This window comes from Plectropomus leopardus, chromosome 4 (assembly GCF_008729295.1).
Source record: "Plectropomus leopardus isolate mb chromosome 4, YSFRI_Pleo_2.0, whole genome shotgun sequence".
In the NCBI taxonomy this organism is placed as follows: domain Eukaryota; kingdom Metazoa; phylum Chordata; class Actinopteri; order Perciformes; family Serranidae; genus Plectropomus; species Plectropomus leopardus.
In genome coordinates this window covers 10,996,152-11,572,867 of record NC_056466.1, presented here as the reverse complement: position 1 = coordinate 11,572,867, position 576,716 = coordinate 10,996,152, and the positions used below count along the sequence as shown (strand labels likewise).

Genomic DNA, 576,716 nt, shown 5'->3' with positions numbered 1-576,716 from the left:
GAAAACACCTCAAAACAACCTAAAGTAGCGTACTGACAGACGCCATAGCATAGAATGTTGCAAAAATGGCCAAAAGCACCATAATAAAGCATGTTAAAAAAATGACCGAAAAGGCAAGGCTATAGTATGGCAAAAAAGGTCAAAATAGGACATGTCCCAAAAACAGCTGAAAACACCTCAAAACATGTTAAAATAGTGTGCCAAGACACACCATGGCTACGAATGTTGCAAAAAAGGCCAAAAATACCATAATAATGCATGTTGAAAAAATGATCGGAAAGGCAAGGTATGGCTAAAAACGTCAAAATATGATATGTCCCAAAAACAGCTGAAAACACCTAAAAATAGCCTAAAACAGTGTATTGAGACACGCTATAGCATAGAATGTTAGCTGAAAACCACATAAAATAGCTAACAACAGAATGCAGAGACAGGCCATAGCTTAGATTGTTGCAAAAACGACCAAAAACACCCTAATATGGCATGTCGAAAATAAGACCCAAAATGCAATATTACAGTATTGCGAAAAATGTTAGAATATGACAAGTCCAAAAATAGCTGAAAAAAGCTGAAAACAGCATAAAATAGAATGTCAAGACAGTCCATAGAATAGAATGTTGCAAAAGCGGCCAAAAACACCCTAATTTCGCATCTGAAAAAAAAACGACCTAAAATGCAATACTATAGTATGGCAACAAATGTCAATGTGTCTCAAAAACAGCTGAAAACCCCATAAAGTAGTTTAAAATAGTGTTTAGAGGCATGCAATCGTATAGCATCTTGTAAAAACGGCCAAAAACATCCTAAGGACTCAAAACAACTTAGAATAGCATGTTGAGTCATGTCATAGCATAGAAAGTTGACAAGAATGTCAAAAACACCATAAAAAAAAGACAAAAAACAACATATTTAAGCATGTCGAGACATGTCATAATATATTAAGTTGAGAAAAACAGCCAAAAACGGTCATACTATAGCATGCAGAAAAATGCCTGTAAAAGACATAGTATAGTATGGCGAAAAATGTCAAATGTTGAAAAAACGGCTGAAAACAAGACATTATAGCAGGTGGAGACATGTCATACTTGTTTGAAAAAACAGTCAAAAACAGCATACAGCATGTCGAAAAAAAGGCTTAAAACGACTTGTCAAAATTGTCAAATTGTGACATGTCGAATAAATGGCTGGAAATGTCATATTATATGTCGACACCTGTCATAGTATACTATGTCCAAAATTAGGCCAAAAACATAATATAGCATGTAGAAAAAACAGCTTAAAATGACATATTATACCTTGTCTAAAAACGTCATAGTACATGTTCAAAAACAGAAAAAACATTTCTGCATGTTGTTCTCAACATTTTTTTGCATGTTGACATACAATAGTATGCCGTCCAAAATGGTCAAAAATGGCATAAAAAAAGTCATAGAACGTCGACCGAAATGTTCCAAAATGGCATAAATACATCATAGTATAGTTTGTTGTCCAAAATGACAAGAAAAAAAAGTCATAGTTTGGTAAGTCCTCCAAAATGGTCCAAAATGGCATAAAAAGGCCATTGTCAAATTTTGACATGTTGAAATGTCAAAATGGAACGTATATATCATAGTATATTGTATATTTGTTTTGGTCATGCCTAACTACCTCTCTTTGTGCTTACCTTCTCTTACAGTTTTCCTGTGTGCAAATGAGGATGTGAAGTCCTGTGTTTTGGTTTGGGTCTGCCTCAGATGGTGTCAACTGTCTTCAGGTTTGAGACTGTGACTGGAGCAGCATCCTATCGGGCTCCTCCAATCAGATGGGTACAGCAGGAGCTCGACATGTGCAGGGCCAGCCAGAATGTTGCAACGCCTTGAAATCTTCCGCTGGCCATTCCTCACCTTATTGTCACACAGAAGAATTTTTGTCAGACACACTTGGTACAAGGAAGCTGTTTAAATTTGGATTTTGTTTTCATTTCTTCTGATTTAATAAAAAACGTGTTTTTGACCAAAAAGATCTGGTATTATGTGGCCTCCTTTTTCACTTTATGAGCTAGATGGTAAAAATTTAGGGAAAAAAAAAGTTTCACTAATAGTACAATGTTGAAAAAATCGTTGTAAATTATATTGTAAAACAGTCATACTTAACGTGTTGAAAAACATTAGGTATAGAAAAAACCCATTTCACTATGTTGGAAAAAAAGCTTATGAATGATATGTAAAAAAAAATAAATAAACTGTAATACATTATGTCAGCATGAAAAAAATTAAAAAAATTAAAAGGAACCAAAACGTATGTCATCCAAAACTGCATGAAAGTCATACCATAGTATGTTTCTCAAAATAGCATAAATAGCCATAGTATAGTATGTCATTCAAAACCACATGAAAAAAAGTCATACTATAGGATGTTGTTCAAAACGGCATGAAATGAGTCATAGTATAGCATGTTGTTAAAAAAGGCATAAAAGTCATACTATAGTTTGTCATACAAAATAGCATTAAAAAATCATAGTATAGTTTGTCATTCAAAATGGTATGAAAAAATTGATAATATAGTATGTTGTTCAAAATGGCAAAAAAAAAGTCATATTATTACACTATGTTGTCCAAAACAGCTTAAGAAAAAGTGATATTATTGTATGTCTTCCAGAATAGCATAAAATAATCATCCGATAGTATGTTGTTCAAAAGGGATTTAAAAAAAAAAAGTCATACTATGGAATGTTGCCCAAAAGGGCATTAAAATGTATGTAGTATGTCATCAAAAATGGCTTAAAATTGTCATAGTATAACAGGTCGTCAAAAATAGCACAAAAATATCATACTATGGTATGTCATCCAAAACTGCATAAAAAAGTCATAGTATAACATGTCGTTCAAAACAGCATAAAAAAGGCATATTATAGTATATTGTCCAAAATACCATCAAAAAGTCAATGTATACTATGTCAATCAAAATGTCATAAAAAAGTCGTACTATATATGTTGTTTAAAATGCCATAAAAAAATCATAGTGTAGTATGTCATCCAAAATAGCATTAAAAAATAATAATACTAGTATTTCGTCCAAATTAGCGTAACAAGCTACAGTAGAGTATGTCTTCCAGAAGGGCACAAAAATGTCATAGTATAGCATGTCATCCAAAATGGCATAACAAAGTCAAAATATTGGATGTCATCCAAAACAGCATAAAAATTTTATAGAATAGTATGTCATCCAAAATGGCATAAAAAGTCATACTATGGTATCTCTTCCAAAACAGCATAAAAATGTCATCTTAAAGGGCATGAAAAAGTCATAGTATAGAATATCCTCCAAAACAGTAAACAAAAGGCAGTATGTCATCCAAAATGGTCAAAAATGGCATAAAAACCTCATCGTAAAGTATGTCATCCAAAATGGCATAAAAAGTCATAGGAAAGTAAGCTGTCCAAGGTAGCATAAAAAAAATTCATGGTATAGTAGTAGTAGTAGTACTAGTAGTAGTATCAATTTTATAAAAAATTGATAAAAGTCATAGTGTAATATATTAAAAAAATGGATTAAAATACTGTGTTAAAATAAACTTTAAAAGTTAGAGTATGGTACTCTAAAAAACCTGAATGGTGTGATTAGAAGATGTCATTGTACAGTGCATCAAAAAAAGGCATGATCTAGTATATTTAAAAAAGTCATTGTATAGCGTTTCAATAAAAGGCAAAATTTAGAATGTTCTATAAAAAGTCAGAATGCTTTTTTGAATTTTTTTTTTAAATTTTAATTCAAAGTTTTATATAAAGAAAAGTATGGTATGTGGAAAAACTACATGGTACAATGTGTGGAAGAAAATGATTATAAGTCAGAATTGCATGTTGACACAAGTCATAGATTGGTATATTGATTAAACTAGTACAGAATGTCAAAAAATCTATTGTATAGTCAACAAAATGCTCACTGTACGCTAAAATGATATAGATAACAAAGCATTTTCTAAACTCACCATTCAGTGACAGAGTAAAATTTACTATTTTGAGAATGTCGGAGCCCCCTCAGTAGACTGATATTGCTTAAAGTTGAGCTGTTGTTGTTTTGTTTGGGGTTTTTTTGGCAATTAGTGTGCTGCGCAGTGTACTTCTGTGGACATTTTGGTCCCAAGATTTGTAGTGGGGTAAACGCTCTTGATTTTTATACAACTCTTCGGTACAAGCAGCTGCAGACATGATACAGCAGAACAGGGAAGGAGTGACTTTGCGCAGAGACTCCAAGAAAATGTTGTCTTCTCTCTTCTGCTGAGAAGTGGTGAATTAACAGCTCACAGCAAGTTAGAAAGATCTCGTCACTGACTTTCTCTAGATATCTAGTGTCTGCAAAAAACCTTGCATATTTGCAATCTGTCCTTAGTGCCACTAGTTTGTTTTTTATATTACACACAAGCCACTGTCACACTGAATGTTAATCAAATTGTATTGAACTGCCAAATTTGATTACACTGGCATCATTCAGAGTTGGGTACAGATGTTATACAGACAGACATACAATCATAAAACACAATTCTTCTGGCCACAGTTAACGCCTGCGCAGAAGCACAAAAGCTAGGTATATGCCATGAAATGCTTTGATATGTTCAACATTAGGGTTTCCCCACACATTCACTGATTTGTGGCTTGTTTCCACAATTAAGTCATCTGCTGCCACGTAGATTTTCTAATACTATTTAAATATATATAGCGTGTTGTTAGTCATTTCACAGGAAGGCGTACTGTTGTCACAGTCGCAGAAACAGTCCATCAGAGGCAGTGAAAGTGAAACAAACTGTTAATCGTGCTTCATTTAAAACATGGCATTCGTGCATTCTTACACTCTTCCTTTTCTCTCATCCATCAATCTGCCCTGACCAGATAAACAAATCAAATTTCCACACTGCGACTTAAACTGCTGCTGAGGAATAAAAATAACTAATAAGAAAAAAAACGGGACACATGCACACTAGATCAAAAAAAGCCTAACCCTTGCTTAGTGAATGTGAATTGTAAAAAATGGTGTTGATGCAGTTCAAAATGGTTGTTTTCTGCCAAGAAACATCTCTTGAGGAGTGGAGTGTTTAATAAATATTGTTACTGTAAAACAAGACTTTTGGGTCTTGGCAGTTTAAGAGTGGCGAAAAAGGTTGTTTTCCTGTATTATCCTTGCCTGTTTCCTTTTATTTACCCCATTCTTCAATCCATTATTTGATTTCTTTAGCTGTTTTTAATTAGGACTTAACTGGATGTTTCAGTATTATAGATGTGGTGTGCTGTATACAGTAAATGTGGAGGGGGGGGGGGGGGGGGGGGTATGGGGGTTATTTATACCACAACTGAAGAAGAATTGTGAAAATTACAGATGACTTGGAGATCAAAATGTATTTGTTCGAAAAATACAAGACAGCAATGGTAAAAATGTTAAGCGTTGGTGTGATTCCATCTTTGTGAGGTCTTTGTGTGGTGCAAAAAAGGTTGTTTGACTTCATAATGAGCACCTAGAATAAAACCTATTACGAGCACAGTTATATCTATGCCACCTTATTCAGCTCTGTTAGAAGTCACACACTCCCCTATCTCTCGAGAACTCTTGTAAACAATCTGTTCATCTCACTCAAGTGAGGGCTCAAGGAAAGCAAATGTACTTTTCCTGAACTGATTTTATACATATGGTTAATTTGATTGACCTTTCAGGGCTTTATGTGAAAAATGTGTTGCATTAGATCATTAGATTTTCAGGTTTGCAGGCATAGTTTGAAAGGCCTTCAAAAGACTGTGACATAGGGCAAGGCAATTTTAAAAATGTTCACAATTTAAAAAAAATTATATCAGGTATTATGGATAATTATCAATCTATAAAAGTCAAGTCATTTTTTCTTTTAAAATTTAAATGCTGACTTTTGCCTTTGGGTTAAAGATGAAGTAATCAAATGGTTAAATGTGGTTTAACAATTTGGGCTATTTGCCAGCTGAACATTTAATAAAGCTTAGGCAGATTCAAACAAGTTATAATTAAAAAACATGGCAATAAATAGACAAATAAATCTTAATTCTGGTCAGGAGCATGTCAAACTCTTTGTGCAGATGGTTTAAAACATTTTGTATGTGTTAGATGACAATATAATTAAAATCGATAGACAAAAATCTCATCCGTGGTTAGTACTTTCTGGTCAAGTTTACCTTACACCTTCACTATTTTTGAGCATACTGTATTTGAGATGGTGATGGTCTATTAGCTTGTCCATATGACAGCACCTCTGGACTCACTCATCAATGACTCACTCATCTGGCCCAATTTTTTTTTCTGCTTATATCAAAGTGTGCTAGTGTAATTTCCTCAGTCAGCACTGAGCTGCTGGGCCCCCTCACCTGGAAAAGTATAATTATATTTGGATACATCTCTGGAGAAGATAGTGAGGACAGACGCCAGGCTATATTCATTTTAATGAAAGGAACGATGCAACTCCTCCCTTACATCAGTGCCTTCTGCACCGGAGGCCACTGATCCCTCCAGTAATTTCTTTACCTCAGCTTTTTGAATATGAATAACGGTATTAATTTTAATAGCACATACTAACATATTCCAAATTAGATTAACCTTTTCGAAATGACCTCTGAATTTACAATTGACAAACTATTTTCTGTTGGTGTCCACAAAAGCGGTTGCATTCATGAATTCTTCTCCAAGTTCTTAAGAACTATAATACAGTCTACTGGCGAAGGAACATCTAACTTAATGCACGATTTTAAAAATTATTGAAAGTGAGACCAAATCCCCAAAAGGAAATCTTCCTTTCACCTCTAGAACAGTGGCACAAAGCGACAGACCTACCGTTTTCTCTCCTCTAAATGAAAATGTCAACATATATAGATATCACGGTGGCTGACTGCACCATGGCACATTAGTTCTCCTTGAAAGGCAATGTCCAATCTGCATAATGTATACTGCCTCCATCTGACTGACAGCATTTTGCTAAATAGATAAAGATTTAATTATTAATCAGGTTTCATGTGTGCTGCAGCATGTTAATAACGCTGAAGGGATAATGCAATGAGCTGGTTGCTTATTTTCTGCACTGTGATGGGACCTATTCAAACTTAGCGTGCCTCAACTCTGTATCTTGTGAAATTAAAAGTGACGTGCATAAGGGAGTCTTTCTGTGTTACATAAAGTAAACACACATTGCAAGCAAATTTCCAGTCATTAAAACAATCTTTTTATAATGTCATTTGTCTTAATGGCGTAGTTCATACCATTAAGACACCTGACCATTCTTGATTAACATTAATTAATTTACATGTTGGATTGGAAAAGACACATGTATTGTGTGTATATTTAAGTTATATTGAGAATCTTTTGTGCCAAAGTGGAGCATCAGAGACTATATTGCACCCGCTGATCCTTGGCCTTTCTTTCTACCACCAAACCCCTTTTGTTGAAATGAACCCTGTTCTTCAGACCTTGACCAATTCAAAACATATAGCTGTGTCTAAGCCACTGTTACATAAATGTTTCTTCTTTTATTCATCCAGGAATAACCAACTCAGTAAAAGTCATCTGTTTCAAGTCCTTTGTGCATGAATCAAATTCAAATCTTTGCTCAACTGCCTGCTGAGGGTTATGCAACTCTTTGCAACATCTTCCTGACAGACAAATCATGAATGAGGTCTCAGACACTCTCGTTTTTTCATCCCCAAGACTACAGAATCAAAACTGAACAAATACTTTTATATTCCCATGTAACAGCGTGCAAACACACTGTGTAATTGTCTTCGCACGACTGCACGTGTCATGCACAAAGACACTTTTAACTTTTGACATTCCATTAAGACACATCTTTTTTTTTGCAACTACCTAACTAACTAACTAACCAACTCTTCTTGATGTAGATACTCATCTACCCGTGTTTTGCTAAAGTTAGCTAACTTAAGCTATGATTATACAATACAGTAATGTGTCTGTGAAGATTGGGCTTGTCACCAAGCCACATATTTTTACCATCCTCAAAATTTGGTTTTCTTCTAAACATAGACAAGCCTAGCACATAGCATACCAAAGTATAACAGCACAGACGAAAGCAGATAGAGGTCCTGGCAGGTAACAAGCTAGCTCAACTGTTATTGGAGCACAGAGTGAAAAGGGATGGGACCTAGGAAGGACTAACTGCTAAGCAAAAATGCCCAAACTTTGCTAGTTCCATGATCTGAAATTTGATAATGTGCTGCTTTTTTGTTTTGTATTATTGTATATTCAACAAATTCTATTTTTAGATGTTTTTGGTTGGAAGTAACAAGCAAGTTTAAGATGTCACGTTGGACTATAGGGTATTGTTATGTGTCACTTTTACATAGACTAAATACAAAGGATTAATTGGATAGTAAAACTAATATACAAAAAAAAAAAGTTCATGTTGGTACAACTTTAATTCATTATCTCTGCGCATCTCTCTTCCATATCCCTCTCTCTACAGGTAGGAGCTACAAATATCTGTTGCTTTCAATTTGCAACTTCAGGTATATAAAGAAAACTGAAGAATATAAAGGATAATTTAAAATAAAAACTACTATGAGCTAGAGGTTATTGTCAAAGTTTTCACCTAAATACTGTAAGCTTGTTATCTGTTAGCATAATATTGCACCCAGCTTTGACATGACAGAGACAGCAAACAGGAGTGCTCTCTTACAACTTACAACAATCCTCTATAACGCCAAGAAAATACAAGCCTCATGCTGCTTTTCAGTGCGAGCCCAACCTTAACCCAACAATAAAAAGCAATTTTTTCGTTCTTTCTTGAAAGAAAAAAAGAAAGAAAACTAGTTTAAAAACTTCAAAGATTGACGCTTAGCATGAAAAGTTATGTTCTCAATAATCTATTAAAACCATGTCTTGCATTGCAGTGGTTCTTTTGTGTACTGTAGGTTGACATCAACTCTACCTTGATATGTAATAGTACTATATTGAGCTTGCAGTAATTATAAATCATTTGCTTCTGGGAATGTTACACAAAAACATTTTTCCCTTGGTGAACTGAACCCATACATAGATGGATGTGGCACTTAGTAACCTTTCCACCTTCATGCCACCCACGGCCCTAATGTTTAATTCAGCAAGCCCTCATTCATACACGATATATGGTTTGTGCGACATCTCTTGGTCTCACGAAAACATGTGCTTTCAAAGCCTTCCAAATTCCTGTATAGTTTGTACATCAAATTGTACCCTTTTTTCTGCATTACATGATAAGTGTGTGTTCAGACTACAAATCAGTTTGATATGACATTCCAAATGACTTCTTGTGTCATTGCTCAGGCATATGGTCTCTCATTATTATCAACAGTTATTTCTCAAAGCAAATGTACTGGCAGCCAGATAGAGGCCATTAAGGACAAATACAAAACTGATGTGCACAGCAGCAATCAGAATGGGCATGTGAGAAATATTTCTCATCAAAGCGAGGAATATCTCTTTTTATTTTTCAGACTTCAAAAGAAATAAATGAGAAATAATTAAATAGCATACTGAGGAAGATCTATTTATCTGTTTCTAAACAATATTATTACAAATAAAGGATTTGTCATTTGAGAATTTCACATTTTTTATATATTATTATTTGCACCACTCACTTGTGTCTGACTAGCTTTTTGTCTTTGTGTTGAATGTATCATGAATGTATTATGTAATAATTATGAAACTGTGCATTTATTTTGTGTATTAACTCAAACTAACATTTTAGTTTCATTGCTCATAAATAATAATGAAATTCAAATTCTTCCACATATTGTAGGGAAGTAGTAGATTTATTTACATCGGTCATCAGTGTAAAAACGTTTTAGCATTTTAAACTAAATGACAGCTGTCGGTCTCCAGACTGGCCGCTGAATGAGTTTATCTTTTACTTTTACTGTCTGACAGGATAAACTCCCTTTCAGCCCTGCATGATTCAGATGAGCTAGAAAGACGAATAGCCAACAATGTATTTAGAATTAGGTTTAACCAGATTTTTGCTGTGTTTTACTAAGTATTAGTAATTGCTCAAGTCCATTGGATGAAACCAGAGGTCCTTTCATCTTTAACACTGAATAAATCCTTAATTCTTTTACATAGTTTTGCCTGACCTATGCTCCTCTCTGGCTGAAAAGGACCTCTAAAAACTTCATATTGTTCATGGATAGCTGAAAAGAATCTCGGTTTTAGAGTTGAGTGGCATTGTGATATTTGAATCAATGTTAAAAAGGAGATGTGCAGAAAGGAAGAGGGAGACTAAAAGGGGCAAAAGGCCATACACTCAACAAAGACCGCCCTGCTGAGTGTTTAATAGATAACCACAGTTTTGCTATGGTATCTGTCACTTGCTCACTCTCAGCATTGCTGCTTTAAATTTAGCTACACAATTGTTCAGTGTTCTTTAAGGCACTAGAAACAAGTCATGAAAACAACACTAATATATCATCCCATTTTAAAATGATGTGGCAAACATATTACCTGTTTACAAATCCAGCAGTTACACAGAGCAGCATAATCATTTATTTGAAATATTTCTGGTGACCTGGTGAATGTAAGACCAATAATCACTTTCTGTTAGCTCTATTTTTGGTCTCTACCAACACCTAAGGGAAATATCTGGCTGGCAAAATGGGTTTTTAAAGCTCTTTCCCTCCGCTTTTTCATGACCGAAAACAACGCTATGAGAGAGTCAACCAAAACAGTTGCACAGCAGATAAATAAGAGGTCAAACTTGCAAGAAATATCAGTGATGCAGGAGCATATCTTGAAACAATGGTTCCTATGAAACTGCCCAAACATTTATTCACATGGTTTATATATCTTACAAATATGCACCATGCTATGTTGCAAATTTGTGCCCCCACTGGCTAGGTTAAGTTTCAGTAAGGAGCCATGATTGGGCGTCATCATATTACATAAAAAGGATGGCATATGACATATGTACCTTGCAAGTTCACTTGGATTTACGTGGGACATAAATTGTGGTCTACAGGGTAAGAGTCATGTGTTTGTTTGATCCATCCATGACCCTGATCTACACAGACTTTGACAATTTTTCCACTACACCTGACGTCCTCCTTTGCTCTTGTGATTTGATGACAGCCTACAACGCGTAGTTGACATGATCAAAGCCTCCTGCCTCAACATTACATGGGTTATATACCAATAACAGTGCATTCCTTTTCATAGATATGAATACTAACAGTGATGGATGATGAAAGGGGCTGCAGATTCAGGTTATAATTTCATTGGTTAATCACTAAGAGCGACCTCTGTCATGCTGTTATTCTATACTTTGTCATTAAAAAATATCACTTTAACAACAGTAGCAATAGAATCCCATCATTACTATGAACATATGGATGACTCAAAATATTTTTAGATCTCTTGAAGTGACTTTATATGCTAAGAAACTGTAGAGGGATATTGTGGATGCCAACATATGCAGGAGTTTAGTAGGTGGATAACTATCAGGCCATCTATTGGACAGAACTATTTTCTGCTTCTATTTCCATTTATGCACAAACATCGTTCCATGTACACAGCCACGTACTATACAGCTTTATAGACTAAAATGCTATTAATGTTCAATATAGATGCATTGTGATGAAAAGCAGGGCTGCAGATGAAAGCTATAATAACCACAGACGCTTTTGCTGTACAAATGACAGACATTTTTATCTCCTGAAGGCACTGAAAATGAAAGTCCTTGGAACGTCTTCTCAAAATAGCGAGATATGTTGCCTTCCTACCAACTTATTGAGAAAAGGGGCCATTTGTTATTACCAGGGACACTGAGAAAAAAATATGTGGTTTGATAATGAAAGTGAATATTGTTCCACAACAACAGAGAAACAAGAAAACTGCATACATGGATGTTTTGATTTGCTTGTTATTTAGGAAACCTTTGGGGTGTTACTCCCAACCACTCACCCCTTGACAATTTGTTCATGCTGATGTGGAGAAGCTAATTAGTGCTTGACTCCTGTGTTAAAATAGCCCTTCAGCACATACACCTGCCTCATGTGCATGCTAAGCTACACTAACTGTTGGATGTGCGCTCATATAGTGAAAGAATACTTTGTGGACCAACAATGCCTTGCAGCCTTCCTTGATGTCACTTCACTGCTATGCAAATGGTATCAACTTTCTCTCTGCCTGCATTTGTCTGTTGAGCATCGTGCTCCCCTCTGCTCTCTGTTTGTGGTTAGAAATTTAAATTTTAATGCAATGCTGTGAGGTATATTAACAATTATGCAAATATATATGCATACATGATAGGATCTTTCCAGCTGTTCCTGAGTGCAGGGGCATGAGTAAAATGTGCTCAGGCAATTTCAGCATGTGCGGCATTGAGGGAAATAAAAGCACTTATAGATGTAATATACTGTACTATAAACCATACTGCACAGGGAATACCAGAGGGTTCGTTATGTTAGGGTCACGTATATAATAAGGTATCCAAGGCTCTATATGCATATACAGTGGTTGCAAGATCCTCAAATGAAAAGAGAGAACAGGACCTATAAAGAAGAATTCTTGATGGAATAAAGGCATATAAATGTATCCTCACGGGTATATTCATTTGTATCGTGAATTTGTCCCACATTTATAAATACATTAATTAACAGCATACAAATATGCTTTGGAATGAAAATTCAATAAAAAACTGTTAAAAAAACAAAACAAGAGTTGTGTCGCATCCAATGAGAAGTAACAATAACAATGACGAGCACTAAAGTTAAGATAGGTACTGCTATCGAGGCTGTGCTACATTGACATTTCTTCTCAGCATCACCCATCATCACTTTGTTTTACTTCTCTCTGCATCACGCTCAAAACTCCAGCAAAACAGGTATTTTGGCATGACTACGCATCAGTGTGGTCTTAAAGTGACTAGATTCTGGGGAGTACATGGGTCTATAATGACTGGTTAAGGAAAATCAAATCCCCTTTCTTTATAGAAATCTGTTACAGAGGACGCAAAGCCAGACTGAAGATGGAAAGTAGGGAGTTGACAATTCTGTCTAATATCAAAAAACAGAGTAGGAGCACATTCATTAGCAAATCCAATAACACACAGTGCTGCAGCTGGCAAACCATTTTATTATAAATTTTATTGTCATTATCAAGTCAATTAATTGGCAATTACTGTGTCTGGCATTGTGACATGAAACACTGGTCTGTAGTTCTTGAAAAAGAAAAAAAAAGGACCAATGAGCGCCCGGGGCGGGACTAATGCTGTTGCCAAGCATTGTTAAGCGGTGCACGGGAACCAATACCTGCTCTAAATGGACAAAAAATCTTCTCAGTGACACCCAACATTTTAGTTTGTTTTAGTTACTTAATGTACTTATACTACCAACACTAATCTTTGTAGTATTTATTTATTCATTTGATATGCCTATCTTTCTCTCCAAAGCCCAAGGTGAAATCTGCACTAGCAACTAGCAATTAGTTTTGCTCAAATCTATTTGATTTATACTGATGTAATAAGATGAAGACAACAAATTCTCACATTTGAGTAGCTAGAACCAGTAAATATTTTGCATTTATCATTTATAAATGGCTGAAATGATTAACAGATCAAAATTGTACTTTTTTTCTTTCAAGGGATTTCTAATTGTTTCAATGTTCTGTATCATGTTCACAGATTTACTGTACTGAATCCCGGAGTTGGAAGGTTGCTGCAGGGTAGAAAGAATACTTTTAATTTGTTTTAAAGTTCAGAGATTTTTTGGGGGGTTGAATCTTATCATTATTATGGCTGTATTTATGAAATTTAGTGAGCCTTAACACAAACCTTACCTGAGCTATGACTACTCTTACTGGAGTTAAAACCGCCCTGGTTCCCACAAAAGCTAATGGCACTTTCCCATTGTATTTAGATTACTGCAGAAAACAAAAGTGGCAAAGTAAAGTTTATCACCAGATATAAAAGGTGTGAAACATTTGATTATAAACAAACTACAGTTAGGTTGCATGACTTTGACATCAATACCACAAGAAGGCTATAAAGCAAAGTTCGGGGTAGTGACGCTCTGTATCCTCATTTAGCCACTTGTTAGCAACTGTCATTTTTAAGACATGTAAAAGCTTCAAAATTTACAAATAGGTCTTATTCTATCTTGTGGAACAAAACATGAAAATATCTTAACCTTGTGTAACCACAAGATCTTATTTCAGGCATCTAACCAAAAACCTGATCGAAAAAACAACAGACTTCAAGACGAGAGAACTGGGAGTTCTGAAATGCTAACTCATTTCCAGGTTTTAGGACTCATTTCTGCACCTCTCTATTGCCAAATACCTAAGTCAGAAAAAATGGCATTTAAGGCTTATTATATCTGCCCCTGAGATTGGTTATGGTTTAACTTTTTTTTGTTGTCTAAATCTACTTGACTTTACTGTGATGCTAGTCGAGCCGACACAGACAGCAACAGCTCATTGTTTCCTATGTATTTCCATTTAGGTTTAGTTGCTATTTCCTAAAAGAAAAAAAATGACTTTCTCAAAGTGAATACAACATCTCTGGAAAGCTATAGCTTCATAACCACAACATATCATCTTTTGTCATATATATATATATATATTTTATTTTAGCTCTATCTTTTTACAGTATGTTTCAGATGTTACTGGAGCCTCGACTGTATAAGCCACATGACAACATGTTGATTCAATGTACTGGCTCTGATGTCTTGTTCAATCAAATGTTAACCTGAGAACACTACTGAAAGCATTGCTCCAAAGCACTTATGCTGTATTACCCCACCAAGGTTTTAGCCTACTGCAGCCTTCCCACCTTATCAAGGTAATCAATTTGCAGCAGCTTGCTCAAAAGATCAATAACTGGTTTAGATGCAAAGTGCCACCTCCCAGTTATGCAGCCTGTATATTTATTTTGACAGTTAATAAAACTGGCAGCTCAGCCACTTTGAGAAAAAAATATATACTGGCTGATCATGAAATGACGTGTCTTCAGTTATGTGCGCCTTCAAATTCTTAACTGTATTGGATGTTACTTTTTTGGAGCTAAACCTTATTTTTACACTGTGTGTGCTGGTAATGATAAACAGTGGAAAATATTTGGGACTTGCCATATATACTAGCAAAGTTAGATTTTTTTATCCACACTAATTTAAAAACTTCAAGACTTCCCTCCTGCAAATTATGTGTCCCTTTTATATGTATACAATTTCAATTTCAGAAGCCAAAAACATCTGCACTGACTTTACACCTCAACAGAGGCTTACGTTTCAACACAGGATGTCCAGACTTAACAGTCTCTGAGTTTCTCTTATAATATCCTGTACTGTGCTGGCTGCAGGCTGCAGGCTGAATGCATTCATACTGAAAGAAAAGGCACATGGTCTTTCTTTGCTCTTGTAAGCTTTTTGCAAATATCTAAATACTGCTTTAAACAACTTAAGTGCACAACATAAAAGCAGTGGTGTACAAAGAACCTAAATCTTTAACATAGGTAAATTTACCAATACAATATAAAATATAAATACACTCCACTAAAAGCAGAGGGCCTGTATTCAAAATCTTACTTAAGTAAAAGTGCATAAGTATTTTCAGCTAAACCATCTTAAAGTATTATATATAAAGGCACTGGTTCCACATAAAAATGCCCAAGAAAGTAAATAAAATCATTTTTGATTTTTTGACTATGATGCAGCAATGCATTGGTAGCATTTAATTTTCATGGCTGGTTAAGGGAGAGCTCCACTTTAAGTGGAATTTCGCATTTTTCTCCCAGTTGTTCCCTGCCTAGGGGTTGGCCCACTTTAAAGGGTCACTTGATAAATTTGGGATCTTGTTTAAAATTATAAAATAAGCATGGTTAAATAAGTTGTATCTTATATTTTACGTTACCTATATCTTATCTTTTTTTGTTGTAAAATAATGGATAATTTTACCTCTCTGGGCCACAATCTGTTTTTTAAATGACATCATTCACAAGAATTTGGAATTTAGGGGCCCCAACTAGCCGCTATTTTTTTTTGTAAGATGTTAACAGCCAAAGTTTAAGTTTAATCTATCACAACATACTGTATTTTTATATAGCCAATAATAATGAATGGTTTAGCTCATTAGTAACAGGTGTATGTGGGGTCTTTATTTAGTCTTCTTGGTTAAACTGTAAAAAGCATAACAACAATGTTTGTGTAGAATAAAACAAAACCTCTATAACATTGTGAATATAGGGAGTCTGATGTAGCTTAGGTATGTACTGTCATTTTTCTTTACAGTTATATTTTTAAATATATATATATATATATATATATATATATATATATATATATATATATATATATATATATATATATATATATTAACAATGTGGCCTTAGGGCTGCAGAAAAGCAACATGATAATCCATAATTGTTGATGTTATATTCTGTACATCTGTATTCTGAACAACATTAAAAACAAGTTTTTATGTAAGACTGCAATATGAACTATAGTCAGTTGTTAATTATGATGAAGCAATGCATCAGTAGCATTTCATTTGTATAGCTGGTTAAGGTCTAGTCTAAAGTATCATAAGACTGGAATATTCAAGTTGAGTACAAGTACCTCAAAATAGTATACTCAAGTACAGTAGAAAATGCACTTTTAAATTTCCTCCAGTATAAAACAGCTCCTCAGATCAGATGGTTTAAAGGTATGATTTTGAGGATTTTACTGTCAGCAGTATACTTTTTCTATCAGCAGAGAAAAAAGTTTAATGCTAAACTAGCTGTGTCTCCCTTTTATTTCTGTGATCAACTGTTCAAGTGGTCTGTGATGATTTTATTCAAGGTCAAATTTATCCGCAGCACAATCTTCCTTTAAAGTGCTTTTCAGAGCGATAAACTTTATGCTTTGGCTTAACTTCATCTTTATTACTAAACTGCAGCTTGCAGATAAATACTTTTTACCGACAATTAACACTTTGATCATAAACAATAAAAAAAAATATGAATAATAAATTACCAATTTACCATCACACCGACCACTATCAGCACTTAAAGTAGTAGAAGTAAGAGGAGCTGGGGTCCATTATAATAAACTGAGCTGAAAATTCATTTTCCTTCCTGTCCATTATATTACTGTGCCAGACCAGGGACAAGCTTCAAAAATTATAAAACCATCACATGTTCTTTTTTCCTCCAAACCTGCCGACTTTCACCAGTGAGTCTAAAACTGGAACACATTCCTGGGCAGCCACATTCAGGTCCTACTCTGAAAGGGACTGGCATATGCAATGTGCCTCAGGGGACTCTCTTTCAGTCTTGGCCATCTCAATAGGTGCAGAACCTGCTTGGCTTTCCACACTGTGCACATATGCACATACACACAGGCATGGCTACAGCAAGAGTGAGTGAAACAATGTTGTTAAGCATTACTTTAATGAAGCGTTGTGTTAAGAGTGCAAGGACCAGCCTCTGGGAAAGTGAGAGAGAAAGAAGAGGGGTTAGGGAGAGATACTTAGAGAGACAGTGAAAAATAGAGTGACGGAGGGATAATGGGTCAAACGAGAGGAAAGACACAAAGCATAGAGAGGATAACTGGGACAGGAAGAGAGAAAAAAGCGACTTCATCATTTGGTTCTGGCTTGTTAGATCACAGATCACATTTTTACCCTGTGAAATAAATTAAACAATTTCCCACAGGATATACAATATCTGCAAAAAAGGTTGTGACATCAGAGTAACCCAAGGAAAACTGATGTCACTGTTCAAGACCACTCCAATTAAGCATTTTGTGGCCTCTCCAAAATACAGCACTACACGTGCCTGTGCGAGCTTAACCTAGAGATAACAATTATTTTCAAACTTGGAGACTATATTAGTGACACATTTCCTTGGGGAGGGAAGTTGGGCTAAGCCCACAGCGAACATTGCTTTGGGACTACCACTACCTCCCAAGATTCAACACTAATGTCCCTTGGTGCACCTCTTCCTCATTTATCATACTATCAAGTGACCCATATACGAGTACTTTTGAAAAGCTCTGAGGATACATCAAGAGAAAAAAACCCAGGGGAATTTCTGCAGCGACGAATGAAAAGGTGTACAGGCTTTACCTTCATTCAAAAATCAAATATTCCAGCATAGTTAGAAAATGGCTCGATGTGATGTTTCACACCACAAATTTAGTGCTAATATTCATTTCTGACATATTTCTCAGCTCTCTAGGTACAGAACGACCTCACTAAAAATGAACAACAAAAACTCTTTTGAAAGCTCTATTGATCCAGTTATTACATCCTGATATGAATTCTGTTGCTAAGCAATAAATGGATAACACATAACTAAACAAATAAATATTAATAACCTAATTACTGTTGAGAGGAAAGCTTGTTGCCTGGCAATTATGTATTTGGCAGAAACAATGACAAAGTTTTAAGCTGGGTAAAGTCAATAAATTCTGCCATGCTGTTGCAAACTTTAAAGCACAGATCTGTAACGTGTTCGCGCTCTGCATCAGTGAGAGCTCAACAGCAAGGATTTTTTGGAAGATTGTGCAGGAGCCTGATGATTATTTGAGGTTATTTAAAACTCAGATTACAACTCAGCTGGCAAAGCGTGATGTTGGGCCGGTGTAAAACTTTCCAAACCGGTTTGATATTAAACTAAACGCTGGACTGGACGAGTATACTGAATTTTACCACGATGTGCCTGCTTGACTAAGCAGCCGCTTCATGTTGCTGGCATTGGCTCAGCATGAACACAGCCTATCAGACACTAAAGCTCAGTTAGTCAGTTTGTAAGGGAACATAATGTTATGTTCTGAGTTTTGTTATTTTGCTTATTACTATTTCAAAACTAGAGGGATTTAGCCCAGTGATGGCTATTGGCACTGGTTGCTGAGTACTTGGTAAGTTGTACAACCTATCAAAATGTCATAATGACAAATGCCTGATCAGAAGCAGGCTTTGCATCATTTTTATTTATTTGTGGCGGGCTGACACAAATTGATTTTCTAGCTCTATTGAAATATATACACCGTGCAGTTATTCACTGCACAGCATAACATACTGTTGTCACACACAGAGCAGCAGAACATCAGGTGAAACTTAACCATTCATTAAACTGGTTCTAAAAGTTTGCATTTACTCACTCTGCACTCTGCTTCTCCTCTCATCCATTAATCTGATCAGCTATGAGCAGATCATTTCATCAATAATCCAGGCTGCAACTTAAACTGCTGCAGAGGGATTAAAAGCAGCTCATGATGAGTGTTGCCTCTGCTGTGTTCACGGACCTGCAAAAACTTCCGAATAAAGAGAGGGCAAAGAATGATACCACCGTCAGCTACCACCACATGTAGAATCAGATTCTGATATGATATGAAGAACAACAAATATATAAAAGGGTATAGAAATATAAAATCTGAATATTAACAACAATTTTATTCTCTTCCTTAATCTATTCTCTAATTTGTTCAGTCTTTCTGGTCTCTCTCGCTTTTACCTTCCATTGGGTATTTTTTATCGTCTACTGTCCTTTTACTGTCTTATAATGTTTGTCCTTTTTTGGTTTTGTTTTAATGTGTTGCATTTTAAGTGAAAACCACTTGAAGCTACATCAGCAAATGTTCGTTTTTCAAAATGGCATCATTTCTGTGATGGATGGATGAAAATGAAAGTCCCTTTAAGAAAGATAAGGGAAAGACTCCGTGAAAGGTTTTAACATACCTTGAATTTCTCTCTCTCTCTCTCTTTTTTTAAAAAAGCTTTGTGTGACAATTAGTCCCCTGTCCTTCACTCCCACCAATCTGTTGAAGGCTTCTGTCTACTGGAGTTGCATCTTTCTGGTGAATATTCTCTGTCCTCCAGAACTGCAGTTCATTTTCTCAAAGCAAGAAGGACATTGGTGCTTTTAATTTCTTCCTTTACATCTTTGGTAAGACTATTTATCCTAACACTGAAGTTATATTATTGTTATTATATTATAATATTGAAATTCTATCATAAACAGACAAACAGGTGCCACCCCCCCCCCCCCCTTGCTTAAACTTTATTCTAATAAACACTGCATTCAAATTTAATACATATCAATATTACCTATGTAGACTGTTTGCTGTGTAGGGAAATGTAAAGACAATCAAGGGATGGTGGCAATCAACCACTACAAAAGCCAGTGGTTTGGGAAGATTAAGAGAAGGTCAGTAAACTGTCAATACCACCAGGGTCATTTAATCACAGTGATGATTTCCTTGCATGAGTTTGAAAATGTAAACATTTGTTGGTGCAGAAGTTGGAGTGGCATTTTGAAAGATGAAATATTTCAATTCAAACTTCAAAACAGCACTGTCAGTGCTTGAATGGTTCAAATCCCCAGACTGTCTGGGAGGATGTGGTAACTCATGCTCCTTCTCCTTGCAGTGACTGTTTATGTATACTGAACATCTGAATACCGTTGATTGGAGAGACTGGATTTTTTTTTTTTGTGGCAATATACAAGAAATTCTATTCTATTCTTCTGCATATTTGTCTTTTTTTGATTTCTTCTAATGCACCATGCATGTGCTCATGTACATTTTAAGTTCAATCATATTTCAGCTTCAGTGTCACAATATACAATGATCCTACACACAGTAGTTTTAAATCAGACAAAGGGACTTATTGCTTGTTACTAATTCCAGAAGTCTCTCTCTCTCTCGGCAAACGTGAGAAAGAAATGGTAGATGGACAGCACTTATGCAGTACTTTTCTACCGTAACTGACAAGGCACCTTACAATTCGCCTCCCATTTACACACACAAACACACACCGGCGACAGAGCTGCCATAGAAGGCGCTGGCTTTTACATCAGAAGCAACTTGAGGTTCATTGATTTTGCCCAAGGACACTTTGAGACATATACACTTGTTGTTGATAGTCCTAAAAATCCAAAATATTTATGTGGTTCCTAAATTAAGGATATGCTGCTTAAACTCAAAAAAACAAAATGCTCCTTGAGTATTATGACATTGTCCCTTTTCATTCCTTTGCAGAGGTGTTATTCTGGTGACCAGTCATTCTGATTTCAGCATAAGAGCACTGATGTTGCTGCACCCTTCTACTCTGAGCGCACTGTCTCTCCTTGAGGGGAAGAAAATATTCAGAGAAAAGATGAGAAGACATGGAGCCCAGCGAGAAATAGCCAAATGATAGTGACCCTGCATGACAAGGGTAATGTGCCCAGAGGCAAAATAAACGAACAGCGCTGCGCCTTCATGGTGACGTTATACCATAAATAATTAAACAGACCATTCTTAAGGAATAAAAGGAGCGTGGAGATGTATCAGGGTCTGTGCTGAGCCTCTCACTCAGCCAGCAGCCATATTCATCACAGCTTCTATAATGATCTTAATAAGCATCACCCAGCATTTGTCTCAAAATAATCAATGTGAATAATCAATGACAATGCTTTAAGGGAAATTTCATTGTCAGATATGTTTGAACTGTTACCATCAATCTAGGATCCTTTTGCATCCAGGAATCATCTTGTGATGAAATGCTGTAAAGTCCTACATTTTCTATACCAAATATCTTTGCTTCCCCTTCTGGCAGTGATTAGGAACTTTTGCCTTCAGGCAAATCACAACAGGTGTGAATAAGCATCTATTTGTTTAAGGACATTTGTCTTTCAACATGTTTCCCAGGTCATTAAATACAGACAATCAGTATATAATATTGACACCAAAGACATCCTTTAGCATCTTTAAAGTCCAGGTAAAGTGATAATTAAAATGTGTTCTGAGTTTGTCACATCACAGAAAAATGTCTTATTAAAAACCTGACCAAATTTGAATGACCAAAGAAATTGGTAAGTATGTAACAGAAATTCTCAAAAACTTGAAAAAATGCACAGTATTCTCTGAGCTGAAACACTGGGGTCGTGTCCGCTGGAGGAGCGGAGGCCACGCCCAATTGCAGGACTATGCTAATGATGCTTCTCATTTTTATACTGCTACATTGTCAGGGGCGGGGTTATGCTGAGTGTAGCTCCATTGCATCATTGAGCTATGGTTTTAGGCCTGCCCAAAAATCTTAAAACAAGAAAATGGTGAGAAAACAGTCAACCGTCTAACTCCACAATTCATTACTATATAGTAAAGGGTCTTTGTAACATGTTTTCAACAATCAGTTTCCGACATTTAGAATGTTTTGAAACAAATCCCTGAATTCACTTTACCTGGACTTTAAAAGAAGAACTGGGCTTTCAGGTAACTCCAATGTAAACCAATCTGCAGCAATTTGTGACACCGAGAGCAACTTTTTAGAAAATATACTAATTTGAAAAAGAATGAAACAGAAAAGGGTTAGAAATGAATATCGCTGTTTCTCGGTTCTAGATTGAATTTTCAGGTTCCACATGTTTACATTGTTTATTCTGGCTGAGTACATGTATTACGGTGATAAAGTACTGGCTTTTTACTCACAACGTTTTATTGTTCTTACTTACAGTAACAAGCACAGTTGTTGTAATCTTGGGTAATTTTTGAGGTATTCAATTACATATGCTACTCAACCAAGTCTTAGAAAAACACATTTATGCTAAATGTTTAATCTGTGACAAAAAGGAAACTACCGGTGTTCACTTTGCAATTACAGTAGTGTATATTTTATTGTTGTCACAATGTTCTAATGCTCGAATGTAATGAATCCACATCAAGTATTATGATATGTGCTTTTTGAAATACTCTTGCATTGGGGAACATCCCTATCTAAGACACAAGAAAAAAAAAACAGGCCTTCCTCAAAATGTTTTCTCAACTTGATGCTTGACCAGTTTCTGATTTGTTGCTGTCTTTGGTCCATCCCTAGAGCTCTGATTAAATTATAGCCAGCAAACCTTGTTGAGAAGAAAACATGAGGCTGCACTGAATTGATGCCCCCATGTCCCCTTTTTCTTTATTGTATATTGCTACAAATATGCTTTCCCACCTTTTCAGGAAATTGCATTTACAATAAGGTTATCAAATAAGTACTTTTTCCTCACAGCCTTGGCAGCAAACCTCTTTTCGCACTCCCTTTTAAAGATCACATCTCAGCTCAGATACAGGATTACTGGTGTAGAATTAGGAGAGGATTAGACATGGGCCGAAAGGGACGAATATGCTCTGTACATTGGCTCAGAACGTTGCTGAGGAATTTGAGATGTGAATTCAGGTTTTTCTCCACTTGTAGCAGTAAGAGTCAATTAAAAGACGTTTCTCTCATACTTCTTTAAAGTAATTATCTCGAGGTGAGATCTTACTTAGTGGCACAATAGGCAGCATAGTGTACAGTGGATATTAACTGAAAGGACTTGGAACGAGTGACTTGTTTAACAGCTCAGTAGAAACACTTTGTCTTTCTGACATAGCAGTTATCAGAATACAGGAAAGGTTTGACATTCCTGAAATTCAGAGAACCGAAACAGTGTTTTGTTTTTTTTTTTTCGCATGCATTATCCACCTGGTCCTGCCCTATTCTGCTTTGATTGGCTAGTGCTCATTACCTTGAATGCATAATAACTCACTATGAATGCCCTTATAATGCATTATAGATGTGGTCTTCATAGAAAGTGTTACCATCTATTTTCATACGTAAAGGCAATATAAATGAGCTTTAACAGGACGTCTTGATTGGACATTCAAACGACATTTATGCAATGTCTCAGTCATTGCTGGATTAGTATGCTTTCATGAGGTAGCTGAATTTTGTTTTTTTACTTTGATAGACCCAGGCTAGCTGTTATCCCCTGCTTCCAGTTTTTATGCTGAGCTAAGCTAAACGCCTCCTGGCAGCTCAATACTTGACACATAAACATGAGAGTGGTAGCCTATTAATCTTCTCAACTAAGTCTCTGCAAGGAAATAAAGAAGTAAAAATATCTAAAATGCCAAATTATCCCCTTAAAAGTTGTATTTCTTCACGTGCTCCTTGATTACGTATATAAAATGATGGAAAAGTAAATCAGAAGCTGTCATAACCTGACATACATTTGTATATGTAGAACGCAAGCTTGCCAGTGTGACCTGTGTCTAGTTGACGAGGGCATACAGAGGGCTCCTTGTAAGATAGTATTTCGTCTTTCAGTCATGCACCTCTTTGAAGCCCCCCAGGCCTAGAAGGCCAGGAGGGGGATCAAAGCTAGCAACAGAATAATTTGTCCAGTGTGCCTGTCAGTTTTAAGAAGATCTAAGCCATTTCATCTACAAACAAAACACAACAAAGGTAACACAGAGCAGAAAAAATGCTATAATGAAAAAAAGTGACATGCCTCTCACTCTAGCCTTTAATCAGATATTTCTGTTGCCACCGGACATTAATGTCAGTGTTCTGCAATCCTGCAGTGGTGCATGGAGATTCATAGAGGGGGGTAATTACTTGAGAGAGCTTTCAAGCTGTTTTCCTCCTGTCATATACAGTTACGTGATTTTTCATTTATTTCTTTATGTGTGCCATAATTAAACACATGGTCATCACTTTGCAATATGCTATAAAATGCTTTATCTGAGGCTGCTGTTAGTTTAGCAGCCCATTTTGAATTGATGATTATTAATTGTTTATGGATGCAGGGGGCGGGGGGGGTGAACTGCGGGAAGTAAGCATCTTATATTGGTTGTCACATTTGAGTGCATGTAGACTTCATATCTGTTGTGCTTCAATGATTACTCATTAACATCCATTTATCATTTAATGTCAGGCTCATTTATTCACTCCTAGATTACATACACGGCCTCAGAGCATGCTGCTAGTGCATGTTAATGGTTGTGCTGTTGCCACTGGAAGCTGTGGTTTTAAGGGGCAACATTTCTCCAAATGCCTCTCAGGTGAAAGTTAATGATGGTGTTGCTGTTAGTGTGTGTGGTATAAGCATTACCACAAGCACCGTAACTGAGCCTTGCCTCACAATAAGCTTTTTTCCACTCTTTGTTTTTTTCCGCCTACCCATAGTTCATTTTTACAGTTAATATTTCATTATCAAGTCACACATTTATCTGGAGATTAAGTAACCTGAGCACTACTGTTACTAGAAAAGAACATATTATTACATATTTTCAGTAAATGTAATTTCTGACATTTCTAGAGCAAAGCATGGTAAAATACTTCCATTTCTAATGTTTCATTGAAAAATAATGACTGGGACATGTCTTGTAAACTGTCAGAAAAAGTATGCATCAGTAGATGATGCCACAATTATTTGAAGGAGATGGAACTACAGGTGTGCGTGCAACGTTTTCTCATACGATCATATGCTTTTCTAGGAATTAGCACCTCAGGAATGACGTTACATACTTTACGTTAAGTTAGGTTAGGTTAGGTTAGATTTGGTTAGGTTAGGTTGAGGCGAGTCAGGGTATTATGATTAGGTTAGGGCTGAAAACGACTCAGAATTATGTCAGTGTAATTGGATTTGGCTTTTCAATACGAGTATTCAACAATTAATTTTGTTTTCCATATGAAGTTTTAAAGTTTGAAAATGCTCCAGGGGAAGTTCAGTGTAACAGCAGCATTCACATAATACAGGAAACAATCGAACAATGCCAACGACAGATTGCAAACGTGCAACATTTCTTGCCAACACTAGATATAGAACTAAAGCCAGACAGTGTATTAACTTGCTGTGAGCTGTAACCTCAGCACTGCTATGCAGAAGAGCAGTCTTCTTCTCCCTCCATGCCAAGTATCTCCTCCATGCTGCAGCTGCTTCAATCAAAGAGTAACATGAAAGTCAAGAGCACTCACTCTGAAGCAAAATCTGGAGACCAAAACATCCCCAGAAGTACACTGCGCAGCACAATGACAAGCGAAAACAAAAAATGACTGCTCAACTTGAAACAGTCTCAGTGGACTTAGAGTGTCAGAATGATAATTTGAATCTCTGACTCTTAAGGGGCAGCCCTAGGTTAGGTTTAAGAAATGAAACATGGCAGGAACATACCTTAAAATGCCTCACAGTTCACGTGGTTTCAAACACCAGTCACCTGGGGAAAGTCTGGGAGATGGTGGTTCGGTGGAGGGAGGGTGTTCCTGTATGTTTGATCCTTCCATCGCCTGCAAGCAGCACCTGCATGCAAAGAATAAACAAACAGCCCTCTTCAGTAAAATAAACAGCAAGAACGAAAAGATGACAACGAACATACAGTATATAACAGACCTAATAAGCAACTTGAATTAACAATTCATGTCTGAAATGGAGCAGGAAGATGAAATGTGCTTGTCTATACTAATCCATATTCAATAAAATCCAACTATCAGTGTCCCAACAACTTAGTCACTATGTTCATCTTTTTCATATATTATCAACAACCTCACCCAATCAAAAATGTGAAAAAGAAAAAAAATATGAATTTAAAAAAAAAACTAATAGCATTTCTGTAAGCGTGCTCAGCATTCCCTTTCCTCATTTCTACATCTTACAGCAGTTCTTTGTTTGGATATTTAATATTGTCTGATATTTTTACTTTGTTTGACTTCTTCCTCCAATCCGTTCCATTAAAAAAATCACCCCACAAATTGCTATGCACATGTAACTTGTGTCATGTTTCGTGTTCCTACTGCCTCAAAGTTGCCCAAAAAAAAATAATTGATTGCAGATTTTATGTATTACTCAAACATGTAATTACTTGTATTTTTTTTCAGATTATGGGCCACATTATTAAAAAAATACTGCTACTATAAAAAAAATTATTTTAAGTGAATCTGCAAGATCTGAATTTGAAAAAATGTCAATACATGAAATTTTTTTCTCCTTATTATACTAGTTGTTCTGTTAAAAAATACAAAAGCTCATTCTGTCAGAAAGCCTCGCTTTCATATTGGCACGTTTGAGTTTTTCTTGCCCATGCCTCATAAAAAAATTGATCTGCACATCATGATTTATGGAGCAGCAACTGATAATTTATTGGTTAATTAGTTACAGCATTTTTATGTGAGGGCCCTGATTTAATTATGTCTCTTCACTGTAGAGCTGCACGGAGATAAAAATTCCCCCAATAGAGCCATCAAATTCTGCCCCACTGCTGTATCTGAGCCATCGGCCCTGAGCCTAGCTACTGGACTAATGTTGTGCTTCCTGAGTCTGTCCCCCCCTTCAGAAAAAATCTCTGGTAAATTAAGAAAGAATGTAATTTAATTTGACTTTAAGTGTCATTAGACTGTAAATGTAATTTGGAACCACAAAGTGAATCTATATTAGATCATACACTATTATCCTAAAATGACTAGTATCGTAATAGTAACAGCCACAGCGAATCCTGCAGTACTTAATGCATTTATGCTTACAATATATGTTTGGCCAGCTTTTTACGTTGCTCTTTTTCAATCCAATGGCCAGAAAAAAATGCTGGCAGTATACATTTCTGCAAATGATTAATATGTTACATTTGAACATTATTATGTAGAAAATATATTTCACTTTTTTGTGGCAATGAAAAACACTGATCGGTCCATGAAAAACTGCTTTTGGTGGCTAAAAAGCCAAAGGAAAAGCTCCTACAAGCCACTAAAACACAACCAGTTTGCATGTATGTTGGTCTCATACAGCAGTCTGCAGCTTGGCCATCAACCATCCCCTCCTCCTCCCCATGACAAAGCCAGTTGCTATACTACATCATTTTAAAAAATGTTGTTATGATTATGTATGAAACATGCAAATGAGACTTATTCACGGTTTGCAGAAACAGACAACGCCATTTTTTTTCTTAATTGTGACTGCTTTCTTCAATAAAATGATTAATAAAATTAGAACACCTAAAATGATATGCCTCACTCTGTCAGTATATTTTACATGGGTGGCATGAATAATTGTAAACAACTAAAGTCATATACAAACTGTACAGTACAGAAGTGCCTTGCATAATATCTTATCAGTCCTAATTCACAAAAAATGTGTTTATTAATAAAAACACAAAGTACACTTTATTCTTGTTTTGCTGTTTTTGCCATTTCCAATTAGGCTAATTTCAACAGAATCAGGAAAAAAAAATTAATAGAAACAAAACATCAACAATAGTGCTGTAATGATCAGGGGTTTTTTTTGCAAAGCCAGCACTGTATACAGAAAGGAGGCAAATCAGAGTTGGAATAGTAGTATCACAAGGTCACTGTGGGTCTTTAGATTTTGTGCTTATATATGGCATTATTTTCTAAAACAGTGTTTTAGTCTTAGTAGTTTTCAACTAAAGACCTCTTCAAAAATCGGTCATGTCCCCTAAAACGTCTGACCTTGGCTATACTGACTTGTATATGTGCAGAGTTTGTCACCAGAGAGGTGCTTTTACATTTCTCTACTGAAAGCAAAGATGAAGTGTGCACTTCCCTAAAATCAGAGATTCAAATTTATGCCGGGCAATCTGGATCAGGTACATCACAAGCAATAAAGCCAATCGAGTCAAAAATGGAAAACAAATCGATGGAGGAGCAGACTTCAACAAAACACCAGCAAAGAAACCTGAAACCTCCAGCACAGAGCAGCCTTATAACACGTAGAATAAAAATCTCAGCCAAAGGAAATAACTTTCTCCAAATTTTGATTAGACCTCTGGTATATAGATACATAAAAGCACTATGAAAACACTGTTACAATGACGCAGACAGCCTATTATTGTATATTTTACAACCGCTAATATTGTGTAAATCACCATTTGCTTTAATCTGGGCAGGGCAAACGCCAAATCTAGAATTTCTCAATAAGGGAGAAAGAACAGATTTATTTCTGGCCCCTATTCAACGTTATATTTAAAATACTTTCTTTGTGTGTAAGCAAAACACTTATCATAGCAGATCATTTCTACATACTTTAAGACATGTCTGGAGGGGGACTTTAAGAAGTGGGCTGAAGCTTCAGAGACTATGACTCAGCAGCTCCCTGAGTCACAGGGTCACTGTGGCCAAAATATGTAGGCTATGACACCATTAGTTTATTTCATCATTAGGGGTGACAATGACATCAGAAGGTCAATGGTCACCTTAAACAAAGGATGGGGCCCTATAAACACAGTGTCCATGTACAGCATATTACTCCATCATCCTTAGAGGGATACACATCTCCAGCTCACACTGCTCATAATACCTAGCCACATTATCTATTACAAGTTTTAAAAAAAACAAAACATAGGTTAAGATGGGGGAAGATGTCCCAACCCCCTTAATTTTCTCTCCTAACCAAAGACTTGACCCTTCCATAATCTTGAACGAAGCACAAAACACGAAGGAAGGGGTGAGAGACCTTTGTCTCCTTGAGACCTTGACTAAGAGACCCTAGTTTTAACCCTTCTCCAATGAAGGAGCATGGAGAGCCCTTTGTCCTTTGCAAACATCAACCCTTTTACCACTTTGAAAGGGCAGAGAACAAGGAGTGAGAGTCCTTTATCTTTTGAAGACAACAAGCCTTTGACCATCAGAAGGAAGCTAAGACAAAATGATGACAGCACTTTGTTTACTGAAGCACAGAAACAGCCCACAAAGAGGAGAATCAAGGTGAGACGTTGGTCACCTGCAGAAAAGATCTCCTCTGAGTCCCTTGACTGGAATAAAATAGCGAGAACAAATATGAGATGAGGAGAGAAAATGACAGACAGAAGAAACAGGCATTCAAAAGATATTTAAGGGAGCTAGTCGAGCGCACAAAGCGTTGGTGAATTAAGGAAGAAAAAAGAAGGATAAAACATCCAAAAAAGTCAAAATAATTTTTTAAAAAAACTTTAAAATAGAAACAAAAAAAACACACAAAACTTAAAATTATTTAAAATAAAAATAAAAACACCCCAAAAACTCAAATCAATAAAAATAAAAAAAGACTTAAATGTTTAAAAATGGTTGTGAATCTACTGATTGACTAATAAACTAATTGTTTAAGCTGTACTTGTATTAACTCTTTGGTTATTTAATTTATAACAAAACATATTTCATTAACTCTTCACATGTTTTTAATGCAAATAATCTGACTGTCAGATATATGTACTGAAGTAAAACGTACAATATTTCCTCTGAAATGTGGTAAAGTTAAAGTATAAATTAGCATGAAAAGAAAATAGTCCAAGCATGTTTGGTTGCACTATGGAGACATAAGGTTCATCTTAGTGACACCGTTACGTTGGTGTAAAGTCCACAATTACCAAAATATTGTTGCAGCAAATGACATTTTCACTTTCTGTGGTCAATTGGTCTAAGGCATTATTTTTGAGGTGGTGTTTATGAGTGGGCTATGTTAAAAAAAAAGGCCCTATTTGGTCAGCAGGTTTCTGTCAGTTTTCATCAAAACTTACAAACATGCTAACACTGTTGCTATATTTAGGTTCAAACACGAGGCTAGCTCAATATGGTTATATCTGTCCTCAGCAGTCTTTATCATTAGTGTATTGTATTGAGATGAGAAGTGGACCAAAGAGCTCACCAGCATCAGTGCTGTAGATCAGCACTATTTTTTGCATCTCTGCTCAGCAAAATCGGTATTGAGAGTGCATATCAACATCATCATAAAAATCAAAAGGATGCAGTTTGTCACGCAGAATGCGTGACCAGGGTAAATCAGAAAGAAAGTGTCATCACCTTAAAAACTTTTTTTTTTCCAAATAATGTAGTCATTTGCAAGGTCATCGGTTGAATTACGAATAATTTTAAACCTAGTAGGGAGTAGGAGTAAATTTTTAGTTATATCTTAGCCATCCGTCAGAACTAACTTGTATGGTGTAACCACTGAAATTAAGTTATAGCGTAAATCACCTCCCACAATATAATTAAGCTACGTTCAAACTTCCGCACAGCTGGTGCAACAGACCCCTGGATCATTCTGAGCCAAATAAATTATTTAAACAACTGGGTACTGACCTCCACACCCACAAGCATGCCCACACTTCATTCCAACATCAAGCCTCATCTAGGCTTACTTGTTGCTAAATTGTTCATTGTGCCAAAGCAGCTGGATCATTCTGCCTCTGCTCATGTGTTCTTGTCTTAATTTTTTATTTTCATTACCTTACTTTGTGTATTTGCTGGCCCCTGCTGACTGTTTGCATCTGGGTTCACATAGCAGGAGGCTTGAGGCAGTAATGCCATGTTCTCATTCTGAGTTATTGTTGCTGGCTTTCCTACTTCTGATTTGCATTCTTGCCAACTTTATTGGTGAAATCTGGACTTGGAAACTCAGATTTCCATGAAGATCCATTAAATCTGACTAGCCACTTCAACTGCAAACAATAATTAGACTCCAATTGCTACTTTCACCACCTGATATTTTGCTTTTTGGGGTATTTCATGCATGGCTGTGAGGAGAGTAAGGTGTGTGTGTTCTTGTGTGTATGTGTGTGACTATCTATAATACTAATGAATGATGCTCAGGTTTTCAGAAATTAAGCACTTTATTGTGTCTCAGTTAGTTCAGTTTTGCTTAAGAAAGTAAACACAGAAAAAACAATGTTGCAGTTGATTTATGTTTTTAAAGTAAACTGTGCTCTGTGTCATCGTAGTGAGCCTACTTTTTATAGAACGGTGAGCGGTGTTTCGTTTCCATCTGTGCTGCCCAGAGCTCTCCGCCCATGTGCTGGCAGGAAGCTAAAGTTAATGCTAACATTAATGTTACCTTGTGCCAGGTCCGCTCAGTGGACTGGATGCTTTCTGCTGAGATGCTGGGGTACTGACTTTGTGGTATTGTGGTAATTTCATTTGGTTTTACAAAAGACGCACTGTACAGAGTTTTTGTTAGTTTTAGCTTGAAATTATCCCAAACTTCAAACAGTTTCTGTGTATTTCTATATCCTGATTCTCCTCTCTTTTTAATAATCTTTCGGCATTTTGCTATCCACATTATCAACTCACGTCTTCTATTTTGAACATGGATGGATGATTCTGAGGTGTCTTCTTCATGTTACGTTACCCAGGCTTTGCACATTGTGCCACATTAACATTCATCACTGCGAAAGACAGTGCACTGTATATAGTTACGTGCATTAAATGAAGCCTTGATTCAGATAATGTGCATTTTTTGATTTAGTAATTGAGTTCCTTTAGTTTCTCAGGGAACTGTTTCAGCCCATGACCCAATGACATCTCTGTTGAGTGAGTATACCTGTGCAACAAAGCACACAGAGATGAAACAGGCTTGAAACTTTCAACCAGTGTTACGTTAGTGTTAAAACATATCTCTACTAATCTATATGAACTAATAATTTATGATGTGTAATACATGAGATTTTTCAAGAACTGGTGTAATGTACTAGGCATCATGCCCCCTAAAATTAAGGGCACACAAGCATCTTCCTCTTTTTGAAATATGATTGCTTCAGAGACTTGATATCATAACATTTTCAAATTAAGCCCTTATGCTTTAACTTAGAACAATAAAAAAAAATACTTTTCCTGTATTTTTTTTCAATATTAAACTAAGCATGATACAAAGACTTCTAAAAGGTCAAAACAGTTCTGTTTTTATCCTGAATTTTAAACAATTTAATATTTCTAAAGCTTTCTAAGTACCACGAAAAGCCATTTTTGTGTGTTGCAACATCTCATTGGAAGGTCCTTGTTAAAAATCAGACAGGCAGAGAATGGGACACCAATATGCATAGTTAATGGAAGTCATTATTCTATACTACATTTTTTTCTTCTTTAAAGTGCCTGAAAACCTGACTTCAAATCAAAAGTATTTCTGTACATTATTTAACATTCATGACTTAATAAGCAACAATCAAAGTTCAAGGTACTACCTTCGGCAGAAAGTAGCGTGTTTATGTACGGACCGACCTTCACTCTTAGTAAGACAGTGATCGACAAAGTATTTCTTCTGGGCATTTAATACACCCATGTGTGCAATATAAAACTGAGCAGATACACACTAGGACATTTGATAGAAATCAAAAAATAAAAAAAAGCTTTTTTTCTGCTTTGCTTTTGGCAATATAGTAACACAGGTGTAATTTGTAGGAGCTTGAAATTACATTCTGCAGATATGGGAAAAATATATCTTTGATAAAAATCAAAGGAAAACTAAACACTAGAAGTAAAAAAAGAAATAAATAACAGATTGTTTAACCAACATCATCACTTGGTGTTGTTGGGTGTGGTCAAAAGTGTGCCTCATTGCACTGATCAGCCAAGTTAGCAGAGTTTTTCTATTAATTGTACATTTCTGCAAACCACAAATTCGTTACATGTGCATGATTTATAGGTTCCATATCAATGATTCTAAAGTGACGAGTATATGAGTTCACTTTGTCATCAGGAGGTGGAGGGGATGGTGAATGCCTAGGTGAGACGCCTGCCAAGCTACAGACAACTACTTGAGACCAACAAACCACAAAACTAGCTGTGATTTAGTGAATCATTGCTGTTTTTCCAGTGGTTTATAGGTACAAAGCATGGATGACTTTTAGTGACCAGTCGATGTGTTTCTGCTGGGGATGGTGCCACAGATGGTGGTTGTTTTTTACAGGAACATGGCCGTTTTTTCCAGTGGGGATTATGTGTCCAAAACTGGGTATTTTGAGGGAAAATATGATCTTTTCCTAACCACAAGCAAGTGGGTTTTTTTGGTACCTAACCCTAACGACATGTTAACCTGGATGTTGTTAAGACATGAATATTCAATATGTCCGCTAAAGTACAAAGGTATCCATGGTTTGCAGAAACGCCCAATGCTTACATTTTATCTTACTGACATTTGGGTTGTACTGACTAAGCTGCAACCTCTTTGAAAGGCCACTTGAGACTGATTCCAAAAGTCAGTCGATCCCTAAAGACCCTCATGTTAACATGTCCAACTTTATAGCAGAAATAAACATGTTTACAGCCTGGTACAAAAAAAAACCCAAATATTTAGTTTGCTATAGCTACTATTTTTAATACTTGCTTTCCTAAACCACCAGAGCTCAGCAAGAACAGCATTTTTAGTGAGTGTTAAATCACTCTTTGAGTGTGTCCGATTAGTAGCTTGGTGCACTCTCCCTTCATGATAAGTTTTCAGGAGTGATTTTTTTTAAATAACTCCCTGTTAACATTTTTTGAAGCTTAAAGTTACGTATAATCAAGGTCAGGCCACTTTGAGTGACAAGCTGTCTGCCAAAAGTGTCCTTGGTTTCTCAGTCACATTCACCCCTCAATCCTCAACAGCCCTGATATGGTAACTCCTGTCTCCAAAAAAATAAGACAGTAAAATGAGAGTTGACAAACTAATGGGTGACATCACAGTGGCTATATCTATCATTTTTAGTCTTTGGTACTGATGAGTACTGAGGTACTCTTGCTTGTAACTGCAAAGTGAATTTATGCAAGGCGAGTCAAGACGGGAGTTGTGATGGGTGCTCTTTAAACTGACCAGTACACTCCTTTGATTTAAAGTGTAAAAGAGGCAACCATTAAAAATACTTATGAAACCTGTGGTTTCATGCACTTTGCTAATCTATAGCACTTTAGACATTGCTAGCAGCTCCTCCTGTCAGGTGACACCCTGCTCCAGTTGTAGACGCTCGTTTGAGAGCAGAACATCAGAGCACTGCAAAGACACTGAGCTGACAAAAAGCAGGCATGTCTGTCTCTTTAGATTCAGTTTATTTCCACAGTTTTAACACTGTAAGAATATATCATACATTAAAATGTTTGATTATTCCTGTTGTATCCCTAAATGTAAGCATAAAGTAACAGCCTACTGCTATGCAGTTTTATCAGAGCACTGAATGAGACATGATCCTCAGTTTCTACACTGAACAGAAATATTATTGGCAGTGAAAAGTTCTATGCTTACGGAACCCTTTGCCTACCAGAATTGATTAAATCTTCTTTTTTTTCCAATTTTTTTGCTTTCAAGTCCAAAGCAATTTAATGTATGCATTGGTGCAAAACAAACTGGCCTTTAAGTGAAATGCTGGTGCTTAGTACGCCTATTTAATATTTTGTGTTTAGTATTTATCTCAGTTTCTTGATATGCAGCTTGGCCTTATACATGAATTTTAATATAAGGTTAACCACCCTAACACATATGCATAACTTTGAAGGCTTACTGAAAAGTTGCGGAGAAATTGTTCACATAATTTAAAATACATTTTTGTTACAGCAGTAATTGTAATATTACATAATAAATTGCCGTTTTCACTGCCTATGATTTTTAGTAAGCTTGTGTATGTAATGATGCTCAGTCTAGTTTATAATTAATCCCTTGTAGTTTTATCAATAGTTTTCTTGAACTGAGGGTTCACTGCAAGGAACAGGAGATGTCTACAGACAATACAAAGTCCAGGAGAAAGAGAAAAGTCTAAAAAAAAACTCAAGTAGAATGCAAAGATCACAAATGCATTTTCCATCAGTAACAAAGGCACTGCTTGACAAGCTTTTGCTCAAATTCATTTGAGCACGCAACCAACCGTTTTCCCTGGTTGGTGTACCACGATTCAAGATATGACAGAAACTCAGCATACAGTAATGACAAGAAAAATGCTGTGTTTAAAAATTTAGGAAGCTGCAGAGAGAATGAAGAGAACAATCATTTCATGCTTAGATCTGTCAATCATTAAGCTAATACAACAGCCTGCTGGACTGCAGGACAGCATGCTGGTGGCTGTCACTTTCCATTGAATAGACCTCTTGAGCAAGATGTTCTGGCTAGCAGATGCACAGGAGGCTCCCACACAATGGGACAACAGGTAGTGGCTCAAAGTTCATTAAAGGTGGAGAGACACTCCATCATATGGTGCATGGTGCTTCTGGAGATTAAAGTCACTTAATGGGTGAGAATCGAGATGTCTATTTCAGTTAGCAGCGATGGCCTTGAGTATCAGCTCCTATAGCATCATAAATGCACATGCCATCTTCTAACACCTGATGCTACTGTGGCAAAAGAAACTTACAAAAGGCCTCCTGCTTTGGTTAAAAGTCATGCATTGTGGAACAAAACCAGATGCGCCGCTGCCTTTGAAACTGTGAAGCATGGAATGCATATTGTAGTTCCTCAAATTCAGTGACATCTCCAGCCTGAAAAAAAAGGTCTGTGGTTAACACAAGCTGAAAAGATTTTCACCATTAGTTTTAAAACAATAAATATGTCCCTCGTAAATTTTGAGGATTTTAGGTATCTTAAAACAAGCAGTTGCTAACAAGATGACAGAGCATCATCACACCAGACACTTCTTTACAGCCTCATTATGGTGGCAACATGTAGTCATGCGAGTGTAGTTCTAGTAAAGCCTAATGTTAGCTTTTTACCTCTGGCCATTTTATTTACACATCAAACTCAAATAAGTGGTGTTCATTTGTGAAGATTATCTTGCTGAACAAAACATAACGTAAAAAGTATCATAAACATCTGTTTGGCACAGAGCTTATTTTTTAGGAATATTCCAAAATGATTGAATCCAAAGAAAAAAATCTTACAGCCTTTTTGACTAGGGAGCCAGCAGCACAGTGTGATATGTAGACGTGGAAGTCCATTGCAAAGCGGCGATATGTGACAAATTGGGATGAGAACATGCTGGAACCAGAGCAAAGCCTCCATTTCGACCCAAAAAACCCCATAATTTCTTACAGAGACTACAACTATGATGATGTAGCATAAACATGTCTGTAAACGAGACGTTACCATTTTTGCCATCAGAATATGAAAATAATATTTCAACAGAAAGTTCCGTGCCAGCTGCAGCCATCTTGGCTCTTTTCCAAAACACTTTCATGGCACTCCTCTTCGCTACCCTAGGTTTATGCTCGCCCCCAGCACAAGGGTGCGCAAGCCAAAAATGATGCCATCACATATTTTGCATAAAGTGCCCATTCAAGATAAACTATGGTGATTGGCCTGTCCCTGGCCAGGTCGGTAGGAAATCTGTCTGAACAGGAGGGGGACCAGACGCTCCTGCCAGAGCAAATAAAGCATGGGCTCATAGATTTGTCTGGTTCCCAGGCTAAGGAGAAAAAGAAATATGCAATGCACAACATAAAAGATAAATATGTTAGGGATTAGAACTTGAACTTCCTGCCTTCTACTCACAGCTGTTATACATGCTGTGTGGTCATTTTAGTTGGTTTTGGTGATTTAGTCCATGAGTTGTGTTTAACAGGTTTAACCCACAGAAATGGAATCATCTCCACATATGTGCCTCCAGCTCTGCACCAGCTGCAAAGAAGAAACTGAAGTCCACTCCGAGAGTGTGCAGATCCCTTTTTGAAACATGGAGAAAACATTTTGAGGATGGTATAAGAAGCTCTGAGTTGATTGCTGCAGATGAATTAAATTTAGCCATGTTTGAACACAGAGGGATTTTATCCTTTGAATACGGTCCAATGAGCAGAGATGCTACACTCAAATGATCCAAACATGCAGCTGGAGATCAACAAAATGTGTCACTGCTAAATATTATGTTTGCAAATTCCGATCTGATAAGTATTAAGATGACTTCAATAACAAGCATTCAACATATGGCTGATGTAAAAAAGAGCATGTGTTATTTTTGGTGTTGATAAACAACAATAACAATGGCAGAGAAATTAACACTGCTGGCAACATAGACTGGTAGGTCTGTCCTCTCTCCCTACAAGCTTAAGCCTCCCCTTCATTCAGAGTAAAGGCCAAAGCAAGCGCTCTGCCTTGTGCCAACATCTCTTCTTTCGCTAGTATTCTGTATCATAGCAACCAGACACAACCATAACATCTCAGCTGATAAAATGCTCCACCTCGAAGCACTCTGATGTCCCAAGCTCAGCCGAGTCGCCAAAAGAAATACTGGCATTGTACATTTCTGCAAACCACAAATACGTTACATTTGCACATGTCATACATATTATAATTAACGTTTCTGAATTGACGACGTAGACCTATGTAAGTTGACTTTGTCAGTGGTAGGTGGATTGTGGACGGCATGACACCTAGATGAGATGCCTATCAAGCTGCAGGCCACTGTGTGAGGCCAATTAACAACTAAAAATAAACAATTGAGTGAATAATGGCTGTTTCCAGAAGCTTTTTAACCATCAAAAACAAGTTTGTTTTTTTTTTTGCAACCCATTGCTCAGTTTTTACTAGTGATAATGCCACAAAAAGCAGTTGTATTTTAAAGAGACATCAATGTATTTTCAGCAGTGTGCGCCACCAAAACCAGTTATTTTAAGCAAAAACATGATCTTTTCCTAACCACAACCAACCAAGTTTCAATGTATCTACTGCATAATAATGTACAATCGTTACATATCCGTGGTTTGCAGAAACGTACAATGCCACATTTATTCTGGTGATTGGGTTCCCCAGCTGTGCATTTTCAAAAGAGCATCTGGCAAATGCAAATGAAAATAACACCAGCTTTTGTCCGGCCAATGAGACTTTAGTCGGACAAGGGCATATCGAACAACCAATCGACCAAACTACAGCCCTAACATGTGCAATGCAAAACAAATGTTTTTCTTTTACACCTACTGTATTTCACAATTTCAGGCAACCTTTTCCATGGATATGTAAACTACTACAAAAGTCATTTTCTGAGTTTCTAATACAATGTGGTGCTATTTTTGTAATTGTTAAAGACACATCTGCCACCTATTGGTCAAGCTACATCCATTCATCCATTGCTTTAACTGCCTGTTTTGTTCAGGGTCATATAGGGCTGGAGCACATCCCAGCACACATTAGGCAGAAGGTGGAATAAACCCCTGACAGGTCGCCAGTGTATCACAACAACAAAGCAGCAAATGGTCAAAATCTGTGGATGCATCCCATCAGAGGTATCATGCGAGAAATGTACCCAGACAGAAGCAAGTTTTAAAGCAAAACTGAAAAAAATGTATTGTTCTAGAGTCTACCTACACTTGCAAGCTGTTCCTTACATCCCCTTTCCCACGCGCACACACGCACGAATGCACGCATGCACACACACCCACACAAACACACGCACACACACACTTACACACACAGAGCTTATTCAGAGCCAGCATGACAGCTTGGTCCTGTGATGCAGAAAGTGATAAGCTCATCTCCAAGTCTCTGTGGTACTGGGAAAAGAGAGAAAATGAGAAAAAGAAAGAGGGAGCGAATGAAAGAAGGAAATGAGACCAGTGGAGCCAGCGAAAAATGAGGGAGAGAGGGCTGAGACAGAGGAAAGTGAGAGATAAAATGAGAAAACGGCAATGAGAGCGCATCACATTTGGACCTTGCAGACCTGAGCCAAAATCAGAGGACGATGTAGATGAGTAAATGATCCTCATTTGGACTCCAGTGTGTAATCACAGAGTAGCCATTTGCTGAGAAATACAATTCCAAGTCTGCCATTTACAATAAGAAAACAGAAACATTTGGCGCATAATGAAAGACCCGTAATCCAGAAGCTAACGGCTGATGTGTCAGCAGAAATATATGTATGATCATAAATAATCTTTAGCTAATGCTTCACCAAACAGTTTCAGCCCCTCCTTGCTCCACACCCCATAGCTCTGCACCACCGACCAATTTCCTAGACCATCGATTGGTGGTCAATTTCAGCCAGGGAGAGAGAGGCAACTCTTCTTCCCTATGGATTTTCACGTCACAACGATGACTGACTGCAAATAACCACTCGCCAATCATGTCCCACTTTCCGAGTGACCTTTCCCAAACATTCACACTTAGCACTCTAATGCAATAACGTGTTTTATGGAAGGTACACAGACAGGCTTTATTTGGCAATAAATTCAAACTATGTTTTGGGTGAAAAGTGTGAATTGTGATGGTGATTGTGTTTGCTTAACACTGCATTTAACTATCAGTCATCAGCTCCGCACATGGAAGGCTGAGTGAGGGTTTATGTGTGTGTTTGGTGTATTTGGACCACAGTTTATTTTCAGTGGCACTGCTTTCATCCAGTTGCCATTGAATATATGGCTTTGGAAACTACACCTGGGGCCAGATGAATAAACAACGCATAAACACAAAAAGCATGCATACGCCATTTCCCAAACATAAACCTGCCTGCCAGGAACAATACTAAAGACCCCGTATACACACAATTTTCTAGAACCAACTGCATGTAATATGACAAAGTTAAGAAGAGGGGTTAAAAAGATTGGGAAAGAAACTTTTATTATAAAAGTTCTAGTTCTTTAGTTCTTTTGTAAAAAAAAATTCACTCATTACTTTTGTCCATTAAAGAAGCAGTCATAGCAAAAAGTCGCTTTTAATTTTGTAAGATCCATTTTATTAGTCTTATTTACCTTGGTCACTGTTTATTTCGTTTTAGTGTGAAACACTGTTGAGTGGGTTTTGGCAATGGCATTCTTGACTTTTAGATGCTTAAAACTGATGATTGAAAATGATGTGACGTGATAAATTAGTAGGAGTAGTAGTATTTTATTAATTAATGAAGGTGAGCTATAAATAGCCACAACAAGAGTAACAGTTGCTTAACAGTTGTAAAAGCTGCTCAGGCATTGATTGAGAATTTGGCCAAATTAACAGAAAGTTGCCTCATTAATTTGGGTGAAATTGCACGACTTTGCTGTTGTTTTAATTAATAGGTCTAATAGCTGATGAAGCGGGCAGAAGTATTGATAAGGCCTGAACATCAGGATTTCAAACAGTGACATTTTGTTCAGAGGACACTCGTGGAATTTAATCCAATAAAATGTTCTGCATAGAGTTTAGCTTTGGTGAACATTGACATGTAAATTTTTTGAGGTGCTGAACTTTAAGGGGACAGAGACTTAAAATTAGAGGAAGCTCTTGTAGCTTTTTGGCTGTGCTGCACCAGTCAATTTTATTTAACTTCCTCTGTTTGGAGTAAAAACTGTTCCACAAAAAAGCACTGGTTGGCAAACAGTTAAGAGACAGTAGTTGACAATACATGTCTTCCAAATAAATTGTGTGAAGAACATGTCTCGTTAGCGACCAAGCTAATCTAACGAGCTCTGAGGGCTTTGTTTTCCCTTTTCAATAACATTTTATGACCTCGGCCAAGGAGGATCTGTTTACAGTTTGTTTTGTTTTTTGGTTTGTCTGTCTCAGCAGGATTACGGTAAAAACTACTGGCATGATTTCCTGGAAACTTAGTGAAAGGGTTAAGCATGAGCAGAGGAGGAACCCATTGAATTTTGAAGCAGACCTGAATCATGGGGCTTAAACATACTTTTTTTCACAATGTCATTTACAATGTGAGAGGTTTGGGCTGGGTATCACTTAAAAGATGACAATATCAGAACTGATACAAGCACCCTTAAAGCGATACCAGTATCAACTGAATACTTCATTTGATACCTTTATTCAGCAGTGTATTGGTAGTTGTTGAGGTATGTGTACTCTTAAATAATAAATAGGTAGGTTACTAAAGAGGAAGTGAATGTACTTTCATATATAAATGGCTTTTTGCTTATAGGTAGGTGTACTGTAAACAACAACAAAAAAAGGTGGGTACTCTGTCAGATACACGATGCTTGACTTCACTAAAGACTGTATGGGTTTACGGCCACTGCCATAGAGGGCCAGTCACACTGAATCAAAGAAAGCTTGCAGTAATTGGCTACAAGCAAAACCATACAAATAGTCATTCAGTACAAGAAAGACCATGAAGGCACCGAACCTTGAAGCTATCGAAAACCAATACCTAGCCCTAGCGAGTGCCCTCCGAGTTGTTTTTAACAAAAGAGAAAGAAAGCCTGGTTTCTCAGCAAGTTATTGACTAGTTTTGCAGCCACATCAGTTCACGTCACTAGTTCCACAAGGATGAAGTACATCACCAAGCTTCCTGTGCCACCTATTTTGCTTGGACCAATGAATGTCACTTTGTGCTTTGACCCTCACTTTATGCAACGAGCTGATTAAGAGTGTGACTTCATCCATATGTGGTTAACTGTGGGATGAAAGTAGAAGGTTGTGCACAAGTGCACAGTTTTTACAATAAGTGACATACATTGTAATAAACCAGGCGTACAGGCAGCTTCATAATCTTGATGAGAACTTTCCATTTTTTCAGTCTTTTGAGTTAAGTCATGAATCTACACAAAGTTTTATGCATCTGGCTTCTGGTTTTTCATGTAGTTTGTCGAATGTTTTGCAGCCGTTTGTTGGCTAGGCCTAAAAATAAGTGTTTTTAACCAAACCCGTTCCATGCACACTATATTTAACCGACACCTCAATCTGAATATTATCACAGACATGGATTTGTTCACTCAGACACACCTTTAAACCCACATACATCCTGTATCACCAGTTTTACTGTTTCTGTTCTTTCACGAGGTGGGCTCAACCTGTCACTTCATTCGCTTCGTCTTTTCCTCGCTCAGCTTACCCTCTTCTCTCAAATGACTCAATTCCTTTCCTCTATTTCCCCCTCACACAATCTGTCTCGCAGCTCACTTTCTTTCCCCTGAAACATTTGGCCATAAAAAAAGTAAGCGGTGGAACTTCAAACTATTACAGCTTCTTGATTCAGTTGTTTCAGCTGATTGCTGTGTGAGCACTATTTTCCTTATATATTTTTTTTCTCATCTTTATCACACAGTAAAAAAATTACACTGCCACTTACAAATTTTACATATAGCTGGACCATGACAAACTCATTAGAATCTGGAACACACAGCTTCACAGTCTGCATGATCGAGTGTAAGGAGCCATTTGCTCTTTAACCTGCGCCCATGATTTAGGAGGGCTGGTCACACTCTGATTTCATTAAATACGCTTCACCTATTCCCTTGCTTCATTAAAGAATGAGAGAGGTAAGTTAAAGATAGCACCATGCTAATAGGTTGCGTGTGAGACGGGGGGGAAAGATCGAGGTAGACACACAGAAAAGGGGAGAGAGAGAGGAGGAGGAAGGTGGGTAATCGAGGCAGGATTCAGAAGTCATTAAGGTCAGTTAAGATGAGGTCTCACATTGCCACTGTGACACCTGGGTCATCAGTGCAGAGCTGTGAACACTGGGGAGACGGGAGGTATAGGTCTGTGCGTGCACGTATGTGTGTGCGTGTGTATGCATGTGTGCGTGTAAAAAAAGATACTATGCTTGGTTTTACATATTGACTTTGTAGAGGCATGACATCAGAAATTAAATCTTATACTCATTAAAATTGGGGCACCCACTTAATTAGAAGGATGTATGAATAACCCAAATGAATAAGTATCATAAACTGTAATCATGATCTTTATAGTGACCTCTGGCTTCTGCTTCTAAGACGCACAGACATCAATCTCTTTGATGAAGACATGTATTTATAGCTAAATGCCAATAAATAAATAAATAAATAAATGACACATTAAGAATGAGTACAGGGTAAAGAAAAATAATCAAACTGAGAACAATAACTTTTAAATGGTCATAAACCTTAAAGAGTGATAGTGGTGTAAAGTAGGTAGTTAAATTATTAAAGTATTTAAAAACCAAACAAAACAAAAAAATAGATGCTTGCTGCAAGAGCAATTAACTGCTCTAAGGGAGTTAATTTTATTTGACATCACCTCTAATTACAAGAGAGAAGGATTTAGCCCATTAGTTTGCAGCGTTGTCGCCGAGGTTACCATTCAGCTGAGTGTTATGCCATGTGTGATGGCTCTAACTACAACTGTTGTGGGGTTTCTGCCACACAGGATGACAGAAACATTGCCATAAATAATTGGTTTACATAGGACAGGAACGCCCACTGTTATGATTGGCTCATCGCACAACAATGTTTTTTTAGAGGCAACAGCTCATATGGACATTCAGAGTGGCAGTTCAAGCACACATATTCCAAATTATAAGATGTACAAAAGCTGGTACTGCGTTAAGAAAACACAAGAATGAAGTACTCAACAAAAATATTGTAGCAGTTGATGCAAGACTCAATGTCTACTGATTCAATAAAGAGACACAGCCTGCAAAGTGGCTAGCAAGCTAGCAATAAATGTTTCACTACCCGCATGTGCACTATGTGCATTGTCTTGTTTTTCTTACCTGTTTGTTGTTGTTGAGCGGAGCACTGTTACAAACAGAATTTCCCTTGGGATGAATAAAGTATTCTGATTCTGATTCTGATTCTGATTACATTATTAGCATCAATGCTGAAGCTGGCTTTGTTAAGATTGCACTGGACAAAATTAGTTATGATAATGTCACACTAAGGTATTGTTAGTACGCCACACTTGTTTGATCAAAGTCACAAATAATGGTAAAATGATTTACGAATGACCAAAACTTGTTAAAATCGCACTGACAACCAAATACATAGCCACTGATTTCCCAACAGGACACGGCGGTTAGAAAAGTTCCTGAAAAATTGATCTATGTGGGCGTTGTGGCTTCAGTCACACTCTACCTCATTGTCCGCTGGCACGACTGCCGGGGAGATACAGGCCTGTTTGCCTGCAAGGATAACGCCGTTAAGAAGCCCTACTGCTGGTAATGCTCCCATGTGATTCCGGAGGCATTCACTTGCCGAGCAGATGAGGGCCCGAGGGCGTAACAGCCCATAGGTCTCACTTCAGAGGCAGCAGCGGCAGTCATGGAAGAAATAGTCACTTGTGTGGTTCACCTTAGGCTCTAAGATGTGGGCTGGCAACTGGCTTCTGTTGATTTTAGCCGGTTAATAAGCTTCAAAAAGAAAACGCTTTGAAAAACGTGAGGCTTGGTGGTACAAAATATAATGAAGGATAAAAAGGAGACTTCTCTGTCAACACGGAGGTATTCTGTGGCCTGTTTATAGGAATTTAGATTGCACACATTTAATGCAAGGGACAAAGAAAATTTGAGAACGACATCTAAGAAAAAGCTTATGAAATCAAAATGTTAACTGAGCTCAGTGAGGAACAGTCGGCAGCTGTGCAAATCAGTTAGTCTGGTATTTGAAGTTGCAGCAAGTGGAGTTAAGAAGATGTCTCCTGCTGAAACGCCAATGAATATTCTAGTCCTTTGTTTGAAATTTTTACTTGGTAGCGGCTGAGTCTTCAGACTACAGTGAATTATTATTTGTGTTTTATGCACTAAAGTCACATTTTTACTCTTAACTATGATCAATTAATTGTGGTTTTAACATAAATATCTAATTTATTACTTAATTAAAAAAAAAAGCTCTAATATTGTACTTTGTATTTCAGGTGATAAATAAATTGATTAAATACTTAACGCTGAAGGCCAAATGATACTCATTCCTCTACACTGAGACAATTTTACCATAACCATTCATGGTCACTAGATACTAGTTTTCTCACACGATAAATATTAATGTATTATTTACCATGTAAGTATACTGTTATCTAGTTTTTTTCTATTTATGCCATTTTGTATATCACAGGGAAGCACATCTGAATATTTTACAAACTCGACTAAAACAGCAGAAGAAAATACAGATTTTAGTCAGACATGCCAACCAAAAATGTATAACATAGGTCTGGCACATTAGATCATTATCACCAGGGTAAGAAAGAAGAGGGGAAGAGGGTGATGGTGTGTGTGTTTGTATGATGTGTGTATGTGTGACATAAAGAAAGAAAGAGAGACAGAGAAAAAGGACAGTAATAATATAATAAAATGGTAATGATTTGACATATTTCAGTCTTTTTCTCCTCCACTGTCAACTCCTTGGGTTGTGAGCCATTTGGAAAATGTAATGTGATTTGTGGGGTGGGTTGACCCCAAAGGTCACTGGGTGGTTTTCATGTCCCGCTGTTCATTCAGTTATCTGGTCAAAGCATCTCTCTGAGAGCTTGCGAGACCCAGAGAACCCTCTCTGGATAGTGTCATTCTGGCAGTTTTACTACTGGGATGGCAAAGGTCTGTTCAGATTACCTGTGAAAAGGTCTTCAGCAAGGTTTATTTCAGAAACCCCCCACTGTGACAGATGGGGGCAGTTGTGGGATCTGGACTGTCTGCGAGACACTTACCTTTAGGTCTACTGCATCTTCAGTGAAAAAGTATTGGATTCTGGCTTTGAAGAGAACAGAGATAGGTTTCACTTCAGTTCAGTTTTAAATGATAAGGTGTTAGTGAAAATGCACGTGTTTGGGAAGTACTGATAATACAACTGGACTGGATCATACTGCACGAGTTGTGTGAGAGGCTGTAAATGGATGTTTTGACATAGTTTTCTGTTAAATTTTCTTAATGAATGGAAGGTAATTCCACTCAGGAAGGTAATTCCTGATTGATAAAGATATGGTCATTTTGTGTGTGAAGTATTACTTAAGTGGGAGACTAGAAGACTTAAAATTATATATGCTGCCCCATCAGGTCTGGAAGAATGCATTATTGGCAACTACCGTACTAAGAATTAAATAAATAAATAAATAAAAAGGAGTATTGTCACATCTTTAGAATGATAGCATCTACTTGTTACAAAGGTATTCGTTTTTGTGATATCCCTTATGCAAATATATAATTTCAATCTTTGTGATTTAATGTTTCCAGTTTCAAAAAGCTCAAATGCACTTTAGGAGTACACTTATATTGTTAAGAATTAATGGACACCCAAATTAGTTACTACCTTGCAAATTTATTGCCTTTAAAAGTTATTAACTAGAGTCTAGCCAACTGAACACCTATGGGAGACTTTAGAATTGACCGTCTAACACTGTCATCCTTTGAAAGTTTGGTGTTCAACTCTCTGGTAGAGTTTCAGAGTCTTGTAGAATCTATGCCAAGGAGCACTGCAGCTGTTCTGGCAGCTCCTGGTGGCTTTTCACTTTACAAAGACATTTTATCTATGTCCTTTAATTTGTCACACGTCTGAACGGCTACCTTAAATAACTGCATTGCCCATCTTGTGGAGCACTCAGAAAGCTCTTCCTGAGAAAAATGTACCATTAATTGATACACCGGATCTACAGGAGATATCTGGAAGCATTTTGTCACTGTTTTATTTCTTTGCAATTTGTGCAAACATTTGGGACCCAAACACAACAGTGATCAAGAAAGGTTTGTAAACAATCGCCAGAAATGCTAAATTCACACTGAGCCTATTAGAGAAGCTGCATGCTGTGGTTTGGCCTTTACAAGAAAAGTGATAAAATCTGCAGGAGAGCTTATGGAAAAATGTTTGAAGATGTTTGGACATATAAAACTTGTCATTATTATTTTCACATCGACATATGAGTTCTTATAAATACATTATTGTTCCAACTGTAGAACAGAAGACGAAGACAAAGAACTTAGACAAAGAAATACTCTTAAAAGCCGAAGTTAAAGATTTGAAAACAAATAAATAAAAAAACACTATGATTTTCATTTAAAAAATGTAAGACTGAACTGGTTGGTTATACAGCATATTCTCTAGACCTCCAGGACATCTGTCCTGCTAAAGCACACTAATAGAAGGCCATTCAGACTGCAGCAAGATCATAAGATTTAGGGTGCTTTCAATTGGCAACAGGCAGACAGAAAACACCTCTAAAAGCACGAGTGAAAGCAATATAACAGTCTGACTGAATGGTAAACAAAACATGTATTATGATATGTTGCAATGGTGATACTTTATAAAGCATATACAAATATCTATATTTTAAATAAAATTCGAATTTTGTGCTCATTAATTTATGCAATTTTTTGGGACATGTCCAGTAATTGTCCAGATCACACAAATTTTCGCCTTGTGCAAGAGAGCTATATAACATTAACTTATAAATTGCGTTGGGGACAACAGTAAAAGTTAAAAAATTTAACTTTGAATAGCAATGTTGCCTACCATTACCGTTAACTGTATTCTCTGCTGGCCTTATTTCACCCTTCCTGCTTCTGTCCAATAAAACTATATCGGTTTTGCTGTGTACTGTCTCTCTGATTCCACGTGAACACAGCACAGATAAAAATTATTTTAGAAATTATACCAATGGTTAGTTTTCCCTTCCTTGTATGTCTACCACTTTGTATGCACATTTCTATAGCTACTTACTACTTACTACAAAGACTGGTTTTAAGGATGCTGTTTGGTGGGAACTCTAACATTATGAGAAGATCCTGCTATGCATTCACTCTCATCCTTCTATTCTACACAGTCCCACAGACTTCCATAAAATATAAGCTGCAGCCACACAGTATAATCAGATGTCATTTCTGGTTTATGATGTTACATTGATTAACGGCAATGAAAGCATGTAAGGAGACAGAGAGTTGCTAAGTTTTCGTGGAGGAAGTTTAATTTCAGACTACAGTTCTGGCTAGGGGCTATGCAAAAATTTTACAGTATGAACTATAAAGAATAGCTCAACCATATGAACATCCCTTCTTCGAGTGGCTTACAAAAGCCACAGTGGGGCATATATTAAAAATGCATCAGATGGATTCACAAGCAGAAGACTGAGGGCTTCTATACTGCTCTCATTATTGTATTTACAGTGTGCTGAAATTGTTATGAAAAAGGCTGCTGGAATTCATTTCCACATTTGTATCTTAAAAGGAGACTGCGATTTGAGTATGTGTGTGAGCATGTTTTTGTGTGCATGCATGAGTCATCCCTCATTGTATTTAAAGTGGTACGAGATGGTATTTATTGGACTTTTTTACTTTTTAAACTTTACGTGATGAATCAAAGTAAAAAGAGAAAGACTAGGAGAGAGGGGGATGACATGAAACTTGATCACTAATTGTGTCCTCAATCAAAGTTTAGGGCACAGCTTTTTTTCAGCTGAAACGCTTTGATTGTGTCTATTTACTATGATCCAGAATATCCATGGAAGTAAAAATGTGGGTAAAAGGCAGAGGATTTTGCTGTGGTTGGCTCAGCCCTCCTCAACTATGATTGCTTACCAGAGTAAGCAGGTTAAAAAAAAACAAAAAAACAAGGGTGTATAACAGCTAGAGTTGAAACAATTAGACCATTATTCAATACTTATTTGACAGAAAATGAATCTGTAACTGTTCTGATTTCAGAATTGTTTCAAGCACAATGCCAATTATTCTATTGTTTAACCTCTGTAGTGTGAGGTTTTGAAGCAAACAGTTTACATGTTAACCTTTGTTTCTGTGAAATCATAATAGCCATTTTCACCACAATGCTCACACACTTTAGGCAAAAGGGTGCATCTATGCATGCACAGAAAAATGTACCAAATATGAATAACTACACACACAGAGAAAACTCTTCTCTGAAGATTGAATAAATGTCCTTAGGAGAAGATAGTGCACTTCATCGACACATTATGCAAGATCTAACTCATCACTGTGAGGAGGGCATATGTACTCAGTGTTCTCAAACACATTTACCCTGAAAGAATAAAGTCTATCTCATCATCTCAACGTAAAAACCTTAGATCTATTGTTTTTTATGTTATATTTTTATGTTATATATAGTCATCAGTGTAGCTTTGTTTCTCTTTGAAGATTGTGGTTTGAATTATTAACACTTTTCATCACAACTGTCAGCATATTTCAGAGACAATTTCTCTTTTGAAAAAAAATCATTATGAAAACTGCAGACAGAGCAGTCTGTGGATTATCATGAGTTACCAAGATATTTGTAATTCTGTGACATCTTCTTGTCAAATATATCTTGACAACCATTTGACTGATTCCTGAGAAAATCGGTAATGACATTTGAGAACCCCAAAGGATAAATCTAAAAGACTTTGGTGATCTCCTAAGTTCATCTAGCACAACCAGCAAAGTTGTTCATTGTCCAATACTTTGGTTTATTATCAAATAAGGAACCAGGCTTTAAGCATGCTAAACCACTGAAATTAGAAGGTGAACATTGCCAACACTACAGTAACATCCAAAGGTTAACATTTCTGTTATGAGTATGTTAGCATGCAAATGCTAGCATGGAGCTCAAAGTACAACTGTGCCTAAGAACACCCCAACAGAGCCGATAACAGAAGTCTTAACTCTTAAGAGCCATCCACACCAGCAACAGTACCTTTCATGTTATCGATGTGGGCCTCCACACTGATGAGCGGTAAAGTTCTGTAGACCCTTACACCAAGCATGCACTGTGACCAAGCAGCAACTTCCTGGGCTGAAAAATGAAGCCAACGCAGAAGTGCCAAAAACAACAGTTTCTTGAATGGCCACTTGAAGCTCGCTCCAGAAACCAGTCAATCCCCATAGACACCCATATTAAAATACCAAACCTCACAACAGGAATAAAAGTCAAAAATGCTTGAGTGGCAGGCAGTCTGCAAAGCTTTGCCACAGTCAATGAGTCAGATCCACCCTCTCGTCCAAATGGGGTCATTCCAAAAAAAAAAAGGGGGAAAAAAGCAACAAACAATATGCCAGACTTAACGCTTCAATATGGGAGTCAACAACTGGGTGACATCACAGTAGCTATATCCATTATACAGCCTACAGCCTATAGAGCCTGTATTTATCTGTATTTATTGTTCTTGTAATGGACAGTCTGTAAATCTTGTTTCAAAATACATGTTGCTATTAAAACAGTTTGAAATCACCTCACTGACACAAGTATCAGTGTTGAATCTCTAAATCTTCAAAAATCTGATTTGGGTAAGATGACCATTTCATTCACTCTGCAGTCAGATTAAACAAATGCATGTTTCTCAGTAAGATTTCATTAGTTGCGCCCCTCATGAACTGGAGGATATTTGTCAAACAACTTAGTGAATTTCCCTGTGTATCAGTGGCAGTCAGCCAAAGTCTTAGAAGAAGTATTAAAAGATAAATGAAAGTGGGAAGGTGTCATCACTAAATGCCTGGGGAGAATACTGGGCTTGACATTGATGTAGTAACATCAAACGTTTTTATTATTGTTCACACAAACAGAAACAACATTCACAGTGCCACCTGAAGAGGACTGACATGTTCTTTTATTATTGAACCAATTACCTCATGCGTACAGCTGACAGATGCCTTCATGAATTTCAAATGATCTTTTGGCCTCCCTCTGCTACCTCCTACCAGGCCTGAATCCCTGAATCAGGGGAGTGGAGTGCTTCAGCGTGAGAGTCACTGAAGCGTTTAAAGCGAAAAGCATCATATGAAACTCTCATATGTACACCGAAATCTTAGACAAACATTTTCCAGTATAAATTGAAGATCCCCTCCACTCAAAGATATCTTTTTCTTATGCTTTCGTCCCTGGACTGTACGGACTTGTATCTGTGTAAAGTTTGTCACTGAAGAAGTGTTTTTACAATCCTCTACAACTCAAGCAAGCTAGATTAGGTGCATTGCTGTTACAAAAGCCAATCGCTGTCTACTATGGGACTGACTGACTGGGGAACAGACTTCAACACAAAACTGGCACAGACACCTGAATCCTCCAAATAAGAGTGGGCTTGTCAGAGAGCAAGACTTTGCAATTGCATAGTGAAAGTTTTGACAGCAAACATGGTAGAGTGTGCGGATTCTGAGGCTGCAAATCGGACCCTGGAGCTTCCTTCTTACCTACAGAAATCCCATCATAGCAGATATTATTATTATTAATGCTGTCAGCCACTGGGGCGGCCTCTAGCTCACCTGCTAGAATGTGCACCCCATATGCTGAGGCCTTTGCAGAGGCCCGGGTTTGATTCCAGCCTGTGGTCCTTTGCTGCGTGTCATTCCCCCTCTCTCCCACATTTCCTGTCAATCTACAACTGTCCAATAAAATAAAGGGAAAATCCCCCAAAAAATAATCTTAAAAAAAAAAACACTTTCAGCCACTGCCATTTAACCTACAAGCTAACAGACAAATTGATAAATACACTTTCTTATTCTGATATGTCAAGCTGCCGATTTTGGTGAACAACAGACAGACCAGATTTTTTTAATGATAGAGAAAGAGTAGATCTGGTTCCAACTCCCTTTCAGAGTTTTTTAAAAAATAAGAAAAAAACAACTTTTTATTTAGCATTATTTGTTCATACCTTAAAACATGTCTGTTGGGTCCGGAAGTTGATGTTAAACATATGCTCAGCACACAATGGATGTAGTGTGGTTTGGTTCCAGACCTCTGAATCACACGGCACGCACCTGTACAAAATGTTGTAAAGATCAGTTTTGCATATTTTGGCCTTTTTCACATTTATAGCATTTCCACTCCACAGTATCTGTATTTTGTCATTTCCATCTGGTTAATGTGCAAACAGTTAATGTAAAACAAGCAAATGCAAATACAGCAAAAACAGATAAATATCAAAATGTCTTCTTGTGTGTCTTGAAACAATAGAAAATTACAGACATTCGAGTCTTATGATATCATTTTATTAAAACTAACATTTCCATCAGATAAAACATTCATGTTGGACAATTCTTCAAAACCCAAGATTACATTATGTTATTTTATTTTTATAGTATATACCATATAGAGTATGCTTCAAATTTGGGCAAGATCAAGTAATTGGTTAAAAAAAACTTAAACATATGATTAAGGTAAAGATAGAGTAAGGTAACAAAAACAACAGTATCTGTCATTTCCATCTGTTCTATGTGCCAACAGTATCTGTTAAACAAGCACAAAGGAACATACCAACATACCAAATTGTCCGTCTACCTGCCTTGCAACATTAGACATTGTTGTCGTCCAAGTCTAGGAAAATTATTTTAATATGTTATGTGTATAACAAACATTTCCATAAGACAAAAAGTTCATGTTAAATAATTCTTCAAAACCTTATATTACATGGACATATTTTGCCAACAATTTCAAAATCTTTACTCTCTATGATATTTGTGCATGAAACCTAGAGTACAGTTGAAATTTGGGAAAGATCAAGTTCATGGTAAATAACATATGATTAAAGTAAAAATAAAGTAAGGTAATAAAAACTTTCATTGAGGGACATATTGTTACAGTGTCCTGAACAAGATGCTACAAGCTGATTCACCACCTTGTCCTCCACAAGAGCAGTTTGCCTTTTTACTTAGAGGCCAAACTACCTCCTGCATTGGCACTGACATAAACTGGGACTTGTGGAATCATATGAAATTGATATAATTCATACAGACACTGGGCAGCTGTAACTTAACATTATTCCTCTCTGGCCAGAAAATGTAGCACAGCACTAGCCGTATGCAGACTTTAGAGGTAGAAACCTTTTCCCCCAAAGAACCTATTTTACTATCTGTTCTTATTTGTCAGAATAAAATCCTTTCCAGAAGAAATCATCAATAAATGTCTATTGAGCTTTCATTGCCTCCACATGTTTTATGGTTTAAGTTGAAATACTGTGAGCAGAGCTGCAATGGGCGCCACGGGTGTGCTGCAACCATGACATTTAAAGGGCTCACAGAAATATATCCAAACAGGTTACAAGCTTTCCTGGTTAAGTTATAATCGTTTTGGACAGCTTTTTATTAACAACAGGCTCCTACAGAAAGATAGAAAAAAAGGTGGCTCCCATTTGCCCTGCATACCCCGATGCCCATAAAGGAAGCATGGAAAACCATATGAATTAGTAATTAAGTGTTGTGTGGCTTCTAAAGAACAGCAGATCAGGGGGAAAAGCTCTTGATATACAGTGCATGAGGAGAAGTGATAGTATTTTTTTATTGCCAATTTAGCTCACAACATGTGTGCTGATCTCACAGCAGTGGAAAGGCTATTTCTGGGTTACACAAAAAGCGATATAAAAGCAGACTTTTAGCCTGTTTCACGCAGACCCCCTCCCTTTACAATGTCACATTAAAGTTGCACTTTGTAGGAATGCTTACTCAGTGATTGCAGCATACTAAAAAATTTGCATGTGCCCTGCAAGAAACATTCTCTGTAAGAGTCTTCCATTTGGAAATCTGCATTGCTGTTTTTACAGTTAATATGTTAAGAGGTTTTTGTAGTACTCTCTGTGCACATCCTCATGGCTTCACAAAACACACTCCTGTATATATGAGCCATTAAAGTGAACATGATCACATTTTGCCATGCAATTTGTTAATCTAATCCAATCAACTCTAATTAAACCTAATCTAATCTCATCTAATCTACCTCTGAAGCAGCATAAATTCATAGGGAGGCTTGAATGTATTCTATCTGTACTGTATGTGCTGTAGAGTAAATTTCGTGCTTACATTTGTACCGTGGAGGAGAAACTATAAAATGACAAATGAAATGCATTCATATGATGATCAGCATGGACTTTTTTTCAGCATGTGATGCCTTTGAGTGTAGAGCACCTCAAATATTAGAGTGTATATGGCTGTTGTGGTGATTTGTTCCACCCTTCCGCATTAGTAGGGTAATTATAATTTATTGCTCCCATATGAGTAGCGTAGCTCTGCCCTTGTTATGCCATAATCAGGTCTTTACATTAATAATTCCCGACCTCTGAAGAGATATTTCTCCTGTTATTTACACTCGTTAGTCTAAAGGTTAGGCCCTGAAACGCTGTGTCCCATTCATTTATCTTTTCTGTCTGGAATTTCAGTGGCCGATAGGTCTACTAATCTTTTGTTTGGAGCACTGATGCATATGGAAAGGAGAAGAAAAGAATAAGAAAAAGAGAGGATTGTTATTTAAAAGGTACACTTATTTTTGTGTTCAGTAAAAAGACAGGAAATGTACCTTTACATGTAAATACATCAATGTCTTATTGCATGCTCATGCTGCACATTCACCCAACATTACCTTTTTCAGTATAATTAAGTAAGAGGAGGAATTGAACTGATGCTTGAACTCTTTGCAAACTTACTATATTACCTCACATCTGGGAAAAAAGCAGAAATAGCTTTGAATGATTAACAGACAAAATATACATCAAATGTATGTGTGTGTGTGTGTGTGTGTGTGTGTGTGTGTGTATATATATATATATATATATATATATATATATATATATATATATATATTATATATAAATATATATATATATATATATATATATATATATATATATATATATATATATATATTGTGTGTGTGTATGTGTATATATATATAATTATATATATATACAATTAGCCCAAAAGATGAGAGCATGTTTATAAGATGTGGATAAGTTACCTGAAAACCTTTGGGGCTACAACATTTGAATTAAACTAAAGCCAGAGACTGTGAGTTGTTTTGAGCTGTACATGTGCCACTTCTAAGCAGAAGACATGACACAAGACGTAAGATTATCTTAGAAAAGACATAACATTAGCTATGCTTATACTGAACTATGATGCCCTCTTACTTTTGTTTTTTATTGTTTTGAAAAGTCCTTTTATATTCAAATGTCTTTGCCCTTATTGTAAAGCACTTTGTGCTGCATTTCTTGTGTAAAGCCTGCTATGTAATAAAGTTGTTTATTATTCATATTATTATATCACAGCCGGGCTGCGCAAAGCTTGTTTTCCTCTGGGCAGATGCCTCCATGCCACTCAGACCCACCTTGAGTCTGGGTGCATAGCTGCCGGTATCAGAGAGCAGCGTGAAAGCAAGGAGCGCTCACTCTGCAGCTGTCTGGGGACCGAAAAATCACTAAAATTCACAGACTGAAAAAAAAGACCGGTCAACCCAAGAAAATCTCAGTCAACTCAAAACTTGAATCATCGATTTTCAGGGGGAAGCTCTACGTCACAACCACTTTTATAAGAGCTGTACCCAACTCAGAATTATGCCAGTCGAATGAGATTTCAGCCATTAAATATGAATATTCAGCGATTCTTTTTTTCCCTCTGTCCATATAAAGCAGGACATTCAGTACGACAGTGACATTCATGTGATATAGTACTCAAGGTACCTGCGCTAACAACACGTCGCAAATGCGCCACATTTTTTGTACTTGGTATAATACTTGCTTTTACCCACTTAGTCATTATATTTACATTACTTATGATTATTGATAAAGAATGGAATTGTATTATTAGTTTTTCAAAGTACCAATCATCTTTCCCACAACACTGTCACATCAAAGAGGGATTTAGCAAAAAAATTGCAATGTTTGATTTTGTCCCCCAGTTGTAGTATTAATGAAGTGCTTTTTAAAAATATGGAAATATACATTGTGTATCGAGATACAGTCTTAAAATATTGTAACACAATTTTCAGCCCATATCACCTAGCTCTATTCAAAGTCTGGAGACCAAAACCTCCACAGAAATACACAGCACAGAGTGCTGACAAGCAAAAGAAAAGAAAAAGAAAGACTGCTTGACTTGAAGAATCTCAGTCAGCTAAGCGGTCTCTGACTGATAATTGGAATCTCCAACTTTCTGCGGGCAGCCCTATTTTTTATAGCTTAAGAAAACTTTAAACCAAACATGACAACACAGAAAATTGAACATATACCAGCGTGTTAAAATCTATCTAAAACGACAGAAAAGATCTTTGGGAAAAATTAATTTGACATGTACTTTGACTATTTGTCTAACACATGTCCCATCTCCTAACAAGGAGGGGATGGGGTTAATGAACTATACTGCACTGGTGGATGATTGAGATGTTTTTTTACAGTCTATTGTGGACTGTACAATCCCACCCCCACATTTCCACATCCCCAGAACCTGCCTTTGCCTGCCACCCCACTAACACCCAACCCCAATGCCTCTCCCTGCGGGAGGTGAGTCCACAATGTCAAATGTGACTGAATGTGAATTAGGAGTTGTGAGCACTACACTACATCCCTTCAGCACACATCATGAAAAGCTGTGTATGATGATTTTTAGACAAAATCTGTTGTTATTTACAGCCCCGGGATCCAGAACTGGACAGGAGCCCTGGAACATGCAAGCAATTTTGATATAATATGTCAGAGTTGTTGAGCTGTTTTCACGGGGCAAAAAAATCCTAGAAGCACCCCTTCTACTCCTGCTTCCAGCTATCAACACTCTGACAGCCAAAACATGCTAAGTGCTCCATGCTGTCGGTAGCATGCAATATCATGTCTGTTTCATTTCAGACCATATGAAAAGAGAACCAGCACTTAAATTCAGGCTGGTGGATGTCATGCAGTCTAGAGGATGGTTAGTTGGCTACGCTGTGTTATTCATGTTGAAGGGAAAAGAGGGCAAGATTTACAACACACACACACACACACACACACACACACACACACACACACACAAGACTAAACCTGTTCAAAGAGTCTTATAAAAACACAGGAGACGTTGGGTGAGTTTGATACAACAATGTAGAGATTTATCAGTAAAATCTTCTAAGCTGTGGCACACAATTAAAAGACCAATGTGCAGACTACAAAATATAAATGAGAGCAGAGTTATCCCAGGGCAATCTGTTGGAAATTCTTCATCATCTGCCATTAAAGAAACAAGTCTTTTTCAAAAATAAAAAAGTCCCCAACAAGCACAACATTTACATAACAAGAAAATGTTTCTCCCTCATTTGTCACAGTGGGGTACGTGTTTTTAGCCACATTTTAAAACATAATGGGACGCAAATCTTAACCACACACAAACACAGGCATCTATAAAACCATGCAAACGCACACACATAAACGAACACCCAGGCCTGCAGGCTGGCGGAGCACTAATAGGCTTTGCTGTCAGCTCCTAGCCTTCCACCAGACAAAAGGATGATTTCTGTCACATACACAGTCATTGAATTTTGCATCCAGACCTTTAAGTGACCCCTCAGACTACTGCAGTGAGTCATGCTATGGAAATCAGGGCCTACGCACTGACTATGTCCTCCCATTGCATACAGACACAAACTCTTCGCTACTCTCCAATTTAACCTCTCAGTATCTCCATTTGTATTATTTGTAAGATTTTGCTCATTCAGCAGGCAGAGAGCAGCAGGAAATAGAGGACCACATGCTGTGGGAGACTCAAGGTGAACGCACAGAAGTGGACGTCCTCTATCTTGCTCTGTGTATAGTACATACCTCATAATGCCATACATAATAACAATCTTTATAGTGAAGAGTCTGCAGTTATATGCAGGAATTACTTTTGTGTACTTACAGGAAATTACACAGGCCCATTTTAATAAAAAACAACAACTGTGATGTTTCTGCTAATTGAATGTAAAGAGAAAAATATATCCAATTATTATTAAATTACAAGTATATTATTAAAAGTTTTTTAAAGTTTTTTCAGAAGCTGTCTTACCAGCTCCCCCATTTCTTTGCCGGCAGCACTGTGGGACAATAGTGTCCACCAACAACACACTCAAAAGTTGAGCAGATTTAGTATGGAAACATGTATCTTCAGTTGTATGAACATAATACACACATAAAACCTGTTAAGCACCTCTGCACGTGATCAGCAGCAGAATCGTGTTGCGGTCATGTAGAAAAATGAGTAAAGTTTTGACGCATCAACTCAATGTCTTCCTTTAAATCTATTCTTAAAACTCACTCTTACGGCTTTTCTTTTTAAGGTTTTTGTTGTATATTTCTTGAACTGTTTTGTCTTGTTTTATTTCTAATGATTTACTTCTTTTATGATTACTTTTTCTGTTTACTGTACAGCACTCTAACTTTGTTTTTAAAGGTGCCAAAGATGCCAAACTTAGCAGCAGCACTATCTCAACCCTTATTGATTTCAATTTACTGCAGTCTGCAAAGAATAATAGAGGCAATACACTTTTAAAACTGTATATAAATAAGAGAGACAACTTATTAAATACCAGAGTTGAAAATAATACAAAACAAAAGTAAACCATAAACATTTCTACAGTACGAAAAAGATGTAGGCTGAGGCTGCAGCTTATCATTTTTACAATACATATCCTATTTGACATCAAGTGCTAAAATCAAGCAGGGATTAGAACAAAACAGTGTTCAGTACCCTATCATACCAATGACATGGAAAATAAGGTTGTCTTCCTTTTTGTCTTATCACTATAACTGGGTACCTATTAAATTTGTATTTCAATTTTTAAACATTGCAATTCCATCAAGACCTATCATTTTATTCAATTCTTCATTTTGTTTATTTTTGTTTATATTTTTAACCAAAAAGTTGCATAATACTCTAGAGACTTTTATTTTAGCACCATCATGCAATGCATAGAAAAGTGGTGGATAAAAAAACAGACATACATTATGTCACATAACTCATAGATTACGAGATAAAAGTTGCAATTCAGTTTGAATTGATTGAAAAAATTGCAAGACAAAAACACTGCAGTATTAAAACAGCATCTTCCTACCACTGTTACACACATGCACACACACAATTTATACTATTACACCTCCCTATTGTGTTCTAAGTGACCCACAACATGCCACAAATATGATAACAGCTGTCAAACACTTTTCTGTCTGTTGGATTCTTCTTCTCCAAAAGGAGGATAGGTACCATGAGCTTTTTTTGTGTTAAGCATATATAATTACAAGGTCTGAAGTAGGCTTTACCATTTTTCAAATCACACATAACTATCATGCTATCTGGCAAATGTCAGTGCCTTGAACCCAAACTACACTTTGCCTGTGAACTACACTTTGTGCTCAGCCTTGCAATAAGGATGGTTCATATTAGCAGCCACGTGTAGAGAATCTGAAGCACAACACAAACCAGCGGCCCACAATACTAGTTGTATCTAAATGTAACCACCACTGCAGCATCTTCAGAGAGACAAAAGAATGAATCAACTCTCCTTTAGCTGGATTGTAAAGTGCTGTACGCTTGCAAGTGTTTGTTGGAGCTTTGTGGATTAAACACAGTCTCTCCTGCGATGATGGCTGTCAATACATTGAATTACCAGTCACTGTTGCCTGCTCTTGGATAGTGGTTTTGTATTTTTTATGTGCCTCTTTGCTCTTGTAATTTAAACAACAGTGTCAGTAGAAGAAAAATTGGAGTGAGGAAGCAAAAGTTTAGCTTTCACATAAATCTGCTGAAGTTATTGATCTTTTGGCAGACAGGTTTTTACACCTCTTACGTACCCTTACATTCCACTTGTTATTTTATCCTATAGTTGTGTGATTTGTTTTATGGCCACAGAGAAATTGTTATCGAGAACTTTTAGCGTTGACCCCAGCATTCATGTACACAAACACACACACACACACACACACACACACACACACACACACACACGCACACTTAAAGATGCAAGCAAGTGGGTGCATGCAGCAGTGACACATCTAACACATGCTCACCCATTCAAACATTCATTTCATTATCACTCATACAGATATAACCACACGCACGCAAGTACATGGTTTATGTGTCACACACAGACAGTTTAAGAGACAAGCTACATTTATTTATGGTTGCCATTCTTCTGTCTTGTTGTCCGGAGGCATAATTTGTGGTGGCATGTGGAGAGCTTTAATGCCAGTCTCCTCACACTTGTCTCTTGTGAGCTCAGTCTACTTCATCTCTGTCTGGTGTGCCAGGATATGTTTACCATGTGTATTTTTTCTGCTCAAAGGCTCACAATTACTCTCTGCCTAGTTATTCTTGACTTCTGTGTCTAGCTCTCTGTCTCGCTGTTACTTTTTTCTTGTGTGATAGGCTGTCATTTGTCTTGATATCATTTCCTTTCTGTGTGGTCTCTTGCAGTGATTTTTTTTTTTTTTCAGTCATCACGGTCAAAAGATCTAAACAAACCAAGCAAGCAGGAAACATAATGTTCAACTGTCTATCATCACTTAACCAAATTTGAAACAAGCTTTTGTAGTTTTACTGTAGGAGTCAACCGATACTGTTTTTTCAGGGCTGATGCTGATGATGATCATTAGTACTTAATGAGACAGATTAACAATATTTGGAACTGATCTGCATTTACAATAACAATGAAAATATTTCTGTCGAAATTTAGAATTTGGAATACAACAAACTTCAATACAAAACTTTGTTTAAATGCCTTTAGCAAATGTTAAATCAAAACTGAAACTTTCAACATCATATACAGCAAGTTCCCAGCAACTTTTTCTTTATAAAGTTCAGTGAAAATTTAAATAAAAATTGAATGAATAAAAAAAGCTCCCTGAGGTTTTACAAACTAAAAGTTTCTCCCATGCTGGCACTTTCTTTGCATGTATTGCAGTCTGCCTTCAATTGTGTTCGCTGAGTGTAATGTTCACGCTTCCTCATCAATTAATTTCATCTGCAATTATTAAAATAAAACGCTGATACAGATAATTGGCAAAATGCCAAATATCAGCTCCAATAAACACGCCATGTTGATAATCTGTCGACCCCCCTTTATTACTGATTTATAATTAGGGCTTGATTGTAACTCAATATTTGTGCTTCAGTAAAAGTAAAGAAAGAGGTAGTGTGGTTTTGGCTGTATGTGAATAAAGTGAACTGCCATGTCTCATCCTTCAAGTTACTTTGAACCTTTTCAATATTTAACCAAGTACACGATCTCTCTTGAATCTTAACCAATTGCTGTGAGTGTCAAGCATATAAAAGCTGAATCATGCTTTAACTGCTTCTGTGACTTTGCATATGCATTAGTAGACATTATTTTCTCATGTCATGTTAAAAGAAGTAATCCAGGTGGCATTAGATTTCCATCAAAATGTATTTATAACATGTTAAAATGAATGAAAATCTTTAACAGCCTGAGATGTTTTAAATGCGAAGTTCAGAGCAAATAAAAGCAAAAAAGCCACACAGACGAAAAAAATAAATCCTTTCTTACTTAACAGGATAACCATTATACCTATTACCTCTTATTTTGAATACTTTGATAAACACTGTGGTACATTTACATTATAACACTGTGAGTATATTTTGTCTCTATTGCTGCACAATATCTTGCTTTTTTATTGTCATCCAAATACAAACTTGAGATTATTTCATGAGTTTGTTTTGACAGTATAAGTACAAAACTGCAATTTTAATTTAATTTTATTCAGTAAGGGATCGTCTACAGATAGCAGGTCATTATTGTGAAATTAATTCCAATAGGGTGATTCAGGACCCTGACATGACTCACTCTGCTGTAATTGACCAATCACAATTAACTATTCAACAATGTAATGTAATAAACAATGTCATCGCATATTTCCTCATATCATGCAGCCCTAGAAGACAGTTAAAGCTAGAAAGAAAAATCTACTTTTAAAACATTTTTTTGTACGTGGGAATCATTTCAATTATTTGTCAGACAGATGTGTTTGGATAATCTAGTTTTAGATTTTTCTTTGAAGTATAATGTTGTAATTGCATGAGCCAACTCATGTCATAATTTTGTTAAGGCCAGTTTAGTGTTACTTTAATGTCTTGGTGATCACTTGATTTGAATGCAAATGTTCTAAAAGAGCAGCAGATCAGCACCAAAAAAGCCTGATGATGTCCAAAAAGGAAATTAAAAAAACTGGGGTACAGCTTATTAATTTTTACTGGAAAAACTGCCGCATTTCATGTGCAGCAGATAATGAGGTAAACATGAAGGAAAACCATTTCAAGGTAAGGATTAGATCTTAAAGTGACTCTCTCTGGTATAGCTTAAATCTTTTGGACAGCTTGGTAGAGCTGTGGCTTCCAAAGAAAAACAAAATCCCTGAGTCATTGCGGAAGGGCTAAGGTTTTATATTATATTGGTATAAAATTGTAAACAGCCCACAAGTGCCTTTGGCCAACTACGTGAACTAAAAGCAGTAGAATTATATCTTTAATTAAAGTGACTTTTTTGTGAGTCACGGGTAAACAATCATAAAGAGGCAACTTAATATTTCCCTTCCTTTCAAATCAAATCAAAATTAATAAGCTCATGCAGAGTAATATAGCACACACAAATGTCAGGTTATTTTAAGCACCAAAATACAACTCAAGCCAAATTAATAAATTAAATATAAACTAAAATCTTTTTTTATTCTTAGCTATTCACTGTCTTTTCCATTTCCTTATCTTTCTTTCACTTCAGTCTGGCAGTGATAGGTCAGGCAAGTAAGAGCATACACAGAGCTCGGAAAAGCCTGCATGTTTTACTATGTATCTATCTGCCGTTGGCAGTACATCCATGTAAATATAACCCTTAGCCAAGACCTTTTAGTTTGATAGGTAACAAGTAACCCTGGAACTTCTTAAGTTACTTCTGAAATACAGCTTCACCCTATTTAACCTTTGCTACTTGTCAGCAAAGACATTCTCTATTTTTGTCCCTCTATGTTTCACAACAAGCCGGCTCTTTTCCTGAAAGGCTCAGCAGCAGCCTGACAGATGTGTTAAAGGAGCGCCGGGTTACTGCAATTGAACATAATGCAAACTCTGCTCACAGAGGCTGGCATAGGGAGCATAACTGAAAAAAACACAACTAGAACCAAAATACGCTGTAAAGGCTGTACAATCTACAGTATAAACCTGCACAAAAAGGTAAGTGCACATAGGTATTACCTTATTTTATCTCTAACAACAATAATTTCACGTTTCGTGCAACACTTTTGTTATGGCTTTGAAAGTCTTACAGGGCTCCGCTTCTTGACTCGCGTTAAAAACAGTCCAAATCACAACAGTGCAGTTGCCGATTCTGTTGCCTTCATTCACTATTTTATGATGGTAAGTGACAGATCCCTTTTTCCAAATCCCTTCCTCTCAAAGCTCAGTCATGAGCCCCTAAATATACTGTATGCAGACATGCTTTAACCCATACTATACAGATAGGGATGACATGGAAAAAATTCATTGTGACACACCAGGCTTTAAACTAAATTAATAGTACCCATATCAATACCCATATGTAGCAATACTTGACACACTGAGAACAACTGATGTAGTCTAGAGTGAAAGTCCAAAAGAAAACAAGACTTTCAGGAGACCACGATTTGTTTGCAACGTGAACCCATATGTAAGTGCCTACGCCCAGTCGTTTTAACGTAATGTTAAGTAATTAATGTACATTTGTTACATGTTGACTTAAGTCATGTGACATATCTACATTAACATTAGATAGCAAACGTACTTATTTTAAACTAAAACATAATAATTTCTCTAAACTTTACCGCATAGTTTCTTTGCCTAAACCTAACTATGAATATCACCACATTAACAGCATTAACTACATGGTACAATGTTTTTTGGCAATCCAGAGACCTTAAAGTGTGCCCTGTGTTTTGCTATCACACACCAAGGGGTGTGATAAAGCATCTGTATATGACAACCTGGAAGTGAGAACAGGTTGCAATACCTGAGATTTGGTTTTGAAATAAAACAATACTTCTGATACTTAACTCTTTGAAATTGTGCATTGTTTGTTAAATACAAAGGGGTATTGTAGGAAACCATGTTTATATTTCTACAAAGTTAATTACAGTCCAGACACAAGAAGCCAATTTGCCAACATACTTTATAGTCTAGTCTTTGACCTGACATACAATGCCAACTTTGGGTACTTGGGTACATAGTTAGTGCTACAGAGCTATTTTGATCTGTAAAAATAAAGTGTTGTGCTTTGATACCCATATATACCTTTTTTGCTAACTATATTTACTTTATTTTTAATCCATAGTTGCCATAATGCAGTCCTGTTCATTGATTTACAAAACCCTTGGAAAAACATCTGAAGATATTAGAGGAGTAACCACTCATTTTCTAAAAAAAAAAAAAAAAATCTATTAGATAACAAATCTATGTCTTCTCAAAGTGTCATACTAACCAATCCAACCACAATATGAGTTGATGATATCTTTTTCTATTTCTTCCTTTATCTTACAGAGAAAAAACCTTAAAATGGATGAGGGAGAAAGACACACACACAAGAGAAAACTTCCAAACTTAAATGCCATTCTGTTGGGGAAAAAATAAAAAATAATATTTACACTTGCAGCAATAACTCAAACAAGGAGGCATTAATGGTTTCAATGTAAGTGTCCACGTATCCCCTCCTACTGACTGTTCTTTAATGTGCCGTAACATATCAGCAGACAGGCCTCCTCATTATCTCAAGTAGCAAACAGAGCCATTTCTTCTAGAGCCCCCTTCATTTGAAATACATATCCAGCTGCCATTGAGGAAGTTGCATCTTTGGTTTGTGGACAACTTAATTGTAATTTATATAAAATAAAAACTCATCTATAGTTCAGGAAAGCAGCCTCATTAAATTGGTCCTTTTGGAATGTAGTCTTATCTAAACAAACACAGTGTTGTAATGTATTTCAACTGCTGCTGCTACATCTGTTCTTTTTTAAATACTTTTTCCTACCAAGGAGGGACGGGTTTTCTTGGAATTCCCTCGCCCATGTTTATTGCCATTTATTTTTCATTCCTTTTATCTTTGTTTGGATTTTATTTTGTAAAGAATCGTTTCCATCAGCAATTGTTGATGCAGACCTGTTGAGTTCGAGTTATTCATAAGTGACAGCCAGTGGGCCTAAATTTATATAACATGCAGTGAAATCAGTGGTGCACTATTTCACAAATATGAACTGATCTTTTTGAGAAAAATAAATACTTAAGAGACCAGCGTATATAGTTTCCTAACTGACTGTGACAAAACAAAGTGAAAATAAAAAATCCCTCATAAAGTCACCTTTTAGTTTAAACTTGCTTGTATAATGCGACCCCCCCACACACACACACACACACACACACACACACACACACCACACGAGCCACGTTGTTGGAGCTTAGTAGTCAGTGGGACTTGAACCATTATATTCCAGCAGTTCAGCAGTTCATTGCTGTCAGAACACATGCATTTATCTTGGGTGAACCGTCTTCCCTCCGTTTTAATGATCAGAATGTGAAGCTGTGTGAAAAATAATCCAAGGTGCATAGTGCCATATTTTAACTCCCACAGCAGAAACATTTTTTGGGGGGTAAATATTTATCACTGCCATTAACCTTCAAGGCAAGATTATTGCTGTTTACAACATTCAGGTCGTGGCTGTGTATCAGAAATGTGTGCATAAATGTTCAAGAACAGCAATTTAAAGAACATACTCTGGCATGTATAGTATCCTTAGCCTACACCCACATATGCTCTTTGGATGACACTGAACTGCGAAGGTCGAGGTGTCTCTTTTATCTTTTTTAAGTAAAAGGGGGAAAAAAAGGACTCCTCAACCTTTTTTCCTTTCACTTCAAAAAGACAAAAAGGACGATGGAAAAGCTATGAATGTAAAACTCCAGCCTAGTCAAGGCTGTAAAAACAAAAAGCTTTAAAAGTTCAGATCTTTCATTCAAATGTGTAATATATTCAAACCTTTTATTCAAGTATCTTCTCATCAACTTTCTATATGTCAATTATTTTGTTTTTGTGCAGTTTGATCACCTCCTCACTGAAACCTAAATATGCAGAATTTTCATGTAGTTTGACGTGACTTTGCTCGAAGAAAAATGACAGTCCTGGTGAAAATAGGTGCAGTCTATGTTACTTTTAACCCATTTGTCTCTGTATCCCCGGGTTGAATACACAGGCGGAGAGTAGAGGGTGTTAGGTAGTGTTTAGACCGTCATTAGCATGCCTTCAATAAGACCACTATGTTGGCACTGCTTGGATCCTGACATAGAGAGTCACAGCAAAATAATAATAAAACATTAAACAAAAAAAAAATAAAAAAAACAAGGTTGTCTGGCAAAAGAGTTAAACCTAGCTCTACTTTTGCTGCAGCACAATCAATTATGTGCAAATGCATGTTCTTGGTAGAAAACGCTGAAGTTGTACATCTTGAAATCCCACACATAGTGGCTTTAACTTCTCACTGACAGCAGACTGGACAAATATTAGCAAGCATTAGATCTGTAGCCTGATGTGTTTGATTTCTCTAAGCACATGGACATGTTGTCTCCGAGTCTAATCCAGGAACACTTTGATCAGTCTGACATTTCCTTTATCTTGTTAACACTCTCTTAAATTAATTTAAAGTAAACATAAAAATGGCCAGCAAAAGACTGGACAACAATGTTTAACTTGTAAAATAAACATCGAACAGAAAGCTTTTTCATAACTCAAGACTTGTGAGTGAATGTATTAGCTTTCTGCTCTAAAATCAATCCACTGGAAAGTCTTATTACCTCATTTATATGACATGAGCATTTAGCACATAGGTTGATACACTTTTATTGTTTCTAAAGGACATAACTTTACAAAGAATCAGAGGATGGTTTTATAAACATGTTTTTGAAAAACGGCCACAAGAACTGCTGGCCTTCTCCGTCTCAAGGAATTCATCAGCACTCAGGGTCCGCTCGAGGACTTTATTTACAGCCATTTAAAGTGTGTTATTTTGGCAATTATGAGTGGCCTGTTCAAAGCATCAGGCATTACGCAAGTAATTTGCCTCTAAATGTTCATTTACTTTGGGCTCGGCTGAAATCCACAGAAATTATAGCATGTGTAGTAGGGCTGTGCAATTAATTGAATTTTGATTTCAATTTCAGCTCCCAAAAATTACAAAAACAATGTAATCAAGAAAAAACAATTATTTTTCAACATTCCGTTTTGCAAGTGTATCCTTGTTTTGTCTTGTGCCCTGAAAGCCACATTTTGGCCCCTCCTTCCCTCAGCCTAAGCTCAACATTTGCAGCCAATGCTACCAGTGAGCCAAGTTATATCAACATGAGGAAAGATGACGGAAGAAGAGCAACAGTGTTTGGTGAGCAAATGAGGCAGAACAAATTCTGTTGTGTGGGAACACTTTGGATAAAAGGCATCCGACGTGGAGCAAAACAGAACAATATGCAAGATTTGCTACACGGTGGTGTCTGCACCACATGACAACGCTTCAAATCTTTTCAATCATAAGTTTAAACACAAAATGTCCTATGAACAAATGATAGAAAAACAAAAGGAGAACAGAACAACCTCATCGACATCCACGGCAACGCAGTCATCAGTTTAAGACACATTTTACAAAGCAAGGAATTAAAAGAAGCTCAATGGGAAAAGTATTAAGAAGTATTTTATGTTCAATAAATGCAACTTGTTTACAAAGTCATGAGAAATCGTGGTAAATAACTGTGATTTCAATATTGAACAAAATAATCAGGATTATGATTTTTGCCATAATCAAGCCTAAATGTGTAGCACGTTATACTTGGCCTCCAAATGCACAGTTTTCAATTAACAGTAACACACAAAGTGCTTCTGATAAAACATACCAACACTCAAATCTGAAAATGTTTTGAATCTCTGATTACAGAGAGACGTTTTGAGATCTGGCCAGCTGTTCAAATCAAACAGTTTGCTCACAGACTGAAGAGATGTACAACAAGTAAGTATGTGCTTTCTTTCTGAATGCCTAACATACACTCCAAGACTTTGAACAGACTGTGAAAAAAATAGTCTGACACCCTCTCACACTGAAAGACAAAATGAGCTGTTAGTCACACACCAACAGATCTTACAAGGATTGGGGACATTGCAGGGTCACTATTTGCAAGGGGACAACTAGATTATTTTTTCAATTATTTCCCATTTTGCTCCTGGTTATGCCAAACTCCCTTTAGGAAATATCACTTATTAGCAATTCTTTACGTGTTCAAAAAAACAAAACTCTACAAACACAAGATAAAAGACTTCAGATGTTGACAGTATTCTTGTAAATTCAGCATCAGTATAAACAGCTGAGATAAACTGTATTTATGCAGTACAAACTTTACATTTTGGATTTTGCTGCCTGAACTCACTATCAGCCTCGCTGGCTAGCTGGGAGGAGACCGTGGATAAGAGGCCAACAGCGTCAAAACGTATGAATTCAGACTAAAACTAAGTGCCGACTGGGGGATCAGACACTTGCTGAATTAAACAGACTCTTTTTCACTCCACAACTCTACCAGTTTCTCCTCCTTTAAACAGTATAAGAGAACTGAGACCTCTTCACATCATTTTATTCATAATACTCATGATTAATTATCAATAATCTCACTGTGTAAATATTTTGTTACAGCACCAACAGCCAACCATACAATATTGTTGCAAAGTAAATATTGATATATTTTGTCAATGATATTGTGATATTTGATTTTCTCCATATCGCCCAGTCCTAATATGCATGTGTTTACAAACTAGGCTAATATCAAGTGTTGCAGGGTAGGAATTGACATATCTAATTATATGCATGCTAGTTTTGCTCTCCCAATTTTTGAAATAAGCTGTACAGGTGTTTTGTGACAAATACTCCTCCCACATCCCATGAGTCAACTGAGCAGTTCCTGTGGGCTCAGACAGCAAGTGACATGTGAGGGAAGGGAGGGTGACACTGCTGGCAGAGCGCACAGTATGATCACTGAAAAGGAACTACTTTGAAATTAACATTACAGAAAGTTACTGTTGTTACTTTACTTTGTTATCTTCCCTAAATAATAAACTACTTGGTTTACACACAATGTCAAGCTTCATTAGCTTTTCAGTAATTGAAAGTTGCACACCAACCAAAGAGCACATGTTGAAATATTGATAAAAGTTTCATTAACTCATGAGTCATTTATTTTGATATACTACACAACTTTCTATGAAGGCTCAATAGACACTACAAGGCTATCATATTTCCTTTTAAAAATTGACCAGTGCTCACTGCACTAGTTCTCTGTGTTAATGCAAATGCCAAACATGCCAAAGACGAGTGAGTACATTTCTGCTTTGTGTAGTTGCAAAGTAAAATCATTTTGATTATTATTTAGACTTGTTTATTAGCTGACATCGATTAATTAATGGTCTTTCAAACACTACAAAATGGAGAAATTAAGCCCACCACAGTCTTTCAAAGCCCAGGGTGACATCTTTGTGACATATTTTTTTGGCAAAACAACAGTCAAAATGAAAAGATAGTTGATGATAGTAAAAGACAATCAAAGCAAAACAACATACTTTGAAAAGGGCTGCACAATTAATTGAATTTTGGTTCCCAATAATTAAATCAACATGATCAACTGCAATGTTGACATTTTAAACTCAGCTGCATATCAAACAGAGCACTTTCTACAGCCAAGCTCGAATTCTGAAGTGCTGTCATGCCATTAAGCATGCGCCCTAGTCGCATGTGACAATCTTCCCTGAATGCTGTGACTGCCAGACGGGCAAAACAGATTTTATCTGTTCATTCACCATTATCATCATCATCATCATCATCATCAGTTGTTTATAGTATTTTGGATTTAGGAAAGGAGTTATTCTGTAATACTGAGGCTGTGAAGCATATAACAGACAACATGACTGACACTGACTGAAAATACAAATACAATTTCATTCCATATGTTCAAAGTTATATTCAGTAAACACTATTTTTATTTGGCTGCATTCTGTACTGGCATTTTTAATTAGTTTAGATTTTGGGTACAATTTGTATTTTGTTAAGAGATGCACTGAATTTAGGTGAAAAAAGGTCTTATTTTAAGGCAAGATTTGTTAATTCCAGCACAACTGTAGCACGTGAAAGTAAAAACAATGCTCTGTTAATTTAATTTTGGTTGATAATGTTTTGATACAATTTCTTTTTATATATTTTGCCTCTATTAGATGCACTATGAATAAGGACCAGTCATGATTTGATGCAAGGATTTGTACATTAATAGACATGTAGCACAACATAGAAGTGAAAGCAGTACTCTGTTTCCTTAAATGGTAAAGTGTGATAAAAATGATTTGTCCCTAAAATCAATCAAATATCAATGTCAATAATAATAATTGTGATCTCAGTATTAACCAAAAGAGCTTGGGTCATTGTTCTGGCGATAATCGTGCAGCCCTAGTTGAGAATTAGGACCAGCAAACTTTTGAGGAGAACTACTTTAATTTGTTGGTTTTGTCCAAGGCAAAAACATCAAGTCTTGTTTCATCTGAGGTACCTTGTCTCATCCAAAAGGCAGATAAAGTCCTCCCCATAACTACACCGCCAAGGAGGCTTATTTTTAGTATTAAGGTCCTGCACATCTTAATAAACAACTGGTAAGTATAAGTCCAATTGAAATATTCAAATTGTTTGTCCTACTTGGAAAGGCATATGCATCCTATGACATCTATCAATTGTTAAATGTATCCGAATATTTCATACTACAATTGTATGATAATTATAATAATAATAGCTAGTTACTGAGCACTTTTCTTGCACAAAGAGCTTTCCACAGTTAGAAACATAAAGACAATCGCAGAACATAAGCAGCATTAAATCAGGTGCATGAAATAGAAAACAATAATTATTGTAAAAGGTACTAAAGAGAAAAGCCAATACAATGTCAAAATGCAAATGTGAATAGTGTCAGCATGCGTACAGCATGGATGGAAATTAGTATGGAGCCCACTGTCTGCAAAAAATTAAGACTGTACCATAATTCTTTCCACCTTGTCGTTCCCATAGAAACAACACGGTCAGGAGACTTGGTGATGAACAACAAAGTGAGATGGCAGCAGTCCGCACATCCTCATTCAAATTCTAATACATTTATTTTCAACAATTTCCTGACAGAATTATGCTCAGCAAGAGCACTCAATAAAATAAAAGCTAATCTGGATGCACATAAATAAATAGGTGTTCACAAACACGCAGGGATCTGCACAACAAACAACTCTCTCTGAGCTTTCTTTTGACCCATACTGTTCGGGTAAAAAGAGCCAGGGCACTGCTCTTGTTCAGGGTTTTCTGAAGGCATATAGCATCCTGAAAAGCTGGCAAAATCATTTTACCCTTCACAATTGTTGTGTTGTTTTTTTCAGTCATTTTATCTCATCTCAATTTATCTTTCCTTCTGTACTCCCTGGTTGTTAGGTAAGCTACAAATAAGCTTAAAAGTTAAATGCCATATTTTGCATGCTGGTAATGTGCTAATTTGATGCTACATTACTCCCTTAAACACCCATTAGTGCTGTTTTTGTTGTTGTTGTTTTTTTCCAATCTATTTCAGTGTTTCACATTTGCTGTAGCTAAGACTTTGTAGCCTGTGCAGTAATTGCACTATCAAGATCAACACAGATTCGGAATACTGGCATCAACTTGTCTCCACTGATAGACACAAGTTGCAAAAGTAATCTTGTCCTTTTATACAACACTGCCACATTTCAGCAGTAACACAGAATGCATTTAGCCTTCAATTAAGCCTTTTCAAGGTCAATTTGCTCACACTCCTGGCATACATCACCTAGCAATGAGGAGCCAAGGCTTCGATCTGGATCCTGAATCTTTAAAAAGCTTTCAATCATTTGTACGCTCTCACTGACATTGACAGCAGTCTTACACCTGGATGTATCCTTAGATGTAAGGGGTACCTATACACCACTACTGAGCAAACCGTCCCAACAGATCCTTTAATTCAGGAGTATATTGGTGTGTTGGATGAAAGAGTGAGCTAACCAATTATGATATTTATTCATAGTTTCAAAAAAATGTAATATGATGACTAAAAGCTTTTAACAGAAAAGTAGTGCAGTATATAGAGAACAGCTGCAATATGGTCGTGCAGTTCAATTATAGTTATACTATTAATATTTACCAACTCTGTCCCTGACTCAAAGAGCATAATACATAATACTGTTGTCTGTAATGCAATATACAACTATTTTCACAGAGTGACTCCAGTCTGTGCAAAATGAAGATTTAAAGATTTTATTCTTTAAGTTTAAGGCTTGTCAAGGTCTCAAACAGTTGTCATTTCAAATTGAAACAATCCTCTGAACATTACATTGTGGAGCTGAAAACATTTTGGAATTTATTCAGTGGGTTTTTTTTGTTCTGAAGTCAAGTGGCAAATCCTCTGCTTTTATTCCAGCACAGTTGTTAATCATTGCTGTCAGATTGATTCAGCAACCTCAATCGGAATACTATGGTGCAAACCAATGAGCCCAGTGAACAGCTATAATTTACCAAAACATAATCTATCAGAGCTTTTCTGATGTGATGGATTGTGGATTTTGGTTTGTCCTGTTGGTCTTTGTTTATTCACATAAGAACTGCACAATTTGCTATCAAAAGGTAATAATCTTGATTCAGGCATGTAGGCAATCTCTTTTTGGAGGGACAACTTTTATGCCAAATTGCGTTGAAGAGTTATATATTTAGAATGAGTGCTAACAAACTGTCCCTGTTTTGGCACGCACAAATGCACCTCCAGGCCTTCAGACTCTTCCTAAACTTCCACTTTGCCAATAATTAACATTCTAATCACATTAGCCACAAAGCTATCCATGAGGGTTGCTGCAAAAAGTGTCCAGTCTTTGGTTGCAGTTATGTTGGAGGTGAACAAAACTTTCCCACAGAAAGCTTTTTTGCATGCATTAAATGTATGTTTTCTCTACCAGAAATATTCAAAGATTTTCAGGTTTTCCTGGCCATTATACGGCTTTGATAATGTGAGTACGAACTGAAGAATTCAAGCAGCTGATTCTAAATAAGAGAACTTTCAACTAACAAGCCAAAAATTGCCTCAAGCTGCTTTCACGCTGTCCCATAGTAACCACCCTGAAAAACACCCGTCTGCAAGAATGTTAGCCCCAAAAGCAAAGTGATTTTAAAAGCTGGTGCTGCTGTCAGGGGCTGCGATGATGGGCAGGTGCTTCGGTAAACACTAGCAGAAGTGCAAGCTAGCTTGTAGCTGCATGCTGTCACAAGACAACAAAAATCACAGAAAATACGAAAAAATTAGACAATTAAACAGGCATTTGAATATGGTTACGCATACATTGGTAGCACTGTAATTACAGGTATTCAGACGCCAATATTATCAGCTCCTCCATCTTGTCTTATCTCTGCCTCCATGATACCTGCTGTTTGACAAGCCAACCCCTCGCAGCAACCACAAGACCAACATTTTAACAAACATATTATTCTGTCTGGGTATGCTGACTGTAATTTCCCATAATGCATGTCTGACAAAATGTGTTGCCTAATGTAGGCTGGTTTAAACTGCCTGTTGCGAAGTCCAACTTGTCATTCCATCTTTGGTGCAAATTACTTGAAACTGTCCTGACCTGATAGCAATATTTATCCAACTTAGTGGATGGGGATAAAGATGAAGGTATTTTACTGAGTAGTTGGAAGCTTTCACAGACAAGAAAAGCAATAATGCAAATAGCAATAATTTATTTCAGTTAGAAGAAAATCTGGAGAGATGTGTGATCTCAGTTCCAAAAGAGTTAACAGTATATCAATCAAGAATTGTGCAGCTCTCATCCACATCCTCAGACCCACAATAAACTGTACATATTCTATTCATTATTTTTACTAAGACCATGATCTTTTTCTAAGTTTTAATAACTTTATTATTTTTAGTTAAAGTGTATACAAATAACTTTTGCATCAAATGTTTTGAAATGTGTTCAGTATGAACATTTTGCATTCATCGTTACATTTTTCAGTCTCTCTTTCTGCTCAGTAATGTTGATAAAATATGTAAATTGGGTGGCATAAGATTTTCAGCAAAAACATGTTATCCATTTAAATTAGATGTATATTTACATAATGTGTAGGAGAAAGGGCTGTAGTGAGTGAGTCATTTGGCAGGTATGGTTTAGAGTAGGCTACAGTGGCAAAGAATTTCACACAGAGCCGCTTGCCTCAGCCTCTATGATGTTGTTTTTCTGCATATTTTTTCTGGACCAGTTCTACCAAAGGGATGTGTGTGGGGACCAAAGCAAACTTTGGCAACATCGTCACTCTCACTTTGCCCACTTTTACTCAGGCACAAGGAGCTTTTTGCTGCTGTACCCTTTTTTCCCTTTCTTTCACCCCGCTTGGGCAAGCAAGGAGGCAAATTTGTTTTTTGCTTCTAACACTCTGGTCATGTTGGCATGTTGACTCTTGAATAAAGTCCCTCATGCTCTGATGTGTCTCACTGAGTAGTTATATCCAACATCAACTGAAGTTATTTTTCAACCAACACCTTGTTTAAACTGGCCCCATATCAAAAGCAACCCATCAGCACCACTTCAGTGGCAGCTGTTCTGATCTGAGGTGCTGAGACTACCACTCCTCAGAGGAAATCAGGGCTAACAGGTGGGTGCTGGGTGGCGATGATGAAACGATATCATATTAACCAACAACAGTGGTATTAGCAGTGTTTGTAAGCTGAGTAGTAAAACTAAACAGTGAGCTGTCCATTGACAACATAACTGCAAAAAAGCACTTTACACATACGTATGTTGCAAAGAGTAGAGTAAAAGTGTAGGAGAGGAACTTTTCCTCCTGATCTTGTTTTACTCTATCAGATAATCATGATTTTAAGCCTTTAGTCACTGCTGCTCATTTTCTACCAAATTATCATTATTCATGCTGCAATGGCAGCAGGATGTTCCTGCACTTTAGGTCAAGTGATATGCACAACAGCTAAGTAAAATGTACAAAAAGCCCATCATTTCTTACTCAATTTCAATCTTAAGATGTATTCTTGAACTCCAGAAATAGCTTTTAAAAGCAAAGCTGTGAATTACATTCATATGTTATTCATTTGAGGATAGTTGCACATCAATGCAATAAGGAATAGGCAATGCTCAGTGTCTTTAAATCGCTTGTTTGGACCAATCAACACTCAATAACCCAAAGATTTTTGATGAAGAATATTTTTTAAAAAGCAGCAAAACCTCACATTTGAGAAGAGTGAATGAAGAATCAATTATTATAATTGCTGCTGATAATTTTCAGTTGAGTCATTCATCTTTTTTGGCATTGCAAAATAGTTGCATCTGAACATAATTCTCAGAAGGAAATGCTGTTGAGAAAAGGTTGTTTAAAAGTTTGATATGGTTAAATTTTAGCTCCAGGAACATCATCTTCATCCTTGTGGGACTTTGATCTCCTCATCCATGCTAGTTTTTCTATTTTGACTTAGCCAGGCTGTGGAGTTGATAAAGATTCACAGCTCTGTCCGATGGGACACTGAAGGGCAGGATAGGGCAGAGGTGCTTCCCGGCTTGCCCTCTGTCTCTCATTCCTCCCCCTACTTAGATCAATAACAAGCTCCTTAGCCACAGGTGCTCTCCAGGGAGACAGACCTAGAGCCTTCCCCCCTCAGCTCATTGTCTGTTGCTAACTCTGGCAGAGCTACGCATTCAAGCCTGACCGATGCACACAGCCTCCAGCCCTCTAAGGAGATGGAACATACAGTATGCAGGGTATACACAGAGCCTTTTGTCCAAATGTGGACATGCATGCATGCACACTTCACATATAAATCCCTCTCTTGCTTACACACATACATACAAAAAAAGCCATAAAACGATTTCACTGAACAAGGCCACAACATTTTGTGTAAAAATATTGGAGCCTGGTTTATGATTGCAGTGATTTGAAGACTCTTAATAGCAGCACGATGAATGTTGCACAACACCATGTGTCATGCAGCTAGATAAATGTTGCACATTTGTGTGTGTTAAACCATTTATTTCAGTGAACTGTGCTGGATTTAGGCATTATTATTAAGCATATTACTTTTTTCCCTTTCAAGACATAGATGATGTTAACTTAAGTCATGCTTTTACAAGGTACAACCTCTATACTCATTTTACATACTGGAAATGTGTTTTGCAGAAATATGTCCCTAGTGAGCTTTCTGTCAGATACAGCATTCAAGTTGCAAAAAAGGTCAGTGTAACACTACAGAATACATAAACATAAATACATAAAAGTCTAAGGAGCTTTTCATGTAATAGACAGCACTCAATCGCCCAGTGCTACAACTGTAAATTAATCACTCAGTGATCACATTCACAATTCTTCCTTCATTAAAATAATCTACTTCTTACATTAGGTCTGGGCAATATGGGGAAATTAAATGTCACGATATTTTTGACCAAATACCTTAATATCAGTATTGTAGGATTGGCTATTGATGGCCCCAAAAAATATTTGCACCGTGAGATTTCTGATAAATAATCATCAATAATGTGGATATAATGACTAAATGGGTAAAGTCAAATTACAAAACAGCTGGAATAATCTGGTAAATTCAGAAAATTACATCACTTTACTGTAATGCAGCCTTTAAGACCAACAATAGAAACTTAAAATACTACAATAACCAAATTCTAACACAATGTCTAGTCTCATATCATGAAATTAACACCACTGATATATTGCCTAGCCCTATAATATGACCAGAAATAGACTTGGTGGTGAGACGCAGTGAAACTGGAAAAGTCAGTTTGTTGTTATTTTAAGATTACATTTCATCTATTTTTTCACTTGCCCGATAGGACAACTGCATGAGGTATTATTCTTGCCCATATACAGAGATTGCTTGCCCCAAGCAAGCACCAAGCCCTGCAGAGTGCTACTCGAACTGTGCCAGTGTCACACATCAACGTAACTTAACTTAAAGGAATTATGTCTCCTATTAAAATGCTGTCATTCTTTAAGTACTGGTTCTTAAAAAATGGAATATAGAACAGTTTTGTAATGGCAGGTTATTGGTATACTTCTAACAGTGGTATACAGTGCAGCACTCTCATTTTTTATTCAGAGCACCACACTTTAGGAGTGGCAGAGCATACTCTGCACGCTCTGATGAGAGAAAAGCAAAGCACCAAGTGCAGTGAAAGCAAAAAATGTAACTGTTAGTGATGTCATAACGCTCATTTTCTTCAAACAACAGCACTCTCATGGTGTGTAGAATAGACTGGATTTATGAGCGCACCCATAATCAGCCAGATGCTCTAGTCACCCTGTACAGCATGATATCAGACATTTTGGTTTTAGCGAGACTACCAGTTGGAAACCATCAAAAGAAGCAAACAGTTTCAAATTCTATAAAATCTTTAAACAAACAAACAAACAGCCACAATAAAAAAAAGGTGCTGTGTCTGTTAGAATTTATATTTTTTTGTTTGTTTGTTTTTTTACACAAATACCATGATATACTGTAGACAGACACAGCCCAAGCCTACAGTTAAAAAAAATTCAAGATGCATTTTTTTGCTTTCTTGCCATTTTTAAGCATACATTGTTGTGTACATGTTTCTGTCTTGTTCAGTGGTACAAGACAATAAACATGACGCTTATCCAACATCAAGTCTACTAACCTGACTTGACCCCTCTCCGCAGCCTGGCCCTGGACATCATGAGTGCCCGCTGTGCCTCTTTGTTACTGTCTAACTGAGGACTTTCATATCTTGCATACTTGAAATTCACATTCCTCATTACACTCCGAACACTATTTTAGTGCCTCCTAGTTTAGATAGTCGATGCACAGAAAACAGACTACTGCTTCTGAGACTTTGACTTACAAAACTTGCTACAACACACTAACTTGTATTCACTTGTGCACATCTGCCCATCAGTCCTAATTTCACACTATAATAATTCATTAAGTTGATTGCTGGGGTTGTGGGCCCCCCTTATCAATTGTATGTTATTTGTCCATCTGTTAACCCTACATTGACATCTATATAACTGCGCTGTCAAGTTTTCAGATAAAACTAGAACATTGTGTTATGCCTTGAGTTTGTTCAGTCAGGTAGGGAACGCACAGTTGCACTGGCCTTCAGATAAGCAGAACACTATGAGTTGTTATGTCAAGGCTAACTCTAACAGCATATTGTAATGTGTAGATGTTTTATTCTAATTATACAAAAGAGGACAACTGGAAGACCCGAAAACTAATATTAATAAAGGGACTGACATGCATGCAGGCAGTGTTTGATCGTAATCGAGGGAGATCCCTGCCAAACTACATATTCACACAACAGTATTCAGGAAACAACTGAAAAAATTATGGATTGGATACATTTAAATATTTGTTACATTCTGTATCTCTTAAAATTCATGCTTTCATTCTCTCAGTAATATATTGGTATAGACCACGCAGTAAAGCTTTCTGCACGAATTCAGCATGGAGTTAGGTAATATAGTATGAAGCTGGCAGATTTGACAACCTCTTGCTCTTCAATACAAGGAAGAAATTCATGAGCTTCCACAGATGGGATGGAAATGACCTCTGTGCACAAGTCAGGAAGGGTTACATTGCACATGAACAGCTTCAAATCACAACTCATGTCCTGTAGAAATGCCAAGAGGAAAGATGGAGAAAGAAGTGTGAGGAAGGAGAGAGAGGGGTAAATGAAGAGGGCAGGTAGAGGCTGCTGACTTTCATTACCTCCAATAAAAAAAACTAGTGGCTATATTTTTTTGTGAATTTCAATCTCTGTAATTATGAGGCCAAACATTCTCAAAAATGTTAAAATAAAATAGGGAATGTATGTATTCAGAACATATAAATTGTTTATGCACATTATAAAATATGAAAGACATGTACCTTGAAGCTCTTTTGAAACAACAGTGCAGTACAACATATGACAGTCTTACATCCTGCCGACTGCCCTCCTGACTGAGCCGGGATGACACTGTATACATAAGATGTCATGCTGATTCAATACCAAGCAAAAGCATTCTCCACATTAAGTGCTCTGTTATCCACATGATTTATGTATATTCTTAAGTTGTTCTCCCATTGCAATAGCATGTTCTTATATGGGAATGCACAGAACAATGGCAGAAGTACACACATATAACATGTTGCAGATGTTTTATAGTGTGTTTTAGTCAGGTGAATGAGTATGACAGGATTCTTACACAGCTCAGGGTCCACTGCTTAAAGGAATACTACACCCACTTCAATTATTCATCAGACTTCAAGTCAGAAATGTTCACTTTTTTTGGATTCGCCATTCATCATGGAGGCATGTGAGGAAATAAAGCTTCCTTTACAAATTTAAAGTGACATGCTGTGAGTAACTGATATGCAAATGGTCATTTTGTAGGTGAAACGTTCCTTTAAGTTGAAACCTATTAGTCAAAGTCCAAGTACAGTTAGAAAGCTTCCAGATAATTTTCAGAAGATGGTTTATTTATCGCAGGTTGTAGTTTAATAAAAGCTCCTGAAAAGGTGTGATTCTCTACATTCTAGTATCACTCAAAAGGACGTATGCTGACAAGTAAGGCTGCTGGAGATATAGCAGTGGGTCCACTGCCTATCATCCCACAGATCCCTGTCTGTGCTCAGCGCTCTGGATGGGACGATCCAGGGGGGTAATGAAGATGACCATGTGTCTCACTCTCTCACTCTCAACATTCTTGACATGAATTCTCAGATGTTTAAACGAAGCTTGGGGGACGACCTTTTCCTGTTCTAACGTGACAACTCATGCACAAAGTAAGGTCCATAAAGTTTTTCAAGTCTGATGTGGAAGAACTTGACAAGCCCGCACAGGCCCCTGACCTCAATGAAGCAGCAACCTCCAGGGCTGAAAAATGAAGCCAATGTGAAAGTGCCAAAAACTGCATTTCCTCAAATGGCCACTTGAGGCTGGCTCCAAACCTAGGCCAATCCCTAAAGAACCCCATGTTAAAATGCCCAACACAACTGCGAAATAAACATGTTTACAGCCTGGTACAAAAAAAACATTTCGGTTTCTAGATCCAATTTCAGCATTATATAACTCATCTGTTTATATTTTATCAAGCCTTGAAGTTATACATATTTAAGGGCGAGGCCACTTGAGTGACAGGCTGTCTGTGTGGCGCTGCTACAGCCCATGAGTCAGATCCATCACTCGCTCCTCCACAGCTCCAACCTGTCGGCCAAATATGGTCACTCCTGACTCAAAAAAAAGCAAGATGGCAACAGTGGAAATGCCAAAGTCAAGGCTTCAAAGCGGGACTCGAAAAACATATGGGTGATTTTAAAGTGGCTACATATATTATTTTATACAGTCTATGACCTCAACCCCATCGAACACCTTTGGAATGAACTACAACTAGGCTTCAGTGACATTACAAGATTATAGACAATGGTGCTCATGTTTCCACAATAACAGAAAGATAGTCAATTATGCAATGCCACTTGTGAAATTTGTGCAATATATAGACACTGTCTTACCTGCTATTGCATTCTCGATGCTTCAATGTATGTGATGTATGTATGTAAAAAAAATTAACAACATGCAATTATGCTGTATGTAATTATCAATGTAGCCCTACCTTCAGCAATTTGGCAATCCTTTGGTTTAAAACCAACTAGAAAACAAGAGCCAGACAATGTCAACAAAGTGATTTTTAAGTTGTGGTATTTAAAAACAATGAAATAGGGAATAGGGGAAAAAAATTATATAGGAAAACAAATTCAAAAAACACAAATCTCTACTCCCATCTAAAAATTCAACATCCAACAGTATACACAAGCCTGCCACTGAGTCCATCCACAAAAAGCAACAGGACCAAAGCCCCTTCCACGCTGAATCAATCAACTCTCAATCTTTGGAGCTTTCATAAAGACAATAAAATGTAAATGTGGGGCGACCTCTAGCTCACTGGGTAGAGCATGCGTCCCATGTGCCTCAGGCTTCTGCAGCGGCCCAGGTTCAAGTCCAACTTGTGGCCCTTTGCTGGGTGTCGTACCCCCTTCTCTGTCCTACCTTTCCTGTCTCTTTCAAGCTGTCCTATAAATAAAGGGAAAACACCCCAAAAAATAATCTTTAAAAAAAATAAATAAATGAAATATATATATGACAGTCAACCGTGGCGGAGCTGTATGGGGCAGTTAAATGTGTTATTGAATAAAACAACCTCACTAGTTGATTGATCTGATTTACTGATCTCAGGCTCAACATACCCTTGTGTAAAATAGTACTCACTATCTATACATTTTTGGTATTTCAACATATGCTTCTCCATTCCATAAATATTATATCTATGCGTCTCTCTCCTAATCTTTTTTGGAATTAGAATTTCATGTACTGTTTTTGTAAGCAATATAATTAGTAGGAAAAATTATAATCACTCAACCGCAACTAGAACAACAACTGTGAGACATCACTGAACATCAGTGCCTGACTTCACTTGTTAAATGTGAGCCAATTCCTGCAGCCAGGTTAAAAAGTCTTACAAATAGCCTTTTGAAAAAGTGAAGGCTTTTAAAACATATCATTCCCATCAACAAGATGTCCAGAAATCAAAAATTGTGTGTTATTTGACAACACATCTTATATTAAGTGTACATGGTTCACAACGATTTCCCAGTTCTAGGTTAACTTGTAAACATCTAAAATAATTTTGTGATGTGCACAGCACTGGGATATGGGTGCTGAGTACTGCCCCAGTTGGTCTTACTGTAACTGAAGCAGCTCCAAAGGAAGAAAATACAGAACCCCTTCCAAGGTTTGAATTGCAGTTTTAGTAACCTTTATAATCTTTTTATTTTTTCAACTCTATCTCTTTGTGGTCATCTGAAGTTTCAGAAAAGATAGGGAAGAGACAGGCTAATGTCTTTCCTCATCCTTGGCCTCTCCCCTTTTGATTATCCATTCATGTCAAACATAGTGGTTTCTCCAATACAAATCACTCTGTGAGATGACATTTTAGACCTCCCCATCTCCGTACACAGAGATGTTTCACTTCCTCTGAGCTTGGCATCAAGGGCCACTCATACGAACTTGTGAATAACTGAAGAATAAAGATGGACAGCAACATTAAACTGGAGGCATCCTGCTATTAAACACCACAAGAATGAAATAGACGACCTTTCACACCTTTGTTGCAAACTGCTTTCTCTCACTCATCTATTTTTAGAGGGTGACTCTGAAACAAGGACAGGGGTTAAGGAGGAGAATTGAGTAAACAATATCTTTTATGGTCCAGTTGGCATTGCTGTCCTATCCTTTATTCAGTGATGTCTCAATGAAAACTAAATTCTAAATTTGGGGGTCCTTTGGTTGAGTAATTATCTAAAAAAGAGCAAGTCACAGCACAGTAATCCAACTATATATTTCAGTCCTGGTAACATAATGTAGCATGGCACCTTGCCCAATCTTTATGCACAGAAGGCTCTGCAGCAGACAACTGTAGATTAATTCATCAGAGGGAAAGTCCAAATCCCCATGGCAGCTAGCTTTTGTCATTTACATGTTGTGGCTCAGTTCCAAATATAAAACATTTTATCATATCATAATGGTGTTGTGAGGAAATAAAGAATTTGCATCTGATTAGCTAAAATGCTTGCATGTGACATGTTTTTTAAGAAGTACCAGTATTTGGTCAGAGCAGCACCATGATTTAATTCTGCAGTGAGTGAAGGACAGTGGTGAAACTCCAAACTGGATTTAACAAAATCCAGAATTCTAATCTTGTCAGCATATTATGCAGATAATGGCGGGGATCTGTCCATGCTGGCTGGATATCCCCACTTTGAATCATGATGGCTACTTACAGAGGAACTGCCGCATTAATCGGCATGGCACGTCATTCATCTCTTCTAGTTTACTGTTGGAACTGAGGGTGAGGCGCACTTCACATGCAAACACAAGAGCCAATCAAATCTCTGCTTTTAGTGCCTGGGCCAATACTGCACAAGGAGCAAAGACTTCCCTGACAGGGGGTACAGCTTGTTGTGCCAGACACCTGGAGTTGGCCACTCAGCTTCCAGAGAGCTGCACTTTCACAGGGTGGCATGACTTGGCATGATATTTGTTAGTTTTATTATGTATTATAAAACTCAATCCAGTGCTGTATCACAATTAAGGCTTTGGAAAGGCTTCGCTGCATTGCGCTCTGGCTCTGACACAGCTGCCAGAAACGATACACTGCCATTATAGCTGGTGTGCCAATGTCCATCATACGTTTTTGTTTTTTTTTGTTTTTTTCCCACCATTCCAGTATATTCAAGGTCTTTTTTTTTCCTCTTTTCTTTTTGCTGAGGCAAATCACATCTATGAAAAGAGAAACTGATTTGATCCAGAATGTACTGATATTGTTGCCAACAACTATTGCAAATTGTTTTAAAATGTATGTTTGATGATGTATACTTAATTTTGTTTTTACTTCAGGGGTGTAACAGTACCTGTAACGCTGACATTAGGTTCAATATAAGACATCCACGGTTGGCACACCCTGTGACCCAAATAATTACTGCCAAAATAGTCTATTCATGTCTACTACTCACACACGTGGTACAAAAATTCCTGAGCAAGAGATTTACCTGCAAAGTTTTGGCAGTGCACTAGTTGCTGTCGCTCAGCTGAAGCACGCTAGTTGGCTAGCCCTGTTAGCTGGTTAGTCAAGCTAAATGAATGATTTGTGTCTAAATGTATGTCGATACTGTTCAGCCAAAGTATGGTTTATCTGTGAAAATACTTCAACAGAATGAGACAAAAACAGATTGAGGGCGAGTCCTTCCTCTCACAGTGTTCAGGCAGCCTCTCACTACAGATTGTGATCATGCCAAAGCATGATGTGATGATATAGTGTTGTGAAACCACACTTGCATAATATGGCAAAATGCGGAAAATGCCAAATTAAAATGTGTGGTCACAGTGCTTGAGCCCCAATACACTGAACCTTCACGGGTGCCTTTTTGTTTGTCCTTTGTGCCTGACCTGTACAGACGTCAGCAGCTACAGCTTGCTGACGTCTTCAGGAGTTAACAGGTCATAGTCTCATGACTGAGCATTAGTGACATTTGTGTCAATTGATTTTGTTGTTGTTTTTTTTTATCTTACTGACAATATTCCAGTATTTGAGTCACTTAACTCTTTAAGTAAGAATTACGGCCAATGCTGAATGTTTAAATTTTTTAAAAATAAATTTAAAAAAAATATAATTTGCATTTATTTTGATTTACCTGCTGTACCAAAAGCAAAATAAATCATGACCCAATAACCAAGATACATAGTCAACTGTTAATTTTGTGTACCGTTATCACCCCTACACTGTATACACAGCAAAACTATTTTTTTGTCCATGTTTTCAGGACCACACTTACTATATAAGATCTAATATCTAGTATGTTATTGCAATATTGATATAATATCAATATATTGCCTTGTCCTGTTTGAAAGGAACTTTTAGGACCTTTTATAACAAGAAGAACAGGAATATATTACAGCTGAAACACCCCTGTTTGAAGTCTCAGCTGCTTTAAACCCACTGGTCCTCCCTCATAGTCCCCCACACCCCCATCCTCACTAATGACAACTTTCCATCTTCCATGGTCTAATTCTAACTCCATTATAATATCCTCTACAAAATATTAGGATTTACTGCTCTTCCCATGAATAGATTGACTGGATCAGTTGCGAAAGTTAAGAGTCTTCATTTCACTAGATTCACCCACTAATTTCATTCATGAAAGGGAGGAGACAGGATTTAGATGGATTTTTGAGCTTTGAGCCTGGTGAGACCTGTGTTATGCAAAAGAGGTTCAGAACAATATGAGAAAGGTGGTATACTGGTGGAATTGATTTTTAATGATTACGACTTAATGACTTGTGTGCAGAGCTCAATGCGGTGGCAGCTCGACTTCCCCAAATGATTCTCCCACCTTTTGCAATGCTGTTTTCTGTTCTCAGACAATGTCAAGCTACTTTTAAGGAGAGCTTCTCAAATTAAAGAGGCAGCTGTAGTGCTGTCTCTCTCTCCATCCCTGCAGAGTCTCTCGCTGAAAATGCACAGAGAAGATGTAGTGTGGTAGTTTAAACGATTCAGAGCGATCAAACCTACTGCTCAGCTCGGGATGCTGCTGTACAGGCAGACCTGTTATGCTCTCCTTCAGCACTTTCACAGCTCAGCATGAATCCACTCTGCTAAAAGGCTTATAATAAACTTCCAACAATTTCAAAGGTGCTCCTCAAAGGCTTCTCCAAGCTGGGTGAGGGGAATAGCCACCTACTAAAAAACTGTCCACTGTGCAAAACTAGAAAGGTATAATGTAGGCCTATTCATAGCTAGAAAACACTCTTTGAGGCAGTATAACAGGATTTAAGAGTTAAATACGTAGAATAGAGGAGCAGAGACCCAGAAACCTGTGACTGCAGCTTTGACAAGGTGAACATTTTTTTTTCTCTTTTGAGTTGCATGTATCTGCTCTTTTGTGTGGAGGCTTTTGCCATTTATAGGTTTATAAATGGAGGTTTACATTTCTTAAGAAAAAAATACCCTCAAGCAATTTAGTGTGTCATGATGTCTAATTAAATCCATGAGTTGAGTGAGTTTAGATTTTGAATTGAAGAAAAATATGAGATTCAGACTGCATCGGGGAAGCCTTGTCCATAAAACTGCAATAAAAACAAAAACAAACCACTACAAAAACAATTGTTTATGAAGGCAAGAGCATCAAAAATGCACAAAGTACAGTGTTTGAAGTCTGTAGTCAAACTGACCTCAGCCATTCTCAAGAAACCATAAAACAATATCAAATTGAATCCAAGTAAATACCAAAAGAGGATCTGGGTTCAAGTACAGTGTGTTCAGTAATATAATACAAAATCTCAAAAATTTAACACAAAAATAATTATATATATCAAGAGTGACAAAAAGCAAGTATTGGAGAAGAAAAGATGAAGATGTGAGAGGATTTTTCTATCTCAATATCATATAATACCAATCAGTGCGGGGGGTGAGGGGTCATCATTTTGCACTGGCCCGCATGAACTAGTAAAAAGGCGTTGAAGTAATTTATTAACCTTTTTTGTTTGTTTGTTTGTTTGTTTTGTTTTTTAACTTTCACTTGATTTTACTTAAATAGTAATTTTCACTTTCATTTCAGTATATGTTTTTCATGAGTATTTATACCATGACAGACAATATTAATTTAAAAAACTGTCTTTACATCTCAAATCTGTCAGATGTTATTGGAATTTTGTGGGCACAGAATTAGTGTGTGCCTGCTAGTAAGTTAAAATTAACTTAATTTCATTTTTGTTCTTTTTCATATTTAACAGTCAGCACAGGAAGCACAAAGCAGTTGGCTTCGACCAATGGCTGACCAATGGCCCCAAAAGCCATAGCTAGCTAATGAACACGCCTGATGTAATGTCTTGTGTACTTTGTAGAAAACGAAATCTCACACGTCAATTTTGTAAAGCAGCCACTTTGATGTGTACACAGCACATGCCACTCATGTGTTGATCTTATATAAAATATGTTATAAACACATTTTGTTGATCCATCAATCTTCTATAAACATGTAAACCCAGAGCACACCGGACGAGAGCCATGACACAGCCTGAACAGGTTTAACACATTTACACACTCAAATCGACACCTAAAGGCATTTTTTCTTAAACTTTCCAATATCAAAACCTATGTGTCTTTTGACTGTGGGAGGAAACCCAAGCAACCACAGGAAACCCACACATACATGGGAATAACATGCATAAACCTCTTAGAAAGGCTCCAGCCTTCACATGACGTACAAACTTTCAACTACAAGACGCAATCTTATACAATGATGGCTGGGTGATGCAGTGCTTGTTACATTCCAAGCATTTTAATTTCAGCTTGGATGTCAGCTCACCACCAGCACATGAATGCAGCACACTGAAACAGTGTCAAAAAAACACAGCGCTGACTCCGTTGTTTGCTGGAGGAATACTGAGGCTTGGCTTCTGATGACAGATGAAACTCTGACCATGACAGAGCCAGCTAAGTGCTGGGGTCCTGTATGACAGAAAAAAAATTGATTGTGAAGCTCAAGGTTTTTATGAAACAAATAAACTATGAACTACTTATCATTATTCATTGTATAATGCATAAACGTGGCTTAAGTGGCATGTGTTCAAAAACCCAAATGACCAACAAGAGCAGATTCTCGTTGTTATTTTTATCCACATATAAGTTTGAGATGCACCAGTTAATCTGCTGGTGACTAGAATCAGCTGCTTTTTGGCTTTATAGCTATGACTGGTGACCAGCAGGTCAGTTTCACATATAGGTGATCTGGTGCTGATCAAATCTACATGCATGTGCCAACCATTGTCAGAACTGATGCAGGCCAATTTTAAAAGTTATAATTCATTACCATGCATGCTGCACATGGTTTGAAATCTTTTTATTAATCTCGGGGTATACCACCAGAATCTGTATCAATCATAGTTGATAGGCAGCTTAAGAGCTTATCGTATCATGCCTAACTTTAACACCTTCCTTGTCATAGTATTATTATGTTGCCAGCCAGCACCAGCATTTTTGTTCATGTTTACTAATCTTTCAAGACCCCCAGAATATTTTGTGTTTTGGATATGAAAACAATGAATATATCAAAATAAAGAACTGCTTGTTGGGAGTTGGCAGCAATCATACACTCAGATATCAATTTATTCCTTAAATATAACCAAGCTAGAAACTCACTACAACTGAACTCACACTGCAAGCAACGTCTCCTCCCACCTGTCACCCTGTGTCTCACACACACACACACACACACACACACACACACACACACACACACACACACAGCACAGGAGGAGGGGGGAGTGGGGGTACATTGGTCTGACAGCCGCTTACAGCGGTGTTGTGCAGTTACTCTGAGCAGCAAGCACGGGAATAAATTCAGTATATTTCTACCTTGTTCACTGATGATCTGAGTATGTCGTCAAATGTGTCTCTTGTTGCTTTTTAAAATAACTCCGCTGAGCAGGTCTGAAAAGCCGCTAAATAGCATTAAAGTCTTGTTCTGAAATGTTGTTCTATTGCACAACATCTGTCACAGCACCCCCTACAGGATAACAGTGAAAACACTGACAGACAAAATCTCGTCAGAGAAATTGTTAATGGATCATTGACATATCATGTATAAAATTAATCTGCACATGCTCCAGTTCAGAATGAGACCAAACTCTTCACTGGATGTCTGTTTTAAACCACAACAAAGGCCAAAATGTGGTTTGCAACAAACAAGGCAAAGCTTGTTCCTTTTAGCCGAGGCAATGTCTGGAATACTTGCTGCCTGTACCTGCCAGTTCAGAGGAGTGAGGAGTCAGCAGTTAATGATAATATAAAACTGAAACTGCGACTACAAGAGATGTGCACACAAAATATAAAGCTGATTGTTCCAGTAGTTTGCAAGATTAGCCACGAACGGACAAAAAGACACACTTACACATGCAAACAAAACATGGCAGAGTTAATAAATTGTCTTTTTATTTTACTTGACTCAAAGGCTCCACTCTTGCAGGCTGTTGCACAATCTAAAGAGATGCAAGGCATTGTGGATCAGTTGAATATGTTGAGTAAGCTCATGTCTCATACTACAAAATTCTTGCCAATCTAGGAAAAATCTGAGCTTGCGTACAAATAGCTAACATGATATGTAGCGCATTACATATTTAATTTTACGTCATACTTAGTATGAATAGTATGTTAGTACATGCTTTTGGGCATAGTCTCGGTCTCATTTTCATGTTTACAGGGATGGTCCCATTTTGATGCAGTCCAGAAAGAAGTACTTAAAGGATTAAACTGATATCAAAATCATTGCAAATTAATTTTCTGTCAGAAGACTAATCCATTAATTGATGAATTGTCACTGCAAAAAACTACATACAAAATTCCCTAATGGAATTTGTTAAAGACAGAATAACATGGATTACAACTAGAGCTGCAAACAATTATTTTAACTAGCAGTTTTATAGTCATTATTGTGTAGATTAATCAATTAATCATCTGGTCGATTAAATGTTAGAAAAAAAAATGCAAGGTGATGTCTTTATACACTTGTTTTGTCCTACAAACTGTCATAACTCATAAATATTCTGTTTACCATAGAGAAATAAAAATTTATATTATAATATATATAAAAATAATAAATAAAAAAAAAAGAGGAAAGCTTCACATTTGAGCAGCTGGAACTAGCATTTGGTTTGGGTTTTTCTTTTTTGGCTTTTTGCTTGAAACATAATTTAGAAGACAAATTGATCTTAAAACTGTTGTTGAACAATTTTCTGCTGATTAATGAATTAATGAATTAATTCGCTAAATATTTTAGCTCAACTACCACAGAGAACCCTTTTTACTTCTAGTTGCAGGACTTTTCTTTTACTTATCCACATCATGCATTACCACACACAAAGTTGCATGTAAGCGTTGTGTTTGCGTCCTTTTTTCCTGTCATTCCTGTTTATGCATCTATCTGTCAACGTTCACATCAAAGCAACCCTGATGGGCTTCATAACCTATCCTCATAACAACAGGAGATGTTGGCTTATTAAAAAATGATATGACCTGTTTTATGAGGCAGAAAATGTCTGGAGAAACATCTGTGAAACAAGTTTTGTATTAAATATGTAGGAGCTACATTCAAAATTCCTTTTTGCATGGGATGGCAGAGCTATAAAGAGAATCCAGAGTGTGGGCCCCCAAGCTCATTCAAGTCTCGCCATTCTCCCTTTCTGACAGTCAAAGCTGAATGATCTTGCTCTCTATGCCTCCCTCTCGCTATTTCCTCAACTCTGTAGGGATAAAACAGTCAAAATGTTCCTATCACTGCCAGCAATTAGTGACTCAGGATTGTCTCTGATCGTTTTAGAAAATCAAGAGAAAAAACAAAGCATTAGAGGTATTTTTTGTACTCTGCTCTTCCTGAAAGCATTTGCGCAGGCTAAAGAGTTCATTAATGTCGTTTTTGTTCTGAAGTGGAGGCCTCTGGAGACATCCAGAGAAATGAAGGAAGGATGGGGGAGTGCTGCAGTACAGCAGGAAAACGAGCACAATACCAGTGGATAGATTAAAGAGGCTGGGTTTCAAAGGCTTCTTTATAACCTTTTAATGCACTGTTGCTTTATCCCTGAGAATTACATTGAACTGATATTCTTTATTTATCCTCACACATCTGATTTTCCAACCTAATGGGATTATGGAATCTATATTTGTGCTTTAATCATCATCATTTGCACAGTAGATCTGTAGAGGTCTTTTTATTCTGTTTATTTCGATGGCAATTTGACAAGACCCAATATCCATCAGGCAATAGCTCTTCTCTTCCACTCTAATTAAAGCTACATTACATAGCTGCATGGTAACAAAAAAATCTGTTATGATATGAAATGGAAAATACACGTGACAGGTGTAAATGGCTTTACAGCCTTGTTGTGATGGGGAGGTTGAGTTGTAGTGTTGTGCAGTGTGTTTATAGCCGACTGCTTTTTGACGAGGAAACCGGGCAATGCTTCCACATAGGCTTACAGAGAAATGTCATCCCTAGAGCGCTCTATAGTCATTGTGCTCGTAAGTTTGTGTGAGGAAATCAAATAAATTACCAATTTTTCAACAACAGTAATTATAAAAAAAAGAGGAAAAAGGGAAAAAAATCAAGGAAGATAAGTAATAAATACATTTCATATTAAAATGTTTTCGCAATACTGGTAAAAAAATAAAAATGCAATCACAATTTGATTATTTTTCTATACCGTTCAGCCTTATGTTATTAAGAATAGTGTTACAATTTGTTCCCCCTTGACTATTTTAAAATGTTAATGTAATTGTTTCAGTATTTTTTTTCTCCCATTCTGCTTTTAGGTTTAGCTTGCCTGAGAGCAGCAGGGATAAGGTGTTCTGTTCTAGTTTGTTTTTGTCTCATTCAGGTAATAAAGAAATCTGAGTGAAGCTGAATGTACATTAGCATGTTTGGTGTGTTTCCATTCACATGCTCTACAACAGTGGAGCAACACAATCACATCATCATCTTATACACAACTCTTCATTGCTCTTGTATCTGACCAGGAACTCGCAGGCCGTAATTCCAGCCCTGGTGTTTTACTGTCACTTACCACAGTGTGACTGACTCGCACACCTTTTATTATTGTTCCAAACTCAGAACCAACTGCCACTGGCATACTGCTGAATGTTTACGTGCAGTTGCACTTGTGCTTGTGAACTGTGGGTCTGCATTGCGTGCATCAATCTACATACCATGTATTCAGAGTACTGCTACATGCACCAAACCGTGAACCCTGTACGGTGACGGTTCAGCGCAAATACATGAGCGATTGTTGCCCTAATTTGAACCCAACTCTATCTGGTGACACCAGCCTCCTCTCTGAGGGAAAGCAATGGCTCAGTTACACAGAAATAATTCAAACATGATCTGCACAAATAGGGTGGATGCCTGCAGTGGTAGCTCAAAAGGAGAACACTCAGCAAAATGTACACCATGCAAATGTAGACATCAAGTATTGCTCCCTGTTGAGTACAAACAATCACACACAAATGAAAAATGTAACTAAGCAAGTTGTGCTACAATGGCAATTTTTATGTTTTCCAATTTGACTCCAAATTGGAAATCAAAGGAGCCCCACTACCAACATTTAACTCACTGCTCTAAGAGGTAGAACCCTAAAATTGAATCACACTGGGGATGCACAAGTTAGATTAGAGAGAACATTTGTGTGTTTATAATAGATAAAATTGAAAAATAATATACACTGCATGTTTAGAGAAAGAGCGATGTCTGGGTTTATCCTCCCCCCTTTCCGTAAAGCATGACAAAAAATGCAAAAATAAAAAAAAAGAGAGACAAATAATCTGCAATTTACAATGTAGAGAGCAAACTTAAATTACACTGTAATTATTTGCTTTTCTGCAGACATACAAATGAACTCTTACGTAGGTGGGAAGTTGTTTTTGCAAATTCCCTGTTATGCCCACCATACACTCAAAGACTTTGAAAAGACACTCACATCTAAAGACAATGTGTCATAAGTCACAGAGTTTTTAGTCACAGAGTGTAAGATTTTGCTAAGACTGCAGGGCTTCATGTCCTTTTTTTTTTTTGCACATAGCTCTGATGCTTTAAAGGTTTAAAGTTTAGTATTACAAGTCACAAATTTGTGGCAAGTATAAAAGTCTTGTAGTTTGAGATGGTTAAACTTCTGTGTACGGGGGAGTAAAAAAAGTAATTTTCCATGACATTTAAAATAAATACACTATATCAATGCAAGAATGCTGAAATTGTCTTAAATACCTTTCAGGAGTAGTTGACTCTGGTAAGTTAACTTTTTTGTAAACCTGCTGCTCAATAGAATGCCATTGTCTTTGTGGCTGGTGAATGAAGCAAATCCAGCAGCATATTTTACCAGCATTTGGTGCTTGTTTTCAACATTCAAACAATTTTTATTTGCTAATTATTATGGAAGACTTTGTTTGCAGTGCTACTGTACAACTCTCTGATTTGGCTGTGAAATTTATCAGCAACACTGCTTACTGGATTCCTTGAACAGTGGTCCATCGTGGGTAAATGCGCAGCTGCAGGTGGCAAAAAAAACACTCACAGCTACCAAGCAGAACAGTAATGCACTATAGTCACCTCAGAAACAGGCAAAGTAAGCCTCACCCCAACGTCTTTATCTCACACACACACAATGCAAAGCTGTATAGCACGGCTACTACGGCGGTATTTCATTCATTGCACACACTGATATTTGCTATTAGCCTACGAGTTAACCATTCATTTATCTGAAAATTACTAGCTTCAATTATATGATAATGTGACACTGCTTAAATCATATCAATGATAATATATGATTTTTTAGCAATCTAGCAATCTTCAGCAAAGAAGTACATTTAGCTAACATTTTTCCTAGGAAGGCGAATGAATGACCCGCCCTGTGTCTCTGACTGGCTTACCCTGACAGTCTTACTCTTACCCTAAACAAGCTAACTCCTCTTGCCCAAACCTAACCAACCCAACCAACGAAGGCAATGAGTACTAGTGAATCAAAGAGATAGTAAAGTGAGTCATAGGAAACTAAAGGCATGACCGGCCCCGCTCTGCTTTATACTGCCTCTGACTGGCATACCCTGACATTCTTACCCCAATCCTTACTATCCTAAACTTGCCTAAATCTAACCAATCCAACCAACGAGGGCAAAAAGTACTTGCCAATCATAAGGAGAATGGGGTGGGTTAATTCTTCGCTATCTGAGGAAACGCAAATTGACTTTCAGGACAGTGTAGCCAGCTAGTTAAAGCACATAGTAGTGCTATACCCAACTCAGATATGTGCCAGTTGAATCAGATTCGGCAGTTTGATACGAATATCCAGCGATTCAGGTTTTGTTTTGTTTTTTTTCTACATAAAGTTTGAAAGTTAGAACAGGGCTCTGAGGGACGTTCAGTCTGACAGTAGCATTCATGTAATATAGTAAACAAGCTAATGGCGCTAACCACAGATGGCAAATGCATAACAAGATTTTTGCCGACACGAAATGTCAAACAAAAGCCAGAGAGACTTTATCGCATTCACTTGCTGTGGATTTTGAAGGCATGCAGCAATTTCAGTCCACTTTTTTGAGGCACAAATGGGAGGCCATATCAAAGAAGCACTCTTGTTTACTCCACAACTCCATCAGTTTCTTCTCCTTTTCAATAGTCCAAGAAAACTCTTGTTTATCGCTGTCTACACGGTTTGCTGCTTCCTCTTTCATGCTGGGGAGAGCACCTGTTGGTTGTTAACAATGTCTGTATCACTGAACTTCAGTTGTTTTTTTTTTTTTTTTGTTTTTTCATCAAGACTGTAATTTTACTACAATGGTAAACATGTTTGACAATACTGCAACTCAAGCAAACTCTCATGATTTCACACAGACATAGGAAATTTGTCTGCAGCTGGTTAAAAAATAATTTGGTATAATGGCAGCAATAATATACTTAAGACTTGGCAGCTTCCTAAAATTTTCAGACGACATACTTTCACCATTTATGTGCTGAAATAGATTGCACATTAAGTCTCTCCTGGAGGTCTACTTCCCTTCACATTTCAAATCTTGGATGGCCGTATATGCATAAAACTAAAATACATGCATACATATGTATATGACTCATTAAGAGCTTAAAGTCTTAAACACAGAGATTAACTGGAATGTGCCAGCCTGTGGATTTTAAGCATTGTCATCTGTGGCCTTTGGTCCGCTGCACAAGAATGTCTACTGCCTTTGAGCTTTGAATGAAATGTCTCAGTGACTGCTGGCAAGATGAAAGGCTCCATTTTGAAGTGGTTAGTGCTGGTGTGCTCGACCGGCTGCCTTATATTCCTCCTCCTGTCAGAAACACTTGGCTAGACACGTGTGAAAACCCCACTGCCATCCAGAGCCTGTTATCACATGAAAAGGCTGCTCTCTGACCATATGACATTTCTGAGCATGTTATTCTCCACCACATTGTGTACAATTTACTTTTAAACTCAGGGAGACTCAAAGTAAACAGGGACTAAATGCATTGATGGCACTTCGAACAGTGGCTAAATGCTGTTTTGAAATAGATGAGCCAGTGCTGCCCAAGCATACAGACATCTCCCTACAGCTGTGTAGTTAATATGGATGTGAGCAATTTATATGCGTGACCATGGAAGGGACGCACCTGGGGCTGGCTTGATGAAGAAAATGCCTCACTTTAGACGCCATGTTTTTTAATTTTAGTCCTCTTTTAGCTTTCCATTAAGTCATTTTGAAACTTAAAAGCCTCATTCCCACCAAGTGCCTGTCGTTGAGATGAAGAGCCATTACTTTCACATCTGGGTCCAAGAACAATAGCATCAAAATAAGATTGTATGGGGAGGGCTCTCTCTGTGCAAAACAGATTTTACTTAGCTCTCTGCAGCAGGCTGTAATAACCACAATTGTCAGGGATCAAATAGAAAATGTAGGCTAAACAAATCTGCTGTAACCAGTTTGGACAAAAAGCCATTAAGGGAAAATTACCAGATAATAGTTTGGAAATAAGTGAGTAAATTCAGTAAAGAAATGAAAATAAAAATACAGAGGAAGGATGCCAACATTTTGTATGCATTGACTGTTTATTTGTATGCCATTAAATTTGTGGATATTAACTCCAGGTATCATGAGGTTTAAAACAGCGCATCAGATGAGGATTTTTGAGTACATGCGCCCTCATTCCACCAGTGGGCCAAATCCTACATCAGATATTTTGAGTTCTTTTGTCTATATTTTTCAATATAAAATTTTTAAAATATTTACTTGGAATAACTAAGGTTTGATTTTTTCACATTTTGTTAAATAAAACTACTTGCTTCTATCACGATTACTTCTACCAATAATGCTACTGCCAATATCAAAATGTAAATACTATGGCCACTCAGTGTTTCCTATAGAATTAAAATCCAAGTGTGGCAGTAGCCGACGACAGGGGAGGTGTCAACATACTACCTAAAAATAAGGTAAAATATTTTTATTTTTTTCATCTGTGCAGCTCAGGGTTGAAAACATTGTATCGAAACAACTTGACTTTGGACCAGCATGTGTGTATGACATGACCGTGTGTGCAACTCATCTTAACGCTTCCTTTACCTGTTAGTCCAAGACAAACTAAGACATGTGTTATTTTAATCAGAAAATCTTATCTGAGAAATTATACATTATGTTCAAAGCCCTAAATCATGAGATTGTCTCAGAGGAATTAACAGAAAAAGAGAAAAAAAGCCAACCCAGATCTGACTGATCAATAATCAATCACAGGAGAGAACAAAGTTCATGCATTATGCAACAGGGGATGGATGAAAAGAAATAAAAGACAGAGAAAAGCATGTTGGTGAATCTACCAAATCCACAGGGTTAAGCCTACACCACAAACTTAAGTAGTAAGTAGTACATTTTTTTTATGACCAATGTTAATAATATAATATTATATATATGTATACTGCTTGAGAGACATATATGTGTGTGTGTGTGTGTGTGTGTGCGCGCGTGCGTGCATATGTATGTATGTATGTATGCATATATATGTATATACACTGTATATGCATACACTCTATAGATATAGACATAGATATAAATATAGATATAGATATCACTCTCTCAATAAGATACAAACAGAATAATACGGAGAACATGTAAAATGCATTAAAACAAAAAAAAATTCTGACATTATTTTAATTATAACATTGGCATAAAGATAAGGTATACTGTGCAAACCTAGCTCTAGCAGCACTTGAGTGTGTGTAAAAGGTGTAAAATGGGATAAAGGGATAAAATGTCCTGTATGGGTTTTTTGTCAAGATCAATATTTAAACAGATGCCTCATTATTTTCAAGATGTTTCAGTGTTCCCCTAAATTTATGTGCGATGACTTCCCATTTATTCCTCTTTCTTTTCCTTTTTCATTGCTCAAACATGGCATTAAGTAGACCATATTTCTGTGTTGAGCCTAAATTGAGCATCAGCAGTCTCCTCAGGACCATGTACAGAGAATATACCAGTAATAATAGTGATGGATAGAGCTACTTACAAAAAGGTACAGATGCATTTAATGGGCAGTCGAACATTTTAATGGTTATAGGAGCACCTTGTTGCCCTACTCTCAGCTCTCACAACACCTCACCATGCTGTTAAGTGCAACTGGAATGGAATTATAAAAGGCATGAACAAGATTTGAAGAAAATGAGCACTGGAGAGACCATCAAAGGACCAGGAGAGAGATTATGTTATTGTACACATTTCCTCCTGTGTTTAATCCTAAAGTGAACTAAGGTCATCTTGACATGTTTGACATTATTCCTGAACAAAGACACACCAGGGGGCACAAAGCTGACACATGGAGTGTAAAGCCTTTAGACATGTAGTTCATTTTCTCTTCATATTTAATTTCTTTAAGATCTGCAGACAAGCCACAGTTTATCCTACCTAATAGGCAAAGAGCCTGTATGGATGACATAAAACACAGGAACAAATTAAATTAATGAACAACATGATCAGTTATTAAGGACAAAAAGTTAGATTATCGCTCTTTCAAATTGAATGGAACGCATACAAGTTAAACATAAAGCATGAAATAAATGTTGCTTGTCTATCGGCCAAATACTCAAACTTCTGTCAAGCTGTTGGAAGAGGTCAAATTAATTTTCTCAGACATTTTTCAGACTGTGTTTTTAAGCTCATCATCATCTGTGACACCAGCAGTTCTGTACCAAAGATTTGGTCCCTGGTGTGCTTCTGTCCTTGACATCTGGAGATGCATTCATCTCATTTTTTACTCATCAGGAGTTTATTTCCTCTGTGTACTAAACAGACATGTACCTGATCCAATATTTTTTCCTTTACTATGGATTTTAAGCACACATGTATTTACAAGGCTAACTATGGCCTGTGCATTCCCTCAGCAAAACCTAAAACAATGTGCAGAAATCAATTTTGGCCACTTGTGAATATATGGTAAGAAACATGGCTCTTATGCGGATCATTTTTCCCCCACCCCTACTTCACCTATCAGGTGGAGATGAAAAAACAGGGTCAGAAACAGACTGTACAAATAAAAATTTCTTCATTAAAAAGGTACTGTGTGGAGATTTTCTTCTGCACAGGCAAAAGCACACAGAAGCTGTTGTGGTAAAGTAATTTCCAATGTGGTGATTAAGGCAGCTCAATGATGCAATTTGTGTTATTACTACCATATTTTGTTGTTTTTGCAAATTACTTAAACTGATAGTTAAACAAGGGCACAGCATTTTTTTCAGCTGCTCTGCTTGCTTTGACACAGAATATGAATGGAATAAAAAATGTCAGCACCCACCAGTCTTTGTGGGTTCAGTGTCAAGTTGTCCTCTATTGTTGTTGTTTCGCAAAGTGGTTTTCGTGGTTTTTGCCCTGTCGCACCTCCACTATGATTGGACAGCTGGGTAAAAAGTGACAATGACGATCAGCTGTAGTTGTTTACCCAATGTTTAAATGTTTTCAACTCTCAGTGATCAGGAAAATGCGCAGAATAAAATGCACAGCGCCTCATCACGCTGCTGGCATTTTTAGTAGAGTGTAAATATGTAGCACTCCCATGAAAAAAGGGAAAGCAGGTGGCAGTAACATGCCAAGAAACACAATAATGCATTAACAAAAACAGTGAAGAGGAAGTCTGCAACCTAGCAAACATGTATGCAAACAATGCAGGTTTACAATGCAGAAAAAATTGCAAGTGTTTCGTATAAAAGGAAATGCATTCATCATATTTGTACTTTCATTTTGGAAGGTAAACCTGCCGACTGGCGAGTATGTACCATAAGCCTTCTAAATTAATTTTTTTTCCTGGGGCAGCACGGCCTTGGCAGCCGCTCAGCTGCAGCATATCTAAAGAAACAGAGTCTCACAATTTTTTTCCGGATGACACGCACAGTTTTCAGCAAAACCGGACAGTGAAAATGGTTTTTTGCTCATTAAACTGATTTTATACCACCTTTTATTAGAGTTCAGCAGTTTTAGTATCTAAATCTGTCACAGACATGAGGAAATACAAACATGTCTGTTTCAATCAAACCTTCCTGTTTCTGTTTCAAAATAAAAACCCTCTGACAACATTTCTGTAGACAGAAGCCCCTTAGTTGTCAGCACAAGGCTTTTCACTGTGACACATTTACAGGACTGTGTTGTTGAAAATACGGTGGCTGCAAGGCTGCATAAATGAGTGGAGTATGTGCAGTTAATTGTAGAAATACAGCAGTTATAACAGTAGGCAGCTGTGCTACAGCCACCACAAAAAACGCTGCCCATGTAAACACACACTGCTCATGCGTGCAGAGTGGCCTGGGCTAAACCTCCAGTGCTTGTGATGTGCACTGCATGCAAAACATCCTCAATACAGCCTCTCCTGTATGAAGTTCATAGAAAGATAAGGGTCCATATTTTTGACGGTATTAAAAATCACAGCGTCAGGATCTCTAAATAACCTTTTATACTGTAATATCATGATACCGCCCATTGTGAAATTAGCGCCAGAAACTGGCTAAATCTGATGAAAAAGGATGCATATTTATATTTCTGTCACTGTATGTGCACATTATTTCTGTCCCACAACTGCTAATGGGCCCCTAATTAGATCCATACAAGGACAAATACAGACAGACAGACATTCCACTTTATGGCTATAAACCGCTTTCTTTCATTAAAGTTGACTTCAGTGTCTTTGAAATCTAAGTTAAATCCAGAGTAACGTGAATAGCGGCACAAACAAAGGCTGATGCGAACAGCACATTAAAAAAAGGCCATGAATCAATTCAGATGCTTCTTGCTGTGATGATACAATGCCAACTGTGGAGTCACTACAACCCTCTCGTTGAATCTGTCTTGTAGCAACACACTATAGTCAGTGTACGCGTGTGCATGTTCCTGCACATGTGTGTGTTTGATACCTGCAGTTAGATTTATTGGATTTGGGGATCACTCCTGCTGTGTGCTCTGTGGTAGGAGTGGGTTTGACTCAGTTTCTCTGTGTGAAGCTGGCATCGTTTTGGACTGACCTTGCAGTGGAGGTGTCACAATGTGGAGCTGCTGTCATTACTCAATTAGACAGAATGAGGCACTGGCTAACGTGACAGTACCATAGTGTGAAAACTAACTGAGAATTAGATTCCAGGCCTGGCAAGGATTGTTTAAATGTACCGACAGAGGAATCAAACACAACAGGTCTGTTTTTATGTTATGATATATGAAGCCTTAGGACATTACTCCACCTGCCTCTCTCGGTAGGGAAAAAAAAAAAAAAACATGCACGCTGCTCAAATAAGCAGCAAGGTTAATGGAGTGATAGGTCAGGATAGATCCTGTTATACCCCTTTCAGTGTAAAACTGTGTTGGCGGTTGATCTTCGTGGGTCAACGTGTATCATCCAACCTGGGTTCAATGGGGGTCAGTCTCTGTTTGGCTTTGGCAAACAGGAATTTCTATTAGGGTATCTAATTGAATGTTATTGATATTTTAAGAGACATTAACCCAAGCACTCAGCTGGTCTATAAAGGAAAAAAAAAACAAGAGGGTGACGGACGAAAGATACCTAAATGGACGAGACTAAAAGCATCAGGAGAAAGCTGAAACTTGACTGTGTATCTTAAATTAACAGAAATGGATCAAACAAGGGCTTTCTGTGCATTCAAAAGGCCTACACCATAATGTTTCATGTATGAAAAAAAGCAAGTAGTAACAGCTGCTTTTCATGCGATGCCAATTTATCTTTTTATAGGCAACCCGGCTAAAGGACAACAGTATACAACACAGAGATGGGCAATAACTAACAAGATATTACAGTAAAGAATGACAATAAAATGCTGAGGATGTTTTATGTAGAAAGAGTGTCACCATTACATAGATTGTTCAAAGATGCAGTACTGTATGAGTTGGGCTTTCAACACTAATTGTATGCTCAAAGAAACTCAAAAGATTTTGCTGCAGTCATGCAATACTTTAAAGTTGTGTGCGTGGATTTAATTATAAATGGTATTAAATTGCTTGTATAATACTTGCCATAATTTCCCTTTCATGTCAAACCACAATATACTTTACAGTATGTAATTGAATGGGTGTTTGTTATCTTTAGGACCACATATAAATTGATATGTGTGCTATAATGTTGATTCAGCATGTTTAATGTTTAGTGATTAACTATTTGTCTCTTGTATGGACATTGCATTTTTAATGGGGCATAATGCTCTGAATAAATGACGTCATTATATGCAGGCTCAACTACTGTCTTTGGTTTATTCACTTATCTAAATTTTAAAAAATAAATAAACAAAAAACAACTTTTTTATAATGTGTCAATTTACATCCATAAAAGTCGTTACTACAACTACAATTGACTACGATAAGGGTAATCCCGCTGTTCAATTATGTGAAATTTGACTTTAAAAAAGACAATTAAAAAATTATATAATTATAATTAATTTATATAGATTGTATTTTCTAAAGGGCCCCTGATTATTTTGTTGCATTCACACACACAGAGAGATATGCACATGCATTCACATAACAATATTGGATTTAATATACTTTAAAAATCCACAATCACAAAGGAAATGCATTCAAAGGAAACACACGAGTTTTTGTGAGCAAAACTGGCTGTAAATATCTGAGTAAAAGTAGTCCTGCATGTGAAGTTTGACTAAAGTAAATGTCCAAAATTTTTCACATTGATACTTGAAATACTTGAAATATCAAAAGAAAAACTCAATTCTCAATCTGCAGAATAGCCTATTTCAGAGTATATTATATTACTAGATTATTATTAATAAAGCATTAATGTGTACATTAATGTGGCAGAAGATTTAAGTGGAGGAATTGATGAAGTCTTATTCAACCTTTAGTAAGACAATATAATGTATTTGTTGGTCATATTAAGATTTAATATGCTTTATTCACTATACAATTGCTTTTTCTGCTATACTATTTTTGTCCTTATATTGCATGCCCCTCTAACTTTGTACTGCAACTAGCACAGTAGTTTCCCTCGGGATAAATAAAGTTCAATCTTATCGTCATAATCTGAATCTGCAAGAAAACTAGTAACCTAAATTGTCAAATAAATGTAAACATATGCATTTGCCTCTGAATAGAATATATTTACAAAGTAGCACAAAACAGAAAAACTCAAATATAAGTACAAAAAAGTGATACTTAGTACTTCAGTACTTAGTTACGTCATTACTTTTAACAACAGCTCAGAGGTGGAGGTAACAAATAAAACAACTCGTAACAAAGTTAACACACAAGAAGCCTTGGGACAACAGGATATAACCAGAAAGCTATGATAAATGAACACTGTGAATCCGCCAGGCCAAACATGACTGAACACACAACTGAATCCAGCAACAACAACAACAACAACAACAACATGTCCCCGAGCTAACCAACACTGCGGTGCACAGTTTAACACAGCCACAGAATCAACACAACATGACCGCAAACACGAACTTACAAAGTAATCTACTGCGCAACAGATGCACAATAATGCCATTAGTTATGATTAAACTTCACTCACCAAGTCGTTGAATCTACCGTCTCTCAAACAGCCGCTGGATGGAGGAGGCAGCGGCTGACGGACTGCACCTGGCTAACAGGTGTTAGCTTTATTAGCTCCGACTGGTGTCTGTCTCAAAAGTTGATATTCCTCTGTCGTTGCACGCCTTATTCCCGAAGTTTACTTTGTCAAGTGCTTAAGTGCTGCCGCATATATTCGCCCAACTGCTGGTGTAGTCTGTAGGTCACAACTAAACATTTTCTACGAGCTATTTTTTCATGCCTCTTTGCAAGTTGGAGAGCTTAGCGTCAGTTAGTGTAGCATCCACTTCCGGTCACGTTTAAAATCGCCTGCGCCAACTTCCGGGCTAAACCTTTTTTTTTTTTTTCTTTGGTCTGTTTGTTTTTTGAATATACAGCAAAGATGCGGAAAGGTTCTTCATAAAAAAATGTTTAGAACATTTTGCAATGAACAACAATTAAAAGTTTCTGTGGAGCAACTAAAATTCTCAAAGATGATTTTAATTTTTATTGTTTTATCCTGTGGAGACAAATTATTTATTTTATTTTTTCCAACTTCCATTGTCTGCACTTGCTTTTTGCAAGTTACTGTGAAGCCATTATCTTGTGCACAGGAGATCAAAAATATCACCCTACTTAATTTATTGATAGGGTTGATCTGACAAAAGGCCAGCTTAAAAAAAATAGTTCTTTCGTTTCATGTCTGTGCTGGTGTCGGTGCTGGCTTCCACCTTAAAGTTCTTTTTTTTTAAGTATTGCATTAATCATCATGAAATTTGGACAAGCTGTACTTTATGTAAATGCTAGTTAACAAATCTAAAGAAACACGCTCACAATGATTTACGTAGATAATGTTATACCTGCTGAATATCATAATGTTATTGTTATTGTGAGTTAGCATACTGATGATAGCATTTAGTTCAAAGCACTACTGTGCATACACAGTCTTACAGAAGTGTGTGGCATTAGACTCTTGTTACATTATGCTTATGTAGCTATTTTTCAGTGTAATGGGTGGTTGCATTTGAGGGGCAAAGTGATTCAGTGTCCTCAATTCCACCGCAGCATTGACACTCTCCACAATGGTTTTCAACATGTGAATCCTTGCCTGAGCAAAACTCTCATTATTTGATGAAACATAAAAAAGTGTTTTTATATCACCGTTTGATTTATATTAGTAGTTTCTGTGTTTTACTGTTACAGCTGAATTACCCATAAAAAGCTGCTGACCTGGCAAAGAAATGTTTAAAATTTCATCAGTGAAACACTTCTACCCACATAACCTCTGTGAAAGCACATCCCCCCTGATGGGTAAATATGGATGTCAGCAGATGAGCCCCTCATGTATCCACTCTCTTTAAAAGCTAATGTTAATAGTATATAGTTAATAGTTGTAGGGACGATGATAGTTGGTGATGGAGAAATAACTCTTCCGCGTCCTTCTTGTGTGATACAATTTTCCCTCTGATTGGCCAAGGCTCTGGCCTAGTAGAGGTCACTCTCTCTTTCCTCATTCAATTACAGACGGGCATAAATCAAGCTGTTTCTCCAGCCATTTTGGGCGACTGCTGACCACTTTATTATGACCTTGTTCAAATTTGCAAAGGGTATTTTACTCTTTGCCTCTCTATCCCCCGCTCTGTGTAATTTAAACAGTGACAGCTTCGGCTCATTAAGGTACCATCTGGTGAAATGCTAAATGAAAGAAGAAAGCGCTCAATAGAGTGTGGACCTCCAACAGGGCCTAATAATCTTCTCTGTCAGCTGTTACTTTCACATTCAACAGTGTGCTGGATAGATACACAAGCTGTTATATAAGAGAAGGCAGAGTCTCTCCTTATGATGTTGCAATGCGAAAGAGGTCATCAAAATCGATACATCTCTTTTTCTTGACTTCTTGACCAATAACGTCTTGGTGGAGCTTAAAATTGTCCCTGCGGTACACAAGGCTCTTGCAAAACATTGTAGCAGCAGTATTTGACAGATAAAAATCCAAAAAGTAAATCGTGACTGAAAAATGCATGAAAACCCAAAATAGTAAGATGAATAAAAAATATAAGGTGCTTAGATATACTAAAGTTCCTAGATTTGTAATTCCCTGGTTAAAATTGTTTTTTTTTGGTTTGTTCATTTTGAAGTGGATTCAACAGTCATGCAAAAGATTTTTCTAGTTTCAAAACACAGTCGCTCAACAATCTGTAAAGCTGGAGCTGAAAGACTGAAGAGGTGGTGCTAATCAAAACTAATGAGCTGCATCCATTGTCTGCTTACTAGTCGTATAATGCAAACTGCTGACATCAACTTTTATTACAGCTTAACATAACATTATTTCAAATAAGTAGCATATTCTCACCAAGGTATTGTTGAAATCCAGAGCCCTTCAAACAAATTATCCCATATCACTGAGCACACAGATCAGAATATACATTGCTATATCCTCTCACCTAATAATTATAATAATAATATCATAATAACAACAACAACAACAACAACTTGGATTTATATAGAGCCTTCCCAAGGTCACTTGGGAAAAAGTAAGAACACAGAAATAAATAAATAAATACAACCTACACTGACTATTTAACAATGATTTAATATAATTAACAAATTTACTTGTATGCATGAAGAATATGAGAAAGTTTATATATTGTTATTTGTATATTACTGTAATACCCCTGAATTTAATTTTTAAAAAAATTAAGCTTAAAAGTCTATTGTTGTTTTTTTGTTGCAGTACATCACTTAAACAGAAGTAGTTTTCAGACAGAATCAAGAGGTTTAATATCAGTTTGTACTTGCATTTAGTAAGTATTAGCTGGGAAGAAATGTTATTTAAGCCCTTCAGTATTTTTCAGATCATCATTTTTTGTCATACTGTTTACTGGTTGTCAGTTTTACAGATAAGCTCAGTGCCAATAACATTTTTGTTTTTAACAACAATAGATGATCACTTTATTTTGCCAAATCTGTCTTGGTGCTGAAAAAAAAAAGTGTTCAGTGTTTTCAGGAAATATTTACTTGGTGTCTTGCGCCACGAGTTAGAAAACCATTCTCATCTGTAGGCTACATAAAATATAAAGATAGCAATTGATTAGTTAAGTTTAGCATGAAAAATGAGAAACAGGAGGGAACAGCTATCCTAGCTCTGTACAAAGGTTAAAAAAATAAATAAATAAAATAAACCCTCCTGCACCTCTCCAGCTCATTAACTGACATGTTACATTTAATATGCCACCATAGTTTTTGATTAAACAGACATACATGAGAGTGGTATCAATCTTCTTATGTAAATTTTGGCAAGAAAGAAAGAAGAGTGTAATTCTCAAATTTTACAATATTTCATTAGTGAGATGTTTTGGTCAAAGTCTGTTTAAAACTTTAAGAAAACTCTGCAGTAACTGTAGAAGATATTGGCCATTGTGCAGATTCACAGCCCATATATGTACAGAAAGACATCCAGTGTACACAGCAAAGCAAATGTAGAAAAGGACTGTCTTCTTGACTCCATCTGCTGATGAAAATTTTGTGATATGAACAAAGACTCAGAACACCAACTAAGTTATTTCTATCAAAACAGTGCTTGATTTACAAGAAATATTTAATAAAAATCAGGTACAGATAATAATTTCAGAGCAGCCTAAAGACATGAAGTGATTGCTTTTTGAGACCAACAGTATGTTTTATCTTAAGCTTCAAAGTCAGACTCAAACGACTTGTTCTCTTCAGACAGGACTTCCTGCCAGATCTGACACTAGTTTCATGTGTAAGTTGTCATCACTGTAATTGGGCCAAGACACCTGTGCCCTCCCACTTTTAGGTTGAATGCACTTTGAATGACTGAAGTGGCAAACCACAGATTGTACCTTTGATTTGAGCTTACTGCTGCTTTTCTTGTAGATCTACTGCTGATGTGAACGTGTGGCTGACCAGAAATAACAGAAAGAGACAATAATAGTAGGCAAAAATGTGTGTATTGCTAATATGTGTAAATATATGTATCGTGAGTTAGGCATTGGGTAGTTTTTAAAAATATCATGTCACAATTATCCTGGCAGGAATTAACTCAATTTAAGATATTATTCCAGTACTCATCAAAATATGCTTAAAATTCTAAAAATGCCACTAAAACATCCTGGAATCACCTTACCTTACCTTGATGAGAAACAAGTGTTTTTATTGCATCAAAAATTAAACACATATTTTAGTGGAAAATGTACAATCCTAAAAAGTTGGGCATTTCAACTATTTAAAATGGCATCGTATCTTTTAATGTGTAAAATGCAGATGCTTGATTAAGATTTTTTGCATTTTTGAGGTTAGTGTGTATGGAGTCTGTTTTTCCCTCTTTAATCACTGATTGCTCAGCAGTCTCTTTGTGTGCTGCTGGACATCGGTTTTAAACACCAGTCTATTGGGTCCAAAGTCCTGTTGGGAGATCAGGCTGTAAAATTGTGTGTTATTCCATCCCATCTGTGAGTCATCAGTGATTAAGTAAACTGTCCAAAGACTGTAACCAAAGAAGATGTCAAAGAGTTAGAGAGAGAGAAAAATTTTGAACTCTTCTACCTTTTACTGAACCAAAATTAATTTATCTGTATACAAATGAAAAGTTAGAGTTTTTACAATTCATCTTAAATGTAGAACATCTCTTTCTAATATAATATAATATAATACTGCATGATGCATGACTGCAATACTGCAAAAAACAAGTTACTTACCCTATACAAGAAGCAATCCAACACACCCCACATGCACTCTGGTGAAGCGTTACTGTCAACTTTCTGTAAACCTGTGTTTCAAAAGGTGTGACAGGAAGGCCCAAGGCCAGGTATCGTTGCCCACCTCCACACACAGCCCTAATAGGACACCACTTATGGCCACGTACCCCTCACTCACATGGCCCATCTCTCACCCTCCTCTTCACTGACAAGAATGAAACTGACAAAATAACAGCCCCCCATCCCCAAACTGTCCATCACTCTAAAGGTCAACACAACACTATGGCCCTGGTCCCTCTCCACACTCTTACACTGTTCATTACACCTGGAGACAGCGCTGTGGCCCCTGCCCTCCCTCCCTCCCCAAAGCAGACTGTCCATCACTGCCATCCAGGTGAGAAGGTAATTGGGGAGGTTCTGCCCAAGCAAGGCAGCGTCCTCTGACAGCATCCAGAGTGCACAGAACATGTACCAGCCAGCTACTGGTGGTTTTCTTCTGGCTGTTCAACATATCCTTGGACATTATAAAAACTTTTTTGGAGGTTGTTGCTGCAGGGCCTCTGGCAATAGACTCCACTGGCTCGCTTTAGTTTGCATACCAAACCCACATGAAAAATCAAATAATATAAAGTGTCTTTCAACATGGCTGAGAGGCTTTGAGCAAAGTTTTTGTTTACTGTCTACACATCAAATTTCAGACATAACTTCTGGCACTTCTCTGACATCTCTTTCATTATGGTATGGATCTGTGGAGATACGTAGGAGGACTAGAGGAAAGTGGTTACAGTGTTACATTAGGTGGATCACAAAAAATGTCAGAACAACAGAACTGATAAGATGAAAGACTTTGGGATGATTTCCCTAAAAATGAGAAAAATGCAATGCTATCCTTCAAATATCTTGCAGAATATGCAGCATATCCAGCCCAGTAACCCTGAGTATTATATTCCAGCCCAAGTCAAATAACACCACTTTGTCAGTGATCTCGGCATAAGATGCAGATGCCAAAAGACACTTTTAGCAGTGGTATGATTCATTGCAAGGCATTGGCTGAATGGCACCTTGAGTGGCAGTATGACACACAAACCATTCTTATTCCAAACTCATCAAATATCGCTGCTCTGTCAGTGCTTTTGGCGTAAGAGCGCAACGCCAAAGGACACCTTTCTTGTGCCCATGAAATGCTAGCGGACGTCATCAGTCGAGAATGTGGCTAGACAAAACCGGTCAGGGTATTATTGTATGTTGGCGGACAGTTAAATGGCATCTCCTGCCTCCACCTGATACGCACACAGGTAGTGTGATGGATATGCAACGGGCTATGACAGGGCATAACACGGATGGACGAGCCTGTTACAGCCATATGATACACCACCGGACGACAACAGGTTGAACTGCTGCCGGTAACAATGTAATATAAGGAGCTGGAAGGTCCCTAAAGGGTGGGCAGGAGGGGAGATGGATCAAATTTTCACCCAGGAGCCAGGTGTTTGCTTCCTGAATGAATGTAGAGGCAAAACATGATGTTTATATATATATATATATATATACATAACCACTTGTACCTTTGTTGCCAAATCCTAACCATGTGCTTTTCTTGACATCCGGGCATTGGTTGGGGCATCCCAGAATGTCAACAGCAGTCCCAGGAGGACACCTAGACAGTGATATGTAGTCCACTGACAAAGCGGCGATGTGTGAAGACTTGGGATGAGTGAGGGCTGAATATTCATATTGGAAAATTTAAGTCCTGCGCCAATACAGGAAGTGGAGTACTCTTGAACTAGCAAAGTTAGGATGTGTAGGCTGGAGTGGTGGATGAGCGTGTCCACATGCATATCTGACTTTCATGCAGGAGACTGTAACTAGCTTACTTTTAACCTTTCCAATGCACCTTAGCCCTTAATCTAACCCTTTAGTTGTGTAACCTAACCATACCCTTACCATAGTTAATGTGCCATAACCTCAAGACCATAACCAAACTTAAGTAGCCATGCACAAACTTGTAAAAATAGAATTTTCAAAACATTGTATTGATGAAATCTGGGATTTGGCAGAATAGGCAGATACATAGCAACCTGCTCTTAACAGCAGATCTGTTTAAACAAAGTACTATTTGGAAGTCTTAAACTGAAGACTACAGTGTTTGTGAAAATACATGATTTTATGAAAAATAAAAGGTGTGAGTATATATTATGAACATGTCCTGATTAGAGCTGGATTTAAAATGGGACTCTATAGCAGCTATAACAGCATCATGATGTGCAAATCAAAGGTTTTGCACTGTTTTCACACAAAGATAAGGATGATGATTGTTCTGTAAATAGTAAAAGAATATTGGGGTTTGTTTATCATTTCCATTATTTTTTATTTTTTATATATAGCTTATATAGCAAACACCAATCAGCACAAAATCATTTACATAGAGAGTCATAGCATAGAAGATCTTGAAGACCTGGAGAATTAGCTTTTTCATTTCCAAGTGTCAGACTTGAGGTCCGAACATGATGAAAATTGTAAAGGAATCTCAGCTTGTTATCTGGGTTGAACTATCCACTTTTATTCAACTCCGTTCTGTTGGAGTAATTACTCCTCCACAATAGAGGGATGGTTTACAGACTGTTATGGTACAGAAGTCCATGTACAAATATGTCTTTTGACTAAACTGTGTGAAACAAACTAACAAGCTTCCATGCTAACAGTTAGCTCACACAGTTAGGTCCTCACTGACCATTAGTAAGCTTCTTATCTTGGATAGCTTCCCCTCCCTTCTTCAGTACCTCCATGTCTCTTTTTACAATGATGTTCAAGCCCAAGAACACAATGCCAGGGTGAAGGTAACAGCAGGGTACAGACTAGAAAGAAAGAAGGGGGAGTGAAACCCATTCTCATTCAAAGATGTTCCAACAGTGACACTTTGTGACGCCCTATCAGCATCTGAAACTAACACATTAGGCACCCTTTAGAGTTTGTATGAGATGCACATCTGTTTCCTGGATAAAAGACATTGCAACACATGGGTTATGTTGTGAAATGGCTGCAGTTCTGCTTAGGTGACAAAACTACTTGGTTAGGTTGGAAAAACATCATGATTTGGGTTACATTAAGTTTCGGGGTTACAGTTTGATGTAATGTGATGTAAACACGTGAATAACTATGCAATGTACATACTTAACTTATGTTATTTTATATTAAAATGAATCAGTATCGACTTTTGGTTTCACATGGGACATGAACAGCTGTGTCCTTTGTGAAAGTTCTGGATTTGTTTGACCAATCTGTTTCACTCAAACATCCTCCCCACAGGGATTTTGTATTTATTTAAAGCTCTGAGCATCTAGTATGACTGCAGATGGGTTGACATTAGAGTTAGCTGAGGGGCGTCACAAAGCTCTGTATTTGATGACTTGGGTGAGAAACCAGGCTGGGGGCTATTGTGACTGGTGTTCTTCAATGGCTGGTGTATTAATGTTTAACTTGCTACAGTAGTTCACCATCTAGACCTGCAAGTAATCCCTATATCACAAAATGTATTTAAATATTTTGCAAAGATTTAAGATTGAATTTTGCTGTGTCACTGTGACCAGGCCTAAACACCTTTCTCAGCTGTGACTGTCCAAGTCTCTGCTAGTGGGACCTTTTCATTCGGCCATTCCCCCGGCACAATGGCCGAATTATCAACAGTCTACCAGAATCACGTTTTTGCTTTAATCATTAGCTATACCTCCAAAAACCATTTACATCCTCCTAGTCTGAATTTTCAGATTGAAAACATAGAAAAAGTCAAGCAGAGGAGTCTGAATCTGGGCAGCCACACTGAAATGCCATGCCCACTTGACCTCCTCAGACCATTCAAGGAGTTGAGTTTGAGCTGAAGGAAGCATGCAAAAAGAATTACAGGCACAAGAAAATATGTGTGTGTGTGTGTGTGTGTGTTACCCAGACTTTTGCAGAACATATCCCAGCATTCAGAAAAGATCAGGAAATTTCTGGACTTGCCACAGCTGTCGGCTTACTAGAGAAAATTAGAATTAGAAACGGTTTGACCCTTTCCTGGAAGAACATTGAAAGAGCTAAAAGTAAAGATAAATAAAGAAGGCAACGCCTGAGGTTTAATTTCATAATTCCCCATAACTGACTACAATTGATTTGTAGTAGTAATGTATCAAGGGTTACAAGTTGAAATTATCCTTCCACAGAAAAAATGTCTATTCATGAATTTTATCACAAATATTTTTGCTTAAGGGGAATCCAAATGAAACTGAAAATCTGTGCCTCTACCGGACCTCAGTTGTTAGCTAAGGACACTTCAGGTGTCTTTTCAAACGTAATGTTTCTATTCAGTTGACAACCTGTCTAGTCTTCAAAAAAATACTTAACAGACAACATATTTACAAATTGTATACCAATAAACCCTTTGGAGCTTGAACAAATTCGCTTGTTGGGAAGCAAATAGAAAATAGGCACTGAGCAGTTTAACAAGAAATGGCCAAAAAATAGCAAGAGAGTAAAGTAGTAAAAGTAGTAAGCTGTACAAGTAGTAAAAAGTTACAAGAAAACTACCTAAAAGCAAGCAAAGGAAGAAAAGTAAAAAATGAAAGGAGGCAAAAAAAAAAAAAAATTTAAAAAACATATATATATATATATATATATATATATATAGATATAGATATATATATATAGATAGATAGATAGATAGCACAACAAAACTAAGGTCGATCCAGGTTCTTAAGGGTTAATCATGCCATGTTTACTTGAATTTGTGCAGAAAGTTGTATGAAAGTTTGTAAAAGGTCCCCATTCGATTAATTCGATTAATACATCAATATCTTGCTGTTTTCTGTGGAAGCATGTAAGAAAAACATTCTTCTTCACAAATTCAAGGTAGTAGGGAATGACTCGTACAAATGGTCATTTTGCCAGTGACATCCTCCTTTAACCTTTGCAGGGGTAAGGCAACTATCAGGTCAAATGATATTCAAGTCCACTTTTTCTGATTTAATTTTTGCATTGCATTATGAAACAAGTGCAGCCATATAAAAGGTTCCTTTACAGCGCTGATGTCCATCTGTGCAGATGGTATTGTCTCCAGTGTGCTCAGCGTCAGAGGGCATCTGACACCAGAGATCGAAAGCCAAAAAACATATTGCAGCAGCTGGTTGTATGCTGTTCAACACCATTCTGCCTCTGGGACTTTTAAGTAATTTTCCTCTCCGTCTATTTTTATAGTTGGAGGGAGGTTTGTTTAACTCGATTAAAACTCTGTTTTAATCCTTTTAATACAGCACATCCCATGAAGACATATCTGAAATCACAGCACCGATATTCTACACTGCAGTGGAATTTCTGCTACTGTCAATATTTCTTTTAATTATTTCTTTTTAATTTTCAAAGAGAACAGGCTGTCAGCCATCGTGTCATGTTTTATTTGGATGGTAACGATGGATAAACATAGGGATTATTTTAGTTAGACAGCGCCACAGCCAGGAATTAATCCCTCCATTAACTGGACCATGTTACAACTCCTCTCCCAGGGCCCTGTCTCCTAAACAGGGGGGTACTTTGGTGATGCATGGATGCTTGATGCATGTTGTCTTTAATGGCCATTAGCGGTACAATGTTGATACATAAAGAACCTTATTCATTATCAATGACTAAACTGCTGAATTATCTAAACCAGTGTCCCGTGAGCCATTATTGGAACAATTATGCTTGTCGATGCTTTTGATTTGATTCACGAGGGATCAAGGTCGTGTTAAGCAATCAATTGATTTACTCTCTCTGTTTTAAAGGCATGGTGTGCCTGAGGGGGCTTGATAAAGCCGCTCTCTAAAAGAAATGCATTGTACTGTCTCTTAAAATGAACTAATTCACTGAAATCACTCTGCATGAAGGGAGGTTGCAGCCAGGTCTCTGTGGTTTCTCAAGGACCTGACGAGCTGTACAAACTTCACATTTGTAGTATCCACAATGATTTTCCTTGCCTTTAGAGATCTCAAACTTTAACAGTCATAACCCCGAGCATTCAGAGGTTTTCTTGTCTTGCTGACTGGTGATGTGTCAGGTGTCTGTGGAGTCCCGGATACCTAACTGCTGTTCCTCTTTCCCCATCCATCCTTCCTTTCCCTTAACAACACAGCAGGCTTAAGAGAGATTGACAGGGCCTTCAGTGGTCAATACTAGCTTATGTACCTTGACATGGAGTCAGCAGTTAACTTTAGGACCGAGAGCACTGGAAACAGCTTTAACTGCTCATTAGATGGATGGCGATCTAACAGACAGACTGAATTTTAAAGAAATGTATTAACAGGGCTAGAAGTTTGCTTTGAGCTTTATGTGAACATCATAACACACAAAGGCAATGCTAACATGCTGATGTTAAATGGCGCTAGATAACATCAACATAGTTTTAAAGAATAATTTCAAGGGGAGCTTGAGTACCACAGTTAATATCAATCCATCCAATAATTGTGAAAATTTCAATAAAAAACAAAACAGTGTACCTCATGACAGTGCAAGAGGAAAAGCCAAGTAATTACCAAGGAAATATTATCTGGAAGTTATTAATGTTTGTACCAAATTTTGTGTTAATCCATCCATGCTGTTGAAAAAGAGTGGTTATACGCACATTGCATAGGTGCAAGGCTTTTGGAAAACTTGAATGAAGAAATAAGGTAACGCCTGCACACTTACTCCATGCCACACAACTTTATTCAAGACAACATTTTGACCGCACTGATCTTGGATCAGTTTTGACCTGACGAAGATCCAAGTGGGATCGAAACGTTGTCTTGAATACATTTGTGTGGCATGGAGTAAGTGTGCAGGCGTTCCCTTCTTTCCCTTCCCTTCTTCTTCAGGATGAGTTTAAAGTTTAACACCTGCTGGTGGTGCGAGACGAAAAGGATTCATCCTCTGGGGACCATGAATGTCTGCACAAAATTTATGTGAATCAACCTGATGGATGAAATATTTCAACCATAATGGTGGGCCAACAGACAGACCGACAAACATTGCTGTCCCTAGAGCCACAAATCTAGGGTGGCCAAAAAGTAGTCTATATTTCATGAATAGGGATCCACCAATTTTTCAGCCAAAATCAGTATTGACCAATATTCACCTTGCCAGCTGCCATCAGCCAATCCACAGAAGATAACTTTCACCAGTGGCAGTGGTCTGTTTTTTCATTGTGTCGCATCAATTTCGTACAGGCTGAAATGAAGAACTGTATACTAATGACATCCTGTTGTCCTGGGGACAACAGAAAATCTGTTTTGGACAAACAGAAATCTTCCTGGGACACCTTTGGGACAAAAAGATTCAGTAAACTCACATTGGACACGTCAGGGAACACATCCTATTTTTTCCTAATAGTGTTACATTTTGAACAACAAATCCATTTTAAAATTCGCAGGAGAGCAAGTTACTGTAAGCTGTTAGCAGCCGCTGGCCAGAACTAACAGCTAACAGAGATTGTATTGAGTTGCATTATGAGGCATTCTATGCTGATTTCTATCCAGTAACAATGAGTATCGGGCGGATGTAAATTATAATTTTATCATGAACAGTGCATGAGAACAGCCTGTCAAATGTAATCCTATAAAAAATGTTTTTGGTGAGAAACTCATACAGTTGTTACAGATGTTTTCACAGTAATATAAAAATTATCTTAGTGGGGGAATTATGATGTATCATGTATAGTAAAAAGGGCTTTGAGGCAGTTTTTTAAAAGTTGTTTTTTATGTGAAAGAATGTCATATTAAAAGATGTGTCATTTGTATGGTTGAAGCTGTGCTAATTCAAAGGTTGTATTTCAAAATAACCTGTCTATTATGTAAGTTTGTTGAGCATGGTATAATGGTGTTGAGTGGAGGACCTGCTAAAATATCACAAAGATGGCAGAATCTGTGCTGACTTAAGACCAATTATCTCAAGTCACAGTGAAGTAATGGGGCTTGACCTTTGACCCTGAATCAATATGCCTTTTCATGTAAGCTTTTAGTTCTAATAGATTTCTTTTTCACCTCTGGAATCTGTTTCATGTGCAGGTCTTATGCTGCAATCTCTAATGATTATATTAGATCCTCCAGATTAATAAAAGGCATGGCTGCCGTAACGCTCACTCACAGATTGGTAACTTCTGCAGAGTGCTGCAAAATGTGATGGTAAAAAACACGCATGATAGCTAGAGGGGTCAAGTTGAGGGATTTATTAGAGAAGGGTGAATATAAAGGTACTGTATGCAGGGATTTCTATTCTCTGAGCAAACCACACCTAGTCAAACCTCTCTGTCTATATATTATACGCTACACACTTCCAATCAAGGTCATCATAGTTAGTGATAATTAAATAAATTGAATTTAAAAAGGCAATACAATAGACCATAAGTGTGCTTTGGAAAAAAACACCATATGGATAATTATTATAATCATCAGGAACAAGGAAACTACTTGGACACTTCCAGGTTTCTTAAACATAAATTATTCCTAGCACTACAGGTTACATTCAAATTGAAAATAAAAAATATCAAGAGGGAGCATACGAACACCGACATATTCCCTTTAGAATAACTCCTCTACTGAACCTTTCAGGATTTCCATTCAGACAGTTTAAATGTGTATACAAGCAGCCAATCAGTAGCACATAAAGATATAGCTAGAATATCGACTGCCACAATTTTTTCTAAATGCCACTCCTCTGATATGTTTTTTTTTTTAAGCTCCCATATTTTCAAAAGTGTTTGTGTCACATTTTGGCTCTCACATATTAAGCTACATTAAGATTGATAAATAGTGTTGGGTGTGTGCTGGCTGCCTGCGAGCCACGGGGCCCGCAGTGTTCACAGGAGCCGTAGTGTGGCAGTTTAGTATGTACTGTAGTCCTCCTGAGGTGTCACCAAGCACACACAGGGCAAACAGAGGTGGGTTAACACAATGTAAAAAGGGACTTTTTCTTCAACTTGTCGCTGTCATGTTTTGTTGTTTTTCTTGGGTAAGCATGACTTTTTAAATTTTTTTTTTTATTTTTAGAAGGAGTCCATGGCCTTGAATTCGCTGAGGGCCTGGACAGGGGAGATGTGTTTCTTCTGGGAGCCTCGTCTCACGCGCGTCTGGCATTCCTCGGGCTTCTCCCTTTTTACCAGAGGCTTCTTCTCAGGGGCCTTCATGCGCCAAGACACCACGGGTGAATTAACAGCCGCTGTTCCGTACACCTTCTGGTACTTGGTGGAGGCTACATAAGATGCCTTTACAGTCAGCACCACTGCGTTCATTAGGTTCTTGGCTGCTTGGATCAGAGAGGTGGCACTATCCAGCTACAGGGGGGCAAAAAAGAAACAGTAAGGGTAAAGTCAAAAAAAGTTAATGTGTCTGGAAAAAGTACGACAATGCCCATGCACCCAAGAACATTAGGACATAATAGTTACATCCGGTACCTGGGAGGTCTGTACCGCCACTGGTAATTAAATGGGATAAAAACATGACCCTCGCTATGTGACACCTTATTTTAGCAGTTCCTAATTAGTGGAGGCAGGGGTCAGGTGTACCTCTGTCTCCGTCTGTTTTGTTTGGCTGACATTTAAGGGTCGGCGGGCAGTGGGCCTCCTCCTACCCCACACTGAGACGAGTCAACTGTTTAGTTTTAATGAGTGTGGACTCCAGCTGGCCACCATGAAAAGGTTAAAATCTCAGCAGGGTTTGCATATATCTCATGTGAGACAAACTATAATAGAATCCTGTGGAATCATGAAGAACTCTATCAACACAAGATACAAGGAAGTGTAAAGGAAAGATAAAAGTCAAGTCTGAGTATAATTAGAGGGAGAAATCATCATTAAGGAAGTTATTAAGTAAGTTCTTTACAAACAAAACAGTAGGAATCCAATTTTTCTCTCCTGAAAATCTGATCCTTTGAGCTACAGTTGGTAACTTTTATGAAAATCACTTTTTGTCATAGTTGCTGAAACTTTTAATGTATTCTGAAAGAATATTTGTAATAATTTGTGAACAAAGTCATGTCTCTCTTCCTCTCCCTACTGCTTATAATGACATCTAACATGGCTTACCAAAAAAAACCAACCAATCTATCTATCTATAGTGTATTAAAAAAAACAATGACAACAACAAAAATGCATAAAAAAAACTACATAAAATATCTTTCCACAGATACATACACTTACATACATACTGATCAACAATGACAATATTAAATTTACTGATCACATGATTAAATGGTTATGTAGATGCCACATAATAAACTGTCTTCTAACAAAGGCCCAAAAAAAAAGGAAAACCATCTTACATCTCTCCAACTGATGAGTGCTTGAAAAAATGTATTGGATAACTTTCCGTGCATTTGAGTAAGAATAAGCTTTATGAGGAGATGATATCCTTTCACATGATAAAAGTGTTGGCTTTGCAGGTAGATTCATTATATTTCACCAAAAGAGCAAAAGATGTATCAAGTTGAGAGGAGACTTGAATTATTAAGATAATAATTCTGGTTAAAATAAGAATGTTTTTTTCATTTAAACGAAAGCTTTGAAATGGAGAATATGCTGCCCATGTATTCATTAAGTTAAATGTGAAATGCAAGCAGTATGGGATAATTGACTGATTTTAGTTTGACCAGTGATAATAGGGTTCATGAGGCATGAAAAACACAAATGGAAAAAAGCTGGCATCTTTCTGGTATTATCAGACAGCAATCAGTCTGAAATAATTGCATCAGTTGTATTCTGCATGACCCCTCATCGTGTTTTCCAAGCTTCATCGTGACCTTGAACTAAAAGGTCTGCCCACCCGCAGCGCCAAGCATAAAAATCATGTTAAATTTGCCAAGTCTGATGATTCAAGCCTAAAAGCCTTCCTAGAGAATAAATGATAGTAGAACCGGCCATGTGATGCTCTGTTTTGTATGGATGGACTTACCCCAGACACGATGAGCTCTCCACCCAGATTCTGAACCTCAGCTTTCACCTTGCTGCAGATGTTAAGCTGATGACAGTACAGGGCAATTCTTTGCAGATAGGCTAGCAGATCCTGCTTGCACGCTGAATCAGGGCACTGAATGGAGAAGAGACACAAACACACACACACAAATAATATTAATAATAGCCACAAGTGAGCACTGGCTTTTACAGAGCAGCCGAGAGTGGCTTGACACACTTTTAAGGCCTTGGCAGATATTTGTATTAAGCCTCTTCACTGTGACATAAAGTATTTACTCTACTATCAGCCATTTTATGCATATTCCAATACTGTAATACAAAAATAAAGCAGAAATAAATATGATTAATGATCTATTTGCAAAATTGAGGCTGTTGTGCAATGATTGGCCTTGTGGTGACAGCACATCTTAATGTCCTCTGACACACATCTGGACATATCAGTCCCTCCAGGATTTTGGGATGTTATGATCACAACAATTCATGCGAATTCAGTCGATCCTTGTGAATACACAATGGTCACAATGAGTATGTGTCTGGCTCATCCATAAAGTAGCCTATTATACCTGCCCATCACTGTCTTTTTAATCAGGTTAGCCTGTTTCATCCTCGTGGACCTGGCTGTTTCTAAATCTTCCTGACTGGCTCTGACTTATATGACAAAAAAAACTTTTGACCAGCTATGATTTTTTTTCATTTGCTTTATTTTACATTGATACTGGCTCTGAAAATGCATAATACCATGATGTGATCCGATGTAACTGTAACTTGAAAAAAAAAATATTAAAAAAATTAAATCAGAATTCATAATCCATTAAGGTTAAGATGATGAGAAATGTGTATAATCGATTTGTACTGAGCCACACAGCCACAAATATTTCAGGACCAATCATTTAGGAGTTAATGACAGCCAATACAATCTCATTTCCTTTTTGCATGTCTGATTATTTTTTCTCAGTTCAAGCACAACAGCCAAACTGTTGTGACTCTCACCATGCTCTGCTGTGAAATGCTGTAATGCTGGTTAATCCAGGAGGTCCGTGTTTTTGTTTGAGGTTAAAAATGGGATCATCTGAACAAAGAGGCAATGGTAGGCTAGCTGGCAGAAAGGATGTAAAATTATATCATGACAGAAAACAAAGCCATCAAGGCACCAGATTTGTCACAGAGCCAAAGAATTTTGGAGGAAAAAATGTTCTTGGTCTTATTTCAGGCATTGCTGGCAAAATCTAAAGCTACTTATTACAGAAGCACCATCTGGTTCTAAATGGCGTATGTTTTTTTCCAAATAGGTTTGAGATGTGAATTCTCTACCAAATTGGATTGTTTGTTGGAATCACAGTCTCTGATGTTGCGGCCGATTTAAAAGCAGAAAACCAAGAACAACAATCCTAACCAAAACAGTATGGTTCCAGCATTCTGCGTTGCTAATTGCATTTCTCTGCACCACGGCGGGAAGATGTTCAGCATTTTTTTTTCTTCAGCAGTGGTTTGTTGCAAGCCTGTGTTTCAAAGGCAAGTTGAGTTACTCTGCAGGGTGTCAAACTCATTCATTTCACATAAAACCAGTTTGTCACAGCATGTTGCCCAAGAAGAAAACAGATCAATCAGCAATGAATGGACATAAAATACATAGACTTGCTTCCACAGGCTTTCTATCTATCCCTCGTCTTCTTCATCTTCTCTTTCCTCTTTTTTTCCCCATTTTTTAAACCAGAAGTTCTGACCTGGTCCTGCTGGCCTTTGTGCTACTTGAACGGCAAAGAAACCAATCATACAGTGCAGCAAATGGACCAACAGGGAATACGAGGACAGCCTCCTCAGGTCTCCTACTATCACACAGTTTGCCCCTATTATTCCATCTGGAAACCTTCCAGGAGTCAGCTATGGCCCACTAAGCTCCCAGTGGGTTAAGAACACTGCATCAGCTGCTTAAACACTGTGAGCATCATTTTGTAGCAACACCTTTCTTCTCGCCATTAATATTAAACGGTCCTAACTAGGACATTCAGCAGCTCTGTGTGGGGAAATGCACAGCTCATTTCCTTGTCTTGTGGGCTCTGGTAGAGGGGGATGGCAAGTTAAACACTGAGCTGTGATATGAATATACCCCCTCCAGGACTTGCAGCTTTCATGGCCGCCGATGTTCTCTTGTTCTATGTAAGAAAAAGGCCTCTCGTGCTAAGGCAAATACTACTGATTGGCCACAAGTGCCCTCCACTGATGCTCTCAGATAGTTAGTAAAACACAGTCTTGTTTGTTTTTCCAACCTACAAATACAACCACAAAGAGTAACTCAAAGCATATTTGCATTTATAGATATGGCCACAAGGCTCAGGCAGTATTGCAGTATTATGGTATGACAGGATCCTGAAGGTATTTTTTTCAAAACTGTCATAACTACAGGTGCCCCTCTTTCTTCCTAACTCATTGTATGTAGTGCGCAGCATGCACCACCAGGGCTCTGTCTTTGGTCTCTACTGGCGGAACAGGCAGCTGAGCTAAAAGACACCCAGGGGTGGAGGGATAAGTTACAAGACTGTAAACAGCTGGTGGCCAGCAATGGCAGAGAGATGCCGTGGGAAATACAATACCAACATGTTTGTTTTTTGACATCTAATTGAGTAAATTTAAGATTTATTTTGACCACACCGGAGCTGGTGATTGTTGGAAAAGTGGATTTTACTAACTAGATTACAAGCAAGCGTAACCAAGGTGGTTTGAGTGAGTTATATTTTGTCTTGTCAAGTGTGAATGAAGTGTTTTATGATGAGTTAAGGAGGCAATTAAGCCTTGCCAGTCCTCTGTGACCAAGGGAAAAATGAGTTCCATAGGTGTACAGTTGTATTTCTCTGTTTATTAGGTGTGAGAATATCCCTTTTCTTCACATTTTGTGCGTGTGTGTGTGTGTGTGTGTGTGTGGGGGGGGGGGGTGTAGTGGCAGACACCTATACTGTATACCCTGGAGAAATTTCAGGAAGGTACGATGGTATGGAACATTACATACCACCAAAGCCTAATGGCCACTATCAGAGTAGGAGTTTGAGTAAAGCAGGAAATAAGAGGAAAGCTGCCACCAGCATCCAGCTTCCTCTGAATGCAGAATGGAGCAACTAGCTCATAGAGCAGCCAGTGAGGCAGAGGGAAGCTTCTCCCCGGGCATTATCACTGCACCGCCAGTCCTGGCTAGCATCACTGCTAACTGCACTTCACACTGTTGGCATGCACACACACACACACACACACACACACGCTGCTGCCTCAGGCAAGTTTGATGCAGACATGACACAATTGTTTCTTATTGTACAGTTGACTAATAGTCCATTTCTTCTGCAGATTCCCTGTTGATGTAAATAAACTGTATGGCCCATTACTTTGCCAGGCCCACTGACACTCTCTTTATCTCTCTCCGTTCTTCAGAGCAAAACAGCGTCTATTACAGACTGGAGAAGAAACTGTGGCCTGACTTTACTCGGCCTTTCTGAAACTCCCTATGACCTCAGTGCTGCTCTCAGCAATTCAGGAATATTTTAGGTTCGGTCCAGCAGAGAAACAGGTGAGATTTTTTTTTCTCTGTTGTTTTGCCGCATAATTGGGTCCAAAAATGAACGAAACGTGCTCCCGATGGATAATTCAGCAAGATGATGTGAACTCTGGTGCTGAGATGAGGGCAACACACTATCAGAGTGTGGCAGTCTGTCAAAACACAAGTCACACCTCGCACTGATGCTGCATTTATGAGCAGGCTGAGGCTGACCTTTTTTCCTAAATTATTCAAGGTGTAAAAAATAACAAGCAGGGTATTTTATTTTCATCACCTCTTTTTTTTTTCTCTGTAATCACAACACTTCTTTGTATAATTTCCGCACAGTTGCATGTCCCATAGTAAAGATATGTTTGAGAGAGAGAGAGAGAGAGAAAGGATGACATAAAGACACTGACAGATTCAAATAGAGTATGTTACACACAGTTACACAATACGCCTTCTAGCTGAGTGGACAACTACAGTCCCTCTGATGGTAAGCTGTCATCTGTCAGTTACTTCAAGAAAGCTGGTAATCTTTCTATTTGCTCATCCAATCTCTGGCATCTCCACCAAACACTGAACACCACTGTGTTCTAGCACATATTGAAACCATTTATTAGATTTAAGTGGCTACCTAATGTTCTTGTTTCCCTTCTTCCATCTGTTATATTCCACAGTCTGGCATTTTTGCACATTTAATTTACAACAGAAAAAAAAACACTGATCACCATTGACTACTACTAAAGTAACTTGGTGTAGTCGTTCATGTACATTTTTCAAACATCTTGTTGTTTTAGAAAAATCAATTTATTTGAATCTGTAATCTGCCATATTAGCATTACATTGGAAGACATTACTGCAAGCTGTCATGTTGCAACATACAGATTAGAAGACAGTCTCTTTGTGGTGTGAGAGCATGAAATGCGTTTTTTCTAATGTTTTTATGGTGTATTAGTATGAACTCAGTGGCTCTGGGGCGGGTTGATGCAAATACTGTCTGCGGTGGATGGGACAGATGCGAGCTGGTGGTCCAAGAACACCGGCAAATAGGTGACTGGCCAAAAGCTGGTGCTGCAGCAGAGACTTCGGAGGCACACAGAGAAGATGTCCCCCTAACTATTTATAACATGTGCACTTGTTCCCCCCATTCCAAGAAAATCATGTAAGTACCAGAGGACTTTTATTTTGACTAAAGTAAAATGATGAGGAAAAATTCCCCATAATGCAGGAAATTTAAGTGTGATTGTGTTTGATGCTGAAAATTTTCTGCCAGTGGACTTCTAACACCCGAAATTCATTTGGGTCTCCCGAATTGAATAAACATTTGGCTCAAGCTTTGTCAGTACCTTAATTCCTTAATTTGCCCCAGCTGGATTGTACTACTTTATATAGCCTTTTCCCACCTAAAAAGGCAATAACCTCCATTCCCATAGCCAATAGACAAGCATGTTTTTTTTGTTTTCTACCACAAACATGCCAGAAATCAGTCACAGTAAACAGTAGAAAGCAGTATGGAGCCCACTGGAAATATTATGGTGGCTTCTTCTTTTTTTTAATATCTGTTACCTATTCAGTCTCTCTTTCAAACTCGCTAATGACTAATTTGTAATGTTGTTTGAGTGCTGCTGATTGAGATGACAAAGAATCGCAAAAGTTACCAACATGCATCTTAGCACCACAACCAAAAAGGGGCGAAAACTAGCGTGTCCAACCCATTGTCACTTTAACATCACTGCCAACCAAAGCTTCACCCAATAAAATAAATAAAAAAGAGTGCAGAGGCGCAGAGGCATTTGTCCTAGAAATTATTATCTTTCTCACTAAAGACAAAGTGGGTTTTTTTTGTCTACTGGAAAAATGGGCTTCAGAAAAATGACTCAATAACTATAGAATAACAGCTCAAATCTAAAAAAAAAAACAGACATGCTACACATATTTTTAACCTCAGTGTTACTTGCACTTTCCGATTATTTACAACATTTATTCTAATCACAATTGAATGTCCAATAAATCCATGTAGAAACTTAAACATATAATTGTAGAGCTGCTTGAAAATCAATCTACAAATTATAATTATTATATATAATTATAATATCTATCTATCTATCTATCTATATAATTATATAGATATATTAGATTTAAAGCAGAAAAATCTTTAAATCTCTTAGAAAAAAAACCTTAAAAATGTATTTTGGTGAGTTTCTCAAACTTTTCTTGAAACAATTCTATGATACTAGATTTTCATTTAGCTAGAGCATTACATTTTGAGGATAGTTAGTCATGACTCCTCCCTAGTCAGCCCCTGTTAAGCTGTAGTTTTTTGTTTTTTTTTACTGAGAAGGCTTTTAATTACACATCAGTCACACTTGGTTTCACTGCTGTCAGTAGAGGCGACAGGAGCTCTGCTCTTGTTGTTCTGTACTCGATGCGACAGAACCTTCCGCTGAGACAACTAAAGTGAAACCTGCGAGTCTGAATGCTTAGCGTCAAACTTGCATGGGCTTAGAAGCAGATACAAACAATAACTTGACACCTAAGTTATTTAAGTCCTTCAACACTTAGTGCTCAAACTGGCAGTTCAAATGAATGCAATGCAAAAGAAAAGCATTCTTGAGAGCAAGAAATAAACCAGGAAAAGCAATTAAAGCATTACAAAACACACTCTAGATTTTTGGTACTGTCAACAAATCACATAAAAAAACAAACAAACAACAAACCAACAATGAACTGATTTAGTATTATCTGTGTGGCCACAGCCTGATATACTGTATTTCCTTGGCCATATTTTTTTTAAGCTACAAAAAACACATCAGTATGCAAGTATAGTATACTGTGAGTCAGTCTCACATACAGTGTTCTGCTGCTTTAAATACCCACAAGCACACCGAACTGTATTAATCCATGTCTAAAAACATCTAAACCTAACCATGTGCTTTTGTTGAATAAACCGAGGAGAGTAAACTCAAAATGACATTTTTCTACGTGTATGTTCTTACTTAATTTTGAAAACAGACTGCATGCATTGAACAAATGCAAACTGTGCATTCCCTCTGAAAATGGAAGTTTATTTTGAAAGGCACAATGCATGTCGCAAGGCCTATATTGACACGCCATCCCTTAACATCAAAAACTGACGCAGCAGGGCTACTGATAGCAGCATATTAAACAAAAGTTTCTTGCTCCAGGACCCTTCTAACCCATACTTAGGACGCTGGAATCAAATAATTCCCATTTAATCGTGCAATAACATTTCAATAAGGTACATGAATTGCACTATTTACGCCTGTTTTAGGAATTTTATACAGCCTAACAATACTCTACAATACAACACCGTAAAATAAGTACACAACTGAACTGACATCAACACCACCTGCACAGGTAAATGTGAAGCCAGATGGCACTGCATCCAAAGGATGCTTAGTGATACATACTGTCACCTGCCATTGCTGTTCACAACACTCAATGATTGATGCATGTCTGAGAGTAGGGGTGTGCATTATGTTTGTACAGCTTCTCTTCCACTACAGTAGCTAGCTTGTGTCTGTAGGAGGCATACTTTTAAGAATGGAGCCGAGTAGGGAAAATGGAGTGGGAGAAATAGAGTAGAAAAAAAGGCATTGCTGGAGTGAAATGGGGTGAGTTGCCTCGAGGGGTTTTTCTACGTCAAGTGCTGTGCTTAAATGACTATGAAAGAGCTCGCCATCCTTCCACCGTTCCACGCAGAATTGCCTTCTGCTTCGCACATGTTCATCAATAGGGCTGATGTGGAGTCATGGCGACAAGGTTTGCTACTTAAGGGACCTGTCTGAAAGCAGCGGAGCAGCCTTTATACTTAGCATCAAGCCACAGTGCTCTCCACAAACACAGGTTACCTACCATAATGTGTGAATGCAAAATACTTGTTTTCTTCATCCGGAATAAAGACAAATAATCAAGGATGTTAACTGTTGTGTAATTCCATTAAGATGCTTCATAAAAAGCAAACTTTTGCTCTTTTAACTTTTAATAACTCACTGCATTCACTGAATAGCATGGCAAACAGATGCCCCAGAAGCCTCACATGAAAACACTTTTATACTAAATACATGTTGGAAATGAAAATGTCCTCAAGCCCCTCTTTATTTCCTGAACACAGCTCTGATGTCTCTGGAAGTGTAACAGAAGGCTTTGAATATTCAGTAAACACTGGTCTAGAAACCATTTAAGTGAGAATTAAAAATGGCAAGCCACCTGCTCTTTTCATTACAGCAACTGTTGATTCAGACACAGGCTTTGCCAGTGATTTGCCATGTGACAGATTCACTCCCACCTAAACCCTGTTAAACACTGATCATCACTCGGCAGCTCACAAGCCAAGAAATGAATACATAAGCACACAAACGCAAGTTCATGCTTACTTTGTCATTTCTGTCCCCAATCCCATACTAAACAACGTACACAAGGCGTGACGCAGACCGAGACCTGCTCCCAGAGACAAATGTTCCCACACATGGAAACATGCAGAAATGTTTATAAACAAGGCACATACAGATTCAAACTGTTGCTTTCCCTCTCTGTGTTTGTGGTAATTACTGCGTGACAGACAGAGTTACGCATTCATGGCCTGAAACTTTGTTGTGTAGTGCAATATGCTCCAGAGAGCAGGACAGTGTCGCATGAGGAGAACTGAGCCAGCTTTGACTAAAGATGCCTTCTGGTCAGCTGAAAGCTGAGCAGACTCTACGGCCGCTCAAACTGACAGGCATTCTGTGGCGTGCTAACAGCAGAAGGCTTGCCCATACATTGTTGTAAAGTCACATATTGTCACAAGAAAGCACAGGATGAGGAACAATACAGAAGAGGGGGAAAACCATCTCTCTCTGTTCGAGTATATGGCACCCTGAGCAACATTTCAGTGGGTACTCTAATCTAACCTCTGCATGATCCTTTGATTATGAACATTCAGTACCCTGGATGGGACCACGCCTCCTGAATGAATGTGAAATGATTTTAATAAAGTTTAATAATAAATTAAAGTATAAAATGCCTTCACAGGAAATAGGCATGAAGGCTTTGAAAGTTTTTTTTCATGCTGTGTTGAGGGTTCTTCTAACTGCAAACCAGTCTATTTTTTTTTTTTTTAACTTTTCTCATTTATCTTTTTCAGTTAGCTTGGAATCTCAAAAGTAACAAATGTTCTTTTTTTTGAGAAGAACCAGTCCTATGTCCAAATTCACAAATTCGGAAAAGCACCATCCAGAATGTTGCCAGCACAAAGTTAAAGCCAGCATCTGTGATGGTATGAGGGTGTGTTAGTGCCCATGGGATGGATTAACTTGCATATCTGTGAAGGCACCACAGATGCTGAAAGGTACATCCAGGTTTGAAGCAACATATGCTGGAATCCAGACAACAACATTTCAGGGACATCCCTGCTTATTCCAACAAGACAACGCAAAGCCACATTCTGCACGTTACAACAACATGACTAAAAGAATGCAGGTACAGGTCTCCCACTGAAAATGTATGGTGCATTATGAACCACAATATATGACAATAGAGACCCCAGACTGTTGAGCAACTGAACTTATATATCAAGCAAGTTACTTTTCAAACTTCAACAATTAGCGTCTTCAGTTCCCAAACACTTGCTGAGCGTTAAAAGAAAAGAGATGTCACACCGAGGTAAACCATCCACCGTCGCAACTTTTTTGGAACGTGTTGCAAGCATCAAATTCAGAATGAGTGTATGTTTACAAAACAAAGTTAATCAGTTGGAAAATCTTGTCTCTGTACTGTATTCTATTGAATATAAGCTGAAAATAATGTGAAAATAATTGCATTCTGTTTTATTTATGTTTTACACAGCGTCCCAAATTGTTTTTGGAATTAGGGTTGTATATTAATGCTCTGATGTCACATACAGAACCTTTAAAGCTTCTATAATAAATATTTTTACAACAGTGGATCAAATAACCACATCTAATGTGAAAAGGTTCACTTATGTAATAATAAACCCAACTCTGGAGTTTACTTTATCTGTGAAGCATTATATCACCTACTGTTGATGGTTTTAGTTTTTTGGACTGCAACTTAACTGATTCAAGTCAGACTCATGGCTCTCATCAGCATTGTTTCTAGATATAACAGGTGGCAAAAACAAGGCTCTGACAAACCAACTGGACACCGCATGCCCAGTTCCAAAGGACAGACAGACAAAGTGAGCGAGTTGTCTCTTTTCTCAGGGGTTGGCGGCCAAACAGAGCAGAGAGGAAAGTGAATATTGGACTTGCATTGCTCTGTATCTGCTGGATGTGTAAATAAGCCACTGTTTGCTATATCAACTTTATAAGGCAGTGTTATATGTCAATGTTGTGTTTAGAGCCTTGTTGCACTGCCCAAAAGTGGCCAAAAACGGACTGTGCAGCCTTTGCGGAGGTATGACTCATTGAGTGCTTTCTAGTTATCACTACTACACGACTGTCCACACTCATTTCCATAAAAGAGAATTTTCCTCTAAAATTTTAAACCACCAAGTACGGTGACATGTTTGAAGTTTGGCACATGAAACCGCAGGTACAGCAGCCATGCTGGCCATCATGTGTGCTGGCCTCATGCGAGTTTCAGGACTTCAGTTAAAAGATGTGATTGTGATGCTGAATTTTGATGTGAGCTCCAACATTTCTTCAGCTAAGCAGCACTGGAAGGAGGCCCAGCATGTGATACTGAAACCAACAATAATTATTCCAAGGGTTTGCTAGCTAACAGCAGTTGCAATTACAATGACAACAGGCTGCCTTAATAAATCAGTGAGTCTTGTGCCTAAGTTTATTCTCACTGCTTATTAGAGACAGATGAAATGGAGAAGAACATTATGCATTACCTGGAGTGCTGCATTCTGAAATACCTCCCACTTCATTTGCTGTATGCACACATACACAGCGTACACACCTATTTCTTTTCACTCCCGTCTTCCCTAGGCACAGCACTGATTGATTAGATATTGAAAATGGTCTGTCAGCGTGTTTTAGAGAGATACTCATCTGATAATGAATGCAACACCTCGGTTAGGAGCTAATTATATTAGAGACATAACTTGGTTCTGCTGTCTTGCTCTCTCAGTGTTGGCCCCACTGGGAGACAAAGTCATGCAGCAACACAGCCCACCGCTCTAGCTGGGCTTGTCAATGTCCACATTAAAGATTTCCAATGGCCATGGCCACTTACTCAAGCTCAAAGTTTGCACTGCCACAAGCTACTATGACACAGTCACAGATAGTTTCAGACTGAAGGTGATTACAATGATAAAAATGACATGACACAGTCGCAGGGATACCTGATCTGCAACAGCACGGGCCAATTTGTCCATCCTGGAGCCAGCCTCTGCAATCTTCTTAGCAGCGTTGATCACATCTGAGGAGTTCTTCAGGGGGCCTTTGCCTCTGGGAAAATTCAAGGGGTGAGAAAGAAGGAAATGTGGGTGGAGTTACAGAAGCAGAGGACACACTGAGCTTCCCATTCAAGACTGAGCTCACCACTGAGCTCGTTCAGCAGCAGCTAATTTGCTTTGGCTGTCAGGAGCAGTGTGAGAAATTACAATCAACCAGCAGATTTCCCAGATAATGGATGTGGTATACCTTTGTCCCTAATGATATGTCATTATCAAAACAAACAGAAAAAAAGATTTGTTTATAGCAACAAAACAGGAGATTTTTCAGAGCTGTTACAGTAGGAAACAGAACGGGATCGAGGAATAATGGCCAACCACTGAGCCTTTGTTCTGTGTTTTGTTTTCTTGATTTGCCAGCACAGGGAAAGTTATTGTGGCTAAATAAATGTTTCAGTCTGTGCTAAACTGAAATTTCCACTCAGATTGTTCATGCCAATCTGCATAACTGGGGTCAATGCCAAGTAATAATAGTGCAGTCACAGCACCACAGCCATAATCACTCATGACTAATGACTCATGGCTCTGATTTCTCTTTTCTCGTTTTGGTTTGTTCCATGGAGTATAATTGTGGAGGGGTTCACAAATCCATACACGAGGCAGATAACCATCAGTTAGGCATTAGGGATTTCCCTGATATGTTGGGCCCAGATGGGGGAGATTGAGAGGAAAGCTGCTGGCTTTTAGTAAACATAAGCAACAAGACTGCAAATGCAAACAGATTATCTGTTACATTATATCTTTAAATCGAAGCACCGCTAAGTCGTCTGAGCAAAAAAAAGGTTGTCTGGGTCACTCTGCCTTTCACAAAACAGCTTTGAGGGAAAGGGAAGATTGTTTCTGTCTTTTTGTTGCTTTATTTACCTGCTGCTCCAATGTTTTTATATAAACAATGGAAGAAAACACTGCCTCTATGTGAGACAGTGATCATCCCACAGGGAATTATCACCTAACATGTCTCACCCTCAGATATACTGAACTTCTCAGCTTTTTTGAGCTCATGGTTCTGGTTGTAAAGCACTCTTTATCTGTTTGGGTTAACACACACTGCCACCATCATCCTGTTTACAGATACAGCAGGCACCTGTTTTTATCAAAAAAAAATGATACTCTCCGTATACTTGGCACCAAAAAGCAGAAAAACAAAGTGACTAGAAAGTGATAAGGCCAGGTGCCATGAGAAAGTGAGTGAGGGGGCTTTTAAAAATTGAAAGGGGGCAATTTGTTTTATAAAATAAAATTCATTTAATTAACCATACCTAAAATAGCCGATTAATACAGGTATTAATCAGAGTGCTCACAGAACACAGCACTGGGAGAGCACTACATAGTATGTTCTACATTTCTGAACAGCTCTCTGTAAGTCAGCAGGGGGAGGTACATTGAATGAGCTGTAGCAGGTTTCTCTTTCTCTCTCTTTGACTGTCTCTTCACTTCCCTGTTGTTTAGCTTCTGTCTGTTGATTGCTACAATTGGGGGAAATGGAATAAGCAACAAAAGTTCTATTTAGAACCACAAAAAACAAGCAAGCTAAGAAACTGAACTGTTCTGTATGTCGATCAATCTTCGCTTCCCTGTTTCAGGACCAAGGACAGTGCCCCACATACAGTTAGACCGTAGGGAAATGTATCTTGGCAATTAATTTAGTCTTTTTTGCTATTTTTTCATACATACATAAAGCATATTCAGAGGATGTAAAAAATACAACTGAGGGGGCTTGCGGTACAGGGCCCAAATCCCTGTGATGCATTTAACAACAAAAGAGACATATTTTGTTCAACAGTTTCTATATGTGATGGATGTTTAAGCAACAAATTAGCCAGATAAATTTTAAAGGTCAAGTGTGTAGGACTTAGAGGGATATATTGGCATAAATGGAATATAATATTATAAGTATATTGTCTTTAGTGATAAAATCACCTGAAAATAAGAATTGTATTTTCGTCACCTTAGAATGAGACATTTATATTTAGTAGGAAGCCATCCTCTTTCATGTTGCACCGCTATGTTTCTATAGTTGCCCAGGATGGACAAACCAAAAACTCGCTCTAGATAGGGCCATTTGCATCACTATAGTTATCAGACTCTCTATGATGATTCAAATGTTTTAAGAAAAACACAGATTTTTATTTTAAAACTGCTTTTTTTTAGTTTATTTTTACTAGTTTAAATCACCAGGTCCATTTGTTTTGAAGTTGAAAAATACCATTGCAGATAATTCAGCCTACTAAAATCCATCTAAACAATGAACACTAAAGGAATTCTAACTGTGAGTTCACATTTGACTCATGATGGAAGTTACAGCTGGTTGTAATCTACAGTTCTCACCGCCTCGAAATCCTACGCACTGCTCCTTTAAAATGTGAAAATTCACCACTGCCTTTACGTGTCATGTTTACCTGGTAAAGTCCGTCATCTCCATCATGATCATACACATCTGCTTGGCCAGCACGATGATGTCATTGCCGTTGTCGTCCCACTTGGCCACTTCTGCGTCTAGCTTGCACTTCTCCTGTCTGAAGCTCTCCACCTGCTCAGCAATCTTAGCCTTCTCCTCCTGGGGAAGCTGTGCCATGATAGCCTGCAGGCCACAGGGGAGCACAGAAGAAACAAAAGCATTAGAGGAACAGGAAGAGGTTGTTAGGGAGTAAATTTGAGACGGAATAAATTGGAAGGATTGCTCAGAATGAGGGAAATGACAGAGGAGAAGAATTTAGGTAAAGGAGGGAGATAAGGTTGGGAAGGAGAGAACGATAGGGAAATGAGGAAAGGGGCGAATAAGAAGAAGGATTAGTTAAGGGGAAAGAGAATAAAGGGAAGAATATAAAGGGGAGAGCTGTAGCTCCATTTGTTCTATTTTTTCCCGTCCAGTCTACTTTTTAATCCGCCCTACAAAACTTAAACACTAAGTTTGGAGTCTGACTATCCCTGCCCTTCTGAAACGCTTCAAAATAAAGTTCTAAACTTTACATTTAATGACTGGACCTTTTCAAACCCCTTGACATCTTATATCCATAAAGAGCAAATCCATTTTTGCCTTCATTTTTAACTCAGCGGCCTTCGGGGGCAGGTCCAAAATGGCATAAATCTTGTGGCAAGGTCACAGGCGCAGTAAGGACCCGGTATTATTTGGGAGATAAATGTATAATTACCTCGCTTCTTAGACCAGAGAATGAATAATGCATTTGTTCAACATTATGTCAGGGAGGTGAGATGGAAGGAAGAGTAACCTGGTTTCCATTAGGTCGATTCTATTGACTCGAGAGGCAGAGAGAGAAAACGAGTACAGTAGAAAAAAGAAAAGTCACCATTGTTTTTTAACCTCATCTATTATTGACTGTCCTCCACGAATTGCTATTCTCTTAATGAAATAATCACCCTTGTCCTCCTTTTTTTCCACTTCCTTATTCCCTCTCTCACAGCAAAGCTGGTGTGTGGGGGTGCAGGGTGAGCTCAGTGAGAAAGTGCGTCACTTTGCTCATGTCCCCTGCTAGATGTGTCAGGAGGGAATTGAAAACAAAAAATATAGATGACTTGTCCTTCTGAAATTCTTCGAAAACAAAATAAGCCGAAACAGAAGGGGGGCCGCAATGAAAGAGAGAAAACAAAAATCGAAATTACAGACGGAAATAGAGAGGCATGGTGGCACAACTTTCTCATCAGAGGCCAACAGATGTGTCCATGAGCTTTGGCCTACTGATCACTGTGTGAGCAGAGTGGTGCAAAAGCTTTGATGGCGGCTAGCTTGAGAAAAAAAAGAAAAAAAAAAAAAAAACGAACGGCATAAACAAACAAGCAAAACCAGCCCCCTTAAGCCCAGTGTAGATTTCCTCTGCTGCTGGTGCCAAGACACACAAACAACAGCGAGGCAGCAAATCCCATTAAACCGTGTGTGGAGTGAAAACACTGCTCACATTTAAAACAAATACAGAGTTAATATGTATTGCAACTGCACAATGAGGAATAAACAATTTAAAACAGACCACTGATTCCAGCGGGGCAAACTTGTACTCACTTTGCAGGTGTCGCTATGAATTATGGGCCGCACACAGCCGGCAGTGGCTCTGGGGCCCAGCACCAATTTATTTTATCTATGACAAAACGCCTATAGTCTGCCTATCCACAAGTCAAGCACACCTCTATTTACTTAGCAGACAGATTCCTAAATTAAGGCTCAATCAGATTTGTTATTTTTACCCCTACTCCTCCTTTTGAGTGCCACCTTGCTCCCCAAAAAGAGCTACAAGGGATAGTGGTTGAAATCTTTTCATATATGTTATTCTTTTGGTCTAAGACAGTCCAATAGTACTAGTAAGCATGACCAACTCTCCCAAATCCAAAAACTAGAAGGCTACAACTCAATATTTGTGATGTTATAGGGTAAAATGTTAGGACATGTTCACAAATATTGATTACACTTTCCCAGGCTATAGAAATAACATATTAGAACCCTTGAATAAGGTGGTGCTCCCCTTTAAGTTCACGTTAACAATCAGTCTAACAAGTCATCAAACAGAAAAGAACACTAGCAATCTCTAGCAATGCTATTTAGGCTTACGCTAGTAACGCATGCTCCTACCCTGCCAGTTTGCACTTTTATTGGGGGTTGTAGACTAACAAGTCCAGCAACTTCACTGCAAGACTAGTTAAAGTTTGCCAATATTTGAGACTATAGCCTAAAGCAAAAATCAGCAATAACAATGCACCAGTAACTAGCTAGCTAGTTAGCTATCAAGATGTTGGCATACTAGCGATTTCATTTGTTGTTGTTGTTTCAAAGAAAAGGAGCATAATGCACTGAAACATTAAACTAAGATATTTTGATGGGTATTGTAATTGAAAAAAAACCAAAACATTTGTGGCTACTTTTGTTAGCTTACTTGTGCAGCCATCTTAAATTATCTCTCTTAGCACTCAGTTTGAAGTGTGCCTCCATTTGTGGGGCCATGTAGTCACAACACTTTGCCCTACCCATATATCCCAGCAAGAATCTGGATACCCTACCCCTCGGCATGAACATGCAGAAAGGACGGGCGCTGATTAGGGAAAAGGGGTGTTTCGGAATTGGGTTTTATAACAACATTTTTACTGACCTCCTGCTTCTTTGAGTTTGTCATTTATAACACAACACCTGCTCATTTTAAAGTCTTATTTATGCTGTTCATTTCAACTATAACCTGTTTTTAAATTCAAATCAGTTTGAATAAAAGCAAAAAGATTTATAAATATAAACTTGAGGACTACAAAGGGCATTTTAGTCGAGACACTTTACTTGGTCTCTCAGCTTGTGGTTCTGGTTAGCCAGCAGCTCCCTGGGGTATGTTTACTGATTAGACACTCATGTTCAGCGTAGCCAAAAACATAATGTAGGCAAAGCTGTACAGTAATTGCTGCCTAATCAATAGCGACACAGGTGAGTGCACTGTGCCACCAGGCACATCTCTCTGACCTCTGGACTCGAGGGCGGTTATTTGCATATCTTTCACTGCTCATTTCTTTGCTGCACCCAACTGTTGAGGCATCAATTATTCACTTGTTTCTATAATTACACTGAGCAGTATGCCCCTGGTGTCAAAATGGTTGGTACACCATCGAGAAGAAGTACAGTTATGGCTTTGCTAAATGCCACTGTAACGAGTCAGATAAAGAATGCAAATTAAGAGTCGTAGAGTAGTTCTCGGTTTGGCTATCTCTGTACGTGCAAACAAAATGTTTTCCCTCCGTCTTCTGCACATTAAAGCTGCACTAAACCAAGATGAAGTGCTCCCTCAAACAGTTAAAGGGAGCAAAAAGTCTCTTGAAACTCAACAATTTGGATTGGAAATTCCTTTTCTAAAATTAGGGATCAAGGGAGGTTGGGGAGAGAGAGAGTGAGGGATTTGGTTGGTATTCAAATTTACTCTAAAAATGGTGTGACAAAAGAGAGAGAGCATCAGGGAGGGAGAGAGAGAGGGAGAGAGAGAGAGAGAGAGAGAGAGAGAGAGAGGCTTCTGAATACAAAAGAAAGCTGCAGCACAGGGGTAAACACATGAGCCAATTGGGACGTCAGGGGAGCAGGAAGGCACTTGGTGAAGCCCCCTCCCTCTCTCTCCCTCCTCCTCTGCTCTCTAGAATTCACTTATCCCCAAATCCCTTCCCCTACTTTACTGATAACAACAAGGAGCGGGCCTTGGGAGCTTAACATAGTGGCAAATCCGGCCGAGGGAGTGCTGTGCCAATACACTCTGCGACTCGGCTGCGTCTGCAGGGATTAGAACGCTTTCCGGGTTTCTTCACCGAGCGCGGCGTCTTGAAATGACTTTAATTTGTTTCATTTGAAATAAACTGCCCAGACACTCAGAGTTCAATTTTATGGATGACCTATCAACAGTGTTATCCAATCACTGTGTTAAGAGATGTTGGGTGCGTATGTGTGTGCGCGTTGTGTTTGCCTCTCTGTGCATTATCCGTGGTGTGTGTGTTATAGAAAGAGAGTTTGCGCCTGCATGTTCTAATAGAAAGAGACAATATGTACAGGCCTCTGTCCCCTGTGTCTTTTTCTGCCTTCTCATTATGCATGTTTGCTCTAATAAGTTAGCTTTGCGCATAAGTATAAAAGAAGTGACAAGTGGAGCACCACACAAGGCAAAAAAGCACTGGGAACAAAGGCTCCTGGGAGTGCCCTGGACTTGATTTGATTTCTTTCTACGCTGAGCAAGAGGGAGACAGTGAGATCAAGAAAGATGTTATGCATGTGTCCTGTGTGTGAGACCCGCACACTGGAGGGGCTTGGGGGGATCATGACTGTAAACCTCAGTGTGCTCATGTCAGCTCCTATGGAGAAAATGGATTACGCTTCCTCTTGTCTGTTTGAATAGAAACACAGAAGCACCAGTGTGCACTTGGCATGACCGTGAGAGGACAGCAAGCTTTATCCTGACACGACAGGCTGAGGCCGACTGGGCAGATCACCAGTGGTTCACGGCAAATACATCTTTTATGGATGTGCTTGCCTTCTGCGTGTGTAAATGTTTAGTCTCTGAGGGCATAACAGTGTCTACGAGTGGAAAAACAGGCGATATCAATTAACTGTGTGAGAGGCTTTGTCAGTGCGCCAGATGTAAAGGATGTTGTACACGATAATGCGGACTAAATGCACAAATGTAAACTCGTTTGATAACACGATGCGATACGTTGTCGTGCGTTTATTGGATGCGAGCTCGAGCGCATGGCTTTCTAATTAAGGGTGCATGAAGAATCACTGCATTCTGCCACGTCACCCTTGAATCCACCTTATATCACTTGTATTACAGCAACAAGTTATGACAAAGGGGACATGCTGAGACTTCAAACTGTTCCCAAGAAGAGCTGCCCACTCAAAGCACAGTTGAGTGCCAGGAAAACTAGTTAACAGTTTGGTGCTGTGAAGCTCCCTTGTGTGGCAGCGCTGGTGCATCTAAGCTCAGATGGCCCTGCAATGTTACGCCGCGGGAGCCTTAGTGGGAGTATATGTTCAACAAACTCAAAGCACTTCACACCCAGGACCCCCACAGTCGTCCTGGAGAAGCTATTGTGCTCCCAAAGCATGGATCTGTTCTTTTTGTTCATGGTTGGAGTTCAGATGTGAAAATGTAAAACTTTTAAAAAATATTTTCTCTTAGTTCAACAGTTATGTTCAAATAATGAAACAAAACTCAACTTATTTACTACTACAGTGTTCTGCAACATTAAATCAGATCTGAATGGCACTTTTTCAATTTGGATTTTCTTGACTGGTTGTAGAATTTATTACATTTTGTTTTAAACACACAGAAACAGGTTTGTTTTTTTTAAAACCATGAATGCAATCTTTCCTTAACCTCGATCAAGTAGTCTTTTTAACATAAACTTTGAGTAATTCATGTGTTTTAACCTTTAAAAAAACCTTAATAATATAGGTGGCAGATGAAGGTCACATGAACATTTTTTGTCATAGTCAAATAACAGCAACAGTTTTGGAAGACTAACAAACAGTGTTGGACAATGAAAAAAAGCTCATATGTGTCATTTCTCTCGGGCAGTGACTAACAACATATTTTGTCATTTAGTTTGAAAAACTTCTTGGCTGCACCCACAGAAAAATGAGTCAACACTTTGAAATAGTTTGGGTATTTTATTGAGGACCCACATTTGTTTATAAATTTTAAAATGCTGCAGGAAAATAAGTAATGGTGGAGATCATGGAATTTAGAGCAAGACCATGTAACTTCTGAAATAAGAAATGATCTTTCGCCTAACAGAAATTCATTAGCTTTTCAACTCAGTAGACTATGGGAGTTTTGCAGCTACAACCTGATTAAGGTGCTGTGTAATCCACATTACTGAGTCACTTTGCTGATTTTATAACCCTTCTCTATTTCGGTCACATTATAAACATAAAGTGCATTATACTTCATCCACCCAAAATGACTATTCAGTCAAAGGGGTAAATTTATGCAAGAGTTGTAGTACAGAATTGAAAACATGTAGAATGTCTAATAAATTTAAAAATGTGAACATGGTAAATGGTGAACATATTGATTTACTGATTGATTGGTGACCCTGTTTAACAACAGCAAGACTACACTTAACATCCATTTACAAACTCTCACACATGTGCACTATAATCCATGTCTCATTTACCCAGTCATGTGTTCAGTGTTTCCAAAACACACGCCTTTTCACTAAAACCATAATATTTAAATCTGAACTGTCACTGTGAAACTTATCTATGCTCTCTTTAAAGCTAGACTCCAATGCAAAGTTTTAGAAAAAGCAAAAATAAGCAAAAATGTAAAAATTAAAGTTAAATTACACTGCTCAAGCCTCAATCAATCAATCAATCAATCAATCCATACATTTGCCATTTTCAATGAAGGCATTCTAGAAAAATGTTCACAAAATTGAAGTGAACACAGCATGGCTAATTGATTTACAAATGATTGTTTTTGTGGGTGAAGTATTCCTTTAATCATTGCCTATTATTACAATTAGTGGCCACAGTGGCGGCTTTTCAGCAATGGTGACTTGGTCTCACTTTTATGTACAGTGTTTTGTGCTAGCCTTAAAGATAAATGTTGCCTGTTTGTGGTGCTCTTGTTTCTGAGCTGGTATTTTTTTGTTTTAACGACTATCAGAAGGTATCATAATCAGGGCAACAGCTGCATAATACATAAATTTAGCAACAATAAGATGCGATTTTGGTTTTATTTTTTTCTTCCGTCTTTGTGCATCACCCCCATGTGTGCACACTGTGCAGAGACTCAGGCAGTATAATACAGGCCTGTGCCATAGGGAAAGGCATCGGGCCAAGTCACATTCCTGCCATCCACAATCCATTCAACATGCAACACACCGCTAGAGCCTCTGTGTTGCTGGAGGGAAGCAAGCACTGATACCCTCTTAATGTTCTTTAAGCTGGGCCCAAGTGAAAAATTGCTAATGTGCAACAAAGCCCAGACCCTAGTGATCGCAACTGAAGCCTTGGCGCAGCACAATACTGTATTTTGTGTTTTGTCTGGCATCTGAAGGGAATTTGGTAATTACTTCTTTGTTTGTGATTGCAATTTTACACCTGCCACCCCCGAACAGTGTTTATTTAAAATAATCCTGCTTGTTAGGATCATTTAAATGGACTTTCATGCTATGTAAGTGGAACTACTTGGATGAATCGATTCCAGTATGGCCAAGGAACAGGGGTGGGTGTTGAGGTGGGATGCAGTTCAACTTGAGCCTCAGCCTACGCCTGAGGCTTTAACACTACAGTCACTTATATGATGAATTTGGGCTTGCTGCCCGACCTTTACCCAAACCAAAAACATGATCTTTCTGGATTTTTGTTTTATGTCATGTTCTATAACTGGGGCACATTCAGGAAGTTTCAGCACAGTGGGGAAGTGAACATCCACTCACCCGAGCACTCTGTCCAGCAATAAGCTGGTCATCTTCAGTCTGGACACTAGTCCTGCTGCGAGTATCATAGTCCTCCTGTTCAAAGTCAGAGTCATCCTCCAGCTCCTCTGGTGTCTGCGAGAAACACAAAAGCGAAGTCAGGCAAACAGTCAGACAGAGAGAAATGGAAAAAGAAAAATCACACCACTCCTAAATTGACAGCTCAAAAGGGCAAATTTCTTTGACTTCATGCCCCATTGTGCGGAAATTCAGAGTAACAGACAGCATATGTTCCTGTGTTGTCGTTTTCAGTATACAGCGCCTCATTGGGAGTTTTGGCTCCCAACCAAACTCAGCATGTGACAGACGGAGATGTCACACAAAAAAGAGACTAATTTATTAAAACCACATTTAGAGTTATTCTCCGAATAATATACCTCCTCTCACCTATCTTCTGTCAAATTGAATTCTAAATGGGTGACACTCTTTGAAAATGCAGAAATTTGGAATTCTAGGGTTTTTTCTAAATAACAGCATTAATGTATTGGCTTTGGGAAAATGCCTGATAGGAAAAAAACAACCCAGCTGTCAGTGTCTTTTAACACAAAACCATCAAGCAAACCAGGAGATGAAATGTAGGGGTATAAAAAGCAACAATTACTCACCGTTTTCACAGGTTCATATCTGGACCCATTTGCACATTACCTGGGTCAGCAACTATGGTTCCATATACACTGGTGTTAAATAAAAGTGTGCCAACAAGGGCTGTCTAGATTTATTGTATTAAAGGGGGTCACTGAATTTATTCACACTGGAGAGGGCAGAGTGGTTTAGAGAGTAATGCTTTTTTTTACTGAGTTCTTAAACATTTTCATGGACAAAATTTTTAAACTTTTCCATGACTTTTCAAGTACTCATTTTAAAAGTATTATTGAGCCATTGAATAGGAATGGCAACTTTGGAATTCATGTCCCTACATGGTAAATCCCACTATCACAATAATATTTTTCTGCTTCAGATTCAGACTTTATTCCAACAGCTAGCTTGCACACATGGAGGGAGAGCCAGAATTATAAAAAAAAAGATTTAAAAAATGTACATGTTGGTAAATATTGGCCCATAATTGAGCTATGTTTCTCCCAACAGCTAGAGAAAATAAAACAGCAGTTATGTTACATTATGAAAACAGTTATAACTGTAAAAATTTCATTACACATGTCAAAATTCACAAAAAAAATCACAGTTTACCAATTCCACAACCTCCCTAAGCATGTGAAAAGACTTGGTGAAATTTCACGTTTTTTTTTTCGCATTTCCATGGCTGCAGGAACCATATCTTTAAATGGTAGTGACATGGCTAATGTCGATAAATTGATAAATTACTTGATTCATTATTAACAAACCTGAAACTACAGAAATCTTTTTTTTAAGCTGCAACTAAAGGATTAGACAGTATTTTGTAGAGTGTCTCTGTCAAGACTGGTGATAATGCTCTCAAGATCCACTGCTGAATACTACTGCTAAAATTAGAAAACTCATAGCAGGACTATATTATAAAGAGGAAGCAGTTTAAATGTTACAAAAATGTCAGCTGTATTGCTTTTATCTGAGTACATTGTGACTGGCACAGTTTGTCTCTGCACAATTACCTTAATTCAAAAGAGAAAAGCAGAATCACAAGCACTGTGTAAAGCAGGACATAGAGAGCATTACTCCACCATACTTAACAATTTGAAAAAAGCTTAAGGAGCACAAGTAATTTGTGGACTCTCATCAAATAAACAAAATAGAACGTAATTGAGTTATATATGAGCATCTGCACAAACTGAGAAACTAAATGATTAATAATCATATTTATTTCCTCTCTGCTGGCTACAAAGCACTGTCTCACTAATTAAGATTAGTGGGTTAGCTGGATAACTTCAACACAGACTTGTTGATCTCATGAAGATGGCTCACTTTTAACTGGGCTACATCACCATGGTAACCTCTGCTGGATGGCTTACCTGCTGCAGAGAAGAATATGAGATCAAAACATGTACACGTGTAAAGTCATCTTTTCTACATGAGGCTGACATTAAAAAAGCCGTGCATTCACAGTGCTGCCACAGTTGTCCTTATGAAAAGCACAGTGATTCTATTTATAGGCTGCGAGAATGTTGCCTCTCCATGATGATTAATTATATTACAGATATTAGGGATATAATTCATGTTTTACACAAAGCGAGTGCTCCCACTGGCTATAAAGCAGAACTTCTACCAAACAACAGGGTGCTAGTAGGCCAGTTTCTATGGCAATAATGAATTACATTTACTGTATACTGACATAGGCTTAGCCTGGGAACCAGATGGATCTGTGAGCTCATCTTTTATACGGTCTGGCAGATACATCTGGTCTTACTCCCAACTTGTCAAATACTGATTCTCCATCAGGGGCCGTACACATCAAACTATGATGCTCTGGATAGCCTTCCAGGATCAGTTTTGAACGTTAGGGACGACATATCAATTTACAACTGTTACATGTGTTGTGTCTTTTCAAAATAAATGTAGGTAACAAAAAATCATTTTAGGCTCACTTGCTTACATTTGAGCAAAATAAAAAAGGACGTGGTTAGATTTACTGGAACAGTGAGTTCTTGTGTAAAAGTTCTTATTTTGATAGACTTATCCACGTAAACTCCTTACCGTCCTAGGTGGACTGTCTCACTCTATGTACTATAGAGGTTGCCAAGTGTGTCAAAAAATGCTGTCCCCTGGTGTTTTTCATACCACCACTAAAGGGTGCCTTGCTCTGTTGGTATCTGAGGCTGAGGGCCACTGACCAGTATTGTATGAGTAGGAGTGAGCCTGGGTTGACAAGCCCCGGGTCAAGCCAATCACAACAGTTTTTCTAATATAGGACGTGTTTAAGACAATGAATGACAAGTTGCGGAGCCTTTGAACTTTATAAATAATACATGATGACATTATATTTTTGGCTTGTGCGCCCTCAAGATGTGGATACTACAGTGAGTATAAAACTATCTCAGTAAAGAGGTGCGCCATTAAGGCATTTTCGAAAAACAACCAAAATGGCCACTGTTTTCAAATTCGAGCGGCAAAAACAGAAACATCTGTTCATAGACATATTAATGCTACACCATCACAGCTCATCTCTGCATGCTGAATGCTGTTTGCATTTGTCCATTGCTTGGCATTATGTCATGTTTTATTGTTCTGATTGGTTTTAGGTCCACCCAATATATGTCCTGTGGCATCAAAAATAACCAAAGTTCTAGACTAACTTGCTTTCACAATTGGTTTTGGTGATGTCAGGTTAGCACAGGCCAGTCATTGTTATGAATGACCTTATTAGTATTCCCAGTAGTCATTGATCTGTTGCACTCATATTCAATCACAGCAGAACATGACACAACTCTATGAATAGCACATCCTCTAATGGACTCAATGAGATGACAATTATATAAAAGAAAACGGGGAAAAGCATCCACGGCCACTGTGAAGTAACTCCTAATAATTAATTGGTGCAATGTTCTGGTCATACACAGCTTCATTAAGCATTCTTTTTAAAAAAAAAAAAAAATCATTTTAAGCCTTTGAGTTTCTCCTCAGCAGCAGGAACACCATTACTTTGCACTTATATAAGCCTCATATTCATTCATAAAAGCACCAATCTATTCTACTGAAACATGATGATATTTTATTCAGTTTATGGTTTAACTTATTTTATTATTTGAATGATTGTTACTTTTGCTTAGTTTTGCTAGGTTTGTACCTGCTTTTTTTATTTCATCCCACTTAATCATAATCTTTTTTCATCTATTCTGACCTTATATCTCCCTGGGAAATATAAATGGCATCTAGTATTAAATTCAAACATACTTGACAACCATTATGATCTTCATGCATTTACATTCATATAGCTGGTAATAGAATTAGATGTTCAGCAGCTTTTGGAGGCTGGTTGTTCATTTCAGTGGAGCCACTGGGTTGGCGCAGTGCAATAGATTGCGTTGTTATTGTAAAACTGCTTTTCATCTCATAATTACACGGAAAGGCAAGGTTAACATATTTTTATTCATAGGCAAGGCTGACCAAAAAGCCGACATGATGAACTGCTCCCATGTGCAAAACGGCATGCATCAAACCACTGGTGAACAGTCATAACAGTTCATAGAAACATGCGATAGTGAAATCGCAACATTTCATTATCTTTAACAGTGGACACATGCAATTAGTTAACTGAGAAGGTTGAAGCTTTTTGTTTATGCTGCATTTAGCTGAACTTTCAATGCCCTTTGAATAGTGCATTAAACACTTCATTCTGCATGGCTTTCTCGCTCTCAAAACAGCCTAATTAAGCCTATCTCAGTGTCTCATGAGAGGAAAGGCTGCATTAACTTTTTAGTAATATTGTAGGAGAATTAGGAGATCCTACGTTTCACCTACATAGGAAAAAAAATCTCCTCTAGAAGATAATATCCCATATGTGGGAGATAATATCTTGTATTTATAGGAGATAGTATTTCTTACATAGGAGATAAACTTATGTTTTGGCCACTGCCCTCAATATTTTTTCCACCTTACCTCTCAAGGCTTCTACGTGATCATCGAAACAGATGATGAAATCATTCTTATTGTGATAACTTTTTTTGTTGTAAAAACTTGACCTACTTTTGGCATCCCATAAGCCTTTAAACCCAGGAATCTCAGATTAAAACCAGCCTTGATAGATTGTATTTAATCATCTCACTGGGACCTGAAACAACATGTCCGCATCAATGCAGCTCCTTGCATTTCTGTAATGTAGTGCTCCTTTCACTCTGAACTTCCAGTTAAAGTTGAACTTTCTGCTTGAGACAGGCTGTAGGTCAGTTTGTTGAGAATAGGTGAGAGTGTAAACACTGGTTATATTACACTTGCCAGTCTCCAACCACTGTTCAATTTCATACATGTTCCACTGCATCTCGGTCTTGCTACTCTATCGCACTACTCTGCTCTGTGTGTGTGTGTGTATGTGTGTGTGTGTGTGTGTGTGTGTGTGTGTGTGTGTGTGTGTGTGTCTGCGTGGGCACATAAAGGCCAGGACAAAACTATGTTTTCGAGAACTTTCATTATAACTTTACACTCTTCTCGAGACCTGCCTCAATTTTTAAACACTGTGGAGAATTGGTTTCTTAATCCATCGACTGCTCATAAGATCTGTGCTGTAAAAATTCTAAGGGAGCCATTACTCGGCTTAAGTGGGAGAAAAATAACACAGACGCTTGGAAATGTGCGCACATAAAACTATTACATGTGGCACCAACATTTGCTATCTATATGATGGAGTTAGACAACAGAAAGCAAGGATCTTCCAAGTTGTTTCCTCAGAAAGTAATTGAACTTGGATGGGATTATGAAGCCAGCTGGTCCCGGGCAGTTCAAAGCTGCCTGTTTTACATTATTTACCAACATCAAATTATTTTCCATAATTAGATTTTTTCCAGAGCTGCACTGGGAAACCTTCCAGCCTGCATAAAGTTGAATAAATGAATTACATGGTGAAGAGAAGAAGGGCCAGTTGGGGTGAAAAATGCAGATACCGTAATATCAGAGTGGGTATGTGAGGCGGCAGAGCTGCTGGTGTCATGTTGTTATGCAGCATTTTTATAATGACATGCTGTAAAATGTTCTGCCAGCTTTAGAAAACATAATCATGTGACAGGTGTGACATCTCAAATGGGAATTCAATTGAATTTTAGATTTCAATTTTGTCTGTCTTTATCCTTAGGGCAGATATATTTTTGTCAGAGAAAATCCACTGTCATCTATGATCGTCAGCAGCACAGTCTGCTCTGACACTGACGTACCACAGATGTGTTGCTACGTAGAATGAGAATAAAGAGGCAAAGATTGGAAAGGTGTCTGTGACGAATGTGTCTCATGAATCATGGGGATGATCCCAGTGAATCAGAAGATTTCATTCTCACAGGTTTTTGATGAAACGCTTTGGTTTCTACCTTTGTATTTCATTAATTAGAGGGTAAAAGACAATAAAATATGTATTAGATTGATTATAGAATGCAACAAAGATTGATCATAAATTTAAACCAAATATGCTAAATCCCAGAATCAATGACTGACCATTCAGCAACATTGGGACATAAACAATTTACTCAGATGTCTACATTCACAAAATACCCAATCAACTGTTTTAAATATATGGGGGAAGGCAGAAATAAATTACTGTGGTTGGCCTTGGTCAGCATTTCCAAACACATTCATTTCTGTCGAACTCCTAAATGCTGAGCATTTAAACTAGAATTTCAGTGAGTGTTTTCTTTCAGACGAGGTAATAGACATACCCTTATCATGAGGACAGCTTTCCTGATGTCACGTACGCCATCGTAGACCAAACGGGATGCATCAATAAACTCATTCTCCTCAAAAGCCTGTGGAGGGTTCGTACTCAGTGCCTCGATAGCAACCTCCACTTGTTCAGCAAAGCGGGGCATGACTGCAGGAAGGAATAGGTAGATAGAGAGGACAAAAAAAAGATATAAGAGTCAGCTATATCACACGTGTTAGTAATCTTTCAGAACAGGACCAAGCTTATAATTAGAAAAAAGAAAAGAGCATGGAGAAAGCACAATCATTAGGCTGTGATCACAACCTTTTCATCTCAAATTTTACAGCAGCGAGGCTCCTCCTGCATCAGTCTCTGCTCACTTGTGCACTTCAGGAGAGGTAAGATGTCACCCTGAACCACGGTGTAATCTGCAATGTGCCGTTTGCAAAATGCACGCCAATTAGCAATTTCACCTTGGCTTATCCAAAAGGAAGATTGGCCTGTCGGTCAGGGATCTGTTGTGTGAACACCATCGTTCTGCATGTGGAAGTGTGTATGTTTGCGCATGGTTGTAATCTGTGAGAAGATGGCTGCATGCGTGTGCTTTAGTGTTACAGTACAAGGATGCTAACTTGCAAGCTCAGCCTGTCAAATCACAATGAGGGGAATCAAATTCATCAAAGTCTTTTCAGCCGAACAAAAGCCGGGCAACAAAAGAAAAGTCCCTATTGACCATAAAAATGGTTGGTTTTGTTGTCAGTATCAATTGGCCAGACCTGATGGAAGAGCTTTATGCTCTTTGTGGGTTCAAATGAATTGTGCTGAATGTGAATAGACATTATTAAATATTCACGAATACGGACTGAATTTTTGAATATTTAGCAGGCTGCCTTTCTACGTAATCTCCTGTTGAGCCACAATAATTGAATGCAAAGTTTAATAACGTGGGCTTTTTTTTTTGGACGCTGTCCTGCCGGAAATTATCATAACAAAAGCTAAGGTTTACCTAGACAGACAGTCGTCAGCAAGAAAAAGGTCAGGCTCTGTATACTGTATTATCTATGGGGGCTTTTTCATACACAACAGATGCCTGTAACCCCGCTACTTGTGACTGTGCTTCAGGTCCACAAGGGTTTTTCTACGAATCCCGGTAAACATATAAATGATTTCAGATAGAAAAAGACAGAGAGACAGATGACGAGGAAGACACTTTTCTTTTATGATATGCTATAAAAAGATGCATGGGCTGCATTGAAAATCAGTAACAAGTATACATAAAGAGTGGATTTCTGAAGACTCGCGCTGACTTAAGACAACACCCATTGAAAGGAGAAGACAGGTCTAATGAGGACAGATGGATAGAAAAAAGCAAAACAGTGGAAAAAAGACAAATAAAGTATTGCAGTTTAGCTGGTGAGCCTCCACCAGAAAGCCAACTGTGTGATTTTATTATCATTCTCCACACTTTCTTCCTCTCTTACATGCGGAGTGAACTAAATCAATTAACCAGCTTGCACTAAAGGTGTATCTGCAGTATACTTATTTGTCTGATATAAAACATAAGCTATATTTCACCAAACATAAAAGGCACTACAAAAAGTCTCTCCCTTTTTCTTTTCATTTTTAATTCAGTTTAATCCACTTACTGGAGAAGCGTAAAATAGGCTTTTGGGAATTGCTGGGAAGGCGTTTTAAATAGAAATATTTAAATGTTCTCCAAGCTCTTAATGAGCAAAGTTGCTGATGGTAAGGAGCAATTTCACTCATTCCAGTTGAAAAATGATGAAGGGAATTAAATGTGACCATGTAGGAATGGATTTTTTTCACCCCCCAGGCTTAAGCATAGTTTAAGTGAGAAGTTATGGAAGTACAATGAATGCTTAAAAACCTCACAGCAGAGATGGCGTGCCCCACTGAGGTGTTTAACGAGCTCCAGACCCAACAAACTGTACCGTTTTGGGTGCCAAAACCTCAATTTTGCATGAAGAAGACAGCTCAATTTAGGCAATATGTTACAAGAGGAAAAATCAAAAGCAATTACACAAACAAAAAATAATTTAAATCATTAAGTACAACTTCAAACCAAAAATTGGACGTGCCAAAAGTTTGATTTGTTTTGTTTTTAGAGTACACAGATTTAACTCCTAGATTACAATGACATGTTGAGATGCTTATTAATGTTCAGGCTTGAAAAAACTCACAGTTGAATTCTAATAAAATCATGAAGAATTAAAGGGATCCATGAAGACACTGCAAAGTATTATATTATATCATCATCTTATATCATTTCATAGTAATTCTAAATATTCTACATCGCTACTGTTTTGTTTTTTTTTTATGTGATACTATATGTTCCATTATGTTTTTTTTTTTATTTCTATAACATATATTCATAGTTTTGTATTTCTATTGTATTGTGTGTATGCTACATACACTGCACATATTCTACATTGTATGCTTTAAGGAAACTATACTGAACATTTTTCATCAATGAAGGGTAACATGACTACTTATATGTGAAAACAGTCATAATGAACCCACAGAGAATCACTCAGTTCCCCTTAGCTCAGAGCTATATAGTGTCTTTCAGCACGTTGTCTCTCTTGTGTGGCCCACAGCTCAATGTTACTAGTTTCAGCAAAAAGGCTCTAAATCCACTGTGTGCTATAACTTCCCAGCACTAACAACAGACAGATAAAGCTTGCAGCTAGCTAGTAAACAAAGTGGAGCATTTAACAGCCAAAAAACTTTCCTTTCCTCAGGAGTTGGTGAAAACTAAAACAGAGCTACAGTAAAAGGAGGATGAATAATGGACTTAAAAGAATTGGCCCGAAACATGGCTTCAAATGAATCTCACAGTGAATGCACAAACATCATGGTTGCATAGTTACACTACTGAATTACTTTCACACAAACATCGGCACAATTCAATTATATATGATCTATAATATTGCAATGTAAGCTCATCTCTCTCATCTCATTCAGCCTCACCCAGCAGATCAATTAAGCAGTGGTTCACTAAGTTTATAGGGTTGGCCAGAAGGGGTCAGTGAATATCTTGGGGTGACACACCTCAACCAAAGGCCATAAATTAATTCTTTTATGCAGCTGAAGATTCTATACAGGCTAGTTGAAAATGATGTCTATATGAGTGTTAAGGAATCCCATACTGAGATACAGTACTTTGGTTTCTTATTTTAAAGTTAATCGTACTAATTCTCTGATTTACCTAAACTAATACTGGTACATTTAACAGTTTTAAATTCCGTAACAATCCCAATTTAATGTGTAGTGTTTCTATACATGTGTTGTATGTCTGCACATACTTGCACCACTGGAAACTTTTGCACATTTTCTGCTTAATATTTTTGTACCTCCTGCAAAAAAATGTACAGCTTTTTCTGAAACAGCTGTATTGTACATGTTTGTTATGTTATAGTACTTTTTTTTAAAAGTATCTTAATCATGTTTTTATTGTAATTAGTTCCATTCTTTTCTGAGTGTTGGAGTACTCTGCCTTATTTCTATTCCCCTTAAAATGTTCAATGTAAGTTTTATGGACCAAACATCCAAAGCAAGTTCCTTATAACTGAAAACCTTCTTGGCAATAAATCTATATTTGATGATCTATAATTGTATCAGGGTGGTCATGGCCCCCTCTGGCCACCCCTCGGTGGGGCCATTGCAATAAACTTCTATAGTCTTAAATCTACACAAAGGTATAATTTTACATTTGATACAACATGTAGTCCTTGAAAATTGTCTTTCATTTCAATGTTCCACTTATAAATGGAAAACAGCTTAAATGGCTCTTGAACTCACTAAACAATGAATGCATATGTAATGCTGACAGATCGTATTGACCCAAAGATGACCCTGCTTATAAAAACACTCCCCCTTTTTCTGACGTTTTTCTAGAGGACTTTAGTCTTCCTGCTCTTTTCTGCTCTTCCACAGTCTAACCTTGTTTAAATGTTTGTCCTTCCTCATCATACCGCACTGCTCCTCTCATAGCAATTTCCTCATCAGCACTCTCTCATACTGTAACTCCCACCCCTATTTACCCACTGATTAAGAGGCCTTACCTCCTCTCCTTGCAAGCTATGAGTTTGCCATCTGCTTCCCATTCTGGCTAAAACCTCTTTTTACCATCATTATAACAACAGAGTGTCAAACCCAGTCAGTGTCCTTGAGCACAAATTGATTCATTGACACCACTAACAAGGTATTCTGATTTAAAGATTTAAAAAAAAGAAAAAAAGCTCAATATTCATAGTGAGTTGCTTTCAGTTGGGCTAGCCGCAAAGTCTGGAGCTCAGAGCGATTATTTTCAAAGTAGACAGTGTGAAGTGTCTTTACGTCTTTCCCTCAGTCCCTGCTGCACTTCTTTTTTAGTGCACTTGATCCACTGATTTACAGACATGGCATGTGGGTGGCAGTGTGTGCATGTGTGTTATTACTCACCGCAAAACCCCGGCCAAATCCCATTTACTGTGCCCCGATGTAATAACAAGGAGCAACGCCACCCTGCTTCTCTAAATGGCACACTGACTTAGGCCATATATCAGTTTTTTTAATCTACCCTCTCCAGGCACCACATTAATGATCGACTTTAAAATTTGTCCCTTTTTTTGAGGAGAAGATTAGTTTAAACACAGGGAGTTAGTGGGCAGAAAAGTGTCTCGGGGAAGAAGGAGGGAGAGGGGGGAAAAGAGAGAGAAGCCATAACCACTTTCCCATTAGGCTATTGATTTTTCTCCCTCTCAAGGACACGCTTCAATCCCAGGCCCATGTGTGGACTGTCTGTCAGGAATCTATGGCTCAGCTTTACACCAAAGAGTTGTATGCCTTGGCTGCCTGTATTTGGCCCGGCAGTAAATCTGACCACGCTCAATATGAGGGAGAGAGAGGGATGGGCAAATTTGGACAAGGTCAAAGGGCAGGTAGTTGCGATAAGCATCCTGTGTTGATGTGGCAGCTGTCAGGAAGACAGGCAAGTGGCTGCGATTGGCACAAGTGGCCCCGGGCATAAACACAGAGGCCATCAAATAAAAACACAAACAGCCAACTCAAAGACACACACACACACACACACACACACACTCAGGCAGAGGATAAATGTTTTACACATGCACACCACTGAAAAAAAGGAAAAAAGGGGACCACATCAATGAATTCCACTAAAACCCCTGCTCAAATCGCTTAGTGAAATCCTTGGTGACAGCTATAGATTTCTTGGTAGAGTCTAGTTAATTGGACTCAGTACCCTCTAAAAAGTGTGTGGTCCTATATCCTCTTGCTTTGTTCAGCAACACTTAATCATCTTTCCCCCAGCTATAGATTTCTCCTTGACTGTGTTCAAATCCATAGACATCAGGCCTGTGAGGACTGAGGGGAGAGGAAGGTAAAAGTTCACAAGGATCAATAAGTGCTTTATGGTCCACATCAGATGTGCATGGGAGCCCCTAAAAAAACCCAAGTACCACCACTAAGAGGGAAAGAGGAAGGGGAAACACAACAGCTCTTCATCAAAGAGAAATATGGAGCCGATGAAACGCTGGTCTAACACAGTTGCCGGTTCCCCGCCTTAACATCTCAATTAGCACCTACAATCGAGAGGACACGAGGCCTCGTTAATGTTTAAGACAGGAGTCCTCCCTAAGGCCACGCAGCCGGTGAGATTTGACTATTTGTTGCATCTATATAGGCTGTATCATCTAAGCCCTTACCTTAAAGACCACCTCCGGTGAAATTGAATTATAAACCTGTTAACATGTCCATATGGTGTTTTATATATACTGCCAGGCATATCTTGAGCAAAATTAGCAGTCAACACATTGGCTGGGTATTTTTGCCCTGGAACTGCAGTATATCAGTAACTATCTTAAAAAACACAGCATCAGACAACCAGGTTTTATTACATCACAAATCTAAGGGACCAATCGCATAACGCTACAATAATCCAAGGGGTATCAGACAGTAGTCTGATTTGAATTTTTATGACTCGTCAAAATGACGTCAAAGGACATGAGAAATTGCAACGTAACCTTTGGATCAGAGGAGAAGTTGTTTATTGCAAGCTAAGTTTGAGTTTCACTTCAGCTTGTCAGAGGTGGTGATGGGGAACAACGTTTGCCTAACATTATAAACACATTATTTAATAAGCTGAAGGCTCATGTTATAGTTTATTGTTCACAAGCACAGTTTTGTGTGTTTGCTTAGCAGAGTTGAATGGAGTGGGTACACTTGAGCTGTGGGCCAGCAGCTGATGGGACCGACCATGGGTGAATATAAGACAGTGGGCACCTGGGCCCCTGTACAAGTACACGGGCCCCTATCCCCCTCTTTGGGCAGGTGCAAGATGCTGTTGTTTCTCCCCACAGAACTGTGAAGGGCCAAAATTGTATAGATTACTCAGTACTGTAGATAAACTGAAAGCGTAGAAACATTTTTGAATTTTTTTTTTTTTTAAGGACTTTACTTATCCCTTTGACAAAAAATGCAAAGTTTATAACAGCAACTTCTTGCAGAGGCTCTGGCGCGGGGGCCCTCTGAGCTCTTGGGCCCATGGGCCTTGGCCCAGTAGGCCTGTTTGGTAATGCACCCATGGGTAGAACTAATTTGCATATTCATACATCTGTGCATACTAAATAAGGCAAAGGAAAACCTGCCTCAAATATATGAGAGCAAAGTTGTAGCTGCAGCTTAGACCTCCAACTGTATAGCTGATGATTTTGCCCCGTACAGACAAAGAAAGCTGCTGAAGTCTCCAATGAACAGATGTGTAAATTATTTCACTGACTTTAGAGTTTGCAGTTGAAATATTCAGCACCAAAGAGCAAAGCAAACCCACGTTGGTCATTTTCTTGTTGGCCTCTGTATCCCACCACCCCTGCTCTCTTTCTTTGGACATATAAAATCTGGCACTGACACTGAGAACAGTGTGAACGCTTTAATTCCCAGAATTTAATGGAAAGCTGCACCGGTTCACAAAAGTCTTACATTTTGCAGGTTTTAGTATAAAATATAAAACATCAAATACACACATAGCAACAGCAGCTATGGAAAAGAAAATAGTGTTGCTGTAGCACTCATTTCCTGGGGGCACAAGGGGTAAATCTGCTGAAGCCATTACTTTCCTATAGATGGTACACATCAGCATGTGCACGTCTAAACTGTTGCAATTATTACTTTTCTTGACAACAAGGTAAAAAAGATTTGCCAAAAATGCAAGTCCATGGCTGCAGTACTGGCTATTCCTGATCTGTGTGTTATCATAATATCACAGGGAAAATGTATTCAAACTGTAATGTGTCATCAGCAAAAACCTAAAGTAGAGCTGAGACCAAAATACTGTGGCATAAGTTTCTTGGTACTTAATGTATTAATGCAGCCCACAGTGCAGTTTTCACAGGTTCCAGTAAAAACTGTAAGAAGTACAGTGCAGCATCCTAATGTGTAGGTGGTTAAACTAATCCATAAAGACAGCTGTTGGCTATGTTTCACCTTCAACAATCAGTCACATTACACCAGAGGGACTTTTTCATGTAAAATCCCTTTCTGTTAAGTTGTAAAAGCCTTGTCATGTCGAAAAGAAGTTCAGAATTTCCTAAATGTTGTGAGGTAGAAGTACAGTCTCATAAAAAAAGACATGCTTAAATAAAGTGATACAATATTAAAACTGTACTTGGGTAAGTACATGGGCGGATTATGAGATAATAGGCCCTTGGGCAAAAATATGCAAATGGCCCCACTATCTCTTCTATAAAGGAACAAGACACACCGTCTTTGTGGTGGTTCTGTTTGGCAATTTTGTGTATTTTGGAGATAATTCTATGTCTTTTTCTGGTTGTTTTGTTACTTTTTATTGTCATTTTGTGTCTCCTTATAGTTGTTTTGTGTCTTTTTGCAGTTGTTTGGATCTCTAAAATAATTTTCTGTCTCTTTAAGATATGTGTATCTTAGTACTTTTGTGTGACTTTGTGTCATTTTGTGTCTCCTTGCAGTTCCTTTGCATCTCGTCTGTATGTGTTCATTTGGGTGTCATTTTGCAAGTGTAGGCCATGATTGGGCTTGATAATTTGAGTCCCAGGGCCTGTGCCTGGTAGACCAGTTCAGTAAGCCATCCATGGGTAGATGTTTCGTTCTGAGTCTGTTTGTGGGGTTGCATTTAGCCAGGTATATTGCGTATCCAGAGTCTAATTTATGAACCTTTTCCATTTCTCTTTTGTATTAAGCATTGCACTAATATGCTTCTCATTTTGAGCCGCAGGACTTATACCTTATAATAGTAACTGTTAAATAAACAAATACATGATAAATAAAAATCAATGAGCAATCAATATGATGCTGCAACATCAACAGTTCTCCATTCGTTGTTCTCAGTAGTGCTGACATAACACTTCTGGGGTCCTGCTGACTCTAGAAACAAGCGCCATACACCATGGAGGATTAATAGAACAGCAGCACAATTAAATAGTCTTCGTGTGTGACAGGGTTATGGTCATACAAAATTGACCTTAAGTGTCCACGAGATACTGCTACGGTACTGCATCAATTAATTACCCCAATCAATTAAACTAAATTATGCAATAATAGAACAGAATGTGCTTAAGATACCATATAACTAGCACTCTGTGTAGTCCATTATGGTGGGGCTGAGCGTCAGCAGAGGGGTGCACACATGATACGTGATTCACGTAATGCTGTTTGTGACTTATCAGCTAGTGTAGGGGGGAGGTGATTGTGTCCCTCAATTATCCCAGCAGATGAAAGTAAAAGGCAAAACAATAGCTACAGCGCATTGCTAAATGAGCTCTAATGGGAGAGATAGAAACCAGGGGAAGGATGGAGGATGGATTGGTGTGAATGGAGAACAAAAAGAACGAGGATCGGATGTTAAAAAAAAAAAAAAAAAAAAAAAAGTACAATTTTAGTCTTGTGGACTGGTAATTTCTAAATTACTTATTTCCTTTCATCCTGTGTTTTTGTTTGTCTGCCTTTCATAATGGTATTTTTTTAAGGCATGTTAGTGCCTACTTCTAAGAAATTTTAGGAGCCATTTCATGTAGCAAAAATGGTTCTCAAGAAAATATAGACACCGGACCCTTTCTTCTTTTCTTATGTAATATGTCAAACAAGACTGAGTAAATGAAAAGAAACACTGACTATTAAATGTCTGAACCATCTGTACATTAAAAGGATGCTATTTTGCAAAAATTGTTGTGACATACAAAGCTGAAAGATAACCAGCCCAGGCAAAAATGAATAAATCGATCTTTTCTACTGAGACTTTTCTGAGTTTGTTATGGACAAGCTTTGCACTGGTACATACTGATTGCAGGAAATAGCCACAGCCTTGCACTCAAAAATTGAAAAAAACTTTCACCTTCTCCTGCTTACTCGGCTTTTAAGGGTTCTATATGAGACATTCAGGCATTTTGCAGCGTATCTCAGTGAGTTACTGTCCCCTTTAAATCAATGCAATGGCGCAACGCCATTGGTAGGACTGTGCATGGTGTAACCCACGCATGAATGTGAAAGAGACAATTTGGGGAACCATGCATAGAAAAAGAGTTCCATAGATCTTATGGAGTCAAATACTCCAAAGAGCACCTTTAATGTGGCCTACAACTTAATATTCCTAAAAGATAATGAAGCTCACATTGTTTTGCTTCCACTCAATAATACTGTAGCAGATTCTATTGGTCGGTCTTGCAGTCTTGTGGCCTGCTTTGTCTTTTACTTTGCTCAATCTTATGAGGGCAAAGCAACAGCATGGCCGTCTACATAATCACTGAGCTACCGATCAAGCGCTCATTGACATAGTTTCGTTGTCACTGGCTTGTGTGTGTCTGCTACTGCAACAAAGCATCATGACTCATCAAAAGTTTGCATTTGGTCAAAAAAGATCTATAATTTTTATCAATGTTAAACATCCCCATGTGCACTGAAATACACAGGAAGCTGGCATAGCGTCAGCTAATATAGCTAAATAACACAGTACCACAGCTAGAAACAAAAACATATGACTGGTTGATGCTTTACTTCACCATAGGAGCACTGAAAAGAGTTAGGGTCAGCTCAGTTTTGAGCAGGAGCATGTAACAGCAGCAGTTTGTAACTTCATGTCATCGGCTTCCACTGAAAATGACTTGTAGCCTGTTGCTGTGTCGCTTGTAGGGTGAACACAGCTTTTTAATTAAAAAATCATAAAAACTCCAAAGATATATAAATTAAGAGGTCTAATCCATTATATGCCAAGCTAACAGAGCATTTAAATTTCACAGCACTAAACACAACTCTTAAAGTTCACTCTTCACTCCCTACATTTTCTTCACACCCCATATACTGTGAGCAGTATTCAGTCACATGTGGGGGGAGCCAATCTTTAGGTGGGACTGAAACAAATGTTGGCCCTGAATCTGGTCTGCCACAGGGATAAACTCAGGTCTCCTGGAAAGTGCCGTGACACAGACGCTGCACAGTGATGGAGAAAAAAAGATAACAAATGAAAAATGGATGAGAGGCAAGAGTGGCCGAGGAGTGAACAGGTGGCGTCCAAGGTTTGTGTTAGAGCCAAGACACTGATCCAAACTGTGGGACACTCGGCATCCAGACAATTAAGGTGTGTTTGTAAGTCACTGACCAGGCTTGGGAGCTAATGTAAGCGCTAGTGTGTGTTTGTTCCTGTGTGGGTGTGTTTCACTTCTTCTCATGAAAGTAGCTGAACTGACCAAAAGGATTGTGGCAGAATGTTTGATGCAAGCACAGTACTAGGGTGAAGGATACTGCATTCATCTTCACAATACACATGAAAAAGTGACTTTTTGTGCCACATGAGCTTTGTGTACAGAACACCAACCGGTCTCAGACAGAAGCTTGATGGACTCCAGCACACGCTCAGTGTAGACCCCAGGTTCGTAGTTTTCCATCTCAGCGTTAATGATGTGGACCACACGAGCAGCTCGACCCCGGATAGCTCCAGCAGTTCGGTCAAGAGTGTCCACATCTCCCTCTTGCAGAGCAATTACGCATTTGTTGACATCCTCAAGGATGTGGTTCTCTTTGGAGAGAAAAAAAAAAAACCCCAACATTGAATGGATTTGGAAACTCATATAATCATGATTCTTCAAATTTCCTAGTGAAATAAACATTGCGTGTGCTTGAGATGAAGCATGTTTCATGTTTGTCCCTGAAAGTGAAAGCGTTGTTGTCCATATATAAATACAAAATGCTGAACAATTACATTTTATTTTCTGAACTTCTTCTTAAAAAACATTCCACTATATTTATCGATCAAACAAAAGTGCACACATAACCTCAATGAATGTGAAGTAGTGTGACAACAAACTCATTATAGACTTACAGTGTTATACTTTGGTGCACATGTCAAGATTTATTAAATCCTAAGAAGATGACAAATAAATGAAAAATATATGAAACAAAAATATATGAAATGCAAATATATGAAACAAAATACAAACAGCAATTTGCTTTCAGGTTGTTTTGCTTTCTGACTTTGTGTTTTCTCTGATTTGCTCTATTGTTTTTCAGATTTTGTAGTTTCTTATTTGTTATAATCCAAATAATGATTTTGTTTTCCACACTGAGCCAAGAAACCCCTTCAACTTGATGTCTGAAGCTTTCAGCCACTAAATAAAAATGGCTGTGACAGATTTTAGGAATATGTGGATCTTTTTCTTCAATTAGCCAATCAGTGAAGAATTTGTGCTCATACCTGACACAGAAAGAAAGTCATCCACAGAGGTGATGTCATCCACTGCCTCGGTTAGGATGCGCACCTGCTTCTCCCACTGATCCTTGAAAACATCCATGTTGTCCTGAGCAACCTTGCTTTGGGGGCGGGCAGCCAGAGTGAGAGCTGCGTTGATAACCTGATGTAGAAGACAGATCATTAATGTTAGACAAGGTTTGTAAACAACAACAACACATATTGTATTATGTTCAAGGATAAGACTGGCCTTGTTCTACATTGTCAAAAAAAAAAACATTAAAAGACCAAAACCAATGATCATCTTACATAAGCCTCCATAAAAGCCTCCTCTATTTAGACCTGCATTTTGGGAATCACATCACTACTGGATAGTGCTAAATACAGGTATACACCCACCTAGACGTATCTCCGATCCAATCACTCATGTGTAACCATGGCAACCTGTGGCTACCTGGGGTCTACAAGCAATTTAAAAATAGTTCTATGACTAAATTACGGCTAACAAAGTGAAACATCACACTTTTATCACACAAACACAGCAATATTGACATTACAGAACTGTCTTTGTCACTATCCGTAATTAATGTTGTCCTCTACCCCTTTGTAATGTGGAATACTTATGCCTGCTGGTGTGCAGTGTTTGCTTACCACAATATTATTACAGAAATAGTGCGCAGTTCAAATACTATTGGTTTCATACTTAAGTCACAGACATACTTAAAAAATCCTGCATGCTAGTTTAGTCTACTAAATAGCACGCAGATGTGGAATTTCAGTGATACATGTTTTTGTTAAAACATAACATTAATGTTTGTTGTCCAGAAACCCCATGGATGCGTTCAAGAAACGTACCTCTTCCTGCAGCTTGAAGTGAGCAAGGTTATCTTTTCTACAAAGTATCCTGACTTCAAGAGTCTGATCGTTGTAAGATAGAACATTTGGCTTTAGGCCAAAAGAGATCAACACGTCACAGGATTTTAAAAAGATGAAAATAAAAAAAGACAAATTAAGTCCTTATATTCTTTTTTTCTTTTTAGATCAGCAACATCCTGCTGTGTCTCTTCACATCAACAGACTCGTAGGACACACAGTATTAATCATATCACTGACAGCTGGCATGTGTACTTTAACCAGAAGTAGCATTTTTTTTCTTCTTCCTGTTCTTTTTCACTTCTTGCTTATTAGATGTAGTTGTAGTTAAATGGATTTGATGTAGAAAAAGAGACGCTGTGATCTGGACATGGCAATCGCTGTGGCTGTGTGTTTGTCTGTGCATGTGTGTGTGTTTGCATGTGTGAAGATAGGGGACCTGGGTTAACTCTACCCAGAACAGATGGAAATATTTCTCTTTGTTCCACCCCCTCTTTGTTCCTCCTTCCCCAGCCACTAAGTCTGTGTCTGTTATGTTTTTTAATCTGTCTGTGTTGAGCATTGCCAAGAGGTAGCAGGAGACAGTTCCTTCCCAAGTTTTCACAGTAAGTGGGTCTCAGCAGGTGTGCATAGTGGGGCCCATGCATTAGGTCCTGAATCTTAAATTCAGCCTGCCTTCTCCATCTCTTTCCTCCATTACTATGTTGAGTCCCGTGCGAATGCCTACCGTTAACCTTGGAAACAATGGATCAATATCAGCCTCCTACTTTGCTTGCATCCTGAGAACCAGTACTACAAGGTCCACCTACACATTACTCATAGCTCTTCCTCCCATTCTGCCAACTGTAATTCTTTCCCTGTCATTTCTCACTATTCCAATTTGTAAACTCTCTCTAAAGAAACTCCTTTGAGATGAATTCAGAAGAGTTTATAATTACCAAAACATTTTGGCCATAGTGCTTGTGAATAGAGCTGTTTTTTTTTTTGGATGAAAGTGTATTTGAAGTCCTCACCTGTGGACATAGGCTGTCAATTTGGGTGGCAGCCATTCGAACCAACTTCACACCCTCTTCATTGTTGGAGATGGAGCAAGCCAGGTTGGCCACCTGAGTAAACAAGCAAAAAAGAGAGGACACAACACTTAAAACAGAATGCATTTCACTTAAATGTCACGTACACAAAAAGTTTTTCCACTGCCACACTGGCAGACTCCTGACTGAAGTGGACAGGTTCCCAATTTGTCTGGTCCTAAAACAACATTCACATGCCCACACGTACAATGAAACACTCCTTGGTTTTCGTATTTGTTTCTTCTTTGCTTACAGGCTATAAAGAGACCCTGCTTTTTTTCCCCTAACCTTTCTTTCTAGGGGTGTCGGTTTCAATTAATTCTGCTTTTGGTAGCAACTAACAGGTTAATTTTTAAGAAAACAAACAACAAACAAACAAACAAAAAACAGAAAATGACCTGAAATACAACAGGGATGTCCTTTAAGTCCAGTGCTCCACTGACTGAGTGAACTAGAGGGCTGAAATCCAGAGCACCATCCATTTAAATATGTTAAAACGTTCATGTTTTGTGCTGTAAATTTAGTGCCTTTTTTCAGACAGTGGGCTGGCCATGTTAACATGTAAAAACATAGTCCCCACTGCCTATCCTCTGGTTTTCGATGGTTAGCCAACCTTGGCTGCTCTGCAATGCACACTGCACCAGTCCGGCAGCTAGCAGTGTCACTCATTCAGCAATGACATAGTCCTAGTGTGGGATGGTGTCACTATGAAGAAAAGTTCAAGCAGCGTGCACATCCAAAGGCGATGAGAACTAGGTGCTGGATCAAGCCTAAAACAGACATTAAAAAAAGCAAAGAATCCGCACACTAGCATATGCTCCCAAAAGATTTATTAAATACCTCCACATGTGTGACGTTTCGGGGGCAAGGGCGATTGCATGAAACATCACACGTGTGGATGTATTTTATAAATCTTTTGGGAGCATATGCTAGTGTGCAGATTCTTTCCATTTTTTTATGGTGTTTTTTTTTATCATGCACACCCTGTAGTCTCCCCCAGCCCCCTTAGAATTGTTAACTATGTTAACATCACTTGCTGTGCTAACAGTGCTACCAGTGATAACATAATTAACAATGCCAAAGAGGGTTTGCAGATCTGTGGGAAACAAACATTTATGACACTTACATGTTTTGTTCAGCAAGACAGTCCTCAGAAATGAACACCACTTCTACTATTTTGAAGCCTAAATGCAATGCCCAGAATTAAAAAGCTAACATTAGGCTAAAAATGAACAATATAATTTGACTTCACCCCCACAATGAGGCTGTAAAGCCGTGTTCAGTACAGCTTGGCATGATGTGCTTTTGCAGTCTCATTTAGCGACTTTTTAGCAACTGTCTTTTTCAAGAAACAGAAGCTTCAAAATGTGTGCAAGTGGTGTATTTACTTACATATTTTATGTCGCAGATCAAAATGTGAAAGTCTCTTGAGCTTGTGTTAACCGCAGACCTCATTTCTGACATCTAACCAAAACTGACTTATTTTTGGGTTTGGGGTACTCTATCGACCCACATGCTCTCAACAGTTCACCGATTAACAGTTTAACATTGACATCCCTATTTCATTCTCAAACACTCCAACAGCACTCCTGGCCTTGTTTTTAATTACACAGAATAGCCAGTATCACATTAGATAACACAGCTGGCATGTCACATTTGTACTGCACAGTTTGTGGAAATACACTCATAGCTGGACGTCACAGATGTTATCAGTCTGACATATAATGGGTGAGAACTCCTTTGTACAGACCCCTGATGGGACACAGTCCTCCAAATTATTGCAATAACATCACGGTGGAGGGCATGTATGTCAAGAGTGCTTGTGACATAGCAGAGTGACACAGCACAGGTTGGAACATAGCGCTCAGTTGCTGCAAAGTAATTGCATTCATTCAGATCCAAAATGGCCAGGTCCACACAATATGTATAGAGAAAGCCTAACTCATTAGGTTGACATTTCCAGCATGCCTGTGATGCATGACTAGCATGCCTAAATCATTATGAGGCTTGGTGGTGCAAAGAGGTGCTTTATTGTATAATTAAGGTGCCAGATGGTTTTTATGTATGAAACAACCGTTACCTTGATTTATGTCTGTCCTTCTAAGGTACAGCTTCTTGATAACATGTTGCCAGCATGACTCTTCGATTGGATCCAGCTTTTCACAGTAATTCTTTAAAATCATGTCAAGATGATCTTGCATCTTAGCAAATGTATCTCTCTGCAGTTCTTTTTTTTTTTTTTTTAACCAAATATGTTTGATTGATGGCATTTGAGGATTTGGTGATGCGGTGTATAATACAGACTGTTTGGTTAATGGCAACTGTTTGGATAATTTTAAAAAAGATGGTATACAATACTGGAACCCATAACCACATCTCTATCAGTTTCTTCTTGACACACACACATGCACACACAAACACACAGTCTGCTGTATCCCCATGTGCAGTCATCACTTTTCTCCACATCACAGTTAATTTTCATAACTTAAAACTCTATATAATCCAATACCATCCTTAAGTAAATCAGATTGCAGCATGAGCCCAGGCTTTGAAACTGAGCTAAACAGACACATGCCTGTTGGCAGCAAAAGGTGCCAGTCTGTATTAGCACTTCTAGTGCTCACATGTCACTGTTTGAGGCAAATTGAGGTAAATCAAATTTGTGTTAGAGGACTCTTGCTTAGAGCTCTGTCTCTTTACTCATGACAGCAATGAGCACATTGATGGATTGCAGTCCTTTATGTGAAGCAGTGTGCGTATGTGTTTAAACTGTGTGTGTGTGTGTGTTTGAAAGAGAGAAACAGGGTGTGATTCAGAGTCGGTGTTCCACGTAAATGTGAGTGGCTGCTTGCAGAAGGTTTGAAAAAAAAAAACCACACAAAGCATAATTTAAAGGACAACTGCGGCATAATTTGAGTTTCCTGCACTCACTTACTGGTTTACATTGCAGTAAACTATACACAGCATTTTTCGGAACCTTTATTATGCTATGACATATTTGCACATTTTACCTTGTCTTGAAATGAATGCCGTGCCTCTACAATACACTCCCAGTAGAGAATACAGTGAGCAAATAAAGCCGTTATTGTTTAAAATTTAATTATATGTTCCTTTTACTTTAATGGATAACAGCTGGAGGAAGCATCCTGCTTTGGTTTCTCTATTGGTTCTCCACTGATGGAACACTTACCATTGTATTAGCATGTAAAACTCTCCTCTCTTGTCTGATCTCTCCTAAATGCAATGGACCAATTTCGAGGGATTGATGGCGTGATATTTTTGTTCCAATCAAACTCGGTGCAGGTTTGTGGGCTGAAACTGAAGTCATGCTGACATTCACGTCGAATAACAAAGCCTCGCTCTTCGCTGTGTCTCCATAAAGTAGCTGGCTTTCAAGAAGTAGGACAAAGGTTCAGCACTTTTTCCATTTAGCTCTTTTTCCAATTACAGCATAATTGCGGTACCTGACTCGGAGAAAGCAAGTCCCCCTTTTTCTGTCTTTATACTGTAGTTTCCTTTCTGTATTTCTGCTCGGGCCCAGCGGCCAATGTGAGGCTCTGCTGGGCCCCGTGTGAGGCTAAAGGGGCAGAGGGCTTTCTAGAGGCTGGAAACATGCCCAAAAGGCCCACTCCCTCTTATCCCAAAACAGAGAGCTGGGCCAGGGCCAATGCTGCAACATCCAGCCAAAACTACTAATTGCAATTATCTAAGGAAGTGCCTCTCCTTTGAGGTTTTGTTTTTTTTTTTTTCAAAGAGAGGAGGGAAAAACCAAGACAGAAGGTTTGAGACTACACCACGCAAGCCTAATGCTGATACGGTCAAGGATGTTGGAACAGAATATGCAATTCAAAGAGGTGTGTGTGTGTGTGTGTGTGTGTGTGTGTGTTAGAGAGGGAGAGAGAGGGAGCAATAGAGAGAGAGATCCCTGCTGAATGCTCATTCTTCATTTTAGCCTCGAACAAAGAACTATCGATTTTGTCCTTTTGCTCTGCCCTGGATAATCACTTCAATTCTAATTTGATGAAGGTTTCCACTGCAGTTGGAGAGATGGGCATTCTCATGTATGCTATCTAAATCACCTAAATGGAGCTGAGTAACTGAAAATAGATCTGACAGTGTCATTTTTTCCCATTTTTTTATGCAGGAGGTTGTTACTTAGAACCTCAAATCTATCCTCGGGAAAACACTGATGATGGTAATACATTAGAGAACATCTTAACAGTCTCTCTTCATTGCTATTTAGCACTGTCTTTGCACAAAGCACATAATCAGTTTATCCGAGTAATCTCCTGAATCTCTTCCCTCTGTATGGTTTAAAACTTCTGACAAATTACTTTTTTCCTTCAATTTTTAAAATGTATTATATTTTATATCTTTGATCGGTCTGGACAGGGCGAACACTTGCTGTGCCAATGAGCAGGAAGGCGGAGCCAGAAGAGGACTCTCCTTACTTTCACTCAGGACGGTCAGCACCCCCGTAAACCATCTCCACAGCCATTTTCGAGCAGCTCCATCACACAAATCTCCCTTCCAGTTACTAACTCTCTGGTGTCAGCCAAGGTTCTGGGCGCAACAGCTTCACCCGAGTAGGAAGCAAGAGGCGGGCTTGAAAAGGAGAAGCTTGGGAGTGAAAGGAGAAATCAGTAGGGATGACGTGACAAAGCAGTTTGTTTTATTAACGGTTCGGTGTGTAGGATTTAGGGAGATCCACTGGCAGAAATGAAATATAGCATAACAAGTATGTTTTATCACCTGAAAATAAGAATTGCTGTGTTTCCATTACCTTAGAATGAGCCGTTTATATCTACACAGGGAGCGGGTCCTTGTTCATGGAGTTTGCCATGTTGCACCAATATATTTCTACAATAGCCCAGAGTGGACAAACCAAACTCTGGCTCCAGAATGGGCCATTCACAATTTTGTGTCAGCCATTGTAGTTAGCAGCACCTATGTGATGGGCCAAACAGCATTGAAAAAAACAGATTTTTAACATGAAAATGCTTCATTCAGTGTTTGTGCCAGTTTTAATCACAGGATCTGTTATCTTGGAGGAGGGAGAGTCCTCCCTAGATAATTTGGCTCCAGGTACAAACCTCATGAATGTTTGGTTCTTAAGTTATCAAAGAAAAAAGGTGAGCACACATTAGCAGTTCCTCAAGCCGAAGAGGATCAAATTAACACTGATTTGTAATGTGAAACTGCTTTATTTACTGTTTGTTTTAGAGAGATGGAGACTTCTGTTGATAATTTAACCCCCAATAAAAAACCTCCTGAACAATGAACCTTGAAGGAATTGAACTAGGCAGTTCATGCTTGTTACAGGGAAGAAGTTTCAGCTGGTTGCAATCTGCAATCCTCTCTACTAGATGCCACTATATCCTCCACAGTGCTCCTTTATGTCATCTGGAAGCCTACTTGTTGCATGGATGGTTATGGCAGTTTTTATTGACATGTATCTCACCACATATCTCACTGCTCTTTTTCAGCCTCTCTACCGCTTGTGCACACATGAGCGCCGTCATGCTCTCACACACACTCACAATAAATAAATAAATCAGTCTGTCAACATAGATGTAGCAGAACATGTAACAGGGGAATATAGTATGCAGGCTGTGAAACAATTACAGGCCCACCCTCGCTGCAGTGCTTCTATTTGTTTTAGTCAGGAGCTGTCAGCTTTCAGCGGGACGCCTGTGAATGCAACTCATAGACAGGAGGTGACAGAAACAGGTTAAGGTGCATCACATTAGGTGACACCACATGTCAAGGTTGTGTGAAGGTCAAGTCTGCAGGGAATATCAAGCAACGGGAGCGGACGACCTGCTGTGTGTGACTATAAACCACGCCTTTGAAAATCAATGCCTATTAAGGATTGAAGTGCGTTTTGCCTCAGGAAGAATGCCCACCGGGCTCGCAACTACATCAAAAGGCATGCCAGACCTTACAGCATATTAAACAAGAAAAGTGTGAAATAACAAGAACAAAGGTAATACATTTTCAAGCATGTTCGCCATGATAACGGTTGTAATGTCTACCATACGCTTGGATCTTGTTCAAATGAAAGCAGTTTGTGATTTTGGTGGATTACTAATTTTAGACCAACAAATTTGACATTTTTAATAAATTCTTATTTGTGTAATATCTCAGACTTAATGCTGTGAAATATATTGGAAAACAATGCAATAAACAGTCTATGTGAGGATAGAACATGATGTGAAATTAGGGAATGGCTTTCTGAGTCATTTTGATTGCAGATTGCACTTTAATTGCTCCCCCTGCTACCTTTTTTTCCCATTTCCCCACCCACCCTTGCCTGAGAGACAAAGTGGACCTAAATTGCGAGTGACTCTAATGCACTTAGGAGTTCTCTCTACACTTCCTAACTCGGAATGGAAATGAGTTTAAGTCACTGTTTACTAAGTGACAGGTCCACTAATATGTGGCTGACTGGGATACAACCCTACACTCCTCCACACACACTGCCTCCCAGCGGACCCCTGGTTCAGTTCGTCAACTCCATGCGTCGAGACGCAGCCGCTATCACAAATAAAAGCATGCACACACACGCACACGCGTGCGCACACACACACACACACACACACACACACACACACACACACACACACACACACACACACAGAAACAAAGCCTGTCTCTCATTATTTGCAATGCCCAGATCTTTGGAGATAAAAGATCAGTGTTCACCCACTAGAGTGAGTATCAGGAGTTCACCCCTGCATTAGATCAAGAGGATTAAATATAAGGTGTGGGTTGGGAACACTTCTATTTCTTGGTTGACTTCATGTGAATAGGAAGACATGCAGTGGCGGTAGGCGATAGGGCCAAAATCTTTTAACCCAGTTTATGTAATTTTATATCGTGGTTTCGGTGTATAGCAGGGTAGAGGAATTCTGGATGGGAATCACCCGAGGACTAAATACTTTAGTCACAATATAATATTACTGTGATTTTGGATGTTTTACAGTGTGCTGAGTATTGGTATAACATACATTGCAATATATTGCTATTTATTACCTTTTTGTAACTAATTTCTGCCCCCAAAAGACAAAAACTTAGTCAGCATCTGTTTTATCTAATAAGATAAACTTTCTCACTTCAAAAATTTTCCTTCCAACAAATGTATCTATTGGACTGGACTGGAAATGCAACTGATTTTATAATTCTAATTCTCTACCAAAACCTAAATTAGTATTTATAATATCAATATGTTTTTAAAATAAAAAATCAATACTTTGCACCTGTGTGTCGACACAATCTTGTCACACAATATATCACGATACTATGCTGTACTGACCCCCCTCTTCAATTAATTAATATAATATACTGTTTAAAATAACTGCACTTCACCACATTTGATTATTTTTTGTTTCAACTGAAACTTAAAAAAAGAAGAAAAATAATTACATACATAACTACAATAGCTCACATTGACAACATCAGCTCAATGAACTCAAACTGTAAATTTAAGATTATTTTTAAAGGAAAGCTTTAAGGTTCCCAAAGACAATATTTGTAGAAGTTACAGGTTTCTGTATTTGCAGCCTCACTCTCCTCCTCCATGTCTGCCCAAATCATGTTAGCTTGCGAGGCAGCTGGACTCGCAGGATCACACAAAAATCAGACACACAAGCATCCAGCCTTGATTTTCTACGTAGCCGCAAATACCTCTTGCGGTACCAACACTGCCAAATCTCTACAAAGGAACACATTTCTACCTTTGCACGGGTTATACGTTACATCACCCAACCCTGCATACAAGAAGACAACATGTTTAAATTGCAAAAAAAAAAGAAAAAAAAGAAGAACCATTACCACGGTGCCATATAGAGCAATATGAAAAACCCTACTATATACACTCTTTGGCCACTTTATTTCGGTACACCTGTGAAATCTAATTTGATCCAGTGCTACAGCTCAGCCATAAACAATACCTTTACATTAAAATAATAACAAACTTAACTGCAAACATAAATTCTGAAGCATACTAGAAATGCATTTCCATATAACACAGTCCATTGTGACAAGGTTCAATAATAATACAATTGAATTCTCAACAAGCTTTATCAAAAACAGGCAATGAGCTTTGTTAAGGTGACAGCTGTTGTACTGATTTCCTTAATAGAGCATTCAGGGCATGTAGGTTCCACTACACATTATAGCCAGTGTTTTTATAACTGTAAAAATGAGTGTGGACAATTTGACTGTTAAAAAAGACAGTTGTCAACTGAACTATTAAAAAATAAGAGAACAAAATCAAACAAAAACTACAACGTGACAAAATATACAAAACTAATTGAAATTAAATACATTACAGAAAACAAAGGTTTTAATTGTTGTTTATTAGTGCGTGTATACCCAGGGGTTTTATGCTGTTCTGTAAGGTGCTTAAAGAAATCAGGTGAAGACATCCACAGAGGGCCCTTTATAGCAACACAGAAGTTCACTGACCCGACTCCATACGGTCAATGAATCCATAACAAAGCCGCCTCTGGGTCAGCAAAAGCTATTGTACACATCCCCTTTAACTAAAACTTTACAATAGGAGCATGCACAGGTGTGACTGAGGTGGGGGTGTGCACAACGGGCGCAGAGGAAATGAGACAGTCCACTCTGCAGTACATCCATTATAGTTCTATGCCTCAACTTTCTTTCCCTGAAAAATGACTTCCATTAATTACCCTGTAATGTGTTTAATGCTGCTCCTCAGTGTGTTAGATAATTAAGCTTGCTTTTTGACAGCGCCATTTTTAATGGACCACTGCTGTGTTCAGTTTCTGTTCATTTAGACATGCGTGCAGTGAGAGATAGACCTTGCATTTGTATTTGGTCCTTTCATTTCATGATCAATACTGTTTACAGCATCTGAGGTCTGTAGCTCAAGTACTCTAAAAACAAACATTTAGAAATTCTCTTTAATCCTGCTTTGAATGATTTTGATAATGCCAGCCGAACTCTTAATTTCAGCTAAAACAAAAACATGAAATGCCCCCTAAAACAAACCAAGATTAAGACTAACAAAGTAAAATCTGTGATTCAAAAACTGAACTAAAAAAACTACACCTTTATTCCTTGGACCTACAGTAGCTGGGACACCAAAACCCTCAACAGAGCTCCACTCCATCAAGATAGACACTTGAAATTCTGAACTAACAAAATAAACAATCTGTCAATCGTCTGTTTTTTCACTATGACTTTGATGATGCCATACTTGCAAACCTAGAGGGCCGTTTATTGATTACATGTGGCTACAGGTTTGGAGCTCTGCTCCTCTTGGATGCCTTGTTTCTGTGACTTTGAAATATATAAGACAGGCTCTTCATAACACATTCTATTTTATTTAACGTTGGAACATCTCTCAGAGGTCCTATTTTCTCAAAAATAAAAAGGTTGGAAGAGGTTTTGAATTTTAAATAGTTTACTCATTCACCATTTTATGCCATGATTTTTTATTTTTGTGTCCATTCGCAGTTTTGATTTTACTCATGTTGGTCTGAGACTGTTGGCTGTTGATTAAAAGGTCTAGTGTCTAGAATTTAGGGGCATCTAGTCGTGACGTTGCATATTGCGAAGAGCTGAAAGGAGACAAAAACAAAAAAATGTGAATAGCATTATCTAGAGCCAACATGTTGTCATCCCAACTCATCACATGGTGCCGCTCTGTCAGTGACCTTCCACGTCTACTCATAAAATTTTAGGTTTCCATTATTCCATTATATTATTATTATTAAGTGATGTCAACAAATGCACATTATGGGATAAAGCAGCATGATCCGAATGTTTACACAACAGTGTAGACTTTCATGATGGTTGGGATTAGGCAACAAAGACAGGACGGTTTGGCAAAGGCACATGTTGGTTTTTAAATGTTCTGTACACACAACTTGTACTGCATGTCGGTCTGTCCAAGGAGAGTAACTCCTCAGCTGCTCTTCCTGAGGTTTCTAATATTTCTTCCCTGTAAAAGTCCCAGTGACAAAAAAAGTTAAAGTGTCTTTAACTTCCATACTGTGAAGTATTTCCCAGAAAAACAGAATATTTAGTCGGTGTATAAAACAGGGTTTTAAATCCAATCCTTCACATTTGATTGGACTGTTACAAATGGGCAGGTTGAGAATTTAGTGAAGCTACAGTTGACAGCTACAGTGTACTGTTGGCTCCGCACACACCTCCCTCAGCCTTAGATCAGGAGGACGAGGGAGACATGACTGAACTAATGAACAAGATTAATGAATGAACAATTTAGACCTCAGCTTCAGTGTTTTGGAAATAAAAACAAAAAAATTGATTGTTTAAAAAGTGAGTGTGTCATAACATTGAGCCCCCAACGGTGTTAGCCAATAGGGCAATGTATCTCAGACAGAGAGCGCGATGAAGCCCACTGTATGCTCAGTGTAATGCTAGTTGCTGAAGCAGTCCACTTTAAGATGCCTTGTGCATAATCTGAAGCTTTCCCAAGTGAATATATTCCAGGCCAGACCCATAACTGATGTATTTTGGGGACACAAAGACACACAGGCGTAGCATGCTATTGCTAGCTAGCTAACTAGCTCTGGTTGCAGACTGATGGATAGATATGATATAGGATTCCTACAACTAAAAGCAAGTCAGATTTAAGACTTTTAAAGACTTTTTGAATGCCACTTGGGATGAAATTTCAGAAGAATTTAGCAAAATGTAATACAAAAATAAGGGAAAGAAACATGAACTGACATCAGTGACTGGAGGTTGGGGGCAATTTTAGCCAAATGGTTATTATTGTTTTTGTAAAATTAAACATGGCTTTTTGTGTGTCATTCTGCTGCATTAATTCCTATCATGCCAAGTTCCCGAAACTTTTTGCATGAAATATGAATTTTCTTGAACTGGCTTTCAGCTATGATGAAAAAATCTTGGTAAAATTAGCAATTTTCATTGGATCTGTACTTGCACGTATGTCCTCCAGGGTGACAGCTAGACAAAATAGATGTTATCATTTTAAGATTTCATAATACAATGAAACAAACAAACAAAAACATTAATAAACTTTTACTTTTCCTGAGCATTTGAAAGATTGAGTTAAGACATTTTAATACAAATTAAGACCCAAGTTTTAGGTTATTAAATTCAATGCCTTTTAAGACTTTTCAAGATCCATAGGAAACCCCGTATTGGCTGAAATTGGTAGGTAAAGCTTACGTAAGCACATGTCATATTTTGTTTTACAGGTGGAAAACATAATTGGATTTTGATATAAGAATATAAAGAATTGATTTGTTTTTTTGAAAATATAATTATAGATGGGTCAAAAAAATATTTGGGTATGTGATCTAAAAGGGTTAAAAAGGCCTTTTTTCATTTCATCTCAATTTTAAAGGATTACTTTAGAGGAGTGTTTTCTCATCTGAAGCAAGGGTCTAAGGACAGAGGGTGTCATATTCTGTACAGATTGTAAAGCCCCTTGAGGCACATTTGTGATATTGGGCCATATAAACAAAACTGATTTGACTTGACTTAACCTTTTCACTTTTACCTAGAAAAGAAAACTCTTCTCTTCTTTTGAATCTATATGCTTTCTGAATCAAAACAGAATAGCCTTCACAATCACATCATGGTCTCCTTGACAACCATGACTGAGCTTGCATGAGAGGCTGACAGAGTGTGATTTACAGTGGTCGTTTCACTGGAGCCGCAGCTGAGGAGTGGGTATTCCTGCTAATGCCATGGCTGGCTTCTCGATAAATATGATAATTTGCTGCAGGCTGCCAGGGAGGTGAACCAGCTCCGCTGGTTGGGAGAGGTTAGACTCGTACATGAGACAGCAGCGGGGGTGGATGACAACACAGTTCAGACGAGTACACACGCATGCACACGGCTGCAGACGTACATAGACACACATCACTGGAAAGGCGAGTGGTGATGTAATACAAAAGGAGACGCTAGCAATCTGTTTGCAGCAGTCGGTACGCAGCTTGTTCACCCCTTTCTAGTGCTTAATGTCAGGGACCAGCAGTTTCTGTCAGCGACCACATAAACAGAGGCTTCACAATGTGATTTATTTACATTGAAATTTGAATGCCTAAATGCATAAGGCTATAGGAAGAGGATGGGCACCTAGAGAATAATATCCACAATATAAAATTTTATTGAGCTCAACAAGGGACACAGAGAGGTAATTGAAAGCAATATAAACAAATCATAAAGCTAGCTGGACAGAACTGACTTGGGACGAGGATATACTATATGTATGTGTGTGTGTGTGTGCACATGCACAAGATGAGCATCTTACAGCTCCAATTTAAAGGCCTGGATATTGGATTATCTCGTTCCCACTGCTGTGACTGACAGGGAATTAAAGAGAGAAGGAAGAGGGGGAACAAATGGCTGACTCACTTTCCCTCAGGCGGAGGGCAACTATTCACACTTCCTGCTGGCTTTGGTGTCTTGCTGCTTTGCTGTGCTCTAGTCTCGAGGAGCAAAGGCCGGCTAGATGGATTTCTCTTCATTTTTGCTACGAGCGCTCACTCGCACGGGGAGTGTTGGTACCACCTACACAGTCAAAAAGTTGTGTCTCCCAGGTAGGTAGTACAGTAGTTTGTTCATTTTACAACATCTTTTGCCTTTTGCTCAAGCTGGCGCTGCAGCCACAGGGGCCAGACTGTCTCTCTCACAGTTCCTCTCCATTCCTCTTTCCCCCCCGAAAAAAACAACAACAAAAAAACTAAAAAACAAAAAGCAGCTAGGGTTGTTTCAACTCAAGTATTGATTTCTCTTTGCATTCTCTCTCTCTCTTTCTCCTTCCCGCCCTCCCTTCCTAAGAGTGCTAGCCAAGCAGTCGGGCTTGGCACCAAAACATAATTATGAAAATGGACCTCTGGGTTGTTTCTTTTAATCTATCTGTACATTCCACAGTCCCTTTGCAGCAGAAGCTATTTAAAAACGGTTTCAAGGGAATTGAAATGTTTAACCCACTGTACTGTAAAGAATAGTATACTTATTGGTGGCACGACATCAGTTGCTGTCTAAATGATGGGCATAACAGATGCGTCACTACTTTCAGCAAATAATTATCAGGAAATGCCAATACAATGCAGTCCCACATTGTATATTGTTAGCAGAGCCGTAGAAGTCTACCTACCGAGGCAGAGTGAGATTTGAGTGCTCGGTAGTTTCTGTCAAACGCTGGCATCAATTTATACTGTGTGGCACCCATGACAAAGTGCCGAGTCTCAGACAGCAATTGCTGCTCTCTCCCCCAACTTACAGTTCAGTGGCCAGTGAAACCCAAATGACACAGCCAAAATCAGGCCCATTTTCAAGACATTAAACTCTGCAGCACGACGTGAGATACAGTAGCTGCAGATAAAACTGCTTCCTTGCTCAAGCTCTTAGTGTTATGTTTCAGTGCAAAATGCCATCAAGTAAGAGCTGCTGTCAACTGGTTGTTAAAGGGACAGTTCACCCTGAAATCAAAAATAAACATTTTTCCTCTTACCTAGAGTTCTACTTATCAATCAAGATTGTTTTGGTGTGAGCTGAAGAATATTGGAGATATTGTTCGTAGAGATGTCTGCCTTCTCTTGAATATAATGGAACTAGTTGGCATAGTATACATTTGAAAAACTTAAAATAAATGTCTCTTTCAAAAAATCATGACTTGGTTACTCAAGCTAATCCACAGACCTTGTTGTGGGCAGTGTCACATAGGAACTGTTTTCTCTTTACCAAACTACACCCTCCAGCCTTTAACAGCCTACTAGTGTACCAGAGTTGAGCACACAGTGTCGCTACACTCCTCCGACCAACACCTACACAAGAGGACTCTAAACAGTAGTGAGTTAGATGCAGGATGTGTTGTCTATGTTCTACTGCTCATGTATAATGAGAGAATAAAGTGCTGCGGAGACCTGGAATGTATGGTCAATGTTAAGTACTGCATGAAATAACTGTGTGGAAATTTCCATTTCATCGCCTGTCAACTCTGTTAGTTAATCGCCTTTCCAGCTAACTAGCTAATGCTGCTAGCCGTCTTTGCCTCCAACATTAAGTATACCAACGTTGAAGGATGCAAGCATCTACTCATGGACAAGAGGCTTGTGCTCATGACAACAAGAGATGTAAACATTAAAGGTGTCCTCTTCAGCTGTGCTGTAACATTAGCTGGCTCAGTGGTGCTAGCTGAGCTAGCATTAGATGCACACTTCCTTCTGCACGGTGATACAGTTGGTGGGTATAGTTTGGTAAAAGGAAATAACAAGGTCTGTGGATTATCTAGAGTAATCAAATAATGACTTCTTGAAAGAGACATTGCTGTTGGGTTTTTCCATATATATTTATATCTATTTATATCTATCTATCTGTCTATCCATCTATAGTTCCATTATATTTGAGAGAAGGCAGACATCTCTACGACTAACATCTCCAACATTTGGCAACTCACGCCAAAACAATCTAGATGGTTAAATAGCAAAACAGATAAAAGGAAAAATATATAATTGATTCTGAGGCGAACTGACCCTTTAAGTATAGAAAATTAATTATTCCTAACAACAGGTTATAAGATGAGATGTGTCCCGCAACAAAGGTTATGCAAGGTGTGATGCTTCCATATCTAACACTTTAGCTAATGAGCATGTTTGAGATGTTATCTGTATTACCTTTGTCGCATTTGGCCTTTCACAGATTAGAAAATTAGCACCCTCTTTCATACAGGTCTAGATTCTCAGTTGATCCAAAGGATCTATAACACCACACACCAATCTCAGACAAAATGTGAACACGGCAAGACCTTGACATTTCTCCACATCACATCCCTCTGCCTTCTCACATCTATCCAAGGCACAAGAAAAGCATGATTAGTCCTGTTGGATGATAGATGCACGCAGTGGGAAAGGTCAGCGGTTGTCGGTCCTTAATGCCTCAACCTTTAAATTGGGGGATGGGTGAAGGCAGATGAAATAAAAAAAATGAACAGTGAGAATAGGTGTCGGTGACGATGATTTATGAGAATCAATAATTACTCATTTCATGTCACACATGTGAAGCATGGTGGAGAAATGCAAACAGTACAGCTCAGCGCTCGGAAAAACTCTGCTTTACATCCTTCCATCTGCTTACAAAATAAGCCACATCCTCTGTGAAATGCTGAAATCTATACTATCTCATACATCAAGAGATGCAGATGAAAAGGGATGATGTGATTGATTTTATTAGCATCACATCATTTTGCACCTCCTTTTCTGTAAGTACAAAAGCTGATTTTCTGCATTTAAGTTGTGTAAAAACAACATGTGATCCTTTCAGAACGCCCAGATGCGTCAGATGGACTTCTTAATCTGATCTATCTGGTGTATTTCCGTCTTGAAGTCTAAATGTGCCAATGAAAATGTCACATTGATTCCTGTGCTTTTAAATTAATGCTTGTGTGATTTTCTCTCAGGTGAGAACAGGGAAGTGTGAAGACGTGAAAGGCCATCATGGCACTGGCTGTGAGCAGAATTAACAGCACAATTAAAATAGTCTCTACCTCGACGGCCATTAGTCCCCCTCCATCTTGGTATATTATTCCTAGGGTGTTAATAAATAACACCTCATGTAATATGCAGCGTACATCGAAGCTCTTAGTGAAATTCGAACAGTTTTATAAGTATGTCTGTGGTGATATACTGTACGCTGCAGTGCACTGTGCATTTAGTGTAGCTACATTTTCCGCACAGCGATAAAGACTCGAGGTGATAAAACAGTGAGAGACAAAGTGATTAAAAAGGAGATCTAGAAACTTTTTCTATGAGCCATTTTGTCTTCAGATAATTTCCTCTCCTGTCACTTCATACAGCAGAATTTTGGCCACTTTAAGGAAAAAAAAATCACTGTAAACATTTCATTTTCCTCCTTACTGCCTTTATGAAGACAAATGTTTTGCACTGGCAGTGTTAGTGACGTTGCACATCTATCTTTGATTGATGTCAGTTTTACAAAAGGCTGTTGACGTATTTCGAATTCCAACAGTAATGCCTTGGCACACTTTTTGGCGGAGGACATTCACTGAAATAATAGATGAATCGCAGCCAGTCTAAAGGGCCCAGTGACCAGACAAAATCAAATATGCAATCACCGCGAGCCTTTGATGCAATGGCTTTAGCTAATTACTTCATTAAAGGGAAGACATAACTTTTGCCCTGGGGTTGCCAATTAATGTGAACCCTGGAACCAAATGTGTTATGGGTGCTTTTCTTACGTAGCGACGATAAACTATAAATTGTGGGTCCAATTAATTTAGGATTGGTGTAATTAAGCTTTTGAGAACTGAACACTGCTGCACCTATTGCTCCTTGGGGAGTGGTGTCTGGACATTTCCACAGTAAATAATGCTCCCACTCTTCACTTTCCACCTTGAAAAACGCTCTAAAGAACTCATTAAAACATGTCACTCTCATCAACCACTTTTGGGAAACGGGTGCCTTAATGTTACCTTATGACCAGCTGGGGTCCAGCCTGTAGCATTTAAGGTTATTTCCACAAAATAACAGACGGCAGGTTGCAGGAGTCACCATCAGGGCATATTCACAGCTGCCATCCCAGGGGTGTTGTTGCTATGCGGTGTAATTGGATATTTGTCTTAAAATCAGGCTGTCTGTTTTGGCTGCAGCCGCACCTAAACTGACATTGTGTTAGGTTTACATGTACAGATCCTGATCACATTTAGAGCCTCACAGGACTCTACAGTGGCATGTTATTATCCAATAAAAATGTTCATGTAAAGGTGATGATAACAGCTTTTGTATATTTGTCCTATGTGAACAGTTGTTTATAGAGGAGCTGACTTCCTGTCTTTCTGGCAGTGAGAGAGGATGTATCTCTCTCATGCTGCATAGATCGAACTCAGATGACCCCTCCTGACACGGTTCAATTTTCTAAACACTTCTGGTCTGTCGATATACTGATGCCTTATAAAAATGTGTCTAAAACACTGTGTTTGTTTAAAGGTTAAATTCTCATGTCAGTGGTCAAACTTGTTCGAGCTACATCTTTAATGTCCCGTTAAATACAGACGGACAGACAGATTTTAAAACTAACAGTTTAAAGTCTGACTGGTTAGACTTTGAGGAAAGGGACAGTGTTTACTCTTGATGCAATGAATAATTAATTCCCATTATTTTTTTTCTGCTTTCTTCCTTCCTTTGTGGCAAAGCACAAAACCACCGATAGCATTATTGGTGAATACACGTTAATTGCTGCTGGTCTCAGTGGGACAGATAACTTGTTTCAATTTCAACACCACAGCTCTCTTTAGAGTTTTCTCTCTGCCAGTCCAATCAACACATATTTTACCCTCTCATATTATGTCTTCTAAAGGGGAAACTAAAGTAGCTTCTGACAAACAATCATCATTCCAAGAAAATGTAGAAAAACGGCTCCTTTGTTACTGGTTTACTGGCATTTTTTTCAATGCTTGACTTCATTTTCTTGACTGTAAATCAGGCAGTAACACACTATCTGCCACAAACAAGCCTGAATGGTATTAACTAGTGCAGCACACTTACTGCTACTTACTGTCCACTATTTTAGTTGAGTGTCCAACTTTTTTTTGTGTAATACTCTCTCTTCCTAGTGCCCCTTCAGATTCCAGCAATGGAACAAAAACAGTAATGTTTATGGCATGTGCACAAATTTCTGCTAAATACTTACAATGCAATGTGCTGTATTTTATAGATGTAGAAATTTACATTGTACTGAAGCATTAAACATACTTTTAGTTATTTGTTTAAGGGTAAGAATGGTATTTATCAACCTGAACACTATTTTCTCATGTTTCTGTGTCCAGGTAATTAATGATAACATTTAAAAAAAAATGGCTGTGCATTGAGAGAGCTGCAACCGGCAGTGGCAAAACCGGCTGCGATGTAACCACTCATTGCAAAAGTTCTTGATTTTGCCAATGATCAGCTCAAACTATTATTCTAAGTTTCTGCAAATTAATGGAAAGGATTTTGAAAAAGACCTTCTGGTTACATGGCAAGATCATTTCTACTATCACCAAACCCATCAGACTCCATTTAAGTGAACACTAATTTAAGCATGTATAGAGCCAGCATGTTTTCACAACTAACTGGATAGAAACTAAGAAGGTTTTTGTGAGTTATTTTGTTCATGTTCATTCTGAATTAAGTGTGCTTTAGGATATAAAAAATATTATATATGTATTTATTTTTTATTTTTTTAAAGGGAGTTTGGTAGGACTGATGATAGCGACTTTGGGGCTGTTTGTGGTAGGGTTTCTCTCCAAAATGTGTCAAATACTTAAAATATTCTGAGCCCGTCAGTGGCAAAAATAAGCAATTTTTAGTGGATCTAAACTGACAATGCGAACATGACATGTGCTGAGTGGTTACATTGTAGCCTGTTTTGTTGCTGCCAGCTGCAGCACTCCTGCTAAATACTGTACCAAACTCAAAAACTGTTTTTCTTATTAGTCAAACTATCTAAACTTTTTCTAAATTTAAATGTAACCTGCTCTTGCTCCTATTGTTTCAATGTATTTATGCATGCTGTTTGGACAAAAGCATCTGGAAATAAATGTAATGTAATGATTTAATTATAGTCCAAAAGAGAAGAGTAAATTGCTGAGTGTCCATTATAAAGGTGGTCTGACTGAGTAAAAGAGGTAGTGACTTCTGACACAGCAGCACAAGTGATTACACTCCATTCAAGCACTAAACTTAAACCTTGGCTGACAGTGCTTGACCCTAACACCACACTCTCATCCCCACCACAAATTACTGCTACATTGTTAAGCACATTTAAAATGCAGTCACTTTAAAATGTACAAGCAACACAGCGGCCTGGCATTGTAACACTTGGAAGTACAGAGCAACCAGGCAGATAATCATATCATTTCACTGCTTCAGTGAATGGATTGGGAAAACATATGTCTTTGTTTGCCAAGCTAAGGTTGAGTAGTCAGATAAGTTTAGATGTGCGATTGGAGAAATACACCTCAGTGCAAAACATGCAGAAAACAAAGGCATAGCAACAACTAACTTGTTTAAACTCTGATGTGCTACTGTGTGGTGAATTACTCATCAGAGCTGAGAGCAAATCTTCTGCCAAAAACCTCTGCCATCCAGATGAGCCAGAGGTTCGAGGTAATTGGCTAGAAATGGTAAAGCAAAGAATTTCTGGATTATTTGCCATGGTAACAGTTGTCTTGTCTCTTCAGCCAACACTGTTGTGCAACTTTAGTCTCCACAGGTTTCCTCTTTATTGCTGCCCCTCTTGCCAGAATTAATTCACTGGAGCAAGAACTGAATTCTAAACTGAGTGAAGTGTGTTGATATGAATTTATATGCTGCGGGCAAAGCTGTGAAGTTGTGCTTTAAGAGCATTTGGGTAGCACTTCATTTGACAGCACAGTAATTACAAAGAACTTACTACTTAATGAACAGTCAATGACCGTACAAAAGACAATGTCGATCACAACGGGGAATATTGTAATTACAACAGTGAGGTGATTATTGTGCATTTTTACGAAAATTTAAGGACCTGTTTACACACAATAATATGTAATTACATATTAACAAGCAGCCACATGTAATTACTGCCTTCCAATGCAATTACCAATCCTCCAAAGTAATTACCCAAATAAATGTTTAAATGCTCATTTTTACTGAATAGAGCTTGAACACATCATAATGTAACTTAATGAAACCTCTGCGAGCTGTTCGTTTTGGTTGGCAGCTGCTCAGAGGTAATGTTAATTAGCTCTCTTTCTTCTGATTTCAACACACATTTGTTATTGTTTTTTTCCTCTTCCTCTCTACATACAGTCCTCTTAGTAGTGTAGTGATAGCTGAGGTGCGTGTACCATCACGTACATGGGTGGGTTACAGAGGAGGAAGTAGATATACTCCTCTAAATATCCCAGTGGCTTTGTGGCTGATAGGCGGGTTTAAAAAGGTCCTCCAACGTCCAAACATTGTGCATGCTTTAGATTATGATGACTCTCATTTGAACTTTTTTTTCTGGGTGCAATTTTGGCACCCTCCTAGGGATGGTGCCCTAGGCAGCTGCCTAGTTATTCCTGTGGGAAATGCTGCCACTGTGTATCTAAGTATTTCTGTGTTTGGTCAAATCAAAAGTTGGGTTAAGTGGTTAAAACAAATATTTTCATGAGTGTATTTTGTTGGGGGTTCCCATAGTAACAATGTCAGAGACCTGAGGTTCTCAAGAGTCCACACTGAGGACGAGATTGTTATATGAGAACAGCAGGAGGCGTGAGCAGAGGGGGGGCGGTGCAAAGTGCCAAATCATCCTCCATTTGAGGCAAAGCCACATCCTCCCCTTCATTTTCTCCTCTCCCCACCCCACCAAAAGTAAAGCTCCCCTCTGGAGAGAGAACGGATGGCTCCTTCTGCTCCATTAATCTAATGACAATGCCCCGTGACTAAGACCAGCTTAGCAGGCATTGCTCATCCCCATTGGCTCCTCTTTCACTTAGCATGCCATCTATGCATGAATGCAACAGGGGCAATGACAGCAAAGGAGGAGGAGAAAGAAAATAAAGAGAGACGGAGTCGCAGCAAACAAAGGCCAGATTATATTGCACTGGTGTCCATGGTTACCGGAGGATGTCACATACCAGAGCTGATAAAAGGGTTTGATGAAGTGTATTAAGAAAACTGTCAAAATAGTGCTGAGACAAGTTGTCAGATTTCCCAGAACTTACATCTGAGATTGTCAGTGTACCGGAACAACACAGAGAGAGCAAAAAGCAACGTGACATTACCCTGAGCAAAAATCTGTGTGAAATCAGTTTAAAAAAAAAAAGAACAAATAAAAACTAGCCACCTCCCATGAATTGTCAGTTTTTGTGATGTCTACAGAACTAGAGTGCGCCTCCTCAAGAACATCTATGAGCCACTCAGGCTATATGAAACCCTGAGAGATTTGTGATCGGTTAACTGTGAATGAGTTTTTTGTGTGGCATAGTGTTTATGAAAGTGCTATTCTGTAAAAGTGCCAGTTTAGTGCATTGGAAAGCCTGGTCATTAAATAACACACTTCTAAGAACTACAATTTTGCTGTTGTTAGCACTGTTTTGCAATGTTTGCATTTTTTGTTGTTGTCGTTGTTGTTGTTTTTGTTTTTTAAGTTGGAAGTAGGCTAATAACTGACAAAAAAAATAATATTTCAGTCAATGACAAATACATACTATGCAGTACAATATCTCATTGTGAATGAGCTTCATGGTTGGCATGATGTTTTATAAAGGGCTATTCTGTAGGGGCTTACCCCAAAAGCTCCAGTTCAGAGGATTGGAAAGCCTGGTTATCAAGTAAAATGCTTATTATCGTTCAAAAGAAATATGGAAATATGTTCTTGGAATCCTATAATGAAGGAGAGTTATTAAATGCACGTCATTAACAAACAAAAAGCATCGTCTACATGCTTACTTAATGCCACTTGAGCTAAATAAAGAAACAGTTCAGTCCAACTTGGATATCCATCAGGTCAGATTGTTTAAAACATTCATAACTTAATTTAGGTGTAAAATGCTTGACAGAGCATAAAAAAGCCCCAAATTTGCTGAGGGGAAAAATTTAGACAGATGGCATGAATGCAGAAAAAAGATACATTTTCAAATGAACCCGGTTAACTTTTGACAAAGGCTTTATGTTGCTTTACACTAACAGTGTGCTACTTTCATTTTTATTTTATTCATTCATCTTGAAATTTAATTAATTGGTATATTTATAATTAATTTGTGGTTTGTTAAATGCCCATATCTTACACAATTCAGATTACAGTTATGACCCTGACTGTAACCACTCTGCATCACAGAGAAAGCAAATGGGAAAAAATGTGCAAACTTACTACTTTTCTTACAACAAATGCAAAAAATTGGAGTGTAATTTTGCAGCAGTGCTACAACAGTCAATAGGTAAAGTTTAGACTGCAGAACAAATCACTAGCTGTTCAAGATGCACTTGTGAGCTATGTTGGCGCCTCAAGTTAAATCAGACTTTGGAGGGCTATGATGCACTTTTGGCCAGCCCTGTGGTCTAGGTAGTAGAAACATCCCCTTCCATCTGCTCTGTGGTGTATGTGTTGCTTGCTGATGTCCGCAGGAGCTCAGGCTCTGTTTGTTAGCCCTGCGTCTCGTAGGAGAGATGTCTGCTTCAGCCTAACCTCGGGGAAATAGTGACCAGAAGTTGGCTGTCAAATAGCAGAGCTGCTGGCCCAGAATAGCATGAGGTCAGTGTGGAAAAATAGGCCTCCCACACAACAAGAGCAGACAGGGCTTCTTAACTAAATGTGTGACACTCTGAGTCAAGCTAACTGCCAAATATTCATACCCATATTAAGAGAGTTGATGTAACAGATCTGTTTGGGTGTGACTTTGCCACATCTACCCACGGTAGTGACTGAAGTTATCAATGACGCTATGTGATTATCTCACCCTGAGGTCAAGGAGCATACATTTTATTTGTATAACCCTAATTTAAAGGCTCTCTATACAGCAGGGCATCAATATAGCAAAATAATAACTAAATGCTATATAAAGATATAGTGGAGTAATGGAGTCCTGAGCAGACAATGAAGTCACGCTACTTCTGTGTGTATTGTAATTAAAGCTTCTAATTTTGTTGGTAGATGATCCTGCTATATGTGCATGTGTTTGCACTGAAGTATCCTACTAGCTAGCTAATTGCCGCTGCTCTGCACTGTACTCATTCGTTGGTAGCCACTGACAACTGCAACTGTTATGATGTAAAAGCATAGCACCCCCATCCAGCCCCTTGCTCAACATCATTAGCTCTGTCAGCACTGTTACCATTGTTAGCACTGTTTGCAATGTTAGCTACGTACATTGGCTGCTAGCCGCCACCTCCATGTTGAGAGCCATGTGCAGACAATCACGGCTCAGACTCTGAATCCTTAAATAAAGGGGCTGAATCTTGCCTACATCTCCCTTTTTGTTCTTCATAATGCTTACATTATGAAATATATAATGGAAATGACATCTTGCAACCTGAGAGAGACTGCTATAAAAGCCAAAGTGAAAGAGAGAAATGATTAAAAAAGAATATGTGAAAAGTTGATCTAAAACACTTCCTTTATTATTAATACAAATAAAATGAAATGTGCAAGAGGTGGTACCAGTCTTCAGCATGCCACATTTTGAAATTAAAATATTAGGACTAGTGTTCTCAGGGTTTAGGAAACCTACCACTGCATTGTGAGGTCTGGTCGCTGTCTAGCAAATCAAAAAAGGCCCTGAAAATAAAACAATACAAATAAAGAAAGATGATTATGATTAAACTGATTCTGTAAACAGATTTTTTTTACCAATCTAAAATTTCTTTTTGTTAATTTTCTTGTTTTCTGTGTACTAGCCTCAAAACAGTTTAGTAATAAAAGGGTCAAAATTGCTAATCTTATATAGGTAAATTACTATGAATGCACTTTTTGGGTTAAAGTTGTGATGATGGAATGAAAGTAAAGTGGGCAGGTTTTATGATGCTTTAGCCATAAAATCAGGGTCTTTTCTTTAAATAAAGATGGTCAGTGAAAATTCCTTTATCCTGATAAAGCATCTGAAACACCCCTGGATCATTCAGAGCATCTTCTTGCTTATTCCAGCATTGTTTTTGGGGTAAAAATGTTCCAACCTCAATGTCTCAGGCTTGATTGAGTGTTCTTCTGCTTTATTACCCAGGGGGATGTTTGTTGCCATGGTGACTGAGAAAGCAGGGGCTGACACAGTATTTCATTACTGACCGAACAAAGAGCAAAATGAAACATAATTTGCCATTCTGAAAGACAGACAAGCAAGGATTAAAAGTTTTTACTGTGCCGTGTCATTTGCCTGTTGCTGCAGGTACAGCAATAATGAGCTGAAATGCCCTTACAATCTAGGTTGCTTTGCTTCTTTGTTTATGACAGCAAATGTTTATTTTACCAGTGTGTTGAATATATTCATGTCACTAGTTGTAGTTGTCAGTAGAACCATTATCATTCTACATTACAAAAATACACATAATATCTCCGCCACTAACACTAACTCACTTAAGGTTTATAAGGTTTTAAGGGGGGGGCTGGGACAAGCATTCAAGCATTCAAAATCTTTAGTTTAAATAATAAAAAAACTTATAAAGTACTGGCGCACCGTAACAGTATTCCAGTTACAGTTAAGCTTTGTTTGAATATGTTAGTAACAATTTTCTACAATACTGCAAAAAAATAAAACAAACCAAATAAAACATTCTCGTTGGCTTCAGCAACAAAGCAGTGTTCAAGCTTTCAGCATTTTTAGTTCAGTATAAAGTGCAATAACAACAAAAATACCATTACTGGTATTTGTTTCAGTAACAATATGGAAAATGAAAACAAAATAAAACAATAAGAGCATCAGATAAAGCCTTTATAAGGCTAGCCTAGAGGGTCACCCTTCTGTATTTTCCTTTATAGGATTTCACATTACAGCAACTGTATTCTGCGGTTTTGGTGATTTCTGGCAAACCAATCGATTCTTTATTCTTGCTTCTGCCTCTCGTCAAGTGGTCAGTGTAGTAGCATATTTTTCAAGTCATCCGCACTTCAGCCAGCCAGTGGCGGTGCAGGGCTCTGAGGGATCTGATTGGAAACAAATGCCACACGCATTTGTTCAGCCTTTTGCGTCGGCGCAATATTTGCAATTTGGCCTCTTTTTAACCTATACAATAAAAAAAAACATAACCTTGAACTTGCAAACATTTAATTCTACCCAAACATTAGAGAGGTGAATGCTTTCATCCACCTACGTCTGTCGGCCATAAAAACTGATATATAGGCAGAGCCTATCTTCTGTTGACAAGGGATGCTTTCACTTTGGCTTTTATAACGGTCAGTGGTTATTATTATGTTTCTGCTACCTTTCTACCCGGTCCACTGTCAAACAGTGCACAGTTATTTGTTTGCACTCTTATGCTGCATTCACACCAACCAGGCAAACTGGATAACATTTAGGTGGATGACAGCAGAATAATAAAATTAGGTGATTCCAGCAGGGAATACGGGTAACAGTAAGGAGTCATTTATGTACTCTGCATTCATTTCATCCAAACAAGTTACGAGGTATATATTTATTAGTCACTTTTTAAACATGATTTCAAATGTGAAATGAAAATTTGTGAGTGAGTTTAGGAGTCTCACAGCCTGGGAAAGAAGCCGCTCTGTAGTCTGGTAGATATGGCAGCGGATACTTCTGTATCCTTTGCCAGATGGCAGCAGGGTGAACAGTTACATATTTGTGCATGTTTTATGAAAACTTACCAATATGGACAGAGTAAAGCAGTACTAGCGGAGATCATGGAGGCAGTGTAAAGTAATTCAAGCGAGCTAGAACCATAGATGAAGAAGACTGGTGGAACGGACCAAATTCACAATATAGTGAAAAGATTTCCACATGTGGCCTCACAGATAGCACCCATCTTTAACGCTGCCTCCATCAAAAGGTACATTATTACAAACTCTTCCATTGTAGCCTTGTTTGTGGTTGTCTGAAACTCTCACTCTGCACTCTGGTGCCATCTATTGACTGTATCTATGCTGTCATAAAGGGCCCACAGAAGTATGAGGACAGTAACACTTAAGTTTGAAATGGACATATCTATTTTCATGTGTAATGGAGTGTAAATGAGCCTTAATGGCTGATGGCATTGCCATTCAAAGGTAAGGTATTATAATATTTTGCTGTACACTGCAAAACAATTCCTGTCACTTAGCTTCGTCACACAATACAAAAACAAGGGTGATTTGGACAATTACTGGACATAACTACAAGTATAATAACTAAATAAAATTTAAAAAAACAAATTAATTGTAATTTATGTATTTTCAATCCATACTTTGTAAATAATTAAACATCACCATTGCAATATACCTGCCATGAATATTTTGTTTTGCTGTCTTGCCATTAGATTGGACTGTGTGTGTGTGTGTATGTGTCCCTTCATCATTGTGTCCCCTCTCTAAATTTTTTTACGTTTTTCACGTCCATTAACACGGTCCAGGCACAACTGTTGATTAGTTTTCCCCAGCAGCAGTCTGCAGAGTTTGAGTCGCAAGACGGATAACTGATTGCAGCTGATCAGATCGATGGACAAGAGGAGCAGCATACTGCAGAGGTAAGTGTAAGCAAATTTTTAGAACCACGGTAGTGAATGTTTTAGTTTCACTGTCACTGTGCCTGTTGCTCCTACTGCTCCGTCTGTGCCCAGAGTATGCTCTATACTCTGAGAGTGTGGTACAATGAATAAACCGATAGTATTCCAACAGCACACCTAATGTACAATCCATCTCCAAAAAGAGAAAATGAATAGTTGGCCCTAGATATTGTAAACGTCGCAGGCCAGAAAATAAATACAGGTGTAGGAAATCCTGCATCTGGAAGGCACTGTCCATGTGCTGTCTACCATCTACTTGCTTCCATGAGAGATAGAGTCTGTATAGTGTTCTGGCTTGGCAGATCACACATTAGCCCACAGCCAACCTCACATCTGTGTGAAACAGCTGTATGACACCCAGATGTATGCACTCACATGTCGCATTGCTTTTCCAAGTTACCCTTAATTTCCAAGTCGTGTAACTCTGCACAACATGTGAAATGACCCCCCCCCCCCCCCACCCCCCCCACCCCCGGGCTGCCTATAATGCAATAAAATCAGACCAATGAATGCATATGGATCAAATGAACCCCAAATAACACACATTACACTTGCAACACACAATGCATCCCATTACACTGTACGCTCTCATTAACGCACAAAAACAGAACAGTTTGTACTAACAGCATTTGATAGTCCAGTAAACTGTGTTTACCACATGCATCCTGGAAAACAGTGAGCTAATGTGGCTAACTCTGGGTGGTGTGGTCTGATGATCTGAGCAGGTAGCAGGAGGGCGATACATGCCTTGTGTGCTTCTGTGCACACACATGCATTTGCATACTCTGTGAATCGGATCAAAGATAGTGTGATGAGCGTGCCTGCTTCATGAATATGCACCAGGCAATGTTCTGCTTGAATTATGAGTCCATTTAGGCCTGAGCTGCGCTGCCGTGTTTTCCCTCCAAGTTGCACCTTATCCAGGATATTCTCCTCACCTGTGATCTTTGCTAAACAAACCACAACTTATCTGGCTTAAAGTCTTGGGAGAAACTGGGAAATGGAGAGGTGAAAATAAATAGACAAAGCACAAAAAGTGCTGAGGAGGGAGATAAGGCTACGTTGGGTCAGAGAAGAGAGGAAATGAAATTAGGTGTATGTCCTGTTTGTGCTTGGCTGGATTTATGTTCCTGGTTTATTTATTTAGTTTGAGTAAAAAAGCGTTGAAGCGGACATGTGGATATGCTAAGCGCAGTGGTCATGAATTTCACAGGCAAAAATAGGATATGACTGGACATGGACCTCAAAGTAGGTTAATATATGAATGAAGTCACAATGTCTTGGGACCAGTTGCAGGTGGGATGTCGTCTGCAAAACTGGGTCGAATGTCACAGACAAGAAGATGTCTGTTTATGGATGATATTGACTGTATAGTGCAATTAGAGTGCCGGCATGTGCTATAACTCTGAATATATATGACACAGGTTTCTTAATAGTTGAGAAGCTTTTAGAAGAAGCTGTTAGATGAACCTCCTGTACTTTGAATATTTCATCATAAGAAAGAGGATAGAACTTTTTTACCTTAATGACCCCCCCCCCCCCCTCCCCCCCGCCTCTTTTTTTTTTTTTTCAAATTTGTAACACCGTCTTAATCATCTAAAAAGGAAGATCCCAATTATCTATAGTGCTCCTCGCTCGAGCAATGTCTCTGTGTTGGTGCCAAAATTCCCCTCCTCTCCAAACCTGTCACTCCACATTTGACAAGGAACAAATCCCTCTCCACCCATCTACTCTATTGTCTCATGATTATTGAACAAATGCCAATGCGTGTTACTTGATAACTTCAGATTGCTATGGTGATTAGAGAAGGGATGAGTATGAAGCATCTTAACTTGAATTCTGGGACACCCTGGGCCCTATGCAGGAAGAGGTACTTTTTGAACAAATTTCTCTTATTTTTGTTTGTGTCCATTTTTTGTTCTTATTTTGATATTACCTTTTTTTCTTTTTTTTCCCTTTTTTTATCTTGCTCATTTCTTAAATAAGATAATGTTTTTCAATTGGTTAGAGAACATTTACCAAGAAAAAAAAAGATAACAATTACTTCTAATTTTCACAGCCCACAGGAAACCACTTTTAAATTTGAGGAATATAAAAGAACACATGTAGATCATACTATCAAATTTAGGCTATGTGTTAGAGTTATTATAATTATTGGATTATTAAATTTGTGAGCTCAAGAAATACTTGGTCCATTGATCCCAATTACTGTAATATCAGTTACAGTGTGTCCCTCTGGTGACCAGTGGTAGAATGTAACTAAGTGCATTTACTGTACAAACACTCTTACTTTGAATATTTTAATCCCATGCCACTTTCTACCTATTCTCCCCTATACTTCAAAGGAAAATGCTGTATTTTACTAAATACTTATACTTTATAACTTTGATTACTAGTTACTTTACAAATTAAACTTTACAAATGCAGCTGAATTGAGGAGTCAACTGAATAGAAATTTCAATGCAGTTCTTTTACTAGTAACCTGGTGTTTTTACAGTGTGGTATTAGTAATTTTACTTCATAAAAGATCTCACTACTGTTGCTGACAAGGCATTTAAAGCATTACAAATGTTTTGCTTTTTGATTTTCCTTTATTGCCAGAACTGACACTCTGGAAAATCACGTTTAGTTTGTTTAATTGAACAGAATGTTGATTTCACTACTGCAGAACCTCTTGTTTTGGTGGCATCTCTTCACATTTTGGGCATCTGCCAGAGTCCTAGCACATTGCTAGGCACCTGCCCTTACATAGTGTTTAGGGGGCTTTACCTATGCTAGCAGGTGACCTATGATCCACTGGGATTTATCAGTTAGCATACCTGGGTAAAAGCAGATTTAGATGGTGCATTTGGAATTGGCTTATCATATTTTTTCTCTTAACTGAAAATAAAAATTAAGAGAATTCTACTGTATGCGGCCCTGTGAGAAGTCATTTGGCATGCAGAACACAGATTTCTGAGGCTCATACATTCATATTTGTTTGATAAAACTTCACTTGCAATATTCTTTTGTTTTTCTTCCCATATCATATTTCATTCCTTTTTTCTCTCATTATGCCACTGAATAAAGCAAGGTGCAAGTTACTGTCGTTGCTCTTTTCACACTTTTTAAGCTACACACTGTGAGACAAATTTAGTTAACAGTGGGACAGTCATGATTCATCAGAAGCACATCATAAAGGTGTTGCGAATGATTACATCCCCACATACATTTTCCCAAAAGACCCAAACTGCAATATATTTTGCTTTACCTTTAATAAGCTATCTGGGGCAAAATCACATGCTCCTTGTAGGTTTTTATTCTCTCACCTAATTAATCAGCGAGTGGGTGGCGCCTGGCGTTGCTAGCTTGTGTTATTCTGCATTTGTACTGTGGCAAAAAGCCGTGGCTCTAATTAGGAGAGATGATCTATTTTCCATAATGAGAATTGATGGCTTTTCTTCTGCACCACCAAACATTCTTTCCAACTGAAGCCCCTTATTCTCTCTTACTCCTCCACACAGACATAATTCAGAGGTGTGCAGAGAAAAGGACTAAATGAAGCACTATGTGATTAATGGACTTAATTTCCAGCAGATTTGACTTCACGGTGACAGCCCACTTCCCCTCGAAAGCTTTCTGATTATTAGATTTAAGCCTGTGTCAAGAAGTCAAACATCTTACAGATGAATGTCTTGCCCTGTCCTCTCCCGATCACCCACACACTGTCTAACCGTCCTTCTCAGAAGCTTGACATAAAATGGATTTAATTTTTTTTTTAATTTTTAGGCATTTCATGCACAGTGTGGTGTTTTTTGTAGATAGCATTACGGAAGCCAAGAAACCCCAAGATACGTGCAAACATTAAGATTTGTTAAATATTCTACAAAGCTGCTCCAGTGGAGAACAGATGCATTGTGCCTAAATTGCACCTTGTAAAACAGTGAACCCATATATGCTATAATCTCGTCGCCTCCCATGGGTGTCAGGGCCTCCTAATCTTTGAACACAAAGACAGCCCCACTCTATGTGGCTTTGCAAGCCTGTGCTAATGCTGTGTAAACATTGCTGCTGCTGTTTGCAACTGATTTAGCGCATGTTAATATTACATGAGACAGAGGGGGCCTTTGATGATGTAAGTGAACACTCAAACTAGGGCTTTCCACCTCAGGGAAGGGGAGAAGGGGCTGTGGAGCAGCTCCTTCGAGATTTCGATCACTTCCACATATGCAATCCTACTTGGTAGGAGTTGAGCAGTTCATATTTTTGCAGTCGCATTACAGAGAAGGATTGTTCTACTTTTAAATACTAGTAATGAGGCATCAAGTAAAAATTAAATGTATAAAGTAAAATATATAAGGGCTAGCAAACGATAGCTAAAAATTAAAAAACCCACTGTGGCCATTGGTGTGTTCGGTTGTTAAGGCATAATTAATGAAACAGCAGAGCTGTTACAGTAGTTTGTATTTAAAAATCAAGAGATGTGTCGACTGGGACTGCACCCAGTCCCTTAAATCGGTGTTACTACACAGGGATCGACAATTTTGCTTCGATGCACCTGGATGATATCAAATCAATGCCTACTTGGGTCGTTTGACAGGAGAAAATATTTCCCAGAGCTGAGAAACTCTGGCAGCAGCTAACGTTGGCTTTTAGAATCAGAGGAAGATGGTGAACAATTATAGATGCGAGCAGCGATTTGACGACTAGACTTCAGTGAAACAAGTCAAACTACTAAAATTTGTTCAGAGATTGTAGGTTTTTAACCTTTTTTTCCCCCTCATCTTGCATGCTGATTTTTAAACACTATTTATTTTAACATACTGATACTTGTTATAGACACAGAAGGACTTTCCAGGCCCAATTTCCTTAAATTCAAGGACCTAACACAGAATAGTTTGACAAACCGATCAAGGTTAATTATTAATACAGCACAGACATTTTATAATGAGATAACTAGTAGGCTTTAAGAAGCTGACGGACAACAATTAAAAAAGAGAGAGAGGCTTGAATGTGTGAACACCTCTCAGTTGTGCTTTGCTACAGAACACCACAATGTTGTTGTGTTTTGTGAAATGTCAATATTTCTTGTTTTAAATGTGTTTTCTGAAACGCTGTGATTTTTGAAATGTGGCTGCATTTTGTGGAATGTTATGTCATCTAAAATGTGGTTGTTTTGTAAAATGCTTTTGTGTTTTATGAAATGTGGTTGTGTTTTTTGAAATGTTACTTGCATTTTCAAATGAGGTTGTTTTTTTCCAAAATGTGATTGTTCTGTGAAATGCCTTTTTGGTTTGTGAAATGTAGATTAGTTTTCTGAAATGTTGTGTTTTGTGAAATGTCAATGCGATTTGACACTCAGGGCCACACACACACACACACACACACACACACACACACACACACACACACACACACACACACAAAATTCAAATTGAACATCTTCCATCTACCATGTGTTCTGAAATTATAAAAAGAATAATACCTGATCTACTCATGACCACAAAGGGTATTTTGAAATACAAAACAGCAAAATCCAGCAGCTCCTGTTTTCTTCAGTGAAATGACTGTTTCACAAATCTGAAACTGGACTAAACACAACCTTAAGATTTATAATATCCAATCCAATCCAATCTATATGTATTTATACAGCACATTTAAAAATGACCAAAGTTGACCAAAGTGTTGCAGATCAATAAATAAATTAAAAAGCCATAGTAATAAAAATAATAAATAAAAAATAGCCTAAATATCATAACAGAGGGCAAAAGAGAAGAAAGAAGAAAAAAACCCAAAGCTATTTAAAAAGGCAATAAAACCACAAGGTAAAACTGCACAAACTGTCAACTCTCATACATGGTCTGAGAACGCAGAGGAGAATAAATGACTTTTTAAACGAGATTTAAAAAAGGCAAGGTGGGGGTAGCTCATTCCAGAGTTTGGGGGCCACAACAGTGAAGGCTCTGTCTCCCCTATGGGACTTTATGTGGTATGCCATACCAAGAAATGTTTCCCTTAAATTCCCCCTGAGTTTTTCAATAACTCAGAAATTGAAAGCCGTTTTAAGCCTTGTGCAGTAATCTAAAACACAACATACAGTCTTGGCTGTGGCTTGCAGGATGCAGTGATCTCTATTGTCTTCTCCTCTGTTTCACTGGTGTGCTAGAAGCAATTCCCCCGGTCTATCAGGAGCCTATGGCCAGTTTGTGTCTTCTGGGAGACGTCCTTCATTATTGCTGCACCAACCTCTGATAATCCCACACCTCCCACAGCCACCACTGGACAGCTCAGTGATGATGAAGCCAGAAAACTGACTCCTTTGTTTGTGGCTCTTCACTCTCTAAGGTCTCCCTTTCTCTGCATCTTTGACTTCAACCACACACCACAACCACGCATGTCAGCTTGCAGGCTGGCATCGTGTTACTCTAAATTTTAAAACAGAATTTTTTATGCAAGTGCATACAAAAGAACAAAAATGTGTGAGCATGCAAACTCCTGCATGTGTGCTTGAACACACACTCTCACAGCACAATGTCATCAATAGAGCCGTATAAGGACGAGCGGGCACGAGAATGAGGAGATCAGTTTCAGGAGAGAGAACAGACTCTTGATGAGCCATTAACCTGCTGTCGGTGAGGTAAAATGGCTGTGGAACGTGGTTTAATTTACCCTTTTATAAAGAGGTCGTTGAATTGATGAGCCACAGGAAAAGAGTTACACCCCTGGTTTGGTAAATTAGCAATGCTGACTGTGAACAGGTTGAGTAAGGAACTGGAAGAGAAGTCAATATCCCCAATCAATCTAAGCTTTCTGAGAATCACTGCTATACTTGTGGTCAAATCTATAAGACTAATAATATGGATCTGGGCAGGCCTCTCATGAAGGAATGCTCCAATTTGAAAAGGAAAATCATTTGAAATATTTTCTGAAGCACTCTTATTTTGTTTTGTTTTATTGTTTTTTTTAGTAAAATTTATTGGAAATGGAGATGTTAGTTGACACACTGGGCTAAATGATTTCCATTTTTGGAGAATGTTTTATTTTGTCAGCCAGTGCTTTCATTTATCTGTCTTTGGGCTGGGCCTTCTCTGCAATGAGTTTAAGATCTCTCTTTAGAAATATCCATCAGCGGGTACAAAGAGTCAATTTTCACTTTGAAATAAGCTGCCAGAGATTTCTATGTGCTCTCCTCACCGTCCATTACTGTAGCTCTATGGATGATAAATTTTAATAGACAAAAGATGGCTAGCGAAGGTCTCTCCATCAATGAAAGAGAGAAGAGAAAGATTGAAAATTATAGGCTGTTCTGTGCGTACATGGTATTGCAGGTTGTCTGCTGATCCATTACATATGAATAGACCTATATCATGCCCATTCTGGCTCGTAAAATCTAAATTAGACATGGGTGTTCTCCAAAAAACAGGTAAGTAGGTGAATTTTTTAAATTGTACTGATTGCTGTAGACTGAACACAATAATGAGTCCTACCTTTGCAAATGATTTACTATAAAATATTGAATTAGTGACCCACAAGCCTGTCTTATACACTTACTACTGTCATCTTTGTGTGTATTATGGATTTTCAGCCCAGCCCAGAAGAAAATGTTGGCCTTGTATTTTCTACAAATCCCAGATATGTTCCCTTTGTACGTTTCATACATATCATATCAGTGTTTCTAAAGTAATGTAGTAAATGGGCTGACTGTGTTATGAGGAGGTGGAAGGGACGATGGATGGTGAGTCACCTAGGCGAGAAGCCTGCCAAGCTGCAGACCAGTGTTCAAAACCAGCAAACAACAAAACTGGCTGGTTTTTAGGGAGTCCACTGCAATTCCAGTGGCGTTTTAGCTAACACACGGGTGTTATTTTAGGGAGACATTGCTGTGTTTCCATTAGGGATAGTGCCAAAAAAATAGTTGTTTATTCTACAAGACATCACTGTGTGTCCTGTCCATATTATGCCACCAAAAGCGCATGGAATTTTTTTTCGAACCACCTTTTTGTGAACCTTGTGCCTAAATCTAACCTCCCGTTGACAACAGTGTTGTTGAAACGTAAAATTTCAGCATATCCACTACATAATTCAACTCAATTTTACCTATAAAACCAATTTCACAAATCATATATAATGTACAAATGTAATGTAGATTACATACTTCCCTTTTTGCAGAAATGTATAATGCCAATTTTTATTAGTGATTGGGTTGCAAATCTGCTTGAAACCCACTACAAAGCACTTTAAAAATCCATGTACAGGTTTCTTATGGTGGTTTTAGATCTTTAACTGTTAAGCTCTTTACTTCTGATTGCACCTGTTTTAACTGATTGTGAAGTTAACATTACTGATTAATTGTATGCCTATTTTATCTACTATTGCTTTTTTGTTATTCTTGCATTTCATTATTTTTTTATCTGCTCAACATCATTGTAAACGAGGGCTTGCCCTCAATGATTTTCGAGTCTAAATAAAATGAATTAAATTGTACATATTTCTTTTCTTTTTTTTTTTTAAGAACTTAAGAGAATTAAACATTTCTGACTCTGATGACACCTAATGACAGTAACAAAAAAGACATCATCATCACACACAGCTATGTGCTTTTCAGTCCACCAAAGGGAAAATCACCTTGGCATGATTAAATGCTTAATATGCCGCCTTTTGACATCAGATCTGCAGAAACCTTTTAGACAAATATCCCAATATACACACACACACATGAATGGACTATAATATCACTACGGAGCTGGATGTATCTGTGTGTACACTGTATCCTTTTGTGGGATGGAAAGGGTGCTCTAATACACTCTATATCCTTTGCTGGGAGTAAAATAATGACAGACATTAATTGAGGTTTCATAGCATGCAAGAACAGACGAACAGAGGGTTTTCGCATGACGGGTAATAACTCCAGTGACAGCGCGCTTCACATTCCCATTTGAGAGCGATAATTTTCTGGTCTCCCGCTACGCTACAAGAACAGCAAATAGGAAGTGATCTTTATGAGGAAGGGCACACATCCAGTGCTTATCGTCATTATTAAGTTTGATATATAAAGATTAGATGCGATCAATTATGAAGGTAACATACAATACAATTGTTGAGCGCAGAGATAAAGTATATGCCCTTTGCAGAATCAATAACTAACTGAAGTTCATATTTGATTGAACAAGAAAACAGTACATATACTAGGTTCCAATGTACTGCTCTTTAAAAGTGTGCACAAATGCACGCACATATTTTCCACGGTATTCCACTGATGAGTATCAGGCAAGGGTGCAACTACAGAGTGAATGCCTTGCTTTGCTGCATGATATTGTTTACAGTTCTTTCCTCATTGATAAATCTATAATTGAGGTAAAAACACAATAGAGCAAATTTTATATGATGTTATAAATTGTTCAACAACATGACATGGAGGTCAAGGTCAACATCTAATCATTTCTCCACTAGATTTTCAGAAAAGATTTTGTCCCCAGAACAAATACTGAACATTAATCATCTTGTGACTAATGAGATAAAATCGGTTTTACGTACAGTCTCTACATTAGAGACGAAATGGGACGTGTCTGAGCACATCCCGCACCTTGGAACATTGTATTGTTCACATCCTGGAAAAATGAAGATGATACATGAATCAGAGGCAAAAAGGCATTATGGGACATCAAAAGTGATATGACTAAGCCCCCATGGGCACATGACATAATTAAGGATTTATGCCTGGCTATATATCATATTACCATAGGAAGTCTATGTTCACAGAAGCATGGTGCAGTGTCAAGTCTTGTTCCTCTTTTGCCTTCTCTTTTGTCGCACTTAATCTCGTGTAATCCACTTAGTGTCATATCTGAATAACATGACAGGAATTCCTCCGCTCCTTGTCGAGTAACACCTTTACAGAAGCTATCCCAGCTCTTTAGCAGGGATGCTGACGTTTTTGTCTCACAGCTAAGCTTATCTCCACGGCAATTTGATAGGGCAAGGTTTGGTAAAATGTGTCACACAAACATTGCCACCAATGCATGTATTTTGTGAGAGATAATGGGCCCTTGAGATGACTCCCCTAAGCCTGCAGGGGACGGTCGGGGGCACTCTTGTGAATACATGCTTGATGCCGGTATAATTTCCATTTGTTTATCTCTCTTTTCCCCTTTTAGGGACAGTGGAGATGTAACACAAAGAATATAAATGTCAGCTTGAGGTTAAAAAAATTGGTTGATTGCATCCCAGGGCACAGCTGTAATTCTTCAGAAAAAGGACTGATGACCAATTCCCTCTGAGACTGTTCACTGAGTCACAGGGGAATTAACAAAGAAGCCAAGAGGAAGATAAAAAAGTCAAATGTCAGTGTATATTATTAGAATAACTGTCCCAAAAATGATTTGTGTATGTACCTTATCTATGTACAGTATGTATATTGTGTTTTTAATGATGCAGTTTTTTATATTGCATTTACTGCAATAAAACTGTGTTTGAATGTCATACGGTGCTCTGCATTCAATAAAACAACTTTTAAAAGGCCACAATAAAACATAAGGTGTCATCTGGCAGTCGTCTGCAGGAGGACAATTCATGTTATTGTTTTGCTATATTGAATTTACATTACCTTTAAGCTTACAAGCAGAAAGGCACTTAGTGCACACTGTGTTATAATACTAATTTGACGTGCAATGTGGGATACCAATGGTGTTAGGTACAAGATCCTTTGCTTCAGTAAAACTAAATATATATGTATATACATATACTGAAGTAATGCCAACATTTGATTAATACTGATGCCACAATGTGTATGTAACTTTTTTTTTAAAAAAAAAATAAATGATAGATGTGCAAATAATTTATCTAATCCAGAGATTTGATACAGTTCCTTCCAGTGGGTCACATGATAAATCTGGGTGGTTGTGAGATGAATACTGAAGTAGGAAAAAAGAAAAGAGAAAGTGTCACTACAGAAAATGTTGATCAATTTTAGGGCTTTTCACTTCCATTTAGTCTTTTGTAGAATATTCAATAGTTTTACCTGTGTTAGCCTCGTACACTGAGGGATCACAAACATTGATTTTAAGTGCACCCATTCCCCCATGGTTAGTGTTTCCAATTGGTATTATGATAATACTTGGATAATCCTTGGTAACTGGGGGTAAGATACCATACCAGGGAAAACAAAAATCAATGTCCTTTTCCTGTTTTGGTTGTGCAATTGGTCGACGCCGTAAAATGAGCCTTCATACTCCCAGGGGATCTTACCCTGGTGGCAAACAGAATTGCATAGTGCAAGTGAGGCTGATAGGGAACAAATATGGTTGGTGTCATTTTTTCTATAGCCAAGTCAAGTCTAAGTATATTTATCCTCAGAGGGGCAATTGGTTGGGCAATAATGAAAACCTTAAAAACACAGTCAAAAACACACACAAGACAAATCAATATAACTTATAGCCTAATAAAATAGAACAAAATTCCGAGTAACAAATACATTAACAGCATGCTTAACAAGGCACAGTTGGGTAGTTAAGTTGATATAAGCCATTAGCCCTTACATAGTGCAAATAACATTTACCTGATGGTAAACTGAAGCAAAAAAATATTTGTCTATTTCTAGTCAAATCTTAAACAATGTATTGCACTTTAAGATTATTATATTTTTTATGAGCTAAACATAACTACAACTGTCTGATTAATCTGAAAGTGGAGTAAATATTTTCCCCGTAGTGACGCACACAGATTGAGTAACAAAATGGATATTCTTAATTAAGCCTAATTTTACCAACATACAACACTGGGGTAAATGCACAGGTCACAGCACTGCTGAAAAGCACACAGGAGACAAATACGTGATTAAAGCTTAAGCAGGTGCTACTCTGCAGTGGGAATCTCCCATTGACTGGGACTTACTGGTTGTGACCTGTAGCAGTATTGATCAGATTGCCATACATCAAGGTTTCATCACGTTAAGACCACCCTTAATACACTGCTGTCAGTAATGACTGCTGAGGGGGAAGATTTCTGACATCAGCTGATAGATCGATTTAGTTTGTTTTCCTCTTCATATAGCCAGTCCTTACAGGCTTCACGGAAAAATCCTTAGCATTCATGACTGAATCTGTTTGGCCTGTTTAACTTTCTCCAGCTCCCTCTTACATCTTTTTAATATAAATCTTAGTATGTAATTAATAAACTCATAGCTGCATATAGGTATGTGTTTGGTCGAAAAACAGCATCTTGCCTTTGTCATAAAAGGTGGGGAAAATTGATGCCTTACTTAAAGACCAACATTTATGTACGCTTTTTAGATGTTAAATTGACGGTGCTGGAAATTCTTTTCCAGTACATTCCCTCTATAATTAAACTTTCGTTTTGGATTTTATTTGTGAATGCAAAAATGTTATCTGTGTATATAATGGCAGTCTGGAATTACAAGAGTTTTGTGCATGTTTGACTCACATAAGCACATTTTGTTTATTTCCTATAACTTGTGTGTCAATTCAAAGTTGTGTGCCCTGTCCTTTTTCAGATAGAGCGCATTTTAAACTCATTCTACTTGAAACCTGAGGAATTCCTAGTACAAGAAATGAAAAAGTTAACAAGGGATGTGTTCAAATGCTTTTTTTAAGGCGAAAGTATTTGTTTTGGGTTTGTTAAGAAGAACATGAATGGATTAATGATGATTTCCATGCATATAAATCTACCTGTTGAATGTCTACATGCATGTTACCACAATGACATGGACTTCTTCTGCCTCTACAATGTTTGGTGCAACTTGTTATGAAGCCTCAGTTACACTTAGGTTCACCTTAAAAGGCCTCTCCCCTTGAAAAACCCTCCAGTCTCTGTTTGTGGTGCAGGTCGCATACAATCATTAACTAGCACTTCTGTACAAATCACACTCTGATGGTGAAGTGAGTGAGCCAGTCCAGATAAAATCAGCTCAGCAAGGTACTATTCATCATACTTTCAGTGTTTTGGTTTAGCTCCTGTAGTTTCAGGCTGTGATGCTCTTAGTTTAAAAATCACTTAATTTTTCTATTTCAGGTACCTCAATTGACTGCATGAGTTGTGTGTCACAGTCCCTGTTGCAACCTCTACTGTTGACCATGTTGGTATGTGGGCAAAATCAGCGAGCCACATTACAGTAAAATGACATCCTGTTGTTTTTAGAACACTAGCAGCGCCTGGCCCTCTCACCCCACACAGTGTCTTTGCCTCCTCCTCTAAACACCCCCTGAAGTCCCCAAAAGTCCTGCCTGCCTCACAGGGACTGTTTGTATCTGGTATTGACATGCATTTCGGTAATCAGAGCACCAGTGGACATTGCTGTTTACACCTGTGTCCATTATACATCGCCAGCATGGGTTCAGATTGCATTACTGCCTACATCACTTATACTAGCAGGTAAAAGGCCCTGTGCACAGTTATTATGTCCACATTCCTGCTAGCTGCTCGCCAACATACTTGCACTTGTGTCAAAACAGCCAGTGATATCGAAGCTCCCAGGTACAGCATCAGGCCTTGAAGTCAATTTTATATAGTGGCCAAAAGTGGAATTACGCCATCCAAGGTCCATCAAGTGATGTCACTGGGCCCAGAGAGACTTTTTCACCATAGACTTACGTTGTGAAAGAGAAATCTATAAATCAGTGGATAACTTTTTTTTTCAGGTCACAAACCTGCCTGATCCATTTGGTCTGATAGACATTTTGAACGTTGAGAGGAGTCCCAAGATTAAATCACATTATCCCCTTTCAAGTTAGCTGAGTGCTGAACCAGAAGTTAGCCACTCGGCTGGAATATGTTGGCTGCTCTATTGGCCCAATGATGCGGAAGATCCCTGGGAATTTTGGGAAAACAAAATTTGGCTTCATGCACCACTTAGCAACTTCCATAGTAATAAACAGGGCTCCACTTACCAATGCAGTATCCAGTTCTCTTTATACATACATGGAGATATTGCTATCATCAGAATTCAACATGCCGTCATCCATAGAGCAAAATGATGGACTGTCCCACAACTCTTTGTCCAACTCAATGGACAAGTTACATAGCATCCACTACATCCTGCACCGATGCTGTAGTCTTTATTGGGTACATATCAGGATTACAAAGATATGTGGTGGAAAATGTCCCAGACCACCTTGACAAGTGGTTTGACAATGCGTCTTGTTGGTCGTCTGACTTGTATTTAATGCTGTCCACTATTGATTGGATCCTTTGAGATGCATGATAACACCAGGTATAAACAGGCTCACTGTTTAACCTCTTATATAAAGTAATAATTGTATCTTGTGACAACTGTGTCTGACTAAATGGCTCTTATACCTCGGAAAATAACATCAGTTGAACTAATTTATCAGTTTATTTTGCAGTTAAATACAACCTTTAAACAGGTAAACAAATACCATGAATGTCCTCATTTTTTCTATCCATTTTCACTGGACCTTAGATAGCCCATATTTTTTATAAAATCTTTCTTGTCACAGCCAAAGAACTCGCTGGTAATATGAGAATGACACCTAGACTTTGGCATTATCAATTATATTGTCAGCATGTTATACTCTCTTGACCTGAATCATTGACCGAGGACCCTCTTGCCCATTTTGGTTCAAGTCTTGATATCAATTTTTGGTATTTCCTAATGATGGAGCCTACTGTGCTTTTGTTAGACCTTATACTTTCAAAATCCCCTTTTTACTATTCCTTAGAGTGATGCCTCTTCACAATTCTGTCTCTGAATTCTAATGGACTGAGATGACTGTACACTTTTTGTTCTGACATGCCCTGCAATGTGTAAGAAACTCAGATGATAGTCAACTAGACATCTTTGATAGGCAGAAAAGCGCCAAGAGGCTTTAGGAACAAGCACCAGAAAATAAGAAAAAAAAATACTCCAGAGGTACCAAAGGGATATAGAGGAATAAAAAAGCCCTTGCCTATACAACAGAACAAAGCAGATTCAGTGTCCAGTCATTGTGATCCCATCAAACAGCCTTTCTCTCTTTGTTGTGGTAATGTCAGTCCCGCCCCCCCTATTTCCTTTATGATAAACAATAGCATTAACTCTCACTTCCCTCTGGTGTGACTGGATAGTTCATGAAAAGTAACACTGATGAGCAGAGTGTCTCTCAAACACTGAGCTGATTTCAGCTTGAAGCACTCAAGCGGAAAAAAACACAGTCAGGCAGTAAAAACTGTGAATGCTCTAAAACCATTAAAAACTTGAAAAAATAAAAAAATAAAATAAAATAAAATAAAATAAAATTAAAAGCCCAGAAGAAACCTAGCTGACATACACCACAACAATGGTTCATTCTAAATACAATGCTATATTTCCAGTAGCATTATGGGTAATTTTATGTGGGTCATTGAAAAAAAAAAGCAAGATTTTGACCCATTCCGTTGTTTGTTATGTACCAATCTAGACTCGATACAATTTAATATAATACAATAACTTTGTTTTCTTTAGTTTATAATCACCTAAAAAAGGGTGATATGGTTGTATCTGCCAAGGGAGCAGGTCCTTGTCCACACTGTCTGCCACGTTGCATCCCCATGTTGCCGCAGTAGCCAAGAATAGACAAACCAAACACTGGCTCTAAATAGGACCATTTATGTTTTTTGTGTTTTCATGTTGGCCACAGTAGTTGGCAGTCCCTTCCAAACAAGCAGAACAGCACTGGGAAAACACTAATTTTTATATGAAACTGCTTTTGTTGGCGTTTTTACTAGTTTAAAACCTGGGGTTTGTTTTTTGGAGAGGAAGGGACCACTGTCAATAGTGTGGCTCCTTGTACAAACCTCCTGAATGTCTGGATGTTACGTTCTCACACAAAAAAGGTGAGAACACATTAGCAGGTGTGAGGTAGTGGCCTGTGTGACTTGAGCTGTTATTTTGGGGAGAAAGTGATCTCTGTGGATAGTTCTGGTAAAAAATGGTGAAGAAATGATGAAGAATGGAGTTCACAATTGGCACACAAAGTTTCAACTAGTTACAATCGCCAACCCTCACCCCTAGATGCCACTAAATCCTACACACTTCTCCATTAAAATACAGAAAAGTAAAATTATAGTCGATAAAGGCAATGTGCACATATCTGAATTCACTTGCAGGCTTTGTTGTAAGAATCTCAGTGACAGAAATCTGTTGTAGTGAGACAACGTTTGAGTATTTACTTTCTTTTCCGTCTGACATTTTTTTGGCTGTGAGCTCACCTAAAAATAACTCTGAAAAAGGCATACCTAAGGTGGATTAGGTGGGGCTTGATGTATCATTCTATACACCTCTGTGGCTACACCTTCCAAAGGTAGATTTCCTCTGAGGCTAATAACTTTGTATGAAAAGAAAGGATTAATGTTGGCCTAAAGGTGCAGGTCATCACAAATAGACCTGTTCCAACAATGATCCATCCTCCTTTCCAGTTAACTGTCCAGTAAAGTGCTTAATGCAGTGGGCCCCAGAATAATATTTACTGCTGCAGTCTGTCTCATGTCGCTGAGCCCTGAAGGCCAATTCAGTATTGGTTACATTCAACTTTGTATTGATTATGCATAATCACTGGAGGTATGGCTTTCCCCTTGACTCTGCTCATGTCCAAAGTAAGGTCACTGCTGTAAATCCAAAGAAGGAAAAGCTAATGAACTGACGAAGGTAAAGTGAACAACCGAGCTTAATGTAGCTATGTATGGAGGAAGCTCTATGACCAAAGATGCAATGTGCTGCTCCTTAAAAAGGAAATACTACATGTGCTGTAATTAAGGTGGTTAATATGCAGCTCAGTGGATTATACTGTTATTTGCAGGATATGTGTCAAAAAATATACCACCTAATTAATGATAAAAAATCCAAGTGTCCAAAAAAGAAAGCAAATTAAGAAAAGGGCAAATTAAAGACTGCAAAGTAGGGAGTGACAAAATATGCAAATGCAGATACAAAACCACCACATTAAAAGGGTAATTACAATCAAAACAACATTAGAAGACAATACACATTAGTTTGCAAAGAGCAATACTAGAAGTAAGAGTATATTGCATGCATGTACAATGAAGACTAGGAACAATCATGGTCTTGATTGCCACAAGCAGAGATAGGGCCTGTTAGAGATAAGGCAGATACAGAGGTGTCCTTCATAATGCCACAGCTGTCAAAGAGAAATGCTCAGAGAAGGTGTCAAGGTCAGAAGAAAACCTCATTCTGACATTAGAATAGTGATGGAGCGTAACGTCCTTTAGAGGTCCAAGAATTGCTGGCACGTGTACATTCATGCTGCAGTGGCAATAAAAAGGAACCATGGTAACTTTGAAAGATTGGATATTCATCTTGTCTTTGAATTAACAAGAGCATATCCATGTAGGCAACTCTAATTTAGAAGGAGAGCTCAGCTTGCAGCATCAATATAAGAGGGAGATATAAGCCAGTAAAAACTGATGAATGGTGATTATATGCGCACATTGAATGGTGTGAAATGGGAGAGAAATAGATAAAACATATATATATATATAGATGTAAAGGAACTTTTGATCAAAAAGAAATGTTTGATTATGTGTCTCAAAGAGTGTTTAATTTGCACATTGACATGTAGTTGACCCCTGAAGCATCAGTGCCCTTGCATGTTTTCTGTCTCTGTCCATGACCACATGCTGTGCCAAAGGCTTCTCTGATAGGAAATTTGTCTTGTAATCAAACTTTTATATTCAAGAAATGGTGTGTACACACTGGGAGTGACACAGCAACAGACAAGTCATTTTAATGAAAGCAGTGACATGAAGCTGCAAACTGATGCCTAACTCCTGTCACTGCACACAGACATGATACACCACCGATCCAACACATTTTCACTTCCAACTCATCGCATACTGGTGATTGGTCAGTGGCCCTACATGTCAAAATATGATGCTTCAGGTACCTCAACGTCAATTTTGAACGCTCAGGAACAGTGTGTCAATTTACCCTTTATTAATTTATTGTGTTATTTCAAAATAAACACCTGTTTTCAAAAGAAAATGTTCAGTTTTGACTCTATAAATGCATACAGACTCTTTTCAAAATAATATCAGAGTGTACGTGAAAAAATACTTAATTTTTAGGTCAACTTAATGTAACATCTTGTGACATACATCACTTGCGTAGAATGCTACACATACTAACATTCATGTAAGAGTAACTCAGTAGACTCTCAGGAGTTTGTTTGATCCATAGACACTCACTCCAACCAGTTGCTCAAAGAATCAAACAATGCCTGCCTTGTGCATCCCAATCCACCACTATCCCACTGAGTTGTCATCTGACGCCAGAGCCCCTGAACAAGGATCGGTATTTGACGCATCGGGAGCCAGAATAGATTGATAAATCAAAGTTGTGCTGGCCTCAACGTTCTAATGATGATGTTGTTAAGTTTAACCCAAATATGTTTTGGATTCTAGCTTTGGTTCTGTGTTGTTTAGCTTTGTAAGCTGATGCTATGCTCACTTTGTGTGCGATGCAGTGCACACGGGAATTTAATGGAATGGCAAAATGTGATGTACAAATAGAATTTTTTTTCGGACGGAATACAAACTTTAGGTGACTTTCAGACAAGTTGTACTGCTGCAAGCAGCAGAAACACCCATGACAACATATTATGTAAATGAGCAATTGAGCAAGACTTTAACGGCGACGTGGCGATAATGAAGCTGGTCATGCTGTTGCGTTGTTGCTCGTAGTGAGAAAAAGCATGAGAACAACTGAGGTGCACTGAGATTTTTGTTAATTAATTAACTAATTAATTGATTAATGAGCTAACTAATTAATTGATTAATTAATTAAAACTGTTACTGTTAGAATATGTTTTACCACAACAGCAGACATACAGATATAGTACAGTTGATAAGTAATGGATTTTTTTCACCATAAACATTTATTTGGAGAAACCATTTACTAATTCTGCTGTATATTTCAAAACTGATTTCACTACTTCCATACATGTTTCTGACCAATCTACAATAGCTATGATTAATGTGTCCATTTTTCCAAGGTAACTGTATGCAATTGATGAGTAATACGGGGGTGATAAACAGCTGTGTATACGTACATATCTGTGTGCTTGCACTTGTGCTGTGTAATGCTCAAGGGGCTGTGTACTCTACTCCCTTAGCGATGTGAGCACACGGTGACAGTTAAATGGGGTGCGATAAAAAAGTGCTACGTGTTGGATAAGAAGTCTGGACTCTTAAATCCCTGATTTGTAGCTTTTAGTTGATCAATATGAGAGAGAGGAGATGTGGGGACCATTAGAGCAGATGAGAAGACATGGGTTATATTGTATTGTGGACTGTTCTAGTTTTATATTTTGTGTTTTCTGATTTTGCTTAGCAATAAGAGTATATTTTCAACACAAATAATTTGTAAATGTAAAAAAGAGGAACATTTGCTATTGAATACTTCAATAATGGAAGATGTTAATGGACCAGGATATTCAAAATTTAATTGAAAGTAATGTTGTACCTAAAATATCGCTGCAGCAGATCATTTAAACAGAATTTTAGATGGTTATTTCACATTCGACTTGGAAAAAGGAATAATATCTCCATTAGCAGAGGCCAGAATTGAGCAGTTGACTTGAAATATTGATAATTGCTGTGATACTTCTCAGCCAAATGATCCTGACTACACTTTAAAAAACACGCAGAATATACAATTCAATAAAAGAGACTATATAGAAGTTATGACTGTTAAAGCCAAGATGGAACTTTTTAGAGTTCAATTTATTCCAAATATTAAATACTGAGCACACAGACTGATATTTTAAATGATGGGGAATGTTTTAGCTAAATCTAAATCCATTTAACATCCCATTAATATCAAACACCACACAGAAACACCAGCAAAAACGGGGCTCTTGCTGTTATGTCTTTCAAACTGGAAAATGTTTGGATCGGTGATGGGTTAGGATTGGGTGGCTTCTCATTAAAGTTAGCCTTGGGAATAATTTGTAAAATCCTGAGTTAATAGACCAACGTTACAATGATACCCACAATTTACCTCTCAAACACTGAGGGATAACTAGCTCTCCATTCCTCTGTGTCGATAAACCTCCTCCTGATTTTCCACAATAAATATATAGAAATTACTACAGAGACAGCTAAAATAACCCAACCTCTGTGTGGAGTAAAGGAATGGAGACTGTCATATCATACAGGCATTACAGTTGCAGTGCAAGAGCTTTTTGTCTGTCTGCCAAAGTGTCATCTTGTCATGAAGGATTAAAGAAAGAACATTCATGTAAAGGTTTGTGACTACACACATGGGCTGTATACATGGTGAGTGTGCAACTATTTCTATAAATACTGAGCTAAACAAGAAGACATTACCAATACTAATGCTAAAATCTAATTCTGGAGTCATGGAGAAGATTTCCCTGAATATCTCAGCTTCATTTCATTAAATTTCACAGATCCATTACACGACCTTAAGCCAATGATATACCCAGCTTAATAATTAGTGGTTTCCTGCTACTGGTCAAGATGGTGTAATGAGTGTGATGTGATTAGGAGAGCCCTCGGGGTGAACTTGGCTCGACTCTGAGGTGAGCTGAGAACAATGGTGGAGAAAAGTGAGATATTGTACAAGGTGGAGCAAAATGGAAGAAAAATCAAATAAAAACAATGTAGACATGACGAGGGGGGCACTTTTTTCCTTGACACCGCTGATCATGTCCAAACTCCAGGCTAATGACTTAAGACAGCTCCTCCCTGACATCAGGGAGATGACTGCAGTGACATTGATCAGGATGTTAATTAGCCTAATATATTAGAAGATTGTGATGGTGGCGGTTATGATGACTGTGTCTGTGATGGTGCGAATAATGATGATGACAGCAATGACAATGATATTGCCAAGTATATAGGATAGCCTTGAGTGTATTAGCAATTCAGCTAGCAAAGGCCAGTAATGTGCATATTCACCCTGACAAAAGGATAAAGTTCTGCACTGCACCTCATTATAGTTTGTGCTCTACATGTCTCAATATGTGGTATGTTGTTCTCTGGCTCAAAAAGTGATGAGGATACATAGTTTGGATGTCAGAGGGAAGGATGGACGGTATGTTCTGGAGTTATAAAGTATTCATTTATACAGAGCAATGTGACCTTTTTTTTTTAATACAAATAGTGCTGCAGACAACATCTGGTAAAATACTCATCTGCAGTGTAACTACTTGCATGAATAAAAACAGCATTTAAGATGCAAATATCACATCAATACATTTTAAAAAGTTTGTCTAAAACAATTTAATTCTTAATGCATGACAGCTAATGTCCCACCCGACTAATAACTCATTTCCATCACTTCTCCAAAAAGACTATGACCACGGCTCTACTATCACAGCTGGACATCTCTAATAGGAGTTTACTGACAAAGCACCTCATCATCTCATGAAAACCCAAATTTGTATGCATGTCCTGCTCTGCCACTTACATTGTGATGAACATATTTAAAGGAATACTCTAGCCCACAAATGACCAGTTGTATATCAATTACTCACCCTGTGCTGTACTGATTTTGTAAAGAAAACTTTGTTTTTCTGGCATGCCTCCATGGTGAATGAAGAATGCAAAACTGGAGAGAATTCTTGATGAACTGAAGTCATGGGGGTCACATTTAAAAACACAGCAAAACCCTATCAAAATACCAATTTACATACTCTCAGGATGCTCATGCAGTATAATCCAAGTCTCATTTACCCAGTCGTATGCTCAAATAAACATCCCCGCCTCATGGGAAATTGAACTAAAAGAGAAAATTTTAACTATGCTCTCTTCAAAGCCAAACTCAGTTGACGAAAACAGTGATTTTGCCCTGCTGATCACATCACCTGTCGTTCTTCTACTGCCTCAAACAGTAATTTGTAGTATCATGTGACTTTAGTGAATCCAAACTAACCACTTAAAACACCAAAGTCACACAATAACACAATAATAACACAATAACACAACCAAGAGTAGTGGTAGACCAGCCACTCCAGTGTTCGGTGGTGTAAAATTACTGTTTTTGTCAATGGAGTCTGGCTGTGAAAAAAACATATCTAAGTATTCCCTTTCCATTCAGTTCCCAATCAGAAAGGACTCTCTGTTTGGGCAGTACTGAGCAGTCGACTGAATAAATGAGACTTGGCTTATAACACACGAGTTGTGTGAGAGTTTGTAAATGGATGTATTGATATAGTTTTGCTGCTGTTTAACATAGCCAACTATTACTTTAATTCAGAAATTTCACTTTTTGTATTTTTCAATCACCTCAGGCATGCCAGAAAAATACAGTTGTTGTTATACAAACAGTCAATTTGGGTATGAAGTACTCCTTTACTTTGCAGCGCTCTATCTCAACAAAGGGAAAAGTCAGAGTCTGCATTGACTCATGGAGCACTCATTTATAGGCTCTACCTTTGACCATAGAGATTGCTGTATTCAAACCATGCTGCACAAAACAATAGACCTCTATTAGCTTAGTAAATGAAACCCATTTAGATCAACCCCTAACATGGCACTGATGTTAATCTGCTATGTAACCACCCCAGCTAACTGTGAACCAGCATACAACAGGCAACCCAGAAAGGCGTGAAGAGACCAAGACTCATGTTAACATCTTGTTAACATGAGTCGACTAGCCCTTATTGACTCTGAGACCGTCTCTGTGTTACCGCCACATCTTGAAGCTATTATTCCTCACGCACAGGTTCACTATAAAATCCAATGAAAGGACAGAGTATTAGTAACGACCCTGCACAGATCATCACCACTCATATACCTTTAAAGAAGGCTTCACTGCTGTAGTTCTGGGTAATTTAAAAAAAATCATTTTCACCCACCATTTTTTTGAAGAGCAGATTTCAATTTTGTTGCCACACATTTGCTGCTACAAATGGTCCTCTTGTGATGAACAAAGCTGAGAGAATGCACCCAGTAAAGTGAAGAAAAATATGCAAATGAGCAAATGGGATGATTATGCACCATATTCCATTTAAGTAACATTTTTGTGATCACTGGTAGCGTTTATCCAATTTCCCCCACTATGCTGAATATTATTGCACACAAATAAATTGCCTTTTTTAAATATATGAATTAATTCGTACAACAATTGCACACAAATAGCTATATGGGCGTTCATGTCTGCCAACACACAAGCTAGATAGGCCATTGAACAGCCAGTAAGCGAGTCTCTGCTTGAACAACTGCTGTGTACCTCAATGTTGCCACATGCTTTACATAAGAAACCAAAATATGCACAGGGCAAAGCAATGCGACATCTCACCCCCTTATTTCCTTTCATCACAATAATAGTATGCCTGAAATGTCCTTGGGCTGAGCAAAGTTTTAACACTGTTGGTTGCAAAGGACAGATTTTGAGTGTGGCATCAGTCAGATCCTCCCTCATCAGCAAACAGTTGGGGCCGACCAAAAGGGCACACAAATCACTCACTCTCTAGCTGATGTCAAAGGAAGCAGCAGTACCGGTGTAAGTGACAGTATGTTAAGAGAGGCTCACATAAAGGGTTCTAAAGGCTCCTTTCAAAGAGCCATGAGAACAAAAGGCAACGCCCACCTAAGGACAGAGGAATTTATCAAAGCACTTTTCCTCCTACCCCACTGAAGGAAGGGACGACCAAGAAAAAAACTCTATCCAAACCCCTTATGTGAGACAGTATATGTATAAACCTTAATAAAAAGTGTCGCATTTTGGGTAAAAGCTGAAAAGAGTCCCGACCTGAGTAACACAATATTTTGTCCTCTAGTCCAGTCACCAAAAGAAAATGTTGGCATTGTTAATTTTAGCAAACCACAAATACGATACATTTGCATGCTTTATATGTATTACATCATTGTTTCTAAAGTGTAAAGTACATCAACTAACTGTAACTGGGAGGCAGAGGGAATGCCATAACACCTAGAAGAGATTCCTGCCAAGCTACAGACCAGTGGTCAAGACATACAACAAAACCAGTTGTTTTTTGGCAAGTCATTGCTGTATTTTCAGTAGCCCTTTGGCCACCAATCATGCATGTCACTATTTTTTCCATGGTTGGCATGGTTGCTTAGCTTAGAGAGACATTGTTGTGTTTTAGTCCAAGAAACCAGGTATTTTAAGCCAAAACATGATATTTTCAAAACAATTACCAAGAGGTTTTTATGCCTTAATATAACCATAGCATTGCAGAAATTTAAAGAAATATAGTTTTTACTTGTCCACGTAATGAGAACATACAAATGTAGCATGTGTTTTTTTCAGAAATGTACAATGCCAACATTTTTTTTCTGGCGAATTGCACCTTATGTATCCCCTTTTGGCAGTTTGATGCCTTTGAATCATGGATTGTCTGAACAACATTTACAACAAAAGATGTCTGTTTCCCACAGTAGCAAACACATGTAGATTATGACCAGGCGGTCTTGCATCAATGTGCTGATTAAAGGTTCTAGATGGATCCTTGTAACAGTCCTGACAGCCCATATTTCCGCAGTACTCAAGACAACTCGAGTATCACAGTCATAAGCCCTCTTCAGGTCCAGGAAACACATTCAGACTGATGGGCAGACTTGCATGTCCCCACCCTCCGTCAGGGTGGAGTAAATGATTCGACAAGATAAGCACAGATGTCCAGTAACAAAACACTACTCAGTCTTTGATCTGGAAGGCTGTTCCTCCCAATCACCCCGTCAAAGTTTCTCTGTAATTATGTGAGCAAAAATAACCCAATAGGACTATAAAGTTACCTTGGGGAACTGTGTCCAGAACCACATGCACAGTCTCAGAAACCTGGATACTCTGAGCTGAACTGAACGTTGTGGTTGGCAGACACATTGTCAAATGTTTTTTTTCTTTTGCTTTGGTTTTGTCACCTGCTTTACTGTTTCTGCTACATTAATTAATGATTTTATCTGTAAAAAAAGATACATTTTCTTGACATTATGTCAGAGAGTTCGCCTCAAATGTGCAAACTAAAAAAAATTATTCCATTACATCTCTAAATGTGAGAAAGGAGAACGTATCAGAAAATAATGAGGACTGATGTTGCATCTTTTGAACAACTGTGACATTTTAGCAACTCCAGTAACAAATAAAACACTAATTGGACCCTTAACATGTACATTATGATTTTAGGTTTGTTTGTTGAGCAAAATACAAAAAAAAAAAAATGCAGAGATGCTGGTTCGATGAAGAGGAGAATAAACTTTTTATAGTTTGAAAACAGTAGAAATTTGCAATATGTAACAATGCCAAATGACACTTCCTGCCTTATTTACCTGTCCTAATTCAAGAGTATTAGTGTGCTTGCAGCATGTGGCAGTAACATGATCTGTAATTTACTCTTACTGCAGGATCCAATTTTGACTGAGGGACTGTGAGCTTATTTTTAGATTAAATCTGCCTTCATATGAGTAAAATGCAACAGACTTATAAAGAGGGAGTCAGACTTATTCATGGCACATCCTTACAGGCACGACTTCTTGCTGCAAACTAAGCCAAAAGAGACAGCAGTGGATTTGTGTGTAAACAGACCCTCAGTGCCTGTAGCCTCACACAGGTAAACAATAGCTATACATCACTACACAGAGGTACGTATGGCATGAAAAATATATATACCTGAAAGCTTTAATTACTGTTGCTGTGATCATTGTTTGTTAACCTTTAGAAACGCTGAGCTGTGACAGGCAGGTGCCCATTATGAGCATGTTTGTTTCTGATGGCGTTTTTAGTGTATGGGACAACACAGTATTCTTTTAAAGGGATTATTCATCACAACAAAGCAGTAACTGTTGCATGATGTAAATGCAAATACATTTGTCTGAAATGCATATAATTGCCTCAGTAAGTCAAAAAAATTCAACTGATATTCAGGACGGTCTAAATTAGGCTGTGATTGGCTACTTGCATCACCTTAATAAAACACTGAGGGGAAAAAGGACACAGGTCTATTTTTTTCATCAACATCACTCACAGCAGTTGAGCTCTGCACACCGAGCTGCACGCTGAGCATGTTATTTCTAAAATTAAAATAAAAGTCAATGATGTTTGAAGCTTAAAGTTGTGGTTTGCAGTGTGATTTTTGCCACAAATGTCTATGTGCATGCAGTTAAGATGAAGAGCACGTTTAGAAGCGAGATGTACCTCCATTCTGCTTTGTTACCACATAGCAAATAATCTAATAACATTTCCTCCCCACTGTCTGGGAGAAAAGCTATTTGTATGGCATTCAACTAGTGAAAGCAAGAATGTGCATACAAGATTAGTGCAGAATTCAAGTGTGTGTGCGTGTGTGTGTGTCTGGAAAAAAGTGTAAAATTTCTTTCTAGTTAGCACAAGCACATTATTTTAATTATATTTCTGCTTTACAGTGTAATGAATTTGTTGTTTTCTTATGTTTTTTCTTTCTTCTTTTTCTTTTAACCATATCAGAATTTCTAAAAAGTAAATTCATGCTTTAAGCATGCAGTGCACACTGTATTTCTTGTCTTCCTGTTTTATGAGGACTGTTTGTATTGCTTAGCAAGAGAGAAATGCCTCTGTGTGCTCTTTATCTTCATTCAAGACACCATTATAATGACCTCACCTGCATTGCTCATATATTTGCACATAGCTATTTTTTTAGTTCTGAACCGGAGAATAGGAATAGACCTATGTGGGTATATGCATGTGCTCCAATGTATAATTCATGACTGACCTCGACCAGCTTGTTTGCATGTTCACGGAACACCTGGGCGTACTCCTTGACCTCCTTCTCATTTCCACTCTTAGCTGCTTCAATGAGCACCAACAGAGGGACGTTGGTCTCCAGGAAAGAGTCTGAGATGTGGTCCATCACCGCTTTTCTCAACTGCAACACCGGAGAGAGAGAGAGAGAGAGAGAGAGAGAGAGAGAGAGAGAGATGGGGAAGAGGTCATATTATTAATAATATTGCAGATGACTTCACTGTATTACATTTGGCAATGATTACATATCACTTAGCATTGTGATGAATATAATGTAGCAGCATAATAAGGTGAGAGGACGGGCAGAGGAAGAGGGAGAGGGGAAAAGATGTGGAGAACTCTCAACGGGCAGGAGTGTAAATTGCTTGTAAGGTGTCATTTTTCCCATAAGGGCTTTTGGGGAAGACTTTGCAACTTATATCTTTGTTTATGGAATCGTTTTGAACCAAACTGGCAGGGGACTGGTTGTTTTATAAGACAGTAAACGGACCCTGATGCTCCTCACTGGGATATGTGATGAGATGCCAGAGGGAACAGTATAGAAACCACAACAGACAAGTCCTTTATCTAACACAAAGAGAGAGTTAGTCACATGAGACCAAGACAGACAAGAATACACTGAAGGGACAAGAGGTGGATCCCGCACATGTAGCATCACCATTCATTTGTTATATGGCAACTTACAACCTTAAGGCCTCCATCATTAATTAATTAGACTACACCCTGTATATAATTATGAACATAATAATTTCAAGTTAAACATTCTGTTTTAATACATCACTGTTATTTTAATTATAAAAGTAACATAACAATTAATGCAGGAAATAAAATAAAATGCAATGGCAATAATACAAGTCAAAGCATTTTATTGTGCTGAAAATACACAAAGCAGCATTAAAGCGCAGCCTGTTGGTGGCTGTCATGCAATGTCTATATAAAGCTGTGGTAGCTGCTCCGACAGTTTCACTTTTGGCGGCAGATTGCAGAATAACCACTGAGTCAACAGACTCCTGTGACTTCTTTGACATGGATTTTCCCATAACCTGTGGCCAATCTTCCCATAGACAACATGGGCAGCTGCTGAGGGTGCCACCCAGAGTTGCCCCTAATCCCCACCCCACACCACACATTTATTGATTGATTTACTTTTCTGACATTCAAAAAAAAAACCCAAACATTAGGGAAAAATGATCCAAAGATCTAATTCCTATAGCTGGTCTGGATGGAGAGCATTAGAGTAAGAGAAAAAGAAAAGCAAAAGTAACACAAGACACAGTACAAACAAAGAAAAAAAAGAAGCCAAAATGTGCAAATTTGCACAAACTGTATTCTATTATTGTAGTGTTATTATTATTATTATTATTATTTGGTAACTAAGTTGTTAACTTGTCTTGGGGGGCTTGCCTAGTGCAACAGATGTGCTAGGTCCGGCACTGTATCCAACTGACATACATGAACATGTCTCCCGGCTGCAGAAAAAATTTATTCCAGCAGTAAGCCACACTTTGCAGCTTTTTGGTGTGTTTTTGGCATTAATCCAACATTTTTCAAAATTTTTAAACACAACACCATCAGGAGGAATGCAAGATTCAATGATTACACAATTAAGGTCTACACACACTCAAAGAGCATAAACTGTATGCACACCACACAAAAAAATAGCAGTTATCCCTTCTCCACACATTCAAATGAAGACATTAAAGTGAAAAGCATTTAATTAACAACATGGATGAAAGAGATTTGTTTGACTTTTCAAGCCATCTTCTATAATTAGATGTAGAGCAAACACTGTGACCATATTCCTGAATTAAAAATGTTTAAGCAGCAACGGAGAAAGAAAGCTCACAGCTGTGACTGACAAGGGAAAATTTCATTTAAGGGAAGAAAAAAATCATATGTAAGTCATCGCACTTAAATAACCTGCAGCAATTACAAACTTGATTGCCAGTCCACAGAGTGGAGGAGAACAATAGTGAATTATGCCTTCCTAAGGGCAGATAATCCATCACTATTGCCTCTGGAGAGAGAATAGATTTGGCCAGTCTAGTGGACATGACAGGTCTGCAAATGCTGTAAACAACCTGGAGCCCACACTTTCTGAAAGCACTCCTTTATCCAAAAATCCTGGATCACTGATTTGATGAGATGTGTAGTGAGATCCAATGCACGTCCAGAACATCAGGTTATTTTTTCTCAAAGGATGATAAACTTTGACATTTCTGAATTGTGACTATTGCAGCTTTTTCACTCAGCAGAGAACAGACTTGCATCAGTGCAATTGTGTAACCTTGCTATCCCGTCACCTGCTGGGAAAGGTGGGGAATCAGGCATGATAAAAATCTTGCATTGCCAGAACTATCTTCCCACTATGTTAGTGCTGTTGCAGCACTGGATGAAGGTGTGACAGAACCCACTATCGTTCTGGGAAAGGTGGAGGAGAAGATGTGGGCTGTGTGTAGGCCTTAGCTGTGATTACTTCACCAGTGATCTCACTGCAGTAAATAAAGTAATGGAGTAGATTGGGGGGGATGTTGTTGAGCTGCAATTTGCATGTGGAAAATTAACAGCCTTACCCGTAACCTATCACTGTGTCATAAATTAATATTTAATTCTTACCAGGCTTTGAGTGTGGAGTGTTCACATTGGGAAAGTGACAAAGTTAAGCATACTCAAAGGTGGTAGTATACATACTAAAGTGCCCAAACAAAATGGGAAAGCTGTGAGAAATTGTCACAGCAGTTAAAAATTATAATAAAAATGTGGATCTTAGATCAGGGAGATAATAAACAATGCAGTGCTACTGATGTCAGTCACATCTTGTATCATTTTCTAGTGGTACATTCATTTCTTACACTAAACAGAAATGGGGGATATTGGGACACAACACAAATTCTAGTCTTGTGTTTTTTTCTATCATTTGTATTCAGCCCATGGTGATGGAACAACCCAGTCTTACTCCGAACTCATCAAACAGTGATGCTAGGTCAGTTGCCCTCAGCGTCTGATACCGACACACAAAGGCAGCCCTTAGCAGTGGTATGTGATGCATCAGGCAACAGCACTTTTTGACGCTCCGAGCAACTGCCATAGTATAAAGAGTGGAAAAAGTCTGCATAGGGTGGGTAGGAGGGAAGGCGGATGGGTCAGAAAAACTCCAGCCTTTCACAGGAGACTAATAATTTCCCAGGTGAAACCAAAAGTCAGTTGAGTTATCAACATTACAAAGTAACATGCTAGTATGTGTAGCATACTATGTTAGTGACATATAACATGATTTTATATTACCTAACCCTAACACCTAACCCTGACCCCGGCCCCTTACCTTAGTAACAAACGTACTTATTTTAAGGCAACCATGAGTTTATTTTCTTCACCTAATTGTGCTTTTGTTGCCTCAACCTAATGAATTAAACCTAAAAACAATGTTTTTTTCATTTTGTAGCTATGTTCTTAGAGACACTGCATACATATAACATGCAGAATCTGTACATTTCCTGTGAAAATTGAAGTATTTTATTTTGTTTGTTTGTTTATTGTTTATTCACAGAGTTTATCAAAAATGTAAATACAAACATGATTTAAGTAAAATTAGACATGTGAAATGGGACACCCTGATAAGCTATTCAAAGCTTGTAAACAGGGGCCCAGGGGCCCTTTTTTGAAAAGCCACGATGCATATAATGTTCATAAATTCAGCACCCTATCACCCAACCTCCAAAACTGATGCTGGGGGGGGTGCCCCCAGTCTTATATTTTGACATGTAGTCCACTGACCAAGCATTCAGTATTTGACAAGTTAGATGTAAGAAAGTGTTTGATGGAGACTTTGACAATGGTATGTCTGAAAAACCTGAAGAATTGCACACAAAAAGCCAGAGCAGAAGTAACAGAATGCAATGCCTAGTTGGTGGAAGGCACATTCTAGCATATATATATATATATATATATATATATATATATATATATAAAATGAACAAGGATAGCAAATACATATGTAATTGACAAACAATATGAGACATATACTACATCAAAATTGATTCGGATCAAGATGCAGTAGTAGACAGTTGTGGCATTCTACCTTTTCCATTTGTGATGCAGATCACTAGGGTATGAAAGCCAGCAGAGTCATAAAATGATCCTCTCTCTATTCAGTATATCCTGATCTCTGTTAAAATGGCTTTCAAAGGCTTTACATTTTTTCTGAGTCAGACAGGAATTGATTTAAATTCAATAATGAAGAGCCTAGTCATCAGGACTGCTTTTGGTTTGGAGTGTAAAAGATTAAAAAAAAAATTATAAAAGAATTGAAAGGACTTATAAGAGCGTGGGGTTCTTTGTTGGACATCTACCAAGTATAAAGATTCCTTACAGGTTGTTGTTGTTGTTGTTATCACTAGTCAATGGCACGTACAAACACATATGCATAGGATAAATGTAAGAGAGAGCTGGGCCTCAGGATGCTCATAAATGCCCGACAGTGAAACTGATTATGACGGTAGGTTTGAGCGGAGAAATGATGCAGACGAGTGATTTCCCAAGTCAGAGTCTCTCCTGCACCATCAGCATTCTAATGCCCACACACCACTCCCACAGAAATCCATCTTCAATCTTTCAGATCTCAGCCTCCTCCATGCTCCACCCCCGCCGTCTCTCCTCTAACACTCCCTCTGTATTTCACTAACACTTAAAGGAAATAGACCTGGAATTCCAATAGATAGCACAGGCTGTGCTCATTATAAGTTAGTGGGGCAGCTATTTTTCTCCCCAGTCATGCAGTGCCACAGTGGATTCCAGGTTCTGAATGCATCAGGTTTTTGTTTTACATATTAATGTTTGAGACTTTTTGAAAAAGTGTTACTTGTGCTGGAATTGCATTCTGACTGTCATTTGTGGCCATACATTTTATTTTTCCAAAGATGGTATTGGCAGCATGAAGACTCAAAAAAACATATTACAAATGAAACACAGCAGTGAGCCAAGACTGCTGTAATGATTCAAACACAGACAAGCAGACAGACAGTTAGGTAGAGAAATAGAAAGAAAGGCTATGTGGGCAAAAGTATGTGGACACATCTGGGCTGTTTTCGTTATTTGGATGAGGTCACTTAATTTCAATTAAGGTAGATCTTAATGTTTCAAGATACAGGGGTATTGAAGACAATAGTAAGCCTCCAACTTTGGGTCAATAATTTGATTCAGAATTGGTTTTTAGTTTCAACATGCCAATGCCAACAGGAACGCATCGAGGTCCTTGAGTCCAGTGTTGTACTGTATATTAAAACTGTAGAGTCCCAAACTACTACCTACTTAACAATGAAAAGTAGTTAAATACAACTTAACTACTCACCTAAAACTAGTTTTAGAGAGTAGTTTAACTTCATCCAAACTACATCAAAGGAAATTATACAATCTTTGTCTGGAATCTCATAATGTTACATGGAACTAAAACTGAAATCATAAGTAAAGGGTAGGTGAGTCTGTTTTAGGGAGTAGGGTCCTCATCTAGGCAGCCAAAAGATGTGCTTTAAGGAGATGATAGGGGCAATTGTTGGGGTGGAATCCGGAAAATATTACTTTTTGGGGAAATGTATAGTGTTCCATTGCAAACATTTTGTTGCAAACGAGGTACTTTTAGTCAAATAACAGGTGACTTATCAAAATGACAACTGTGGCCAATGAGCTGTAGCACTGTGCCAGGCTGTACTGCCAAGACGTTTCATGAGAACACTTTAAATATGGATATTAAATTAACTACTTAAACTACACTAACCAAAGCAGTTAGCTACTAAAACAACTACTGAGATTTGAATACAGTTAAACTGCTAACCAACTCCTGCAGATTGTAGTTAAACTAGTAATAGAACTACATGTAGTTAACTACTCCCTAACACTGCATGAGACACACTTAAAAGCTAATTTTTCCAAGGTCAAATTTGAACTTTCATGTGTAAAGAAATGTTTTTTTTGGTTTGGTGTTGGACTCTTGCCTGGACGTAGCGCTGACCTCAACCTTATCTACGGGGAATTGAAAGATCAGTTGCAAGCTAGGCCTTTTCGCCCACCATCGGTGCCGAAACTCACCATGCTTTGGCTGAATGGCGGCAAATCCCAGCAGAATCTTGTAAAATCTTGTGGAAAGCCTCCCGAGAAGACTGGGGGCTGTTTCAGCAGCATATTGATGGCAATGCTTTTGCAACAATCAAATATGGGTGTAATGTTTAGATGTCTACATACTTAGTTTTAGCACAGTTGTGCCATAGAGTGAGGATCCATAGGTGCATAATTAATTTTACATTACACCCTAAAGAACGATCCTGTTTCAATTAGCCATTAGGAGACTGTGGAGACTAGGAGACTATGAATGAATGAATGACTAAATAAAGAATAAATATTCGTTCCTTTATGGAAAATAGTGCAATTACACTCCCACGTATCCCTCCATCACGCCTCTTATCCTATACATCTCTTTACTTTTGCCATCCACAGAGGGGAAATAGCTAACATTAACAGCAGTGAATCCTACCTGATACTGAAGTGGCTAACAAGAAGCTCTGTGAAATAATTAAGATGATGCATATGCACAGCAAAACTTGACAGAGGAATAACTGTGATGCTCGCTGATAAGTAGGAGGGCTGTGTGATCTTCAAAGATGAGATTAGCATTAATTTGGCACATTTGCTTTTTAATGGGGGAATATTTGTATTTGGTGGGATTAGACACCTGCTTGGCCCTAAAAACAGATGCATCAGATGTTAAGAACATCTCCTATGGTCAGCATATAACTCACAAGTACATAAATGTTAAAAGGACTGCAAAAATACATGGAGAATTATCATGCGTAAACACAAGTATTAAGAGGCTGCCAACTCGACTTGTCTACAGTTTGATGGTCTTAACACATATAAGAGGTGGAAAGGTGGAAACCATGAATTTGCACTTGAAAAGGGAACACTATGTTGAATTTCTCAGTGTTTACAGTTACACTTTGGTTTCTGTTATGTTTCACTTGTGATTCAGAACACACAGCAGTAGGTACCTTGGGGTCAGCACAGGAAAGTTTCTTATTAAAATGTCAAGAGCAATCACAGCATAAACGGCCGGAGTCACGGCTGAGGGGAAACAGCCCGAGCAAATCAAAAATTAAGTAATAGCTCTCATATATGATATCCATCAGGGAGCATGGGAAGATGATTAGTAAGAGGAGAGTGGAGAAATGAAAGGGGGGAAGAGGGACTGACTGATCATCAACAGTCTGAGGACAAACACATTAAATACCTCATTTCAGAGCCTTCATTTAATGTGTCCTGCAAAATGCAATACTAGCCAGGGGAATCCAGTTTTAGACACAAGGCAAAGGGCGCATCAAGGGTGCTTAAAATCTAAGTTTCTATCTTCCTAAAGGAAAACCTGTTCGAGACGATGTGACTGTTGATCACATCCATCTAGCTCAGTTTTTTTTTAAAATGATTATAGGATTCCGATTATCTGATCATAACATGCAATTGACTGTGTAGTAATTGACCGACCAGTTCCACTGACTAGAATCACATGTAAGAACATGTGCAAACCAAATCAGTGTTTGAGGTGGCAAGCAGAGCCCTGGCAGCCATGCTTACCTCAGGACAAAAGCCAGGGATTATCGGACTGTTTAACACCAATAGAGGTAGCAGAGCATTCACAGGGTAGTGATTTATCAGTGAGACACCCTTCTCAACCTTCAGGGCTGCTGCATTCTTACTGAGTGTTCAAGCCTTTGGGAAAGTGTTTCCCCACCTATTTTTTTTCTGCCATAGTTCACATTCAGAGTAAAAAACTATTACAGCTCACCCCACTAACCATTAACTACTAAATTATTATAAATAATACACATATTCAGGGTTGGGGAGCAATGAAATACAAGTAATGTCTTGTTTAAAACACAAAACAGGGGTAACTGTATTCCCTAACAGTTATAAATTGGTGGTACTCTGAATACAGTCTTTAAAAACAGATTACTTGAAGGGTTTGTTGAATTTGTTTTTGTTTTACTTGCTCTGACATGTGCACTATCTGAATTCAACGTGAGCAAGAGTCAGTTTGATTGCGTTGTTTTCTGTTTTAGTTCTAAGTGGTCTAAAGCAACCCAATGCTGACCTTTTGGGCTGAGCTTTTGTCAAAGACCCTGTTTCTATTTCTCCCTAATGCTCATTTTTAGAGGTCCACAATGAACAAAGAATGGCTGATTTTTGAAGTTGAAATAAAGTGTTATCTACTCAACAACTCCTCATTTAACTACAAAAACTGGGGAGATTGCTAGAGGTCTAAACGTTGTGGAAAATGACAATCTCTAATGACAACCTAATTGTTATTGGCTATAAAATGGTTCATGTCAACAGTCATGTTGACGTTCATGTCGATGGCACAGCTTATAGGTAGCCTTCATGGTTTCATTACATGATGTAACAGGAGTGCATATTTAATTTATTCAGTGTGGTTGGAGAGCAATGCTCATTTGCTGTTAGGGCGCAGAGAGAAATTCATATGAAGCATGCCATAACCATAGAGTTTTTTTTTTTTTAAAGATGTCAACAGCAGAGGAGATGCACGGACAGGACACTGTCAGGAATGTGTTTTTGGCATGGAATAAGAACAAAACAGTTGAGCTCAGTTTGAAGTATTCAAAAATTAATCGTAAGTATTTAGAATAGGTTACTTAGCGTGAGTAATCTAATGGAATATGCGACAAGTTACATGTATTCAGTAATCCAAAACATTTTATCAGTAACCCTTCCAACACTGCACACGTTTTGAACTGTGTGTATAATTTACTGGAACTGTGAAACCCAAACTCGTCTTGATGAACAAAAATTTGGCTGGAATTCATGACAACCACAAAAGCTGTCATTGAATGCAATCTGGGCTTTTGCAGAATTGTCCCATATCAACATTCTTTCTGGCAATAGGGTTGTGTGAGGAAGCTTAGTCTGTGATCAAGCAGTTTGGATTCAGCGAGCTAGGGCCCTTACCAGACTACATCGTTTTGTACTATAATGGGCTGTGATTGTGATATGTCTAAACATATTATACACATTTACTTATACAGATACTATTTTTTGTTATTTTTGTCCACTTTTGTGGCAGAAATGAGCTGTCGAAACAAAACTGACATACTAGTATTATCATCTTATACAGCTGATATGGCTAATTTGGCAAACAGTTGCAGATAAAAGGCAACATTATGGGTCATTTGGAGTCTTGTCTCTGGCTACCTGGTGAATGTAAATCCAATATTCGCTCTCCTTATAGCTTTGTTTTCTATCTTCCCAAAGGAGAAATATCTAGCATACTAATTGTATGCACCTCAACAGCTGCACCTGGAATTGATGCTGATGAGAGCGGTAAGAATGAACCATAACAGCAAAGCCTCTAAACATTTTGCAGGCAAAGATTGAAAGGTTTCACAAATATTCTTAAATTGTTAGTCCCAAAAAAGAGTTACTTAACAGCTGACAAATTCCCTGGCAGCTGTTCCTCCTTAACATTATAACAATTAAAAACAGCTGTACTAATCAAGAAACTAATGGCAGAAATGGAAATGATTTCAACATCCCAAAGCAGGAAGAGAGAAAAAATATGCGAGGCAGTTGTGCTATAGGGAATCCTGGAATCAACCATCAGTCAAAATACGGCCCAGAGAGATGACTTGACAGATGCATTCATTACAGACAGGATGACAGGGGGCAGAACACATGGCTCATTTCCAACAACTTTGTCTGGTTGATTACCTAGTGAATACTAATTAAAGAGAGGAACTATTTTTAAAAATTTTTTGCTGCCACCTCTTAATTTCTTTTCACATTGAAAAGGTCATCTTTGTTGCACTGGCATTGTTGATTACAGTCCTGGTTTTAAAAGCAAAACATCGTCTACAAAAATAACAATAAAAATGATGCACAGGTTGTAGTTGTCAGCTCATCCTCAATGCGAAACTCTCAAAAAAGGCCAGAGGCTAAAGCATACTCATGTCTGACGTGAATGAGCTGCACTTTTTTTTCAGATAAAGGCATTATATTTGTTAAGTATGTACATATTTGCTCCAGTTCTCTGTTATTGTGAAACTGAGCCATCCACTCCATGTTCTTGAATTTTAGACAGCTCAACTAAGCCTCCTCTCCAAGAGTCCTCAGCTAAACAACCACTGCTTTTCATGAACCAAAGACCTCTAACTTGAACAGCACTTTATTCGTACTAAGAGAATGGTTGTGCTTTTATGTCATCAGTGTATTTTGAAATACAGCTACTGCTGACATCCATGCAAAATAGAGGGTGGTGACGTCTCTCCAAAGTTCAAGATGGTCTCATGATCGGATGCACAAGCCAAGAGGCAGCTTCCTTCAATAATTGCTCATTAAGAAGAAAAGTAACTTTTACATTAAGTAAACAGGGCTATAATTCAAGTGCATTAACACTAATGTAGGCTTGAAGACCACATTGACTTAGTAAAGCCAAGTCAAGGAGGATGACAGACTTGAAGAGTAAAGAATGCTTAAAACTAAGTCAGCTGAGAGACCACAATCTAGTACATTCTTTTTTTACATTACATTTTTAAAATAAGGGCATTTTCACATAGACTACCCCAGTCATGAGTTCTAAAACCCAGAAATCCTTTAACATATCAGCACCACCGGTTCCCTTGTCTCAAAGTCAATTGGTTTTCTGAATGGGTTTCTGGGTTGGAAGCCCTATATTAGGTCTGCGGTTAACACAAGTTTAAGAGGCTTTTCCATTTTGTTCCATGATATAAAATTCGTCAGTGAGTACCACACTTGCAAACTCTGAAACTTTAATGTGTCTTAGGAAAGGTGGTTGCTAACAAGTGGCTCTGTGAGAACACAGAACATCACACCATCACCTAGAGGAAAAGAGAATCCAAAATAAGATCTTATCTTTGTCCAGTCTACTTTTCCTAGACAATGAGCTCAATTAATCATCAATATGAAATTTTGACCAATTTTTTTCATACTTCTTAAATTCAGCTCGCCTTCCTCTTGTCTCAGCCAAATCCTTCTTTAAGATCTTAAGATTTTCTCTTTTTTCTCTCCCACACTGCAGTCATTTTTATTATGTCTAAAGTAATCCACTCTTGAGATAAGAGTAAGATCCAAAAAAAACTTGACTGGTTTATAATGAGTGTGCACAATTTCAGAAATTTGTCTCAGTGTTCAAATTCAAGTCTCAACTTTGTCTATTTTATCTCTTGTCAGAGTTGAGAAACCCCTGAGAAGCCTATGAGCACATCAAAAGAACTCCTGCCAGAACTCATACTGCAGATTGAAGATGGCAGTAAAGTTCGATCTCGGTCTGTCCGCGGTGGGCTGCATTACTGTCCGATTTAGAGTTATCAGTATAAAATTGACAGTTCTTCGTAGCTAGTTAAAAACTCCCTGTAGTCACATTAAATAGTCCACCTTTGTGGTTTAGTACAATTCTGTTCAAACCTGATCGTGCCACACCAGAGTATACATGAACTGTACTCAAGACCACCTTTTAAAGTAGGTGCGATACACAATGTTCACACATATCAAGAAAACTGGACTTGGAGTCAAATATACTTGACCTGGGTCGCTGATGTGAAAGCCCGCTGAATTGGAAAATGAGACTACATCTTTCGACATCGTGTTGCACAACTCTGGCACAGTAATGACATCAGGTCTGGCTAAGACAAAATATTTTGGTGTTATTGTGATGAAACAGGCAAGCGAATGCACATGCATATTAAATTATATAAAGAACCTCAAAAAACACTCCAGATTTGTTGTGTCTATTAATAAGCTGAACTAAAAAACCGGCCACTATCCTAAACAACAAGGACTGCCAATTTTCAAACTTGAGTTGATGTTGTTATTATTGGGCAACTGGATTACTCATTAGCTTGTCTTGACATTTTATTCCTCTGATCTGTTAAGACATCTCATCTGGCATTTTGCATTTCTTATGCGGAAATAAGGTTTAAGCTCTGCCAATTTGAAGTTAAACTTGAAATAAATTAATTAAATTGACTAAAAACAATGACTTAGAATTATAACCCCAAGTTTTATGGGCACATGGGCTTTGCTCTGTAATGGGGCTTTATGGGCTCAACCACTCATCCCTAGGCACACTGCAAATTTGCATGTAAATGCTTAACAAACAAGGATGCGAATACTCAATGCTATGAGCAGCTCAGGGGCTCTTCAATAGCAGGTGAGCTGTTTAAGGACAACAGCTCAGATAATCAGCATTTTGTCAAGAGTTATAGTTTGTGCAAGCTTGATTTGAGTAGAGGCTCTGTGCATTTAAAGTGTAGGAGGTAGGGACTTTCAAAGTTTCAAAGTTACCAAAACATAGTATCAAAAGATGCTATCCCTCCAAGCATCCCTCCTCTGAGCAAATCTTCAAAAATTATGGCTAAGGTTAGGCAACTAAAAGTCTTTTTAAGGTTAAGGAAAGATCAAAAGTGGTTGCAGATAATACAAAGGCAAATGTAAACATTTTGTGACTGTAGGCGAACTCCTGCATAAAAGCCAAAGTCGCTGCATGCACATCCACTTCCCCTCCAACTCTACACCTACACTACATCTACTGTGCTGAATAGTATCCAGCCCAGACCATTTTCCTTTCAACTCCTCTACCTTGTCACATTTTCAGTGACATCCAAGCTATGCATGCATGAATACATGAAAGCATTTGATTTACTATCAAAAAAGGCAGTACTAAATTAGAGAACACATTATTGACAATTTCTATTTCAGATCAACAACAGTATAATGGATTAACATCGGTTAGTCAGAATTATTAAACACTTTAATCAAACTTTCATCATTCACCTTTATACCTCGAAAATGTGTGATACAATTCAAGAAGCCACAGAGATAACATTCTGGCTGCCTTGGAAGTTTGACAGATAATTAAATCATTTTCTTTAGAACATCTAAAATATCTTGCCTTGAAAATCTGCAAAAACAAGGTTACTCCATTCAGTGGTGCAGAATACTGAAATTCAGCTGAGTGCCCTGTCTGACGTCACTGGGTCTTACAACAGCATAGTTTCTGGACACAGTCTGACACTATTTAAATCTGACTTAACCAGTTTTTCTTATTTTTAATCTGCTTTAACAGGTATTCCTCCTTCTCCTTCGGTTACTCTTGGTGTGCCACAAGGACCAGATTAAGGTTGCTTATTGCTTTCCAAATGTTCTTTCTCTTGTCCATATTATTCACAAACAGAGTATACAATATACTTCCTTCATAAGGCAGAGGTTGGTTATTGCTTCTACGAATACCTGCAATATTACTTCAATATATTGTATGCCCTATATTGAAATGTCTATTTTATGTTTGAAAGCCACAATATTAGTATTTTATTTTTATTATATTAATGATGCATCGCATGGGAATGATCAGTGCCTCTATAAATTATGCCTACATCCTGTACCAGAAGGTCAGCATGAATGAAACCCCACTGCTGCCAGCACCAGATGTACAGCAAGGAAGGCAGAGGGTCACCTGCTGCTAGAAGGCTGGTAATACATAAGGGGCACTGGCTTAGAGAGAAGTTTTAGATAAAAATAAACCAGAGCTTGTTGTCAGGTGATGAAAGTGCATAAAATGTAGTTTTGATAGTCAGATAACCTAGATATTTGCTGTCTTTTTTATGTCTGATGAGAACATTATTTTTCATTTCATTTATTTTAATTTTGTGAAAACAAAATGGAACTAATTTTCGACAGCACATTAGACAGATCCTCTTTTCTATAAATTAACATAACATTTCAACAGTCCTCAGCTGAGCACAGAGAGATTTTCGCTTTTTTTTTTGGAGAAATTATACAACATAATTCTCTGTACCATATTCTTTTTTTTTAATTGTAAAAGTGCAGAGTTTTGGTTTAGTTCATATATCATCAGCCTTTTGTCCTTAGTCCTGGCAAAAACAGATTCTCTAAAGAAACCAATACTTAGATTTTCATAATTAAAAAAAGCATCATTAAACACAGTTGCGAGTTGCAAAATAATCTGCATGTATCTTTAAACCAAGAACCAATAACATATGTAAATTCGAACATATGTAAATTTCATGTGCTGGCCCACAGAGGGGCACGGTCAAGCCTTCAGGGAGGCTCGGCTATTTGTTTTACATTTTATCATTGTCTAAGTTAGTGTGTGTGTGTGTGTGTGTGTGTGCGTGCGCGTGTGTGCTTATGTGTGTGCCTGCCTTTGTGCACAATCCTGTGGAACTGCAAAAAAAATGTTATGTTTGCTATTGTGGGAAACACACTAAAATAAAAGAAAGCTGAGTAAATGGACATGGTTGTGAATATAGACTTCGGTGGTGATTGAACGGCTCTCGTCAGGAGATGTGGATGATTAATATCTATTGTAAATAAAAGGCAACCGTGTAATCATTGTGGATGGAGACAGGATTAACAACAGGTTGCCAGGCTGTAATTTTTGAGTGGTGAAGGTTGGTTCAACACTTCCTTTCACATCCATCATTTATCTGGTTTGGATAGAAAACATACTCTAATGTCATGTTTGTGATCAAACATTCTTTTAACATTTGCATGATGACAAATGCACCATTGTCTTCATCACACTAGGGAGTGTTGTTGAAATTTACATTTATTAAGAAAACAAAAAAAGGGGTGGGAACGATGTGTTTGACATCTACTGAATTTGCCCTGGATAACAGACAGCTTAGCATTGTCTTGCATGTAAACAACAGCATGAAAGGGAGAAAAAAAAAAAGAAGAAAAAAACAATGCTGCATTTCTCTGGCGGTGTTGTCACAAGGCTTGTTCGGTCTTACCTGCTCCCATTTCATAAACGTTGTCTGTCATTTGTACTTGTCTGCTGTAATATTTGATCCCTCCTTTTCACAATGGAGCCTGAATGCGCAATTGTGCTCCTCCCCTCAGGAAGGTCTTGTGTCTCTACACGGCGCCACTGACTTGCTAAACGCATAATTACAGTATCACAGCTCTATGTAATGCCTGCATGTGTGCTATGTGTTTGCCCTCCCATCTAAACTCGAAGCTCAAACAGACCGCCCATTCTGTCAAGCCAAACCCTGAGTCAATAGAGCATCCTGTCAGAGTGAGTACCGCCTGCCAGCCTGTCAGGCAGCCCAACCAAATGCCCAACGGGAGGGTGACTTATAGCCTCCCATCTGGAATGATCCCCTGGTCTTAAGAGGTCAGAGAGGACACAACCACCACGACTCTGTGCAGGTAGTTGCTATTGTCAATTTTGCCGGAGAGCCTCTCCTGCACACAAAAAACCTATCTTGCACAGCATGACAGGAAAGGGCTGTTTGGGAGTGAAACAGTATTCAGGGAACACATCTCATGTCCTGATGGCTTATATATGGGCCCTGCTTTTTCTGGGGCAAGATGCGTGCTCAAACGTGCTCCAATCTTTACTTAAAGGTGTGAGGTACAAGTCACTAGAACTTGAGTTTTAATTAATAAGAATTGAAAGAGTATCCCAGAAGCATACTTGAATGATTGTATTACATCAACAGACACTTGCAAGTGCTCATTAAGTGTCCATTTTTTTTCCAACAATGGTACAGATTATGTTTTTCATACTCTGCAAGATCCAACAGGGGAAGATTAATTTCGTCCTCAATGATGATGAAAAATAAATCAATATTGCTTTTGAGTTCTTATGTTGCATATCACAGCATGAATCGCCTTCTTATTCATCTCTGTTACAGTGTAATTTGGGAGGTAATTTAACGGCATGTTTCTGACCCCGTTACTGGTGACCTGTCCCTGAACCCTTGTGATGCTTTATCAGAATGGAATATCAAGCTTTGGCAGCAACGAGGCTTGGCCCAGTACATGCTGCTGTCTCGTGTCTCACAGATACTTTGATTTTTATTCATTGTGTTAAATGTTGTATTGATGTCTGTCTCTGTACAATGCTTCTGAGACTGTGAACGGTGACTGTATGGGAAAGAGAGAGAGTAATTAAAAAATAAGTTTAGGTTTTGCTACTGTCAAACTGTCAAAAAGATATTGTATTTTCACTGTTGTACATAAAACAGCAAGAACACATCAGTGAGCAACAATTTTCAAATGTGCAACCAGTCGCATCCCAAGAGATTTTTGTAGGGATGGCTAGATAGAGCCAATGAAAAATGTGCAGTTCCACAATAATCCTGTTTTATCTTTATATGTGAAAGACAATTAATTATTCTTCAAATTGACTGATTGGCCTTTTCCTTAGAGACAAATATACAACTTGAATTTGAATGAGGACATTCATCGTAAGGGAAAAAACCTAAACTTAAGCCCTCTAAACTTCAGGGGAGACTTGTTGATACACACAGAACACATTTTGATTCAAATAAGTTGAGATGAAAGTTAAAGCACTTGAAAATGGACATGCCACTTGTTCTCTATCCAAAATTTAGCCTATCTTTGGTGCTTTATTAAGCCACCTTCTCATCATGCTATGCCAACATGGTTGGAAGCAATGGTTGCCCTAAGTTGTTCAGTTTCACTGGATACTGAAGTGGCTGTGGCTTGTGAGATAGAACAGATCAACTTATCGAAAGATTGGTGGTTGATCTCCAGCTCCTCCAGTCCGCCTGCCGAAGTGTCAAGATGCTGAACCATAAATTAGTCCTGATAGCTATGCCATAGGTGTGAGTCCATGTGAATGCAAAAAAAACAAAAAAAAAGCTGACTCTAAGAAAATATTAACACGTCACAACCTCTTAAAATGATATATTGGGATTTTTGAATGAGACACTTATGTATATATAATGTATTACATACAGTAGCTGGCGGTCAACAAGCTCCCAGTTTGCAGAAACAGATGGGGAATGCACCCACAGCTCAGCATTACCATGCTGTATACAGGGGCCAATATCAAAATGTATTCTAGCAACTTTAATAAATGCTTACCTAAAAAATACAATATCCGTCTAAGTGGATGCTGTTTTTAACGTGAAGTCATTTCAGTCAGATCGTGTAACAGCCGCTAACTGCACTTTCTGAACAAAACAGCTGATTGGCAGCAGAAGAGAAATGTAGTGCTAAAGAAAAAGGCTGTGTGACAGTGAGGTTAAGTGGTGAAAATACTCTAAATACAGTGTCTACTTGGACTGATGTTTTTTTTTAGTTAGGTCTTTATTAAAGTGGCTAAAATATGTTTCGATATTGACTCTTGTCGGGGTGCGTGCCCTGTCAGCCGCCAGCAACTGTATGTAATACACTGACTCTACATAGGTATCTCATACAGCTCCACTTTAAAAATCCCAAACTACCCCTTTAAAGACAGTTATTTCAACCTCCAATTATTTCGCCGGGGGGGGGGCAGCAATTTGTATTAGGGCTCCCCACCACTTGTGTGCCACTGTGTGTAACATGTTCTCTGACTGAGATGAAAATTTAGGGCACTGTAGTTTTTTATCTGAAAAGATCCACATAAACTGTCCCCACGTTCTAAATAAACATTAGAGCACAGAATCTGCGGCTGAAAAAAGTCCCAAACAAATGCTTACTCCCTTTCGAAAAGTGCTTGCTGGAAGCTGCAGTGCCCAGCTGTTTGAGGTTATTATTTAGCCTTTTTAAAAAATAAACGACTACGTTTTTAAAGTCCTTAGTAGGAAAGAATGGGCTTGGGGCTGTGTACCACAAGTAGGGTAAGAAAGTATTGAGAGATGGACGAAACCACAACAAAACATCAGAAAAAAACCTTTAAAGTGACTTAATTTAAGCAGGTAGATACAGTGTATAAAAGAGACTGAGATGTAGCATGAAAGACACACTCACCTGTCTGCGCAGGTCCCTGGTCTTTTTGGTCATCTTATCGATGGCTGAGTTCAATGGGTCACCTTTCTCTTTCCTGCCAGTCTGTGAAAGGAAACAAAAGCACTATGTTAACACAGTTACAGTTCATATTTTTACAAATACATGCCATTAAAGTCTTTTCTGTTTGCCTCCCAACATTGCACTGTATATTTCACAGTGTTTCCCTGTTGAAGTGACTTGACCAAATCCTATGGGGTATTTTAATTGTAAACTGCCAATTCTGAAAACACACATTGTCACTGAACATGTGTTGACATTACAAGCATTCCATGATTAGACTGCAGTCAGTGAAAACATGACTCAAACATTTTGATATGTTTCTTTGCAACTACCCTATCTGGCAAGTATCAATTTAGTTGTCGCCAATTCCCCTGTGTGAAGCACTTCCTGTCACTGCCAACTCCTACTGGTGACTTTAGGAGAGTGTAGACTACCATGTGCTCCACCTGACACACACAGAGTCACCAACTGCTTCTTTTTCACCTGACAGGGGGCGAGCTCCACTGGGAGAGCAGCACGGAGCTTCACGCTATTCCAGATTTCCCCTACTCTCCAGTTAACAAGCAGAAACTAGGACAGGATCTCGTGCTGCCTTTCATACAGAAATATTGCCAATTGTGCTCATTGAGACGCCTGGCCAAGAAAGAGGCTCCACTTTCCGCTATGCCACCTGGGCGCCCCATTTACCACTTACAAGCTCTACTGTTTTGCTCTGCAACCATGGAGAAGAGTAGGGTGATTTATACAACTCCAGTTATTAGATTTTCACTTTTACTATCTGACTTGGTATGGCAGCTTAGCCTGGAGGTTATAAAGATGCTGTCAGTGTCTTGGAGTGAACCACTTCTGCTCCAGGACACATATAAATGATACGGTACTCTGATCCCTCTAGAGAAACGCATACATGTGTCTCAGGCAGTGGGAAGTGGTAAAATTCAAATGGTGCTGTACTGAATGTACCATATGTGAATAAAGGTTAAGTTTTACAAAGATAAATGAAAAGTTTTGTCACTGCTTTATTAAACAGATAACTGCATAACACTTAATGAGTTGCTACAGCATGATAAAGGATGTTCCCTAATTTCTCTGCAAGGACTATGGGTATTACAGTCTCTGTTCCTGTCAAAACAAGACTGAAGTTTGAATGACTGCAGGAAACTGTCTGGTTGCTTAAAGTTTGTAAAATTTTTGCTGCATTAATTACAAGCATACAATAGGCAATCTGGGTTGAAAAAGATATACTTACTATACAGTATGTCCGTTTTTTTCAATTAAACCCTTTGCGTTTTACAAACCTACCATACACTACAAGACTTTGGAAATATTTTAAGAAGAAGGAATGGAACGAGAATGGGAGATGAGGCACCTAGACAAGAGCCAAAGCCTACAACTCTTCACCCAAAATCCACAACCACCACCACTGACAGTGGGCTGTCTTGTCTTTTACCATGATCTGACAGCCTCTCACATCGAAAGACAATGTGAGCGTTTTGTCACACACTTTTTTGAAAAGACTGGAGATCTTGCAGAGTCACTTTTTTGCAAACTACAACTAGATTCCTTTATTATGTCGAACTCTTTTTAAGAAATACAACATATAAACACTTTCTTACATCTCTGCAAAAACACAGAACTCTAAAAACACAAGATAAAAGGCATCATATGTATCACTCAGTATCACTAAAATCTATAGAATTTGTATACAGAATATGTATTTGTTATTTGTTATTGTATTCTTGTATTATATGTATTCTAGAGGGAGAAGACCGTTGAAATGGGAGGCAAATTGTTTCAAAAATGAAGATGTCTCATGAAAATATGTGCTGGTTTATGGATTAGACACAAGCCAAATTAAACATAAACTCTTGGTAACTCCACAACTCTCTCCTTTAGTATTTGCATTAGCCAAGACAAAAAACTGACAATAATATTTAACATGTTATGATTTGTCAGAACATAAAGACTAGAAAACTGACTAAAGACAGTTCAGACTGAGTTTTATGACCCCCCTTAAACCAAATGATCATGATCACGGAAGCTCACACCAACTGAGGTATAACTCTTAAGAAATTTACTTTGGCATTGGAAATTCATCTGTGACAGTAAAATCGCTTAAAAAGTCGTTTGGTGTAAGGCCAGCATAAGTAAGGTAACTGAGTAAAATTAATGGATAACAACAACATTAGAAATGAAAAGGAGTGTGGGAATTGGGACACAGCTAAAGACTGTGCTCCATCTTAGAAGTGAGGAATGTGCTACATTTACTGCTATGCTGATAACCCTCCCTCAGGTCCTCTCAATCAGCTACCTCATGAAGTCAAATACCACCGCTGCTCGAATTAAAGGTCTATAAACAATCATTCATGTTAATTACTCTGTCCTTTTATTTCGACAACTGACAAATGAAAAAGGTGTGGCTCGCCCTTCTCTTTTGAAGACTGAGCTTTATATAAACATGATATTGATCCTTTTTATAGAGAGGACGTTTCTGGATGGTGCGAATAATGTATGCAAATAATGTATGCAAATGCTGCGCTTCATTTTGACAAGTCAACACAAAAAGACAAGCAATCAAATCTGCTGATTTAATGTCTTCTGTGGCTTCTTTTATTAAAGTACTTCCTTTTTGCAGAGAAGAAAAACATGGTTGAGCAGGATGATCAACAGATTGTAAGACACGGTGATCTTCTGTCAAAGCAATAACAGCATACAAAATTAGTTGCGTTGTTGCCAGGCAACCATCTGACAGTTCTGCCCGGCATAGCACTAAGACGAACAACCAAAAAATCAAAAATCATCAGCCTTTTCAGAAAAAACACATACCTGGTGTCATGTATTCCCCATTCATTCATGCCTGCTGAATCCTTAAATGAGGTTTTCTTTGAGGCAAACTGACCACAGAACAACAGGGCTTTAAGTAGAGGGGCTATTTAGTCGTTATCCTGTTTAATGAGACACAAAATGTGGTTGCTTATCTCTCTGTTGCTGCACTATTGTCCTGCCCTTTTGATAATTGAGTGGAACAGAGCGCCTTGTATCTCCGTGTCACCAAGAACTAAACGAGACCCCATCAAACGCCCACCTCATAGTAAACTCACCCCCAAGGTTGAAACTGATTGTCAATTTCAATGCCTTGGTCACTATCACGTTGTAAAACCACTGTTTCCACATTAGTCCCGAATATGCCTCCTATCAAACAGTGAGAGAGAGCAGTGAGGGAGGGCTGCTAATGTTAACTCAGGCCCACAACATGGTGACATTGACAACCTGAGCTCTTTCTTTGAGGTTCTATTTGGCTCAGGAAGTACGTGAGCTTTAGCAAAGAACGTCAGTTGTGATGTAACTGTCAGTGAGCGGGCACCACTTCAGGAAGTTAAACAACTAGTCCAAACCCACTTTCTCTTCTCTTGACTTACAAAAGACTTGACATTCAAGGAGACACCAACTTGAGGACAAACAGCCGCAATCTTTTCGCAATTTCTTCATTTTGGATTTGTCACACTCCCAAGCTCGACATGCGTTTCGATGCGGGTGATCGCTGCGGGGGAATTCACATGTGTGCAAGGTCACTTGACGTGAAAGTGCTGTTCAATGAAAAAGAGCCTGTAGCCATAAAAACAGATATGATTCCCTTTTCTGGACTAATGTATCGCTTGCTTGCCCTTGTCCAAGGCTCATATAGCACAAGTTTTTTTTTCTTTCATATGGATGTTAAACATTAGGAATGAGTCATTTGTCTCCCAGCTCATACTACAGTTAGTCACCCTCTCTTCTAATAGCAATCACACAATGCAGTCATCTTTGCAGAGCAATGCACCAAACTAAAAAAACGCTTCTCATAATGTGTTTAAAATCCAGCAAAGAAAAACACACCTGACCTTAACCACACTACTATGCATTTGGTTTCATTATATTCGAAAATCATTTTCTGAAACATACACAAAAAGGCTTTTAAAGAATCATTGATTGACGTCTGGGACAAGAGGAAATGAGGATAACATTCAGTTGCCTTCCATTATGTGCCACACATTCATACAAGCACTCTCACTTTGATGTGCATGCACAGACAAGCTCTTCTATGCCAAAGCAGAGGACATGACAACATTAGTCATTGTGCTGCCTAAAGAGCCTAATGTGTCATTAAGGCACCAGAGGGACGCATAGGATTAAAGATGTTCACCGCCAAAAATAAAAAGGGGCTTAACTTGAACCTTTTTTTTCCGAGGACACTTCAAATATATTCACATGATTTTATGTATAACCGACAGCCTTAATTGAACTGCGAGAAGGAGAAAATGGTCAGGCTGCCCATGACACAAACAGCTCTCATTAAATAGACGCACTGTGAAACAAAATTGGTGTGCTTGTTTTTCATTTTCTGGAATCAGAAATCCCAGCTGTTTTATTTCTCAAAACTCTGAACTCTTTAATCTGACTTAAGGAGATTAAAACAGCACAGTGATGTCAGTCTGAAGGGAATAAAACCCCCATCACCTGTTTTTTTGACCTCCAATTGACAACCCAGCAGTAGTTATTGGTGAGCATATTTTCTAACATTCACTGCAGCTCTTTGTATAATCTTGTATCTTTAAGATTAGTGCAACATGCATGACAGTTACAGTAAGTCAAAAAAAGGCTACCATTACTAAAAATATGCTCTCCTTATACTGTTATTACGCTTGTGCTTTGATATGTCAAAACTGCTTCAGCACGCAGTGAAAAATGTATTGCTCATGTTGGGTTCGCTGCAAAAACATAAAGCACCCAATTAAAAACACTACGCATGAATCCCCCATCACAAACTTTATACACAAGGATGATGAATCATAGGTTAGTCAATGCGTCAGGCTCATATTCAGCCCGGCATGATCCAAACTGTGGTCTTTGATATGTGCATGTATGTGTGTGCTGTGTGCACGTATGTGTGTGTGTGATACAAAGTGAGAGAGACAAACCGAGCCACATTATTGAATTTGTGTGTCTGTGGTGTTTATCTGGGAAACTATTCGACTTCCCTACATTGCCATCCAGGTGTGCTCTGTATGCGCAGGCAATTCCGCTCTCAAATTCACAGCCATTAAAAGCTTGACAACACAGTTGCCTGTTGATTCAATTGTCTCCCATACAGAAACATTGATTGCTTAGTTTTTGACTGCCACATAATGGAATGTGCATGTTCAGTTTTGTCTGGTAAACACAAGTCCCCGTGGTGTTTCGCAGACATTGTTCCCAACTGTCCCCATCCATTATTTTGCACCCCCCGGTGTGCACTCATTCATTCTCAGCTGGGGAGAGGAAGATAGAGGAGGGTGCCTGAAAATAAGCATCCAGTGTGCAGGGTAATGGAGGCAGTAGCATGTGGAGTTTTTCTTGCCCACTCAGGAGATGGCTGGTGGATGGTGCATGCTGGTGGAACGGCTGAGGGCCCTCGTTCTCTCAGGCCCTCGCAAAGTAAGTTGTGTAATTCAATGGTGCACTGCAGTGCAATCTGCTTCACTGCACTTCTGACCCTGTAATGGTGGAATAAGACATACACTAGTCGCTGCATAATGCACTGAAGAATGAAGCACTTGGTTTCAGGTATGTTGGTTTTCCATTTTCTTTTGAAATGTAAAAGAGGCAGGGCCTGAATTTAAAATTTTACAATTTTTACAATTTGCAAATTTACAACATGTTCTAAGTTTTTAGACCAAAATCAGCTTTATTTTATTGTGGTGTTCTTAGTTCTGCTACAGAAAATATACCCAAACACACCAAATCACAATGTTTGTTTACGATAGGTGTCAAGCAGAAGCGTTGCTGGAAATTACGCAATATAAGGACCGCAAGGGTGCTTACAGGGTGAGTGGGAGGGGCGTAGATTGGTCCAACAAATCTCAGACTTTAATGTGGTAGTCTGGTGTACGCTTCCCATCTGGACATGATGGGATTTTTTCTACATCTTACCATGTGCCTCTTTTGCTTAAACCTTACCATTCCTGCCAGCATGTGAGTTTGTTGATATTCCTGCTGGCTGCCATGTGCTTTTGATGCCTAAACATAACCATGTGTAGCATGATCCCAACACGTACATTTGTTGACATCTCTGTAGTGACATTGTGGAACATAAACAGCAGATGGAGGGAGAACGTGACATGTAGACACGGTCTACATATTATGCATATTACAAGTCCACTACAAAGTGCTAGTATGAATTTCTTTTTGTTGTCTAAAATGTGTTTTACTGCAATTGCCATCCACAGTAATCCAGTGTTGCTGAATTTGGTTTATCAAATTTCCTAAGAAAGCCACAAAGTATATAAGCACAGCAGAAAGGTCGGACCACTGTTTTTAACTATATATCTTTAACCGTCACAGTTCTGGCTGAAAATATTGTTTCAAATACATTGAATATATGGGTTTAATAATAAACATGTTTTTGTAGCTAAATGTATTCTAGTAGCAGTTGAACACAATATATGGAGTTCTTTAAACTCTTGATCTAGACAATCTGTATTTATTTTTATGGTATTTGTGAGTATTATGTGAATGAAAGTCCAGAGCATTTATTTCTGGCTTTAACAAAAACAACAGACTTAATGAAAATGCAGGCGATCAATATATTTCTGAAGCATTAAAGAGAAAATATACTCTTTAATTGGACCAAATTCTGTTTTTTATTGCCATGTCTCTGTACCTGCCTCGAAACTAATGCAATAAAAAAATGACAAAAGCGAGAAAATGCTGAAACGGAGTGATGGTGAAAGAAGTGAGGAATGAATCTGGTAATTCATCGGCAATAACATGGCAAATCAAAGGAATGTGCAGATGAATCAGAGGGAAGAAAATAGAAGACAGGTGGGAGGAAAAAGGGGGGTTGCATGAGGCATTCTGTCTCATTGTCTCCAAAGATCAATGTGTTAAATGACATCAATTCCGGCTCCTTGTCAATTCAATTAGGCAGGAGCAAGAGGTACAATTACTGTCCAATGTGGTTACACTGTCTGCAGCCGGCTTAAAGGGGAAGGCAAGCTGATAACGAAAGGGTGAGAAAGTGTTTGTGTATGTGAAAGCCTGGGGGTGGGGGTTGATAATAGTGGTAACATGTTGGTCGGGTTACCAGCTGATAATGGGTAGCTAGATCCTCATTAAGATAAGTTGTGCTCCCTCAGCTGTAGTGCCATAGATGGGCCAATTTGACTTGTTCTCATTAAGTGGAACTTAAAGAGGTGCAGCGGTGGCTATCAGCTAGTTTGATTACAGGATACTGAGAAAGAAAACACGCAACAAAGCCTGCAGCTGGAAAATATACTTCCAGATGAGTGGCTCCGATTAGAATTGTTTTTTTTCCCCGTCTTTTTTACTAAGTGAGATGACAGAGCAACATGGTACAGAAATAGATGCCATATCATAATCTCATTATAGCCATTATAACCCCCTGGGAAACTGATAGATATAGAGCACATGCACAATGCAGTGCTGAAGCAAATAAGCACAGAAATGTCAGTTACAAGTGTATGCACATTTAAACAGGTTAGTTAGCTGATTATTGTTCTGCAGAGATAAAATGTGGAAAGATTATATGTCATTTTGTTTTTCCTTCCATCCATCCATCCATCCATCCATCCTCAATACCCGCAGATCCTGTGCAGGGTTGTGGGGGGATTGTGTCTCCCCTGGCTCACGTTGGGCATACAGCCAGCCTGGACAGGTCGCTATTTTATCACAGGGCTAACACATGAAGACAGACAACCATTCACACTCACACTCACATCTACAGGCAATTAAGAGTCTCCAATTCACTTTGTCATTCAACGAGGGAGAAAACACCAGGAGGAAACCCATGTAGACATGGGGGCAGCATGCAGACTAGCCACTACTGCTTTACAAAAAGTTATTTATTGACATATGATGTATCTGTTGAGCTGGAGAAGCTTTGAGACTAATTGAATGATTGACTAACTAAAAGAAATTTTAGATCTGGTATAACTGGGTCTCCAAACAATCACTGATATGAAAAAGTCTCATTGTTTTACGCATCTGTATGACTTGTAAAATACATTTACAGTCCATGTTGAATAAAAGTTTAGTAACTCAAAAATGCACGATTAGCTGCACTTGTTTTTCACCTCCCACAACACAGATCAGAAAACTGATTTAGCAAGAAAGCAGCAGGGTGCAGTCATAGCTTGACCTTTATTTGTGTTCTACCAGAGCTAGGAGCTGAAGATTGGTGAGCAGCGTTTCACTGTACACAAGATTTTGGATGACATTGACCGGACACATTATTTTTACATCTTGCCTCCCGGGGCTTTACGTGCTTCTGCTATTTTCTGTTGAAAACAAGTTTTTTTTTCTTTCATGCAGCTGTTTACAGTGAAATAATAAGGGAATGAAAAGTTAGTCTCTTCAGTCATGTGGAAAAATCTTGTTGTAGGCACTGATTAACAGATGAGTCTCATACTGTTTATGTAATGTCTTCAAAGGCATGCATATAGGTCTGAACACCAGACTTTCTTTTTTATTAATGAGGTTTAATGAAAGTGATAATGACCTAAGGCAGTGGCTCTCAATCCTTGTCCTTGGGACTCCTGGTGCACCACATGCAACTCATTATCCTTTATGTTTCACAAATTATACACATCAGTTACAATTCTGAGGAGGGCTCATACAATGCTCATCCAGCCTATTAAAACTGAGCTGGAGTCCAGAACAAAACCACTGATGTTTGTAATGGCGACCAGTTTTGAGATCAAATTTCAAACATTTTTTTTCACCTGGATTACCAAAAAACATTGTTTTGTTTTCTGAAGTGTTTTAACAAAACATATGGATTAAAGCTGCAGTAGGTCATTTTAGTTTAAAAAAAAAAGTGTCATTTTTGCCAAAACTGTCACCATATCCTGTCAGTAGTACGTGAAACATATAATTTCATCAGGTTCCTCCTAATGCTCCTACTGGCATTTGCAAGAATCCACCATGCCTGAATGAAAACAACCAAGGAGAAGTCTCTAATGTAGAGTAAATTACTGATGTTGCACACACTGTGCTGCCAACAACAGTGTACATGACAAAGTACATACAAGACAAGTAAATGGGACAGGAACACTGAAGAGAAAGTTTGCTTTCACTTTCCAAGTAGCCTGCTTTTGTTAAACTTGTCTTTGCCATGTATGCTTTTGTTAGCAAAGGAGGGGTGGTCAGTTTCTTCATTGTTGTTTGTTTGTTTCTCAGCCATTGTGTTTACAAAGCTCTTGAATCAGCACACTGAAGATACTAAGCTTGACTAAGTGAGAGCATGTAAGGGGACTATGCAGCATGTCCACAAGTAGTAATTACGACTGCACCACAGACTCCTTTGGGCTCTGATTGGGTATTTCTGTTCAGGCACGGTGGAGAAAGTGTTAATTCAAATTTGAATTAGCTTCTTTTTTAGTAGATACAAAAAAAAGAAATAAGAACCATTTATGGTTCTGCAAACATACACATTATAAATCATACCAACATGTGTATTCAGATGAGAGGAGTCTTCAAAAAATAAAATATAAAATAAAAGAAGATTTTTAAAAAATATGCTAAAAGAGACACATGTCTGTTTTGGCTGACATACCAATAAAATCAGTGCAGCATCTTATCACTTTGGTATCACTTTCTAAATTAAGTAATTATAGGAGCAAATAGATTTAAAAAAAACGTCCATCTTGACATAGAGTTTTGCCGTTATTTTTTCCATTGAGGATGGCATGGTGGATTTTTGCAAATGTCATTAGGAGCACTCGGAGGAGACAGAGCAATCTGATCATTTTTACGGATTATCTTTCTCATGTACTACTGTCAGTTTACAGTGACTGTTTCAGCTAATATGACAAAAAGTTATTGTTATAAGAGATACCTGCTGTAGCTTTAAACTGTTACTAAATCATCAGTAAATGATTAAATAAAGTATATTTTTATCAAGCTATAAATAAGCAAAGAATTTTATATCAGGTCAATAATCTCTTAAGTGACCATATACAATATAACAATAATTCTTAAATGAGTATTTCATAATTTGATTTCAATAATGCATAACAATACACACATACATTTGTATATTTTCACACACTCAAACCTTTTAAAATTCTGCATTGGGAGAATGAATAAGTATCCAGAGCTCCTGTAGAGCCTCAGGAAAGCCAGTGAACTGCCAACCTCCCACGTGCCGCTTATACAGGAGCTTCATGTCTCTTCTCCTCTCACATGGTTGCCCATAGTATCTATAACGCTGCTGTTTGAGCCTGGCAGTCTCCTGTAAGTTAGAGTTAATGCAGCCGAGGATGGCGCTGCCTGAGGAGGAGCTGGAGTGCCTCCTGGCACAAGCTCTCTTATGTTTAATGGCTGATGCCGTTTGCTTACTCCTCTCATTACACTGGCTCATGTTTAGACTGAGGGCCTGTCACTGGCTATTAGCATCTGTGGTCAAGCAGGCTGTGGATGAGAGGAAGCATCTGGCTTATCATCAAGCACATCGTAAGTACGAAATGAGCAGTTTGTTTAGGATGGGGTAAACACAGAATAAAGGATTAACACCCCATGTGCATGAATACATGGTTAATTGGTAGAGTGACGCAACATAATAACAAAACGGGGTAATAAAAATTACGATTAAAGAATAAGCTGATATGTACATACACTATATCGCAAAGACCTTGTATGGACCAAATGCACTAGAGCTGATAGGACAAGATTTTTTCCAAACATCATTTTTTTGTTGGGGGGAGGCGTTGTTGCATTTATTCGAGATGACAGTAGTGAATGACAGTCGACATGAAGAGAGCAACAAGGATGACATGCAGCAAAGGTCCTGAGCCAGAATTGAACTGGGAATACTGCAATGGTCCACATCTCGGACCACAAGGACATGGGGATGCCCACCAATTCTGCATATGTTAACATAATGTTATCACAAGAATTTGGCTGGGTGTTGGAGCAAATCTAAATTACCCAATGGAGCTTATTTTAGATATTTACTGATGGCAGCATACAAACTGGACAAGATGGTTGTTTATATAACACTGATAAGAGCACAACTAAAAATCTGACTGGACATAAATAAAGGAAAACAGCGAGGGCAGAGCGAGAAGGCACGAAACAGAAACTGCAGCAGTGACAGAGGCGTTGGCAGGAACTGACAAAAAGTAAACAGAAACAAAGACAGACGCAGAGCAAAGGACATCTAGTTGCGTGTCTTTCCTCTTGTCGTCACGTTTTGCCCTTTGTTTAATTACCAGAAAAAGATTATAATGGAACCAAGAAGCACATTTTATCTTTTATACTGGCATAATGTAGAAATTTAGGTTTTGGGGATTAAAAATTAAGGCTCCTGTCTTACATCACAGAGCAACTGTCATCACTAGTTTCAGGCTGACAGAGTTATCAATTTCACGGCCAGCGATGACATTGCGTAAAGAGTAAATTTACTTGAGCCCATCTGTGCGCCCATGGCCTTGTGGGTCTTCAAAATAGGTGTGGTCAGGTGCATTGATGGCACTTTGCTATTTCCAGGCAGCAGGGAATGATTGCACCATAGACCAACAAAAAACTGGTGCAAGTCAATGGCACAGTATTTTCCTTCTTTCAAGGGTGCATGACTCAGCTAAGATGCACCTTCATAGGTGGGTTCACAATGCGCACACTCTGTTTGTTACTTGCACAGGGATGCATGGATGGACTGAGGTGGGCGGAGTAATACTTCATTAATGAGGAAAAAAATCAATTAACATTCTCTAAAATGTGAACAAAGCAGAGAGCAGAGCAGAGCTGCTGCTGTCTGACACCCCATTAAGAGAGGCACTGTGCACGTTTACGCACGAGGAGCAACATAAAGTGCTTTTATATTTTAGGAGCTAAAAGATCAGTTCTGTTTCCTCTGTCAAATTTATAACCACACATTTTTTTTAATTTTGTGGCTTTAATGCTCTGAAATATTTGCTGCAGTGATATTATCGCTCTTACTGGATAACTCTCAGCAGAAAAGTGCTTGTTTCTCCAATTTGCCAAATCCACCTTATACAGCAGAGTGCCAGATTCAGGAACACTTGGGTTTTAAAGGAATTTTGAGATTACAGTCTGGTTAAATTTATGTAGCACCAAAAATAAACCTATGACTAATTAAGGGACTAAATACAACCCCTATTCTGCTTGTGCTTTGCTTCACATCCTGATAATGTGCCGTTTAACAAGCAAAGTGGAATTAGACACACCCCAAATGCATCTGTGCTATGCACTTCAGACAGTTCGCTATAGATGGATGAGATACTGCCCTAAGTATTGTTGCAGAGATGACAAGTAGTAATGCCAAATGTTAAGTTTGTTATTGGATAATTTGCCATTTGAATTCTCTGACAGAAGATAGTTCTCACAGTGTGAGGTTACAGACGTTATAAAGACTTTATTATCCTTCTCAATACAGTCAATACAATGGCACCAGGAGGCTGTAAACTATCAACCTCCATATTTCTGTTTTTACAGTAGTAGGAAGAAGTAGAAAGTATCCCAAAAAAAGCCTGAAAAATAAAGGCATGCCAGTGACTGAGCTCACTAAGACAGAAACTTAGAGGTAACACTGGAACATAAAAAGGATGTTTGAGGGCTCCACAAAATACTCAAGGCATGCCTGGAAGATGTATCCAACACGTTAAGATACAGAAACTCTGACAGAAAAAAAAGGTTGGCCTACTTGAAAAGACACTTTCCTGCAAAACATTTAAGGCCAAGACAAAAGTCATCCTAAGAGTTAAAATGGTTTGAAAATGCCAGTGCTGAATGTACAATGTGAAATGTCTCAAAAGGGAAAAAATGTGGTCTGACTGATTCTTACTCATCTCATGCATTCCTGAAAAAAACATCTCTGTACATAGTTACATGTAATGGGACGTCACGCAGCGATGCAGGGGTTTAAGAATAGAAGCACGACGAGTAGGGGGAGGGTTAAATATTAAGCGTGTTGGGCTCTAAGCCAAGGTTTTAGGTACATAGTTTCAGGAGAATAAGAAAAGGAGTGAGGGGAAATGTCTGGTTATCAGACAGAAAGAGAGAGAGCCAGGGATGAAAAAGTCTAGTCCTGCAGCAGCAGTATGGGGAGCTAGAGCAATGCTGCCTGCAGCCTCCCTGAACTGAATAGCAAGTAGTTTGCGAGGGAGGGACTGAAGGAAGGGCAGCAGGAGAGAAGAGAATCAAGGGAGGGAGAGGCTGAGAATAGGTTAGAGAGGGTGAGAAAATAAGAGAGTGGTGTGATATCTATGAGAGCAGAACGGTGGTGAAGAGAAAAAAAGCAAGTCAATGGGGTGAGAAGGAGGTCTGAGTATCATTGATGTACTTTTGTTTCACCGCAGAGCTTAAAAAAAGTCAATTTATCACACGCACACACTTGCCTACACATGCACAAACATGACGCAGCTTTCTGGGGTTGTTTTTGAAGAGAGCGAAGCTTCAGTACAAGTCAAATGCAACAGATCGGCGAGAACACCTGAAACAGACTCTACTGTAGGTCAATCCAATTCAAGGACCTGTTCTTAATACAAGGAGACATAATCCCATTTCATCATCATTTTCTCTTTCCTGCATTGCATCATCCTCTGACGCTCTGTAGAGGATCAGACTAAACAATGACGTGTTATGAATTACGGGATTTCCGCGCTGGAGACAATGGACACAAAATAGATATTAGTGTCAGCCGTGAGGGTCGAATTCTCAAGTAATTTTCTAATAAAATGATGTCTACGCTAGACACCCTCAAAGAAGAATATCCTCACAGTGTTTCATCCATGTCTCCTGTAAACACTGTTTATTGACGTTGGCTGTCATGTCAATACGGATGGATGTCAGATTTTATGCTCTGTGACAGCATGAGTTTTCACAACCTATGATTAGGTGCTAGAAGAAAGAGGGAATATGTATCACATGAACCAACTAAAATACCTCTATAAGTGTTCATGCTTCATATTGTTGGGTAAGAAAATAGTTATTTTTGAGCAATCCCATGTTCATTTCTGTACTTTTCTGAAGATTTTAATGTGTGCTGTGCATTCTAATCAAAATATGTTAAAGGTAAATTTTATGCAAATGTAATTATGTAGACATACATACTGTAGAAACAAACTTCATGAATGAATTTAAGGCCGTGTTTACATCCACTATTAACATTTGTCTTGGGTGATTGGAACAGTGGGACAGCTCTAAGTACAGGTGTTAACACACTAAATGTCTCCTCAATGCATCTTGATCCTTCAGATCATACTCAAAGGTGATCTGGGCCACATAAGGCCACATTCTTTCACATTCTTTCAGCAGTGTGTACAGTAATGTGTCCTGGCCACACTGAAAGACCACCTACCCAGATAATGTTCCTGTTGACTCCCTGCAGATAAGCAAATTTGTGTTGCTGGCTGCTGGTAGATGCAACATTGAAAGACACTCTCCTCCCGTGCCAGTGATGGGTCATGTCAACTTCTGCAGGGTTAGTACAAACCAACACCGCAGCAGATATTTAATGGTCCCAACAAGAATACACCATCACCAAAATGGCTCGACTTATCATTAACCGTAATATTAGCCATGTGATGCTAACAGTTAGCCCTGTCACTGTGTTGTATGGACAGACAGTCACCAACTGTGCACAGCTCAAAACTCCCCCTCCCAAAACAGAGAGAGAGAGAGAGAGAGAGAGAGAGAGAGAGAGAGAGAAGCAGGGCAAAGAGGGGTTTGGGGAATCAATGTGCTGTGCCCAGCTCCACAGTGAAATAAGATTTTATAGAATTTCAATATTAATGGCTGTAAGCTGTTAAGTATGACAAACCTCATAAAATAAGACAGACCTCCCACAGGTTAAAAATAGCAATGCATTTGGTTTTTGCAAAAAGAAATTATTCAAGTGTTTATTTACATTGACAGTGGGAAGTGATATGCGATAACAAAAGGTGACTCAAGACACATTCTGATGCCAGGTGTAGGCAGACTGACTTTCAGCTGTCCACTTGCAATCAGATCATCCAAGATGGATGTCAATAACAGGTATAAACAGGCTCTAGGTAAAAATGTGTAGAGGCAGAAAAACAAGGGAACAGACTGACTTGTCATGTCCAAACATTCGCCACCCTCACACTGCCTCAGATTCCACCCCTGCTCGCCTGATGGTTTCAAAGCCACCCCTCTCTACATGACCTCTTAACTTTACTTTACAGCTGCTCCAGAAACTCAAATGACTGAGGAGAAAACAAGCTTGTAGACGCTGCCGCATATTGGTAAAATTCCATCACACACAGAGGTTTCACATAGTTCACTGCACAGGAAAACAATTTGAATATTTTTAAATTATTCAAATAATGTGACCATTCACCACAGCTGGCAGCCAATTGCTATCAATGTGAAGGTGGTGGTTGTCAGGAATAGCCGGGGCAAGGAAGAATGATATGCATGTTTTTGTAAACCGGGATAATGATGACTCAAGCCGCTCTTCTGGGTGGGTTGCTGTGTGTAGGTAGCACTAATCAGGGATTAGGGTGGTTTAGGAAAGGGAAGAAAAATGGCCTTAAGTCTGACAGCAAACTGTAGCCAGCACTGGATCAAATAAACACATGTTAATGATAGCATGATAACGCTGGCATACCTACTGCCTGTTGTGACTGAGCCCACCGTAGAGACAGCCACTGTGTCCACAAACAACACAGATATACTGTACAGAGCTAGACAACAATGTGTTCCCTTGCTGTAATGATCCAGGGTGCAGCAACTTCAAAGACTGCTGGAGCTGGCTGAACTGGTGAAATGATTATGTCTCCCACTATCCTTTCATGTGGGCTTTATCAGTCCAGCCACGCAGCGGCACAAGCCACTAACAGAGTTGTTGCTGCTATTAGTTACGAGGAATAAGGAACAGTAAAGCCACAGAATATCTGGACATGATGTAAGTGCACTGCGTGAGGATGGATTAGGGGATAGGACTTACTGTCATGGTGGGTGTTTGGGGATTGATGTCTTTTCAAAGGACATCTATTCTCTTCCTTAAGCTGACTTACAAAATGTATTCCTACAATGGTCACTGCTGTTCGAGTCCAAGCAGTATTTTCAGGAAAATGACATGTAGACATCATCCTTGAAAATATTGGCTGTCATTCATCAAACCGTCTTGGAAACAGCACAGATTCAAGCACTAGGAGAGACATATGATCCTCTCTACATCTGATTTATTAAACTGTCGCACAGCATCTAAATGAGCACTGATTTGATCACGGACTGATAAATTGATTCAGCTGTGGAAACAAGGACATGCTGCAACAGTCCCTTATTTACATACCACACACCCTAATTTATGTGTTTGGCAACTCAAGGGATGCCTGGTGCTGCAAAATGTTCATACGCTACATGGGAAGGACCAAATAGCAAATGATCAGCCATGGTAACTGAAATTTACCAGAGAGATTCGTCATCTGCTCTGTTCCATATTTATATAGAATGTATGCATCTCTGTATGTGAGTCTTTTTTTTTTGTTCAATGCAGAATTACCATTAAGAGTGACAAAATCTACACGGGACTTTCATCCAGAAGACCCTTGTTTGTGTCCCAAGTGAAACCAAAAACTCAGTGCTAAGTTATGTTAACAATCTAACTTATGCTATGTGACATATGTCACCTATGTCATGTGAGATACGAAAAGTTATGGTAGCTTAGTGAAAAACAAAATTATTTAAACTCAAACCATGATCTATTTTCTAATAGAAAAAAGAGAAATGTAATGCTGAACAAACTAAAATTTCTATCAACATTATGTGGAAATGTTGCTAATTGACGTACCATGCAAGTCGCAAAAATGTTTTTATTAAACACATCTGCAAAATGTTTGCTGATGATCTACTGCAGTTGTGTTCTGCCAAAGAAAACCAATCTTGCAATACAGTATCTGCTTGTAGTGAGTACATCATAAATATTTTTTTACTACCTTCTTTTTAACATTAACATTTAACCAAAATCATGATATTTCCCTAACCATAACCAAATGGCCTTTGTTTTCTAAACCTAAGGCAGAAATCTGTTCAAGAACTCAAGGTTGTGGTGTCAAAGTCTTGCACTCTTTAAGCCCAACCATCCTCCCTAACCACCCCTTTGCCAAGCATACACAGTACCAGAATGTAGTGTTTAGTCACCTGAGAGAAAAACTGTCTCTGAACATAATTCAGGCAGCGGTTATGTTGCCACAACAACTCGATTAAGACAGCAGTTTAGTAACATTTAAATGCAAGTTCTAGGAGATAAGGTTCATTCAGAACAACATTCAGAAGAACATGGGACCTATGTGGTAGCATGGGATGAAGGACTTATGTTGTTAAAGTGCAACACATTTACAATGGGTGTACATAATTAGATGGAACACTTCGTGCAATCACAACCATTAGGTCTGAAATACCTTTGTGAAGGCCTTTGTAATGTTAATTTACTCTTGTACTGAGTCTGTAGCGATTTGATGTGCTGTTTTGCACTGCATTGTAAAACTGTTCACATCACTGTGTTCATCTTGTGTAAAAATCTTTTAAATTAGTGTCAATGTTCTTCAAGCAAAGGTGAAGGCTATGAGAATGATGCCAGTGATAACTACTGAGTGTCTAAAGAACATGAATATATATTTATATTAAAAGTAAATATGAGCTTTTCTATGCAGGAAAGTCAATAAACAAACAATGACAAATATGATAGAGTCACAAGGACGCGCATATAATATTTTACAGACTTTTCCTGAAAACTGAGCAATACTTTTGGAAAACCTTGGCAATTGTAACACCACGAATGCTCTGGCAATAATAGTTAGGTTAGTGCGTGAGCAGCATAGCAGGAACTTGTAGGCATCACAAGGAGGGTGAAGTGTGCCCCTGGGCTGGCCAGCCTTATTTTCAATGCTGTGACAGGGTCAGGTCTCCGCTGAGGGTTATTGTCTTAATTATGCATGGCCCATCTGGTCGACAAGGCTCTGGTGCAGGTGGGCAGCTGCAGCAGACAGTTGCTGATAGAAGAATGACATGATGAATAATGTCGATTCCTAGTCCCCGTCCTTAGCAACTTCAATAGACTGATGCCGATAGATAATGTAGCCAGTGCTTTGTCACTCAGGTTAGACTGAAACAATAAAGCAACACCTAAAGAATGCAATCCAGATTGCACACTATGCTACAGAAAAGGCTGGCGAGTGGGGCTGAAAATGTAAAATTTGTTCGTATTTTGGGCTATTTAGATTAAAAAATTACAGATTATGTTGGGTAACGCTTTTGTTATTTTATCAAGGATGACAACATGGCTACAGGTTAAAATCATTCCCCTGAATTGAAGGCTTTTTAGCTACACAGAATTTTCTGACAGGCACCATCCACAGTGTTGGGTCTCCGCAGTTTGTCCACAAGTTCATGACTTTGTAAACAAAGGGTGATTTTGAGTGGTTTCTAGATTTCTAGGTTTGAAATTACTGGGCTGGAGTAAATCACGCAAAAACATTTCTAAGCAGTTAGACACTGAGGAAAATACACACATAGACACACACACGAGCACAAAGACGACTGAGAGGAAGTGAGGCTGAGAATTTTTTCACTTGTCAGAGGATTTAGCTGCCATTGTCTGCTGCCAGGGACAGTACTCTGCATTTTAATCAAGGGCGCAGTTCTGAATCCAGTGGCCTTGTGATGTGATAACAATTGCTTTTTTTAATTTACTTGCTGTGTAGGGCTTGGGGAGGCGTCATCCTGTACCATCACATCAACAGATCTGCCATATTTACTGAGATCTCGTTATCTGTACATTTTGCCTGTGGTCAGTTTACATAATGCCATGGTATGGATTACATAATGCTAGCTTGTATGGGTTTTGTTTTTACAAAGACTTACTGTATATAGGCTGTAACTTCAGCCAGTGAAAAGGTAAACAAGTTGGTCAGTTTCATGCGATGTTACAGTAAACTGTATACAATTAGAGACACTGGTGAGAAGCATTTTCTCTAAGGGAGGCAAAGCAGTATATAGACACCATTTTATTTGCAATGCACAGTTTTCAGGTCTTTTAGACTGAATTAAATCTTGTGGATATAAATTCATTGGCACGATTATTAGTTCTTGATAATGGGAAATTTTTGTTGTATACATGTGTAATTTGGATTATTATTAACTGGATGTTTTTGTGGCCTGTCAGTTATATTTTGCTTTGTAACATAGATTTTGAAAAGAACTCTAAAGATTTTCTATTATTAATATTATTATTAATGTCAATTGTTCAGTACATAATGATTAAATTGAGCAAGTAGGACACCTAAAACAAACAAATATATAAATGCCAGTACCTATTTAGGGTGATCAACTATAGTGAATTACAAAACAAGCAACCACAGTCAAATCCTGCCGAACATTGGCTTACCTGTCAAGATTTATCACAAAATCACTTCAACTATGTTTAGGAATACTATCATGCCTTATTAAGGAGGATATTTTTATGATTTATTTCAAGTTTAATTGAAATAACTAGAAATCTCCACTGTATTTTATGATGAGAGTATCAGTTAATATATTCAACTTTCATTAATAATGGCACTCCTCTGATGTATTAATCTATTGTAATGATATCTCTTAATCAGTGCATTTTTAATTTTGAGTATGTAGTTTCAGTTTCATTAGGAGATTGCAGACGTTAGATGTAAGCAAAAAAAAAGTGATTCAGAACACCAGTCTTAATGGGAAGTTGAGAATTGTATGACACCATCCACAACCCCAATGCTACCCTCGTACCTTCTGTCACTGTTTAAGCACAAACGGTAATTGGACTTAATTGCGTTTCTAGTTCAACCATTCAAACCGCTTCCACATTGTTCACTATACTGCATTCACTCATTCACAAAGGTGGCTGAGGCTACCATACAAGGTGACACCAGCTACTTAGTTTTTAAACATTATACACCTTCACACACCAATGGAAAAGCCATTGGGAGTGATTTAGGGTTCAATGTCTTGACCAAGGATACTCTGACGTGGATTCGAGCAGCCGGGGATCGAACCACCAACCTTCTGATAAGTGGATGACCCGCACAGCCTCCCCTGGTGTTCAAGTGATCACAGCCTTCCAAAATGCCTCATGATTACATTACATAGGTACACATTTTGGTGCATCACTTCTTGTAGGAAAACATGCAAACAGTGCATGAGAGCAGCCTGCTTCAGGATACATCCAACTTCAAAACTACTGTATGTTAACTCTATTATCCACCCCTGTTTCTTGCAACTTTAATAGTAATGTTACTCCATCCTTTGTCAGGCTGCCATGGGTTGTACACAATGCACATTTTCAGACATAAATATACAATGAAATGTACCCAAAAGGAGCACCAGCGTCTTTTGCGCCACATATAAACAAACACCAGCTGCCAACTACTATGACACACTAGGCACTGAAATACCCTCAAGGCATCACAACGGAATGTTAATTCCAAAGCCCTATTCCAACTTGCCAGTAAAACAATCTGCATGGTCTATGTAAACTAACAGTTTCTTTGTTTTTCCCTTAATACTGTGACCTGTAAATAAAAAGCTCAAAAGACAAAATGTCCCTGTGAACTTCTTTTGCACAATGGCGTAGTGGTGGAAGTCAGAATGTCCTCCCTTTGTTCACATAGCTTTCATAAAGGTAGCCTAGTTTCATCACACACCAGTGGACACATGAACATTAGGTAACAGGAATTATCCTTTCATTACCCTTGACCAAGGCACTGGTCTAAGGACTGGAGCTGAGCACCCCATGGGGATTACTAAAGTACAACTTTAACAACCCCCTCAGGTCATTATAAAGAGGTGTTGTGGGGCTTCCCCCTGTGCACACTAAGGACATCCCTCTTTTGTGCTGAATTCTAGGTGTGCCAGATATTTGGGCACCATACTGAGATAAAGAGAAAAGATAGTTGTATGCTACATTTGTAACAGACTTAAAATAACTTTTGTAACAATAAATTATGCACAAGCTCTAAAAGCTTGACATCTACTGTGTAACGGCACATTTTTCTGTGTGTAGACATGACAAATTGATCTATGAGACAATTACATTAGATGCTACCTGGACTGAATGCAGCCCACAGGCAACAATTAGCAGGCGAAGAGCATAGCATTTGGTCTCCACTTACTTTAGCATTTATATCAATTTCGCTCAAAGGTTTATGAAGGATTTCACTTTTATATGGGGTGTAAATGTTTAATATATTATTGCAATGGAGTGAAGAATGAGGTCGGTATCTGTCTTGGTGAATAATAATGCATGCACACCAAGTCACACAAACACAAGCATTCTCACATATCTGAGTGCCAGATGACAGTGTTTAACCACTTGAAACATGAGCAAATTGGCTCGATTTTTTTTTTTCAAAAACATGGCAAGAGGGCATTAAGCAACAAAAGAAGAAATGACAAAAAAAGGAAGAAATTAAAGAAAATTAAGAGAATGAAAATTAGTTGTTTTTTTTTTTTAAAAAAAAGTTAGAAATATAATGTTTCCCTAGCTTTTATCTTTTATACCTCGACATTTTCCCTAGCTTTTCCAAAATAATTTTCTAAATTAACTAGTTTGGTAAACATTTATTACCAAGTTGCCTAATGCCTTTTTCCCATGTTTTTGAAAGAAATTGCACGAATTTGCTCTGGATTCAAAGGTTGAAATACTTTTCAAAGGCGTCTTAAAGCAGCACAAGGAAAGTTATGGTGCTCGAGGTTTCAAAGGATTAACTGCCGATGTCTGTGTAATTTTATCAAGTGCTATAGACGTTAACCTAACTACTGAATTCCCCTTAAATAGAGTATTTTGACCCTGGCTGCTGTCTATGTAGCATGTGGCAACATGAAGCCCACCATTAAAGGACACAGCTGCGTTATTTGATCTTTCTCATTATTATCAACATATCCCTGCAAGAGACTAACACCAGCAATTAATTTATCTGACAAAATAACGTCTGTGTTGTCAGAGCCTGATATACCTCAGCATATGTCTCTGTGCCACCAAACTGTCACCAAGAAGCCAATAAAAACACATGAAAGAGTCATACTGTTACACTGGGTGACATATTCCTTCAACACAACAAGCGTATTTTATTCTGAAACAACTCAGACTGCATTTTCGATCTCTTAGTGTAGCTCCTCGTCGGGCAGACACCGCGCTCGGGGCACACGGTTCTGTGTTTACACTGCTTTGCTAGTTTGACGAGCTAGGAGGAATAACACCTTACTGGTACAAAAGAGTACCCCCGCACCTCGGGCCTTGGAAGAAAAATGTCTGAGGATGTTTATCAAATGTGTTTGTGCGTATGGAGAGAGGATGAGGCACACTGTAGTTTCTCATAATATTAGTAGAGGGACCTCATTTATAAACATTGTGCACATGCTTTCTATGCGAAAGAGTTGGGATAAGGCAATATGAGAATCTGCTGGTGACCCTCCCACACACACACACACACACACACACACACACACACACATATGGCATGCTGAGACTCCAATGGTAAAGCAGTGAATGAAAATGAAAGGTTATGTCTTTCTATCAAATCTTAACACCCTATATCCCTTTTTTCTCCTTTTTTTACAGACTTCTAATGGTACAAATCATGAGAAATATTCCAGTCTGAACCAGTTATCTTTTGCTTTATGCCAAAAAGTAATTTGCCAAGAAGACTTTTACTTTTTTACTTCCACCATGACTTCATGTTTGTCATAATTAACTGCAACAAATTCTAGAAAACAATCAATGTCACAATGTCAAAAAAGCTTTTTACTGCAGACATTTTGACTTCTCCCAGAAGAAAAAGCACAGGTGTTACTAATAACATAAGTAATGGTAAGCCATGACAGTGTGACAGTGAGCCAGCATGCACAGTACCAGGACCCTGACACTGAGGCAGCTAAATGGAATTCTGCCATCATTAAATTCATTATTTACGCCTGTGCTTGTCCTACTGTGACATGGCAAAAATGTCTTTGTGAAAAAGGCCTACGGGGCAAGGTGATACCAAACACGATGGCTGCTTTCCTGGTGTAGGTGGCATTGTACAATATCTGACATGCCATTGTGCAATATGAGAATGCCACCCCTCAGACTGGAGCATGTAGAGAAAAACATCTCATGACAAGTCAGCATTTGATCTCTTTTTCTTGCAATCCAATGTATTTTATTTTTCAACCTGTATTAATCGCTTAGAATGCTGCTAGCGATCTGGAAGTGGTAGTTTGGAAAGTGTTTTCTAAATGAACAGGTCCAACCATTTAAAATGCCTGCGCTTCATTGACACAGTAATGACAATTTTGAGTTCATTGCCTCGTGGCATCTCCTAATTTATCAAATCAAGGAGTAAATAAAAGCAAGTGAAATTAGGTGAAGTTATAATGGGCCACAATGTGGAAAAACTATTATGCAATTTGTGTTTTACTAGTTTATATCTCAAAATTGATATATTCTACTACGTAGTAATTAAAATATGTTCAATAAAAAAGTACGAGATATTAGTCATATAGCAAGATATGATTTAGTCAATTAAAATGTTTTCCATTTGATATGAACAATGAGCCTATTTCACTGTATTTCTAAAAGCTGCCATCTTCTTTTTGGTCAAATTAAATTGCTGTGTTATACATGTGTATGTTGTGTGTTTGTTTTATGGTCAGTCTGACATTTGACATGCTGAATGTGTCATTGGGTTCACTCAAAGTCAAGTGACATATTAAATAGACCTGGGTCACTCGCCACAGCTTATGCAATGAATCTAACTGTCATCCTATCTTCCTGGTACTCATTGTTCCTATCAAGGTGAGACCATTATGAGAAAAAGGACTCCCTCATTCACCACCACCGGTAGCACCGACACTGAATGAGCAGCAGTGGGGTCTCATGGTATCTTCCAGACTTTTTTTTCCTCTTAAAGGAATGCTTCATCCATGAATTATCATTTGCATAACAATGACACACCCCTTGTTACATTTAATTTGACAAGATAACTTTGTTTTTCTTGCAGGCCTACAGTGAACTAAGGACTAAGGACTAAGGATCCAAAGAAGGTTAGTTTGGATTCACCAAAGTCACACAATAAAACAAACAAACTGATGGAGGCAGTGTTTAACCAGCAGCTCCCATGTTCGGTGAAGGAAAATTTAGTGTTTTTGTCTATGACGTCTGGCTTTGAAGAGAGCATAGAGAAGTTTCACTTTTAGTTTGTGAAATACTGAACATACGGCTGGATAAATGAGACTTTATTCTGTGTGAGTTGTGTAACAGTTTACCAGAGATTCTGATATGGTTTTGCTGTTGTTAAACATGGAAAAAAAATCATCAAGTATTTTCTCTATTTGGGGATTTTTTGTTAACTGAAGCAATGCAAGAAAAATAGTTTTCTTTACAAACTTAACATGACAAGATGTGACTAACTGATATACTAGTCATTTGGGGAGTGACATATTTCTTTAAGATAATTTTTCAAACACTAGTGCTCTTTAGTATTAACTGCTCCTGGGACATCTGCATAGTGATACCTGTTTACAAAATGTATCCCAGAAAAGTAATGGCAAGAACATTTGCATAAATATCAGTAGTTGATGAAAATTGGAAGGCCATCTTATGTACAATTTATGGCTGTTTGGAAGAGTGATGCAGAATTGTGTCCAAAACTACTGGCTGAATGTAAACATTAAAGAGAAGAAAGCAAGGAAGCCTGGAGGAAAGCAAAAACAGAGTTTCTAGTACATAATTACTGCATATGCATTGCTCACTAATTGAGTTTTTATTTATGTGTAAAACAATTCAACTCATTTTAATTCAAGGTTCCTAATGCAGGACTTAATACGTCAAATGTGAAACACAAAGCCCTTTCATATAATACAAGGTTCATCGGTCCTTTGTGCGACTGCTCTCTAAGAGAGTTTTATTCAGAGTTCTAGTCTGGGGTTCTTACCTTACCTTGCAATAAGGACACTGGGGATAAAGGCACAAGTAATTTTTAGTCCAAATTTACAAGTGTTTCAGCCTTTTGCATCAGAGACTCCTCCACTCGCTGTATTCTGCCCTGCTTCATCCCAACATGAGAGAGGCTAGTGGACACATGAAGGATGTAGAGGCTTGTTTGGCTCTGGATGAGGCAATAGGCCAGGGTAGTCAGGGCTATCAAAAGTGGGGGCATGCTGCTCCAGAGAGCAGGGTTTTGAAAATGGGCTTGGTGGCTCTCAGTGGGATTTCTGCGTCATCTGACAGCAGAACAAAGTTCCTCTGGCAGACAGAGCCGAGTCGCAGGCGCTGCTTGATGCAGCCTCTGAAGCCAAAAACATTAGAGCCAGAACACAAATGCATAAAGAAACGCACTAAGAGAAAATGTTAAAACACATAATTCAATTAAATACTGTAAATGCAAAACCCCCACACAACACCCCGCCAGAGCCGGGTAGAAAACTGGCTGTGGCAGGTAGCTACCAGCCGTGGTGGCGGGTGAAGAATTCTGATCTTGTTTCTTGTATAAAAGCATGTCTAACATTGAGTGTGACTGCTGTGTGTAGTGACATGGCAAAATCACTGCCTCCCTCTCTCTCAACAGGGAACACCTTGCTTTGGACATAGCTGGAAGTGATTTGGACCCATTAATTCTCTCTTTTACACAAACACACATTGCACTTCCACTGTGGACTCTCTTCACAGTCCAACACACAAACCTTGGAAACTACTAGTTCCGTCACTATTGCTATTAAGCACATTAAAGTAGCATTGATGAAAATTGGCATCATTTAAACTATTCATCATCAATGTTTTGTATAAATCATTCATGTAGGGCCAAACGGAGTAGACAGTTGACTAGTTTTTAAAGACAGCAGTTGTATTTAAAAGGTAAAGGGGTGGACATTCTATGGTTTGGTGACTTTAAAATCTCATCTATCCTTTTTGTCAAAGATTTAGAGCTTTAGGTTTAGAGTAAAGTAGGGATGCCACAATAAGGAAATTATCCCACAGGTAAATAAATTTGTGACAACAGTGATACCAATTACAATTAACATTAACAGAAAAGCTATTTGTGATAATGCTCATTAGAGCATTGTATTATTTACTGCTAATGCAAACCGAACATCTCCTACTGCTGCAGCTTAAAGGCATTAAAGCAGAGAAACTACTTGTGAGGACATTTTCATGCATTGATAAATTTAAAATCTGTTTTTTTTTTTTACATCCATAATATGTTTTCTTTCAGACTTGTGGTGAAAAATTTCCAAAATATGTACATATATAAATTCATCTTAGTTCAGATTTCTGTTCTGGAAATGTATGCAAAAGTGAAAATTTAATTAGAAAATGCCTGATTTGCATATCTTAAAAAAACAAATTTTTAGAAAACTTCTAATTGAAATAAATAATCATCTTCATGTAATTAATCAGCTGGGTAAGTTTCTTGATGTTATCTGTTACTTAAATTTTTGACTGGAGCGTCTCAACTTCACTGGCAAAACACAAGTTGTCTCTATTTGGCCTTTGAAGTAGTCACAGGATATGCAACATGTTTGTCAGTGACTACAGCTATCATGCATCAAAAAAATGTGTCTACAAAACAAGACCATGGTCATTTATGGCATTTGTCAAAAAAGCACCTTTGTCGGACAAAGTTTTGATTTTATAAAAAGCAAAGTGACGGCAAGTATTGTAATTTGTGTATGCCTGAAGACTGTATAACACTGGTAACACCGACTACCGTGGCACGCCTAGAGTAGAGTGCATCAAATATATCGAGGTCTTGTTCACAAGGGAGGATATGATGGAGAAGGAGATCAAAACAGTCTGTTGCAACACCAACATCAATGCAGATGTCATATCCAACTGTCATATGTAGGCAAAGCTCTCATCCATCTTCTGATCTCTGCTTTTTCTACATATTAACCAAATGTGAGTAACAGCTACATAACATGTTTTGATCAGTGGCAAAATTACACGCCTAAGCTACTCAAGCGCAGTCCTTGATATAGATATTAACTGATTCTGACTGTCTGTTATCTATCAGAAATTTCTTCAGTCCTTATTAGAACTACATGCTTGCTTACAAAATTTCTACGACCATCACTTTTTGTTCTTTCATTCCCTCTAAAGAAGCAAAGATATTTTCTGCACATATGTTTTCTGCACTGCAAATATATAATTTTTAGACATGTTGTAAGGACCAAATAATAGTCAATGCAACATGCATGGACCTTCAGATAGCAAACAATGTTGCTGCAGTTCAGGGGAAACAGGGTCAGGAGGCACAGTAACTCTTTAGCCTTACATTACGATGGGATTGATTGTATGCCAGACGTGAAAGCCTCAGCATCTTGGATGCAGCCACCCACCTGAACTGTTTGAGCATAACTGTGTGGAATTTGCAGAGAACAGCGTAACAAATGAAAAACGTCAGAAGCAGTTCTGTGGGCACAACAGCATTTCAATGAAAGAGAAGGACAACAGGTTCAAGACAACAGGGAGACCACAAGTGGATCAAGCAGCTCAGTACAACTGTGGTTAGTAAGGGAGCGTTTCTGAAAGCGCAAGCAGTTCATCAAACCTTGAAGTACGATGGAACAGAACATGAGGCTTCAGTGGACACATGATCACGAGAAAGAGCCTGGCCTAGAGCATCTTAATTAATTTGAAACATTATGGGAGGATTGTGATTTTTAAGCAAAACAGAGTATAATGGACAAACAAAAGATTTTTTTTTTTTCCATTCCCATTTTGTGTTGGTAAAAGTAATATGTAGTCAAATACTAATAATGCATCATATATCCTAAGAGTTGTTTTGATACTGATACCAATGTAGGAAATGCTATTTTATGGGAAAACTTTTAAGCAGTTTCAAACTCAGATAAAATAGCAGTTTTCTTGTAGATTTGAAACAGCAGCCCACACAGCAATTTGTGCTCTGGAACTATTGGCAAACACTGTTTTAGAATCAGGGTTAGATGGCAAAATGTCACTGGAAAATCCCACCCGTTTAGGTTTTAACTTAAGTCAAGCCACACAACAATGACAACAATCACCTCACACCCATGCAGAGTCAGCAGTATACAGATGTTTTTTGTTTCTTTAACACAATGGTATTGGACCGGTACTCGGTATTGGCGGCTGCGCAAATTCAGGTATCTGAATCTTTATTGGGAAAGAAAAAATGGTATTAAAACAACAACCCGTTCTCATTCCGAACTCGTCAAATAATGCTGCTCTTGCAGTGCTTTTGGCGTACAAGTGCAACGCCAAAAGCCAACTTCCGTGTCAACAGTCAACACACACAGATGCATCAGATGATAACGTGGTCAGACAGAAGCGGTGGCGTTCTTAGCTGGCGGACAGCCGGATGGCAGCGGGCATGTCCACATGTGACGGGAATGGGCAAAACCATTTGCGTGCGCCTGAAATGCTGAAGGACAATGTCAGCACTGCCGTTAACCACCTACTGTAAAGAGCGCCAGAGCGCTTATAGGTTGGGTAGGGAGGTGGATGGGTCCTACAAACAACGGACTTTTGCGCGGGATTGCAGAGTTCAATTCCTGTGTGGATGTGTGTGTGTGTGTTTTGTTTCTACACTTTACCATGTGCCTCTTTTGCCTGATCCCAACTATCATGAAAGTTTGAATGGTTGTGTAAACATAGGGAGCTTGTTGCTTGCATTTGTTGACATCATAGTAATGGGCGGTGTCATCCCACCACATGCATGTGTTTACATCACCGTAACGGCATCCAGGAGCGTAAACAGCTGACGCACAAGGATACCTAAAACGGCATAGGTTGCTGCTGAAGGTCCTGACATTTGACGAATTTGGAGTGAGAATGTCTTATGAAATACCTCTTCTAAGATGTCTGTTTGAATTAGAATATGTCAGACACTTATATACAGAAAGCAGGGCACAATTCCACGCAGTAGTGACATGGACACTGTGATTATTAGACTCTCTGCCAAGGCCAGTCACCACTGCTTTGTTGGAACTTCTGAAGTGGCAATGTCTTTCATCCAACCTACACTGAAAGTTTTGCTGTCCGAACTTAAAATGAAAATGTATCGTTGTAGATGGTGAAGAGGCAAAAACAGCTCTGGATGTCTTAGATTTGAAGGATTGCAGAGAAGAAAAAAACGGCAGGGGGTTAGGAAAACAACACAAACATTTAAAGTTTTAAACATGTTGTTGCCAGTTTGCATTCAATAGAGACAGCTGAGAAATGTTTTATCATGACTGTCCAATTTGCACAGTGCAAAATGTTATTTGTGTGGCGTAAGAGAAACATAAAACTAGAGGCGATTTAAGATCATGCTGCTTCCAAAAGCCACCCCCAGATTTATTGGTACACATTTTATTTCCTACCAAAGATGATACACACTCTCTTTACTTTACCTACTTTGGCCTTTTCAGACAGATACTTTTTTTTAGTATCTATCTTTTTTAATCTTTGTTTTCTTAATACGTACAGTATGCAGATCCTTATGTTCACATTACCATGGACAAAATATCAGAGCTTTGCCAAGCTTGACTTCCTCATCGCTCTATAAATCATCCATTCATTCATTCAGCTCAAACTATCACCCACCTCGAAAGCCTCAAACATGGGCTAATCATGAGGGTGACGCTATATCGATTTTTCTGTTTGCGCAGTCGACTGTGCTTACTGAAGCAAACTTTGTAGCACATAAAACATGCTTCAAGGAGTTGCAACCCATAGTGACAGGCATGTCCCCCCTGTCACATGCTCCAGTGAGCCTCATGATGGTATGTTTTTCCTATTTGGTTTTCCCTCAGTTGCAAATAGTATGAACTCCTTTGATCAAAGGACGATGAAGTATTTTTGTGTACTCTGCAGAAAGTATACTGGCACGAACCTTGACTGAGTTTCAGTCTTCACACTTCTGATTTAGTTGATATATATCTGAGATAAGACTCTGATGGTGATAATTAGAAATGCCCACGGCTATCGCAATTTATCTTTGAGTGCATTTCCTCTGTTCCTCAGCTCATCCTCAGTTGCTGATTATATAATGGGATTATGTCATCTTAAGTACCAAAGAAGATCGAAAATAAGAACTAAAACTGAAATAAGCTCAGTGTTCTGTCCACTTGCGACCCTTTCAAACCAAGACAAACCTCCATCTGCTGGAGGTTGCACTCAATTGCACATGCAGAGCCATCTCTTGCTGTTTCCTCACCACATCACTGACAGCCGCTCTATGGCATAAGTGTCTCTACCGACCCCCACCACAATCCTTTCCCAGCTGCCCATCAACATTATCTCTGCAGCGGGCCAATTAGTCATCATCTGCCTTGTTTTGTTGGGCTCGCACAGTCAGGCGTCCTCTGATTCGATAAATGATTTAAATAATGGGCCTGTAATCATAGATGCTGATAATTTTGAGTCTTATTTGATCACTGGAATCCATTCAGTCTTCTAACAATACACAACAACCTCAAGCCATTTCATCATAGAAACTATCCAAGACTATCAAATAAAAGGATCACATAATTATAAGGACATGCTTTATACTTTGGAAATCCATCTAAATTTTGCACGCTTGATTACACACAACAAAGTCCTATTTTAAAGAGACTACCAAGTCCTGACCAACATGGTCACAAACTGAACTTTTGTCCAGTGACAGCTTGTCCTCTCAAAGTCAGTCAGATGTAGGACAACATTTCAAAGGTGCTGTGCAATGTTCCCTTTCTAAAACAGGCAAAGCAGTGGTCAGATGGGAAGCCAGTGAGGGATCATAATCTTGTCATTGCATTACTAACCTTTCTAAAGAGATATCTGCATCAGGAGCCTTTTGTTTCTATTTGAAGTCTGAGTAGAAGTGACCAATCACAGTTGAGCAGCAGGTAAACAGTCCACGTGAAAGGCAAAAGAAATATTAACGCTTTGGCATAAATGCGATCTCAGAACACATTGGCTATCATCCAACCTTACTTCTATATTAACTTTTTAAAAAATGAATCACACTCATATGCAAATATCTATTCATAGACAATCAAGTCCATTTTATTCATATAGCGCCAAATCATTAAAAAAAAGTTATCACAGGACTTGTTTCATTTTTTGCAGGTCTACGCCATTCTCTTTTAACTTACAGAGACCAAACAATTTATGAATTACAAAAAACAAATCCCACCGAGAGCAAGGGTGACCATATGCTTCTGCCAGTTGGGATGAGAGTAAAAGAGAGAAAGGGATATTAGCCGAAATGATCAATGCACAGAGGGAAAAGTCACGGCCCAGGATCCAGTTGCTACATCAGATCTCCCAGAATTTTGGTTGTTGCCCCCAGAGGCTTATCTTTATCAAACCGATAACTGACCCAGTGACGACCCCTTAGGGATAGTGATTTAATTTTTCTTCATATATACTACTTGACTTAACCTAACTGAAATTTTCTTGTTTCAAGATTGATTTCTAACTAACGGTAAAATAACCAGCGGTGCAGCACCACTAGCTAGATAACTCATCATAATGGCAAATGTACATTGAGCAGCTTCACAATATGGCTTGCCACAGCAGTTACATCTTTCTGCAGCCAGAGGGCATATTGAATCATGTGATTAGTCAAAAAATGATGCGACTCTCAAATGCATCAAACAAAATTTTGTGGTAAAAGATTAAAATCGTTATTGGGTGCTATCTGCTTGCTCCATAGCAACAAATAAAGCCACAGCTACTTCCTCAAGGTGACAAAGATCCTGGATGAATTTGTTGACATGGTTTACAATTAGATACGAAAAGATGCTGAGTTAGATTCAGACATAAACCCCAACACTTAAGGACGATGTATGCTTATAAAGAAAAAAAAAGAAGGTTACTCAAAGGTTATTCATTAAAAAAAATCCATATCCTTATCAGCCATCAATCTGTAATATTGCTGTATCTGTTTATATGACTGCGTTCATGTGAGTGTGTCAGTGTGTGTTTCACCCCCCCTACACAGCCACACACTTTCACTCACACTTGTGCTGACCTTAACTCCAGAGCAGAGAGCCAAAGCTCTTAAAGTCTGAAAACTGATGGTCTGGATACTCTCATCTCCTGTTCGCTGTGTCAAGTCATTATAGTGCACCAAGTCATTAGCTGATGGTGTAGTCATCCATTACAGCTAAGAGGGAATATAGCAAAGGCAAAGCAGAGATGATTCCAACTTTAAGATGTCCAGATCATGTGAAGGACAATTTTTCTTTCTTTTTCTTTGGTGTTCAATATATCTTTGTAACTGTCAAACGTAACTGAGTACTTTGATGATCATGGTGGGATGACAAAATTGGATCAGATCTTAAGACAGAGCAATTTCAGGTAAAATCCGCTTACTGAATTAAAAATGTTCACGTCCATCCAATGAAGCTTGTATTAACACTGGAGTTTTCACTTGTCCATGAACTACAGATGAGTTCTCTAGCTAAAAATGAAAATCTGAGCCACATTTTTTAAAAAAAAAGTTTCAATCAAAAGTAACATTAGTGCAAGACCTGTCAGTTATTTTACTGTAACAAAATTGTTAAGAGACTTTTGGTGAGTATTGTAAAGTCCCTGGTGGTCAATGCAGTATTTAAGATTAAGCTGTCGAGTTCCAGACAGGGTCAGAACAAAGTACAGGGCTGTTAGGTAATTGTGGTTCCTTCGTGTAATTATTGTAATCAAACAGAGAGCCAAACTCCCACCTCATTTCCAAGCTAGCCCATGTTACACTTGATGCAGCCAGAAAATCTGTTTTGCCCAAAAACAGATTTGCTTTCTGTAAAAACTTGTGTAAGTGGTGCCAGATAAACAAGTAGACAATGAATAAAATGTTGAGGAAAAGACAAAATATACAGATGAAAGATGGGTATTGATAAGTAAGTGAGTTATTTTTTTCTTAAATAAACAAAATATGTTTGGATGTTTTTATATCTAGTAGCATTTTTTGTTGTATAGCATAGTCACGACACATGGAAACATTTTTGATGTGCTGCATATGAAAGCATTTGGCGATACATTGGCATGTGTGAACCTGTTTGGCATTATTTGCTTATGTAATCCAAAAAAGATACATCTTCACAGTGATTAAAATATACAGTCAACAACAACCATCTAGACCAAATCTTAGCTGCTGATTCATTATCTTTTCAGCAAGGCTCAGTTGGATAAACAGCTTAAAATGATGGTAGTGTAAGAGCCTGAAAGGCCTGTGGTGTTGCTGTAGCATTGAGCTATATCACAGGCTTGGAATTCATTTTGTTTGATACATTTTGATGCATTTAAACCATCTAATCTAACCAGCACTCTGAATATGGTTGAGTTGAATACTCGGATGACTGAAGTACCTGATGCAGATATTGCACTTTTTAAGAGCACGAGTATCATCCAAGTAAAATCTATCTATTTGCTTTTGATGAGGGAAGATCCTTAGTTGAGTGACTAAATACTTCTCTTACTCTTGTGATTGGAAATGATCTGAAGCTCAATTCTGAGGCTGGTCTGTAAAAACCTTTTGATAAATCATAAATATGGCAACTTCTGATCAACCCACATCGATTTCAAGCTTAAAATAACAATGTCTAGTAAGGTCCCACCTGCTTCCAATTTAAATCACACCCACTTCCTTTAAAACTCTTCTTATGCAAGGAATGGGCACCCAGTTTGCGATTATGAGTTATTAGCTAGTTATTATTATTAGCTATTCAACAGCAAATGTTTATGCCATACTATCAGAAACAGACACAGTGACATGGTAAACATCTGCAGAAGCTTGACAGAAACAACATGCGCTTTTTCCTCTTCTCAGTTTAGCCCTGTAGTTTTACAAGACCCCAGTTACAAAGTAGGAAGGAATCTCTGAAAATCTTAAAAAGAGCTCTATCATGTATTACTAGTATTTATTTATGTTTAATTTATTTAGTTATTTATTTCTTTTATTATGAGAGTAGAATAACATTAGGTTTTCTGGCGGCAGTTACACAATACGGATGTCAGAAAATGTCAACTCTTTTTTGTCAAGATGGGAAAAAAACCAAAACCCAATTGTAACTCTTTTTTGCAAAAGAAATGCAGTCTTTTTGTTGTTTTTTTGCAGAAAAAAAGAGAGACAAACTGCGGATATTTATTATAGCTTTTGTTCTCCTCCATCAAAAGATATTTCCTTGTTCAGTATTTATTTGGCTTTATATTCATCACTAAGCCTGGATTGTGTGTAATTAAAAATGTTTTTCAAATTGATTTTGTTCTTGTCAATTCTATATTCCCCTTGAAAAAAAGCAATGAACAAGGAGGCTTCATGTCAAAGATAAGGCATCTGTCAGTAAAAATGTAATGACCTCAGAGAGGGGGAGAAAAGATCAGATGGTAAGAAACTTGGCTGATATGAGGAATGTAAGGCGCTGTCACAGCTCATTGTCTTTGAAAATTAATGGCAGAAAGATGACAAGGCTAGGAGTGATTCCAGAGAAGAGCGGAGCAAGACGAGAGCGGGCCTTCTGAGAAGAATATTTATGTTATAGCTTAATGTTAATATTATGTGGCAAGCAATTACATCTGTATTCAGAATGGATAGCCTTGCCATAATTGGCAATGACACAGAATGCCTGGCTACAGGACAGTTTGATCAAATGAAGAATGTCATACTTGACTCTACTATATTCTTTATAGCTGCCAAGGCTAAACAATGAATATCAATAGACAGAGACTGATTCATTACACAAAGTCATATTTGAAATCATAGGACATAGGATGATAGGCACATTTAAACTGTATCATCATTACTGAGAATAATCACTTCCGTGTGTTGTGTGGAGCTGTGATCTTGGGAGAGAATATGATGAATCGTAATTATATTATTTCCACCTGTTTTTGTTCTTCCATATGTGGACTCAACTGATTGTTAATATACATGCAAATGGCTTTCTGTGTTATGGGTGGAACAAATATAGGACACCCTTTTGTTCGTCGGATGAATGTTATTTTGCAACTCTGAAATCAGAAAACTGCTTTCTCACAGCAACGTCAAAGGAGGCAGTCATTATATGGCCCAATTCATTACAGTCAGTGAAGGAGGGAGGGAGGGAGGGAGGGAGATAGGGAGAGAGGAAGAGAGAGAGGGGAGGGGGGGTTTCATTAAAGCTCCTGGTTTAAGCCCAGCCCATTCTGAATATGTAAATGTCTGAGGCACAGAGAAAAACACAGCAAGAGAAAAGCGAGGAGGGAAGGAGAGAGAGAGAGAGAGAGAGAGAGAGAGAGAGAGAGAAAGAGGAAGGGAACAGCATGAAAAAGTGAGTGAGCGATCAAGGGAAAGAGAGCAAGAGAGAGTGAGGGGAAAGAGAGCGAGCACTCTGAATTGTGAGTGGCTTACGACACTCAGTGAACAGAAGGTGCTTCTGCATGCGCTGTCAGTGTACTGCTCTGCTGCAAGGGATTGCGCGCTCCTTTGCTTCCCACATTTACCGCCCCTGCCTGCCTACCAGCACCAGCCTTCAGCAGCCTCTTCCAGCTGGCTGAAAAAACACCCGGAGAGCAAGGGAGTGAACGAAAACTGCAAGCCACAGGGGATGCGAGCGGCTTCTTAACCGAGATGAGCCACTGAGATGACAAGGAATACTGTTACACAAGACAACAGTGAACAGGGTTCACCTCTTTAAATCCTGTTTTTTTTTTCCTGCGTCCGTCACTGAAAGCATGATTACCCGCTTGAATGGATTTAAACCTTACAAGTCAGTGATTGCTTCCAGAGATGGACGATAATATGTGGTGACAGATCTGCTGTTAGTTAAGCAGGAAAGGGGAGGAGAAAAGAGCAAGACAGATATTTAAAAAGAATTTTCCTTGGGTTTTTTTTCTCTTTCCCTGGTTGTCTCTTCTTCCCTCTGATCATTGCAGCAGAGGACTGCGGAGGAGCAAAAGAGACAGAGCTCATGCATGCAGACAGGGGAACTTGCACTTCCTACCATCTAGCTGAAAGCTACTTGGATTCCTTCTCTTTCTGGCTCTTTCACTTGAGGAGAACTAAGACATTGTAAGCCTGCCAAGGATCTGGTGTCCACTGAAAAGAGTGAAGGGAGGGGGGGAGAATTTGTACCACAGTGGGGTCTTTTTTAGATTCGCACATAATTAGTGTTGGGGCACAAAGCGAGACGCTGAATGGAGATTGTCAGCTTTTGGATAGGGGTGAGTAGGAATCTTTTCAAATAACATCGATCAATGAGGAAAATTTCATTTTTCTCATCCCCTCTACTCTCCACCCACTGCTTGATTTCTAACATAAGCAGAGAGACTTGCCCTTTATCCTTTTGCATTTTCGACAAGGATTCCCTTGGTTGACAAAATATATATATATATATATATATATATATATATATATATATATATCTCTGTTGCTCATTGTTGACAGCTAAAATACAAAAGAAAACAAAACAGATTGTTAAACTGATTGAATATGATGTGATAAATATGATGTGATAGGTGCAGAAAACAATATCCAGAGTGGTTCAATGGACATTTTCTCAGAGACATCCCTGGATATTTATGCTAATGGATTTCCTTCTAATTGGACTGTACTTAAAGTGGCCACTGAAGAAGCCCCCTGGGTTGATACTGTGTTTATTGGGGATTTTTCTAAGAACGGTTCCCTTGGTAGAGGGGGTTTGTCCAAGGCTGTGCCGCTGCGACAGCAAGCTGCTGTACTGCGAGGGGCTCAACCTCACAGACATTCCCCGCAATCTGAGCAGTGCCATGGGCCTGTCCATGAGAGAGAACAACTTGACCGAGCTGCGTGAAGGCCAACTGGTTGGTCTGTCACAGCTCACCTGGCTCTACCTAGATCACAACAACATTGACATTGTAGAGGAAGGTGCATTTGACAGGCTAAGACGGGTCAAGGAGTTAGACCTCAGCAGCAACCGGATAGAGAGTCTGCCAAATGGTACCTTTAGGCCCCTCCCCAACCTTCGTATCCTGGACCTCTCGTACAACAGGCTGCAGGCACTAGAGCCTGACCTGTTCCACGGCCTTAGAAAGCTCACCAATTTGCATTTGCGCTACAATGCTCTCAAATTTGTGCCAGTGCGGATTTTTCAAGACTGCCGGAGCATGCAGTTTCTGGACTTGGGATACAACCAACTGCAGAGCCTGGCACGAAACTCCTTCGCCGGCCTCTTCAAGTTGACTGAGTTGCATCTTGAGCACAATGAGCTGGTTAAAGTCAACCTAGCCCACTTCCCTCGCCTCATCTCTTTACGTACTCTGTACATGCACAACAATCGTGCCACTGTTGTTGTCAATACACTGGACTGGACATGGCATTTTTTAGAGAAGATTGACCTATCAGCCAATGAAATCGAGTACATTGAGCCACATGTTTTTGAGAGCGCACCTAACCTCAAGCTGCTGATGCTAGACTCCAATCGGTTGACCTCTGTGGACCAGCGCATCCTGGATTCATGGTCATCTCTGGACAGCATTACCCTGGCAGGGAATGACTGGGAGTGCAGTCGCAACGTGTGTGCCTTGGCCTCTTGGCTGAGTGCCTTCCGAGGCCAGCGTGACAATTCCCTGCTGTGTTCAAGCCCCGACACCGCACAGGGCGAGGATGTGTTGGATGCTGTCTATGCTTTTCAGCTATGTGAGGATCCCACAATGGAGGTAACTACAGCGGGCCTGTACGCCTCGACAAGGGATCTGGCCCAGGGTGGTTCCGTTTTCCTGGGCCCATTTACCCCCAACCCTTACGAGGGTGAGGGTAGTGAGGTGGTCACCAGTTCTTTCACCGTCACAGTGGGCCATGATGACCTAGAGAGCACCATGCAGATCCACAAGGTGGTGACTGGAACCATGGCACTCATCTTTTCCTTTCTCATCATCGTGCTCATGCTGTATGTGGCATGGAAGTGCTTTCCAGCCGGAATAAGACAACTGAGGCAGTGCTTCAGCAGTCAGCGCCGTAAGCAGAAGCAAAAGCAAAGCATGCAGCAGATGGCTGCAATTTCTACGCCGGAGTACTATGTTGACTATAAACCCAACCACATTGAGGGAGCTCTGGTAATCATCAATGAATATGGTTCTTGCACTTGCCAACAGCAACCTTCTCGGGAGTGTGAGGTGTGACCCTGCTTTGTGAGTACGTCTTTACCTGTGATTATCTGGATATACAGTCAATCCCTCTTTTGGATGCACTGGGGAGGGGAAAATTGCGGGACAGAAGGAATAAAGGGATCTTTTTGGACACTTTTTACACAGCGTTCTCACTGTGATGTGGAAGCAGTGTGCTTTTTGCGGCTGACTATAACGCAGTGGATTTACTGCTACTGCTATCTACTGCTGATTCGAGGCCACGGGGCATAATGGGCCCCTGACTCTTGGACCTGTTGATGTTCTACAGAAACACAGAGAGGAATACATTGTGGGCACAGAGGCTTTTCTCTCATGGGTGGATATTTGAGCTTTAATGTGTCTTTCTACTTCAGGACATTTAATTATTGTTTAAAAAGAAACTGGGGACACACAAAAGAAGAAAAAAAAGGAAAAAAAATCAAACCATTTGTATTATGGTAAACACAATATTTGACAAGCATTTAAAATATAAAAAAAGATGTTTAAGTTGGATTCAAACTGTAAAAATAAAAGTCTGTGTAAAATATGTTAAAAGAAGAAGTGCAAGTGTGGACAAAAAATGAAACAAGATAATCTATTTCTTTTGTAAACTACAAAAAATGTTTAAATAAATGAATTGCTATTCACAGTAAACTCATTTGTACGTGAGAAGCCTGTCAGAAAGGATGAATGACAATAGACGCAGTCTTTGCGCTCGTGGACTGGAGAGCCATGTCTCTGCAGTGTGTCGAACCAAAAAAAAAAAGAGAAAAAAGGGGGCAGAGGGATATCTGCATCTCATCTTCAATGTAAAATCCATGGTCTGAATTTTAGATCTCTGTTTTAAATCTCATATTTGTTGTTTTTATCATTCACTGTGTTGGCTCGCTATCAGTGTAGTTTCTTTCCCCCTTCCCATTGCCTATATGAGAATAGATTCAAATGATCTATTTCATTTCAATCGGCTAGCATATTTCCATATTATTACGTCACTACTTGTGTACCATCCAAGTAAAGAAAGCAGAGTGTCAAAGATCTAAAGCTATGCCTTTCATTGCCTCTCACTATTTGGCTTTCACAGAGGAGCGGCGCCTCCTTCACCGAATCAAGCACACTAAAGGCAACAATCATCAAAACCATGCATACTGAAGTCAAAATACAATTTCAAATTGTACCAGAAGCATTGAAGAAATTATCCAGCAGCTTAAAGGAAGATTTGCACATACAATATTCTTCACTGTGTTTTCATGTGATGTAAAATGTTTGTTGAATACAAGGCCATTTTGAGGTGTATATATATCCTTCTTCCTCTGGTGTTCATTGTGTAAATTAGTGCACTGACAGATGTTGTGTTTCCTGGGTCCTTTGACATGAACAGTATGTTGTGTGAGAAGGTGGGAGGCGGGTGTGAGAGGGAGATGGAGGATCACAACGACTGCAGAAAGAGGGAACAGACTGCTCTCTAGTGTGCATATTCTCATACTGTGGCTGCATTCTACCTATTGTGCACCATACTCTGCAAACCTCCACAGCGGGGGGGGGCAACATCAATATACTGAATTTGCAGCAGCTTTTCTGGGAAAAATTCAATGCATCAATTTGCATTATTTTTTGTGTTATTTTGCGATAAATTAAGATAATGTTTACAACTTGTAAGTCAGCAGGAATAAAAATGTTTTAAGAACTCACTGACAATCATTACATAATTAGTTCCAATAAGAGTAAAAAGTTATCACCAAACATATCAACAACATTGTAAGTGCAGCTGGTGTTCTGTTATTCTTTGAAGAATACGCAACAACAGGTCAGAAGAACAGGTAAGAAATGGTTCTTACAGAGTTACAGATGGATTGGTGGGTTTTAAATTGGTAGATGTTGTGGATACAGAGCCTGAGAAGGAGTGCATATGTCCTTCGGACAACAATGTCTGAACAAAGATGTTTTGCTGGGGATGCAGATTATTTGTTTGACCAAGGCTCATTGTGAGTGGTTCTTAAATGAAATATTTTCAGCTGAAAATGGTAGAATTTGGTAAAACATACAAGCATATTTACAATATTTTATGAAAAGATTTCTTTTTTTGGACAAATTTGCAAGTTTTCAAAAATAATTGATTCAATTTGTGTTAATTCTTGTAATCACAAGATGGGTCAAATCCCGGAAGATCTGATTAAGAGAGCCATGGGGTATACATATCAAATTACCTTCCCTGTCTCCCACAGCTCATAGGATTTTTCTCAGGTAAAATCACACCACATACTAATCATGCTTATTAATATGAAGGATATGCTGGAAATTTAGTGATTCACATTTGAATCCACTGAACTGAAACTATTTCTTATTCCATTTCTCAATAAATGCAAGCAGTATTAAACATGCATTTTATATAATATAATATAAATACATGGGGTAAATACACAATAATCTAAAAAGCCTCATTAAAAATGTTCAAGTTTCACTTTCAACATGGAATTTCTCATTTAGTTTTCAAAATATAACATGAAGATTTGTATGTGAGTTTCTGCTTATAATTGTGTTCAAGGAGTTTGTCATCAGACACACATGCACCCATGCAAAATGGCAGTGAATTATCTTAATTTTCATTTGAAACTGACCTCAGTGGTCTGTGACATTAACGGGACCCTGTTTCATTAATTAACATCCAACCAGTGTCTGAGGAAGTGGCCCTTGTAGGATGAAAAATAAAGGTGAAGTGTGAGCAATATACCCACAATGTATTTTTATTTATATTTTTTGGCTTTTAACAGGTTTGATTATGTCCCGGAAACAACCAAATCACTGGAAATTGCATGCGCTGCATGTATTGCTCAACTAACAAAAGCACTAAACTTTATGGATATTTTTTTTAGAGGAGACATTTTTGGAAGTGATAATGGCTTAAAGTTGCCATGTGGGATTTATGATCCATTTCTTATTTATGGTACCAAGGGCGTCCCACTTTAAGACTCAACATAGCTGTTAATCATACCCTGCCGTGTCAAGTGAATGCAAATGACTGCAGTATGTACGCTACAGCATCATGATGGGGACACAGATTTATTTTATTCTCCCGTCTTCACATACTGTCTAAATTTTCACCCCCCTTTGAGTCCTTCACAGTCCCTTAAACATGCAACTGCTGGGTAAATTTGAGGTTGTGAAGCTTCATTTGTATAAATATTGGATGATGCCTGGCATAGAGGCCAGCACTGGCACCGCTATTGATTTCATTTCACTCTGTTCTTGAACAAGCAACCGGGGCAAAAGGTGATGGAGAATGGCTCTGAATATTTTAAAAGCTTTGAGTCCTGAGGGCTGACTTTAAACTACTTCAGACTTATCTCCATCCCTATTCACCTTTACCTTCGTTCTCTCTCTTCGTGCCCATAAAACACAGTAAATGTAGAGAAAAACATCAATTCATCTAACTGACAATAGATCAAATCTCTGCTTGACCTAACCCTGGGGTGATAATTCCCGGAGGAAAGATATGTGCTCTCAGACAGCATCCATTGCAAATGCCTTGATTGATGATGCTCAGTGAAAATCAATACAGATGAGTGGTAACCAAAATGATCATAGTGATAACAAATGTATTCATCTCTCCCTCACATTTTCAAGCATAAACTGATGGATGAGGTTATGTTTTATTTATATGTAAATCCAGGATTGATGCAGAAGATGATAAGAAACTGACAGTGTGATTTGCGTCTGTCTCATAACAAATCAGATCAGAGAAAAAGTGTGAGGATCTGCCTCTTTCAAGAGCAGTTGGACAAAAAAACGTGACATTTGTTCTGTGCTTCACAGAGCCGCAGCTGTTTCCCTGCCAGAGGATATACAAGGGCAATGCACATGCTAAAAGGTCTGGAGCAATTGGTTTGTAGTTTATGCAAAGCAATACTGAGCATGTGGTATATGCACATGTGTGGCTGAGAATAAGCCAAACACACCTCAGAAATCATATGATGTCGAGGACCATATTATAAAATTGAGTGCAACGCTAAGATGAGAAGTCATAAAGGAAAGATGGATGTAAAGGTGGAGTTACTGACACAAAGAGTAAAAGGTTGCAACAATGAAATGAGAAAATTCAGAGCGGGTGTTTTGAGCAAAAAGTGGGGCATTGTGTACAAGCATGGGTCAGCTCTAAAGGTCAAACACTAACAATGGAGCGACCCTGCAGTCTCAAACTGTAGACGTGGCTGCTAGCTGACATCATAATAAATTTAGACTCACTATCAATCAACAAGCAATCACAGCCAGCGCTAAGAAAACAGCATCATTGGTTTTGTATAACATAAAACAAAGAGTGGAGCAGTAGACAAAATGGTGTATGCATCTTTATGCCAGTATGCCTGCAGGTACAGCGCCTTTGCCTTTACAGTGGTGTCAGTGACAAAACATCACTCTGCAGATCTCTGGGAAATAGCTTGCATCACAAACCTGCAGCGAGGTGGGGGGGGGGGGGGGGGGCTTAGAGACGCAAACAAATCCTTAAAAAATAAATTAACCTGGCTTCCTGTGAGGGGTATCGATCGGGCAACATTCTGCCATCTCATTGGGACTAGGACTGTGCTGCATAATAAACGCTTAACACCCCCTCATAACTGGATGGAGAGCTAAATCATGGGTGGCAGCACATACTGCAGTAGGCTGTAAGGAGCTGCTGATGACTAATGACAATGAGTGGGTGGCTTTCCACTGCTTCTTTTATAACAGGTGGGTTATCAGGATCAATATTCTAATCATCATCAACATTATCTTTGAATCCAAAACCTCGGACACAATATTTTCTCTCTATGTTCTCTTTTCCCCTCCTTTCAAACACTGCTGCTGCCGTTGTCATGAATGTGATATTACTGCACTGAATTCAACAATAACAAATCCTGGTGTTTGCCTAACCTACATATGCAAGCTGGCGAGTAATTTACAAGAGGCTAGAAAATGGAAATTTAACTAACACATTATATAGAGCGATCCCCGTTTGAATTTGATTAGCGAAGGAAAGATTACGGTTCAGTTCCAAGTCTCCCCTTATAAAAATTGAACAAACTGTCAAAATAATAACTTTACTAAAACAGACACAAGTCCAATAGGGCACTATACATTCATTACTCAGGCTAACTCTCCAGGCAACCTATAGCTCTCTACGCCTCTGACTTCATTTACATGCACCATCCTCAAGCAACACTGAATTAATAATAATGACTAAGGAGTCATTACTCTTACCTACACATGGTACTGTAGTTAGAACTGTGGCCACTGAGGAAGGTGGAACTGGTTAGAGAACGGGGGCAAAGTTGGCAGCTGAATATTCATGACAGTGAGTCAGAGGGTGAGAGAGTACTGGTGGCCATTATTATTCTGATTATTATTATTACAGTATTGTTTTTGTTAATACTAGTGCAGCGCAACTTTAAAATGTCTGGAGTAGGCTGATTGCATGGCCTCTGGTATTGCTCTTGCAACTTTCTTGAGGACAGCTCATCTAAACAACTTCCCACTCGACTGCACTTCCTTGGGTCCTGAGTAGTACACTTGCCATACAACGTGATCTCATCCCTTCTTGTCATATTTCAACACTTGGGCAGAAGCCAGCCTTTGCATTGCACCTTGACGCAAGGGGTTGTGGTAAGGTTAAGGCAACAAACCACTTGGTTATGGTTAGGAAAAGATTGTGGTTAATTTTAGCCATGTCAGATGACTCAAATGACTAACAACAGACAAAATATCTCAATGCTGACTTTTAGTTTCACGTGGGACACAAACACCAGTCTCCTAGGTCCAAGTCTTGTGCACATTGGACACATCCACCTCAAGTCCCACACACTCTAAGTAGACTTTCTCACTCTTTATACAATGCCTGCAGCTTTAAATGTCTAATAATACTGTGAATGGGTTTATATTGGAGTTAGTAGAAAGCCAGATGCATTTCATACAGATGCACAGTGTGTCTGTATCTGATGCCGAGGGCCACTGCCCAAGCGGTGTTTATTGGCACACTGTGAGTGAGACCAAGCCATGCCATGATAATGTAGTTGCACCCCAAAGCAATTCTAGAGTATATGCTTCATTTGCAAACCCCTAGTTATTTGGGAACAGGCTATTAGTGGGAACAAAAGCATTTATTCCAAGAGTTACATCGCTGAGTTTGCTACAATGCAGCTTCCCCTGTTTCTTTTTCTTCATCTGTTCTCAAATGTCCGGCAACAAGCAACAGAGACTGAGCTGAACCCTGTATGCAGTCTGGGGGTGTGACAGTTAATAGGGTTAATGTGTCCTCAACAATACGTCCTGTAAGTGGATGAATGATTGTCGAGAATATCGAAGGACAGACATACAGACTTTTCCCATTATAGTTAATTATTATCATTAGTGTGTATTTACTAGTTAAAGGAGCTGTATACAACACGCACAGCACATTTATGATTCAGAGTGTGATTCAGGTTGTCTGTGCACAGTTCTCAACATAGAAGTGATTAAGCCAACAGCTAGCAGCCAAAGCGTTGACAGAACTAACATTGTTAACCTGGGGGGAAACCGATGGTGGCGTTCTGATATCAGCAGCAACTGCTGTATTAGCCCAGTGTAGGGTGGCAGCAATTAGCTAAACTGGGCTACACTTACTGGGACTCATGTGACAACATACACGCAAGACTGTCTACCACAACACTACGCAGAAAAGCTACGAATACAACACACAGAGAGGTAGTGTGACATCATCCTCTGCCCAAGACACCATAACTCTATTGTATCTTTAGCAAGTGGTTTGCTACTATGTTAATGTTGTAAATGCCACATATAGCCTTTTTAACTTTCTTGCTATAGCTAGGTTGGATTAGCCCATGATAATGCTCTGTCTTGCATTTAACATTAGGGTCAGTCAGTGAGATAATACATGGCAACAGCTGGGTCTGCATCTGGGGCTCAATGTTACCCGTATATGAGCAGATGTGGGTCAGCGCCTATTATTCAGAGTATTACGGTGGCTGAACTACAAAGACTTATCCAGGACTGGAGCCAGGATTCTCTATCCTGTATTATGTTATTCATACCTTTACAGATAGACTCTGGGGTAATTAATGAGATGTAAAACATATCCAAGGTCATTTGGGCTGACACTTTTACACCTCAGATCTTATAGGTTCATGCATCTTTGATCTATTTGTCAGTCCAGTTCCTTTCCTCATGTGTCAATAGTCCTACAACTTAGATGTCTAAAGACGCGTCTAACACATACTGTACTCCAGTACCCACACAAGGTAGAAGCAATCGATACTAATACATAGCTGATATTTCTGCAACTGCATGTATGCCCTATAGGAGACTACAATGAGCAGAAACTAACAATTTCAATAATGAAACAGTACTTTTTATGTATGCTTAAGAATTTTTTTTTTTTTTTTGCTGCACTAACCAGCATAAGGGTGAAACAATGTAGCATAATGAGGGAAGACAATTATAGTGAAAGCATTAGAAACAAACTGTTTAAATGAGTGTTTCCAGATAGTGAAAAATATACCAAACTACATCCATCAACATGTTAAATGTGTTTCTAACTTTGAATAAGGGTTGAGCAATGTCTACCAAATTGGCATATGACATTGTCCACAATGAAACACCAATGAAGATGCCGTTTCTTTGGGATGGGGGCCAATTATGAGAGTCAATCTGCACTGCAGAACCCACAATAATCATTAATTAACCACACAAACCTGTACTGTGCAAATTTTAGGCATTATAGTAGCCCAATCATCAGGACTGAGGGCTGAGGCAAGGACAGAGCAATGCTGCATGTGTTTTTCACCGAAAGAGAAAGAGAGACAGAGCAAAGGGAAGAGAATGTGGAAGGTGGGCTATTGCATACATTGTTTCTTTTTAGATAACTTATTCAGAGTGCTACCATGTCACTTTCTGACAAGCCCATTCAAACCCACAATATTTATCAAGCAATGTGAACAGATATTGAATAGTGATGATGGCAAATCTTCACAATGGCAGACAAAAATTTGGATACTAACAAAGGTATCACTTTGCCCATTTGCTAGTCTAGAGTACAACTGGTAGATAAATCAGAATTGTTACTTTTTAAGCACTTAATGTATGCAATAAGCACCATCTCAAACCTGTGTTGATAATGATGAGTGTTGGGCTCATTGGTCAATGACTGACAATCATGACTAATGGATGATGCCATGCCATCAGTCCAACCCTACTTTGAATTTGAACAGCTAATCAATTAAATTCTAATGTTAAAGAAAAAGTGTTGAATGAGATTCAAACCATTTGTCACATGGCATACTAGAACAGATCATGATTCTTTGTAAAAAGTGTAAGAAGTCTATAAATAAGTGAAAAAATAAATATCACATATCTTTATGATTAACATTATGAAGGCTTACAGGCCTTGCACCTCAGAGTTAAATATCAGCCACATTGCCATCCGGGGGACATCATGGCCTTTTCAACAACTATATAAATTGGGCAGCCCTGATTGGACATTTAAATTTACTGTGTTAGATGTAGACACCAGCGGCTTCTGAAAGAACTCAAACAAACAAAAGGAAAATTAATAAAAAATGCATACTGGGGGACTATTTAAAAAAAAAATCCTTTTTTGTCTTCTTTGTGAAAGACTGTGTATTCTTTTACCCAGCAGACAGACAGCAGCTCAACTTATTCACCATTTATGCTAAATGAGTCATCAGGACAACTGCATGGTGTTTCATTATTCATAGTCAGATCACTTCAAATAATACTGAATCCCAAACAACACTTTGATTAAGGGTTTCAAAGGTACGGCACAGCAAGACAGTAGGAGCCTCTTTTTGAAAAAAAAGTTAACACAGGTTAAGCAAAGTAAAAATAGACAGCATTTATCATTTCCCATTTATCTGATCAGTGTCAGGATGAATAAATGCTATTCTACCCGCTCTCCTTGCTCCCTCTCTCTTCCCTATCTGTGAGGGCAGATTGGCATCTCTCCAGTAGCCAATGCGATTGGCTGCATAAATGGAATTGCCCCATTCTCCAAGTGTCAGCTAAGCAAAGAGAATGTGTTCACTGTTTACAAAACCACTGTTTTAAAATGTATCCCTGGTGCAGCAAGTACTTAAGATGCAATTTTTGTAAACATTCGCACTCACAGACTCACTGACAGTTGGTGCATACAAGCTAATCTAGCCCAGAGGCTTGAAAATAAATACAAAAGATGGACTTACCTGTCATATTAATTGCAGGGCAGAAGACCAATGGATCCACAAAGAATGCCAAAAGAGAGATAGAGAGAAGAAAAAAACCTTGTTAAAATGCATTATTTTTCTGAAATCAGAACAGATCTATTAAAACAACCTTATGTTCAACCATACAGAAGCATTTACTCATTTAGAAATCACACACTTAAAACACACAGTCAGTTAAGAGTGCAACAGATTGGCATGAAATCAGACAGCCTATGGCAGAGCAATAGAGTGTTTGCATTGCATAGAGCAGAGAGCCTGCAGAACTCCAGTTAAACTGATGGCGCATTTAATGTCTAACTTGCGACAGCCATTGCTGTTGAAAGCAAAAAGAGGAAGAGCAGAAAGACAACCTTTTATTGGGGGACTGTGCTGACAAAGAGCTGATGGTGACACTGGCATCCCACTCTGTCAACCATGCAGCACAACACTACAAGTCTATATAAGTTTATAACACCCCATGCTTCAGTGCAAATAAACAGTGCTGTATGGATGTTAGAGCTTGATCACATCATTGCTGTTACTGCTTTACACAAACTATTAAAGAAAAGTGCCACGGGTTGACCAGTTAGCACTGCTGCCTGCCACTGGACACATGTTTGAGTGTTGACTCCTCCTGAGAGAAGTGTAAGTTTATGTTTAATGATTTGCTTTAAGTTTCTCAAAAGTCTGAAAACATACAAATAAGCTGGAGACTCTATAAGTTATCCGTGTAAACCTGATTAAAGGGACATTTCACCTCAAAAGCAAAATGATGTATTTTTCCTCATACCTGTAGAGCTATTTTTCAATCTAGATTGTTTTGATGTTTGAGTCGTCGAGCAGCCGAAGAGATGTCTGCCTTCTTTTTGATATAATGCTATAACTAAATGGCACTTGGTTTATGGTGCCAAAAAATAAATTCGGAAAAATGTCTCTCTCCAAAAATGACCTGGTCACTCAAGATAATCCACAGACCTTGTTTTGAGCAGCTTTATGTAGGAACTATTTTAAACGTATCACAGCACAGAAGGAAGCATGCATCTGCTGTTAGCTCACTGAACTAGTTAACGTCACAACTCAGCTGAGGAGGACTCCATTACTGTTTTTGGCACTCTGAGCACCACAAGCAAAGTGCCATCGCGTTAATTATAATAGAGAGAAAGCAGACATATATACGTCAATATCTCCAACGTGCGGCAGTTCCCACCAAAACATGCTACACTGATAAAGATCACTACAGGTAGGAGGAAAGAGGGAGAAAAAAGTTTATATATATATATATATATTTTTTTGGGGGGGGGTTCCTTTAAGCATTGATGGCCAATGTGTTCAGGTGTAACCATAAGCCAAATGTATACTGGGACAGTGATCGAAAATAACTAAGTACATTTACAAGAATTCAACTTAACCATTTCCGTTGTGTAAAATGTTATCATTTAACTCCTCTTCATTAAAGGTGAATCAAAATATCTGAGAGGGAACCGTTCACAGTAAGAAAATAAAGAAACTTACAGTTGTACAGTACTGCTTTCTATTTTTGTACTCACATACAATGAAATGAAAAAGTTTTTGTTTTCAAGGATTTGTACAGCCATCAGCACCTAACAATAATTCCATAAAAATAACTTTAAATAAAGTGTGACATTGACATTGAATTCCTGAATTCATAAGATATTCCAGGAATCTGCCCATAATGTCAAATCACCATCTGTGAATGTGTAAACTGCACTGATATATGTTATGCGTCAATTTGCCAACTTGAGATGTAACCGTTATCTAGGAATGCGTATTTATTAAATATCAGAAACTAATTCCTCCAGAGTTTAACAGAACTTACTTTATGTTTGTCAGTCCATCATTTTTAAGACATTTCAACTATGCTGCAATCCAAGCTGTACTTCATCCTTTCCATTCATACATACTTCTTAAATATTGGAGTTGATGGTTTGATATGTGCACATTTTCTCATCATTTAAACTCAGCATTTATGGGTTCTTGAGTTATTTGGATGTTTCTCTGTGAAACAGATGAGAACAAAAAGAGCTGATTGGGTAGAACTGTATAAATGAGAGCTTTCCTCTTTTTTTGCTAGTAAAAATGTTTATGGAATCAATCACTGTTAAATTCAGCGTATAAATTCTCATCTGTTTTGGCATTGTTACCACTCAGTGGATGGTAGTTTAAGACTAAATGAAGTGGAATATGCAGTGAATTTATGGTAAATGTCAACCTTGAGATATAAGGCTGCATTTCAGTCAATATGCCATTACATTTCTTCCTGGCTGCTTTGGACTGGAGAGTTCCCCAATGCACAAGCAGGCTCTCCTGATCGTCTTCGAAAATGAACCAAATAACTTTTCAAAACGAACCTAATAACTTTTTGAACAAAATACATTTACAATCAGATCACTGCAGCTAATGTTTTGTGACAGCGATATTGCTTTTAGTTAATGCCTTACAAATTTCAATTGGCTCCAGTCTCTCAGCAAGTCTATTAATGACAAATGAGAACAATTCATGTCGTATCATTAAAGAGGAAAATAGGTGCGATCCAAAGACGAATTTCCTTCATTGCTTGTCTTCACTGTTGTACATTTATTATGAAAAATGTAAGGTTGCCTGATAAAGCCTCCATTGCCAGCTGAATAGTGAGAATGCAGAAAAAAAAGAAGGAAAAAACTAAAACTGCATACAAACATAAAGTGCCACGAATCAACCGAAGGAACCTCCTGCAACAGTATTTAATGACATTTGAAGAGAAGGATACAAAGGTAAGAGACAAGAAACCTAAGTTTAAGGAAATGAAAAAAAGATACAAATCAAACATATTGCAGCTTTGAGCATTGCTCGACGTGAAAACAATGATGACAAGCATGCAGGTCTGTGGCTACTCCACAGCAACGGTTGCAACAAAGATTATGGAACACTGCAGTATTCAAAGCAGTAAAACAGAGGGTGGTGAGTGTTTGCTGTAATAGAAACCGTGGTGGATGCTTAGGTCTTTATGTTGAAAGGAAAGGTAACAGTCAGAAAAATAGTGTAACAACAACAAAGCTGAAAATTCTTTGATTACTGAAAAAACAGAAAGAAAACGAAAGAAAAAGCAATCATCATAGATGTGCATGGGGGAAGGTGGGTGCTGAAGGTCCTGCATCACCCCCTATTGATAAGGGCATTGGTACAACACAGTCTGTAAATAGCTGGCTATTTTACCATGTCAGAAAATGAATGAACAAAATATGTTTAAAATGTGCAAATTTAATTAATTCTTCAATTTTCATGAGACAACGTCATCATATTAGGTCAAAGTAAAATGCTGGGGGTCAGCCCATGGTGCAGTAAAACGTTAAACTTGGGACGAGTTTTTCAGTAGCAGTAGCTAATCAATAGCACAGACAGGCTGAATAGGCTGGGAAAGACCAGAAATTTGCCAGGACAGTTTTTGAGCTGATTTTTAGATCAATAAAATATCTTGGTGGTGAGGGACTTCTACTGAGGTGGTATATCCATCAGAATGGAGTTTTATAGCAGCTTATGATGGAGTGGCAGATAAGTGGACATAATGTTATGAGTTGCCCAGGGGATGTGAGTGGCTTCAGGGAACAAACCACTGGATGTCCACCACCATTCAAAAGGAAATCTAAAAATTTTTGGAACATGTCGTCCAGAGACAAATTGTACCTGACAAAGCGGGATGCACATTCTTTGTAATAAAGGAACCACCAATGTAAGTACGTCTGAGCAGTTTTTTTTTTTTTTTTTTTTTTTGAAAAAGCTATTTGAGGGATACAATTCCTGCTGGAAATAGCTCAGAAGTCTCCCTGAACAACAACCAGATTTGTTTGTTGTTTATCTCGAACAGTTGTCTGCAGCTGGCAGCCGTCTCGCCTAAATGCATGCACACTCATACGTTCCTGGCACATGACTGGGTAATTAATTTACTTATAATCAACAGACACATAGTGGTAATATGCTAGAGTGAGATTCACTTAATTAAAGGGTGACAGTAGAAAATTCATTAATTGCAGATATTTTGCTGCAATAATCTTTCATATCAGTGTCTATCTCAGAAAAAACAACAATAGTGATTTCATATTGATAACTTTGCTCCAGCAGTGAGCCATGTATGGTTTGGAATTATGCCAGAGAAGGTACTCTTTATGTATTACATCCAGGACTTTATTACAGGACTAATGCTTGTTGTTTGTATGTGTTAGACCTCATTTTTAATAGGTTAGACTTTGCACAAGATTAGCAGGGTTAGACTTTTAAAACCTATTCCCTGGGAGTGTGATAAATAAAGGGCTTTAGGATGTCTTTACACAGATCTGCCTCATGTGTTTTAACAATTCTGACCACTATAATCCATTAAGTGTCAACTTCAGCAGCATTAATTCAATCATTCTCATAATCAAAATGGTTGCTCTGAGCCCCTGCTGTGGGGCTTAGTGATGGTGTGCAGAGAATGAAAAGGCACATTAAAATGGGCTGGAGCATGCAATCCCCCAAAAAGGCATTTGCTGCGCTCCGCATGCACCAAGGACATGCAACAGTAAGGTCAGGATCATACATCGGCAGAATACTGAATAAGTCAGCCTCCTGGGCTGGGATTCCTGGATCCAGCTCTTCCTCCCCTGTCCAATGGTAAAATGTCTGATCGCTCTAGATATGCTGTCCCTGTAGGCTTGCTGAAAACTCTCAACATGCAGCACAAAGTCTGAAGTATAAGCAGGTACAAAAACACAACCCTGAACTGTCTGGATGTGTGTATGAAAGAATGCAGAAGGTTTTTTTTCCAGAGCAGTTTTTCAAGTGAATTTCCAACTCTAGCTAGTTAATCTCTCCTTTTTAACAACCTTTTTTCAGTCAACCTTTGCTCACAAATAACCAGCAAAATAACCTTAAAGTGAATGGGGATTTGGATGGAATGGGGATTTCAATGTACAGCATACTGTAACAAACATAAAGCTCTAGAAATGCTTTACAGGCTCTACAGTGAAACATTACTGTGCTCTGCCTTTAGTTTGAGAAACCTACAGTGGTAAGGACCCTGGAAGCGTCCTCACACTGTTGCTAGGCAACCACAAAGTTAACTGCTGTCCACTACTTTGTTGTTACATCAGTTAATGTAATTCTAATTGTAGGGGTGAAAAACCATAGCATTTCAGTCACGATGCTGCAAAACCAATGCCAATTATTGTGATTTTCCTTCAGGGTGAGACAGTGGGCAGAGACAACCAATATTATCTGTTTTTTCACTCTCCCTCTTTACAACTCTGATGTGGAAAAAGAAAGCCAGAATAAAGCCTTGCCTCTGTTGCCATTTGATTAGATAGCAAAAGCTGTGGTGACGTAGGCTGTCGTTTTTTTCTGCACACAGTTGAATACTTTTCAACTTGGGGTGCTCAGGGCATTTCTAAAAAAACATGCAAGGTGTGTCGGGAGGATAAAAGCAAGACGCCCTGGGTGCTTAAGCAGCACACAAAACCCTTCAGATCCAGTGAAAACATTTACAAAAGGCAGCGTTCACTGCCAAAAAGGCGTCCAGTGTGATCACCTGCTCTGCCTGCTGTCTGCGGCGACCAAAGTCTTTCATTTCAGTCAGTTCCTAAATATTTAGCATGAAATGATTTGGGCCTACAGTTGGCTTTGATTGCAAATTTACAAGCTCGTGATAAGCACACGTGATCATACAGCTAGTCAATGCAACTATATCTCTGCATTGCAAAAAAAGGTAGATTAATATTAGAACTGATCAATCTCTGTGTTTCTCCTGTGCCAGTCAAATGAGAGTGGAGAATATAAATCACACTATTTTTTGTGGAATTTCATATGCACGTACCCTTCAGGCAAGTGTTGTTTCCTCCTCCATTGAAAGCATTTGGGACTACAGTGTGGGAGTGGGAATGAGAGTTGTTGTTTTAAAGCTGGCACTAATGAAACCCATGGGCTTGCAATGACAATGGGAGGATGTTTGATGAGAAAGTATGTGGTCCAGTTTCTGCTTCGTGTTTGGCCTTGCATGTGTGTCCGTGTGTGAAATTGTATGTGGAAGTATGACAGGAAAAAAAAAAAAAAATAGATCCATAACATTAGTTTTGTGACATTTCAGTAACTTTTTAAAAGCTGCCATATGGTGCTCTTTAAATGGTTGAAGTTTTTAATGTCCCATGACTGCAAACCTAGGAGTATTTTTCGATTATTTTTTTAATAAAAAATGGCAAGAACCTTCAAACACATACCATTAGGTATCTACCAACAGCCGAAAGCCGAACAGAACACACGACAGTAATGCATAAGCCACAAAGAGAAAAGTTTAACAAAGACTCTGCAGGAGGTAAAAAAGTCAAGAGTTGTGCTTTTAATGTTGAGTCCTATTTAATGCAGCAAGAATATGCAAAATAAGATCAGTTTTCAAAAATGAATCCGACAGAAAAAAGCAGAGGAACAGAAAACACTGCAGTTTAATTCACAACCTGATTGCTAAATCAAGAGATGCATAAACATATGCGAACATATCTCGGCTTATGTATGAATCTAATATTTTGGGAATATTTATAAACTACAAGAACAACTGGCTCTTAAAGGGACATTTCACAACAAATTAAAACATTTTTTTTTTCCTCTTACCTGTAGTGCTATTTATCAATGTCGATTGTTTTGGTGTGTCGCCGAGAGTTAGAGATCATGGCTGTGGAGTCTGCAAGTAATATATATAATGGAACTAGATGACACCGGGCTGGGTGGTGCTCATACTGCCAAAAAATACATTTGAAAAACTATCAGCAATGTTTCTCTACGGGAATCATGACCTGATAACTAAAGATAATCCACAGACCATGTTGTGAGCAGTATCATGTAGAAACTATTTACCAAACCACACCCACCAAACAAATCAACGCACAGAAGGAAGTGTTCATCTACTGCTGACGCACCACTGAGCAAGCCAACATTATGGATCAGCCCAGGAGAACGCCATCAACGTTTACATCTCACACTGTCACTAGCAAAAGCCTCGCATCCATGAGTAGATGCACACTTTCTTCTGCATGGTCATGATTTCTGGAAAGACACATTTGCTGTTGAGTTTTTTTTTAATGTATTTTTGGCACCACAAGCCGAGTGCCATCTAGTTCCATTATTGTAAAGGCAGACATCTCTATAGCCAATATCTCCAACACTGCGCAACTCATACCAAAACAATCTAGACTGATAAAAAGCATTAAGGATAAGAAAAAAAGCATGTATGTTTGATTTTGGGGTGAACCCTCCCAGTAAATCTGCCTATGCTGTAAATGTGTCAGCTACTCATATTAGTGAATAAATACATACATTACAATTTCTCAGCCTTAGGGTCAGTATCTTGTGTGCTAGTAGAGAGTGTGCAACATCTATATTTTAATTAATTGACCCAACATCCTCTAAGGTTCTTAAATATATGGAATTTCCTTCAACCCACATTTTAAATAATTAAGTCTAAAAGAAAAGAAATACATAAAAATGACACAATTCAATCTGACCAGCTGCACATGAATATATAATCACATAGTAAAGTTTTTATAACAAAACATTCATCGAATTCTCTTAACTCCCTTTCAAGCAGCAATTTCTTTAAATTGCATCCATCTTACAAGGACTTCTCAGCTCCTACAAATTTATAAAGAGAGGAAACTAAATGTTTCACAATCTATTCTGCGTCTTGCATGTCCACAGTTTTTCTAAGGCACTGCCTGGATGATTGCAAATCCATGCCTGTGTGCTCTGAAAGGTTGACATGCAGACTGAGTAGTGCTCGAAATCACTTTGTGCTCTTTCATATCTTCTCTCGTCAATATACTTCCACACCCACAGCTCTGTCAAGCTCTGTCAGATACTGTAGTAGCTCCAGTCTTCCTGTATCTCTCCTACTGTTCAAACTGACGTGTTTCAGATACTTTAATGCAAAGATATGTGACGATTATTGAGATTCCATAGAACCTAAGCTATATGTTCCTCTCATTTTAATATAAAGTGGGCACTAAGGAACCTATCACACATGTGGATTACCATCATCAGTCATTGCAAACTAAACTTGAGAAAGCGCAACAAGAAAACCCAAAAAGAACGAGCTGAAATTAATAAGTCAGTCTGCTTTTCATATCCCAATTAATTTTTTACTGATAATTAGACAGAGACATTTATATACCTAATTCTTTCTGCACCCAAGAATTTTAAAAGGCAACAATAAACAACACATTATACAGGTTAATAGTGAAACTGTATTTGTAACCTTGTAACATGAGATGGAGGGGAACAATAGAGACTGAAAGCGAGTTAAAGGTTTGGAGGACAGAGAGTCGACAATGCCAAAATCCAATACAACCAGATGGTCCCCGGAACAAGCATCGCCGAGAGCAAGCTACCTCCCCCCTTCACAATTTACTGTACATTCAAGCATGGAGCCACACCAAACATCCCCCTGCTACACTCTCATGTATTTAAGAATGACACTAAAGACATCCACAATTGTATAACTCTATCTGTGCTGTTTAAGACATGAAACTGGAGGTGATTATGAGATAATTTGTTCTTTTCAGCAGAAGATGCTGTGGCATTCTTACTTTTTAGAAGCATAAAAAGCTCCATGTTGGGTTGCTTGAGTCGAATCCTGTTGTTTTATTGTGCTTTCTTATGGGTATTTATGTATTCTCTCAGCTTCCATCACATTAAAAAAAAGCCTGTCTTTTTGGCATCAAAGGTGAGGGCATTGAGGATGGAAAAGACGTATCTAAATATCCTGAACAAATGGTTTTATTTCCTTGGATGAAGCAAAGCACAAAGTAATCAGCGAGCAACCTCTCTTGCCCCTCTTTCACAAGCCCACGCACCAACACATCCCACACTCACAGATATACTGAGAGAAGATGGGCTTGTTATTGGCCACAGTGTAGGAGACTCATCAATCAATCATGAATTAATGGTGAGGCCATCTCATTGAAACACATGCACTCCTGCAGTCGCCACAACCGCACATACTCCTGGCCTCATGGACACACATGATTCAAAATGAAATCACAAAAGCCATTTCATTAAACTGAGCTGTAATTCAATAGCTGTAATCATTTACTAAATGATTGTTGGGGAGGAAAAAAAATCACTCTTACAGGCTCTGTTGCTATGCCACAAATCCTATAATTCTACAGCATTAAAAGGACGATAAGTACTGTATCTGAACATTAAAAAAAAACAACAAAAGCATCTTATATTCACAAAATGAGCTTACAGTGTTTTTTTGTCTCTTAAGTAATATCATGATGCTCATTTTTCCATTAAGCAACAACTAGAGGACCATGTGGCAAAGCTCTTTTATGGAGAATACTGGCATGAATGTTTTGGTTCACACCAGCCATAAGGGTCTCTGTGGGGGAGGGAGAGAGAAGGGATATGCTCTCCAGCCATTGTTGTTTGAGAGGCCACTGAGCCTCTTGATCCCTGGGTAATCTCCAGCTATCTGTCTGAGTTATCACCTCTCCTGATTTAGGTCAACCTGGCTGCTTTTGGTTTTTAGGTTGTCCACCATCCCCTACAGAGCACACACACACAAACATTAAATCCCACATGCAATTGGACAAAAGGATAAACAGGCAGCCCGACAGAATGGAAAACATACACATTAACACATTAGGTAAAAAGCAATATTCGACTATAGATGAATGAGTTACAAATTTTACTGATGTTTCAAGAAGACAGATGAAAATACTTTCAGGTATTTAAACCACTGCATACTTTACTCACTCCTGCTTTTCTATTACACTACAGTAAAGCTATAAAGTTCTTTTTTGTCACAAGTTGAGATAAATTTCCTCAAATAGATGTTTCCCTGAAATTTTGGCTCCACAAGTGCTCATTCTGACCAAGCAACAATCTCCAGGGGTGAAAAATCAACCTCATGAAGTGCCAAAAGCTGCTGTTTTCTCTAATGGCCATTTGAGGCTGGCTCCAAAGGCGAGTCAGTCCCCATGGATGGCTGAGTTAAAATGATCAACTTTACAGCAGGAATAAACAAGTTTAAAGCCTGGTATAAAAAATGGTATTGGTCTCTTTAGCTAATTTTCCCAATTCACAGGGGGTTAATTTTATATAACATTGTTATTATTATATCTTTCATTAAAACTGTTTTAAGTTTTTGTCATGTACAGCAGAGGAGTTCAGTACAATTCTGAAATGTTAAATTTGTAAAGATGCGGCACAATTTTTATTAGGATTGCCTTCCAAAGCAGAAGACTTTAACTCCTGTAGATCCAAGTTGCTAAGTAAATGTCTTTTCCTTGCAAGAAAATACATTCTTTTTCATTGGATCCAAGAAAAAACCTCATTGCTAATGCAGAGGAATCCTCAGAGTACTTCATATGGAAAGACTCGGTGCCAAAAAAGTAAAGTAAATGAGAGCAGCTCTATAAATGTATGGCAGCCACTGATAAATCATTTACTCAGTGATCTAAGGGATTTAATTCGTAGAGGAAGCACCACCAGGGACTGTCAAGCTCCAGAAACCCTTCTGAAATTCACCTTATGAATGATTTGCTTGTAAACAAAAGTGCATTAGAACAGCAAACTGTGTGTGCGTGTAAAATGTATCTTTTCTTGATTAATGTGTGTGTATATGGCCAAAAAGACACCAACACCCCCAACCCCTTAATTTTTACTTATTTTTTTCAAATGTTCTTTAATTAATTTGATATTTGTTTTTTTTCACTGATTTGCTAACAGAAATATTCATCTGTGTATTATCTTATCAAGTACAGGCCTGTTACAAAATTTGAGGATGCAATAAGACTTAAAGTTGTCACAATGACATTTAATCTACGTTTAATGATTTAAACAAACGGGACAAATTCAAACTTATGGTGTGGTGTTTTAATGACTTTTCAATGTGTACTTGAGCAACAAGTCTGCTATTTTTGAGGTAATATCTCTATTAACAGGAACATACAAACATACCTGTTAGATGTGGTTCAGTTTGACGATTCACTAGCAAGTGGTGACTGAATGTTTTGATTTATCATAAGAACCAAAATCATCATGTCATCGTCACAAGACTGTGCTGAACTATAGTCACATCGTTGGTTAAAAAGTGGTCAATCCACTGAAGAATAAGTAACATTCTTTGCTCATATCTCTCATTATTTCCTCTAAAAGTGGAGCATGCTGAGCCCCATTTTCAGATCTGACCACGGCTCAGCGTTACTCACCCAACACCCCCAACCCCACCCTAAGCTACGTGGCTCTCTTGCTCCATATCATCTCCTTATAGCCAACACTTCTCCGCTCTGTGACTAACAGTTCGCTCCCCGGCCCTTGAGGAAGACTAATATCCTGTCCCCTTTTGCTGTAATGAAAAAGCGTAGGGCAGGGAAAAGGGAAGGAAAGGTCTGGATAAAGGACAAGCTGCTCACGGGTCTGGTCTGGGTGTGGCACCAGCTCATTTTCCCGTTTAATTTCAAGCAGGGTTCATATTGATAAGATCGGCAGCTGTAGTCAATTATTATCTTCTAATTTGGGATGTAAGAGAGGGCACAGGACTAATATTGTGATGCACTTTTGAAGAATATGGTATTTTGTATTGTACATGATACATAAACGATATGTTGATTATCATTGTGTTAAGATTACTCCAATTTAGTAGATCAGTAGAGCTCCTGCTTCTTTGCTGCCATTCTGCCATCACGAGTTGAGATATTGTTACCAATGGTAACCACAGTATGAGCGCAATGCAGAGTGGTGGTGATTAGCAAGCTTGTGGGATACACACATAGGAACTCATGCACTGACATGTATGTTTACCTGGCCCATCTACTAGGACAAAGAACAATGAAGCTTAGATTACAACGCACACACACGCACGCACGCACGCACGCACGCACGCACGCACGCACGCACGCACGCACGCACGCACGCACGCACGCACGCACGCACACACACACACACACACACACACACACACACACACCACACACACACACACACACACGGAGGGACCGCAACTTCATTCTCTACTCAGGAAGCCTCTATTCTGCTATAACAATTGTTTTTTGCTGCTATATTAATATTAATGTTCTGAATGTCATATAGCGAACTTTTACACATTTAAAATCAAGCTTAAAACTTCCTTGATCTCCCAGGCTAATGGTGCATTTGTGTGGCTAATACAATAAATACTAATTTGATCTTAGTTGAATGGTTTACCTGCAATAATAATATATATATATATATATATATATATATATATATATATATATATATATATATATATATATATATATATAAAATATATATATAATATATATATAATATGAATATATATTTATATATATTATATATATATATATATATATATATATATATATATATATATATATATATATATATATATATATATATATATATAAGAGTTGCTTTTACCTTTGTCATTGCCAAGTATAACAATGCCTTGTTTCAAAACTACTATAGTTGCTTATAATGCTTTATAATAAAAAAAATAAAAAGAGTGGATCTCCAGACAAACGTAAAAAAACCTGGCTCTATTAAAACATTCCCCCCATTTTTTTTTTAATTTATATAATTGTTTTTAATATATGGGAACTTTCGGTGGGTTGGATTAGATTGCCAGTGCTGCGGCGAAAGCGCAAATGAGGCACATCAAGTTCAGTTTGAAGAGACAGAGAACTATTCAACAACTAAAGATTGTCATGGAAATAGTGACCCAATTGTTTATTCTAAGGAGGCATAAATTCATATTGCAGTTTTGAATGTACCCTTCCACACACTGTATCAGAGTGTGTATCCATCATGCCTGGCTTGAGAACAAAACCAGCAACAGTTTGGGACAGTGAGACTAAAGGCATCCATTCACTAAAGAGGGAATTACTGACCTACGGGGTCAACTGCAGTCTGCCGCCCCGGGCCTTCTTCCAAAAGCTACCAATTGGACTACGTTCTCATGATCTTGACCTCAGCATAGATGTCACAGAGGATGGGTGAAAAACAGCCTGTTCCCCGCTGCCTTCCAACATATAATACATCACTTGCCATTATGTAGTCAACATCTCGGTCTCCCTCCAACACTGAACCATTGTTTGAGGAAATCGGGTGGCATCGGTCACAGTTAAAGGAACAATTCATCATCTAGGCCATGGGTGCTCTTGACAGCGTTTCCCATAGCACCAAGGGTCTATGTGGTGCCCTTCTCGCATGCACGGGGGCCCTTAGACAGCATCAACATACTTCTCATGTTTTCCCATTAAAGTTGATAGAGGAGGAGTTTATTTAATACCAGCTTTATCTGTCCTTACCAGTCCAGAGAAGAAGCCATGAAATTGCATCTTTCACAATTTCAGAATCTATGTATTGCCTTTCACCGTGAATGTGACCTACATATCATACATATCCGTATATACATGTTCACCTGTGCTGTGCAATGCTGTTCAGACCAGCTGTATTATAAAGCTGTTATCACTGTAGATAATGGCACTCTAAGCTACACTATCAAAACAGGAAGTTCTAGTTAACACTGCCCCCTCACTACATCTGGCCCTGGACCTCTCATTGCTGGATTTGCATCTTTTCAGACACGTTTGGGAAGACGACACTGTGAACCTGAACAGGAATAAATCGGTAAAGAAAATGAGTTTGTGCCATGTCACCATTACACACAAAAGCATGCACACAGATATGAATCTCTCCAGAGCTCGGTGTAGATGGCAGTTGGGGAGCACTGACCAAAACAATCTATGTTATGTGAACCCCCATCAAACTTTCATATGCATAATATCTGTAGAAGGTAACTGTTCCTGACAGCCTCACCCACACACTGGGCCTTAAGGACCTGCCGAAAAAGGGCAAAAGCGAAGCCAGAGGTGTCTTTCTTATTGCACATGTCTAACATTAACAGTCATCTGCAGGAGTTAGTGTGTGGAGGCAGGTTTGGGTTAAGTGTAAAAATGCATAAAGCCTGAGATAAATAAAGAACAGTGAAACAAAGAGACAGATCCGTTATGCTCATCCTCTCACATCCATAGCAACAGTTATACAGTCTGCAGCAGTGCAGTGGAATGTTATCCACTTTGAGCTTGACTTTATTCAATAAGCCTGTATACACATGCATCATTCATAGCTGATGGAGCTGCTTCAGAACATGATGCTGGAAACACTTTCTTTACTGGCTTTGAAAGCAAATCTGTCTATAATGCGGTGTGCTTCATTACATTTTCTGATCGATTCTTAATTTGTAATAAAGGACAGCAGTACAGAGGTACCACTGTGGTGCAATAGGATGCCTTTACTTTTACACCTCTTGTCTAATAGTTGTGTCAAATTTAAGTTTATTATTGCCTGATTACACAGAGAATGTCTCAAAGGTCTGTAGATAAATTCTAAAAAAAAAGGGCATTGGCAAAATATACAAGAATGTAAGAGGTGAGATAAAATATGTATTAAACATTTCTAAAACAATATCTGAAAATGTATAAAACATACAATAATAATAATAATAGTAATAAAATACAAAGGTAAAAAGTATGAAATAAAAACTGTGCATTTATAGCTAGATATGGTTAAAAAAAACAAAAAAATGTGTACTGTAATACGTTAATAACACTGAATATAAGCTGGTACCTGGTAGTACCAGGTACTACCAGGTACCAGCTTATAGTGATGTGAATGTGTACAAAAGGCTCCTGTTTTGACTTTGATGTCCATTATTGATAGAAGATAGGTAGAACATTTTAGTTTTGATTGAACCTCTGTGTTCCTTAGTTGATGCAGGGAGGTAGCAGTCAGGTGAGCGGTGATGTCATCACTAAGGAAATTCTGGTAAAAGTCTGCATTGTGCTCTCATGTTGTGTGTCTTTAGTCGGCTGGATGATTCACATACAGATTATTACCTACTGACAACGTGTTGTTCTCCAAGTGTCCATCAATAACAGAAGAAAGTTCATATGATTTGTGTGTTAATCATGTTTAATGGGCAGTAATATGTCATAGAAAGAGTTTACTTTTAGTGTGAGTGGGTGAGTAGCTACTATACATAACCTTAGTGCTTTGAATGCTGGACATACCACAGTATTTATCAAATAATACACTGAAATATCTGCAGTCAAGTAATTACCTACAGTTAGAATAAAATTCATAAATATTTTAGATAACATAGAGGAGAGTGCTGTAAATGATCGGCAGAGATCAGTATTGAAGGTTGAGGAGAGAAGGGAAGCGTGGCCTTACACACCACTGACGACACTAAGGTCAACATTTTCTCCTCTATTTTTTTCTGAGGTGCAAATAATAAAAGTTGGGAAGTAGTTGCCTAAAAATTACTTAACTTGTGTGCAGCAAAGATACACTGACTTGCTAATTTGATTGCTGTCATTGCTTGTGTGCACAGTGAAGTGGTTCATCTCAGCACTTTGAGCTGCATTCCTTGTGTGAAAAGCGCTCTGTAATTAAAGTGTATTATCATCATCAAATCTTTCTTCAACTCATTCTTTGATTGTGTCAATAGCTTGAGAAAACCGGCCAGGCGGCTGAATCTATGAAGTTCTGATCCTGGTAACTACAGGTAACTATTTTACTGGTTGAGTGCTTGTAGTTCACTCATCCCCGGACATCATCCGATGAATATTATGCAGATGTGTTACCTTAGGCCCATTTCACACAGCACGCGTCAGCTGTGTATGACTGCAGCCTCGCCAAACTGCAGTGTGTTTCATGCTTGTGGTGTTTACACATTCAGTGTTGTTGCTGCATCACTGCCTGCTGCTATGAGTAATGTATTTCTATATTTATGAGCAGAAATTCCACTCATTTATAAAGTTGTACAAGCTCCTGCACAGCCAACAACACGGTCCTGTAAATGTTTCAAAATAAAATGGCTTGTGTCAGTAACTGATGTGATTCTGTCCACAGAGACATTGACAGAGGGTTTTTATTTTGAAAGGGAAGCAGGGAAGTTGGAGTAAAACAGGCATATTTGTATTTCCTCATCTCTGTGACAGAGAGAGACTTTAAAATTGCAGTAAAAGGTGGTCTAGAATCAATATAATCATCAAAAAACAATTTTCACTGTCTACTTCTGCTGACACATGCGTGACATGCGTAAAAAAATCGGCGAGCCACCGTTTCTGTCGATTTACTGCAGCTGACAAGTACGGGACAAGCGCTGCTCTGGCGGGCAGTGTAAATGCTCAAACTTGATAACATGGGCGCCAAAATAAAAAAAAACAACACGTTCAGCGCTGCTCATGCACTGCTGACATGTGCTGTGTGAAACGGGCCTTAGATGTGGCCATCCATCATGATGTTGCCAAGTCGGTTTCACTTTCATTGCTATATTTTTTTGTTTTATTTGTGAGATCATGCCAGTAACATCTGCATATAAATATTAAATGGCCCTGTGTTTACTTGCTTTACTAAAACAGACAAAAATAAAAGGACCCCCCCCCCCCCACTAAGCTCAGGTTTTGGACTTCGGTATTTCCGAATCCCTGCGAACAAACAAGGAGGAAAGGGGAGAATTTGCATTACAAATGACTTGATTGGTGGTCTTGCGCTAGGCTAATCAATCAAAAAAAGATGTTAAAATATGTAAAGCAACCACTGTCATGTCAGTCAAATACAGCCCGATCATCCTTTGCCTGTATTTTTGGCCGCAGTGGGACTCCAGGTCCAGCCAGGCAGGGAGTGTCTGGTGCCTGTGTTAGCAGGGTGCAATGAGCTCATAGAGCAAACAAAAACAATTGACAACATCAGTTTTCTCAGCCCTCAGTGAAAAGCTTTTGGAGGATTAATTTTTTTGGAAGGATCACACTTCCGTATGTCCACAGTGTAAGCAATGGCAAAAATAACACCATTGGATTTGGAAATGCAACAAGTGCTTAGCTACTGTCATTAGAGAGGAAGGATTAATAACAGCAACTGTGATGTCATTCTGGCTGGCACTTTTACTTGGTGTGTGAAAGAAATGTAAATATGGGTGTTTGATCATCTGATCGTTAAAGCTGTTCTGTGAGAGAGGCTTTCAGGGGAGTGAGACTTCAGACTCCAGAATTTCTGCACACAGTTGGTGGATTTGATGGAGTTTAACAAGTAATAAATCACTGTAGTTGCGCTGGATATTTTAATACTTTGGAGTGTTGGCTTCTACATCACTAACTTCAGTAGTGGCTTTGGCATGGCCTCATACGCAGGAACTAGCTACAAAAAAATGTTCCAAAACGTAATGGCTTATATATTTTCAGTTCAAAAGAACGTTTGTTAACAAAGCTTAGGATCAATGATAATTGTCTTATTGATGGGGGTTGGCTTTGTATTTGGGAATGGCATTTGAAGGCATTTGTATTTTTAAGGTAGTGTGTTGGATTTAGTAGCATCTAGTGATGAGGTTGCAGAAATGAAATTTCTCCTGTGTGTCAAGTGTGTAGAATAACTTGGGCAGCCCAGGTGAAAACACAAAAACATGACTGGCCCTGTCCAGAGCCAGTGTTTGATTTGTCCAATTTGGGCTACCGTAAACAACATGGCTGACTCCAAGACTCGATGTAGTGATACAGTGCTGCAGGAATGATTTTTTCTGTGGGCCAATGCGCTGCAGCAAACAAAAGTTTATACTTGTTACTATGATGCTTTGTGTAGCAAGATAATCTTCCCAAATGAGCACTTTTATTATTTTTGAAGTGCAAATGCAATTAGAAGACGAAAAAAGCTAACGTTGGGCTGTAAATGAACTACGCCATGGTCACAAACCTTAATGTCACCACCACAGGGAGCTCTAAAGCCGCATCCAATGTGATTATGTTCTGTAGTCTCACTTAGCAACTTGCTAGCAACTGTCTTTTTAAGACATCCAAAATTTCAAAATTCACAAGTGGGACATTTGATGTGGTGTGTTATGTCTTGGAACCAGATGTAACTAAGTCTCTCAAGCTTGTGTCAACCACAAACTCTATTTCAGGCATCTAACAAAAATCCCATTCAAAAAAACCCATGGACTTAAAGATGAGGAAACCTGGAGTGCTAAAATGCTAACTCATTCCAGGCTATAGGACTAATGCCTGCAGCAATTAATGAAAACACAACAATTCTTGGTTTCAGGTGATTGTAAACTAATAAAAACATAGTTGTAAATATTATATACCATTCCTGCCAATCAATGCCCGTAAATCCTACAAACTGGACCTTTAATAGGACTTTGTGACCTGCGTCTGACCTTATCGTTGATGACATCCAGTAGTTAACTTGTAGGAAAATGCTCTTGCTCGAAATGGGTAATATCTCACAGCTTACTTATGGATGATTGATGGAAAGGCCAGAATAGCCTCTAACTGAATCCCCATAGATCCACAGCTATTTAGCTGATAATGTGGCCTGCTATGAGGCAGGTAGTTCTGTCTGTCTAGACCTGTTTCATGGAGTAAAGCTTTGGCTCACAGGACAAATGAACAAAGCTCACTGACAGTATTTATGTGCTACAATGAAATAAGCTCAAGAGGGGCTGTGAGTCATGGCATTAGATCAGTGTTGCTAATGAACATGAGAGCAAAAACCAAGTGAATGAATTAATGCCAATGACCTCGGCCAACGTTACAGCAATACATAAGTACTGAAGTGGATTTTTTTTAGTAAAAGAGTGACTGATGCTTGAAAAGAAAGTTGAAAAAAAAAACAGAAAAAAAAATCTGACATTAACAAATGATAATTGTTGTATCACCATCCTTTGAGGATCACTGTGCAGGCAACAAGGATCCTGAGACAGATGGAGGCCCATCTGAGCAAACCCACAAACCAAAAGGGCCATCAATCAAAGTCTGTGAGTTTTTATGGGGATGGGCTGTGATGTTAGTGTTAGCATCTCCCTGTCTGTCATCAGAAAAAGTATTTCACAAACCCACAATACACACTCGCAAGCACAGGAGCTGTCATAGCAACCACCGTGGTTAAGGGAATGTCGGATGACTGGAGAGTGGAAGACCGAATCGACTCTGTAACCTCTGCAGGCCACGATCAAGCTGCACATTCACCCTTGTCTTGAAAAACATCCAAAGTCTCTCATCCACTACATTCCTGCTTTTACATCTTGAAAGGACCCCACCATTAGGCACCCACCAGCTTTTGCAATTTAACATGTCAGCATCCGTGGGGAATTGTAGAGAGTTGTTCAAGTTTTGTGCCTCACTGCCTGGGGGGTTGGGGGTTTGGCAGTGCTCTCCAGTTGACTAATTAAAGTCTAAACAAGTGCATAAATAAATACAGATGGGGACTGCAATTCATGGGTAGCTTTGGCTCTAAATGGACGGCTGGACTTACAGTAGAGTCAGACCAGTCAGACTCATCCAGTCACATGAGAGACTGAGTGTGTGAGTGTGTTTGTGAGAGGAAGAAACAGAGGAAAAAAGACAGTATAAATGAGAGGGAGAGAGGAAAAGAGCGAGAGAAGAGAGGGAGAAGATGAAAAACTAGCATCCCACGATGCATAGCAATGATTTGCAGAGCCATATTTAGCCCAAGCTGCATGGCATCTCAAATCTGAGGCAATAAACCATAGTACCCTCAGAGAAAGCTGTAAAACTCCCTGCAAACATATTGTACCTCAGGAAATGTTATCAGTTGTTTTCATTTATTAAGGCTACTGTGAGGTCCATGCCATGCCCTTGGATATTCATGAAACAAAACCAAATCATTTGCATCTGCATAAGAAATATCTTTCTGACTCTAAATAAAATCTCCAAGTACAGGATTGGACAAAATGATGTCGGTATACCATTAAAGGCTAAACTGTGCAAATGAAGCAGTTTCAGGTCCTTTTACTTTCTGGCAGAGAATAAGATGAGAAGAAACCATTCTGATGCCTGAATGGTAAATATGAAGCTGCAGTCTGTATATGATTAGCTTAGCTTTGCATGTAAAACTGGGAACAGGTAGAAACAACAAGCCTGGCTCTTTTTAAAGGTAGCACAATCCACCTACAGAACCAACACCTCTGATGTTTTCTAATTATCTCTGCCAGGCATAAGTCTGGAGAGAATTATGCATTTAGTGTTGGTGTGTGTGCGTGTGTGTGTGTGAGATTTGTCTGTTCGCAGATTATCCTGCAAACTACTGGATCAGTCAGCGTGATATTTTGTGTGCATATTTGTGACACACATATATGCATGCTTACGGATCTCTTGTGGTTGTCATAATTACACTTGTCAAAAATATTTGTTCTATTGACTGTTTTATACCTGCTATTTCATCTTGACCAGCTGGTATGGACCACAAGTTTTATGGAAACCAGCTCAGCTTAAAACAACAAGCCACATTTTGGCCTTTGTCATATTAAAAAACAAAACCTGACATCTATAGAAAAGTTTGTCTCATTTTGAACTAGAGCATCTGCAGATTAAATCCATACCTAATTTTTATGATGTTATGATAAAGTAAACTCACACATGACACAAAATGCATAAGTCAGTTGAACACTTGCGAAAATAAGCAATTCTTCCGTTGTTTGTGCTTCTATCATATGTAAGTAAGCAGGCAGTTAAATGGTGTCTTATTTTTGTCTATTTTAATTCATTGTTACATACTACTTTGTGTTGCTGTAGCCTACAGGGTTAATAAATGACTGAGATCAAAGACTTGTGGCTGTGTTTCAGTGAAGATATATTCATCCTTATAATTACAGTGTATCTAAATTTCACACCTCGATCTGGTCTTTGAAACATGCCTTGGGTAAGGTGCATATTCTGATAGGCTTCAGACAGACACTTATACAAATATGAAACTTATGACTTATGAAACATGCTGCAGCGGTTCTGCTGGAATTGTGTAGAGCCGCTGCAATCAGCTTGGCCGGTCACTGGTAACGCATTTTGTTTGTGTAACGCGTATAAAAAAAATAAGATGAGGTTTTATATACCACTATTTCATTGCAGGGCACAGTGACTTCTTGTAGGACTTTTCTGTTGGCACTTCCGATACTTGCAGGAAAATAAAAGGGGGACTTTTAGTCAAGGATCAGTCCGCTGCTTTTATACATCATTAACTCAACATAAGCGGTCATCAGTTAAAGACACACCTTCAATTGTGCGAAAAGGCCCACTGGAGTCTCCACTCTAGGTCACAAACTCATTGGGATGTTAAGGAAATGTTAAACAACGTATAGCATCTTAATTAGAAAGCTTAAGAGGGTCAAAAATGCATATTTTGGTACCTTTTGATGAGGCTGGCCGCTGATTGTAGCTTTATATTATCTAGGCAAACATGAGAGTGGTATTGGTCTTTTCATGTTATTCCCAGCAAATTGTTGTTTTTTTTTTTTTCAAATTGTCAAACTATCCTTTTTTTCCTCTTCTCAAAGCAATATTAAATATTCAATACAAAACAGATGAACCAAAGAAAACCTGGGCTTGTTGCCAGTTATATGTAAGCCTACTGAACATAATGCAACAGATGTTCCCTCAATTATGATCCAATAAGCCACAATAGGCGTAATTTGTGTATCCTATTACTGTAACCCATCGCACAGATACAATTTCAGTCTTAACCTCTCGATTTATAAAACAGCTGCCCATCTCTGCGTGAGTGCGACCAGCCTGACTTAAGTGTCTATATCTTCTAAGACCCATCTCTGTGAGAGACAAGACATGACACAAGCTAATACCTGACGCTCGTGTTATAATGAGCTCGTTAAACTATATGGGGCCTTGTTTCCAACAAGAGCCACTAACCAGCCTCTGCAACATGTACAAGTCCATAAACTTTTATTGGTTCCCACCCATTGCATCCCCAGCCATTAATTGTCAGAGTGGGCGGCGTGTTTCATTACTAAGTGCAATCTAACCTTGTTCAAAAGTAAATAGACCAAGAATATAAAACACGTCTGATGACTCACAACGCAAGTTAGGTGAGAGCATAATTTAGAATGGACGATATCGAAGTGCACAGAGTTATAATTTAAAAATCCATTTAATTTCTCATATCTCACAAACATATTTTATTACATTTAATACCCTATATATGTTGTTTTCACTTAAGTTTACCCAGCTTCTGATAAATTAACACAATAAATTAATTATTATCAAAACCACAGCATGTTTTGTTTGTATGTTGTGAACACACTGCGATGTATGGATAGAACAAAGAGGTCATGCTGGAAAAAAAAAATCAATGCTATTCTATAGGGTCGACTGCATTGAGTGTTGAGTGGTCTAAGATCAATGACCATGAACACCTTATACATGTTGCACCACGTTTGATTATTTTGATCCTTAAGGGCACTCATTTACAGTGTGAACACACACACATGCCTCAGCAGTCAATTATGTTACAGTAACTGCATAGCATGCCATCTTTAAAAAGGTAAACCAGTTCAAGATCAAGTCAAATCTAAAGCCCTGTTGCTGGATTTTCAAATGTTGTAAGAATTTCTAAAAAAAAAAAAAAAAAAAGCTACTGTAAATACTCCAGATATCTGAGGATCAGTTGACCTGTCTCAAAGAGTACCAGTTGTACGATGTTCTTCTGAGAAAATAACCCTAATGATGTCAAAAGGAGTATCTTGGATTAGACTTGAAATTTATAAGAGCTTGTGTTACAAACTGGAGGTGTAAGCTTGAAATGTGTGGGCTATTACTAAGCAGGGAAGGCCTAGCAGAATATTCTGTTCAGTTGCATTTTAGGAAATTGAGTGCTTTTGGTGCTTGACCCATATTGGGTACAAATAAAAATATCTTGGCCTCTGTCTTTACCAACTTTTTCTTTTTTTACGTTTAATGTTCTTGAAATTGAAATACTAAATCTCTGGAGTACCGGTTTAAAGATCAAAGACTATCACACATATTGTCATACCATATCTTCTCATATTTGTTTGTCATGTTTTTGTCATGTTTGTTAATTTGTAGAATTTGGCTACAATGAGCATGGAAAACCTCAAGCAGCAGTAGCTCAGATGGTGAAGACCATTATGGTTCACCGTTGTAAGGTATAGGATTGGTGTTTCTATCATATTAATGTGTCGCTAAGCTAGAGAGTGAACCCAAAAGTGCTTCTCAAATGTACAATAAGAGGATATAGATACATGTGCATGATCAAGGTAATGTAACACTCTTGCTATGGATATGGACAGCAACACCATGTGGTTGTTTAAAAGCTCTTTATGTTTTGGCTCATAATTCCTGGAGGTGGATAGAACTACAGTTACAAAAATCTATTTAGATTTAGACTCAAATGATTCACTTGAGTTTCTGCTGTATGTATACTTGTAACAACAAGTTACAAGATACATGCTTATTTTGATGAACATTTAGGTCTACATAGAGACTAAAGCTCCTTACCTTATGTGTGCGGGAATATTTCCTGCATGCGGTCATGTTTTAATAGGAGCGGGGATTGATATTTAGGGAAATCTGTATAGTGAATCCCCCATCTTAAGACCTAGGGAAAATGCCAGTATGGCTGTGTTGTGAATGAAAGCAGTAACTTTGCAGGATCAAGCAAAAGGTTTATACCCTTCCAACAAGGTACATTTGCATGGAGCAAGCAAACAAATCAAAGGACGCACACTGACGCATTTGAACGTGTGTTTCTAATTCAAGTAGATCTCTGAAACACATTACCTATGTAGCAAACTTGTCATTTATAGGCACTGGACAAAAACCTTCCCTTGCCCCCATTGTTCTTACAAATAAAAAAGAGACATCTTTGTCACGCATTTAGCTTGTTCTATGTGGAATGGTGTCCTTAAGTGTTGCATTACGGCCATCTGGTGGACTATCCCTTGCCCCATTTATTCCAGCATTGCCATGGCGTGTGAAAAGTGAAATTCACTAGCAGTTTTCCCAGTAATTTACAGGGAACTATGTGTGAAAGAGGCTTAAGATATTCTTAACATTCTCTATTAATAAAATAACCAATTAAGGTGATTGTGTGGCCTTGGTGGAGATATGCACTCTGAGTGCCTTCTAGCCTTACTACATTTATTTAAGGTTTGTTATTGGAGCTTGTGCCGCATTGGAATATTTATTCCGAGTACCATATCTTTGTCCTTCTTTTGCAGCCTGTCATTTGCATCCACTGACTTGAATACAGAATCATACTTGTTAACATTTTAGCCCTGAAGCATGGGGATGACTTGTGTGTGTGGAATGAATACATCATTCAGTTCTGTCTTTGATAGTGATTTATGGCCTACAGCCTTTTGTGGCTGACAAAAGATAGACAGCTCACTGGCCTGCTCCCAACATGCCCGCCCCCAATACACATCTCTAACACAACAGATACTGTAGCCTCAAAAGTTTTAACTTAACATGTAAACAAACACTAAGGGTGCCAGGCTCCAGGTTAAGCTTATTAAACCCCATCAAATGTGAAATACGGTGCCAGCATTAAGTAAGGACAGTCTGTCCCAAGTCTGAAACATGGTATATGTGCACTGATATTTAGCATGAGTCTACAGAGCCCAGGGGGTGTCATTGATAAACAACAAAAAGCTAATTTGCCACTTTCGGGCTCTGCTTTCACTCCCTTGCCAAACAAAAAAAAGTAACACGACTGCTCCTTAATGAAAAGTATACAGTAGCTGTATAGGTTAACTGCTGCCTCCGCACACAGGTCAATGTCTGAAAATTTTACTTCACAATCCAGCTCCCTGACAAAAGCTGCAGTTTCTGTTTCTTTAGTTGGCAGAAGTCCACACACAATTTTCTCACTAAATCATGAGTTCAGCCTCTTTTCTTTTGCTCTGCAATTTAACAGAGTCCGAGTCTATTTGATTAATAAACCTTGTTCATTATGTCAAAATGTTGCTGAATAAAAGCCATTTCTGACCAGTGTCCTACCAAAATATGGAAAATCCATGTGCAAACAGGTCCTGTGCTATCAAAAACGTACAACAGAACATCATTTAGCCCTATTGTAATATCACTGCTGCATGGATGCTATATTATGCCAACCAGGGATAAAGGGTTGTCTGATCACGGTCTGACAGCTAGCACTTGGCAGTATGATGACATTATTCTGCAAAAAAAAGACCCATGTATTCTGTTTGTTTGAGACCATGACCAACATAACATTCAAGCAAGTGAATATCAGCTGCAGCTGAATATCAGCAAGTGAGTGTCCCTGCTCACGAAGGAACCAAATTGATAAGATGTTGCCCAGTTTGGCATCAAACTAGCTATGACCTGGAGGTATGACATCAGTTGGGACAAAAGGATTTCACTGGTCTAACGTTTATTTCAAGGGCCATCTAAACATTTTTTCTCCTGCAAGAATGTTCCACAGAGGCATTCAAGCATTTATAAGAACCCTTCAAATCCATTTTTATGGGGCGACCTCTGGCTCATCTGGTAGTCTGTGCGCCCTGTGCTTTGCTGCATGTCACCCCCATTCACTCTGCCACCTTTCCTGCCTACAGCTGTCCTATCAATACAAAGGTAAAAAGAAAAGAAAAGAAAAAGGAACTATCCTAAAAGAAAATTAATCTGTTTTTTTGCCCTGCAATTTTTTTTGACAAAAATCCATGTGTTAAACAGCTTTAATCAATTTTTAATACAATAATCTACAAGAATGATCATTTTTGTGTATACAGCATTACATTTTTATCTTACTGTTCAATGGCCAGTTCCCTTTGAACCTCCAGCAGCTGCTGTTAACATGCCTGCATAACTAGGTTATGTACTCCAAGCCATGTAGCCTAATTGGTTTAATTATAACAGACAACTCATCTAATGAAAAGTCATAAGATGTAATCTATATCAAGTTTTACAATCCCGAATGAGGGAGTGGGGCAAAATATTGTGGTGCCCAAGGCCCTCAGAAGCCAGAGCAGGTAACTGGAACCTTGCTCAGAATGCCACACAGTAGAGCCGATGTTAAAATATTTCGAGATTAATTTGCCCAAAAGCTTTGTTAAAAAATGTGTGTTTGCTTCATCAAACACCTTTACCATCAGCAGAAACACCCACAGGACATTGGACCACGACTGTAAAAAACATAGTCTTTACGCGCATCACATGACTGACACTTCCCCATCACAACAATATTAAAGGATTCATACTGCTTACAAATAGTGAAATTGAAATTGTTCAGGACTTGCATGTGTAAACAGAAAAAAACAGCTGATATCAAACTGCTGGACAGCTGTGAGCTGTTTTCAAGACAATATCGACCCACTTATCTCCATTGTGTTTTTAGTTTCCACCTCAGGTTAATGTGACTTTATCTGCCTGCGGGCTTCTGGATAACAATCCCTCAATGAGATGAAAACTCAACTGATGTTAAATAATGTTTAGTTGTATTAAAAGTCAAAGACTGTCAGTAGATTAGCAGTCAATAGAGGCTTCCTGTTTTAAAGGAGGATCATTTATTGAAAGTGTGTCATAATCATTGCCTAAGGTGCTGATCCTAGGACCCGATGTTGGCAACATCATTCTATTCTGCAAACAACAGAAACATTACGATTTGTACATTTCACATATATAATATCAACATTTCTGAAGTGAGTTTTGATTATGAGCTTTTTGTCATCTAGGTGGAGGTGACGGTGGAGGTTGTGAGATCAGGAGGAGATGACTGTCAAGCTGCAGACCACTTCAGACCACTGTCTGAGAACAACAAACAAATCTGGTTGTTTAAGCAAGACATCGGCAGCCTTTCCAGCCACCAAAACTGGCTGCCAAACTGTAGACCACTGTTTGAGACCAACAAACAAAACACTGGCTGTTTTTTAGCAAGACATTGGCAGCATTTCCAGCAGCGATTGTGCCACCAAAAGTGGCCGTTTTATATCAAAAGATGATCTTGTCCTAATCATAACCACATGGTTTTTGTGCCTAGACATAACTATACATTAACGGCAGTGTTAAAGAAACGTAAAGACACTTAAAGTTTTAACATAATTGCTACATAATAACAATCAAACATTACATAAGTGTGGTTTGCAGAAACAGACAATACAAACATTTATTGTGGTTATGGGTTGCAAGATTTATCACTTAGAACAACTGGCATTGTTTTGGGATTCTTTTTCAATATGTTCCTTAATCACTGTGCAGTTTTGGGACTCTATCTAGGTAATCTCTGTGTCATAAGAATATGACTCTGTTGCTCATATGCTGCGTCAAATTTGACATACTGATACTACACTCTACCTGACTTTAACTCTCCAATAAGCCTGGCAGCGATTTAGATATCATTTAATGAAACACGACTGAAATTCAGACATCCGATGTCATACTTTATTAGGCTACAATATCATCTGATATACTTCTGATTCATATTTTAAATCCAGAGGGTGGCAAATAACTAGCACCTTTTTTGCTCATTCAGTTACAGTGGTAACAACTGTTCATGTCACTGTACATAAAAGCCAATTCAGCTGTGTGTAAAAGAGCTTAGCGGTCAACAGAGTAAAAAACTCACGCAGCACACAGCTTTCTCTCTCACTAGCTTTTGCACGTCAGCAAACACTCAACTTCAGTGCACTGACAGTATTAATGTGTGCTTTGACATTTAACTGTATGCTCTTCTGGAGCATGGATGAACTCACTCCAGCAGAACCGGACGTTCAACTCTGCACATAATTGGCTCTTAATTTATGAAGGATGTTCAGATATTTCATGCATATCAGCCACCATCATCTCATGTAATATATAGTAAGTTTAAAGCCATTATTTGTAATTTGGGAGCACATGGAAAAAAAACATTGCAGTACTCAAGCCCTTCATCAGCTGGAGAGCTGGAGCTTGTGTCTGGTTCACTCATTCAGCGATAACTGTTGAATAACGATTTATTTAGAAGGTCTTTATTTTAAAAAGTAGAGTGGCTGTATTTTATGTTACATAATAATGTAGATATATTATGTTGAGATATTGAGTGAAAAATATGTCAAGGGAAGGGTCCAAAAAAATTATTAACAAGGCTCGGGAGGGTCGTGCTTTTTTTATTTATCGAATGATGAAATATTAGATTCAGCCCTCCTCCCCACCCCAACAGTTTCATACTGTTCAGTATAAATAATTAATGAGGCTACAGCAGCTGTGCCACATGCTTAAAAATGCCCATTCTTAATTTGCAAAACACGCTTGTTGTTCCTGCTGCTGAGAGATGGCTACAGGTTTTTAATAATTAATAATAAACATCTTATTCAGTGACATGTGAACACAGACTCACCAAGGTGAATGAGGTGTTTGTGACTGCAGAAAGGTCTCAAAATGTGTGGCTTTCAAATTCTATGTTTATGGACCAATCTAAGAGTGGAATATGGAAAAAAAGGCCTTGTATTAACCCATACATCTAAATGTATATTTTCCATTAAGGTGTGTCTTTATATAAAAAAATAAATAAATACATCAAATCAAATAAATCAATAAATTGAAAGCACAAATTATTATTATTATTATTATTATTATTTACCATGGCATCTGCCTGGCTCTATAGTAGTCCCCATACAACTTCAGCACATACTGTATGTGTTTATTCTGTATATGGGAAGTATAAATAACTTTGTCACCAGCTCATCACAGAGCTAACACACACCCACTCACACCTGAATACAGGTAAGCATGCACAAACACTGTGAAACTGTGGGACTGTGAAAACTACACATTACAGCAGACTGAGATTCAGAGAGTGTAAAAATACATCTGTCAGTTACTGTATAGACACAGATGTGTAGAGTATTTTAAATATATAAGCATTATTAGAACGGACAAACTATGTAAGCCAAGCATTTCTTCACCCAAAACCAACAAAATGACTTCACTTAATTCCAAATAACCTGGTGTATATACTTGCACGACAGATCACATATTTACTGTTAGAGAAAGCTATTTTTAAGATACTATCGATACCAATGCAATTATCTGTTCTGCTTATTAATCAAATTCTTTATCCACACCCTTACTGATTCCTAATCAATATTCTTTGTGAAAATAAAGTACGCTTATGCGGGTTTAAGCTTCAGCGCTGTATTTTGTCTGATTCTGAACACAGTGCAGCTGAAATGAGAGAATATTTGTACAGCAGGATTTTTTTTTTTAAATTCAAGACCATTTTTGCAATAACTACAGTAGCACTAGGCTGCCGGCTAATGCTACTATACGATGAGATATTTAACCTGGTAATGGACATGCTCCTTGGTTGGGAAGCAGTGACACATGAGAATGTCAAACAACATTTCTGGAATTCAAAAATAAGTTGTATAGAGGGATGTTTGAGAATAACGCTGGCGTTTTCAAAGTACTTAAAAGTAACATTTTTCAGATATTGCAGCAGCACTGTTGTCATCTTTCTTCGTAAAATTACCTTCTTGATGTAAGTTTTTTTTTTTTTTTTTTACTGTGACACCAGCTGATCCCAGAAAGCTCTTTAAACATGTAGATTTGCTTTGGAGCATGTCTGAACTGTACTGGAACAGTTTTTGCTTTTTATAGTAAATCAAGCTGAATCAAAAAAGGAAGACAGAGATTCTAAATCACCTTTTACTTATAATATAGATATTGTTTTACTTTTGAACTAGTAATCAGCTTTTTTTTTTTTATCTATAAGCTTGAGGTAATATGCAACTACGTGGTTTTTATCTAATTTGATCACAAGTAGCATTTTTGCCTTCACATTAACATCTGTGTTGTCAATGTCAATAATCATTCTCTCATTAAGCTGCCTACTCTGAGTCATGGGGTCCTAAATGCACAGTTAATATTCTGTTTAAGATACAACAATTATTTTGCACAAGATTTTTTTACATTTGGGTCTTATCTTTGATCCTCTTACTGGTTTGAAATGGACAGGTGTCCTCTGGAGAAAAAATGTGTTCTCACATACTTCAGTGTACCAGTAACAGAAAAAATTGAGTAGAAATCTGATGACAGCTGTGTTTCTTTTTTCTTTTTTTGTTTTGTTTTTTTGCTGCCAGGACACTGCCAATCAAATCTGATCAAAGCCAGACAGTTCTTTAACAAGCAGTGTGTCACTGCCCTCTCTGGCTCAAAGTCTGTGTTGTGTCTGACCATAGCCAGCTTCACTGATGGGTGCGGTTGGGTGTGGTGAATGTTACAGCTGTGAACATATTCCAAAAGATGTCACAGGGTCCTGGATTAGACATGTGCATCACTGCAGCAGGATGATAAGCTAAACCAACGAATACTGAATAAAGGCTGTTTCAGTACTTTCAGTACTAGTAGTTTATGACTAAATAAGAAAAATAAATGTTGCATAGAAATAATGGTTTTTAGATGTTTTAATATGTGCTTACATGAAATATTGTCTCAAATTCAATTTCCCTTGTTGGATAGTAAAAAAAAAATAATCAGAATTGTTATGCACTCAAAACAAACTATGTTGTGCTGGAGCCTGTAATTGAAACTAACACTACAGGCAGCAGTGCCACCAAGGTAATAAAAGTAACACTGGAGCTGTAAAACAGTAGTCTACTTTGTGACCCTTATTGTATGATATATGTACATATATAAATAATATATATTCTTATATATATATATATATATATATATATATATATATATATATATATATATATATATATGCATAACACACACATTATTTGTACATTGCATGCATATGTGATTCATGTCCCTGAAATGAAAAGGCATGTAGAGGGTGATAAATTACATAATAAGATATTTCCCCATACAATACTATATTACACTATGGCAAAACACATGTGCTGACATTTATCACACATGCAAATCACACAAATTCACATACTGTGCAGTGCTTCTCTGTCGATGTAAAGATGAGAGCCTGTGGTCCAAAAAAGTCTGCAAAGAACTGCACCCCCTGCCCTCACCCAGCCACCCAGAAGCACCAGTAACACTCAGAAGAATTAAGGGTGCCATTCTGGGCAATTATGAAATTTAGTGGTGACATTGTCAGAATGATTTGGCCAGAGAGGAATGATTCAATTAATACATCATGGGTCATTAGCCATTTTCTCCTTTGGCCAGCAGAAGAGGCAGTCCTGAAGGTACCAAATGACCAGTAAAGTGGAGCGTAATGCAATTTGATTTTAGAGTTATTAGATGATGAGAGAGAGCGAAAGAGAAAGAGACAGGAAGACAGACAGAAAGACTAAAGACACAGAGAGGAAAATTGGAAGAGACAAATTGTTTTCCTAATTATGTTTTTTTGCCTTTCCTGTTCCGTTGCTGCCCTGTTTGTGATTTCATTCTCTCTGAGTATTTGTCTGTAGCAAGGAGGGGCCATGAGTGGAGGGATAAGTGTCTCATCATATCAACCGCTGCGTTGTTTTGCACACAGTCACCACTGAATCACAGATAAATAATGCCAAAAGAAAGATAAACTGGACTGTCAACTCAGCTCAGAAGCACTGACGGGAACTAAAACATCACAAGTCCCCGATGTAAATAAGGTAGGCAGAAATCCTGCACCTGCTTACACACACTCATTCACATGTGCACAGACTCACACAGAAACACTATCTTCCTCTCACTCTATATGCATCTATTTAAAAATGCAAACAATGACAAGTGCAGCTAAAAAAGAAATAACTGAATGTGAATAAGTGAATATCCACCAGTGACTGCTGTCTCTTTACAATAAATTACATCCACTATCTTGCATCTTTTGGCTGCGATGGTGAGGGCATATCTATGCTGATGGCAGCCATGCTGCTCCCTGGTGAGAGTTCATTAAACTCTGATTACCCTTGCCCCAACTGTTCCCGTTGCCACCCGAGCAGACAGACAGTCAGAGGAAAGAAAGCATGTTTGCTGACGAGGAGCGGGGGTACTTCCAAGCCCGCAGGAACGGAGCTGGGCTGTGAAGTGATTTTGGCGTGGTGCCGCACGGGATATTGCAACTTCACATTCATCACCGGCCCAAAAAGCTTTTCTTTTTTTTTTCTCCATTCATTATCATTAGGAAAGGAGGGGCGATTCATATGATTCAAATATGTTATCGCATTCATGTGTCAGAGGAGCAAACAGGAAGTCAGGAGGCTTGGCCAGCGGAAGTCTTGCAAGCACATGCTTTCAACTTGTTCAGCTAGGGAAGGACTCAGTGCACATGCTCTATGGGCCCAAAATTGTGTAAACATGAGGAAGCCAGCAGAGACGTTTTCAGCCTATGCACACGGTGAACCAATTTCACTGAAATAAATGGGGTGCTGTCTTTAAACATGATATCTGGTTCTCCTTAATATATCCATGGGTACTTCTGCTGTGCCAAGATATAAAATCTTATGTACAGGTATATTTGCTAGCTTTGTGGCAGACCTCTGGAAACACTGGCACTCTGGTTTGTTTCCACTTTGCGTTTTTTCTTTCTGCCGGTGTGATACACAAATGTTGGCGTCACTTGATAAACCAGCTGGACAGAACCTGCCGCAGCCATACGATGTGCTCCTGGATGAGGTCAGGTTGAAACGCTGCCATTAAAGATGTGATATTAGGAGCTGGAAGGTCCCTATAGGGCAGGTGGGAGGGAGGGTGGATGGTTCAAACAAACCCTAGACTTTTACCAGGCAGCCCACTGTTTGTTTCCAATATGAATGTAGAATGCTATACCATGTTGTTTTTTTCCCTCCAAATGGTTACTGGTGTCCCAGTGTTGGTAAAGTCAACAGTTTTTTACAGATGTTAGCTATTATTTCAACTTCTTAAGATGAATTGTCCAAAAATGATTCATAAAACCTTCTTTCCCATGTCATAACATATATTAAGACTTCTACAAAATTGAGCTAAGACATAATACCAATTTAGGGATTATTTTTTAGATCAATTTAATCAGTGCCTTTTAAGACTTTTCACAGATCTGCTTGAACCCGTTTTTTTATGATATCGATAACAATGAACAGAATGTCCCTCTATGTATCAGGCACACTACATGTCTAAAAGAAGCTCATACACTTCATGTAATGCCTGTCTTCTCTTAGCCCGCTGACTCAATGCTCAGGATTTTCTAACAGTCTTTGATGGCAAATATTAAACTTTATAATCAGAAGTTAACTTTTTTAGAATATTCAAATGAAACTTGTGGGGTTTTTTTGTGCATCAACCAATGCTGTGAAGCATTGTGATGTCTTACTCAGGAACCCATTTGACCGCTATGAAATTCCTGGGAAAGTTTCCAGTGACGACTTCAACAGCAACACCATGCAATATACATAAAAAGAAAAATCACTTTGAAGTGAAAGTACTGTAACTGCCTTCCCACAAGCAAGACCTATATGTTCTTAAATTCCGCCGTTATGAGCGGAAGACAGTCAAAGGCTCCATTTAGCTCAGATCTTTTTATTCAAGTCAGAGGCCACTGTGACCAGAAATTCTATGTAAGGTGGCTTTCAGATTGTCCTTTGTGTTATGCACATTAAAAATAACAATTTCTCTAGAGTATTTATATTGAAATGAACACTCATATGATCATGGCATATTGTGTAGCTAAGCCTATAATTGCAGGAAAGAGCTGGCAAGCTATATTCTACACATACTGTTTTATCATTGACATAAGCGGTCATATTCAAAGCCTACTGCCCTTGACAAGAAATAGTTACCATCACCGTTGGGTTCTTTAAATGTCTTAAAATAGTGCCTTTGAGCAGCTTTTTCAGCTATTTATTGGGCAGCAGACAGGAACTGAGAAACTGGCAAGCTTCAATAAAAAATATTCCAAGCTCTGTATTGTACACAGTTTTCAAGGCAGCCAAATGTGATTAAAGTTGGAAAAACACGAGGCTCTACTGAATATGTTTTCGTTTCTTACAATCAATCAACAATTAATTCTGAGACTGAAAATGGAAGCTGAGTTATAGCTTTCACTTAGTGTCCTAAACCTTTTCCCTCAGTCCTTGGGACAGATGAAAGAAAATACACATTTTTGTCAATCTGGTTTTCAGTGCACCACCATGAGTATGCGAAGGATAATTAAGGTCTAGTTGGGCTCAGGCTTCGGCACACATGGGACAGTTAAGCGAATGCTTGAATTTTCAGGCCCACTGAAACCTCTAATTTAGCTCCTCAGTCTAATGGCACTCTACATCTCCATCTCCAGAGCCCTTCGAGGGGTCCTGCCGGAGCAACTATGATTAAAAGAAAAGTAATCTTTCGTCAGAGTGAAAACTATCACAAAAGCCTGCTTAATTACAGAAGGACTGCGGACACATGGCCAATTTCAAGCTATAGCCTCCCTACTTAGAGGATTTCATTTTAAGAGGACATCGTCTGGAGGTTTGTTGATGTCTGTGGCTAGAAAAGCAGCAATGACCAGTGATGACTACCCCCTTCCTCCACCCGACAAACACATATCTCTGCCTCTTGCCCCTGGAGCATGCCAACCTAGCAGCTGGCAGGGAGCTGATGAATGGCAGATGACCAGCAGCTGAGGCAATGCTGCTCTTCTATCTTCAATCCATGAAGTCTGGCTCGCTTGTTTCCTTATTTCTACTTAGTCACCGCTCTGTACTGTACTGTAAATGTTTCTGCCTCTGATCGAATATTTTCTATCCGTCTGTTTTTATGGATCCAACCTCATTCAAGGATTTAACAAACATTCAACGATGTGTTGCTGCATCAAAGGATTTGTTCCAACTGCTGCGCCCCCACGCTCCCCCACACCGCCAGCCCATCCATTCTCCTGTTAAACAGTCTGCCCCCTTAGCCCTCTCAGTTGGCAAGTGTCCTCCATTTCCTCGTTCCTTCCTGTTTCTCTGCTGGGCCTCCATTCCTGCTGATGTCTGTGGTTTCGGCCCATGGCGCAGCCCCCTCACAGCTAGCTGCAGCTCAGCCATCACACACATCAAATCAGAGTAAAGAGCAATCGATGGCATGCGGTCTAATGTTTATCAAAGCAACACACATCCATCAGTGTGCGTGAAGCTAGTGCACACGACACTGCAGTGGTAAACGTACTCCGGGGCTGCTCCTTTTTTTTTCTGCCCGGTTGTGGAAATGAGAGGGAGAGAGATTGTTTGGAATGCAGAGAGATGCTTATTTTTAATTATGCATTTAGTTGGAGCAGGGAATGCATAATGTGGGCTGTGTTCATGAAGGGAAAGTATAATGACAAGTGAAAATGTATTTACTGCCCCCACACAGAAGAACAGATTTGTACACAGGGAGTAATTCACATTATACCCCCCTCATTTCGTTTGAAACTGCGGTGCTTTGATCTTGTGTAGGGGGCAATTTACATTAAGATTATATCCTCTCGTTTCTTTCAAAACAACAATGCTTTGATGTTATGTATCAGTAAGGGTCGGCGTTTACGCTGGTCTTTTATCTCTCTTGAAGCTGTGGACACTGATGTCGCTGCTGTTCGACAACAAACGCGTCTTAACTTAAACCATTCTGGCAGCATTACTAAATATAATCAATGGAATTATCATGATATTATCAGGTAATCGTCTCAAAATTAAATCAAAAAGTACAGAAATATCTGGATGTACTGCATAGAATAAACCTTCTTATACTCTGTAAGCTCTGTCAGCCATGATCCAGTGTCTATGGACATGAGCCACTGTGGCAAAAGCACACATGGATTTTCAAGTGCTACAACTGGAACTTTGTATTCAGCTGGCCTGCTTACTCACACAGTAGCCTCCAAACCGAGTCTTATCGAGCTTGAGAGGTTCTAGGGGCTTTATGAGAGTGCTTTAACCGCATTTAAAGCTACAGCAACACAGAGAGACATCTCTCTCTCCGACATTGTCTTTTCATGCAGAGGAGCAAAGGCATATCCGGGCAAACAAATGTATTAAATGAGCAATAGTGCTGCAGCAGTTCTTTGAGTAACACAATCAAGCCAACAAAAACAGCAGCCATGGTGGTGGTGGTGGGTTGCAGCAGGACACAAGCCCCTGGGTCCCTGTCAAGTGTTATTACTTGCTGCAGTATGCTGTCTACTGGCAGACGAGCAAATAACCATATGAGAACTGTTAAATCTGCTCTCCTGCATGTACTTCTCATGCTCTTTTTATGCTCCTGCGGATTTCTCTGTGAAAAGTTAACAACAACAGTGTCATACGCACTGGGGAAGGGGGGATGCATCTGTGAGAGAGAAGACAAGCAATTCTGTTTCGGTGTGTGCACGTTTGTATGAGCACTTGCACACATCTGTCCATACACCGTTTGTTAATAGAAATGCCCAGGGCTCACTCAAAGTGGCAAATAGGCTTTGTTGCAAGATGCAGAGAAAAGAGAGACAGAGAGAGAGAGAGCGAGAGAGGTATTATAATGAAGCATGCAGATACACATTTTCCAGGCGGCGCATGACCCACATGGTGTGGACCACTTTCTCAACAGCAGACAAAAAGCAATCATTATTTTAGCACTAGGGCGGATTAGCAAGGCTTACCAGGAATTTTATCACTCTCCCATAATGTGCTGCATGGTATTAGCATAATGCGAAAAATGATTAGACACCCTTTATCTCTGAATCACATAAGGTAACTATGCAATTATTAAAAGGAGATGTCCCAAGCATGTCCCTCTATATGTGGAGCTTACTATGTTGTTTGATTCCAAAATATGTTTGTTGCAGTTTAAGGACAGAGTCAGTTTGAAAAGAACTGTTTTTGTAAGTCTTCATATAAAGCAGGCACAGATATGCTCCCTCTGAAATCATTTGAAGACCCACCTACACTCATCCACACTGTCCCCATTACTGCTCACATTTCGATGTTATAGTGGTTTGGAAACACTTTCTATAATGCCCATATCTACAGTACGTTATGAATAAATACTTGCTGATTATAGCATTGAGCATAAGCACTCATTAACATTTATTTGTTCATTTAATTGTTTAGAAACAACAGGAAACACCCACAAAGTGCCAAAGTTTTAGAGCATGCTAAATGTTTAGCATGTTGCTGAAAGAAATATGTCCCAGAGAGGACAAATGACTTTGAAGCACTACTAATGATCTAATAAATCATTCCTAAAAGTGAAGGGGAGCTCTGTGAAGAGCATATGTCCACAATGGAATCCTAAACAGCTGGTTTATAAGCCCACGGAGACCAACAGGACTATTGCTTCATTTATAGGTTTGGTCCAAACAGGACTTTTCTGCTGGCTTGCTTTGATTAGTGTGTAACCTACTGTGAGACTGGGAACTGCTGACTCTTTGTGGCACGAATTCCTTGTTATTTCGCTCCCTCAAGATGACATGTGGAGAGTGTAAAAAAATTTTGAGGTCTTGAAAAGATAAACAAAGAGAATGAAATCAACAGAAAGATGCTTTTTCTCTCTCAACTTTACAACTCCAGGACCTGCTGTCTACCATCCTTTTAAGTGGGGCTTTTACATCCCAACCCATTCACACACATAATGCATTTTTTTCCCCCTGAATTCTAGCTGACAGTGCGTCTGAGCAATTCTTGCTCTTCCTTGCCTTGTTGCAATTTCATAAAGAAAAGATTTGAAACAGAGAGGCTCTATGTGTCAAGTGAAGTGTCACAAGAAAAAAAAAAAAACAGCAGGGTGACACTGCCTAAAATCATTGTGGCAGCTTCAAACATGTGTTTGTAACCGTGAAATGGAGCATAAAAAAGAAATCAAAACACATGCTGGATGCTATTCTCACCAAATAAATGTAACAAACACCATGAAAGGAACTTTCGGTTGACTAGGAAAATATTGGAAGTGACAACATCTGCTGACGGAACACCACTTCATTAGCATGTCTTTCGATGATAGCAAGATGACAGGTCACAAGAAATTGTTTTTTACCCTTCTTTCCCCCCATCAATGTGCTGTGAATGCTGATTCCAGTGTCTTTCAGCGAATCCTTGAGCTTAGCTTTCATCAGTGCTAGGCCGACTGTCTGACTGACCTGTTTGAGTAAAGGTGAGCAGCATCACATAGGGCCCAAGGCCAGTTCCACAAGAAAAGAAATGATTAAAGAGGCAGGGAGGAGGAGAGATCCACTAGCAAGCAGTCTGCAGCATCAGTCCTCAATTTCTTTCTCTCTGTCTCCACCTCTTAGTCACTTCTTCACACCTTCTTCCTAATACCTCTCTCAGCATCTTTCCATCCGCTGGTAACATCTACAGAATCCCTTTTTTCGTAATTTCTGCACCTCCTCTGACTCAACCTTTCCACCCTCTCTCTGTATTTTCCCTCCTTTGCTCTGTTAGAAGCACAGATGGTTTTCTTTAGAGATTATCAAGTTTATTTAAGTGTGAATCTCGCCTTCTTTAAGCTGAATGTCATAAAATGTGGAGAATGGGAGGTTTCAGATTGGCCTTTGCAGAGCATCTCAATGCAATATGTATATCTCCATATCATGTACTATATATGCCTATAGATCACATCGAGCTGGGAGAAGCAGACGGGCATAAGGGCTATTTGACAAAACAAAAAATTACCAATTGACCAATGTTTTGACATTTACTGAAAACTATAATTACCACTTGCAGTAGTATGTCTCATCATGTCGCAGTCACAGTTTACAGCCATGTCTGTGAAACCATGCATGCCTCTCACACGTCTTTGCCCCAGCAGCACAAAAGATCTACACATTCAGCACAGTGTCCAGGTGGACACCCCAGATTAGCCCCACCAATTCAGTATCTGACCACATATCTCCCCTTCTGTTCCTGAGTATAATCTTCAGTAATAACCAGACATTATGATGTCATGTTGACATTTCACCTTCTAGATATGAAATGTCTTTACATCCTCATTTTATGCTATTAGACATTTGTGTGAAACTTCATAATTAGAGTATGAATTCTTGAGTAATGGGCAAAAAACATGTTTGTCTTTTAGGTCACAGTGACATTGGCCTCTGACCTTGACCACCTAATTCCAATCAGTTAATTTATGAGTACAAGAGATTGTGCCCAATTTGAGGAAGTTCCCTCAAGGCCTTCTTGAGATATTGTGTTAACAAGAATGAGATGAAAGCAAGATTACATTGTCATTTACCTTTCACCATTAAAGTGGACCTGGTTCATCCTTGACTCAAACGGGATGTTTGGGTCAACTTTTTGAAAAATTCCCTTAAGGTGGTTTTAAAATGTTGCATTTACAAAAATGAGATGGTTTCAGGGTGACAGTGAGTAAGTGCACTTATGCGCTTTTGGCCTCAAATATTTCAGTGTGTTCATTGTGTTTTGATTTTTGATTAATAACTCTGGATTGGTATAGAATTCACAAGTACCCTTTTGGCAGTAGAAAGAGATCATCGAGAGCTTTTTTTGATATACTGTATATCTCATTTTCACTCACAATGTCATTGACGCCATTCTGGTTCTCAACCCTGAAAATACCATGAAATCAGCAACAATGCATGCAAATTATCTCATCAACAAAGACAAATAAAATCAATTCTCATGATTCAACAGACAATACAAATCAGAAAGCAACAGTAAATCTGCAAACAGTAACAAGAATTACTTCGGTCCCTGTGGCAGGCCTCTTGGTAATGGTAATATTATCATAAACATGGTGCAAAGGAAAACGGCTCTTAAAGTATAATATCGAAGTGCATAGGGATTTGCATAGGTTAGTCTGGGGCTTCTGAGCTTCACATTATTACAAGCAAGGCCAATAGTTTGCTGTGTCACATCAACACATACCACCCTTGACTTAATATTGATTTTCAATATTTGTTCACTAATGCCTGTTGCAGTGCATATCATGAGTCATATCATGCTGACTCTAGACTATTGGAGGAGTTTAACAAAGCAAATAGTAGTGCAAAGGCAACCTCTGCCATCTGGGTAAAGTGGTGAATGATAAGATGTGTTTTGAACCTATGCAGAAGCCTCATATCTTTCTAAAAAGAGACAATTTACTTTCATGTGTTCCTTAAGTCTGCTGCCACTTTTGTACATATGTTTCACTGAATAAGTTCTACTTAGACTTTGCCAAGTCAGACACTGAACTGGGGCCATCTGTGCTCCTTAAATTTTCAGAACTCTGCCCAAGAAGGATAAAGAGAGGTAGCTTCAATCAGAGATGATATAGAGTGATGTTTTAAGTAGATGTTGCAATAAGTTGAAATAACATATCAGACAAAGTGTAAAATTAGTTCATTTGGCAAAAGAAATCTGGGTTGAAATCTTGACACTGGATATGATTATATTCAGTGATATTTTGTCTATCTTGACACCTCTGTATATGCAAGTTTGTGCTTTCTATGACACAAATATCAATTGTTTGCTTACCAAAATTCAAGATTGACTGTGTATATCTTGAGGAAATATAGAACTGCAATTTAAAAATACAGCGTGTAACACTTGATTTTGCACATTTCTTGGACTTCTAATATAGAATTGTGTTGCTAGATTCCTGGCATGTTTTCTAAAATTAGCCAGGGGGAAGGAGACAGTGACGGGAATCTAATTACAACCAACAGAATTTACTTATCAACACAGAGTGGCTATAAAAAACACAAACACTGCCATGGGTGATGACTGGAGACAGCCATGGGTTGCAAAAAAATTCAAATAGAACAGATCTATAGGCACTGTGTCTGGGGACAGGGAGATGGTGAATCTTGTTATTCCAAAACAACACTCCATATCAGCGGGAGCAAATACATATGGTAAGAGATGTCCCCTGGTTGCTCCTATTATCGCTGCAGCAAGTGAAGATGAAAGGCAGCACACAAAAAAAGAGGAAAACCTCCATGACAATGGTGCAAGTTAGCATTTCAGATTTAGGGAAAAGAACAAACATGCACATCAAGAGATGAAAACAAAAAGCAAGAAGAGTTTTGAGGAGTAGTCCCGGGTGGATCTAACACTGTATGGCATCAGAAAAATGTGAAAAACAGGCATAAAGCCAAAACAATAGACCCCACATGAATACCCATGGTAAGGTAGATATAACAGCGGATAAGGGGGAGAACAAAAACTGAGGCAAAGGACAGGATTTGAGCGAGACAGATAGTGGGAAAGATTTGAGACATACACAGACAGGAGACAGAGATGAATGAGGCAAAGCTTTACAGAGCATGGTTGAGTATGGATCAGCTGATTGATTAATGTCACTTTTGGGGTATCAGAGAATATGGATGAGCGCAGGCTCTGAGGCCATTTGGTAGTCAAATGTAATGCGATTACCATGACACACCAATATATTACTGCAGTTAAAGCAGAAGTATTGGTCTAGTCAGGGAAAGGAGGAGAGTCAATTTCAATCAGGATGGGAGTCTAAACTATGCTGGCCTGTCTGGCATGTGCAACTTTGACAAATTGCGTGACAGTTTTCACAGACACGAGTGTAATAACATGAAAAGAGTTCATTTACGAGTTGCTAATAAGGACTGACGTTTGATTTAGTAATTCTTTAAGTGTCAAAACATGATGTACGACAAGTTGGAATTACTGAGGAAGCTTTAATAGTACGTGGCCTCAGGCAACTCTTAAATACAGGAGATAAAACTGACCTTAGATGAGTACAGTGGAGATGAGGTATAAACAACAACAGCAGTTAGCTAAGTCAGCACTCAGCAGACCTTGGACAGAACTAGTCTGAGTGTCATCCACACTGAGGTGGAAGGAAAGGAAAAATAGAGAAAGATCGTCCAATTCAGGACCACTGGAGCATGGAAGAGGCTATATAGAACAGCTTACATATGGCCCAGTGGCCATATGGTTCTTTGCATGTCGGTATGTGTGTACGTGCATGTGTGTTTGTGAAATGGGGAGAGAAGGGGAGAGGGGGAGAGGGGGAGAGGGAGAGAGAGAGCTGGAGCCTGGTTGCGTTTGTAAATGGCAAACATAGTGATTTCCAATAGATGTCCAACTTCTGACTCGTTACAAAATCAGTGGACTGAGGCTTTATGTAAATGCTCTTACAAGAATGCTGCAAACCTAAAAAAAAACTGCTTACAGTGTTATTCATATATGAACATATAAATGGTATTTCCAGTATTATACTGTATGTACTGTATGCATGTGGAGATTCCTTCATTAATCACAATCATATAATTCTTTCTTGAGAGACAATGCTTTCCAAATATTGTTATCCAAACTTCTTAATAATTCATTTGTGGCGTGGAAGCTGCAAAACCATTTGGGTGGAATAGTGAAACTTGATAATTGCCACTGATATACTCATGAATATTAACATTCACTTGATTGCACTACAGCTGACATACTTTTATGACTTCCCACTGTAGATCAAAGTTCTTTTGTTTGTTTTTTATTCTTAACTTACACTGTCTGGTTTCCACTATTTAAAAAAACAAGATAAAACAAGAACACTACACTTAAATGTCCAAAATTAAATTGCATATTTGAAATACATGCATTGTAGAAAATGGATTAAATCTTCAACACTATTGCTGAACCTAAGAATGTTAGAGTTATGGTTAAATAATGCAGCCCTGTCTCCTTGGAATAATGTTTATTTACATCTAATTTAAAACAGTGAATACATTTGAGTAAAACATAACGCTGAGCGATTCTCATTTTCTATGAACATGAGAAAATGTTGCTAATTAACATCCCTGGCAAGCAAAAATGTTGATGAACGAATCAGCAAAGATTTCACTGACAACACATTTCATTTGTTTTCTGCCAAAAAAGTATCCATTCATGGTGACTACAGCAATATTTTTCTATAATTATGTTTTTCATCAAAGGTATACACTGCAGGTAAGTATGGACTCAAACAAAAGCCGAATTGCCAGACCATAAATAGCAGGAATCCTAAAGGAAGCTTTGACAATTCAGGACACTGCATCGAAAAAAAAGCATAAGTAGCGAGGCCAAATGTCAAGCAGACAAAGCTGAGGCTGAAATTCACTTTGCAACTTTTTTTTTTGTTTTGCAAACAAGTCCTGCATACAACACCTTTAAAATTTAAACTAATATTACTAATATTACTTTCCCTAACCTTAGATGAAGTACTTTTGCTACCTAAACCTAACCAGACACTGAAGTGTGGATGTTAACCCAGGACGAGGCTTTAGTGGTATCACAGTATTACAGTATACCAGGTTATACAGACATCCTGAAGGTATGTTTTTTTAATTCCATCAATACAGGCACCCCTCTTTCTATTAAACTCATTGTATGCAGTGCACAGCACGCACCAACAGAGTCTCTGGTCTGTACTGGTGGAAGAGACAGCTGAACTGAAAGACACCACGACGCCTAGTGGTAAGTTACAAGACCATAAACAGCTGGCGGCCAGCAACAGCAGAGAGACTGTGGGGATTTTTTTTTTTTTTTTTTTACATCTAGCTTGGTGAATTAAGGATTTATTTTGACAGGTGATTGTTGGAACAGTGGACTTACCAACTAGATTACCATCAAGAGTGACCAAGGCGATTTGGGTGAGTTTTATTTTGTTTCTGTTGAGTGTAAAAGAAGTTTGTTTTATGATGAGTAAACAAGGCAATTAAGCCTCATCAGTTTGTTTGATCAAGAGAAAGTGGGAGTGTGAACTCCACACACATATACAGTCATATATCGTATACCCTCGTGACATTTCAGGAAGGTATTAAACATTATATATCGCCCAGGCCTAACCAGGACTAACACTTTGTATGTCCTCCATCCACCCTTAATCCAGCACCGTACACAATTATATTGTTTTATGAACTCAGAGAAAACCATTACCTCTGAACATCATCCATGCAGCAATTATGTTCTCACCATAACTTAATTATGAAAACAATTCAGTTTTATACAAACTGAATCTCTAGGAAGCAGCACTGCATAATGTCATAAACTGTCATGTATGTTTATGACTATATTGTTTACCACATTTTCCACAAAGAGATGCAGATGTTGTTTGAATTTAATCTGTGTGCAGCTCTTTGTGGGTGGCTGAAATTTATGTCTCTCTGACAGCCCAGAAATGTCTTTGCTTATTCTAGGTACCCATGTGCTGCCTCCTGTTACACCTGTACCAAGCACACTCTACTGAATTCTACAAGATTATCATTCTATTTCATATGAAAGCATTTTATTTGTTCATGCACACTGTCCTCATCAAGTGTCATTCCCTTGAACATGAACTTAGCTATAGGCTATGTACTTGTAAGTACTCATCAAACTAATCCTCTGTGGAACAGGGCGTTTGCTGGATTTTGCAGATTAGGAGGAATTTGTGAAACTGTTGATAAAAGAAAAATAAAATGCACTGGTAAGTGTATGGTTGATTTTCTTGTGATATTTGTGATGGGATAATGTGCCTTTGGCCAATGTCAAGTGAGTGCACTGTCAGCTTTGAACTGAAAGAGACTGAAATAGTTATGCCTGTCGTATGCTAACCTTGATAAATAAGGTTTTGCCTTTGTGGTCATGTCTCTGAGTGTATCCCCTGCAAGCAAGACTAACAATCTGACAGGAATATACACTTTTTTCATGCATCAATCATTTTGGGGATGATGCTTTGTAACATGTTAACATGGTAGGATACAGTTGGGAAAGAAGGTAGCTGAAGCAAAGTAACACAGGGCTGATCTGAAGCTTTTTAAGATGTTGCACGCTGCAAAATGTTTCTGGCTACAGGCTAGGTGCTGACATGCCTGTTGGATTCCCTCTCTCGGGCTCTATGAGTGAGGGGGCGATACTTTTATTTGAAATACATTTTTTAAATGTGTAGTGTGTCAACAAAAAAACAATTTGTGTCTTGAGGGTTAATCTTTGAAAATTGAACATTCAGAGCAAGATTTTTTTAAACAAAACAAATAACAGATCCTTCTACCTCAATGTATTTTTGTTTCTTGCAGTTAGCACTGAGAATGTTTTGCAGCAACCGAAGAGTTTACCGGTGGTATTTAAAAAAAAAAAAAAAGTCGAAGGAAGGTGATTGGGTTTCACAGTGGGTGTTGGAATGGAGTGATCATGGTAGAAAAATCAGTTTTCCAGTTTCACACCTGTCCCCCTGGAGGGACTTACAGAAACTCACAATTTCCATGACCTTGCCCTGAGCTTCTGAGGAAGGTCATCACAGGTCTGCTAATGTTTTTTCTCTCGAAATCCAGTTATTACGCTCTAAGTTGGTGTCCGTCTCTGTCCTTTATTTCCTCCACCCAATAACTATTCTTCATACCCCTGTCTATTTAAAAGAGTGGAGCTATTATTGTCATTTTTGATTTGTGTGATTCAGGTGTGTTAAGCTTTTAAGCTGATATGATGCTTGGCATCACAGAAAAAAACAGGTAAGAAGCTGAGATAGATTTCAGATACTATTCAGTCTCAAAGTTTTTTTTCTCCCAAACAAATGTAATGATCTGGATTTTCTGGTTGCATGGTGGGCTAATAACTCTCAGCTTTCTTTATGGGACAATATGAAATATCTTTTCACTCAAATATGTTGTTAGATGGAACATTTTTGTCCCCATGTTATTATTTATTGATTTGGAGAGGGAGAGATGGGGAGATAGAGAGTGCGTGTGTGTCCAAATGCTGTGTCTAATCCCATACTGTGGCTAGCCCCAGTGGCCTCTCTTCTCTTCCAAGCCTAAATGGAACAGGTGAGGAGCCGGAGCCTCTTGGGGCCGGCCCCACACCTCAGTGGTGCCCGCACTTAAATTGGCTTCTTCTCCTGCTGTTCCACACCAGTAATTACCCCCCCCAGCCCCTGCCAGGAACAGGAGAAATGAATGTAGACAAATAAACAAATATATAGAATGCCTGAGGGGTGGAGTCACAGCACTTTGCACCCACTTGTTCCACTGTATAGAGGTATGGAAATCAGCAGGGCTGGGGGTGGGGGTTATCACAATTGTTTGAAACATGCATATGCATGCACGCATACACATGGTGATCTACAGTGGGTTTTATCTCAAAGATTACAGTGTCATATAAAAGACAAAATGCAATGTTTTGACGAAATGCTCAGTGTATATTTAAGTCACTCCCATTCGATATCTAGGATTGAGTGGCGGAAACATCACTACAACATCACACTGCGTCTTGGTTGAACTTGTCTTGTCTAACAGCAGAAGTAACAGTTATCATCACTTTTTTCACAAGCTGCGGTTTTAGGAAATGAGCATGAAAGCCTTTGTGTCTTTGCAGCTGTCAGGAAAGCGATATCCGAGATACCTGCTGTGCCCCATGTCAGAACAACCCGAGTGAGGATCACATGACGGCTCATGTGTGTCCTCTTGCTTTGGGCTGTCAACACACCCCTCTGTCTCTCAGGCTATCCATTTTCTCCCTTCAGAGTGTGCCATTAACTCAGATGGGCTGTGTTTAAAGGGCTTTGCCTATGATGTGACACCCTGTCAAAGGCTCTGAGATTATCTTTGTCACCTGCCTGTCTGTGACAGACCCTGATGGCGTGCATGACAAAGTTGAGAAAGAAAATGGTCACAAAGAGGCAAAGTGAGGGAGAAAACTGATAGCGCCAGCCTATTCATAACATTAATGAAAAAGTGGGACCTACATCCAAAGGATTCACATCCAAACCTTTGAATATCAGATAATGGCATTGTGCTATTCAGTGTCAGAGAGTCATGGGTTACATAATAAAAACATTCTTGAAAGTCTCTGCGATGGGTTTTGTAATAAGGTTTTTCATCACAAGCATCTGAATTCTAGTTTTGTCCAAAAACTAGATATGCCCTCTTGTCATTATTTTAATACTGCAGTCATAAACACAGAGGAGGAGGATGGCAATTACTGAGATTCAAAAACAACTCATGTACATAAATTCTAACTAGGCCCATGATACCCCGAGACATGTAAACAAACAGCACAGCTGGATGTAAATTATTTCAGCTCTCACATCTTCAAATTTTAGTTTAAATCTCTTGCCTGAAACAATAACAACAAGCCGGATAATCGTGTTTTAATCTGCCTTGTGTCCTGATGTCAGCAGATAATGATATTCATATTCATGGGTGTGTTGCGTCGACAAAAGCCTCCTAAATCGGGGTTTGCACCGAAGCTTCAGGCCAGCAATTCAGCAAGCTTGAGAAAGCTTGAAGGGAGAAACTGGCAGTGTTGCAGGGGATGGTGGGATGGGAGTGGGGGAGGGGTGCTATGCCAATTTGAACCACCCAAGCTCCACAATCTGCCCATCCAGATTGCACTTTGGACCCACTTGCCTCTCAATAGGGAAAAAAATATATCAGGTGACAGTAGAAGATTGTGGATTACTGTGTCCTAAGATTAAACAATATATGTGATTGTCAAAACAAAGAGATGAGGTCAGATAGAATAGTTGATTTGAATTCTGAGACAATGCAATTCACATCTAGAGTTGAAAGACCAAAAAACAAAACAATTTATTTCTTTCATTACGGCAGGGTCAATGAAGAAATAACCTGGGATGCATATGACATGCACTAGAACGAATGCCATTTGTTCAAAAAATGAATTTAAAAAAGTGACATCTCTAAAACAAAATGTATTAATTTTCCATCAGTAAACAATACTTTTAAACTAACAGTTCAGATGTTTTAAAGTGGGGTTGCATGAGTTACTTATCTATAGTAAGTGTGCTCAGTATGTGGTGGTCGCCACGCCTCCAGTTTGGAGAAGCATGGTAGAGTGCCAACAACTAAGTTAAGCAATGTTCTTCTGTGGCAGAGTTAGCAGCAAAACATATTTTAGCCACCTAAAAAAAAGACCAACCTAAAAAACACAAATAATTTTAACACTATTTTAAATAATCAAAAACGTACATGTATCTGTCACACAGTTCTTAACAAGCAGCCAGAGAGTTTTCTTTGATGTCCTGTGGCTTGAGACATCACACTACCCATACTTCTGAGTATGAGTAACAATCACCCCCTGCAGACTTTACAAGTTGTTAAAACAAAAAGAAAAAGGAGCTTCTTGTTCCTTTGCAGGCAATGGCTTGGATTATCTGTTACAGCAACACATGTACAGTAACAACCCTGTCTCCAAGAAATACCTGGCAAGCTGCAAAAATGTTGTTGCAGTGAAACTATTTCTGCGTTCACTGAAACAATTTTTACCAAAATATCCAGCCTTGTGATTCAATATTCGTTTGTTGCAACTACAGCATTATTAAACTTTTTCGATGGATGTGTTCAAGCACCCAAAGCTCTGTCGTGAAGGTCAAGGAAAGATTATTGTCTTGATTTTATAACAGACTTTAGCATTAGACAGGATTTGTTTATTAACAGTTTGCCAAGACCACAACATTTTTCTAACCTTAACCACTTGTTACATCAAGCCACAGATGGGACTTGGGATGCACCAGTGTCACGTTCCTGTCCTTTGTACACCCACTATCCATCCCAATTACCTCCCTGCAACTACAGTCAGCACATTATTGTAGCACCTCATTCACTCTAAAAACAATACTAAAGGAAGGCAGCATTTTAATATCTGAAAAGGATACTTTGCAGTTTTTTTGCCACCGTGAAAAACACAGTATACAGGTGGACCAAGAGAAACTCCTTTCTCTTTCTCTCTCTCTCTAAAAGGCAGTGCTAATCAAATATAAACCAAGAATGTTACTGTATTGCCCATTTCTTGTCTAAAATGTTTTTAGAAACATATTTTAGTGCGCTGTTTAGCTGTTGTATGCGAGTTTGTGAACAGGTATGTGGGAAACTAAAGTGCTTCCAGAAACTTTTATTTAGCTTACTGTTACCTGTGATACAAGACCTTTTCTTTTAATCAGCTAGACCAACATATTGTTCTCAGATAAGCCAGCCAAAACCAACTTGCATTGCATCATCCAAACAAAAGGAGGTTTTCCACCTCTTGAGCCCTTCTACAAGCATAGACAGTCCAGTTGTAAGAAAGACCATCTTTCCAGCATTGAAATACTTCTTTAAGTAAATTAAAAAGGGAAGCAACAGACAATGGAAGCCTGTTTTTTGGTACAATTCCTGCAAATGTCACTTAACTTTACAAATATCATTGTTTTCTTAAGCAACTTTGTAGTCATCATTATGCATGGGCAGATGAGATGTGTATACTACAAGATAGGATGCCCTGCAGCTATTGGAACCAGCAGGGACCTGTGCAAATTAGCAACATGTCTGCTGTTAAATACCTCTTTCTGTATCGATGCCAGAAACATCACTCATAGCTCGTTAGCACGGGGAAAGGTGTATATTTTTAGAAAGTTTCATCACCCGATCACTGAGGCTGTGTAACGCTGGAGAGTATCCAGAGATAAAAGTCAGAGGTAAGCTATTTCTCACTTTTCCCAAATGCCTTCCAGTGGAAACGGAGCTCCCACCAACCTTAGATACACCAGTGAGTGCCGATGGTCACTGCACACCAATTCCACATCTTACCAGCACATTTCGGCTCACGACACGACCAAGGTGCCGATATGTTTTAGCACCAGGGTGTATAATTGAATAGTGCAACTTCCTTGGTAAGTTTGGACATATCTGGTCTAACACTGCAGTACAGCTGAATAAATAAAAGAAAAAAAAATTGAAGCAAAACACAGTGCAACATATGCCGTCTGTGACCTATTTGACATTTCTCTCTCATTGTACCTTCCTATTCAGCCTAGTACTCTTAACACTTAACAAACATTGTGAACTGATAAAGTGTGAAACAATGCACAGCCACAGCATATTCAGACGACTGATTGACAGCAAGTAATATTACAGTTTAAATTGCGAATTTGGTGGTACCAGATGTTTTACTTCTCCATTAACAAGACGCTATCTCAGACTATTATTTCTGACAGCTGGCCACTCCTTCAAATCTTTCCAATGAGTAATACCCTATACTTTATATCCCTCTTGTGAATATTGCCCATGACTCCCTTTGGATGTGCAGACTTTTTCGAAATATATTTCTTTTTTTTTTCTGGACAGCTGGAGGCTGTGAAACTAATTCTTGCAAGCATGCAATTGCCACTACACCTACTACAGTACAAAATGTCCAACAGCTTGTGGCATAATTGTGGCACAATTTCAAATATACAAAACACATCAATTTGTGATATTTTTTGTCACTAGATGTGTTTCATCACATGGGCTGGTATGAGAGAACCCAGAGTTTGTCATCTATTATGGATGGGTAAATTTTCTCTTGTTAAATACAAACATATACATGGATAAAAATTAGGATGTATCTGGTTATGTTAAAGCTATAGCAGTGTTAATTTAGCATCCTATTCTGTTGTAGTTTAAGTCTATAGTTGCACAAGTGCAAACAACTCAAGAGCACAATGGTTCTCAGAGAGACAGGGACTTGCATTTATTAACAGGAGCACCAGTGCTCTCTGCAAATGCACTCTTCATTTTATTTATTGTTTTCCTTCAACTTATCCTGTTCCAACTTTCCCTGTTGTTCTTTAGGAGGGAGAGAGAGAGAATTAGAGTGCATGTGTGTGTTTTTGTATGTGTCATTGTGATCTTGACTGGTAATTAGCTGTCTAGCCAACATGTGGTGGGCATGACATGAAAAACAACAAGCCCTCTCTCCCAGAAGAAAGCTCAGACATTGTGAACAGTGACTCAACATGCGCAAAGGCAGTCACTTTAAAGACCAGCAACACATCAAGATGAATGACGTGTTTGAAATGTGTGTGGCATAAATTTAAGGGCTCTCTACCACAGCCAGCTCACTGAGTGACAGAGTTAAAGGTAATGCTTGCATAACAATGATGCTAACATAACTAGCTAACATTTGTTGGCCTGCATAGTTGTCTAACTTCATAATGCTGCTATAGCTAATTGGTTCAGTGGTTTAGAGAGTGATCCTTGAGGTGTTATTGCATGTCAGTAGAAGGTTTATTTGTAAACTAGTTATCTTGCAGTTGCAGACAGCAAAGCTCACTTCATAAAAGTTATTGTGCCTATGCACAGTATGTCGTTACAAAACCAACATTTAAATGGGCCCTAAATGGGACTGTCTGCGGGTTCCATGATGGCCCCATGCTAATTAGGTTTACCCTAGTGGGTCTCGGACAGGATGTCCATTTTGGGCCCATCCTCACTTGGTCCCCAGGCAGCCCTAGCATAACTCATTTGGGGTCCATCTGGGTAAGCCAACCTATGCGAGTAATTAGCATGGGGCCATAGTAAACCTCTTGAAAGAGTCCCAAAACCTGGAAATCAGTTAGCATTTCAGCGCCTCCAGTTCCCTTGTCTCAAACTCAGTTGTTTTTTTGGTTAGAAGCCTTAAATAAGGTCTTTTTGCTCTACAACATAATAGACATTGGCAAATACCCCACTTGAGAACTTTGTAGTTTTAATGTGTCTTAAAAAAGGCTGTTGCTAACAAGTGACTAAATGAGACTACAGAACCTCATCACACCAAACCAAGCTGAGCAAGGCTTTACAGCCTCGTAGCAGTGGCTATGCAACAGTAGTGTAGTTTTTTCATAGCCTAACATTAGCTTTTTACGTCTGGCGATTGCATCAAGGTTTCAAAACTCCTTCAAGTGGTGTTCATTTGTGAGGGTTATTTGGCTGAACAAGACGTGTAAGTATCATAAATGTTTGTTTACCACAGAGCATATTTTCTGCAACGATCCAAAATCCAAAGGAAAAATATCATAAGCTTTTTGAGGAGGGAATCAAGGTTAAGCTAACTTCTGTGTTGGCAGACAGAAAAAAGTTATCCCTGCGGCACTCTATTATGGAACCTGTGGACAATGCCACGTAGGGCAAATTTTTCAGCCCATTTACTACCCACATGGACCCCAGATACAAATGTTGGCAGGCTAAACAGTTCTTAGTTACAATGTTGGTATTGTGCAGCGCAACCATATGTAATCTATTGCACTTTGAAATCCACATGAAATGTTTAAATTTGTCTGAGCTACAGAGGGTGATTAAAAATATTGATCAAATTTGATTACGGAGGGACTTATGGGCATGCAATAATGGTCCTTTTGGAGCTAAAGAAAAGAAACAAAAACAGCAATGAGCAAAGACGAAAAGGGCCAAGGGGGAGCAAGAAAGTCATAGATCAAACTACCCTTGATGTGATTTCTGATTTCTGAATGCTTTGCTTTAAAACTCACCAAAGATCCCAACATATTTTTTTTTTTTTAAATACCAATGGGTGAAGAATAAACAGACCTTTATGTTATAAAGCCCCTGTCAGTTCAGCTGAGGCGAACACATTTGATTTAGCTGCAGGTTCACACCTAAGCCACTTGTCATTTTGTAAACAATCTCAGGGAGCATGTGGTGGCTAGCCTGTTGCCTGGGTTACAGTCTGCTGCAGAGGTTCAGCCCCACCAGGCTCATTACTGATGCCAAGGTTGTCCACAGGTTAGCCAGGAGCTTTCAGAGTACCCACTTCCCTCGGGGACGGCCAGAAGGCACTCTGGAGTGGTTCCAGGGATACATCAAGCCCTCTCGCCCCAACAAGGAGGGGCCCTTCTCTTCCATCATCAACAGCGAGGAATCTCCTCTCAAAAACTCCCTCCTCCCCTGACCTCCTACACTTTAGAGAATGTCACTCATTCATTCACTTTCTTACTTGCCTAATTATTACTTCTCTGCCAGCATGTGATCTCTTTTGGTCACCTCCTCTGTCTCTTTGTTTCAGCAGGCAGTCATTAAATCTCAGAAAACCTTCCCCTGCTAATCACTCGTACAATGAAGCACTCCACTTACAAAGTCACCCAGGGAGGTCTTAGACATCACAATGGAGTCTTAACCCCATGAAGAGCGAAATGGCCGATTCATTTTGAGAGAGGAACTAAATGAGTTAAGTCACATCCCCCATTGCAGTCCAAGAGCACATTCTCCCAACCTTGCTCATCCACTCCCACTCATAGCTACATCCGCCCTTGCAGTAAATGATTCTGCTTGAATCCCCAAGATGTATGGCTTGCGGTGGGAGGGCAGACCATTTAGGCCATTTTTTGTGTATTTCAGCTGCCAGAAAAAAAAAAAAAAAAAGATCTGTGAGCTTTCTCTACTAGTTCAGATGCAGCAGGCTTGCTAATTCAAGGTAAATTTTAGGAATCTTTGTACAGCTTCATTAAAAGCTGAAATGACAAGGTGAGTATTTTTTGTATTGCCTTTTAAAATGAATATGCATATAGATATATGCAATATATGTATACATTTCAGATACTGGATATTACATAAGTCAAACGCGATTAAGATAAAGAAAATCCATGAAAAAGAATTTACCAACTTAAATGTAATACTTATATGACAATAATTATCATTATTATATTAAATGATAAAATATTAATATTAATAATACCTCTAACTGGTAACAAACAAATAAATGAATTATTTTTTAACTTAATTTCAAAGATATGTGTGTTATTCTAAACATTAGTGGGGTGAAAAAAAAAAAAAAAAAAAAAAAAAAAAAAAAAATATATATATATATATATATATAATTGGCAATTAATTTCTTATTGTTTTGTTTTTTTTCCTCACATATTACATAAAACAATTATATCAAGTAAATATCCAATTTTGATGTCCATTCTGAACACTGTAATAAAAAACTTCAGTGTTACCAAGGTTAGGGTTAGGCATTTTAATTATAACTTTAATATGGATGTACAACCTTTATTAATCAATTACTTGCCACCTAATAAATTAATTGCCAATTAATTTGATAATCAATAGATCATTTTGGGTACTTTTTCGAGAATGAAAAGTCAAAATTGACTAATGTGAATTATTTCTGGCTTTCTTCATTTTGTATGAAATTAAACTAAATATCTTTGTGTTGAACTTTGGGTATTGATTTTTTTCACCATTTTCTGACATTTTATAGACCAAACAACTAACTGATTAGCAGAGAAAATAGTTGCCCATGAAAATTAATTGCAGCCTTAATTATTGGCTACCTTTTGATGTACAAATTCTGCCTTTCATGGTCACAGCAGACATATTTCAATAACTTGGTAAACTTTTTCTTACTTCAATTATATCTACTCCTACAGCATCACTCTATGTAATGTGCTCTAATATGAAGTAGAAACCGGATATTATTAGACTTGGCCCTGAAACCTCGACTGTGTTAGGTTACTGTCTGCGGCGGCCCACTCCTAGACTTGTCCAGAACTGCCTGTACAATTGCACTCTCCCCCTCTCTTTTCTCATTGCAGCACAGAAGCAGACAAGGTCCTCCATCACCCTGACTTAGGTAGGACGGCTGGATCTATGGGCTGTAACAGGGTTGGTGGGGAGGGTATAGTTGAGAGCCTGGCCAGACACATCTCCCTTTAGATCAATCACATTTCCCCTTTCTGTCCTTGAACCTCCCTCTCCTTCTGTTGCTTTCTTTCTCCTCTGTCCTATTTAAAGAGAAGAGATATGTGATGGGAAAGTTTAACGGTATAAGAAAGCACCTGCTACACTCTGAGCTTTGGCTGGCTTCAAGTGCTTTTTTTTTTTTTGTCGGTACCTGGATGGGATTGGAAATTGACAAAATCTCTCTGAATATTTCTTCGTCTGGCTTTTTGTGCACTGTTTATGTGGATATTATACATGTGTGTTGATCATTCACTGATTCTTGGCTACAATTCTCTTTGGCTATTTTTCTTTCCTGCTTTAATTTGACCTTACTTGATGTTCTTGTTATTAGTCAGCTGTTGACAAGGTATGTTTCTTTGTATTTTTGTTGTGTGTATATATGTGTGCATGTGCACGAAAGCAACCATGTCTGCTGTCAAGGGTTGCATCGGCAGCTTTGAGCGATCATTGCTGTGTCGACACACTTGAGTCTGGCACTGCCACTCCAAAACCAAGGAGCCATAAAGCATGGCTGTCTGCCTCAAAGCACCCATCCATCCACAGGCACTCGACACTACCTGAACCCTCTGATCTTTTACAGAGACCCAGTGTTTGAGTGGCAGGACTTACAATGCTCATGATAGTGTGGCAGCGGTGGAATACAATACGGCACACTAAGATGCAGTCATACACTGACGTTTTTTATGCTCCTTAGTATGTTAACATAGGACTACAAGATGTACTACATATGTTCAGTGAAGGATATAACAGTTGATGTGTCTGTTTGAGAGGAGGTTTATTCAGTGTCTGAATTTACCATCATCTGAATGTGGGATTTTGTTGTTTTATTTGGCAGTTAACATTTAAAAAGTGCTTTCTGCAGAAGAACTTCAGACCTTGCAACCAAAATAAACAATGCCTCTTCTGAATAGAAATCATTGCCTATAAAGAATATTTTGACAGCAGTTTCATCATATCTAGCCGTCTGCAAAGTGGAAAAGTCACAAAATCATGTCTGACATGTTCAACTGGTCTATCAAACTCCCAAGGATGATACCAAAATACACCAAATATCAGTCAGTTGATTTGAGTAATGTCAAAACACCCAAAGTTTTAATTTAGACGACAGTATTGGTGCACACTATCACAGTAAAGAAGAATGAGCAATGTGATCACTTATCTCTGACTGATGATCAGTCACCTGCACACACACATATTACCATACTTAAACTGTAATAGATGCCACTGCTTTTGCTAACTGTTGTTAATGGGTTAGAAGCTTTAACCATACTGCAGCATGAACTACTAGTTAAGCTATTTCTGATACGCTGAGCATTTGAATAAACTCCCATCATCCAGTATGTGCTCACATTTGTATGCAGATAAACCCTGAATAACAGTTTCACCTGGGTCCTTTTACTGTAATCACACTGCTGGGGTTTGCCTTTGCCTTACCAATTATAACTTTCTGATTGGGCAGGACAGCCGATTTGAATGGAACTATTATGCCAAGAGCAACTGTGTGTGCCATAATAGTAAATTAGATCAGGAATGTTTCTGTCTAAAATGGTCTGCAGTATTATGAATCCATTTGGATTTGGGGAAATTTCCACTCTGGCCAACTTTTAAACAGTAATTGCATCATCCAAACTGCAAATTAAAAAGACAGAACTTATCAATAAATTGCCACACTATCATCACATCGATTAGCTATTAAAGCCACTCTAACTATGTTACTGCCACATCACTGTTTTTCCTTATATCCTTTACTTGAGGGAATCTATTCTGTTCCACACTTGTAGGAGTAATGACTTAAGATCAATCCTTATTTAATTGATCTGATTTTGAATGATAAAATTTCAAGATCAATCTTTTATTACATGCCTTTTCCCATGGATGCGAAACGCTTTAACCTGTTTAGTCTAGTGTGGCCGTATATTTTTGTGCAACAAGATCTAGCCAGAGTGACTATCAAACCAAATTGAAACTTGTCGGGAGCTGCTCCTCTGAAGGCACTGCCAAGCCTAAAGGCAGATGCCTGGGCACATTCAGGATTTAAAAACTATAAAGACAGAAAAGAGCTGGACGGTAGTAAAGCCATATGTAACCTGTACAATATTTGGGTTAAATATTGTGGAAATACCACAAAAGACATCACCCAGATGCACAACCTGCAAAAATGTCCTCCACAAGAGAAGGTAATACAGACATAAGCCTGACATGCCCACTAAAAGTAATAACATACTCCTGTCCTCATAACGCATACCATCTCTGCAGCACACTTTCTGTACTAGAAAGAGCGTGTACATTTTTTTCTGGTCACTCAATAGTCACTAACTGCAAAGACTGTTTAGTTGCACCTTATTGTGTTGACTGCTGTAGTGCAGAGTCATGCATCGGTTCAGGTGCACACGTGTACCAGCAGATGATGAAAAAAAGGTATTTCATTGTAACTTCATTTCAGGGTTTGGTGATCGGTTGATGGACGAACAGACAGACAGACAGACAGAGAGATAGACAGACAGATAAAAAATAAATATTGACTTACCTAAAAGGAAACCGATGGAGAGCAATCAGGATGCACAGCAGAACATAAAGAGAGAGGAGGAGAAAAGGAAGGTTACTATTTATTGCAAAATGTATCTTAAATTATATTTTTTTCTGTAAATGGACCACTTGATGGACCAAAAAACAAATTCTGTCATACTGACATATAATTTGAAGATTCCATATGCACCATGTTTCTACTGTTAAGGCAGTGCAACTGAGACTTAAAATCAACTCTGAACAAATCCCAAACCATCATAAAGACAACATGGAAATCCATATGCATTCCTCTGCAGTATGTGCACACTGATGTATATGTGCACTTTGATCGTCAGATATCACAAGGGGAATTTGACAAACACGCTTGGCAGAACATATGTTTGAATTTAGAGAATGAGAATGAAAAATGAGTCAGATGAGAGCATGAGAATGCATGGGCGTACATGCCCAAGGACCAAGTTTCTATCTCTTCCTTGCTTTGGGTAACATTCCTGAGTCCCATTGATTGAGCATTGTAATCCAGGTCAGAGCCCTGAACTGGCAGCCACAGAGGCTACCCAAGCAGTGAGCCGGCCAGGTTGAAATTGATCCTAGCGGTCTCCCGAATCAAATAGTGTCCAAATCCTCTGTGCCATGCAGCATGCTGATACAATCTCCTGTTTGACCCCAGTGCAAAGTGAAACAGTGAAAGAAAAGAAAGAAAATAAGAAAGAGGGGACTATAGCTTGCTGTATTGTTTTAGACTGGTTGCCTAAGCAACAAGAAACCAAGTAGCTAATTTTGTGCAGCTGCTTACTTGGTAGCCTATGACATGACTTTTACACTGAAATAACTCACAGGCATCATATGTCACTTAGCTGAACCACAGAATTAGAAAATGAACCTCCAGGTTACAATTTCAAAGAAGAGGAAGATGAACCTGTAATCTTTAAAAATGTAGAGGTGTTAAATTACAAAAATTAATTTAATCTTGTATAATTACTTCAGGTTTTGAGTCTTTATCACCCTACTGAGGACAAGAAAAGACCAAAGTTGGCAACATGGTCGATGGTCAATCCAACCAAAAGGCCACAAAAGGCATGAACTGACAAATCTAAAATGGTGGAGGAGGAAGAAAATAACAAACACGCATGAAGGCAGACTGCTTGTTTCAATTTCTCAATTTGCTGTACCCTGCTAAACACAAGTGACTGTTCAGCAAATCAGCAGTGTGTGGAAATAGAGCATATCTGACGGTCCACATTGAATCAATCACTGCTGCAAAGCAATTTATGCTAAGGTTTGGATTTTGAGAAAAAACACCCAGTTGATTGAGCAGCGAGGAGGCTTTTTGAGCTTAGAGTTTTAGACATGCAAAAAATTTAAACCAATATTGATTAGAAAAACATATCACTAAAATGTGTATTTTTTATGTCAAAAAGTTTTTAAGTTTATGTCAACAAGTGTATTTTATGAAAAAAAAAAGCACCCTCTTGAAATGAGACAGTACAACTGAAAATTCGTTTAAAGGGGAACTTAAATTGTTTTTCTAGATTTCATGCGTTATATGTTACAATGAAGTATGTCCATATTACCTTACACTGCCACATGTAGCAACATGTTAATATAAAATGTAAACTTGGTTGTCTGTGTTGTATATTTTCTACCAGTTCGAGATAATATTCCTGCTGGAACATGTCTAGTCATGTTTAAAAGCTTTTGTTGTTGTTGATTTTCACACTCCCCCTGTTTTGCTTTAAAGTCATTCCCCAGCTGCAAGTGCACTGCTCATGTGCATGTATGTATATGCTAACATCAACGAAACATTTAGGCTATTCTTGGTGTGAGATATTGTTAAATTCTCCCTGATTTCAGATCATATTCCTGCTGGAAAATGATCTTTAATTTAAAGCTTTAATTGATTTTTCAAGATAGCAAGTGCTACTATTCTCCATCACGGTTATTCCCCCGCTGCAAGAACACTGCTAACATATGTAGCTACATGCATACATCAGCAAAGCATGTATTCTTGGTTGCTTATGTTGTTAATTTCTCCCTGTGTCAGACTTGTATTCCTGCTGGAACATGTCCGGTTGTGTTTAAAAGCTTTCATTGTTGATTTTTCATGACAGAAACTGCTGCTATTCTCCATTACAGTCATCCCCTGGCTGCAAGCTCACTGCAAACATACATGTAACTGCATGCTATCATCAGCAAAACATGTTTTCCTCGTTGATTATGTTGTTCATTTCTCTCCTTATCAGGTTCACATTCCTGTTGGAACATACCCGTTTGTGTTTAGCAGCTTTTATTGGTGATTCTTCACAGTCAAATGTGCTGCTATTCTTGTATAGAGAAAAAAAAAAACATGTCAATTGACCAATTAAGTACATAAACATGTTCTAATAGAAACTCAAGATATGATAATTACCACAGTAGGTCCTCTTTAAAGTTGTTTTAAGATCAGAGTTATGAAGAACTGCTGAGTTTGTTGTGTTGATTTCCAGTGGGTTTGTTAGTACAATCCACCCTTTCATGCTATGGAGTCATTTGTTAAAATGTTCATATCAAAAAGTATCCAATAATGTCGAGGTTTTAAAAACTCGAATACCAGGAGTGGCAGCCACTGATGTCTTAATGGACCATAGGGGCCTTTACTTAGCAAGCTTACTGAAGTTTCATCTCTACTTCTTTAAACTTTAATCTCAGACATAATTACACTCTTAACCCAAACATGAACCAAAAAGCATCAGTGGCTATGTTTATTTTTCCTCTAAGCAAACCTTTCACTCAGCATTAGAGACTTTGTTCAAACAAAGTGTGATATTCCATTAGCTCAAAGGATTATTAATAATATAGCCTCATCTAAACTATCAGCTGTCGGCTTTCTTAAATTACAGTATAACATTTTCACCCAGGCAGTTTCAGAATGAACAGAGAAACCCCTCGAAAATCTTAGATTGGCTTCACTGATAAGAAAAAAGACATTTAGTTTATATAAATGACATTTCAATTAATGACTTGTGAATGCTGTGTATTCTGTAATTGCGGAATTTTCACAAGACCAAAAATCCTGCAGTCCAAAATAATATGGACTCCAGAGACACTGCCTACCAATTATCGGCCAGTAAATTGCTGGGCATGATGTTCGTGCTCCCATCTAGAATGATGCCAGAGACGACACATCTTTAATGAGAGCACCGATGTGCTTGGTGTGGGAGAGCATACTGGCAGCCTCCTCCTGGGGCCTTGGCGGTCTTTTTCCTGGCTGCAACCTTGCTTTTAAGTGAAAAGTTCTGAATCAAACTGCTTTCTTTCAACTTCGTGAGAACACAGTTCTCTGCAGGATCTAACAGCTTCCACCTGCCTCGTGATCTCCATCCATGTCATTTAACTTTGAGGCTGTAAAGATAATGCTTTTGCTGCAGAGAGGCATGCTGTCATTTTTTTTCATTGCCTGTAACTGAAAATGTATCAAAATACACACAGGGTGAAATGAGTGTGGGTTTTTGAACAAATCACAAATCTGTGTAAGTCTAAGGCATTAAATATATTGTACTGGAGGCAGAAAAATAGTCTGGATGGGTGACCAGCCCAATACAGGAAGGGTATAAATAATAACACTCTCCTTAACTAACTAACAAGAATAATTCAGAGAGTCCAGTCCACCAGATTTGTTTAAATAAGGAAACCAAAGACTGCAGTAGAGAACTCTTGAAAAAATATGCATACTGAACAAAGAAACCCACACATGAGCAAGACCGTAGGCTGTCTGAAGTACAGGTTTCTGAGGTGACCTCTACTTGAAGCTTTCTATACTTTTTAATGTAAGAGAAGAAGGACCAATGATTGCAGTACACAAAAATAGCAAACCTGACTATTCAGTCTCACAGTGGATAGACAGTGACCATATCTGACTTTTAGGTGCTTAGTATTTGATGCGAATTTTACCTGCCTTCCAACATGACTGCCTGTACTGTGGAAGCACATTGCCTCAAACTGATCAACACATAGCTTTTACTTAAAAAAAAAACAAACTTTTGTCAGCTGACAAAAGAAAATAATTGAATCTCAGAGCTTTTGGCCTCTCTTGAATTATGGTAAAAAAAAATGCTACTGCATTTTATTCAACCGAAAGGACCTCCACAAACTCCAGTGTCAAATAGAGGTGTAACAATCCATCAATCTGGGTCGATGTGTTGATTAAATGATCAATAATTCAATATCATTGATGCACATGGAAAACATCAATCTATATTATCCTTTTTGAGATACAGCTTTATTTTAAAAGTCCTGGCAAGCAGCCAACACAGAGACTATGAGGATATTTCCTTCTCTCTCAGGAAAAAATCAGCAGTGTGGAATAATTTTGGATTTCTGAGAAAAGACAGGCAAAAGACAAAGTGCATGCCATATTTAAACAATTCTGTTTACTCATTGCCCTTGCTCCAGCAACATTAGCTGCTCTGTGTAAACGATGTTAAGCTGAAAAAACGAGTATATAGGCTGAAATTCAACTGTGCTGTTCTGCTACGAGATACAGTGACGTAAATTAATGGAGGGTAAAAAAAACCTCCAAAAATAACATTTGTGAGTAAAGGTCTGCTAGCTGCTCCGCTAATTTATGCAATGTAAATATACTTAAGGTAAAACTGGAGACTTGCAAAAAACCCCACAAAAAAACAGTTTTGCCTGTGAATATTGACAGAAATTGAATTAAATGTTATACTTTTGTTGAATGTCATTATGTTTATGTATGCTGATGGATCAATTTAAAGTAAACTTCACTGTACTTAACCATTTCCTTTTCTTTTCATGGCCAAAAGCAAAAAAGAAGAGAGTAGCAGTGTCAGCAACTGTGCTACATGGGGGTATAATGTTGTCTCCAATCAATCACACCCCCCTAAATCAAATCAAATCACAAAAATCTAGCCCGTTCTAATTCCTAAGTAGTCATACCCCTGCTTTGTCAGTGATTTTGGCATTAGACACTCGTGCCAAAAGCCACCTTTCGCAGCGGTATGATACGCCGCGGGGTAGCATCCGTTTGTAACATGGCTGGGCAGAAGCTTTTGGGGTGTAATGATATGCTGCAAGTTGGCTGGACAGCATCTGGTGTGGCAGTGTAATATGCAGATAGGCAAGTCAGTTTAAAACACAGCTGGATGGAAACTGTTGTGGCTGTATGATATGCTACTGGAAGGCAACAGGTTGAAACGCTACCATTAACAACATAATATATGGAGCTAGATTGTCCCTAGCAGGACAGGTGGTAAATGAGTACAACAAACACTGGACTTTCACTAGGTAGCCTGGTGTTTGCTTCCCATATGAATGAAGAGCCAAACCATGATGTTTTTTTTTTTTTTTTTTCTAAACTCAATCGCAGGCTTTTGTTGCCTATACCTAAACACTATGTTGCCTAATCCTACCCATGCACTTTTGTTGACATCCTGGTGTTGGTTGCGTCATCCAGCAGACTTAAGAGGATACCTAGAGTACACTATGTGGACACAGAGATCCACTGACAAAGTGGTGACAATTTGGGATGGTCAAACTGCTTAAATCTTCAATCACCACAGCATCTTGAGCTACAGGGAGACTGTTTACAAATACAATGACATGCTCAAAACTAAGTAGCACACAGCAATGTATAATAATATATCTGTGTGAAGGCCTTTTTGCTGGTCAAAGAGAAGGTCACATCTAACAAGGCCATGTTCACCATGGCGACAGAGTAATCCCATCAGCCTGTCTTATTGTGTTTATCTGCAGGGTTTTCAGCTCTGGAACACTCCACATTGATTGCTGTCTATGAGCAAATCCTAGTGTCACAGCAAGTAGCACAGTGTAATATCACCTTTATTGTTGAAAAGAAAAAAAATGAAGAAACCCCAAAATATCAATAATGTCACAACTTTGGATTTTGCAGTTCGAAACTTCTTTGTGTATATCATAATTGCTTTCTTGTACTTTCATTTATGTTTCCCCGAGGCAAAAAGATACCTTGAAGTTGACAGTTTGCTGTAGAGACTTACAAAAGCCTCATAAAAATGCATATAATTATGATTTTTAATATTTCTTTGTTGGCTGTTAGTGCCGTCAGTCGGGCTAACTCCTGTAGTGTAGGCTCTGCTGGGCGTGTTGTTGAAGGCAACTGCGATTTGATGACATGAAGGAGACGTGCATTGACTTCATTGCATGTCAGGAGAAAACATCAATTATTCTTTGACTCCAGAAATCCTATGCATTCATATTTTAGAGCAAGCAAATGACAGAGCTCTCTTTAAAACAAAATCATCCTTTCTGAAATGCCATCTAAATGGTAAAAGGAAGAGAGAGAAATCACTCTTATAATTCTTTCTTGCCATGTCTTGGGCTGTTAATTTAAATCCAAACGAGGCCTTTCAACTTTCCAAATTAAAAGGCAGTATTTAATAAACAAACTCATCAGCATGCACCCAAAGTGTGTATATGTACCATCCTATTAATTAAATATTTAGGCCCCTCATCTATACGCCTGAGTGCTCTCGTCTTAATTGCAATGAACACGAGCGTGAAGTCAAGGAGAGGAAAAGAAAAGAGTGTGACAGTCGTTTTGATTTTCAGAGAATAAGCATGCAAAAGTGATCTTGGTGAAACTGGTAGCAAAGGCAAGATTAAAGCCACTTCATGACCCCTTTGTCTCTTTCTTTCTGTTAAAATTGGAAAACACTGTTGAGGCAGGGTAAAAGAAGAGTGAAAGCATAGCCATGAATTAACAAGATCAAAGAAAGTGAAAGAATCTGACATTTTGACTAAAGAATCCAGATATTGTAGACACTGAAAAATATTATAGTATGTCTTCTCCTACACTGAGAGAATTAATAATTATCAAGCCTGTTAAAGGAATAATATATATGTATAATATTTATGATTTAAAGAGTGTGACTAAGGTGTTAACTGACTCTGACTGATACAATAAATCATGTCACAGTATTGCTTCTCATAGACTTTCAGACATTTTAAAACATATTTTGCTAAAGTAGTTCACTAAATCTTGTGATGTCAAAGGTGTTTGACAGCTGACAAAAAACACCCACTGTATCGTCGGGGTTTATTATCCTGTTTTTGTTAATAGGGCCAAGACCTGTATGCTATTATAGGGCCCCAAATGACATCAGTTATGATGATGAATTGTACTCAGCAGGCTAGTACAGGTGTTAAACTCAAGTGGCAACTTTTGAAGCTAAAAAATAAAATCAGTGAGGTAGAGCCAAAAACTGCATTTCATCTAATGGCCACTTGAGGCTGGCTCCAAAAGTGAGTCATTCAACATGAACGCCCATGTTAAAAAGCCCAACGTTACAGCAGAAATAGTCATGTTTATAACCTGGTAGAAAAGAAAAAAAAAACGTTTTACACTATTTAGCTTATTTTCCCCATTCACAATAACTGTACAAGGGGTGAATCATATAACTCACCCCTTTACATTTAATTAAGGCTTAAAGTTAAGCATAATAAGTGGAGCACCTTTAAGTGGCCGGCTGTTAGCAATTTGTCACTCAACGTCAATGAGGAAGATCCACCCCTCGCTCCTCCACAGCTCCACCCTCTCCAAAATGCCAAAGTCGTGACTTCAATACGGTAGACCAGAAGACGGGTGACGTCACAGCTACGTCCATTATGTTCATACAGTCTATGGTCAAACTACATTCGAACATTAGTATTGGACCCCTGCCTAGAGAAAGCTTTGATAAATGGGAAAATAAATGTATATTTGTATTGCTAATATACTGTGAGATAGTCAAACAATCCCAGTAGCCTGTTAGATGATGCTTACCTACACATAAAAACTAAACACCTTTCAGTGACAAAATAATGGCATACATGCTATAAAAAGGCCTTTTGAAGATCAAACACAGCATAGTTTGAGACACGGATCAAGGTTAATTATTGTTACAACTCTGAGAATTTTCATCATGAGAACGAGCAGGCTTTACAGAAGCTCACAGACAACAATTAAAATGAAAAAGAGACTTGAATGCGTGAACACTTCCCAGCTGTGCTGTCTAACAGCGATGGCAGTCTGTGTTATACAGCACAGCAAAACAATACTGTAAGTTAAGCAACAGAGACACACAGATTCGATTCTTGCACAAAATTAAATTACTTTCAGTGACCCATGTCTATTTATGTCTCTTTTCGAAAAACTTTTAATGCCATTATTTTTTCTCAAATTCAGAAACTTTCAACTATTTGAAAGACCTGTGAGAACAAGGAAATATGTAAAGCACCTGCTCATGCTGTTTTATGTGGAGGTCATTTTTCATGTTAGTAAGATGAAAACCATTATAAGGATCAAAGGTGTCTTTAAAAATCCCCCTTAAAACCCCTCACTGTGAAGCCAAATAAACAAAAAGATTACCATAGGACATGAACAACTGATATCTGAGTGTTCTGACAAATATCTGAGTTAAGCACCTGCTTCGCTTAAGTGTGGATGTGAATAGATTTTCTGCATATTTCCTGACACACTTTAAGAACTTTATGTAACTAAGTCATCTCACGTTGGTTTTAACCAGCTTTGTTAGGGTTGCTCATGGCTTGCAGGGATGAGTTAAAAATACAAAGCAGCTCTCATTTTAAAAGAAGGCCAGTGGATAAAAGTGTCTCCAAAACAGTGAAATTTGAAGTCAGGTGGAGCAACCCATTCATCTTGGCTTTCACTGATGAATCCCCAGATTTGTGGCAGCAACAGGCATAACCATTATTCTTCCTTCATTCTCCAGTTAACATGATGTATTACTGAGGCAAGGGCCGGTAACTGAGCCCAGTGTGTTTCATTAAGAATGAAACATGGAGTTTTACTTTGTTCTGTGAATGATAGTAAAGATGGAATTTTTGGAATAAAAAAAAAAAAATCGTTGAATTATTAATGCAGGGAACATTATAGGCAATATATAGAGGTTTAATTTCTACAGATGGCTCTGACATATGCAGAAACAATAAAAGGTTTTTGATATGCAAGCTCTGATCATTTATTCAAATTGTGTATCTTTAACTACAAAAATGCTTTCTTCCACAGAGCGGTATCAAACCTACAAACTACCTCAAGAAACATGTGCATTAACTGATTTGAAAAGTACCCAAATACTAGCATAATTGGATAGATGTTAAATGTAGTATATTTAAAGATCTACCTATTTGAATGTATTAGCCAGGGATGGTCCTCAGTGGCTACACACATAAAAGTAAAAGATTAAACATCTCCCATCAACATGGCTAAAGTTTAGAATTACAAACCTAAGAGCATGCACCTATGTGTTAATTCTTCAAATCAAATTCTAAAGTCCTCCTCCACTAAAAAATGTGTTTTTCTTTAGTTTACACCTGCTAAAGTGAATTACATTGGCTATACTGACTTAAATCTGTGCAAGGTTTGCCACTAAAGAGCTGTTTGTACATTCCTCTAGTAAAGGGGGCAATATCCGTACACATTCCTAAAATCTGAGATTCAAACATACGCTGGGTAAGCTAAATTGGGTATTGACAAAAATGCCAATCACTGTTTAATATGAGAACTTATAAACAGGGGAACAGACTTTGACACAACACTGGCAAAGTAACCTGAAACCTCCGATGCAGAGCACTGTGGTCAGTACAGAGAGCAGAGTTAGCATTAGCATAGCAAGTTTTGACAGTAACCTATAGAGCAGTTTGTGGATGTAAAACAGCCCCTGGAGAGTCCACCATCTACCAAAAACACCATTGTAGTAGACATTCCGGTATATTTCACAGACGCTAACTCGGTGTCTGTTGCTGCCAGTTCACCTACAAGCTAACAAACTGAGAGATGACATAAACGATAGGTGCTAATCTACACCTACCATCCTGAAATGTCTGCTCATTGCCAATATTGGTGCACAACAGACTCCTCATCTGACTGAGGCTCAAAGCGTGTAGGTAAATATCTCTGTTTCATCTATCACAAACTCTCGACACCTTTATGCATCCTGCACTTCCATGGGTCAACCAAACACAGGAAGCGTTGGAGAACGCGGGAAGTGAAAGCAAAGTTTACCAAAAGCAAATATCACAATGAGGGAGAAAGACTGGATTTGCTTCCAGCTTTTCTTCCAACCCCAGTTGCTAGATGAAAGTGTTGGCATTGTACCTTTCTGCAAACCCTGTTGCATTTGTAGTATCATACATATCATTTTATGTCTGAAATAAAGAAGTTCTGATTGCATTCATTTGAACCGACCTCTTATGTGGAAAGTGGAGGAGATGGTGGATATCAATGACACCTTGGGGAGATATGGCTGACAAGTTGAAGACCACTGCTCAAGATCAACATAAAACAAAACCGGTCGTTTTGAGTGAGACATTGGTGGCATTTCCAGCTGCGATTGTAGTATCAAAAGTATCTCAAGCCAAAATATCTTTCCTAACCATAACCAAGTTGTTTGTGCCTAAATATAACCAGCCATTTATGACAGTGCTGTAGAAAGTTTCAACATATCTGCTGCATAACAATGTACAAATGTTACCATTATTAACATAAATGCACAATGCCAAACATTTATTTTGGGTATAGGGTTGTGCTTTGATGCCTTAAAATAGCCTTAAAAAACAGATTTCCTGAGGCCTGTTTTTGGACGATTCCTATGGGTTCTGTTTGGACATCGCCTCTGTGTGCAACTCTCTCATTAGCTACTCATAATCAGTGTTTTATTCCTATATCAGTTTGTTGAACCCACACTCCCACTGAGGTTTGGCCACTGAGTGTGTTATGTATCACAAACCTCTAAAGTGGAGCCTTTCCTCAGCGGCAGGGCAAGTTGATATAAAATATTCTGCACATTACAATATGTACCTGTTGTCTCTTGTCAGCGGCTGTAAACATGTATTTGTTAATGAAATGTCATTCATGGTTGTTTGCGGCAAGTTCTGTTACTTGGTAGAGTCAATAGGAGCATCAAATACCTGTGATTCTAGCTGGATACCAACCAACAGTCTGAAAGTAATTTCAATCATGAATTGAAAATGAGAAAAAAAATATCACAAAATCCTATTATATGTCAGAATTATATGTCCCCATATTGACATGATTGGACAGCTTGTCTTGAAATATAAAACAATGACTTTTGGACTGAAAATAAACAAGACTTGTGATACTCTGTTGACTGAACAACATTATTGTTTCTGATTGATAAGAGAAAAAAGTGTCACACACTGCCTTTGTAACTGTCGCATACACAGGTGCAGGTAAGATGATAGAGGTACTGAAGGGAGTAGAGACTTCGAAGATAAATTAACAAGAATAAAAGAACAGCTTAATCTCAAAGACAGAAAAAAACATACAAGCTTAAAGTGTTAAATCCAGATTAACTTCCAAAGCACATTGTTTTGAGATACTTCATAGAACCTGAGTGGTTTTTGACTTAGCTTTAGGTTACTGTAACAGTTATTACTCAAGCTTGACCACTCATACGATAAAAAAAATACAATCTTTTTTTAAAAAAAATTCCCCCCTCCAATGTTTTGATGTTTTTCCAACAAAAATCACACTCTGTTTGAGACTTCCCAAGTGACAGATTTAGGACAAGGTCTTAAATAAGTTTGAATACAACATGTTACAGAGGAAAACTTTGGGATTTGGGAGAATTACTTGGCAGGAAACAGTAAAATGCACTGTCTGCAATAACCACCAATGCAAAGAACACTGAAAAACACAAGAATAAAAGCATTATATATGGTGTATAAATTCAGTGAGGTGCAAACTGACAAAAGTGATCCATTTAAAGAAAGATCAATTTATATGAAGAGGCTTTCACAGGCTGATCAAATTGTTGAGGGTGGTTATTTTCCACTATCACCTAAAGAAACGAGCCATCATATTGCAGAGCAAAGATAACTGCTGCACAGTTATGCAAATGGCTGTTAAGATTTATGTACCCAAGCACCGAACTTGACGTGATGTACATAATGTTTACCTCAGGGCCACACAAAGGGGTACCAACTGTCTCACCTTAAATGACTTAATTTGTCAGAAGTTGTCTTTGTACTCACAGTATTTATTCTGTGTCTATGTTTAAAAACAAAACAGCAACTGCTGAATAGTCAGTGACTTCACAGTCAAACAACTACCAGACCTACCACAATAGAGTAACATAAGAAAAGGCACTGAGATCTTCATATAGACTACTTTACCCTGCAAGGCTTTGGGTATAGAGTCATTACACCATGTGTAGCCATCTTAAATGGCAGCCCAAGAGGAGATACATAAAAAGGGATTTTAAGGCTTTTCTTTCACAGTGACTTGAAGTTTATTAAGCAGAATTTTCTAAAAACCATGTCAAGAAAAAGCAGTAAGAGCTAGCCCGACCTTTAACATTCATCAATCACTGTGTGTGTGCCTCTGACTCACCTTCCTAACAATTTGCTCCGCTCCCTTTGTCTGCCTTCTAACAAGGTGAGAAAGCGCCCAAATAACTTGCAAGATTCTTCCTTTTTTTAAGCTCATCTTATTTTAGGTGAACAAAAAGGAATCTCCCACAGGGACTAGCAATTAGATCGAGCGAATTTAACAACTGAAATGTCCTGAAGACCCAGGTAGATGAGGATGAATACAGATTTGTAACCTCAATGCCTGTTCTCTCTGTCACAGGTCCCTGAAGGATGTGTGAGCTTGGAGCATTTTACCACAGTTGTAGTTAGTGGGGGACCTCAGCTGCTCTTTATAATTTTACACTAAGAGGTGTGATACATATTTTTAATTACAGATCACATCCAGAGGAAATCATGTACTGCAGAAAATGCTCCCTTGAAAGCCTTGTAAATAAATAAAAGCAACTTCTCTAATTAAACAAGAAGTGGCTCTCATGCAATAAGTATGATGCCCTTCTTTATCCCTAAGCCTTTTAGGGGAATATGTGCCTTGAAGTTAAAAGTCTTTTATAAAAATGTGTTCTGAAAACTGTGAAAACACTGCCATGTATTAATAAATGCCCACTTAAAGTGCAACAAAAAGTCAGCATCACCCCCGGGTCGTTTGCAAAGCACTTGGCTTTTAAGTTTGGGTTTAATTATAGATTGGGCAAAATGGTGGTCACAACAGGAATCACAAATAACTGATATTCTCTTAGAGGACAACCAGTATGTATTGCTGTGTCTACTCACACAACCCACCTACACTTCCTCTTTTGCATTACAGTTCATTGAGGGAAAAAAGAGGTTATTTTATGCATGTAATATCAAAGCTGTAAAGCACAGCTGGCACTACAAATGTTGTGTAATTCTGTGTATGAGTCACTGCAATGAAACAGAAACACAAAACTATGTCCTACTTTACAATATTAGGATAGATGGAAATAGGCAGATGGGTAAAACTTGAATACCAAAGACAGTTATATACAGTAAAAATTGATCCCATTCATAAAACATAGATAAAACACAAAAATTATGATGTTTTATGGGATCCATAAATATTTTCTAGGGATGTTTGTAAAGTCCTGATTACTTGCACATAGCCCCATGAAATTAAAAATAAATACACCTAAAATATAATATTGATACTAATAAATTTAACAGTACTTTCTTCATTTTTATTTTCAGACTGCTTTCAACAGTGATTGGCAGCTTGGAAGAAAAAAAGACAGCAGCTCGAAGTGTCAATGTGAAAAACTGGGTAAAACCTGGGTGAAACATTTCTGTATATTTCAAGTCCGTGTGAATCTATTTCAATGTATAGAGTTTTGAAGGAAATGGAGAAACTTGTTGTACACATTCACAATTAAATAAATAACTGTATACTTCGATTGTTTATAACATTAAAGTGTGTCTCCTTATATTTCTTTCCTCCACTACCTAATCACGAAACTCAGTGTTGCAACCTGATGGCCACCTGGGGTTAAAAATCAATAAAGTCTCCTCTATCTCAAAAGTTAAAGTAAATGCCGTAATAATAATGATCATTGAGAGTCGGACCTGTCTAAACAGTTTATAAATAAGACTTGTCAGTAACTGTCAATTGTCTCAGATTGTGCCCACTCTCTCTCTCTCTTTGTCCTCACAACAAGAGGTGACACAATGGCACTGACTGCAGAGAAATAGACAGCCAGGCAGATAGATATAGTAGACAGATAAGATGCAATAGATAGAGAGATGATTTGTCCATTGTTTATAAGACAAAACACAGTGTGCTGCGTGGCACAATGGTGTCTGCCTCACTGCGCAGCTTGTGTGGAACTCTGAAAGGCTCATAATTGAAATTTATATTGTTCATCTTTTTATGTTATTGCACCTATTACAGACATCTGATAGAAGACAAATCTCTGGGCATCAAAGAGATTGCAGGAGAGGTTGTGGTGTGAAGAAGAATGTTCCCATTTTTGTTTCATGGCTTTGCTTTTGTGCTGACTCAGAACATGCCAAATTTACAGTGCTGCCTTTTTTAAAGGAAAGAATTAAGGGGTAGGTTGTAGAGGAAGCTCTTGTGAATTATGGTGCAGACCTTGACCACGACTCATAGCTGACGTGATCACGGAACTGTGCGGTATTTGTACCTTCGGTTCTTTTACCCTGGGTGGTCATCAAGGTCCAGATCTGCATTCATTAATAATTCATTCATCCATTCATGTGTTTGCTTCAATAACAACACTTCAGTCTAGTAATTTGTTTTCATAACATTTGTGGATGTGGAGGAACATTTTGCATAAGCCAGCTATTCCGGGTTACATAAAATCTATTGAAGTTACAAGGACTGCATTGAATGAGCTTACATTTTGCATAATAAACCAATTTGGTCTGAACTGACTTTGTAAAGAGAGGGCTCTGGCTAAATGAGTGGCCTGATCACACGGGCCATAGGAGACCATGAGGACTCTATTCGGTTTTACAAATCCATTGTATATGCAACGCAAATCAGCAACACAAAGAGCACGGTTTAATCTGTTCTTATAACGCATAAATTCATCAGCAGAGTGACTGGCTGTCAGTTGACAAACAAGGTCAGAAACTCTAAATAATGGATGCAAAACACTGACAAAAAGTGATTTTAATTAGAACCTGGCTCAAAGCAATAAGCACCTTTGAATTTGTTATTATGGCATAATGTTTATTAATGTGTTTATTCCCTGGCTCAAACGGCACGTCATGCACACAGATTATTATATCAAACCGAGACAGACAGCTGGAACACACTTTGGACCTTATTCCTTTTCCGCAGCACATACTAGTGGAGAGGAGGTGCTAGTTATGCCCAGAGGTCAATTCTGATACTAAGCACATAAAATGCAACTAAATAATCTACTATGTAAAAGCAGAAATGGGAAAAACAACCTAATAAATACCACATCAAATACAAACTGGTAACTTATAATAATTATCTTGTTAACACGCATGCTTATAAGATTAAGTCCTGCAGTGTTAAACTCATGTATCAACATTAATTCATTCTCAGTTTTGGATGATTTGATGTTCAAGTCCTTTTTGAATGGTGCAGTGTTCCATCACACTTGCCCACAGAGCGATGCTGAATCAGGCATTCTGCCAGTGTTAGCACTGAGCCAGATGACTGACTCCCATCTAATGGAAGCATCGCTTTAAAAACAAACTCAATATACACCACCCCTCTGGGACCCCCCTCCGCACAAAAAAGAAATAGCTGCCGAAAATCTACAGGGATACCATTCAGGCCCCCCTTCGATTGAATCTATAGTCTGATAGGCTCTGGCAGGCTGTATATTTCTTTACTTTAGACTTGGCCCCAGCATGGGAGATTAATATCCACTGAATATAACAGAGGCAGGATAAGCTATTCAAAATCCCTGTAAGGATTGTGATGGAGTGTCGAAACAATAAGTAACCAAATGGGATTCATGACGATCTTCAAACTTTGACTCACCAACTCACAGCATTGACTCTGAAATGATCTTAAGTGACGAGATTATCAGATGACTCCCTGTGCAAATAAGATGTGTGAGAGGAAACATTAACTGTTTTTCATCTGTTTTAGCTGGTCCAAACTGCCCATTTTCTGTTTATTTTTAGCAGAAAAATAATAATTCAACAACACAGCCTTCTCAGAGTATATTTTCAGACTGTGTCACCCAAACTCTGACCTCATACAAACCCTGGAGAAGAAAACTGTTATATCAAATGTATATGCAAAATGTAACTTCTGTTTACTACAAGAAAATGCATTATTTATGTCAAAAGATCTGAGTCAATAAACATGCTTATTTAGTAGGGGTGTGACAATACACATACTGGCATTTAACCCTTCAGTATTAAGTAATCGGTAAGCATTACAAACCGAATGAGCGGGTTTACATGACATGATCTGGTTTTTGGAGTATCTTTTTTATGTGACCATGTCACCATGTAAACAGCATATTCAGTTTATGAGAAACCTGAATATGCTACTGAATATGTACTCTTAAGAAACTGGGGTGTATATGGGATATAAATAACCCGGTTTTCTGTGCTCATGTAAAGACCGTATCCCAAACATGATCATTACTGTGATTAGCCTCATAAACAGGTTTTCATGTCCATGTCACAACAGTCAGTGATTCTTTTAACTAATTCTATTTTGTTTTCTGTTTTGTTGAAAATAAAATACACGGCTTAAATTGTATGAAATGTAATGTGCCACTTCCATCAACAAGGCAGCACACACAACAGAACAGGCAACGTGCTAATATCATATTATACTGTTGCTTATATTTGAAATATGAGTAACATTTGACCTGGCAGTATTAAAAAAAAAAAAAAAACCTGTAGTATGAGGAGACTGTAATAACTCAGACTCCATACTGGTCGCCTATGTGGCTATGTCTACGATTATGTCTCTACTGCAAAAACACACAAAAATACTGTTTTTTTATGTATCTGTATTTATGTAGATCAATGTGTCTACAAAGGAATTAATAAGTAACGTTAAACCAGCCCCAGTGAAACATCAGAGAGGACACATCAACATGCTCTATGCACATCACATTCTACCATAAACGTGTTTTTCCCCATAAAAATGATCAGGAATTTTTTTTTTCTATCGAAATCCATAAGCGTGCCTTCTTTGTCAAATCCCATATCCAACTAGCAGCTGCAACCAAGCACCAAGCATGACATTCAAACTCTACATGGCCTGACGTACTTCTCAGAGAGCAAAGCATTGATCATACAGCCTGACTGCTGCACCTCTCATTAAACCAGCCATAAACATTAAGCTGTTCCAGAGTGAGCTGCCTCACCTGAAACCAGTTTCTGTTCCCACTCTCTCTCTACATTAGCATCTACCATGTTATTAAAACCCAGGGCTCTGAATAAATCTGATTTTTCATACAACAGTCTGACTATCCCAGGTCCTCAGTTCATTCTTTATATGTCTTCTTGTAACTCCCCACTGCAGGTTCAACTAGGGGCTACAGCTGCACTTGGGAATGGGTTTTAAGGGTGTAGCCAAAACCCTTGTGTAAACCAGAAAAGGAACAGCATATGGTCTGTTGGCCCAATTTGCACGGTTGCTAAAATGTGGCCAATAAAGCTGCGAACAACAGATAGTTAGCATCATAAATATTGGGACGATGAGTGTTTCAATAAACTCCTTTTAATGGTGCCTAGAGAGTGCTCCTGCAATGATGTTTGTTCTGTAAGGTGAGGGGAGGGTTAGCATTGCCCTGGTTCCCTCATTAAAAAGCATATGGGATTTTTCATTTGGGTTTTGTATTATTGTAAAAAAATAAGAACTGTGGAGAATAAAAGTTTATGATAATTACATGTTTTGTTCAGCTAGATAATCTGCACAAATGAGCACCACTTTTATGAATTTTGAGGCCTAAATGCAATTGCCAAAAGTCAAAAGCTAACATTAACAGCTACAAACAAAATACCACAGTCACATGACTTAACATCACTTCCACAATTGGGTTTTAAAATTGTGTTTGGTGTGATGATGTTCTGTAGTCTCATTTAATCACTAGTTAGCAACCACATCTTTCAAGAAACATTAAAAGCTTCAAAATTCATGATTGGGAAATGCTCTGATGTTTGTCAAAGAACAGAAGGTGAAAAAAAATCTTAAGCTTGTGTCCGGCACAGACCTTATTTCAGGTATCTAACCACAAATTAATTTAAAAAAAACAACAACATTGACTTCAAGACGAGGGAAACAGGAGTGCTAAAATATGAGGGTTGCTGGAAAAAAAGGTCAATACTGCATAGCATCGCAATTTTTGGTGTGGCAATATGGTATTGATACACTGACCCTAAGTATTTTTTAATATATAAATTATTAATATTACAAATACAAATTTAACTTTCACACCCTACAAGAAAATTATAATCCATTGCATTTTCAGTCCACCAGATACATTTTGCTGCAATTCAAATAATTGTGAGGTGAGATGAACAAACTTGATCTCATTAGAAAATACAGATGTTATCACAGTTGATGTCATTCCTAGAGCACTCTAAAGGCCACTTCTGGGTGTTGTGCATGCTGATACATTAGCTTCTTGCTCAAATGTAGCCTACATGGCAGAAACTCATGGAGTAGTTTAAAGAAATGGGAAGTCTCGATGTAAGAAGAAAAATGCTTTTTCTTGGCCGATGCGTGTATTTGTTCTGATTTAGCTTTCAAAACACAGAAAATATTCAAGATCCACCGACATTTAAAATAACAGCAGTGAAGCATTATTTTAAGACAGTTCCTTAAGTACTGTGTAATCCCTTCTGACTGCAACACTTAAACATCTGCCTGTGGAAGTCAGTCGGTATGTGTGGGGTGTCTTGTCTTTAAACTTTACACAAGTCCTCGTGTTCATTTACAGCTTAGAGCGAAGGACTGTTGTAATTAGGGAGGAGATTTTTATGTAGTTTAGAAGTATCTTACGAGGAGGAGGAAATGACTGCAAGTAGCGGTAACCGAGGAAACATTTTCAAAATGCTGCGTAGCACAGGACTGTGTAAAGTGTTATGCATTAATGTGGATGTGTGGAGGTTTTTCACAAAGTGCTGCAATCATCCCATCATTGTTGTAATGCATGTTCACTTTTCCAATGAAACATCATTAAGTTTTTCCTGCTGTTGTCAGGGTACTGATGGGACACATGTTTATGACATGAATGTTGTATAATTATAAAAATAAATAAATTCATTAATAATACAAATACTGAAAAGACTCAGAATGTTTATAAAGAAAAGAACCGCACAAGAGGCAGGAGCGCTTCTGCTTCTTTTTTTGTTTTTTCTAAATAAAATAAAATTCCTTCCTATTTTTTGTCCCTCTTTATTTTGTATTTTTTTCTGCAGCGAAATAAATAATATCAAAAGAATGCCCTTAACATCTCCTAGGATTGCAAAAAGATGATGAGCTCAGCTGTGAGACTGAGCCCTCGAGCTCTCTTGAAAAAAAAAAGCAAAAAAATAGAGCTTCAACTATTGCAGATATAGAGGCTTTTTAATTTAGAGGCCACTACCTTTCTTGATTCTCCCTAAATAATTCTTCAAAACCTAAACAGAACTCCTCAAGAAAATGCCACAAGATTTCAGTAGCATTTGGGTCATATTGGTTAAGTCCTTCGGAATGTTGTGTTATTACAGCATCTTTCAAATTATTCTGAAGGCAGAAGTTTTTTTTTTTTTTTTGTAGAAAATGAGACATTCCCAGAGGAAATTGGTGCAGTGTATGAGTTGCTTCCAGCCCGTGGAATCAACATCTCTGAGACGAGTTAAGATTGAAGAAGCTGTGTAATCAACTTGGCAGACATTTTCGCTTAATAGTTTTGAGTGTCTGGTTATAATGATGATTCACAAACATCACAAAGTGACTTCTTGTTTAAAAAAAAAACACATTCATGAATCAAACTTTTCTGTAAAAAGAAAAAAAAAATGTTGTATGTGTATCTTTTTGCTCACACATGATGCAATACCAGTTTTCTTAGTAACAGATAAATGGATAAATTTGTCATAGACTGGCTTCTAAAGACAAAGAGATATATGAATGGACTGATAATAAGAGAGATTACAAAAAAACACTTACCTGTTAAGGTGAGCGTAGAGTTTTTGCCAAGCAGCACATGTGGGAAAGAGGAAACAGAACAAAAAATTAGCAATTTTGTGTTCCATGTTAACTTTCTCAGTAGTGCCAGTCACATACAACTCAGAGGTAAGCCATCAAGGTCATGACTGCAATCCGTTTTCTTCAGCGCACAATTTTTTTTGAGGCAGATGCTATTAGAACCAAAGTGTCTGTGGCCAACAATGCTATTTGCACTCTGGGTATAAACAGTTTATTTCTGGGCATCTTAGCAACATCAAAATATCACATTAATACAAATGCATCTCTTTAACTATTCTGCTAAAACGCAAGAAATCAGTGTGCATTCAGCGGCTTTCTACATCCCTAAAAACTGAAAATATAAAGTCAATTCAGTCTAAAAATAACCAACTTAGACTCACGCAGTACTCAAAACCCAGTCTTCCTGTGTGAAAGCCCTGTTCTTCACTGATTCATCCACCATTTCTTCCTCCTTACATAGACTGTGACGCTCCAAATACTATGTAACCTGACTTTCAGGTTAAACATTTGTACATTTTTTCGTGTAAATTGACCAATTTAATCTAAAAGAATATCCAAGATTGACCAGTACTAGTCCTAATCATGACATCTTTGCACACATCCGACCTCGACATGTTGATGTAAGCTGTACGAGCCAAACACAGTGTGCAGTGGGCTCAGCAATGATGTGATGGAGGGATGCATAGAAACAGGAAAATAGATGCAGTGCAGCTGTTTTCACCTTGGTGTAATAGACACTCCATTCTTTATGCCAGCATATCCTCTTTATTAGAGCCTAACTGTGTTTAAACCATCACTAAAATCTGGATTGCCTAACCTTGGCAGTCCACCTTAAGCGGCTACCTTAAGCTACTTTAAATACTCAGAGGGATGTTACAAGCTGATATCCAGGACTGATATCAGTGATGATCGAAGACATTTATTTAATATACAGCTTTGAGCCTGATTCCATTACCGTGCATGTATAATATAGATCCATAAATATCTACTTTATGAAAGATCACATGGGACATGTTGGTGTAAGATTTGTATTCACTTCCTCTAACTCTTGTTCTGACATGAAATACTTGTGTCTGTGCACATTGTTGAATATATCTGCTGGTTATATTTTCCATTTTATTTTGCTTGTTTAAAACAAAAACTAAATCTGCAAGTAGAGGACCTCACTGTTCAGTACCAAGAAGACCTTGAAAGTCTTATTATCTCACAAACCTCTATTGATTCATTTGGAATTTCCAAAATAGCTTTGGCAAATTTGGTAACGTGGCATATTTATTAATTCAGTAATTTTGTTTCCCATATGCTCTAAGGGGAAAAAAAAGAAAAAAGCAAATGAAGGAATAAAAAACATGCTTGCTTTATTTACAGTTTTATAATCCTCCTAAATTACTGGATATATCCTCTAAATTATATGGCAGGAGATTAAAAAGACGTACCATTTACAGTCTTTCAAAGATCAAAGCCTGATATGTCTACAAATGCCAGTACAAGATGTCTTCGACGGTTTTATATTATGAAAAAAATTCATTGACTATAAATGAAAATGCATTTAGAGAGCAGCGCTTAAAGGTATATGTCCTGCTGTGAAAGCAGAGTACATCTTCCAACAGCATCACCGTGGCTTTAGCCTCAGGTTTTGCAGTATATGTGATGGCTTACGGGAAGAAAAAGAGGAGGAGGGATTTAACCGTGCTGCTTTAATGACACCAACAAAGCAAAATATCATCTATCTTTATTCCATAGTGTGTCTGCCTCTCCAGCTTATGTCTGGGGATGAAAGAACAGTCCATCACTTTGTTTCCTTAGTGTTACTTAAAGTCGCTGATGACAGGTAATGACATCTTGACGTAAAGTGAGGGAATAAAAATGTCCCCCACTGTGTACAACATAGAAAAGTATTATCGAGAGCTCTCCTTGTAAACACTATGAATTTTAACTTAAATACTAGAAGCCTATCTGGTTCTGTGATATACGATTGCTATTTTATAGTAAAAAGGTCAAAATGCACAGACATTTTTTTAAAGAAAAGGGTCACATTTTCAATACACCTAACATTGCAAGTGCTAACAAGAGACAGGTGGGGCAGCAGCTGTGGCCTTTTTTTTTTTTAGTGCAAAGCCCATCAGGGGAGTACTGTACTCTGTCCAGTTGAATGTTTAGTAGATTTCAGCAGTGCTGAGTTATATAACTGGACTTATTTAATTTGATGAAACTGTCCAAACAGTCAATCAGACAATGCATCTATTCATTATGCCATCCATTGTCAGCTTCTGGAGACTCATTTGAAAAATGGCAAAATGTGAAACTTTTTCAGCAGCAGGGTGCTGATTAAGAAATAAGCCATGATTTGTCAAGCAGACTGTGACAAGCACTCCATGACAATCTCACTGTTTTGGACGGTCTAATAAAGAAAACTGATTTTAGAAGCAATGACCTGACCTGGAATGAGAAAATGCGAGTGTAATCAAAACTCTAAAAGGCGGACAACAAAATGTGCATTGGAAGAAATTAAAGTGGGCTCAAGAAAAGTGTGTGTCTGTGTGTGTGCGTGTGTGTGCGCGCGCGTGTGTGTGTGTGTGTGTGTGTGTGTGTGTGTGTGTGTGTGTGTGTGTGTGTGTGTATGTGTGTGTGTGTGCAAGAGAAAAGTCATGAGTGTAAGTGCGTCTATAGCTGCAACTAATAGATCTTTTCCTGATACATTTATCTGCCATTTACTTTCTTGATTAACCAATTGATAATTTGGTCTATAAATCTCAGAAATCTCTGTGGAAAAAAATGTCAAGCTCAGTTTCTCAGAGTCCAAGGCATCATGACATCTTTGAATTGTCTGTTTTATCCTACGAAGTCTCCTTTCCCAATGCACAAAAAACAAACAAAAAAAAAAAAAAACTCCCTAACACCTGCTAACATCTGGCTTTTGTATTTACGGTGAAAGGTTACAATCGACTTTGACTCCTGGGACAAATGACTCTGCAGTAGCCATGGATACTTATCAGTTCCAGCTCAGACTGCTTCTATCATCAGAGATGGAAATACAACAGTCAGGCAGATGCCCTGAATTTCACCCTTTTCCGGCAAGATGCAAGGACAGGCTGCCACAAACACGTCTCCATTCAAGCAGTGATCGAACATCGCTCAAAAATATTCAGCACCAAGAATAAGTAAGGGATTTACAATAATAAAAACAAGTAACCATTGTAACATTTCTGAAACCAGCAAAACTTGGTTTATTGCTCTTAAATATATATATTATTAATTATATGAATGCATAGTGCGCTGATTTTTTTGCAATATTTGCGCGAGGCAAAATGCACATTACTTTTAAATCCAGGTTTAATGAAATATGTGTTTGCAATACTTGTTTCCACCTTTTTTAAAATTTTTAAATCAAACTTTTATTCTAATTGTATGCTTGATTCGCATGAAGGGAAACTGGCAACTGAGAATTTTTTTGTTTGACGTATATGGCTATTTTTCCCTATGCATATCTTAAATCTTGAATATTAAGAGTATATCAATTTGCTGTAAATTTGCTCCTTCATTTCAGACTAACTGTGTCAGCTCTAAGCAGGTCCACGTCTATATAAAAGACTATTGTCTATAAAGAAAAAAAAATCCTCTCTGGTGTATGATGCAAAATGATCTGCATTCTTTATCATACAAATCTAACTATGAAATATTTTTTAAAAAATCAAAGCAAAGAGGCACGGTACACTCCGGACAGGTCGCCAGACTATCGCAGGGCTGACACATAATGTCCAGTAAGGCTAATTTATGCGTACATGTTTATAAATATTCATTTTCCTACTCCCTGTTACATGTCGATAGTACCTCATAATGAATAAACATACAGTTAATGCAAGTTTTTACATTGAACATATGACCCCAATGACCGCTTTAATGTTAGTGAACTGACAGACTTCACACCCACTGCATGACCTAGGACCGTGGGATCCCATGGGGGAAATCATAGCCTGTTTATGGGACCACACAGATGTTAATAGGAACTTACTGAGATCCAGCTCGGGTGGTGCACAGATTGTCTCTACTGATTCTTTTTAAATTATTATTCTTACCTTAGAACACTGGGCATCAGTGTTTTCACAGCATGTCTGAAGTATTAAGCAGCCCATGCATCAATTAACATAATAATTGGAAGGAAAGAGGGAAGATGTGAGACAACGTTCAAAAGCTAAGGAGCCATTTTGGCCGGGCCTCTGCAGCTCCAAATGAGGGTGGATCATTTGTAACAGAGCCAGATCATCTGGTTATGATCCAGTTACCCTCGCACTGCTTCAGTGAGCACAATTGAGATGACGCTGTTTATCAGTTATATAGCAACTGCATTGCATTTGCACTGCGCAGTCATGGTCCCCCCACCCCTACCCCCCACTCCTTTTTCTCACTCTCTCCTGTCAGCACTCCATTTAGCAGACAGCAAAGTAGAAGAAAATCAAAAGGAATATGGCTCTGTATCTAGGTGGGATGGCTTCTCTGCCACTGCTTTTTTCTATATTCACATTTTCCTGTCAAACATTCATCACCTCAAGCTTGGTTTTAAGGTCAATATGGAGAATCAATAAGTCTCATATTACAGCTCTCTTGCTTGCTTTTGATACAGTTTTGTTTTGAGTTTTGTTTATTACAGATTGTTTTTACTTCAAACAATACAAGTGTGCAAGGTCTCCCAGTTTTTTATGATTCAAGTATGAAACATCAGTTTTCATGGTTTCTTTTCTGGTGTCTTCCATGTATTTGTGACTGGATTTTTTTAAATTTGCATCACTGTCTTTCACAGCATTCCTCAATTTCTCTCACAAAAACACAGCTTCCTCACTGCCAGCGAGTCAAACATCTACTATGTATGCTTGTATCCGAATCAGTGTTTAGTTTGCAATACGGTGGAGGCCTGAGACCCTACCCTACACACACTCACACATACACACAAATAACAAATCCTGATTTCAGCTTTGTAAAGGAATAGCAACTTGTGTGCTCAAAGCCAACGAGACCTTAGCAGAGTTAAAGCTCCTCTGCCTGTGTGCCGATGACAGCTCTGCCAGAAAAAAGGGGACATGACAGCCAGAACACAGACTTTATGAAGGCTATGGTAATTCCACTCCAACTTTACCCACAGCTGCTCCTGACGTTTAAGCTTTTGGCTCAGATGTCACACAACGGCACGTAAAATTCAGCAAGTAGGTGTCAGATGAACAACAGCACCATCTAAAGGAAATTACCTAACAAAAAGCAACAATTATAAAAGAATGCAACCAAACGTCCTATAATTACACTAATACTCTATCTGATCATCCAAATCCTCCACTGATAATGGCGTGCTGTATGTGGACTATGAATTTATATTAGAACACTTCTGAATAAACATTCAAATTGTTATATGTTTTAACATGTTTGTCCACTTTGTGTTAAAAATGTCATTATAGATCAGTTACAATGGTAAAAAAAAATGAATAAAAATAACTAAAATTCGGATAATATTGTAAGGGTTTTGGATTAAAAATGGCAGCTGACTAACATGTTTAAAAGTGCTGCATGTAACACGAACGATGGTTTATTGCCGAGTCTCATTCCTAAGTTGTCAAATACTTACGCTTTGGGTTAGTCAGACTGAATCACTAACCCAAAACCTTGTTACTTTACAACCCGCAAATAAGACTCAACAATCAACTATCTCTCTCCAGAGTTACATATAGTACCTTTAAAGTGGAAACAGAAAACTTTTCAACTTCCCCCGGCTTATCTACGTGGTAATATTGTTTGTGTGCTGACGCAAAAACAACCGCATCACTTTCTGTTTTCCTCAGAGCCTAGAAACCACAGGAACACAGGACGCATTTTGTTTTTCACAGCTATTTTGGTTCAACACCCACTATTTCCACTACTGGGATAGTAATTTCAAAGAATTAACACTGCAACTCTTTGGTAACTGGGAAAGTTGTAGATTTTTTGGGGGGGGGGGTTTGGAGGATACGTTCAGAAACTGAAACTGGTCTGAAAATTCTGAAAAAATCCTGAATACAGGAATTTAAGCGTCTGATGCAATGTTGAACCAAAACAACATATAGATTTAAAAATTTTGCTACTTTACTGACAAATCCAACAATTTGAAGATGTCAACTTTGGGACATTTTCTGTTAAAACAAAACATACACAGTTGGTTAAGTATAGCTACTGATAACTACCAGGAAAAAGAAAAGCACCACCCCCTTTTGGTTGTGAAATGGTTAACACACTTCCTCTGTGCTGACAATACAGCCTTAGTTTTCCCGGGATATTTTACACATTGGCAGACAGAACTGTAAAGTGGAGGTTAAGTGAATAGGAAACTAATCTCAAGAACAATAGTGTAACGACTCTATAGCCATTACATTGTGCAATCAACATTAACTTCATAATGATAAGTTAAAGAAGTAAATGTGTCCATTTCCATTTTCATGCTAATGCTTTGTGTCCTTGCAAATACCATTAGCTTATAATGATAAGCCAAGCGGATGAGTTTAAAAAAAAAAAAAAAGCAACATGTACATTACAATTGTAAAATTGAGTACTTTACATTAATTTTTTATCAGGTTTGTGGTTTTAAATGGAAGTGTAACATCAGTCTCCGATTCCCGTCAAGATCTATTAAACAACGCGCATCATAACTTTGATTTATTGTTTTAGTTGTATCCATATTTCATGACAAATCACTGTTTGAAGGTGTCTCTGGAGAGCCCTTGGTTAAGATGTCAGATGCTGTACGGACAAGAACTGTAATAGAAAGGATGCGATTTATGGATGCGCGCCCTGTAGACAAAACAACCCATGGGACTTCCATGGCACAACCTCCTGGCTGTGTATTATTTTGGAACAATACCTATGTGTGATGTTAGGAGAGAGAAAAAAATCAGCTGGATGTTTGTCCAAGGAGATGTCGACTGGTCAGAGGTGAGACGGGGGCAAGCAGAGCGCGATTATTTACTCCTGGCTGTTTACCTGTGACAGAGTGATTCAAGTGGAGGGGTTAATAACTTGGTGTGACCTCAGATCAACACTGACAGACCACTCTCAGTCCCTCTTACTTCACTGTTCTATACTTAACTGTCTTTTCAAAAAGGCAAAAAACAAAGATTAGATCTTGACTCGGACACTCAGGTGATTTTCTTATATACATGAGGCCGAAACATCAATGTTTTGAACTGATATCAAAAAAATGTCCTGTAGTTATTATTGTAGAATTGCTTATAAAAAAAAGTTAAAGTTATTATTTTCATTCATTCAGGTTTATTTATTTTTGCCCATGAAGATTTTAACAGCAGATGGATAATTTTAGGCATTATACAAATTAACCATATCCTAAATTAAAAGGAGAAAGCACAGCGGCAGCTATGACACTACAAAAAGTAGTCTCTATGTTAAATGATAGACACTACAATGGCCCATCATAGGGTTTATAAATTGCATTTAGAAACAAGAGGTTTGAGTACCAGCCCTTGTGTTGCATAGAGAGCTTGTCAGGTAAATAGAGATTTTTATTTTTGGCTTGAAGTCTCAGTATTTTTTATTTGTTGTTGTTTTTAGAGACACAAGACTCTCCATGGGTAATTTAAGAGCCCCATTAGTTCATGCTATGACCACAAGTTTCAATATTTATTCACTTGTTTCAGCTTCTTCCTTTGGCAGCAATTTTGGCGTGATGGACAGCTCTAAATACCATAAAACCCATGAGCCTCAGCTGCTGTTGTAATGGAGAAGAGGCCAATCAGAGGAGTGAACCAGAGAGATTAAGAATTAAAAATGCTTTAGTGTTTCAGTTGAGAGGAAAAGATAGCACAGTTGCTAAATTAATTAAAAACTGACCCAGAAATTAAGAGTGAACTGGTTTAAAGTTCCAGTGACTAAGATTTAGGGGAATTAACTGGCATCTACTGGTGAGGATTGCAGATTGTAACCAGCTGGAATTCCATTTGGTTAGAATTCAGAATTCATTTTTCAAAAGGTTTAGACTGTGAGTCTAATTATCTGCAGAGGTCTCTTTCTCTCCAAAACAAACAGACCCTGTGATTTAAACAGGTAAAAATACCAAATAAATTAGTCTCACCTTAAAAAAATAGTGTTTTTTTCTTGCACTGTTGTCACAACGGGGCTGGTAGCTATGTTGTACAATCTGGAAACGCAAATGGCTTTATCTAGAGCAAGTGTTTGGGTTTTCTATTCTGAGCTACTAAGCGGTCTAAAATGACACTCCACTCCCTATATAATTTCGTAAAATCTGTTTTCTCAAGAGCTCAATCTTTAGCTGCTATATATTACAGAATGTCAAGCTCTGTGATTGGATATTTCTTTCCAAAAGGCACCTTGGAAGTCTTTTAAACTTAAGTTTTATGCACATTGTACACGTACAATCAATTCTTGATGAAAGATATTTTCTAATACCGCTGTTAATCTTTTTACTCACAATTCAACCGGGAAAGTTTCATGCCGATTGAAGCTGTACAACTGACTCTAGTCAAGTAAGTCTGTCTATCGTTAAATGAATTTGACTTTAATTTCCAAGTCCAGAGATGCCTGAATAAGCTTGGCCCACTACACACATCCAATCCATTGTTATTCAAAGTCATCTGATGTATTTTTCCAGATGAGCTACAGGGTCAGAGGCAGTAAGCCCAATAGAGGTCTTGAGAATCATTCTGTTGTCTGAAAACCGACATCTTTCAACAACTTGACAGGAGAGTACATGAGTATGTGACTGAAAATCAGAATGAAGGAATGTCTATTACCAGAGCTGTCATTCAGCTGGCAGCCTTGAAGTCATCAAGCAGGTAAATCCACTTGTTAATGCAGATTTACTTTGAGGCCGTAGGTCACAGAGTGATTGACATTTTATTCTGGTAATCATCTCTTTGCTGATTGTAAATCAAGATACAGACTGCATCTTAAACTACTATTAAGGTCAAAACAACAAACAATTGTTTTCCCCGTGTCAATGCTCCATTAAAGCCCCAATCCATTATATTATTGTGACTTATACGTCATATACGTCACGCACGCACGCACGCACGCACGCACACACACACACACACACACACACACACACACACACACACACACACACACACACACACACACACACACACACACACACACACACACACACAGACAGACATCTGAATGTCTTACTTGCTGGAGGGGATTAAGTCTGACCTGCAGACAGATACTTATCCAGCTGTTTCTGTTTTTCTGCTCATTACAAAAAAGGAACAAACTCACCCTTTTCCTGAAACTCTTTAAATCGCACTAATCTCCACCAGGCGTTTCTGACTGCACTCCACTGCATTCATTTTACAATTATATATATATGCATTTATGTAAAAACTCCACTATAAATTTAGGCTTATGTAAATTAATAAATAAACCATCTTCTTACTGTGTTTGATATTTCCTACTTCAAAACAGCCTTGATTTTAATACTGAACTCTTAATTAGGACCTGTAGCAGAAAACATACAGCTGATGCTTTCACCGTCACCATGTTCTCAGCTGTCTCAAAAGTCGACAGCAGATTGATGTTAAGTGGCACAGCTGGGTGTATGTTTATGCAGCTCTGATGGTGCAGAGCAATTTATTATTATTTTTTTTTGTTTTGACATGTGATTGAACTTGTAAGTACATGTCTACTATAAGACCGCACTATTGACTCTAAAGCAGTTATACAACTGTAATGGCTTTAAGTAACAGTAGCACACAGACACAGACCAATTTAAGAAAACCCTTTTTATCTGTGGTGAGTTTGCCGCTCTTACTTTGATTGAATTCTTCAATTAGAACGCATGAAAATACAATTCTTTTTGTAATTAGCAAAGTCTGTGCTGGGCAGGATGGGCCATTTCCCTCAATAAAATTATCCAGGAATCTGGACTTGCGGGATGTGCTGCGTGTTTCTGAAGCATTGAATCATGCATGCCTCATCATTACATCACATTAGCTCTGCGCTCAGTTAAATAAGAGACACTAATATGTTTTTTGTACTTTAAATGGTTAGATTTCCTTCTGCTGTAGAGTCTGTACGGGATGGATCATTTTCTTTGAAAAACACAAACACAAATTGGACATACAAGCATGTTAGAGTGCCTGTTTTTGGCTCTGGTGTTGAATTTCACCCCCTGTCTTTTTGAACCTTCACAGAAACAAAAAAACAAAAAAAACCCCAAGAAAATCCTGTCTAGTCTCTGTTCTCTTTCAAGAACCATTTTTGACATGCACGACATGACTGGCACAACTCTGGAAAGGTCTGATATGAGCATATTTCACTATTTGCAATATTGCACACACATGAACAGGAATGACTTGGACACATTAATGCATTTACTTCCACAATAATATTCTCTTCTATTTTTCCAAAATGGCAATATTTTGAATTTGATACAGGTTAGATATTCCCAATTAGGTCTTTTTTCGGAATTTAGCATTTCCAAATTAACACATGGGCCATGCCGATTATTTGGGTTTTAACAGCATTATTTGGACATGTATACAGTGCATTCAGAATATGCAGTATGTTTTAATTGGGGTTTTTATCACAGTTTGCAACGCACAGCCTCTCATCTGTTTATGGTCAGTTCTGCGTGTTATCATGGATACGTGGTACACCAACCAACTTGCCAACAGTTTGCAAGGCTGTGGTACAGATGCACACCCGATAGAAAAGCCCTCACTTACAGGTTTGTGGAAATATTGCAGCAACAATGCTTTCAAGGGGGAGGCTGAAGGAATGACAGGCTGTATTTGTAGGGTCCAAGAAGTCCACCAGCGGTAAGAAACTTTGAAATCATCCTTTTTTGAAGTAAAGACATGAAATGACAAGTGGCTCCAGCTGTTCCACTGTTGCATATTTCAACATGATAAATGACATGTTAGGAGTATTGTAGATTTTTTTTTAAGCCAAAAGTGTTTACTAGGTATAGTCTTTTTCAGAATAAAAGGGAAAAAAACAGATTTTGAGAAACATTTTGAGCATGTAAATGTAATCAATGTCACTACCCGCACATACATGATCAAGCCCTTCATACTTGCAACTGTCCTCATAGGACAACAACAGGTCAATTTAGCCAAGTTGGTCACCTGCGGTAATTATCTTATTATATTCTAACCGTAGTTATCAGATGTTCTAAGACCTCTCAAGCCGTGTACCTGGGTGAATCTTAAAGAAAACTGACTGCCAGAATGCTGTGCCTGTTTGCCTCCTTTAAACTAAAGGCCACAGCGCTCCGCCCAAACCACCGAGGTGGTCTGTAACCTGCTTTTTGGTATTATAAAATAAACACGTCAATAGTATGAAACACTGAGCCACCAGGTACTTAAAACAAAAACTAAAATATCTGGAAGTGGTTTCATTTTCCATTGTGTGAACCAGTTGAGCAGTTGACAGACAGACAGTGCCTGTGGAAGTTTTATCTCCTGCCAGTTGATGTGACAGAGCCCACAATTGTATTTGCTTACATGCATGCACCGGTAATCACAACACGACTGATTTGTTATTTTCCCTATCACTACTTTTGTCAACTTGGAACTTCAACAAACACAAATGTCTTTGCTCGCGTCTTCTCTCTTGCTTATTTTCCAGAGTTTGTAATGAGTGCTGAAATTCTCACAGATGCAGACCGTAAATGAGACTTGTCGGTAAAACAAAGCATTGCCTAACAGATTCCCCTGGCTGTACAAGGAGCCAAGAGGGGAGATGTTCACCTGTCATTTGTGTCTACTAATCTCTTCTAGAAAAGCTCTCAGTAACCAGCTGTTCGGCAAAAATTGCAAGAGAGCTAAACATATCCAACATTGTTTAGATGTTTATTTTTAAGCTGCGACAGAGCATCACGCATCTCTTTTAACAGTTGAAAAAATATTTTTCTGAATGCCCAGGGGAAGCCTCCAAATCCTGCTTTAGCTAGTGTCATGCTTATTGATGGAATATTGTTTAACTGTGCATGCTTTCCACAATTAAGAGGGTGAGACTTATTCATTCCACCCCACAGCGAATAAGCACAATTTTAATTTAAGAAATAACAACAATGCTTCACTTCACAATTGCTTGCATTTGATGCCTCATATTGCTAATGAAGCCCGCGCTGTAATTAATGAGATAAGCAAAAGAGACTTTTGATGAGGCTTGCATGTGTGACTGTGTCTGAGGGCCACGTGTGGGCACAGGCTATCTCTGAGAGGGCTACAGCCTTGAGGTGAGTAATCACCCACGAGGAGTTTCTATGAGAACGGCCTTCTTAAAGCCATTAATTAGATCTCTTCTCTCACTGCACTAACCCCAAGGTAGGTCACAAGAACTGCAGCTTTTCCCTGACCCCTCTGTCTATCCCTCTCCCGCTGCCCCTTGTTTCACGTCTTGGTCCTCTGGCCTCCTATCTCTCTCGCTCCCTTCTCGCTCCGCCTGTTTACCCATGGCCCTTGTTTGGCTGAAGGCTTGCTGGGTTGCCCAAGACTCTGGTCTATTCTCAGTGACAAGTCCTACGGCAAAACAGAGCAGTGAGCTCCAGGCTCACGCATCAAATAAAAATAAATGTTGTTCAGGATAAAAATAATGCACTCAAGTCTGATGATGACAACAGTCTATGAATGACACTTAAGGCACAATTAGGAACATTTTATCATAGATATTCAACACGGACTGGACAACTGTACCACTGGGACAATAAAACCATAGTCTGACATTGGCATAAGTATTATTATCATGGCAATAGCTGTCACATGAAAATGTTTAATAAGCTTGATGTGCTATTAGAACAATGCACAAGGGTAGAGAAACTAAAAAATCTTGCATATAAACTCCAATGTTCAGCTATAAATGATCTGTGGCTGTCTTTGTGTGTGTGTGTGTGTGTGTGTGTGTGTGTGTGTGTGTGTGTGAGAAGCTTAACATCTGATTTTAGTTACACTGTGTTAGCAATTGTATGTAGTATGGTTTGAGCAACTTTAAAGCATCTTTTCAGACATAAACTTCGCATTTCATGCATCTTCAAAACATTCCTTACCAATGTTTCCTAAATTTCCTGATTCTGATTTTCATTCCTGCAGTATCTGTCAAAGGCAGCTTAAAATCCTTGTAAAACCAAAGTTAGAGTGTCTTTAGCTTCTGTTATGTGACACATTTCCGAGTGAAACTGTATATTTGAGCATTGTACAGCTACAAGCGGAATATAAATCAAACTTTTGCATTTGATTGGACTGTTAAAAAGCTGTGACACGGAGCTACAATGGACCGATGGCTCCACCCACACCTCCATCATCGTTAGATCAGGAAGGACAAGAGACAAATGAATCAGACTCCCTTTGTGCATATAGGTATGTCTGTTTTAAACACTGTAAACATCTTTTATGTTGCCATAAATACAGCCAACAGAGGCACTAGAGGGCAGAGTCGAAAGTTCCAATGACAACAAACAAAGCGACTGTGGAGGAGGTCGTTAACTTTTAAGGGAGGCAGTGTATTGGATGATGGCGGCAGTCTGTGGGGCCATTAAATAAATTGCAACCTCGACTGAAAATACTTCTTACTATATTATCAATTTCGTTGTGTTCCACCATATTTTGAATTTCTCGATCATCTCCAATTAATGTGGCTCTCTAAAACTACACTTCACTGTTGCCACTATCCCCTGTAGTATTGCTGTTTTTTTCCCATTTCTTTAAGTTTAAAGAAAATGTGCCCAAATATGAAAAGGAGAAATGCAGAGTAGGGCTGAAGGCTCCATCTGTGTTCATATTAAAGTTTTTTTTGCCCTCTGATATCTTAACACATGTCGTCCTGCCTCTCTTCATATTGCTCTGTTAGCTACGACAACCCACAAATGGTAAAGTGCGGGTTCACAAGACCGGTGGGATTTGCTAGTCACCCAAAGTGTTATTTAATTGGATGAACTTTAGTCAGTGCCCCTGAGTGCAGGCTAAGTCATCAAACATTTGAAACTGTATTATAGAACGAGTAAAGACATGGATTTTCATGTAAAAATACTAATTTTGTTGACATATTTGGCATACAATGAGAATTAAATGATCAATTAACACAGGGACACAGGATTAAAACTGGGAAATTGTGTTTTTTTTCATTTCATGGGGACTTTAAGTATAGGTATATACAAATATTAACTACCGATGTGTAAAAATCACGATTATGGTTATATAATACAAATGTCCCACAGATAACTGTAGAGGTATGAAGAAGTGGGTAACCTGTGTTGACTCTCCATACACTTGTCCAATGCTTGACATTTTGACACACCATTACTGTTTGCTGCACTATGTGAATGTTGCGCTGCTTCCTGAAAAACAAATGATAAACCCAGAACAAGCGTTAACCACTTAGTGAACCACTGAGCTGCTGTGCCTCCCTCATGAAATGTATGCATATCTAAAATGCAGATTAATTTCACACATGCCATGTCAATGTAAATCTGGAGGAGAGAAAAAGAATATGCTCATGAAAAAAAACATCTTTTGTGAGCTTTCCTTTATATTTCACTAATCTGTTTTTCAAGGTAGAAGGTTCATATGTAAAATACAGAACTATCATATGTAAATACACACACAAAGCAAACTTGTCCCTTTACAGGGTTCACTTAATCCTATCTACTCCATATGCACTGTAACTCCGGAGCTGCATGCCTACAGGGCAGAATAATTTATGTCCCACTGTATCTGCCTTAGCGGTGGCATGTTGGTATCCCTGCATGGGTACAGGGAGAGAGGAGGGAAAGAAAAGCATGATAACAGCATTAAGTGAGGAAACTTGATTTAATGCAAAGTAAAGGAGCTCTTTTGGAGATTTTTTGTAATTATTGTAATGTAAGTGTGACTTTTCTGTAGGTGTGTTGTGAATAAAATGCACAGATAATTTGCCCTCCATTTGCGAGGCTCAAATTTAACTGTTAACTAAGGCTTGTGAACAAGCTCTACAAAAGGTTGGAGGCATTTAGTCGACTGTGTCTCATATTTTACTAAAAGATAAGCACAGTATGCTGGCTGAAAACATCTTGTGCTGTAAGCTTAATGTAACTTCCTGAGCTTGAACTTTCTGAGATGATATTGAGTACTACAGTGCCTATACATATGTATAGGGGCATCTGCCATCCTGGTTTATGTTTATTTGTTATTCTTAATATGGAGATACTGTTGGTAGATTTCACAAACTCTGCAACTATGATGCCTGTAGTGGCTATAAAAAGACTAAACTGAGCTACAGCATATGTTTAAAAGTCATGGTGAACTAATAAGTCAAACTGGATTCATTCTGGACTGAGCATGTTCACTTTAAACAAAATTATAAAATCCTTTTAATGATCTATTGTTGCTTATGAATATCCTATATACTGTTTTCATATCTCTGCCGCAACCCTCAAACCCCTGGATGCCATTAAAAGGAATACATTACCAGCAAAATTGACTATTTGCATATCATTTACTCAACATGTGTTACTTCAAATTTGTGAAGAAAACATGGTTCTTCTTTCATGCCACCGTGGTGTATGGATAATCCAAAAATGGCAAACATTTAAAACTCAAAATGCACTTCAAATTAATTTTTTCCCAAATATGGTTTCTGTCAGTTTATGTAGTTCTAATCAAGATGATGTATGTTGAACTTTTTTTTCAGGAGTCGGATTAGAAGTTATTATTTGGGGCTATAAAAATGGGGGTTGGGCGTTACGAATGACAGCTGTGTGTGCCAACTGGTACACTGGCGATCAATGGTGCTGCTCATGAATGGTTGGACGGGTGTATGGCAGCTCTATCCACAACTTTTCAGCTTCATTTTTGTACAGTAGTAGGCTGTAAAGATGCATTGTCCATCTTTATATACAGTCTATGGTACAAAAAGCTTGAGAAGCGTGCCTAAGCATGTGCATGTGTTTGAGTTCTGCTTCAGCAAAGGGCGTGCTACCAGTCGGCAGAAGTATTTAATATTGTAACACTTCAGCAAAAAATGCATGTGTTTGGGAAGTACTGAGCATACAGCTGGGAAAATGAGACCTGGATTATGCTGCACGAGCTGTGTGAGAGTAAGTCATCAGATGTTTGATAAAATGTTGATATTGTTAAACATGGACACCGTTTACTTCAATTTAGGAAAAATGTTTGTCCTTTTTGGGTTCTCCGCTCACTGTGACAAGACATGCAAGAAAAAACATTTTACTTTACAATTAAAGGCAAGACACGTCAAGCAACTGATAAACAAATGGTCATTTTCGGGGTGGGTATTCCTTTAAGTGCTATTCTATTCATCCCTCATGTAGGGTGTTGCAATCATTATTGTCTTAAACACAACAGTATTTTCATTTTCAAGGCTTTGCTCTCCAAGCTACCAAGATATTTATCATCCTTAGTTGATTTAAACGCTATAAAAATGGCACCACATCACAGCATAGACTTGCTTTAATAGGTCCTTGCTCCATCCCCGAATTGAGAAAAAGTGGTCACGCGTAGTGTGTACCTTCCAACTGGAATAAATGGCAATGCAATTTAAAGTTAGGGACACATTCCTCTGCTACACTTCACTGTTTCAGTTTCTCATGTTTTTTAATATACTGTGTAATTACTCTGTGTGTGTGTGTGTGTGTGTGTGTGTGTGTGTGCACACGAGTGTGTGTGTGTGTGTGTGAGAGAGTGTGTGTGTGCATGCGTGAGTGTGTGTGTGCGTGAGTGTGTTTAACTGCTGCTTTTCCTGACTGCACTGTCTTAGTTGTAATCTTGTATATATTGTGAGTAATTTGTTCTCAGGTCTCTCTTGCAAAAGATATCTCGATCTCACTGAGACTTGCTGAATAAAAAGAGCTTGACAAAGCATTGCTGCATCATGAAGATTCTTTTAGAGTAATTATCATAAAAGCTGGAGTGAAAAACGGTGTAAAACTGCATAAAATGCTGAGTTAGGATTCACAGTTTTTCCACAGAGCTCACTACACTAACAGTCCAAATGCAAAACTCTGAGACGACACTTGTCAGGACTTTTCAGTCACGCCTTGTGGGATAAACAATCTTACAGTGCTTCAATGTGCCCATTTGGATTACAAATTCTTTAGACTGCTGGCAAATCAAACACTTGGTTTGTATTTTTGTCAGACTGAAATCATCCTTCTTGATGTGTTCACCGGATTTATCCTGCTGTTTCTACAGTAAACAGACTACAAAGAGTTGCCACTACTACCACAGATTATTTGTATCACGTCTGAAAACTTGTGTGTGATTAAGTCTGTTAGCCCACATTCACCTCCTGAGATGTGACACATGTATACTATATATCTATGGCAAAGTTACCTTCGTAAAGCACATTTACAAGTCAAATCACAGGCTGTATACAAGACTGCACCATTGCAACTATACAACAAAGAAAACATAGACATTTTTAGCTATGTAACTTATTTTTCCATGCACTTGGAGCCATGTTAAAAGATGTAACAAAACATAAGTTTTATGCTTATGCTGTATAAAACACGAGGCACTTATGCTCTCCTGGGGCAAACAGCGCCTGCTCTACATCCTGCACCAATCTATCTCCACTACACGAGAGGAAAATGTACAAAGTGATTATGAATACAATACACAGAAAAAAATTTAAATTTCCCGGAGGGGCAAAATACATTCACACACTGGAGGTATCAATGCGAATAAAGGACAACTGACCTTTATTATTGAAATTCCTCCCATTTAGAAGATACCAAGAAATCTGTCAGGTATTTTTTAAAATAAATTATTTTATTGATGACCTTCATTCTTTACTGTTTTGTGTTGTCTTTTTTTCTACTGTTTACTGGAACATCCCTTTTGCACTACAAATAGGCACCGTCTTCTCTCTGGCTGAGTTGAAAATGTGCAGCAGCAGTTTGCAAAGCAAAGTAAAGGTTTCTATTTTTTGGCCATGTTGACCGATTCCATCAAACCAAAACCCCAAACATCCAATATTCAGCAGTACTAGGAGTGGGGCTGCAAACAAGCCAAGTTTAAACTTGATGTATACAGGACAGATCTAATGTTTTACTGATACATGTCAGTCAAGTTTGCATGAGACGAGGGAAGAAAATGCAGTGCAGCCAGTAGTGCGGCTTTGTTCTGTGAGGGTAAGAGAGCAACCATTGCAAGTGTGAGAACAATTACAGTTCACTGTGTGAGAGGAATACATCATTGTGACAGAGATAAATTGACCATAAATATGTCTTGGATAGGCCTTTCTCCCAATATGAGATATGCCACTTTCCCCACTTCTTCGTACCAAGACATGTAAAGGGGACGAGAAGTAATTAACCTTTTTTTTTTTTTTTTTTCAAATGATACAATGCACAGTCAGGTTTTTAAAAGGAGAGTTTGTGAGATAGTAACCCAATCACCAGAATCAATGTTGCCATTGAACGTTTTTGCAAAACCACGGATGTGTGGTTAACCTGTGGTTATGCTGAAGCCAAGCAGCAACCTCCTAGGCTGAAAAATTAAGCCAGTGCTCAAGTGCCAGTTTCTTAAATGGCGACTTGAGGCTGGCTCCCGAAAAAAAAAAAAAAAAAGTAAATCCCCATAGACACATGTTAAAATGCCCAACCTAAGAGCAGAAATAAAAATGTTAACAGCCTTGTACAAAAGACAGTTTTGATGTCTGTAGCTAATTCCAATATTCATGACAACTGTATGGGATTTGAATTATTCTATCACTCATCATTTTATTAATGCCTAAAGTTGCACATATTTATGTATAGGGCAGGGCTGTTTGAGTGAAAGGCTGTCTGCAAGGCATCACTGTGCTACAGTCTATGAGTCAGATCCACCCCTAACTCCCTCACAGCACCAACCTTTGTTTCAAATATGGCCACTTCTGGCTCTAAAAAAACCCAAGACGGTGAGAGCCAAAATGCTGAACCCTAGGCTTCAAAACGGCAGTCCACAAACCAATGGGTAACACTGCATTAGCTACAGCAATTATTATGGTTTTAGCACAAAGGCCTTTTGGTTATGGTTAGGAAAAGACAATGTTTAGGCTTAAAATAGCCGGCTCTTGGTACCACAGTTCCCCCTGGAAACGCAGCAATGACCTGTTAAAAAACAACCTGTTTTGTTGTTTGTTTATCACAAACAGGCTGCAGCTTGCCAGCTGAGTCACACTATCCACTATTCCCTCCACTTTCAGATTAAAAAAGTCAGCACATATTTACAACTGAAGGAATGTTGATATGAGTGGGAAATGTACATATGTAATGTATCCACAGTTTGTAGAAAGTTAAAATGCCCACATTTTCTAAAATTAACTACAGCAAAATTCTGTGTAATATAAATCAACAATATCCAGTTCATTTGTGAAAAGGGAGCCCTGCACTCAGTTATAACTTGCATGTTTTTTAATGTAAATACTTTGGGAGAGACGACTCATCAAATATCATGTACCAGTTGGTGTTTGCAGAGAATCAGTTCAAAGCACACATTTGGTTTTGTAATGTCTTAGTGAACATTTCAGAGTAATTTGCTTGAAAACTCAAGCATGTGCTTGTTCAACACCAGTTAAAAGTGAATAATTTTATCTTCATCTTTAGTATCAACCTTAATGTCAACCAGCTGTACCGTAGGCTGTGCAAACTCAGTCATTTACCAATTGTCCTGTTAGTAAGGGGTGAGCAAATGAAAATGTAACAGGTGACCTGTTTCTGCCTTATTCATCATAGCACGTTGAATCAATTTTATCTGTGAAGTGTAGTCTAACTGTCGATAAGTAAATTCTGTTAGGCAAACATGATGATTGGTATAACATTGGACATGATTTCTCATCTTAGTGATGTGTCTCTGAATACACTTTTGATTGCACAATTTGTAAAAACTGTTTAGTAAATAATGCAACAAACTTTAGCATAAACTGTGTTGATTTATAAAAACTGCAAATCCCTGCAATATTTGTGATTAAGTGCGGATTGAGAAAATTCTTGTGGTTGCAAATTTGAGAATTCCTAGAGGGACTGTTTCAATTTCAACACCAGCCTGGAGAGTTCTCTTGTCCTACTTAGGGCCAAGCTCGCTGCCGTTTGGAGCTGCGCCTCAGACTGTTTCTTGAGTTTCACTGTGCTGCGAGCCAAGGCACTTGTAAGGTTAAACTATCTGACAGCTCCAGTTTCACTGCAAACAACACACGTCCTCGGGCTGATTTCCACTGGTGTGAATTTTCACATGCTCCATTTATGTTGATCACACATGATTACACTTGATTTTGCAGTGCTTCCATAGCCAAGCACGAATGGGAGTGGTTAAAGGTTGCTCAGGAAAGCGGGAGAAATGAAACGAATGATGTAGGTGGGTAGAGAGTGAATATCTTAATATATCCGTCTAAACGGTCTCTGTATGTGCTTTGCCTCAGTCTCTGTGTGTATCTGAGTGTGAGTGTGTCTCTGTAGGTAGAGTAAGTAGGGAAATGGTTTCACATGACTGTTCAACTTGCAGAATAACAGAGTGCCTGACATTCAGATTTTCATGCGAAGGTTAATGGTAGCAAATTAACTGCACATCTAAGTTAAAGTAATACGTGGCTAAATGTACTGTATACAGACATCTGGACTGAACATCAAACTAACCGTAAGCTTGTTTTGTTTTTTAATTTATTTTAAGCTATGATTTTTCCTAAAAGTCAACCTGAGATTCTCAGGTACGCAATGGCATTACCTTGACTTCATGTATGGAGCTTCCATACAAAAGTGATCAGAGAAAGGCAGCATTTTATTACTTGTATTTTAAATATGTATCCTGATTACTCGAGTATTTTGTAAATGGTAAAAAATGTTTTTGTTTTTAAAATATATGTATATGAAACACTAGAGGACTTTAATTGTGAAACAAAAGGTTTTAATTTGAAACAGGAAATTACCTGCTGTTGCAGTTGAGCCAAATATGTATGTAAATATATATTGACATTAAAAATGACTTCTCTGAAGCTGGACCTACTGATCATCTCCTTTTTGCTTTATTCAACCCAATCCCTCCATTTTCAGCTTCAATTGGTGATGTAAGGCCCGTGGGACTGTTAAAGGCATCACAGCCGCGACTGAAGGCAAGTTCCACCGATAACTGAAGTTTGCAAACGTCCTATCCGTGCCAATTAATCAACCAAACCAAGAAATCTGCCACCCTCTAATAAATATATTTATAGATTAAAAAAATATATATTAATAACTTGATTTTATTCAACCAGGTCTCACTCCCAGCTTGACAAATACCGTTGCTTGGCCAGTAGCTCTGGGTGTCAGACACCGATGCACCGAGGCTACCTTTAGCAGCGGTATGAGACGCAGCTGGAGGTGGCAGTTTTGTTACTCTGGACAGTAATTGTGGTATAAAGAGTGAGAAAGAAACTGTTTGTGTCCTGTGTGAAACAAGAGGTTAATTGAGATCTTCTAATAATGTAGTGCACTATGCTAGGGATCTTTATCCCTTTTTGTGGTTTATAAAAATTTGATTCAACCTAAATGGCAGACTGAATAACTGCAAACTGTCTCATAAATGTTCAGCAGAGGAAGATGTGATACAGTTGTATAATGAAAACTCTCTGGCCTTTTTTCCCTGCTCTCTCAGCTGTCTCATTCCAAGCTGGAGCTGCAGCTGTGTCTTAGCAATTGCACTAAAGTTATATTATTAGTGACCCCGTCTTATTTTATATTATCACAAGAGCATATTCAAAATAGGTTGTTTTTTTTTTTTTGGTCCTAGTTGCGGTCAATAATTGTTACAAGAACCCCCTCTAACACCACAAGGCTTGGTATGCTTTGCATGAGTTTACCTCTGCATATTGTTTTCTCTCTATGTCATGCCTGTGTTTGCGTAGATTTATGTTTCAAATGATGAAAAAAAAAGGAATATATAATAAGGTGCGGTCACAGGTCAAAATCAACTAAGGGCAGCATTACCAAACACTAAAAGATTAACACGGGCAGAAGACTCCAGTTCTGGCCCCATTTTACAAATCCTCTCATGCAAATTAGGTCATCACCATTTCAGTATTCTCTGAGGATAGACATGCACTTGAAAAACAGCATCAGGTGGAGAGAAAAAGGAAAAGAAGGACTTGTTACTATGCTTAACATGAGATAAGGCAAACTGCAGGGAGAAAGAATGAAAATGTAAAAGCTACTTTGGATCTCACACAGTTTGGAAAAACGAATAACACACATCCCCCCCACGATTTGCACACAGACATTAAATTTAATTAAAAGTAGACCCAAGGTGAAGCAGTTATGGCTTTACAAAGTGTGCCTATCAGACCCAATCAGGCCAATAAGTGCAGTTTTTTAATGCCAGAACACGGTGCCAAATTGTATCCTGGCTGTAGGGCAGGGGCCGGCAACTTGCTTCGGCCATGTGCCAGTATGGTTCACTGGGGGGCCAGTGCAGTTTTATACGTGCTGCAGAGGCTCATGGCTGTGTTTTGCTGGTTTGTTTATATTTTTCTATTAATTTGAGAATAAAATGAATCAATAAAAATGTTTGGTTGACTTTTGATTTCCAGCCATTGAAGCTTCAGTCCAAGTCCTGGCCTGTGTAATTGTCCAGAATGGACTTAGGCGCTGCAGTATTCCTCCACTTAAAAGCTGCGACAGATGGAGAGAGATAGGACATTACCTCTTTGAACGATTTATTAGGCCTCCTATTAAGCCAGACTACAGTCAAAGCCAAAGCCTCGTGATAAAATACATCATGTATTTCTGAAAACTGCAAATTAAATGTGTAGAATGAAAACTTCATATCAGTGCCATGTACCACTAAGAAGGGTCCAAAGGTTAAAACTTGGATTTTTTCTTCTTGCTGGGCAACATATGGTCAAGCTATTATTCAGCATTATCCTGCAAATGTGTGCATTTACGCTGAGCATTTAGTTCGTGCCTACTGGTAGCAGACCTGAGGCATTTCAGCTGAGCACACAGCTGAGTTTTTAGCTGAGTTTTATACGCAAACACTTGTTTTGACACGTCAAAACAAATTTATTAATTCCCTCGTTTGTCCACGTGCTTATTTTTAGAACCTGTGTGTATTATAGTGTTGTCACCTGCTCCTGTGCTTATGTCTTTTTTGTTTGTTTATTTTTACAATATATAAATCCATCTTGGTTTATGTGGACCAGATTTAGCAGTGCCTCAACCTTATTTTTTTTAAAGGCTGTCTTTCTTTTCTCTCTCAGTTGCTCATTTTTTCTCAGAAGTTGTCCTACATCCAGGCTACTGAGTTTTCTTTTAAAGGATGATGTTTACCATGTACAGCAAATTGAGGGTGTTTCCTTATGCAAATGAGCCCATTTCTGCACAAGCAGATGGTTGTAGAACAGGTAGAATTTATCATTGTTCATTGCATACAGGTGTGTATATATGTTTGATTAATACCAACTTCTTTGTGCATACAGGCAGGTCTTACACACAGATATAGAACTTGCGTGCTTTGAAAAATGAGGTCCCTGTTATGTGGATATCTATTCTTGGCCCAACACCAAAGACCCAATTTTTAACCAAAAGACCAACACCTCATCGAGCACCTAGCTCAGTTATACACAATTCCCAAACAAACGACCCAAGGACATGTAAGGTCAGTACTATAGCAACAGTTGTAAAGCCCATGCTAATTTATGTTGCATCTTAAAGTATGTGCTTCAAAATGTGAGATTCTGTATGCATTAGATATCAACTTAACATTGTAAACGGTTTCATACTGAACTGAAGCTCAAGAAGGCCTGATGGTGGCCCAAAATCAAATAATCTAAAATGCAAGAGAGTTTGAAAATGCAGAACAATCGTTCAATGAGTTTGGTTCAGTCTGTGTAGAAACTGTCTTGTTGTTATTTTATAATAGCTTCAATTTCATTGGAAAACTTGAACGATAATCTGAAATATTAATATCTTTGGAGAGTTCCACTCTACCTTCTATGCTACTAAAACTAATGATTTTTTTTGACAATCAGGGACAAAACATGGATCACAAGCCATGAAAAATGTAGTTTCCCAGATAAAAAAAACTCTTGTTTGCAATTTAGTATACATTTTATGTGAAAATGGAAAGTATAAAAAGAAGATAATATTGCAATCATGTTTTATTTATGTTCAGCTCCTGTTTGCCTTGAAATTTAAACATTATTTACTTTCTGTTTACGTGCATTTTTACTAATTTGTTCAGTTTAGGTTTCTCTTTTTGAACAGAGACACATTTTCACATTTTCAGACTCATCTTTTGCTGCATACACTTAACCAAAATAATGGATCTCTGGAGATTTTCAAATGATGGTGGGTGGGGAGCTTTTGATTGGTGAGAGGCTATAAGCAGGCAGCGTTACTGTGGAAAATGATTTTAATTTATAAATAACTTCTTAAAAGCAACATAAAGCAGAGGAATCAATCAGTTCTGTGTAAGAGTATGAGACTTTAAGTGCAAGTGTGTGTGTGTGTGTGTGTGTGTGCGCGTGCGTGCGCGTGCGTGTGTGTGTGTGTGTGTGTGTGTGTGTGTGTGTGTGTGTGTGTGTGGGAGGGCACTCTTGAGAATCCATTTGCAGCAACAATCAAACAAGAAGACTGTAGCGGAGCTGGTAAACTAGTGCACACTTGCTCTTAAGATCTGTTCAAAACAAGGGATTGTGGTAAATGTTAAAGAAAAGGTTTATAAAATGATAAACCTGTTTAAAACACACACACACACACACAAAATAAACATGAATTAGCAACGACGAATTAATAAACCCAAACACTAGTTGCTCAAAATCAACCAAAGACAAATTTCAAAGCATCCCAACTCAGTGGCAGCAAAAATCAAAGTCAATTTGTTACTAGTCAGCGTTGATTCATGCCAAGTCCTGTTCTTAATGAACTTCAGAATACATAGTAAATCATAGAGGCTTGATACAACAGAAAATAACTCATTTTCCCTGCCCATCCTTACCTCGAAGATAGAAATGCAAGTGCTTTTTCTGGCCTTTAAATAGAGTAATAAAGCTAACAAAAATCAATAATGCATTATAAAAGAACAGGCAAGAACTGGGTGTATGGAGTACATGCTTTAACAGAACAACAATCTATTTCTTTAAAAGGTCAGCGAGCTATAAAGCCTGCCCAAACCGCACAGCCCCCCTCTCATTCTTTCCTGACACTATAGTCACTCATATTTTCCCAATACTTCAGGGAATTATCACCCAGAAGCCATGAAAAAGCATTTCAGACCCTTTCTCCGTCTAAGTAATCACTTTATTAGTGACACGAAGATGAGTTTGTGCTGTTATATGGATCCAGAGGGTGTAATGAAATTTGACTGTGCTGCAGAGCAACAATATAATAAAAAGCAGAGGGAGGCGAAGAATCAATATGATACATGCTCCAACTGTTTGTCAGTGTCTCGACGAACGTAATGAAGTCATGGGATAACTTTAAACTCATTAGTAAATAAAAATAATTAAGAGAATGTCTTAATAGGCCCAATAATCTTGGGAGGAAATCTGAAAAACATTTGGAAAGCTTTTCGATTCCAGCGCACATCAGTGATGCAGTGCTTTGAGGAAATTATCAGACTGGTCAACGCAAATGGATTGAGATTACGGTTGTAATAATACATCCATTAAGAAGTCTTCAGCATAGACCAAAATTTGGGTTTCTCATTGTCTTAATCATAATATCTGCAAAGATAACCAGCATTTTTTTAGCAAGATTGTCTCCCGATTAAAGTTTGAAGTGTAGTGCCATTTCGCTTCGCTCATTTCCACTCCTTTCTCTGCCTTTTTACTAGACCTTTCTCACACGTAATTTATTTTACCATACATTTCATCTTACACCCAAGCTCGCGTGTCATCCTCTTCTATTTATAATCTACAGCACCCGTGCTTTCTCTCGTCTTGCTCTTCTCCTATTCATTTATTGTAACCCCTCCACAGCTCCTTTACTGGGTTACACAGAACCCAGTTCAGACCAGTGTAATTGATCAGTGTTGTCCAGACAGTAATGACTGGGAGCAGGCTGCTAACACCATGTCTTCAAGCTGCTCCTTAAGAAAGCAAACACTAAGAGAAAGAGAGACACTTGTGCATTGTTGCAGAAACACGTCCACCCATTTTCATTGTTTCAGATTCTCCACTGCTTTGGACAGGACCATAAGGAAGCTTAAAAGATAGACAGATAGTAGTAAAATCACTATGGGATTTGGAGGCGACTCAAGACTTGTACACATCATCAAAAGCAGACAGTTGAACAGAAACTCAATATAAACGTCTGAAATATAAACGCCGCAGAGGGCAGTTGGCTGTTTCGCATGAGAGGGGGCAAAGCTTTGTGTCGGGGGCACCGCTACATTTCACACAACTGCTCAATCACAGAGAGGAGGGCCGAGAGCGAGGGTAAAGGGATGTGACTGTAAAGACAGAAAGGGAGATAAGTCTAAAGGAAGATAGGAAAGAGAGAGAGAATGCTAAAAAAATCTTACATGTGCTTGGCTGCACGCTGATTTCTGTGCTTCCCTATGAATTAGCTTTTCAAGACTCGGGGTCAGATATTTTCCTGGAAAATTCACAAGTTGAAGTTCACAGTACTTTTCTTACCTTACAGGACATGGGGTTAGGGAATGAAGAAACAGGAAGCAAAACTAAAAATGTGAGGATTTAGCTGCCCTTTTATCATTTATTTTGCAATTTTTCATTCTAAAAACATGAACTTTGTAAAGATGATTTAAATCTAAACGTGGCACAGTAAAGCATCACAATCATAGCCTGTTTTATCTGTAAACAAATCAGTCATTTGCTTTTAATAATACAATTTTGCTGTAATTTCCAATGTCTTCATAGGGTGAAGAAAAAAAACATGAAGAGAACAATTGAACTTGGCTATTATTTTACAGTGGTTTCATCAAAAAAGACTACTGTTTACGAATCAATAATAACCAAGAACACAGAGGAAGGGATGGGTAGTAACATTACAAGTAATACACACGAGTAAAAAAGTAATTTTTTAAATTAATGCATACTTTTCACATTCCTTTTTACACTGTACTCTCTATCAAGCACATTTTAAACCAGTAATCTCCCTTTTACTTCTCTACATTTGCCATTTAAACCTCCCTTCAACTGGCAGATTAATCAAAGGGTGTATTTCTTAATCCAATTTTATGTCTTACACCAAAAAGACAGCGCTGTGATTCTAACAGAGCGTTCTATATGTCTTTATGAATCAAAGAAAAGTGAAAGTAAGCACATTTACTGTACTCGGAGCTCTGTAGCTCCAACAGTGTGGTGCTGAAAGCTATTGTGTTCCAACGGCGCTCCAAAATATGACTGCGCTCATTAAATTAACAATCATCTTAGCAAACTTTGCATCACAAAGATGAACATATTTCCATAGATGACATTGGAGTTAAATATTAATGGTCATTAGACGAGGATGAAGGGAAGGAAAGAAGCCTGGATACTTCACTGCATACCTCCAGGTGTGTTCATATGATATCAGCCTATGTTGCAACTTACTGTCTAATGAAGCCCTAAACTCATCAGAACTACATATGCCACCAAAACAGTTACCAGCTAACATACACATAAATCTACACAATACAAAGTAGCCTGCCTGCGGTGATGCTTATGGTTTTCTATTGTTGGACCACGCGCCCTGAAAATATTAAAATGTAAAGTAACTTGCTTTGAGTAATTTATTAACTAGGTACTTCTCTTTTTTACTTGAGTAGGTTTCTGAAATGGTAATTTTCACCTTAACTTGCGTGTAATTGTACTTGAGGATTGATGTTCAGTACTCTAGCCCCCCCTGCACAGGGGTGGAACAGTTTCCTGGAACAAACAGGAGGGTGTGTGACCTGGCGAGTGGAGGATGACTAGAAGTTATTTAATCTGTTGTGCTCACTAATACCAAACCATCTGTCAGTGCTAGTGGAAATAGCACCCTTGTTAGTGGAATAGTGTTCATTTTCCAGTTATTGGAATAGCATTACTAGTCATTACTACATATGGATACCCAACTAATCCCGTTTTCATTAGAAAAAGCTGTTGACAGAAAGAGGGACGTGAAGTCTCATCTTATTTACGTAAAATAAGGAAGTGACTCTTCTGCAACAGGAAACCAAGGCTGACTAATGTAGAAAGCAAGCAAACACCAACCTGAGGCACTTTACATAGTCCCACATTTGCACAAATGTGCATTTGCACACACTCCCCAGCGCACATCCAAAGGCACAAAGGTCACACATACACAGGCAAATTGTGGCTTGCATGCTTGATTTCCCAATGCATTTAGCCCCCTGCATCCATAACCCTAACATATGTAGCGGCTAATACAGTTAGAGCCCAGGTCTTTGCTTCCATGTCTGCTCACTTAATGATATTAGGGTTGATTCTATAGTTTGATCCAGCTATCAATGTCAATCATGTTAGCGCTGCTCAGAGCAGCAAGCCCTTGAGGGGTATTGGCATCGGAGGGAGGTTGAAGAGAGGAGAAGGGCTGGCAGTTTTCTAATGCAATAGAGCTTCCAGATCTAAGAGCTTTTTATTACATTAATATGTTCCTGGATAATTCTATCTCATCTCTAATATGACTTAGCCTAAAAACCCAATTAAAGTCTCATTTATCCGATCACCTCAATCGGAGATGGTGACATGAGGGCGTTCAGACAGCCATGTGATAGTTGCTTGCATCCGCCTACAGAGGATTCTGTTTCTTCTACAGCCACAGCAAGGCATAATTGGAATCGGGAGTATGGCAGGCTCAAGCTGATATTACAGCTACCACTTGAACAATTGGTAAGAACACAGACTAAACAAGAGCTGCATCTCGGGGCTTGTTGTTATCTAATGCATGAGGAGGTGTTACACAGATCATTTCACAGACTTTAGGGGATATGATAAACTATGTTATAAAGTGTGAAGGTCCAAACAATAATTGATGTAAGCTGGACGTTATTAGACTTAATGATTAAGTCCGAAAGACCTTTAAGTCAGTTGGGTTTTTCTTGCAGTTTGCGATTATCATAGCTTTGGGATTTCCATTTGGCAAGATTTTGACAAACGCTGAGAGATCATGCCAGATTCGATTGCTCTGATCAGTCCAAGCAAAACTTGATCCAGTGCAGATGGCAAAGGAGTTAAAGGGCAGATCCTTCGCTCCGCAAATATACTTTCCAGTGGTGTGCACAGGGGTCAGCCGGGCAATTTCTGCTCATCTTCAATGTATTAAAAACTGTATGTCTGTGCCCTAATAAGAACTTGCAGTCTATATTCCTTCAGTGAAACAAGAACACTTAAAAAGCATATGAGCTGACTAATTTAAATGGTGCTGGGCCAGTCTGGTTGGCCACAGTGGTGCTCTAGTCAGTCCAAGTGCCTTCAAATGCTTCAGTGGTTGGCCTGAGAGCTCCCCAAGTGACCTTACATTTGCCCCAACAGCTTCTCTGACTGGGCAAAGGGTCTCCTGAGTGCCCTGCTGGTTGGCCCAACACCCCCTCTAATTAACCTATGAATCCTTCAATAGCGTGTCTGTTTGGCCCAAGTACTTCTCAAGTGCCTTTGTGGTCAGCATGAGTAGCTCTGTGGTCCACATAAGTGTCACTCAAATGTCCATCTGGCCTTAGTGCACCCCAAGTGTACCTCTGGTAAGCTCATGGACACTTCCGGTTAGCCAAGTGCCCCGCTGGTAAATCAAAGAGCCACTTTGTTATGACTTTTGGGCAAACATGAACCCTAAACTTGACACTAGCCTGTGCAACAGATGTCTTACCAGGACTCATCAGAGCTGGGTTAATTGAAAGCATGCCAGTTGTATTGAAAACACCGTTTTATTGAAATCATTAGCATTGCTACTCAGTGTTTTCCCTACCACAGAGATTAGTGGGTGGACTACCCAGTAATAATGACCGAGTACCCACAAATCCCCATCAACAATCAGGCAACAGCTTGCAGTACCATCGATGATGGCTGTGGCTGTTAAGGTGCCACTCATGCAAAGTGAATAATTTCTGCAGCTGCTTGTCATTAAAATCCTTTCACTGGTGAACTACTGGAGGCCTTTAATTGTAAGGCCATTAGAGGGAAGTCCAGCCTTAGGCATAGATTTTTGCAACTCATTGTGAGAGATAAGCAGTCTAAATAAAATACGGGGGATGTTCTCCTTTTTTGGCAGAGAAACAGGTTTTCATATTAGCCCTTTTTAGGCAGAGATCTCGTGATAGGGCTGCAATGAAAACCCTTGATTGCGCTGGGTTTGCTTTTTATATACAGAACCAAACAACGCAGGCACGATGCCACCCCAGTATGCTGGATAGCATGCCGTCATTCTGGAAGCAAAAGAGGCAAGATGTAACAAAACAGCGTCGGTCTCTAGAGTGACATTTAACATATGAATCAATGGTGGCTGATCTTATAATCTGCTCTTGGTTAAGGAGCTCCTGGACTTCATTGGCTTCCCAATTTGTGGACATTTTTGGTTGCTGTTACTCTTCTTTGAGTTAGTTTCCAACTGCTGCAAGTGGATTTTAAATCTCCCAGTGGTGGGTCACACACATAACCTGACGTCATAACATCATACCTGTCCCATCCTGTCAGCTGTCCCTTTCACACAGATTTCAATACAACACTGTTACTACCTCTATGACGTGACAGTACCACATATGCAGAACTGTGAGGCTGGCTGCATTCCCACCGTGAACAGGCAAAATAAATGGGGCTATTGTAAAGAAAGCATATTGCATGTACAGTATGTGCAGCCAAAAAGACTTGATTTAATTACGAGCTGAAGGCGACAAGTGCTTTTTGCAGTTTGGCCAAGCTCAGACCTCATCAATCATGAAGTAACATGTACACCCCCATTCCTGTTATATGTAAAACACCTCACACCTTTCCTGCATCACAAGCTTTGATCACAGTTGCTCATGGAACAGAAGTGCGCACATATCCTAATGTAAATTGGACATACGAGGGCTACAGGTTATGAAAAGTAATTGAAACTAAATTGTTTCCTTTGCTCGGGGTGTGTGCGAAAATAAGTAACAACAGAGGTCAGAGGCATATTAGCAACTCTCTTTCAAGTTAAAAGAAATGCCACACATGCCACATTACAAATGACATAGTGCAACAGTGGTGTGTGGTTTCTGTATACACAAACTGTAGTCTGCAGCAGCAGAAGAACGTGTCAGTTCCTGCTCATGTCAGCTCAAAACAGAATGATGCGGCTACAGTGGGTCATCACCGAAACTAAATGATAACCACTGAAGCACTTCTATAGATGTCCTGATTAAATTGAGGCAAATGTTCATCACTTGTTACAGTCTTTTTAGTTATAATAAGATTGAAATTATCTTTTTAAATTTGATTTTTCTATACAACATTGTAGGAGTGACCTTTGCAAAATTTTTCTCCAAAGTATTAAAAGACCATGGACATGGACTTGGTTTCTCTCTCTCTCTTCATCCTTAATGTGGCCTTTTTAAAAGGAGCACAGTAAAATGCAGAATATATACTTTTAAGCAAACAGTGGCCTCTTTGTACAAAGGGAAGTGGACAGTGTATCTAAGCATTATTGCCATACATTCATGGGCAACAGCATTTCTAACATAAATAATTAAACAGGATTAAAGCCCTACATCAAAAAGCTCTGGAAATATGACAGTAACTATTTGACTTAACTTTATTCCAATGGTGAGTACTGTCTCTGAAGCTCAACCAAACAGCTGGCCTGTGGAATCTAGTTGAGTGAGATGTTTGCAACATGAGTGCACAGCCCAAAAACATCAGAAGCTGCATAATACCAGTAAGTGGGCATGACGTATCCTGAAGGGACACATCCTGGGGCATTGGTGGCTCATTGAATAGAGCAGGTGCCCCATGTATAGAGGCTGAGTCCTTGCCGCAGTGGTCGCAGGTTCGACTCCAGCCTCTGCCCTTTGCTGCATGTCTTCCCCTCTCTCTTCCCCTTTCACACTCTCTGTCCTATCCAATAAAGGCCAAAAAAGCCCAAAAAATATCTCTGTGATGTCTCTGGTAGATAAAGTGCAATGCAATTTAACATAACAGATGTTCAATAACTGCTGTCTGTATGGCTTGTGAAGTTTTTTGGTTGAAACTGTGTCAGATGGGAGTAGAGGGGTTAGGTGTGAGTGGTGGGTGCTGCCGCATTCTTAGTAGGTTGCTACAATTATTTTGTTCAAAGGCTTTGAAAAATACTTAAAAATGAATGATCCTGTGCATGAATGGGACTTGAGCTTAGCAAAGTTACAGTATAAGAAAGGATATCTTTCTTAAACCCTACAGGGTTTTTTTGTGAATGTTTCACAGCAGGGAGCCTCTTTGAGCTCTGGTCCATTCGCCGGCAGGTGGCCTTGCTATCTCAGTAGAGGACATTCACTGCGGGTCAGCTGCTTCAGTTGTCTCCAACTCGCTCTCAGACTGAAGTGGTGGGAATAAAGGACTCCTTTGAGTCTCCAGAGGGCCTTAAATAGACTTACAGTTTTTACCTGGGCCTTCTGGTCAATCCCCTTCAGGGGCTATGTCTTTGAGCCAGCCTTCAATGGCTGAGAAAGCTACGTTGTTTAAAGTGAGTGGTTTGTTGGTGCACAGTGGATTGCAGCTTGTCGTGTGGCGCATTAGGTGTTGACAGATGGGAGGGAGGGCATGGGACGCTGTGGGGAACCAATGATTTATTGCCGGGCCTGGGACACTTAACGGGGTGTAAGTGCTGAATCTGGAGGGACTGTGATGTGAGGACAATTGGAAAAAAAAGAGGAATAAACAAAGGGAATAACTAAAAAGAGAGAGGCGGTGCTGCAAATTTGCTCACAAATCATTAAAGGAAGGTTTTGATTAACTCTGGCCTTAAATCCAAATTACTATCATGTGGCAGCATTTGCATGGCTGTAAAAAGGAAATCTTGTGCATCTCTTAGAATAATAACGAAACCTCAAGGGTCTACTAGCAAGCACCTCAAACGCATATTATTGATGGGAATTTCGTTCAATGTTATTTGCATTTTAACAGCATTCATGTAACCACCTACCTGACTGAAAATAAAAAAAGGCAAGAGAAGCATGAGCGAGAGAGAGAGAAAGCAACAAGCAAGGAGGAGGAGAAAGGGAGAGAGAGAGCAGCAAGACACAGCAGGCAACAAAGTAGTGGGCACGCACAGATAATAGCAGGCCAGCTTTATAGCTGCGGGTACTGTTGGGTTTCCTTGTTTCATGGCACAAGTGAATCCTCCCTGCACACATGTCTACTGGTGTGTCGTAGACTGCATGTTGGTTACACCCCAAAACCTGCTGCACCATCTGTAATAATAATGTTTTAATATGATTTGATAAACTTAATTTATCTCCAACAGTGAGATCTAGCTATCATTGTACATAAGTGTAATGTTAATTATTGTCAAAATTGAAGCAAATGCTGCATCTTTAAACTTCAGATGATGGAAGTTCATTTTAATTTTATTGTTACACTGTGATCACCTAAAATGAATAATTTGGCACTGAGAAAAGCGTGTGTGGCAGGAATATCTCTGGGAAAACATTTGTTAAACAGCAGGGTTTATCATGCACACCGCTTTGTGATGATACGGAAATTTATTATATTTAGTCCGATTTGTTATTATATCTGAGTGTCCATTTATGTGTAACACATTAAACATTAATGTGTGTAAACTTTCAAACCGAATTGCTAAATGTCAGCTGCTGCATAGAGCTGGGACGACCAATGTAATTTGTGTGTGAATTGGCTTGCAGAGGTAATAAACAGGATAAATGAAGAGTCAACAGACCAATCACACGTTCTCCAGACAACTGTAAAGTAAGAATCTTATTCATGAGGATAGCCTGTTGTTTGATTATGTGGAGTTAATAAACATTATATTTCTGCTGTAACTTCACATCTAATTTAAGGCCAGCCAGGTCATTCAGTTGCAGTGTGGTTGCAGCACCATAAAAAGTGATCTGACTAGTGAGAAATGAAGACTAAAATAACACAAACACAGCAAAGAAAAGTACAAATTCAGTGCAGGCTCAGTACATTATACTAGAGAAGCGTGATTAAAAAGGAACACAAACTGGAACCCAAAAACACATCCCTCTCCTTATTTTACTTTGTTAGCCTGTGACTGCTAGACCTTTGAGTGGCGAGGTGAGGTATGTGTTCATTTTTTTAGGAGTGACAAGAGCCTTATCAGAAACATGGACTTTGGAGTATATGAATTTTATTACTGAAAATAGGGCAGAAGAGCCATGTAGTCAGCTGGCCAGGGTAAATAAATAAAAACAGATGGAAAAGTGGCCCACTTCCCTAAAGTCTTCACCCAGACACAGTTTGCGTGTACCATTTTGTCGGACGGGCCAAATGAAGAGAAGAAAAAAAGAAAAAGTCAAATGACTTTCTTTAACACACTTAATTAGCATCATCTTTACACTGATAAACTGGTAATAATAAATAATAATAATCCCTTGTTGTTGTTTTTCTCTTTTTTTCTGCAAAATAATTTTAAATATATAAAAAAGTGAACGATAAATGTAGTTTCTGGACAGTTTTCCCTTGTTTTTTGAACAGATCTTAGAATCCTCCCCAGCTAATTTTCAGGTCATTTCCTGTCATTTTTATTTTTATTTTTAGAAATATAACGTTTCAATGTATCAGCTAAATAACAGCATACAAATGTAACACATGTACTTTGCAGAAACAAACAATGACAACACTACTTCTTGCCATTGGGTTGTACTATCCAAGCAATGCACTCTCTCGGTTATAAATATTTCATAAAAACTACTTTCGGGCTATTGTATGCAATTCTGGTATAGTAATTCTAGATTAAGATTTTTTTTTTTTAAATCACACTTATCACTTGCCAACAACAAAAGCAACAGCCTAGAACCAAACAAGAAAGCCATGGATTGAAATTGTGACCTGCAGTAAATACCTCGTCCCCTGTGACAGAACCTATCAGTGGCATCACTTTTGAAGCCCTCCACACAGCCAATTAGCGTTAGAAAACCCTGTCAAGGTAAATTCAGCTTGCTTGCATCTGTTACAGCTGTGCCCTTCAGCCAGCTTAGGGTGATGGACAGTGAAGCACATCAGAGGAGCAAGGGGACGAAAAAAAGTATTGATTAGGTCTCTTTTTGTTCAGCTTCTTCAAATTCAAACCTTGCGACACTGAGATTGCGCTGCACTGTAAACATAAGACTGATTCAAAACCGCAGCAGGCTCGCTCTGTGTTTTGTGGTGGTACCTCCTCGGCAGTGTCGGGTTTTGTGAGATACAAATACATTGTGCGGGGGTTTCTAGACAATGAGAAGAGACGGTGTGGGCAACTGCTGACTCTGTGCGGTTTATCTTGCCAGACTGACGCTTCCCATCTGAGACAAGATGGTCTCAGATGGGAAGAGGAGTTTTACACAGCCACAGGGCCGCATTCATTAAGTGTTCATACACACAGATTTTATCTTGACTAAACAAAAAAAATTAAGATAGCTTTTTAGGAGTTCATTAATATTTCCTCTTCTCCAAAACTTTCTTTTGTATCCACAGTAGATAGTATCTTGAAAGTGCAGCAAACTAAACCACCACTCCATTGCTGCAATTTATTAGTGAACACAGACAGCTGCAGAAGCGGTCGCAGCAGCCGGATTGTCGGTTTCATTGAAAACTAGAATCATCGCCTCACCCTTGTGTGCCTCTGCCAACCAGCCAAGTTGCAAGTTACATCCATGTCAATCCAGACTCATGTGTAGCCATGATATGGCAAAAATAAATAGGTTTTTGAGGTATGACCGCTGACCACCAAAATCTAATTAATTCATCATTGAGTCAAACTGCACATTTGTGCAGGAGATCAGAGATGGAACGAAGTCGCTGCTTTAAAAGTCACGAGTAAGTCTCAAGTCTTTGTGCTCAAGTCCCAAGTCTAGACAGGCAAGATCTGAGTAAAGTCCTAGGTCAAGACTGACAAGTCCCAAGTTCTGAACTTTAAATTTGGAGTTCTAAAGAAGTTACAATGCACTCTTCATCAAATGTAATGTCATCTAAATTACAATGTAAAAATATATAAAATGTATCTATTTTGTGAATGCTTTTTAAAAATGTCCATTTATTTGTTACATTTGTAATTACTTTATTTCTTATTTTTACCACAAATATGCATAATACAGTTTTTTTCTTCTTTAACCACTGCACAAGTTTTTGCATTGAAAAAATAATATTTGGTATAAAAAAAATTTAAAACTTCATCTTCATTGGATCTGGAGAATTAAGAGTCACTTGCTGGGAATACATTGTGGTAATGTTAGATGGTTATGAAATTAAGGGAAATGAATTGATTTGTGGTGCACATTTTAAATAACATACCTTAATCTTTGGGCTTGGGGGAAAGCATCAAGTATTTTCAGGTCAAAATGCTGAAGTCCAAGTGAAGTCACGGGTCATTGGCATTAAAGTCCAAGTCAAATTGCAAGCCTTTTTTGTCAGTTTTGTCAATTCTAAAATTCTGACACAAGGCCAAGTGACTCGAGTACGGCTTCTGACAGATTTAATGACCTTGACTTTGACCACCAAAATCTTATCAGTTCATCCTTCAATCCAGGTGAAAGTCTGTGCCAAATTTGAGGAAATTCCCTCCTGAGATATCACGTAATGCTTCTGGCCACAGCTGTCACCAATGCTGAGGCATAAAAATACAGTGGGTCCCCCCGCCTACACATATCCAACTGTTGAGAGAGGGGATTTCACTGCTCTCAGACTGTCCAAACAGCACTTCTTTTATATATAAGTATATAATGGCCTTTAGCCCACGGGCTCACTATTGATCACTGCCAACACCTTCCCTTCCCTGCACCTGCCAATGCTTAGTGCTCAGCAGATTTGTCTGCCCTCACTACAGTGAGACTCTCTTTTATCCGTTGTCCTCATTTTCACTTTAAAGACAACTGGAGGTTAAGAAGATATGTCTGATGTGGACAGCACAAGCACACAGAAACACACGCATTTTACAGTATGTGATCAGTCACACCGATTGTTGATTGAGCATTCTACAAGACAACTCCCACAGGAGCTGTGTGAGCAAGACGCCCATCAGTCTCTCCCTAATGATCATCCTACCTCACAACCCCTGTTTAGTTTTATGTGCCACATCCAGCTAACAGTGAGATTAGTGCGCTCGCTATCACACTCCCTAAATCCTTCTCCCCGCTGCTCACAGTCCTGCCGAGTTGCCCCCTTTCACCTGCCGTGGTTTCTGGCTATGGCTATATTCTGCCCAGGCTCCCTTGACCCAAGCTGGTAATGCATTACTCCCCAGATCAATTGATAGATTGGCCCTGTCGGAGCTGCCGTAACTAAATCAGCTGCTCCTGATGATTCAGCACCAGCCAGGGAGCCGGGCCTGCTGTCACCAATCACAGATCACCAGCAGCTGAGACAGGTATGGACATTCTCCTGTCACTTGAACCTAATTTATTGCCAGCTACCACATTGATTAACCTTGTGCTGTGGTTCAAGCTTCCTATAAAAATTTGTGTGTGTGGCGGGGGAAGGAGGGAGGGAGGGGGGTGTGTGGCTGAATGAAGGAGGAGGAAACATAAAGGCAAGTGGATGTTTACATTACTTCAGTAAACTTTGAACAAAAGGACTTTCGCTGTACAGCCAGAACAACTTTGTCAGAGTGGCGGCTGGTTACATTTAGCTGGGGGGAAATATGTGTCTGGATGTTTCAGTGATAGACAATATCTTTAAATAATACATTTCACATTGAGTGGGTGACTATTTCTATCCTCTGCAGTTGGAATCATTGACAAAGTCTTGTTCATTATCCATAATCTATTGTGGTCTCTCAGTGGCTATATTTGTACTTTCAGAAGGATGTCCGATTGAGCTCAGACTTAAAGTTAGTTCTTGTTACTATTACCTGTTACCAGTTGAGGAAACTATAAAAGGAGAGGATATAACATCAGCAACAGTGTTTAAATTTTGCATTGGCGCCAGAGTATGATACCACTTCCATTGAAGTTAATGAGGCAGGCACGGCAAATCACACTATAATCTATGAATATATAAGGTGACTTATTGTTGACTGACTTTCTTTTGTCTTAATGTGCGCATTTCGTGATGTTGGTGTCCAAACAGATCACGGCTCTGTCCGTCATTACAGGAGAAGAGTTGGATCACCATCTCCTCATTTATGACCTGTCATTTTAACTGATCGTAACTCTGCAAAATAATCAATCATTTGTTTCACTGTTAACTAGCTGACACTTGATGTATTGTTTGACATTTATTTAGATAATTTGTAACGTTATGAATCAAGAGATGGATACCATGTAGCTTAAATTTATCACAACCAGTCATAAAATTACAAATTGGCAGTTTTGAAGAAAAGTTATTTCAACTCCCAACAGTCATACCCTTTAGGACTTTAACCATTGTGCTGAATATTCCGTCAAAATTAGAAACATAAAAGCTAAAATTTCTAGGCAGTAAATGACAGTCTAACTTTACAGTAGCGCTGTCATTTACTCAAGCAATTTTAAAGAGAACAATAATTTAAACACAACAATATAGACAAACTACACAACTCAAAACATGGAAGAGTGCTTATGAGATCATTCGATTCGATGAAAAGCGAACAGTGAGTTGGCTGCAGTGGTTTTACTTTGTCTCCTTTTTCTCCTTACAGCAGGTAGTATTGTCACGTTACATGCATTTGATTATGAACAACTAACCAACAGTCAAACTGTTGATTGATGTATTGATATGATATATAAAAATACTCAGAAGGGCTAATGTAAGTCAGTTCTATCAGCAGTGTTTACTGTTGTTGTCAGTAGGTCGGGCTACTTGCCAAGTAATATATGCTTCTATAAATCTGGACCTTTATCCCTTGAGTGAGTGGTAAGATACCAGCAGACCAATAGTTACTTTCCGATTTGGTTATTATTGCAGTCTGGTCAGCGGTTACAGGTCAGACCTGTCCCGTTTGGTCATATAGATAAAAAATGTCAGTCAGCATCACGTCATGTGACATTGTTCTTTTTGTGGACTGATTTTTGGTCAAAGCTTCCACAAAGATATGATGGGTTGTAGTGTGACCTGCCACAGTGACTTTAACAGAAGTGGCACCCAACTCTGGCTCCAATGTAATATATTTAGGTTCAGAGTAGCATTAGCATCCTACAAATAAGTATGTTGATCTACAATCAAACCCTGTCCAGTAATTAGTTGAAGGAAATGTTCATTATCTGACAATGTGAGCGGTACATTGAGAGCACAAAGTCTATCACATGGCACTGCCGTCGAGTCACAGATCCCCATGGTGCTTGAACACTGCCAACTGCCATTCAAGCTCTTTTTTTTAATATAATTTGAACTACAGTAAAAGCATATAAATCAAAATGTCAGTCAGATTCACAGTAATACATACCGGGTGTTACATGTGAGCATGATTCTTTCCTTTAATAGACCACTTAGGAAGATCTTAAACGTCCCCATTAGAGGAATGAATGAAAGTTTCTTTCAAAGAAAAGAAAAAAAACCTTGGTTTCTGTTGTGCTGGGCAGTGATCAAACGCACCACTATAAAAAAATCTTGTGTCAAGGTCATGCACAGTTGCTACTGTTTTTCAGAGAGGGGCTCGGCTCAACAAACCTTCATTTCTTTAAAGATGTACACGTATTTTAAGCATCTACATTATTTATTGAATAATACACTTTATGAGCAGACCTGGTACCTATATCCTCCATATTAACTCTTGGTTGTTGATTTACCCTCATTGGGAAGCTGAACTCAGAAGTGGAAGCATTTTGTTCTTTGTGTCTCTGTGATTTACTCTGTTCGTTGCTAGGACAGCCAGGGGCTGTCAGCAGTCTCCCAGCTGTAGCCTCTAAAACACAACTCATGGGCCTAATGAAGCAAGGCACAATTACTTTAGCAAAAAGCTGTCGTGCCTTAAGAGGGGGAAAGGGCATCTGAGTGTTCATAAACACACACATGACTTTAGTTTTTGTTTTAGTTTTTTCTTTTCAAGAGTAAGTAAAAGGATAAGATCTCTGTTGCTTTAACACCATACTCTGAGCTGCACCATTTTTTCTGAATGAAAGAGCAATATAATCATATTAAAAACTATACCATATCATCATGGACGATATATGTCACAGCCCTAATTCATACACACAAACATGCACACAGTGCAGAACTTCTGTAGTAGTTGCACTGTTAATATTCTATTACAACCAAAAAGGATCTCTAATCTAATAAGGACCATCATCTATTAGCGCACCCCCCCATCATTTTTTCTAGATTACTTTATGAGCCTCGATGCCATAACAAATACACATAATTAGGCTGAAGATTATAGAGTATAACAGGGGGCTTTTGCCAGCAGGAGAACTGATACTGTTAGGATCAATAGACAGCTGGCTTGCCAATTGCTCAATGGCCACAAGTGACACTTAATACATGCTGCATTGACCGTGAGAGCACATGAGGAAATCCAATGGATAATCATTAAGATTCCACTTTGGTCATTGGACAAAAGTCAAAATACATCAAATAATGCAGGGTTAAAAATTGTAGTTTATTAGGCTGTTTGTTATACTGACTTTATATCAAAAAGAGCCTCTTTGAGAGCTGCTTTCAGGCTGGTCTAGATTTTCACAGTGGTGAAGAAGGCACTAAAGTGCTCCTTCCTTTAAGAAGAAATCAAATCCCTCACAAACACTCTTCCCTCTTTGTTACAGCAGCAGCACTCATGGTCCACTTCAGATCACCAGTACAATTTTAAAACCCTTCCTGTTTTCATTTTAGGAGTACATACTGGTTTAAAAAAATGGGAACTGAATGGTTAAAAACAAAGGACGGGATAACAAGATGTTGAGCGCACACATTAGAGGACTGTTAATCCTTTATTTACCACCAGCAGCACTAAGGTATTAACATCTCCTGAGCTTCTTCCTCCACAGATGGCTGCACTACCTCAGGGTACAAAAAAACAATGTGGACTCTGGGTCCCGGTTTAGTCCAACACACAGGTACATTACAGTCATCTTGAACACAGCACCAACTCACAGACAGTCGCGGCCCATAAGGGGTTATCTAAGAATGCAGGCTACCCTCTTAAGTGCCCTACAGTGGAAGATATAGGCGCTACCATGCTCAGTGATGTATGGCTCTATTTAGGGCACCTGAAAGGCTGCCATGTTGATAGTATCACAATGTTAACTTTACATTACCAGTTCCTTGAGAACCTTGCAAAAGCATGTCTAAATTGGAAACGATTCAGACTTTGGCTAAGCGTTTGTCCCAGATAAATATGTATACTTACAATCGTTGTTATTTTCGCTCACACTGTTGGTGTTATTCTTACAAATACAGTATTAATGTGAAAAGCCTGCCAAGCTCCCAGTCAATAACAAAATAACAGCTCCAACGTCATCAGTCAATCAATTTTATGTGTCCCATGTAATCATATAAGGTACAGTGCCAGTGCAATGTAATCCCATAAGCGTTTTTCCAGTAAAGAGAGTTGTAAAAGAACTCCACACGTTCCTCTCTTCACCTTCTGTTAATAGTCCTTTCTGTTGTGTATTAATGAAAACAGATCTAGCTATTCTTTATCATCATGTATGTCATTTACTCGGCAGCTATGGCTGATTCGCATGTATGTCTAAAACTAAGGTCCACGCATGGCAATTTTTTTGGTTCATTATCATTAATCTGTTAATTAAGATAATGTAATCTACTGCATATGCACTTAATTAACCTTAATGGGTTCATTAGCTGTGAACCCTTAAATATTCTAATTTCCAGTTTTTAAAATTTATATTCTGATCAAGTTTTATTACTTAGGTATAATTCAAAAGACACGACAGACGAATGCATATGGGTGTTAGAAGATATACTATATTGCCAGCAGTTTTCTCTGCAGACAGAGAGCATGGTTATAAGATGATAAAAGGAGATCAGACATTTAAGAGATTTGACATTGAACATTTCAGAAATCTTAGGGCACCGGTTTAATGGCATGGTCGCAAAGTCCGACACAAAGAACTAACTCGTATGTGCAAGGTCAATGACAGTGTATCCAAGTGTATCTCCTATTTTCGCTTATGTAGACTCAGCTCCCTATGCACAAAAAGGCTCTGTTGAAGAAGAATATAAATTGGATGTGTGTGATGATTAATCATTGTCTTGGCAAGTCGCATAACCTTTAAACAGCTGTGCCAATCACAGTGGTGCATGAGGAAAATGGCTCAGCAAACGGAGAGGAAAAGTCTAGACCGGCTTCTCCAAGGAGAAAAATACTAGTGCTGCTCAGGAGGTTTAGTGTTGCAACATGCACACATATGACATTGCCATTGTTGTACGTGACATAACGGCAATTATGTGTCCTTACAACTTAAATTGACACTTGTAAGAGCACTGAAAGTCCTCTTCTGTCATGTTTTCCAAGAGTTACGTAGTGTATTTTTGTATTGCCATTGTATTGTCATCTAAACCACTATTGCCTGTTCACTCAGTGACTCTGATGTTACCCATATTATAAGTCCTAAAAAGGTTGCTTTTAGTTTTCCTGAAATGATTAATGATATTGAACAGTGTAAAATGTAGCTATGTTTACCCGCAAGTCATTGAAACGATGATTGCTGTGCGTCATTATGAATTACTTTTTTGTTCGAGGCAAAAACAGAGATGTCCGTATCATCAACAATGCTTTTGACATCTGGGATGTAAATAACCAATGTTGCTATTTACACTTGGATTCATATTCCTGGATGTCCCTGCAATGCTGTTAATTTGAACAAGTATAGTCAGCAATTCTGCTAAAATTGTTGTACATTGTGTGCATTGCAGGAATTTATACATCCTAAAAACTGAAAACCAATTATCCACCACATCTCACTCCCTCACACTCCATCACATGACTGTCTGGCAGCAGATTTGAGATTATTTTTTTGTGGATTTTACCACTCAATCTCAGTGAATATCTGAGATTGGAAAATTCCCCAACTATGACAACTTTGTTCTAATCCTTATCACGTTTAACTTCAACACATCAACATGATGAGTACTAGTCAATTACAACACGCATTGTGATGTGTGGTAGGAATGGGTGTAAATTAGTTAAATCTAGTGTAAATAGCTTATTAGCTGCAGTGTGACTATTCCCAGCTTGCAGCAGTTAGACCCTCCATTGATTTTTTCTGCATTCTCTGTCAAGACATAACTTGGCATTTACTGATTGGCTCATAAAATTATTGATGCTGTGCTGAAAATGGACCTGATCCTCTAATATCTTTTCTCTGCAATTTAAAAATCTGCTCAACACTAACACCTTGCCTTCCACTGTCTCATCACTTCCCACCTTTGCACCTGTTGCATTACTCTAACAACAATCATACCAAAGACGTTGGCAAAGAACAGTTCAAGGTAAGGAAATATCTTAAGCAGAACATGGTGTTTCCAACAGCTACAAAAACTGAGCCCCATATGGTCAAACAAGTGATAGTAAGGCTGAGAAAGCCCAATAAGAAGGCTTTTGCTTCAGGTATAATGTGGCATGTGAAAGCATCAGGAGAGAAAAAATAAGCCTCGAAGAAAAGTGAGGAAAGGTTTTGCCTTTCAACAAAAAAAGATCTGACCAGTGGATGTGTTGACAGAGAGAGAAGTTGTCAAAGGAGATAAGCAGCTTTTGCATCTGTCTCATGATGTGTGTGTTGAAATGAGGTGCACAAATGAGTATGTGTGTTGTACTTGCAGTTAGCTAATGAGTATAAAATTATCAAAGAGAAAACTTACATTGTTCATGTATTCACTCAACAAGTCTTGAAGGGCCTGTCGAACAGCATTGCACTCAGCCACGATGCGTTCACGGCGGTCGTCGCGTGTGCATGAGGAGTCAGCCATTAGAGCGGCACCACTGATGATGCTCTCCAAGCGCTCCTCCAGAGAGGGCCGGAAACGAGCCTCGCTGAATGTCAGAGGGTCCAGGATGATCTTGTTCTGCAGGGCAAAAAGACAAATAGAAGGTCAAGAAAGTATTGCAGGCCCGGCTGCGCTAAAGCAGGATGGACCAAATTGAGACAATGTAACAAGCTACATAGACATTGAGAAAGTGTAATAAAGTGATCTCAGTTCATTTTGTGACTGTACCCAGTGGCACAACACAGCAGCATTTGCCTGTAGGAGGTTACTACTGATAACATATCAACAGCAGTATTATCGCTTAACCATATAAAAACATGCCTGCTAACCAGCTAGTGAACTATTAAATGCTTTAACAAGCGTATCAGAAAAATAGGACAATGTGCCTCTTTGTGCATATATAATCCTGTATTAATTCAAAGGCAGGTACAAAACAAATGGGGGTAAACAGAGAAGACTTTAAAACAGATTTCAAGCAAATGTTTAGATGTGTGATAAAAACAAACAGTATGAGAGACCATTAAATTTTGGAAACCATCTTGGGCCTCTGCGGACAAAAGAGCTTTGAAATATTGAGTGAGACATTTCAAGCTGCATTCCTCTTCCTCTAAAAGGATAAAGTGTTTTGTAATAAATCCCTTCAAGGAGAAAATAGAAGTCAAACTAAAATGCATCTTCTTGTTAAAAACACACAACTAAATCACTTGTTGTCGCTATGCTACAAAGTATAATTAGAAATATGAGCATCTATCTCAGAGGTGCATATAGTTATTTTTGCTTAAAGAACATAAAATTTCCACAGATTTTAAAACATGGGCAAACAATAGCCGCATATTCAGAAAGGTTTGTTTAAAAATGTATTAAGATGTATGTTAATTGTAGCACTGAATGAGGCTGAAACACAAGAACAAGAATCAGCTACCATGACTAAGATAAGCAAAACCAGGGGTGCATAGACAGGGTTAAACACGGGGTAACGTGATTTGAAGATAATATATTTAAAATGACGCAAAGTTAACACACATACCTTATATTGTGAGATTGTTTTATATGATTTCTGCAGTAAGGTATTGACTCTGTGGTCATTATGCTCATACTATTCAAATGTGGCATTCCAAGCAGTTTGTGACGTTAAGAGGCAAGGCCATGCTGCACTCAAATCAACACTCTGCCTCGTGCTGTGTGTGCCCTGTGAGTTGTTTCAGAACTCAGAGAGCATGGGGCATATCGTTTTTATACAGACAAACAGCTATGGGTTTTCAACTGTGATGATCAGTGCAGTTGGTGCCTTCCAGAGTGTGTTCTGCAAGTGAGCAACAGCTTACATTGTGAAGATGGAAGCAAAGTGCTAAATGATTTCATTTGTATGTAACATATAGTGATGAAACAATCCACTGAATATGATCGAGCCAACGATCCAATATCATCAATGCCAAGTGAAAACATTGGTCCATACCATCATCTTTACGATGCGCCTTTATTTTGAAATTCAGTGTCACTATCAACCAGCGCCAGGCAAGAAAATGGCAAGCAGCCATGAAACAGACAATGAAGACAACCTTACTTACCAAGGAATGAATCAGGAGAGTGAAAATATTTTGGATTTTGGAGAAATTATGGGTTAAAATAAAAACCACATGCCTTATCTAAACAACGTCATTTTAAGATCAATCACTCATAACACGGTGTACCAGCCTAACCAGTCCTCTCACCCTGCTAACTTTTCATATCGCAACATAATTTGCTCTATTTAAACAATGTTAGACTAAAAACACATGCATGCAAGCTGAGATTCAACCACTGTTCTGTTGGGAGATGCAGTGATGTAAACTAACCAGGAGTAACAAAATGAATATAACATGTGTCATTTGGTAAGTTATGAGTAGAGCAAGCAAGCTAATCAATAGTCTAACTTATGCAATGTAAAAGTGTTGAATATAATAATGGGTGAAAGGGAAAAAAAGAAAGTTTTGTCTTTGAACCTTGACAGTAATTATTGAGCCAATTTTTATACTTCAATGACATTCTTGTCAATCCATGGTTTATGGCTGCTGGGAGAGGTTTCCAGTTTGTAACAACAGGGCCAGGGCTGTAACAGCGAAAGCCACAACGAAAGTCCAAGACTGCGTTTCATATGCCACCACGTCTTGTTTCAGATTAAAAGTCCTCGCTACAAATTAAATCAATCAATTACAATTACTAATGTTTTTTGTTTTTTTTTCTTTCATGGCCAAAAGCAAAAAAGAAAGAGGTGGAATGTTCTTCTGTAAGGGACTGTTAAATGGGCATATGAAATCATCTCATATCAATTGCATGTTCCTGAACTGTATTAAATCAAAATCATATTGTGACATTTGTGATTTCAACAAATATTGCATCCTTTTCCAGAGAATTGATATATTATCTAAAGCCTGATTAATATGGGATTTTTGCGACTGATGCAGATTTTATAGTGGAAAAAAATCACTGATTACCTATATGGCGACCGATATAGTGAATTTTTGAGCTGGAATGAAAATACATCATTTCTATGTGAATTTTGCACCAATATGACTAAGCAGAAGTACTCAGAAGGCTGCTTTCTCACACAAACAATATTTCTTTTACAATCTACTACTTTAAAATTACACACAAACAAAAATAAAGAATAGAAATAAAGTAAACATCAGTACTGACCATTCAAATAAAGAATACAAAAATAAAATACACATCAGTACTGTATGGTCTTTGCTGACCATCTAAATAAAAAATAAATACAAAACAATAAATAGCTAAATAAACATCAGTACTGTTCAGTATCAGTCAATTGCTGACTATTTCAATACTGCCAGTCAATTAGGGGCAGGCTGTAAAACAAGAAACATAGCTTCTCAGCATTTACACCTGCCAGGGCGCTTCTCTTGTCCTTATAAATGTTCACTATTGTGCAAAAACCCTCTCACTGTGGACAGAGGAGGGTGGAGGAGTATTCTGTTTGAGTTATAGAGGAACTATAGAGTGGAACAATACCCAAAATGTCAGGAAGCACCGCAGCTACAGAACAGTCCCTAAGTAATGGCTTTGTTGTGATCTCTGCATATTTACATATTGTTCTGCTTGTTGTGTGTTAGAAGGAATCAAACATCAGATATCAGTTTATTCTTTCACCGTAATGGAGCTGGAAACTCACTACACCTGAATTCACATAGCAAGCAGTGTCTCCTCTCGCCTATCATTGTCACACACACATCTGGCGCAGGAGGAGAGAGTGGGAGACGGTGGCTTACAGCGGTGTTCTGCGGTTACTGAGAGCAGCGAGCATGGTATTAAATGACAGCATATTTCCTCATTGTTCCCTGATAATCTAAATAAGTCACTAAATGTGTCTCTTATTGCTTTTTAAACATAACGCCAAGAGACACCAAAAAGCCGCTAAATAGCGATAAAATCGGCACGTTAGTAGTATTCCCGTCACCCTGGGACCTTAGATCATCTTGTTCATTTGCAAAATGATGGGCTGTTGTTTACTAACTAACAGTATGTTTTTCAGTGTGGCTTACTGTGAAAACAACGCTTGACTGACTGCCACACCCTCTGCTCCGCTGTGACGCTAGCTCTACTACATGCACTCCAGAGTGCTAAGAGTAGTGTAAACAATGGAGTCGGAGCCCACTCTGCTGGACAAACTATATAATGAAATCATTTCTATACCCAAGCATCGTTTTCTGCATCATATGGTCTGTAAAAATGTTTTTTCTTTTTGGCACATATCGAAAAAAAAAAAAAATACGCCGATGCTGATATGCTCCAATATGTCTGAGAGGCTCATATCGGCTGATAATATTGGTAAACCTATAAATAAATCGGGACTAAAAATATCCCATTGCAATAAAATGGAGATTTACCCCCCTTGCAAGGTATGGTAATTTTGCATCATATATAAAACATTACTCAAACTGCGTCAAACATTATTCAGGGGACAATACACCAGAATAAAAGGCAGATGGCAGTGGAATGAAGCAGCATATCTTGGTATGTGATTAATTTGTTACAGTAGCTCCTATAGTCTCTCTTATACCTAGATTCCAATCTTGCCTCGAGGCAATTGTCTTTGTACACATGATTATATGACTCTAAGAGATATAGTATCAGTATAGAGCACAATAGGACTTAGCTTTAAACACATATGTGTTTATCTCGCTAAGCTTCTCCAACAATAATATGAATAATGTGGTAATAAAGCCATTTATATTAATGTTGACTTATCTTGTTTTGCTCAGTTCAGAGATAGGAATACCCATGGATGAGTGAATAGAGACACAAATTCATGAAGCAGAACAACAACATGTGCCTTGCAATTTACTGCAGTGTTTTATCATATTCCCTTTCCATCTATTCACAGGGGAACATTTACCTAATAGCAATTCCAGTTTAGTCTTCCTATCCTAGGGTTCAACACAGCCAATTAAATAAAAAGCTTCTTTAGCTTCAGCACCCAGCCCAACCAACATTGTATTTTAGTGTCATCTAAGCTGAAAATAAACTGAACATTCCCAGATAACTGAGAAGACGTGGCTCTGCGGCATACATGACGAGTTCCACGATTGTGGGTAAAAGTAAGGCGCAAAGGTGCAGTGTTTGGTCTCTCCTCAGCCAGTCTAGTCCTGGGGCAGGATGACAGACTGTCAAATGATGCATAATACCATGTAAGGTAAGAAAGAGCAAGCACCAAGCATAACCTACTTTTCATCTGCAGCTGGCAGGAAAGAGCAGTAAATGCAAGATTTTGCAATAAAAACGGAAAAAAAAGGAAAAGGAAGAGAGAGTTTCGGGCTACAGAAAATAAATATAAAAAATGAGATGTGAGGGCGAGATATGAGAGAAAATGTGGAAAAGAGAGGAAGAGATAAATTTGGAACAGAAAAAAAAATGTGAAATAAAGACAGTCAATAGTGGTTAAACATGAAAGAAAAGCAGTAAGTGAGATTCCCAATAAGCTTGTAAACTCATAACATTACATACAGTTTTAAAAATGTTATTGTACCTGCACATTTTCTCAGGGATACCATAACAAAAACATTAAGCCATGTAATCTTAAGTCTTAGCGTAAGCTTTGAATAGTAATACATTTTATAGTGTTTGTACTCACATTCATTCTCATTTCATCAACTCTAGTTTATATTCAAAAAAAATATTTACAGCTATCTCTGTTGTGTGGTATAATAATAATAGCATAATGTGGACAAAGTGATAATCAAGCCATTTGTTGTCTAAAAGTCCACCTGTGCTAACAGTAGCAGTTGATTTAGTAGAGAAGTATGAACTAACAAAATACGGAAATGTTTCTTACTGTCTTTCTTTCCACCTGCTCCTAAAGCGAAATCTTCAATGTTTTCAGATTATACTACTACAGGTGTTGAATAAAGGAACAACATGTGTAGATAAGTAAGGGTCAGTCAAATTTTTGATATGAATATATATTGTTTTATTTCCTCTTGTGATGAGTCATAGATATGCTGGCAGTAAATATTGATATTTTTTATTAAAAAATGTAGGTGCTGTAAATGGACAGCTCTAGATGCCAATTTGACTTACCGAGTCACTCCTGGGTGGCTCTTTTCAAAGAATGAGGGCAAAGTGGACAAAGTCTTCTAACTTGCAGTGAAACGGAAAGTCAGTGGTGGGGGACACAGCGGACAGCAATGGAAAACACATCAGAGAGGCACTGACGCAAGTTAAAAGTCTAGGCCCACTTTAGCTTTTACAACACAATGTCATACCTAAGAACTGTACACAGGGAACATGCCTGTACCCTGCTTCGTCATCGTCACTGGTCTTGGTGGTCATAGGATGATACCACACCTGTAAGTCAGTCTACAGTAAAATTGTGTGTGTGTGTGTGTGTGCGCATGCGTGTGAGTGTGTGTGCGTGTGTATGTGTGCATTAAAGAGGGACTAAGCTTAGATTAACCTCTTCTGCAAGACAGCACTTTTTGTGAATTGTGTCATCTCAGTTGTCTGTTAAAGTGACACTACAATGTACAAAATACATTATTCCTGATTTTTAAATTCTAGTTTTCCTCTTCAGTTACACAGACATCATGATGTATCAAAGATGATTGTCCTGTAATGTATCAGGAATTGCTGTATTGAGATACCAATCGTATCATGGTCAATGTATCATGATCGTATCGTATCGTATCGTATCATATCTTGAATTACTCTGTGATTCCCACCCCTGTGCATAGCTAGCTGCTTCCAGTTTAATGCTAAGTGTCTCATATGCATCATTGCCCTGAGAGGTAATATTCATATTAAGCTTCTCAAATGACCGATTAAGAGACCAAAAAAGCATTTTTGGTTCTTTAAAGTATTTTTTGCAAGAAAATACAGCTTTGACATTAAGTCTTAAGAGTTTTATCCTCTGACACAGAGTCTCGATTTTGATTATCAAACAAAATATTGTTAATGCTAAGACATCAGTTTCATTCACATCAATCAATGCAGTATGCATGTCCCAATGTCTTTCCCCTTCCCTGCCTTCCCTTGTTGTGGAATGGCTATCCTTATGACTTCTGTGTGAGAAATTAGAGCTTTAAGAAGGCAAAATGGGAAACAACAAAGCTCAATACACTGCGGAGCTCAACACAGAAAGATGCAAAGAAGAAAAGAACATGAAGGGAAACTGAGAACACCCTTCACTCAATTGTTATTCCACACAGGATGTCAGGTTGCAATTATCACTGGGAGTTGGGAATAGGCAGAGTCGAAAGAGTAGCAAATGTCGGGTTGACAAAGGCTGAGAGGTTTTCAAAGTAATTGGCAATGGCTCAAGTCATCCTCCAAGAAGCTCACTAATGTGACTCATAGTGTCAGTTCTCTCAGCGAGCTTCACATTTTTTGGGACTTTTGCTGTGTTTGAACCTCATTATTGATTACTTTGTTGTTTGTTGTTTGCTTTAAAGGGCCAAATTAGCCGGCATTTGTGAAAAGTATCTCTGACATGTGCAGACAGTAAATGATGCCACAATCAAAGCCTGTGAAATTCAAAGCTTCCTTATATAAGTGATTTATTCGATGGCAACCTTATGTTTCAATACTGGAGCACCTCAGGATGACTTTTTCCTTTGTAGATCGTTTATTCGTAAATGATCCTCACATGGAGCATGCTCTGCAAGACTTAAATGATATTTGACAAATCTATATCATGAATTTTTATTTTCACTTTTTTCCCCTTCTCTGGAAGTTCACAGAGCAGAGTCAGCTTCTGAGCGCTGTGACTGGTGAATGGGGATTTGGCGTAGAGTTCCAGGATAATTCAGCAGAGCATATTTGCTGACAGAAAATTTTGAAGTCTTTCACTGCAGTATGTCAAAATCTTAAAACATCCCATTCAATTCCTTGAAGAAAAGAGGAAATTTATATTAGCATAGTGCCAGGTCAAATGTACTCTTTACTTTTTATTAATGTCCTGTACAGGTAAAAGAAATGCACTCCCACAAAATCTTTTTATTTAAAAGATCTTCCAGATGGTTTAGAAAAAAAATGTAATGCAATTTTATGCTTGGTTATTTGCACAGAGCAGTCAGACAGATCTTACCTGCAGGCACATGAAAGAGTTAAGTTTTATCCCTCACTCATTTCTAGGTCGCGCTTCAAGCCTGTAAATCAATGTGAATGTTGATTTTGACAGTGTATCAGAGCCAGAGGCAACTTCGTGTTTGCCCCACAAAGGGTGAGGTTATTAGTTTGACCCCACTTTGGGGCATCAACCAGTGAGACAGGGCACATGTCACATCATCCCATGTCAAACACGCCTTCCAGGACTTCCCAATATTTGATGACAACTATTTTGTCTAAGAGGGAAGTTCAACAAAGTCTTGAACGTACCACTGTATTGCCTCTGGTGGGCCCATTCCAGGGTTCAAGGGCTTTTTGGTTGTGACTAATATGCTGTTTGACACAGCTCTGCCCACACTGGCCCAGGAGGGGCATTAGTCATAACCTACTCTCTGATTGATTAACCTTAATGAAGAGCGCCTGACTCAGGGTTAGGCGCTGGCCTTCTATTGTCACACAGTGGAAGGCGGCTTTGAAAAGGCCAATTTGTGTTGGTGTGGTAAACAACAGTGGATTAGTTCAGTCACTTTAAAACTACTCATCAATTAGGAAATAAAATTAACTCCAGAAACAAATGTGAGTTTACTTACATTTGTGATTGTGTAATTAAAAACATTAAATCTTGGCTCACACAGTCACATCATCATGACATCCCATCAGTGTTTCTGCTTGATGGAGCTTTTCAGAAGTTAAGGGAAGAGAAGTTGTCTAAGTCTCATAGTCGTCCAATTATGTTTGTCCACGTTCTATCTCTGACACAAGGAGGTCTAAATAGGCAATTGGTCCTCATTGTATTTGCGTACAGCAGTGCCGAGCTCTGCATCCTCACTGCTACACCCACCACTGCCTGCCTTCAGCAGTTCAACTCCCTGCACCTTGACAGCTCTGTCCTCAAATGGAGGGGTGGGCATCTGTTGCCCAATTTTTATAACCTTCAAAACCAACAAAAGTTACACTAGCAGCAATTTGGCCAGCTGTGCATTTAGTGTGAAAGTAAGCGAAGTTCCAGGCACAGATACAGTATGAGTCAATTTTCCGCAAACCTCTGCTCCACATTTTAAAAACGTAGCTGCAGAGCTGTAGTACATATCAGGAGATGGGTGTATGTGTGCTATATTATCAGGCCCTGTAAACTTAGTGAGATGAAACGGTGACAATTCTGAGAACAGGGATGGACTTCCCTTTGTAATGCAGTGCTTTCATTGAGTCACCACTACCACTATGACAAACAAAAGTAGAGTAGAAAGAACTAACCACTTAACTTGTTTTTACAGTACAAATAACAACATACATTCTTTTCGGCATATGGTGTTAATACTGGTGATTCTTTCCCAACCAAATTCATATTACATATAAATAAAACCTATTTAAAACGGCTTTAATTTGACAGCTGGTTTTCAGCTAAATTTTCTGGTCCTTTTAACTGGGACAAACAAGGAAACACTTCCAAATCCATTTTGTATGTTGACCCTAGTAACATTTAAAGATACAGCAACCGAAATAAACATGAGGTCAAGCAGGGTCCAATGTGAGGTGCAATATGTCTGGCCAGGTGGAAAGCAGACAACCCCTGTCTTCATAAAGAAATTATTCATATATATATATATATATATATATTTTTGGCACCCTGTAGCCCCAATCACCAGTGTATGAATGTGTGTGAATGATTTATAAAGAAATGGTAAAAGTTAAACCTTGAAATATTTAGTGTACTACAGGATGTCTAACAGAATTAGTGACTCATAGAACTTATTAACATGCTGTGCTGATGAGTTGTTCAATATATCTAAATAAGTTTGTCTCAGATATTGCTCAGGCCTATTCTTAAAGTTTTCCTTCAACATAATACATTATCATCTCAACGAGATATACTGAAAGAAATGTATGTGTGAAACTCCAAAAAAAAGAATATTTATCATTTGTGCTGGTAAAAACATATACTTGGCCAGTGGATTTTTTTTATCTACCAGCAACCTTACTCACAGTGAGGGAAAAAACTATCCCAGAAGAGAAGGAAAACAAATGTACACATAGTATAAATATGTATGCAACAACATTGTGAACTGTGCTCCTTATTTTCTTTTTGTGCTCCTACTTTTATTTCCACTTGGGAGTACTCCTTATGAAAAAAGATTAGCGTAGAGCTCTTTACCTGACCTCTCAAGTTAAAAAAATAATTTATGCATGTGTATTCTGACAAACGGCTATCCATTCATCAATTTATTCAGCTGTTAGACCTCCTGCAGTACACTAAATATTTCAAGGTTGAGCTTTTACCATGTCTTTACATTGTAAAGTAAGCTAAACTGGGCAGCGATGAATCTTTTATACACAAAAACAGTAGGACATCTGAGAAAACAGACCTCAATACATTCAATCCTTGCATGACGCCATTCACTAAACTGTGCTCTATGGTTTATATAATACTATAGAAGGGTACAGTGAAGGACACATTTTAGCACGTGGATGGTGAAAGGACTTTCACTAAGCCTCATGGATCAACAGACACAATGAGAGAGAGAAAAAAAAACTAAAACGTATCTCTAAACACTTTAACACAACAACAGGTAGAGAACACGACTATTAGTTCCTCAAAAGCATTGTCTCACTCAAATTGCTTTTTAAACTCCGAAAGGGGGAAAAATAATTGTTTGGTTAATTACTAAATAAGGCCACAAATTATTTTGCCCACACGTCCATGTGTAATTTTGTTCAGTCAAAAAATAAAAGCCATAATAAGTGGATTGCAATCAAACATTGTGGCGCAAAAAATTGGAGGCAACTGAACCTTAAATTAGTTACCAACAGTGTCTTCTGTTGGAGTCCACTGTATTGGTGGTTAAAAAGCACACCATGCAATACCCTGAGTTTGCTTTTTCCTTTGTTATACAGTTCAAAGACCGACAGAAAAGGACAAAAAAACGGTTTTAGACTGCCAACACTCAAACCAAAGTACAACTTCTATATGCTTTTGCCACTGCATAGAGGACACTCACTTTCATCAGATGTCAAGCAAAAAGAGCTCAGATGTATATAATTATAATGCATAATCCATACTGAAATGAAAAATGGTTAGAAACTAGATTCATGCTGACCAGCTTAAATCTTGCATAATTTACCAGCATTTGACAGGTGGCTGGTGCTAATTTCCAACCCTGTTTGTTACATAATGCAACGTGACGTAAATGCGTCACATGAGTGAAATCAGTGTGTGACGACCCTACATAGAGTACATAACGTTACGTTTAACAATGGTGACTTTTGGTTTCACACAAGACTTAGATACGAAAGTTGCCTGACATTAAGTTAAAACAACATTGACTTTTGGTTTTCACATGGAACACAAACAGTGGTCTACTGGATGGAAGTCCTGTTTTGTTTGACCCATTTACCTCCGTTCACTGCCCTACGCAGACTTTCTCACTTTTTGTACTATGTCAGTCGCTCTCAGCATCAGGTTTTGCTGCAGATGGATTTATGTTACAGTTAGTTAAAAGCCCGGCGCATCCAATGGAGATGAGGGGTGTGACAAAACGTTTGTATGTGAATCTGGGGAATGAGAATGGGCTGAAGAAGCTCAAATCACAGCTTTGACAATGACGTCAAATAGACAAAGTGTGTAGTTCATTGAAAAAAAGATATTCAACCATACAACTAAAATTAAGAGCACTAATATTGGTAAAAGCTAATCAGAGTTTGAAAATTTAAGTCTAGATACCATAAAATTATTCTATTGCAAGCTGTAAATTCGGATACTGAATAGCAGCCAAAAGGAAATGTGAAGCTTTCCATTTGGAAAAGATGCTCATGACTGTAAATGTCTTCCCACGGCCATTGGAGGGCGATATGAATAATTAAGTTAAGTGGTATTGTCCTTTTTGTTGCATCTACATGCTGTGCAAGCATACCTTGCTATGGAATATAGCATGTCCTCTGAAGGGTAAAAATACCACTCAAATATCACATTAAAGCAATCTTAAATAATTGATAAAGAAAAGAAAAAAGAGGGAGAATTGGAGCAGAGAAAAGAAAAAGGCACATGAATTGGTAAAATTGTGTAACCAGCAGGATATCAAGCTAAAAGTGCATTATTCCGAAAATAGTAAGCGCATGCCCCATTGAGCTCACTTCGTTCGGTTTGAATACATTTTCATAATAAAGCCCATAACTATCTCCCATAAAACATGTGCGCAGACACATGCTTGCTGAAGCTTAGTTGAAACATAAACAAGACTGGAATTACTGTACACATGTTAATTAGAACTGCACTTTGAACAAAGACAAAAGCCATCCCAACTGCAAACAGGGACATATTCAGTCAACACTCCGACTCTATTCTCCAGATGTCTTCGCCGTGTTTGAGGAATTATACAGTATATGAATATTTCGGAGCGGTGTTGTTTATTTGGAAATGAGGTGAAAGAAAGGGGAAAAGTAGAGAAAGCCGAACAGATCTGAAGAAAAAAGAAGCAGCCGCAAAAACATGCTGAATAGTTTTCCATAGCAAATGAACTGCTTTCACTTGCACATTTAGAAGTGAGACGAATCCCAGTGGTCAGGACATCTTGATTAATGACTGAACATATATCCTGCTGGTTTGATTATGTCAAGTTTGGCTGTGACCTGCCTCGTGTAGGTTCTACCTAAGGGGAGACATCAAGGTTCTGCATATAATCAACTTGATTAGGGGGAAGAAATAACAACTTTCAGTATAATCAACATTTTACATAACATCAACAAATTTAGTTCTCTGTGGGCATTGCTCCCTTAAAATATGCCTGAAAAACTCATAATCAAATGCACGTCATTTGAATGTTTATATCGTTCGAGACATCAACATTCCCTCTTCGGTAACACTATGCCTGTCTCATTCCCATGGTCCCCCTGGGTTAGCGCTGCTTGACATCTCATTGCTTTCCCCCTCTGTTTTTTTCCTTCTTTTTTTGTGTTGTGTGTTTGCTCAAAAAGCGAAACACTGATAGGAGACAAAATGACGAACTGACTCAGAGCCGTTTCAACAGAAGAGCAATGATTTTTTTGTTTCCTCTTGCCTGGCTCAGACATATCTGCTGTGGCATGTCTGGAAACAGAACTAAGAAACTCCATCCATTGTCTGCATCTGGGCTTTGTAACCATGACAACCTCTGAAACATTATATCATAGAAGAGTAAGACAAAAGCTGCTTTTTCTTCCTGCTACACTTAACTACAAACTGAAGACCACCCGTCTTTGAACAAATACATGGCGGTGCTGTATGATGCGCAGCACATGGGGCCTGAAAAGGCTATCAGCAAGATGATGTACTCTTAACCAATGTGATCCTCGGCAGCGATGCTCATGATACTGAAGCCATGATATCACATGTATTCAAAACTGTGCAGGTTGGGGCGCTCGGTGGCTCAGTTAGTAGAGCTGGCGCCCCATATATAGAGGCAGTGTCCTCACCGCAGCAACCGCCGGTTCGAGTCCGATCTCGGCCTTTTGCTCCATGTCACCCCCTCTCTCTCTCCCCCTTTCACGCTTTGTCTGTCCTGTCAAATAAAGGCAATAAAAAGCCCCAAAAAATATCTTTTAAAAAACTGTGCAGCTTAAATTATGAGTGTGTGCCTGAATGTTTATTAATGTAGCAGATGCACATAGACAGAGTCATAAATCATACAGTACAGTAGCATAATAAGGCCAACAAGGCTCCTCGTCTGCACAGGTAATGGTAGTTGGAGATGTGCCCAGTCTCTCTGGCATTAGACTGTCAGTGTGGACTCACAGTAAGCTGCAGGGGAGCTTTGGGTGGGGGTGGATTTGGGTAGGAAACAGGGTTTGGCAGGACACACTAGACAGTCTCCAATATTTCACTGTATGGGTGATGGCGTGGGGATATTGGAAGTTTTCCTTTGACCCTTGATCTCAATAACACAAGAGAATAAAATAAGCATTTGGTTTGAAATGAAAGTTGTGATATATTGAATATTTATATCAGAATGGCCTTTGGTTTTGTGCCATGCATATTTACCAAGCGGCAACCCATGAGGCTGAAAAATGAAGCCAACACAAGGTGCCAAAAACTGCAGTTCTTTGAACGTCCACTTGAGGAGCAGTCACAAACGTGTTGACAGCCTGGTACAAAAAATGGTTTTGGTCTGTGTAACTAATTTCCCCATCCTTGACAGCTGTAGAGTCACTCGTTTACATTTTTTAAGGCTTAGCTCTTTGTAACATGAGCAAACTGGCTTGATTTCTTTGAAAAAACATGGAGAGGTCAACTCCAGAAGAAATTATCCCAAAGTAAGCACCAAACTAGTAAAAAGTACAAGAAAAATTCCCAGAAAACCAGCACAAAGAAAAAGAAAGTAAAGAAACAAACAAAAGTGCTTTAAAAATATAATATAATTATGTAACAATTTTGAACATGTAATTATGATTATAAATCTAGCTTTTTGTTCTTTTGTTCACTAGATATTTTCCCCTCTTGCAATTTGTACAAAATTTCTTAACCAAGTTCCTTATTGCCATGTTTTTTGAGAGAAATCCAACCAGTGTTCAAAGATTTAAAGACATGTCAAAAAGTGATGCTGATCGAGGTTTTAAACAGTTAAATTTATGCATATTTAAGAGTGGGCACATTTGGGTGACAGGCTGTCTGCTGATAGTGTCCTCACCTTGCTCCTCCACAGCACCAGCCCCTCACCCAAATATGGTCACTTCTAGCTCCAATATGGCAACAGCCAAAATGCCAAAGTTGTAGCTTCAAAATATGAATCCATAAACCAATGCATGATGTCACAGTAGCTATGTCCATTAATTTTGAAGTCTGTGATTTTTACTCAAAAAGACTTTTTTGTTTTATTAAATTACGCATAACATTTTCAGGGCTGTTTTTTAAATTCGACATTCCCCTCGACTTCAAAATGACAAACTGCTCTTAAGGCGCTTTCCTCCTCCTGAGTTCCTCTGCAGTTAAAGCCATTAAGGCCAGTGAGCAAACTGCATGTCAAATAAAGCTTTTAGTGCAAGTTCAAGTGGCAAGACAATTATCATTCTAATTTTCTAATCACATTGGGTCTGAGCCTCTCAGTTATTAACCAATGAACTCACAGGTTTATGTTTATGTGAGGCTGTCTGTCAACTGATGATATTATCCTGCTGAGGGGTATTTAACTGCCTCACCTGTTGCTTATCTTTACTGACATTTAAATGTATGTCATTTTCGCCCTTCACCACCCACTACTATCGTCAGAGACCTATATTTGGCTCCCTGGGGCGATCTCTGAAATGGCTGAAATTTATAGCTTTGTGGCTTTTGGCTTAACCACTTTTCGCACTCATTTAATCAGTGGGTCAATGTCAAAGATCTTCCATATATTGAAATTAATTTAATTACATTTACATACTACTTAATTAATTGGATCATTGTATAATTTCAACAAAGCTAGAGTGACAATACTGTTGATGGTCAAAACACAGGTGCATTGTCACAAGGTTACTGTGTTCACTTAGCGGTATGCATGTTTTAGTGTGCTTTACCTAATGAGCTTGTGTAATGAAAATCAGCAGTGTTGTTACGGTCCTGCAGGTGCCAAACAAGCAGGAGCAAGTCCTACAGATGGTCACTTTCAGCATGTGTCCAGTTGTTTAAGAGAGGACACATACTGGGGGTCATCAGCAAAGGCACACCTGCCATCTCCCCAACTAATCTCATTTGATGTGTTCTGGAGATAGGTGGAATCAATGTTGCTGGAAGTCAGTCTGTTCCACTATACCTGGGAGTCTGCTTAATAAGGAGATAATGACGTCTTGGCAGGTTACAGGAAAAAGCAACACGTTTTTCAGGAAAACATCACAAAAATAGCAACAACTGGCCAAATGGATCTGTGTCAATGTGGGGAACACATCTTAATAAATGATTAATGATGGTAAGTGTTTCTGCAAAGTTAAACAAGTATTTCACTACTGGACAGGTGGCCTTTCCATAAAACTGGGCTGTCAATGCAGTAAAAAGACAAATACTTTTAAAATCGGTGCTACATGATCAAAGAATACAGAGGGAAAGGGCTGTATATGTTGCCTTTGCTCAAGAGGTAGAAAGCCTATAACCACCAGAATGCACTGTCCCACACCAGACCAATAACTGCCCCCGCTGGTGGGTGTTGCAAAGAACGCTTGTCTGTTTTTTCCACAGGAAACAATATGATGGCTGGCTGGTCATAAAGGATCTCAAATTACAGTTAAATTCCAAGTAAAACTATGTTCCTGAAAAATGTTTCTCAAAAAAATAGATAGTTGTGATGGTAAAAAAAAAAAAAACGTCCACCACAGGTAATTAATAGAAGCCTCAAAGAAGACAAAAGGCATGAAGGCAATTTACCGAGACATCAGTACCAATCTCCAGAATTTTAAGTCTCCAAGAGAGACTCATTGTTGGAAGTGGTTGTGATTAAGTTTGCCCTTTAACAACAGCAAACAAAACCAAAAGCAATGTAGCACGAGGACAGCAACTGCACATCAATCAGTCTTCTGAGATTCTGTAACAGTGCTCGAGGAGAAGAGGCGATTAACTGACCTCTAGCCCAGGTTTAGTGAGTCTGTGTTACCCATAAGATCTTGTTACAGACCGAAGTCTCCCCCTCGCTCTCAGAACCAATCTCTAAATACCTGTGACAGTGGCCTTCACAGTTTAGTTGGGGCCAAAATGTCAGTAAGTGAAAGTCTAGATAGTGCCATACCTGCCAGCCACCCACTACCAGAGCAGGAGAAGTGGGAAAAGAAAAAAAGATAATGTAATATTTCATTTTCTGTTATCTCCTCTTCAGGTTTGACAGGTCTTTTTCTCCACCTGTGACAGAGCACCTGGGTGGCACATAAGGAATACATATAAAGTTGCATGTTCCCTGAGCTATCCTGTCATGTATCTTTTTTGCGCACATGCAGTCGTCTGCTTCTGTGACATTATCCCATCAGCCAGGGGGCTTCTCGGTGCTGGTATTAGCTCCAGGCAGTGACTGTCTAAACCATAATGAGGGGAATATCAGAGGGGATTGCATGATTGTGGAGTGTAAAGGAAAGTGGGGTATAAATGCCCCCCGCCCCCAGCTGAGCACAGAGCATGTAACAGGCGGGTGTTAATGCCTGAGTCGCTGCGCTCTGGTGATCCACATATATAGGTGACATAGAGATAGTGTATGACATGGTGGTTTATTCCTGGTTGTAGCTGTAACACCCAGTGGAGCGGTTGCCATTGCAAAAAGTAATGGCGAAGGTAAAGAAACAAGTCAAGAAAACTAGAGGAAATCTAATTTTCCAAGGACTACAAAGTCTTCACTACCACAGTCGTGGCAACGTGCCACATTATCTCTAAGGTATAAAAAAAATGAATAAATATTAAGTGAGATATATGCCACAGAGAATTGGTGGGTAATTATTGCCATCATGGCTCACCTGCTAATCCCCATTTATTAACCAATACTTATTCCAGGTATGAAAAAGTAAAGGTAATTAGAAATTACAGGGATATAAAGATGCAATTAACATTTAAATTTAGGTTTCTTTGTCCTTCCCTTTGCTCTATTGGGCTAGCCGAGGAGAAAAGGGGCTGGAAAGAAAAGGACTTTACTAATTACTCAGCAGGAGCTTGAGTCGACCCTCTCATTCGCTCTGTGGCACTGAGTCAGACTGATGCCCCTGTGTCTAAATGAAGATTAAGACTGCTCACAATACTGCAAGGTGTCTGAATGTCCACAGTAACCAGGGGAAATTACGTTGCACACAGTAGGTGCACTCCAGAGGTGTTGCCATGACACCATATATCTCCTGTTATGCTATCAGACACTGCAGACACACAGTAACAAGGGCTTTTACATTCAGTGTAGCTGCCGCAGCACAACTGTATATTACTGATGGACATTTATGGGTGAGCTATCAAATATTGATTGATTTGTGTGTATGCTTGTCAGATTACTAGCAATAGAGGTCTCCTGAGGTCAAGAGGCTGGTTATAAAGTCAGTGGAGATTATCGCATCACTGAGTCAAAAGCACACCAAACAAAACAAATTCAAATGCAGAATTTAGTTGTTACTAAATATTTACACCAACATAAGGAACTGAACCTTATTATTATGCTTTTTTTCTTATTTGTTTCTCTTTTTTTTGCTTGTCAGACAAATAAACATGCACGCCTAAAAGAACAGAAGTGAGGAGGGAGAGAGAGTTTAGACACAGCCATGTTAGAGGGGTCAGGGCTCAAGGTTTTTACTAGCATGCCCCGGGGCAGACTGGCAATCTGAAGTACTATAACTTTTCCTGGTGGGCTGGCAGTGAGAGAAGGAACACAGATGAGAACAGATGAAATCCTTTTCCAAAGCTGTCTGATTCTTTATCAGACTTTGAGTGTCTTGTTCTGTGGTTGCACAGCCTGCTACTAGTGCATGGATAAAATGTCCATCCTGTTCTCCTCATGATGTGAAATAAATAAAACCATTGGAAACAACAATAAAGAATTGTTTAAGATACTGTATGTAATAAACCATTGGTGCTGATGCATCACAGAGTACTATATGTACAAATCATATATATAGATATATATATATATATATATATTAAAAGTCTGGTCACCCAACAATACAAATACAGACCTCAGACTGTCAGCAGAATAACACACCACATACTTGTGATGCTCAGCCTCACAAAAGCATCGAGCGGCCCTGTCCAGTTTCCTTTGGAGCAGACATAAATATACATATCCCCCATAATTGAAAACCGTGCAGGCACATGGGGACTTGTCTCTATTTGAATATGAATACAGTTCTCATTTCATTTTCTGCTTTTTAAAATTCTAGTCTAGCGAAATGATAACCCCAAACCTCACTCGCTGCCACCCCTTCAATAGAAATCATTCCGCTAGACACTGCCTATGTCCCTCCCAACGACCCAGCCCCCTTCACTCTTTTCCTTTTACCAAATCAGCTGTTCTCAAAATCAGCACTCCATACAATGGCTTCTGGGACTTCACAAAAGCATCTCCTCTAGAAAGAAAAAAAATCTTGAGGACGTGTGACTGCTGTATATGCAGAATAAAAGCAGAAGGAGGATTCAATATTTTTCCAACCTGCGTTTCATTGTTAAGGGTTGGTCTGTGTAGCTATAGGTCAATGTAACACTGCACTCATCCTTATTCTTGTAGAGGTAGAGGGCACAATTACTTTGCTGGATAAAAAACAACTCTATAACAGAATCCAATTAGGCTAAAAAAGGACAGTCCTTAGACAGATTGTAAACAAGTCCAACTCTAACCTACCTATCAAAAACTATTTATAGGTGACAAAATGGGCTAATTCACCATCTTTACACTTATAATCCATTCCAACTCGATTTTGTGTCTATCTGCAGGCTGACCTGAATGTCTGGCCTTGTTGTGTTTATTATAGGCTGTGGTATGTGACCTATAGCCAGCACAACTGAGAGGCCTCAGTCATGCAGACAGCCCACAACGGAACAACAGGGTTTTTTTTCTGTATGTGTGTGTGTGTGTGTGTACGCTCTGTAAAGGTTTTAGGCTTGTATTTTCTTTGCTTTGGAAATTGTGTTTTCTGGTTATGAGTACAACATGATGTGAGCCTACAGGTTTATTGGCCAAGACATTTAGTCAACCTGGACTTTATTTTCCCATGTTTTTGTGTGTAAGTGTTAGTGAAAACAGCATACTTTGAAATTGGTCCAGTATTGAGAGAGAGAGAGTGCTTTACTGTTAGCTCTGTAAAGATGTAAACCTAGTTTAAAATACTTCAAATACTCAATTCAAATACAATACTTTCTTTCTCCATTAGATAAAAGTCAACTGACAGAAGATTGTGCACATGCAATGCCAGGTGGGGTGCAGTATTTCAGTGTTACAACACAGAATTACAAATAATAATGAATACATAAGGTATCTTTTTATCTGCCTTTACTCTGCATTCTTCACATCAGGGAACTCCTTCATGATTCAGTCGAAACTGTTACTGACAGATCAGACCGATGACAACAGATCAAAAGTGCATGATTGTTTTATCCCTCTGCCCCTCTTTTAATTGCATCTCCTGCTTTCCTTCATGGAATTGAATCCATGCAGCATCTCTCTTTTCTTTTTTTCTGTGTTTCGCAATGGGTGTATGCATTATGTCCATGCATGCTGTTTGTTGCTCTTTTAAACTGTGAGATTGAATTAACCATGTGCATTCTGTGGCTTGCCACAACAAATGCCATTCATTTGATTTCAAGGCTGCTTTAAAAGGTATCCTGTAGAATGTTCGACCTGTAGCAGCAGTATGGAGCTGTTTTTGAGTTGGACCCTGTTTAGTTTGTCTCCTGGATACACACGAGGACACACGTGCGGTTGACAAGAGACACAGTCCTGCCAATGGTTTCAAGCTATTTCATTGATTTATAGGTGGCTTTAATGCACCAAGCAACACAGCAAGGCACCAGCAAAGGCAGCAGGGAAGAGGACTGCTGGATTGTTAACACAGATATAAACAATGCAACATTTAAAATGAAACATCAGGTTTGCAAATATTTTATGAGAAATGCATTCAACATGTTTGTTAGACCTCAAGGAGACACAAAATGTGTTCCAGTAAGTAACAAAGAATGTAAACATAACTTGTTTGTTCTAAACAAAACTCCACAGGGCTCCTTTAACATCTGCCCATAAGCAAGGAATTACAATCAGTCTTCTAACTCTGACTCATTTTTCAAAGATTGTTTTCAGGAATGCCTATGTAAGTCCCTAATGTTAATTTAAGAAGAGCTGTCAGCTTCCTCCACGAATTAAAACTTTGATAGAACAGTTAAGAACAAAGGTTAAAATAGCAGACAGCCAGGCAGCAGCACAGCAGGAAACATGTCTGTGTCATTTGTACCACCAAACTGAGAGACCAGAACGCCCCACTGAACTGGCAATTTATACTGTTGAGATGTGGATGCAAAGGCAGCACAAAAGAACAAGGCTGCCAGTGAAAATTGCAATTAATATTTTCTACATCACTCACTTCCTTATTTGCAAAGCATGAAACACTTTAGATCAGTGAAACGGCACACTGTTTTCACACTGGCAGATTACATCATGGTCTTTAACTTAGGGTTGACAGTCATTTGTTTGATGTCCAATCGTTTGTTTGGGTTTCACACGATTTGTTAAATGAGAAGGGATGTATCAGCAGAGCATCCGCTAGTGAATAGGCAACTGGGTATTTACCTCTGTGTGGAGAGGCAATGGGGACGAGGGGGAACCGGCAGCCAGTGGTCTTGGCAGGGATGGCAGAATCATTTTCAAAAGTTTCTCATTTAACTGCGGCGGCTTTTGCAAGAAACAGAAGAAGCTCACAACCTTCAGCCAAGACGCATTTGCTATTGGATGCCATTGAGGCTGAAAAGGAGAGAACAACTGCGCACAATGGTGATGTACATACTGCGGATGCTTTAGTAGGCACCATTATAGGATTTAAAAGACCGGAAAAGGGATAAAGGCAAAAGATGTGGAACTAACAAGATGAAGGCATAATGCCGGCAAAGCAAGAGCATGAAAGAGAGCAGTCAATTTCATTGCTGCAAAAAGAAGAGTTGACAATAAAAGCTATGCTGATGAGAAGGAGAGCATCATCTGACTCTATGCTAAGTTATCACTCAAGGAGTATTCTTCTTTTCAACTTGCAAGTTGAAAAGAAAAATACCTCCTGAACCCACTGTGTTGAACCTTGAGATTATCAAAACACCAGTTTAATGAGAATTTAAACTTGACGTGCTATTAATGGGAACACCTCCCTGTCCTTCAAGGAAGTTCATATTATTAGTGTTTTTTGTCTGATGGAGCTTTAGAAATGTTCACATATTCATATAACTAGGACCAACTTTCAGTCTCAGAATTTCTCCCTCATCTTTTTTTCTTGAGAGTTGGAAAAGTAAAAAAGAGCAAGAGAGGAGAGGAACTGGCTTTGGTTAGGAGCTGGGAGAGCCGGGCTCTGGATCATCGCTCTATGCGGATGTACTTACTGCCACAGAACACTCCATTATCTCAAAATGACAGCTAAATTGGCCTGTCAACAAAGCTACACTCATCTAAGCAACTTCACTGGTGCATTAGTGCTTCTTCCAAACATAGATCAGGGATATGGGGCATCTCTTCCGTTCTGGAAGCCACAGGGGGAAATTAGAGAGTTTCTAAGTGCTGCACTATTCAAACATGCAGGCTTGGCTATTGGTTGGCTTCCCTTGCCTATCAAAATCTTAGCTGAGCTGCTTAAGTATTTTGTTAATGATTGCCAGAAGTTGAGGTGAAAAGAAGAGAAAAATCAAGCACAGTCAATCAGAGGAACAAAGTCCTGCTGAAGTATAGTTGCACACAGCTGGTGGTGTTATTCATTCTAATTCAGAGTACTTTGTTTCGCTGCTTCAAATTCAAGTGAAGGGAACTGAACTTTACTGGGTTTTATCAAAAGCAGCCACTCAAGATATCTATCTATTCATCCACTGTTAATATATCGAGTCAACAACTCACATTAAGTCTTTTAAAAGTTCTGTATGCAACATTCATAGCATTAACAAAGTAGAAAACTATTTGCTATGTGAAGATATATTGGCATCCTGAGCAGAGAATAAAGTCATGTGACCTCTGTGGTTGTAGTAGTCTGAGCCTCTCTGCGTTTTTTTTTTGTGCTAACCAGCTACATGCACATTTTAGTGCATAGCCGCATTTACACTGCCAGTTCAAGGCCGGAATATCATGCCATTATGCCATCTCACTGTTCTGTGTATAACATTCGATCACAGAAAAGGGGTGAAAGAGTGATCTTGCCACTGAGCCGGGATCAGTCTGTCTCTGTCTGTGTAAAACCTAAAGCTGGAAAGATGTGATCATAGGCGGAACAGGTTGACGTTTTGTCGACGTGTTTATGTATGCGACCCACCGTAGGAGATGAATGAAGTGGTTGTTAACAATTAGCAGCTAATACAAAGAACAAGGACAGCAGCCATAAATGTCAGCTAATTGGGAAAACAGTGAAATTCAGGGGCTCCTTGCCCTCTGAGCAGAGGACTGATATTAGGAAAGCGTAGCCCCCCCCTCCTTGGTTCCATCCTACTTAACACTGCTGGCTCTGTTAGCACCAATGCTCTTTTTTAGCACTGTCTATGGATTAAGCACAAAGTCCGCATATAAAGATGGACCACGTGTCTCAACTTCCACTGTACAAAAATTAAGCCAAAATATCTTGAACACTGTCATCTTACACTGGTCATCCAGAGCCAGAATCTGCGCTGTAGAGATCTAAGTGCTTTTCTAGCTTCAACTAACTAAATTAGTCCAAACTAATCTGAAAAACAAACCCTTAAACATACAGCAGCTTGATTTGGCCAATCTGCCAACATTAGCGGGTTGCCCCATGAGGACCCACGTGGGTTATGCTCGGGCTACCTGCACAGAATGGGCATCTTATCTGGAGCCCACCAATGAACCACCCATGTGGGCAATATTAATGGGGCCATTATGGAACCTGTGGACAATGCATTATAGGGCCCTTTTTTAAGCACATTTACCACCCATATGGGCCCCACATACAAATATGAGCTGAGGGTTTATGACCTATTCTGTAGCCAACCACAGGGGGTGATCAAGATGTTTTGACTATACTTTTAGGGTACTGCCATGTTGTTCATCTTAATTATAAAGTCTCTGAGTTAGCAGAGTTAACTCTTACACATGAATGTTACACAGAGCCCCTTTGAAAAAAACTGCAAATTTTAATATTTTTCTTTGGATCTGGCACCCCAAATGAGCATCAACTTTATGGCTCTTAGCTGAGTACCTTCCCTGTATATCTGCTAACTTATCTACAGAACTAAAGGGCCAATCCCACAGAGACGCATCACGTCAAAACTGCCTTGGAAGTGCATCTGGAAAAACACCTGGGAGTGCTTGTGGAGCAGCGTGCACGTCGCCAAAAGTAACACTGACGATGGCAATGCAACTCTGTGCCTTGAGCTGAAAAATTGGAAATATTTTAACTTTTATGTGTGCCCAAAACCCCCCCAAAAAACGTGTCGCGCAGCAGCAAGTGATGAGCGCTTAACAGGTGCGCTGTACCATAGTAAAACAATGGTATTGCTGGCAATGCTTTTGTGGCAAGCATCTTGGTGTGAGTGGCCCATAAAGCAGGTAGCTTAAGTCAGCCAACTCTGTATTGACGCATTACTGCCTTAAACTCCTGTGAATTAAATTTCCTGAATGTGTGTCTGGTAAATCCCCAAGGCAACACCACTATCTTCAGTCCAGGCTGTTGAGGACTCATCCGTCCCCTAACAGACTGTACACCCCCTCTACGCCTCAGGCTTATCAGTCTATTAAAAAATGCCTTGTGTAAATTAATGTTTGCTGGATACCACTAGGCATAATTAAAAAGGTTGCAACATGTATGCTGTAAAGTTTCACCATCCAATGCTTAATGTAGCACATACCGATATGTAAATTACAGGAAAAGCTGGTAGCTAAAGTCTGTAGAGGATTTTTTTAGGTTCTCTAAAATGTTTACACCACTGAAAGTCTGTAGAATTGCATCTAGAGAAAAGACACTACTTTGCATTTCTATACAGTCAGACTTTGAGGTAGGGGAGCTTAGCTTAGCAACATGGAGACTGAAAATCAGACAAGCGGCTCATTTATAATCTTTTAGTTAGGGTTTGTCTCAAATCCACTAGGAGTTTCCTGCCAGATATATCCCTTTGCAGAAACGCTAGCCTCCATAACAGGACTCTGTGCTTGTGTGTATGTGTTGCACATACACGTATTATTGTTCAGAGATGTGCAAGAAAATGTGTGGGAGGAAATAATGCATTTCAGAAAGTCATCAAAACCTTTTGCAAAGTGCTGTAGCTTTGTGTGGCTGGCAAGGACAGTTAGATTGGCCTGAAGCAGAGTTACTGCCTCCAAGCCTTGCTTCTCTGTTTGTGCATTTACCTGTATAACATGAGAAAAATTTGACCAGAGGGCAATTCATTCGAAACCTTTGCCTTCCTTTCAGCAAAACTGGACAATCCGTTACAATACAAATAGCCTGGTATGTTAGTGTTTGTCAGTGTGTGCTTGCATATGCAACATGTACTGTATGTGCATGAGCCAGCATGCCCCCGCATCCACGAGATTAAAGAGAGCTGTGTGGGCAAGCTGGCAGGTGGGGCTCCAACAAAGAAGACCTTGACTGGAAGGCAAGATGCCTTAAAAAAAGTAATTTGCTGCACCTACTCAGAAATCAGAGTTTTATGCTGAGAGGTCGGAAGATGCAGTGAGGCGATTCACGCTGGTTGTTGTTACCATTTAATTTAGGGTGGCTGTCCATATATGGAGAGAGCGGTTAGAATATTACTAACACCCCGTTAATCATGTCTTTCCTTGAGAAAGTGGGCCAAGAAAAACAGTGTGAATTTTGCTTATAACAAGCAATACTAGCAGAGATAAATTAAAGCCAGCCTCAAAAGTCTGGACATACTTGAGGATGTATTGTTATGATAAGCCATCTGATGTATTATGATAAATGTCCTAAAGTACTTTCACTGTGCTGCGTGCATCATCGAGACATGTAAATGTAAACTGCCAAAGTGCTTTGGCAGAACATCAGTCAGTCTAATTTAACAAGACTAAATCTATAACTGGAGATAAACAAGAGGAGCTGAGTAATTCCAGAAAGCTGCAAACTGGGTTTTATGTTAAAAGGGAAATGGAGAGGCTGGCCGCAATGGACCCGAGGCTATCAGCTCCAACTGTAACTAGTATGGATCTCTGAATCCTGTTTATCAATGACCCGTCCCACCCTCCTGCTTCTCTCCCATGCCTTATTGCCATCAAGACAAGACAGGCAGTGGCTAATTACTGTACAGCAACAAACAAACCAATACCCCTCTATCTCCCTGGTCATGTCCCATTACTTCAGCTTAGTTCCCCTATTCATATTTCTCTTGACAGGTGCATCTGTCCATGGAGAATGAGGCAGTGTTTCAATCGGCAGGCAGAGGATGTCGTAATTTAGAGGTGTACCTCTGGGCTAACACATGGCTCAGCCAAGGTGAAAATGACGGAGGGAGTGGAGTTTTATTGAACACAACAGGGTTCTTGTCAATACCGCTGCCACTTGGCATTGTGTTCAATGCTGTTATTAATGCTTGGGGTCCACGTGGCGCATCTGCACATGACTGTGCATCTGTGCATGTTTGTGTCTGACCTTCCCGGGCAAGTATCGGTGGGTGCAATGATCAGGATATACTTTTTCCTCCCTGCCAGTTTCTCACAGGCAAATTCAGGAATGTGTTGAACACCCACATGCTGAAGCGCTGAATCAATGTGAGTCAAGGAGAGAGAAAAATCGGGAAAGGAGAGACAATGCGGGGGGGAGAAAAAGCGCCAGACTCTGCGTGTGTGTCTGAGGGAGAGGAAAGCAGGAGAGAAATAAGAGAGAGTCTGCAATGAGACAGCGAGGATAGGAGTGCACAGATTGATATAGCAATTACCAAGAAAGCTATCCCTCAGTTAGGAATACATCTACATACATTAGAGCAGGGGTTTGCTCTCTAGCCACTGTTTCTCTGAGGTTGGCTCGGCAGCGTCTCATGCCTAAAATGAAACACACGAAAAGGTCATCGCTGGGCAGTTGCTGCGCACACATTAACAATGAAGAGCCCATCTATCGCGCTCATACCAGAGAAAGAAATCCATCTGGTTGGCAAGGGAAGAATGAAAACAGACTCCCAAAAAGAAAAGGAGAAGTCTATCTTCATACACAGACATATTTCACAAGAAAAAGGAATCATCAGCTTCTCCTCACTGCTCTGATGTCTATGATGTTTATTGGAATTCCCATATCGGCTGTAATTCAAGGCAGCGTCTCAGTGCGTCATTCCATAAACATGAACGTGGTCAATTACCTGTCACTGCACAGATGGACGCATGCGGCATTCAGAAAGCGACTTACACTCGCTTGCCACAGTGAATTTCAAAGGACTGGCTGTCATGCACACTTTCCCTGAGCTAGCAAGTAAATCCGGTTATAGTTAGCCCATAATGTATGCAGAGAGAGCGGACCAGCATATGCCTGTGCAGTGTGACTACAGGCCCTGCAATATACTGAGGAGAGTTTTGCATGAAAATACAATGCTGCTACCAAATGGGGCTCAGAGTATGCATGTAAGCACGCTAGTATTTTCAAACACCTCTGTTGGTTCAAGACACATCAGACAATGAGAACAAAGCCAGGAAGGGAGGGAGAGATAGGAGAAGACAAGGAGGTGAGGGGGAGTGAGAAAGATGCTGTGTAAATAACCCCCTGAAAAAGAAGAAAGAGGTAGAGGACAAGCAGATGGAAACAAAAACCGTGGTAAAAATGATCTGGTACGACTTGGATCTCTGCTGCAGGCTCAAGGCTATGCTCTGCCAGTGTATGCATGCCTGCGCTGTGTGTGAATGAATGTGTATACAGTACACGAAAATCAGCCGAGCACCATTCACTGTGTTTTCATGTCAGATAGCTGTAGGTGTACGAGAGTTGTGATGACACAACCGGGCTGGGTAAGTGTACAGCACAGGTCTACCAACTGCGTTGTCCTCTCTTTGTAGAAGAGAGAAAAGTGTTAATATCCAGCGGATGTGGGCTGAGGCATCAAACTGGTTAGGCTGTAGCGGGTCATGCTGAATTTTCTTTGACAGAGCTCAATTCAAGGATCATACATTGGACCGTTTCAGCATCAGAAGATAGTTTCCATCTCATTAATGGCACATAAGCATACAAGGTGAAGCAGGCTTCCTGCTCTGAACAGAGAACGAGCCAGACTGAAAATCTCTGTTTCTAAGGACTTGCAGGAAAAAAGGATAAAAATGGAAAAGCTAGAGAGAGGGTGGGGGGAAAAAGAAGCGGGTGAGGATGGACAAGTGATGAAAGTAATTAAACACTGCCATCTGCTGGTCATGGTGTGAACATGGCTGTGTGATGGCTTGAGTCTGGAGGATTATGCATGTGAGCAGGTGCACCTTTGACCACCTGTTTGCATTGATCCAACCAAAGCAGATGTGACATACAAAGGACATAGCGGCAAGCCAAATTTGACGTAATAATACGAAAAAAACGTCCATCCCTGCTCAGAAAGAGGCAAATTTAATTTGCTGGTTGAGAGAAGAAGGAGCGCTGAGGACGGGGTAATCATTTTGATGCAATCACAATTATGTTAAAAGACACCATCTTCTCCCCACTCTCCTTGGCTCATCTAATCGAAGGCAGCAGCAGCTGAAGCGGCAGAGGAATAAAAGGAAAGACCTTCGATAACTCATAGTTGTACTGGCAGGGTTTTCCAAGCTCAGTTACATTACCTGAGTCATAGTGTATCTTGTATTTCTTCATACTGAAAAAAAAATGTGTATGAGAAGTACTTTGCTGGAGCTGACAAGCTAATGTCTTTATGTGTGGCTCTTCAAATAAGTGTGAGCGAACTAGGAAGACCAACAGTCAGTTTTAAAAGGCTGTATCAGGTGCTTCATGCTTTTGACTATATGAGGATAAGGAGAGTCAAAGCAGGAGAATGACAGGGAGACAACAAGAGACTTTTTTTGCATATTGAAATGTGCACAGCGGTTACAAGGTGAGAGGGAGAGAGTTACAGCCCGTCTGTTTCCGGCATGCATGTAAATGCTCATAGATAGTGACCTGATCTTTCTACAGGGATATGAACAACTCACATGCATCTCAATATTTTGTAAAATATATTCACTGCCCTGGCATACTTTTGTGTCCTTTAAACCTAACAGAATTGCCACACTGAGTATGTGTGCTGTGACCTAAAAATCTATGCCTGTGTGTGCTATAGTGTGTCTTTACCCACATACCCGCAGGGCCCTGACTCCATCTGTCCTCCCACTGAGCTCAGATCCCCAAATAAAGACTTTCATTCCAACATGACAGGGCTTTTCCTGCATAGCGAATTTAAAGGTGGCCATCCTCAAATTCTGCACCGCCTTTACCAAAAAACCTGACCGTGACCTCAATAATAAAACTATTTCAGAACTGTTGTGTTAAATCCCCTCTCTGTTGGATGTTACTGCAACAACTGAATCAATCAAATCAGGGTGGTGCGAGGTGAAAAGACAATGGATTTGAATGACATGCTGACTAATGAGCTCTGGCCATTATAGGCATAATTAATATAATTAATAAAAGCTACATTAGGGTAGAAAGACAGAATTGTTGCTAATTACTAGTCAAGTAAATATAAAAAAAAAATTAAAAAGTGAACCAAATATCAACCTCGCTGTCCTTAAATGACTCTCTGCTGAGTCTTTTCACAGAGTTGCATTTAAACAGATGAAGTGCTCTATCAACATTCTTTGTAAGATTTATTGTTTGAAGATTTTTAATAACAGCGCCACCTTGTTATTTGAACAAAAATAATAATTCTCAATAACTTAATGATACTATAATATTCAGTGGAAAGGGTTGTTTGCCTATTTTTGAGCCAGGAAAAACCCTTAATTGCATTTTTACGGTTTAAGACCATTTGTAACAAACTGTTGATGTTAAAATCCCAAATGAATACTATTTAAGGGGAACTTAGTCCATTTTTGAAATGTAAACATTTTATTCTAATGGTCAAAGACAGTCCAAATATATTATTGAACATGAACAACTCTGTCCCAAATCCAAAATACTCTAATTTTGTGATGTCATCAAGTACAAAGTCCGGTAATGCTCCAAAGACAATGGATTTGAGAGATGTTATAGATGACAGGAAAAATATAGGGAAATATTCTGAGTATATGAGGACATTTTCAGAACAGAGTACAGCACATCAGAATAAAGCTCATTTGGGTATAGAAAAAATGGTAAAAGGACTATACTTGTACAGTGCTTTTCTAGTCTTTTTGACCACTCAAAATGCTTCCACACTACATGTCACATTCACCCATTCACACACACACATTCAGACACTGGTGGCCAAGGATACCTGACAAGGTGCCACCTGCTACTCAGTAATTTGGGGTTCAGTATTTTGCCCAAGGATACTTCGACACGTTGCCTGGAGGAGCTGGGGATCGACCCACTGACTTTCCGATTAGAGGACCACCTGCTCTATTTCTGAGCCGCAGCAGCATACACATGAAAACAAAATCTGTGGGACCACAAAATCACTCTCCCATTCATTTTGAGAGACAAAAATTGCACACTTTGCACCACATAATCAGTATGTGTACTATCATTTAGCATGCTTTTGTCTGAATAAACTGTAGGGTGTATCTTTTCGTGTTCACGGAGCTGTAATTAGCATATCACTTCCTGACAGCCTCCTTGCAGGTATGAGATGCGTAACCACAGGTGAGGATTTCGGGGGGGGGGGGGTAAAACATAAAAGGAGCAGAGGACTCTTACACACATTTACACCTTAACTTGAAACAAAAATTGCACAAACTTTCAATTGTATTTGTGTCCCCCCTTCATTGTTAAAATGAAATCTACACCCTTTTCACAAAACCATAGTCAATCCTGCAAACCTCAGATCAACCATCAACTTCAAAATAATTTGAAAAAGATTTAACATCTAGTAACATAAAATCTTATGCATGCACTTAAATTGAAGATTTATTGACCTTACAGAGCTGTCTTGGTTGCTGTGCGCCATTGTTTGTCATGAACGGCATCTTCAGCTGCATTGCATTGTTGGATATTTAGACTGGTGTAGTGTCCATTGTTTGGATACTGTAATATTTCACCGAAACTAGTACAAAAAACATACAAAAAGGGACATAAAAAAAAAAACCTCACAAACAGTTCTGCGTACTAGATAGCATGTTAGTGTAGAATTTCAGTTGCAGTCTTTAGACTTAATACTCTATGACATTACAAGTTTGAGACTTCTGACTTTGCGAGAGTAGCTCATGTACACATCTTTCTGAAAAAAAAAAACCCTTAAAAAAATATCTGATGAGGAACTCTTAAATGCAAAAGGTTCGAGAGGGGGTTTGTGTTGCCTCTTTGTTATATGCCAAACGACAATGAAATTGAGTGAATTTGAACTGATGCTGACCTCCCCTTTCCCTCTTAATAGATCCTGTACCTCAGTGTCCTAAGTTGACTTATTCCAAACTAATTCTGGGTGTCAGTAAAAAAAAGTACAGATGAGGTCAACCCCTCTTTCTTGTCTTATTCATAAGCTGCCCTTTCACTCCAGCTATAGACCCGCGTCTGTGCCCTGCATTTAAACATCTTGTCTAACCTTTTGTGTCACCGACTGTACATGTTCAGGAGCTGTTGAGGTATTGCGCTCAACATCCTTGCCATTTTCATCATAGTGGCATATGAGGCACAATCGCCCTTCATAAACAAAGTCCTCAGGATGTTTTTTTTCCCCTAATTAAAGATGGAAAAGACTCCACATAGCAGGCAATCTATATTCTCACTGATCCGTCTGTGCTGTTGTGCTGCTTTTACAGATGATGGCACATTCTTGGCAGTGAGATAGAGGGGATGAAAGGTACTCTATGTTCTTTTCTCCAGTCTACTCAAAAAGGAATACTTGTTTACAGTGTGATCAAGATTATTCAGTAAGTGTGAGATGGATATAAATTATTGTGATCACTGAGACACATCTGCATTTCTGTGTGATTAATGTCCTGTCATGTCTGAGTGAAAGAGGCTTTAAGAAACACTGGTGACAGAATAGAAAATGAAGGAGTCTAAACCAATATTCAAAATGACGACATCTGTTTGGCAGAGAGAACAACTTGTCTGCATCCACTATGAAATCAGGACTATCACACAACAGCTTGTTAAAAGACTACTTTGCCGACTTTCAGCCAGCTTTGTATCAAAACAATGTGGAAAGAAAAATCAGAACAAACAGTAAAACTAGCCAGTGATGATCGAATATAAAATCAATATAATGTTCTACTGCATATTTCTCCCTTAAAATGTTTTCAGATACATATTTTAACACTCGGTTTAGCTGTAATACTAAAAGTTTGTGAACAGGAAATGGCGCTATACTGCTCTATACAAAGTGAAAATGGAAGCCAAAAAATGTTGATCAAACAGTAAAACTAAGTAGAACAGATCAAGATTCTGTGACTGCATTGCCTATTTCTTGCCTCAAATTTTTTACAAGATCATCGGCTGCCATTGTTTTATACAGACCAGTTCACATTATGTGACCCACCAGCAGGAGTGTTTATTGGTCTGGTATGGCAATATGCATTCTGGCAGTTGTACGGTTTCCACCTATTGACCAGAAGCAAATGCCACAGTCCTTTTCCTCTGTTTTTTTCTTCTGTTTTTCCTTTTCTCTGGCCTTTTAGCACAAATTTTAAAAGTATTTTCCTTTTTCTACTGCAGAGATGCCCTAATTTTAAGTGAGGATCCCCTCTTTATCTGTTACATATTTCTTTAAACAAAAAAATAAATGCAAAAAACTGAATCTAGCTTCAGTATTAAAAGCCTTTTTCTCTATCCGAGGCTTGGTCTGTGCTGTACTCAGGTCTGCCATCCATGCATCCAACTATATAGAGAAGTCCAAGAATGAATAACAGATCAAAGCTGACTTAAGACAAGGAACAGCACCCCAAAACAGATAAATGCAATCATCCAGCACTGCAGAGAAACTCCGTTACTAGAAACAAAGCAGGCATGCACGTGAGTTTTGTGGCTTTTTGTGGATGGAAAGCCAAAAAGAGAGAAAAAGAGAAGTTGAGGTATCAGAAAGACCGCCCCCATTGCATCATCGTATAAAAGGAACATATACATTCCCAATTATATGCACCAAACAACTAAGGAAAGTACATGTGTGCAATACACATAGCCCATTAACCGTCATGCAGACACACAAACTCCTGCAACTGCCACGCCTCATAGCTCAGAACATCAGGTCATTACTATTCTGAGAGGATCCGACCATAGTCTGTCTCTGTGGTAAGTTAGGAATTAAACATGCACCAGCTTCAGGCAAGCACAGAGGGCTGAGCAAAGGGCAATTTGTCTCATTTAACTGCTGCCTGTCTGCCGAAGAGAATCGAATTATGCAGGTCTTTTGCTTTTCTAAAAAGCCGTACTGTTTTACATAAAAACAGAGTCAATGTGATTACTACAGGCCACGGCCTCGCGCAGAGGAACAGGTTCAGAAGAAACTAGAATTTAGTTCTTCTCAAAGCGTCTAAGCCCACAGTGCTGGATAGCTTTTAGTTGTTCATATAAGATGTCAGAGTCGGTTTCACCCAACTGGTTTGATATTTTGTCCTCACAGCAGCAGCAGCAGTGAGACAAAAATAGAAGCTACTTGCAACTTCCAGATATTACCACAAGGGGTCACCCACATGCTGTAAAGTAGCAGTAGTAACGTTATGGACTGAAAACATCAGTAACACTATGAAGTATAGCACATTTTTCATAGACTACGTGCATCCCATTAAAATACACAACAGCACAGCAGTACAAACTGAAGTGAGAGAGGGGGGAAAATACAAGTGACCAAAGAGAAAAAAACTCTTAAGTACTCTGTGATTAAAATTAAACCACCAAGCTTACTGTATGTTAAAAAAATGCACATAAATGTGGGTTTAAAAATTCAAAGTAGAGTATGTATAAAGAAAGGTAATGCATTTTGATTGATCACAGCACTGCAGCAGTACATGTGACATTACTTACGTTAAAATAAATCAAAGTGAAGTTTTCTTTATATAAAAAGTATTAATTTCCAACTGCAGCATCAATAAGAACCTCATGTAACCCATATCAAAGCAATCATGCCATCACTCTTAAGAAGGCAACTTGAGCAAAATTACTTCAATGGGAAACTCCCATTTGTAATTACAGATACAATCACAGCATTCCCCTTCAGCTATGTTGTATCATTTAGAGATTAAGTAACTACTTATACTTCTTTGTACTTGGGAATTTGCAGAATAAGTTATACTTCTTACAGCTTGTCTTGTGTTTCCTATGAGAATTATGTCATCTAAACCTTGGCTACTTAGAAAAGTAATCCAGAATTACATATTTATTAAGCATAATTTTCCTGAAAAAGTATGCATGGAGCAGCACAGAAGTAATCCCTCTCAATCAATTCTGAGTAGTGTATGTCGCTGTATTTTTCTGCAGAGATTCTTCCCACAGCCTCTTTTTATTCTTATTTTCTGGGTTTGTGAGGTTTACAGGTGTGTTCCTCAACAGCGCTCAGGTGAGGTTGAATTTTTTTGAAAAGATAGCAACCAGCTGCTGGACCGTAAGCAGCAGGCATCCAAGAGACACAGCTCGAAAAAAAAAAAAAATGCAAATTTTGCAAGACAAAAACGCCAAACAAGAGTGAATCTGTGGTTGGCTTTTACTTTTGCTGGTGGGAGTGTTTACAAATAGTAATCAACATTTTTGTATAGCACACCTTTAAAAAATTATCTTAAGAATATTGGTTCTTATCCAAGTAACCGAACTGGGTAAGGTACAGCTGTGCTCAAAAAAAACAGTCGTGTGCCATTTGTCAATATCTAACAATAAAAGCTAGGTTTGTAACAAATAGCCAATCCCATTCTGTAGACAGAGCCAGATTAGATGATTTAGAGAAAGATATAACTATTGATCCCAGTGAGCAAAAGAGGCAGTATGTAACAAGTCATATTTTTTAGTGGAAAAAGGTCTTCCATTTGGTAAGACTGCTTCTGCTGCCAAGGATGTACTACAGGGGACTGAGGACAGTTTAAATGTGCTGTCAACCTAAATATCACTAAGGTGGATTGGATGAGCTTTATAATGATACAATATAGCACTTTGGGGCTTCTAAAAGGTTTAATATTTATTAAATTAGTAACATATTCTTCAAGGCTGCAGTGACTGATAAAGCAGACAAGTTAATATAAAGCAGGAAATGAAATAAAGTGAACTGGTTAGCTGCTCATACTTGTTAGATGCCTTATTTTGGAGCCAGAGAGGGGAAATGTCTCAAATGCTGCAATATTTGTTATTTTTCTGAAACTATCTATGCTGTGTGGGTCTGATTTAAAATATTATCAGGAAGAAGTAGATTGTTGTATGCTGATGTAACAGTGCTGCAAGGCCTGGAGTCTTAAAAGGGAAATTTGCAGCTTTAATGTAAAGATGCTCTCTATGAGTCAGCTAAATGTCAAAGATCTCCACATATATACGAATACAATCTGGGTTTCATCAAGCATGACAATGGCTGAAGCGCAAATTACAACGGAGTAAATGTGACACATAAATCACACTAGCAATTTCATCCTAAAACAGTCAATTTTAAGGCCTGTTCCTCAGTGGCCTCCAGGGGTACTCTATGTTGTTTTTATCCTACAAGACACTTTCGCATTCACAACACATTTTAATGAGGATGTCTGAAATCAGGACGCCAGATCTTGAGCCAACACCAAAAACCACGTCAATGTCCTGACCTTAAGAGACATGATGGCCGAAATGACAAAAAGCTCCCAGCTTTAAGCACACCAAAAAGTTCACCATCAATATATAACCACTAGATGGCAGCAGCGAATCATGTGTATGTAGAAAAGTCAGCTTTGAGTACAAATGAGTGTCAGCAGCAGAGAAATAATATGTGAATATGATATGGTGATAATGAAAATAAATTGATTCAGATAAACATGTCAGTGTGAAAGCTCATGTAGATACACTGTTTTGAACTGTGGCAGTTATCAAAAATGGTGCAGATAAGAACTCGTCCTGATGCATCACACGTTTCCTAATAATGTTTAATGAATGTGTCTAACATGCACACAATTGATGCAACATGACAAATTTGAATAGAATGATAGTTTAAATATATGGAGGCAGTGTATCCCACATAATCTAAATCATGTGTTTCTTCATGGGCAGAAAACAATGTTAGCCATCTTACATATCAGAGCTGAAAATGTCAGATCATTGCTGATGCATCTACTTAACCCAAAGCTATACTTTTCTCACTGTTATGTTTAAGTAGAGGGCGCTTTAACCCATGTAGCATGTGTCATTATGTGAAAAGGTCACAAGTGGAAAAAAAGAAAAACAGTTACTGTATTTAGGTGTCTCTGTGAGCTTTAAGACACAATTGAAATCTAGGTGTGTTCATTAGAGAACCGGCTCAGATTTTCTCTCAAAGAGATATATGTGAGTCTAAAATAGATATGTGCTAAGTGTGGTATATATGCGCGTGCTGAGTGTGGAAGCAGTAAAAGAAAGCTTGCTGACTTACATCGAATTCATTGAGGGCAGCAGCCAGTTCTCCAATGCCAGCATGGCCATGCTTCTCATCAGTAGGCGAGGTGGCCTGTGCAGCACTGGAAATGCCTCCTATGGCCTCCTGTACCTGCTTGAACACGTAGTCTCGGTTGGCACGTGTAGCTGCCACATCTGGGTGGCGCAGGAAGGCCTGTGAGGCCGTGTACAGCATGGTGGCGTTCTTCTTCAGGGCCCCACGTGCAGCTGCCATCTCATCTCGACACTGGGGGTCTTTCAGTTCCTGAAGGGTGACAAAGTAAAAGTCATTTCACAAAGAAAAGCTATAGAGCATGTTTCAAATTTTAAAAAAAACAAACATCCTAAATCAATTATGTAACAGAAAAGAGTGCATTTCTCAAAATGTTTGAGTATTGCATCAAGAACAGAAAAATGACAGGGAATTTTGATGGCATCATTAATTCACACCAGAGAATACACTGATGCCTGTTCAAGAAATTCCAAGTCAAAACATAAGTTCATGTCCCATCTGATGAATTGGTATTGTTCCAACTGCACAACGTTAGGGCAGCATCAGCAGATCAGCAACCCTGCAGCTGGGCGATATTCAGCGCTGTGTTTTGCTCTGGGACAGTTGAGCAGGGTGGAGGCTTGCCAACATGACACTTGTAGGAAAAATCATCTAAAAGCTTTCTGTCACACTGGAGGCCATGCTAGATATTCTAGCACTTTCATGTGTTATCCTCTTGGGTAAAATAAGCGCTGATGTGGATAATTCGCTGATTTACAGTAATAGGATAAATACTGCTGAAAAACAGGAATTTCTTGCATACATTACTTACTGTTCATTTCAGTTAAAAGTCATTATAATGATCAGTGCCATTTATGTTTTGCTTAAATGTTACAAAGTACAGTTTTTATTGCCTATAAGCTGTTATTAAAACCATAAAATACCAATGTGCACTATATAGAAAGAAACTGCTCATAATGTCTTGATAACATCATAATGTCAACTTTAAATATGTTGGAACCAGCAGTGCTGTTTGCAAACCCCATAACTATTAGTTCCATAACTGACTGAGAATAGACTCCTTTCCTGCTACAATAACCAAATCTTCCCAGGAAAATCATTTATCTTGTTTAATAACATCATGGTGTCAGCGGGTTTGTGTTTCTATGGAGGCTAAACTTAAAGAAACAATGTAAAAGAGATAAAACTGCTCATCTTTAAGGAGGAGGCCAATATCTCCTCTGATTTTTGACACTATGTAACTATGTTTACATGCAGAAAATATTCCCTCTTTGACCTTATTCTGAATGACAATATTCCATTGAAGGTGTTTACATTGCTAATAAAAATGAATATTCCACTAATATTCCTATGTAAATGCAGCTGTGCATACTCTGATTCACATGCACTAAAAAGTCGTTTATCACGTCAAAATATAGACAAAACAATACCCCCATTACACAAAAATATTAAATAAACTGTATTGAAAAATGGTAATATTCATCAGAGTGATGGGGGGGGGGGGTGTACTATACTCCACCATAAATTACATTTTTATGATAATGGTATAATTTTGGAAAAGTCCCTAATGCCACCCCTCCCTCGCCAAAATTGGAAAACTTTGGAGCGTTATTATGCCCCTTCCCAACAAGAAAGCATCATATGATTGATACCAACGGATGCCTTAATATGATATCTGTATCTTCACTTCAGCTTTAAAACTGAGCGCGCTGCAGCGGGTTGTTTGCTTGCTAACTCCTCACCTGCGTCTCTGCCCGTCACACCTGCTGCTTTCACACTTTTTGTCCGGACATTTGGCCTTTTTCTCTCTGCTCCTTCCATACTCTTGTCCTCTCTGCACCCTGGCTTTTCTTTTCGGTCCCCTGATTTTTGGTGAATCATTTTAACTTTGCTAGCCAGGCCGCAGTTTGCCTCTCGTCTTTACATTAGCAGCTCACGTGCATTCTGCGCGTCTCCGACCCAGGCTGTCAGATGGACCACACCATTTCACAGTAAGTACGGGGGTGGCGTATGAGATGACGAGTTGAAATGTGTTTTGATTTTTAAAAAATACAGGCCTACATAATATATATTTATCATGTAAAAACATAAATTATATTGTCAGTGATATAAGTCAGTAAATGCGTTGATGTCCTTGGGCCCATTTAATGTTTTACCAAAGACCATTTCATGGGTCCCCCCTTGGCCTTCGGGTAGGGTCATCATCCCTTTAACCCCCCTGTTGGCAGGCCTGCACATCCTACATGTCTTATTCTGAAAATGCTGCAATCAAAAAAAAGCATTATTTGATATATCCAGAGTATCACATTCAGAATATTGACATATTCAGAATAATAGTGTTCATGTAAACATAGTTTTGTCTTGTCAGACTGTCTGCAGAAGTCAGATTGTGGCTGTATTTGTTTCCAATACACTTCCTTCCTGAGTAGATTAGTTAAAACTTGGTCTGACTTTGAGCCACTAGTGTTCTTGTCCATAATGACACACCTTATTTGCAGTTGTTCAGCAGTATTTTGCTCCGCACTTTAAAAATGACGTTTAGGAATAATCAAGTCTGAGAGAGCCGGAGCACCGACACTTGTAGGAGCGTTCTCCTGCGGGAACTCTCTGTATCTGAATGTGATACGAGTCAGAAGTGGTTTACTTTGTCTGAGAAAGACAAAGCAGGAGACAGGGGGCTTCCAGTTACCTGCTGTCTGCGGGCTGCCACATAGTTAAGCTTCACCATCTCCTTCCCAAACTCCTTGAAGCGGTTGGCAAGGTCCTGCTCATTGGTGGCATTCTTTACTCCCTCCAGGGCCTCCTCCACCTGTAATACATAAATAATACTTTATCTTCCAAAAATTCTGTGTATGCGGCTGATAACTACATTGATCTATATAGTTTAATTCAGTAATAAACCTTAAACTATAAATGACACGACACACATTTAAACACTAATAGAACACTGTGTAATTGCAACTGGGTTTAAAAAGACAATAACCATTTAGTTGTGCAATTTAATGGGTCTCACTTCAGCAATCTCCATCCTTTTTTGCTGGTACATTCTGATTCTCAACTCCTTTCTATCCTTAATGAAAGTGACGCACAAGATGTAATGGAAAAGAGAGAAGAGAGAGAGATAACTTTTAAGTGGCCTTTGATGGCAGGGCTTATACTGGCTAGAGTTAAGCCCCTCTGTGGGCCTCAAGAATGAAGCTTGGAAAAAAAGCACTCAGAGTGTGTGTGTGTGAGTGTGTGTGCGTTAGTGTGTGTGTGTGTTTGTGAGAGACGGACAAAGTGAGTGAATGAAGGCGCATGGAGGCCTGAGTTGGTTTCAGATTATTCCAATTGCATATCATTATTTCTAGCACCCTGTATTAACTTCTCTTTGAAAGGCCTGAGCCATTTTCACAATAAAGGACTGAGAAACCTTCGTTCTAGAAATCACTCTACAGTCAGCGAGTGGGATGGCTACGTGGAGTTAATCACACCAGGGCTCTATGGTATGATATTAATACAGTACAATCAGACGTGTGCTCCCAGGACACTCCTCCACGCCTCGTCTATATGCTAATATGTGCAGAGGTTGTGATAAAAGCATACATTGCTTCAGTGGACTATAGTACACCAGGACGTTCTTTCTTTAACATCTGATCTCACATCGGCTTTATCAATGCACTTGATGCTATCACTTGCAAAAAGATTTGGCAACTCTGTCTTTTTACAGCTTTTTTGATATACTGATATAAGCTTCTGACTTCTTACCTTGACCTGCATTAACTCTAATGCACATAAGCAATATGCACCACACCATGGCTTCATAACTCGATGAGGTCACAGGGTCATATAAATCACCTAACACAGTGCTGAACTACTGCTTAAGAAGTACACTTTTATCTCTGGCAGAGGGACATCATATTTTCTTAAGACACCTGCGGGATTATCTGGGCTGACGTCACTGTACCTGCATCCAGAGGTTAACGTGGGGGGAAGTTTTAAAGCTAGATTGAGTATACTGGTACCATATGAAAGTAGAAGACCTACTAAAGCGATTCGCACATCATGCTAGTTTGTCACGAGATAAGCTAAATGCCACTCCAAATATAGGCTAGATATTCAAATGAAAATGGGTTATATGGGTACTCGCGAGTCTCCCCTTTATAGACATCTCCACTTTACGTTAATCCAATACAGTTAGGAGCAAAACCCATGCAGCTTTTGGCATGCAGCACAGATGTGGTATTTTTGCCTATTCTATTTGAATATTTCTGCATATTGTGCTCCCTAAACAGTATTGGAATTGCATAAATTGGATATGACTGGAAAGCTCAGACTCTTGTGAATTTAATGAGTCCAGTTTTATTGATGATGTTACTGAAAATAGCAGCTATTTAACTGTAGTGAGGCCATTTTTTACACAGACATCACGTACAAAATGACCTGTTGTGACCTCTAGGATAATCACAGCCTCATGAAACTTTACAGCCACGAACTAGAGGCCCTGCGCATTCAGATGACATATAGCTTCCATAGGTATATTGACAATAAGGGGGTTTCTTACAAGTTTCAAGAACAGAAGTGCTTGCCATCCAATCGCTGAAAAATGCAATTCTTACAGAAATCTACAGTGATTTGACACCAAATCACAGCTGGGAATTAATGGTGTTCCTCAAGGTCTTGGTGTATAAATACGGTATTTTCGAGGGGTTTTTGACCATTCTTTATTAATTCTTAAGCAAAAAAAACTGCTTAAATTTAGCACTGAAGCTGTGTTTCACTTGGTATCAGCCCCAACATTTCTGCAACAACTTCAGAGACATAAATGAGCAGGGGAATGGTCATCATACACCCTCATCGTAATGTTCTAAGACCTTATACACACCTAATTTTAAAGTTTGATCCAAACAAAACATAATATTTATTGCAGATTTCTGACTGGCAAAACGTGACACACAGCGCTGAGCTGCATCTCAAATTAATCTTCATGTTCCCTTGTTCAGATGATGTGTACCATGTCTATGTGGCATCTACTGTTGACCTGCTATCTCCCTGTAAAGATCCCCTGCCCCCCCTAAAAAAGATTGTCAGGGTTGTCAGAGGGTTAACACAGGGTGATGACCGCACTTACAATTTTAAGATGTGCCAGCAGCCTCATGACATCAGCCATGTCAGCAAGGATGAGCAGGCGGGTGACAGCAGAGAGCAGGGCGCGGGCAGCCCTCACCATGGTGCCACGTTTCACAGAGGAACACGGGTCATCTGCAAATTCTGAGGAGGCAATGCGCATCGTCTCCCCTGCAAGAGCGAAGGGAGAAAACTGTGAGTGGAAGAGAATTACATCATTATATTTTATCTTAAAGTGGGCAATATGTCATCATCTGTGTGTGTGCATACCATAAACCCATTTTTTAATGTGTATATAAACACCAGTTGAAGAAAAAGTAAGCTACTATAGTATAAATACATTAATATGACTGATTGTTCCTTGAATCTGTGTCTGCATTGTATATAACCCATTTAGACCCACTACTAACTTCCTTCATCTGATTTAGAGCTCATAAAACTGTGTTGTTTGTCAAGAAACAGATCCGAATTTCACTTCAAAGAAGCCCAAGTTTTCTCAAACCCACACAAGCACGGAAATCAATGAGCTTGTAACCTAGAAGCCTTAAATCGTTATAACTGGTGAGCTGTTCTTCTACATAATGTGCTGCAAAGTGGTTTAGTCATGACCTCCCTTCACCCATTTCATCTTAGATCAAGTAACATTGCAGAAAGTATCAGTTCATCCATGTCCACAAGCAAAACCCAACCCTCACAGCTCTAACCATGAAGACAAACTGCATATGTAGTTAATGGTTTTTTGGTGTTTTTCCAACACTGAAATATAATTTTGAAGTTTGTTTGCCAGTATTGTTGAGAACATAGGCGATTTTCCAATTAATGATGCTAAAGGCTTCCTGCTGGGTCAGTAGCAAAGTGGCAGCGGGTCAACACTGGCTGTACCAGTTCTCAAAATTAAAGCAACAACTCTCTAGTTCACCATGCTTTACTCACCAAAAATCTTAGGCTATCTTGCTTTCATCGGGGTGTGCCAGTGCCAGCTCGCTCAGCATAAATTAAACATATTGAGCAAATGTTTGTCCTGTGGTGATGTTATCTGTTCAGTATAAACAGCCCTAAAACAGCCCAAAAAACTGTACAGAAAGTACAACTACAGCTTCGTAGTTGCATGCCTCTGCGAACGACTCAAGTTTCACTTACAGTTTACATACACGTCTGCGAAAACATGGATGCTTTACACAGTTCTTCAACCCAGTAGAACAAAAGATCTATACAATCAGCAGAGGTTAATGGTGGACACACAAGATTAGTGTCACCAATTTAGTATCAGATCTAATGTCTCACCCTCTGCCCCTGGGTTATGGTGTTGAGCGAAGGCCAGAAAGTTCTCTTTTGCAGGGAATGATGATGTCACAGTAAGGCTGACCTTTGAGCTTGTGGATATAAAATGCCATCACTTAATAATTTTATTTTTTTTATCCTATGTGTGAAATGTTGTCATGATTTGCTAATGAATTCTTGAGTTACAGCCAAAAACATGTTGCGTGAGGTCCCAGTGACCTTGACCTTTAACCACAACAATCTAATCAGTTCATCCTTATCCCAAGGTGGACGTTTGAGCCAAACTTGAAGAAATTCCCTCTGGGTGCTCTTGAGAGTCGTGTTCCCAAGAATAAGACAGATGATGTCACAGTGGCCTTGATCGGTGCCATCAGTGTGTTCAGTTCATCATTGAATACAAGTCGACGTTAGTGCCAATTTTTAAGACTTTTCCTCAAGGTGCTCTCAAGACATTGTGTTCATGAGAATGAGACTAACGAGGTCACAGAAACATTGATGTTTGATGTATGACCACCAAAATCTCGTCACTTTATTGTTGAGTACTAGTGGGCGTTTGTGCAAAATTTTAAGAAATTCCTTGAAGGTGTTTCTTAGATATTGTGTTTATTAGAATGGGACAGACCACTTGAAAACATAATTTATCTATCACCAGAGCAGAGGTGATAGAGGCAAGGACTTACAATCAGCAACACAACACAGATTGGAATTCTTCCCCACACACATATTGTGATTGGATCAGGTTTTTTTCTGAATATACAATGTATATTATGTGGATGTGTTTGTTACAACAGTGTTCATCAGAGGGATAAATGGTCACTTTTTGTATAGTCTTTTTCATGACCGCTGGAGGGCGACCTTACAAATGTTTGTTTTTTTGTAAATGAGTTTTATTTGTTTTTATGTCATTCTGGTGATTGTTCATAGCTTGAGGATTCAAGACAATTTTTCATGAAACAGACAATAAAGTATCATCTCATGCCATCTCATCTTTAAAATGCTGAGGAAATAAAGCCAGATGTCCTATGGTGGGGTTATGAACACAGTATAAATGGCTGTAAACGGACAAAAAAAAACTAAGCACAGAAAATGCACCTGACATACAAACACATGGCAAAAAGTCAAACACAGACTGTTGCTGGTAGTGTCACAAGTCTGTCTGGTCCAGCGATGAGGTAGTAAAGAGTGACAGTACAAAGAGCCTGATTAACAAACCCCTCTGTGGTCTGAAATCAGCATCTATAATTTAATCATGACAAGATAAAGGGGTTTGGGGGATGATGAAGTCATGATGACTCAGGTCAGATGAGGCAGTGACAAATTCAACAGTATTTTACAATTCACAATGACCTTAAGGAGGCCGATGATGCCATTTGGGGACACCTCTAACTGCCGCTTGTAAAAATGAGATATTCATTTAAAGTCTGCTGAACACAGTCAACAGCCTATTTCTGACCTCATATTTCCAGTGTTATTATCATAAAAGAGTTTTCTCTGACATGTAATTATATCCAACCTTGAAAAAAAAAGTGTGTGAAGAGAGAATGAAGAGTGTCCCATCAGCAGCCCAATTCTATGCTGAAGAGCTTTTGAGCATGCCCATCTTTTCATAATGGCAGTAAAAGGTTAAGAGATGTGCAGCATTAACTTTTATCTCCCATTCTAGTGTTGGTCAGCCAAAGTTTTTTCCTGGGAAAGGTAGGTGCTGAGTGTGATTCATTACCTTTTTCAAAGGGCACAGCCTCACCATCAAAAGAATCAGAAAGGGCAGTGTAATTATTCATGAGCACAAATAAGACAGAATTAAAATGTGCTACATAAGTCAAAACATGCCTTCTAGATACAGAATGTCCTCCATAAACTTTTTTAACTCAGCATCCTTTGGTTTTGGATCGCATGCCAAACAGGTGGGAAGATTGATCTTGTCCTTTTTGATGTCAGCTGTGGTGATGACCTGTATGGCAACAGTCTATTTCACGCCTCAAAAGAGCTGAGTGCCGACGCATTCAAGTCAGTGTTCAACAGCGGCAACGGCCAAGTGGAGCTGACAGTGCAGGATGAGGAATACGGCTCAACACAACATACTGTCCGCAAGCTCCATTTGCTCTTTTTGCTGATGTAGTTATTGAACGGGGAATCCAATTCCATTCTGGGGACAAACATCTGATACACATAAAGGCTCACTGACTTGCTCTCAGCACAGGAAAAAAAACTTTGGAAACTGTGACAATCCCCCGTCAGAGCAAGAGCTCCCCAAAAGATTGAGCATGATTTGCTGAAGTGAAGATTTATGTCCATGCAGAAGTTTCATTGTTAGTGAGATTTCCAAATTGTCGCTAATGAGAATGGGCTTCTGTAAAAATTCAGCGAGGCTCCCCACCATCACAGACAGTCGAAGCTTTAACGATGCATGACTTTAGGGTAAACAACCCCAGAATTAGGCTCATTACATTCATGAAGCTGCGTGCACCAAGTGAAGCCCCAAACTAATGGCTACTAATCTGTTATATCTAATGGATTTGCCTTGCCACTCTTAACTCCACATCTGTCTAAAGCACACAATTTTTGACAGCTGACTTAATACATTCTCCAAACGCTACACTTACAGCCATTACCCTCCCTGTGTATAGCCTTCAAAGCTTGAAAAAGATGTTGGCACGACAGCCCTTTCACAGGAAACGGTGCCAGCAGTGCTAATCATTTCAGCTGGAAATGATGCTGAGTTGAGATCCACTCAACAATATCTGTAGAATCTGCATAATTCCATGTTGAAAATGCAGTAGTTAGGAAGCTATTCTGAGGCTGCAGCTACTGCATACCTCAACATGAGGTATTTATTAACAGTGCCATGACCACAACTAACTCCTGTTCATACTTTAAGTCATATTACTTCAATGTTCCATACTTTGTTGTTATGGCTGAAGCTTCAGTTTATATCATGATTTTAGCATGGGACTTTGTTTCTTGTTTATATATCATATCTGCACTGTACACATATTAAGTGGGCAGTGAGGAGAAGCACAGTACAAACAGCCTTATTATTGTGATGCGATGCTTAAGCTCTGACTCATCAATGTGATTACAACCTTTGCAGAAGTTGTTTGTATTTTTAGGCTGTTTCACTGAGTTATATAAAAGTGTTGATGTTTCTGTGTCTACCTTATGGACATTGTATCTCACAGTAATTTTCTGATTATATGACTTTCGTCCTGCAATAAAAGAGTCTTCGGATTGCACTGACAATTACAAGCTAAAAATAACTAGAAACCTAGACCTTCTAGACCTGTAAACTAGACCTCTGACAAGGCCAAATGTGCAATCTTACAATGTTGAAGGTGCATATGACACACAGAACATTAATATAGCAGCAAAAAACTATTTGCTATGTGAAGACGTATTGGTGTAATGGCATTCTAAGCAAAAACTGACGTAAGGCTTCCTCTGTGTGTGCTGTTGTATTACTTTTAGAGCTGAACTAACGTGGCATCAATAGCAGTATGTCAGTTTAGTCTTTATGTAGCATCGACACTGTTTAGAGACCTACGTACGTCATGTTGCATGTGGAAAGGTTTTTAGAGGGCCTAGGAAGAAGAGCATTTTGAAGCTTAAACATACCACAATTTGAATTTACTAATTTGACAGCATTAGAAACATTACTGGAAAGCTATAGCATGATACAACAATGTCCAAACAAATTCAAACAATGAATAATGGAGCCACACTTTAAAAGTGTGTACTTTCAAAAGTTATTTAGAAAAAAATTGTCAGACAGAAGACAAGGCCTTTGGACATGGCTACATAAGTACCAAGGGGACTCCAGTCCAAGGGGACTGACTACAAGTGGGCAGCCCTGGACTGATGATGGATGATCCTCTGGAAAGTTTAGAAACAACCCACAGTCACACACCACCACAGTACTACAGATAGAGTATGTGAGTCAAATATTGTTCTATGAAGGAAAAAGCAATAATATAATATTGCTGAGAGTTGGAAGGAATTACTTCTGTAAATGCCCAAAGGAAAAGCAGGTAAACTGCGCACTGACAGTTATTTGACCAGCATCAAAGCAAGGCTATGATACAATAGTATCTGCAAATTAACATTCACCGAGCTCACCTTGCTTACGGACATCTTCCACAGCGGCAATGAGCTCCTCCTTGAGGTCCTGGCTGTCTTTGGCGATCTGCTCACCCTTTTCCAGAAAGTTCTGGGTAGCCTGCTCGACAGACACTGCCAGGACATGGGCCTTCTTGGAGCGGCCCTTCTTCTTACTGGATGGCCCTTTGTTACTGGTGTTCACCAGGGTAGTCACCTGGAAAAGACAATAGGTCATTACGTTTGGTTGACTAACATTAACAGTATATAAAACATATGGACAAGTGTGACAAACTGCAGCTTTTGTGCATTTCTAATCGCAACACCGTTGTCCTTGTTTTGGAGGTTATGGCACATTGCCATTGTGAAGATCAGTCACTAATATTCAGAGCAAATAGAACTTTGATAGGAATAACACTTCAACTGAAGAAATGACACAAATGTTGGTACATATTGAATTATTTACTTATTTTCAGTTCTTTTCAGTGCAGAATAATGTTGTCTAAAAGATTAAAAATTGCTCCAAGTTTATTACCTGCTGTATGGTTTATAATGTCAACAGCTGAGAGTAAATGAACAAAAGGATTACTAGAAAATCATATAAATCATATAATATATTAAACTAGTTAAAAAATAAAATGTTAGAAATGCTATTATAGCTACAAGCACATGCTTAATTTCACATAGCATAAATCAGGTGCAAAGCCTCATCTCAGACAGGTCTCACTAAAAAAATACTTATCCCTCAGTTTAAAAAGGAGTGCTGTAAAATACAGTCGGCCCATTGAGCTGTCCTTCTCACTGTAAAAAAAAAATGTAACTGAAATGAGCCTCAGGCAACAATTCCTTTGATCTCAGCCCTTTTGGATAGGCTACACTGCACAGAATCAATAGGATGATGTGTTACTGAATCCTACAAAATGAGCCCTTGATCTAACTGTATTGGTACAGTCAGCCTTTTGCAATAGTATGTTGTGCATAAGAAATGTAATAAGATACTTTCCATTAAGAAAGCTTCTTGTACAGTCAAGAAACCTCTTTGTATTGAACTACTGATTTCTCACCACAGTAGACAGTCAGTAAAGAAGATGACATACTCTACTGAGACATACAAAAACAAGGTGTTGTTTCATGTTATCGATGCCATGAGTCTCACAAGAAAAAACTGGAAATATGGCCTGGGGGATGTATGCTTTCTCTGTGCACCAGCCAACTTGCACTTACAGTTAACATCCACACCTGTGACAACATGGATACGTCACACACATCTTTCCCCGGCAGCACAGAAGATTTGTACAATCAGCACAGTTTCAGGGTGGGCTCCAAAGATTAGTGTCACTAAATCAGTATCTGACCAAATGTCTCCTCTTCTCTTCCTGAGTTATGGCCAGACGAAGTGTTTTTTGCAAAGCTGACCTTTTGGATATAAAATGTCATCACTTCATCATAATATACAATTAAACATCTGTGTGAAATTCTGTCATAATTAGCATAATCATTTTTGAGTAAGGGCAAAAAAAACTTGCCACAGTTACCTTTGACCAAATTCTAATAAGTATATGTTTTAGTCAAAGTAGACATTTGTGGCAAATTTGAGGGTATTCCCTGAAGGTGTTCTTGCAATATTACTTTCAAGAGAATGAGACAGACGTCATGTCACAGTGGCTCTTGACCACCAAACTCAGTTCATCATTGAGCCCAGGTGAACATTTGTGCCAAATTTGAAGACATTCTCCACGTGTCCTTAAGATATTGCTTTCACAAGTATGAGACAGATACAAGGTCTAACTGACCTTGACCTTTGACCACTAAAGTCTCAATCAGTTTATCCTTGAGTCCAAGTGAATGTGTGTGCCAAATTTGAAGTAATTCCCTCATGGGGTTCTTGAGATATCAAGTTCAACAGAATTGGACAGACATCCTGAAAACATAACCCCTCCAGCCACAGCTACCATCAGTGCAGAGGCATAAAAATCACAAGGAACAGGCATCTTCCCTACAAGCTAAAAGCTTTTAGCTAATCAGCAAACCTATGGCAGTCTCAAGAACATGCAAGCCTCAGGGTTGAGAAATATCTCTCCAGCACTTGAAGTTAATCAGGACACGCACCGATTAAGTGTGTTTAGTTTTGGCTTCTTCAACAAAAATAATGTGAGAGAAAAGCTTTCAAACGAACCATATCAATTAAACTGAGCTATGATGAAAGTGTCATAATCATCAAACCAAAATGATGGCCTCATCTGAAAGGGTACTTTAAATGTAATTAACAGGAAGCTATGAAACAAGCAATACACTAAACTCACTCAGGCTACAGGACAGGCAACAGAAGAGCAGCAATCGTTGCTGTCTGTCAATAATTCATTAAAGGGTGGGATTTTTTTCACCGCTTGTATACTGTTGACATCGTTGCTGAACACAATGGCACATGTCTGTCTGAGGCCAGTGAGGAAGCACATGGACAGAATTGCTCATTACACACTCCAGTCAGATTTTGCTGTAGGAGTATCAGTCTGACAGCAGACGAACCTGCACAATGGGGTGATATGATTAGTTTGTGGAATATATCAGAGGCTTCCACTCGAAAAGCTGCTAAGAGCAAAGTTATGTCCTGTCTAGGCTGCATTACTTAGGGGCTTCTAGACTGGAATAAAAACTTTAATGATGTATGCCCTTGCTCGGGATGGATCCAGAAATAGTCGAGTTGATATGAGACTGAGTTAACCTTTCCAGTCATTTTAAAGCCTTTTTTTTGGCGAAAAAGTAATTCATAATTTAATGACATTATTATTATTTTAAGCATCTGTATTCAAAGCCGCCCTGGTGACTAACTTTGATACATATGTTTACCGTCAGCTCATCCGCTCAACATCACCTCACATGGCTGAACGAGTGCTCATTATGAAGTGCGGCGGTGTGTTTATTTCAATCTAAGTTTGTGCAATCAATAACTCATCATTATATTTACACATGAAAGCACACACAAACTCCCTCCATCTCACACACAGACACACAAGCGCTCATATGCTGGCTGCCCACATGAAAGCGTAGATCTGCCACCACTGACAGACACACACAGACTCCGTATTCTTTCAAGTTCTACCTCATGAATTTTTGTGATTGTTGTTCAGCAGGTATATCGACAGCACACTAATGTGTCCAGGTGGATTCAAGACTGTAGAAGCCAGTGACGTAGAAATGTGCCTGCTGTCTTTGCAGGTCTATTATTTTTTACATTACAGTAGCCTATATTCTTTACTGTTATTTTGATTAACATGACTTCGTGCTAAAGCCTAAAACAGTCTTTTCTATCATGTTGCAGAGTCTGAGAAAAGTGATGCACCTGGTAATGAGGACAGGAAATACTAATTTCTGATGGGCTGTCAAGTGTTGTTTTAAAACATAAATCAGGACACCAGATATAAGCAGCTGGTTCACAGTTAAGCCACATATCTTTGTCAGTGCGCTAGTTTCATAAAGTAAGGAAAACAAAGCAATTCTTATTTTCAGGTGATTAGAGACTAATAAAAAACATTGTTAAGAATATTATATACCATTTCTGCCAATAGATGCAGATCCTAATGTAAATCCTAATACATCCTAGATGTAAATCCTAAGCATTGGACCTTCAAATTTTGCCCCTAACAAATACTCCCTGTATCATAATTAAAAAAAATAAATAATAATAATAATAATAATGATGACGACACAAAACTATACTAAAACAAACATTTAAAAAAATGATTTGTACCTTATTTGACAGGACAGCACTAGAGTAAAATGAGCAGATAGAGAGGATGACATGCAGCAAACGGCCGGGGCCGGAGTGGAAACTGCAACCACTGTGGTAAGGACACAGCTATTGTACACTGGGTGCCTGCTCTACCAGGTGAGCTTTCAGGTGCCACACAGAACTAAACATTTTTAAAGAATAAAAACTAAACTTAAATGAGAAGCCCAATCTCAAAACAAACTTTAACTAAACTGAATTAAAATAAAAATTAAAAATGAAACAAAAAATTAATTAAAATCCAAAACTATGATAACTTTAGATCAGGTACAGTCATTGAAAAGGAAAGAAGGCTATCTGGTGAAGCCGATCAATGAAGGAGGAGGCAAAGGCAGGGTGTGAGTTTAACAACAATGAAATGTTGGTTTTGGACACACACACTGTCTGGAGTTTGTGGGGCACTAACACAAGAAATTGCCTTCAACAACGAGTAAGCTCCCTTCATTGCCTTCTTCAGCTCACTGTGGTGCATTAACGTCATTAAACAGAATACTTGCCTAACTCTTGCTAGAAAGAAATAGCATTGTATTCCACAAGTACCAGGTCGTCAGTCGAAGAGAATAAAAGGCACTGAACATTAAGCTCAGTTTTACACAGAACTATCTCGCAAGGATCAGATTGTATGTTTGCAGAACAACTTAAATGTGCCACAGAACAATTGGATACAAGTTTTAATCCACGTGTGGTTAAGTGTTTGATATGTTTTCATCAATGATCATGTTGCGCTTCATAAAATCCCATTAAGGTTCACTGCTCAGAAGTGGAAACTGGGGAGGCCATGGAAGGCATCTGACTTCATTGCAGTGTAAATGAAAACATAATTGAATTTGTTTGGCATTGTGCATGGTGGCAGTAACATCACATGGAAATATTGTTTGCAGTGCACCTGGTCCTTTAAAATGGCATGATATCCTTTAGCTGTTTTTTTAATCAAGCAGAGCAATAATTGGATTTAATGACATCCATTAGTTGGCTGCCCATACCATTACACAGTAGATTCACTGCCAACAGCTGGCAACAGACACTCTGGATTACAGGCAGCACTGTAAATATGTCTGTAGGAATAGGGATGAAAGATAAGTCATTGCACCACATCGCTGTTATTTAGATGCTAGATGTTTAGGGTTCTGAGTCCATTATACTGGCTCAATAGATGTTTACCCTAATTTCTCAACACGTGACTGGTTCCGAATTATAAAATGAGATGATTTTTGAAATAAAAAGAGCTTAAATATATGTCCTTTGAGAGAGTTAAGAGGTTAATTTAGTTCTCTACAGCACCAGGGATTCTCTTACTTTTGAGGCAGATAGAGTCATTACATTAAACAATGTCGAAGAAAAGAAATTGTGGGCAAACATAACTGCAAACTTCTGGTGCCTTCTGTTGCAGCCTCTGTCTCCCTCAGATATGTTAGCTGAGAGATTAGTGGTCAAGTGTAAGGATTTCTCTTTCATCTTGCCTGAACCTCAGAGTTAATGAGACCTTAAATTTTTCTGCCTGCACCATGCCTTCTGCAACTCTTCCATGGAACAGAGGATGAGAACATACTGAGTAACGGGTTTGCATGATTCATCTGCACTTCAAATGCTCATTTATTTATTAACACAGGACTGGGCCTGTGGAATACCCAGATAAGGCCCCTGCATGTGCCATGTAGCTTTCCAAAGGGACTGACTTCGTCAAGTCGAAGCTTGTTGACGTTTTGTTCTGCAACAGTGCCTTTAAAAAAAGCTTGATGTATATTTAATTATGCCCACAATAACATCACAGCATGCACTCAGGCTGATTCAATTTATCCACCTTCATACAGATTTAACTGTGCTATTTTTATGAACATATCTTGCTGTGTCTGCACACAGATGCCAGGCTGCATATCCTCAGAATGGGCTTTAAGGACCCATAGTGGAAAGAGAAAATAACATTAACACTTCATGATAAATTAACTTTTAAAGCAGTTTCAAACTGATACAAGCCCTTGACACGGCAGATATTTTGGCTTTTCATGGCAGGAAAAGCACAGGTGTTACTAATAACATTAACAATGGCTCTGTTATTCAAGTGTCCCAACAAGCACTGTCTGATAGTGAGCCAGCATGCACAATACCAGGACCCTGAAGCCGAAGCTATCATTTAATTTTAATATTTATACTACTGTGACACAGAGTTGGATTTAGAGTTCCCATGGCGCAGAGCCGCGCTTCCAATAAGCCTCTCCTCCAACACTACAAATAAACTACATTTAGTATATGGGAAACAAACAGCATGCTCCTGGATCAAAGTCCAAAGTAAGTATAACCCATCCACTTCTTCTCCTGCCTGCTCTATGCAGATGTTCTCGCTTTTTTTATTACAGCAGTTTCCCAGAGCATCAGCAAATGCCGCCACCCAGAGTGCCTAATGCCACCACTTGAGGGTGTCTCTGTGCATCGCCAATAGGGCCACTGACCAAACGTCAGGATTCGACGACCGAAGAGTGAGACCAGGACAATTAGCCACTGTAAAAACTAATATCCCAAACAACAACCCAAAATGAGGCTTACCGCAGCACATCAGCACATAATCAAGCAAATGTCAAATTATCTTCCACAGTATATGGTTTCAACTACTGACTGCTGTTCCTCTTTGTCAGTGCAGTTCGCCAACATTTACATAATATGCCGTCATGATTTTTGAGACTGGTTCCTTCAACAATTAATAATAAGGTTCTGATAATTTTGCTTTTTATAACTGAAAGGTGCTGTCAGCTGACAATGAACATAACATCACACAGCTTTCTAGCAGTTTATAATTGCTACTTTAGAATTGAACTATATTTTTCATGTGCCTTTACATGATCTTGTCAACCCTCACATGGTGTATGGTGTTACTCCAGCTTAAATTACTCTTTGAAGTCAGATGAGTTGAGAGGAAATACAAGCAGTGATCAGGCTGCTGTGTACTTCCTGAAGCATACAGAGAGAACTAATTTTGAAGGTCCCACATAAATGGGCAACAGAGTTTACACTGATTAGATGAAGCGTGGAAATCTAATTTAACAAACATCCCTGGGAGGGACAAACATTGCGAGCAGGAAAGACAGTGCTTTTGTTTTCAGGCTGAATGACATTACATTTTGAAGGTCCTTAGACGCTACAGCTTTTTACTGGGGTTGCTGAGGCATCCAAGTTTAATCACTGTCACTTTCAAAGAGAGACACAGCATATGACAAATAGCCTGGCTGTTTAACTTTAGAAACATGCTCTGCACTGACAGCCATCAAGTTCAAACTCAGCCTATCAAGAAAACAGGGAAAGAATGCTGCAACATGATGTAAGCCTGCAACACTGCGAGTAATGAGTATGCTTTTAAAGATAACGCCGATACCCTCAACACGCAGACACACACAGACACACAAACATACTCACAAGTCTACAAACACAACCATGTGTCAAGAATGAGTTTGTAACATCTTACTACGTGCAGTGTTTCGCCAAGGATTTTTTTTTCAGCAGCAGTGCTGAAGTGCATATTTCGGGATGCCACAAGATATTAAATGCGTCCACTGACACAAGAAGAGCTTAAGCAACATATTTGGACACAGTTGTAGATGTTGTATTACTTTTTATAAAATACTTCCTATACCTCATATACCGTTGTAATGGCTCCTGCACATGGGGGCAGGTCCCATTTTTGACATCCAGTGTTTCTATCAGTGTTGTGACTCTAACATTGCTTATTCAGCCCACTGATGACTGTTAACATGTTGGACACAGATCTTATTTTCATAATAAACGTATCAAAATAACTCAAAAGGTTTTTGAGTAACATCAAAAACATAAAATGTTACAACTGCCCCCTGTCTCCCCTACTCAATCCTGCATCTCCAGTCGCAGTGAAAAAAAAAACCAATTTAAATCCTGAAGAAATGCAGGTGAGAAACAGGTGCTGTACAGTAAGATGCCAAGATGGTGGTGTGGGCATAATACAGGAAAAAACAAAGCTCAATGTCAACATCGTCACAAAAATAGTGTTTACATCATCATCAATTAAAATAGGAGAAGAAAATAGAATAGAAATAAGAAAAACAACACCAGAATGCCCATCGGACATATTCCGTAAACAACGTAGGTATCTAATCCGAAAAGCAGTAGGAGGATGTGAATACTTAAAATCCTACCCCTTTATATTAATTTTTTCAAAAAAATAAAATAAAATAAAAAAAAAAAATAATCTTAAACATGAATATTCCCAGTTTCTGCCTCAATACTCTCCATACACTCTTTGATCAAATCCAACAAGAATTAAGAGAAAACAAGAACAGATCAACCTGAATAAATACACAAACATACACACGCACATCACAGAGCAAAGAAAACACATCACTACAGAAAACAAAATCTCACCATCAAATCATTTTGTTCAGTTCGGTGTGTGTGTGTGTGGCGAGCGAGGATAGAGAGTCAGTGTGTCTGTACTCGGGACAGGCAGGTGATCGGCTCTTCTGATCAACCTTAAAATTATTTAGAAGGAATCTGGGCTTTTAACGATTGGTGTCTGATCGATTGGAGCAGTTTTTATTTAAGAGTGTTCAGTTTATATTCCTTGCTTGTCTCAGATTCTGGCTGGGTAAAGTAGACACAGCAAGTTACTAGCATATTGAAGTTTTTATATAGCAGTGGCATATATCCAGGAATACAGCTTAACCCTTTGAGACCTGGAGCGACACCACTTTTCTTGTGCTGCTTTCAGATACCTTTCACAAATATTACAAGCGTAAACTCTGACCAAATTGGTGCGACTTCTTTAAAAATAAAAATTGAAAGCAAGGGAAAAAGGCAATGCGCAACTTGGTAAGAAATGTTCCACAAATTGCAAAAAAATAGTAGATTTAGAATTATTATTAATTATTTTTAGAAAGCTAGGGAATAATATCTAGGCGAAAAATATTTTTAGAATTACACAAAAACATTTTTAAAAATAGGTTACAGAATTCTCATAATTTTATGCACTTTTTTCAAGTCATATTTTTTCTTCTTTTATTCATTTTCTTTCTTTTTTTTTTTTTTTTTTTTTTTACAAATTTTCAGTACATTTTTAAGCCATTTCTTCTTTCCTTGCTCATTGCCTTCTTCCCATGTTTTTTGAAAGATATCAAGCCAATTTGCTCAGTTTCATAGGGTTTGAGTGAGTTTTTTAAGGTTTTCTAAATTGTATCATACAGATAAAAACATTTTGCAGATTGGTTTAAAAAAATGAAAAATAAATAAGGTAAATCATCTAACATCTAATTAAAAAAAAGGGGGGGGGGGGGGTGGCTGAAAGGGATTTAAGAAAAAAAAAGGACATTTAAAGACATCTCTATTACAGTAGATTTGCGATTGCCCTTTCCGGAAACAGGTTGCAAGATTTAATTGACATTACTTTACATATTTATCATATAACCTAAATCATCTGAGTGACCTTCAACATATGTCCTTTACGTATTCTCCCTGCGTGGGCACATGTGGTTAATAAAGGATCCAGCCTGTTCTCTCATATAGCCACAGGGCATACTGTAGCACTCTGTAGCCAAATGAAAAATGGTGTCATAAAGCCACGTTGTGCATGTCATGACTTTAATATGAAAAAAGTCTGAATCCTTCAATAGCTAATGCAAGTAAAAACATTGCAAAAAGAAAAGAAAAAAAGAACTAAGCACATGGACTAATCAAACGGATCCCTCGGGGGAGGAGGTAGAAACAAAAGTAGTTTGCGAAAAAGAAATGAAGTGGGCCACAGTAATGTTTGCCTAGTGCATCCAAATGTGGCCTAACACGAAACAAAATAAATTCAGTGTCTAGGAAAGGCAGCCTTGCCCTTTTCTGCCAGCTGGTAATTGGCCCTGGGCAAGCACATTTATTGTGTGTATTAGCAGCACTGCATGGATTTTATGCAAGACCACACTGGGGTTATTTCCATACAGCCACGAGTTATGTCATATCCTAAGTTTGGCACGACTGCTCACACACCACAAGCTTTAATATGTAGACTACGGCCATATATAGTACAACCTGTAAAGAGCTATACTACACAGAACTTATGAGAGTTCTTTCATATTTGGTTGAGCATTAATGTGAGTTTCATTATCACCACTCAGCAATATTGAAATGCCAAATGCAAATGATAGTAGCTTGAAATGAGCATCATAGACTTAATGACAGTGTAGCTTCATATGTGGTCACATGTGAAATGGTATGTGTTAATATGACTCAAGGCAGTGACTCGTGGGAATAAATGAACTTACTTTTCTCTATTACTTAAGCCAATTATACAATTGGCCTGCACCAAGGATATAAAAATATCAGCCAGCAAGCACAATCTTTACGATAGCGTGAAGACTGAAATGTAGATCAGCAGATTTATATGACTGCACATACGTGATGGGGTGGAAAAAACGACTTAAAGGGGAAGAATAAGGAAATGTCTTCCCACATGATGCAACAGTATAAAACATTTAATTCCTCGCCAGCTAAAGAGGGAGACTCTTGCGGGTGCGTGTGCTGCCTGATGAAGGGAGAATTAAAATGTCTGTGTGAACGCTTCTTGAGGGTGAAAAGAAACACGCTGAACAGTTTGGCTCATTATGTTTTTATGTGTTGAACCACATGGGGTCCGACACAGCATTATTAGTAAATGGTGCTTCTTAAACATGCTATATTACATGCTATGGTTCTCCAGGGGCGGATGTAAACACAATAAGTATGCACGAAAATCATGCTCATGCTATTGCCTTTTCAAACATATTAATTGGTATTTATAAATAAAACAAGGTTTTCCGGAGCAAGCTTTGCATGTGGGTGTAAAGAGGTAAACAACACAGTATAATGTGGGAGACCAAACGAAATCCAAACAATGAAGATTCTTTTGGAATTCATAGTAATTCACCACAGTAAGGTAATGCACATTACAGGCTTTATTTTAATGGCTGTTTATCCTTTAGTGTCTAAAGTCTGCTACAATTTAAATGCTATAATCAAAATAATTGTTGAGTACATCTCTGATGATGATGAATGAGATACAGTGTGTGAGATGAATTAATTTATAACACTTGAAATGCCAAAATAGTAGAGCCGTGTATAATGGCCCTGTGTAAGGATGGTCACTCCAGCGCTGTTGGCAGGCTTTTCACTTAGACACCAATGAAGCAGACATTGTTATTCATATGCAAACAGTTACACTCATCTATAACTAACTGTGGAAGTGGAATTCAGGTTCACGCACGTGCACACAATCATACAATGAGTGAGATTTGCGAGACTGAACAATGTGCATGCACAGATTTTCAAATCTGTGAAGAGTGTGCACGCATATTTCTGCATTTGTGCAGGATGTTTATTCTGTGCAGTTTTATGAACCTGGCTACACGTGCTGTCTTGCAGTATCACTCCTGCTCTTGCTGTGCAATAATGTTAAAAGAACAGTGATAAAATTCAACACTTTCAAGCATATATCCATCTCCTTTTCCAACACATTCTTACTCCCAATTCATCAAATATTGACGCTTGGTCAGTGGCCTGTCATGTCAAAATATGATGTGCTGTACACCCTCCTGCTTCAGTTTTGTGTGCTCCAGGGCAGCATGTCAATTTAAACTTGTTACATGCATTTTCTTTTAAAAAAAAAAAAAAAAAAAAAAAGGGTTCTCCTCATTAAATGTCTTTTCAAAATAAACATTGAATACAGGTTATAATTACTCCCCTAGGTTAGGCAACAAAACAACATGGTTCGGTCTTGGAAAAAAAGAAAAGAAAGAACATGATTTGGCTTAAAATGAGTATGTTTGTTACTGAGGGGAAAACAACGCCTCAACACATGTCAGTAGTATAGTATGCAACACATGTAAGCACACAAATTATTTTTTTAACAATTATCATGTTATTAGAATAACTCAATTCACTTTTGGTTTCACATTCACTTCACCACTGGCAGGCTCTACTGACCAAGTGTCATTATTTGACGAGTTGGGAATCAGACCGGACTGCATTTTCTGGCTAGCTGTTTACAGTATACTCATCTATCAGTCAAAAGCTATCGAAATTTATAAAAGATTATACCGACTTCTTCCTAATTAAACTACCCACCTACTTTGAAGTACAAACACCTCATCAACTACTAGTGCACCACTCTGTGCACTCATGTATTAGTTTTACTAGTGAGGTCTCAGGGCATGAGTGTGGAGACTCAAGGGTTAAGCCGACAGTCCACAAAAAAATGGTTTTAATCATTACAAACAAAAAATCTATAATAACTGGCAGCCGAACAGAATCAGTGCTTGTCATGCTTCCAACTACAAATAAATACGTCTGGGCTCATATTGACAGGGCAAATATTACACAAGACATGTGGACAGCTGATTACTGTGAATGTGGATCACAGGCAATAGCTGGGCCAGTGCTCTCCCCTAGGAACATTTCCAAATGTTCCCAAAGATTGATTGTGTAAGAAAGGAGACGCACACACAGCAATGACCACAGAGACACATCAAGACACGGTCACTGGGCAGGAAAGACGCAGGACCACAGATGCGCAATGAGAACAAATCCACAAAAACTGCTGAGCCATACCCAAGCAGACACAAGAACACATTTTGCATAGGGTTCTCATGGAGATTTGGGTGGGAGGAGGGTGATGATTTTAAAACAAGGGGGGAGAAATCGCATCTGCATGGATTGGCTTGTATTACCATTAGCAACAAATTATTTGTTGAGCTCATTAGAGAAATTACAGCTAGTTTGTGCACTGTATATGTCCTCTGTCTTCAGACATTTGACCTATCCTGCACTTAAACCCCCTGCGACTGCAAAACTGCAAATTCTTCAAACACATGGAGAAAAAACAGCTTAGCTAGATCCATCTAGTTTGTAGCAACATGTTTCTAGCGGTTTCCCATCCTCAACTCAACCATGTCCAACTCCATTTATTTCTCACACCTTCGTCATCAGCAGCCTTGCCTCTGCCTGAATTCATTGATTTAGCCCCAGCTTTTAAATCCTGCTCAAGTATGCAGGATGTTGCACTGCAACTCAGATATGGAAGCTCGCTGCTGATTGGATGACAAATATTTGCACATCATTGAGCACTGAAATGTTGTGCCGGAATGATAATGAACAAAGCCAATCTCAAACAAAAACATGCATCAAGTTGTTACCACAGCCTTTGCATCCAGATTTTATTTTATTTGTCTAAAATGGACTCGTGCTGGGAATCCAGTGAAGTGTTGGACAACTTTAAACCCCTCTTCATTTAGGGACTGTTCCATATTTATGAAGGGGAGGCGCAAAATGGGGGGATAAATAAAGAATAATCCCTTAACAGAATCAGACATTTTTTTTTTTTTGGTTTTTGTCAAATGCAATAACATATTAAAGCATTCCAATGATCCTACAATATCCAGACTCAGTCAGTAAACAGTTAACAGGTAATACTGTAAGGGATTATTCTGCGGCAGTGGTGAGACTAACCTTTCCTTCAGGGCTAAGGAGTTGTTTTGCCTTGCCCTCCCATTTTATTGCTGATCAATAGTATTAAATGCCATGCGGCCTTTCCTCTCCAGAGCACTGGCCAGTGGACTGTCCACTCAGTAGTAAATCCCTGTGGCTCTGCGTAGCCATTCAATTTTCCGCCTTCAGCCTCTGAGACTAGCATCCAACGGATGAGTGATGCACTTTAACTGCTGAACATTAGGGAAGGGCATGTGCATGTGTGTGCACGTGTAGCCAACTTGCACACATGTATCATCATGCACACCAATACAGAGCTCCTGAGTGTTTCTGTTAACCTTTGGCACAATCCTGCAGTTAGTGATATACATAACCTTCCCTGTTAAATAATTGATGAGGCCGTTTATGCCCATGTGTAAAGTGCATAATGTGTGCAAAAGCTCAGGGGACAAAAGCACGAGGGGTCCTCTTCATTTTTTTCCAAGTGACTGAATCAATCAGCTAGCTGTGAAAAGGACAATATGGGAACCTGTTTGCATAAGGTGGCTGCTATGATGGCTTCAGGCCAGTAGAAACACTGCACACTACTTTATACACATGCTATTTATATAGTCAAGGCAGATAAACATTCAAATGCAGACAACAGCACACACATGCATTGCAAATTTGAATGTTAGGAAAAACATGCACACATATATTTGTTTTCCTGAGGAAGTGAATGCCAAGTGTACCTGCTACAGCACCACAGCCCTGCCGACAAATCCCGCAGAGCTGCATATGAAAACGTATCTAAGATTCTCAAGCCCAAGGTTGCACTCACTTTTCTGTTATTTCAAATATCTTTTGAAGTTAACAAGTGCTGTGGAGCAAAGCAGTGGGGATTAGCAAGCATTAAGATCGGTACCTGAATGGGTTTCTGGGTGGCAAAGAGGAAGGGTTTTAGCAGGAAGTGTCACTTTGCCATCGTGTCGAGCTCTGACAGTCTTAACCATGCAGCATGTTCGCTTGCAACCAGATCCTCATAAAACCTCCTGGAAACATGTTTAGTTTTAAAGCCTAGAGATGAATGTTGGAGAGGAACTGTGCTATTCAAAGATGGATAAGGGGGAAAACTGATGAATAATAAAACATGGTGCTAGTTGTCAAATATTTTCATCTTTTTTGGTTTACTTGTCCTACTTGAATAGATTTGCTCTAAATTGTCAGGTTTATCCCACTACCTGCAGTTTTGCTGAACTTTTTTCACTGATATCCGAACTCTGCATTTCAAACGATTTCCTACACCACAAGAATATATTAGGTGTCACATTACTTACTTTATGTTATAAACACTTGTGGAAAGTAACAAATAGTTTTGAGAAAACGTGAATCAGTAGAAAAGCAGAGCCAGTGGAATCAATGGCTTATCTGCGATAATGATTCTCACATTTTACAAGGTGAACTTCTGAGAGCAGCATTCATTCATTCTGCTTTGAGAGTGCAATAAACTTTCAGTCTCCTCATAATATTTCCTCATTAGTAACCCTTTTAGCCCATGTTCCTATACTCTGTTTGATCCTCCCACTCCTTCATTATCATTCTCACCACAGATATCTTTTGCTATCACTGAGCTTACTAAATTCATTTCTTGAAGTATGACAGGACACTTTCTAATACGAAGCTGATCTTCACAGAGTGGATCATTAAATTATTTCAGGTGGGCATGCTTTCAACCGTGATATAAGAACAGTTTTACACCCATTATCACACACTCTCCACATAGCCAAATGCAGGAACCAAACTGGATCTAAATATCAGCTGGAGCACATTGTTCTCTGTGCAGAAAACAATATGTTTGGTTGCCTGGAAATACCCAAAAATACCATCAATTTAGTGTGTGTGTGGAAAAAAAAAAGAGTCAACGATTAGTCCTTGGGGAACTAATCTAAGGAAAACAGCAGCACGAGAGAGTGGGTTTTGAAATCAATGTGCAACACTGGCCAATTAGGACATTTCAGGATTCTTTTTAACTCCCAAACTCTCCACCTTCACTTAGAATATGTATAAAAGAAATTACTGAATGCTTGCGTTAGATTTGCCAGTTTATTTGGTAAAGATGCCAATGAGTCCTCATTTGACTAATTTCTGCATGACGTGCCTGGAGGTGTTCACATAATCTTCACAACAAATGGCAGAATATGAGGCGTCTGAAATGCTGTTCACTTCAAAGACAGACCTCATAAAAGTTTCTCAAATTTTATTCTGAAATGGCTTCAAGTGTGAGATATGGTCACAATGACAAGTGGCAGAGAAATCAGTGCAGCAATCCATTAAAAACAGGGCTTTATGAAAACTGTGAGAATATAACAATAAGGTTCAGATGAGACAATTCAGCAGCAGCAGCAGAGGGTATGTATACCTGCAGCACACTATGCACAACCTCTTTGATTCCCAAACTGCAGTCCACCTCCAGTAAACTAATCAAAGGACTTACAACTCTTCTGGCATCCTCTGCACGTGATCACAGCAACACACATGCTCTCTCTGTCTCCCTCGCTCTCTCTGTAACCTTCATTTCCACTCCACAGCACCTCAAGCCTTACACATTTAGGAATTCATCCATATTTAGTCCAACAACATTCTCCTCCCAAAAGAAACATTTGTCTTTGTCTAATCTTACCTCTGTCTGGGAAGTCAAAAGGTCTAAAAACACTTCAGCCATACTGTAAGCTGAGGGCTTTCCAATGCCGTGTAGCCCACACCAAATTATGCCAAACACCAAACCTTGTATTACAATCACACTCAGTGCATATACATGTTAGAAAAAGTTGAATTAGTGTGTAAGATTGACAAAAACTGGACTTTTAAATACATGTAAATGTGTTAGTCCAACTGAAATCAGACTAAACTGAATTTCTCAAAGTCAGACTAACACACCTATATAATTCTATTGGAGGTCGAACCCCTCCATCATGTAAACACCTCAGTCAGACTTTAAATGGCCTAGGCATTCTTCGCACGCTCCTAGCCACCTCCCTCAGTGGTTAGGGATGGGACTATTCATTATTTATGAGGGGTGAAGGGGCGCTGCCAAACGGGTAAGGTTTTTTTTTTTTTTTCAAGCACTGAGGACGGATTTGTTTTTTCAAATTTTGGCTCAGGTGAGGGATATACAACTTTAGGTGGTAGTATTTTGTATTTATTTTAGATTAAAAAGTCACCCTCCAGCCACCCCCCTCCTCTGATAAATAAAGTACAGTCTCACAGCACACTTAGCAATGTACTGCTTCAGACAGGCCGCAGCAAAACATATTTTAGCCAACTAAAAAAATAAATGAATTTAAAATTACACTTTATTTTAATATTCGTTCATCTTTTCCCTCCACAGCAGCTGATCAAGGTGGTGGTAGACAAACAACTCAACAACCCCATCAGCAAAGTAAAATTACTGTTTTTCTGAACTGAGTTTGGTGTTTTTGATATAACAGCTTCAAATCCCTGTTGGTAAGGGCTGTATATATGAATAGCCACCTCCCTCAGTGGGTAGGGATGGGACTACTCATTATTTATGAGGGGTGAAGGGGCTTAAAACTAATCAATAAAGGCAGAGTTTTCTCAGTGACGTTAGATTTTATGTACGTGATGCATTTGTTTTCTAACCTGAAGTTACTGTAAATAAACAGTTGTGACTGTGATTCTGTCTATATCAAAGACTATATAAATAATATAGGTCTATTTTAACTAGCTGAAAGGGGGCATATCGCCAACCTCCATGGTGGAGTTGAACATACTTCCATCAATAAATCCATTCTCCCCCAGTGCTTGTATACTGGGACAAGGACAGTTAATTAAATGGCTTAGTAAGGCTATAACCATAGCTCGACTTATCTGTGCATCTGAATGTACATGCCTTGTTGTTGAAATATTTACTTGACAAAATCATAGAAAAGCACAATTTAAATCTTGCGTTAGGGTTGACAGTCCCTCTCAGAGGAGTGTTTGCGGAATGGAGTTCAAGAACCCAAGCACAATGACCGATTTTTGTGCCTACGAGATCAGCGCAAATTGATAGAATTTGATTTTCAGGGTTCTTTTAATAATTTAGTTCATGCAGTGCAAGGATGAAATATTTACCACAAAAAAAATTTAAGTAATTACTGGCTTCAATCTTATGCAACCAAAGTGATGCAACTTCCTACAGAATTACCAAATGAAGCACTACAGGGAACCATAGCAAAAGTTTTACAGTGAACACTAAAGCTGCCTCTACATAAATACAAAACTCAGCAAAGTGAGACCAAAACGTAAGGAGAACTGTAGACAGAAGTAGTTTAGCAGTTGAGCTGGGTAGGTAAATTATTAATGAAAATGGGCTTGTTTTGTGGCATGTTATTTTCTGTAAAATATAAAGACAATTTTCATCAAATTGACCTGGGTTTATGGGTCAAAGAGGAAGAGGATAGCTGTACAGAGAAGAGTAACACAGACAGCGCACAAACATATCAAAGAATAGAGAAACAACAAACTCATTTTTGACTATTCAGCCTCATTTAGATTACAGCTGTGCTGATCTTGCTCACAGTCAAATATGCAGAGAATCAGCATCTCAGATTATCTGTCTGCTTCTTTCCCTTTCATCTTCTGCTTCTCTGTCTCGCTCTTACACACAGACGACAGAACAGGGGAGGCAAGACCCCTGCTGGCATACTGTCAGAGTCCTTTGAAGAGCCCAAACGGATCAGCTGTATTTCACCCGTAGATCTGCTCAGCATCTTCACAGCATCGGCTGTCTTATCAGTCCATGGCACTGTACAGTAAGTGTATGCTTGTGTTGGTTTACAAAGTATCTGATAAGCCAAAACTCTATGGGTGGTGGCAGTAAGTAAATGTATCCTAGTGTTCTGGTTCACAGATTACCAGACATTACGGCCTACGGTGCTGACCTTGGACTCTCCTCTGCTGCTCCCACAGCTCTCAGGCACAGACAGGCACTATTCAATAATGAATATAGCAACACTGTGACTCTTTCTCTTTCTCTGTCTTTCGTTCCCATTTTCCTTCTCTCACCCCTTTTAATAAAAGTTTTAAATACAGTATTTTTTTCCTTGTTGGAGGAATAAGTGCTTGTGGCATGGTAAACTATTTCAAGAAGTACAATGAAAACTGCAGCCTTTAGAGCTGCCAACTGAAGGGAGATGAAGTGAATATAACACTGGATGAAAAAGTATAAACGTTTCAAGATAGCTGTAATAAAATTAAATTCAGCGAATCTTAAAAAGACAAAAAACGGTTTGTGAGGATATAAGTAATTAGTCTACACAGTTCAAACTTTCTTGAATGATGAGCACAATGTGTGGTCTTCAAGCAACTGAAAACATTTGTCACACTAAAAAAGACAAAAGGATGCTTTGGGGTTTTTTTTTTTAATTTTGTCTGTAAAGGTTTTAAAATGTGTGCATTTGCAAGCTTTTGCTTTGTCTTTAAAAGAAAAGAAGCACTTTTTTTTGTTCTTTAGCCTTGATGTCCCAATCACTCTGAGGAGGAAATCATATACAGTATGTTGTGATGTTCAAACTAAGTTTTGCATTCTCAGAAACTCCTGAAATCATGCAGCCTCAGATGTACAGACTGTTCAAATGAAGAGATTTTATTTTGCAACAAAACTTTATTCTAAAAACTGTTGATATGATTGCAATATTTCCTTCAACTACTCAGGGCTGTTCTCATAAAAGATGCAGAGTATTTTTTTAGGACCACAGTCAAATTAACTCAGCATACTAAAAAGGAGGACATACACAGACATTTTTTTTCTCCATGAATTGGAAATAATTTAAATTTAAAGTCGCCATCTGAGAGATTCTTGTTTTCCTTCATTATAGTGATACACTTGATATAAAATGGGTATTGCTCTGGGCCACTGCACTAACTTCCAAAGGCAACCCCTGTCCTAAAAAAGTATAACAGTATAGACCGAGTCTTCCTTTGATTTCTTTTACAATCATAAAAATCGTTAAAAATTTTATGATGTTCCTATTTTGTAATAAATCATTGCTTCTCTGTCAAAAACATAAAACAGACCAGTGAATAACAAGCAACAAACGACATTTTATGAAATCAAGAGTGTCAAAAGTGATATGCACTTTTTTAAAGTTCTGTTTCCTCACTTACAAATTATTTCACTTGAATATTGTCACCTTACATATTCAAAATGTTGACTTTAAAATAGAATGTATTTATTTGGAGTACCTGTACTTTTATGATAGAAGACATTTTGACATGTCAAATTTGGGGAAAAAAACAGGTGTAGCTCCATTAGCTGCTTCAGTTTTGGGTCCTGGTATTGTGCATGCTGGCTCACCGCTCACTAACATGTCTTACTGTGAAAACTGAATAGAATGGAGCCGTCCTTTATGTTTTTACACCTGAGATGTCTCCTACTGTTACAAGTCAAAATGCTGGCTGTGAGTCTTATTAATAAGCTGGTGCTGAATGTTAATTTTAATCAACTGAAAAACCAACAAAATGGCATCCAAATCTTTAGTTTCATTTGTATCTTAACTAATATAGAATCAATCAGGCATGGAAAACTTAAAAGAGAATTGGCAGTACAGTCCACTCACACATACTAAGAGCTGATACTATGAATATGAATATATAAATATAAATGCATATGGACAGGTCTTTCAGTTAGGGCCATGAATAACAACAGCAAAAATAATATATAGTTTTAGATTGTTTTTAACTAGTCATCATAGTGGAAGCTGCTTGTTGAAATAGTGCTAAAATGAGGAGGGTTGTGTTTCTAAGGCAATCTGATGTGGTGTATTTTCTGTGGCAGAAAAGCAGAGAGAGAGAGAGAGAGAGAGAGAGAGAGAGAGAGAGAGAGAGAGAGAGAGAGAGCGAACAACCAGCATCTGTGCATGGCTGCTGTTCAGAACCCTGGGGCAAGCCATATGCTGACATAGCAAGGTGTCAGAAGATACAGCCCGAAGACAGATGAAAGTGTGTTTCACAAGATCCAGCACTGACCCCGAGGCACTGGCAGAGGTAATGAGAAGACAGAAGCTAACAGGGGGCACTCTGCATAATGACACAGCTGTCATCCTTATCATACTACCGTGTAAATAATAAAGTATTACTTTCTATCATCACCTTTGTCGGGACACCAGTTAAAATGCACTGTATGTGTGTTAGTTGACACTTTTGTGCAGAATGGAGAGCGAGAGCAAGAGGAAACAGTGCCAAGTGTGATGTAGGGAAACAGAATAAGAGAGTAGCAGATAGAGACAGAGAAGAACATGCAGTTACATTCCTGTATTGTACATGTTTGTTTGGGATTTCAAGAGCTCAAGTATTGAGTTGAATAAAAACAACACTGCATTGATTTTCAGCAAAATGCTCACAGGAACCTGAGAGCAGTTGAGACCTCCAAATTGCAAATTTGCTGTGAGGTCACTCCCAGATTAACTGAGAAATTAATGTCCTGGCCAGCAGCAATCTATTCAAATTATATGCAAAGGTATGGTGACCAAAACCAATATACCCAAGGTCTTTCATCTCCACGAGAAAACACGAAGATACAAACAGAAGGTACTTGGTGTTCAATGCAGGTTTGATAAAGTCAAGATTTTTGTCACAAGACCCTCATCTGGGCACATGTTTGACAAAAAGGAATCATGCAACCACACATGGAAAGATCAGCTCACTACTGGAGTACCCAGGATCCAAGATAAAATACAGTAATGGTAAACAGATATAAACTTAATCACTGAAGTGATCTCGTCCCGACTTATCATGTTCTTATGCTTGGGCAGAAGGCAAGACAAGGCATATTTATTTATATGGCACATTTCATACCCAAAGGCAACCCAAACTGCTTTACAGATTAGTCAAGTCAAAGCTCATTGTAGGCCAATCATAATCTAAAGTATGTCCCCGGACACATTAAGGCTGCAAGAGTCCAAGACAACATCCAAGAACTAGCTGTGACAAAAATGCCCTGATGCGTCGCCCCGATGCGTCGCCCCGCTGCGTCGCCCCGCTGCGTCGCCCCGCTGCGTCGCCCCGCTGCGTCGCCCCGCTGCGTCGCCCCGCTGCGTTGCACCGCTACCTCACCTTTTCTCCGCCAAAACATTTTACAGGAACACACCAAACCAACAACCAACAAGCATGTCTGTTCTGCACCTGTGTGAGAGGAGATACTCCATAGCAGCAGAAGGAGGTCGTCATTCATCATTCAAAACAGGAAAACCAAAGATCGCCATGACACTAGTTAGCCAGTTAGCACATTAACAACACAACCCAATAGTGAAAGAACAAAACATATTTACTGTGCACCATGAACAAAAAAACAAACAATTCTGTTAGGAGCTCATTGGTTAAAGAAAAACAATCTTACAGAATAAGTTTGTTTCAACCTCAATCCTTAGCTTAAGCTGTTTATTTACATCCTGCCTTCTGTTTCTCTTCTCTAGCGCTGAGCTGAACGGCCAATAAAAGTGATTTAATTCAGCGATGGGCTAAAAGGCTGAATCAGCATAAAAAAAATACATTAAGGGTCGACCTTGGCCAACAGTGTGGCACACACTATGGCGACAAGGGCCACTGAAGCTCACTGTCAGCTTAACGTGGGCGATCAGCCGACCTTTGGTTTGGTGTGTCACGACCTTTACAGTGATGCCAGGGACACTGCTTAAGAGGGATATTTTAACACCCTGGGAGTGAGACTAGACTGTAGTCATGTTATAATTTTTAACGTAAAACTACGCATTTCCAACCTCAATACTACTCACTACAAAGTCACAATATGTCATCAGTGAATTGTGTTTCATAGTTGATACCCATACAAATACCATTTTTCCATTACACATAACCACTACATAACACAACATATAACTTTTCTTTTCTTGACGTCGCAGCATCAAATACACTTACATGGTAATATCCTTTTAGCCAGAGGACAAAATAAGACTGACAAATGGCAAGTAGCTACAGGAGTCTATATTTGGGTTTCATGCCAGTGAGATGAATAACAAAACACTCGTGTTGCATGCATTCAAGATCAAGAAAATTCACAAGGGAAAAATACCATAAATGTTTCATTATGAAGGCTAACAAAGATACAGGCTAAACATTTTCAGTGGAGCAGGTGTGGGACACATCTGAGATCTGAGCTAATGTCACGATATCACGCGAGGCAGGAGGGCCAACTGAGGCAACAATAAAGGAGACCAAATGTGTCAGATGTGTGACATAATGACACCAAAGATAGAAGAGAGCAAAATCTTATTTTATGCATGGGGTCTGCATGCTAAATCTACTTAGATTTGTGTTAATCACCAATAATGAGCTTCATCCTCCACTGTTTTAGAATGGATTCCTCATTATTGGAAACTGTTTAAAACTCAAAATACAAACTTTAACCCTTTAACGTATTTGAGCATCACATCAAATCCAAACTGCAAAGTTATTGTGGAAAACTAAATATTGGGAAAATTGTAAAAAAAAATAAATCATCAACCCACTGGTGTCAAATTATCATTAAGACATACTTTTGTCTTGTTAAGATGTCACTGTTTTTCCAGCTATCCAATTCATTTCCACGTTCCCCTCTTCCAGCTTAAATTAAGGATTGCTTCCTGTAACATGGCAAGTGTCCGATGAGTTGCATGCCAAGAAGCAGGGGGTTCCAGACTGCCTTTGAACATCACCGCCTCTGACAGGGTTCAAAGCCTCTTAGAAATACTGTCATCCAAATTCAAACAAGGGATAGAAAAGACTACAAAGAGTGGAGGACTTCACATCTTCAAATCCAGCTTTTTCCCCATCTTTTTCAGTACTTAGCTTTCAAAAATGAAGATGAGCTTCACCACTTTCTGCAGTGCATCCAACACCCAGGCAATACTTTGTAATATCTGAAAATGCATGTCTTCAATAAGGGTTATTTCTAAGATAACCCAAAGTCATTAGATAAAATCATACGTTATTTTGCTTTTCCCTGAAAAACAAGATGCAAGTGTTGTCAACACAATGTCGTCATACCACGAAAATTATGACTACTCTAAAACCTTTGAGAGCAACTGTTCTGTGGTTTCAATAAAAACTATGAGGAGAAGTATACCATCCCTCCTTGCCTCCAAAAAGTGTCTGTTTGAGGTCCAGGCTTCCTCCTTTTCCGCTAGCTTAATGGATTATGACAGTGATGCAGCATGAAGCCTTAATCCCCTTGCCGCCGTCGTCTCCCCTCCCTTTATGTTAAGCCCCTTGACTAGAGCACGTGTGTGTATGTGTGTCAGGTGCCAACCAATACTAGGAGCCAAACATTGGGCTTGGATGATATACAAAAACAAAGGGGGTTAAAGCATCCACTGCTGACAGCCAACTCTGCCCTTCAGGTGCCCCTGCTAGCCCATTACCAGGCTTTGAAGTCAATATGCCAGTATGCCAAGGAAAAAGATTCCAGTGTAATAACCAAGAAAACCCAAAGAAATAAGGATATATCCACAACAGCACTGTTTTGCCGTGTCTCCCAAACACGACTAATCTATGATTCATGTGAATATAAACAAGCAGCAAAACAGACAACGCCTCACTCATAATTTGTTGTCTCTTAATTTACTATATTCCCCAATGTTGCTCTTTTATTTTGAGTTCTTGTCTGCCCCCAGAGCAGGACTTGTTCCTAAAGGCCTTCAAAGCCAGTGCTCACTATACCCATGTGAAAGTGAAAGGGAACCAACTACCTACTGTGGCTCAGTGAATGCATACAGTAATACAGCTCCTAATTGTCAGTTATTCACATTTGAAGAAGTTTATACAGTACTTGACCAGAATCAGCTGTGCATGTAGCACAGACCATCTTCCAGCTCTGTTATTATACATAGTTAATACTTAAGGAGATGACCTCTGACATCAAACATTCATTAAGAGAAGAAAGTTGCACCGATGAGGCTGGCATGAGTACTCACCATGAACAAATCCATGTTAGAGTATCAAAAGCAACCATGGGAATCAGAGGCCCCTAAAAAAAGAAACCATAACTAGGAAATCATTTGATAGCTCTCTCTGGTTGAGCAAACTGGACAGACAGTGTAGAAGAGAGGCTTTTCCCTGCAGCACATGGAGGCAGTATGTCATGTCAACAACCAAACATCCCAGTGGTGGAAATCCCATCCAAGAGGCGGAATTAGGGCGGAGGGATCAGGGGGTAAATCCACTTTGTTGTGGTACTCATGTCATGTTTTAACCCCATAAGAGCAACACTTTTTCTGTTAGGTATGTGGTATGTGGCTGATATACATGGCATAAATGCAGTGATACTCAACATAAAATGTGAAATCTATCAATGTCAGGGCAGCTGGATTTAAACATGGCATTAGAGAGTGCACTTGGAACACATGAAATGCTAAGTATGGCTGGAGTCTTCATCTCCTTATCATTATTTTTTTAATGAGGCATCAATTATAATCCCTAAGACCAATCAAACTGGTATGCACATCCCAATAACAAGAGCTCACTTCAAAGACTAACTTTGCAAAAGACCACCTTACCTACTGCATCCAACTGCATAATAATTAAACAACAGCCTCCAAGCAAAAGGACCTTTGACATTAATTAGACAATATACTACCAATTCAGACTGCAGACTTATCCTGAATAAAAGACACCTACAATTTTAAAGCAGAATAACAGGAAAAAAATGTCAAGAGTGAGGGGTGTTTTACGGCAGATAATGACAGTGTTTACAGCTATTACCTTCAGCCAAGACTGGCTCCAAGAACAGGAAAACAAAAATGTCTTATATTGCATCCTTTGGCTTACATGCATTAAGGGCCAATAGGAGATACATTTAAGTTAGATTAGTGATGCAAGTACTCCGATCCTTTTTTTACAGTAAGTGAAAGTCCTGCATTTAAAATCCCACTTAAGTAAAAGTATTTTTAATATTACATAACTAAGTTTAATATTATATTATTATACTAATTATTATTTATTATTATTATTTATTTATTATTATTATTATTATTATAAAGTAAAGTTCTAGTTCTGCGGATGAATGAATGAATGAAATTGTTGACACTGAGCAGCAATGTAAAAGCAGCATTTTACACTTGTAGCTGGACAAGATGTAGCCAGCTTTAACTACTTTATAAACAGTGGTAGTTTTCAGTCTAAGAGTCTATACCAGTGCTACCTACCAGATTGAATCCAGATGCAGATTTGGATGCCTCATTTTGGTGCCATATTTTGCAAGTGTGCAGCACAGAAAGGAAAAGAGTGCATATCTGCCACTGTGTGGCGGTGGAGACAGTGAGGCTGCAGTGACCGGAGCAGAGAGTATGAAGGTAAAAACAATAGTGCAGTGTGTGAACAGTTTAGGCTATTTGTCAGTGAATAAATGCTAAAACTCCTCAACACTAAAGCAGAGCTCCCGTGTCATTCTTGCCACCTGCTGATTACGGTAAATGGAGTTAGCCCCGAAGTTTGGAAGCCAAGTTAGCCTCACATTAGAAAGTGAGCAGGCTCCCTTAAAGTGGACTGTTAATGAACCAGCTATTCCCACTGTTGTCACTCCTTAACAGATAATAGAGACACCTCTGGCTGCGGATAAATATTGTTGGTGATTTAGTTTTTATTGATTATGTAAATGTGTTATAATCTGTAAATACTGTTTATATTAATTCATATTTATATATCAAAGTGTACTTTAAACTGTTAAGGTCATTTATTTAATTTCAAGTTGGCTAAAATTGACCTTTGCAATAAAAAAGCTACTCTTTCAAGTTATTCACTGCCGTTTTGTGATTTATTTTTTTTAAAAAAAGTATTCGTTCAGGCACCATTTTGGTACCGTATCATTTTTGTACCAGTATCAGAAAAAACCCAAACAGTACTAAACCCTAACAATGACTGCTTAGAGCATGCCCCCCTTCAGAAGCTAAAAAAGTCAATTTCCACAATGCATTTATTTTTTAAACAATCAATAACAATAACTGGGGAAGCAACTATTAAAAAAGATTCTATTCTGAAATTTAGTGACATAAAGGTCAGTATGATAGCATCAGCAAACTCATTTGTTTATTTTCCCTACATAAATCATAATTATTCAAATTTGTTTCACTCCATATTTTTCCCCTTGTCACAGTGCTTCTATACCCCGAGGGGGCCTGCCCTGTTTGAGAACCACTGGTCTACAGGATTGCTAGTCTTAATCATTGTCAGAGAAAGTCAAAGCCATTTAGCGAGAATTTTAATGTTGAATTCGTTTGTTATAGGCTATTAAGTTCGGAAGAAATGTGTCTTTTACTGCAAAGTATTTATTTAAAGCAGCAAACATTGGTTGCTTTTAAGTCAACAAAAACTGATGAATATCAAGCCTAACATTAAAAAAAAAAAATCTTTTTTTTTTGTTTTGTTTTTTAAACCTGATGAATGCCTCTGGGTTGGTTTTGGTTTGTTTTTTAATTAACTTATTTTATTTTTTTTATTATGGGATAGTCATTCTTGACCTTGTCAGTTGTTCCTAGAAAGGGAAGTCCAATATGCACAAGCAACAAATAAAGCAAACACAGATAAACAAAGTATTATTAGTATGCATATAGCAAGCTAAGATTAAATGAAATGGGTGAGGATGAAGTGAAGACAAAGACTTAATAAACATGCAAACCAATGAAATTATTAAAATAAAATCTGTGTGTGGGTGGGTGTGTGCGTGTTTGAGTGAGTGAGTCAGGGAGAAAGAGAGAAAGAGAGGTAGGGTAGAAAAGAAACTGTCTTTTCTCTGATCAAATAGTGTTTGACAGTATAGCAATGCAAGCTTTGAGGAACCTCTGTACACCTCTCACCCTGAATATTTGGGTTGGAGTGTTTTTACCTCATTAGTAGATCCTGCTGTGAAACGATTACAGGAGACACACTACACGATGCGAGACTGATGTGAATCCTGGGATCAGCACTCTTATTTTTACTGTAAGTGCAAATCTACTGTATCAGCAAGACAAGCACCGCGACACAGAGAACAGCAAGCCTGTTTTTTGTTTGTGTTTTTTTTTATGCTCACTGACAGTAAACCATAATGCTGATATGAAGTTAACATTAGACTGTGCAGCGGCCCCGACAGTCCTTTTTAAAATAAAAACTAAAAAATATCTGTGCAAGGGTGACAAAACAATTACTTAAGTTTGTTTGTTTACACTCATATGCACAAGAATGCCAGAAATGAATGTAACAATCCCTTTAAATGATCTCATGATTTAACACTGTTGAGCAAATATTGACTTTCAGATTCCTTGTACTGTTCTCTATCCAAGGGCATATAATAATAATGAAGAGTTTTTTTCTATTTCTCTCAAATGAATACATGTATCATTACCAAGCAGCAAACTCCGGGGCTGATAACTTAAGTCAATGCACGGCCACTTGAGGCTAGCTACAAAAACAGTCAATCCCCATAGACTGCATGTTAAAATGTCCAACTTTACAGCAAAATTAAACATGTTTACAGGCTGGTGCAAAAAAAACAAAAAAACGTTTTGGTCTCTATAACTAATTTCAACATTCCTGACAACTGAACGGAGCAGATTTTTCTATAAAACGTACCAATTTACATTTTACTAAGGCTTAAAGACATGCGCCCCTTGCTACTCTATAGCTATACCCTCTTGTCCATATGTTCATTTCTGGCTCCAAAAACAAAGATGGCAACTAGACCTGGGTGATACCTAATTTTTCATACCTTTACCTACCTTTATACCTTCCTGAAATTTCACTGGGGTATACAGTATATGAAGGTATAAGTGTGGGGAGCTAACCAGATGGAATCAGTTCTTAATTAGATTTTTTTTTTTTAAAAAACCATGCCGCCACAGTCTTTCTCTGCTGGCAATTTACAATCCTAAAACTTATACCTTCATCACTAGGTGATCTTTTAGATCAGCTGCTTGTTCCACCAGTAGAGACCGGAGACTGAACTGTTGTGTGTGCTGTGCACTACATGCAATTAGTTTGATACAAAGAGGAGCGCCTGTATGATGGTACTGAAAATCAAACCTTTGGGATTTCTAAATGCCCTAGTATACCGTAATACCATGATACCACCCAAGCCTAATGACAACGACAGAAATGCCAAACTTTAGGGCTTCAAAACTGTACTCCACAAACCAATGGATGACATCACAGCAGCTATGTCCATTATTTTATACAGTCTATGATTGTCACCCAAATGTTATTACATTTAACTAGGCAGAAATTAAGTAATCACAATTGTTTGAGCAAAGAATTATCAGCTACGTATATTAACAGCTATATTTTCTCCTTTCATAGGGGATAGTGCAATGTTTTCTACAACGCAAGGAATATAAATTGATCAATGCAACACATTTCCTTAATTATCATATGTAATGATACTACTTTAACTGTGTGTGTGTGTACACATGAATAACTGAGACCCCAGAGGCCAGAACTGGTATCTTGCAAAGTTCATTGCTGTACATTTTTATGTGTCCAAAGTTTGATTAAAAGTTTCGTAGAGTATCCACTGACTGCCTGTGTGTGAAGCTAGTTAAAGCAAAAGTTTGTCCAGCACCAAAATTCTGTTATCATTTCCATAGTTATATTACAGCCTTTCCACGTTTTATAACCATGTATATACCATTATGGCCTACTGGTTCCTGTTCAGTGCCTCCACATTTCCATACCAACATATATAAAGTCTAGACTGTAGTAAATGAAAACAGCCAAACTTCTAGTACCTGTTTTTTCCCACCTGCCTCTCAAGGCTACCTCCCTATAATTCTTTCAAAATATATTGCCACCGCCTGCAGTATAAAAATGTTTACTATATCAGAGGCATGCTGCCTTCATACGCAGTGATAAAGTAAGCCCCTCAGTGTTATTAGCTATGGACTTGGCCAGTACTCCAGCAGGGGTGAGAGAAGCTTGGTCATGATAAATGAGCCTGCTATCTCAAGCAATGTCAGGGTGAGCCTGTTTGTCTATCCTCCTGAGGCAACCTTTTATTCCATCCAAAAACACTGAATCATCCAAATTGACAGGAAAAACAATCACAGTGTCTCGTTTATATCCGAAAATGCTCCATGCTTCCAATGCAATTGCAGTAAAGATGAACTACTATAGTTGGCTGTTGTGCTCATTCCCAAAGGTGTGCAGAGAATCCATTTTGCTGCAATATCATCTTTGTTGCAGCATTTTACTATTATTGTGCGGCAGAGTAGATGATGAATTATTTTTAACCGTAATATCCATCAATTCAGAGAGCTAACAGTCAGATGGTGCAAGCAAATAAAGTTACAGATCATTTATTTAAAAGTTGTTATATAAGACGAATACCGCAACATTTCTCAGTTGGAATCTCACTGTCAAGCAACTGCCTGTACAACTCCCCTGGATCTTACACCTGAAAGGATAAGATGTTTATTATTTCCAGACGTGTCTGACAAAAGACCTGCATCTGAATTCTTTCTGTTTTAGCTAAATCGATAAGCATTGTGTTGGGAGTTCACACCCTCAGAATGAAGCTTTCTGAAATAACCCAGGAATCACTGCTGCAAAAACAGGAAAATGGATTTCAATAAACAGAAATTAAGATGTCAAGGGGAAGACACGTCATTTTAAAATAGAATAATAATAGAAATAGTTTGGTAGTCAAACACATAATTTGCTGTAAGGGCAGCCGGGCATCGCTGTAGAAAGGAATTAATAATGATCACTATGTGTCAAGAGAGGAAGCTTATCACCCTTTCGTCCTGCTAATATTAAGCAATTAACTACCTGTCATTTTGATGACCACTTATAAGAACAAACATAGGATGTGGCTTACAGCATGTCTGAATGGAAACCAACTGAGCTGGATTTTATACACTGCCCAAAATTAGAGTGTATATTTTAATAGAATTTATTCTGATATTTCATGCCAATGTTATTCAAAATAGGGAGATGATGCCAATTGAAAAATGCATGTCTGGGTTTTCTTCCAAGCAAACAGTAATGGTGGTTCACTGGAAGTTTTTATGTAATCCAATTACAGCAAATAAGCCCAAAACCTATAAAGTTATACAGGCAGGGATGAAGAGACGGATGGCCAACAATAACTCAAGCTCAGAAATCCTATAAAATAAATTAGGAGGGAGACACATTCTCAGATTCTGCTCTGATTCAGCCATCTCTTGATGCATTCTTATTGGTATTTTGGTGATTTGCCATGAACTTAACTTTGGGCACAAACTTAGCTGTTACAGGAAATATCAAGCAATCAAAAACATCAAGTAAGCAAGTCTAGTGTACATATGGTTTAAAGCCCTGTATAGAAATTGTGGTTATATACAACTGATGAATCAGCAAATACATGTATTAGGGGAAAAGTAATGCTGATCAAATTATCTTTTCAGTTAACATAATAAAGAAATGCTGGTAATTAACATACCTGGCAAGCCACAAAAATGTTTAATATATCAGCAAAATGTTTAAGGACAATGTATGTCATCCGTTTTCCACCAAAATAGGCAACCTTGTAAAACACTATCTACCTGTAGTGACTACAGCATTATTTTGTCATTATTACCTTTTTTTTTAATATCATGCACCCAAAATCACAAACAAAAGGGCTTTTATCGCTTTAATCACAGACAGCGGTCTGGGCTCTAAACTGGGACCCTGGTGCAACAGTTTGTATGTCCCCATCCACCCCAGCCACCTCCCCATACCCTGTGAATCCAGTGTGGTACATAAAGAGTTTTCTAACTCAGAAAATTCTTGTCTCCAAACAAAGTGCAGGCAGTGATTACTCTCTCACCACAATGTAATTAAAAAAACAACTAGTACTATACAAACATAATTTCTAGGAGAAAAACTTGCTCATTGATGGTCAGGATTTGTACTCAGGCATGCCGTATACAGTGCTGTCTAAATTGATTAAATAAGCAATGTCTGCCTGTACAGATCCTGTTCAAAAGCTTAACAACCCTTTCTATGGTTATATTTGACATTAATATGAACATCATAACACTAAGAAGATTTTATTCCCAGAGCCTGCATTTCTGTGGTGTCATGCATTTGTCAATGTCACTATATGATAACAGCAAAAAGCACATTCAATATAAGTCTTGGACTTGAGTTAAAAGACCCAACCTGAGTCGGAGGTACAAATGTTGTGATTTGACTTGACAATATCAAAAAGGGTTGCAACTCAACTTGGACAAATTATTATGATTTTACTTGGTGCCATGGGACTCAAAAGACCTGCAGTATTAATCTACCCAACCCCAAAGTGGAGGTGTCTTTACTAATAACATATCTGTTAAAACAGAAGCATCGGCTACTACAGAAAGCTTGCAAAGACATTATATCTCAGAAGAATAAGATCAATTCCTGCTAATGTTTGCGCTAAAGAATCTGCAATGTTCAGTTCAGCACTTTTCATTTTGTATTTTAAAAACAGCATCCATCTCATTTCATGTGTAACTGCACAACAGCTTTTTGTATTCTGTTGTTTACTGAAGTGTCTCTAGGCTACACATGTATAACAATGGAAGCTTAAAAAAGTAATAAGGACAAATTTTATGAACCATGTCTTTCTCTATTTGACAAACTTCCTGTTGTACCTTAAATTTAATTTAGTGAAAAATGCATTACGACTTCTTTAGGATGGTGGGCTTGAGTGCAAAGATCCGAGACTTCTTTGTGAGTTACAAAACAATCACTTAGTAATCACAGTTCTGAGTCATATACTGTAAAAGGGTTTTGAAACAAGAGGGTATATCAGGGTTTTGTGTCTAAGTTCAGATAAACCCAGACACTATAATAATCCATTGTCTCCAAAAGAAAGCAAACATAAAAAGTTGACAATAGGAGATATAACGGTTGTGTATTGCTGCTGTAACAGGTAAAGCTGGCGAAAAGTCTACAATCAATACCAACAATACATTCTCTAGGGGACCAAAGAGTAAACAGGCTGTGTTCTGAGTCCCTGGCTGGGAGTAAATCTAGCCTTTCCAAATCTAATAACCACCAGAGTCAGTTGGTCAGCCACAACCTTCAATGAAGCAGCTTTATGAAGACATCCTGAAATAACGGGATAGTTGCCAAGGATGTCGGCCTGGAATAAAGAGGTACAGTCCCACCTGGATGCTGCGCTCATTTTGCAACTACTGTGAGTAAGTCTGGTTGATTTTGTGGTGGGATTTCTGAAAAACTAGGGAAAGCTGCTGTGTTCTGTTATTCTGTTACCAAGCAAACAGTGTTTATTTATTTCCCAAAGAAGACCAAAGAGTTTTAGATTTCTGACTGTGTTTGTCTCCTATAGTACCTTCTAGGTAGACATCAGTTTCATTTCCTTTCAGCACAGCATCACCATGAACTTGAAAATCGATCACTCCAGCTGACATACAGTGGTCCACAACTTAAAGGTTCAATGTTTAAGGTTTAGGGGGATATATTGGCAGAAATGAAATCTAATATTTAGACCATTGTTTCCATTAGAGTATAATTACCTGAATCTAAGAACCACTGTGTTTATATTACCTTAGAATGAGCCAATCATATGTACATACAGAGCAGGCTGTCTTTTAAAGAGTCCGCCGTGTTGTTTCTACAGTAGCCCAGAACAGACAAACCAAACATTGACTCTAGTTGGGCTATCATCTTTTCAAGTCAGCCACCGTGGATCTCCTTGGCTCACGTAGGAAGTTTCAGTTGGTTTCAATCTAATACCTCACCACTAGATGCCACTAAATCCTAAAAAATGTCCTCATACTTCTTCATACTACTTCTTCATCATACTTCTTACCCCCCTACTTCCAGCGCCATTGCTCAGACCAAACCCATCTTCAAACTCAGCCTTCATTTTGCTCTCAACTACACACCTGTAAAGTTTTGTATCTGCATTTTGCATGGTTGCAATGCTATTGCGTTAACAAAATCTGTTCACAGACAGACACACAGAAATATCAACTGGCAAAATACTCAAAACAGCTTCTGTGGTAGTTCACAGCTACAGTAGGTATCTCAAGTAGCACATATGCCATGAAAACACACACACACACACACACACTCAAAAAAAGTGAAACAGTACCAGTCATCATGCATTGTTGCAGTTGGTAAGCATTAAACATTGCCTGAGATGGGTTAAATTATCACTGTAAACAGCAAATTGTGTATCATTTATGACGAAGTTAGCCATTATGATTAGTTACTGCTGCAATGTAATGCAGTTGATGATACATGCAGATGCTGGAGAGAACATTAATCAATTCAAAAACCCAAGTTCTGCTTTGGATGATATACAGCAGTTACAGCAGCCTTGTAAGAACCTCCAAGACTTGACCCTAATCCTAGACCTTACAAACATTTTACACATGCTCTGCACCAAGTGAAAAACTCTCTCAGAAACCTGAATCTGAAGAGGCTAAAGGTGGATCTGACTTACAGAATGCATTAGCTCTTATTTTTCTTTGTCAAATAATATGACTATCATCTGAACCAGGATTCAGTAAGACTTTGGCCAGACTCAGTATACACATTGGGTTCAGAAACCACAAAATCAAAACAATACCCAACCCTAGACACACTCTGTCACAGAAGCTAGGGTGACCAAAGTCATGTTCAGCAATCTGTTTAGCGAAAGAAGACAAGCAAAGTCAGTGGCGATGAGCCAAAGTCTTTGGCAGTTACCCAGTAGAGTTAAACATCTTTACAACAAGTGATCCAGCAAAGGTGCAACCACAAAGTAATCAATTTTGCTGTCATTATGAACTATAACAAATGTCCCATCAGCAACTCTTTAGTTACATTTGCATCACAGAGTTAACTGAGCTACCTGTGTGACCAGGGGCTCCAGAAGCCTCTCCACAGTCAGAGTGCGGATTTCAAGACTCTTGGGGTCCCATTTCAACAGGATGGGGGAGGTGGCGGTCGTCATGGTCTCTGTTGGAAGCAAAAACAGATGAATGGTTAGAAAAATGTGAAAACCTTTCAGTTCAATGAGACATATAACCGTTATGACAGTTCACATTTCACATTACACATGCCCTGGAGGACAGGGTGGCAAGAAGTGTTCACAAATTTTGTAGGCAGTGTTCAGCTTAGTAACAGTTCTTTGAAAATATTTTAAAAAAAGAAGCAGTTTTTTTAATATTAGTCTGCAGGTACAGATGTTCCTAAAAAGCTGACAGGTTGATAAGACAGCACAGAGATAACAGAACCTATAGATACAGAAGCTTTTGCTAGGGTAGCATTGTGTTGTTTAAGTGCTAGTTGTGTCACACCTGTGCAGTGTTGCTACCCCACTGTGTGCACATGGTGTGTTTTCCGTAATGCACTGGTAAAAAACTGACAGCATTTATTTGGTCCAGGTTAGCTCTCCTGAGTTTCCTACTGTATCACCACAGGCACTTCTGTTGAAAGGAGTTGTTTGATGACCAGAAGTGATCATTTGGGATGTTCACCTTGTAATACTTCTGGTCTTCCTTATGTCAACTTCATGTTCTTTTGAAGGCAAAGTTTTTGTCACTGTGTCAAGCCAGACTCCAGACTTTTTCTCTGTAAGTTGACTTACTGTTTTTATGGCCTTTTGATATATTCTTTTTTTTTTGTATGTAATGTCATGTTTGAATATATATAATGTGTGTGCATTATATTATACAGTCATTGTTTGTGAATTTGTATGATGTATGTGTAGCATCCCAGGAAAACTACCAGATGATAGGGCATTAGTGAATGGGAATCCTATTAAACTACAAGTAAAGTAAAACAAAACAAACTAGGTGATTTTTTTTTTAATGTGATTAATTTTTACATTAATATATTTTTTTCCAAACTATCATTTTTATCAAGAGTAATTTCACACAAAATGTGGATATTACACAGCCAAAAAAGGGACTTAAGGCCATGGTTGATTTTTCTGAGCTTTTGTACCAGCAAAAAAAAGCTTCAAGTTTTACATAACGAACAACACATCACAACAACGGAGGGCCTTTGCAACTGTTGCAAATTCACATTGCTGTTGGTATGAATATTTTTGATGCAAGCAAGTTTTTTTTGCATATTTGTGTTGTTTATTGGTCAAGCCCTTGATGTATGCAGGCCTTTAGACATGAATATTATCAGCATTGTGTCACTGTGAAATAGAATTGACAGTGTTTAAAGGCACATACAAGTACACACTTACTGCGTGAACATGGCATGAAAGAGTAAACAATTCAATGGGGTGCAAGCGCTCAGCCCCAACAGCCTGCGGATGACTGATCACAGATTCCAGGCTGTATATGAGGCCTAGGATACAGGCCAAAGTGTCATGTCATGGAATTTCAAATTAAAAATTGTGTTGTCCAAAAACTGGCCATGGGACAAACATGATAAACCACTCTGTCGCTCTAAAAGTAGTGCAGCCTTTCAGTCCCCCTCTGTGTCAGAGAATAGCCTTTATGTCATTAAGTTATCTATTCAATGACCACATAACCTGTATTGTAATTAATTACTCCTTACTTAGCAAATAACATTTAACCAGTAATAAACTAGAATTTTCAGAGATTATATTTTATCATGAGATTTGTGTCAGTAACCGCACTGACATGTCAGCAATTCCACAAAATACAATGAGGTCCAAAACTACTGGCTCAACAGCAAGGTTTTTGTGGGTGTCCAGTAACCGTTAACAGTCAGCACATCTTGGCTGTGCACATCAAATAAAACAAAGCACAATCAACAATTCCAGCAAACCACAAATAAACCAATGGTCACGTCTCTAGCCTTAAATTTCTGTAATTAACTTTTTTAATTAACTCCATCATTACAATGTATCTATCCAAAGCTGGAACTTACTGAGTAAGGCTTGAGTAAATCCAGCCAGATGTCACTCAGTGGAGTTTTGGCATAGACTTGTCCACATTGCTGATTACTTAAAATCATTCAGGTTTAAACATTATATTGTGTTGCACTATGAGAGTCCAAATTAAGAAAAAATAGCAAGGAAAGGAGGTAAAAGCAAAGATTAACAGAAGAAAAGTTGGTGATAAAATTAACCTGAGGTTCAATTCATTCAGCCAATCCAACAATCATCTTAAGATCCACATTTCTGTATTCTAGAGAACCACGAGTCATATAAGTAAGAAGATGCACTCCTGAGGTGCTGCTGAGCTCTGCAATATGAGTCTCAATTGTAAAGTCCTTTTGACAACCTGCTCTTTAACTTGGAATATTTTTTTCATTACAGTTTTAAAACCCTTAAGCTCACTGGGGTTATATTAGGTGAACGTGAGGGCTGAACAGCTGGCATGGGGGAAGCAGTCTGTTTTACTGTGGGGATGTGGTTCTACAGTAAGCAATTTCAGAATGAGCCAGCTGGGACTGGCTCCGTCTACTGCCAATGTCAATGAGGCAGAAGGGAATAAAGAATGTGAATAAGAATGACAGATCTGGGCCAGAGGCCTCTAATACGACACACAGTGGGTTAAAGATGGATGAACAGTAGGAAATCTGGCAACCTGGCACTATTGATGAAACCACATTCCAGACATTATAGTTCTCTCAAAAGAGCATGGACCTTAAGATTAAAAAAAAAAAAATGTAAGGGCATCACTTATGCTGGTGCCATTTCATTTTTGTCCCCAAAGGGAAGTGTGGACAGGGAGAATGAATTGGGTTTTGTGCATCTCTCAATTTATCAATCTATCACACACAGTAGTTTGACAGAACCTGAGAGAATGATACATGTAATTTTGCTCTTCTGACATTTTCAAAATTACATGTATCAAGGTGGTGATGAATGTTGAATACAGTTTCATACTCTTAACTTACTTCTGGCAAAACTGCAAAACATATTTATAGAAAAAAGTATGTAAAAAAAAAAATTCTCTTCCTAAGAGCTGACTTCATATTTGATGATTTTACTTTGAAGTTGTGGATTATTTCCCAATAAATGCACTCTGTGAGCCAGTGTGTGTATAATTTATGTAGAATTTCTCAGAGAAAATAACTTTTTTTTAGTCATTTTGGAACTTACTGTTGCCATTTCAAAACAGACTGCATCTTTCTGCCATTCAGGAAGGATAAAAAAAGTAGTCTCTCTATGGTAACAGTCTAACTGATGTCAGTTTCAGGTAGCTTACTTTAGCAGCCAGCTGGTTAGATAGTAACTGAGAATAAATGATGCCTTTGACAGCTGCTCTTTTTGAAGACCAGTTTGGCAGCTTTCCTTTATGACACTAAAGGTTTCCCGGCAGAGATGATACAAATAATGTAAAAAGCAGGAGGGAAACAAATGCTTCGGCAACAACTACAAGCCACCTATGAAAAGGAACAAAAAGCACTATGAAGATGTTCGGCAAGATATTATTTCATTATTTTTACAATTGGTTGATTATTTAATTATTTAATCACCACAAAAATCAATCCTTAACTATTTTGAAGACAAAAATCCCAAACATTTTCTGGTTCTAGTCTCTCTGTGGTAAGGATATCCCTTTTTTCCCAGTTTCATTTCATTGTAAACTAAATGCCTTTGGCTTTTGAATTGTTGGTTAAACAAAAATAATACATTTGGCATCATGCTAGTTATGATTCTCTATAACGAAGGTCCAGCAAATCTTTAAAGAGTCTGGAAGTAACCAATGGATTAAAAAAAATGATTTATTTATCCTTTATTTGTCTGTGAAGGTCCTACTGAAATATAGATAGAATATCTCTTCTGCCAGTGAGTCCTGGGCGAGACTGGCAGCAAAATTAAATGTTTCAAACACAAGTACAGAGAAAGACAGCATTACAAAAATATCAAAAAAACAATAACAGTGACAAAACATACAGGGATCAGGGGCTTAAAATAATCATGGCAAAGGATGGCACTTGTTTAAAGCAGTAACACTGTTCTGTAAATCCTGAATTCAAACTATTTTTAAAAATATCCAGAGAGGGTGAATTTTTAAAGTTTAGCATGCTTTGCAGCTCATTCCAAGCTTGCAGGGTGTGATAGGAAAAGGCAGATTTACTCAGCTCTGGGTGGGTGGTTGGGACCAAGAGATTTTTTTCTGATGACCTAGTGTTATAGCTACTGGGGGAAAATTTTGATCTGATTTAAACACAAATGCTGTCATCATTACAATAGCAGCTTAACTGAAAGACAGCAGACTGAAAGCAAAGCATGATTATCATAGTGCATAATAGTATTATATCAGTGCCGGTGACATCGAATGTTCTGGTGACTCATATAGTTTATTGTTGGTGGAGATCTCTGTAGATGTCATGACTCTATCTGTGAACGCTTTTTACACCAATATTTTATAATTGTAAAAATGTGTCACTCTGTATAACATCATTGTCATTGTATTTGTAATGTGGCCACATTATGGAAAACACTAAATCTTCAAAACCAGTAGAACTGAGGTTTCAGATAATGCAGAATATAATCAGCGAAGCAAAGTGAAATTCCATCACAGGTGTTTGTGAGGGAGTCTCTCGTGAAGCTAGAACAAAAAAGGTGAGAGACAGTCATCTGTCAAAAACACTGTCATCTATAATCTCATTATTCAGCTGCACTGTTTAACAACAAATGTTTTGATACAGAATGATATCCTGAAGCATTTCTGAGATAAATTTCTGTTAAAGTCTGTTTTCCATTTATCGTTGAATGAAAGAGCACGTCTACCTTGTAAATAACATGCCTTCTGGCTCAATAGAATAGTTGAAGTTAAAAATTAACATACAAATAGGCTACAAGTCTAACACCAGTGTGTCTAAAGCCCAGTATACATTGTGTGATTTTGGGCTATCCCAGACAAAAGATGATGATTGTGACATAAAGTGGCAATGTCTTTGGTCATGGCTCTAAGGCGGTGGTCCTACATTGCACAGTGAGAGAGATTCAAGGATAGCTGCTGTCACAGTCATGCAATCAAAGACAGCCTGGGATAAAATTCTGACAGTGTCAGAAATTTAGGATGAGCCTCTCACTGTGTGACTGCTGTTACGACCCACGTCGACTAACCAACCAATAGAAATGCAGCATGAAATGATGCACTGATTAGCGTAACACCGCTTAATGTCAGTAGATGCTAATATTTACCTCCAGCTGTTGCTGCAAAATTAGCATGCCAAGTTGGACTCTTTTCCTCAGCCACAAACACGTCCACATTCTCCAACTCTTCTTCAGATTTTTTTAGACACACATAAATGCCACTATAGCGAGGGCTTGATTTGCTTGTTTACATTTTTCTCTTACCATTAAAGTGGCGATGACGCACGCTGACAATGATCTGTTTTTGTGTACTTGCGTCGATCGACATAGGTCTTGGTCTGAAATTCAGTAGTTGATGTCATCGCACAGTTGGCATACATCAAACTTTATGTCGTTCCCAAGTTTATTGAGATCCATGTTGCAGAGTTTAGCTACACTTAACTTATTATTCATGTGTGTATAAAAAAAAAGCCTTTTCTGCTCAAGTTTGCATTATGTGTCTGCTTGGATTTGAAAGTTTCCCTGGCAAACTAGGGAAATCTCTGTGGTCTAAAATGCAACCCAGTCTTACTGTCAACTCATTAAATACTGTCACTTGGTCAGAGGCATTCAGCGTCAGATACACAAGACACACCAAGGAAGCCTTTAGCAGGGATATGACACACACCAGGCAACGGCATTTTTTTATGCTCAGAGCAACTGCCATAGCAAAAAGAGCAAAAAAGTCAGTACAGCGCATTCAGATGGGGTGATAAATGGGTCAAAGAAACTTCAGACTTTCCCCTGGGGGAACAGAGTTCGTGTCTCGTGTGAATCCAAGTCAATCAAGTCATTTTAATAACAACATAGTGTTCTAGTACTGTGTGTGTACCATACCACATATGTCACATGGAGTATGTGACTTACAGTATGTCTTGGGATGTTACATTACGTTAGAAACAAATGGACTTATTCTAAGTTAAATCATGATGTTTTTTTCTAAACTTAACCTTTCATTTTTATTGCCTAAACCTAATGAAGTAAACATAAAAATGACTTTTTTTTTAAAAGAGACTATGAATTTAATGAGCAGAAACTGCACATTTCCTGTGAAAACGGAAGATTATTAAGATGAGATGGTGTGAGAATGTGTTGAAAACTGATGTCTTACAAAAATAATATTTGTTCATCGGCAGCAGTAAATATAACACATTGGCCCACAACTAACCAGTGCTCTATTTAGAGTTAATGTGACAAGCATATTCAAAGCAATGGACAGTGACTCCCACCTCGATAAACAGCATGGCTATGGCTACGTACACTTACATACGACACTCTCCTTCAGACAAAAGCACCAGAGAGCCTCTTGTAGTAGAGTTTCAAGCCCACCTATACCAAAGGTACCCAGACAGTAACTCTCAAAGGGCCCTACATGTGCCTCTAGTGGCGTTCAAAGCTTCAACAGACTCCCTGTCTTTCCAGCACAGAGACAAAGACTGTCAGTACCTTCTCATGGCTGTTAGCTCTGACCACCAGTTCTACGTCACTATCCTTCCTACAATGAGTGGTGGCCTGTCAGTCTCCCTAATGTCTTCTGACCTAGTCCCCACTTCACTCAATACTGTGCCATGAAACAATGCCTCCTACAATCACTGCTTTCTCACTCATCTGTTGCATTTTTTGCAACCTGAAGGAATAGAGGGTTGTAGGAGAATTTGAGGCCGTAGTTGAAGGTACCTTTGCAGAATGTGTTAAACATCTAGGGGTTGGCAGATTATTGGCCTGTCCGATTATCAGGCCTGATATTTGGCATTTTGCTGATTAACTAATGAAAAAGTCTGCGTATTACACTCAACCAACACCAGTGAAGGCAGTCTGCAATACATGCAAAGAAAGTGTCATCATGGGAGGATCTCTTACAATGTACAGTAAAACATCAGGCTGCTATTTTCATTCATTCATTTTTTATTTAAATTTTCATTGAACCTTATAAAAAAGGTTGCTGGGAAGATGCTATACATGAAAGTTTCAGTTTTGATTACACATTTGCTAAAGGCATTTCAACAAAGTTTTGTGTTGAAGTTTGTTTGTTTGTTGTACTCCAAATTCTAAATTTCAACAGAAATATTTCTATTGTAAATGCAGATCAGTTCCAAATATCAGTAATCAGTCTCATTAACTACTAAAAATCTCTACTGACATCGGGTCAGTCGACCCCTATAAACAGCAACGTTTTCACTAATGTAGTAAAACTGTTTCCTTACATGTACGGTCAAGTAGGTGCAGCTGCCTTAAATGCACTGCAGGCAGAGTGCAGACATCCCCTGGCCCCAAATAATAACTTTAGGATCTTTGGATCTGCTGGGGGTCCAATAATTTCTCATTTAAACTATCAAATTTCCCAAAAGGTGACAGGTTTTCAGCTATGACATCAGCACTGTCTATAAAATTTAATAAAACCACAATGTGATCTGACAGTTTGGGGAGCAACATGCATTCTGTCCCACAGTTTTAATGAGTTGGTGTTGTGTTCTCAACAGTCAGCACTGGAAGATGTTTAAAACACATCCACAAAACTAAGAGAAGTAATCTGGCACAAATACATCAGCACTACCCTACACAGCGATGTACTATAGCAAAACAGGGGTAAACATGCAATGCATCAAGATGTTCAGGTAAGTCACGAGTTCAGTAATGCATCCTATTTTGTCCACTATCACTGTGGTACCACATTTTCCACAGGATTTCACTGATCTGAAGTCTGTCCTTTATACAAATTCCAAGGTATTCCCATACCGCAGCATGAGCCTTTTTCTGAGGAGGGATAAAATCTCTTACTCTCAGATCTGTTTTGTTCAACAAACATGTTTTTGGTGAAGAGCATGAGTCAGATTTGAGTTGTTGTAATTTGTGAGATGTCCCGCCATCTGCTGTGTACAACTGTGTGTGTGTGTGTGTGTGTGTGAGTGTGTGAGAGAGAGAGAGAGAGACTGAGGAATGATCAGAGCAAAACAAGACAGTAGAACAGAAAATTATTCATTTACGGTGTGAGAAAAATAAGATTGAATACAGATAGAGTGTGTTAAGAGCATTTTTTAAAAAAGCAACTGCATGTGTTTTGCAAAGAAAATGTGTGTCTTTTTGCATGTACGTGCACTGTGTGTTTGTAAATCTATGTTTTGATGGTGCACAGTTAAAGCAAGTGTTGTTTACTGTCATGTTCCTTACATTCTGAATAAATGGAATGAGCATTGTCTTCAGCCCCAGGACAGGCTTTTGGGAAAGGTTGTGGAAGTTTCAGAAGGTTTTTGAGTAACACAATATGCAGGGAGGAAAATGGGCCATCTGGTAGTTTTTAGGATTTATTCTAAAGCACAGCAGAAGTATTCGCATAAATATTCTAGTCCTCTCGAGTAGACACTGATATATAGACAAACATTCAAGTAAAGTGAGGAAAAGAGAAACTTGAGTGCTAGAGCTTTCCCTGACTGCTTGCACTCATGGCTTCTGTGTATTGCCATGCTAATTTCACTCAATCAGTGTTCATAATGAATGTACTACAACCTCAACAGAGTGTAGACTCATTTTACACTGTAGTTACTGTGATTATCATTGTATTACATTTAGATGTGTTGCGAATATTCTACCCCCCTCATGTATGTAAAATAAAACTCAATCTGAATCAGGTCTAATTCAACAACACAGCTACTTGCGGCCTCAAAAACTAAACTACAACTTAATTCAGCATTTTAAAAGTGATACTGGTGGTGCAACCAATTGCTGGTGTTCTGCAATTTGTTTCAGTGCATGCTGGAAAGCAGCTTCTCACTGCTCAATTCATCACTAGCCTGCAGATATTGCTCCTTCTGTGTTTGGCGAGAAATGATCGCCAAACTTTAGTTCTGTTGATCATTAGGTTTCTTGTTGGCATAACTAATACTCATGTTATCTCCGGTCATTAATCATTTCCACCTACTCAAGAAGTTTTGGTGCAGTGTTTTTTCTTTCTAATGGTAAAAGGAAAGCCTAAATAATGAAAACTATGTGTGGACAGTTAAATCATACCACAACCACACACAATGGATTACCAGAAACATGGACAAGTATAAACCAGCAGCCAACAATGGAGATGTGCCTTATGTAATTCCATGTGACAAATAAAGGAATGATTAATGGATTGATTTAAAACATTAAAAACTAAAAACTAGGTATGCAAATCACAAAAAAGGTATTATTGTGTAGAATATGGAATTAATAATCACATATTACCGCCTTTCTTCCTCAATACCACCCAAAGAAAATCTTCATTAGGGGCAAGACTCCAAAATCCCTAACCGACAACCAGTTTTGCTTTGTTTTAAGTGGCTGATCAAACAAATACATTTTATAATACGTATGTGTCAAGGCTTTTGTATGCCTTCAATTTTTGCATCGTGTATTTTCCCGGCATCAAAATCAGGTACATATAAATGTCAGGATACCCAATTCTTGGCCACATGTCAATGTGCATGGACCACTGGTTCTTCGGTAAGTCATAAGGATCATTGTTGAGTCCAACGTCCCTTAATTTGAGCAGATAATCATTTGTTTTACTCCTGGTTTTGCCGTTTCCACTGCTAAACTCTGCCAGGTTGATGGATGTTTTGCCACTCAGTCAGACTGAGGGGGGCGTGTTCGGCGGGGGGGTGACGCATACCCTCTAGAGAGTCTGGCATGATACTGAATCTGTTACAGTATCATAATTAACCTAATGCAGTACAGCGTACCCATCATAAGACAAGAGCAACTAAATACACATATAAAATAAAAACATCTTGATTAAGGTTATGATATTGTTGCTCTTGTAAATTCTTTTATAGAAGCACTATGTAATGGGATAAGCACACAGATGGGCAGCCCAGATGCTCAGTGGCTAGTGCTGCAGGGCTGTGTCGAATGTCCATATCCCTCTCTTTTTTAAGTGGGTTCACTCTAGGTGTTTCAGTCTAAAACTTAATACTGTGGGTAAGGCTGAGACTACAAAGTGGCCGTCTTAGGGTGCTTTCACACCTGTAGTTTGATTTATTTGTTTTTTCCAAGGGGGGAAAAAGATACATTGTTGCACTTCAGTTCTAGTCTTGTTCTTGCTCACACTGACTTTTTATGAACAAACCAAAACAGTCCGCCGAAGAAGGCAGGTTGGGGTGGTGGACGGGTCACATAACATAGGACTTTTCCCCAGGAGACTGGTGTTTGTGTCAAACCAAGTGAACTTTTAGTTATTTTCAAGTCTGTCATCTCCATGTTTCTTTTCCTAAACCTAACCTATTAAACTTTATGGTCAGTCAACACATTCTCATCTCAAGTTGGCAAATATCACCGCTTTATCAGTGGATTTCCACATCTACATATTACGCTCTAGGCATCCACCTGCATGTGCTGGTGACATTCCAGGCTGCTGCAACCAATGCCAGGATGTAAACAAAAGCACATGTTTAGGATTGGGCAACAAAGGTATGGGTGGTCAGGTTTAGAAAATATGCTATGGTTTGGCTCTGAATTAATGCGTGAAGCAAACACCAGGTTCTGGGGTAAAAGTCCGGGGTTTTGTTGTACACATCCGCCATCCCTTCCATCTGCCTTTTAAGCACCTTTGCAGTCCTTATAGTACCTTCTAACCAGCTGTGTTTCAACCTGACGCAGTCCAGCGTATCATATGGCTGGAACAGATTCCATCTAGCTGTGTCATGAACTGACACTGCCCATAACCATATCTACGGCCAAGTCAAGCATCGTCCACCTGACCAGCTGCACATCATAACACTTCTAAAGGTTTCTAAAGTCTACTTTAATGCAGACCAATGTACACCTGTGCAATAAACTCTAGTCTGGATTTTTTTTTGTCCAGTAATGAATGGATTAGCATACATATACTGAACACTGATTCTGTTTTAGTTGCACTTTGGAATCAAAACAGACATAAATTAGCTGAAATAACAAATCATATGCTGACAAATCATACAACCTTGTGTGCAGAAACACACTATTTTCTGAGTGTATTAAATCTCTGGCTTCACATACCTTTTCCTAAGTTAGCACCTTCAAAGCTGCATTGCTGTCCTGCCCCCTCTAACCTAATAGTGGTGTTGAATTTTGCACAAATGTGACAGAGTATGTAAGCAAGTCACTGCTAGAGTTGAGAAGGGCAAGACATTAAACTTTTTACTGCAAAATGCTTACTGTTGTGATTGCTTCCAGTGACTTTGATTCTGTTCCCTCAAAATTCTTTTTTCATCTAATTTTAGCCAAATATCCATAACAAGAACTGAACTGTGAATGTGGGCAAAGGAACGTGAGTCAAAACTGAGGAGATGAAGGGTTTGTGTACACAGACGCTGAGAGCAGCAGGACAAACATTTAACATCCTGTCACTGCTGATGGAATGACATGTTTTATTGTCAGAATGCAAGGGTGGGAACAATGTAGGAGTGGTAACAATGGCATCTGTAGCGAGCCCGCCACATGCTGCCATTTCCTGTAAGTCAGCTCATTTGTCACCTAATGTAGGGTCTTCGCGATACTGTTTGTTTTTTATTGCCCATTAAACAATATTATTACCTTACCTTCTGCTTGTGTCAGCTCTTCTCTGAAATAATGCTGATGACATGGCAGAGAGACAACTGCTAACGGATGTAAAGTAATTACCTCAGTCAACCAGGTGTTAACTAAGCTGTGTGTGTTGTGTGTTTGCGTGGATTGGGTGACCAGGATGGGATTTACATGTTTTTCTTTTCTGCCAAGACAAGCAGTGGTTTGAGATGAATTTTAAACAATATGTGATCGTTTTTTTATAGTTTCACTTCATAAATTGTAATTATTCATTGCAGTAAACAAGAGAGAACTTGCCATCTATAAACAAAGTACATTAGAGACAGCCATGTGACCATGTACTTATTCATGTATCACAGGTCCAATGTGAAGGATTTAGGGGGATATACTGGCAGAAATGTAATATAATATAATAATTATGTTTTCTTTAGAGTATAATCACCTGAAAATAGGAGTCACTGTGTTTTTGTTATCCTGAAATGCACAGTATATATAGACATAGGAGACGGGTCCTTGTCCACAGAGATCACCATGTTGCACTGCCATGTTCCTACAGTAGCCCAGAATGGACAAACCAAAAACTGGCTCTATATAGCTCTACTCGCCTTTTGCACCGGCCATTGTAGTATGCAGCCCCTCTGCAATGTAAGCGTCAGAAAAACACAGACTTCTTTAATGTTTACCTGGTTTATACAGCGTTTTTACCAGTTTAAATCACATGGTATGTTTGTCTTGGAGAGGAACAGACCTCTGCAGATAATTCAGCTCAGGGTAAAAACTTCCTGAACTTCTGGATCTGAAGTTATCAGAGAAAAAAGGTGAGCACACAGTAGCAGGGACATGGCTAATGACTCATCTGCCACTTGCCAAACAGCATGGGAGAAACACTGATTTGTAATGTGAAACTGTTTTTTTCACTGTTTTTGAGGCCTCAACTAATAATTCAACACTCAGCAAAAACCTCCTGAATGCCTGGATCAGAAACAAAGGTTGACATTGCTGGGCTATTGGCCCATCTGCCATGTGCCAAACTTTTAAGACTAATAACACCACAAGGGCTTCTGCACTGTAACGTTCTACTTCACCAGAAAAGTAAGGTATAAAATAAACTGCATTGGCCAAAATAATAGCTTTCCTCATTCTTGAATTGATTTTTTGTCATAGATCAACCTAATGTAAACAACCACAAACTCAACACAGATTTATATGCTCAGCAAACTCAACTTAAACTGAAGATCTCATTTTGAAAGTGACCAAGCTAAATTCAACTGTACTAATAACAACTAGTACAGAGAGATGCAGAAACAGCCTCTGACAGTTCATTAAGATGTCCATTTAGCCTACAGTGAACTCCATCAACTCATGGACTTAATCTTGTCAGGTACAGAGTCATTTACTCAGTGACACTTTGATTAATGTAACATCAAATGACACACCTTACACACCTGAGGGACATGTTGCAGAAAAAAAATCAAGCAGGAGAGTTGTTTCACCAACTGAATTTGCAATCTCTGACACAGTAGGAAATCAAGTACAGACTGCTTCTTGAGGGGTATTTCTGCACTGCAGCTGGACAAAGTTATGGCTATAGTTGAGTGGTACAATGGTAACTTTTTGGCACAAGCTGAACCCTTGCGTGAAGTCACTGCCGAATACGAAATCTCCTGGAGACAGAAGTAAAGGAGTTTTCTGAAACCACAAGGAACCTTTCTGCAAAAAAACAGTGATCCAGAAGCCGGAGTTCAATTCATGAATATTGAAAAAAGACATCTAAGAAGTCTAAATGTTAAGTCAAAACATTTATTCCCCACATAGAGACATAGAGACTTATCACGTAACAAAATAACAAGTTTGTAATTATATTTTAGCTCTATAGCCTGTCTGAAAAGAAGTACATTTTCAAAAAATCTCTCAGCCTTTTGTTGTTCACAGACTACATTGGTATTTAAGACACCTAACTAAAAAAAGATGTAGCAGGATGATCAGTGCATCTCAACAAATCAGGTAAATACAGCGCTAGCATTCAAGACAGATTCTGCTGACTCAGAGCTCTGTTTGTGTGTCTGTATTGATTGAGCACCTGTCTAAGAGCCGCTCCATGCAGCGGTCTGTTGGCAATACCAAAGAAAACAGATGGCAATGACGAGTACTATTCAACACTGTTGGCCCAGCTAACACAAACAGAAAGCCCCTGCTGTTTACGCCATGTGTGGTGCCTGTGGTTTTGATGTTGTAGCTTCACTACTGCACTGGATTATTCATTAAACATGATTATTGACTGCCTGATAGCAGGAAAAATACCATTTGTCATTCCACTTGCTTTAAACAAATTCTGCAATAGGTAAATATTGAGAATGCTGTATTCAGATATAGTTTATCACATCTATAAATTGTTCAACATTTCACATTGTGATGCATTAAATTGTGTATACTTAACTGGGGCAGTATACACGTATAAATAATATATCTACATTCAATTATGTAAAGACTGCAAAAGGCATTTATCATAGTTTGGTTGTTTATGCACACACATTTATATACTTATATACACCATTTTACCACATCACAATATCATCACATTAAAGTCCTTGCAGCCTTCCCTCTGTCTAAGTCAAAGAACCAAATCAAATGCTCTTTTAATGGAAAAGCATCATGCAGGCTGCCCTCTGCCACTGCTCCATCTGCCACTTGACTATGCTTACAGTCTCTAAGAGGAAGTCACATACACAAAACCTCACAGGTCAGCAAACAATTTACATGTAGTTGTGTAACAAGTTACAAGTATTAATGTACACAACAATGAAAAACACTTCATTTTTTGTGTCCTCAGGCGAGGAAACTGGAAACTCTAAACTTTTAATGTATATGTGACTTTTTGTGCATTTTTAACCCTGACAGATTGGTGACCTGCTCAGGCTTGTTCCTTGCTTTTCTCCCACTGCATGCTGGGTTAGGCAGCTGCTCCCCCACAGCCAAGAGAAGGACAAGCAGACAGGAATGAATAGATGGATTTTTACACTTCAGAATTCACCAAATGCTACGAAAAAGAGTCATGAATGCATCTGACAAGGACATTATCTTTGATGTCTGTCATCAAATTGTGGTAATGATATTTGGCAGAATTTTTATGATGGACAACTCATTTTTTTTGGTGTAGATCCAGAATAGCAGCACCACCATGTAGTAAGCAAAGCCGTGCGGATGGGCGTAACAGTGGAGCAACATCAATTTTAGAACTTCTTCTGATTTGCAAGACACAATGAATGACACCACTCAAGAAAATACTGTACAAGGACAATATTGAAGGGTCAAAAACAATATATTTGGCCAAACATGCTTCTACTACAGGCATAGCTTGTAGCCTGTATCTGCTCTTGACACATTATAGTATGGTTAACAAAATGATTCCAACAAATGATGTGTTACTGGGAGTCCCACTAGAAGCGCGATTTAAGCAAGCTCTGTCTTTTGTAAATGCATAACCAGACGTTGTGGGCTGTTCTGGGATGTGCAGAAAGTCTGTGATGAAACAGTGGGACTAAACCGATAGTTGTAGATAGGTTCACAACATGTAATGTATTATTTAAACAGCTGTCTGCGTTTGGACATTTCAGCCCATCTCAGCCATCTGTCAGCAGCAGCTCCTGGGGAGCTGAATAGACATGGGATGGGTAACCTGCCTTCACCAGCAGAAATTTACTGAACCAAAATATAGAAATTTCATGTTTGCTTGATGGGAAGAAATCAGCAGTGTTTGTATGTATTGATCCATCCATCCATCCATCCATTTTATTTCCTTGCACACTGTAACAAATGAGGTGACTCTGCCTGTAGTGAAACAGGCAAGTTCACAGACCGGCTGCAAGCCTTAATTTGGCACTGTTCACTAAATTCCAAACAAACTACAGCAGCATATTTGTGTGATTTAAAAAGCTCTCTACGCAGACTATGCTTCAGTAAATGCAACAAAAAATGGTCTTGAAGCGCAAAAAAAAAAAACAGGTCAGTGTGAATGGGTACATTTGATAAAATAAAGCAGAAGTCTATCTTATGTGAGACACCTGAGTGACAGACATAAAAAACGCTTCTAAAAACCCTTTCAGTGGGGACTGGCCATTAGATCAAATTTGTTTGAACTTGAGTTTTTGAATAGTGACAGCTCTAGTATCCTCCACAAAACATGGTCAATCAGCATGATTGTCTATTTGTATTTTGATGGATTTCTGGATCCGTATCTGCTGTCATTTCATGGGCAGTCTCTCAATATATAAAATCAGTCAATCGACAGAGGAAAATGTCATTCATGCATAGCAAAGACAGTGATGCTTAGTCATTTATGTTCGATGCAGAATGAGTGGGATTTTCCTTAAAACTAGATGTAAAGACAATGAAAATAATCCCTCTCGGTCATCATTTATGACCCACGAGAAATGCGTGGCAATGTCTAAATCTGCAGAGGCTCTTCCCTCTGCTTGTATCTTATTGCCTTGCTGTGTTTGGTTAGTCTCTGGGCGTCAACTTTTAGGCAGTGGAATGAAGCTCCCAGACAACAACAGTGTGTTAGTAAGGTAGTAAGTAAGGTAAATGGACTTGTATAGCTCTTTTGTAATCATTCGACCATTAAAATGGGTTTTACACTACGAGTCACATTTACCCATTCACACACACACACACACACACACACACACATTCACACACTGTTGGCTGAGGCTACCTTACAAGGTGCCACCAGCTACTCAATTTTTAAATATTCATTTCATACACAATCACACACCAATGGTGGAGCTATCGGGACCAAGTCAGGGTTCAGTGTGTTCCCCAGGATACTTTGACATGTTGACTGAAGGAGCCTAGGATCGAACAAGCAACCTTCTGCTGAGTCATAGCCACCCCAGAGTCTGAGGGCAGGAGCCAATAAAAAGTATCTTCCAGGTGAGGGGGGGGGGTTAAAATGCTGTGTTTACAAACCAACATATCCCACTTGATCCGTCTTTAAACTCTCATGATTTATTCAGACATATATCTCAAATATATCAATTGAATTTTCAAAGCTCATTAAGTGGTACAGTATGATTTCAGTTTGCTCCTTTGGGGTTACTATCTCTTAACTTATATCTCATCTGGTGGTCTTGAAGGCGAAATCAAAATCAAGACTCATCTCTCTGTGAGCCCATGGATTAACTTGACTGCCATGAATGTATTAACAAATGAGGTTAATACACGATAAGCACTCAGGGAGCGGAGAAATAAGGTCAAACCAAGTGCTAAAACAGATGGGGTTTAGTATTACACTTGCAGCATACGTATGTTTATTTACATGTGGCAGTAACACAGTATTTATGCAACAATGTGTACGAGAATACAGGAGCAACTGAGGTTAAAACATGCAATTTTCTGTAATCACATCCAAGTTTAAAAGATTGGTATAAAGCAGTTTTAAGGTTTAAAGTAGATAACCCTTTGCTGTTGAGAAGAGCAGCCTTAGATTTTTTATAAACTGAATAGTTCTTTACAAAAACATGGACAGAAGTTTAAATAATTACTCATTCTGAGCACAATGAGAACCTTTGAGGGTGAGACCTTATTAATATTTTTCTTTTAAGATTCAAATCAAAGACTTAAATGTTAATATCTTTACAGACAAATAACAACAACATTTAGGAATGTGGCAAGAGATGGAGTCCCACTGAAGTAAGTGCAGTTAAGCTCATGCCTTGTCTTAGTAAAATATGAGATAACTGTCTTTAATATGGCATGTACTGTGAGACAGAACTCTTCTCGGGTTATTCTTGGCCCTGGACTTTTGCAAATACATGCATATTTGTCACAGATAAAAATATTTCAGAGTTTAAAACTGTGCTTGCAAAGCATAAAATGGGCATCAGAGCTCCTTAACCATATGACACTAACTTCGTGACTACAATCCCTGTCATTTGTCATTATGGAAAGTTAATATGCCGACACTGCATTGACCCAGATTCAGAACGGAGTTAAGCGCATACACACACTTTTGTGGAGCAGTGGGGGAGTCTCTAAAAGCAGAAGTCAAGGCTCAACCTGTCATATCGCTGTTCTCCAGAGCCATGTTTTCAGAGCGGCCAAAATAGGCTGATCAAAGTAGAGCACAACCTGTGAAATTCTCAAAGCAGTTGTGTTCTCTTAGGAATTCAAAAACCTTCTTTAAAAAACATAATACACACACTGCAAAGTTGAATAAACACTCTTAAAACACGTCGTCTTAAGACACTTGCCTCTGATTGGCTGGAATGTGCCCATAAAACTCTTACATCGGGACACCTCAAACACGTTTGAAATACATTGTTGTTCCTGCAAGTCAGTGTTTATCAAATCAAATCAGTGCTTTACACTGTCTTATATAAATCGGTCCTATCCTCCTTCACTCAGGGTTCCTACAGACAAGGGCAAGTCAAATTCCAGGACCCTCAAGCACTTATTCAAGTGCTGATTTTTATTTTCAGGGATGAATAGTTTTCTCCACAACCATCTGTTGCAAGAAAAATTTTGAAAGTTCATAAATGTAACAAACGTCCCTACAGGGCCAAAAATTGGCTATTCATTAACTGCCATTTATTTAATGGCAAACTACAATGAAATCTCATGCAAACAGCTGATGCTGCTCTGATGTGAATGCTTTTCAGGTTAGTGAAACATTCTGGCACTGACTATTTACTGGTGTTTACCAAACAATCAATGCTTGTTTATCGAATTAAGAAATTTTAACCAGAACAGTTCTTTGCTTCCTAGTTTAAAACATTTATCTAATGCATTTCATAAAATAATTTATCGTTCTGTCCTCACCTCATTGTAGTCAAGGCCTTTTTCAAGAACCAAGTTAAAAAATGTCTAATTTTGAAGGCTTTGCAGGACTTCAATTCCGGAGCATCGAATTCAAGTACTTAAAGCACTTCAAGCACCTTGTACAAACCCTGATCACTGTTTGTAAACAGCCCGTCTATGAAAGGCTCTATATGAAAAAAAGGTTTCAGACACAAACTAAGCCTGAATGCCAAAAATGAGATTCACAAAGTAGAGGATGAGTGTATACCTGGTGAAGTGTTCTGTTTAGATGTTGCAGTCAAAGCATATGATGAACACTTGAGTACGCCCCAACTAATTCCCAAGATGAACTCTTAAATGCATCAGTATGCACTGTGAGAGCAAATATCATTCAAACTTTCCTTTGGAAAGCTATTAAAGGCAAATCCTTCTTTAATTGCAACTTTATAGAGATAAAGGCTTTCTACTGTACACCCGTTTTTGTGACAAACTGATGGAATTTAAAACAATTGTGCTTGTTACTTTAGTGTGACAAGACTCACAACCTTGAAGGAATGTTTATTTACTTTTCAGAGATTAGAAATAGGAGCAAGTTGTTAAAAGGCACCATGCAGAGTTGTTAACTACTAGTAGCACTACTGAGAATTGCTTTTTTGGTTGGGTCCCCGTTTTCTTTGTATCGTGCACACAAACACACACAGTGATTCTTCTTATCGATGCTTGCTTGCAAGAATGTGCCAACAAAGATGGCAATGCAAAAAAAAAAAAAAAAGACAAAGAAGTCGGTTATAAACATGAACAGAAACAGTGCATGATTGAGGGCCTCAACATACAAAAAGTGCATTTTGGTAAAAAACACAAATATAAACCTAAATTGTGTTTACAAGAAAACTCCACCGAGTGTCTTTACTCAAATTAAATCTACATATCTGTTATCTAAACAAAATCTGTCCATGATGTTCATCCATACTGTGAAAACAACTTCATCTATTTGAGTTACACTAATGAATTGACTTGTTATTCCGCTTTGCAGGCAAGACTTTGTTTTGCCCATCATTCAAAGTGTTCATTTTCAAACACCAATTCAACCTCTGTTTGTTAAATAATATTGATACAACTTAAATTTAAAAACTTTCCATTCTGACCCCTGGCAGGTTCAAGCATTGTTTTGCACTTTGTTAAGTCAGGGAGCTTTTTAAAAGCCATTTCACACAAATGTTTTGACAAGATGATAATGCATTTGCCATCGGTCTGAGAGGGACAATGAGTCATCGGACCGAGCTTTGCAGTCCTGCTGTCAATACAGCAGACAATGCTCCGCTTTGATTGGAAAGACAGAGTACAGGCTTCTTTAATAGCTGAAGGATTACAATTTGTTACAACAGGATGATTACATTATTGATATAACCCCTTGGTATTGAAAGTGACTTATAGCACTTTTTTTATCCTCTTTTATGATTGACTCAGAAAATACAAACAGAAAAACAAAAGACAGACAATGCTGTCAATTAATCAACATACAAGTCCTGCCACGGCAAACCCCTCCAAACAAAAACAAAAATATAAACCAACCCTTTACCAGTGCATCCCTGAAACAATATCAGTCACAAATTTTGTTACTCTCCCTAAATTTTCAATGTACTTTCAGGAAATGTTTATAATGTAGACCAGCACTGACAGAAAAAAGTCAACAATTATTTGCTGGGGGAAAAAAATTAAACACATTTCAAAAAGGTGGTCTTGGATTTTTGCATTTCTGCATGCCCAAAATGGTCCATTTAACAACTAAATCTTCAATTATTGCTATATCGGCGCTTTAAATCCATGAATTTAAATGTCAGACACAGTGTAAAATTATTCAGATATTTCTTTTTAATGAAGTAACAAAATACCAAAAAACACAAAGCCTAAACACAGACATCTGCAGCTGCAGCTGCATATTTGCCAAGTGAGGAAGTAGAGGCAAACAAGAGACCGAATTCCTTCGATGTCTAGATTGATGTTCAACATGCATGACTGGCCTTGCTAGGGTCATTTTTTTCTGTCCCCACGCCCCGAATATCTCTAGCACTGCCCTTGTAGTGGACATTATATAGGCTGTGTGTATTGGCTGTGTGTGGGGGCTGGTAAAGTCACACTCAACACAGTCAAAACCAGTAATGGCAATTTCAGCTCAGGACAGAGAAAAAATCTTTTTCCTAACATTTTTTCCTGAGAAAGCTCTAAAAATAAAGACTTACACTTCAACATATTATAAAATTTAAGAGCTACCGCCATCACTGCCTACATTTATGATTGTTTTTAGCAATTCAAATAGGTCTAGTGTTGGGCACATTGACAGCTATTTCTCAAGTTAGAAAATAACAACTGGTTGCCACAAAAATGGCAAAATGCACAGATTAGATCTAGGCTGATTTACAGAAATTAGAGCTCTTCAACTGGCTTAAATTTCAGTCACTAGGAATTGGTTAAAATAAAGCAAGATAACACCCTTGTTGAAAAGAAAACAGCTAAAATGAGCTAAAAAGCAGTTGGGAAATTCACTCTAAACTATGGGTGGAATTTTATTTCTTCTTTAAAAATTGACAGCAAAGGTCTCTTGGTCTTTTTACAGGATTATAAAATAGTGGGTTCATTCTTCCATAGATGAGATGCAGAGAGAGATGGAGGAGTATAACAGGAAGAACACAACACAAACATATGAGGATATTTTCTGAGAAAGTGGGGAAGACACTGAAAAATGTATGCGCTCATTTCACCGTCAGGCATTTCTGGGAAAATCTGTGAGCAGCTGGCACATTTTAAGCCTTTAACACCCCAGTTTTTGGGTTTATTTATAGAAAAGATCTATCTCATCTGGAGTTAAGAGGTTCATTTCAAATTGCATAAAACAAATGTATTTAACTTTTGGGGGGAAAAAAGCCCTGAAAGAATTTGTCTCCAGCCCCTTACTTCAAGCTTAAAGGCTAAGCCCTGGATGTCAAATCCTAGAATCGCCCCTGGTCAGCATATTGATTTCCTGTAAGAGGAGTGAAAAAAAGCAGTCACCTAACAATAGAAAAGTTAATGCACCAAGACAGAGCTCACACAGTGTGGGGGAGGTGCTGTGCCAACACTTGGGGCCCTCACTGGTCCCAGATGTAGCCTATGGTGGGGGTGGATAGGGAGTATGAGACAGACGTGAGGCCTCAGAAGGACAGAACAACTGTGAGGATGAGACACTTGAATGGCCTCTAGCGAGACTCTCTGCACAGATTTGTTTTTGATAGAATCAAAACAATAGGGTGGCAAACAAAGGACAGAGACACAGCAGAAGCAGAGAGAGAACTTTCTAGTAGCAGCAGTGTGTTACCCTGACCTCTCATAGAACCTGCAAGTGAGAGTGACACTGGATGTTTGCACACAAATTATGCACAGTTCAGCAAACTGCATTGTTAGTACCTATTCATTTATGCCTACATGCTACATCTACAAAATTCATCAGATGCCTGTTTCCATGGAAGTGAGACAGATCTCCTCACTGTTGAGACTGACAGAAACTAGTTTATGAGCTGTATGGCCTTGACGAGTTTAAACCCATGGCTGGGACTGCACCCACGCTTGCTCTGCTTGCAACTTCATTAACGTCTTAACAGGTAAGAAATAATCATGTCTGCAGCGATCTGAGATACAGACATGAACAGATTTCATATCACATTCACCTGGGAGAAATACTGTTGCTTGCATAAAGGAAAACAAGTTAAGGAAACAAAAGCAGAAAACAAAAATGTGTTGCTCAACGGTGCTTTCACACCCAAAACAAACTCATATCTGTTTGCCTTGTTTTCAGGGCTCATTTAGGCTGGTGTGAAAGTCAAGCAAAGTCTGGTGTGGACTCAATAACCAAACCAAGACCACCACAAAAGGTGCATCTCTGTTCATTTCTAAGTGGACTTTGGTAAGGTCCATTTGAGGGGTAAAAACAAACACACCAACCAAACAATTTCATGATGTCAGATATGTGATTTTAGCATGATTTCAAAAACTTAAGTACAAATAAATGCTTCTGCTGATTGTGAAATCTACATAGGACACAATCTCATAACTGATCTGTATAAGGTATATGATTTAAGCAAATCATTTAATAACCAGGGTAACAAGAATTCATCAGGACAGATGTTCCCTGATTTTTAGGAATAAATACCTTAAAGTTAAAAATCTTATGTTGAAACTGCTTTGCTTGTATCCAACTTTTTGAGTTCACTGAGTTCATTAAAAAGTGTGACGGTGATCCCACAGTAATAGGCCCTGAGTCATTACTGAGCAAGACGCTTACTTTTTCGTCCTGTCTCTACCTGTTAGTCATTATTTATAATATGCAGTCCATTTCCAGTCTAATAATTCTAACGATGCTCATAATCATTCATTTCTGTGTGAAATCTTTGTGACACCAAGCAACATACAAATCAGAAGCGTTAAAGTGCTGAATAAACTTCAAAACCCAGATTTTTATTTCTCCATGTCGGTCCTGATAATGACGAATGACAATCACCGAACCTGTCAAATCAACCAGTTACCTATCAGCCTAAATAACCTCAAGTTCACTTCTCTTTATTCACTTGTAAAAAAGTCAGTGTGAACAGTAACCAGACCAGAACTAGAAGAACCCAAAATGCAACAATGTATGTAATGTTTTCTTTAGTGTATAATTCCCTGCAAATAAGAGTTTGTTTTTTTTCCCTTGGAATGAACCTCTTATATCAGGTAGTGTGTCCTCGTCCACTTGTTGCAGTAGCCCGGTGTGGAGAAACCAAGCACTTGCTTAAGACAGGGCCATTCGTATTTCTGCTTCAGTTACCATAGCAGCCCCTCTGCAATGAGCTGAACATCATTGAAAAACACTGATTTTTAACATGAAACTGCTTTACTCATTGTTTTTACTGGTTTAAATTACCTGGTCTGTTTGTTCTGGAGAGGAAGGGACCTCTGTGGACACTTCAGCTAAGGGTAAAAACGAACTATGAACACTGAAGGAATTCTAACCAGGAATTCACACTTTGGACATTGGAGAAGTTTCAGCTGCAGTCATGAATTTATTAAGAGAATTGGATACAGTGTTGGAGGTGGGGCCCCACCCTATGAAAGTTGCTCAGTGGTTCATGAAGCCAAAAAAGTTCAACCATGGTGTATAAAAATACCCAGATGATCACCTGTGTTTCTGCACTGTGTGGTTTAAAGAGCAGGCACACTAAAGACTTCCACCAGCTGAGCCGGCTGCTTTCAGTTCAGCGCTTTGTTAACTCTAATGGAGATAAAATTATTTACTCCTGTGGTTCTTATAGACTTTCCAAATGCTACTGGATCAATTGAATTAAACCCAGAAAGAGAAATTAGTCATTTACCAGGATTTGCCACACTCCAAAAAAATGTATCCACTGATTTGCAGATGTCTCTTCGCCATATATAGCAGGAAAAAAAAGTATAAAAAACGAGTTAAAAAGTATATGGGAAAAAATCTGTCTGGGCCACAGGGAAGGATGTGATGAAGTTAATACACCTTCAAAGCCTGGTGCACTTCCTTGGAGCCTGGTTGCAATCTGCAATTCTCACTTCTAGATGCCACTAATTCCTACACACTGCTCCTTTAAAGTGACTACTTAATTGGCCTTATCCTAAAATTAGAGGCAATTTGATGTTGAATAAAAAATACCTATAGTAATCATTATGACAAATTGCACTGATAAAGTCAAGTCATTCTCGAGAGTCAAGTCAACAAGCCTTGAAGTGTATCCATGTATTTCCATGACTACCAGATTCAAAGTGACTTGGACATGCAGCTCCAACCTTAAAAAGACACTCTTTGATGCTCACAGTTCAAGGCATCCTGGTCCTCATGTATAACATGAATTCTTAAAGCGAAACGTGGCCAGCTATAAAGGTGATGAAATGATCCACATCAGATGGATAAAGTCAGAGAACCAGCTAAGGTGGTTCTGCCTGAACAAAGGCTCGGTTGTCACTTCATACCCTCAGAACCGATGGGGCCACCAACCAACAAAGGAAAATACTATTAACAATTTAGTCATGTCAAAATCAATAATTTTCCCCCAGAGACTGTGACATCTGTGGGAGGCAGTGGGAGAATCATTAAAACAGTAGCGAAAAATCTTGGCAGCAGCTTGGCATCACACTCCAGTTACAACATCTCAATGAGATGAGATGCTGTCTGCTCACCGAAAATTTTTTCTCCCTCAGTTCTGAGGAGATATGCTACTCCTTTTGCGCCCTGTTTCCACTGATAACAACTAAAACCTTATCACAGGTAATTTCACCCTTTAATTAAAGCTGTTATCAAACAACAACTTTAATTGTGTATATAAAGCTGCCTGGTTTCCATGCTTTGCTAGTCTGAAAGATTTCCAACAACAATCGATCAACTGGAAGTTCCTTGTCAATAAGTGAGCACACTCACTGCATGCACCAAAGACTATGTTCTCGAAAGATCCTACTGTATGTCTGTTTAATATAAAAAAAAAACAATAATCATATGCCCCAACCTTTAACATATCAAGCAAAGAGTACAATCTGGTAGCACAGTATTACAGTACCAGTAGTAAGCTTAACCTTAACTGTCTTCTGAGCTTGAAACCCCTGATCTGCAATTAGCCCGAGCCATAACAAAGTAGTTTAAGTTGCCTAATCTTACCATACCACAGCCCTTTGGATCTTATTAACCAGTAAGTGATACTTAAACCCTTGTGACAAAGGACCGAGGACATAGGGTGGAAATGCCTGAGGACATAGATTTGTGAGTTTCTGGAAAACAAATCAATGACAACAATATGCTATCACTCTGCGCTTAAGCAGACCAGCTCATCTATCATTAAAAAGGTCAGTTTTCAAGCTAAAGATAGAAACATTTCAGCAGCTAGCATTTCAAACACCCCCTGCATAGAAACATTTAATGATAAAACCCAATGTAAGTTATAGATAGAAATTCGGGGAATATGGTTTCCACAGAAGAAAAAAAAAATTGTTAAAATAAATCTATTATAATAAGGGAGATAAAAAAAAAGGTAAATTGATCTTGAAAAACCTACAAATAAGAGAGCAGAGCAGACGGAACAAAACCGGGTCGCAGCGATTGCAGCCACAACACACCACAGCTGTGCCCAGTGGTATTGTCCCTTCGGGCTCCCTGACAGTCGATATGGCGGCAAAGATAACAAAACAACTGACTAAATCATGATGCGTATCAGGAAACGTACCAGGAAAGGAATTATTTTGTAGGTACTTAGGTTAAAAATAAGACAAATTTTTCACTGATGTCAGTATTTGAGCCACAACAAAGGCTAAAATGACACCTTCAGAAGATGGTTAAGGTTATTATTTTTAGCCTAGAAAAACATGTGGCCCCTCCCAGCTGTTTAAGAGAAATAAGGAGTCTGCAATCAGTAACAATGCAACTAAAGTAAAAAATAAAAAAAAAAGTTTTTTCCAACAATTGCTACCCACAGTGACCACACGTGGTCCTTGATTATATAAATCTGTTTAAACAAAACATTAGGGTTGACTGGTTCAGTAGATTGTGAGTTTATACCATCTACGGAAAGACAAATACACATACACATACACACACACACACACACACACACACAAAACCAAACGCATGATCCCCTTTAGGCTCCCATCTGTTGGAAATGAAAACAGTACACTAAACTACTGTACAGGATAATACAAATCAATAGTCAGCTTTACAAGATGGTCACTAAAAGTTTCACTGTTTATTTAGTTAAATCATGGAATGAAATTGACTACCTTGTTTAAAGGTACTTGGCTCCACTAAAACCATGATGGGTCACTGCTGAAAATCATCCCACATAAACTACACTGCTACAGGCGAAGTCATATTACATCAACTGACCACAAGAAAAAGCAACCTAGATGACTAATGCTGAATGAAAACTATTAAACACATATGGCAAATCAGTGCAGCAGAAGGGGAGTATCTTCTCAGAGACTTCTAGATCTGGACACCACACCATGGGGTCAACATGTTATTCCACACTAATCCATCCGACACATTAAAATCTGTGCATATCTGTTAGCTGCTTTTGTTTGTAGGGCAGGACTCCCACATTTCTGAAGCGCTGTTAAAAATTTAGCTCCAACCTGAATATAAGATCTGAGCTGCATAACATATTAAACTTTTATCAAAATATTTTCACACGAGAAAAGTTGTGAAGACACAGGGGGCGCACACACTTTTGCACTTTTCATTTATTTAAATTCTATTAGCTTCATAAGAAAATGACAAAACATCAGCCTGACTTCTGATGACTTGCAATGCTTTGCGAGCAGTTTCTTGATTAAATGTTATTAAATCAAATTCACCCACAGTGAAATGGAAGGATGGGTTGATTCTTTTTAATGATTGTCCTATAGAGAATAAAGCTACGCTGTAACAAAATAAACTTTAACTGCATGTGGGTGTGGTCTTGGGCAGGCTAATAGACATGAAAAGGAACTTAAGAGAATAACCTCGTTCTTTCTTGCTGCACCAAGCTGCTGCTGACACGATACTTTCAAGCACTGCTGGGTCATCTACTTTATTGTCCCCCTGAAACAGTAAAGTGCTCTTTCTTTCTTTTTTTCTTCCACTTTATAGTTCAGCGTGGGATAATGTCATATAAACAGTTAAAGAAGCAGCAGATGAATCTACCCGATCTAACATATGCTCATGTCACATGCTGTTGAGTAGGCTAAGTAATGAACTACCCCCCAACAACCCACAATATGTGGCCTTAAAGATGAGGAAATACAAAATTAGTCAGTGAGGATGTTTGATGTCAGTTGACTGCAGTTCCACATTGCAACTTCGGACAAACCCCGGGGTTAAAATTGATGTAGAGCACAACAAGTATTGATTGCTCTGTGTTGTTTCGATTGCCTCATCTCTCATCTCTTAAACAGTATCAAACATTTGTGCCGGAGTGAGAGAAGGCCTAAGAGGGGAAGTAATGCTGTTCCAGTACGCGGGGGTACCATGGCTACCTTAAAGCTCTGCTTCAGTACAACAACAGGGGGTTCCATGGTGTTCAGCCAATATCGCTTCCTCTCCCAGGAGACCGAGAACACAATGCACTCCGGACTGCCATTGATTGTATAGTCTCACCCATAAATTATGGCTTTTCCGTATCCCCGCAAACAGAACCAGGCTGCATACTGCAAATAGTGTAAAGTAACTAAGCCAAAAACATTTAGATGATTAAATATTCTGTCTGAGAAAAACTTGACTATTTTGCACAATGAGGTTTTTTTTTTTGGCATTTTGACAGCATTTGTCAAATGTGCTACCTTTCAATTTGTACAAGTGGTTTCTTTCCTAAATAAAACCAAATTGTAAAGTTTGCCCAGAGGAGCACAGTGATAAAAACACAGCAATTATAAAATGCCATCTTGATTTCTAAAGCATACTTAGCAATGGTTAACAATCCAGTGTAACAGAACTATGCTGAATATGGATGTAATCTACTGAAAAAGAAAAAAATATCCCAAAGGTTAAAGAAATAAGCCTTGCATAAAAGATGGTCTTAAGCAGATGGTTAGAAAGTGATACACATATGCAACTTTTTTCCCAAAGGGCAGAGGAGAGTCTGTCCATGCTTGGCAACTTGGAATCACAACTCTCGCCTTCTCTCCCTCTAGTCAATATTCATTTGACGATACATTTGGGAGTTTATATAGTTCTTGTTGAGCAAAATTACTGTAAATACACACTTTCTTACTCATTTCACTATTCTGTCAAAATAAAAGATAGGAAAAGTGCTGAGATCATTTATTATTCAATAAGAGAATCCACAAAAAGTTAATCAACAACAGTTTTGATAATCAATTAATTGTTTGCTGTCATTTTACAGGCGGAAACACCAAACAATAGCTGGTCTGTTGATTAGTTTCTCGTTTAATCAATCAAGTTTTACTAAATGTCAGAAATTGGTGAAAAATGTTGATCAGTATTTCCCAAGATAATGTCCTCAAATGTCTTTTTGGGTCACAAAACCAAAAATATTCTGTCCACTGTCTTAGAGGAGTAAAGAAACAAACAAAATCAGAACTTTTGAGCTTTTTTCTTTAAAAAAAAAAAATACTTAAACCCATTAATTGATTATCAAAGGTTTCTGATCAATTGAATAGCTTAAAAGTAGTTGATTATTCATTGCAGTCTGGCCTTAACTAAATGATAAATAAATAACAAAAAATAATTAAACAAATGTATATGAATATGAAAATACTCATTAGTTTTAGCTCTTGCTAATTTTTTTAAATGCACTGTGATGCCTGCCAAGTTAGTTATGAATGATGGAAAATAACGTCACACCCACATTACTTTCTTTTCTAAAATTTAAAAGCCAAAAGACACAGCACACTACACAGCAGTGGCATTTTTCACGTATTTGAATTTCCAGATTCTTGAGCATCAGTCTTTGGAGACTGTCCCTTCTTTCAGCTGATTAAAGGACACAGTAAACATACTGAGGAGCACAGACAGAGACCCACACAGTCCTGACAGTGAGTCGGAGCACGCCTCCATGCCAATCAGAAGTTCAGATTCTAAATACAGCCACTATGTGACCCCTGGAGGCATCTGAGACCCCATATCTCCAGTTACAGGAGGAGTATGTGGCACACCACAGTGGGTCACAAAAGCTTTGGTTTGACTTCTGCTGCACTGTGCTGCTGAATGCAAACAGTGTGCGCGCAAACAAGTCCACTACAACACACCTTCAAACTCCAGTGATAATGTACAATTTCAGGGTTTGATGGAATCATAATCACAAGCCAACAGTTCACTGCAGTGTGCAACACACAAGGCAGACAGAAGAGATTTATAACTGAACATACCCTATGAAAGAACAACATATTCTCATCAGAGATTTGGCTGAATAGGCCAGCTCTGAATGCACATTATTATATAGGCTATATATATCCTCATAATATGGTGAGGGGCAGCTGATTGCTGAAATTGCAACGCCCTGCCAGGTCTCTCAAACTAATTGTTGCCATTGTTAAAAGAGCAAAATAGAGACTTGACTATGAAATACACTTGCAGAGTGAGGGCAAGGCTGTGTGCTTCGCAACTTGAAACAATGCACGACGGCGCAAAAAAAAAGAATTTAAAATTATTTGCAAAAGATTAGCAGGCTATGAGTTGCAATTCATGCGGCAGTTTATTTAGACCGCGCGTGAAAATGTGAATTAAACAGAGGCAAAATTATCAAACAAAGGAATTGAAAAGCGTTGCAAACACACCAAGGGGGGGGGGGGGGGGGGAGCAAAACGGTTTCTACACAAGTAAATACATTTAAAGGTTACGCTACTAACAAGCTCGAGAGCAATTAAAAACCCGTGAATGCAGGTGTGTGACCGTTGTTTTACTAGCATAAAAGTGGCCGGTGTCAGTTAGCTTAGCCACTAGCCTAGCAGCCTAGCCTGTGTCTCCCCGACAGGCTCACACAAATCAGTGGGAGCAGGCTTTCAGCACTGTGCTCACTGGATAGCAGTGCTCCGAGTGCGGGTTAGACAACATTAGCAGAGTGGGCGACACTGAGATTTTAGCCCAGCTCAGCACATAAACGCCATGTGAGCAGCAAAGTGTGTCCGTGCGGGCATTTATTTACACCGCCAAGCAGCACAATGATAAATGAAAAGCCGGACCTCGCCTAAGCTAATGTTAGCAGCACGGCGGGTCAGTCAGTGCTTCAAGTGTAATGCTACCAAGCTGCTAGCAAAAAATATCAGCCAGTTGACAAACCAAAGCATCCAATTAACCAGCGCTACGCACCTTTAACCGTTGGAGATGACACCTCTTGCAGGTCCACAAAGTGTGTAGCAGCGCTTGGTTTCACTGAGTATTCCCCCCCAAAAATGGTGTCCTCCTGTTCAGATAACCCACGGTGAAGAGTGAAAATCGACTCAATCCGGACGCTTTCCTCAATCTTGTGGTGCTGAATCTGAGAGCTACACGCTTCTGTCGGTGTCTCGGAAATGCCTCCTCCTCCTACGGCTGCCTGCGAAATAGTGACCCCTCCCAGCGCTCCGACCACAACAACGGAGGAGGCAGGTGCAGATGATGGTGCGCTAGTAGCGGAGAGCCTTGCAATATAGTGGGCTGTGTGGTCGGGTCCGGGGTTGTCAAATCAGGAGAGCCGCCGTCGTTGACGCATGCGTGGTTCTCAGGGTGAGGATGCGCTCTGCCAGTGAGCACATTGTGGGGAGGATTTCTGAGCTCCTCTTTTGGGAGGGTGCATGCTCAATCCAGCTGTAGTGATGTTAATATCGATATAATATCTCGTACTGTAACTGTGTTTATAATATTCTATCAAAGATGCATATGGATTTTACATAAAGACTAAGAGGCCAATGTTTTAGAAATGTTTAGCCTACTGTAGAAATGAAAGTAGAGTAATATGTCCGCTGGCCCTTTGAAACCTGGATCGTCATTACTTTTCTCGTGTTGCGCTCAGACAACTTTTAAACGCATTTACACATTGGAAACCCGAGCAGATTGTTATAATTAATTTTTGAAAATATGGCAAAAAGGCAATGAGCAACTTGGCAAAAAAGTGTCCTGCAAACTGCAAGAAATTAGTAAACGGTGACAAGAAAAATGATCTGAAAAAGAAGTGAGAAAGAAAAAAAAATATTCAGGGAAAAATAATGAAAACAGTATTTATTACTCATTACAATTCTGCTTTAAAAATATGTAACAAATGAAAATAAAAAAAAATCTATTCTAGTGCTTCTTTACACATTGGGTCAATTTTAAATTTATTTTTATTTTCTTTTGCAAATTTTCAGGTTATTTTTTAGGTAATTTCTTGGCAATATTTTTCTTTTTTTATAAAATTACTCTTTGCCTTCTTACAATGTTCTAACAATAAGAGGAATCAGGTCAATTTTTTCATTTTTCAAAGGGTTAAATGTGAGGACAGAAAAAAAAAAGTTGCTGGGTGCAAATTTGCTGTGCCAGGTTGGGGTGTAGCAATTTTTTGTGTTAAAGGTGCTCTGAATTAACCTAAAAAAATGGAGCACCAGTGGCTCAGCAGTCTGGATGAAAACCTGACTGAGCTCAGCTCAGAGTTGGCTAAAGCCTGGATAATACCGTTTTCTGAAACAGAGAGCTTGCACATTTACCGATTCATGAGGTTTTGCATTATGTCAGAGCAGGGAGGCACAGCAACATCAACAAACATTCAATAAAACTCATCAAGATGTTTCATTATGCGCTTTAATCACTTTAACATTTGGAGTAAAACCAGATTTTTAGATTCCATAAATCACTGAAAAATCAAGATGTTTAGAATATATTTGCTATAAAACAAACAAATGATATAGTAATTCTGAGAAAACACACAGCTGCTGTTGTGTGAGACAATGCATGACCCTGGGTCGGACCAACAGTTTAACAGTTCCAACTCAAACAGCTGCAGAGTGCAGTGACAGGGCCTCACAGACATCAAAATGTTTACTGTAAACATGATTTTTCTGAACTACACTTAAAAAAACAGCATAATTAATAAAGCTGGAAACAAGTGTAGAAGACAGAAACTCACAGAGGAAGAAAAATTAAGTGCCTCTGAAGTAATTAGTGCCCCTTTCGCTGTTGACCACCTACTTGCTAATTACCCCTAAAAACATTACAGTGATCCTAAAAGAGGGATTGTATATAATTCATTGGTTGAAAGAAAGTACCCCTATAAACATTACAGTGATCCTAAAAGAGGGATTGTATATAATTCATTGGTTGAAAGAAAGTACCCCTATAAACATTACAGTGATCCTAGAAGAGGGATTGTATATAATTCATTGGCTGAAAGAAGCTCTAAAAACACATGTATTTTTGTAGCCTACAGTTTTTGCATCATTTGGCATATCAACACGGGGGTTTCCTCTCCCACTCTAACAGACTCTGACATGAATGCTGTCATATGTGGCTGCAGCTTTCACTAGCGCCCGAGCACAGCCTCCCTTCCTCCCATCTGGTGGCAGATACAGTTCTAGGATCTGTTAAAAAGTTCAATTCAGCAGAAGTGAACTTCAACAGTGACAACACGGATTATATTTGGATAACTGGAGGACCTAGCATTAATCTAAACATTCCCATCCATCCCTCAAATTCTCCTGCACTCATCGAGATCTGGGTCGTAGTAGCAGGGCGCTGTGCAATCCTTTTCATAGCTACATAATCCAGCCTAGTCCGCCCTGCTTGCCCTGGTTCTTCCCTAGGGTCTTCTTCCAGTTGGATGTGCCCAGATTTTGTCCACAGGGAGGCTGTCAGGAGGCATCCTAATCAGATGCTTGAACAACCTCAACTGGGTCCGTTTCACATGTAATGGAAAGGAGGGGCAGCTCAATTCTGAGCACTTTATCTCAGCTCCTCACTCTGTCCCTCTGGGTGAGCCCAAATGCAAGTTAACTCATTTTGGCTGCCCCACTGCCCAGAGCTAATGGCCATAAGCAATGTTTTGATCACACATTGCGCAGTTTAATCCTGAACTTTACCCTCAGGCTCAGCTACAACCCAAGTGAAGTGTGTGCATAACCATAGTCGGCAATCCACCTGTCGATCTCCTGCTCCACCTTAAAGTAGCTGTATGCAACATTCACAGCATATCTATGATGTGGAGTCTGGGCTGTTATCGCCTGCACATGGCTCTCAACATAGAGGTTGCTGAGCTGGCAGCTAGCAGCAAACTGTGCTAGCAGCTAACTGCACTAGAAGCTAACTGCGCTAGAAGCTAATGATGAGCATAGTGCAGAGTGGCAGTGATTAGCTCACCAGTGGGACACACACACAATTGCATTTTGGTTTCAAATATCTTGAAATTGGTGTTCAGTTGTGAAGATTAGCTTGCTGAACAAAGCCTGTGGGTATCAGAAATGTTTTTTGTTCGTTGGTTTTTTAACACAGAGCTTATTTTCTGCAATGATCCATAATCCAATGGAAAAATCCCATAGGCTATTGTATGAGGGAACCAGGGCGACATCAGCTTCCAGGTTAGCCCACTGAAAAACGTCATCCCTAGGGCACTCTATGACCGAACAAAAGTGCAGATTTGGAAAAACGGACCAATCAGAGCAGACTGGGCTTTTTCAAGAGGGGGTCTTAAAGAGACAGGCCCTAAAACAAAGTGTCTCAGACAGAGATTGCATATGGGTATATTCTGGCAGACAGACAGAGAAAAATAATGTACACATTAAATCATGTGAACATGTTCTTGTTAAAACCCATAATACAAGTATTAACCTGAAAATGAGCATAAGACGGGACCTTTAAGCATTTTGTAAGCCATACTACAATTAACTGCAATACATCCAATTAGCATGATGAGGAGGGATGCTACTCAAAAATAGTTTAAGCTATTTTGTTTAACTTTGAAGCAAACTATATCTCTCCATAAAAATGATGCCTTGAGTAAATTTCTCTCTTTTTGCATCAAATCATCCCCTCTATTCCTAATATATCTACCTAATCAAACCATTACATACACATCTTACCACTTTTTTATATATTTACTAAAGCAGTTAATTTGGGCAGAGAGCCATATTAATTACTCATTCATCAAAATGTCAGCTCACAGGACAGGCTTGGAGGAGAGACACACCACGTTATTTTCAAGCATGCTCTGCTGAACTTGAGGACAATTACAGAGTCTGAAATGAGCAGGTAATCACTGAAAGCCTTGGAGAAGTTATGTCTCCCAAGGAAATTGGATTACACGGACTTCCAGCCAACATATTAGGTCAGTAAGATACTGCTGAATTAGATGGACCTTTGATGCTATGCAGCTGTGGCAGAAGAACTCTTGCTGAACATTAGCAATCGTTTAGGAAAACGCTCACATTAACAGTATTAAAACACTGTCTCCAGTTCAAGGCAAAGGGTGAGAGAAATGGAAAGGTTTTAAGGTGGAGAACCAAGATCTAATGGTTAACCCCTTAACACCTGGATCAGCATCAGTTTTCTTGCTGCATTCAGATGCCTTTTTTTAACCTCTGACACCTGAGAATATTGGTTTGATTTCTTTAAAAAAAAAAAAAAAGGAAAAACATAATGAAATGTTCTGCAAACCTGAAAAAAAAGGTGACGAAAGAATTTAAAAAAAAAAAAAACTGAGAAAAATGTCCAGAAAATTATATTTATAGTTCTAATTCATCATATTTTAAATAATCTTACAGATTTTTTGGGGGGCCATTTCTTGTTAAACTGCTTGTTTCACCCCCTTTTTTTGAGAGAGAAATCAAGCCAATTTGAGGGGGTTAATAATGATAACGGTGAATTGCTTATTGGTGAGTTGTTATAGCCAGTTGTTAGTATTGTTTTTAGCCCCAACATTTTCTTTATCTGTTCCCTTATTTCTTTGTCTTGGGAGAGCAAAAGTGCAGCAACAGCAGCCCATTGTCTCCCATCTGCTCATGTTTTTGTGCGTGGCAGCAATCCAGCACAACATGTTAGCAAGCCATTATTCATTTGTCAGTTAGGGGACCGTGACTGTAGGGTTACTGTAGTGAGTTGTCTCACAGTGTATTCCAGCCTTTCACTATCTGGTTCACTGGCCTGATCCATCTGGAGCAAAGCTACACTGGGAATAAACCTATCTTCGAGTTTTGAGGAGTTGTCAACTTCTTTATTATATTTAGAACAAGGCAAGCAGCATAATGCAGTACAAGATAAGCTCCTTTTTGCTTGTAAAGCTGCACAGCCCCACGCTGCAGATTTCCTCTGAGATTTTAGCATACCGCTATTCATCCAGCGTGTATGTACTACAATAGGGTGCCGTATGTGTGCGTGGCTATGTATGCACAAAAGTAACAAGTGCAGTGCATACACATGGCTTATATAAAACCCCATCTGTTTTCAAACACATATTCACATTCCTGCACAGTGTCCAGCTGGGCCCTCCCCTCCACCCAGAGGAGAAGCACTCCAGGGACTGCAATCAGAAAATGTCCCTGGACCGGCTTCTACCGCTCTCTTAACATAATGAGGTCATCACTACACCCAACCCGCTGTACTTTGGGGATGAATAATAAAGTTTTGCAGTCTCTTGGCTCTCAAAACCTCACGCTTTATCCTGTGATTCAAAGAGATGAGAATGCAGAGGACAGGACAAAAGGGTTGGGGCTGCAGTTTTTGAAAACTGTCATTGGAAGTTCAGATCTCAAGAGGAAGAGCTTTGTTTCTTTTAATCCCTCCATTGTGACATGAGAGTCATTCACATCTGTTGAAAACAGCAGTCAAGAGCCATTTCATTTTCCAATGCCAGAATGGTCATGGACAGAGTTATTCTGGAGGCCTTGCAGCTAAAAGTATTGGCACTTAGGAAAGAGTTTAAGGTTCCACCCCGAAGATAATGAATGCTATTCAGCAGCTAATTGACTAATTGACTAATAAATAATAAACCAGGAGATTGTCTTTAAAATGCAGATGAGAATTATTTGAAGGAATGTGCAAAGAAATTACACAACTGCAGTAAGTGCATAACATTTATTTAAAAGGTAAAAGCTTAGGAAAAACTATTTAACGCATAGCCAGTTACTTAATACACTTATCTTGTAATGCAGCGTATTCTTTTCCATTCTGTAAGGATGTCAGTGTCTTCAGCCAACATTACTGCCTTTCAGAGGCTTATTTTGGCTTTTTTCTTTGAGGGAAAACCTGGCATGGCCATTTTCACAGGGGTCCCTTGACCTCCCACCTAAATATATCTGAATGAAAATGGGTTTTATGGACACCCATGAGTCTCCTGTCTACATATATGCTCACTTTATGGTAATTCCATGCAATTTGGGGCAAAAACTGTGCTGTTTTTGAGATGTGTTATTTTTGCCAATTGCGTACATTGGGTATGACTGGAAAGCAGAGTCTCTCATGGATATAATGAGTGCAATTTTATTCATGTGTAACAATGTTAGACCCCATGGGAGCCATTTCATTGCAGTGAGACCATTTTTAAAGATTTGACCTCACTGTATAAAATGACCTGTTTTGAACTTTAGGGTAATCACTGCCCCACAAAACTGCATGAGGCAACAAACTATTTTCCAGTTTCCAAAACAGAAGTGCTTTCCATCTAATCACAAGAAAATGCAATTCTCAACAGAAATCAAACCAAATCAACATTCAACATTCCACTGTGTTTCTCAAGGTCTTGATTTCTTAGTGTGGTATTTAAGGGGGATTTGTGAACTTTTTTTTTTTTTTTTAAATCAATTTTGAGTTGTCAAAAATGCTTAAATTTAGCACCACATCTGTGTAACAAATGGTATTAATCAGAAAATTGCTGCAATAACTAATGAGACACACTTGATCATGATGGCAATGACCATCATACAGTTCAATTATAATATCCATATAATATCTAAACTTTAAGTTTGAATAGGTGCAAAATCAAAAAATGTTAATTTACAGCTTGATGACAAGAAAAACTACACCCCAAATTAATCTCCATATTCCCAGTTTTCACATGATGTATACCACTAATATGTGACTTATACTGTTGACCTGTTATCTCCCCATATATATCCTCTGAAATTCTTGAGTGCAAAAAATGGTTAAGCTTTGCACAAAATATTTGCAACAAATGACCCTAAAAGTGCTGCTAGAACTTCTAAGAAATAATTTATGGGAATGGCCATCACATGCTTCCATCATAATAGTCTGAGTCCCTATACTCTTAAAAGCTTGAATAGGCACCTAACCAACACAAAATGTTTACTGCACATTTATGAGTAGAAACACTTGACACACTGTGCTTAGCTACATCCCAAATTAATCTTCAGGTTTCCAGCTTTCAGATGATATCTACAACATCTATGTAGCATATACTGTTGATCTGCTATTTTCCCCTAAAGACACCCTGTCTCCCCTAAAATGACAAAAATGGATCTATGATAGGGATGGGAGGAATGGAAAAGGTTAAAGACCTATTAAACTATGTGATTTTTCATACTGCCTTCAAAAAGACAGACATGACTGATCATACTTTCAATGCTGCTGCAAACACACAATGAATCTCTCAACAAAAAGGCCTTTAATTTGGGATCAAGTTAATCTGCAGCAAAGAAATGCAGAAAGAAAAAGGCTCACACACTGTGTTGTCAAGACCAGAGAAGGGCAGCACAGTACTTCCTAGAATGTATGGCCACATTAGTGAAGATTTTATTCCAATTGAACCCTTACTCATTATCCGTTTCCTGAGGGCAGTTCATAATCAGTGAATCAGGCCAGGGTGTGCCTTTTGATAGTGTCATCAATGGACACAAGTTTTCCCTCTGTTGATTTTAATCCCAGGAGGGTCTCAGGCACATCTTTTCATCCATTGAGATGTAATCACAGCGGCAATCATCATATCATTTCCTCTGAATCCATTCCCTTCATTCTCGCTCGTTATCATTATCCTAACATCAACACAACTGAATCGTTGGGTCTGGGTTATTATTGAGACTGTTCACCCTCTCTCTAAATAGATTTTAAACGTGGGGTAAAATAAAATCTTGTTCAACGTGACAATCAGATAAGATATATAAAAGGGTCTCTGCATGGTTGTGTGTCAGATTGCTTTTCAATGCAGAGCGCAAGAGCGAAAGTGATTAGATTTAAATGAGCGCCCCACTTTACATGATGATTTTAGGGAGGCTCACAATTACCTCTGTGCTTTCAATCAGGAACACTAAAACAGAATTCTTTTGGAGTTAAATGTCTTGTGTCTAACCTTGTTGCCTTTTTAAAGGGATAGTTCAGATTTTTTTAAGTGGGGTTGTTTTTGATACTTATCCATGGTGTATTACATTCAGTACTTTTTTGTTGCTTTTTACTGTATATTGTTTTACTTATGCCCTGATAGTTCGCTGTTTTATTATTGCTGTTTCTGTAAGGTGACTTTAAGTGTCCTGAAAGGCACCCTTACATAAAATGTTTTATTAGTAGTAGTAATAGTAGATGATGGTTGGCACACCATCATATTTTTGTAAATATTTTATCACATATTTTGTAAATATATGCTGGGGAGAGGGACAGAGAGGGATGTTTGGAATACTTTTGCCCCAGCATCCTGGCGCCTGATAAGCAGAAGAAAATAAACGGATGGATGGATGTTTTCCAAGTCTTTATCCCACAAGAAAGGGTACAAAACATGTGTGTTTGATTTCAATTCAACCATTTATCATTCAGGTGAACGAGGGAAAGCAGCACCAACTTCATAAAATAATTGTATTAATTACTCTAACAAAATTAGAGAGTCGAAAAAGAAATAAACAAAAGAAGAGAAAAAATAAGTCAATAAACAAACAAAAGGAAACAAAACAAAACAGCTCTCTGCTGTATACATCATTTACAGGTACCAACCTATTCATATTCGAGGGGTATCTTTCGCGAATCAAAAAAATCTAATCCATTTTAGCCAACAAAAGAAAATCCCACCTAAGTAAATCAAAATCACTTTAAATCCAGGCTACGTTTAGAGTATTTTCACCACTCCACCTTTCCGACAGACAGCATGTTCCAATAGGAGAGCTGTTAACACCTTCAGTTCCCCATCTGTGCTCTCATCATCACAACTGTCAAAAACAGTCATTTTAGCTCGCTAAACGTAGAAGCTGCTGCACTACGACGACTTAGATCATTTAGTTATTTTGTGTAATTGTGTGACTTTGGTGAATCTGAACTAACCCTTTTAAATGCCAAAGCATGCAATAGTACAAACAAAATCACTGTTTGGGGCAACAATAGACCAGCAGCTCTTGAGGTTCAGCAATGTAAAATCAGTATTTTTTCAATGGACTCTGGCCTTAAAGTGAGAAATAAAACAACTTCATTTTCATGTCAGAAATCACTATGTGACATTAAGGTAAAGCAGTGAAAGTACTTTATTGATTTGTTTTGTTGGACTTTTTTAGGAGGCTTAAGTACATTTTGTTATTGACCCTTATCCACAGCAATACACTGCTTAGCTTCAGTGTTGGACTTCTGCCATTTTCTCAGACTGAGGGCATGCCAATCACATCTACTGTATGAAATAAGATAAGATAAGATAATCGTTTATTAGTCCCACAGTGGGGAAATTCACAATGTTACTGCAGCTATGAGGTATGAAGAAGGATAAGCAGCCAGCAAAAGAACAATACAATAAAAAATAATTACAAATATATAAATTATCATTAAAATGTTAGATAATAAAAAACAAGGCGCCAAGTATGATTAAAAAAAGGTGCAAAGACAGTGACATGAATAAAATAAAATTACCATATGCCAACAAAAACAGGAAAAAATAAATATATATATATATATAAAAAATATATATATATAAAAAATATGTACACTAATTGCACATGGAGATAATTGCACTTGTGAAAAACTGCACTTTTTGTATAGTCCAGTTGGTGTGTGTGTGAGTGTGGTCTACTGGGAGCAGTGCTGGTTGTACAGTCTGACTGAAGCAGGAAGGAAGGACCTGCGGTGCCGCTCCTTCACACACTTTGGATGGAGCAGTCTGTCAGGAAAGGAGCTTTCCAGTGCAGTCAGAGTGTCAAATATACTGTCAATTGATAAGTTCCCCATTCAAGCCCACTTCAAAAGATTAACTATCCCTTTAACCTGAGGGAGGATTTGTTGTACTAGTTTGGACATTTAACTATACATTCGTTGTTCAATCTCTTTTTTTAACCATCACCTCGATACATTGCACGAAAAAGTATTCCTTATGGTTCAGCATAATGCACTCTACTTTTTGCTGACGGCCTCTGTAGCATCTTGATTCATGAATTAAAGATTGCCTATGATTTAATACATGAGATGAAATTAATCATTTAGACAACTGTCAGACATGATATATTATTGGATATGGTTTAATGGCTACCTTTTATCCCTTTGGAGTGTGCGTGAAGTCATATCACAGTGAACGTTCTCAAGTCTATGGATCACAAGTTAGTGGAATCTTTACTGCAACAACACGCCATTACCTTTCTCTACTGCTGATATTACTGCTCAGCTGCTGACAGTGATGCTATGGCTAATGGATCGCGTTAGAAAGCAATGTATCTATGCGTTACATTTTCCCCACTTGTGTTGCTACGACAGCATAAGGTCAGCGTGCTCAAGGACAAGACGGTTGCGTGTGAAGGTGCATTTATCCATCCCTTCAAGGGCTAAAATACCAGAGCATAGTAATGTCAGACTTTTTTTTCTACTTACTTTACCATCCGTCTCGGCCAATCTAATAAAATGCTTGAAGGGCCAGTTTCCACTCCAGTAAAAAAAGCAGTTATGTTTGTGAACGCACTGTGGATTATTATGCACTCAGGGAAGAGATGGCATATTTGTGATCATGTTACCCTTTCTGCATCACCCGGCGGCTTGCTTTGTTAGCAGCCCAGGTTGTTGGGAGTGTGCAGACCAGATAAGCTTGTGTGGCATCTCCCAGAGATGCACACGTTACAATGGGATTTAATATGAGAATGAAATAGCATCTGCCCATCATTCTGTCTGCGTGTTTGTGAATTTGAGGATCCCAAACACAGCCCTCAGAGAACCGAGTAATGCCATCTGCTAAGATTTATACAAGAATATATTCTGAATTTTAAGATAAAATGTTCACTTGACTTTTCAAAAAAAGTATTTTGCTGACACCAAGTGCAATTCAAAGTATTTCATGAGATGAGCATGGTTAAACTTTTAAATATGAAAGCAGCCTTTGTTCACCTTATTCAAGCATTCCTTGTCTTCAGGCCAAACAAGCTGAAGGGAGGTCAATTTGTGGCACCACAGTGGCTGTTTGACACTGACACACAACCTTGAATTGAGGGTCCCGGCTCATGTCTGTCTCTAGATTCAGCACATCTGTGAGCTCTTCTGAATCAGTACAAAATACATGCAGTGTTGTTCATAATATTCTAACAAACTTTTCAAAAAATCTGAATAAGAGGTTAAGTTGAAAATATACGCTTTTGTTGTAATGCTACAAAAAAGTAAAAAATTGCTTGATTTCATGAATACTTCAACCACAAAATGACCATTTGTATATCAATAAGTGGTGCTGTTTTCAATTTGTGAAGAAAACTTTGTTTTTCTGGCATGCCTCCACAGAAAAAAGCAAATAGATTTAATGATTGATTGGGGAACGCATTTAACAGCAGCATAATTTCATCAAAACATCCAACAACAAAAACCTCACGCAACTCGTGCAGTTTAAGCCCAGTCTCATCTATGCAGTCATATGCTCATTATTTCCTGAAAACATGCATTTCCCAAAAAAAAAAATATCTGATAGGAGTCTGATTTTGAAGACGGCATCTTTAAGTTTCACTTTCAGTTCAGTTTTAAAAAGTAAAGTTTTATCAAAATGTTTGGGAAGTACTGAGGATTCTCTATTTTCTCTGATAACTTAATGTGTGCTCACCTTGTTTCTGATGCAAACACAATGGAAGTTTAGTTTGTCCAGTCTGGGTTACTGTAGAAACATGGCAGTGCAACATGGTAATCTCTGTATAGGACAAGCAAGCTTTGTAGATATAAACGGCTCATTTTAAGGCAACAAAAGCACAATTATTCTTATTTTAAGGTGATTAAACACTAAAGAAAACATCATTATCAATGCAATATAATATTATCATATTATATTGCATCTCTGCCAGTATATCCACCTAAAGCTTAGACACTGCACCTTTAAAAGTGATCCCCAGTTTATCCATAAATTAATATGTACGCCATTTTCTGTGGAGGTTTGAAAAAAGAAAATAATTTAAAAAAAATTCCACAAATTTAAGGTTATGGCATGACTTACTGAAACACAATTGGTCATTTTGTTTGTGAAGTATTCTTTTAAACACTGTTGGCAGTCATTTCTGGTGAGTGTTCTCTTTTTATTGTATATTACATTTGTTGTTATGCAGACCGAGCTGGACTCCACGCATCATATACTATAATTATATACTATAATCGCCATGGTTTGTTGTTCTCACTAACTGTAACCTGCTTAGAAATGGGATCACTTTCTTTAGAAAATAAGGTTCCATGTTAGAGTTGTCACCTCTTTACACATGAGGAAGAGATTTGCAGAGAACCAGTGTAACACACACCATCATACAAAAGGTCAGTGAAAGCCGGAAATTGAAGACGGTATTAGTCCTCCCTCCCTCATCATCACATTTGCAGAAACAAACACACAGCTGTTATTGCATGAATGAGTCATGTTTGTCACCCCGCCAGCTCCTTGAAAAGCTGCATGATGATGTCATACTGGATCTTTCACAGACAGAAAATCCCTCCGAAGATGTGAGAAACCTTAGCATCTGCTAAAGAAGAAGAGGAGCTGCACTTTGTGCTCGAAATGTTATGACCTTTCATGAGGAAGACGAGAACAACCACAGCAAAGACCACCTTAGTTCCTCACAGCTGTCAGAAACAAGAGGAGATTGCAGAGCACAGAGAATGAGGGAATGTAGGAAAAGGGAACAGACAAAGAGGCATCAATTATTCATACTTCCTGCGCATGTGTTCAGAGGATGCAGCTGTACATTCAAACTAGAAACAATCCATAGAAAATGTTTTGGTTTTTTTTGGAGGGGGGGGCACAGGTTTATTTCCAGAGAGGTTTTTACTTCTCAGATACAAAATTCACTCCACAGGACTCTGAGTAAATGTACCAACAAGGCCTTAGGGGGGTGTTGTAATTACTTCTCTGGCTTTTTTCCAGGAAATGCAGCTAATTTTCCTTGTGAAAGCCCTAAAATAGGAGGAAAGCCAGAATTGTCTCTGGCCATTTTATCAATACACAGCAGTACACAAACACTGTCCATTTCATTTACATCAACTTATCAAAGTGTTCAAATGTTCCTCGCTTTATATTGATTACAAACCCCCATCACATTGATAAAACCCTCCCACACACATGCGCTGTACATTTCTCTACTCTAAGCGACACCATACACCATACTGCCAAAGCTACAAAGTAAGATAGATTCATATAAATATATGTAAAATTGTTTTTACTGTTTTTTTCTTAGTTTGTGTGCGTGTCAAAGTGTCGGCACAATCACTGATTTCATTTGTAGCATCACTAAAATTTCACATGCTCACTGACATCTGTAAACATTTGCTTTTTGGTAATTCCAGTTTAAGAAGCCACTAAGACAACTGCGATGCACAAACCACTCTCTATTCAGGTGTTGTATATTATTTGTTACATAGTTATTATTATATATGCTCACTTTATGGTAATATTACATTATTAGTTGACATAGTTATTGATAATACTGATCTTAACTAAAGATGTTGCATATGTATGGAAATTTAAGGAGAAACGCTCAGAGTGAAAAGATTTTTAATTTTGATGTTCTGGGTTATTTTGCTGCCATAATTTATTTTTTTTAGACTAGTAGAAAGAAAATATCCAAAACAAACATTTAGATGTTTTTTATATTTTCTTTCATTTTGATATTTTCTTTTTTTTTTTGGTTTAGATTTGTTTATGATCTGGAAATGTATGCAGAGCAAATATTTAATTAGATAATACATCAGTTAAAATTTTTTTACACCAATCCCTCTGGGTATCTCTCCTTAATGATAAAATGATGAGTACAAATAAAAAAGGGTTTTTCTTAACCAAGCACACATTGCATAAACAGAGAGTTATTTCATTGCAATACAACAGACTTAGAAACTCTAATGGAGCAACCACGTGTACGGCAATAATGTGATTCAACAGAGGGTGAAAGCAGCCCCACTGAGAAGATGATTATATTACATGATTGCAGAATATATGTACTGTTCCCTGCACTACAGGAGGGCCATAGAAAAAGATAACGCAAGACAAAATTATGTTTGCCTTTAAAATGAAAATGAGAATTGCACTTGATAGGAACAAAATAATGTTAACTGTCTTCAGGAAATATTGAGAAATGTGAGCTTCAATGAAAAAGAAAATTCAAGGTTTTATTTATACCAGATATTTCTGTGACAGCATGAAAAGGGTTGCAGCCAACTTTCCACTGGGGAATAGATGACTATAACATATTGAGTTGGGGGTTATAAAATTAGCTGTCACTTGAATTAATATAATAAAATTGTAGTTAAGGCAAGAAGCTTCAACATTATCAAAATGATAGCAACTATTTTTGTGATATCTGAAATGTTAAAGAGAATTAGCAGTATAAAGGTCAAAATGACTTGACTCAAATACCAAGAACATGACTGCCACTATATGTAAAAGCAGGAGTCATTATTAACCTCACATTCGTTTTTTCCACTTTCCTCTCACTGCATAAGTAGATTACTCAATATGTGAAGTGGCAATTAAAGGTCTCAGTGGCAAACACTGTGACCATCAGTCACAATTGACTTTACTCAGGGCTCCTGGATGGCTGAAATGAGTGGCAGATGCATTCACTGAGTGTTGCCAGCTTGCTGCTGTGAAAGTAGTTCAAGACAACAAGCACCCTCGGAGAGACAGCTAACCTCAATTGATGATGCTGTGCAGGTCATCATTTGTCTTTGCCACTGCATCTGCAACAATATGGCAAGAAGATTTGCTTCCTGACTTCATAATCTTGATTTATAGAAGTCATTTGGCTCACAAAGTGAATCTTGGGTTTACAGAGCTACATTTAAAAAATCTGATAAAGGTGCAGAAGGATAAGTGATTGTTTGATCTCATTCCTAAACTGCCAAATGCCAACTCAAGACTGTCTGTCTTTGTACTTGGGAGATAGACTAAACAATCAACTAATTTTCACCAGAACTGCATATTGAACCTTTACAAAAAGGCACCAGCCACTTCAATTAAAATGGTTTAAGAGTTTGGGTAATTATTTATTTGTCTGTGCATTGTAAGTTTTTTTTTCTGAGGTTTTTCAGGTACCAAGCCAACTTTAAAATTACCTTTTAAACATATTTGCATATCAACAGTACTTGGATAATTCTCGTGTTTTATTTTCTTTCTACATGGAACTTGTCTATTCTTTAATGTATCCAGCTCACACTCACAAAAAATGAACATAGTTTGACTGCACAAGCAGCTTATTACAACCCATATTCATATTTTTTGTAGTGAATGTTTTAATTTTTAAGGAAGCAAAGGTAAACGTGGCATAGTGAAAAGGTCTACTTAATGTTGCACAATTATCAAAGAAGCCCCTATAGGGTAGGCATGTGATAGTTGGGTCAAACAAACACAAGACTTTTACCCAAGAAACTGGTGTCTGTGTCTTAACATCAATGCTGACCTCTTTTAGTAACATAGCCTGGTATGTTGGTATGTGTAGCATGCTACGTTAGCTATGTGACACGTCATACATGACATATGTGACAGGATGTAGTGATAAAAGTACTTGTCTAATGTCGAACCATGATATCTTCTCTAAACTCTTTTTGGAGTAGAACTGCGGCCGTTTTATGATGTACAGAACATGTTAAAACTGCAACCATTAAAAAGGTAATATATGTCTTTGGGGAGGTATTCATATAAGTTGTTTCCAAAGTCAGTGGAAATTGACCTATTCTGAGTGATTCTAATCTAAGTGAGCATCTTTTTAAAATCTCAGTTTTTGAAAATAAGCACACACTGCCATCATAGTTGGGAAGTAATGCTTATGATAATAAAGAGTTGAAGTGTGCATTTGATGGAATTACTGATACAAATCCTTGAGCTCAATATTTATATTAAGATGTAACATATCCAATCAATTAACTGAAACTGAGTCTTAGTCTAGAACATTTCCATCAGATTTGCCATGGAAACCAGATCACCTTTACTTCTTAAACTGATTAAATGTCAAGCATCTCATACTGTTCATGTATTGCTTTAGTGTTTACTGCACCACCTAATAAAGCCAGAAGCAAATAAAAACTGTGGGACAAAGACTATGCCAGCAGACAGCCACTCTAGATTGGAGGCCACACAGCCTTGAGTACTGGCTGTTTTATGGTATGTGCACTGTCACTTGATCTGAAATATACACTGTTACAAAGTCCTGTTCAATGACTCTCATCCATTTATAAACAGATCTCCAGGGAGGTCTCAACGCGAATGCTTTGCTCGGAGTGCAGCATCGCTGGTTTATATCGAACCTCCAGACAGTTTAACTGCTAAGCAGAGAGCCACTGTGCTTCCATTGCACAAGAATACTGCTGTGCTGTTACTGTATGAGAACAATAAATTTCTTTAGAGGAAGATATATTTTGCTCTGTGAGATTGTAAAATGTATTTGTTAATGAGCACAGAACAGAAGCCAAATTGGAAAACTCCTTGCATCCCTCATTCCTGATGTTCTTATGTGGAAAGTCTCAGAAATGAAAAACAGTACCTCCGCTTGATAACACCAACGGGAACAAGGTAAAGCTTTATGTTTTTTTGGCTTTCATCAGTATAAAGTGAGGGGAAGATTTCTCAGAAAGATAAATTCCCTACCTTAATGTCTTTTTCTCTCTCTCAACAATACAGCTCTACACAAATGCAGACAGATTACTGTGCAGCAACGCTGAATGGCAGAACTCTTGATCACTGTCTCGAAAAAACAGTGAGGGCTGAAGTGTTTGAAATATTACTGGAGAAACAACATGCTGTGATAGATGCATTTCCATTTCAATTTTACAAAAACCGAAGACAATACCTGTTTCAGTTTCCCCCTATCTTACAGTTATCTAAGGAAGGAAGGAAGGAAGGAAAAAAGTAAGAGTGGTAGAGATTTGACATAAGAAACTTTTTTTTGTCATTGTAGATGTTCAGCAAAATTATGTTTGGTCACTCTCAGGATGACAGCTGTACATAAATGTTATAAAACAGGAGATGAAAGCCAACAACATACAACGTTACAACATAAACGCAGAATAAAATCAAGGAAAAACTACAAATAATGCCAAAATAAAACAGTATTGTAGGTAGGTTTGTATTACAGAGAGCTTGTGGGAGAAACATTGTGGCTGAGAATACCTCATCTATCATGAATATAACCAAGTCATCTTTTAATTCTAAAAGGTAGCCGCTGTCTCTTAAAGTCAATTGACATGCATCATTAGTCATGTGATCAGAAAGCAAACGTTCCTTAGCACTTTAGCCTTTAGCCACAGCCATATCTAGTCTGTGGAAAGTAAAGAGCATCCGTAAAGCCAGAAAACAAACATGTCAAGTAAATGGAGAATAAAATCCAGAATGATGACATGCAGCTGAAACCGAAAGGACAATTTTAAGCTAAAGCAGAAAAGGGAGTGTTCCCAAGTTGGATGTTGTGAAAGTGGAAGATGATTTTACAGCAAAAGCGTGAGGTCATGTTAAAAATCAGCTGGCATGCTACAGCCAGTCCTCATCTCCAGGTTGTCAAGTAAAGACCCTTTTTTACGCCCCTTGGTGTGTAATATAAATGCCAAAGGCACCCTTAAACATCTTCATGAGATGAACTGGGCTTTTAGCAAATGCCAGTGTAAACCCATGCACGGCAATATTTGACACTGACAGCAACCAGCGTAGTATGAAAAACAAGAATGTCCATGTATGGTAAAAGGGAGGTGAGCCAGTTACCCAGGAGGCCACAGTTCATATCCCCTATGTAACCTAAGGTCAGTGTTGTTTTAACCTTTTGGTATGTAACTTACATACAGTACCTACATACTGTGTGAAACCAAAAGTCAAGGTTGCTATAAGGTAAAGTTACATTATTTATGCATGGTCATCGCGCACTGACTTCACTCAAGTAACATACTTAGATCACATTATGCTGTTGTTAAGTTACATACTTATTTTTTTACCTAAAACATAATCTTTTTTCTAAAACTATCAATGTAGTTCTTGTTGCCAAATCTGACCTGATATCCAATCCAAATATGCTGTAAAAAGTTGGAGAAGACAAAAGCAAAACTGTTCACCCTGTACAACAAAACATCACTGAACACAGAGTTTACCAGGAACACTTCGATACAGGCTACACAGAATATACTAAAAAATAGCACACCTCGGCGCAGGATTGGATTGAAGAAATTATAGAAAAGCAGAACAGGCATCAGCATCGCCCTGTCAGTCCAAAAGTTATACTTCCATGTTCTTGTCAGACAACAGGGTTGCCAAGGATGGCTATGCTTCCGATTTAACCATTTTGACTGTGCGGGAAGGGCTGAGTGGTCAGCTTACTATCTCTGAAACAATGGCTTCCATTATCTCCCAGAGAAAGCCGGTGTTTGCGATTGCTGGCAGGATACCCAATGCTGTAAATCAAGAATGAACTATTATTCCTCACTGGAACAGAACAGTGGAAGCAACCCGCCATGATTCAGTGTTGCAAAAAGAGAGTAAGATACAGATATTTTAAGAGCAGTCCAAAAGCACGTATCACCTTATCCATATAACTATAAAATAAACTTTTACAATAGATAGTTTACATCCATCTATTTGAAACTAAAGCATCTATGTCTTACGCTGAATGTTCATTTTTAGTTGCTTATGTGTAACTGAAGCATAACCATAAATATAGCAGATAAAGTCCTCAATGTGATTTTTTATTTTTATTTTTTATGGTTATATGCTGTTTGGAAGGCCCTGACATTACTGGCTCCAGATTAGAAAATGCTCATATAGGTTGTTTCGGGAAGCAATGACAAATGTTCTGTTTTGTTGATTAGGACTTGGGGAACTTGGTGCCTCATCTCTGCTGTCCCACATGGTCCAGTAGTTAGGATGTTTTCATCCAAATGGCCAGAGTTCAAATCCAGAATGAGAAAAGATTGGTTGGATGTAGCAGAGCGTAAAACGATAAATATGTCCCTTATTAGCTGATGTGTCTCACAAAGGGTTACAATATGTCTTTCTTCCACCAGTAGGTGCATTTCTGGACCTTTGCTTGATCTGGAGATGAGGCATGTCATCTTGACATATCAAGAGCTCTTTGCAATTTCTTGTTAGTTCAGTAGCTAACCAAGCTCTACTATCTGTGGTCACATATGTTCAGAATTACAGTGCTCAGAATTACAGGTTTTCAGCCACACTGTTGAAATGTTGTGCATACAGCCTTTTCAAAGCCTTTCCCTTTTCTATGTGGATGGGAATGAAGCAATGCTTTAAAAAAAATAGTTTCCCTATATGTATTTTTAGAAAACAAATTATTTAAAGGTAGTGTGTAGGATTTAGGGGCATCTATTGGCAGAAATGGTATATATTATAATAACTATGTTTTCATTACTATACAACTGCCTGAAGAAAAGAATTGCATTTTTTTTCCTCAGAATGAGTCATTTATGTCTAGATACATAGCAGATTCTCTTTCGCAGATACCGTCATGTCATGTCTATGCTTCGTGTAGTTTCAGTCCGGCAGCCTCACCACTAGGCACTTACTGCTACACATTGGACCTTTAAAAAATAGTGTATGATGTTGTGTATTTTGTTGGTTTGTTTTTTCTGTATGTTTACTCTTAGTGTGAGTAAAATAAGTTTAGGAAAAGAGGTGTTGTGTATCACTTCATGTAATTTGAGTATTGCTCTAAACAAAAATATGATTAATAGTGTATTATTTTTGGAGCCAAATGCACACCCTATAGCCGACATGAATAGCATAGTTTCAAGATATTCAACCATATACAACTCTAATCCATAAGTGCACTACATCTTAGATGGTTTGTATCTCACAACTTATCACAACGTATTATTTATGGATGAATAAAATATATAAAAAGTATACTTTCTTTAAGTATTCTATCGAAACTACATTCATGCATTCTTTTTTTTGGCACATGTGTGGTTTATTCTCTGTTCCTGATTAAACTTCATATTTTTAGTGCGGGAGTTGAATTATTATGATCTTGACTATGTTGGGTGGGTTACCAGCACTGAATTGATTGAAGACCAGTTAATTTGATTCATTTTTGTGAAAATGGAAAAAATGAGGATAAAATATGTAAAAATGAATGAGTTTTGGCAGCTCCCACACCCACATGCCCGAATCATTTGTTTTTTGAAGACACAACAAATAAGCTATAAAATTATGCACCAGCAGCAGCCCTGCTGAACAAAAAAGGAAGAAAAAGCTGACAGTACACAGCTTCTTGACCTATCTGGTACTGCTTATACAAGTCGCAGACTCCTTTAGTCCAACAGAGAAGACATTAATAAAAATCAGTTTTACCATTATATTGTTAGCAGTGTAAATCCCAGCATTATAGCTTAAGAACACACAATATTTTCACTGAGTGCTTGATAAACAGTTTTTTGAAAGCAAAACAAATTCTTGTGGAAATGGATAATAGTGCAATTCAGTGGTGTTGTCGAAGAGTAGCTTTTGTCAAGAGAGCTGACTGCTGCTGCTGCTGCTGTGTACAATTAAAGTATCTCAGAGACTTACAAGCCATTAGCTTGTGTGCACTCCAGGCTTCTCGACAGTACTATGTACATAAAGCATCTACAGAGCTGCAATTATTGCCAGTGTCCAACTTTGTCTGCTGCATCACATCTGTCCTCCTTGCTGAATGTCTTCCTATTTACTTGCTCTCGTAATTTGCTTCCCCTTGTCCTTGTGGCTGCCTGCTACATATCATGCTGGCTGAGAGTGATGCGGATTTAATGTGCCATCTGTTTTGCCCATTACAGCTCCTGTACCTGTCATTAATAGGCGGAAAAATAAAGACGAGGTCCAGAAACACAAGATACTGGATAGGAAATGCAGTTAGAGATTTCATGAATTACCAGTGAAGTAGTGTTAGGCCACGTTTGATCAACAGTAGCCCTGTGTGTGTGTGTGTGTGTGTGTGTGTGTGTGTGTGTGTGTGTGTGTGTGTGTGTGTGTGTGTGTGTAAGAACTGTAAAATCCTTTTTATGACTATAACAAATTGTTCTGGTGTCTGATAAGCATTTCAAAGCGTGGACCAAACTCTCTTGGTGACCCCCTGAGAGGAACTGCCTGGCAGCCTGGCTCACTCCCAAGGCGTCAAAATTAGGCACTTTGGCAATGTCCTCAACATCATAGGTGAGGCCGGGGACAATGTTTAGTGTCTACCTGTGACACACCAAGCTTTCCACCAACTCCAATCTAATCCCATCTGTATCATCATTACATTCTCAAAGCAACGGGCGTAGTTTAAAGAGCACGACAGACCGCTCAGCCTGGGTGGGAGAGGAAGTGGATGGGTCACTGGACTTTGACCCAGGAGAGCGTTGTTCAAGACCAACACAACATTATCTTGTGGCATCTGTGCTGTTCAAAGCCAGGTGTTTTTTTTACAACATCCACAATGTTTTCATAACCATAACCAGGTAGTTTAATTTCTACTCCTAACTGCTGACCCATTCTTACTGCCACATACAGAGCCAGGTGTGGTTTTTAGTGACATCTGCAATCTTGTCCTAGCCACAACCAAGCATTGTTGTCTAATCCTAACTGCTGACCCCTTCTTACCACCAACCCCTTCTGCATCAAGATACAACGCAAAAGGCTGCCCAAGCGGCAAAATATAATAAGTAGGGACGACATCACGTTGCCACAGGGGAGCTGGTGTTCTGTCTATATGTGCTGCCTATTGAGACGTGATACCCAGCAGTTCTACACACTCTTAAAGTATACATGAAGTAAGTAATGGTGTAATATAAAATAATTCTGTAGTAGGAGTATTATTCCATAGGGGATAATGGTCTACCAAAATATACTACCCATGAAATTTCAAATAAATGTGTTAAAATAGAGTATCAACATGTGCTCCTTATTTTCTAATGGTAACCTGTTTTTCAATAGGGTACAAGAGCACTAATCAACCGGCTATAAAATATTCTTAACATTTCGCTTGGAGGAGTAAAAATCATGTTGTATTTCCATCGGCACATGTATGCTAAGTAGAGCCTGAACTTCACCGTTGGTTCATCTGTCAGCATTTTTTTTAATTTTATTTGTTACGAGCTGTTGTGTTGTTTATTTAAACATTTTTTAAAAATGGTGATTGCAAGCTTATGTGTTTAACCAATCTACATTCATGTAACTCATGGTTCCTCTTGTGCTAAGAGAGTATCTACCCTGAAATAGGAGCTAAAAGAGTCCTTCAAAATGGTATCCAAGGAATACTCATCATTTTTAGCTCTTTTGATGTGGACACAATAACAAAAGGGGTTCTTCTAATTATGTCCTTAGAACTATGGAAAAATTCCTCCAGTCCAAAAATGCCTGCACTCTCAATTGAGCAAGTACACATATCCAAGGTCTGTCTGAAAAAAAAACTGAAAAACAGTATGTATGACATAAGGCTCCACTTTGTGAGGCCTCTCCATGTCCCAGCAAGAAGATCCACCTCACTAATCCTCTAATCAATTATTTACATATTTCCTCGGTCATGCCAGGAAATTCCTGTGAGCACATAAAATAAATAAACCATGTAAAGAGAGACAGGTGAGGAGGAAATTAGTGATTGCATGTCTCTGTTTGTACTGTTGCAGAGAGGAGAAAAGGGAAAAACTGATGCCACATGATGTCATATGCAGTTCTGAAAAGCAATGATCTTGGCTCTATTGACTTTGTTGCCCTTTTCAGAAGACAACCAAACAGCTTTAAGAAAATTTAAAATAATTGTAATAGATCCAAAGACACTGGCATGAACGAGAACGAGAGATGTTAAAATGAAAAACAAATAAGCACTTGCTTGAAGGTGTTTCGACAAGCTGGAATGCTGTTATTTGTGAAAGATCCAATATCATTTTCTGCTGGTTGTTATGGCTATATCATTCAATTTACTCCAGTTTACATCCTGAAATTGTGGACTTGTCATCTGTGCCCACAGGGGATCTGTGTCTACCTTTCAGAGTGTGAGGCGCAGCAGAGACAAGACACAGCAGATGCCCTCTCCATAGCACCTTCACATCACCCAGCATCAACACAAGGTGAAAAAAGGATGTGAGATCCTCCATAGTTATTCACTTCACAAGTCCTGGGTCTACTGTGATAGTGAACTACTGTCTAAATATGTGTGTTTCATTAGTATTCCCATAATGAAGCCACTCTAACACAAAACCATTTGCAGAAGATATACCTGAGCCGCTGAGGGGAAAACCTGAGTGTGTCCAGGGCGATTTTCTCAGCCTGTTGAATACCACCTTGTCCTCTGTTGTCATGGTGATGTTGTCACCCTGTATGTTAGAAGGAGATATGCACAGACACAGGGATGTTTTGTGTAATTATTGCTTGAAAACAGGTCACTGTGGAAACCAAAATGTCACCAATAAGGTGGGCTTTTGTGGATTATTTTGATATGTACCTTTCATGGATTTGCATATAAATTGAAGAATATCAACTATAGGCTACAGTACAAGCAAACCTCATGAGTCAGAGTTTGAATGTCAATATAACATTAAAGGAAATAGGCAGTGCGGTGTAATAATGCTGTGTGAGCTGTTTGTATGTTTTACAATTATGTTCCTGAGCACAAAGTTGTTTTTGTCAAGAGAGGGAATAAAGCAGCAGCAGGTAACTTGCTTGAAGTAAATTACAAACAGGTTTTGTTGCTTTTCATGCAGTGCATGCTGGGCAATTTATTCTATACAACAATTTGAATGATATCTTATAAAAATGCACATACAATGGTTTGTATGATATCGAATGAATTGGCAACCTACAAATTATGTCATATACTTAATGTACAGTTACATAGTTAGGCTTTGGCAAGTAGAGTTACGTAGGTTAGGTTCAGGCAAGTAATGTTACATAGGGTAAGTTTAGGCAAGTAAAGTTACGTAGGTTAGGTTTAGGCAAGTAACTTAAAGTAAAGTTCACATGGTTTCGAATGCCATTTTCCCAAGGGAAAGGAGAAAGTCCTGTGTTGTATGACCCAGCCACCACCACAATCTTTTTCCTTACACGGCTTTTCAGTCTTTATATAAAGTCCTGCTTAATCCCATCAGCGCACTGGTCACATGATTGTTGCCTTTCTGATTTCATGAGTTATACACAAATTACTGTCTTAAAACTATGCAGGTTATATGTGAATTTTGGTGCAATACTTTTTGTAGGCACACATACGAACAGCGCAAGAAAACAGCTTTTAATTAAATAGGTTTTCAGCTTCTACACTGAAGAGAAACATCCAGCAAATTGGTGGTTGAATTCCTGCAATTTCATTTTTATGTCAGTTAGAAATTAACCTTCTGAAAGAAATTGCTAAATTTCTTTGCCTCTTATTCTCTAAGTGAATGGAGAAAAAAAAAAAAAAACAAGCGCTAAACAGCTGATTAGTAAAAGCAGACAAGGAGAAGCAGAGTCTGTGGTGTGTGGTATTGTTATTGTTGCAATGCAGTTTGGAGTCAGCTTGTCACCAATTAGCTCAATAGGAGTTAGTAAGTGTGAAGCCATCCATTAATGGCAGCTAATGGGACTGGCTCACTGGTTTCTAGCCAATAAAGGAGGTTGAATTGATGGTAGAAACAAGATTACATGAACACAAGTCTGGGATCATGGCAGCTGTGCCATGGCTCGCTCGGGATTTTGATGAAAGTGTCTTCAATGAACACATAAAAATAAGGGGTGAAAGAGTCTGGTTTGGTAAGACTTTGACAAGGCCAGAAATTGCAATAGTACCAGCAGCTGTCGGTTCTTTGAGTTTTCTATGAGATCTCTGATTTAGATGAAAAAAACAAAAACAGGCACCTCAACCCCAGCAGATCTGTGCTGGCGCTGGTGGCCTTCAAAGTCTGACATAACGGAAAAGAGGGGCCACATTTTATTTAAACATCATGCTGACTTAAAGACTAGTGTTTTGGCCTTCATCAGAGGCACACAGAAGTGGTTAGTGAGAAGACACTTAACAGTTTTATACCGTTTAGCGGTACATGTACAACCTGCAGAATAATAACATCATTCAGTGATCATCATGTTTCCCTTTCATTCTTCACTTTTTCACAACTGCACCATCTCATGGCCCACTTTACAGCTATACTGTGATGTCCTCCTTTACTTCATCAAAATTTAAACTTTATTAAGCCAAAATGATATGTGTAAACATGTCACAATCAAACTATCATAAGTAGACATATCTAGCTCTTCATCAAGTCTGTGTGAAAGCAATAGTGACATCAGGATACTCTGGTGGAAAACCAGATATTTATTTTTCAAACTCAGTGTTGTTTGAACCCTGAACACAATATAATCAACAAGCATTTAAAACAGAAACTATTAAAATTATTTTTTTATTAGAGAAATACAATTTTCAACTGGCTTTGTGTGATTACAATGTGGGTAATATGTGTAAATGAGCTATGGTAAACTTCCCTCCCGTCTTGTCAGATCTTCCTGATGGTTCACCAGCAAAAATCCGCTTCACGACAATAAATTGGAGGGCTGTTGCTCAGACACAGACAGATTGAAAGAGAGACCTACCTATCTATCTCTCTCTCTCTCAAACTCAGATCAAACTCACATTAAAGTGTAAAACTAGGCAGTGCTGATCAAATATAACAAAATCCTGTTACTGTATTGACCATTGCTCTTATTTTTGTGAACTATTTAGCTGTAATACAAGATTGTTTGTTACCAGCTGGCTTCTATATTGTCTATATTGACAAACTGAAATCAACTGTCTCCTGCCAACTGGAGCGTTTAGTGGCTCTGTGCAGTGCGGTTCAGTGGTAGTTGTAGGTTTTCGACCCCTTATGCAAAAGCAAATACTATTTTTCTCTGTTTTCTCTTGTCATATGGCACCAATTTCAAAAGTATTTGCATCTTCCTACTTTACAAACAGACCAGTTTCATGAAAAATCTTTCCAGCTGTAAAATACTTATTTTAAAAAAAAAGATAATGCTCTACTGTGTTTTTTTCTGGCCAGCAGGGAGGAGCTGCAAACCCTCAGCAGCCCTCTTCCTGCGCTTGCAGATGAAATTTAAATGCATTTTAACCAAATCTTCCTTTGACTTATTTTTGGTCTTATTTTTGGTTGCACTTAAATGCTGTGTTGTCTATCCACATCACATGACAAGTGTAAGAAGAGTTGCTAAAAGCTGTGAGGGATGAATTTTTGAGAGGGCAAAACTGTTTCACGCTGTGTTGTTTTGAAGTGATTGAAAATTATTTCTGTATTTGGATCATTAGCTTAATACACGTAAGCGGATTTCAAAAGAGCCTGGGAAGATAGGCTAATTCCACCTGGAGAGGTTTCTAACTGTCTCACAGTGAAATCACTTCTCCATTAGCATGAACCTCGCTGCTAATCCTCCAGCTCATTAGCTATTTGAATTAGGTCCAGTGGTGGAGTTACAATTGTAGACACACTCTCAGTGAAGTATTGCCCCAGAAAAAAAAGGTTGCACGCAGGGCCAGATCCCCTGTATCTCGTTAGTTAAACAACAGTGAGAGTGCAAAAACTTTCCGTTTCCTTCCATCTCTCTGTCCTTTTTTGTCACTGCAGCTCATAGATAATGCTGAAAAAATGCAAAAATCTTTTCGGTTCAAAGTCAGAGATGTGCTGCAATGCTGCAAACGACACGGCTCTATCGGACAAGCATATGTGAAAATGCTGATGTTGGCCCGGGATGCGTGTACGGATAGGGACGTGGAATATGATCAGAGAAACTGAAATGTATCAGTGAAGAACAGCAGCGCCCATGCACAGCCTTGTGGGAGGAACGAGCCAATCCTATCTGCTCCACACACATACACAGACACTCTCGCTTTCATACACAGAGAGAGTTTGCGTTGTTTAAAATATCAAGAGACTTGCTGGTGTTATTTGTTATCAGTGCCTGCAAGCACTTACGCATAAATGTTTTCCTTTTCTGAGACCTAAAAAGGAAAATGATGCAACGAATGTGACAAGTTCCATCTACAGTGGAGTTAAAATCTTTCACCTTATGTAGTGTTATTGTCAGTTATCATTTAGATTATTTTAAGTTGTGGCCACAAGTCAAATTAAGGAAGAGACAGTGCTATTATTTTTTTGATTTTCATTTCATCAATGGTGGCATATCTTTTTGTGGCATTTGTTTGAACATCAGCAGGGCAAGAAAGTAAATCATCATTAATCAAAATGTACTCTTTCAGTTATGTAAATTATATCAGTAAATTTCATATTAGTGGCTCCAAATTATACCACCCTGGCTATTACTGCAGAAACCTGCCATTACTAACAATTCAATACAGCAGAACTCAGACAGCGGAGATAGGAGAAGAAGAAGAATTCAGAGCTGTCTGAAACAGCCTGTAATTTGCTCCTGTCCTGACTGATGTGTGTGTTATTTTTTTTTCTCCTTAGAAACAACATCACTTTGACTCCAGAAGGGTGTAGTTTGTCTGGCACATGAAGAGGTAACCTTTGAAAATCTCTGTCATTTGCCTCCAGGCGTCTGTTCAGCCCGTGGAGAAGCTGCATACAAATTCTCACAGGAGAAATCTCCCTTCACTCGTCCACAGGTCTCTTCCCCACACTTTGTCCACGACTAGCCTCATGTCATTGTATTTTTGTCCTGATAATAATGACCGAAATTTAATTATTAATTGTTACATTTGTAATTTCTTAAATTAATATATCTGGCTATGGTAAATCTGTTGATTTGCTGCTTTTAATGTAAAGTTTGATGAGTGAAAAGTGAAGAAAAAAAGCTCTGAAAGCTAACAGTGGACAGATGGTGTTTGTTTATTTACAGCCTGCTATTATGTTTTAATAGAGATTTCACTTCTTAAACATACAGCGTGCCAGCAGAGAAAGAAAGCCTCAACCGGTTGGCACCAATCCTGTCTTCAAACACAATACCTTTCATATTGGTGGCGGATTTTATCCCTCGCCTCAGCAAGCTGAAGGTGACAACACTTTTTGAAAAATGCATACTGTCTTGAAAATGGTGTTTGTGGAAAAGTTTGGTGATGGCGGTGTTTTGTATTTTAGGCCAATTTTGTTTGGCCAGATTATGTTCTCTATCAGTAGCTGTGGTAACACGAGCAATATAACTTCAGTCTGATTGAAATTAGTCTGATTAGAGAATTCGACTTAATTGTTTACATTAATTTTAAAAAAATTAAAAGTGATCTGATAAAATATGCGTTTACATGCCCAAAAGCATTTCATCAAAATATATATATTTTTTTTTTTTACATGCATGGTTCTGCCAGCTGTTAAGTCTCTAATCTGCTGGAAAAACAGCCCACTGAGCAATTTACTGTTAAAATGACGTTTAATAAATGTATATCATACATCTGTTTGTCTTTATACATTTAAATTTATTTCTCTCTTGACGTTTAGAAGTTTAGTATGTTTAGCCTCAGCCTAGATATGCGTGTAAACAGAATCTGTGTATATAACATTCAGAATGTAAATGTTGGGGTATGCAGTACATTTGTTAATAATTTTCAGGTTTTTATGTATTTTTTATATATTTAATGATTATTTTAAAATATAGTTCAAAATCGTGCAATAAAAAAAACAATAAATCTTCATCATAACAAGGTTAAAGCTTGGAAAGATGTCTAAATTATGTCACAGATAACGCATAAATGGAGCTGATGCCTGTTAATACAACTTAGTAGTAAGTAACCCAGGATTTTTTCTGTGGCTACAAATTTGGTGGTGGCATAAACAATTGTGATGTCCAGGGACTCAACAATTCAGCCTGTAGCAACATTACATAAGGCTACTGTTTCAAAATCAAAGAACAAATTTATTAATCAGAGCACTCAGGGCCATATTAACACTTCAATGTGCCCCTGGGCACCAACATTCCTGCTACTCCCATCCGCAGAAAGAATATGTTAATTCCAACCGCAGAGAAATAAACAGATGTTTACATGGTTATTAGGTTCTTATTTTTTCATAAAAAAGAAGACAGGAAATACAAACTAGTAAACCTTCAATTCTATGTTAATTGTTTTTGTTGTTTGTTTTTTTTCCCTCAGGTACTTCTGTGTATGACTCTGTTAGTTGAACCTAAAGAAAGATCAGACAGAATAGAGGAGCATTGTAAGTGTGTGATAGAAAAAAAAAAACACTGTCAGCAATCTTCTAATATATATTTGGGGTTTTATGTTTGTTGAAGTCCATGGACAATGTTAACAGCATTGCCAGCAATCTCAAAATCTATGTGACTTGTTTCTTACTGATGAAGCACGTCCTCTGTAGAGCAGGACATTGGGTTTTACAACCACAGTGAATGTTACACACCTCCTGACTGCCCCGAGATTAACAGCCAAATCACTCCCTTTACAACTCTCTCATTAATAAGGAGCGGCTGAGAGACAGAGAACGAAAAAACTGTCTGTGTACGAGTCTATAAACTTAGTGCCAGGGGGCTTTTCTTTTATTTGTTTGTTTTTAACTTTGTGTTTGTTGTTCTTGGAGTACCTGAAGCGCACTGTGTAGGCATGAGTTTGAGGAGAGTGACAAGAGGCCAGAGAATAAAGTTGATGAGCTGATAAACAGAAAAACACCAAAATACAATGTCTTGCAGACTCAGTTTGCTGAAAGAGAAAGTTTACCCGCATATCAACAATACACATATTCCCTCTTTCCTATTGTGCTTTTTATCAGGTTGGATTATTTTGGTTAGAGTTGCTGAGAGTTGGAGATATCAGCTGTAGAGATGTCTACCTTCTCTCTAATATAATGAAACTAGACGGCACTCGGCTTGTGCCAAAAAAATACATTTGAAAATCTCAACAGCAATGTCTTTTTCCAGAAATCATGACCCAGTTACTCAAGATAATCCACAGACTTTGTTGTGAGCAGTTTCATGTTGGAACTTTTTTCTGCCTGTCAAACTATAGTCACCAACCGTTCACCGCACAGAGGGAAACGTGCATTTACTCATGGACAAGAGCCCTGCGTCTGGACATCATGTGACGTAAAGATCAATGACGCCCTGCTTTGCTGAGCTGTAACGTTAGCTTACTCAGTGGTGTTAGGTGAGCTAGCAGTATTTTCACAGTTCCTTCTGTGCAGTGAATCGGTTGGTGGGTGTAGTTTGATAAAGAGAAAATAGTTCCAACATTAAACTGCTTACAACAAAGTCTGTGGATTATCTTGAGTAACTGGGTCATGATTTCTGGTAGGAAATATTGCTGATGTTGTTGAGTTTTTCAAATGTATTTTTCAGCATTTGTAGCACCACCAGTGGAGTGCCATTTAATTTCATTATAGTGGAGAGAACGCAGACATCTCTGCAGTCAATATCTCCAACATTGGGCAACCCACACCAAAATGATTTAGACTGATAAATAACACTACAGTTAAGGGGAGGAATATGTCATTTTGATCTGGGGGGTGAAGTGTCCCTTTAATGTGAATTTGTATCTTACAATTTAAAGTTTGCTACTCTATCTAATGCTGTTTATGAATGCAAGTTTGTGACAGCTGTCAGTGTGAGTTTTTTTGTTTTTTTTTAATTGCAGCTCAGTGCTGCTAATGTCATGACGAAAGTCTTCAAAAAAAGCCCCAAATCGTAACATCATGAATTCTTAGGTTTGAGCACTTTGTCTCCTAAATTAAGTTCACAGCCCGAAGGCACACTTCTCCTCTCCTTATGTCAATTCATTTCTTCCATTTCCTGAGTTTATTTTCATAAAAGGAAGATGCAGATTTATAAACCACTTTTCAATTACAGCCCCTTCACTGTACTGGCAAGTCTAGACACCTCATAGAGATAACAATGATATACAAAAATAGCTTGAAATGAGTCATTACTTAATTCAAAACATGCTTTATACAAGAGCTGAGAGCATCCTTGAATTTTTATTTTGGATTTCAACAAGCTGTATAAAGGCAACAGTGGCAATATTTAACCATGTATTAACTTAAAAATAATCAAATATACCCTCTGGAATACAGATGAACAATTCGTTAGATTACGAATGTAATTCAGTTGATTAAATAGTACTTCATATGAGGTGGAATATATGATATCTACAGCATATATCTACATTTTCTGTCCAATTAGGTTCCTTTGCCCATGTAGTGCCCCATTTAATAATGTTTTCTACAAGGATGATATTAATTTAACAATAAAAACTAATCAAAATGTCCTTGCTTTACAGTGTACTCTGTTATCATGGATCCATAATGACACCTTTTCCAATACACTCTGCAGACTGGTGTGTAGGTATATAACATCGCCACTAGGTGGTAGGCTATAATCACAAACTTCTCCATTGTTGAGCATTAACTGACAATACATTTAACAGCCAAAACATTACGTTAAAAAAGTCAGTGGAGTTAAATGATGGTGAAATCAGTTTTAACTTATGATGTGCTTTAAAGGCAAACTCTAAAAATTAACTATTGTCTAAGGTCCCCATTTATTTTGCAGTTATCACATGCAAAATGTTAGTGTTGGAATATAACATTTTGCAGAGTTCATCAGCTGATGTCTAAAAGCGTTATATGAAGGGCTGCTGCACTCCAGTAATTAATTGATCTCTGAACTGTTCTCTGCTGCAAACATCAATAGTTTTGGTCTTGATTAAAAATGATTTGGTGTTGCCTCAGATGTTAAGTAATTTGTAATGAGTAATTAGTGACATGAATAGTGAGTATATTAAAGTTGAACATGACAGACTAAATAGCAAAGTGGATGATAAGTGACTGAATCATTATGTATTACACCAGGGGGCAGGAGAGCTTTACCAAAGACTGGTAGGTGATGATAAATGAGGGGTTACGAGAAGAGAAACAATCATGAAATGTGCATTGATCTTGGGATGCTGGGATGTGTTATCTTTGTCAGTCACCTTTTTTCTCTGATTATGCTGTCATACAACATGAACTGCATGACAAATGACAAAAGATAACAGCTGCTGTGCTGCTTTTTATTACCCAGCGTTAGATTTTCTGACTGTATCAGTCTGCATGTGTCTGGCACAGTGGACATACAAGCACACTGACATAACATTGATCCTCTGACTGTATACTTTAATGCCAAGGAAAAATAAAACATATTCAGATTTATATAAATATAGTCATCAAGTGAACGGAGAAGGTGAAACAGGGGGAATAAAATTACCCTCAGATAACTTCTTTTGCACTGAATGACACAGCTGAAAGTAAACTTGATTGTTTGATAAAATTATAAATAGTTCTTTGAAAGCTGCAAGAAGGACAAAACAATATATATAGTCAAAGCAAAAGCAATAGCGGTGATATTTGGTGTTCCCACTTCCACTCTCTCTTAATAAACACATTTGTAGCTGTTATTTAAAATGATTGCTTTGTCTCAGTAGTCAACGCACATCTTTGGGACTATATCTGACAAATGTAAGTATCAGATGCTTTTCATACTTTTATAATTCATACTATGAACCCTCTGCTCATCCGCTGGATAGTTTTGCACATACTATCATGCCTAAAAAGAACTGCACAGGTCTTTCATTTTTATTCAGATGTCTTGTACATATTTTACAGTATTTTTCCTATATTTATATTATAATTTTCTTGTGCTCTACATTACAGTTCCAAGATTTTTGCAAGATTACTTTTATTTTTATTTTCTCTTACTATGTTTGTTATGCACCGATGCACCAAAGCAAATTCCTTGTATGTAAACACCTAACTGTTCAATAAACTGCATTCTGATTCTTATCAGCTGCAATAAGTTACAGACAGAGACATGCTTTGTAAACTGTATCCTTATCACTGGCAATCAGACTCCATCTTTACTGCTGGAACAGACATAGCATTAACAAAGTGGCCCACTGAGATTTTTCTCTGGTAACCTTTAAACAGAAAATGTTTTCGAGTTCCCACACATTCCTGATATGTGCAGTGTCTAATTTGCAATGTATGATTCATGACTTTAAAGAAAAATCAGTGAATGAACATTAAGGCTGGAATAATAGATTTTAAATTCACATCTAACTTTTTTGTGCAATTATTTCTTTGTAAGGAAACTTAATCATGCCTGGGAACATTTTTTTATCAACAAAATATGATTAGATACTGAAAGGAATGAAAACTTTCACACCACAGTGAGGATTTGGCAGATTCAATCAGCATGTACATGGCTGCAAAATGTTCACTGTCAGTCTCCCACTTTGGAACAGACTGAAATATCTATTTGTACAACATTTTAAAGCACTCCATCCAGGGTTGTTATATTTCAGACACTCAGACACAGTGGATGAATCCGACTCACTCCGATGATCCTGGCTTTTTATCTAACACCTTCAGCATTTCCAAATTTTTACTTATCCAACGTATTATCTCAGTATCTGTCTATAAGACTGATTGACACATAATGTATTACAGGCATCTAAGGTTTACAAAGGATGAATCTTAATGACTTTGGTGATCTGCTGACTTGTCTTATAATGATGCCATAGGTTTGACTCTGGCGGTTTGGTCTGAAACACTAAACTAAGTTGGTGAGCATGGTACATTGCTACATTAGCATGTTAGCTTTGTTACTGTGAGCATGTAACAATGTTTACATGAGTATTATTAATGACTTCTGGAGCTAACAATAAAGCAAACATAGGCAAAAAATGTAGTTCCCTTAAAGACCACGTGAGACTCAATCCCCAACTACCACTAAATTAGAATGACTTTATGGTAGAAATTAACATGTTGACAGCTGGGTGCAAAAACAGTTTTAGTCTCTATAACTAATTTCCAGCTTCATGGCAACTGTACAGGGGTCATTTTTTTCAAAACCCACTGTTGAAATGTTAAAGCTTAAAGTTATGCATAATTGAGGCCGCAGCTGGACTGACAGGTGGGTGATGTCCATTAACAAGTCACTATCACAGCAACGGTGCTGGTTGGGTAACATAACTATGGTGTAATCCCTGATTCACTGAGTACAGGTGTGGCTGTAGTCGTTGCTATTTCAGTGTGTTTCCACTTCATGAAAATAACTAATGTTTTGGTCCCCTAAAAAAGACTTGTAAAGCATTTTGTTGTAGTAAAAACTATCTATAGAATTGCATAGACTATTTTGTCTTTTAGATAAAGTAAATTTTGATTTTAACGGTTTAAAGCTTGTTTTTCACAAGCAAAAATTTGGATTTGCATTGTCTCTGTTAACTATGTCTGTAAATGCATCGTGCAAACCAAGCTAAAAACAAGCATTAGGGTTAGCTTCAGCCTCTTTTCTCTGGTCACTTTCGGCTCCAAAAAATCCAAGATGGCAACGGCCAAAATGTCAAACTCAAGGCTTCAAAATGGGAGTCCACAAACCACTGTGTGATGTTACGGCTACACCTCCATTATTTTATACAATGTATGCTGTAGTCTCATTGTCTTGTTTTAACTAAGAATTGTTTACCATTTTCCTTTTTATATTATACACTGTCAGCTTTAAGCAACTATAGAGCATCATTAAGACTTTTTGGTAACTTGTGGCACTAAAAACATCTTTATTAGAAGTACAAGACAGAACTGCACTCAGAGGGTAATATCATCAACACTGACTAGAAGTTTTAGAAAAAAACTGGTGTGAACCTGGAGCACAATGGACATCCATCATCACTGACAATAAATGTTCCCAGTGAGCATAAATCATGTTTGCATGTCAGTTGTATATGAATTTTTCTAGAACACAGGGCTGGGTAAATACAAGGTTAGACATACACAAATGTTACTTCATGTTGTGATAATATAATCCACCTCCACGGGGAAGGCACCCACTGTTGACATTTTTCAGCCTTCACCCAGCCGAGGCTACACAAACATCATAAGCCAAGAATGAGGAATCTTTGTGATCTCCTTCAGAACCAGCAGCTCCAGTCAAACAGCGATGTAACACAAAAGTGAGCCCCAGATTTGTAATCACCAAACTGTGTCAAAAACACAAAAACACAGCGGTGACTTTCAGAACTAGACTTTCACAGATAATTGAAAGTAAGCTCTTATTTGAGGAAAAACAAGTTTGTTCTTTCAGTTCAGTGAGTGAAAAGAATCAGGGATAATGGAAAAAAAATCAAATCATCACTGAATGGAAGAAGCAGTAAAGTTAAAAAAAAAAAAAAATCAGTTTTTCCCCTGCGAATAGCTTGGGATGGTTTTGCCCAAAAGAAAGCCATTACAGAAAAAATAAACTGTATTTACAACAACCTCTTGCCAAAAACAGTGAGGACAACCTCTCATTAATCAGAGCAGAAAATATTAAATTACATCACAGTGGCAATCTAAAATATTATATAAGCCATTGATTGACTGATAAAGCCTGTCCCAGAGGTGTTTCCTGCATTTCAGTACTGTCTGTATCCAAATAAGATTTACGTTTTTTTCCTTTGGGGTTAACATTTCTCAGGCTTTTCTCATGCAACACTCATACATATACCTACAAAAAGTAATAAAGAAGAATTTGTTTATAATCCATATTAACATGAGCCAGTAATTTAGATGTAATCGGTAAGGCTGCATTGACATGACCATTGCACTGACAGGAGTAAATCAGGAAGGACTTTCACCTGGGAGACTGCTGTTTGTGTCCCGTGTTATACCACATGAACTTTGAGTTATTTTAAGGAATGCTGTCACCATGTTTTTTTTCCACTCCAACCTAGGAAACCTAAACTTGCCTAAACCTAACATACACAACTTTATGCTCGGTATTTAACGTCATTAGTAGGGCGCTAATTGGTTATATATCATGTAAATTATGTATGTCCATACACTCCATTTGTAGCATCAAGTAAAGCACTGGAGCTAACTATTGATATCTGATACTTAAAAGTCTTACGAGTCTGGATTTATTGGTATGGTACAATGATTTTGATATTGTAAAACAGAGAATAGTCAATAACATTTGCTATCATTTGATTAAAAAAAAAACCTCCTGATCAAAAGCCTCCTGAGGGCACACTAAAGTCTCTGCCTTGCCTAAAAGCTGGTGTGTATATTGTTGCATTGTTAGTGTTGATGCTCCCAACAGTAGAACTCAACCATTATTTCTCTAATATTTAAGCAGTGTCTGCACTCAAACACATGCGCGGGCACACAAACAAATACACACACACACATTTTACTTTTAGTACTGCACTAATGCTATCCAGCAGCTTATGTGTATGCCTTTGGTGCTCGCTGGTAAAATTAAAAATTATAAGAAAAAGAAAAGTAAATTTTCATACTATGTTTTTCATTTCCTCATGCAAATTGCCTCAAAATCATCAGAATCTCATTAAAAATCATGCTGCCTCAAGAGCATCCTATCTGAGATGATGGCGTTAGATACGATTAAATTCACAATTAATTCACAATAGCTGTTTCATTCCAGTGGTTATCGTAAGAATTAAGATTCCATGTGAGCTGCAGGAAAGCTGTCTTTAGATCCCGTAGGGTAATCAACAGCAAGCACTGAACAGATTCTAATTGTTGAAAGCATTGTATTTTGTATGACTAACACAAAACTTCACAAAAATTAACTTAACAAAAAAAAAATGTTCTGGCAATTTGTTAAAATGAGCTCATAAGTAACAGAATGTTATAGCGTATTACATATTAGTATAATCAGGACAATCAACAGAAGTCAGTGTGGGACTGATTCAATTCACATTAATTGGACTGGGAGATATCCAAAGTCTCAGGTGCAGATATGTCAAAACATCAGGACATAACACAAAAGAAGTCTGCACATTGTGGCTCCCTTATGTGCAATTTATTGACTCATCCACACTGAAGAAGAGCGTGGGCTCGAAACATCACTTATGGATGTGTAAATGAAATGCACTTATGGGAGCTACAGTGTGAAGACTTTTTTCATTTTGTTGACGGCTATTTTTCTTGTCCAGCACCTGCCTCACATGGCATTCAGATGTGCATGACTACTATGTTTTTCAAACCCTTAGGACATACCACGGCAATTGTCTGCATGGCAAGCTACCACTGACATGTATGTCGAAGAATGTTGGGGTTTTTGTGATTAAGATGAAGTTATATTTAAAGGAATACTCCATTCACAAAATGACCATTTGTATTTAGATTGCTCACAGTGTGTTACTGTAAATCCTTGAGAAAAACTTATTTTCATGCCTCCATAGTGAGTAGAGAATCAAAAAAGAACATTCTTTACAGACCTACATTTTTTATTGAAGTACATGAAGACGCAGGTTTACAACAGCAAAACTATATCAAAACATCAGTTAACAAACTCTCACAACTTAACTTGCAGTATAGTCAAAATGTCAGTTATGCAGTTGTATGCTTAATACTTCCAAAATACATCAATTTTTGCTGAAAATCGAACAAAACACTTGCATCTACAAGAAGTATGCCCTTAGCATGCCTGAGCACGTGTGCGTACGAACTCCACTTTGGCATAGTTCAAAAGCATGTGCGAACTGGGCATGTTAATCAACTGAACACGAGAATGTTTGTTCTGAGGTGTTTTAAATTGTAATGTTTTAACAAAAATGCATGCTTTTGGGCAGTGCTGAGCATACAATTGGACAAATTAGATTACACTGCATGAGTTTTGTAAGAGTTTGTAAACAGACTTTTAGACAAGTGCATAATTTGTTTCAACACTGAGCGAGATTTGGGGATCCTCTGCCAAAAGTTGTTGAGCATCAAACCCATAAATCCTGCATCCTGGTAAATTTGTATGCACTAATTTGTGAATTTTTCTACATAAAGTAATGGTGTGAATGTCAAATTAAAAACATGTATTGCTGCTTTCATGTCGTTTTTGAGCAGGAAAAATGCACACGTTGTGAATATTGAGGGGGATGTGTCCCCTGTTATTTTTCTGTTGTTAAATGTGGACCCTGTTTATTTCAATTCATGAAGAATGCTGAATGCTATAAAAACAAACTTTTTTTTTCATGAATTCAAGGTAACGCAGTAAATATTTGATACAGAAATGGTCATTCTGAGGGTGAAGCATTGCTTTAATCTCCCCATGGCTGAATAAAACAATGCATCTTCTGCTCATGTGCTGGTTTTTCAGAGCCATGTACTGAGTATGCTGGTATTGGAAACCTGATGATGAATCATTGAAGAGCAATACACACCTAGACAGGCAGTATTGAATCTTGAATGAGACTTGAGCACAGGTCACTCTCCAGTATTGAGCTTTGACTGAGTCATCAGTATTACTCTCAGTCTTCACAGTATTTCCAACCGCAGATTTACAGACTGAGCTGGGCATCGCTGAAGCAAATGTAACGTGCTTCCATTGCAATTACTGGCAGTGAGTCACTGTAGAAGCAATTTGTCTCATTGCAGATTACAGCATCAGAGGGAGAGCTTCTTTTGACAAATTATTTCTTTGCTTGTTTTAATATTTGTCAGTTGCAGTTGTTTTACAGCCAAATACTACACCAGCACATCATTTTAAAAAATTAGGAAAATGATGCAAACAGCCAGGGAGGGTTTACACTGTCAATTGTACTTTGGAAAAACATCATTGCTTTTGTGCGGGGGTGTTGCTACAGCATTAAGACCTTGAAGATGTGAGATATTAGCCAGCTCTTCCAGTTTACAGTGCAACTATGCAACGTTAAGCATGGCACAAATAATTTTCTTCTCCATCTCGATGCCTGTGAGGCAAACTAATTACATGGCAATACAAGTTGCAAAGTTAACTTAAAAAGTAAAGCAAGCAAAAAGAAAAGTTGGAACCAACTTTTTTTTTAATTTAATGCAGATGTTTTTGCTGCAGAGTGTCAGTCTTAAAGCCCCCTTAGACTCGGGCCACAGTGTCGCTGTTTCGTACAAGAAAACTTCCCAATCACACCTACAAAATTCTTGTAAGATTTCAAAATCACTGCTTTTATTTATTTTTATAATCAATGTCCGATTCTGCAAGTATACTGCATACAGAGATTGGGTTTGGGACTGGGAGTTTAATAATTGTTATCTAAGGTGCCACCAGCAGGGATCCAGAAACTGATCAGAGTGCCTTGATGATTTGCATCTCACGCCGTGAGAGCTCAGCTGTTCACTAAAACTCATCTCAGCTTAATTTTGCTTGAAGATTTCATGCCCAATGTGGTTTATGTCAAACACATTTTGCAGCCATTTGCTGTCAGGTCAGATTCTGACTCTGACATGCATACTGTATATGCTATTAGTAACGGTTTTAAAGTTTCGATTCAAGCTCAAAAGCAAAACAAGAAATCAACAAAACACCTGCTCATAGTATACCCCCTTTTAGATTACTTGAACAAAAGTACCTCAAAAGTATATGGACATCTGAACATTATACCCATATGTGAGTGCTGAACATCTTTTTCCAAAACCATGGCTAATAATATGCTGCTACAACAGCCTCCACTCTTCCGGGGAGACTTTTCACTAATTTATGGAAGCCGGCTGCAGGGATTCGTTCCCATTCAGCCACAAAAGCATTACTGGGGTTGGACATTGATTTGGAAGTGGGCAGGGCTGGCTCGAAGTTTGTTCAGCATGCAGACCAGTCAAGTTCATTCACGCCACATTCAGAAAACTATTTCCAGGTCCTAAGAAAACCTATGATTCGCTGATATGGCAACAGTGACCTTTTCAAGAAGGTGGTTGAAGAAATGCAAGGAAGAGGCTGTGTTTGCATAGACCAATACCAGGTGGAAATCTTTCCAAAGGAGCAAAATGGTACAAGCAGCTCCAGCTATTCCACTTTTCTATATTTCGAGTTTATAGACAACATGTTAACTGTAGTATGCATGACTGCACGTAAACAGGAGTATTAGTGGAGTATTCACTTTCCGCCATACAACAGCTCAGTAAGAATACTGTCTTAGTCAGAATATGGGCGAAAAACACAAGATTCTGTGCATGCTAAAACAGTCACTGACGTGTGTGGTTTTTTTGTACAAAGTCCTGCAAATTAGCTTACATCTTCTCTGACGTCAGATACTGAACTGTACCAGACAACCTTTAAAACCCTCTTGCATCTGATTTCCTGTCCATTAACCCTTTAGCTTCACTTTCTGTGTCTCTTCTGTCTCCCCGCATGATTAATTCTTCACCTATGTTTTAAGATTCACTTTGGGTCAAAAGAGAGACCTGCAATGGAGAGACACATTAGAGAGAGTGGTGATGGTGATAAAAGACGTAAGAGCTAGGGAAACATTAAGACATGAGGACACAAATCAAGCAGGAGATTAAAGGATCAGTTTACCCAAATAAGAGTCAAATAAGAGTTTAAGATTTCAATCTAGCCACCCCAAATATGATGCATTTAAAAAGTAGATTTAAAAAACCCATCAGTTTAACTCAAAGTGAGACAACAACAACAACCATTCAATCCCTTTAGGCTTTAGAGTTTTAGAAAAATCTGTTGAATTGACTCTATAGAAAAAGGCTAATTTCACAGTGAAAAAGATTAAATGAATGCCTCCCTAAATAAACGCAGCAATCATACACTTGACTGGAAATGAGTACAAATACTTTTTGCTCATTGACAACACAAACCAGACGTTGTTTTTCCATTATAAATCATTACATGTCTGCACTACTTTTCATTCTGCAATACAAGCTGTAGCCGTAACTTACAATAATTAATACAGATGACCCTGAGACGGAGGGAGGTGAGCAGCACAAAGACTAACAGCATCCTGTGATCCCGCAACATTTTAGTATTGATTTGCCATTTGACACAGATACATTAAGTGAAACTAATGGAGGATCTTAAGGGGACACATGAGAAAAGAGGAGAGGAAAGGTGAAGAGTGGGAGAGAACGGCTGAGGCAGTTTGGAAACTCACAAAGACAGTTGGAGTGTGTGCAGCGCCCTTTCATGATGGTCTGGTGGAGTTAGCTGTGTTTTCACCTGTTGCAGTTGATTGCAGAAACAGAGCTCCTGGCATTAAGAAATTCCTCTTTTTTTGTTTGAGAACTTTGGGGAAAACTTCTGTTGAATCAGATGTTTTGTTTTTGCTTAAATTCATAATAAATCTGTCCTCAAATGTAGTATGTGACATTAGTAAATTATCTCAGCTTTTATTCTGTATTTAGCACGTAAGACTATTCACATATAGCGGATCTACAGTTTTCATGTTGTTCTTTTTTAAAAAATAAAATGTTTTGAATCTAGTTCATTTGTTATTGTGTTAATTTATCTCTAATTACCATGACCTTCTGATTCTTGTTTATGGTATCATTTGTTTTCAAGTTTTATTGACTATTCTTGAATTTCTAATGTTTTATCCAATACTGTTTTCACTTTTACATTTGCTTCCAGTAAAGACCTCAGGTCAAGCCCTGTCTTTAACCTTTAGTAGAAGTCTTATTGCATAACTGTGCACCCACACATAATTAAGGGAGTGAGTCATATGCCATGCATGTTCTGACAGAACCAAATCCTGAAACTCCACTAGTCCTAAATAATGTCCCATTGGATGGAAATTCAATTTCTTCGACAGCCATTGCTCCAAAGTCCAGCTTCTTGGAAAATCCACTGCCTGCAGTTTGTTTCCCAGTTTTTACCCACCCTTTCCTATCTGTCTTTAAGCCACAAAGCCTTTGTTTTTTTCACCAACCAGTCCCTGCTTTTCCAGCGACTTTTGTACCACCAAACATGTGTGTTTTAAGCCAAAACACTGTTTTCCCCTCCATTACTATAGGCTTTTTTTGTGGCTAAATCTAACCACACACTCATTAAAGCATTGTGGACAAATGTAATGTATCTGTGGTTTACAGAAATGCACACTGTAAACATTTTCTCTGGTGACTGGGTTGTCTAACCACAGGAATTGTGCAATTCCAGAGAAACAGGACTTCAGAGCAATGGGTGTTTGTTTTTGGGATAACGGGTTGCCGGAGAAATTGGCTTTGTGTCCATCAGATTATCGGAACTTTGAAATTTTGGGCAATCATTACAATGAGCAATGCCCAGTCATGTTGGTCAGTTTGGAAAGCATAAACAAATAGCACATTTTGGTGTTTGATGACTTGCTGTTACTGTGAGTAAATAGAGAAATAGAAAGTTCAAACTTCGTAAACTCATTGTGAATACATACAAAACCATCATGCAATTTGAATTCCATTGGTCACATTAGCAATCTACTATATAATCAAAACCTATGCAACTCTCATACTCACAAACCTGCCACATTCATAGAGTGTACTGTAAAAAAAAAAGCACATCTGAACCAACAAGCTTTACCTTTTTTGAACAACACACTGTAGAAAATGTGTTTTCAGTCTCTTGACTAATTACGGGACGATGGAGGTTAAACGGTCAGAGTTAAAAGCACGAGTCTATTTTTCATTTGCAATTTGTTCCCGTTCCAATTTAATTAAAGGGGGTTATTACATATTACATAATAACCTAGTCCTGTCTCAACAAGGCATACAGCGGTTCTTGCAGGAGATTGAAAAAAAGGAAAACTTTTGGTCGTAAACAAACTGTATAATAATGTATATTGTGGCATCCATAGCTCATTTTGATGTGGACAGTTATGAGCAGCACTACAGTCTATAATCTAAACACAATTAGAAACGTTGAAGTTTACCTCAACTGATAGTGTGCAAGTAATGAAAATAAGTGTATATTATATAAAAAAATGGAGTGGCATATAGCTGGGTCACTGCGACACACTCAGAGGTGCAGACTAAATGATATTTTTACTACTTGAATGAGAATATTTCCTATGTTCATTCAATTAAATTATTAATGAGCAGGTGCAAACTCTTATGTCAGGATAATGGCAGAAGTGCAGACAGTAAACAGACCTCTGGACATTGTAGATATAACACAGTAAAGGTTAGAAAGCCAGGTCAAGAAAGGAAAAGAGGGACGAATGAAGTATACCGAATGAAGAATCGGTCTTTATGGAGCAGCTGAGCAGACCTCAGCAGGAGGAACACCACTTGAGTGAAATGGTGAAAAATGAGCCTTTTAGTGAAACTGAAATAACAAAAACCCAGACAGAATGTGAATAACACCTTTATCCCTGAACTTCCGTGAGCAACTGAATACAGGCACATTCAAATGACCTTTGATAAACAATGCAAAGCCATATTAATAATTCATAACCTCTCCTTTGCGATTCAAAGGTGTACGTGATTTATGACAACACATTTTTTTTTTATCTTTTCATTCTTTCATCTGAAAATTCATTTTTTTAGTTCCCCTCAACAAGAGTCATGGTTAAAAAGGGAATGTCTGCTACAGCTTTATTTTAAATCTGCATTCTGTTTTCCACATAGCAACCGAGGACTAAACATCTGATGCACTGAGTGAGTCATAAACAGTTTAGATACAAGACAGAATTTATTATTTTTAGATGTAATTATGATTGCAATGATTAACCGATGATTAGTCCATCAAAAGAAAAATCATCTGCAACTCTTTCGATAATCACTTAATAATAGTTTAGAATAATATTATAATATTTTTGACAACATGTCAGAATTATCTGGTTCAAGCTTCTTACATGTAAATATTTTCTGTTTTTGTAATAGAGAAAATTAAATATCTTTGGGTTTTATCAGAGTAAACAAGACAAAACTCATCACAGGAGGCAGCCCTGCAGAAGCGTCATGCCACAACGCTGCCATCGTGAGCATGAAAAACGCTGTAGTTCAGCGAGGCTGACATCACGCGCTGCTCATGCATGCAGTGTGTTGCAGACGTTACACGACTGTATAAGACAAACAGGACTTTGTGCAAACACAGATGTAATCCCATCCACAGCAATAACACGGTACAAAACGTCTGAGTAGCAAGGGAGGACTGGAGGGAGGGGTGACTGGGTCAAACCAATAGCAGATTTTCATTGTTTGTGTCCCCTTTGAAACGGAAAGTCAGGTAGAATTGTTGCATAAATCTTAAGTAGTATCGGGGGAGAAGCCATATTGTTGCCTGCACCTGAGGTAGTTTTGGTGGCAAAACCTACATTTCCTGTGAAGACATGCATTTATTTTGAAGACACTGTAGTATCTAATGAGCAGAAATTGGAACTGTCAAATCATAGTTTGAAGTGTGTGGGACCTCAGATTTGGGAGTGAGAACATGCTGGAATTCACACTTGTGTAACAATTTCCTTATAATTTTAAGACCGGACAATTAATCACCATTGTAACATTTGTTCATGGAGTTCTAGTGAAACCACAGACAGAATTCCATGCATAGGTCCACCTAGCTTCAACCTGACAAGAGGTCTAATGTTGCGGGGTAATTGAAAACAACTATGTGCGCGTGCAGGAATATCACACGTCTTGGTTTTGCTTTATGCACGCAGTAATGAAACTGTACCATTGACTGTAAAATATAGGAGCAACAGGACTGCCAATATACAGCACATGTAGGCGAAACAAGTCGTGTCACAGCCACCAATAGTTTGATCAAAGGCCGGCCACATCTTAGTGGATTGAAAATGTCAGTGTTTCCTCTTGACATTTTTCGCAATGAACATAATATCCTGACTAACCTTTACTCTGTTTCATTTATCATGGATCACTTTTCTGAGGTGTTTGGCTCTGACCTGAAAGGGTTCTGCAGTTGTGAAGCCTCCGGGCAGACAACGACTTTGATTGAAAAGATAACATTTGAGAATCTGCAGCGGGGTTTGACAGCAATAAGATGATATATGAGATATATCATTAGACTGGCTGAACTCAGAGCACTTAAGGAGAACGGATAACGTGATCTGTTCCTTGTGTTCCCATTTTTTAAAAATCTACACAGTCCTGCATTTATATGTGACATGGCATTATGTAGAGAATCAGGCAAAATGGCTTGGCAAAAAAATTAATTAAATAAGGAATGTGCAAAAAATAAATAAATAAATTATGAAGCAAAATTGAAGAGGATGAAAATACAGCTTGCAACAAATATATGTGAATGTGTATGCTATGAATACTTGTGCTGATCAGCAGAGTCTGAAGATGACTGACCTCTTTGCAGTATTTTTGTGCAGCGCAGCAGCTTCTGGAAGTGTTATTTTTCCATCTAAATTAAAAAACTGACTTTTTCTCTGTTCTTTTGAGATGAGGCAATAAAAATCTTCCTTTTCAGCTCTTTATAAATCTGTCTCAGTGAAAATATATTGCGGCCAGTGGAGAACAGGCTGACCTGAAGAGGGGCTTTATTTTCCTCCGCCAGTGTAAATATACCAGGAAAAACATGGCTAGAAATATGATTATAATTAACCCTCTTTAGCCTACTGTGATATTTTTAGCTGGGTCAGCTGTGTAACGATGGTTTAATTGAGTTTCATGTTTTAATGCAGCCTCAGAATTGCCAGCGTGCCCCTAAGTGTTGAGCACTGCCATCTGTGGCATCACGCTGATGACTAAAAATCCCTTTAATGAACCATCCATCCAGCCAGACAGGTGCTATCATCTCACAAACGACACTCAATCAAGACAAAAAATGCTGTCACGACTCTGATTAAATAAAAATCCTTAGAGAAGAAATTGAGAAGGAAGGTGAAAGAGAGGCCTGGGGAGGACTCAACCCAATTCAGATGATGTGGTTAAGTTTAGGCACAATAGTATGGTTAGGTTAGGAAAAGATCATATTTTGTAATAAAATCTCTGCTCTTGGAGGACACATTTCCAGCAGGGAAAACAGCAAGGTCTCGGTAAAAAACAACAGCTTTTTGTGCCTTAAAACACACGCAACATGGCAGCAGGTACCTAAAATACAACAAAAAATAGGGGGGTGGGGTCTTTTCAAACCAATTTGTATAATATATTGGGCCTCTTAATCACTGTCCTGCCATTTTCATTGATCAGCCCCTGGAGAAAACAGCGACAGTGAGAGACGGATGAGAAATCAGAAGCTCAGGGGAGAGCTTGTTATCAACAGGTACTGGTGCAGTAATGACTTTCCTTGGCTTATGGCCTTTTGGCAGTCTTAGTAGACCCTTTTCTTTGTGTGTGTGTGTGTCTTGTTGTTTTTTGTGAGGGGTTTTGTTCTCAAAATAGGTTTTCAGCTCACTACATGAACACTACACAAGACGTCCAACTAATTCTCTTCATTCCAGGCGGGTGATGTCTTAAACTAGCTCCTTTAGTCTGCTGTGTTCCCTGTCCTTCACTGATTGACATGTTCTTTAATGACTTTACAAATTAATTTTGAATGGTTTTTAGGAACCACTATCAAGCTGGTTAAAAATGTACAGAAATGTCTTTTTCTAAACATTTTCAAGCTGCATTTTTGCTCTCCACTTCCTGTTGACATGAATTAATAATGGATGGAGCATTTTAAAACATCATGCTTGGCATTCACAATTGATCATTACCCAATATCAACAAACCCTGTTGTAAATTGCAGGCTGATTAAAAAGTCAGTCATGCATTTTAATTTGTGTCAGCCTCTGTAGAGACAAAGGCTGTGTACAAGCAAGGTGGGCACCTTTATCCTCTTACAACAAATGTGTTGAATCTCACAGTGAAACTTGGCAACACTAAACAGCAATTTGTTCCACATTAAAAATTTGAATGATAGAATGTTTTTTCTGGTACAACGTGCAGCCCAGTATTAATGCTTAGGAGAAAGACATTTTGACTTAGTAAGACCTTTAAAAACTTATAATAAAAGTGCAAAACTATGAAGAAGAAATACCAGAAGGGAGAAAAAAAGGAATGTCTTCTGATAAAGTTGCTATGATACCGTGCTGTTTTGCTCTTGTTTGAGGTGTTTGTAGCAAGAGAGGTACCTTTGGGTACAAATGTTACATGCTGCTCTGACAGAAAGCTTTTTATTCTGTGTCAATTGACGGAAGAATCTACACAGACTTAAAGGCTGAATCTGTCAGACTGACTCCATTTTTGAAGTCTTTGCTGACACTTTTATTGGCGACCTTAGCAGTGAATTTTAGTGGTTTTTACGATAAATTGAAATTTAGGAAGATTGAAAAAAAAAAACAAAGCCTTAAGCATAAAATATCAAATGTGCTGCTCTTTCTCCAAAGTAGAAAAGTCAATGCCACTTCATTCCTGAGTTTTTTAGGCCTTTGAAAAATGGGAAGAAACAATTATGATTGACCCAGTGTCGTGTTTCCTCAGTGGGAAAGTCCACCCAAATATATTTGGAAAAAACATCATTTTATCACAAGTACAAATAAAAAGCTACAGGAGAATGTCATATTTAAAAATGAATATTGCTGCTGGAAAGATGGTCTTCTCATAAAACTGGATTGTCTATGCAGTGGAGATGCAAATACTTTACTTTTGCTCAGGAGGAAGAAGACCTACAACTACCAGAATGCACTGTGGTGCACCAGACCAATCTTATTGTCCTAAAGTAGAAGAAAAAGTTTGAGCAATAAAGATAGAGATGGCAAAAATCATCTGGATGAGCTGAGAGATGAGAAGGGAGATCTGGCGATGGCAAGATAGGGGTAAGTTTACCACCATTCAATTATACGGTTATATGGTTGAAAATCGCTACGTAGCCTATTAAGTATTTCCATGTGACATAATGCTTATTTTCTCCATTATTACCGGCAGCAGACAACCAAAGCTGTGAACATGTGAATTCACAATTGACACAAAATGGCAGCTGCACGCACCACAGTTGCAGGCTGCACTTGATAAAACTTGACTGTAAATTACAAGAATTGCGACACTGTCACTGTCTCGACATTCTAAGCTAATTACTGCGCTCACTGCAAAAATTTACTATGTTTTTACAATTTGAAGAGTATTATTTTAACTTGTGACAAATGTAATTACTTTTTCAAATCAACATAGAATTAATGGACTATTGTTTTTGGTTTTATCTATGTTATTATTTATCATTTTATTTATTATTGCTATTATTTTATATTTTTCATGTTACCTATCTATTGTTGAGTCTCACCCTCTGTCATCAAGCTCAGCAGGTAGTTGAATTAAAAAAAAAAAAAAAAAAACTCTGATTAACTATCTCTACACTACCTACCCAGCAAAAAGCAGGAACTTTTATTGATGGAGACTGTCAAACACGTTACAGACTAAAGTCTATTTTAGTTAGTAGAGACCAAAATAGAGCTAAAAGGTGAATAATCTACCAACATTTATCAGGGGGCAAACACTTGTGAGCTGCTTGCAGACACTTGCAGATACGTGTTTATCATTCAGTATGTGTTGTTGCTTTTTTGCCCCCGTGTGGCCAAAATTAAGTACAAGTGCAAAATCCAAGTACAGCTGGGCTGACAGTAACAGTCAACATCAGAGTGCTCATAAAAAGTACTGCTTTGCTTGTGTCAGTCTTCTCCATCTCTTTCTAAATCATATTTGGTTAGTGTGCAGTGGACATCAGGTGTTTTTCAGGGCAATAAAACATTTGGACATTAAACACAAGCTCATTCACAGCTCGCACAACAAACAGTGCATCAATATGAGATCATCAAATATAAATCAAGGAAAGTGCAGGAGAAGTAAAGGGGAAATTAAGTGCTCTGGCTGCAAAGCTGCTTGATGAGCCAATTCGGGAGATAAATGACCCTGAAAATAAAGATGACTTGAAACTCTCAGTCCTGTGACGCATTTGATTTAAAGCTCCCTCTGCTTTGGGTGATCTGGACAGCTTTTCTCCAGAGACCTATGTTGTAAATTTGAGTAATGAAGTATAAAGTGATTAGAATAGACTAGTTGGAGGGCAAAGTGATCTCACAGAAAAATGACCAGGAACTGTTAACACAGCATTTCGTGGTGGTGGCATGTTATGTATTAAATTACATGTTGGCAGTACTGTCGGCTTTAGGCACCAAGACTACTTTGTTGGTTTTGAAAAAGATCATGTTTTTGCTTGAAATAACTACGCTTGTTGCATACAGGACATAAATGCATGGCTAAGATTAGAGGGTCACATAACGCACTGCTTTCCAAAGATTTAAAATCTATGTGTGGTTGTAGTTGACAGGGTCATGCCAGAAAACATTTTTGCAAACCTGTGAACACAGACAAGGCAGATTTCTTCATGAGTATTTCCAAAGCAGCTATCTGATTTAGGTGGTGGATAATTGATCTGTTGTTTTGGTCAAAGCTGATCAGATCGATGGATGAGAGCAATGAAGTAAAGTTTCTTTTTTTCTCTGCACATGTAACTGCTGCAATTCTTGTAAAATCTTTATCTTGATTGATTTTATGATTTATGATTTTATCTTGTGATTTTAAGCACTTCATTTTGTTTTGTCCTAAACTGTTTTAAATGTCCTTTTATGCTGAATTGTCTTGCTAGCCTGTTTTTATTGTAAAGCCTTTTGTACTGCATTTCTTGTATGAAAGGTGCTTATTATTATTATTATTATTATTATTATTATCGTTATTATTATTATTATATGTTCTACTGCTTCATCTGTGCCAAGAGTACACTCTAAGCTTCCGAACAACTGAACAGTATTGATATTCTAATAGCTAATTAACGGCCCAGCCCCAAAAATGTAAAATCAACACATGGTGGTAGGTGTTTTAATCTTGGCAGGTCACCACAAATAAATGAATGTGTGAAAAACCCTGAAATGTGAATAGGACATAAGTACGTAAAGCTTTCAGTGATTTTAAGTTTCACATGGGACACAAACAGTGATGTCTGGGGTTAAAGTCTTGTGTTTGTTGACCCATCCATCAGCCTGAACTCCTCTCTGTGGAATTTCTCAGGATTTATAAAACCTATGGAGCTGTAAAAGTATCCACTGCCCATTATGAGATCTTGTTAAACTGTGTCATAGAGTCCACGATGACAAAGAATCCTTATTGACTTTCAAATTCACTGTTAAGATGTTGTGGACATTTCACATATTTCTATGAGATAAGGTAGTGCAATTACTACCTTTACTAGGTGGCACTATTTGGGGTAGGGTTGGACATACTGATGTTTCAAAACTAGTCACATTAATTTCTATATCCATACTGAGTAAGACATAAACCTCCATAATTTCTTATTTTAATACTGTAACTGTGGTACACAATCCAATAAATACTCGACATTGGGTATTCCATGTCCACATACAAATATTGGCAGAACTGCTTTCAGGTGCTTTGCACCTTTTGAACTGCAGCTGCCCTCAAGCTAGATTCTGTTCTTCACTCTCAAAGATTTTAAAGCCCATTTATCTGACGTTTAATGAGTCTTATGATTATTTTTTTTAAATTCTTTGTCAGTTGTGGTTGTCTGGCCTTGTCTGTGTTTTTAGGCTGGTTGTGTGGTTGTTTGATACATGAAATTTGTTCTTGTTCGGAGGTCTCTATCGAAAAAATCTCCCAATCTCAACAAGTTTAATGAAAGCAAAAGGGGGAAAATCATTTACCTGCAGGTTTAAATGAAAATGGAAATTATTATGGTTAAGCACCCATTATTAAAGTTAGAATTCTAAACACAAAAAAAATGTATACATTTGGACATTTTGGGTGCTTTGAGTAAAAATGAGTGTGTGCCAGAGCTTAATAACATAGTCCCAACAACAAATACATTCAATTTTTAAAAAATAAAATACATAATTTCAGTTTTATTTAATAAATGAATTGCTTTTTGATATTTGATTTAAGATTTTTTGTATATTATTATCCTTGTATGCTTCCAAAAAATGTTAAACAGACACCAGTTGTTTCCTCTCATATCAAACATGAGTACCATCATTCAGCCGAGCTACTGACTGCATTCCTCATAAACATCAGATCTCGGTTTAGGACACTGGAGATGACCCCAGTCTGAGATGCATGGTGATCTGAGCGGAAGAGAATGCATTGGTAAAGATAAGTTCCCACAAGCTTTGACTTAGCCTCCGAACCTACTGGATCCCATGGGCTTTCTATATGAGTGCTGCTGAGACGGTACACAAGCCACTGAGAGGGGAAGACATGCAAATTAGCGGGCAGACAAAAACATACCAGCACAGTGAGACTGTATGTGTCTTCTGAGGGGCAGGCAATAAGCAAACATGAACCAGTGAAAACAGAAGATCAAGGGAAGGAAATACAGCTGACTATATGCACAGTAATATCCCACAATATAGGTCATGTAAACAGCTTATTCTGTTTAGATATTCGAAATTTGGCCTTTTTCTGAATCTAGGATTTTCTGATTAAGACATGTGGGATATGTCGGTATTGTTTGGGTTTTTCAAGCTTTTTTTGGACATGTAAACAGCGTTTTCGGAATACGTGTCTCAAATGGGGTTTTCACCACAGTTTGCAACTCATGTAATATCGCCTATTTCATGTCATGAATATGTTGTACACAAACCAATGGTTTGCAGGGCTGGGGTAGAGTAGAGATGTATGCCTGTAACAGAAGCTCACATTTCTGTTCAGGAGAAGAAACACAACTACTTTTAAACATCATGAAAGATTTAGATATTAACAGGTTTTTTGATATGTGCAAATATCACAAAGCTGGCCTTTTTGAAGAGGTGGTTAAAGGTATGAGGGTGGATGTGTTAACACTGTTTAATGAGGTCGTCTCTAGTGGGAAGCTTTTAATAAATCCTCTTTTGATTGCAAGAGACAAAATGGCACTATTGGCTGTGGTTCAATTTTTCCATAGTTTGACCATAGAGTGTAAAAATAATGAATATAGCAACCACAATGTTGCCCCTTTGGTATGTGGAATCCTGTTATGAAGCCTTGAGTTTGGCATTTCTGGCTCTGCCATCTAAAATTTTTGAAGCAAGAAGTGACCATATTTAGACGAAAGGGTGGAGCTGTGGAGGAGTGAGGGATGGATCTGACTGAAAAGCAAAGCACACTATCTGCAGACAGCTTGTCAGTCAAAGCAGCCCACCTTTAATTATGTGTAACTTAAAGCCTTAATAAAATGTTAACAGCAGAGTTTTAGAAAAATCCACTCCCGTACATTTGTCATGAACAGAAAAATGAGCAATAGAGACCCAAACCGTTTTCTGTAACAGATTATAAACATGTTTATTTCTGTGGTAAAGCTGGGCATTTTAACATGAGTGTCTATGGTATGGGGATTACCCGCTTTTGGAGCCAGACTCAAGTGGCAGTTCAAGGAACATAGACTTCTGCACTGGCTTGATGTTTTTTTATGCCTGATTTTGACCTGACAACCGACATGTCAGAGTGCATTAGTCTGAGAATGTATGGCTGCATGGAAACAAGAAAATCGGTGGGATATTTATTTTCATTTAACAGCTCAGTAGGAATATTGTCTTTTTTGGAATAAGGGCAAAAAACAATATTTTTGTGCATGTAACAACAATCAATTTCTGGTAAAGGTTTGAATTTTGGTAAGCTCTCTCACAGGACAGCAGCAGCTTTAGCGAGATCATTTTTCCAAACAGTTTCTGACAAACTAGAAATTCAACAACAAACCCGCTTTTAAGCCGCGTCTGAAAGCAGTACATCACAGGAAGCAGACAATGCACTGATGAAGGTCATTGTAGGGGAAGGGCATGGTGGTGCTTCAGCAGTCTTCATGCTTGAAAGATTGGAGCGAATAACATTGCCATAAATTCACAACAAGAAAGGCTTTTTCCATTTATTTGATTCTGCAACTCCATTTGCTGCCTAATGTTACCACCCTGACACCTCCTGTCTCTGATTTGAGCTCAACACAGCTTGTGTTCTGCAAGTTTAATAATTCTCATCTGATTTACTGAAAAGTGGGAAGATGGAAACAGAAGGAGCTCACATAATACATATCTATTTTATAAAAGTAAAGATGAGACATGAAGAGAACAAATGTGTAGGGCTGTTTCCTCTCAGGTGGAGATTAAATCTTAAAACTTCTCTACTTTTTCTTTCTTTATCTATAGATGTTTCTGCAGAGACTACTTTCATGGTCACTCCCCTTCACTCAACAATTCATCCAAGCTGATGACACATTTCTCATCCCATCAGTGTTACAGGAATATAAATTATACATTAACCTTTCAAATGGACACAACAGCATGAGTTTTAGGAGAGAGTTTCTGTCGTGATGGATTAGATCCATGACTCACAAGGCTCACACATCTTGATAAAATATTAGTTCCACCTGTGCACGTACAAGTGCTGTTTGCTGTCTTGACCTAGTTTGCTGCTATAAGTTATCAACCTGTCCATCATGATGCATTACAGTCACAGCGAGACAGAAGTTAGAGCTCTTTGTACTCGATGTGTGAAGTGGTTCCCAATGAAACTATATGTACGAGCAGGGCATCGTTTCCTGAGGAATTTAAATCAGATCCTTCAGATTTGATTGGATTGCTCAAAAGTGGACAGGGCTTTGAGAATACAATGTGATAATCATATGAAGAGAAATTTGGAGCTGTAGAGGACTGTCCACCCCTCCCTCACCTGCGCAGATCAGGTAAAGCATTAAAGGGAAAAAAAAAAGTTGAAATTCTGACATATAAGAGGCTACTACAATTCATCAAGTGCTCACATTTTATTGGATAGATTTACACCCTAAATTCAAGATGAGCCATCGAACTTAGGACAGACGTAGGAACATGTATTATTTATTTCATTGTTGTTTAAGCAACAAGTCAACCATATAAAGAGTGGTATTAATAAAAATGTCAAATCTCACTGATAAAGCACACCAGATATAATGATGAAATAACTGCTTGTAAATGGTCTCGCTTACTGATTTATTAGTACACACGTGAGGACATTTCTCCATAAACAGTATCCTGGTTACCCTGTGCTCCTGATACAGAGTGTAGAAAGAAGTGGGTTTTTTTGGGGGGGGGGGTTTCACGACCTTTGACTCCAGAGCTGAACAACAGGGAGTTAAAAGAGACAGCAGGGGAAAAACCAGGAGCACTGAATGGATAAAGCAAGAAGATCGAAAATACTGGAAACGTAATAATTGGAGAGGCTCTTTTCTTGGTGGACAAAGCTGAAATGAAGATTCTTTCCTTTTTTTGCAGCAAGAACAAGGTTAGGACTGTCTATTATGTTCTGATCAAAGCTTTGTTTGACTCTGAGGCACAATTTTCTGTAGCACAAATAAGACAAAAAATCTACAATAGCTGCAAAGTCGAGACTGCATTCACAAGAACACAGACGCTAAATCTCATTGATCAAATTAATCATGTTTAATATCCTGTTTGGAGAGTTCTATACAGTACAACACCAAGCATGTGACTACGTAGCAAATTTTATAAGTGTTCAGCATCAAATGCAACTTGTGTATCTACTGGATTTAATGCCATCAATCACGTTTCACTCACATTTAAAACTTTCTTTTTTAGATTATGCCACAGAATGACTGTCCACACAGAAATGCCAATTAAGAGCTGGATTTACGGCCTCGTCAAGTTAAAATTACAGTCTACATCCATGTCTGTGAAAACATGGATGCTTCACACACACTCTCAATCACTCAGTCACCACTTTTTCAAGGTGGACAGCCGAGATTAGTGTCACCAATTCAGTATCTGACCACACGTCTCCCCTTCAGTTCCTAAGTTATAACATTAATTGATTGCTAGAAAAGCGTTTTTGCATAACATGATGGTGTCATGGTGAAGTTAACCTTTGACCTTGTGGACATAATGTCAAAACTTCATTATTTTATCCTTTTAAACAAACAAAATTGTTAAATTCTGTATTAGTCAGCATACAAATTCTTGAGTAATGGGCAAAAATATGTTTCTTGAGGTGAGTGACCTTCACCTTTGACTACCAAAATCTAATCTGTTGTGAACATTTGTGCCAAATTTGAAGAAATTTGCTCAAGGCGTTCTTGAGATACTGCATTCACAAGAATGGGAGGGACGGATGGACAGTCCAAAAATATACTGCCTCCAGCGACATCTATTACCAGTGCAGAGTCATAAAAAGGACTTTAAATGACTTTCCCATCACTGATCATAAACTTGACTATGATACACCATGTTTCTGAGAGGGCCTTAAGAGAAAACACTTGTAATTCAGCACATGTAATAGATAGCGGACAGGAGAGATGAGCGCTGGTCCTTTTGTGCTTTTTGTTGGCATCAAGTGGCTCTTTTAACTGCTTCCCTCTCTCTCTCTCACACACACACACACCCCCATGCTCTCCATCACTACATAGCAACGCCATGTAATCATTGGTATGAGTCATAAACCCCTTCTCGCCTAACCCTCGACTCTCAGTCCCTGCCTGGCTGCACAGTGACACATTTCAGCCTAATGGTATTTTTTTCCAGAGTTTTCACCTCTAGCTTAATATCTATGTAAGAGAGGTAGGAGAAATGAGGGGAAATTAAACACTAGCCAAAGCAAGCAACCAGAAACATTTTCCTTAGATAATGAGGTAATAAGAATGCTAAAGGTCAAAAGCACAGTAACAAAAGAGGGAAAATACCTCCTGCAGATGCTAATCTTGCTCTACATGGTATTAGTGTTACAATTTAGAAACACAAGTTTAATGCTTCGAATGTCACCCTGCACTTTTGTAAAATGCACGAACAGCATAAGACACGTGTTCCTACGTTTCCACACTCCGTTTCATACAGGATTTCTGAATCAAACATTGGTAATTTGACTTTCCCTTTTTCATATCCTCTGCTTTGCATGTGCTCCTCTTCATCTGTCTCATCAGTGATTTCATTTCCTTTCCACTTTGTGTCTTAAGCTGCCTTCCCTTCTCGCTCTTTTCCTCTCTGCCTGTTTGTGTGTTTGTGAGTATGAGGTCAGCGGTGATGGAGATAGCTGCCTCCCTCTGTATTGCTGCTAATTGCTGATCAGCATCATTCACACGAGTGGACTCTGAGCTCTTGTGACAAGCGCGTCAGAGACTGTGAAATATTCAGCATGAATGCATCATGTACACATTTATTGCACATATGACATAACAAAAGGCCACGTCATATTTCCATGTTATGAAATAAAGGTTGAATTGTTATTGAGTGCAATTTGAACATGAATATCACTGAACAGCCAAATTAATTCAGGCATGTAACAAATAAAGGGTTGAGGTTTATTTAGTTATGTGCTTCCATTAGGTTTGTTGTATTGTAATAGGAGCAAAGACTGATACAACTTCTTAAGAAAATAAGGAAACTATAACATGCAGAATATATTATATTTCAGATATGTCTTTTACCAGACACTGTGTCACCCTGTTGCAGTTAATTCAAACAAAAAAAAACATCAAAGAGCTGTGGTTTTACAACATGCATCATGAAGAACAGTTTAATTACCCAGTCAAATTGGGCTGCCTGCTATAATTAAAACTAGATGTAAATATTGTGCAAAACATGACATTTTCCCCTCAAGCTGCATTAAAATAAATCATAAACCTCTCAGTATTTCATTGTAGCATTTTTCCGCCTCCTACCTTTCACAAGCAGCACATTCACCAAAAGAAAATGTTGGCATTGTACATTTCTGCAACCCACGATGTGTTACATTTATATGTTGCTTATGAATCCTACTGTATCATTTTTCTAAAGTGATGTAATACACAAGCTGATTTTGTCACCTGGCAGGAGAGGGGATGGTGGATGGTGAGGCCCCTAGGCAAGATGCCTGGCAAGCTGCAGACCACTGCTTGAGATCAACAAAATAACAAAACCAGAAGCTTTTTAATGAGTCACCACTGCTTCTTCCAGGAGTGTTATAGCAACCAAACGTGGGTGCTTGTTAACCCATTGAAACCTGGACTGTCAACACTGTTCTTGTGGTGCATTCAGATACCTTTGACAGGTATCTGAACCCTTTAACCTGAAACAAATTCATTTGGTTTCTTTTTAAAACATAAGGGGGAAAAAAACAATGAGCAACTTGGCAAGAAATGTCCTCTTAATTGCAAGAAATTGGTAGATTTTGAAAGGTTTTTTTAAAAGCTAGGGACATTTTCCAGAGAACTACATTTGTAATTATTCATCATTTTATCATAATTATATATTTTAATTAATTTAATTTAATTACTGTGTTTCAACCAGTGACAGTGCTACGTAAAGAGGTTGTTTCTCACCATTGCTATGTTTATGCCACCAAAACCAGACATTCTTAGCCAAAAACATGAACTTTTACTGACAATAACCAGGTGATTTTTATGCCTACACCTAAAGACACAGTAACCACAGCACTGATGAAATGTTACATTCTATTCAAGCAGCAACCAAATATGGCCACCTCTGGCCATAAAACAAACAAAAAAAACAAACAAAAAAACCCCAAAAAAAACAAAAACAAGATGGTAATGGCCAAAATAACAAACTTTAAAACTGGATTCCACAAACCAATGGGTGATGCCACCTTCCATTATTTTTACAGTCTGTGGTTTCAATGTGTCTGTTACATATAAACTTACAAATAAAATGTATCTGTAAAAACAGAAATGTAAAATACCAACATTTATTCTGGCAATTCTGTTGTCACAAGACATTGTGACACAGTGCAGAGAGCAATTTTGACAGTTAACACCAGGGGAAAAAGGCTCAACAGACCAAATATCAACACATAAATAGAGAAGTTATGGGATTCAAACCTGGATTTTTTTCCAAAGCAGGCACACAGCAAATGAACAGTGCTCCTCGGTTTTACATGTATTTTAAGTAGATGTGATCCAATTTTCTGGTCACTGTGCATAAAAACTGGATAGGTCTGATGATTCAAGTGTTTATTGATTGCCAGGATTCAATAGAGCTAATTCCTCTACCCTCACATGGTTAAAAAACATTATCTGCATGCAGGTTGATTGCTCTACAGATGAACATAAAGCCTGTAAATTATTGTTCATTTAAAACGCAGATTTCTTGTAATGAGACAAGTTTACTTTTATTGTGAGAAAAGGAGGTGTAGAGTTTTAGAAACAGCATGTGGCAAAAACACGCACAGCGTGTGTTTATGCACATACACACACGCCCTGTGGACTAATGTAAAACACCCTTCACCTGTCAGTTAGCAGGTATAAAAAAGAATACAGATCCTGTTGGCTGATGCTGTCAGAATCTGGTACTATGCACCGCAGCAAACAAGTGAACCTGGCATCGACAGAAATAGGTAGGAATTTGAGAGGTCCAGCCTATTATACAACCATGCAAAAATATTTAAATGCCATGCAGAATGGCATGAGAGTCTATTTTAAACCTTGTCCCAACTGAATAACAATGTCACACCAAACTACAGGGAGTGCAATGTGTGTGAGTCTGTTGCTCATTTAGAAATCTTCACTGTCAATCCATAACAGTGTGGTAAGCCTGGTAAAATCTCTGTACTAGACGACCGAAAACATGTGACATTTTGACATGTAGGAGGAATATAGAGTGTACATGCAAATAATATGGTCGATATCATAAGCCGCAAACACCTACACTGTATGTTGTTAAAAGCACACTGTAATTATAGCTGTGGAGAGTCCACAGAGCTAACACTTGGATTTTTAATGATAAAAAAGTACAAACACAGAAATAGAGGTATATTTTCTCACTGGATGTAGTTACGTTGCCTGAAAGTCACAAGTTTCTCCTTTCATCCAGGGTTTCTGTTGCGCAGTTACACGCAGAAATGTCTCGTACTTTAAAGTTTAAAATTAAGTTACAAAGATGTAATGCACACTAATGTGCGCCTGCATCAGTAACATGTTCAGGTTCATAGTGACTCTATGAATATGAATTTGACTCCCTCTTCAGGCTGAATGAAGAGGGATTACTGAAAGGTATGACGACCAGGCTCCACAAAGACTCACTCTGTAATCTCTTTTTCAAAGTGAGCCAGACGTTTCAAGCAATAATCTTTATTCCATTAAGATACATTGCTGTAAAAGGTTGCTGGATTCATTTCAGACCCAAAAAAGTGTATTTAGATCTCCATGACAGTGTGGTTTTTAAAACCATAGAAATATGAAAAAACACTGATTCAAACACAGATGCAAGTTAAAAACCGAACTGTACCAATCCAGGCACACCAGTGAACACCTATACGTGCACGAGTATGGCGTTAACACCTTTCAAGCCAAGATTTAAATTACTGGAAGAGCATTTCAAGGCCCATTTCTATCTCAAGGACAGAAAGCAAATAAATATAAATCAATAAAGTGAAAAAGGATTGTATAAAGCTCTGTTTGTACTCTTTCCTAAAGAAGATTTTTTTCTTTTTACTTGAAATGTTGGCCATAAAGCTAAAGTTGATGACTTTTAGAAATATAGTTTTGTGTCATATTTTCTGAAACTGTCAGTTTATTCTGAAAGAAGTACACAGGACAGATAATCTGTGAGAAAAAATGTTTCCCCCCCTACAACCTCTAATGGCATTTGCCAGAATCTACCATGGCACACCAAAAACAACCAATCAGAGACGAGGGGTCTCTAATGCGGCTGTTAATCATGTCAATCACTGCTCGTAAACTGCAGTCAAACTGCTCTGATCAAATGTGAATCAAGATTCTGTAACTGCGTTGCCTCTGTCTCACCTCATGTTTTCATAAACATATTCTAGTGTACTGTTCATCTGTAAAATCGGGGTTTGTGATCAGGCTGCCATGTTTGAAAAGATCGACCAAAATTTGCAGAAATCACATGAATTCATGAGTCATGGCTGAAATGACTAACAGGTATGTTAGACACGTCTGAGCTCTGATTGGTTGTTTTTGTTAACTGGCAGTGATGCCATTTGACGCGTTAGAGGCAGTGGTAGAGGCAGAGGAATATGGGTTTTTTTTTCACCGATTACCTGTCTCGTGCTGTGTAAATATATAGTGACAATTCCAACAAACAGGACTGTAGTATTAAAAAAAAGTTATCAACTGTAGCTTTATGGACTATTTTATTTATGGTAAATAAAAAAAAATATCGTGTATCGTGTAATATTGTGTCTGCACATAAAAAGTATCCTACTTTGAAAATTGATTGTTGAAATGATCTGGAAATGTATGTTGTGGAGTTGTGGAGTTTGTTGTGTGTTGAGGGAAATTTTAGTAACTGGACCTCTTTGAATTTTAATCACATACTTCTGATTTATATATTCAGATTTACTTATTGTCAAGAGTCTATTTTCACTTTGGCAGACCTTCGAGACAGGCATTTAGCAGAGAGGAACTCCTACGTAAGCAGTATGCTGCTTGCAGAATTCTTATTTGATGCATACGTTTGCATTAATCATTTTTAGGATCCTCGGGGTAAACATAGAAATGTTATGAGTTTGTTCCACTTCACTGTACTTAATTGTAATCTAAATGGATGAATGTCTTTTTTAATGCAAAAATGATCAACGGCGTAATAACCAGCTGTTATTTTAAAACGCAACTTTGAAACTCAAAAGTTTTGAGAGATAGGAGAAGAAATAAAGTACTCTCTATGACTCCACGTGAGAGAACGTGTGAAAAAACTGCTTTATTGACCATTCAAATTGCACATCTTGGCAAGTCACATCCTCCACAGAAAGAACAGGTAATTTGACTGTGAAAATTACAGCCATTTTCTGCAAACATTTAGCAAAGTATTACACAATCGCACACATTATGCTGTAATGGTAAGTGGAAATTCAGGGTAATATAGACAGGAGAGGGCCAGGAGATAAGGGCAAGGGCACCTTTTATCTACATTCAGGTCAGCATACATTGAACTGATCACACAAAGCTGCTGGGGAGGAATGAAATTATCCAAACATATAATAGGTACTGAAGTGGTGCAGGAGATTCATCTAGTGGGGTGCAATCTAGGGCGCAAGATTGGAAAAGTGCCATATTATCTGTGTTATTACTTTTATGGTTCTCTGAATAACTGACAATTTGAAAGAAGTACCCAAACCTTGAGGAAACAGCTATCCTCTGATTTTACTACACTACTAATTTTTTGCATTTAAGGAGAGAAAACTAAAGTGTAAGATCATCCAAATTAAGAAAAAATGATAAACACTCCATCCCACTTAACATTGGTAACACATAGCTGTGTTGTTTTGTCCTCATGTATTAGAAAATGTTGATATCTGCCACTGCAATTCTGTTGCCACCTCAAAATAGCTGACATTAATAAAACTGTGTTGTGTTACACTAAAAACTGCATTTGAAAATAAGTATGTAACAGCAGACTTTGATAAAGTCTTTTTAGAAATTATGTCATGGCTGGTTTAAAAAATCCACAGACCGTGATGTGGAAACTTTTCCATTTTCAAATGAAAGTTATTAAAGAGGGGGTCTGTGGATTAGTTTGCATTGTGCTCAGAAAGTATTGTTTTAGTAATTAAAGTATACACTTGCATTAATTGTATACTCACAAAATATAAGTCAGTGCAATAAATGGAAACGGAACATCCACTGGGACAGAGCATCCGTAGTGGAAGCAACACTTCTGAAGTTATTTTAAATTCAGACCCCTTTCTGAGACATGTTTTAAAACTGACCTGCTTTTGTAACAAAATAATCTAAATTCAAAGGTCTACATAGTGGCTTTGGGAGTATTAAACCACCCAGCTTCCCCAGTCTGTCTCCTAGAAATTCCATTTATGTTGGACTAAATTGTTTTCCCAATTATGCTGTGCTGGAAAACGTATTTGCTGTCTGGATTACGTTCAGAGGGACCGTTTTCTGAATGAATGAAGCGCTACATTGATGGAGGTGGTCAGGGTGGAGGCAGTCTTACAAAGTGCAGGGCTTTGACATTCTAGTCCAGGGTTCAGACCCGGACATGGTTTATGTTTGGGAGAGATTGGAGTTTCAATTTAATGTTGATCATTCTTGGAAACCATCAGTCTGACGAGAGTCTTGGGGCAACAACCAATATTTTAGGGGAACCACTGTAGCCAGCAGATATTGCGGCCAAGACACTGATCATGTTTGCTAATCTCTGTAAACAGATATCTGCATATGAATGCAGATACATTTTACACAAAAGCTGATATAAAGCTAAATCCTCTCAGACGACAGATGTTAGGCTGCGTTTCAGCAAATGTGTTCCAACTCCCCATACAAAGTGTTTACCTGCCAATCAAACATGATTGGTTAATACAATTTGGACTACAACTGGACTAATAGAGGAAAAAGAACGCTTTTAACACCAAAATATTTTACCATTTGCAAGGGATTCTGCATATGCAGATATCGGTTTATAAAGATTAAAGGTCCAGTATGTAGGATCTAATGGCATCAAGTGGTGAGCCATCAAAACTAAATCTTTGCATGCCAAGCATTTAGGAGAATTGGTCAACACAAAAATGTGATAATGTAAAAGTGCAAAAAAGCAAAAAAGCCCTCTCTAGAGCTAGTGTTCACTTTATCTGACTTTCCACATATGTAGATATACATGGCTTGTTCTAGGTTAACAAAAACACAACTTTTCTTAATTTCAGGTGATTATAAACGAATGAAAACATAGTTATCAATATTACATACAATTTCTACCAAAATAAGCCCTGAACTCCTACACACAGGACCTTTAAATGCTGATAATCTAACCTTGGTGCTCAAAGTGCAGAACCAAAACCATAAATATGTTTCAGCATGCTGTTATCACTATAAGCAGATATGGTATCATAAGATGAGACTTTTTTTGGCAGAAAACAAATCAAACAATTTACTGCTACATTCAATAACAACATTTTGAGACATTCCAGATACATCAAGATACTCTCCTTATGTTATGACTGGAAAAGTGATCTGGTTGCATACATTAGTAACTACAAAATGCAAGTCTGCATGTGCACAGAGAGGAAGACCCCTGTTGAAGCTCAGATGAAAAGCTGCACAGAAACTCCTTTTCATTCTCTCTTAATGATTCTGCTCATCCGGCACTGTTATTTCCTCCCATTTACAGTCTTCACCCCTTCCTCAAGACTCCTCCATCTTCCTTTCATCTATCTCTTTCGTCTCTCTGCCACCCAGACCCCATCATCAGTCAGGTGTAGACGCCTCGACCTCCAACCTGACACACACACAGTGACTCATGGCCCCGCTTTTGCAGTCAGGTCACACTCAGTCTTACATAACTTACGTCTGTGAAAATGCCGCTCTCTATCTGCCACTGTCTGGCTACGGACTTTCCAATGGAGCGGCTGAAGCTACTGAGCACAGTAAAGGAATCCTGATTGAAATTCTGCCCGATGCAGCAACTGGGCGGCAGACTGTGATGGGAATAATGGCAGTAATGATCGAGATGGCTTGGCAGTGCTTGGTTTGCTCTGAATAGAGCTTGGATTGAGTTCTTCAAGATCTTTTTTTTTTATTTCGGCATGGAGAAATATGTGCTGAGTGCAAAGTTTAAGATATAAATAGAGATCCTTGTTAAGAAAAATGAAGTGCAATAGATAACAATAACTTTGATGTGCCTGTAGAAATATGGAGCCTTTATCTAAGTATCACAATGTTTTTCCAGCATTAGCAATGTATCATTTATAGTAGCAGCAAAACATGTCTTTGTTTCATTTTAGCATTTGGAAAATCCGATTTACAGCCAGGTGCAATAGCTAAAAGCACACACTTTGTCTTCAGTGTCACACTAATCACTGATTTGATTTCATGCATGGGGAACAGAGCCACTCATCAAAAGCCGAGCGGAAAATGTTTTGGAATGATCCCATTTGATATCATCCAGATGTTGAAAATTAGCTCTGTATATTTGTCTTAACAAGCGTCATATGGACGAGAACATTTTTTATCTGTGCATTTGTGAAACTAATTAGCGTGATGAAGGATTTCTGTTTTGCAAGACCCTTTAAATGGTTAGCAGCATGGACTTAAGTCAAGGTATCATGAAAGCATCAACCAGAAACCCAGCCGAGCATTTGCTGAATATCCACAGAAATGTAGAAAAGGTATCAGTAAATTTGTTCTGAAAATTAGAGTTTTACCATTTTTGTGTTTGTCCTACCCAGAGAGTTATGTTTTTAAATAGGGCTGCCTCTTGATATTCTGAGACATGAATCATCAGATAGAGTGCCCTCAGGCGGCAGTGTGGTGTACAGCATGCTTCTGGGGATATTTTGGTCTCCAGATTTTGCTGCAGAGTGAGTACTCTTGACCTTTACGCTACTCTTTAACACAAGCAGCAGAAGTGCAGGCAGCAGCAGCAAGCTGCACAGAGAGAGTGAGATACAGCACTGTAAGTTAAAAGTGAAGAAGTGGTGAACTTAAAGAGCACAGCAAGTTCATTTGATACAGTCTCTGGCTTTTGTTTGATATCTAATACAGTAGTAATAACAATAATAATAATAATAATAATAATAATAAACTTTTTTGCATAGCATCTTTCATACAAGAAATGCAGCCCAATGTGCTTTAGGAGAAATAAATTACACATGCAAGTGCTTCACATCAAAAGACATAGAAATGTCAGCAAAAATGTTAATGTCAATGCCATTAGCTTGTTTTCTATATAACGTGATTGGCGCTGTCACACTGAACATCCCTCTGAGCCTCATTCAAACTGCAAAACTTACATATAAACATATAAAAAACAAAATTGTGGGATATTCCCATTGAATTGCCAAATCTGATTCAAGTGGCATAATTCTGAGTTGGGTACAGCTCTATCTTTGAACCTAATACTTATCAATAAAAACAGTTGCAACTATAAGTGTGCCTCCATGGATACGTGCTATATTTATTACCAGAATACATAAACAGAACTTGTGCTGTGAAAACCATTTATGCCAGAATACTTGAAAAGAAAATGCTCCCAGGAAGAGCTTTCCTGGTTCCTTTATATCATTAGACAGAACATTTAATAATTCAAAGCTTAATAACCACCTTGCACTGCAGAACAGTCCTATATAGATAGGGGATTTGCTAGAGGTTTAACTGATCAATCTGCCCCACACAGTTCTGTCAGTGGTGGCAAACCAGGGATTTATCACAGAAATCGACACTGAGTCGACCTGAAATTACTATTCACCTCTTTATCGATTCAAGCTCATAATGGGCTCTCAAAGTTTAATTTCTTGGAGCAAAAGGTATTTGTATCATTCACCGCTTATCTTTTCTACTCATGAATTATTATCTGCAGCTCATAAATGAAAGCCCCAACGGGCCTCAAATCAAATGACTTACCATAAGCAGAATAAAGTCGACGCATTTAACAATCTTTTGCTGCACTATAAACCAAAGCCGACTGTAGAAAGTTTTGACTTTGCCTTCCTCTACTTTAGCGGCAAGTTAAGTCCAATTCTGTGATGCTGCTGTACTTTAAATGGGAACTCAATTGACTTTTGTTTACAGGCTCTTTTATATGTATTACAGGTCTTGGTGTGGATTACTGCAAACCTGAAGAGAGTTGTATAAAGCTCCAGAGGGAGTTGTGTGACATCTGATAAATTGCCTCAAGTGATGTCACTTAAAGGTCCAGTGTACAGGATTTAGGAGCAACTTTTGGCATATTCATATTTCTTTAGTGTATAATCACCTGAAAATAAGAATCACCGGATTTTCATTGCATTGAAATGAGCCATTTATATCTATAGTGAGCCAACACATTCTCACCCCAACTTGTCAAATATGGCTGCTTGGTTGGGGCCGTTCACATCTACATGTGATGCGCCAGGTGTCATTTGTTGTTGACCTTCCTGAATGATATGTTTTAAATGCTTTGTGTCTTTTTAAAAGACACTTCTGCATACAATCGTTTTCAAAGATACCCTTATAAAATGACACTGCCCGGTGGCCTATCATACTGCTGCAAAAAGTATGTCACTGTCAGACACTGAAATCACTGACAAAGTGGCGTTATTTGACAGGTTTGGATTGAAAACGGGCCGAAATAGCGGGTCCTCTCCCACAGAGTCCACTATGTTGTTTCTCTAGTAAACAATCTGACAAATCAAACATTGGCTCTAGATAGCACCTTTGCACTTTGCGTCCATCACCAGAGTTCTCCCGATCTTGGCACACTGGAGAAGTTTTAAGTTGTGCAACCTCACTGCCTTTAAGTTAACATAAGATGGCCCTGAAAACTACAAAATTAAAAATGAAAGTCTGGAGTTAGAAAGAAGTAAGTTTCTGAGACCTCTGCAGGCCCTGTTATCTCTACTTAAAGCGAGCAACTCGAGGTCACATTAGCCGCTTCTAACACACATCGATGTATTACAAGAACTGGACAGCGGGTGGTGAAACATGCTCTTCTGGTGCATAAGCCAAAAAAGTTTTCTAACTTTCAGGTTTGCTTTCATTGTTTGCAGCCCACTGCACATACGGATTAGCCTTTTCCCTGCAGACCCCACCTACACACTCCCTCTCGGCCCATAGACTTTATATGATGTCACACAAATTAAAAAGTCAGTTTTCCAGGCTTTGAGAGGGTTTTACAAATATAAAACCTCCATGGATAAAAAAATAAATAAATCACAAATAATAAAGCTTATATGTAATTATGGTCCAATGGGAAAATGTTTTCTGGGGGGGTGGGGGCTGTAGGAGATTTGTTTATGCGAGTGGCCAATGGGACTAATTAGCTGCAAGGCTGAGTGGTAACTCAGTGGAATAATGCATGGAATAAAAAAGACAGAAACAGCAACTCTGGTTCTACTGCATCAATTTTGATCTTTTTTTAAACTGCCTCAAATGTTAAATGCTAACACTGGAGTGCCCTTTAAAGTGCCAGTGAAAATTCAATATATTTTTTTGTTTTTTAAGAACAACATAAAGAAGACTGTCAAAATGCCTTACTGCTTTTCCCCCAGTCATTGCTGAGATTTAATTCCTTAAAATATTTAAAACTGCCCAAGAAATCTAAAAGATTGCTGTGCTTGGCAAAGAAACATTGTTATATAACAGAGCGCCGCTTTTGGTGATTTGATGTTGTCTTAGGTACTGTAGATTGTGTAATATTTATGCAAGATATTATGTGCTAATATCCAAGTAATATTGAATTTGAGTGATGAGCAGTAACATGATGCTTGAAAGATTAAAGTTTCAGAAATGTTAGAAAAAGTTGGCCATACTTAGACAGACATGCCGTGCTGTTTAATCTAACTTTACACCAGTTAAACTCTGCACTTTAATGAGTGGCTTTCGAAACTAGATCCACCCTGTAGAGTCTCCTCCTGATCTTGTCTGAGGAGCTGATTGCCTACCAGGATTCTCATATTGCAGATTGTCAAGTGCAAGTCCCAGACAGGGTCACAGGGGGTTCGTTGCAAATAAAGAATAGTTTAATTTCACGGTTATTGCATTTTCTCAGAGTACAGGGCTGCAAAGAGAGAGCATTACCACGAATCCTGCAGGACAAAACACAAATGTTGTGGATGTGGTCAGCATCATAACCACGGGGTGGGTCATGTTAGTCTACATAAAATTAGAAATATAATTTATACATGGGTTTGAACTTGTTTTGCATGCCCCCCATTAGCTTGGAAATTGATGTGAGCGTAATCCTGGTCCCATTTGGGGACCCAGTGCTTCCCAGCAAATATTTGGGGTTAATTTTCAGCAAAAGCAGATTGACAGCCACAGGTTCACACAGCTTTTCACATTCATTAAAGGTTACATTGACAAACCTATGACAATATCACAGAAAATGGGCCTCATTCACCAAGTCCACAGAAGTTGTTTTTTTTTATCTTAAGAAATGTCCTAAGAAAAGTCTACATCGGATTCCAAAACAGAATTGTTCGCACCTGTGCTCTTATAATGATAAATCTCATTGTCCTTGTAAACTGAATGATGGTGCCAGTTGCATAAGTAAACACCCCCAAATCCCCATGAAAGGACATGAGCCTGCAGGGCTGTGTGCACATACAGATACTGAGGATGGAAACAAGAAGTTGAGGGAATTAATTATGAAACCAAATTCTTGCTTGCTTTGTCTCTGTCTGTCCCATCCTCACCAGTGATATTTCAATCACCAATTATTAAATGGCATGGTTCGCATTTTAAGAAGACTTTTAAAATGACCATGGTTTTTGTCAAATAATTTAAATGATTATAAAAATATTAGATAATATAAATTATCACTTTACTTTATTATAAATCATTTCATATTAGAATAAAGAAAACACCCATTATTCTGCACAAACATGTCAGGACAAAATGTGCACAGGAGTGCCTTTTTTGTGTGCATAGATTATGCTCTCACCTAAAAACAAATCCCAAAGAAGACAACACGGATGAATGTCAGAATCTTTGTAAAAATTGCATAAGTGCATTTTAAGAAGAAATTTCTTCATAAGAATGATTGGTGAAAGAGGCCCAATGAGACTTATGGTTATGTTTTGTGTCTTGTTTGATTTTGCTGCTGTAAGAATACAATGTCATACTGGAATTAGAGCAACAAATCAAGTAAAGCCATGGCATGTAATTACCTTGATTTAGGACACATTCATTATGGTAAAATTCATGAAAACTTACATGAAATGATCATTCTTATTCACTGTGGTTTGCATGTGGTGTATTTTTTCCACCATACACCGGCAGAGGCATTCTGGCTTTTTATTTGGCTTGCTACTTGTCTTCAGGGGGAACGGTTCCAGGAATAACCTCCAGATCTCTGTGTAGCAATTAAAAAATCCCCCGAGCAGAGGATTTGCTGTCACATTACGGTTTAGTTTCTTTCTTGTGTATCCTGGCTCATGTTGTACCGTATTCTGCTGTTTTTCTCTGGTTTAGAAAGAAAATTTGAACCATCTGAAACCTCTCATGGTTGGCCAAAGCAAGTGCCCTGTGTTTGTGCTTCTTAGTCGTGCAGAGGGTTTTGGCGGGATAAGACCACAACAGCACTTTGTTGCCTTGGTAATGAGCTGTAATCAGATAGGGCCTAATGGTCCGCGCTGTGTCAACTCCTTTGGCAGCTCTCTTAACATACACGCAGCTACAATATTGATTGTGTGATTAACTCATTATGAACTAATATCAGGTTCTAAGCCTGTGTTACGAAAAGCAGCCTTATCTAAATATTTGTGCAGTGTGGTAATCATGAGCCGCAGATGTATGGAATATCACGGAAAGAAGCAAAGGAGGCGTCTTTCTTAAAAACTTATACTTTAGTACATTTCATGGCCTGCATCTCTGAATCATGCAGCAGAGAACTAATACAGTGAAAACAACA

At 38.4% G+C, this 576,716-nt stretch overlaps 2 protein-coding genes across 2 annotated transcripts; one reads left to right on the top strand and one right to left on the bottom strand.

Annotated features, from left to right (window-relative positions):
* Window positions 1-114,939: 114,939 nt before the first annotated feature.
* ctnna2 (catenin (cadherin-associated protein), alpha 2) lies at window positions 114,940-508,102 on the bottom strand. Its single transcript, XM_042485341.1, has 18 exons — window positions 507,856-508,102; window positions 477,537-477,643; window positions 443,503-443,698; window positions 438,113-438,279; window positions 435,692-435,811; window positions 432,988-433,254; window positions 397,029-397,232; window positions 229,226-229,306; window positions 211,392-211,544; window positions 158,471-158,563; window positions 156,591-156,747; window positions 155,715-155,915; window positions 144,867-145,018; window positions 138,538-138,651; window positions 131,028-131,209; window positions 128,518-128,623; window positions 117,660-117,794; window positions 114,940-116,044 (listed from the first exon to the last, which is right to left on the bottom strand). The coding sequence occupies exons 2-18, from the start codon at window positions 477,636-477,638 to the stop codon at window positions 115,757-115,759; spliced, it is 2,718 nt and encodes a 905-aa protein (XP_042341275.1). The 5' UTR covers window positions 477,639-477,643; window positions 507,856-508,102; the 3' UTR covers window positions 114,940-115,756.
* On the top strand, window positions 265,673-267,756 carry lrrtm1 (leucine rich repeat transmembrane neuronal 1). Its single transcript, XM_042485342.1, has one exon. The coding sequence runs from the start codon at window positions 265,791-265,793 to the stop codon at window positions 267,366-267,368; it is 1,578 nt and encodes a 525-aa protein (XP_042341276.1). The 5' UTR covers window positions 265,673-265,790; the 3' UTR covers window positions 267,369-267,756.
* Window positions 508,103-576,716: the final 68,614 nt, after the last annotated feature.

Coding starts and splice junctions, on each gene's coding strand:
- lrrtm1 (XM_042485342.1), top strand. CDS start 265,791: ATGCTAATGGATTTCCTTCTAATTGGACTGTACTTAAAGTGGCCACTG.
- ctnna2 (XM_042485341.1), bottom strand. CDS start 477,638: ATGACGACCGCCACCTCCCCCATCCTGTTGAAATGGGACCCCAAGAGT. Junction 138,652..144,866: donor AAGCTGTCCTCATGATAAGG/GTATGTCTATTA, acceptor TGTTTCTCGCAG/ACACCAGAGGAGCTGGAGGA. Junction 117,795..128,517: donor CCCGTGCTGTTGCAGATCAG/GTATCCCTGCGA, acceptor TTCTCCATTCAG/TGCCCTGATTCAGCGTGCAA.